General features: G+C 40.6%; 35 protein-coding genes across 77 annotated transcripts in view; 21 read left to right on the forward strand and 14 right to left on the reverse strand.

The window, feature by feature from the left end:
- Positions 1-1261: 1261 nt before the first annotated feature.
- Positions 1262-22631, forward strand: LOC101477639 (transcriptional regulator ATRX). 3 transcript variants are annotated; one of them, XM_004573320.3, is made up of 35 exons: positions 1262-1453; positions 2705-2808; positions 2897-2931; positions 3539-3567; positions 3699-3823; positions 4150-4266; positions 4673-4782; positions 6514-6581; positions 6683-8445; positions 9660-9720; positions 13598-13752; positions 13955-14131; positions 14203-14308; positions 14539-14629; positions 14788-14973; positions 15123-15267; positions 15481-15590; positions 16421-16564; positions 16675-16852; positions 16950-17087; positions 18198-18373; positions 18455-18572; positions 18665-18795; positions 18866-18930; positions 19340-19440; positions 19525-19684; positions 19761-19852; positions 19954-20059; positions 20151-20328; positions 20642-20833; positions 20949-21092; positions 21178-21249; positions 21332-21427; positions 21910-22038; positions 22125-22631. In XM_004573320.3, the coding sequence occupies exons 1-35, from the start codon at positions 1434-1436 to the stop codon at positions 22206-22208; spliced, it is 5706 nt and encodes a 1901-aa protein (XP_004573377.3). In that variant the 5' UTR covers positions 1262-1433; the 3' UTR covers positions 22209-22631. The 3 variants fall into 3 exon arrangements, with proteins under 3 accessions (XP_004573377.3, XP_004573379.3, XP_004573378.3); XM_004573322.3 differs by having other exon boundaries at positions 19528-19684; XM_004573321.3 differs by having other exon boundaries at positions 18869-18930.
- Positions 22632-23468: 837 nt separating this feature from the next.
- Positions 23469-29346, reverse strand: ccdc61 (coiled-coil domain containing 61). 2 transcript variants are annotated; one of them, XM_012925337.4, is made up of 13 exons: positions 29085-29346; positions 27607-27764; positions 27438-27520; positions 26727-26887; positions 26490-26642; positions 26191-26398; positions 26001-26101; positions 25670-25890; positions 25492-25570; positions 25220-25417; positions 25087-25120; positions 24806-24872; positions 23469-24706 (listed from the first exon to the last, which is right to left on the reverse strand). In XM_012925337.4, the coding sequence occupies exons 2-13, from the start codon at positions 27752-27754 to the stop codon at positions 24612-24614; spliced, it is 1548 nt and encodes a 515-aa protein (XP_012780791.2). In that variant the 5' UTR covers positions 27755-27764; positions 29085-29346; the 3' UTR covers positions 23469-24611. The 2 variants fall into 2 exon arrangements, with proteins under 2 accessions (XP_012780791.2, XP_004573380.2); XM_004573323.5 differs by having other exon boundaries at positions 26019-26101; positions 29085-29345.
- A 4739-nt stretch (positions 29347-34085) lies between these two features.
- On the forward strand, positions 34086-35743 carry kcnk12l (potassium channel, subfamily K, member 12 like). Its single transcript, XM_076888794.1, has 2 exons — positions 34086-34431; positions 34537-35743. Exons 1-2 carry the CDS (start codon positions 34134-34136, stop codon positions 35535-35537), a joined length of 1299 nt encoding a protein of 432 aa, XP_076744909.1. The 5' UTR covers positions 34086-34133; the 3' UTR covers positions 35538-35743.
- A 672-nt stretch (positions 35744-36415) lies between these two features.
- ppm1nb (protein phosphatase, Mg2+/Mn2+ dependent, 1Nb (putative)) lies at positions 36416-42340 on the reverse strand. 2 transcript variants are annotated; one of them, XM_004573327.3, is made up of 6 exons: positions 41554-42340; positions 40796-41367; positions 39220-39337; positions 38642-38756; positions 38481-38544; positions 36416-37513 (listed from the first exon to the last, which is right to left on the reverse strand). In XM_004573327.3, exons 1-6 carry the CDS (start codon positions 41957-41959, stop codon positions 37496-37498), a joined length of 1293 nt encoding a protein of 430 aa, XP_004573384.2. In that variant the 5' UTR covers positions 41960-42340; the 3' UTR covers positions 36416-37495. The 2 variants fall into 2 exon arrangements, with proteins under 2 accessions (XP_004573384.2, XP_004573383.2); XM_004573326.3 differs by having other exon boundaries at positions 36416-38544.
- A 1945-nt stretch (positions 42341-44285) lies between these two features.
- Positions 44286-52513, forward strand: rtn2b (reticulon 2b). The gene is made up of 7 exons (XM_004573328.4): positions 44286-44475; positions 48417-48624; positions 48737-48875; positions 49218-49287; positions 49960-50006; positions 50177-50235; positions 50359-52513. Exons 1-7 carry the CDS (start codon positions 44463-44465, stop codon positions 50459-50461), a joined length of 639 nt encoding a protein of 212 aa, XP_004573385.1. The 5' UTR covers positions 44286-44462; the 3' UTR covers positions 50462-52513.
- On the reverse strand, positions 52514-80503 carry nectin3b (nectin cell adhesion molecule 3b). Of its 2 annotated transcripts, XM_004573330.3 has the most exons (8): positions 80277-80501; positions 73619-73966; positions 72530-72829; positions 71394-71511; positions 70966-71117; positions 60028-60172; positions 55934-56036; positions 52514-55617 (listed from the first exon to the last, which is right to left on the reverse strand). In XM_004573330.3, the coding sequence occupies exons 1-8, from the start codon at positions 80353-80355 to the stop codon at positions 55453-55455; spliced, it is 1410 nt and encodes a 469-aa protein (XP_004573387.1). In that variant the 5' UTR covers positions 80356-80501; the 3' UTR covers positions 52514-55452. The 2 variants fall into 2 exon arrangements, with proteins under 2 accessions (XP_004573387.1, XP_004573386.2); XM_004573329.3 differs by lacking the exons at positions 52514-55617; positions 55934-56036; positions 60028-60172 and adding an exon at positions 64583-68682 and having other exon boundaries at positions 80277-80503.
- Positions 80504-85767: 5264 nt separating this feature from the next.
- Positions 85768-86697, reverse strand: LOC143420716 (odorant receptor 131-2-like). Its single transcript, XM_076888825.1, has one exon. The coding sequence runs from the start codon at positions 86695-86697 to the stop codon at positions 85768-85770; it is 930 nt and encodes a 309-aa protein (XP_076744940.1).
- A 3195-nt stretch (positions 86698-89892) lies between these two features.
- On the reverse strand, positions 89893-94442 carry ppme1 (protein phosphatase methylesterase 1). Its single transcript, XM_076889044.1, has 14 exons — positions 94151-94442; positions 93561-93656; positions 93266-93356; positions 93047-93104; positions 92882-92933; positions 92404-92558; positions 91753-91843; positions 91451-91516; positions 91231-91357; positions 91005-91134; positions 90850-90894; positions 90701-90765; positions 90496-90563; positions 89893-90247 (listed from the first exon to the last, which is right to left on the reverse strand). The coding sequence occupies exons 1-14, from the start codon at positions 94234-94236 to the stop codon at positions 90244-90246; spliced, it is 1134 nt and encodes a 377-aa protein (XP_076745159.1). The 5' UTR covers positions 94237-94442; the 3' UTR covers positions 89893-90243.
- Positions 94443-99415: 4973 nt separating this feature from the next.
- On the forward strand, positions 99416-102058 carry LOC101480868 (dicarboxylate carrier UCP2). Of its 2 annotated transcripts, none has more exons than XM_076889045.1 (8): positions 99416-99591; positions 99753-99884; positions 100079-100264; positions 100351-100558; positions 100636-100833; positions 100920-101021; positions 101114-101294; positions 101389-102058. In XM_076889045.1, exons 3-8 carry the CDS (start codon positions 100139-100141, stop codon positions 101501-101503), a joined length of 930 nt encoding a protein of 309 aa, XP_076745160.1. In that variant the 5' UTR covers positions 99416-99591; positions 99753-99884; positions 100079-100138; the 3' UTR covers positions 101504-102058. The 2 variants fall into 2 exon arrangements, with proteins under 2 accessions (XP_076745160.1, XP_004573392.2); XM_004573335.5 differs by having other exon boundaries at positions 100126-100264.
- A 1813-nt stretch (positions 102059-103871) lies between these two features.
- LOC101481819 (dicarboxylate carrier UCP2) lies at positions 103872-106199 on the forward strand. 2 transcript variants are annotated; one of them, XM_004573338.2, is made up of 8 exons: positions 103872-103966; positions 104111-104261; positions 104636-104834; positions 104910-105126; positions 105221-105418; positions 105503-105604; positions 105684-105864; positions 105956-106199. In XM_004573338.2, the coding sequence occupies exons 3-8, from the start codon at positions 104709-104711 to the stop codon at positions 106068-106070; spliced, it is 939 nt and encodes a 312-aa protein (XP_004573395.1). In that variant the 5' UTR covers positions 103872-103966; positions 104111-104261; positions 104636-104708; the 3' UTR covers positions 106071-106199. The 2 variants fall into 2 exon arrangements, with proteins under 2 accessions (XP_004573395.1, XP_076745161.1); XM_076889046.1 differs by having other exon boundaries at positions 104636-104822.
- Positions 106197-111090, reverse strand: dnajb13 (DnaJ heat shock protein family (Hsp40) member B13). Its single transcript, XM_004573337.5, has 8 exons — positions 110904-111090; positions 110714-110817; positions 108404-108565; positions 108161-108309; positions 107852-107965; positions 106952-107065; positions 106797-106873; positions 106197-106455 (listed from the first exon to the last, which is right to left on the reverse strand). The coding sequence occupies exons 1-8, from the start codon at positions 110969-110971 to the stop codon at positions 106296-106298; spliced, it is 948 nt and encodes a 315-aa protein (XP_004573394.2). The 5' UTR covers positions 110972-111090; the 3' UTR covers positions 106197-106295.
- An 875-nt stretch (positions 111091-111965) lies between these two features.
- On the reverse strand, positions 111966-121412 carry rab6a (RAB6A, member RAS oncogene family). Of its 3 annotated transcripts, XR_013100527.1 has the most exons (9): positions 121059-121412; positions 118697-118755; positions 118528-118581; positions 117841-117946; positions 117497-117608; positions 117179-117272; positions 115558-115651; positions 114799-114865; positions 113346-113416 (listed from the first exon to the last, which is right to left on the reverse strand). XR_013100527.1 is itself a non-coding variant. In XM_004573340.4 (8 exons), the coding sequence occupies exons 1-8, from the start codon at positions 121126-121128 to the stop codon at positions 113352-113354; spliced, it is 627 nt and encodes a 208-aa protein (XP_004573397.1). In that variant the 5' UTR covers positions 121129-121411; the 3' UTR covers positions 111966-113351. The 3 variants fall into 3 exon arrangements, 2 of the variants coding, with proteins under 2 accessions (XP_004573397.1, XP_004573396.1); XM_004573340.4 differs by lacking the exon at positions 117179-117272 and having other exon boundaries at positions 111966-113416; positions 121059-121411; XM_004573339.4 differs by lacking the exon at positions 115558-115651 and having other exon boundaries at positions 111966-113416; positions 121059-121410.
- A 3143-nt stretch (positions 121413-124555) lies between these two features.
- Positions 124556-142249, forward strand: LOC101482902 (gap junction delta-2 protein-like). Of its 2 annotated transcripts, XM_004573342.2 has the most exons (3): positions 124556-126172; positions 127828-127884; positions 139868-142249. In XM_004573342.2, the coding sequence occupies exons 1-3, from the start codon at positions 126102-126104 to the stop codon at positions 140730-140732; spliced, it is 993 nt and encodes a 330-aa protein (XP_004573399.1). In that variant the 5' UTR covers positions 124556-126101; the 3' UTR covers positions 140733-142249. The 2 variants fall into 2 exon arrangements, with proteins under 2 accessions (XP_004573399.1, XP_004573400.1); XM_004573343.2 differs by lacking the exon at positions 127828-127884 and having other exon boundaries at positions 124559-126172.
- Positions 142250-159863: 17614 nt separating this feature from the next.
- Positions 159864-165050, forward strand: LOC101483357 (transgelin). The gene is made up of 5 exons (XM_004573344.3): positions 159864-160043; positions 163007-163193; positions 163288-163459; positions 163590-163692; positions 163795-165050. The coding sequence occupies exons 2-5, from the start codon at positions 163014-163016 to the stop codon at positions 163943-163945; spliced, it is 606 nt and encodes a 201-aa protein (XP_004573401.1). The 5' UTR covers positions 159864-160043; positions 163007-163013; the 3' UTR covers positions 163946-165050.
- A 7930-nt stretch (positions 165051-172980) lies between these two features.
- pafah1b2 (platelet-activating factor acetylhydrolase 1b, catalytic subunit 2) lies at positions 172981-178784 on the reverse strand. Its single transcript, XM_004573347.6, has 6 exons — positions 178661-178784; positions 178164-178245; positions 176906-176995; positions 176590-176706; positions 176113-176235; positions 172981-175443 (listed from the first exon to the last, which is right to left on the reverse strand). Exons 2-6 carry the CDS (start codon positions 178242-178244, stop codon positions 175165-175167), a joined length of 690 nt encoding a protein of 229 aa, XP_004573404.1. The 5' UTR covers position 178245; positions 178661-178784; the 3' UTR covers positions 172981-175164.
- A 159-nt stretch (positions 178785-178943) lies between these two features.
- Positions 178944-192739, forward strand: mpzl2b (myelin protein zero-like 2b). 3 transcript variants are annotated; one of them, XM_004573346.2, is made up of 5 exons: positions 178944-179079; positions 188568-188737; positions 188935-189148; positions 189776-189938; positions 190916-192739. In XM_004573346.2, the coding sequence occupies exons 1-5, from the start codon at positions 179076-179078 to the stop codon at positions 191052-191054; spliced, it is 690 nt and encodes a 229-aa protein (XP_004573403.1). In that variant the 5' UTR covers positions 178944-179075; the 3' UTR covers positions 191055-192739. The 3 variants fall into 3 exon arrangements, with proteins under 3 accessions (XP_004573403.1, XP_076745163.1, XP_004573402.1); XM_004573345.4 differs by lacking the exon at positions 178944-179079 and adding an exon at positions 184504-184702; XM_076889048.1 differs by lacking the exon at positions 178944-179079 and adding an exon at positions 184498-184702 and having other exon boundaries at positions 189776-191057.
- A 4509-nt stretch (positions 192740-197248) lies between these two features.
- scn4bb (sodium channel, voltage-gated, type IV, beta b) lies at positions 197249-216471 on the forward strand. Of its 2 annotated transcripts, XR_191827.5 has the most exons (7): positions 197249-197533; positions 197776-198030; positions 206207-206370; positions 206473-206692; positions 210978-211107; positions 211265-216146; positions 216280-216471. XR_191827.5 is itself a non-coding variant. In XM_004573348.5 (6 exons), the coding sequence occupies exons 2-6, from the start codon at positions 197946-197948 to the stop codon at positions 211359-211361; spliced, it is 696 nt and encodes a 231-aa protein (XP_004573405.1). In that variant the 5' UTR covers positions 197249-197533; positions 197776-197945; the 3' UTR covers positions 211362-216471. The 2 variants fall into 2 exon arrangements, 1 of the variants encoding a protein (XP_004573405.1); XM_004573348.5 differs by having other exon boundaries at positions 211265-216471.
- A 2883-nt stretch (positions 216472-219354) lies between these two features.
- On the forward strand, positions 219355-273488 carry LOC101484774 (cell adhesion molecule DSCAML1). 3 transcript variants are annotated; one of them, XM_004573349.5, is made up of 33 exons: positions 219447-219686; positions 230460-230780; positions 233160-233306; positions 249640-249786; positions 249861-250139; positions 251185-251460; positions 251633-251929; positions 252450-252722; positions 253590-253874; positions 253991-254110; positions 254211-254387; positions 254960-255159; positions 255385-255481; positions 255641-255769; positions 255864-256031; positions 256142-256212; positions 256510-256750; positions 257692-257877; positions 258851-259006; positions 260584-260723; positions 262868-263021; positions 263576-263693; positions 263825-263988; positions 264082-264180; positions 264417-264605; positions 264800-265087; positions 265202-265357; positions 265445-265475; positions 265597-265715; positions 265820-265972; positions 266186-266386; positions 266472-266783; positions 270416-273488. In XM_004573349.5, the coding sequence occupies exons 1-33, from the start codon at positions 219464-219466 to the stop codon at positions 270847-270849; spliced, it is 6351 nt and encodes a 2116-aa protein (XP_004573406.2). In that variant the 5' UTR covers positions 219447-219463; the 3' UTR covers positions 270850-273488. The 3 variants fall into 3 exon arrangements, with proteins under 3 accessions (XP_076745164.1, XP_004573406.2, XP_004573407.2); XM_004573350.5 differs by having other exon boundaries at positions 219448-219686; positions 257692-257838; XM_076889049.1 differs by lacking the exons at positions 253590-253874; positions 253991-254110; positions 254211-254387; ... (20 more) ...; positions 266472-266783; positions 270416-273488 and having other exon boundaries at positions 219355-219686; positions 251633-251922; positions 252450-252646.
- A 2184-nt stretch (positions 273489-275672) lies between these two features.
- On the reverse strand, positions 275673-285975 carry arhgap35b (Rho GTPase activating protein 35b). The gene is made up of 7 exons (XM_004573351.5): positions 285626-285975; positions 279987-283894; positions 279686-279827; positions 279210-279287; positions 278920-279051; positions 278602-278707; positions 275673-278469 (listed from the first exon to the last, which is right to left on the reverse strand). The coding sequence occupies exons 2-7, from the start codon at positions 283698-283700 to the stop codon at positions 278058-278060; spliced, it is 4584 nt and encodes a 1527-aa protein (XP_004573408.1). The 5' UTR covers positions 283701-283894; positions 285626-285975; the 3' UTR covers positions 275673-278057.
- A 237-nt stretch (positions 285976-286212) lies between these two features.
- LOC101468785 (unconventional myosin-Ic) lies at positions 286213-305235 on the forward strand. Of its 2 annotated transcripts, XM_012925345.4 has the most exons (34): positions 286213-286351; positions 289795-289983; positions 293534-293942; positions 296456-296614; positions 296708-296823; positions 297497-297695; positions 297881-297961; positions 298088-298267; positions 298349-298447; positions 298645-298752; positions 298849-298920; positions 299005-299124; positions 299238-299320; positions 299465-299570; positions 299663-299743; positions 299831-299922; positions 300005-300099; positions 300224-300270; positions 300412-300492; positions 300606-300711; positions 301273-301390; positions 301466-301579; positions 301701-301777; positions 302014-302082; positions 302381-302465; positions 302563-302722; positions 302836-302919; positions 303066-303159; positions 303255-303310; positions 303396-303531; positions 304367-304437; positions 304519-304616; positions 304690-304789; positions 304902-305235. In XM_012925345.4, the coding sequence occupies exons 3-34, from the start codon at positions 293925-293927 to the stop codon at positions 304926-304928; spliced, it is 3132 nt and encodes a 1043-aa protein (XP_012780799.1). In that variant the 5' UTR covers positions 286213-286351; positions 289795-289983; positions 293534-293924; the 3' UTR covers positions 304929-305235. The 2 variants fall into 2 exon arrangements, with proteins under 2 accessions (XP_012780799.1, XP_012780800.1); XM_012925346.5 differs by lacking the exons at positions 286213-286351; positions 289795-289983; positions 293534-293942 and adding an exon at positions 295585-295729.
- A 118-nt stretch (positions 305236-305353) lies between these two features.
- On the reverse strand, positions 305354-306813 carry LOC111501606 (uncharacterized). Its single transcript, XM_076889050.1, has 4 exons — positions 306604-306813; positions 306403-306504; positions 305921-306112; positions 305354-305807 (listed from the first exon to the last, which is right to left on the reverse strand). Exons 1-4 carry the CDS (start codon positions 306769-306771, stop codon positions 305616-305618), a joined length of 654 nt encoding a protein of 217 aa, XP_076745165.1. The 5' UTR covers positions 306772-306813; the 3' UTR covers positions 305354-305615.
- Positions 306814-316960: 10147 nt separating this feature from the next.
- On the forward strand, positions 316961-318629 carry epd (ependymin). Its single transcript, XM_004573352.2, has 6 exons — positions 316961-317125; positions 317305-317336; positions 317463-317600; positions 317688-317874; positions 317979-318060; positions 318172-318629. The coding sequence occupies exons 1-6, from the start codon at positions 317050-317052 to the stop codon at positions 318296-318298; spliced, it is 642 nt and encodes a 213-aa protein (XP_004573409.1). The 5' UTR covers positions 316961-317049; the 3' UTR covers positions 318299-318629.
- An 894-nt stretch (positions 318630-319523) lies between these two features.
- stag2a (STAG2 cohesin complex component a) lies at positions 319524-346953 on the forward strand. Its single transcript, XM_004573353.6, has 34 exons — positions 319524-319757; positions 323190-323302; positions 323474-323552; positions 324725-324883; positions 326433-326529; positions 326614-326690; positions 326818-327022; positions 327130-327281; positions 328520-328593; positions 328892-329015; positions 330428-330526; positions 330673-330752; positions 331034-331141; positions 331634-331742; positions 332000-332117; positions 332298-332401; positions 332501-332593; positions 332684-332773; positions 332864-333067; positions 333171-333241; positions 333398-333485; positions 334932-335012; positions 335356-335448; positions 335577-335748; positions 335838-335977; positions 336062-336163; positions 336558-336706; positions 336789-336917; positions 337008-337216; positions 340075-340315; positions 340438-340548; positions 340653-340779; positions 341128-341205; positions 344613-346953. The coding sequence occupies exons 2-34, from the start codon at positions 323259-323261 to the stop codon at positions 344634-344636; spliced, it is 3831 nt and encodes a 1276-aa protein (XP_004573410.1). The 5' UTR covers positions 319524-319757; positions 323190-323258; the 3' UTR covers positions 344637-346953.
- Positions 346954-347282: 329 nt separating this feature from the next.
- thoc2 (THO complex 2) lies at positions 347283-370829 on the forward strand. 3 transcript variants are annotated; one of them, XM_004573354.4, is made up of 39 exons: positions 347283-347438; positions 349928-349983; positions 350497-350588; positions 351005-351056; positions 351176-351246; positions 351399-351520; positions 351615-351748; positions 352379-352539; positions 352699-352791; positions 352971-353126; positions 354627-354799; positions 355004-355199; positions 355307-355345; positions 355476-355606; positions 357375-357476; positions 358150-358234; positions 358792-358885; positions 359009-359089; positions 359188-359284; positions 359613-359730; positions 359837-360016; positions 360157-360321; positions 360635-360910; positions 361110-361251; positions 361544-361701; positions 362100-362228; positions 362320-362451; positions 362568-362752; positions 363345-363520; positions 363721-363823; positions 364005-364390; positions 364692-364750; positions 366279-366314; positions 368275-368400; positions 368539-368605; positions 368716-368861; positions 368960-369036; positions 369721-369767; positions 369859-370829. In XM_004573354.4, exons 1-38 carry the CDS (start codon positions 347374-347376, stop codon positions 369746-369748), a joined length of 4689 nt encoding a protein of 1562 aa, XP_004573411.1. In that variant the 5' UTR covers positions 347283-347373; the 3' UTR covers positions 369749-369767; positions 369859-370829. The 3 variants fall into 3 exon arrangements, 1 of the variants encoding a protein (XP_004573411.1); XR_191828.5 differs by lacking the exons at positions 368275-368400; positions 368539-368605; positions 368716-368861; ... (1 more) ...; positions 369721-369767; positions 369859-370829 and having other exon boundaries at positions 364692-365792; XR_191829.6 differs by lacking the exons at positions 366279-366314; positions 368275-368400; positions 368539-368605; ... (2 more) ...; positions 369721-369767; positions 369859-370829 and adding an exon at positions 366109-366245 and having other exon boundaries at positions 364692-365792.
- A 1101-nt stretch (positions 370830-371930) lies between these two features.
- On the reverse strand, positions 371931-454920 carry LOC101486592 (glutamate receptor 3). 10 transcript variants are annotated; one of them, XM_076889053.1, is made up of 18 exons: positions 454800-454917; positions 454568-454685; positions 453938-454096; positions 437629-437868; positions 412721-412908; positions 401979-402032; positions 401522-401683; positions 401073-401240; positions 400067-400171; positions 399495-399521; positions 397765-397872; positions 395691-395897; positions 392684-393057; positions 390928-391126; positions 382929-383176; positions 382082-382196; positions 375449-375697; positions 371931-373430 (listed from the first exon to the last, which is right to left on the reverse strand). In XM_076889053.1, exons 2-17 carry the CDS (start codon positions 454653-454655, stop codon positions 375452-375454), a joined length of 2688 nt encoding a protein of 895 aa, XP_076745168.1. In that variant the 5' UTR covers positions 454656-454685; positions 454800-454917; the 3' UTR covers positions 371931-373430; positions 375449-375451. The 10 variants fall into 10 exon arrangements, 9 of the variants coding, with proteins under 9 accessions (XP_076745168.1, XP_004573412.1, XP_076745167.1 ...); XM_004573355.4 differs by lacking the exon at positions 382082-382196 and adding an exon at positions 376798-376912 and having other exon boundaries at positions 454568-454919; XM_076889052.1 differs by having other exon boundaries at positions 454568-454918.
- Positions 454921-469777: 14857 nt separating this feature from the next.
- Positions 469778-477206, reverse strand: cchcr1 (coiled-coil alpha-helical rod protein 1). Of its 2 annotated transcripts, none has more exons than XM_076889059.1 (19): positions 476908-477206; positions 476352-476661; positions 476101-476268; positions 475837-475954; positions 475422-475616; positions 475052-475215; positions 474825-474939; positions 474538-474648; positions 473248-473391; positions 473037-473147; positions 472653-472759; positions 472430-472542; positions 472195-472267; positions 471509-471627; positions 471214-471402; positions 470816-470917; positions 470506-470651; positions 470284-470431; positions 469778-470188 (listed from the first exon to the last, which is right to left on the reverse strand). In XM_076889059.1, the coding sequence occupies exons 1-19, from the start codon at positions 476975-476977 to the stop codon at positions 470058-470060; spliced, it is 2634 nt and encodes an 877-aa protein (XP_076745174.1). In that variant the 5' UTR covers positions 476978-477206; the 3' UTR covers positions 469778-470057. The 2 variants fall into 2 exon arrangements, with proteins under 2 accessions (XP_076745174.1, XP_024659711.2); XM_024803943.2 differs by having other exon boundaries at positions 476352-476640; positions 476908-477203.
- A 3212-nt stretch (positions 477207-480418) lies between these two features.
- On the forward strand, positions 480419-495813 carry nlgn3b (neuroligin 3b). 2 transcript variants are annotated; one of them, XM_004573359.5, is made up of 7 exons: positions 480419-480770; positions 484025-484695; positions 486300-486347; positions 487168-487317; positions 488178-488363; positions 490381-491170; positions 494355-495813. In XM_004573359.5, exons 2-7 carry the CDS (start codon positions 484215-484217, stop codon positions 495151-495153), a joined length of 2454 nt encoding a protein of 817 aa, XP_004573416.1. In that variant the 5' UTR covers positions 480419-480770; positions 484025-484214; the 3' UTR covers positions 495154-495813. The 2 variants fall into 2 exon arrangements, with proteins under 2 accessions (XP_004573416.1, XP_004573417.1); XM_004573360.5 differs by lacking the exon at positions 486300-486347 and having other exon boundaries at positions 480420-480770.
- A 6747-nt stretch (positions 495814-502560) lies between these two features.
- plp1b (proteolipid protein 1b) lies at positions 502561-507982 on the forward strand. Of its 2 annotated transcripts, none has more exons than XM_004573365.6 (7): positions 502561-502685; positions 504626-504812; positions 504920-505076; positions 505330-505507; positions 505778-505851; positions 506050-506115; positions 507147-507982. In XM_004573365.6, exons 1-7 carry the CDS (start codon positions 502682-502684, stop codon positions 507216-507218), a joined length of 738 nt encoding a protein of 245 aa, XP_004573422.1. In that variant the 5' UTR covers positions 502561-502681; the 3' UTR covers positions 507219-507982. The 2 variants fall into 2 exon arrangements, with proteins under 2 accessions (XP_004573422.1, XP_004573421.1); XM_004573364.4 differs by lacking the exon at positions 502561-502685 and adding an exon at positions 504024-504228.
- A 14-nt stretch (positions 507983-507996) lies between these two features.
- On the reverse strand, positions 507997-518769 carry si:dkey-125i10.3 (uncharacterized). 2 transcript variants are annotated; one of them, XM_012925351.4, is made up of 10 exons: positions 518723-518769; positions 518139-518176; positions 517945-518056; positions 517748-517822; positions 510265-510324; positions 510038-510118; positions 509084-509917; positions 508910-508972; positions 508446-508548; positions 507997-508342 (listed from the first exon to the last, which is right to left on the reverse strand). In XM_012925351.4, exons 2-10 carry the CDS (start codon positions 518146-518148, stop codon positions 508238-508240), a joined length of 1443 nt encoding a protein of 480 aa, XP_012780805.3. In that variant the 5' UTR covers positions 518149-518176; positions 518723-518769; the 3' UTR covers positions 507997-508237. The 2 variants fall into 2 exon arrangements, with proteins under 2 accessions (XP_012780805.3, XP_076745175.1); XM_076889060.1 differs by lacking the exon at positions 518723-518769 and having other exon boundaries at positions 518139-518264.
- On the forward strand, positions 512215-515742 carry si:rp71-1d10.8 (uncharacterized). Of its 2 annotated transcripts, none has more exons than XM_004573361.6 (2): positions 512215-512467; positions 513138-515742. In XM_004573361.6, exon 2 carries the CDS (start codon positions 513146-513148, stop codon positions 514442-514444), a length of 1299 nt encoding a protein of 432 aa, XP_004573418.1. In that variant the 5' UTR covers positions 512215-512467; positions 513138-513145; the 3' UTR covers positions 514445-515742. The 2 variants fall into 2 exon arrangements, with proteins under 2 accessions (XP_004573418.1, XP_004573419.1); XM_004573362.5 differs by having other exon boundaries at positions 512215-512369.
- A 4332-nt stretch (positions 518770-523101) lies between the features above and the next one.
- cwc15 (CWC15 spliceosome associated protein) lies at positions 523102-525326 on the forward strand. Its single transcript, XM_004573366.2, has 7 exons — positions 523102-523178; positions 523854-523995; positions 524190-524302; positions 524424-524524; positions 524619-524729; positions 524842-524969; positions 525074-525326. Exons 2-7 carry the CDS (start codon positions 523865-523867, stop codon positions 525201-525203), a joined length of 714 nt encoding a protein of 237 aa, XP_004573423.1. The 5' UTR covers positions 523102-523178; positions 523854-523864; the 3' UTR covers positions 525204-525326.
- A 1347-nt stretch (positions 525327-526673) lies between these two features.
- Positions 526674-536266, forward strand: mtmr2 (myotubularin related protein 2). 2 transcript variants are annotated; one of them, XM_023155320.2, is made up of 16 exons: positions 526674-526989; positions 528598-528700; positions 528799-528822; positions 528925-528991; positions 529076-529170; positions 529243-529344; positions 529706-529810; positions 530599-530682; positions 530768-530917; positions 531014-531202; positions 532050-532235; positions 532325-532531; positions 532612-532704; positions 532806-532919; positions 533093-533269; positions 534343-536266. In XM_023155320.2, exons 1-16 carry the CDS (start codon positions 526910-526912, stop codon positions 534505-534507), a joined length of 1941 nt encoding a protein of 646 aa, XP_023011088.1. In that variant the 5' UTR covers positions 526674-526909; the 3' UTR covers positions 534508-536266. The 2 variants fall into 2 exon arrangements, with proteins under 2 accessions (XP_023011088.1, XP_004573425.1); XM_004573368.4 differs by having other exon boundaries at positions 528928-528991.
- Positions 536267-538233: 1967 nt separating this feature from the next.
- fam76b (family with sequence similarity 76 member B) lies at positions 538234-543217 on the forward strand. 2 transcript variants are annotated; one of them, XM_023155323.3, is made up of 10 exons: positions 538234-538769; positions 540142-540206; positions 540315-540369; positions 540491-540646; positions 540725-540909; positions 541025-541075; positions 541156-541233; positions 541339-541471; positions 541556-541657; positions 542041-543217. In XM_023155323.3, exons 1-10 carry the CDS (start codon positions 538683-538685, stop codon positions 542128-542130), a joined length of 1002 nt encoding a protein of 333 aa, XP_023011091.1. In that variant the 5' UTR covers positions 538234-538682; the 3' UTR covers positions 542131-543217. The 2 variants fall into 2 exon arrangements, with proteins under 2 accessions (XP_023011091.1, XP_004573426.1); XM_004573369.3 differs by having other exon boundaries at positions 538236-538769; positions 541336-541471.
- Positions 543218-544346: 1129 nt separating this feature from the next.
- taf1 (TAF1 RNA polymerase II, TATA box binding protein (TBP)-associated factor) lies at positions 544347-559562 on the forward strand. 7 transcript variants are annotated; one of them, XM_004573371.3, is made up of 41 exons: positions 544347-544658; positions 545023-545137; positions 545275-545398; positions 545469-545585; positions 546506-546625; positions 546800-547044; positions 547142-547357; positions 547457-547699; positions 547780-548020; positions 548197-548304; positions 548385-548552; positions 548660-548787; positions 549006-549113; positions 549197-549370; positions 549476-549649; positions 549801-549905; positions 550005-550205; positions 550290-550431; positions 550637-550767; positions 550845-550925; positions 551010-551159; positions 551248-551367; positions 551533-551708; positions 551800-552029; positions 552124-552331; positions 552773-552944; positions 553119-553330; positions 553429-553537; positions 554689-554787; positions 554883-555060; positions 555162-555229; positions 555345-555467; positions 555563-555655; positions 555756-555840; positions 555931-555998; positions 556745-556861; positions 557127-557234; positions 557592-557687; positions 557785-558013; positions 558126-558297; positions 558533-559562. In XM_004573371.3, exons 2-41 carry the CDS (start codon positions 545024-545026, stop codon positions 558750-558752), a joined length of 5973 nt encoding a protein of 1990 aa, XP_004573428.2. In that variant the 5' UTR covers positions 544347-544658; position 545023; the 3' UTR covers positions 558753-559562. The 7 variants fall into 7 exon arrangements, with proteins under 7 accessions (XP_004573428.2, XP_004573430.2, XP_004573431.2 ...); XM_004573373.3 differs by having other exon boundaries at positions 552773-552938; XM_004573374.3 differs by having other exon boundaries at positions 551800-552023.
- LOC101466976 (SLAIN motif-containing protein-like) overlaps positions 559447-565274 on the reverse strand; it is a 7942-nt gene continuing 2114 nt past the window's right edge. The window contains exons 1-7 of one of the 3 annotated variants that reach the window (XM_076889063.1): positions 563779-564798; positions 563387-563523; positions 563166-563285; positions 561975-562064; positions 561646-561888; positions 561112-561243; positions 559447-560988 (exon numbers count right to left, since the gene is read on the reverse strand). In XM_076889063.1, coding sequence (XP_076745178.1) covers positions 560720-560988; positions 561112-561243; positions 561646-561888; positions 561975-562064; positions 563166-563285; positions 563387-563523; positions 563779-564173 — 1386 coding nt within the window. In that variant the 5' untranslated portion in view covers positions 564174-564798 and the 3' untranslated portion in view covers positions 559447-560719. Of the gene's footprint in view, positions 560989-561111; positions 561247-561645; positions 561889-561974; positions 562065-563165; positions 563286-563386; positions 563524-563778; positions 564799-565274 lie in introns of those variants that run through there. The other 2 variants (XM_076889061.1, XM_004573376.4) reach the window with 2 other exon arrangements.

The raw sequence follows: 565274 nt of genomic DNA on the forward strand, positions 1-565274 counted from the left end.
TTCCCCTTGGACCTAGGGGTAAACCTTATTTCTCTTTTCTGAATTGAGGATCAGAAGTTAGAGATCTCATTCTCTTCCTGCATAGATTACAAGGGATAACCTTCAAAAAACCCTGTTCTGATGGTCTTTAAACCAAAACCTTTATTGATAAATGCTGAGGTATCAAAACTCATCATTTGGAGGTTGTCAAATGTAATCTTTAAGATAACAGTGAAAACAGATTTAACAATGGCTGATTTTTTTCAGAAAAATAACAAGTAATATGAAATTTAAATATCTTCCACGCTTTATTTTACCTATTGTCTTCAGGTGGAAGGGAATGATGTGAGTGGATCAGAAGCAGATGTGATCTGTAACTTGAAAAGTATGTGGGACAGACAGTGTTATAAAATGGGACTGTGTGGGCACTAGGCATTTTACTGGTATTTTACAGACTACATAGACTACTCAGAATACTAACAGGGAAGATAACATGTAATTTATGTGTTAAATAACAAGAAAGATCTGTTGTTGAAGCAAACAAGTACATAAAAACCAGAAGGTTCACACAAAGTTTACAGCTCTGGAATCCCATCATGTTTTTTAAAAGACATTTACAGCTGCGTTAAAAATATAAGGCATGCTTTCAGCAACTTTCAGCAAAGTCATAAATTAAGTTACTCCTTTCATAAAGTTTGGAGTACAGAAAAATGACCTTCAGGGTTAGTGCTGTTGTTGTCCCTTAAAACATATTATCATATATATGATCTGGCTTTGATGTCTATTACAGAGTTGTCCAACAAATGACTAACAGAAATTGCGGGAACTATTGAACTATTTTCAGGAAAGTAAAATTAAAACATACAATTGTTCTAACTTAAAGCTAAAATACATTCTTTGGCATTTTTGTGTGTGTGTGTGTGTGTGTGTGGCTGTCTGTCTGTCAGCCACAGACAGACAGATAGACAGACAGACTACTCCCTATGGGAAGATTTAATAACTTTTTGTTAGAAAACTGAAAAACATGAGCTGGAGAGTAATTTAAAAATGGCTGAAAATGAGCATTACTCACTCAAATTCACCTAAATCCTTCCATCCATTCATCCATTTTCTTACGCTCATCCAATTCAGGTTCTCTGAGGTGGTTTTGGAGGGAAGGGGGGCTGGAACCTGATCCCAAAGGGAGAAGCCATGCAATACAACCGTGGAAAACAACACAACTGAGCATGCACACGCCATGGCAGCAGATGGCGATAATGAGCGACAGCTCACTCGTACGCATTAAAAAAGAGGGGAAAAAAAAGAGGCGAAATAGATCCATTGACGGGCGGTTCAGTTGTTATCAATAACGGATGTGTGGGATGTGATGTGGATCATAGATTAAGCGCCACATTATTTTGTGCTATGAAAGTGTAAAAACTTGAACGACTTCGGTTGTTCAGCTGCTTCGCAACATGTCTGCAGTGACGCTGAGGTAAAACCGGCGGTTTACAGTGCGCTTGTTTAGCGTTGCTAGCAAATATAACGGCAAGCTAGCTTAGCCACTTGCTAACAGAGTTAGCTAACTGTTATTTAAACCAGAATGACCGCATAGGTAATAATACTCGGGCCAGTTCAAGTTTAGTTTAGTAGTAACATAATAGTAATGGAGGTAGGACAGCACATTAGGCTATATAAATCGAAAAACGTGGCTTTTCGTAAACAGTTCTAGAAGCCTTTTCTTAGCTAACTTTGGAGGAGCTGAACGTAGCATACATAAGCTGGCTCATAATTTGAACTCAAAGGAGTGCAGTGATTTATAGTACACTCCCGGGAGCAGAATCTGATCTCTTTGTGGTTGCTTAAAAGTCTGTCCAATCCAAACAAGCCGTGCTGACCACTTGTAAATAAGGGGGCATCAGAAAGTAGTCTTCATACCATGTTAACCTAGTTAGCTCTACTTGTAGATTTGAGGTTGGGCCTTTGTCTCATGTGAGAGGTATTTACATCGATCAGGAAAGTGAGTTATTTCTAATTCTAATGTTGATCAGGTGAGTGTAAACTTTTTAGCTGGTATAAACGAACAAGTTTTGGACAAAACATAGGTTATGATTATCTAAAACGGAAGTAAGTACCTCTATATAGTTTAGCCAGATTTGTGGGGATAATACGAAATGCAGTTTTTAAATGATTTCAGTTATTAAGCGAACAAAGCTACCTGGTCCCGTGTAGAAAAAGTTGTTACAAAGCCACTTCTAATGTTTTGCGACATCCTCCAGTGAATGCTTCAAGAAGACCAAAATGAAGGTTTTGGAGTGGCCTAGTTCATTTGATTGAGACAGGCATCACCATAAACCAGTCATTCATGCTCAAAAAACCGCCAATGTCACGGAATTAAAGCAACTCTGCAAGGAAACCTGAGCCAAATTTCCTCCAAAGCGATGTGGAAAACTATTTACCAGTTATCACAAATGCTTTATTTCAGTTCTTGATGCCAACAGTGGCAAAAGCAGTTACTAGGTTTAAAGGGCAGTTTTTTTTTTCATGTAGGTCAAAGTAGGTTCGGATAGCTTTTTTCCCCTCAATAAATGAAATAATCATTTAAATAACTACATTTAGTATTTACTCTGGTTATCTTTGTCTGAGCTAAGAAAGCAGACAAATACTTTTCCACAGCACTGTATAATCCGAATTGTTTTGTTTAATCAAATAAACACTGCCCTGCTTTTTTTCCTCTCCTGTCCAGCAACTCTACCAGCAAGCTAAATGTATTGGTCAACAAACTTCATGAATACTTGGCTAATTCCACTGAGGACAGCAGTGGCACAGCAAAAGTTGAGGATGCTGATGGTACATCTTTTAATCACTCTAACCATGACTAATGGAAACACGTTTACATGCATTACCAATTTATTTTTTACTGATCTTTTGTTCACAGGTTTGACAAACAGGTGCTGTTCTACTTTGACAGAGGTAAGTGAACATGCATAATAAACACATGTCAGTGTAGTATGTGTGTTTGTAGTGTTTCGTCATGTTGCGTAACACTGATGGCACTAATGGTGCCATTAACGGTTTTATCTGGATTTAGTAAAAACAACAGCCCTTCTCCAAAATGTATTAACACAGACTCGATCTACAACCTAATCTAGAGAGACAAATAACAAATATTTGTCAAGTGGATAACTAATGCGTATAAAATGTCAAGTAGATTAAATTCTGTTCTTGTACACCTCACACACATTGTCTGTATCAAAGAATCATAGAGCCGGTTCATCCACTTACATGTTTTTGTTGCTGTTTTATTAGGAATAGCGATAGTCTTAACAATTTGTGTCACAATTTCTCTCAAAAACTCAGTTATTTTTGTCATCTGAGCAGTAGTCTAACTGTATGGAGGTTGGAGGTATCTGTAAAACATATTTGCTCAGTATTATGAAAATTATGTCATGTCCTTATGCTCTATTCAAATGACTCACAGACTCAGAAAAATGTTTTAATGCATTTCCCTTTGGGATACTTTTCAACACAAAGCCATGATGACCATCAGCCTAAATAAACAAACCGTCTCGTTTTGCAGGCTGGTGCTGATGGCAAGTACTCGAGGCGGTGAGTTTATTGTGTGTTTAAAAGTATTTCAACCACAAAATTTGTGGTGTGCATCATCTCCTTTTTTGCTGTCCATGTAGGTTTTTAAACTTTGTTAAATATAGCTCATTTCTCTTTAACTGATGTTACAGAAAACCCTCAGTTGTCATGAAGCACTCTGGATTGGATGAATCCGGGGACTCAAATGCAAGTGAGGACTTGGTTCTTGGACCAGTTAATGCAAATGGTCACCTTGATATCACTAGATTGCCTAAAGGTAGGTTGTAAGGTTGTTGACTGCCCACACACTGCTACTTTGACACTAAACATAATTATTTATACACCATCATAACATTTTCCTAGAAAGTGGGCTAGTGTTTCATTCAGAGTATATCGTTGATAGACTTCACGTTTATATCTGCATGTTGTTGTTGTTGTTTTTGTTTTTTTTTACTTTATGATGAAGTTAACAAAATTAAGTCATTGTAAATGTGCTGGAGTGCCTATAGGGTATGCAGGATCTTCAAGTCTGTAACTGGCTTTGGCTTTCTAATTTCATATTTAATAATGATGGAACTGTATGATTACTTTTTGTTTGCACAGGCACTGTGCTGGTCAGGCCTGAAGCAGTCGACAATGGCAGAGATGATTTCAGGGGCCCGGAGTTTCGCAGCCGGAAATCAAGCGTAATGCGGAAAGAGTTTTCAAGAAGACGTGGAGGTCAGTTACTACTCCTATGAAATTGCTCACTAGCTAATGCTCAGGCAGGAATTTTAGTATAAAGAATCAAATCTGCAACACATCAAAAAGAGAATGTTTATTCTATTAGTTCTATTAATGGTTTAGGCACAAATGCTCAAGTATTTAAAGTAATATGAAAAAAATATCACTTCACTTAGTATCTAAATAGTCATTATTTTGGAAGAGAGCCTTCTGACAATCCACTTTGGAGATTGCAGTGCCTCACTTTTAATCTCCACTGCCTGAGTCCGGTAAGGGATCTCGCTCTTTTAGATTTTACCAGGAAAATGTACTGGGTGTACGTAAAGATGCAACAAGAGAAGCTGTCCTGCAACCCATTCTTTATAACCATGTAATTGCTAATAATGGAGCTTTTGTTTCCCAGGAGTTGAACACATTGGAATTGTGAGTTGCACTGCGTGTGGCCGACAAGTTAACCACTTCCGGAGGGATTCCTTGTATCGCCACCCAGTTCTGAAAGTCCTTATATGCAAGGTGAGTCTGCTTATTGATATACTAGAATTTTTTATTTCACCCACTTTTTGAACGTTATCAGAACAATATAGTCAGTAAGTCCAAAGCACAGAAAAGAATACATAACTTTGTGCTGTTAAATACTACATTTATATTCTTTGGGTTTTTTGATTGTTAATCATGAACATCATCAGGCATATCAGGTAGGGCTGCTCAATTAATCGAATTTTAATCACGATTACGATCTGGGCTTTCAACGATCATTAAAAATGACTGAGCCGATTATTAGCCCCTCCCTCGTGCTTTACTCTCGCGCTGCTCCGTGTGGTAAATCAAGCGCACCGCTCTGCATTTCGAACACGTGTCACAACAATTAAGAGGACCCGAGGGAAGCTCGGAAAGCTAAGCAGAAGTTATTTGGAGAGGAGAGTGACTGCTGTTGGTTGAAAAGAGGTAAAAAAAAAACTTCAGTGGTGTGGAAACATTATGGGTTCGCGGAGTCAGACGTGGATCAAGTAGACATAGTGTGTAAACTTTGCTACGGTGTAGTAGCTGCACCACAGAGCAACACTGCAAAGTTCACTAAACATAGATGTTTACATTTTTCATTTATTTCTTATATTGCAAACATTTGCACTGTTACCAGTATTTGCACACTATTTTATATTACTTTTTAAAAGTCATTATTCAATACATTGTTATTGTTAACCCTTTAAAGCCGGTCAGAGCAGCACGCTCCGTTTTGTGTAACTATTTTTAAATCCCTGTAGAACCTTGTAGGCCTTAAAAGCCTATACTGGTGTTTTTATAAGTCATGTTTGACTTTTCTGAATAGTTTCTGGGATGCTTAGAACTCAAATTGCACTGCTAGAACTAGTTTATTTTGATGCACATGCTGTTTTCTTTGCAAATTTGCATCATAGGATTGTTTTTTTGTTTTTCCTGCAGTATATAAAAATTGCTGTATCTCCAAAATAAAACTATGAAGACACTCAAAATAAATTTCCTGTTGTTGTAAACTATTTTTTGCAACTTTTTTGTATTTAAAGTTTTGAGAGATAAACCTCTTAAATTTCTCCAAGTAGAAATATATGTAAAAAAAACAAAAACGATTTTCAATTTTTTTGTAGTTTATTGCACTTTTTTGCAATTAATGTAGTTACTATGGACTTAATACATACATATTATTAAAATATGGGCTATAACAGTTGTATTGATGTATAGCAACTTGAAATGCTCCCACAAATGGCACTACAACATGCAAAAAAAATAATATAAGCTCTGGCGGACTTGGTTCTATGGTAGGTCTTAAAGGGTTAAATAAATATTGTCAAATAATCGTGATCTCAATTTCAGTGAAAATAATGGTGATTATCATTTTTGCCATAATCGAGCAGCCCTAATATCAGGTGTTTTTAATTCTTTTAAACCTCGGTCCTTATTTGTGGTGCGGCTCATAATTTGTCTTGGTGATGTGTGTTTATTCTGTTGGCCTTGTGTGGGTGGCTTCTTGTCATGAATACCAGTAAAACAAAAATAAAACTACTGTCATGCACAATATTGAGCCAGACTGATTTGTCAGCACTGGGTTTGATGCCTGATTGAAAACAATAGCAAAACTGAAAAAAGATGCATTAAAAAAACCTGACCTCAAGTATATTGATATCATCAACAGAATTATATTTTTCACCTTGTTAGTGTTTATAATACATTGCTCAGAGCTGTTTCTAATTAAATGTTTTGTTTTGACAGTCTTGCTACAACTATTACTCAAGTGATGACATCAGCAAGGATTGTGACGGGATGGATGAGCAGTGCAGGCACGATTTAGTAGCATTCAGTCATTTAACTGAAATATTAACATTTCCATTAACTCACTTTTGTCAGCCACATTTATCATCTCTCTTTTCCCCTCGTGCAGGTGGTGTGCTGAAGGAGGCAACTTGATCTGCTGCGATTTCTGTAGCAATGCTTTCTGTAAGAAGTGCATTTTAAGAAATTTGGGAAGGAAGGAACTGTCGGGCATCTTGGAGAGCAAATGGTACTGCTATGTGTGTAGCCCAGAACCTCTTTTTGACCTGGTCATGGCTTGTGACAGTGTCCTTGAGAACATGGAACGTTTGTGGCAACAGCAGCGCAAGAGGAATCGAGTCGATCCGGGGAAATCTGAGATTTTCAACATTTTACCACACTCACCTCAAAACATTTCTCTGGATAAATGGGATCACACTGGTATGGATGGAAATGTGATGTTCAACTACAGCATGCTGCAGGTTTCCAAGGACATTACCAAAAAGGCCAAACATTTAGTGGACTCAACAAATACCTTAAACCAAACTTTTGTCAATTTCATTCATAGTGTGACACAAAACAAACCAACACCTGGTGTTCGCACTAGGTACCTGAAGTCATTTTTGGAAGTAGTTAAAGGCTTGAGAAAATCCCTAGCAGGACTGGAGGATAGCCTTAAGGAAGAATTCAGTGATTTGGATGTATCGAGCAATTGGGAAAAACTGCTTAGTGACCACTTTGATGGACTTGTAACAGAAGCAGAAATGGAGATAGACATACCTGATGACAGGTGCTTGAGTGACTTGCAGAAATTGGCAGCTGAACATTTAGAAGATAACGACTCTGACTCCAAGGGCTTTGCAGATGGGAGTCTACAAGACTGTCCGGGCAAGGAGATGGTTTCAGGTTCACATAAAGCCAGACAGAGAGCACAAAAGATTGGCCTGAAATCTACTGAAAGCGGCGTTGACATGACTAAAAAACTAGTAGTACAACTTACACCTGTAGCTATGGAGCAGGAGCCGTCATCTGCGCCCCCCAAAACCGAGGAGGGAAAGAAAGATAAGAAGTCAAAGGAAAAACATGTATCAGAAGATGAAGAAACAAGTGGTAGCAAGATGAGCAATGACAACTCCAGTGCATCTCTGTATCTAGAAGAAGAACAGGGCAATAGACGTTCTCCTCGGGTGAAGACAACCCCTTTGCGCCGACCAAGTGATGTGAAAACCAAAACATCTCTCTCAGTAGGAGACAGTGACAGCGACTCTGACACTGAAGAGGCCCCCAACACGGTGCCTGCTAAAACAACTGAAGAGCAGAGTCTGAGCAGGACAAGAGACGACTCTGATTCAGATGAAGTCCCTGCTGCTCTGCTTGAGCGAGCAGCGATGACACAAAGTTCTGATGAACCCCAGAGTGATGAAGATGGTGGTAAAGCGTCGCCAAATAAAGTGGCGAAAAAATGTCTCTTCTGGCTTAATAAGAACACTCCAATCTCACCAGAGAATATTAGGCGGAAACGCAAGATACTGGATCGCACCCCTGAGGCCGACTCAACTAACAGAAGAGTCAAAGCTCGCGGTGAAAGTGGGACGGACTCCTCTAGCGACGAGCAAGACTCGCAAAAGAAAATAAAACACTTAAATACGCTGAGGTCAATAGGGAAGCCTCATCTTGTCAAGAGAGGAGAGGAGGGTGTGGCTAGAAAGCGGAGTAGGATACAAGGTGAGGACGCTAAGACTAAATCTCGTCAGGAAGCAATGGATTCATCGACCTCATCAAGTGAAGAAGAACATGACGATGACTCTGGGAGCGATGGAAGTGATCAGAAGATGAAGCCAATCACAGAAGATGTGGCCTTATTAGGAGCAGCTGCATTCCACCAATCGTCAGGTGAGTTTTACAGGTGTCTAGATCCATTGTGCAAAAGTCTTGAGCCACCCCTTAATTCTTCATATTTTACTTCCAACAAGTAAGACTGCAATAATTCTTCAGGCTTATTGAAGGTCATTGGCTGCCTTTGCACTTTTTCATTTTTAGCCCAGTCCTTGTACCTGACCAGAGCTACTTACCACTGATCTATGAATCATTTAAGCTTAAAAAAGTCAACTAACCAGTCACATAACAGAGAACTTAGCAAAGAACCAATTTTAAATTGTATCTTTAGGCACTTTGTTAGTAGCAGCTTGTTCCCATTTCTTTTGCACAAAAAATGCCAAAGTTAACACAGTTTGGCAGGCATAAAATAGTATTTTCGCACCAACAAAGTGATGCCCAAAGAGCTATTGAGCAAAAACAATGTATCTCAACATGGCATCCAGCATGTCAGTAGAAAATTTGAGGAAACAGGGCAAGTGTAAGAACAGAACAAGAAGTGGCAGGCCTAAAATAAACTATCTACAGCAGATGAACAGTATCTGGGTCAAGAGATTAGGAAGCATGAAAAAAAATCTAGTAAAGACCTGAAAAAGCACCAGTGACTGTCAAGAAGGAAGGGAAACTTTGAGAAATGGCCCTTTTTAAAAACATGGTGGAAGCTCTTAATGGTGTGAAACTGCATTTTAGACAGTGGTGCTGCCAATGCAATAAAAGCATATCTGGATAGAAAAACACACAGTGGAACACTGTCAGTCATTGATTGGCCGCCCCAGAGAGAGGATTTCAAAATTGTTGAAGCAGTGTGAGATTATATTGATAGAGAAAAGAACAAAAGGCAGCCAACATCCAAAGATTTGTTTGAATGTCCTTTAAGAAGCCTGCACAACTACTGAAGATGGTGTTGAAGAATAAAAGTGGTCATTTGTTTTGCTTTTATATTGTGTCACCATGTATGTTTACATGTTTCAGTAAATTGTTTAACCTATTTTCCATTTTCATAGCAAAATATAAAGAAATAAGTGATGGCTCAAGAAGTTTTAACAGAACTTTGTGTCATTAGTGGTTCGTCATGAATCATGAAGTAAGAACTGTGACAAAAATAAATATGAATATTTTCTTTCAATGTCCACACAATCCAGCATTCACTTTTTCTGGCAATATATATGTTTTCAAAACGTAGCAGCTTAATTTCATTTTAAAATTCATGTTTCTGATGTTTGTTCTTATAGGAGATGAGGAGCAGTCTGGGCCCTCATGGGCAGCAGAAGATGACGATGATCCAGAAAATAGGTACGGTTCAAAAAGCCCGGATGTAGAGTTTGTAAAGCAAGTTAGGTGTAGAAGAAAAGCTGCAACTTCAAATCCTGACGTCTGCGCAAAGTCTAGCAACACCCATGTCATTAGGACTCAGTTACAGCCAATTCAAACACGACCCAAACGTAGCTGCAGTAGGGCCCCAGCGATCAAATACACATTCTAGAGATAAAATCGTGACGTGGTTTTTGTTATTGATAAGCAACGTAATCTGCTCGTCTTTGTTTTATTTTTTACATTTAGAAATACAAGAACATTTTAGTATTATTTCTTATATCATACCTGCGTATTCTCCCTGGGACACTTGGCTGATGTTAAGAGACCCACTTGAATGAAGGAGGTCAAAGTATACATTTGAACAGTGAAGCTTGTTTTGGCGTACAGCTTAACCTGAGCACCACGAGTACAGGTGTGGTTTCATTGTGAGTATAAAAGTGAGCTTCGATGTACTGTTCATTCTGTGTTTTTACAAACTACACAAAAACAACATGGAGTGGCACTGTTGACTGAAGTAAATGGAGTGTTGTTATTTTCCAGGTGAAGGATAAAGTTTGAAACCTGCCAGCAACATTATCTGCACATATTATGACTTTAAAAACAATATAATTTAATCAAAACCTTTTTCTGTTTTATATTACAAATGGGGAGCGATGCTTACAGAGTTGCAAAACATGTTTAAAAATTTTATGCTTCACCTTTTTTTTTTTTTTTTTTTTGAATACCTGCTCCTAGCTTTAATGGTCACAGTTGTGGTGTGAGCATTCAATTGTGGGCTAGATGGTAAAAAGATTGGTTTTTGAATAAACTGATCTGAGACAATGTACCTGGCTCTGTACATGTGTTTAGATTCAATTTATTCAGCTTTTGAATAATTTTAGGCCCAAAAGTTTGATGCGTGCAGTCCCTTTTTGTAATTTTTCTACAGCACAGGACCCGAACGTCACACACAAATGGGTTTTTATTTGACACCACAGAGTTGTTGCATTATAAAAGTGTTTACTTTATTGCTGCACTTTGAAAGAAGTGCCAAAGTGTAATTACCTTTATGGTATTGTGAGTGTCTGTAAGTCTCACGATTTGTTACATGGCTCCTCTCACAGTCCAACAAACAAAAAATGCAAACTTTTGTTAGTTTAGCAGCTCTCAAAACAGTTCTCAAAGTCTCCCACAGCCCTCACCTCAAAACAGTATCATGAGCTGAGGATACGCACCCAGCCTTCCAAACCAGCTATTGGGTTTTATGCAAGTTGTGGTAAGTTAACCACCAGCTGCAGTAGAAGTAATGTGCTTTTTTTTCATTAACATGTTTGATAGTTAAGTGTTTGTTTGATGCACCTTCAAGGCTCTGGTGTTTACACTCGGCCATCACGATGTATAATCTAGTACAATCTAATTTGATAAAATACCTCTGTAATCTGGTATGTAGTCAGCCTTCTTTGAAAGTTAGGAGACTCCCAACAATTGTCTTTGAGCAAGTTTTTACTTCATCTCTGGAAACAAGTTGAAATCCTGCTGCACCGCTGACACCCACAGTCACAGCTAATGCACTTTGGAGCAGGCTTTGTGTCAGCCTGACACTCACTTGCTTTCCTGTGTGCTCATTCCAATGACTTAAGTCAAAGCGTGTCGACATGCAGGTATTACTTGCTTCAGTTTGTCAGGAGTCTCAAATAAAAGCTAGAAATCCAGTCAGTTCACTTGAGCTCTGAAAACTATTACATATTGGTAGGGAGTAGAAGCTGAGTTCGAAGAAGTTGAATACTTTGAGTATTACTTTTGTTTTCTGACTGAGATTATCTTACGTCTCACACTCATTTTCCACCTCTTTACCTCTGTTAATATCTTTCTGTCGAGCTTTCTGATACCAACCCTTTCCAATGGAAGTGAGTGAAATTTGATTACTGCTCTTGGAGGCTAAGCCCAGAGTAATAGCACAGCATTTGTGCAATACCATTGAAGTAGCTAAGATTTACCGTAAAGTGCAATCAGAGATGAATCCTAATCTCCTTTTTTCCCCTCTAATTTAACACCTCGCATCTAAATTTCTTCATTTGGCCTACTCTTCTCCCAAATGATGTACGTGCTATGCAGTGTTCTTTAGAAACACCTATGCTTTTTCTAGTGTTTTGGCCCACTTTCTATACACAGACTATACATTACTGCTGACCATTAAACGTAATGACTGAAACTTGCAGCCGGTTAAATCCTGCTTAACAGGAGACCCAGCTTGTGCTTTTACTCACGTAAAGCAGATGAAAACATTTATTTCAGAACAGTGATTATAATTGTGATCATTTCTACCTTATCTGAAATGAGAGTGGGCTGTGAAACAGTTGTTAGAGTGCAAAAAACAAGCAACCAAGTTTACACTATGTCTTTATTGATGTGACTTGTTTGTTTTCTCATGTTTTTTTCAGGGCGGATTTTCTGACAGCACAGCAGTGAATGCAGTGCTGTTAGGCGACAGTCACTTAAATCTGGGATATTGTAGCCTCCTATCAACATGAATAGCATCACATGACGTCTGTGTGTAGTTGTAGTGCAACTTTATCATGGGGAAAATGGTCAGCAGAAATGTAAAGTTTACATTGTTTGTAGTTACTGGGCTAAAACGTAGCATGTGGCTGTGTTCATTTTCATTTCAGTGTCTTTGCGCTTTCTGCTGCGTCTTTCTTCTAACTTGAAACATATCAAATGAGATTCAAGACTCTCATCTGTTCCTGCTGCTGTCGTCTAACATTTCTGTACTGTGTGTACTTTAACAATAAGTTCTCACCGGACGTTGGATTTGGTATCAGTGAAAGTGGTGCTTATCTGATGTCCACTGACCTGGATTATAGCCTACTTGAAAACAGGGTCAACCCTGTGGGAGAAATGGCTGAAGTAGGATGCAGTAGACAAACCCGAGCCAGATACGACTCATGCAGTGTTGGGTCCACGTAAATGGAGTTTAAAGGGGTTATTTATTGTATATATTCTTCAAAACACCACATGGTATTAAAACAATGAACTTTTTACATGTTTTTTTTTTTTTACGTGAATTTTACTGCAGTTTGAATATACTTCAGCCATTTTTGAAATGTGATACCCCCTGGGGTAGGGAAAAAAAAGTTAATGTTTCATTCTAAGTAAATCTTTATGTACAGTAATTTTCTGTTTTTGTGTCCCACGTGTAATTTGTCCCCCTTTTCAAGAAAATTGGGAGAATCATGATTATATTGCCTTTTGGTCGCCTCGAAAGATTGTAGATCTTCAAATCAGAGCTGTCACAGTTTAAAGGATGAGCGGAATACATGAACATAATGTCATTTTTGCAAACATATGTCTGTCAGACTCGAGCAAGAAAAAAAAAAAAGAGGGAAAAAGAAAGAAAAGTGTTACTCGCGATTTCCCAAGGGCGAACAAACTATTGAGAGTTTGAGACTATTGTTTTTGTGTGTGAAGAATCCTTGTTTGTCGTAATAAATTCTTACTCTTAAAAATGCCTCTGTCTCGTTTTTCTTTTGCTTTCTATACTAATGTTTTGAATATGTCTTTCAGTGTTGTGGCAGTTCTTTTTAATTGGTCTGTGAAGCAACTACAAGAGCTTCAAACTGGGCTCATCACTTAAAGACATAATGCGGATCCACTAGAAGCGACTCACCATATATAGCTGATTTCTTTTTAATGCCACCAGCTTTTGGAATATTGGCAGCTGAGCACTTAAATGATCATTTCTGTGTAATATAGCCCAAATATTACCATATTTTGTTGTAATGTGTAACAATAAGTGTAAAAATATCCAGCTGAAGACAATGAAACTGATCATGAAATGAACTTCAGGTGCCTTTTCCTTCTCTTCTACTTTTGAAAGAATCGCTAAGAAATTGCTATTGGCCCAAATTAAATCCAACTACTCCTCGGGTGATGATATCTCTTCAGATGAAGAAACACAGGAGGATGAATCTGATTCACTGAGTGACAAGGAGATCAAACGAGGCAATGATGGTAGTGGAACAGATGAAGATGGTAAGTTTTTTTCTTGGTATTACAAGTTTTAATCTTGTGCATTTCCTTATGAATAGATTTTCCAGATTTTATTTAACCAGTATCTCAGTTATGAGATTAATACAAAATTGCGAAGCTATCCCAGTGGCAGAGGGCTGTTATATCACTTGGGGTGGTTAAAGAGCATAAATAATAATAATGATAGAATATGTCTCTGATACAGGGGAAGACTTTACCGAAGATTCATCTGACTACTACTCTGATGGGCCCATCTCCAGGCACCACCTCCTCCGTCACAAACTTATCTTAGATGAGGGAACATCAAGTAACAAGGATGCACCAAAGAGCAAAGATGGAAAACGGGAGCGCAAAAGAGGAGCCAGGAAAGAAAATCAGAGCTGTAAGAATAACTTAGACAGTGATCAGATGGAACAGGAGATGAGTATCTCGTCTAACTTGTTTTCTGTGAAGCCGACAGTGAAAGTGAGGCCGACAGCGATGAGCTGGATGAAGATGCTGGGATGAGTGAGGAGCTGAGCGAGTCGGGTGACGAGGCTGGTGAAGACAAGCTCAAAAAGTATGTTTATTTCAACTTCCACTGATAAGAATCAGCGTTCAATTCAGTTAAATTTATACCGTGCCAATGCACAAATTGTAAAGACCTGAAAATAATATAAAGAAGAACGCAAAGGTTAGATTTGAGCAAGCAGCTTAGTAGTTTTAGATTTACTGGATAACCTGATCGGCACAATTTCTTTTTTTTTTCCTTCTTTTTTTGAAAACATACTTTCTTATTTTTAACTCCAGAGCAAACACAAAGGTGAATGATGAGCTTCATGGTTACGAAAAGAAAACGCAAGTGGCTTACATTTTGTTGTCAGACTCCAGCAGTGAAAAGGTATCGAATTATCCTCTTTTATCTCTTTATGAATTTATGTGTTATTCTTCTTATCTCGGCCTGTTTATGTGTGATACCATAAACCTTGTCCAAAAAACAACAACAGACAACTCTCGTGCCTGATTGACATACTGACTGTTGGATTGTTCTCTGGACAGACCGATCAAGAAGATGCACTTGAGGAGGCCCGCGAAAATAAAGTCACCCCGAAAGGACGCAAAAGGATTCGCAGAATAATTGAAGATGAAAACCTTCGTGCTGAGACTCAGGAAGCCCTGAGAGAGGAGGAGGAGAGATGCAAACGTTTGGCAAATAGGGAACAACAGATGGAAGACAGGAGAGAGGTACTGCGCTAAACTTCACCATAGCAATAGAAATCAGTGTTTAGAGCAGGAAATGCTGATAAGATGCCTTGTACCTGTAGATCAAGGACACCGAGCACAGCACATGCAACGCAGTGAAACTTTTTAGGACATATTTGTTTGTGTTGCAGATCATTGTCATAGAGGATGAGCTGTCTCAAGTGGCGTGTCCCGTCACAACCAAGCTGATCCTAGATCAGGATGAGGAGACCAAGAAGCCTCTCGTTCAGGTGCACAGGAACCTGGTCACAATATTGAAGCCTCACCAGGTGGACGGTTAGTTTCTGTCTTTTGTGTTTTGCTTTGCAATCATGTTGATGCTTAGGGCAGTTAGATTAATTATACATTTTTAATTTTGTGTTCATTAAGACTTTGTGTTTGAAATCCACGTCTCTCCTAAAACTTGTCTAATATGAGCTAATTGTATTTAGCTTGTTAAAATGTATTTAAAAACACCCCAAAAACCTAATCACAATGTCATTCCCCAAGGCGTCCAGTTTATTTGGGATAGTTGTTGTGAGTCTGTGAAGAAGGCCAACTCCTCTCCTGGATCAGGCTGTGTACTGGCACACTGCATGGGCCTCGGAAAGACTCTGCAGGTAAAGACACACACATGTCCACCCTTGATATGCTAGTTGCACAGAATCACAAATCGCACTCCCTGAACCAAAGATTATTTTCTGTCTGTGCTTTCATTTTTGATACAGCCCGGTCTTTTCAGAAAGTTGTGATACTGTGTGAAACGTCAGGAAAAGTAGATTGCATTTTTATTTATGTATTTGAACATTTATTTAGGTTCATTTACTGAACATATCAAATGCTGAAATTGAGTATTTGTTTTATTGAAAATATAAAAATATCTGCTCATTTTATGCCTTGAGACAGTGAGATGTTTTTCTTTTCTTTTAGCAAATTGCTGTTTCCTATTTTTCTGAGCAGTTCTGTTGGGTCAATGGGTGACAGGCCTGGACTGTTTCGGGCTAGTTTAGCAGCCTGACTCTTTTTTGCTTTCAGTCATGATCTTGTAATAGATGTAGAATGTGGTTTGATGTCATCTTACTGAAATAAGTAAGAACTTCCCTGAAAAAGATTTCAAGTGGATGCCAGTAAATGTTGCTCTAAAACCTGTCTGTCTTGTTCAGCATTATGGTGACTTATGCATTCTATGTTCACTTTTACACCCCTATAGCATCACGAATGCTGACTTATGAATTGTGTACTGTTGACACACTGTGGGCTTTATGGTCCCTCTCTTCTTTAGCCTAGTGAATGCAGAGTCGTTGATTTCGGAAAACAGAAATGAAAGATGTGATCAGTCATACTACAGGGAAGTTTTTCACTTAATCTCAGTCTGTTTTAAATGAACTTGTCCATTAGAAGGGGACAGCACTTCTGGATGTGTCATATTCATAGTTGTCTCATTTGACAGGTGGTGACGTTCCTCCACACAGTGTTGCTGTCCACAGAACTGAAATTTAGAACTGCTTTGGTTGTGTGTCCGCTTAATACCATCCTCAACTGGGTCAGTGAGTTCAGGAAATGGCAAAACAACATGGGGGAAGATAAAGTCAAGGTAACCAAAGAAATTTAAAAGTGTTAAAATTATATATATATAAAAAAACAAGGCCAGAAATCTTTGGTTTGCCTCATATGGTGTCAGCAACATGTCCTTATTGGTCACAGGTGATAGAACTGGCTACAATGAAGCATAACTTGGGTCGACTCAGAGCTCTGCAGAGGTGGCAGAGAGACGGAGGTGTGATGATAATGGGGTATGACATGTACCGCATCCTGTCATTAGACTGTAAAATCAACAACGACGAGTGGAAGGAGGAGTTTTATCGCACACTTGTGGATCCAGGTCCAGTGACTTTGTTATGGCATGCTACTATTAAAAGACTTTCTATTTTAGGTGTCGTGCCTTTGCTCATGGAATCTGATGTTGTTTTTCCTTTCAGGTCCCGACTTTGTGGTTTGTGACGAGGGGCACATCCTGCGTAATGATGGCTCTAATATCTCCAAAGCTATGAATGCCATCAAAACTCAAAGAAGAGTGGTGCTGACTGGCACGCCACTGCAGAACAACCTCGTTGAGTGTAAGTCTGCAGCACTAGGTCATCATAACTGTGGCCATGAAGTCCTAAAGTGATTACAGAGAAACATGGGGATTATAATTAGTTTAAATAAGTGCATGATGGTGGAGTTACTCTCTCAAGTGTCCCCATTTAAACAGGATTTGCAGTAATTGTAGTCATCAAATTTTGTTTCCTTTATTTGTGTTCAGAAGCCAGTTGTGTAGTTTGGTTTCGATGCTTTTAACCTTTTTTTCTGACCAGGATACAAAGCTAGTTTGAGAGCTCTTAATTTGCTATGCTGCAAAGTGTCTGTTTGCTCTTCCACAGCCACTTCTTTCATTATGCAGCAGGTGTGACCTACTGCTAACATCCCTGAATGCTGTGGTTTGTTTGATTTATTTTGTTGCTCAGTACTATATCACACCTTTGAAATTCTGGTTGTAGTTCTGTTCGCTTCAGAACATCGACAACAGACATGAGAACATCCAGAATTTCCTGCCTTTGTAGATCTGTCTGGTGATGCCAAGCTACTGATTTTCTGCTTTGACTTATTTTATTTGTTTCATTTCGTTATGTGGATTCAAGTCAAAGTATAACATAGTGTTGGCACTACAAAAGTTCAGATCAGGCTTGATTTTTCCCTCTTTTTTTCTGACCAATCAGGCCACTACATTTGGCAAAAAGTGTACTTGCTCAAAAACGTACCACGGTACTGAATATATTGGCATGATTTCTGAAATGATTTCTCTGCCTCCTCAAATGACCACTCCGCCAACATCCTGAAAGCGGTCGTCATACCAAACCATGAAATTCTCCCTGCTACTGCCTCCTCTTGAATACTGAACACACCCAGAATCTCTGTTTCTTCCTTTTCGTGTTTAGAAACATCAGGATCAGCTCATCATCGCTTGATGCTGACTCCTTTTTTCCATAGTGTGTTTTTAAGGACAAATCTTCTGCAAAATTGGGACACTTTTAGTGTTTATTTACGTTACGTGACAAATTTGCATCCAAAAAAACTCTGAATTTTGATTTGTTTTTCACAATGTGCTCAGTTTTTAAAGGCTTTTAGCCTAATCTATTAGTTGTTTTGTTTAGAAATCTTATTGCGAATACATATTTTGTTCCCAGACCACTGCATGGTCAATTTCATCAAGAAGAACCTTCTGGGCTCACTGGGCGAATTCAGGAACCGCTTCATCAACCCCATAGAGAACGGCCAGTGTGCTGACTCCACCCCGAAAGATGTCCGAATCATGAAGAAGCGAGCACATGTACTGCATTCAGTGCTAGGCGGATGCATACAGGTAAAAATAATAGAACATCTGAATGCTCTCTTCATTGCATTTATATTCCAGCTCACAATACTGTGTTTGTCTTTTCCTTAGAGAAGAGATTACTCGGAGCTTCGACAGTTTCTGCCTCCGAAGTATGAGTACGTGCTGGCAGTGAGGGTTTCCCCACTTCAGTATAATCTATACCGATACTACCTTGACCATTTCACAGGTGCGGATCTGTATTGTGCCCTAAAATAAACCTAAAATAGATGTCTTTTTTTTTTACTTGAAGAGTTTATAGATGGTTGTGCTTTTTCCCAGGTGTAAGCTCCTTACATAACAGCAAAAAGATGAGGCCTGGAGCAAACCTGTTCAAGGACTTTCAGGTCCTTGGCCGAATTTGGACTCATCCATGGTGCCTTCAGCTCAGCTACCTGAGCAAATTAAAAAAGGTAGAAGGATCTCCGTAACTGCATGTTGATTACTCATTAGTCTGAAATAACATGTTTTTCTTTTGCAAAGAAGAGTAAAGGTAAAGCAGCAGATCTGCCCAAGGATGCAGAGACCCCTATGACTGAGGCTGAGAGGTAAGACCTCTTCATTTGTTATTCATTAAAGCCTAAAGCACCCCTAAAACAATTCTGGTGGGTTATGGGAATACTAAAGACCTTTCCTTTAAGATGTATTCTCAAGCAGTGGTGGAACAAATACAGATTGTAGACCAACTGGCTATCCAAGGAAACATGATGCATAAATCTAGATTGAAAAATGGATGTTGTGTAGACAGGAAGTGTATAAACTCTGGAAGTGTCACTAATAAATGTGATTGTGGAGTTTGTATAGAATATTTGTATACGCCATATAGATTTTGGTAGTCAAAGTACCCTAAGGCAATGTTTATGCAAAGTTTCATCAAGGTTAGTCCACTCGTCCAGGAAGAGATGTGGAGCATGCATACATATGCTACAATGGTTATGTTTATTTCTTCATTTTTAGCTGGTGTGAAGGAATGAAAGAGAACGAAGGACAAGAAGGGAATAACACTCACAACAGCACACCAATTATTGATGATGTCAAAGTTGTCTGTGCAGTGGAAGGTATAAAAGCTCCACATGCCACTAATACTCCAACAAATATAGCTTGTGAAATGTGCTACAGTTTTTCCCATTTTATGTCTTTAGCAGTAGAGAACGCACCCATCAGCTTGAAGCCTCCGAGTCCCGATGAGCGCTGGTACAAGGATCTTCTCTCTGAAAGAGATGCCAAAATCCTGGAGCACTCAGGGAAGATGGTGCTCTTGTTTGAGATCCTGAGAATGGCTGAAGAACTGGAGGATAAAGTGTATGTTTGTTTTCTGATATGAAGCAGATTTAAACAAGTGATCTGCCAGCGTCTAATGTCATAAATGCGTTTGTAGGATTGTGTTCAGTCAGTCACTGATCTCATTACACCTGATTGAGGATTTTCTTGCGGATTCTCACCGTGCCAGAGACCCATCAGCATTCAAAGGTAGTATTCTATTAATGGGAGAGGAAAATAATGAGTTAAGAGGAAATGCCTGTTTATATTTTTATGCTTTTTTTTCCTCCTTGTGTTTAAATTTTTTACAGCGGGCAGCTGGGTTAAAAATGTTGATTATTACCGCTTCGATGGTTCCACCAGTGCCACACTGAGGAAGAAGTGGGCAGATGAGTTTAACAATCCTGTAAATGTCCGGTAAAGAATGTCTCTCTCTGTCACATCTTTTATATGAACTACACTGATATAACAGAAGGTTCGGATTGAATTTGAATAATCTTTATTCTAGCGGCCGATTGTTCCTCATCTCAACAAAAGCTGGCTCACTTGGCATCAACCTGGTGGCTGCTAACAGGGTGATCATCTTTGATGCCTCATGGAATCCCTCATATGACATCCAGAGCATTTACAGAGTGTACCGCTTTGGTCAGCTGAAACAAGTGTTTGTGTACCGCTTCTTGGCCCAGGTAAGCTTGCTTTTTTATTTAGAAAATTGAGCTCCACAAAGTCTTGACCTTAAGTCAGTTGTGGCCTCTCTAGTAGTTTAGAAGAAACGGCACTGTTTAAAAGTCATATGTGCTTCTTTTCTACTGTGCCACTGTTGTATGTTCTGCACATGTTACATCAACAGATGAAATGTTTAAGATTGGTCACTAAATAGTCCTTTTCAAATTAAAACAACATCAGACGTAAACTGAAAAGCGATGCAAAAATTTATATGGACTAATTCTTGCAGCTGCAACTCTTTTATTTAGTTATTGTGATTGTTGTCATCTTCAGGGCACCATGGAGGAGAAAATCTACGATCGGCAGGTAACCAAGCAGTCGCTGTCCTTCCGAGTAGTAGATCAGCAGCAGATTGAGAGACACTTCACCTTTCATGAGCTGACTGAACTTTACACATTCGAGCCAGACCTGCTCAACGATCCAAACTCTAAGAAAAGCAAAAGACCGGCTTCTGTGTTGCCAATGGTAACGACAGTCTTAATTTTCAGTCTCAATCTTACAGTCTTAATCTTAGTCAAACACCACGCAGGTGTTTGACTAAGATTTTGCAGCACTAGATAACTTCTTGTATGTTTCTCAGGATACGGTTCTGGCACAGCTGTTAGAAGACTGCAAAGACCACATAGTGACTTACCATGAGCACGAATCCCTGCTGGACCATAAACAAGACGAGGAGCTCAGTGAGGCAGAACGGAAAGCTGCTTGGGATGAGTATGAAGCTGAGGTACAGGACTGCTCACTGCAAAGCACTGATTATCCCCACCTTTTACATCATATGCATATGAGTAAAACTGTCTGTCTTTACTCAGTCACACCCAGCCAGTGTTCCAGAGACCTCTCACCAAGATGATTTGGATTTAAAAACCAATGAGCAGCTATTGGTATAAATATGTCATTTTATCGCCTCACTGTTTAGTAACATTTGTGTTTTATATTATATATTAAGTAAAAATGTCTCTACAGGAACTGCTTAACAAAAGCAGAACAACTGTTTCAGTGACCTTCACGGCACTGCAGAAAATGAGGATTCACACTGTTGAGGAATACATGTTTCTAATGGTGAGTGACCCTCATATCCTGTGGCGATGGGCATTTTTTTTAAGGAAAATAAAGTTCTTTAAATGTTGATTTATGTTAGTTTTAAAAAGTATTTAATTCACTTTAAAATTGAAACATATTTTGCAAAATCTTTTGCATAGCTGTACTTGTAAAAAAATTCATTCAGTGCCATGCTGGGCCTTTTATGAATGTCGGTCAGTTTTTGGCACTGTTTTGTGTCATTAATGTCAGTAAACACTTCTTTGTCCTCCAGCTCCACAGTGTTTCTGATGGTGGATTGTGTTCTCTGGTCAATAATTTTATCTTGGCTGTTCATACTCTGTGGCTTTGAGTCACTGAATAAATAGGATTTGCATTAACAAGATCAGCTAATCCTGGATCAACTTAAAACCAGCGTTTTCACAAGGCAGTGGCAGATAACAAAATTCAGACGACTCACAATGCAAACTTATGTAAGTTGAGTTCAAAATATTCTGTTACAGCGGCAGCAGTACGCCCAGTTGCCTGAGGCCGAGGTAAAGAGCAAAGCTGAGGTCTGGAGACAATACGATCTGAAGAAGCAGGAACATTTATATGGTTTTTATCGAGACGCTCTTGGACAGCAACAAACAGTAAGTAATTTGTAGACCTGTGAGTGCACCTGTGTGTACGTACTATTGTACTAATATACATTTTTTTCTATCATTCCCCTTCTTAGCTCACATTCAGAATACAAAGCATACTGAACAGTCGAAGAAATGATGCGACTCAGATGACTGTGAAGCAGCCTGGACAGACTTGAGCAAGAAAATTATCTTTGTAGGAGGAGAAAGTTGTAATTTTTGTTTTATTACTTATTTCCTCCAGAAGATTGAATGTTTTACAAGAGTAGTTTGCACTGAGCTTCCAAAGTTGTTTAAACGTAAACAACAGGCCAGCGGTGTCACTTTGGTTTAGCACTTTTTCAGCCTTTTCACAGGAAACATTATCATGTTTGTAGTTGTAGTTGTTCAGTTGCTTGGCTGTTTCGCTGCTACCAAAAGCTAACTGGTGAATGTGCCTTAATCCTTGACCTGTTGATTAACTCTTAATATTTTTCTATATTAAATTAAAGTCATATAGTAGACACTTACTTTTTTCATGCTTTAAAGTGCACCTTTTATATTTTCCTTATCTCCTGTCACATGTTGATGGTATTGATCATTAAATATGACTTTTCAAATAACGAGGTCAGTGTTTGTACATCTAATCCAGGCTTCAGGCTACTTTGAATGTTTTGTGTCAAGAGGATTTTTTCCCCAACTATTTAATATGTATGACATAAGTGTTCCTATTAGGGTCAAACATACAAATCTTCTGTTTACAATGTAAGCTGAAAAAGAGCTAAAGGGTTTGTTTCAAAAGATGAATGTAAAATGATGGAACCAAGGCCCAGTATTGAACTTTGAATCATATAAAGCTGTACCAGATGGCTATGTTTTTGATCCCACAAGGGAAATTGTTCTAGATTTGTTGACAGTAGTAGATAGTCCATAGTCTAGTGGTTATACATTTGGCTAACAAGTGAAAGATCCCCTGTTCAGTCCCAGGAGACACAAATCCCTTTGGTGTTGTGTCAGGGCGTCCCATGTTTAAAAAAAAAAAAAATCTGCCAAATCAAACAGACAGAAGAAGCTACTTGTATGGCACATAAAGGTTTGACCTGCCATAAAAAACAAAACAAATATATGGCTTACACTAATCTTTTTTTAATCTGTGTCTGCATTCTTGTGTAAAAAAGGTGACGCTTGCAACACATTGTGGATGTGAGTGAGTGCCAAATTTCTGCATGGCATAAACCAACATAAGGTGTTCATGTTTCCCCTCCTGAGTATCCTGCTAGGCACACGGCAGCTGTTCAGACACTGTCCGGTTTGCCTGAGAAGAGGACTTGTTAATTAGTGAAAGCAGACCAGCTGCAGTGCTGGAAGATCTTCAAGGTACCCCTCAAGCTTCTTGTCAGCGAACACTAATCCAAAGCAGTATGTATAAAACTATAAAAAGACTCCTTACACACAGCATATCTTTCTTATAAATTATATTTTAGGTGGTATAAAAACAATGGATAAAGTTCTAGTAACAGTCTGCAGACAACAGTTTCAGAAAATATTTGGCACTTTCTTATGAAAAATGTGCCAAGTTTTTACACACGTTACATGCACCATCAGCATAGTCTATTAAAACATTGTTTTTATGGTAAATATTGTTCCCTTATAGAGATGTCTAACAAGTTTGGAATCAGTTTGTGATACCATCAAAATAATGCTGAATTTAAAGGGCAGAAAAGGCTGTATTGTATTGCACTGTGTGGAACAATTAGACTGTATAGTGGTAACAAAATACTTGAGATGCACTGATAATCCTTACTTCAAAGTGGGAAGACAAGGTAAAATAATAATAATAATAATAATAATTAAAAAAAAAAAAAAAAAAAAAAAAGTGGAAAACTGACCACCATGTATCACTTATGTCATCCACTGATTCAGAGCACAGGAGCTGTAAGGCATCCCAGCAAGCACTGGGTGGTAGAAACAACAGCCCATTACATGTTTAAATGTGTGGATGTACTATAACATTTTGGTATACTCATACTCATGGACATTTCTGTAATGTATCAAAAGATGTATGGATCACTTTTTTAACACCAACTCATTAACGGAGAAATCGTAAAAAAATGTTCTGCATTTTAAACTGATGATGAAAGCAAGGATCAGACATGGATGTTGGCGTGCTGATAGATAGATAAATGATCTACCTGCAAACCCAGTGACGAAATGCCTTTCTGCATCATGGACTGAATATAAAAGGACTCAACTCTGCCCACACTATTAAACAAGCCTTTGAAAGATCAACATTTACCAGGCAATGCCAAATTTTACACACATGTATCAGTTTGTTTGGGCTTAAAAAAGGGGGGGAAAAGCTGGCAACACACAGACAGTCATATTTTAAGTTAATTTATAAAAACATAAGAAATTAGTCCACAAAAAGGTAGTCCAATGACCTTCATATTGATGGCTGTAGTTTCCAGAAGTCTGAGCTTCCAGAGGGAGTTTTAGTCTCTGATGTTAGTGCATACTCTGCTAAACCCGAAGCTCGGGTCCAAATCAGGATTTCTTCCTCAGTTTTATGCAGATGATGAAATCAGACAATCCTGTGCAGCAGGTCAATGTCCTGTATCCAAGTCTCTCATGTACTCCTGCAGTGCCTGCAGCCTTGCATCAATCTCTGATAGCTCTGTACCTGTATCTACAGAGCTTTCTGGGGTTTGGGACAACAAATGACAAATTAGACTTTAAAAAACCAAAAATGCATGTAAACTGATGGGGACAAAAAAAAAAAGTTACAAGTACAAGTTACCTTTGTCTTTGACTCTGAGTGTTGGTGTGCTGCATAATGGCTTCCTGGACAGAAGGCCTCCCCTGGACTAGAGACAGATAAATTGCACTGTAAATGTTAAGGCCTGTAATATTCTGTACTTAGTGGCTACAAAACCATTAAAAACTATAACTCTCAGTGATTTAATTCCACTAACATCTACTACCTACACTGCTTTCATACCCAAAAAAGGCTGGTATCAGCCCTTTTCAAATACATACAGGAGAGGACAACAAATAAATAACAGGAAAGTCATTACTCACCACATTGGGTCCATTGTAAGTCTGTTTTCTTCCTCTGAAAACATGAAAGAAAAAAAACAAAAAAACAACCCAGACATTAAAATAGCCAGCTACACCCACAGGGCCTTCACAAATCCATCCAAAGTACTATCACCTGTACAGAGTTTTGGTCATTTCATCCATGTCCACTAACGAGCTTTCAGAGGAGTTCCTGCTCCCTCGCCGCTCCATAGATAAACTCCTGCCTCTGCTGCCTGACCGGGTCAGCTGAGGATAGGCTTCTCTGGAACGTGAACGGCCTCTCTCGGGGAGCACGGGTGATGCCAGCATGTCCCTTCGCACCTTCCTTTGTCTGACACAGAAAAACATGCTTGAGCAGCTACTACACGGAGTACTGGCGTATACTCACAAAGTGAGGAAACCAACTTTTTGATTTCTGCCTCCTTCTGTCTGCGCTGCCTGTCCTGGATATATGCTGTTGGATCAAAGCGTGGAACCCGTGACCCTGCAAAAACAGAAGTGCTTATCAAGTACAAATCTTTATCAGTGCGATTAATTACTGAGAATTCATTCACAGAAACAACATCAGGAGCAGAGGTAGTACCTGTGGGGGAAGGTGATGGCCTGGGTATGTGAGCACGCGGTCCCGAGGAGTCTGCACGTCTTCCTCTTTCTACCAACCTCTGTCCTCTATCCTCTGTACGTTCTCTAGATCCCGAGCGAGCCCTGATTGTCCCGTACCCAGACCTTCTCTCCCGAGAAAGTGAGCGATAAATTTCTCCATCTACCCGTGAGCTGATACGACCCGACACAGGAGTCACTCTGCTGCATACACAAGAAAAACAGCACGAGTGTTCAGTGGGTGACTGATTTGGGTTTTGAAATTTTAAGCGTGTAAGCGAATGTATGAAAGAGAGAAAGTAAAGATATAGTACACGCTTAGATTGTCTAACCCTCTCCGTAGTAACGCCAGTTCATTGGTGAGACTCTTGACACGAACACGGAGAGCACACTCTGATGCTCTCAGCTCCTCTAACTGGAATGGAAAAAGGAAAAAGTTAAAACCTACTGATTTATTTTAAAAAGGGGGCGTTACACAGGTTAAAAAAAACAAAGAAGCATCACCTGCTCCACTAGCAGTCGCTGCTCCTGACATCTCTTGCTCATCGAGCGCTGACTTTTGGCCCTTTCCTTGACAAGTTGCTCCTCCAGCGTCCTCACCACATCTCTCATTCTCCAGTCCTCTCGTCCAGATGTGGGATCATTTCCACTCAACTGCAGTCGCTCCAGAACCTTCGCCATGCTCTCCTTTTCCTCTTTAACCAGAGCCAGCCTTGAAAACAGCAGGAGACATTTAAAAAAAGAGAAGAAGAAAACTTCCAGCATCTGCTAATATTGGTAACACTGGTAGAGATTAAACCTACTCTGCTCGTAGCCGCTGTATTTCTAGATCTGCAGATTTGTTAACTCCGTGAGAGGTGAGAGCACTGAGCTCAGCCCTGAGCGCTCTGATTTCCTTCTGCAGGACAGCTGGGTCAGGCTTTCCCACATAGGGCAGAGGTAGAGGGTAGTGAATTCTACACATGGACAGAAAATCAGAACATCAGCACAGCTTCTACTACAGACGCAGAGGGCATAAAGCAGCAAAGCTGTGAGCAAACCTGTCAAACTCCACTGTGTATATGAGAATGAGATATCTTTTGGCGGTGAGAGCAGATGGCTGCTGATGGCTGCGAGGACGACTGACCACCCCTGCTTTTCTGTTTCGCAGTAGCTCCAGGTCAGCATAGGTCAGGAGGTCAAGCGTAACAGAGTCACTCGTCTGCAAAGAAGCATCTCTTTCAACAATCAGAATAATAAAACATGCCATTATCACCTTAGGGAACAGTCTTATGATCGTAGGCTCCTGATTTTATATTTACCCCCCCAATTTACAGCAATTTAATGGCAAAAAAATATCAGCCATCTCTTCTAATGATCATGGATCTAATTTTCTAATAATGCATCTTCAGATATATCAGAAAGCATGTTTTTCTGTCTTGCTTTAACATTTACAGTGTGCGTGTATACCTTGCTTTCATGACAATTTAGTTGCAGCAGACTTAAAAATGTGCCAAAAATTCAGTTTGTCTCTCCTAATTTCCTCCAGGCTCCTTCTTTTCCCCCCTGCTACTACACGTTAATTAAAAGGAAAAAGGGAGTAGGACATCCTGGGATAACTGGGCATTTTTCGCTTAAGTGGAGACAATGAACACAACCGAGTCTCTTCTTCGGCTCACACAGCCTCAGGGAAATCTGTCTCCTTATATTCATCTATTAACTGTGTTTACATTCGTTCTGCCTCTAATCCCCCCCCCCCCACACACACACACCTTTCTCACTGCAGATTCCAGCATGCTACAGAAAATAGGAAACTGCTTGAAGTTTCCAGTTTTGCGAGTGAGGTCTTCAATATCTAAATAAATGAAAAAGCAGTTAAAGTTAAACAGCATGAATGACTGGCTATAGTGATATGTAAACTGAGATGTATACGCCACTTACATGCTGGATCAAACTCCCCCGTCCACTGATCCGCTGTCATTGAATCAGAAATTTCGACAATGAGCAAACCCTTGTCCACCTCCATCTTCACGGAAAACTCCACCCCCCGAAATACAATATCCTCCATCAGCTCAGAGCCTCCCTCCATTGCTCTGGCTCTAAATCGGAGAAACAAATTATTCCAATCGATTAGAAGCAACTGAATCAACCAACTCCTTTCCTGTTAAAACAGAGACAGATGTATGCGTACATCTGACACCTGAGCCAAAATATAAAGCATAATCGTAATCTGAGCTGACCCACGCTTCTTCACACACAGCAGAGCCTTTAAGATCATGTTGAGCGACTGATAAATCTCAACACTGTATTGTTCGAAGGATAACAGGGAAAATCTGCAAGGAGACATGCATACTCAACAATAAAATGGGAATTAAATGATGTGTTGTGAAAAATATATTGTATCATTCCATGTATCTCACAAAAATATCCCAACATTTTGGGAATGTTTGCAATTCTCGGTCTTATTACAGTGACATTAAGATTTTTTTCAGCATCACAGCCAGAATCAGAATTTTTATTGTCATTAAACAAAAAATAAAAAAGGTACGCAGTCCCATTCAGTAGAAAGTGAGCAATATATCTAATTAAATAGTTTTCATATGTACAAAGACTAATAACACAATTTCGAATAAATAAAACAATATAAATATATTAGTGTGTATAAAAACATGTGTGCTTGTAGCATTATTGATTGCACAGGGTTGATATTTTTACAGGTTAGTGAAACAAGGCATACCCTCCTTAAGAACCTAATTTTAAAAGCATAAAATATTATTCACAACATATGCATTTCTTATCTTCAAATAGATATCTTCAATAACCATTTCTCTCTCTTGTTTTTTCTGCTCCTCTCGCACAGCCTGTTATTACACAAGTAAGCCGCAAGGGGCGGCAGCGGACATAGTTCATTTTAAAAGGTGTCAACATTGTTACAGTAAAAGTTCTGATTGATGGCTTCAGTCAAACAGCATGGGACTTGAGGGATTTGACGATGATCTTAAGCCACTGTTTAATAAAGTACGTCATTAACTGCGTCTCTTTTGTGGCGTTAAAACGCTGAAAGATTTCGCGCTCGACTTCACTTTCTCCGGTACTGCTAATAAGATATGTGCAACATTTTATCACATCGCATGGGGAAAAAAGATTTAGTTCGAGTGAAACAACGTTAAATTTAAGCACGGTTTCGTTGGAAGAGATAATTGCATTGTTCTAAACTACGGTGCAACATTTCCTCCGACTTCTCCGTCAGCTAGCGAGAGTTACATCTTTGGTCAACTGACCAGCGCTAGCTAGGGTTATCTAGCACGGACACTATGGTTAGTTAACACAAGTATTATTTTAGTGGATTCACAGAGCGCTAACTCTGTACATCAACCACACAGCGTTATTAGATGTGCAATCAAACAAATGAACGTTACCTCTGCGTGCAGTGATGCTCTTTAGGGTGGTAAGCTGTCAAAACATTGCTACCTTTAGTAAAAACATGGTGGTGACCTATCTAATTGAAGTGACTATAACTGCTAGTCGACTAAATGACCGTCACCCCAAGCCCCAAACTGTTCATAAGCCGCAGGGCACCGTGGAGACCGGAGCGGTTCAACAACCGGGAACCGTTAAATTCTTCTTCTTTATCTCTCTCTGCCTCTGCCGCTGCCGCCTCTTCCTCTGTCTCGATTAGATGAAGGCTCGATGCCTCGCAGGCGTGTGGGCGCCCTCCACAGGTACCGATTAGACATTGCTCTTACAACCACACGAAATGGAATACGGTGAATGTTCACGGTGCACGAAAATGTCAGATAGGCTAATCAAGTAACGATGCAGCAGTGTAACGGCGACAATGTAACAGTAATAATAACGAGTAATGATAATATTAGCTTTATTAAAATTTGCTAAAAGCATCCAATACAATATAAAGTAATGTGAAAAAATATGAGCCCTCATTTCTTCATATTTTGCTGGAAAATGGGAAATAGGTGCAACAAGATTCCCACAATGTTTCAGTAATTCTGAGGTTTGGTCTCTGGGGAGGCCAATCCATGACTGATACTGCATTGCGTGTTGTGTGCATTGTGTGTTTTTCTATCCAGGTATGCTTTTGCTGGATTGTTAGCATGTTTGGGATCATTGTCATGCTGAAAAAACAAGCAAAAAACTGTTTCTTGTCTACATTATGATAATATAATTCTATAATATATTGTATTAGAATGATGTAGTATTATTATTAGTATAATAGTAAAATCACTTATTAGTAGAATAAAATTAATGTTTTACTGAAAAGTTTTAGTTCTTGTGTGACATGTTTCTCTTATCTAGATAAGTAATTCCAAACAGTGCTGCTAGACTATATTTATATTGTGCAATGATCAGACAGTACCAAGGATCTCCTCGTGTTTCTGAAGCTGCTACCAGTTTTTTTTTTTTAAATTAATACATCATTTTGTCACCTCAGTGTTTCAAGAAAGGAAAACAACCGTGTTGACATTGTCTCAAGTGTGTGTTTACTTTCCACTGGTTGGTTAAGTGGTTAATATTAGTTGTCAGAAACAAGTGCCTCCCCCTAAACGTTTGGACAACCTGACCTCTGCTTGCCTTCACTCAATCTGGGTGAGGAACTGTTACCATGGAGACAGTGTTCACCCATAAGTTGAGTGATTGAGTCTGAAGTGTGAGGTGCCCGCTGTCTGTCTGAAAGGACATAAAACACACACACTGGGATCAGCGCAGTGTGGCGTGGATTGTATGCGTACTAAAGGATGGCTGAAGATGTTTAGTCCTTCCAAGAAGAACTAAACTCAGAGAACTTTTGGGAACTTGTTATGACTTAGATGAAACATCAGCAAGTGGTCAGGCAGAATGAGTTTACATGAATGGAAATTTAAAGTAGTATAAACACTATGCTACACTAAATAAGTCACTACTGTTTGCTGCACATACCATATTTTGTTAATAGTTTGATGATGGCCTCAGCTTCATAATGGCATGCAGTGTAAATCCAGCATTACACATTATCCCCACCTGCACTGCAGAGCCAAACACAAATGCAGTTTTCTCCAGCCTCAGCCAGAGATGTCTGACATTTCTGTCTTGAGCTGACCTGCTCACTATTTCAGGAAAGACATGCCTCTACCAATTACAAGCTAAAAATATGGACATCCCCTCTGGGTTGATCAGTTTAAAAGTGACATTGTATCACTAAAATGGTACAAAGTATATGAAAAGTGGATATATTCTTTCTGCTTTGATATTGTCATTATTAATAGTTGATAATGAGCATTTACAAAGATTCAGAAACATCAGTTGTAACATTATAATAGCCACTAATATAATGTTTTATACATCAGTTATTAACTGTTTGTTAAATTTTCAAAATATTTATCCCATTAATTTAATTTAATTGTTTATTTGGTAATGATGGTGTGACAGATTGGTGACCTGTCCAGAGTGTATCCTGCCTCTCGTACAGTGACAGCTGGGTTAGGTTTCAGCACCCATGTGACCTTGAACTGGAGAAGCAGAAGCAAATAGATGGATGGTAATAATGGTTAATATGAAGCATTAATGGAATGAATAATGCTTCATATTAACCATTATAGCTTATCTCATACTGATATCAGCAATTTAAGGTTTTGACAAATTCACACTAAGCCCTTAGTGACATTATGTGCGACTGTTTCATTAACTCCGGATAACAGATTAAGATTGACAGTTATGGTCAGTACAGAGAAGGATGGCCCTTAAGATCCAGCAAGATAGCTTTAGCTGCATTTTTTGCACTTTTTTTTAAAAGTTCAATATTTTTATTGACATTTATTTATTTTGATTGGCTACATGCTGGAAAATGTTCCCACTGTACTACTGACTTGGTTGTGTGTAAACCTGTAAAGTAAATCTGGATGGTGTGCCAGTGCCAGCCAAACTTGCGCATTACATTACTGTAACATTAAATCCTGCTGGCAGTTGGACGTCTTTGATTCCTCTCCTAGACTCCTCCCCTGGCATCTTAGTCCCTCCCATTAGTGGTAAGAGTGGAGGAGGAGAGGTAGTGCCTTTACGTTTCAAGTGGGTGGGGGGTCAGCTTCACTCTGCTGAGGTAGCGACATGAAGAGAGAGGAGTCAACACAACAAGCAGTTAGAAAGATGAGACATCCTCAGTTTGATGTGTGTGTCACGATCGCGTCATGAATTTAACCAGCTGCATTTTCAGATCTGATTTATGAGGTACAACAGTGTTAGACTTAAAAAAAAAAAAGAATTATTATTATTATTAACCTTTATTTAACCAGGAAAAGTCCCATTGAGATTAAAAACCTCTTTTTCAAGGGAGTCCTGGCCAAGAGGCGACAACATGTTAAAATTACAAAGTTACATACATATTATAAGTAACAGTTACATTAATTAGTCATAATCACAACAAGAGTAAAACACACACAGACAGTGAAGGTCAGAATGTTTGATCACATAATAAATCATCTAAAATACCCGAATGAATGTGTGCATACAAAAGACTAGCTGATTGAAGACCCCATCTGCCCTCCACAGTTTGTAAATTTCAGCTGTATACAGTGTTCCTTCTATATGTTTCAGGTAAAAATACTAATGCAAAAGATACATCTGTGCATCCTCAATGATAGCCTCTCTAGCAGGCCTGCTGTCCCGATGGACAGAGACCAGAGGAGGTTTATTATAGTTTAGGAATTGGAAATCTACTTCAACAAGGTTTACTGAAATACATTCATGGGCCCAAGGCAGGAGGAGAGAGGACAGAGACAAGAAAAGCCAAGAGAGAACACAGTCAACCTTACCCCAGCTGAAAATCACTGTGTTAGCAGGGTCACTGTTTCTGTAGATGATTATTTGTTGCATTGTTGTCAGCACTATGTTTCGTTTTTCACTTCTATCTTTTTAAAGCTAAGCAAGTAGTTAGTATTTTATGCACTTTTAAGTATTTCACATCAATAAAAAATGATCAAGTTTCCACAAATGTGATCTTTTACGTCTTGTTTGCTTGTGAAAGCTGATTGCCTTAAATCTTGCTTTTTATCGTTTGAAACACCAGCATCAAGAGAAATTGTTGGTTTGCTGCTTTGCTGCTTTGCTGCTTTTCTGCGTGACAAGGCAGATGGACTGTCTGTTTTCCACACCTGCCTGCTGCTGACATTCAGCCATTAGTCGGCAGGCGCGGGGAACCCCATGCCCTTACCTGCAGCACCAGACAAGATTAAAGGAACGAACAGACAGAGGAACCGATAGCCATGCTCAACAAATCCTCCCACACAGTCTGCAGCGATAACAAAAAAGCACTCTAAGTGGGTGTGGAAATGGCACCTGAGCACTGGCAACAAGAAAGCAGGGGAAACTAAAATTTGCCCACTTTGATTAATTCAGCAGAATTTGCAAGCTTCTAATCCTGTTAATACAATGTTTTTTTTAACCTCTTAAGCCCCAACGCCCCCTGATGCAGGGGCAAAAGGCTGGAGATCAGTTAGGCTTGGGGCTTAAGAGGTTAATGTTAGTTTTACTTTATCAGAAGAAATTCTTGTCCCATGCTTTGATGAAAGGAAATGACCACACGATCAGTTATTTGACGCAAACGTGAGGTTTTTTTTAAATGTTAAACTGGTGTTTGATGACAGAAAAGAAAAAAAAAGCACTTTTACAAATGAAGAGTTGACTGCACCAATCAGGGTGTGCTCGGAGGAGGAGGCGGTGAGAAGAGGGATGATGATGTGAGTGTTTGACAGATGAAACATCAGATAGTGTCTCTGTACACACACACACACACACACACGCACACACACACACACACACGCACACGCACACGCACACACACACACACACACACACACACACACAGATACAAAATCAAGAGGCTTCCTTTGGCTGGTCATTGTTCAGAACATCCATGGAATGAGCACACGCAGATCTGCAGCGCTTAAGTGAACGGTGCTGCCAGCGAGACCAGGTACTGTGGTTTTTATTTACTTTAAACATTCAGTATTTTATGTTATGTGGATTATAAGACATAAACTGCTACTTACAAGAAGTGTTTTCTGACAATTTGTCATGTTAAAGGAACCTATTAAACTTAAGATTTTGCAACTGCATCTGACTAATCTGCATCTGCATTGTTATTTTTTTGCTCATTTTATTACAGATATTTCGTCTGATGTGAAATTTTTTCAACAAAACGATCAACCTGTCCTCAAAAACTTCTTCAGAAAGCTTGCCTGTGAGATGTTAGAGCAAAATGTATGCATGCGTGTTTAAACCAGAAGTTTCATTCTGCTAGTGCATGTATATTTGTGCCTGTTGATGCATGTAACACGCACGGTGAGTCTGTGACTTGGCAGCGCCGGCAGAGGCGGTGCATGTTGTATCAGTGGTGTCTCTGTGCCGCCGCTGCTGCTGCTGTGCTCATGGCTAAGAGGAGGGCTGCAGGTAGCTGCTGCTGCTGCCCCAGAGCGCCCATGAAAGAGGACAATGCTCGTTTTTGCCTGCTGGCCGGACTCATCCTGCTCTACTTATTGTGCGGAGCTGCCATCTTCTCAGCCTTGGAACACCCATTTGAGCTCCGCGCACGCCTCCTGTGGAAACAGCAGCTGGACAACTTCACCAGGAGATACAGGGTCAACCTGGGCGCCCTGCACACTCTGCTGAGGCAGTATGAGGAGGCAAACGGAGCTGGCATCAGGGTGGACGCATTAAGGCCACGCTGGGACTTTTCTGGAGCTTTCTACTTTGTGGGCACAGTGGTCTCCACTATTGGTAAGTCTCCACTTAACTTTTTTTCCAGATTTTTCTTCAGTTTTGGAATGTTGCTCACGGCTGTGATCATTTATTTAACCTTGTATTTTGTGTTTTCTCTCTAAGGTTTTGGCATGACCACACCAGCAACCATAGCAGGAAAAATATTCCTAATCTTCTATGGTCTCATTGGCTGTGCTGCCACTATCCTCTTTTTTAACCTCTTCCTGGAGAGGATCATCACCATGTTAGCTTACATCATGCGCTGGTGTCATGAGCGTCGGCTGAGGTGTGCTGGAGTTGGGGTGGTGTCGAGCAGGGAGGAGTCATCTGGTGAAGAGGACAGTCTGGAAGGATGGAAGCCATCCGTCTATTACGTGATGCTGATCTTAGGGATAGCATCTGTTGTGATTGCTTGCAGTGCCTCCACTCTGTACAGCTCCATGGAGAACTGGAGCTACGTGGACTCTCTGTACTTTTGCTTCGTGGCCTTCAGCACCATTGGCTTCGGGGACCTGGTGAGCAGCCAGAGGCAGCAGTACGAATCTCAGGAGGCCTACCGGTTTGGAAACTGCCTTTTCATCTTAATGGGGGTTTGTTGCATCTACTCACTTTTCAACGTCATTTCTATCGTCATCAAGCAGACTCTCAACTGGATCCTGGGAAAGCTGGTCTGCTCAGGGAAGCATCAGCTCTGTTCCTGCTCCACCCCTGGCTGCTGGTGGCTCTGCTGCCCCTGTCTCCACAACAAAAATCACAAACAGAGGCGTCAACTGCGTCAACTGGCACACTTTAGGCCAAAACGCATCAAACGCAACGCCGTGCAGCCCATCTCATCCCACCACCGCTACACAGACGGCTCGGTTGAGACTGTGTGCGACAGCGAGACGGATGCGGGCGCGTTGGCTGAAGTACAAGTGGGGCGTCGTTTGTCAGGGGAGATGATCTCAGTGAATGAGTTCATGGTGTCCAACAAGGTGTCTCTGGCACTGCTGCAGAAACAGCTGAGTGAAACAGCTCACCAGGGCCCGCGGCAGAGCTACAGCCATCAGAATGGTTTCTCTGGTGGTGTGGGAGCACTGGGGATTATGAATAATCGCTTACAGGAAACCAGTGTGGATAGATAGCATCATAACAACACCTCAATTGTTCTTTGGGTTCTCTATATTTAAGCCTTACATTTCCTTAGGATTGTTTTTTTATTATGAGTAATTTGTTCTGTATTAAAAAATATCCAAGAATAGAATATTCTGAAAAGCAGACTGTAGACAGCAAATAATTGTTCATACGCTGTTTGGTGAGGTGAAAGAGGAAGTTAAAGGACAAATATGTGTTAAAGACTTCAGCATCATTTGAAGAGGGGTTTGATGTCCTGAAGTGACTGACTCACAGAAACGCAATCAGATGAGAGAAGCTTTGAAGGAGCACTTAAAGAGGACTGCTGATTTAAGGACACTGCACATGTCCCCCTCCCTGAGCTCCTCAGAAGACAACGTTGTACATAAGGTGGTTAGTGAACGTAGAAACCAAAATATCTCCTCTTAGATAACTAGCTGCATATATAAAACAGTTCAAATATGATTTGTATTTAAACAGAGCTTCTCAAACAAACTGCAGGAGCTCAGAAGCACCAAGAAAGACATTTTTCAATTGGACGTCATTGAAATTCAGAGTAATCATGAAAGAGATCCAGGGTTTTCAATTGAGATCTAATGAAACATGACTCTTAGAGGACGTCCTTATGTCAACGAGGGCTTTGCAGATAGTCACAGGATCACGTCAGCAGAGCAGAGAGAAAGATTTAGGTAACTAGATGAAATCCTTTACTATGCAACAAAAGCCGTTTGTAATTCATTCATTTATAAGGAGGGTTTTTGTGAGTAGATGATGAGTGTGAGGTTAAAAACTTCCATAGAAATCATAATCACCCATTTTCGGCAGTCGCCGCTCATACTTTGTCTTCACTGTGTTCAAAATGAATTATTTAAGAAACGAGCACAGCAAGTCATCAGACAAATATTCTTTATTTAGATTTAAAACAATAGTGACACTTAATGTAATTTCCTTAATGTAACACAGAAAATGACTCGCTGACGTAATGTTACAATGCAGTAAGCAGTAAAATAACTCATCCAGAAACTGACCCGCTCTGGTGCTGTTTGTTTTGTCAGCTGTAAAAAAGGGGAATAAGGCATCAGTTCATGGAGAAAATCCCATTTCATGTAAACTTTACCTTTGAATGTGTTTAGAAATAATATATGTTTAGAAAGAATTGCAAATTGTGTAAATGCTGAACGCATTCATGTAAATTTAGACAGTAATCACAGCGGGATGCATTTTAGGGGGGAGACTTTTAGTTCCATTTGTAAGGTATTTCAAATTTGACATATTTTGTTCTTGTTTTTGAAAATGTAAAACACTTTGTCAAAAACGTTTTTAGATCCCGTGACATGAATTGTGAGTAGTCAGATATCTAATGAGTTTATTTGCCTTTCACTCACAGCAACGAGGGAAAAAGATTGTGCGCATCCCCACGAGCTGTCTCATGAACTACTAGCATTTCCTGTCACAACAAATGGACACATGTTAGCTGCATGCTAGGTTTTATTTAATGGTGACAATGTTTCCTGAAGAGGAAAGGTAAACCTGTTCATTCTTTAATACGCACACACACATGCACACACACATATGTACAGTCTTAAATCATAATTTTCAAAATGCAACCCTGCATGTACTAATCTTTCTTATTTTATCCAATGAAAACGAACTACGCCACAGTTGGTTGTTATTCAGTTCAATTTGTCATCTGCACTTTCTGTTTATTGAGGTTGAGGTTTGGTTGCTGGGTCAGTGTCTCTGAGTCATTTTTACAAAATATCTTTCTTGTATAAATATAAAGTATCAGGCTTTACTAGATCTGTTTTTGCATTTTTTTTGTCATGACAAGATGGTGCTGCTAACAAACACCATTGTCTTGTTGTGAAACTGCACACATGAAAAAAAAAAACAGGTTTAATATTCACATTTATTACAGTCCCTTTCCTTTGAGGAACTTTGGAGACAAAATCTAAATCCCTTGGCCTTCTCAAGAGCCTCCCAGACCCTGAACAGACAGACAGATAAAGTAACAAAGAGTGAGCTCACTGTGTAATAACAATGTCTTTTTACTTGTATTGTTAGGTCCATTAGTTGTTTTTTTGCCTTTCTACATCATGACAGTGGATATTTACATCAACCAATCAAGATATAATTACAGTGCAGCCTTTCAGCTTTAATTCAAGGGGTTTATCAAAAAAGTTTGCATTGACTGTGCAGACATGGTTTTACCATAAATGTGCATATGAGGATTGTTTTTATGACTCAGGTAAAAATCCTTTGCTTGGTTGTAGACAGAGAGGCCCCTGACACCAATAAATGCTCTTTCCTCCCTTGAGATGCTCTTCCAAACCTTTACTGCAGTTGCCTTCACTTGCAGCTTGACTGTGGGTCTTTCTGCCATCACTATTGTCTTCAGTCACTTTAGTAAAAGCATGCTCTGTCCCAGTGAGATCAGTTGACTGAATTGGCCATTGAAAAATATTCCTTTTCTGTGCTTTAGGAAACTCTTGGGTTGCCTTTGCACAATGCTTTAGGTCCTTATCTTTTTGCACTGTGAAGTGCTGCCTGATCAGATTTGCAGCATTTGGCTGAACCTGAGCTGAGAGTACAGCTTTGTACTCTCACAGTTCATCCCGCTGCTTCTATCAGCAGTCACATCATCAATAAACACTAATAACCCAGTTCCACTGGCAGCCTTACAGGCCCATGCCATAACACATTTCTTTTTTTTACAGAACCGTGTTTTTTGGGCAAAGTCTAATCCTGCATTCTTGTTTTTGACTGTAACCAGTGGTTTGCACATTATTGTAAATCCTGTTGTAAAGCCTCTTTAATTAAAGCTGAAGAAACATTACAATCATATCTCTACTGTTTGATTTAAAATCCACTGCGTTGGTGCAGAGAGGAAAAACTATCAAAAAAAAAGTCTCATTGTCCAAAAACGTATGGACCTAATTGTAACTGTCACTCACATTTGGTATCATGGGCTTGTGCGCATCACATTGTTGATAGTAAGCAGAGATAATGCAGTTCCTCCTGTAACACACAGAAGTAACACAATGTAATCACTATTGCATCCAGCAGAACGTGGTTTACATGCACAAATGCACATAGATGCTCATTTGTGTCTTACTTGCTCTGTATGCCTCCACCTGGTGGTAATCCAGGGATGACAGTGGATGCAAGAACTGTGAGGACGGACAGCAGCTCAGGCTCTTCCCCTCTGACACACAGCTCATCATAAATCTCTGATTAAAAAGAAAGATGCATTTTTAGAGAGTTTCTTTCTAATATACACTGGACACTTTAGATTTAGGCAAAAGTCTGTAAAGAGCAGAGTTTTTAGGACTATTTTCAGCTGTGGATCAATACACATCAGGATTTCTAATGAGTATTTACCACACTAGGGTAAATGTGGGACTTACTCAGAATAAATGATAGTGCCCGTGTTCACAAGTAAATAGGTTCATGGCAAGAATCACAGATTTGGTGTTTTGCTTTTGTTTTTTACCCAAGACACGTGATGTCAGAAATCATTTAAATAATTATCTTGGAAAAACAACATTGATTAACAAATCGTTCAAACTTTTTTTTTTGCAAACCATTGAAACACCAAAGAGAATTGAAACATTACACCATGGCAAAAACAGACTCCAGGTTGCTAATATGAAGGTTGTCACTGTCCTTTGCAAAGCATCTTTACCCACACACCTGCCACCTTGGACTCTAGCAGGTCCTCCAGCTCAGCCTCCTGGTGTAATGCCTCTGTTGACAGCTGGGGGGCTCCAGGGAAGCACAGCAAGATGATGCTGATGTTGTCCAAGCTGCCCTGTGGAACAAAACGGCATCAGCAGAGGTGAGTAATGATGGCTGACCTTACAAATGTCAACTCACGAAACATCCCACTTGAGCAGTTTTACAAATAGATCTTTCTTTTTTTTTTTTCACATCAGCGTTTGCACTCCAATGTCACACAGACTCAGGGGAGCTGCAAAATGGAAATGGAGTGCGGAAGAAGGCATGACATTTTGAGGTCATTGTGCACATCCAAGCTGAAGCACTGTTACATAAGCGTGATATGAGGACCCAACAGAGTGCACATGTGGCTCAAGTTTATCTTAATGTGTTTCTGTGCTTGTAATCTGCCAAGTAATTTTAATCCAATATCTACTTTCTTTCGTTACATTCCTGTAACATTCTGTAAAATCTCTGAGCGAGAGTGTCGGTAATTAGGCCTCATGGGAACCCTGAATAATGCGATGTAACCTGTTCCGACACCCCTGCAGTCTATTTTAAGGCTGTCTGATAGTCTGTTGTACCATGAACAGCAGCGGCAGTCTCAGTGAGACTAAACCAAAGCTTAAGCTGAGGTCAGTCTTGCTTTTTAAATTTTTAACTTTTGCCATTTCAGCCAAAGATCCTGTTCATTTTAAATTGTAGGCTGTAAATGGATTGATACGTATGGCAGAACTTGCTGAAAAGGATCAGGAAAAGCCACATTTAACCACACAGGACTGGCATGACATTTTAAACTAAGAAGAAAACAAGACATTTAACAAAAGGCGCACGTCTTGTATGTGCCTCTGCTCGGGCCTCAGTTGTCATCTCACTCTGCAGCTCCCCTCAGCTCCATGAGAAAGTGACCCTGAGAGCTTACATTAGCACACTCTAAGAAGAACATTACTTATCTATGGATTTAAAAAAAAACTTTTATATTCTAAGCTTCCATATATGGATGTGTTTATTGACTTTGGAGCACCTTTCACAAATATGCTGCATGTGCTATAGAATTAGTGAGGAAGTTCACTTAGTCTGCTTCTGTTTTATCTCGTGTTTTTTCCTAAAACTCAGTGGGTTCTCAGGACCAACATGGGCCAAACTTTAATGGTGACTTCGTGCTTATTTTTGATTTAAAACAGTTTTACCTCAAGATAAGTTTTTAGTTGCAGAGATGAACATTTATGTAGTAGGAAAATATTTCCACGTGTGACTCTGCACCCTTTACAACCTCAGAACTTTTAAAGGGTTATCTTTAAAAGAGGAAGCAGAGCCCATTACCTTATATCAAAATGAATATCCAGTCCATTATGTCTTTGTTTAAAAACACAGTCAGTCTTGTAGTAGATTACTTTACTTGATTAGAAGCCATAAAATTCAAAGCTGATTAAAAATTATGTAACTCAGCTTGAAACTGAAATTGTGTTTTTAATCAGTTGAAAGGATTTGTTATTCAGACTACTGAACAGCAACACAAGTGCATGCAGTAAGTATGTGTAACAGTGCTGACCTTATAGAGGCAGAGGTCAATGACCTGAGTGCAGACGTCCCTCAGGTCGGTGCAGACACGCAGCCGGTTGTGGATGAAGGCGCACAGCTCCTCGTTGCTGATGGTGTCCCACACGCCATCACAGGCGAGCACCAGGAATTCATCTGCCGGCGAGCGCTCCACCACACACACTTCTGGCTCAGGTGAAACCATCTGCTGGCTCGGGGTCCGGTTCTCTGCCCCCTTGTAGCCGAAGTCTCCCAGAGCGCGTGACACTGCCAAGGAGCCGTTGATCCGTTGGAGGGACACGGAGCCACCCGCGCTCTCAATACGTTCTTTCTCCAGAGGGCTGTAAGGTTTGTGGTCCTCAGTGGAGAAGCAGACCTGCCCAGACCGGCACAGCATGGCCCTTGAGTCACCGCAGTTGGCAAAGTAGATGTAATATGGCGAAATGAGAGTGGCCACCACAGTGGTGCCACCCCTCTCCCAGCCCTCTCGACGGGCCACAGAGTGCAGGTGCTTGTCTGTCTGGAGGAAGCCCTCTTCGATGGCCCCTTTCACTTTTGGCGGGTCATCTTCTGGTCCTATTCCATCTGTGAGCACAAACAGTATTTTCTGAACCCAGCAGCTATAGCAGTCATCATATTGATGACTAATAACAAAGGAAAATCACCAGCCTGTTTAAAATTCTGAATATCTCATAAAATAATATCCTTATAAGATAACACCCACACACACACCCACACACACTGTCAGGTGTCACTGAACAGATCTCTCACCCGTAGCCAGGATGTGACCCAGAAGGTGTTGGGAGCAGTACTGAGCCACCGTGCTGCCTGCATGGCCATCGAACACTGCAAAGAAGCTCCAGTCAGCTAGCTCTCCACCCAGCTGTGGCACACAGTTGTGGAAGTCCTCCATGTTGGCCCTCCAGCCCTGCATACTTCCTAGGGCATAGGTGAGGCCCCAGCGGGCGCAGCCCTCCTCTGTGAGCTTGTCCAGGACTGGCCGGTCTAGGTAGGGGCTGGGGATGACCTCCTCCTTCTCCCCCTCCCCTTGCTGCTCTCCTTCTGCTGTTCCTCCACGGCCCCCTTTGAAGAAAGAGCTGACCCTCTTTTCTGTTTCTTTCACCAGCTGGCGCACAAACGCAGGCATCTCTACACTGCCCTTCCTGGCTGTCCTCATGGCTTTTATGCACAGGTGTTGTGAAGGGAATCTTGTCTTGTCCCTGCCCCGGTGTTGCTGGCCGGGATGGAGGGCTGAGCTATAGGCCTGATGTGGGGCCTGTGCAGTGTCTGCGTAGCCCTGCTGCTCCAGGGCTCAGAGCATGGCTGCCTGAGCTGATGGATGTTGTGTGTGCTGGCTGCTTACCCCCCTCTTGCTGCTCATCTCTTTCTTCTCCTCTCCCTCTCTGGAGACCTCACTGATCAGCGCTTTCACCTCCGATCATCCTTCCGCTCCTGCTTGTTTGGCCTCTTCTCTGTGCTGCTGAGATTTCACCTTCTCCCTCGCTTTTTCATAGCTCTTCCCTCTTTCACCAGCTTCTCCCTTGCCTTGTTATTTTCCCTGCCCGTGCTGTGATTGGCTGGCTATTTGTGCGCACCAATCATTGCCTGGCTTGCTTTGCCACTGTCATGTTTGCGCTCACTCTCACTCACCATCCTCCTGTCTGCAGCTCTCTGCCCCTCCCACATCTTTCCTAATCTCAACCTTTGATCGGTCGGGATTATAGGCTTGTGGATTACAGTACTGTTGGACACGCAGCACAAAGTGTGAGATGGTTTGAAGAAGACACACAGAGGTTGGAGGTTGATCCTGTTAAACTGATCGTACATTGTCCTTATCTTTTTGTTTATTAAACACAATAATAGTACATACACTTCAAACCACAGGTGTTTTTTCCTGAAATCAAAGCTGTGTTCATTCTTTAGGCGGGAGATAGACTGTATTTTTTTGCAATATCTGCTCAGTAATGAAATGTTTATTTTATTACTTATTTTTTCTGATGTTATTTAGAAACTGAAACTGTTTAAACTTTTAAAATTCCTGCGTTTTATAATCACAGAGGCAGAAATATGCGTGTCTTCGCCATTTAAACTGCAATTTTTATTTTCATGATTAATCACCATAACAGGACTTACAGCTGTTTTTGTTTGGCCCCGTTCCCCAAACAACAGCTTACATCTGTGCAGTGAACATCAGTGACATCACCACTGTGTAATTCTCCACATTACTCTGACTTGGGTACAGATATTAGTAAAGCTGCAATCAGACAAGAAGGGAGGATTTTTTTTTAACACCTAATAAGTCATGATGGTGTAAAAACCACTTGTCAAAGTGATACACGCCATAAAAATAAACATCTTAGTTTGTTTTGTCACCACCTGCCAAGAGGAGGCAGAATAGATGTGTTAGATGTTCCTCGGCTTGATCAACAGTTTTTATCTCTCCATCCTTTTTTTCACGCTAATGTCAGATTTTCACTGCAGAGATCTCGTTTTCATGAACAACATTGCCATTGTGCTTGCACTCATAGGGGATCGTCGGATCATTAGGGTTTTCGCTTTGATGCTGTTGGGTCTTTACTTTACAGTATAAAGCACCTTGAGGTGACTGCTGTTGTGGTTTGGAGTTATATTATATAAATAAATCTGAATTGAATGTATGATCAGTGTAGAATCACCAGTTAATCTAACATACATGCCCTTATTCTGCTTACATGGCTCTCTAGAGTAACTGTCGAGAGCCATACAAGCACAGGAAGAACATCCTAATGCAACTCAGAAGGGTCCAGCAAGAATCCTTTTGATATGAAGCCACAGTGCTAGGATAGGACACGTCAGTATAGCCCTCTACAACCATAAATGTAGAAGAGCATACAAAAAAAAGTACATACTTTTATTTTCATATGTGTATTAGACACTATTAATTAGCAATATATCAGTTGTTGAATAACAGTTATATAACACCCTTAATTCGTACTAAATACCGTACAGCAAACACATCATGGCTTTTTAAAATACAAATGTTAGTACAGCTCCCTTTTATAGTATACATCTGAGCCTGTGCTTTTCTAACATGGATTTCCTCTTTTATAAGGTTGTTCTTATGTTATCTTTAGAGCTTTAAAGGTGTGAGTGAAAGTGTTAAATATACAGATGGCGAGGCGAGTTTGGCTCCGTGTTTTGGTCTGACACACAGAAGGTGTCATGAGGGATATTTGTGCAGAGTGAATAATAAATCTATAGAGAAACTCATCTTTCTTGCTTATCTGTAAAACGTGGCAAGTGACTGCAGTGACTGTATGTATTCAGCTTGATGTCAGTGCTGTAGCACGCAGCTTTTGGCATTAGCTTCCTGCTAACATTAGTTGTTTTCTTATCAGTTTGGATTGATGATCATTTTACGTTAAAAAAAACTGTCATGGTCTGTCGTGCATGGAAAGGCCTCTGTGTGCAAATCAGCCACCAACTGGTTGAGGAAGCATTAGCCTCTACAAGCTGTGGGGCATGTACATGCTCAAGTCTCAAGTTCCCAATTTGAGTGTGTGTGAATCCAATACAGGATAAAATTAGGCCAGCCGGGCCTTATATTGCTGACGGAGCTGGGGTGGCCAAAAAAAGCCTGGAGTGCAAGCCAACGGTGGAAGCACAAGAAAGAGAGGAGAGCAAGCAGGACCGCCGCTGAAATGGCCACCAAACGTAAGGAAATCAATATTGACAGCTTTAAGTAAAGTGAAGGAGAGCAGACGGGGTCAGAGTGCAGCTGTCAGGTGGAGAAGAAGGGAATTTATTTACTTTCCCTCTGCTGTGCAGGTGTGAATGCAGGCAGGATGGCAAGTTAAACACTGAATCCAGTGTGTCTTTCATTTGGTCGACAGATGGGCTGAATGGGATTGAGCTAAATGAGAGCCCACTGCTGACTGAATGTAGTTTGTTTTATTTGTAAAGGCTTAAATTGTTATAGGAGATAAGAAATGCTGTCTTGTCAGGGCTGTTTTACTTCTGATAACACATAACTCCAGTTATTCGGATAAGAATGAGAGGGCGTACTTGTGCCCAGCTCTGAAGTGACTTCACTGGTGTGACAGCATTAATGTTTCTGTTTTTATAAATGAATAAGAATACATCTACTTTTATAATTCTCAGGAAACCCAACTATGAAAACCAGCAATACTCTGCTGCTTTTAAATAATGTTTTAATCATAAAATGATCTTAAATTTGTGCTGCAGTTAGGATGCTCGTGTAATGTTGGTGGGTAAGGATCTAGTGTCTAATCTAAGGATTTATGATTTACTTTCAGACATGTACAGATCCCATTAAAAACAGCATTCATTCAGAAAGATTTTCTCCTTTAATAAAGGAGCATGGCATGGCATGAAACGAGGTGAGGGTGTCCTTCATTTTCTGTAAAATTGTTTTGTCATTTGTCTTCGTTACCCTTTTCTCTTTCTTATCCACACTTTAAATAACAATGTGTCCATTTTTCAAACACCCGCTGGCTGTGGTCGTTGTGGTAGAGAGAATTTTAGATGACTTTTATGAGACCATGTGAAAAAGTCTCAGTCTCTATTTATGGCTCAAAACAGTTCAAATATCCACAGTGGGACTTATCAGAGAGAAAAGGGAGAATATGATACAGCAACTCATAGCATCTGTTTAACTTTAGTTTAAAACATTCACTGTACTAGCAAAAGTAGCACATGGCATCTTTTGTATACCTCATATGTTTTCAAAACCGAATGAATTAATTTTTATTTACACGGCACCAAATCACAACAACAGCCTCAGGGCGCTTTATATTGTAAGGTAACCCTAATGTAACCCTGCAGTAATACCAAGAAAACAGGGAAAACCCCAACAATCATATAGCCCCGGTGAGCAAGCGCTTTGACAACAGTGGGAAGCAAAAAACTCCCTTTTAACAAGAAGAAACCTCCAGCAGAACCAGGCTCAGGGAGGGGCAGCGATCTGCTGCGACTGGAGGAAGACAGGACAAAACACATGCTGTGGAAGAGAGCCAGAGATTAACAATAAGTAATGATTAAATGCAGAGAGATGTATAAACAAAAAGAGAGTAAGAATTGTGATTGAAGGAGAAATACTCAATGCATCATGGGAATCCGCCAGCAGACTACACCTACTGCAGCATAACTACGGGAGGATTCAGGTTCACCTGATCCAGCACTGACTATGTGCTTTAGCAAAAAGGAAAGTTTTAAGCCCAATCTTAAAAGTGGAGATGGCGTCTGTCTCTCCGTCTACTTCTAAATACTGTAGGAACCACAAGTAAGCACACAGTCTGAGAGCTAATGGGGTGATACGGCCTGATTATTCAAGATCTTGTATTTCATTTTTATTTCATTTCAATTTTATTTATATAGGGCCAAATCGCAACAACAGTCGCCTCAAGGCGCTTTATATTGTACAGTAGATCATACAATAATAGATACAGAGAGAAACCCAACAATCATATGACCCCCTATGAGCAAGCACTTTGGCGACAGTGGGAAGGAAAAACTCCCTTTTAACAGGAAGAAACCTCTGGCAGAACCAGGCTCAGGGAGGGGCGGCCATCTGCTGCGACCGGTTGGGGTGAGAGAAGGAAGACAGGATAAAAGACATGCTGTGGAAGAGAGACAGAGGTTAACAACAGATATGATTCAATGCAGAGAGGTCTATTAACACATAGTGAGTGAGAAAGGTGACTGGAAAGGAAAAACTCAATGCATCATGGGAATCCCCCGGCAGCCTACGTCTATTGCAGCATAACTAAGGGAGGATCCAGGGTCACCTGGTCCAGCCTTAACTATATGCTTTAGCAAAAAGGAAAGTTTTAAGCCTAATCTTGAAAATAGAGATAGTGTCTGTCTCCCGAATCCAAACTGGAAGCTGGTTCCACAGAAGAGGGGCCTGAAAACTGAAGGCTCTCCCTCCCATTCTACTTTTAAATACTCTAGGAACAACAAGTAGGCCTGCAGTGTGAGAGCGAAGTGCTCTAATAGGGTGATATGGTACTACAAGGTCCTTAAGATAAGATGGGGCCTGATTATTTAAGACCTTGTATGTGAGGAGCAGGATTTTGAATTCAATTCTGGATTTAACAGGAAGCCAATGAAGGGAAGCCAAAACAGGAGAAATCTGCTCTCTCTTTCTAGTCCCTGTCAGGACTCTTGCTGCAGCATTTTGGATTAGCTGAAGGCTTTTCAGTGAGTTTTTTGGACATCCTGATAATAATGAATTACAGTAGTCCAGCCTGGAAGTAATAAATGCATGAACTAGTTTTTCAGCATCACTCGGACATGTGTTGGTCAAAAATGACTCCAAGGTTCCTCACAGCGTTACTGGAGGCCAAGGTAATGCCATCCAGAGTAAGAATCTGGTTAGATACCATATGTATAAGATTTTCTGGGCCGAGTACAATAACCTCAGTTTTATCTGAATTAAGAAGCAGAAAGTTAGCTGCCATCCAGGTCTTTATGTCTTTAAGACATTCCTGCAGTTTAAGTAATTGGTGTGTGTTATCTGGCTTCATGGACAGATAGAGCTGGGTGTCATCTGCATAGCAGTGAAAATGTATGCTATGTCTTCTAATGATGCTGCCTAGGGGAAGCATGTATAATGTAAACAGAATTGGTCCTAGCACTGAACCCAGTGGAACTCCATAATTGACCTTAGTGTGTGAAGAGGACTCTCCACTTACATGCACAAATTGGAGTCTAATAGATATATATGATACAAACAACTGCAGTGCAGTACCTGTAATACCTACAGCATGTTCTAATCGCTCTAATAGGATATTATGGTTGACAGTATCGAATGCTGCACTAAGGTCTAGCAGGACAAGCACAGAGATGAGTCCACTGTCAGAGGCCATAAGAAGATCATTTGTAACCTTCACTAAAGCTGTTTCTGTGCTGTGATGAGCTCTGAAACCTGACTGACATTCTTCAAATAATGTTAATGTTAATGTTAAAGGAATGGTTAGCTTAACAGTGCTCTGACTTTTTGTCAGTCAGGCTACACTAATGAAGAGAAACCTAGGGCTGTTCTTACGTTCTTCAATCAGTGATGAACAGTAAGGTTTTCTAGCTTTACGAAGGGCTTTTTTTTTTCTTTTTTTTTTTACAAAGCAGCAGTATTTCTCCAGACTAAATGACAATCTTCTAAATTACTGAGATCCTATTTACTCTCCAGCTTTGGAGTTATCTGCTTTAAGGTGCATATTTGATTTGAGAGTTATAGTAGGAGGTCTTTTTCAGAGGAGCTACAATATCCAGAGTCCTACACAGTGAAGAAGTAAAATTATCAACAACATAACTGACCTCTGTGGGATTAAAATAAGTAGAGATAGATAAGTTCTTTTCCTGGGTTTTCAGTACTTTCCTCATTTTGAACTACTTACTGCCTCGTTGCTAGTTTTATCTCCACTCCAGTTTTATCGACTTCTCTACACCCTTCTGTCATGTTACCACTCTTGGTAACCCTGCTTCACAGTCAGGTCATGAAGTATAAGAAACATTAGCCTGTATCTAATTTAAGCTTAACAACTTCCCATTTCAGTTGCATATTCACTCAGATATACCGCGCTCTCTGTGCATCACTCATTTAAGATGATGTCTTGTGCTTAATTGCTTTGCAGTTGTGGATCTGGTGTACTGGCGCCACATGTGGAGGACTGGTGTGGTGTTTACAGGGCTGGTAATCGGTCTGGCCAGCTTGTTCCAGCTTAGTGCCGTGACTGTGGTCTCCAACGTCTTTCTGGGTGTCATGTGCATCACCTTCCCCCTCCGTTTTTATTATAAGCTCCTGGAGCTCCTGCGCTGGAACCCCGGGGTTCACCCCTTTCAGTGAGTCCATCAGTGTTCACACACAGGTTTTTCTTTTCCAGCTAAATATGCTGCTCCTCTGCTTTCTGGAAGCATGTTGAACTTTCTCACAAATGTGTTATCCTGTGCTTAGGTCATGTCTGGATTACGACAGCTCTCTGACAAATAAGGAGACGGTGATGCTGGTGGAGGAGACGGTGCTGCTGATCGCATTTGCTGTCACAGAAATCAAACGGCTCATTTTCATTGAAAACATATTTGACTCTATTAAGGTATGAGTGTGATGGTAAAGCAATAGTATAGATGTCACAAAGCCAAGATTAAAAGACTTTTTGACTTTGGTGCCACCTGGTGGCAGCTACACACCACACACGCTCGTGTGGGGCTCTGAGCAGCTGTACTGTTTTAATCCAGGCTATATTGCTTAAAAGCAGCTAAAAATTAAACAGAGCCACCATGCAGTGTTCATTTTCTCATGGGATCAAGACTACATTCAGCAGCTTTAAATCTCAGCGAGACATTTATTAAAGCAGCATCATTCACAAATCAAATTACAGTTAATAAACTAAACTATTAAACTGTTCAGTAATCTTTTTCTGTGCTCTTTCTCTCAGTTTGTTGTGCTTCTGTATCTGCTGACCTATGTTGGCATCCAAACTAATGGACTGACCCTGGTAATAAGTGGTAAGTTGCACCCGCTGTATACTTATGCTTTGTGCTAACACACGTATCTAATTTCCTCCATGTCTCTTTCCTCCACCTACATATATTAAGCTCCCAGCACCTTCAAATGTATCTTCCTCTTTGTAAGACTCATGAGTGATCTATCATCTCAGTAGTTAAAGTGTGACTGGGTTTAGGCAGAAAAAAGCACTTTGCACATGACGGTTAAGATTTAAGGAATAACTTTTACTGCAAACCTCAAGTTCCTTTTGAAGTCATGCCTCCATCAGTCGCCTCAGATGACTGGTTTGCACCAATTATTTAAGTAGGAGAATGTTTTCATTAGAACCAATTAGATTATTTTTGTGCAATGCTAAAGTGACATAAAGCCCAGGAGGTAGAGTGGGTCATCTACTGATTGGAAGGTTGGTAGATTGATCCTTGGCTCCTCAACACTGCATATTAAAGCATGCTTGAGCATGATACTGAGCCCTGAGCTGCCTCTGATGCATCTACTGAAGTGTGTGTGTGTGAATGTTAGACAAAGCTCTCAAAAACAAAGATTGAAAGTGGAGCCTAAATGTGTGTGTGAATGGATGAATGTGGCTGGTAGTAGAAAGTGTTTAGAGTGCTCAGCTAGAGTGCTCTAAAAGTAGCAGTCCAGTCATTTACATGAATAATTTGTCTGTCCAGCTGTGATCGCTGTTTTCTCCCTTCCTTTGCTGTACAAAAAGCAGCAGGTGAGTTTATTTTATGTTAAAAAAAATTTCAATGAAAATGATTCAGCAAAGTTGATTAATAGTTAAAACCAAACAAAACAGAAACATATCTTAGTAAAAATCGCATGTAATTCTACGTAAGATGCAGAAATTGCTGGTTTGCACTGACCTTTGTGATATTTTGGTGACAGGTGCGGATAAGAAGGATTGCTAGAGCCGTCAGAGCTTTTCTAAAGAGAGTCAAAAGCCTGTAAGTGAGCTACCCATTTATGTGATATTGTTTTCTGTTCTTGGTCATGTCATGCTAGCAAAATTGTGGCTTTTTCTTCGGTGCTGGTATTTTCTTCATTGTGATGCCCCCGTTTTGTTGTAGGTTCTCCAGTGTGTACGATTCGGTGAGGCCCCCTCCAGCCCCTGCACCAAAACCTGCAATTTCAGCTGTGAATGTGCCCAAACAGAAAGCCAAGTCAAAGTAACTGTGTTGGTCACGTATTGAAAACACCCAGCATTTGGGATTTGGGGAAAGACTGGAAGGGCACATCCTCTGGGGGGCGGCTGGAGGGGCTGCTCGTTTCCACTTCTCCACCATGATGTTTGTTTATGGGAGCAAGATATAATTGATCCTGACAGCTTAAACAAAGCTGCCATTCACTGAAGGAGGGAGAGGATGAGGAGGTGTATGAGGAGGGGAATTTTAGTTACTGTGATGCTCTCTGTGGGCAGCGTCTAATAGAACCAGTTCACACAGTCATACTCTTCGAGTGGGCTATGGATGGCACAGAACATCACAGCTTTTTTTTTTCTTTAATAACAAGTGTATTTTTACATAACTAGTCCGCTGTGTTCCTGTCAAACTGTGGAAGTATTTATAATGAAGCTCTGCAGCATTATTGCTGCCTTTATTATGAAGCATCATTCATTGTTAGCTTCATAGAATAAAAAGACATGAACATCGCCTGCTATTAATCAGCATTAATAGTGCTGCACTTGCTAAGTCGAGGAAAAAGCTTGGTAAGCAGCCAGCCCCACAACCTTTAAAAGACTTACATGAGAAATAATGAGAGTGTTCTCCTTTAATCTTAGTGCTAATCACTTTTAATTAGAAACAAACAGTGACCTCATATTTGTGGGGAAAGCAGTTTGCTAATAAAAAAAGTACAACTCTTAACAAGTGGGAGGAATATTGACTCTTGTAGTAAATGCAGTTCATTTTGATTGATCAAAACACAAAAAGGCACTTTCTAGATAACATCTTAGACTGTATACAAAAGATAGACATAGCAACCATGAAATCACCCAATGTTTTTAAAAAAAAATTGCCATGTTTTTTTAAACCACACGACATGAGTGTGGGACGGTTTTCGTTGTGTAACTGGGTGACACCACACTCTCCCTGGCTAATGACTTGTCAATCAAATGGTAAAGCATTCCTTGCTTTATTGTCCTTCTGTCCTTCTGTGATTCGCTGTGCATATAAATATGAGTACAGCGCTGTGTAGAGTAATTTAGTATTATGGCTGTATTCACTAATCTTCCATTGTTTTGAGTTACGACTTGCTAAGCCATCACTAACTAGCTAATCAATTATCACATGTCCATAACTGCAGGAACCAGATGCTTAAACTGCTTTCAGGGAACATTTGAGGAAGCCATTAAATCAGTTATAGTCAAATTTGGTGCAGTTTCAGGAATTTCATGGAATTATCAGCACTGATGGCAAAATAGTGGACTTTAATTTCATTCTTTCCCCCCAAAATAATGAATATATCCCCACAGCATTACAGTTTGTGAAGTATAAAACATGCTTTTTACACTTTTACCACTTATCTAGAAGTAGTTGCTACCACATGCTGTAAACATAGAAATTAGGTGACTTTGTACAAACATGAGCACAGAAAACAACATGACATGTGGGCGAATGGGAAAGAAGAGTTTGGGTGAACTCTTTCGTTATTGTAGCAACCAGCTGCCAAGCCTGAGCCAGTAGTCAGCAGTGTCGTTTAAGCCTCTAACGCTCCGTGTTTTAGACCATAAAAAAGAAGCTGCTGCTCATACTAATGTGTCTTAATGAGCGTGTAAAACTCATGTTGGATAGTTATGCTTTTATTTACCAACAATATTCTGTCGATTTATTTTCAAAAGTCTTATTTTTAGAAAGAGTATTTTTTCTAATCTTCAACCATATTTACCCACCTCTGCAGTATACAGAGAACAGTAAAACGTGGATATTCTAAACAAAAACTGTTGATTGCATAAATGATGCATTAGTGCAATATCAGAATTAGTGTAGTATCAGTGGTACTGCGCACTTTGCGTGTGAAATTAGCAGACTTTTTTCTCTTAGTCACTGTAATAACAATCATCAGTATAAACACATGGTCTTAAATAACAGCTGCCTAAAGTCAGGCATCATCTGCTAGCCCATGTTTTAGGTCTACTCTGTATTTGTAATGGATTTTTTTTTTATTGTGATGTTCTATTGTAATTTTGCTCCCAAATAAAATCTTGTTTACTACAAATAAAGACGAGTTTCCTCTGTGCCTTCACAAACAGTACCATGCAAAACTCTTGAGCTCAACCCCTCGTTTATTTGTTTAAGTACGTATACATGAAAATACAGTATATAAGGCAAAAACAGTTTGTACAATTCCATTGAACGTGAAAGTCAATATTTGGTAAAACCAACTTTATTCAGTATCGATCAGTCCAAGAGACCTGTTGCAGCTGATTTTTAGTCCATATGTCAGCATTTTCTCCTTGTTTCCCTTCCTTAAGAATGGCTTTTTGACAGCCTCCCCCCACACCCCACCCCACTGAGACCATTTCTGATGAGACTTCAGTGAACAGCAGATGGATCAGCTGAAGCAGAGAAAAACTTCTGAAATCAGATCCATTGTTAAATATCACTTTTAAATGAAAAGAAAGTCTGGCTCCTAGGAAGCAAAACATAAAGAAAGGAGGGGTGACTCTTCACTTTTGCACAGTAGTGTTTAATTAATCAATTTTCCTCCACTGCCTAAGCTAACTTCTTTCATAGTGTATATTTCAGCTGGTGTTATAAAGAATGTAACAACACTCAGTGAGACATGACGGCGGGAGCAATCACAGCACCAGGACTCTGATAGAGAAACATCTAAATGGAATTAATGCATCATTTATTCCATCGCTTGTAGTTTTGTGCTGTGAAAACGACGTCTGTGCCAAAGGGTTAGCAGTTTTCCACTGTGTAAACAGGCTCGACGGTAAGACTGCAGCCACCCAAGTTTTAATTCTCTCTGACAAGGAGCAGCCAAGGGTCGCATTATGTATTCAGTGATGCACACGCTCTATCAGGGGTTGCGCTGACCCATTTGTCCACTAGGTGTTACCCTAGGAAAGTCTTCGCAGGAGCCCGTAACACGAGGACTGATCTAAACAAATCACTGATTTCTTTCAAACATCTCCACCCTCACTGTGGTGTCATTACAACGTGAGCTCTGGCTTTCCACAGCACAAACACCACATCACTGACTCACGGTAATAATAAGAGCTTTTCTCTTTGATGTGGGCGTCACAGTAATTGCAATGTGACTGTGACCTTGAGATGATTTTTATTTCCCTTAAAAAAATAAATAAAACCAAACTCTTTTCGTCACTACAAACTCTTTTTCAAATCTTCAAGGACTTCTTCTCTTGTTTCCCCGTGTCGTGACTCAGAGCTTCCATCTCTCAGAGTGTTTACTTTAAAAAGGTCACTGAACACCCTCATCTGGAGCGTTCTGTCTTCACACAGCAATTCAGTAGACTCTTTCTTCTATTCCTATAGCTTTTCAAGTGGTTTTGATATGTTTCCAACTGAGAACACACTTGGCAACAATATGCACTTTTAATACATACGCCAGTCAAAAAAATAGCTCAAAACCATCTAGTCACAGTGGAGGAATGTGAGCACTACAGCATACACGTATCAGCAGGGAATCCCCTCCCCCCTGCCAAATGTTATAATGGCACTTTAAAAATATTCTTTCTCTGGCTCCTCACAATAATAATCAGACACTGTATATCCTACAGGATTATGAACTATGTAATCTATTTTAGTTTAACAAAAACAATGCAAGCATCTTTCTTCAGTGCACATGAAACCAAAAAACAGTAATCTGTACTGTTGCATATCGTCGTTTCCCTGATTTGTGGTAGGTTAAGTCTCCACAGGATTACAAATCTACATGTTTTGTTCCTAAAAAAAGAACAGCATCATAACATTACAACCGCACATCACAGGGCTGCGATAGAAGTACTTTAATCCCTTTATGTCTGTGTTGCCAGCTAGAATATTTAGTCTCACTGGACCTCACAGTTTGGTCTGGTGATGTGACTGAGAATATGGATTTATGCTCTCCAACAAAGAAAAAAAAGAAAACTTTATTTTTGCAGGCTAACTCTGACATTAATCTAGTCTCTAACCACTTTTACTCATGTATTGGCATATAAACTGATGCAGTTAGTTCTTCTAAAGCACTTCGGTACCCTAAGTAATACACACTGAGAACTTATAACAAAAGGTAATTAAATGAATAGTTGGACCTTTTGTGAAATGCCCTTTTCCCCCTAGTATCTCTAATTTTGTGCTAAGCTAAGCTAACAGATTGCTGGCTATAGCTACATATTTACTGTATAGACAAGAGTGTGTCACCATAGACTGTATATGAAAGATGGATGTAGCTTTTGCGTTGGAGGAGTGTCTTTAGGAGTGCCTTATTTTTGTTTCTAAGAAAAATGAGAGCCACATATGAGGATATTCCTTTAAAATTTCGATCGAACAGTAGCAGTATAATGTCCTCGTAAGTGGATATCAGGCCCTTGTAGAGCAAAATGTAGTATTTTGGTCTAAATAACCCAAAATGTGATGTCCACATATGTGGACGCCAGGGTTAAAAATGCTTTTTAACAGCCAGCAAGAAAGCCTGTGATTTCAAAAGAAATCCGGTTTCATAAAAGTCTATGGGAAAGCAGCTGCTGAGCCCTCAGTGAACACTTATCTGATGAGTTTTTAGGCTCTACTTTTCAATCTATGATGATACTAAATAACGTTGTTTGTGTAAATTTTAGTCCCCATTTGTATGAAAAATAAACGCTTTAATGTGAGCCTACTTTGTGACTGACAGGTTTCTACTGTATGAGCTTGCAGTGTCCCTCAGCTTTATATTCAGATCTGCCTGCAACTGTGAGATTTGGTTTAAAGGAGCTAACATGACAATGTCCACCTTCTTTGTACAGTCTACGGGTGACAGCCAGCGTACAGCAGAAAGGATTTATGTTTTAAGGAGAAAAAAAAAGCCTGCATATAGAGAGACACTTTCCTCATACACTACCAACCGCTTCCTTCTGTGGACTGATGGCTCTGTGAATCAGGTGAAGCCTATAAGCTCGCTGCTGCTCAGGCAGAGTGACTGCCGGGTGATTGGTGGACTGCGATTGGAACTGTTCCTCACACGTAGTGTTCACGGTGGTTGATGTACACCTGGTCTGTCCCACTCTGATGACACACCCACTCCAGACGGGAGCGCTGATGGGTGGGGCTTTGGGCTCCCCGCCTTGCTGTGGGTGGGTGCTGCCTCTCCGTGACCGCGTGCCTGTGCTCTGCCCTGCGAGTCTGTATATTAAAAGCAAAAAAACCCAAATCATCACCTAAATCATCTTCTATCATCGTCACCCTTTAGGCCTCTATAATGTGTGAGACTCCAAAAAAGGACAGGGAAATAAAAAATCTAACTCTCCAACATATTAAATTAATAAAGCCAAAGAGCCTCCTGCTTAATATAAACAGATTATGACATGAGTTAGCTCGTTGTTACTGCTGCTTGTTGTGACTCAGTGCGCTTCATTCAGTGTTAATAATTGTGGTGTAGAGCTGTCATGATTCACATACGTGACTTTCAGCTGGTTGTAAAAAGAAAGTGGGGTTTTACCTGACACAGCCAGGCCACTTGTGATGCGTGGACTCCCAGAGGAACAGCCGGTGCTCTCTCAGAGTAGGGAGGAGGCGGCTTGTGTGTCGGAGGAAGGTCAATCCTTCAGAGGAAGAAAAAGGGGAAGAAGAAATGTCAATGGAGACAAATTTCAGAGTGGAAAAACACTGTACTCGCAAAGAAACAGAATAAAACGATCAGCGATAGATAAAATCGGTACAAAATCAATTTACTGGATCAAATTTGAAGGGCAGCCACTATAACGAGTTCCTTCTGAGGCATATTGATGTTGTTTATGGTATCCTGCGATAAACTTTGAGATGGATTCACAACAGAAGAGGCAGCAAAATCAACTTGATGTGCAGAGCTTTAAAGATGTGAGAATTTTTTTAGGCGGAGACGATGAAAAACAGACGCTCTGTGGAAAACATCGGAGCCTACAGAGGCCCTGAGGTGCAAAACACAACAACACAAAGGCATAAGATTTCAGAAAACATGGCAGAAAACAACAACAACAACAAAAACAAACAAACAAAAATCACAAAATGATGATGCACTTTTTCGCCTTTTGCTGTGGTTGTGTTTGTCTTGTGTGTTTCGTCAAATAGTTTTTATTATTTGCACCTGAGGGCCACCGTACAGATACTGCATGTCTGAAACTTGATGAAATTTTGCCTCTCTTTTTATTTTTAAATGCATCTTGCAAGTCCTGCAGTTTAATAGTCCTAGACAGGGTATTCCTCGAAGCCCTGGAATCCATTATTACAGATGATTAAATGAAGATGGCTCAGTGTACATGACAGCAGGTGTATGAAAGTGACGGACTTCCACGCGGACGAGTAAATTAGAACATTTTCTGACAGCTGTTCCTCTAAACCCCTGCAAGACGCTGAAGTCAGACTCGCTCCCTCGCTGGCTGAAATCCCCCTGCCTGCTAAACTGAAGCCTAAGAACAAACCTCAGCCATTCACAACACAGCGTCATGACAGGCATCGATTTTCTAACACTGTGTGTCACTTAATGCCGAGTCTCTCTTTCATATTTGGGATTCGAAGTGACCGATTACAGTCAGAGCTTCTCATTGACCCGCCGTCTTACTCTCACGTCTGCGTGTGATGAAGGAGGTGATGAAGCCTCCTCCTCCCCCTACCCACGCCTTGTTCCACTGGGACTTCCAGCCACGGTCACACTTAAGATGCTAAGTTTGTCGTGGCATTGACCAGCCTGACACACGGGCTACATACATTGAACCTGCACCCAGAGGCTGATGGGTTGTTCGTTATTCAAGCCGCACCTTTGAGGCGCAGTTGGGAGCATGTACACTAGATTTCTTCTGACGACGCAGTCGCTGAAATTAGGATGTAAATGTTTACATGGGAGAATAAAATTGGATTGAGGGAACAAATGACTGAGTGTTCTTATTTAGGACGATGACAGAACACATACTTGTGTCCTGGTAATTAAGATAAGATAAGATAAAACTTCATTAATCCCTCGGGTGGGTTCCTCTGGGAAATTCGGTTTCCAAAAGCACAGCACCGACAGAAGTTACAGAACGTGAGCAGAATATTATATATATACACATCTATAAATACAGAGACATATATAAATAAAATATACGAAAGGGATAAATAGAATAAATAGGAATAAGAATACAAGGGAATTGCACATTTCAAGTATTGAAGTCTATTGCACCGTTGACTATTAATAAAAAGTATTGCACAGTGAGGTGAAGAGGCACTACAGCTTAGTTGTTCCCCCCTCCTTTGTCCTCCTGTTTCCCCTCCCTCTCCCCTCCAGAGAGGCGTTAAACAGTCTGATGGCGTGTGGGACAAAGGAGGTTTTTAAGTCTGTTGGTTCTTGTCTTTGGGAGAAGCAACCTGTCACTGAACAGACTCCTCTGGTTGTTTATGGCCGTGTGCAGAGGATGCCCAGCATTGTCCATAATGTCCAGCAGTTTTTTTAGTGTCCTTTTCTCTACCACTGTCACCAGAGTGTCCAGCTTCATGCCGACCACAGAGCTAGCTTTCCTGATCAGTTTTTCCAGCCTGGATGAGTCCTTCTTTGCTGTGCTGCTCCCCCAGCACACCACAGCATAGAAAAGTACTCCCGCAACCACCGACTGGTAAAACATCCTCAGGAGCTTCCTGCAGATGTTAAAAGACCTCAGTCTCCTGAGGAAGTACAGTCGGCTTTGGGCTTTTTTATACAGGTGCTCTGTGTTGCATGACCAGTCCAGTTTGTTGTCCACCCACAGCCCGAGGTACTTGTTGACCACCTCCACCTCCTCCCCCTCTATCTGAACCGGCAGTGGACCTTCTCTGGACCTCCCGAAGTCCACAACCAGTTCCTTAGTCTTTGAGGTGTTGAGTTGCAGGTGGTTTGTGTGACTCCATGTGACGAAGTTCCTCACCAGACTTCTGTACTCCTCTTCCTGATCATCCCAGATACACCCCATGATGGCCGTGTCATCTGCAAACTTCTGAATATGGCATAATTCAGAGTTGTAGCAGAAGTCAGAGGTGTACAGGGTGAAGAGAAGAGGGGACAGCACAGTTCCCTGTGGTGCTCCTGTGCTGCTGACCACAGTGTCAAACGTGATGTCCTTCAGCCTGACGTACTGTGGTCTGTCAGTGAGGTAGTCAGAGATTCAAGCGACCAGGCAGGGGTCCACCTCCATCCTGTTCAGTTTTTCATGGAGCATACAGAGCCGGATGGTATTAAAGGCACTGGAAAAGTCAAGAAACAGGATCCTGACCGTGCCTTTTCCCTTGTCCAGGTGTGAGTGGGCTCTATGTAGGAGGTACAGGATGGCATCCTCCACTCCGACATCCGCCTTGTATGTGAACTGTAGTGGGTCCTGGGATGTTGTACCTGTGGTCGGAGGAGGTTGAGGAAGAGCCGCTCTAGAGTCTTCATAAGATGTGACGTCAGTGCCACCGGTCGGAAGTCATTCAGCTCATTGGGCCGGTTCCTTTTGGGGCCCGGGTCGATGCAGGATGTCTTCCATAGGACGGGCACTCTCCCCAGTCACAGACTGAGATTGAAGACTTGTTATAGCGGCTCTCCAAGTTCAGCAGCACACGCCTTTAGCATCCTCGGACACACCTTGTCTGGGCCTGCTGCCTTCCTGGGGCGAAGCTTCCTCAGTTGCCTCCTGACCTGATCCACTGTGACACTGGGAGATGATTGGAAGGAGGGGGGAGGATGTCCTGCTGTTGAGAGAGGGGTTGGAGAAGGGGGGTGTCATAGTGTCAGGAGGGGGGGGGGGGGGGGGGGAGCGGAGGTAGGAGAGTGGGGGGTTGTGGGCTGGTCAAACCTGTTGAATTACTGCCACTTTTTCCATGTGTCACTGACATATTTGCAGTGGCTATAAAACCACTAGTATTAAAGAGACTGCAGGACTGCGTTTAGCCCTTATAGCTGCCTAACTTGAGAAATACTTGGAGTGGAGTGTTCATGCTGAATCATACACTAACAGGGATGGATGAGAGGATCAGCCTGCATGCAACCTTGCAGATATGCTCCACAGGTACACGACAATGTTTCTTATATAAGGGGTATTAGGCTTGTGAGCACTGCTGGACACATTAAACATACCTTTTGAGATGCTACATGAACTTCAAAGTCAAAAATAGTGTTAATCAAAACCTCCCAGGCTTCATCTCTGTCTGCAAAAAACATGTATAAGATGCTGCTCAGATCTGTTTTCTTAGAGTATAAAAAACAAAGAAGGCACACACACAAAGATTTTAATGTTGGTCATGGGACTCTGGCAGAGGGTGACCCAGCTCCTCCTGTAAATAATTTAACCTCAGAGTTATTCTTCTTTGCTCTAACATTAACATGAGTGCTGGTGCACTGTACAAAATAGGACAAGGGCTTGCTGCCAAGACAGCAATTATCCGCCACCCCTCAACCTTGTCCCGCAGACTCCCTGCTCCAGGGCGCGCACCGCTGCAGCATTCTCCACAGCAGGAAGGAGCTACTCCCTGAACCCACCGGTGGGCTCCCATCACCTCACACTGTATCATGCAATTAATTAACCAGCTGAGCATGTTCTGCATGCGACATGAGTAATTCGGTCCACTTACACTTTGTCTGTGAAGGCCGGTGGTTGGGCTTTGCGAGCGGTGTGGATCACAATGATGAAGACCACGATGAGGAAGAGAGCGAGGACTGCGCCCATCACAGCTCCTGCCACGGTGATGGAGTTTGACCTCTCTGCTTGAGACTGGTCTGAGACAGAGAGGACAGAGAACAGTCCAGGATACCACCAACAACACAACGATGACAGACCACTAACATCCTGGCAGTGAATGAATCAAAGTGTACACACAGTCAGGCGTCGATTCAAAGATTCTCATTCATAGTCCCAATTTACAACATTTAACCCATAAAGACAATTAGAGTAGAGCAACAGCAGTTTAGACCTAGAGGTAAGGAGAGTAAACTAAGTTGTTCCAGTTTATTTTACTTATCTTATGGAGATAATATTCTGCCCACATTAAAGATCTGACTATAATTAGAAGCACTACTTCTCTACAGTATGAGAGTCCAAACTGCTGCTGTCACTTTGGTTGGTGCTACATTGGGTCAGCCAGAGGACTGCTCAGCTGTGGTTGGTTGTCACATGCATCAACTCAATTATCAAACAGTTGTAGAAAAAGAAAAAGAGTCAGGAGAAAAATGTCACTGCTCAAAAAGGAAATCAAAACAAAACAAAACCCCTCCGACCTACACTTTGCAGGTCGGCACCCCTTTTTGTTTGTTTTTACTTCACTATATTTGATTGAGCTCTAAGTCACGCGCATGCAAAATGTTTGGAGAAGCCTACCTGATTAGCCTTTATTTAGCCACCCAGCAAATTCTTGTTTAAAACACTACCAGCCATCTCAACAGTTGTGAAGGTTGAAGTTGTCTTTGAAGTAAAGACTGAAATAACAACTTTTGATGCTTTCTGCCTTTTAAATATGGCTGTTTGCTGTTTGTCATTTCAGTAATTCAGATATGTTAGGTTTGGGCTGTTGGTGACAACTTACTCTGAAATCTGAGTCGGAAAGTTGAAATTTTGTGATTCCCAACTCTGCCTTGCAAATTTGTATTCATTATATGCTTATTTCTTTATTTATTCACTTCCAAACTGAAACAAGCATCCTTGAATTTTTAACATGGGTACCACTGTCATTTCTACATGCTGAATATTAAGCTAGTAGGCTAGTATGGGAACAGTTAAGCCCACCATAATGCATTATTGCACTTCTTACAACTTGTCTTGTTAAACAAATAAATTTCATAAATCTGTGACACACTCCTTTACTACTTTTAGATTTGCACACAATAACAAGCTCCCCAAAACTGAGCTTTTTATTGAGCCATTGCACAAACCACAGCTGTGCAATGATCTGATTTTACTTTGTAAAATCAAGTTAAAACTGAGGGTTTTAACCCTTTATTGTTCAGTCCAGACTGAAGTATGCTAAAGGACTACTTGGAGAAAGATTATGCATACTGGAAGCATGATCTTTGGTCAGTTGAAACATGAATAGAGCCCTTTGGCCACAGAGATAAGAGGAGGAGAAGGGTACAACTCAAAGATCGCCGTTCCCACAGTTAAACACGGTGGTGGGAGTATTACACTGTGGGGGACATGTCAGTGCGCCAGGAATTGGGAATCTCATCAAGGTGGAAAGATTTTGGAAAGATGTGGAAAGATTAAATAAACATGGATGTGTGACAATTTCAAAATAAAACCTCAAGCAGTCAGCAGCAAAACTGGATCTGGCTAATTAGTTTGTCTTCTAACACAGTGGCCTAAAACATGTCACTCCTGGTGAAGAACTACCTCCAGAGGACCAAAATAAATGGTACTGATTGGCCTGCACAAAGCCCTGACTTAAATTGAAAATCTGTGGGGTGAACTGAAAACCAAGGTCCATGCCGTTAGACAATCAAATCTGGAGGAGGTTGAGAGATTCACCAAAGAAGAATGGGGTGGGAATGCTCAGGACCCATGCGTGTTAGTGGCATGTTGGAATTAGGTGTTTAGCAACACTTGGGAAATACTTTTTAGTTTAGTTTTCATAGGGAAACTAATAATGGTTTTCTCATCTGTATATTTCCCAGCAGCTACAAAGACAGTTTCTCTTTTCAAAAGAAAAAAGAAAATAACAAACACTACTGGCCATGAAAAAAAAGTGCTGATACTTTGCTCCCAGTAGCCTTTTACTGTGTCCGAGTCTGTACTGGACAGCCCTGTATTATTGGTATTCATGAAAGGGCTTTTGCAATTTAACTGAGGTATAAAAATGCCATTTAAAAACTCTGTTACTCACTAAAAATTCACTGTCAGGGTTAAAACACTGAATCCATCCGTTGCTTTACCTCAGTCTTGTGTGTGTGTAACAGTATTATCAAAGTGTTGAATTAGCTTTGTTAGAACATATGCTCCATGCTGTCCACAGAGGGGATTAAGGATTAATCGTGATTAGGATGCATTAAACTCGCAAAACAGCAAGCTTTGGCAAATCAGCAGTAATGTATAAAACCAAATGTAGGACACTAAAGGAACTGAAGGACAAAAGGTGACAGAGGAGGCATAAGCATAATGGTCAATTCCCCTTGATTTAGCTCTTGAGAGGGGAAGAAAAAAAAAAATCAATGTGCTGAGATGAGAAATCTAAATAACAGTTCAATTATGATGCATATTGAACAAGCTGGGATTTCTGAGCTCACCCCCGAAAGTCACTTCTTCCGCCTCCTCCATTCCTGCCGTCCTCTAACGGTTAATAACCATTCGATTACCTTTGATGGCTGCTGAACTATGTCAAGAGCCTCTTGAGTTGATCAAAACGCCTTTAAAAATGTAGTTCATCAAGCCGGCTGCTTTAATGCCTTGTGACAGACATTTTCAGGGGACCTGCACAGGGTGGCTGCTTTAAAGCCACAACGCATGGAGCAGCTGTAGGAGTTCATTAACGGAGGTAGTGTTTCGTGCATGCTTCTAGCTAAGAAATATCGAGACAAATTGTACTCAGAAACAATCCTGCATGTTCCGCCCTGACATTTTCTCCTCATTGTTTTAAATACCATGTATTCTGGGGAGGGGTGGTGGGCCTCGGATTACTGGTGTTAGTGGTGGATCAACTGCCCCACACTGGGATCTGGCTTTTTACCGTCCCTTCTCGAGTCTCTCCCGCTTCAGCACTTCATCACACAAACAATGCTGCTGTGAATCCAGCAGAAGCACATGCTGATCAGTGAGGTCAGTTTCAGACGGACCCTTTCTGGCCAAAACAGAAGTAAGACAGAGCGAGTTGGCCAAACACCGCCCCCCTTCCCACCGATACTTAAGGCTCAGGGGTCACACTATTGCCTAGACAACAGACCCCCCTGGGAAGCAGATGCTGGTGTAATAACGATGGGGGGGGGGGAGGTTAGAGCAGCATTTCAATATTTTGAGTTTTTGTGATAGTTACAATGTGATGCCACCTCTGCTGGGGAGTTAATATCAAAGTCTCTCCCCTCACTCACAGTTGTCAGAGCTGCATCCCTCTGCGCTGCCTGAGACGTTCGCTCACTCCTTTGTGTCTTGTGAAAAGTATCCTTGGAAACTGTTGTGTCGCAGGCAGCGAATCCGCTGATCTTCTGCACGAGTGTCTCAAACAAATTCAAGCATTGGGGGGTGACATCATTACTGCCACCGAGCTGCTTCCCCATGCGTTTTCACACTGCCCTGTTTCAAGGTCAGGATGAGAAACTGCTGTGACCATGATAAGATCTGTAAGAGACAAGACAGGTCAGCTGATGAAGACTTTTATGGCAAGTACGTCTTGAGGACCTAGAGTGCCAGCGCAACACTGAGTCACACTTGTATATGTCCTTATAAGCCAGAAGAGCTCTGTGTAGTGCTGCAGGGAGTAATGGGCCATTTTCAGTCTGTCTGCACGAGCTGTCACAACAGCACAGCCCAGCTCTGAGCTCCACGCAGGCCCCTACTTTGTGTGGCCAGGTAGAGCTCGTAGGACGACAGCCTCCATCAGCAGCTCCAGATGAGCTTGTTGCCATGGGGACAGTCAACGGGCTGGAGAGCAGGGACTTTGGGCCAGTCAGAAACACTCAGCGTTTAATTTTACCAGCTGGTAGACAGTGGGAGAAAGACATGGGGGTGGGAAGGTGGTGGATTTACAAAGGAGAGGTGCTGCAGGGGAGCGCAGGGCCTTTCTGTCCTGAAACAAAGCAAACTAGGACTATTAATGAGGGAACCTCGAGCACATGAGGTGCTGGGTCTCCCCCGACCACAGGAATACCACTGGAGATCAACTGATCAGTATTTAACCAGATGGCAAACGTAATAGGGTAACATCCGAAAGAAATCTTTGTTATTAAAGTGTAATGAGGATCAGTTGAAGTGAAGGAGGGGAAGGAAAAAAAAAAAAAAAAAAAAGGGAATTACATCATTTGTGGTGTCCCACATATGCATACTGGATTTGAGGTGTGTGTGTGTGTAGGGGGGGGGGAGGTTATGCAGCATTACGCGTTACGGCGCTAGAGATGATGTCATTTATAGATGAACAAAGAGGCTGAGACTGAGCAGTCTGAGTAATAGGAAGCTCAAAAACCTCCAGAGAATAAAAGAAAGAAAAAGAATTCACAGGTGCTAAGGTGCTTTATTGAACTAAAGTATCTCAAAGAGATTGACAAAATAATGTTTGACTGCTTTTGATGACATAAATATTTTCCCTCGTTCAAGAAATGTACATTTTCTGTATATACAAAAAACAACCCACAAAAAAAAGAAAACCCCCCTGAAAAACCAAACCAAACAACATGACTGCAAGGTGCTTTTCATTGACAATTTGAGACTGAAGGTAATTATACATTTCTCTGAATAAAAACAAAACAAAACAAAAAAAAAACCAGTGGCTATACAGAAACCAAAACCCCTGACAGAACAGTACAGAGGATGCAAGTCATTTTACATCCAGATGTATTCAAGCTTTGTTTTTTTTTTGTTTCTTAATGCCTTTAGGTTCGGAAACATACTGCGTTTCACTGCCACAAAAGGGCAGAAAGAGTGAATTTGGCACTACGAATTCCTCCTAAAATACAGAATGCAATGAAAATCAAAACCCAGAGGTGACACATCAGGTCATTACATACGCAGGTAAACGATAAACACATTTCTGCTAGATATCTAAGGCACTAGGTGTGTATTTCTCAACAGAAAGTGAAGGGCATTTCTCAAGGTAAGGATATTGATGACTGATCTCTATACAAAATGTCACAGTAAAACTGTACTTCATTAATCCAAGTGCAGGGCTTCAAACTGACGAGCCAAGCAAAAAAAGTCTATCGATCAGAGGAATTTCCGTTTTAGTGCATAGGAGCAAACACAACAAGGGTTTAGGCTACCGTGCTTCCTGTTAGTTTCTGCATTTATGTGAAAGTGACCAGAAGGGCAGACTGAATAGGTGTCAGCAGCGGACCAATACATGTAATTATTCAGTCAAAATGAGGCTACAGGGCTAACAAATGACCAACTGTACATTTCCGTGACACCTCCATTAAAGAGTCATCCAATTTACAAAGACTCACATTCTCAATTACAACCTAGCTGTGCAGACCCCCCCCCCTATAAATGCTTTTTCATTTCAACTACTTTCTACCAAGGAAATTAGTGCAAATTAAAACCTTTCGCGAAAAGAAAACATGCTCAGTTTTCAGAAGTGTGAACATGATTCAGGAAGTCATAGAAATGTGCACCTTCAGTCTATAAATTATTTCTACTGTACAGCATTCAAAAACAACATGAAACACAGTCAGGGGCCAGAGTCTCAGACTGATAGTTACAGTGGCGCATTATCAAATCTCATGACGACAACTGCAGCCGATCCACTGCACAAAATTCACACCCTGACAGAATTTGTGAAGGTTCATTATAACCTAACTAGCTTCGATTTTGACAACTGTTACTCTAATGTTAAAGCATCTTCCTCCCCCCCCCCCTATTTCGGGCTACAAAACCCCCGTTTACAACAGTGATGCATTAGTCATTTAAGTAAGCTAATTATCAGTTGTTATCTAGTCGGTAATACGAATGTGAGACACTGTCATCGTCATATATATACACAAGTTAAACAAAGATTTGGCATCTGGCAGAAAATACTGTATAAGTAACCATACTACTAAAGTTGGCAAGTATTCACATCTAGTGTATATGAAAGAAAAGTCAGATCTCTTCCATGCAGTCTGGTGAACATGTGCCAAAATACTCTAATTTTTACGTTTCTACAAAAACCTAAGTTTACCTTTAAATCCATTATAGCTTTGTTTGATTCCTGAACTACTGGGGCTGCAGAGCCCAATGACACTAACACGTACAATGCTTTCTCCGCAGTTTAATCACAGTTCTTGGTATGGCATGTGATTTTTGAGAGTCCTGATTGGCAATAAAAGGTGACTGGTTCTAAATGAATAAAACATGTTTTTGGGGAAAAGAAAAATCATAGGGTGTGTCATTATCATTTAATAGCTACTCAAAGGATAACTGTGTTAAAGATTTAATGATGATGGCAACAAAATATTGTCTCCAACTCCTGTGCTGTGGAGTTTAGTCAAAAGTGCTGATAATCACAGGTGAAAGTGACAACACAGCCATTACAAAAACTACATAACACTTTTAAAAAAAAAAAATTTTTTGAGTACCAAATGTTTAAATCGTAAATGAAATGGTGAATATCTGAGCATGCGGCCGCACACTCCAAACAATACATGTCACAGATCTGTGACACAGTCATGTCTTGTTTCTATAGATTACTCACAGTAGACAAACAGTCCAACGTGGTTGAGTGTGGTAGTGTGTACTGGCTGCATGGTTTCTCTGTGCTACAAAATACTAAGAGGCCAGCTTACGGTGGCTCCCATACAGTAGCCTCTTTAAACAATGCCCCTGCTGATGGCGCTCTTGAAATTCCAAGAGTCCTGGTTTAGTGCCAGGCTTAAACTTCTCAAAGAGATCCATTATCATCCGATAGACAACATGATAATGTGGTTAACTAAAGGGAATGTTTAACCTGAAACTCTTCCCAAAAACCAGCAGCTTACATAAGTTCTAATAAAAATGATAAACTAGAGAAATATTTTTCCAGGCTTCAAGGCTTGACCGATATGACAAACCCAGTGTGCTGGCACAGCAGACTGTGCCCCATTCATGTAGCCCTCCTGCCTGCTCTCTCATCACTGGGATAAAAGACGAGCTGAGGACAAGCAGGAGAAACGCTCACAAGGTTTACACAAAATGTGCCAAAACCTTACTGGTCAACTCCTCAAGCTCAGTTCTTCCATTGCGATTTACCTAAGATTTTAGTACAAAACAAAAAAGGTCTGATGACTCAGCAATCCATTACAAAATCCTGCAAAAACAGCAGTTCAATAAATCTTATGACCAAGAGTGTGTTTAGGTAATTAGTCAAAATGGAATTCAGATTTCTCAGGAAGACAAATCCTGTTTTAAATAAACTGATGTACGGCGGCTCAGCTGTGTCTTACTGAAGAAAAATGACCATCTGAATTTTATGGATTTACCTGCAATAACTACATGACATCATCTAATTGCACTAAGAGGCCAGAGTTCATTTAAACAAATGAGTACAAGCAACATGAACACAAAAGGCAGAGTTTGTGAAAAAAAACTCTTCTCTCAGACAATCGTGCGTGATCTTAAAGCCACCGGGGCTTCTGCTCAGTAACACATTAGTTATACTCAATCAGCTGTAGCAGTCCATGTTGTAAGGCTGAGACAACACATACATCGGCTCTTTTGTTAGTCCGCACACGCACCGTCCACAGGCTGCCCACACTCAAAACAGAAATGTATACATTACATCTCAAGTGTCATCCAGGACGCTTGAAAAGAAAAAAAAAAAAAAACAAACAAACAAAAAAAACATGTTAACTACAAAACACACAGAGATGCTGTGTGTGCATACAGAAGAAAATAATGTGTTTTCCCCTAATTTGATAAACAAAACTTTCCAACTCATGTTGCATTTTTTCGTTCCTGCAGAACTAGGTACCTTGTCAAACATACCACTCCCTGCGTGAAATGACTGAGCCATCTTTATGAGATACATAATCACCGTCGGGCCCGCTATCGTAGCAGTCGTCTGACATGTAGGGGGAGCCGTTTCCCTGTAGTTTGGGTGAATGAGGGTATCTGACACATCTGGCCTGCTGTGGACTAGAATACTGTGTGTGTTCATGATGGTGATTCTGTTGATGACTGTGGCGCCTGCTCTCCCTCATTGCCCTAGTGTACCCATTAACAGGATACTCTTCTCCGTTATAGTCACTATGGTGGCGGCGGTCCCGCTCCTGCTTCAGCTGGCGGTCGCCCCACTCCTCTCGATCATGGTCCCGATGCTGAGATCTGCTGCCAGCTTTGGTAGGATGGAGTTCGTGCTGAGTGGGAGCTTTCTGGAGATCATTTGGGCCCAGGTACTGCTTGGTGTAGTAGTTCCCATGAAAGGTCTGCTGCTTCCGTAGGTAACACACACCAACCAGAGACAGCAGCAGCAAGAGGAATAAGGCCCCTCCCACGGCCCCACCCACTATGGAACCAAGATTACTTTCGGGAAGGGCTTCAAGTGTGGGGGAGCTCAGAAGGACGTGGCCCTTATCATCCACAAAAGTGGAGGAGAAGCCAGTTAGGACAGGAGTGGTAATGGTGGAAGGCATGGTGGGAGGATCTAATGGAAGGAAGGAGGGTGAGGGGGGGATAAAGAGTGAAAGACAGAAGCAGAATGTCAATGCCAACTACATTTTGCTAAGAAGGAAGAGGTTGACTAAAACATCTAAAACTATAGCAGAATCAGGTTTGCATATTCCCACTGTTACAGATTAGTAAGTAAATATAAAATTGTATCACAGAGAACAATGGCCTCACCTATTAGATGATGGATTAATGAGAAAAGTTGGATCTAAAAACCTGTCCTAATCACTATATCCTCACTATGTGTATTGTTAAGCATACTCTGATTTTCAGTAATGTCTTTTCAGATGCTCTTAACAATAAAAGCATACTCTCTGCCAACATGGACAGCCGACTACTCATTCTTACTATGCTTATTTGAAAAATGAGTGCATTGTAGAGTAAATTCTGCATGATTGAGTTTGCTTTGTTTCTTTGACCGCAGAAAAACAGGAATGCACACAGATGTCCAGCAATGTCACCACCACACTGCACTGTGTTTCTATGTGGTGTAGTATGCTGTGCTTACATACACCATTCCACTTGAAATGGAGTTTATTGGGATTGAGTTTAATGTACCTAAGAGTTAGTTTGTATGTACCCAAAAATCATAGCACTAGATCTCTGTAAAGTTCAACGAGACACCACAACATAACAGCTATTCTCTTGTGATCAAAAAAGGAAAAAAGCAGGTGACAGCGATAGCAGACCTGACATGGCTCAAACTGTTACTTAAAATCTTTAAGTTAATGTGCATTCTTTTACTTTGGGCAAATCAGGCCATGCCATGTGTTCAACACTTTGTTTTTCATAGGCTACAACTTTGGGTATTTTTGCTAAATTAAAAAACCCATTGAAAACACTTTTATGGATTTATCTCTATCATAAATCAAAGTCTTTAGAAACTGTCTAAAAGGATCAGGTCATGTTTTCAGCTACTTCTGTATTAATTTAAACTAAAAAATAAAATAAAATATGACAACAGGCTTTGTCCCTGTTGTCCCCTCAATCAATTTGTAACTTCAAAGTATTTGCACATGCTGATGGCAGCTCAGCACATTTTCTACATGCAGAGAGAAACAAGTGACTTGACTACATGATAAGAAACACCAAACAGTACCAGTGATGTCCTTAAAATTCTGCAGTCTGTAGGGGTTATCAATGGTATAAGCAGATTATTTTGGGTACATGTTTTAAATGATCAAGAACATACATTTAAGACCCCACTTTTCAAGTATAAACTTTCACTATTCCACGAATAGAACACCAACCTTAAAATGTAATGGATTAGTGGTTTTTATCCACAAACAGACAAGCCAAAGGCTATAATTATAAGAAGCTAGAGTAATGGAAAAAATCTGAGTCTAAAAGCTTTAATGGTGCTGCAAAATTGCTCTGCCACTTTAACCCTGGTGCCAGGCCAGATGTGAGGCAAAGATTCACATCTGAAAGAGCAAACACATGAACCCGGAGGTCTGTGGTCTCCAAGTATGTGAAATGTACAACTCCATGAAGAGTGAACTGATGAGTACACCCACAACACGACACACACACACACGCACGCATGCACAATGGAGGGTACACCAACATGCATAAGCTTGTGAACACCCGTACAGGTCTCTCAAAGGAAAATGAAATATGAATGATAAATAATAAATAGGAGTTGAAAAGAACTAGTTAATGTTTTATGAATCTGGGACATCATCTCACAGTGAGGCTGCAGGCTTTTGCCTCTCACTGCATGACACATGCAGGAATAAAAGAAACACAGAAAGGAGGCGAGAGAGTGATGAAAAAGGAAATCACATCATAATCAGAACTTCATTCAGAAAGAGAGCTTCCACTGGCAAGACAGATTTTGTGAAACCAAAGGAACATGCTCATCATTCACAACAGAGAGACACGACGCACTCAGATGCCAAGCCAGCAGGACAGAGCAGAGGCAGCGCACTGTGGTCTGAAGAGGCCAAAATTATTTGCAGCTGTTTGGCCCAGGAACTCTCTTTTGAACATCTGGAGGCGTAATGTTAATCAAGCCTAATAAGCATGCAATTAAGACCAAATGTATTAATATCAGTATGAACACAGTGTACCATGGGTGATTACTTGATAAACTGTCAGTATGTACAGAACGAGCGAGAGTGATAGTGTCACATTTCAGTTTGAAGGACAACGACACAGGCACCGATACCCTCTATGACGTGCAAACATGCACAATGCTTCCTAAGGGAAGAGAAGGCACTAGGAGTCAGCTTTGTTCCGGTGTGTATACTCTGCTCACCTTGTATGAGAATACGCACATCCCGACTGCGGAGGTTGATGTCATTGGCAACCTCACACCTGTAAACGCCAGAGTCATTCCGCTGGAGGGGACGCAGGAAAAGCAAAGTGCTGTTTATCATTTCCACCCCTTCAGGCATCTCTCTGTCCAACCTGTGACACACAAGAGACAGAAACCTTAAGACACGCAGAGGGACACACAATTGATTGGGACATTTCATGAGGAAAGCATAATAAATTATCATTTGAAAATTATTTCAAGGATGTGAAAACCTTCATTTTACTGTTTATTTTATATCAAATGTAAAGCTCTCTTACTAAAATATCAGAGTATAATACAACCTAGCTCGATCAGCAATTGGCCCGCTGGGTCAATTTCAATCCCAGACAAACCGTAAACGTTACACACAGACATACGGATACTCATACCTGATCCATCTGAAGTGATGAGCTGGCGGGTTAGCGTTGGCTTTGCACGTCATTTGAACATTTTCCCGGCCTACGTACCAGTCTCCATCATACCCAACGACGGAGATATCAGGAGCAACTGAAGAGAGAGAAAAGCAATTATGTGACATGACCACAAAATGGCCAGACACAGTAAATGGCCTTAGAGAACAGTGCTCCAAGTACAACCATTTTCCTGGTTTGTCTGAAGCATTATAGAGAGTCTGAGGTCAGTAATGGGCTAAAGACATAAGCTTGCAAATATGCACTAAGATGCTAGATAATCTATAAACATAATCTGCAGAGAGAAGCAAACATTCATGAGTGCTTGTATATTGCAACGTTTTTCACAATCCTAAAAGAACCATCAACACTACACAACTGCAACCATGAAACAGTGTCCCCCCCATTTTTATCGGTTTACCGTTTTCATTTGCACATTCATTATGAAAATAATGTAACTGAAATATTGTGTTGACATTGCACAAATATATTCATTAAGGTGCTCACAAGGTTTCTGAGAAGTCATCTGCACCACCCTGGCTCTTCTGCTGGTATGCATTTGTTTCACACAAATATACTATTACAAAGTAAAAGATTTTGTTACATGCAAAAATTGTTGCCACATTTTTTCCACTGTTGCATTCAGTGAATGAGCAGAAAATCCTTTATAGTTACCATATGTCACAAAGCAGTAAATCAGAGCAAAGAAAAAAAAAGTATCTGTCAAACAAAGACTTTGGAGGTGGTCACTTTACTCTTTTCCTAAGTTGGTAGCACATGTTACGTAGCGAAATAGCTGTACTACGCTGAGTACATTTACTGTGGCATCTATGGGATTTGACTGGAAGAGAACACTTTCTAGACAACGAATATTAAAACATAATCAGCTTTTTGGAGTTTGTGTTTGTTTGTTTTTTAAATTTAGTGAAGCTGTGACACCACAAGTGCAATGGGTAACTGGTTTAATGATTATCGCAATCTTACAGCACAAAATCTTCTCTTACTAACTTACTAACTCTGGCAGGAACAGAATTATTAAACACATTCTTCACATATTTATTATTCTTTCAGTTTTTAATTTGTTAGCCCACACCAATCACTCACAAGGCACTTACACTGCACATTGAGCTGGTAGGGGATCCTGAAGTCATTCTGCAGAGCTGGGTGGCGGACCACGCAAGTGAGTGTGTTGCCCTGAACATGACGTGTAGGCTGCCAGATGTAACGCACTTGTGTGTTGGTAGTACCATTGGGTTCATCAAATAGCTGCACCTCTGACTGGCCAAAAAGGTTGGACTCCCAGGACACTTCAGCAGGTGGTCTGGCTCGCTCAGCGATGCAAGTAGCGACCACAGTTTCATTGCCACCATCAATCAGTGCAGTTGAACCAGCAGACACGTAAACCTTCGGCTCCACTGTTATTAACAAGAGTGAAAACAGAATCAACAGAGACAACAGTAAAGACTTTGAGGTTGCTTTACTGAGTTTCAAATGTTTACAGTACACTGATATTTTTCCTGCTTAATTAATTGCATTTTATTCCTTTTTGTCCAAGTTAATGTTAGCAGCTAGACCTGTGATCTGTTCTGTGAAAACAAAGAACACTCTAGGCATTGAGAACGCAGAGTAACTAATTAAATGACTCTCAAAAGACCGCAATTCTGCAATGTGTGATATATTGGAGGACGATCTATGATGATCCTGTGGATTTCTGTTTTACGTTTGTTGGCTTCTATTCACTTCACTATAATAATGGCAACAGCAAACATACATAAAGTACTATTCTGTTAAATAATATCACAAGACATGACAATTTGTTTTATAAATGCAACACAAAACTAGAAACACAAGATTTAACCTGCACATAAAAGCTTTCTATGCAAGCATCAGGAGTAGATGCTGACTAAATTCGTTTTTTCTGTCTTTTTCTGGACCTTTTCAGTGTATTCAATGCATGATTGCACATTTTGTAGAGTACAGCGTTTGTTCACGCACGAGGGAGGACACATTACCTACATTGAACATTTGAACACAAAAGAGCATAAATATTAAAGATCAAAAAACAAACTTTCCTCCCAAAAAGATTTGGACAGAAACATAAAAACTGAATAATTGATCTAATTATTTTATCTCTACCAAAAACCGCCTAAAGGAAAGCCAGTGTTTTCTCAAGAAAAGTATATCAAATGAAGACACACACTTACCAAGTACACTGACTGTGGTGGATGCTTGAGTATTTCCCAGAGGAAATGTGGCTACCTTACAGGTATAGATCCCGACATCAGCAAAGCCCACGTTTTCCAGTACGATGGTGGCATCATGGGAGGAGGGTGAGCGGAAATACAAACGATGGATGAATTCTGGAGGGATGGAGGTGCCAAACTCCGGGTTGTACACAGCCACTGTGACAGAGCCTGAAGGCAGACGGCGCTCCCAGGAACTCTGAGTAAGAGTAAGGTTTGTGCCAACCTCCACCCTGCATTCTAATGTCACATTCTTCCCCAGCACGGCACTCACTCTTTTAGGCACCACCACCTGGCTGCACCACACACCTGCCAAAGAGACACACAAAATAACACTGATATACAAATCACCTTGTTAATTTGTAAACAAGGGTTTAAGGACACCTGCTGAAGTGTCCTGGGAGTCCAACCTTTTTGGCCAGTCAGAGGTGCAGCTATTTGATGAACCCAATGGTACTAGCTATTAATAACTATTTTTGTGTTGTTTTTGAATTCTTAACTGGCGAAACTTCAAGCAACTAAAGACGGAAAAACAAATGAGTACAGAATCCAGAGCCATTGTGCTCAAACTATGTGGGAATTCAAAAATACTATCATACCTCCATTGAGAAGAGGGTATTTCTGGTGTTACTTCTGGCTTTACTAGTTAAAAAAAAAATCAATTTAATATCTATACAGAACTATCTGACATCTGTGGGTATCAGACTAGAATCCAAACTTGATCCTACCACAGCAGACACTCGGATCTTCAACAAATAATACAGTTTACTGTGTGATTCAGTGTTCCCATTGATGAGTTTGTTTTGTCTCTACAGTGTTCCTCCTCCTGACCTGAATTCAGGACTTCAAAGCAGGCTGCCTGTATGCGTTTTGTCCAAATATAACTAACCCATGCACTCTGTCACCTGCGCTTGTCAGAAATGTGGCATGTCTTGAAAGCAGGAGCTCAGTGTTGTGGAAGGTCAAAGAAATATGAAGACAACAGACTGCGACCGGGCAGGGAGAGAAGGAGGAAATGGAAAGGAAAAAAAAAAAGGAAACGGTGAAGGGAAGAGATATGCTAACATGATGACATCATCGATGAGAGAAGAGAAAGCTGAGCGTGAGGAAAAGCAAGAGAGAAGTCATATAAAACACAGGGGAAGGAAATGCACCATCAGGATTCCTGTACAAAAAAGAGGAATTACTGGTTTAAAAATAAAAAATAAATAAACACAACACTGCAGGACTGCCAATGCCTTCAACTACGCTAATTGCAACAAGCTGCCAGCAGGAAGACATCATCATAAATCAAAACCTGCTGCGCTGCTTGGCAACAGACTTCAAATATTCTATTGTTGTTTTGCCAAAAAATAGCTCCGTCTCTGACCAATCTCCCTCAAAAAGGCCATGTCCGCAAATACTGGCACAGCCCAAGGAATTTTTCCTACCCCTACAATATGAGAAGCAAATATCTGTTTTCTAATGTTACCGTCACTGGAGCCCTTTGAGTTGTGTAACAACACTGTACTTATTTATCAGTTTTTCTAGTTTTCACTAAAATTTAAGATTCATTTAATTACAAGTTAATCATTAGGACTTCCAGATGACAGACGACTCTTGTAATCAAAGTTAAGTTGCTTATAATGTGACTTTGTCATTATGACATAGAATAATCTACCTTACAAACTGCAGTATAGATTGTTGTGCCCTTAGCGTTTCTTTGTTTGCACTTTTGGCTGAAAACATAGATATGTAGCTATATTCGAGAAACAGGATGACATGTAAAGTAGGGGAACTGACAGGCAATTTAAGAACTTTAATATGCTATGAACACTTTAAACTAGGAAGTGTGTCATCAATGAGTTTCGCTTTGGAAACAAAATGGAAAATGAATTTGCTTACACTTTTCCTTGTCATCAGAAATATCCTGATATAATTTAGGGCCTATGTCACTGACCCTCGGTTGCAATCAGGTCCACGTGTTGGTTCTTCAGGCGCTAAAATAATGGGTTCTGAAACCTTCTGGCGAGCACTGCTCTGTAGCAACATTTGTGTAACGGCTCGTTTGTCTCCCTGTGTTTATTTCCCTCAAAGTCCAAAATTTTCCAAACAGCGCTCCTTCTGTTTTATTTATCAATCAAAACCATTTGGAGAGACTCTGTTTGCCATCTGTTTAACATACTGCTAGTTGACTGGAGAGAATGGAACAAGTCACTTGAAAAGAATCGCACCAAGAGTCAGTGAGAGGGCAGCATGGTGTGTGTGTGTGTCTGTGTATGTAATAGACCAAGAAAACCTGCTGGAACTGGTGCATCAATACTCAGGATAAATATAATGGAAAAATACTGGTGACTGCCAGCGCTACCCCTCAGTCTCCTATGTTATCAGTCTCAAAGTCCTACGTTTTTCTCAAGTTATCACATCCACAAGATTTCACTGAGATTTAAAATTGTCCAAGATCTTTAATAGATGCACTTACTGTATCAATTTGAAAATCCTACATGACTTTGTTCTTGAGTTAATGTATTCACAAGAATTTCAGAAATCTTGACCGTTAACCTTGAGATCGATGTCACTGAGGTTTAAACTCATCTGAGATTTTTATTAGAAAGACCTATGGCATCAATTTGAAAATTCTACGTCGCCACGTTCGAGTTATTGCATTCACAAACTTGGGTGACGACAATACCCCATCAGCCTTTTATGGCTGACGGATACAAAATGACATTATCTCATCGAAGCTCAAACATTTGTGAATTATTTATCTACTCGTATTAAGAAACTAACAACATTTTCATATTGCTTTCAAATATTACTATGATTTAATCATTACCATTAAGCTCATTACATGGAGGTTTGCTGCCATCTGAAGCCAGTTTTCTGTCAAACAATGCTACACTACTCTGGAGAGAGTAAAATGATTTATTAAAAGCGTGACTGTAAGCTATGTCTATTCCTTTCTACAAGCATACTGAGCTTATTCACAAATGGAAGGCACCACATGTTTATGCAAATAAGAAAAAATTACAAATACAAGATGGATAAGGATGACTGCAAACCAACCATCAGCAGTCGAGCTACTCTAAAACAGGCGTATGCCCTATTTCGCCTAACACACAGTTAACAACTTCCTCAAGGGAGGAAAAGCTGTTCAGAACATAAAAGAATACCCCACAGCAAATGTTTGCTATTCGTTCAGATGCTCAAATTAATTAGAAAGTTCCCCCAAACAGAGCATCTTCGAAACAAGGGAAAGCCATTTAATTTGACACGAGATGCATGTCACCACAACAAGGTTTAGAAATAAATATCAATATTGATTAATACATTGTGTGAAATGCCAGACTGTAACTACAGTACAGCACACTGTAAACAAACCTTTTCCTGGAGTTAAAAGAAAGCTCGTTGTACAAGCTTTTGAATGATTTGACTAAATTACATGAGTGAAGGCATAGTGAAGGAAGAAAGCAGCACTTTTCCTGCACTGAATGTGTAATGGAGAGGTATAGCGACTGCATTAAATTTTTTATTCGTGACATGACGACAACCTTACATAAGCGTGCCCTCGTTTTCTCCAACTCGGAGTAAAAAAAGAAAAAAAAAGTGAAGAGAAAGTCTATCAAATCTTATGTGAAGTCTATCTTCACATAATAGCGATTCCTTCCCTCTCCTTTTGATGCTCTCAGACAGCCAAAAGAAAGTGTTTTTTTTTGATCTTGCAATCCTTAAATCCTCAGAAAGAGCAGAATCTTCAGACACTTTCAGTTTGCTTTGCAAATTCAACACAGTCTCTCATTGACACAGAGCAGAAAACAGATTATAGATATCCTGGCATCAAGGACACACTGCTCCCGTGGGACATTCTGCTACTCATTCTCACTTTATTGGGCATTACATGTGTGGCAGCAATATCTTGGTACAGGACACCATGTCTTGTTAAAAGTGGAAATCACAATATAATAGGTGATGGTTATAGAACTGAAGATGGAAATCCAGTTTTGTAGAGAGGGACATGAGTGCATTAAACACCTGTTTAATAAGCTGATCTTAACCCATAGTCACATCAACTTCTTACTTCAAATGACTCCGTCTTAAAATGGCTGTCCATCAGTGGTGAATCAGCAGGAGCTATTCAAGTTCAACACTGAGCTAATCTTTGTGTGCATGTTGCAGCGTTTTTCTTTTAACTCCAGGAGAACGTTTGGAGAATGTCTTGTAAAGTTACATTTTTATGTTGCCTGTACAAATCCAACACCACAATTGAAAATAAAACAATGAATGAATATTGAATGTTTCATATTAAACTGAAACCTTGAATATTAAACTTGAAAATGCTGCCATAAACACCATATTCAAACACATACACATAATAATGGCAGTTGCCTAATAATTATGAGAAGCACTTTGCTCACCCTAAAAAAAATAAATAAAAGATAAATAAACAAAGCACAGATAAACCTATTGTGTGTGCCATTTGAAGTCAAAATTTCTGAATTTCCAGTTAGAATTTTATTTTTGATATACATTTTTTGTGCTTTGAGCCTTTATTGTGATAGGCCAGTGAAGAGAAGGCAGGAAAGAAACACCCAGCAGAAGATGGGCAGTACATAATCTCAAGGTTGACTTTGAACCCGGGTTTCTGCATTTGCCTTATGGCATCAACCCACTGGGTATGGCTAGTGATGCATGAATGGCTCTATGTTGCCGTTTTCCCTTGCTTTTTACTACAGGAACATGTTCAACTCTGGAGTGGTGTCACTCCCATCTCTGATATCCAAGTCAAATGGGACACATCATTAGTCATGGTGAAAACTGTGCAGAGCATTGCTGCAACTGATGGCTACAGCCGCAGTTCCCACACAATAAAAGTAACTGTTTCAGAATCACAACATGTTGATGACAGCACATTGTTACAAGTTTAAAATGTATGTGACCACTCTGTGATATGCCCACATGCCTCTCTCTGAGGTGCTAAGCTAAGTTTGAGGCCTCCTGTTTGTTCTGGAAGCTTTGCAGAATAGTTGGCATGATGATTTTGGCTGTTGAACCCGATTATCTGAAGCTCAAGCACAAATTATCTTGATTGTGGGGTCCTACCTCGGAATGTGCCTTCAGAGGTGTGACTAGCCCACAGTAAAGGCAAAGTCTGTTTTACTGAAATCAGTATATGCCCAATCCATATTCCAGTCACAAAAACATTATTTTTCTACAAAACTACAAGAGAAAGCCTGATTTCCATACATGACTCTTGGTGTATTTTTTCAAACACATAGCACCAGACCTGTTGCTGAACTTGTACTTAACACTTCTGCTCCACATGTTGTTATGACATCTATGATAGGTCTGGTTACTTTTTATTTTTATTCATCATATTTTATGTTTATTTCCCTTTAAGGCCTAAACATTATTAGCCATAAATGTATATGCATCTATTTTGCATTCAACAAAGACAAGGTCAACCTTCTCATTGAAATGTACCGCAGTCTTAGAGTGAGTCAGTAAACTCATGTCAGGTCTTTAGAGAGTTATGGAGCTTCACTGTGTTTTGGTGTAGTGTAGGAGACCAGAGCTTTCTTTGGTCTGCTTGCAAAACTACAAGAGAGTCCCTCTGCTATCAAAACAGGGATATGGTGCTGGTGTGTCCACACAGGTAGCCTACAGTGGCATGTGTACCTGCTTTTTTGTTCCCCCCTCTAAGCAGTGTATAGATCTACTTTGTTGATGCGTTTAGTCAGTCTCATGGCCCTTTAGATATGGAAAGATTGCTGAGTGAAGTAAAGTGCTTGCTCTGATTCACTCTAGCTCGGGATACCTGGCTGCAGCTCATCATTATTCTTGGGCATGACAAAGATTTAATTATAGATGTTCAACTGGGAAAAAAAAAGTATATTTTGTTCAGATAGTTTTAGCATCATTCTTGATTAAAGCAGTTTAGAGGCAGGGTTAGAGCTACACTGTCATATTCGTGCTTTTGAGTCAACACTTAGCACAAAGTTGGCGTGCTTCAGGGTGGAGTCAGGAAACTCCCCACTCCCTGATTAAACCATAATGAGCTCAGGCTCCTCTGCAGGCACATGGTGGCTGACCCTCATCCCGACCTGATGATGAGGGGGGCGGGGGGAGTGCTGCGCTAGCATTGTCCTCTCTGGTGACACGACTTGAAGTTCCTCAACATTTCTGCACGAGCAGCTGGCGTGACATACTTCACTGCATCATGTTACTTTAACAGAAACTGTTTCGGGAGCTAATATGGCTGCCACTGAGTCTGCAGTGACCTAAGTGTAGGCTGTGTAGCGGACGGTATATCTGACTGACTATCACCGCTCGCGCTCCTCGGCGGTTTCTCCGGACTGTTTCTATGGCAGCCCGGGTTCGCACCAGCATCCGCTGTGGTGGCGCTGGCTAGCTACTACTCCCGAGGCGTCGGAGTGAACTTGTAACCAAGTTTGGGGCTTTAAATGCCACCGGCTAAACTTGCTAGACTTGCGGCTTCAAATAAGCACGCGGCGGCAGCTAGTTTTGCCGACTGAAATTTATCCGTGATGCGCGAGACACTCACGCAGGCTCCTCACAAAACTTCTCTGTAACGTTGGTAGGACCCCCCAAAAATCACCACACACACAAAATCAGCACTCACCTGTAATACTGAACAAAAGGAGGAATAATGCAACCTTCCTCTGCTGTCTGAAGTAACTCCTTTGAGAAGACGGTAACATTTTCAAAAGCCGTGGAGCCTTCTACCACAGGACCAAAGCGTAGGATGCATGCCAATCTAACAGTATGTGCGGAACAGTGGAACCTCCTCAGCAACAACTCCGAACTGCATGCGGACTGTACCATCTATGATCGTGGAGCGGGGAGACTGGGGGCTCACCTGACAATTGATGTAAATGGTAATTTGTCGAGGTTCGACAGCAACCTCCCCCTAAAGGAATACTCCATTAGTATACACATTACGTCATCTCTGTTGATAACCCGACATATTATATTGATTCATCAAATCACTTCCCCCCCTTATGTGTCTTCTCACAGAATAAATAAATAAATAAATAAATCCACATCCTTTACGGCTGCCAAAAATATGAATTCGGTCTACTTTCTTTGTTTCTCAATAGGCACCAGGATTTACAATTAAATGATATCATATTTTAGTTAAAAAATAAATTGGTGGAAGGCTTGGCCTTTTAGTAATTAAACTTATTTTACATGCAACGTCTTCTACTCTAATTCTTTAACATCGAAATGTAGAAAAAGCATTTTTTATTTGACATATGTGGTCTAACCATTGACTCCAGACATTCACCACCATTTTGAATTTGAGCAACACATTCAACCAATCCTATCAAAATTGGATTACATTTCATACCATTCAACCCTTTAAAAATTCTTATTAGTATTATTTGATATGATTGACAATACTTTCACAAGGCAGCTTCCTCCTCCCATCTGTTTTTTCTCTGAAAAAATTCGGTTGAAAATGTGATTAAAACATCATAATTCATGTATTAGACCTCCCCCTAAATATATTTGTCGTAATAATGATGATGGAGTACTTTTTAAAAAGGGCATCATATCACAGTGCTGACATCCTGTTCATCAGGGAGTTCACAAAATGTCAGACAAATATGTGGAAACTTAAATCTCAGCATAGGATTGGAAATCAGCATTCATGGAGTTCAGACTGGCATGGTGAATATACACCTCTGATTTACAAACTGTTACTGGCTCCTTTAAACATATGTAACTCCTCCCAGGTCAAATCATATGATAAAAACATGCCAGACATACAATTCACTGTAATGCTGTTTCACTGTGTTTGGAAGTGTAGAGAGACATTAAAATATTTTAGAAAACAGTAGGTGATGTGAGAAGAGTATTTCAGATCCAGCTAATTTGTTTTTACTTGGTTTGTTTCCAAAAGGAAATAATCATAATAGAAATGAACAAAAACAAATCATTGTCAGTTTACTGAGTGCTAAAAAGATAAGAGCTTTGCTTTGTTAGAACCAAAACAACAGAATAAAATTAACCAAACAAAAATATTTAAAAAGGTTTGGGAACATTCTCGACTTTGTAAATAACTTGGACTTTATCTCAACCATGCAGTATTTGAACCGGTGTTCTTTTTTTTTTCCATGTTTTATTTTTCCATGTTTTATTTTAGAGGAGTTTGCTTTTTCATGTCTGTCATTGCTTGTGCTTACAGTCAATTTAGAATCACCAGTTAACCTAACCCCATGCATGTCTTTGAACTGTGGGAGGAACCCTGAGTGCTCAGAGAGAACCCACAGATGCACAGGGGAAACACACGAACTCCTTAGAGAAAGGTCCCAGGCTGAATTTGACCTTCTTGTGGTGCTAACCGCTGCACTAGCATGCTGCCCAGCTTTTTTTTGTTGTTGTTGTTGTTAAAGAAAATTAAAGATATTATCCAAAAAACATCAACCCCGATAACTCTGAGCAGTCCTCTGTTTTCCTTTTGAACTGTTATGTAAAAGGTGCTGGTGGCAAAGGCATTCATGCTTGTAATTCACTGGTTATTGGGCGGCACAGGTGTAATTAATAGCATTAATAATGCCCCAGTTACATTTAGCGTGGGTTTTCCATGGCACATTGCATGAGCAAGTCATTATGGCCCTTCTGGGACACTTACATCTAACTGAATCATTGATAATGTTATTACTTCCACCTCTATTTTTTCTGCAATGACAAATCAAAAGGTCTGCAGTAAAAACAAAGGTCAAGGCTGTTTAACCTGCTCGTGGCCCCCACGTAAAGAAATGAAATTCATGAAACTGGCATGATTTGGCATGCCACCGGGCAATGTATCTGTGGCGTTCAGGAGTTTGTAGTGAAGCCCTTCCAAATCTGCCTTACTATCACTGCATTGCTAAAATGAAAGAAACAACTCATCTCCCAATGCGTGTTCTGTTTTTATCAGCAGATGAGAAGAAGATGGCTATTAAGCACTTGTTAACATTTTCTCTTCCCAAGGCTATCCCTGGGTGTGTCACTTCCATGATTCTGTGGCTCAGGGTGCTCCTCATGGTTCAGTCAGTCAACAAGTTAATCTTTGAAGAGTTAATGTGGGTGGGAATTGTGGGGGCAGCACCCCCACCCCTTCTTGCTGACAGAAAGCTAACCAGGTCAGTGCTTTAATTCGAGTCACAGGGGATACAATTACTCCCCCACCATGACATTCATCTGCAGCTCTATAGTGCGAACGGCTGCGCACGTCCGTGTGCACGCGAGCATTATAGCACGTCTCTTTGGCTCTCTACTGAAGTGAGTAAAAATGCATTGAATATTCCCATTGTTTCTAAATTCATTCAGAAAATATTGCCTTGAGTGCAGTGCATCAACTTGAAAGCTATATGTTGTCATGTGTTCTGAGAAACTGAGATGAGGGAGAGTGAAGAGTGTGCTAAAAGACTCTGTAATTCGATTTTGACTCTTCTTCTATAGCATCACTTGTACATTAGAAAGTCCCCCCTGACTTTTCCACAACCCTTCACAAGAAGCGGTAAACCTTTCCATCCATTATAATATTCGACAATGGTATACCTTTTTTATTTTTCTTTGTAAATTATATGCTCTGTGTGTTTCATTCATTTCATTTTCTTTCATCAGCGGTTTATTAAGACAACTGAATTTCCATTTTATCCTAATTGCTTACAAATGCTTCTACAATTTGTCAAATCAGGATACACAAATAAATATGTGGCAAGCACAGGGATTTAGGAGAAGGAATTCCGCTTTGCACTGTAATATGCAAACAAAAAATCAGTCCCCCATATGTGTGAGCAACAGCAAAGCAATGGTTTTTCTCCCACGTCTTATCTTTAATTAACAAACACAAAGATAAGCTTTCTGTCTGTCTGTGCCATCTCTTCTTTATCTTTAGCTCTCCTCTGGATGCGCTTCCTGTGAACAGCAGAAAGGGAGATCCATAACTTGTATCATCAAAAGTAATATTGGAACTCCAAAGAAAGCTGCCATTAATAATAAAAATAAAAAAGCCCACAGAATCCACTTTCTTGGGTTAGCCTGTGAATGGTTTCATGCTCATGATAAGAACCTTTCCCTCCCGCTCTCTCTCTAAACTGAAGCCGCTCTCTGTCACCAGGTACTTTCTCGCTCTGGAATGTTTTTCAGCCGTTCAAGTGCTCTTTCATGAAGGCCAGAGAGGTATTGAGAGGGCTTCAAGTTTGCAGCGGAGTAAAGATCGGTTAAATTAGTCCACCTCCTGCTCAGATGCTTCTTTTATTCTGTGGGTCAGTACTTACCTCCCTGTTTACCCACATAAATTGTTCCCTCTCCCTGCGCTCTGTCTAAGCTCTTTCTCCTACACAAGTGTCTGTGTGCATTGTGAGAAAGAGGGAAAAGGAATTTTATCAGTCAGATCAGATATTCTAAATGCCGTACTGATGGAATAAGTTAGACTAAATCATAGAAGAGTTCATGATCCGGCTGCTTACATACCACACAGACTGAAATGAAAGGGCTGCAGCTGGAGCCACAGCTTCTGCAACCACTTACAAAGCAAAGGTGACATCTGCTGGCTAAAACAATGAACTTTTTACATGCAGATTTAGACTTACTTTTACTGCAGTTTTTTCTATTGTAGATTTAATGAAATTGAACCTGATCATCATGAAATATGTTACAGATAATTATATTATTAAATAGTTACTTTATAGTGACTCTATAATGTTTTATTCAAGGTTAAATAACATGCGTTTCATCTTTCCGGTTTAACTAACACACCCCCAGCAAAAGGTAAAGACTTGATAAAAAAGCCACTAACAATTGTAGACTTGAAATATTATTATTATCATCTTTAAATCTTAAAATCAGTTTGTCTGTTTGTGTGAAAAAAAATCAAAAGGCAGAGAGATCTATTATGAGGTTACATCATTTAAAAAAAAAAAAATCAAATTGAAAAAAAAGTCTATGTATCTCTTTTAGTATTTAATATTTTCTTATATAAGTAAAGCGATTCCACAGACAAACACTTTCCTTCTTTTTACACCAGCAGTTATTCTTGCCCGACCTTGAATGCAAAGTATTTCCACAAAGGATAAGATGACGTACGCAGATGAGTTTGAAATGCTTTTGTTTTTCATAATTAAGGGAAAGAAAGACTTGAATAAAAGTATGAACATCTCTTTTTCTTTTTTAAAAAAAAATGACAAATGGATGGTCTGATGTTTGTTTTTCCCTTTATGACACATGTTAATGCATAATCACACATGAGCAACACAGTCAAAAAGTAAATGATATTATTATTTCTTGTATAGATTTTATATTTCATGACATGTAATATAGAGATAGTTAATTGCACTGTTTGAATCAACATGTTTGTACCATAACTTTGCTTTAGTTTTACTCACCCCCAACCCATAAGTATAAATTAACTTACAAATAAGTCTCTTTTTTTGCACATTTGTCATTATTACTATTAAATAATAAAAGTCATCCCTAAAATTGATAATCAAATTACCTGATAAGCAACATATAACGATAAAAAAGAGACTGAAAGGCTGCTGCACTTCATGTCTTTGAAATGACTAAGCAAAGCCGACCCTGCAGAACTTTAATAGTGCAATAAAAAGAACTGATCTTAGAAAGGATATGAGTACAGATATGTCCTCAAATTCTGTTATGGATAAATACTCAAAACTAAGTGGCACTTCAAATGTGCATAAAAATATTCAGTATCTCCAATTCTGTAACATAAATACGCAAAAATAACTCTCACTGGATAACATTTCTAAAACCTTGTGATTCTTGTGAAATCAGCCACATTTAGAGTGTGTCCATGCAGCAACTACACCAGAATCAGATGTAATTTTAACATATTTTTTTGTTCTTTATTATAACAGGAGATTAGACAATAAAGCTAGTAGAAGACAGATATTGTAATGAATAAATACAATCTACCCTGCAGAGCTTAAGTTCATATACAAGGATAAATATTCAAAACTATGTTGAACTTTCAATATCTGTAATTCTGTAACATAAACAAAAAAAACCATCTTTGTCTCTGGCTAGATCAAATTTTTATAAAAACATATCATAGGCTGTAACCCCTAAACCACACAGTTAGAACACAGTTAGCGCTGAAATCAGGACAAAGGTGATGGTTTAACACTGGCTCTAAAGCCAAATGTAAAATAGTATTTGAAGACACGGCAGAGAGTTTGATCTCTGAGGCCGTATATGAGTGGGCTCAAGCACTTTGGGAAAATGATGAGACCCACAAAGAGGACGTACTGAGCATGAATAGCCATATCAGGAGGCACTTTCAACATCATGCTGGGGTTTATCATATTGAACAGGGTGGAGGTGAGATACAGCCACAGCTGAAGCAGATGTAGCAGCACTGTCTTGGGTGCCTTATTGGTATGACGCCCTCTAGATGAGGCTGACTTCACAGTGATCATGATTGCAGTGTATGTATAGATAATAATCATACTCACAAACACAAAATAGAGAATGGTGAAGGCCATGTTTAAAGTCACATAAACTTCTAGGCGAAAAACACTGTTTCTGATGCAGAACGACTGCATAGGGAAGATCGTCTTCTCCATCCTGACAAACAGGAAAAGTTGTATGAATGAGTCTAAGGACGCCACTATCCACATAACGGCAATGGCTTTACCCGTCGACCTCGGCGTGGCAAAGCTGGGGTGCCTCAGCGGAAAACAAACTGCAACATATCTCTCCAAAGACATCACGGCAAGGTTGAGAGGAGACATTTTAACAGTGACGGCCGCAAGCAGTGAGACAAAAACACAAACATAGTTGATCATTCTGACCATCATCACGGCAAAGATGTAAAGCAGCATAGTCAGCAGCAGCTGCACAGAGTCACACATGAGCAAATGACCAAACAGGATGTACCGGGAGGACTCTAGTAACAGAGGCTTCTTCAACAGGGCAAACATCATGATGGCATTTACATACAGGAAGAAGAAACACGGCAACATAGACAGCGCAGCTTTGACTGAAGTCTGAAACGGCAACGACTGGAACTCGGCCGTTGTGGCATTCATGACTGCAGTTTCGCACCGTGTCTGCAAAGGCATGAAAAACACAAACACGGACTGATTTTTAATATTATAAACAATTCCGAAAAGTGTAGATTGTGCAAGATGATTCTGTCAAATATCACAAAAAAAAAAAAACAGCATCAAAGTGAGAATTATGTGCCAAACGTAGATGGATAATATGAAGTTATATGCTTTGTAGACATATTACTTACATGTCACCTGTATGGTTTGACTTCATTTGGCAAACACGTTTCGGTGAACAAATGTGAGGAAAGAAGAGCAGCCTGTCATGTCCTTTTTATAGGTGAGCCATGTCCTGACATCACCATCTGTATCAGCGTCACAACCACTCAATACTCTGCATTAGCTGTGGAGTGAAAGTTTGGCCAAGTTGTCTAACTGATGTTATCTTTCCATCTACTTTTTACTCCACTTACCATTAAAGGATATCACACAGTTTGTTCTACATTCTGTGACCTTCACTTGTTTTGTATATATTTCTCCTGTTTTGTTATTTATTCCTGCTGTCTTACCATTTACATGTTATTCATGCACAGTTGGTGTGGAACACCCATAATTTTATTGTACATGTACAATGACAATAAAGGGCTCTTCTCTTCTCGTGACATTTTCCTGTTTAGGGAACTGTGCAGGAATTAGATATCCATTTTAACATATTTTGTTTTCTTGAAATTTTATAATTATCATTCAAAAAGAGCATGGGAGAAGACATGCAGCAAATTACCTGGGGTGATTATACCCAGACCTCTGTTGTTGCGCTACAGCACACAAGCTGCCTGCTCAACCCAGTGAGCTGCACCAACACTCCAGAAGCAGATATTCTTTTAATAGGCAGTTTAATGTGAGTCATTAAAGAGATCAGTGATGCTGTTTGAGTTTGATCTGTGAATAGTTGATGACACAAATAAGCCTGAAAAGGGAATCACATGACAAACATATATTTAATATGCCGTTTGTGGCAGCAGATATGAATTTTAAAAACATTTCTTTTTTCTTTTGGGTCTAACGCTGCTGGAGGCTTGTTGTTTTTAGTTCTTTTTGCTGACAGCACTAATATCACCTTACTCTTGTTTTTCATAATAAGATGATTCACCTAGACGATAATAAAACCCAACTGGATCTTTTCAGTCAGATTGTAAGAGAAAACAGTAACTCCGGGCATTTCTTCATGGATCCTTGATTAATGTACATTATGCTTTCAAAACCAACAGAGAACAGAAGTGCAGTGTGACACAGATTGTAATTTTCTTTTCTTCTTTTCTAAAACAAAGCAAATAAAAAATGAAACATAATTTGCTGCGCCCATAAACTTTGCCCCAAGCAGCCATTATTTCAGTCAAATGAGTCACCAGAGAAGCTAAGGCAAAGAACAAACAAACAAACAAAAAAAAACTACAGTTTTCTTATTTATTTTTGTGGCCCAGTCCCACTGATACCTGCTCTATTTTGTGCAGAGGAAAACTGTCTTGAAAGCTGGGCCTTAGGTACAGCTCCAGAGGACAATGTTATATCATGAGTGCCCATTACATTAAATCTAGTGAGCTTGCTGGGCTCAGTTCTGCACTGTTTGTTGAAGGCAAGCAATATGAAGGCATTTCAGATTTGTTTATAGCAGGGATCCTAAAGATTTGATCACGCAGTGCCAATTCAGTGAGCTAATGTATTATTTATTTGCTATTATTTGTAATGTCTGTTCAAAGGAGTCGTCAATTACGCCTTACGTATGTAGAATTGAACTCAAAGTAGAAATGTCATTACACTACATAGTGACCTTTTTTTTACTCACATCAGGTCTGTTTTATCCTCTGAGGATCATGAATTGTGTCATATTGCGAGATTAGGTATTAAACACCCTGGCCCATCAATACATTGGACAGATATTCACTATAAGGTAATATCATGTAATATAGTGGAGTTTTATTGATAGAAGGGACCAATTTGTTGACCCCGTTTTAGTATTTCAGCACCACTGCATCATGGACAGCTCCTGCATTTTCATGAGGCTGGAGTTGTGTAACTAACGCTGACAGCGAAGTTGTTTTTTGCTGTATTTTTTTCTTCTTTTCTAAAAAAATAAATAAATCAATCAATAATAAAAAAAACAAAAACATAATTTGCCGGGCCCATAAACTTTGCCCCTGTTGGGAGCGGTGCACGTCAGCTCTGTTTACAGACTCGGATCACAAAATAATCTCAGAGGCTTCAGCTCTTTGGAGGACAGTCATTATGGCTCATTAATAATTCAGGTGTTTATACTGCACATCTCTGCAACATATTTCTCACTCTGATAATTCACTGTGGGACAATTAAAAACCTTTTGTTATTCCACGGAGTGTATGAAGGACATGAGGAAAAAGATGTCACCTTTTTCATAAAGTTTAGAAATTGCAGCCAACCTTGGATTTCTAATCTGCAGAATCTCAGACTTGTTTGCATATCTGTGATGATTTTGTAAAAGAAATGTTTAATACAATTTCATACTGCCACTGATCCGGCTAATTACATACATGAGCTACACATGCTTCACAAAAAATAATGATGGGAATGAATGCCATGGTAATATCATGAATGATTGTACAGCATAAATCTCGTATCCACACTGGCTCAAATGTGCACATTTTCTCTGCTAATATTTGGTTGAACCCCTGTTGGCTAGTTGGACCTCAACTACATGCTTTTGGTAGCCATCAACAAACTTCTGGCGTAATTCTGGCTGAATATTTTTACCACTCTTTTTGACAGAAATCATGTAAATTTTTGGGTTTCTTGGCACAGACCAACTTTTAAATGCAGTGGACATATTTTCAGTAGTGTCGAGGATACTCACTGTTAGCGTGCTTTATACATTCCAAAACCGATTTTAACATCATTTTCCTGCTGGAACACCCAACTGTGTCCAAGATTCAATAATCTAGGTGTTGTAAACAATGTGTTGAAACATTGCTGGACAAGAGCTGAATGTGCCATTCAGGCTTTTACAAACTGGGGCACCTGGTCAACTTAATTCACCTACTGGATAAAAAAGAAAAAAAAAGGGACTAACAACCAGAACTCACTCAGAACAGCAGAACGTTCTAGTAGTTATTCTAGTGCGAACAGCATAGAAACGATAGAAAACTAGAATTAAGTACAACATGCATATTAACACGCACATATTAAAAGACTGGGTGACACTACTGGCTGTATCCATCTTTAATCACTGTTTAAATTCAAACATTAAACACACATTAATAATGATGCAATCACTCAAAATAAAACAGGAGAACATTACAAATCAGAAATTTAAAAAAAATATATAAACAAAAAGGAAACATACAAGCAAATCTGATGATTTAAAATAAAAATAAGGCAAAGCAGAAAGGCAAAAATATCAACATGACAAAAGCATAATAATAATAATAATAATAATAATAATAATAATAATAATAATAATAGCAGCTATATTTTCCTTAATTGGACAATGATGTTGATAAATCTTGAGACACTTCTTCTACGGCTGCTGGCTATATGTAGACGCAAAACTGGAAATTAGCTGCAGAAAAAGATAAGAAAAATGGAATCAAGTAAGATTAGGTGAATTCTTCATGTGTCTCTACCATTACCATTTATTCCAGCCTCCCTGACAGGAACAAGCAAGGATAAATTCCTTATCAACCAATTTAAAAATCTAGATTTTTATTGTTAAAGCAGAACTGAAACGATTATCATATTATTCTACATATATTTAATGCATCTCTTGGAAATTTAACAACCTCATTCCTTAGTAGTGAGCTCACTTACCACAGGTATCCCTCCTTAAACTCAGTGAATTTGTGCCGAACCATAAATGTTGCTAGTGCATCTGCTACCTAGCAACAGATGTCAGAGGAGCAAGTTAAAACATTGAAAACAGACATAACAACACGCAGCACGCATACATAAATATATAACGTTATGGGCCTCTGACATGAGTACAGTGCCAGTAAATTCGGGTAAGAACGCTCACTTTCTCAGGTGCATCCTCGTGAACAGCGTGACCGCACTGAGGGAGGACCTGCATCTGAAACTTTCCTGCAAACAAATAATATTTTTTTAAATGCGTTTATTCTTACAGAAAATTGCAAAAAAAAGGGAGAAACAATCTGTGCACTTTACCCTGCATCTGTCCAATGGTAAGATCTTTGTCAAGCCTGTCTATTCCTGTACAACGAGATAAGTCAGGCGTGAAACTGTGCAGTCAGTGTGTGTGTCCTATTTAAACTACTAGATATTTGAGAAAAAAAAAAAAAAAAAAAAAGAATAAATCAAACCTGCGAGAAGGAGCAGTTTTGGCACAGGGGTGGTGAGAAAGAGGGCAGACAGACCCTTGAACCAACCCTCCCAATATTTTTCTGTCTTGGAAAGCTCTACTCTCCAGGTGAAGATGCTCTCCTTTTTCGTCTGTGTGAAAGAATTCAAATACTCTTTTATAGCTTTCAATCTCTTTCCAAAACACTTACAGATGACAAGAGAAAACTAAGAAGCAAGAGACCAAACCTCCTGGTCATCCTCCTTTGCTCTTTTCTTGCTGGATTCTTCTTCTGCTTCCTCATCTTCCTCTTCTTCTATAATACCTTCACCAATGCTATTAGACACCCCTGAACTGCTGCTGGATTCCTCACATCTGTAAAAGTCACAAGAGAGGAAATTGAAATGGTCAGTTAAAGCCACAAACCCACACGGAAAAAACTGCAGAGAAGAGAGAGCCCAGACACACTTTTTCACTTGGCCTCCCATGGACACCCGGGCTGACTCGATGTTTCGGATCTGGCCGCTCTTCACACTGAAAGGAAAAAGGTGAAGAACACCTTTAGGCACTTGTATACAACAATTAAGAATTGAAGCTCTTCAAGGTAAGGAACTGCAACGAACAAATAAATAAATAAAGAAGTTATTTCAGTGTGCTTTGGACAAATAACACTTGGCACAATTTGCAAACTAAAAGACAGAATATATATGTATGATGTAATCTAATCAAACAAAAAGATGCAGCAGTGTGGCTCACTGTTTAACATTTACCTCCACTCAATCGCATTTTCCAGAGATCTAAATGTTTTTGGCCGACTTCTGAGGAAATTCTGCATACTGTTCAAAGCATCCATTGCTGTCCCTGAGTGTTAACACAAACAAAATTATTTAACAAACCCACAATTAGTGCTTATGGCATTTATTAACAATATTCAGCATAATAACTTACATTTTACATCATTAAAAAAAACTAAACAACTAACAAAAAAAAAAAAGAAGAAAGAAATGGCAAATGCTTTCATAAAAATCAATGAGAGCATCCTGTACTGGAAAAGACCCAATCATGTGATCTGCTCATGTTGTTGCATAGACTCGTGCACACAGTTAAGTGTTTAAGTATACTCATTGTTTTTCTTTGTTCCCAGTATTGAGAACATTGATTAGCATAATATTTGTTCAAGTGCTCTTAGTAGAACAAGCCAGTCACTGATCAAATTTGGACTGTTAATGAAGTTGTACTGACATGTGACTTTGCCCATTCAGAATAGAAGAACAACTTGTGGATCATTTAAGCCATTTTCAGTCTCCTCAGTAAGGGCCTCAAAGTAACTGCCCAAATAAGTGACCTGAGGCGTTACCAAAGCAACTCGCAGGATTTGTCTTTAACGACTTTGGAAATATGCACTTATCTGTGGAGCTTACCCTCTACGACGTCAATGACGCACAGACCAAGCAGGGATGGTATATGATTGGCAGTGGCAGTGTGAACTGCAATGGCCCCTCCCATGCTGTGTCCAATAAGCATGATTGGAGGTGGGTTGTCTCCATAAAGTGCCTCCACCACTTTGCCAATATCCCTTTGGGGAAGAAAAAAAAAAAAAGAAGCAAGAATATAACCTGTCAGCCTGTTTTTCAGTTATGATTGAAACTCTAATCAGGAAGCTTGTAACTACTTTTTACATTTTACACCGCAATCAATAATCCAAATGTGAGCCACAGGAAGTCACCACACTCTTCCCACTTTTAATGAGCGGTGAAATCAAAACTTTCTTAATTAAACTCATGCCTGCTGGATCATCACCACCTTCTGTGGCGTCCCATATGTTCCTGTGATGTAAACCCAAGAAGCAGATGTTTAAAAACCATTCCCACAAAAAACTGTGTTCTCTTAAAGACTTACTTCGCCATCGTATCTGCAGAGAGATCTTCAGGATTTTTCACTTTAGTGTCACCTGCAGGTGATGACAGAGATTTAACTCATTTGATCCATGTACGCTGAGGCAAAGAATGCCATAATCCTCTAACCACGTGCAAAAATAAAAACTTGCTGTGTCCTGCAACCTACCATGAGCTCGGAGGTCCATAGCTACCACCCTGCAATTAATCCTGCTGTATATGATGGCCTGCAAGAACATAGATAAAAATCATTTCAATTAAATAGATCACAGACGATATGTTGACATTAAAAAAAAAAGCTTTATAAATATTCTGCCCAACATTGCTGTTAACTTTAATGTAGACTGCTAACAGATCATAAAGGGTCTGTAATAGTTATGAAGCTCACAGTGAACACCGCCCAGGATAGTGCAGAATGGCCTCCTCCGTGAAGCAGGAGCAGCACAGGACCATGGGAGCCACTGCAGTAAATTCTGAAAATGTTCACAGTGGTCAAAGAAATACTAATTGAAAGAATAATGAAGTAAGCAGATGCTCGTCCAACAATAATGCACATTAATCTTCTGCATATACTCTAGTCATATAGCACAATGATATCAGGAGTTAAATCTGAAGACTTGGACCCAAAGTGTGTGTCATTCATGCTCAATTTCCTCTTACAAACTGGAACAGCAGTCAAGGATATATCTTTGCCGTTTTCATTTTCCACCACTATGTCTTCCATGGTTTCAAAATACTGACTCCAGGGCAGAGGAGAGAAATCTCTCTTACGCCCAGGTCTGTAAATAAAAAGAGCAAAAGTAAATAAGTAACCGAATCCATGTATGATGTGACTCAACACTGCAACAGGACTGTTAAACTTTGTAGAAGCAATTGAAAGACAAAAAACCCTCCAGACTAAAAATAACTCTCCCCTTCTTTTCACATCATCAAACATTGCAATAATAACAAAATAGAAAAATAAACAAAAAGACAAAAAAAAATAATAAAAAACAAAACAGAATTTTCAGACTGAAAGGATATCCTTTTAAATTTTAAATGCTAACACGCAAAAGCGCCAGGCTAAATCAATCAGTGGTGTATAACACTGATTATCTAAACTCTGGTAGCAGATGCAGCTAACCTAGCCGGGCTAAAGCAATCAGTTACGCAGTGCAATTCAGTGAGTCTAAATATACGATTACACTCCCTGGCTTTGGGAATAAAAAAAACACAACCGGCGTGATAGTGCACACAACTAAACAAATAAATGCTAAGATCCTAGCTAACTCACCCCATTTTCATTTTGGAGCCAGACTGAAAACCACCTGCCATGGGAGGTCTGGAGGCTAACAGGTTCAAATGCAACTGTTTCTCCATGTTGTCAAAAGTGAGGCCGGTCTTTGTCAGGAACTCTTTGATGTGACCTTCTCTCGCTTTCGCAGCATATGATTTTCTTCGACACCTACACCGATGTTAGCCAGACATTGGTTAAACTGCGTTTGCCTGGCAAGCTAACGGCTAGCGTTCTTCTTCTTCGGCAGCTGAAATGACGGTCTCTTTTTCTCAGATGATTGACGCAGATTATTTCACAGCATCGTCGCCATCTACTGGCTACAAATTCAACTGCAATTCAAAAGCGGCTTACACTTCATAGCTCTCAGCAGTTCGGAGTACCGTGAATGAAAGTCAGACTCTTTACACTAAAAACTGAGACTGATTATTATGAATATCAAGTGTAAACCGAGTAACGTATAGTAGCGTGATAGCTAGCGCTGTCAGTTTAAAGCAAAAAAGGAGGTGGGTTTAAGTCCATCTGCCCCCTTTGCAGACTGCATTACCTGGCCTCAACGTACCGCGGCCTCAACTTAAAGATACGCATGTTTGAGAAACAAGTGATTTTTAACTAGCTGTAGGTTTGAGTTGTTGTCTGCCCTGGGACGGACTTGTGCGGGTTGTATCTTCCTCTCTTGCCCTGTGACAGCGCGAAAAGCCTTAATCCCCCCGTTGTGATCCCTAACTGGATAAATGGATGAAAACGGAGTAATGGGCAAAAAAATGTAGATATTTTTATTCCACCCATATTTTTGGTCAGCTAAATTCAGGTAATCCTATTTATTTATTTATTTTATAATACTAAAGCTGTTTTTCATTAACAATGGGATTATGTTAACAGAACTTAAACATGCTGTTTTATATTATCCTAACTTAATATTCTTACCCTATTTATATGTGATTTTAAATAATAAATAAACAGTGTAGAACTGTTATTTCACTTTAGTTACTTAGTGAGCAGTAATGTAAAGGAGTAATGTAATTAGCTGCCTTCTCAAATTCAACGACACAGTTACAGCTGCTGATTCTCTAACTGGATTGTTACAAATAACATTGACTTGCATTAAACTTTTGTTGCAAGCAGCGATTCACTCTTAATAAACATCGCTGGGCCTGTATTGTTACATTAAGCAGAGGTTAACTTTAGTCATCAAGCCCAGCAACCCACTGCATCTGTGGTGTCACAGACATAGCATCAAATCTTTTCACAGCTTTGCTATAGTAACATTAAAGGAAAATGAACTGTAAACATGAATGAACCAACAGCTATAAGTATGGTATACATGATCCTCTATTCTTTCTTCCAAGAACCAAACTTTCAGCGTGTTCTGAAAGCACAACTTTGTATACAGCTCTGCATTTAAAAGCAGCACTTGAAAAACTCTGCTGTGTCACAGTCTGCTGCTTTACGTAGGTCGAATGTTCAGGTCAATTCAGTTTTATCTATATAGCGCTAAATCGCAACAACAGTTGCCTCAAGGCGCTTGTTGTGATCTGGACCCAAATGCAGATGCGTGAAGGCAGAGTAAATTCAACAAAAAGCGAGAATTCAGAAAAAAACAAAAACAACAACACTCCTATATTTATATATATGTGTGTGTGTGTTTTAGGTCAGTCGTGTATATATATCTATATATCTATATATCTATCTATATATATCTATCTATATATATATATATCTATCTATCTATATATATATATATATATATATATATATATATATATATATATATATAGATATATAGATATATAGATATATATATTTTAGCTTACTATATAATTCCTGAACACAGACTGGAAACAGTGCCCATCCAAGAATGTGACCCACTATGTCCACACATATAAAGTGCAAAAGTAAACACACACATTCCAATAACAAAAACTGTTAAGAGGAAATTTAAGTTGTTAAAGTGTGAAACCTTCCAGACGCTGAAGTCAAGCGACATAGTGAGAGACACCAGAGAGAAAGAATCGCAGTTATGTAAAATGAACATGTTATGACAGCCAGTTCTCCACAGTTGTAGACGAGAGGACGGGAACAGGTGCTGGTGAGCAAACATAAGAGTCACGTGTAATTTTAGGAGGACTCAGCTGATTATCATCCTAATCAGTCAGCACTGACGCACATTTGAAGTAGGGCAAAGGTCTAAACACTGAGGAGTATCTGCATAAAGAGCCTTTCCAGTAGATATCTTTTAAATACTAAGTTGAATTTGTGATATTGTTAAAAAAAAAAAGCTCTCTGGAATACAATATTAGGCAATTTTCCAGACTATTCAAGCATTTTTCATCATGTACTTTACATGAACTCTTCCTTCCGTATCTTCTCAACAGTGCTTATATTACATTATAATCCCTGTGTTTGCTTTCTAACCCATCAACTCCTTAACAACATGTGTGATCTGATCTTTGCTCACTGATCGAACCTAGTATTAGAAAATATCATCTAGCCAGTGAGAGCCAGAATAAGCACTAAGTTTTAAGAAAAATGCAAGCCAAAGCAAAATCCGAACAGTCTGCAAACCCCTGAGTCATCTCTGCTATGCGGGGCCTTTTGCTGTCTTAGTGGAATATCTGTTTTGTGTACGGTGAAAAACTGTAAGTCAGCATAAATGATAAAAGCTGTTGATGAAGTTGGAAAAACATTATAAACTTGAGGTAACTACAGATATTAAAAATAAGCAGTTTTAGTGTCCCTTTATTCTTTTCCTATTTAATTATCCAGTGAAGCAGAACCAGGACAATCCAAGTCTGAGTTGATTTTGTGAATGAAGCAAAGATGCTGAGCCATAAACCTGTGCCCTACTAACCTTTAAGTGATGACCTTATTTATAGAGTACTGATTTAAAGTTCACAGTATTCATAGCACAGGGGTGATCAGGTCTGGGGGCTCAGTGTCTTTTTAAGGGGAGGTCACTGCAGACTGGTTGAAGCCAGCCCACTGACTTGTTTACTGGCCCGAGCGTGTGCTTAAATGTTTCTCACAGAGTGTTCCCAGGAAACTGTTTTTAGAGAGCAGGTGGTGAAACCACCTCCACCATCTCCTTAACCTTTTCATGGAATACAGTATAAATGGATTATTACCTCTCAAATGTCCTGTAATGTCGTTTGACATCACAGGACCCAGTCTGAATATGTTTGCTAAACGTAAATATGTTCTCACTTTACTAATCTCCTACGAATGCCTTGTTTAATATAGAACCTTTATAGCTGTAAATATGAGGAGTGGAAAATATGCAGGTGTATGGCTTTACTTTGACCCTGTTTACCAAAACTGCTTCAGAGTTTCTGAGTAAGTCGTCACACTGAAGATGAATTATGACACTGTTTTATGTGTACAGGGTAATATTGCTATAAAGCAGCAGTTTATGGGAAAGAAAGATGTTTACAATAATGTGCAAAAGTCTTGAGCTATGGAAATATAGTGTATAAATATAAGAAATACAAGGCAAAGACTGAATTTATACAATTCTAATAAGGTTGAAAGTCAATATCTGGTATGACTACTTTTATTTTTCAACACAGCCGGGCTTTTCTGCATTTATAATTTCAGCAATTTTGATAGGATTTCCAACACCACTGCCTGAAATGAAGCCCCAAACCATGAAAGAGCATCCACCGAGTTTTACAAGTGGCTGTAGATACTCACTGTTGTACGTCCTTCTTGATCTCCTCCCTACACATACTGACAATGATGTGAACCAAACAATTCCAAATTCAGATTCAGATTTTCAGTCCAGTTCTTGTGTAATTTGGATTACCTCAGCCTACCTGTTTTCCTTCCTTGAGAATGATTTCTTGTCAGCCATCCTCCCACTGAGACCATTTCTGATGAGGTTTTAGTGAAGAACAGGTGGATGATGAAGGGTCAAGTCCCCTGTTTTTTCATTTTAAAAAAAATCATACAGTTCTTTTCTGGTTTCTGTATTTAAGGACAACCTTCACACCGTGGGACAAGTTATTATTTTTTTTAAAACACAGTTTTCTGTCTGTCAAACTGTGTTATCTTTGGCATATTTTGTGGATTCAACAAAATAAATGAGAAGAAATTTTTTTGTGACAGGCTTAGCAAAGATCCTAATGATGCAATTCAAAACTGGCTCTTGGCTAAGTTGTCTTAGGTGTTAATTGCTTTAGCTGGGTGTGTTTTCTAATTCATTAACAGGTCAGTGTTAAGTGGCTTAACAAATAAAAAACATTCTTCTAAAAATGGTTAAAAGACTTGAATGAATATAAGCAAAAAAAGCAGCCTGGAGAACTATGGCTCAGTAGCACCAGGTCTTATCTTAAAGAGTTATCTTATCTTATCTGGCTCCTTGGAAGCAAAATATAAAGAAACGAGGGAGGTTCAAGACTTTTGCACAGTACTAGTATGGTTACAAAATTTAGTAGTGTTGTCTTGGGAACAGAACAACTTCCTGACACATGTTGCAGCAGGTGAATCCTTTGATATTTGGAATATGAGGCTGTGCTTTCTGACTTGATTAAAACTTGGCGACCTGTGACCCAGAATGCAATGGAAACTCATATGTAAGGAGGCATGCACTCACAGAGAGCCAACACCCACCTACAAAGAGTGCACCTCCTCCCCCTGACACTTTCCATTTGGCAGCTGCTCCTCTTGTTGGAAGCAGCTTGTGTCCCTGTTACAAATCAACCCAAATGATTGCATTCAGATTCTCTCTGCACCCAACCACACTGACCCATGGTATGAATTGGCTTGCTGGGATGGAGAGGTGGGGGATTCCTAAAGCTTCTAAACTTCTAGAGCTAATTCTGTTCCCTGGGCACAAACAGTAAGAAATAATGCGGTGGAAATATTACCCAGCCAGACAAAAATCCCAGGCAAACATCTCATGAATCCAGACAAGCCTTCCAGTCTGATTGGCTGCATGTAACCAACCAATAGAAAAATACCCTGTGATGTCAGCAGAGTAATGTGAGCTGGTATCTGGGGAAGAAAAGCTGAAATTTCACACAAATATCAAACTCTGGATTCCAAACCTGAAACAATGTTTTTAAAAAAATCCATGAAACTTTCAGCAGTAACTTCTTTACTGTGTAAACGGACTCCAGATAGACCTGAATGTTTACGTGTACTCAGAGATTTCATGCCAGGCTGCCATGATGACGGCATCAGGAAGAGATCAACAAGAGCTCAGATATCTGGCTCAGGCTCACAGACTGATAAACATGATATTCTCATGACAGGTGTACAACGTGTTTGGCTACAGCGCATGTAGTTACGTGGAAAAGCTTCCTATAAATTTGGGGAGGCTTCTTCCATACTGGAACAGTAGGCACACAGGAGACGAGAAAACGTATAGGATTAACTATCAAAGAGGACTGTATACATTTTTCCTGTTAATTGGATTATAATTTACTTGGAAAACTATTAAGGTAAAAAAACAAACAACAACCTTGCATATCAACATAGCTGTGATTTTTATTGGCAGTTAATTGAAAATATCAGTTATATTTGCTTCAAGCTGTGGGTCGCTTTCAGCTAAAACTGAGTGAATGATGATTTGCTGAGTTGTGCTATATGGTTGTTTTTGCAGCAAGTGGTGGTATGCTCACTGGCTCATTTCGAGGAGAGTTTATGGTCCGAGGCATTTCCACAACAGAAGCACCTCGAAAGACTAGCTTGTTTCTTGAGAAAACCTGAAACTTGTCATAATCCTTACTCACAGGTTTGTATGACTTTCAGCATGAACAGCATGAAAATATTTCCAGCACATCCAGCGCACTAAATACACCCAGGTTTGTCACAGTTAGTCATTTTAAACAGATCGAACAAAAGTCGTGTAATATAAGAAAATATCAGCAGTTATGCATGTAGTCTATTTTTACTTTACACGCTTATATCCCATATTTGGTTGTCCAGGCAGGTCTTTGGATCGTAAGAGCATATCTTTCCATTCATGTCCTCAGCTGAGGCGCAGCAATGGTTGGCATGAAACCCAAAGATGTGATGCCCTCTGCGGCAGTTAAGTTCTTCGGAGCAGGCACGGCAGCCTGCATTGCCGACCTTGTCACCTTTCCACTGGATACCGCCAAAGTCAGACTGCAGGTTAGACAAACAGTGTTAACCCGATGCCTTTAACCTTATGATAGATGTCATATTAAATCCTCTTTTATTTGCATCATGTCGTGCAGCTTCAGGGAGAGTCTCAGATAGCCGAAGGAGTTGGTGCACTGAAGTATCGGGGCGTGTTTGGCACCATCACCACCATGGTGCGCACAGAGGGGGCCAGGAGTCTGTACAATGGACTGGTGGCAGGCCTGCAGAGACAGATGAGCTTCGCTTCTGTCCGTATCGGCCTTTACGACTCCATGAAGCAATTCTACACCCGAGGCACCGAGAGTGAGTATCAGTGAGCGAGCAACAAGTCTGCTTCTATTGCACTGTTTCTTCGTGACCAACATACGTATGGCACACAGGTGCAGGGATTGTTACTCGGCTCATGGCGGGCTGCACCACCGGGGCAATGGCTGTGGCTTTTGCACAGCCAACAGATGTGGTAAAGGTGCGTTTTCAAGCCCAGGTCCGACTGGCTGACGGCGAGAGGAGATACAACGGCACAATAGATGCCTACAAGACGATTGCCCGAGATGAGGGTGTACGTGGCCTGTGGAGAGGTACCTGCTTTACATTCAAGTCATTCATCTTTATATGAAAATGCCCTCGGCTGTTCTGACAGTTACGATCCTCTTTTGTGTTCCAGGATGCATGCCAAACATCACTCGTAACGCCATCGTAAACTGCGCAGAGCTGGTGACCTACGACATGATCAAAGAACTCATCCTGAAGTACAACCTAATGACAGGTGAGGCCATGAATGAAAGATACAGACAAACATCCCTCAAACGTCTGTCTAATTAACGTGAAAGTTGTGACTAAACTTCTGTCCTCCCACAGACAACCTGCCGTGCCACTTCACGGCCGCCTTCAGCGCAGGCTTCTGCACCACAGTTGTGGCTTCTCCTGTGGATGTAGTTAAAACACGTTTCATGAACTCAGGACACGGCCAGTACAGCAGCGCTCTCAACTGTGCCTTCACAATGCTAAGAAACGAAGGATCCACGGCTTTCTATAAAGGGTAAACACACTCTAACATGACCACGAGGCAAGCAGAGATGCTACAAAAGTCCTTTTGAATAATTCTTCACTTGTCTTTTTTTCCTCTTCTTTAGGTTCATGCCTTCTTTCCTGCGACTCGGCTCCTGGAACATTGTGATGTTTGTCACCTATGAGCAAATTAAAAAAGGCATGAGCAGGACACAGCAGTACTGGGAGTCTCCGTTCTGACCGCAACTAGTCAGACTTGTTTTTTTCAACTCAGGACCGCAAAACACAACAGCCTAACGCACACCACAGTGCAGGGGTGACTACTGACGACTCTTGGTTGGAGACCTGAAAATACAGGAGCATGAAAACACAAGAGTTGACATTAGAAAGAGTTTGAGCAGGAAGACTTCAGGGGCATTGTTGCAATATTTAAAATAATTTAAAGGGTAGACCTTACAGAGGCTTCACGCATTTTAATGGTCAGAAATTCCATTACAAGAAGCTCCTTCTGGTGTAAACTTCTATGTTTAAATGAAATAATCATGTGAATAATGTTAGGCTGTAAAGTTAGTTTTTACTTTCTTTAGGCTTTCCATGAAAGCAGAAGACAGTTTATGTCCAACATTACATACCTTAAAATGACCACAATATGTCTTTCTGGATTGTTTACACTGTTTACCTTTTGTAGTTGTAGTTTAATGTATTTGCCACTAGATGTGAAAAGTATGTATGATTTGTTGCTGGTCGATGAGTCATGTGTATTTTGTGAAATAAAGTACTTTAATTAGTGAAAAATTGTAATTTCGCCCATCCTTTTGTATGCTATTGAATGCCAGTGTTGCTTTGTAACTTTATTCTGAATGTCACTTCACATCCCGACTCCCACTCCTAACCTGTTAGATATACAACACTCCTCACAGGGAGAAATTGGGAATGCGGATTTCCTAAAATCTTCTGGAAAAGCCTCAGAATTTTAGGTAAGCAAATGCTGCTGATCTCTTAAAAATATACCTCCTTTTTTAAAATCGAGCATTTATTAGTGCTTCCACTTAATAATAATACTCCTGAAATGTGCCTCCGGAGTTCAGCCACATTTACAGAGATGTACCTACACATGGTAATACGGACCATATGCATGTCTTCTTCATCAGTATCATGTTGGCCTTCTGCTTCTGTTACGTCCCAGAGTTCATATGTTACTATATAATTCTTTTCACTCATGGATTTTTTTGCATGTATGTATTTCTGATGGGTTGCTTATTTGTTTAACATGGAAGTGACCTTGTTTCTTAATATATTTCTATGCCTGTGAGGCCCTTTGAACATGATATGTGCTACTGGGCGATACAAATAAAAATGAATTGTTACAACAAACAAATCATGAAACAGGCTGTCATAAAACACCTCCCAGCATTTCTTTTGGCACAGAACCACCAGTTTAAACCTAAAATATGTTTTTTTTTTCATTTATGAATTACATTTCCAACTCCATAATTCTTAGAGTGCTGTATAGGTCTCTGAAAAAGATCTTACCAGGTACGATATCTGTGCAGTTTCTTTGCACAGGCCATCACTCTGAAGAACACTTGGATCACTGACATATTATCTCACACATAGTACAGATATGGGGGTATGGATAAGTTACTATATAATTGATGGACAACTGGTTGATGTATAAAATATATATACTGGGAATTGACAGTATAAATATACTGTTTATATAGTAACCAGTTATCCATCACCTCTTTTTTCCATAATTTGTCCCAGGATAATCATCAGGAAAAATAAACTGCACTTATTATTGAGATCATCTAAGCCAACAATAGCACAAATGAGCATTTAAACCTTTTAGGATAAATGTGAAAAAAAAAATCACTTCACATTTTATATTTTTATGACAGTTCATGATGAATCTCTGTGATCCAAACACCTGGTTCAGCTGCTGCAGTCCCATAACTGGGTCAGTCAGATATGGAAAGATAGCGCCACCATACCACTACATATGGAGGACAACATGCACCCATGCACTGACTCATAACATTTGCCAACATGGCACTAAAAATACAACGCTGCACTTTTTTGGAGTCCCCTACAGTGGCATAGCTGGATTGCAGTTCTGCCATTTAAACAAACAATACTGTATGACGACTAACTGCGTGTTTCAACCTTCCAGCTCACTACTAAATGCAGGAACAACAAGTTACGAAACACGTTTTAATGAAAAGCTGCAGTGAGACAATTATCGGTTTGAACATATGGCTACAATTTGGGGTGCAGTGTACATGCGCGCGGCTTCTTGTACTTTCATCATGACTCAGCATTTACTTTACAAGTCTTTGCTGCACAGACCACCTAAAGAAATTACTGGCTTGATTAAAATATAAGATAAAACATTGATTTTATGGAATAAGATTTAATTAATGTTTGTGCATTAATGTGGGTTTGGGGACATGATACATTTGATTGTGGAGTCAAGAAGACAAAAGGAAGGCGTGCTCTAAACTACACACATTCCCACACGTGACAAATGCAGGTTTACAGTCGGCCCACATATTTGGGGTGGGACCCCACCATGTAACACATGCCATGCTATGATGTAACAGCATCATGGGCAGTATTTAAAGAGGCCGACCTCTTCCCCGCTCCTGCATCTGTTCCACTTATTGTCTGAGATTCGACGAGAGGTTTGGTTATTGTCCCTTGGTAAGGCTTTTCAACTCTACAAATCATATCACAATACAGGCAAATTTTACCTTTTTACTTTTACTGTTTACTTTCCTGTTAATATTATTAATTAATAAAGCTTTGTTGGATTGCTATGTTGATTTTAAAATGACTCTTATGCAGGATTTGGAGTATGATTATACGCCTCATTGCTGTTAAAAAATCTATGGAAAAACAAGAAAAGTTGTTCATAGCTGGGACAAAGTTCAGCCAGAGGGACGCCTTTAGAGAATCCTGATCTCTAAAATATCTGTCCCAAACTGCTCCTATAAAGGTAAGACTTAATGACTTAAAATTTGATTTCATTAAAATTGCATTGCTTCTTTTTTAAACCCATGCAAGTACACAGAACATAATGAACAGCAGTCTCATTAAAGCCTGTACTTGGGGTGGGGGGAGGGTGGGGGGGGGTGCTGCTTTTGCTGAATAGAGGTGTTAAATGAGCTTATGGCACACACCAGCTGGAGGCATTACTAGCATAGTGAGTAAAAGAAGCCAGGATCAAGCGTGTAAAGCAGATCCATAAAATAAGCAACACTTGTCTTCCTGATGGGATGTAACTCTCATGTGTCAAATTTACAGATGCAGTTTTAAATAAAAAACATTTGTCTCTGAATGCAGTGTGTTTGTGAAATTTGTTTCTGTCAGATTTTGCAGGAACATCTTGTCGTGTTCACGTTCACAAATACAACGCTTGTGTTTTTGAAAAACACTGTGGAAAATGGTTGGATTCAGGCCTGCAGATGTGCCACCTTCGGCAGCTGTAAAGTTTGTGGGAGCAGGAACTGCAGCCTGCATCGCTGACCTGCTCACCTTTCCCTTAGACACAGCCAAAGTGCGACTGCAGGTATTAAAGTATTCTTGTGTAACAAACACAAAGCCAATTCTTGTAACCTTAGTAGCCTGAACTTTCATTGCACAGATCCAAGGAGAGACCAGAGGCTCTGCTGCTACAGGGAGCGGCTCTACGGTGAAGTATCGAGGGGTGTTCGGCACCATCGCCACCATGGTGCGTACTGAGGGTCCTCTGAGTCTTTACAGTGGGCTGGTGGCAGGACTCCAGAGGCAGATGAGCTTTGCGTCTGTCCGAATTGGTCTCTACGACTCTGTTAAACAGTTCTACACTAAAGGCTCTGACCGTGAGCATCTGTGATTGGATTCTGACAGTTGTTTATTTGGTTGAGGGGAAATTTTGACCAGTCTCAACTGACATCTCTCTCTTCCCTGGTTTAGATGTGGGCATTGGGAGTCGGCTGCTGGCTGGATCTACCACAGGTGCCTTGGCGGTTGCCATTGCTCAGCCCACAGACGTGGTGAAAGTTCGCTTCCAGGCACAGGCCAGATGTCTTGGCCGTGCCAGGCGCTACTGTAGCACAGTGGATGCTTACAAGACAATTGCCAAGGAGGAAGGCATTTGTGGTCTGTGGAAAGGTAGCTCAAGCTTCCAAAATGCGTGTTTTTAAAAGGCTGCTGCTTCATTTCTTATGATGCATCTTTGTTTTCGATGTCACACAGGCACAGCTCCAAACATTGCACGTAACGCTATTGTTAACTGCACAGAACTGGTGACCTATGACTTCATCAAGGATATGCTCCTTAGGTCCACGCAGCTGACAGGTAAAACACAGTGGCTTCACAGCAACATCACGCATGTGTATGATATAGCACTCAGCCCTGGGTTCTGTGCACTCCACAGATAATCTGCCCTGCCATTTTGCATCAGCCTTTGGTGCGGGGTTGTGCACAACAGTGATCGCCTCCCCTGTTGATGTGGTCAAGACAAGATACATGAACTCTGCTCTTGGCCAGTACAGCAGCGTTCTCAACTGTGCTGCTGCCATGATGACCAATGAAGGCCCGCGTGCTTTTTACAAAGGGTAACCCAGTGATTCCACATTCATTTGACAACTCTTAATGTGAATGAAATGAAACCAAAAATGTTTTTGCCTCCATTTCCATTTTCTTAAGGTTTATCCCGTCTTTCTTACGCCTGGGGTCCTGGAACGTGGTCATGTTTGTGACGTACGAGCAGCTGAAACGAGCAATGATGGCAGCGAATCACAGCTGCAAAGCTTATCTGTAATCTCTACTGTCTCTCGATGGGCTCGTGTTCGACCACACTCACATTGTCTTTCATTTTTGTTATCTTCCAGCGTGTTTACAGAAATATTCTGACAGAGTGCAAAGTGCAAATAAAAACAGAAAGACACGATTTGCAAATGTATCAGTATTGCTCTCTCCTGACAGACATGTAGCCACATGAACAGTCCAATCAATCATTCTGATTACACATGTATTTGGAATGTGATTAATCTTTAAAAGACAGAGCTTGCTTGATCAGATACTTCCTCTCAGTAGAAAGCGTCTCGGGGAACTTAAGGTCAAAAGTAATTATGAGGTTTCCTCTCTGGGAAGGATTCTTGGACAGCGGCATTCCTTCTCCGGACAAGACTTTTTGGTATCTAGGGCTGATATGACATGACAAACAAATCAGAGAGCGGAAACTTAATGCAGTAATGCACAAAATAAAAACACAATAATCATTAAGTGTTATAGCAGATGGTTATGCTGGACATTTCTTCCTGTTATAAGGGAGTTTTTCATTCCCACTGTCGCCAAGTATTTGCTCATAGGTGATCATATAATTGTTGGAGTTTTCTCTGCTTTTTTTCTTTTGGGGGGGGGGTTGTATTTCCTTACAATACGAAGCACTTTGACGCGACTGTTTTTGCACTCTGGCACTACATAAATGTAAAAACAACCAGACTGGGAAAAACTGTTTTTCAAGACAGTGACTGAAAGCACTTACTGGACAATGTCATTGATAAGAACAGAGAGCAGCCTGCCATCTAGTGTCTGCACGTCCACAGAGAAGCCAGTTAAAGCCTGCGAACAAGGGAATCAGCTTACAGCTTCAAAGAAACCTTTTTGCATGGCCAATAATCAATCCATGACATGACTCACCATCTCCAGAGTAATCTTTGCTTTGTAGATGAGGTCATTGTTATGTCTCACAAACAGAGGATGAGTCTTCTGTCGCACAATAAACACAATATCTGCGGGAATGCTGTTTGGTCCCTGAAGGTAAAACAGCAAAACAAAATAAAAAGATTACCATGCAGCAGTCTTTACAGACAGTTCTTTATACATTCCCTCCCTGGGTAAAGGAAAGAATATACACAAACAAGGCAGTGGTACAGTCAGTACACATCATCATAATAAAAAAACAGAGTAATAAGAAGAATAGCTTTGAGCGCATAATTTCTTTTGGCTAAAATTGCCCAGAGTACAATAAGCAAAATGCCTTTTGCTTATTGTAATTGGGTGTTAAAACCGAACATGCTTACTTTTGGTAGTAAGCGTGTTCCATTTCAGTGCACCTATAAAAGATCTGCAGGAACAACGTACTTGTGTGCAGTCTATGCAAAGTGCCAATTTTAGGAGAACCTTCACAAGTAGTTAGTCATCAGTTATACTTGCAATAGCAGAAAAAGGAGTACAATAAATTATAATTTGTTAAAAATTCCCCTCTCCTTTGTCGCATTCAGCCTTTTTAATGCTTACCTCTACTATCTTTTCACTAATTGCTGCACTGCAGTAATGTATATACCACAATAACAATGGCAACCTGCTAAATTTCCCTTTAAAGCTAACTGCACACTGAAGCCTAGGATTGATTACAGCAAAAAATACATTTCTGGGTTATAGCAGCCATATAGCTCGGAAATGGCATCGGAGCCACGAACCCAACTCAGGCTGTAGGAAATATTTATGTATAAAAGGATAAAAATAATACACTATACCAACTCATGAGCTCACTTTCAAACCCCCCATTTTAAAATGATGTGTAGGCTGGTTAATTACCTGATCTCCCTCTTTGGGGAAAGTAATTCTTGTGCCTTCGTTCCATCCAGGCTTGACATCTATACTCAGAATCTTGTCTTTGATACTGGATGTGCATCCATCGTCATTCATGACCTGTAAAATAAATAAAGCATCGCACAATATATGAGGCAAAATCAGTGCTGTAGTATGTCTTTGTGATGGCGTTTTTTATTTTATTTTTTAATGCTGTTGTTTAGTTAGCTCTAAACCCCATGAGGAGCTTGCAGTCTTATAGATGAGTGAATCCAACAAAAGCCACGGGAGGGAGAAAATATAAACATGTCTTACTCTGCGAGATATCTTGATCTTTTTTGTGCATCCATGGAAGAGATCGTCCAGGCACAAATGAAGGTCTCTCTCTATTGGGGAATCTTGCGTTTTCGCCACTTGTGGCTGCAGGCCACCGAACTGAAGCGGCACATCATTTGTGTAGAAGTCTAGTAAAAAAAAAGAAAAAAAAGAAGGGGGATTAAAGGATTAAAATCGAAAACGCACATTCACTGTCGGGCTTTGATTATGTTTTTTTCTCACCTGCAAATGGGTTGTCACCCCCAAAAAACTGTTTGAATGTCTGGTCAGGATTCCCATGGTAGACGTATTTTGATGACCAAGTTCCATTGCTGGCAAACTCAAGTGGAATACCACCTCTCAGGCCCTCCTCTCCAAACTTGTCGTAAGTTGCCTTTTTTTGAGCTTTCACACAGAAAATTGGCTTTGATTCACACACATATGGTACATTCTGCATACAATAAATACAGCCTTTCCTCAGACCAAAATACACTTCACTGTATATAAGCCTGTATTACTATTTTAATATTAAAGCTATTTAAAAAAAGCTTTCTATTTCTGATCCTTATAACAGTTTCCTGCTAAATGTTTTTTTTAAACAAAAAGCTTTAAATACAAATCTGCAGTTATTTCCACTTCTCCTTTTACAAAAATGTTAGTATTGCTTATAATATAACCAATTTTAAACTGAGTTGTAGCTGTGCGTTCATCTATTGCATTGTTTGAAACCGTGAGTGGGAGGGTAGATACAATACATTACGATACTTTGCGTGGTGATATTGTATCGATAGAGAGTCACCAAATATCAATATTTTATAAAGAAATACAAATACTCAGGGAGTACTATGAACAGTAGGACTCATCTTATATTGAGATGATTTTATGTATCTCATTGTCTTTTATCCTGTCTTCCTTCTCTCACCCCAACTGGTCGCAGCAGATGGCCCCGCCCCTCCCTGAGCCTGGTTCTGCCGGAGGTTTCTTCCTTTTAAAAGGGAGTTTTTCCTTCCCACTGTCGCCAAAATGCTTGCTCATAGGGGGTCATGTTATTGTTGGGTTTTTCTCTGTATGTATTATTGTAGGTCTACCTTACAATATAAAGCGCCTTGAGGCGACTGTTGTTGTGATTTGGCCCTGTATAAATTCAATTGAATTGAATTGAATGTAAAATCAGCTCCACTGACAAACCACCCAGGACTGGACACACTTAGCTTGACAAAGTTACATGCTAATTAAGAGCGAGCTTATGGCTCATAAGTAAAAACAGGACAGCAACCTCCTTGCAGCTACAAAATATTTTTTTAAGAATCAGTGACTGCCTGCTCATAGAATTGAATTTTTTCACATTCTGCAACTGACGAAACAGTTGCCCAGAACGTGAGGGTCTCGAACACAAATGGTCAATTTTGATTGGATGGCAGTTGCAGAGGTCACCTGAGAGGAGGCAACTTTTCAGCAAACAATCTCAGTCTGACTTAGACTGACTGCAATCACTCTCTGAGAGAATGTCAAATAACTGACTCAACCGGCTCCCAGGTGGCTATATTCTGGTTTTATTTACATAGAACAGGAAGGTTGCTGGTTGCAACCGAATGCAAAATCACTTATCGCGGGAATGTTGTACACCTTCCTTTGATAATTCAATTGATTTGTGCTGCTTAAAGAAAGAATAATAATAGATCATCACAGTATATCAGTTAAACTTCAGAGATATCAGTCTGTTCAGTTGGGAAACATGAACCCGTCTGAATCCGTTTCGCTTACTTTGGTTCAAATGAAAGTAACGCTGGAGAGGCATCAACGAGACAACCCCACCCAAAAACCTGACTGTTTTTGCTGTTTGTCAGTGAGACATACATGCAGCCCATGCAGGTTGCACAGGTAGTCGAGCTCAGTTCTCTTCACACAGGAGAGACACACACAAGCAGTGAGGACATGTGACACACATGAAAGGGTCTTGAGACACTGGTGAATGTTAGGCTGTCTGCCTGATCCTTCCGCATGACAGATTTGGAGGGTTCCACAGACCTCCACGTGCTGTTAGGTAGGTGATAAAAGAGTTTGCCAAGAAACAGACACATCTGTTGCCTTCTTGAGGTAATTTTCGAGAGCACTGGAAATGTTCCTCCTGTCCCTTTTTATACAAAGGAACAGACATGGGTACTGATGCTGTGGTGATGCCCCTAACTGCCCAGCTCTTAGCAGCTCCACACTCTTGACACTGCTGACAGATACACCTTCTTACATCGGCTCTTCCTGATTTGCAGTCCTGGAGCAGCTGTGCACTGACTATCTTTGCAACGTGAATAGGCTGCAGGTACCATGTCATTCCACCAGAATTGAAAAGTAAAGTCACAAAAAGCAAAGCTAGAATGAACTGAATCACGAGGGATAAGGAACGACCACTTTCATTTGCACCAAAGCAGCTGAAATGGATTCAGTACGATTAACTGACTTTTCCTTAGACTGTGATCATCGAGTGTCCCCTTATTGTTTTTATCCGTGCGGTTTCCAAAATAAAACACACTTCAGTCTCGATATTCTTCCACTTACGGTCGCTTAAAACATCATAGGCTTCACCCAACTGGGTAAATTTCTGGGAGCTTCCAGGCTCTCTGTTTCTTTTCGGATGAAACTTCAGTGCAAGGCGTCGATATCTAAGAAAGAGAAAGAAATAACTGAGGAATAACAGAACAAGCCTCATTATTAAGCATGTGAGTTTCATATGTATTAAATGACTTACGCCTTTTTGATGTCTGCATCTGTTGCGTTTCTATTTATTTCCAAAGTCTCGTAGTAATCATTACTCATTGTGAAACTAAGTATTTAAAACCACATTTAAACATCAAAGAAATATCCAGCTAAAACACAGAGTGCGGGTGCGTGAATTGGTTTCCACGGAAACGGCTGCTGGGAGACTCTCGCGAGAATTGCAAACACTCGCGGACATTAATTTAAAATAAACTATTGAATGAAAGAACAAGAAACAGACTGCAGTCCAGAGAAGACTGCTCGTCTTCAAATAAATAAGAAGAAATTTAGAAGTAATAAACGTTGACGGGAGTTGCTACTTCGCAGTGAAGTAATTATTACTGACCTCTTTCGAAAGCTTTTATAGTGTGTCATTATTTAATGTCTCCGCGTAGTAGTTATTGTCTACTTTGTAATATAGCCTAGAATCATATGCAGATGACCACGATATTAATGAATAGCTGTGCAACAATCTGATAATCACTCAATGCTAGATCCCAACTAGGTCAGGTAGATAGGGTCACTTGACATTTTGCATAGCGGATTGCTGGCATGTGTATACTCATTGTTTGTTAAATAAAGTTTAAAAAAAAAAGAAAAAAAAGATTGCTGGCATGTCTCGTGTTTGGGGGCCACCACTGCATTATTTCTTCTGTGGACTTACAGAACAAACAGTAGGTAATGAGTCAGGCCAGTTACTGTAGCTTCAGCATACCGTGATCTTGTCTATTTGTAAATTTTTGAAGCACCTTGGTTATTTTGTACCTCGACAGTCATTTTGAGATTTTATGTAAATTAACTGTAATATTATTGGACATCAAACCTGTATGTATAAAATCAAAAAGTTAAATGTGATTTGAACACTGAATGTCTCTGACTATAATCACTTTTTCAGTACACAGCTAAACATCTACATTTCTGTAACTTTCATTATCTTGTAGTAATTGCTGCCAGAAATTATACAGAAACAGATCCAACATCTCAGCACTTAAAAAATAAAAATATTGAACTGATTTATCCAAAACACATGTCAGAAACACAGATCAATACCAGCAGCGTTGACAAGTTTACTTTTATTCTTTCATTTGAATCCATTCCAGAAACGTTAAGGACTACAACGCTATACAAACTGAACTCTCGCCTGTAGTTTTACACAAAAATTGCACAATATTTTCAGTATGATCAAAGTGCCACTTCGAGGCAGCACGTGAAACAGCAGTTGCTCGCTGCTGAGTGTCAAAGGTGGTCCAGTTTGGATGCATATTTTATTAGCGACTCATACCCAAAGTGAAGATATTAACAGCCATACAAAAGAAACAGGAATCTGAGAGAAATAAATATTACAAGTCATTGTGGATTAAATACATATGTAGAATCATCACTAACAAGAAATCAATGCCAAAAAATAAAAACAAGGAAGTGTTGATAAAACGGCATACCAAACCTAATTAGATAAATCCAAAGCCAAGGAAGCCCTCTACAATTCAACTCCAAAAGGCATATATCTCCACATCTAATGTCTATTGTCGGATTTATGAGAAAATCTACAAACACTATCTAAGAAAGTTTTAGTCTATGTCAGCTAGTCTTTAGGGAAAAAAATCTATCCAAATAAAAAGTAATAGAAAATGGAAGCCAAGGTAAAAATAATCCATCTCAATAGACGTGTGGGCAGAGGAGGAAGGACGGTAATGTGTTTGATGCAGTCATGTTATGCATTTGTGCTGGTTTCCATGGTGTGTAGGTGTGAGACTGCGTGACTGTGCAGGTCGTGTTGGGAGAACTGTAACCCAAGTTTAAAATAAGCTCCTAGCTCACACTTCATGGGTGTGTAGCACACATGTCTACACCCAGCACTCCAAATAATGATTTACTTTGAAGCAATCCTACAACCTTTTCCTCATTTTATCCCAAAATGTTAAAAACAAAATAGTTTGAAGAAAACACCTAAATTAACTTCGGCCAATCAAATACAAAAGCGCTTATTGTGTTAACTGAAAAATGCACACAACACATTCACATTGTGCTTATTAAGCTTAAAGCAATATTTACTTATTTTTTCTTTTTTTAAGGATTCTCACTCTTAGACAAATACATTGATTTGATGACTTTGACACACATCGTCTTTCAGTTTGGTTCAAAATCATCTTTGCCCACAAACTATTCTCATCTTTCTTGTACTACCATCTCTGCTGAAATGACAGAAGGCTTAGTTCAAGCATAAATATGCAATGTTTCAATATGTTTCAATGCATGTGTGTTACAGTGCAAATATTCAATTTAAGTACAACTGAAGTGACTTTCAGAGCAGCCCGATGGGCTACCAGACTTCCATGATGGCGAGGATAACGGATGTAGTGTTCTCTTTCAGGCTGGGGGACAGTGGAGGGTGTAGTGAAGGATATGGGCGCAGAAAAACTGAATGTATTAGATAGAAACATTAGCAGGAACAGCCTCCTTCACTGGTAGGTTGCTCTGGTGGTTTCTCCAGCTTAATGTCAATCACTGAAAGGTTTAGGAGTTAAGAAACAACATTGAAAAGGAACTCTGAAATGCATTGGCATTGATTAAACAAATAAATAAATTAATAGCTCTAGATTTCTGCTCAAGGAAAGACAGTCACACTTTTTTGGCACAATGGTCCAAAATGTCCCATTGGTGTTCAATTAGCCTGAGATGACCGTGATTGTAAATGCCAGAACGTTTTACATTATTTTCATGATCATTAAAGTAGTCAGTGACCACATGTGCTGTACAGGTAGAGGCCATTTTCACACTACAGCAGTGGTATTGCCCAATTCACATGTATTGGTTTATGACACATTCACAATAAATTACAAAGGGACTCTCCTATAATGGAGCACTTGTTGATGGTGGGAAGGAAGAAATAGCTTAACAGAAAGAGATCTCTGGCAAAACCAGGCACCAAAAGGGTTGAGGTTTTTAAGTTTTAAAATAAAGTTCTTAGTTTCAAAAATGAACTTGTTAATTTTTAAAGACCCTCCCCCAACTAAATATTTTTCTATTTGCTGAGTCATTAAGCAAGACAATTTAAAACTAATACTGTTAACATATACTGCATTCTCTCTCTGCATGAGACAGAATGCAAAGCTGGTCTTCCACCAGAAAAGCTTCTAGTTGTTGGGCTGCTGGGGAGTTAAGAGTGCTATCCACCCACTGTACTGTGTATATGGCGTGCCAAAGTTGGAAAGTCTTTCAGCTCTACATGAACTTCTGTGGGTGTTAGCTGAAGTTTTTACCTTTTAATGGCAGGAATAAATTATCATCGTTCAGATATTTTACAAGATCAGATGCTTCAACTCAATGTGACGACTCATACTGGTCTCCATTTAACTGAGGTCAGTATTTCACCACTTATTGCTAGACAGAATATTAAAGTAATCTTAAATATTCTTATGGACACATGATGGCTTATGCTATAGTTACATGGCAAACTTATCAAAGCTGAAGTCAGTAAAAATCATAACAACATCTTTATAACTCAGTCTGAGTTCAGACTTAGGCACGTTTCTAGGAGCATGACTGACTAATGTGAATTCACTGTCTGCTCTGATCTGTATCAGGACAAACTTCAAAACCTTTCAAGTCTGTTTCATACCCTCCAAAAATAGACCATCAGTGCAGAGTGTCTTTGATATTATACTCATTAAAACAGGCATCCAGCTGAATCTCAATAGGTGTCCTCACTGGTAAAACAAATCTAGAACGACATGTGGGTTAAGCAACAATAGTGAGATGTCACAATTCTGCACTTGATTCTCCCTGTGGCCGTGCTTATCCATATGACAGACATAAGAGGGCAAAGAGACCTCTGACTCTGCTCTGTCATGTCAGATGCAGACACTGACATGTACACAAAAGGATACTGTCCTCTCTACTCTTGTCCTGTGTGGTGTCCATGCCAGGGAGGGCAGCTGCCACACGACGGAAAAGCTAGAGGGAAAGAGAACCACATGTATTCTTTCAGACAAGGAATATAGCGAGGGCATGATAAAAAATACAAAATGAAATTGGCACAGCATGTTGTGTATAATCCTAATATTAACTGATCAAGCATAAGGTCCACTTGAAACTCACACAGAGAAAGACACCCAAGAGAGATTTATCAAATTTGATCTCAGTTTAGCAGCTTGTGTCTCTGACACTGTAAACCAATTTCTGTGCTGCATCGGTGATTTGAAAAGAGGATGGAGCTGAGCTTTAGTGACATCTTCCATTGACAAAGCTTGGAGGATTTTAAGCGATGAATGGATCCATTCATAAAATTCAAGAGAAATGTATGATGATGCTCAGCATCCCCTGCCCCCACCAAAGAGCGTCATGGAAGCAGACTTATGACATGCAGAGTTCACAGCAGCAGTAACACTATTGCTGTGGTGATCAGTGCTGTGCAGGTTGTTGATTTGCAAACTCTGGTCCCCATCTCTAAGACTTTGTGATAAAAGGTTGGCCAATACAAATCATTACAGGGGGGAGAGAGCTTGAAAAACAACCAGTTCTCTTCACTAGTGACCAGTGGAAACTGATGTTTAAAGCACACCTTTTGCACACATGCGTGTGAAATAGAAGCCAATCAGAAGAGAGGACTATGAGAACACATACACATGTAGGTGCACACGCTCTACCTGTTTGACATTGTAGCCTGTCTTTGCACTTGTTTCAATAAACAGAACATTCATCTCTTTCGCTCTCTGTTCTCCCTCCTCTGTGGTTATCTGTCTGTGATGAGCCACCGCGAACAACACACAAACACCCACCAGGACACGCACATACCCCCACAAACATCAACACAGAGACAGGGGAAAAGAAACACAGACACTGTGATTATGTTGAAGAGCATTAACAAGCCGTGCCCTTCCTGCTGCGGCTGCCACCACTGCCCAGCACCAAAGGTTTCCCAGTAAACTTCCTGGAAAAACAGGAAGAGAAGTGAAACTTCCAACATCTCAACCATAAATGTTATATTTTCTGTGTTTGACTGAAAAAAAACAGGGTTTTGGAGATCCAAGGCATTGCTAGGCCAAGACGAGTAAAAAGTTTGTAAATAAGCTTTTAGAGGAGCTTGCAGGTAACAGGGAAAAGCCATACACGAGACTGACACCCACACACTCTCATCACCTTTAGCAAGAAAGTGATGAATACTTGTTTTATTTAAAGAAATACGCACAAACAAGAGCAATTTAGACTAAGAAGCCCTTTTCAGACATGCACTCAATTCTGTTAATTAGATGGCATCTAAACGCAGAGGTTACAAACGCACATCACTTCTCCACCTTTGAGTTGCTCAGCTCACTAAAAGACATGATTGTTGTGGATAATCCCCTAAACTATAATAATGTGAGGGGAGGAAAAAATAAAGTTTTGGCATGAGACATCAGCTTTCAGCTTTTGTCCATGGTCTCACTGCCAGAAATACTGCAGAAGCCACAAAGCCACTCCTTTGATACATATGTTAAACAGGCTTTTTTATTCCACACGGGACAAAGTCCAGCATCTACACTGGTCCATAAAAATCACAACCTACAGTGTAGATTTAGTGGTTCACTTAGTGGTCACTTATAAGCTTGGGGCAACCGTGGCTCAGGGGGTTGGGAAGCTAATCTGTAACCAGACGGTCGCCTGTTCGACCCCCTGCTCTCTGTCCTGGTCGTTGCGTCCTTGGGCAAGGCACTTTACCCTACCGCCTACTGGTGTTGGCCAGAGGGGGCGATGGCACGACATGGCAGCCTCACTTCTGTCAGTCTGCCCCAGGACAGCTGTGGCTACAACTGTAGCTTGCCTCCACCAGTGTGTGAATGTGAGAGTGAATGAATAGTGTGCCTAGAAAAAGCGCTATATAAATGCAATCCATTATAATTATTATAAAATTGACCTAAGTGTTTATGGTTGCAATTGCATATATACAGAATGTGGCGTAATAACCCCCCAGAATAATTTGGGACACTATATCCTACTTACTATAGTGTGAAATTTGGCGCATAGCACACAATAAAATCATGATTACTGTAGCTTGTTCTGTCAGAGTGGGGATGTTTGAAAGAAGCGTTGATGAGTATTAATGTAAAAGAAAAGCTCCATGTCCAAATACCAGATCAAAAATTTTATGCAATCCATGTCTGAAAAGGGGCAACTTCAGGAACCTAGCCTGACTTTTATTTTCAGTGGGAGACCTTTGGAGGTGAAACCCAGGAGGCAGCATCTACAGCAGGGCGTCAGAGCACGGCTCACACACACACACACTCTTACCTGCTTTACGTTGTAGCCCGCTTTCGCACTAGTCTCAATAAACATTACATTTAGTTCTTTGGCTTTCCGCTCACCCTCTTCAATAGATACTTGCCTGTGGTAGATAAAACGGTTAAAAGACTCACAGCAAGAGACAATACAAATTCAAAAAAAGGCTTAAAAACAAACAAAAAAAACCCCAAAACAGGACACTTTCAGGTATAATGCATGAAAGAAAAAAAATCAGTGAGGCCACCAGTAACAATCAATAACTTCACTTCTATGCTCTTCATGGAGTGCCTACTTTAACAAAGGCAGAAGGAGGGAAACACAGATTACCTTTTATCTGCAAGGTCTGTCTTGTTTCCCACCAACATAATGATGACGTCACTCCCTCTTTCTGTTCTCACGTCATCAATCCATTTTGTGGTTTGCTGGAAAGAGTTGACATCTGGAAGACAGATGGAGATAAAAGGCCTCAGGTGAGAAAACACAGTGGTTAGTGACAGCAAGGCAATAAGCAAAGAGAGTTACAAGCTGAAAAATGTGCAACTTTTTTTTTTAAATTAAAAAGAAAAATATGCTTCGGTCATACTAGTGTATTTAAATGGAATCAATGCATTCCTCAGCATCAACGATGTGAATAACCTAGGGCACTCCCAGTGGACAGGTGAGCCACATACTTGTAATGTCGTAAACTACGACTGCAGCTGCAGAGTCTCTGATGTAACTTGGGATGAGGCTACGAAATCGCTCTTGCCCCGCTGTGTCCCACAGCTGCAACCTAATCTGTGGGGCAGGAAGGGAACGGGGATGGAAAAAAAAAAAAAAAAAAAACAAAACAAGAAAAAAAAAAAAAAAAAAGAACAAGATGAAAATGAAACAAGAAAAACAAATAGACAAATGGGGTAAGTTTATGGGACAAAAAAAATTAATAAAAGGAAATAAAGTTGGACTAATGGGAAAAGATAAAAAGAGAGAAAGGTGAGCACGTAGTTCATGCAGGCAGTGACTAAGCACCAGAGAGAGCTAGCTTCCTGGGCCTTTGGGAGGGAAGAAAGAAGTAATCACCCTTCACTTGTCATCAGCCCTCCTCACTGGATCAAGTAAGGTGTTTAATTTCAAAACGGTGATGAGAAAGTAGATGAAAGGGTAGGAAGGAGAGGAAGAAAACTCGTGTTGAGGGAGGTATGAACAGAGAAAAGAAGGATTGTCCAGGGGGATACAACACTCCTGATCACAGTAGCAACGTACAAATGCTGTCTCTGTGTGTGTTAGAAAGAGCATAATTCAGTGGCTAAAGAAAAGCAACTGGACAAGAAGAAGAAGAACAAAAACGGAGGTACTGGTTGTGCCAAAAATAAACTTACTGTTCTGTCTTCAAGATACATAGTTTTCGACAGGAAATCAATTCCTATTGTGGCCTGAAAAAAAAAAAGAATCAACCAAATATTCACAGTCATTTCCAATGAGTATTGCTGTTGATATTAGGCATCATCAATGATTATTAAAGTTAAAAGTGGAGGTGTTAAGTCTCACTTGGTAGGTGTTGTCGAAGCTGTCGTACATGAACCTGGTGATCAATGAAGTCTTTCCCACTGCACAAACACAAACAAGAAACTCTTAAAGAGTGCAATGACCACATGATCACTTTGATTTTGGAGAAGAATTAGGTACACCTTTTCCCCCGGAAAAAAGAACTGCATTTATAACTGAATCTATTCTACATTTTCCCCCAATTAGAACAAAATTTAAAAACTGAAAATGCTTTTTACACTTTCTGAGCACCCAAAGTCTTCAAACAGATTATTTTATCTGAACAACTGTCTAAAACCTAAACACATCTAATTTACAATAACATAAAGCTAGCCAGCCGCTTTTAACTGGTTCACTAATAATTTCAGCTGTAATCAAAATAATTATTTCGGGGCTAAATAAAAGCTACGCAGATCTCTGAAAGCTTGCAGAAATGAAATGTGTTTAAAGTTATTCAACCCAAAGCAGCTGCTGTGGCCCTTTTCCACAGATGATGACCACTAATAACAGAGTAAACCAAGCAGCTTCATGTCACACAACTCCCACTGCCCTCTTGTCCACTAAGCGTGTAGTGCACAGCTGTTCAAAGTAATTCAGGAGTCAGAGGGTTGAGCAAGGCACAGAGAGAAAAAGGGCTGTAAGCAAAGTTTGCCATTTATGTCTGAACTCCCCCCACCCGTGTATCCAGGGTGCTGATTTGATCCACAATGGAGGGTTTGTGTCCATATGTAATATAAAACTCTGTAATGTTGTTTAACACACAAAACTACGCTTTACAAACTTTGCAGCTGTAAAATGCTTCAATTTTTTTCTAATCTCATAGAAAAACCATTTATGAACACCTTTAACACATCAGGGACAGTCACACAGTAGCTCTGAGTACTCGCACAGTGCTGCCAGTTCTCAGACTGTTTTTGCTGAGCTCGAGTTACATTATCAGTTACAATGTCCATCAAGGGATGGTGACAGGGCTACAGACAACACTGCTGTTTACAAGGCTTAAAGGAGCCACAGCTTATCACACACTGTCCGATAAACGCAGTGTGTCTGTCCCATCTTGGTGGGACTTACAGGTCATATTACAGCAAAAACATTTATTACAGTTTTGTCAATAATGTCATCAAGTTTTGGCTTCCTTAATTCTTTCCTAGTTTCATTTATTACAGCAGCTTCTGAACTCACATCTTTTCCAAAGAGATCTGTATTATTTTATATGCAGTCTATGGCACAGTGCGACTGAAAGACAAGTTTTATATTTTGGGAAAAAGGTGTGCAGGGCCTCTTTCTACATTTGCATTTTTTAATGTTCTTGGGTATTTTTTATAATAAATATTTGTCCAATGTAATGGTTCTGACATTTCTTGTAAGTAATTTCGTCAGTTTAGATGTTTATTATGCATTTAGCTTCCTTTTTTTATGAGTGATTGGGTTTGCTATTCTTCTCACATCACAGCAGGAGAAGCCATGACTTCTTTGTTTCTTTCTTGCTGGAAAAGAATGAATAAATAGTGCAAAATCTCATCTTGACAATATCCCCTTTTTTGTCTTCCCTATTGTCCTTTGGTGGCTATCTGAGTTCACGTTTGATCCAAGTTTCTCTTTACCGAGAATTCCAACTTCATACTGTTTTAATAAAGCAACATGAAACAGCTAGTTCAAATATGTTGCAAGTAGATTCCAAAGAAAGAGACAACGCTGGACCAATAACCCAAATTCTACTTTAAACCCTAAAATCTGTGGACACCGCGGACGACACAACGAACAGCCACACAGCTTTACCTAAGACATGAAAAACAGCCAACACGAACCCTCTGTGTGGACACTGAAGGAGTGTAAATTAGTAGGGAGATCGCAGGAATGTTGCATGGCAAGATCGGCCAATTTGGAAGTTGCTCCAGGGTCGAAATTATGAATTTATGATCACTCTAGTATTATGAACATCTTCTAAACACAGCAGGGTATGCCTGAAGTTCACCTATCCTTCAATAACGAAGAGATACCAAAAATAATGCTGGTGCTTCATAATTTAACATCCTGTTAAATGACACTTGGTAATTTCCGATGCCTCCGTTAATGATGTGTTATCACAGCCCGTCACACAACTGAAGTAAGAGTCCATTTTTACAGACATGATTCATTTTGAAGGAAATGAATCACCTTTTTAGTCGGGCCAAGGCGAAGAAACTGTTCGTAACAAGTTACTGTGTCGTAATATCATCACTGCCAAGTGTTAACGATACGTGGCTAACGTTAGCTAGCTGGTTGACGTTAATCACCCACCAAACTCTGGTGTTAGCTAAATGTCCAACAGAGCAAAAATGTAAATCCTACATCCCACAACACTGAAAATTACCAACAGACTTACCGCTCTGTTCACCAAGAAAGACCAGTTTAAATTTTCTTAAAGGGTTTCCGAAGTCTCCGGCCGAAGACATGACTGAATCAAACCTTGACGTTACTTTTCGGGAGCTTCCTAGCTAGTTAGCTAATGCTAACTAACCAGTTGTTGTCAGTTATCAAATATCCAGAGGCAGCGAAAATGAACAGCCCTACTCGTGGCTGACTTGAGCAAATTTTGTGCTCAAAGCGTATTCCTTCAAAGTCCAAGTCAATATTAAGCACCTCACTAACTACTGCGGCCAAGTTAGCGTTACTCTTCTACTCTGTCAATTACACCCAACCCAACGAGCCACCTTCTTCAGAGACAACTTTATGGATAGATGTGTCTTCTTGGCATGTTCATGTGCTGCCCTCTGCTGGTGGAGAAAAAAAAACCCCACAATGAAAAACCAGACTGCTCCTTTGGCAGAGCAACGCACTAACACATTTGATTCAGTAGATTTTATTTTTATTTTATTTCACAAAGTTGGAAGCATTATGAGAGGAAAAAAACTACCGTGCTAAGGACAGAGAAGAACAGAAGGAAAAGGCACGGTGTGTTTTTTAAAGCCCACTAGAGGGGGCACTTTCATCACAGGTAAGATTTCACTACTAAGCAACTTTAATGGGAATCCCAGTAATGTTTAAAGAATTAGACGGTGACTTTTACCGATGGTTAAATTAAATGGAAAGATTTTTTTAACATCCATCCATCCATTCATTCGCTTATCCTGTTCAGGGTTGCGGGGGTGGGAGGTGGGAGTGGGGGCTATCCCAGCTGTCTCAGGGCAAGAGGCCGGGTACACCCTGGACAGGTCGCCAGTCTGTCGCAACCTATCCCCACTAACTGCATGTCTTTGAACTGTGGGAGGGGTCGCACTCATGATGAAATCCCTCAGAAGCAGAAGATTAAGAAAGAAAACAGGCACTAATACATGAATATTTCTATTAAAAACAGTCCCCAGTAGTGAGTAAAATTTATTTCTTTGTTACTCAGAGTTTTTAGGTAAACTTTATTTCATTTTTTTCCCAATGTAGAATAAACGTTGTTTAAAGAAACGGTGTAACACTCCTATATAGCATTCGACAGTGTTAATCAGTCCTGTTGGTGCTGAAAGAATAGCATTCTTTTTGTTCAGCCTATTTTTAAACCTCACTGCAATGTGCACATGTTCAGCCTTATATTCGCTCTATTAATGCCAGGTTTTGCTGGCAACCATGTAGCATCAAGCCAACTGGCATTATGAGTCCTTGTGAAGGAAATTAAATCACAGTTGAGGGTAGCAGTTTGTAGCTGTGAAAGTGGATGTCTGACTTGTTAGTTCTATTATGTCAGACACTTTTTAAAAATTGGTATCAGGCTGTGATGTTTACAGGACCCTGTGTAGCTTTTATTGGATTAATCATGACCTTCAGCTCATCAGACAGCTGCTGTCCTGAAGGATGAAGCCCAGAGGCAACATACAAGGTGGTTTACTTACTCCACCCAAGGACAGAAAAGATAAGATAAGATAAGATAAGATAAGACTTTATTGATCCCACGGCAGGGAAATTTGTGCGTTACCTCAGCTCAGGCACAGATAGCAGAAGAAAAATCAAAAAATCAAAATAAAATACAAACAAATACAAAATAAGTAAAATAATACACTATACACAACGGTAGCATACACAGCATGTGATTATGGATAGAGGGGTGTATGAATGACTGCCTGTCTACCTGTTTAATTCTGTTAGTGTTTTAATAAATTCTATAAATGATCCACTCTCACATACAGCATGTATGAACAGTACACCTCTGCTTTTTTACCTGCAGTCATTTAAATACCAAATCAAGATACTTATAATCTCCCACTGACTGATAACCACTTTTGGTCTCAATATTTTGTCATTCCAGCATCCTTGTTGTTAGGGTAATTTAATTCTTACATAATTCCTATTAAAGATACATGTGCTGTGTAAGGGCATGTATTATTTGTGTGGACATATCCATCCTGATGAGATCAAAGATGAGCTCAAACAGAAAATAAATTAAAATGTCAGAACCCTACAGATGCAAGTGTTTTCTTCAACTATTAATTAACCAGAGGAAACTGACTTCACCCTACTGTTCACTAGCCTGGATTACATTTACATTTTAGAGGTTTTAAGTATAAAAGGCAATGCATTATTAGTGTATGGGTACAGTATGTGAGTTCATGCCTGCTTGAGCCAGCTGTTCTAAGTCACTGAAGAGAAGACACACCTGCGCCCCGCTCTCATTCATGTGCCATGCAGCTCTGAAGTCTCTTTGCAGAGCAGCTGACGGGCTGATGCCAGCCCTTCAGCTGCTCTGGTTGCGACCCACGCCTCATTAAACTTGAGCCATCAACTTGAGCCGGCCCCTCCCTCTTTTCTCTCCCCTTAACAGCACTCCTACGCCACATGTCCTTGGTCAGGGAAAGACCCCAAATCTCCCGCCCCTCCCACTGAAGATGCTGAATTAACAAATTCTCCATTGCTCCCGGTCTCCCTCACTCAGTCATTCTCCGTCTCTCACGCATAAGCATACAGAGGGATGCAGCACGTGTGTTTCCACGCGCACAGCAAGACGGATTGCGCTGTAGACCTCTGTAGAGGTTGTGCATTTTGAATGTGCTCACGTCACTGCCTTTTGCTCATTTTTGAAAGATCCATCAGCACCCTGAATTTGAGGAGGTGCTATCAAATTTCCCCCGAAGCTCCTAAAAGTCACCCACCTTATTCTGCAAGAAATGAGCTGTCAGCTTGAAAAGCGTGTAATCCAAAATCAAAGGAGCATGACTAAAAGGAAGCATGGTGCAAAAGAATCGAAGCTGTCACCTCAAGCCATGACTTCATCCTGGTGCGCTGGTCTCATGTCAGGCCACCGCATCATTTACTTCTGTAAAACTCGACTCAGTCTTCTAGATGGGAAAACCTTGCTATGACTCCCATCTTGGGGAAAAAAAGTCTTTATTTTTTTCTTCTTTTTTCTTCTCTTGTTCAGATAAAGAGAGTGTATAGGGGATGTTTGTGCATTAGTGTATGAATCTGACTGTATCCATGTGCGTAATGGATGGAGACCATCAAATTCCCACACCACCTTGATCTAATGTCAATGTCACACCAAAGTACAACACTGTGCTCATCTCTCCCGTGAGGGAGACTGAACACAAGGGCTCTAATGGAGGAGAGACTGATGAGGAACAGAGAGAAGATGAAAAGGGGAAATCGGAAAAAAGGGGTATGAAGGTTAGGCCAGGGTAAAATAGGTGTGTTGTATTCCCCAATACAGTAAGATAGAGAAAGGGAGGGGATACGTGGGGGATGGGGTGGAGCAGAGCTACAATTCTCCTGTAATCCTCCTCCTGGAATCATGAGGTTAGATGATGGGGGGGGGGGGGGGGGGGTGTACCAGGAAGAGAGCATGAGAGCATTTGAAGTGAAGGGAAACACACTGGAACAAAGGACTGCAATGAACACAGGGCAGGAGGCACAGTTAGATCACAACTCCGTCTTTTCTGTGCAACATCAGGCAGGAACAGGCACAGCAGTACAGTGGGAGGCATTCTTGCAAGCATAACCGAAGCAGAGATCAGAGTAGCAATCCAAGCACATTTACAAGAGGAGGCAGAGAAGGAGGGAGGGCGAGAAGGAGGGATGAGAGAGAGCAGATCTATGAAAGGAGGAGGAGGGGTGTTGCATGCTCACACAGTGTGACAGAGATAGAGCGATGAACGAGGCTAAGACACACAGAGAGAGAGAGGGAGAGAGGGGAGAGCACAGAGCAGAGATGGGGACCGAACGCTGAGACAGAGGTAGTTGGAAGGACTCAGATCTGCAGAACAAACGTGAGGAAAAGGAGGAAGAGAGTGAAGGTGAAGGAGAGCAGGAGGGAGAGAGGCGGGAGGGAGGGGGGTGCAAGATGATGGAGCCCAGAAATAGGTTTCTCAGGACAGCTTTTCATCCCTGCAAAACATGACTCTTGGTGTTGGACTGTGCTGAATTTAGCCAGGGGGACAACACAGGACAACACAGGACAGCAGGTCTGCAGCACATTGACTGGGTTCAGCCTCACTGGATGCAGCAAAGCAGCTGATTTATTACTGAGGGGATGGGTGGCAGCGTGTTTGAGCGTGTGTCTTGGAGTGCACGTGTGTGTGCATGTGTGTGTATGCAGGTTTTTATGGGTCCTTGTAGCACTCAGAGCTGTGGGAGCGACCATTCCTCCAGTCATGAAATGACATTCAGCAGGCAGGAGCTTTGTGTGCTGGCGTGGATCTGCAGTCCTCAGTAGGAAGTGCGAGAGTGGGGATTCAAAGCTGTCATCAAGTGCAAGTGTGCGTGTGTGTTTACAGTGCCATTTGCTGAGGTGAGCCGAGGAGGATCAGCTATATGTGTTGTGTGTGTGTGTTTAGGTTGGAGTAGCAAGGGTGCAGCAAAGGCAAAGCTTCTACACAATGCAAGGACGATTGCAGGGGAGCACCGATGGCAGTGAGTGCAGCTAAAGTACAAGGAGTGCCTTGGGGGTAAGGTGGAGGATAAAGGCAGGGACAGAAGAAGGAGAGGGGAAGGAGAACAGAGGCAAGTGGAAAACAGAGGGTGATCATGGCTGTCATTCAGTGAGCTATAGCATATGCTGTAGCGCAGAGCGGAGTGGTGCGGCAGGGGGAGGACAAGCATCACTGCACAGGGGAGGGGGAGAAACTACGGGAGAGAGAAGGTGGGGGGAGTGGTGTGTGTGTGGTGGGGAGGCGATCAGCTCAGCACCTCTTCAGCACCTGGAAGAGGAGCAGAGCAGGACAGGCCCAGCAGAAGACATTCATTCATTCACGTGCACAGAGATGAACTGATAAGCGGCTAGGTCAACGTGTAGAGGTCAAAGGGAGCTGAGGTGTGACGGGAGTGGGTGGGTGGTTTGACTGTACTCTCTGCTGGTCCTGAGAGCAAGGCGAAGGAGTTCCCTGGAGGAAAGGGGGGTCAGGTCCCCAAGCCCTGTTTCTTCTGACCGTTCTGCCCCCTCTTCATCGCCATGGGAGAGTGGACGATTTTGGAGAGGCTGCTGGAGGCGGCTGTCCAGCAGCACTCTACTATGATCGGAAGGTAAGACATGGATTTAAGTGGGAAGGTGGTGTTTTCTGGTTTTGTGTCCGCGGTTTTATGTCAACTGATGAGCTGGGATTTTTTTCTTTCTTTCTTTTTTTTTTGCACATTACATGCTGTTTTGTATGGATCTGTGGATGGCATCTGTACAGAGACTACCCTTCTCAAGGCTTGTCCCAGTGCTCTCCTCTGTTCCACTATCCCTCACAGTCCTCCCTGCCTTCCCCGTCCTTTCTTCCTCCCTGCTCTCCTCACTCTTATCCTCCACACCCACTATTAGTTAAGGCATAACCTAATTGCACATAGTCAGCAGCAGGCATTACGGTTAAATCAGAGAGGTTCCTATGTTTTTACTAGCTAATAGCCAAGCTATTGATAGACTATGCTTGATGCTGCTGGCCACAGACCAATATGACAGAAGGAGGAGAGGGGACTAGGAGTGAGAGGAGGGGAGAGCAGAGGTGTGGAAGATGAAAGGATGGTGAGCAAGCAGGTGTGGAGGAAGAATCATGGGGGGAGTTAATGACTCTGAACTCTGAGTGATTTTATTTCCTAAAAAAAACAAAAAAGTTAATCCAATTAGTTTTGACCAGCAGACATTGTTATACTTTGCGTGAGAGTGTTTCGTGGCGGAGAGTTGAACAGACGAGCTTTTAGTTTGATTAGCAGTGGAGACATGCCACGGAGACTTGCTGTAAAATTGGTGTGAAATACGTGCCCCACATGCGTGCCCCACATCATCTCTGTGTGATTAATTGATTGCAAAAGTGGAATTTTCCACCCAGTGAACACAATCCAAATGTCCCACTTGGATGCTCATTTGGCAAAGTGAAGAGTCAACATGCTTCAGCCTGTGAAATCTGGATGTATATGTCGGCCATTTAAAAACTGCTTTGCTTTGGTAAAAACAAAAAGTAACAGTGAAGACTGTGATCGCCCTGCTGTGTTCATTAACTCAAACTCAACAAGGACATGGCCTAAACGTCTTTTTGCTTCAGTGGTCTTTTGTGTGAGTGTGTGTGTTTCTTGCCCCGTGTAAGTTAAAGGACTGCAAAATGGCTCATGTGTTCATTGTCTGTGAATAAGCCAACATCCTCCAGTGGCACTGGAACTGCGTCAAAGTAACAGAGATGATGTGAGCTACACATTTATACCAAAATTTCAGCTGATCGGCAATTTGAAGCTAAGACAGAGATCCTCCTTCCAACCAAATAATTTCAGTCAACTAATTTCTATATTTTAAAAGTGCATTAACCAACGAATTCATCTGGTCCAGTCCTCATATGGAACAATAACCTGGACGCTGACTTGATTTAAAGATGCATTAAGCAATCTCACAGTCTTGTGAGTCCCTCCCATTGATGGCTTGGGAGTACTGTTGTAGCACTGAGAATCAATATCCCACTTGGAAGCCCTACACAGCTTTCAGCTAGTTGTTTTGGTTTCTTTAAGTGGAAAAACCAAAACAATGCTGGTTCGAATGAATGTGGGCAGTCGCTCCCGGTACCGAAGCTAACTGTCCTGTGTAAAAAAACGCAGAAGAAACTGCTAAGCAAAGTTGGAGATTTAGCAAATGAAAAAAAACAAAACAATTATGAGTTGGAAGAGCAAACAAGGGCTAAAACGCCAGTGAATATTGGAATTACATTCAACAGGTGGCCAGATAAAGGAGACCGAAGGGATGTCCGTGTTGCTCTGTTTCTGCTGGATATGTGAGTAGGCAACTGTTTGCTAACATGTTAGCCATAACACCTTGATAAGCTAGATGCTAACTGTTGTGAACTTGTTTTGGAGTCTTTCCGCCCCCTAGTGGTCAAAAATTACTTAATGCAGCTTTAAAATAACAGTTCTGGAAGCTGAATCAGTAAAATCCTGTGAGCACAGGGTACAAAGAACGCTGAAAATTAATCTCTGGATGATTCACGCCACCTACAGATTTTCAGAGGCACAGAAGCAACTCTCAATTTGTCTGCTACCTCTTTCAGAAGTCATAAAGACTATTCTCATGATGCACTTGGTTTTTTCTTATATGCATAGTTTGAGCTATTTGTTGATCATGCACTTCACTGGCTGAACACTAATAAAGGGTATCCTGAATACCAAAGATGTGTTTAGTAAATCGAGTGGTACAGTTTAGAACAGGGCACTTTTTTGTGTGAGATGTGATAGCGTTTACTATATTTATTTTCTATTATGTGTCAAACTGTCCAAAGACACGTGACATTGGATAGTTAAATGATAGTAAAAAAAAAGCGCATCTCCATCATATAGTAGTATGAAATCCACAGTGAAATGCTTTGTAAATGATCCCCGTGTGTTTGGCTTTCCTCAGAGTGTTTGTCCTACAAGGCTCTTTAGTTGACCCTAGAGCATTAGCTGTAACATTATCTGCTTCCCAGTGGCGGGGTTTCCTCCATTTTTCTTCCATCTGCTATGTAAGCCAAGAAACCTTTGTTTTTGAGTCTCTCTGTACATTATTTGTTAGCATTTTTTGTTTTAGGCCCCCGAACAGCTTCTTATTTTCTCTACGCCGCTTTCGATTTTGTCCCTTTAGTTAGCATGTGTGCAGGATATCTGAAGATGTACAGGAAAACTCACAAGTACCTTGGACAGAGAGGCCGTGGACTAGCTTGTAGCAAGTTATTTTTAAGTGGTGATATTGCTTTTCAACTATAGAAAGGAAAAGAAAACATTAGACATTCCTAGGTTATCTCAGCAGTAAGACAAAAAACAACAACAACAAAAAATGCCTTGACTCCTAAACCTAAGCATGTGTCTGCATGGTCAGGAAATCAGTGACACATAATAATTAAAAGACAGGAATCATGTTTCTGGATGTACCAGCAAGTTGGAGAATTGTTCACCACTGGCACAGTTTTGTGCTGTCAAGGTGCCTCCTAGATTGTTAACGCCAAACCCCACACTAAATTATGTGTGGAGTCAAAATTGTTGCACTGACCTCTATGGGTTGAAAGGTTCAAGTCTGTTGCACCACTGACCACAGCCAACAACCATTGTTGGCTGTGGTCCATTGCACTCGTGAACACAACCGTGATGTAGTGTTGCACTGTTGTGCGTCGTGAAGTCCTGCACTTCACAGGGTGTGGCATGCAGCGACTGGTAGATGGCATCACAAGTAGGATGTTCAGCCTGTGTGTCGTTACTTTGACAACGTTTGCATGTGTTCGCTTGCAGTTTTAATGGATGCGGTTCCAAAGCACAGAACAGTGACGTTTCGACATAAAAGGTCTCCCCTGCATCCAAACTTTGGAACATGGTTGCATGTCAGTCATCTTTTTTTGAGTGCCGACACGAGGATGCAAATCCACTGTGAGACACCGACAGCATTTTCAGATGTTTAGACTGTCTTTTTGAGCTACAATTAAGCTGTTTCTTAATTGTAGGTTTAAGCTAACCTATGCCCTGGCATAGGATAGATAATTAGCTCAGGATTACAGAAGAGTGTTTGAAATAGAAACGGACCAACTACACTGTGGCATAGGTTAGCTTAATTATGGTCTTTGATCGAGACAGACAAATTGAGAGTTGCTTCTGTGCCTCTGACTAACCACAGGTGCCTTGCGTATTATGACTCATTCAGTTATTAATGTTGTGTATTGTGAAATCTTCATAAGCTTGACTTCTAACTGCACAATGTACAATGTGTGCATGGATAACCGATGACTGTACTCATGATAACATGGAAATGAAAATCATTGTCAAGGCTGCAGTAATCCACCTCTATCCCAAACCAGTTTTACAGTTATGATAACCCTGAAATCTTTTGCATTAGATAGTATAGTCAGTCTGAGTCTGTTAATTGTAACAAATTAATGACATTTCTGATAAGAATGGAGGTCAGCACACAGACCTGTATATCTATTTTCTGTACCTAATAAAGATTTAACAAAATCTGCACTGAATACGTGATGTTTGTTAGCACTATCCTCTCCAACTTAAACATTCAGGCTCCAAAATTAGGAAAACGAAATTGTTATTTTATTCTTATGCCAATGGCACAGCTCTACTTGTGTACATTTGTGTAAAACATGACACTAGCAGCCTTGATAATGTTTGTGGTTGTTTTCTATGCATATTAACTGACTTCTGGTTACAATTAAAACAATAATTTCATTTTTTGTACATCTACAGCCTTCACAATAAAAATTTTACAGCAGTAATTTACTTTTTGTTTTGTCCTATTCGTAATTCTTGCTGATATACAATCTCATACAAATTAAGTATTTAAGTGGGTGCGATAGACAAATAAATTACATGTCCATATAATACTGCAAACTGAATGTGGAGGCCATGCATCTAACACCTAGGCTCGTCATTTTTCCCAGTCCTTAATCTGTATACAAAAATCACATCATTACAATATATTTTAAAGCACACAACTACAGGCAATAAACTGTTTAATATTTACATACAGTAATACAGTTTGTGTGTGTGTGTGTATGTGTGTGTTTCACATGTGGTGCTCAAACCATTTGCAGATCGCAGGTGTGAATGTTTGTGATGTCTACCGTGACAAAAATGCGTCCGACCGTGTGAAGATCAAGCCTTTGGGTGCGAGATATATAACTTGCCTCTCCTTGACTGCATTGCTGTAGTGAGGTCAGCGCAAAAGATGAGCTGGAAAAAAAAGAGGCAGAGATAATGGAGCACTAGAGTGATCTGAGGAAGATAAAATAATAAAGGTAACCGGATGGATAGAGAGGAGATGATGGGCGCTGTAGAGGCAGAACAAAAAAGCTGCAACGGATGGATGAGGGTGGGGGTGAGACAGAGGGAGGAAGAAAAGTTTTCCCTCTGCAGAGGTTTATCGCTCGGAATCTGTGTCAGAGATCCTTCAACTGAAGTTGCTGGCTGACCCGGCACACAATGTTGACAGCAGTGTTCATGAAGCAGCTCTTTTAAATGTTCAGGTTGATTCTGAGATAAAGTAAATGCAAATGTCACTGTCTATGCTGTTAAAGCCACAAAAGTACATTTCCATAGATTACATTCTGTAAACTGCATTTCAATCAGATTAAGAATTAGTTTACAAAGTGCTGTTTGCTGTTATTCATTTATGCACTTTTAGATTTCTGCATCTATTTACCCTTTATTTGTTTTTTATTCTGTGATGAAGCTCTAAATGATCCATTATTCATCATCTATCACTCCCCACTTAAGCAGTATAAACCATAAAATCTTAATAAATGCTTCGTGCCTCTTGTTGCACGTTGCAACTGATGTCAAGTCATTCATTAAAAATGTATGCAGAGTTGACCAGCCTTTTAATGCAACAAAGTGGTGTATGAAATACACCTTGTTGCTCTGCAGTGCTGTTTATATGGCTGGAAGAACCTGCACTTAGACAGGCAGCCCGGAATGGTTTGACGTGACCGAACATATCTGGGTTCTTGTTTGTTGGCTTTAAAAGCAAGATGCACTCTTTGCCCCGAAGTTGTTCACTCCTGCAGTTTTCATGGTCATGTTCTTTTCCTAAATGGGTCAGGATATCCACAAGAAGGCGGTACCCTACTTTGAGAAGGGCACCCTAGTTCTCCCAAAATAATCAGAGATGCAGGAATGCTCTGCGTGAATTGAGGACATCATCCCTTCTGACAGAATATACTTCATGTATCATTGATAACCATCTTCCTGGATAAGATTTATTCCACCCGAGAAGGTTTTGTTGCAAAGCAAAACAACGGCGTCCATATTGCAGCATTAGAAAGGATTAGTAATCCATCATCGTTCGCCAAGGAGCAGGACTGTCGTTCAAATTAAAGCATTTTCCTGCACATCTATAGTTGTCATTAGTTTATTTGTGCAGCAGTCCCTGATGTTGAATGAAATTGATTGCACGGTTTGCCACTAGCGCTGAGCTCAGCTTTCACTCAGCGCGGGCTATTATTCATTTCAGCAACACATCAGCGGTGTGTGTAAGAGTTTTATCGGGCATGTAATGTTTCCCCTATGCATAGCCTAAATGTATATTTAATGACTTCCCACATGTAGTGATATTTTCTGATTCGATTCAGACAGGTTTTGTTAAACTTTTATGAATTGTGAGCCTGTTATTAAACACCCAAACTCCCTTAAAGAAAGCATTTTGAAGATGTTGTTTTTTAAGGTAAAAATGTAGTCCAGGAAAAATGTGCACCAGAGACCGAAGTAATGACTAATGTAAATGCTTATTTCTTTTTCTTTAACATAAACAAGGGCTGGTTTAAAAGATGTGAAGTGAGGCATGCATGTATGTGGGCTGCACTGAGATTTTTAAACTATTTGCAGTGTTCTAATTATTCATTGCTTAAAATAAAGACAAACTTTAACTTCCTCTTGGGTAAATCCTGGTGGCAAAGATGTCTAACTAGAAATGTTTGACACCGACAACCTAACAAATCTATGATACTATGATACAATATGTAAAGCTCCAATCTAAAATAAAAAGAATAAATCAGTAAAAAGTAATAAGCAGCCTATTCTACAGGTGGACAGATCAATCCCAATATCGATATTATCTATGCCAACCCTGGTATTGGTATTAGATCTATGCTAGCATGATAGGATCAATGCCTTATTTCTATCCTAAGTTCAGTAGCCCATTGAATTGTGTTATCTATTGTATTCACAGCCTATGGCACGTTTAAACAACAGAAGGTGAAAAGCTGAAAGGCGCGTTTCGTTGTGTTAACTAATTATTGTGGAAATTAAAATTCACAGTTAATTAGTAGTCATTAAAATGTGTTCAGCATTTGTCAAAATGATGATGATTCAACTCATAAATCACGACACCACTGCTCTCCCCTCCATATGCTGTCTTTATAGGTTCAAAGTATCGGTATCAGTATTGGTATCAGCAGTATCAGTCCTGTATTGATCTGGCATCAGCTCGATACCAAAGTTTGCAGTATCATACACCACTAGCCTAATCACAAACTTAGCCATCAGCTAGTGAAGGTTTAAAATATGGACAGAGTTAGGACGTGGGCATGGCTGAGTGGGAGAGACATGAAATAAGCGTTCACCTTGCACAGGTGGACGGTGCTATCATGTTATATTGTTGGAAGTCAATTTACAGGAGCCAACCACATTACTAGAGTCTGACTGTCTTTAATGGCACATTGCAGGTTTAGGAAAGAAAACACGCAGTTTGAGGGTCATTAATAACAAATACATTTCCCTCAGTTGAAATAAGAAATTAATACACACATTAGAAGGAAGTTAGGGACATTCATTAATGTGCAGATTGAATCATATTTTACTGTGATACATAATGACAGTACTTACAATAGTAAGCCACTTGATTTGGAAAGTAACCATCATGTTAGTGTGCTCTAACTTTCAGAAAGGACAACTGATTAGAATTTAAATAATCTGCCAGAAAAGCCACGAGGCAGGAAGCTGTTTCACACCCCAACATATGCAAACACAAATATTATAGACAGGTTATTGTATGCAACTCTAAGCCAATGTTTAAATGAACAAAAGCTCGCACGTTGTGATGAACAAAGCATCTGAATTCACAAAGTGTTTATATGGTCTTTCAGTAACTTCTAGTAATTAGCTTGTGATTAGAAGCTTTTACAGCTGTAAACTCCCACTAATATAGATCTGTGTTTGCTGGTTTTATAACTAGCAAGTTATATATCATAAGTGCTTTTCCAACCTTTTTCCATGAGGCTAAAACTCCATTAATACTTTTTACAGAGAAACTTGCTACATACAATTTTACTAAAAGCCTTACAATTAAATCTTTGCAACCCAACACACAATTTAACCAGCGCTGACAAGTAGCAAAGGTTCTGTTTACTGACCTTATGTAGAGGCTACATTTTAGCAGCGGAGATATTTTTATAAAAAAATAACCATTCCAGACATTTACTAAGATTTTATGTGTTTTTTGCAATTAAACAGTCAGATGAAAAGCCCCTACATAAAAATTAAGGTTAAATATGCTACTTTAGGAAAACTTGTGAGTGCTGTTTGAAATATTAGGGACAAAAACTTCTAACAATTTGTTACTTTTCAGCACCAGATTTTTATGCTTAAGAAGATATCCTCTGAAGACAAACATACAGTGCAACCACATGAGGCAGCTGATTTTTGTCTGCTGCAAGACTTAAAGGTTCTGGCACTAAAACATATTAGAGAGACAGAGCAGAGCTGATGCATTCTGGGAACTGTCAAAATTAAAAAGGGGTCTTATGCAACGTCCTGAACAAATACCATTTAAAGTATGAGTCCAATTTCCCAGTCTTGCTATTTTGGGTAGGTCTGAAAAGGTCAGGCTCGGTGACGCGGTGATGTTTCCTGTTTTTATCAAGGATAGCTTTGGCTACTTGTTATCTAGTTTGGGAGAAACTTGTGTGAAACTTCAGAGCTGCGTAAACTTAGCTGCGCTAACCTGTAATCATCTCTTTTCTCGTCAATATCAAGCATTTCATTAATAAATATATAAAAAAATATCTCCTATAACTCCTTCATCCTCAGTAACCAGACTTCCATTACAGTGATGCTGAGTCATTTGCCCTGTCAGTCGCCCTTGTGTATTTATTTACCAAAAATGTCAATATTTTTCAATTCAATATCCATTTAATTCAATTTTATTTATACATCACCAAATAAAAACATTAAAATCGCCTCAAGGGGCTTTATATTGTAAGGTAGACCCTACAATAATACATAAAGAGTAAAAACAATCATATGACCCCCTATGAGCAAGCACTTTGGCGGCAGTGGGAAGGAAAAACTCCCTTTTAACAGGAAGAAACCTCCAGCAGAACCAGGCTCAGGGAGGGGCGGCCATCTGTACAAAAATGTATTACAGGAATAAAATGGGAGACCTGATGTGTGTAAAATCCCATCATTACGCCAAATACTGTACTGTAGGCCAAGATGTCATATAAATGGAATCTTCTGAAATTGTATATTGATGTGATCAGCAAAACGTGCTGGTTCGGGATACACAAAGAAATGCTGATGCCATTTATTTGGTTTTCAAGTTATTTTAGATAGAAACACTTATGCATAATGTTTGCCTTGCTAGCTTGAGTCGAGATGAAAGAGTAATTTTAGATGACATAAAGACAAACGGGATAGAGGAAAGCTGCATCTGGCGTGCTCTGCATTATCATCGCGCATGGTTAGGCCAAGCGATGAGTTAACAGAAACGTTGTGTGTAGGAATTTCTTCCCCCAGCTTTCTTTGAGTGGCGTGAAGTAGTTTGGCATAAAATAAAAATACTCATCATAAACCGTTCTAAGGCATCTTTCTCAAGTGCAGCTGTAATGGTTTTGCTGTGAAGATTGAGATCTCGCTGTTGTCTGTTAGCTGAGGTATAATTGGCACAGATACCTGTAGAGTGTCCCCCAATTAACTTTCCCGTTTCCTCCGTTATTCCTGCAAAACAGCTGGAGGCCATTTCCCTCCGAGATGTTGAATGAGCAAGTGATATAATTACATTTCTGCCCATGTTGACTCTGAGTCGTGGCACAGTGGAAACTAGCAGGATGAAAAAGCTGTTGTGGTTTGAGTCTGACGTCGCTAAACTCGGGCAGATTTTTTAAAACCGTTTCTGTTTCACACTCTAAGTAACATATTTCAAGACAGCAGGGGTAAGAGAACCACCGCAGCTCAAGTTTAGCTTAAATTACCGTATTCGTCACGCTGACTCGTAGTTGCACTTCAGGCATTCGTGCACATCTGCCGGATATGTGGGCAAGACCTTAAACTATTAAAACACTTTAAGAGAGGAGCAGTGATGAGAGGCGGGTGGATAGAAATGTCTGCACTCTGATAATTAAGCTGTCTAATTTCAAGGCCCGGTAAGGTCTTTATTCATTATGTGCTGCCATCAGCAATCATTGGAGCTTATTATTGAGAGCGTATGGGTGGCAGGAATATTTTTATCCAGGTTTCTTCACAGCTAACTGCACTTATCCAGCGCTTCAGAGGCCAGTCTGTGCACCTTCATATATTAACAGTTACTTTCTTATATTCACAATCTATGTATGAAAGCAAGTGTAGGTTTTCTGGTGCATTTGTGCTTGTGGGCCTCTGTTCTCCCTGGAGGCTGGCGACAGCAGCTGCTGCATGAATGAACGTGTGTGTGTGTGTGTGTGTGTTAAAGCCTCTGGGAAAGACAGAGCTTGCATGTCCAGCCGACACACCAGCTGATGAGCAGCTAACATTACACTGCACACACAATCTTACAGGTCAATCAGCTGCCTGAGGATCACTTTGAAGGTTAACGCAACAAAATACCACCTCATTATCTTTACTTCCTCCTATTTCTGTCCCTCTAGACATAAACGTTAACATGCCCATGAGCTGCTGTTTGTCTCTGCGCTTTATGAAAATGTCAGCTGTCAGTGATGAAGCCCAAGAAAGCAGATATTAAAAAAGAAGATCCAGACGTGAACACGATCCACAGACGCAGAAGGATTGACTTCTAAATCTTATCAAATCTCCTGGACAGTGGTAGGGATTTAGAAGGTCTCTAAAAATGTAATGATTAGTCTTAGCTTTAACCGGGTCCTCCGGGAAGCAGGATGCTAAATTAGGTGACAAGTGGGGACTGATGTGGGAGACAATTTAGCAGCCATTTAAGAAACTTTTGGTGACAGGAACCATGCTGTGATATGTCGTAATGCCTGAATCTTTTTCATGCCCACTTATATGAATCAACTCTTCAAGTATTTTAATATTCTGCCCCATGGGTTTGAGACACTAAAACTTCTGACATCTTTTTCATTATTCATGATTGTTATTGAATATTCTGCAGGTTCAGGCCTTCGTGCTGTCTCAATCTTCTCCTAGTTACCGTATTGGCTAGTTATGCTGCAGGACTTAAAGCACTGATGTTTGCAGACAACGTTCGGGCGCTGCTTTCTGCTAATGCAGCAATCTGCCCCATGCTGATTATTCCGTTATCCAGCAGTAGAGCAAACACATAAACCACCACACACAAACAAACACACACAGCACTCAATACAGGGAACACCTTGGGATTTTTTTTTTAATGACAAAAAAAGCAGAAGCAATGACTGGATTTTTAAATGACTGCAATGCTGCGCTACTTTAAAATTGAACAAACTCTGAGGAGGACAAGAAAACTGCAACCACAAAGTCCTTATCCCTCTATATTTATGTAAAAAAAAAAAAGCCCAGTTTTTCGTTTAGATGGTGGTGACTACAGACAAATACATACTGACCTATGTCGATGTAATGAAAGACTGGTATAGAGCACTATTTAAAATTTTTGTCAACAGATTTGGATTTGGTCCATCACTAAAAAAGCTGTCACAATGATGAACACATGACAGCATAGTGGAAAGTTTGTCGAGATGAACTGATATTACATGTTGCAGTACATCTATGTGGATGCACTCATCGGAAATCACGATGCATGACATTTTAAGAAGAAGAAAAAGCTTCAATCCTCTTACCTTCAGTCTGAGGACAGTCTGAACTAAGAATATTTCAGTTCAACATTAAAAAACATGTCGCCCATGAGTCTGTGGCATTACACACAGATGTTTACAGCAGGAAGATTCAGTGGCATTAAGTTGTAATTATGACATAGTAATTATCACTGGGCAGAGAAGCAGCCAATGTCTTTTATTACCTTGATTAGAAAATCAAGGTGGAGTGCAGAAAAGCTGCTCTTGAGCCTCTTGCATGGTTTTAAATCAACATCCAGCACTGCAGATTCTCACACTGACACTGACCTAGAGTTAGTCATATATCCTCTATCTTTTAAACAAATATTTGCATACAGACGAGCTGTGTCGACCACAGATCTTCGTCCCTGTGAGCAGAATGCGTCAAATCTTCCTGTGGTGCAGAGAACCATCAATATCATTCATTCAGCCATATCGACTGCTGTCGAACCACTAGTGAGCCCGTACACATCAGGCTAACCGCAAAGGAGCAGATGTTGACAGATGTCTTAATGTGAATGACACACAGGACCAGATTTGAACTTCTGAAAGTCCAAAGATGCGGGGGAGCTTTATTCTGCTGGATTTTTAACCATGATGGAAGTCAGTGTAGCGTGCACGCTGGCAGCTGCTCTGAGCACAGGCGACTGTGAGTCTTTGCCATTTTGCACAAGTCATACACATGGCTGACTCTTCCTCTTTGTGTCTGTGTCCTCGTGCCTGTCTTCTTCGCACAAAAAAACACACACAGGCATGCATTCGCAGGTGGAGCAGCGATAGTCCTGCAGCAAGGCACTGCTCTATTTTAAGTCTGTTTCATGCTAACGCATGTTCCCCTGGTGTACCTCTTACCTTCACCCGTCTTTCCCTTGGCTTCAGCAAATTGCCTCCTCTTTCACATCATTCAAACAAATGTATTTTTTTTTGACTTGTCGGATATTTCTAACAACTGTAGGCTATTTTCCCCCCCATACTGGGTGTCTATACAGCCATCCTCTGCAGGTTGCTGTGGTTACTGGTCACTGAAGGTCGGTAGGCATTTTGAGCCCTCATTAAAAGATAAATTATGGAGTCTCATTTTATAGCAAACAAGTTAGGATGCACGTGCATATTTAAAATACAACAAAATCCCATTACTTTGGCTATTGTCCTACGTAGCTGCCTTTCACTTCAGGGCCAGCTCCCATCTATCTCTATCCCTTTACTTCCCGTCTGTGGCCCCCTCTTGTGCTTGGATACAAGAGTGTGCTAAGCAACTGGCTCTTCCACACAGGGAGCATTCACATCCACGGCTGTGGCATAAATACCAGGGAACTCAATGATGTGCAGGCTTTCCTCGCTCATTAGAAAGAGCTGACACTGCAGCCCTAAAGCCAGAGTCCTCCTCCGCAGTGCCCATACTGGATCGACACCATGAAAATAACAGAACAGCTGTACTGCTCTCTAGATCCACCGGTCCCTGGACACAGCTTTCTATAACTGCAGCAAAGCACTAATGATGCTCAATGGGAAGTCCATGCAGTTTTTAGCAAATGCCACCTCCTCGGGAGAGCAGCTCCCTATAGTTGAGGCAACTCGTTCTTTTCTATGTGAGCTCTTTAAATAGCTACACATCTTAAAAGCTTTGCAACTGTGACGGTTGTTGCCCCTTAATACGGTGCATGCTTCTTTCCTCACTTGGGAGTCAACAATGAAACAGAAGGAGGTTATTTATACAGCAATATACTATTCAGTTGCTTTGCAACAGAGATATTTTGGTATGTTCGATAAAAGCTAATTAACACTAGGGGAAATATGCTAACATGCGAGACTGATTCTTAAATCAGTGGGTGTCTATTATAGCTGTTGCCATTCAGTTCCATTTCAGTCCAGCTGTGAAAATGAGTGTGAAATCATCTTTATCTTATGATTAGTGACCTGAGGTGCGCATGCTATCTAGAGCACAGCTCCATCATCCCAGGGTATTGTTTATCACGGCAGCTGCTTACAAGCACACAAATACGCGTGCACACGCACACACATGCAAAGTGAATGTAGTGTCACTGTCCCTTTAATTTTCAGAAACGTATATTCAAAAAAAATCAAAACCACTATTGTCGACAGCACCTATTCACCATTAACTTTATACCGACTCACTCGTACGGTCATGCCCACATATAATGTTCCTTTGTGGATTTGCTCCTCATTAACTGATGCTGTCTTTCTCCTGTTTCACCACCTTCCCTTCCTGCCCTCTCTCCTTCTGTCTCTGCAGGATCCTGCTGACAGTGGTGGTGATTTTCCGTATCTTAATAGTTGGCATAGTGGGGGAGAAGGTGTATGAGGACGAGCAAATCATGTTCATTTGTAACACCATGCAGCCCGGCTGCAACCAGGCTTGTTATGACAAGGCATTCCCGATCTCGCACATCCGCTACTGGGTTTTTCAGATAATCCTGGTGTGCACGCCAAGCCTGTGCTTCATCACCTATTCTGTCCATCAGTCAGCCAAAGCACGTGATCGAAGCTACTCTCTGCTGCATCCTTACATGGATCACCATGGTCATGGCCACCATGGTCGCCACCATGACCACCACTCTCGTAAGCTCCATGCCCGAAACATCAACGGCATCCTGGTGCACCCCGACAGTAGTAAGGAGGATCATGACTGCTTGGAGGTCAAGGAGATCCCTAACGGACCCCGGGGACTCCCTCCAACTCACAAGAGCTCTAAAGTGCGACGGCAAGAAGGCATCTCCCGTTTCTACGTCATCCAGGTTGTGTTCCGCAATGCGCTCGAGATCGGCTTCTTGGCGGGCCAGTATTTCCTGTACGGCTTCAACGTGCCGGGGATGTTTGAGTGCGATCGCTACCCATGCGTGAAGGAGGTGGAGTGTTACGTGTCCCGTCCCACAGAAAAGACTGTGTTTTTGGTCTTTATGTTTGCAGTTAGTGGCATATGTGTGCTACTTAACCTGGCAGAGCTCAACCACCTTGGCTGGAGGAAGATAAAAACGGCCATCAGAGGGGTGCAGGCCCGGAGAAAGTCCATCTGTGAAGTGCGCAAGAAGGATGTTTCACACATGTCCCAAGCCCCAAACCTGGGCAGGACCCAGTCTAGTGAGTCAGCCTACGTCTGACAGAGGCTTCTCTGCCTGGGGGCTCAAAGACCTTTTAAATATTGGAGAAGAGCTTTTCCCTGGCCGCAGACCACCCATCAGTAGGCACAAAACTGACAACTGCATTATTATTCAGGGGCACAGATGGACTCTGTGTAGTGACGATGAACCATTACTTCACCAAGTAGAGTTTTTGACACTTTGAAACTAAAAAGGTAACTGTGTTGCTGTAACATTGAGAGCTCTGCTCTGCCTAGGTGACACTAGGTGCCTTCACAGAACCCAACTGACAAAACTGAGCAATTACAAATAATATTAATAGACTGTAGGTTTAAAGGTTGTGTGAGGTTGAATTATCTGAAGTTCTTCATTATTTGCCTTTGCTGTAGCTTAGAAATCCTCTCATTTTCCAATTATGTGTGCATATGCAAGAGCTTAAGCGCGTGCATGCATACGCATGTGTGTGGGGAAAAAAAGCCAATCTCTGACTCAAGTCAGGATAATTGAATGCTAAACTAATCTGAGCTACTGAGAGAAAAATAATGTCCACACTGTTAAGACCACACAGTGGACAAACAAGCACCTTTTGAACAACACAAAATGATCAGCACTAAAATGTTTAGTAAACTGGAACACATCATTTATTGTATCAGACTCTTTTCCTAAAATTTCTCACAAATCTCCATATTCTTCACCGCATTAGGTGCCAAACAGACTGCAGACTCACATCACCTGAGAGCTTCTGCTCAAAATAGGACACAGGGTGCACTGAAGATGAGGTAGATTACTTTCCAACACTGTGTCAATGCACCACAATGCTCCCAGTGCCTGCAAGGCACTGTTTACGTTCACACACAAAAAAGAAAAAAAAAATCAAGTAAAGTGTGCCAGTGTTTGCACTTTGGCTTGTAAAATGTTATTGCTGTTGAAAGCTTATGAATGGAATTAAACACTTTAAACAGGAAAAGTATTGTAGTCACAAATATTTTAACATGTAACCTCAAGCTTTTTTTCACAAGCTGATTTGGTGCCATATTTCAAAGTTACTGTACATAGATGAAATGTTATAATTACACTTAGTGTTTTCACTATGCGGTAGAGATAGGCTGTACTTGGGTGGGGGAATAGGGGCTTGGTTGGTTATGAAAATTAATCATAGATTGCCAGCTTTAATGAGATGTATTAATAATGTGCTCTTTGTAATGCCTTTACCCTCTGATGGAGACTGTATGTTCCAAGAAGTGACTTCCCTCTATGGACTCTGAAAAAGGCATGTAACTGAAGCATTATTAGAATGGATAGATTATGAGATGTAACTTTAAAAAAGAGACTGTTTAATTTATTTGCATCCTGCTCCTGTGAAATGTAATACTCAGCATGCATGAAGATGAAAACTATAAAGAGATATGAGCATAGAATCTCGTTATGGGAATAATGAAAGCAAATACCTGAAAGGCGCCACAACTGCAGCAATAACAATAATAATGATAATATATAGTATGTGACAAAAAATATGTGAATAAATCATTATGCAGTGATTTTGGCTGTGCTTTGTTTAACAAAGATGTGATAATTACTATGCACTGTTGCCTTTCTACTTACGTTGTGTGGTGTTAGCTGATAACAGTCATGCAGGTACACCATGCAAAAAGGAATTTCACTGGAACACTACATCAGCATATGTTTATTGCTATTACTACTGCTAATGCGGTGCAGTGTAGGTTCAAGCGTAAAGAATGGTGAGTTTCAAAAGTCTTCATTTAAAATACATGGACGAAAGTAGGGGGCCGGTGTTCTGACAAAACACCCTACCTATCAAGTTGTCCTAGATGTTGTTACTGCGCATGCGCACAACTCAAAACGCCCATGTTTTTGGTGTTAATAGTACACACCTATTATTTGATCCTACCCGGATCTTGTGCGTGTGAAAAATGGTTAGTATTATATGTTTTACTTCTTTATTACAGTTGATACTTGTTTTCTGTAAGCTGTTGTCAATTTGTTAACTTTTCAAGCTAAGTTGCGTTTTGTTTTGTTTTTTTCAAAAATACTGCAATTTGGAGTCTCAATTGAAGTCATATTTCAAGTCTTGATTTATTACTTCTAAGTTTCTGTAAACTGGCATACAGCGTAAACCTTGTCAATTAATTTTAGTCCTCCTGCAGTTGGTCGACACCACGCTCCGCTGTTAGCACGTTTTGATAAGTGTGATTTGGCTATCAGAAAGTCATACCTATAGATATGTACGATGGAGGCATAAACCACCTAAGGTAGTATATTCTAATGAGGTAACACGCATTGATAGACATGACTATAAAGTTACGCTACGGTAGGATGTTTTGACAAAGTAGGATGTTTTGTCAGAACACCGGCTACACGTTACACCTACAGGAGCTGCTCGGTCATGGAAACCAGTGCCACGAAGCTCCCGGTGCACAATTTTTGTGCTTACGTTAATGCCACAGGAGGTTTCTCTGCAGTTACTGAGTCAGCAGAGCATTGGCGACTTTTATGGACTATACACTTCAGCAGTCTCCGACCCCAAACTATATGTTGTCTCCCACTTTTTGGGTAAGTTACTATGGTTACTATACACTTTGCAATAATACCACTTACAGCTTATCATGAAATATCCAGAAGGGTTTAAATTTGATTTCTTGTGACTAAATGTTTAAACATCACCTTTCTTGCTAGCTGTTGTCATAAATGCTAGTTAGTTAAATGTGTTATTCCTATTTTATAAATGTTCAGCGACATTTAGAATGTGATTTGACTAATGAAAATGTAATTAGGGGTTTTATATGAGGATTTTCTGTCTTTTAGACTAGTTGACTAGTCCATTTCTTTTTTCTGTTTAAATAAGTAGAAAATCAACCGCCAGAAACATTGCCAGTATCATTGGTGGCATCCTATTACAGTATTACAAGTTCTTCAGAATGACCCAAGTGTTGTAACTGCACGGCTTGGTGCTTGATTTTTATACACCCATAGCAAGGGACTGAAAACACCAGAATTTAAAGGTTAGGAGGTGTGGGCCTATACTTCTGTCCATAAAGTGTACTGTAAGTGAAACTAAACAAAAACTGCATTAGCAGTGTAGTTAAAGCAAAACAGAAACTTACATGCGTGTAGAATAAGTAGCTGTCTGTGGTGGTTGAAGCTGACTTTCCAGAGGGAGCTGCTTCTATATTCATTGCTGTTCCTGCTGCTGGCTGGATGTCTGAAATAAAAATCTTAAATAACATAATATGACTTGTTGTGCTACCAAATGTCTAAAACATAAAGCTATTATTATTTGTTATGTATTTGAAATTAGATAAAAACGCAAAACTAAAACCCTATTTAAATATCTTTTATCAAATACATTGTAAGAAGCTGCCAAAAAATAATCTTGTTAGCATCAATTCCTGTGATACAGCCTTCAGACTTCCTTTAAAAGTAAACCCGCCTTTACTTTTAAACATATATATATATCATTAGCATTATTTATATGTTGAAACCACAGATATGAAAAGATTTTATTGACATATAGCCCTGTAACCTCGTAATGAGGCTACATCTGCTAGCATAATCAGCGTTACACTGACGCTAACATTAGCATGACTGTCACAGCAGCTGCACATTTAGCAACTTCTTTATCAATAGTTCAACTAAACTTCCACACATAAAATTACCCAAAATAGTGGTTCGCTACAAAAAGACAGAGATCATAGGATATTGTGTCAATAATAAGTTACTACTAATAAAGTAAAGGTTTAGAAGAACTAATTTGGTAAGCTAGTAAGTTCCATTTCTAGCTGCACACATGACATTGCGATACAACATTAAATGTTCTGTAGCTTCATGCTGTGTGGATTACATAGGTGCTGTAAATCCATCATGTTGTGCTTTCAGCTGCATAGACTCAAAACCTGCTTTAACATTCATTATTCAGCACGGAGAAATGATACATGTTTGAGAGATACATCAGTGCACTCTCTGGGTTTCTGTTGATAAATAATACATATTTAATCTGTTCACTTGCACAATATAAGACTCCCGAGTGAAGCAAATTTACCACATTACAAAGTGAGAACTTCCCATTGTGGTTTTTCTCTTTTACTCTCACTGATTTCACATTTTGATGCTAAAAAAATATCATTTTAAGATTTTTCTCATAGTCCTGCTTTTGTGTGCTAGGATTGTTGTGAGTCATCAATAAGGTACTAAATAGGATGTGATAATTTCAATAATGACCATGGTTACTGAGGGAGAGAAAAGAGAGGTGGTGGTGCTGGGAAGGAGGGGGGAAGTAAACCTTTTAGTGTTATTAAAGCTTAAGCAGTGCAGACGGCATGTGGCTACATCCTGGGAAATACCACAAGAGAGTCAAGGGGGAAGGAGAGGAGTGGTAATAAAGCTGATTGTCTGATAGGATGTAAAGTAATGAAACTTGGTGGTTATTCATTCACTTAAAGGTCAAAGTGTGTCTTTATTGACATGTGGATAGCTGTGATTGACTCTCCGTTGTGACCAATATACCTCTGCATCAACAAGCACCCAACATTCACAGGCACACGCATATGCACAGACCATAATAAATATCTAAACAAAGGCCTTGCTGAGGATGTAACCAGACTGGTTGCTGTGGTGACATGAGGGCAGTAACGATGTTAAACACCACAGAGACTGCAGCAGTGAAGGGCAGAAACAGCACTGCACCGCATCTCCTGCAGTCGCCACACAGTAGCACGTCAATACTTAAGACTCATGATGAAAAGTTAGAAACACATTGCGCTGTGTTTCATTCTGCAGCATTGCAGCAGCAGCACACAAGCATAAGATAAATAACAGGTCAGGCACCTGAGCTATTTCTAATTAAAGTGATATGTAAAGAACTTAAACTTACCATGTGAACCTCTAAGAATCTGTGTTTAATTTATGATACTATCTACTTAATAGAAGCTAAGAATATTACAATATTTTGTATTTCATGTTCTCTTAATACTGCTGTAAAATAAAGCTGTCTCAATGCCCACATACTGTACCAGCACATTTATACTATAGCACTGCAGTCCATTTAGTAGAGCACAGCCACATACACTCAAGGAGTTCACCAACTGTCTTCCGTGAATTAAAGCATGAATTAACAGCACTGGTTGCACTTTAAGTTAACTTAGAAAGTTATTTCATATTTAGTTTATAATTAACTGTTAACAAAACAATGAACTGAGAATTACTAATTTGATTGATCATTTGTTTATAAACTACTGAATATTATAAATGCACATATTCCTTAAATAAAAAACTCATTATAAAATGTAAATACAATGAAATACTGTACAGTGCATTTGCACTTGGATGAAGGTGAAATTGCTAATATTGTAACCAGTGTATAAATACACATGAGTAGTGGCAACGGCATCAAAACAAGGCAGAATCTGAAGAAAATTAACACTCAGTCAGACAATATACAACAATATGGCCCAGACAACAAATCCATAAAATTACAACATGAAAATCCACAGTACCAAAAATCCTCAACAACTTAAAAATATAAAAACATACAGCATTAAAGATAACAAATGTGAGTGAATATTCACCCACTGTTTACTTTTGTGTGGACTAGCTGTTTGATTATGTTTAATTTAGGTGAAATTACAGCATTAACAGTGCACCTTAAAAGCACTGACGCTTAAAGCCGTCTGGTCTGTAAAAATAGGAAGCGGAGGGAGGGACGGGGGAGGCGTCTTTATAAGAAGCATCGATACGTAACGAGCCGGGAGTGAAATTTGTCTTGTTACTGCTGTTCTGATGTGTCATCACGCTGATGCCACAGGACACCTTGTGAGAAGCTCAGATGCCAGCAGCAATGTCATAACACAGTGTGAAAAATAATACGAGAGCCAATTAGAGTGTAATTATTGTTGTTTCTTATCAGCTGGGACAAATAAAATATTAAAATATAATAACCAGTTCAATTAAACTCTATAAGGAAATTAGTTTTTAATACACAGGCTAAAAACAGAGTAACAATGGTTAAACCTTAACAATCTTTAGTAAACATTGTTAATGTATCTCCTATCAGATGTTTCTTATTCGAGTCACCACAGCAGCTCATTTGCTTCCATATATATATATGTATATATATATATATATATATATATATGTTTTTAATATATTCACTGTCCATTCTCTGACCATGTACAACTATTCAACTGTGCCTCTTTAACTTCCAACTTTCCAATTTAAATCACAATTTATTAAAGTTTAATTAGCTGAAGCTGAAGCTTACACACTGACTTTATTAAACCTATCCTACTGACAGTAACTTATTTTTCTTAGCTTAAGTTAAATAAACAAAACAACCCCCAACAGGGTGTACCCCGCCTCTCACCCTATGTAGCTGGAATAGCCTCCATCCCCCCTGGATAAGGAAAAGCAGAAGAGAATGGATGAATAGATGGAAAACATCAGTAGAACATAATAAATATTAATACAGTTGAATGAAAAATGAACAAACCAACACTGCCTGGCAATAAAAAAATAAAATTGAGTGCGACCAGTTTGCGGCGGTGATCGAGGTGCATTCCACACGTTAACACACTTTTCAGCATCTTCACCCTGATCCACTGGGAGAAGCTGAGCTCCTTGACTTCAGTCACTCACTCTGCAGACTGCTGCCCTGCAGTATTATGACTCAGATGATGTATTTCTTATGCTTTCTAGACACGCCACCACTCATCAGTTTCACTTGTACTCATATCTGTTTCGGATTAGGCTAGCTTTTTGTGTTGTCCAGCTTGAAAGTGAGGTGTTCGTCGCATATACTTCATCATTCTTTTGATTATCAGTATAATGGTTACATTAGACCTCTCGGCACATGGCTTTTTAGTGGCTACACGAGGCACCATCTGTGTCACTTCTTTATTTGTCTTTGTTTATTTCAGCAAAACCAGATCTGACTTATGTGGGTATCTTACCTCCTCTTGGCTGTAGATTTTACTGTAAGCACATCATCAGATTATTGCTGTGCTTTTGTGACCACACAGATCTCTGTGTGAGTCTCTCAGTGCGACCCCTGGAGAATCCAATCAAGTGTAGCAATGTTTCTGGTCATGTCAGCCTTTAATTGACCTTACCACCACTGTAAATGGATATATATTCAGAAAATAGACGTATTTTTTCCTCCTCTGTGCAATCATACCAATCCTTTCACAGAAATCCATCAGCGTCTTCCCATCAAATGCCCTTCTGCTCTGTGACCCACTCTCCACAGCTGATCCGCTGTTATAGTGGTGATAAGGCAGCAGTAAGATGGGAAATCATTTCATTATGCCTCTCCTGTGTTCCTTTGATATTTCCCTCACTGCCCACTCACTAATTCATAAAGATGAAATTAGAGTTGGCTTATTCTTCTCTGGAGCCTGTTCCTTGTCTAGTCTCCTGTCTTGGATCATCAATTTGTGTCAGTCTCTATTCTGCTCTCTGCAAGTGACTCGGTCGCCTTTTGAGATATCCCTGCTTGGCACAGTGTCTCTCCTCATCCTCTCTCTCTGTCTCCATCTGGTCCATCTCCACCTGACTCATTCTTATTTTTTCCCCCCCCCCCCCCCCCCCCACATCTTTATTCTGACCTCAGCTTTATCTTTGCCCTTCTCTGTCTTTACTCCTGAAAACCTGCTCTGGCTGTTTCACCTGGAGCTCACAGAGAATCCATATTAATTGTGTGGATGCCTTAATAGGCATCCACACTATTGAGATCCTGTTTCTCTTTCTTCTTTATTATTATTCCGGGTGTTTCCGTACACTTTTTGCCGTGGATCTACTTCCACAATTTTTGTGCTATTTTCACCATTCAAACTCTAAACTGTTCTGCTCTTTCTGCTAATGCCGGCTATGACTTTTGGTGTTTATTACTATTATACTTTTTAAAATAATTACACTTTTTTCCTTTAATTTGTCCCATTGAAATGAATGGGAAACTTCCACAATTCTGCTAAAACTTTCTTGTCTTTGAAACTTAACTACTGCCTCATACTTTCACCTAGAAACTTCATTCAAACTTTAAAATGTTCTCAAATGATTTGGCTATTCCTGTATGATTCAGCTTTTTCAGATCTTCTACCGTTTTAATCTTATCCCTCTTTGAGTTTTCAGTTGCAAAATTGTGATTTTTCAGAAAATACATGCGTTGCTATGGTTGCTATGCAATTAACTCAGAGGGGACAGTGAAACTGTTTGAATTTTCTCTTCATGTCCAAACAACTTCTTGCTACTCGCTCAATTTCCACTCAAGACCCACAAATTATACACCAAAACGTAGGTATTTTTGCTGGCTTTCAGAAAATGTCACTATCATTGTTGTGGGACTCATAGATATTTTGCAAATCTCCTCAGAGTAACACAAAGTCAGAAAACTCTCCATATAAACTCAATGGAGAGTTTGTTCAAAATCACCGCTGGATTTCTCTAATGAGAGGCATTTTCAAATTGTCATATCTCCTTAACGAAGCGAAGTTAAGACATGAGGCTTGTCCCCGTATATGTTCAGACACTCCTGACGCTCACAATTCAAGAATTTCTTTCTCACCTATTACCGTTCTGAAATGAGTTGGACTTGTTTGAGGGTAGGAAATTTGTCCCTCGCTCAGATTTCATCAGATTTCAATCTCTGGAAATGAACCACTTTTTTCTCTCGTCATATCTTTTTGATGGATTTCCACAGAGCCCTGAAAATTTCCATGACTGTTCACCAAAGCCTGCTGTTTCTTACGGTGAAAGAATGATTTTGATGCTCCATATAGATTTAGAGTTACCAAAGGTTGTTTGAGCGCAAGTCAAGGCAGTTTTTGCTTCGCCTCTACTCAGTTACAGTGTATTACAAGTCATATATCTTTAAGAATTTATGTTTTATCTCTGAATTATGAAGACCTGAAGATTCCCCCATCTCTTCTGAATAAAACGATGCCTGAATGACCGTTCTAGCCTCTACGGTTAGGAAATTATGGCCATTTGTTCGAGGGGAATCCTGAATGTCAGAAATACACTGAAGAAAACTCACACCTCTCTCTGTGTCTGTGTGTGTAAGGGCTGACTACAGCAGGTGCAGCTAATTTAACTGACCTACATATACCAAGCCCAGACTCTCCACAGCTCCTGTTCCCTTTACTGTCTGTGTATGTGTGTCTGTGTATCAATATTTCTCCTATGTTTAGGTATTACTCCTCAATCATAGTATTTCTGCTAAAGCAAAGTACTTCTACTACATCTAAGTACTTTTGCCAAATCATAGTATTTCTGCTAAATCATAGTATTTCTGCCAATTCATAGTATTTTTGCAAAATCATGGTATTTGTGCAAAATCATGGTTTTGGGGCCAAATATTTCTGTTATTTTATAATATATGTGCTGAATATATTATATGTGCCAAATCATAGTATTTATCCCAAATTATAGTATTTATGCCAAATTACAGTATTTCTGCTAAAACGCAGAAATAGTACCTTTTAGCAGGAATTTCTACCAAAAGATAGTACTTCTGCTAAATCAGAGTATTTCTGCTAAACCAGAGTATTCCTGCCAAATCATAGTATTTGTACTGAAACATGGTACTTCTGCCCAATCATAGTATTTATACCCAATCATAGTATTTCTGCTAAATCATAGCATTTGTGCCAAATCATGGTATTTGTGCAAAAACATAGTATGTCTGCAAAACCATAGTATATCTCTTATGTTATAGTATTACTACTAAGGCATAGTATTTCTGCCAAATCATAGTATGTGTGCCAAATCGCAGTATTTATACCAAATCACAGTATTTGTGGTAAAACATAGTATTTCTGCCATATTGTGGTATTTGTGCAAGAACATTGAACTGTTATGTTATAGTATTACTACTAAGTCATAGTATTTCTGCATTGTTATAGTATTTGTACTAAAACGTAGTATCTCTGCCAAGTCATAGAATTACTGCAATTTCATAGTTTTTTTTAGGAAATCTGTTATGTTATAGTATTACTACTAAGTCATAGTATTTCTGCCAAATCACAGTATTTGTGCCAAAGCATCGTATTTGTATGGAGTCATAGTATTTCTTCTAAATCATAGTATTTCAATCAAATCTCAGTAGTTGTTGTTAAAACGCAGTATTATTGCCAAATCATAGTATTTGTACCCAATCATAGTATTTCTGCTAAATCATAGCATTTGTGCCAAATCATGGTATTTGTGCAAAATCATAGTATGTCTGCAAAACCATAGTATATCTTTTATGTCATAGTATTACTACTAAGGCATAGTATTTCTGCCAAATCATAGTATTTGTACTAAATCATAGTACTTGTGCCAAATCATAGTATTTGTTGCACATCATAGTATTAGAACCAAAACATAGTATTTGTCCCAAAGTATCGTATTTGTATGGAGTAATAGTATTTCTTCTAAATCATAGTATTTCAATTAAATCTCAGTAATTGTGTTAAAATGCAGTATTATTGCCAAATCATAGTATTTGTACCCAATCATAGTATTTTTGCCAAATCGTGGTATTTGTGCCCAAATAATAATTCTGTTATGTTATAGTATTACTACTAAGTTGTAGCATATCTGTTATGTTATAGTGTATCTGCGGAATATAGTATGTGTGCCAAATCATAGTATTTACACCAAATCACAGTATTTTTGCTAAAACATAGTATTTCTGCCATATTGTGGTATTTGTGCAAGAACATTGAACTGTTATGTTATAGTATTACTACTAAGTCATAGTATTTCTGCGTTGTTATAGTATTTGTGCTAAAACGTAGTATCTCTGCCAAGTCATAGAATTAATGCAATTTCATAGTTTTTTTTAGGAAATCTGTTATGTTATAGTATTACTACTAAGTCATAGTATTTCTGCCAAATCATAGTATTTGTACTAAATCATAGTACTTGTGCCAAATCATAGTATTTGTTGCACATCATAGTATTGGAACCAAAACATAGTATTTGTCCCAAAGTATCGTATTTGTATGGAGTAATAGTATTTCTTCTAAATCATAGTATTTCAATTAAATCTCAGTAGTTGTGTTAAAATGCAGTATTATTGCCAAATCATAGTATTTGTACCCAATCATAGTATTTTTGCCAAATCGTGGTATTTGTGCCCAAATAATAATTTTGTTATGTTATAGTATTACTACTAAGTTGTAGAATATCTGTTATGTTATAGTGTATCTGCGGAATATAGTATGTGTGCCAAATCATAGTATTTATACCAAATCACAGTATTTGTGCTAAAACATAGTATTTCTGCCATATTGTGGTATTTGTGCAAGAACATTGAACTGTTATGTTATAGTATTACTACTAAGTCATAGTATTTCTGCATTGTTATAGTATTTGTGCTAAAACGTAGTATCTCTGCCAAGTCATAGAATTACTGCAATTTAATAGTTTTTTTTAGGAAATCTGTTATGTTATAGTATTACTACTCAGTCATAGTATTTCTGCCAAATCATAGTATTTGTGTGAATTTGTATACTGTAATATCACTGTATTATGTAGTGGCTAAGTAGGGGCTGTTTACTAAGTGCATCAGTGTAAATAGGTCATCTCTTGTGTTGGAGTGCCCTCTTGTGGCGCCTTTTGGGTAGTGCCTTAGTAAACGGGAACCCTGTAAAAAGTGGCATCAGACTGATTTGTAGTGGAGGAATTTGTTACCAGTTTTCTTAATCTTTAATCTGTATGCATGTTGTAATGCATACTCTGTTCTTAATCATAGAAACCACACCATATCACCTCTCCACATCTTCCTACTGTATGCCATACCTCCCTGTACCATCCATCTGACCGCAATAAACTCCACCTCGTGGTAATCTAATCCCTGGATGTCAGCCTCTCCTTCTGACCGAGGATAGTTATAGTATTTGAGCCAAATCATAGTATTTGTGCTAAAACATAGTATTTCTTCCAAATCATAGTATTTGTGCCAAAGTATAGTATTTCTTCCAAATCATAGTATAACTGCACAATAAAGGTTCTTGAGCCACATCAGTGTTTGTGCCAAATCTTAGTATTTCTTCTAAATCCTAGTAATTCTGCTCAATGATAGAATTTCTGCTATGCTTTAGTACTTTTTTCCTAGATTGTAGTACTTCTGCTAAGTCAAAGTATTTTATGTAAATCATAGTATTTCTACCAAGTCCCAATGTTTCTGCTAAATCATAAATAATGTTTTAGTACAAATTGTATGATTTGGTGGAACTTTCTGTGTTCCAGCACAAATGCTATGATTTGGCAGGAAAAAAATATTATTTAGCATAAATACTAAGTTTTAGCAGAAATGCTATGTTTAAACTTTAAAAAATTCTGCTATTTCTGCTGATGTGTGTTATGACTTTTGACCATTGAAATGAATGGAACACATTATCAATGTGGTCACTGATTTTGCATGATGGGCTGAGCTGTGTTTTACCTCAGTGAGATAAGCATCCGTTCTCAGACTGGGAGGCCTGGGTTCAAATCCAGCTTATGGCAACATTTCTTTCACTTAACAGTTAAACTTTTTTTAAACTCTTTTCAACACAAATTTCATTTTTTTCACCCCTTTTCAGCAAAATTTTCAGTTTTTTTAACCCCTTTTCAGCACAAATCCAAACTTTTTCAGCTCTTTTTCAGCAAAAACCTCTTTTCAGCAGAATTCTGCTCAGTCACCTCTTTTCAGCAGAAATTCTGCTGATTGAACTCTTTTCAGCAGAATTTTCACCCCCTTTTTTTTGCCCAAATTCTGCTAGCACAATTGTCAATCTCTCCACCTTTTCTTTGTGAAAAAGTGTTTGGCTCAGTGAGCTAAATAGCTGCCCTTTGACCAGGAGGGCCAGGTTCAAATCCTGCTCAGGGCATCTTTTTTTTTTTTTTTTTTTTTTTGTTTCAACTTTTTCAGCTTTTTTCAGCAGATATCTTCAGCCGTTAAGGCATCCACACTGCATTTTCGCAGGAAATGCAAATTTTTCTAGTTCCATTTGCTTTCACTCCATGTTCCTTTTCCTGTTTGTTTATATCTGTCAAAGTAGCTGAGCTTCAAATCCAGTCCGTGCCCATCATCTCCCCTCTCCTAAACCGTCTTAGACTCTGTCTTCTTCCCTGTTCTTTAGCCAGAAAGGATTTTCTGATCCCATTTTAGAAAGACTGCTGACAAAAACTGGGAACAGTTTGCTGTTTTTCTTTTCTGCTTTTAAGTCATATGTCACTGCCCAATATATATATATATATATATATATATATATATATATATATATATACTGTCTGACTAATATATTTAAAGCTGCAAAGGTTTTCATTTTCAGCCTTCTCAGCCTTCAGTCACCACTGTTCTGATATCTTAGTGGATTAACTCATCTTTGAGAAAGACAGATTTGGGGTACGTCTCAAAAGTACCCTCAATAACACAACTCTTGCAATCTGCTGAAACTCTGCAGCTTTTCTGGTAATTTTGATAAGTGGAAGCATTTTTTTCCCTTTTACACAGACCATGCTGTGTTCATGACAAGGGAGAGTTGTGCTTTCTTCATTTTCCAGATTTATGCTTTGATGGCCTCTTTAGGGTGTTGTAAAAAGGAAATAAAGCCTGAATACTGCGATAATATTTAAGATCTGCAATTAAGATCTGGCTGTCTCAGCTTTTTCTCTATATATATATTCACTCAGCACCATGTTATGTTTAGTTGGCTTTGTCCTGGTTATTTTAGGGTTCGCCTGCACAACCCCACTCACACCTAACATTTGATCACCCATCCAGCTGCTACACACTAAACTGTTTTTTTCTTTATTTGCTGAATAAAATGGTACATTTTTGATCAGTCTGTGTCTCTCCCATTATTTGTTATGGCTGTTGAGTCCGACCATGACGAATGTTGCATGAAGAATGTTTCATGTGCAGACACACATGCAGTACATCTGTTCCCCACAAATGTGCAAAGATGCCATTTGTCATTGAATCTTTCACTGGGACCCAAATTAGCCACTGTAGCAATAAATTCAGGAAACATGGACAGCACGGGTGTTATGTGTTCTCCTTTTGGCAACACTGGCCTGGTGCCTACAAAAAATGATACATTTTATTTGTAGTTAACATGAATTGCGGCTATTCATCTGCCATTTGATGCCACTCTTATTTTGCTGATCATGCATGGCTTTAAGATTGGCTTCAAGCAACCCGCAGCAGAAACCTGGAAATATAAATTTAGTGAGAAAATGCTTTTAGCTAGTTAAAGTTTAATAGTTATTGAAATTATGCCAGGCAATATGATAGGCAATCCCAGTGTGATCACATTATCAGTATGGCATTCTTTCTCACGTGGTCCTTTCTCATGAGAGGTTAGAGATTTTTTCAATACAAAAGATTAAGGATCCTAAAACACGACACAGTGTCAGACAGGTAGAGCAAAACAGAACAAAGGACACTCTTTAATCTGGCACAGTAATAGTTAAACAATTTCAAAAGCATATATTTCAAAGACTGAGATGTCATAAGAAACAAATGCAAGAAACGAAAGCAGAAAACTGTCAAAAACCAAAGGGGCTAAAGACAAGAATCAGACTGACATGAAACAAATGCATAACAAACTAATTAACTGATTAAAAGAATATTAACCAGGGCATGTAAAACAATCATAACATTGTAACAAATAGAGGCAGGAAATAAAAAGCAAAAGATTCACAAGGAAAGTAATCTGAGTTTAACTGAGACGTGAGAAGCACACAAAGACAAACAGATGGCATGAAGGACCCACAGGAGACACAGGGGCAAGTTAACCACTAAGAACCACGACAAGTCGACACGACACTATCATCTTTTGTTCTTGAAATGCATAAACAATACATATTTACCACATACTAAATTAATAAAACTTTGCTAGTACTTTGTTGGATCCCGTTCATTCTTGCCTCTTTTAGATGCCTTTGTTCTTTGTGGAATAGATTTCACAAATTTAACAAGGTGCTGGCAAAATTTCTCAGATTTTGATTCGTATTGACATGATAGTATTGCAACACTGCCACCAGCAGCCTGGACAGGAGGAATTCATGCTTTCATGTTGTTTACATCAAATTGTGACCCTACCCTCTGAATGTCAGAGCAGAAATCATGGCTCATAAGCCCATGCAACGTTTTTCAGTCTTTTGTTGTCAAATTTTGGTGAGTTCGTGCAAATTTTAGCCTCAATTTCCTGTTCTTAGTTCTTGGCCTTCTGTTTCTACAATCACAGTGTTCTGCATTCAGAGACTCTCTTCTGCAAAACTTTGTTCTAACAAGGCCTTATTTGACTCACTGTTGCCTTCATATCAACTTAAAGCAGCCTGGCTTTTCTCCTCTGACCTCTGACGTTAACAAGGCATTTTTTCTCAGAGAACTGCTGCTCGCTAGATATTTTCTTATTTTGGACTAATCTGGCATAAACAACATGCCACCTTCAAAGTCACTTAAATCACCTCTGATGCTCAGCTTGAACATCAGCAAGTCGTCTCTATGCCCACAAGCTGCCATGTGACTGGCTGATTAGATAGTTGAGCAGATAATTCAACTGCTCAACTGCTAATGAGCAGTCGAATTAATAAAAAGACCAGTGAGTGTAGAGCTGCTGATGTCGTTGTTCTTGGAGATTTTTTTGTTGTTTGATTTTTTGCATACTGTGTGTGCATGTGTGATGACATGATTTAGAAGTGCACAGCCAAAAATGAACATGCTGCTTCATGATGTCAGCTGCAACTGCCAAACAGGATAAGTGTACATCACAAAGACATTGTCCTCACACACAGGGTGGCTCACGATTGGCTCACAATTTCAAACATCCCCCACCTGTGCACCTCTGTCCCCTGGGTCAATAAGCAGAGGTCAATTATATCTGACATCATTTTGCAATCAACCAGCAGAATGCAATTGGAATCCAATTCTGTGTAACAAAGCTGCAAATTTTCCCCCTGCATGTGCATCTGTGCATCAAAATCTGATGTGAAATGTAACAGAGCAATTACAGCCGGGACTGACTAACACGCACCATCTCCATCTTGACCACGTCTATTGCAGGGCAGACCTTCATTTTCTGCACAACTGCTTCCTGCCTCATAGCATTATTACAGGGACGATGTGGAGAACAGGAGATTTATATGGACATTTAGGGGTCGCAGTTTAGAGCAGAGTGTCAGCAGACTAAATGTTATGTTTAATGTTTTAGATCATACAACGCCCCCAAGAGGACTGTAGTGCATACTACAGCTGCAGTTTAAATCTCTTAACTGTTAGCAAGTAGTAAAGCCAGTGCTTCTCTGTACAATAGAGTTGTCACTGTACATCTTATCTGTGAAATGACAAATTTCTTTCCTTTTTTTGGGGGGGGGGGGTAAACTTTGGGTAAACTCACTGATAGAATTTAAATAGACTGCATGCTTCCTGTTGTGTACTTTACCCTCGAAGGTCAGGCACTGAAACCACCTGTGGTCTGAACATGTAGATTTCTTTATTAGTCCACAGATATCAACATCATGACACCTCCTGCAGTGCAAACCTGCTGCTGCTGATGTGTGGTTATATGGGCGTAAAGAGAGTATCACTTCATGTTGAAGGGTTTTTTCAGTTTATTAATATAACATTGCACAAAGAAAACTTCAGATGGTGTGAAAGGTCCTTTTCTTATCGATTATCTTGATGGAGGCTTTTCCATTCTCTGCCCTTCAACATTAACACAGCATAACAAATTGTGCATGAATTAAAAAAGAGATGAGACAATCATAATTTCCCTTTCCCTTTCAACCCAGTAAGTAGTTCACCTGATCAACAACATCTGAGGCTCTGCAGTACACAGCCATGTTAGCATTCAATCTCAAGCTGGCATTCAGCCACAAGAGCCATTATAGAAATATGCAAACAAAGTGAAGGTCCAGTACAATGAGTGCAGCTAATACATTACCAAAGGTTGAAAATAAAAGCATTACATCCGTGGACTGCTTCCAAATATTAAATTCCATTTCGCTTTTCATCTCTACCGCACAAAACACTGGCTTCAAAACACAGCAAGAGATAAGACCCTGATTTTATAGATGCACTCTATTTATTCAGTCATTATTTTTAAATAAACAAAGAAAGAATAAAAAAAGAGGCTATGCAAACCACACAGTAGTGCTCACAATGGTGAAAGTAGGCATTTTAGTTTAGCAGATTATTTTGAATTTTGCACGTCAGCACTAAGTGTGGCTGAGTATGATAGGAATGCTGCGGGAAACAAAAGCTTAAAGATGTGATCTGCTCGATGAAAGGTTATTACAATATATCTTGAAGGGGGTCATAATTGTGCAAAGTAACCAATTTCAGGACAATCCACCCAACGATTTTTTATATATTTAAGTGTGCACGAACCAACCAACAAACCTGGCTTGTTAGAACTTGCAGCTGTACCTACTTTTCTGACCAAGGACAGCCAGGTGTACCTATAAAGAGTGTTATAGCACTCTAAAGTTCATCAGTCTAAAATAGGTCTGCATTTAAATAATTCATCTCCTGGCATTAGGTTTATGGTCTCCATCTGTTTCTTTTCCTTTGCTTGATTTTACAAACCCTGATGACCTCACGGGTATTTCTCCATGGGTCAGCTCTTTTTCAATTAGCAGCTTAGCATCTCCCAGCATGATCATTAACACCCAGCGGCATGTCCACCAACCTGAAATAAAACACATTCAAATGTGTTCTCAGCACAAGGTTAAACACGGAGGGCATTTTAGTTCTCATTTGAACATATTTTAACTTGCAATTGCACTTGTTTGCACCCCTGCAGTGGGAGAAGCAGTGAAATGATGTCACCTGATATCTGCCACCCTGAGCCACCAGATGCTGCTGTTGCGCAGGAACAGCCTATAGAGATGTAAAAAACCAAACCAAAGCTCCCACTTCTTATTGAAACAGGATTTTGTAGATGGAAAGTTTAAAATCAAGAAAAGGTCTGTAGATCTGACACTGGGAACCATCAAATTCAAGGCAGGTGATTACATCACAGCTCTCGGCTGAAGGATGAAAAACCAGGGAGGATAAGCCTTTAACCGCTTTGCCGAAAGATGAGAAAGGCTGAGTGTGTTTGGCTTTTGTTCCGAGCTCACCAGCGTGTGGAATTTCTTATGTTTGTGTATATCTGATATTTACAGGTTTGCTGGATAATCTTCCCACGCAGATTTCTGTCATCTGCATGAACATGAACTTTGCTTTGGGTTCATGTAGAAGAGGAAGGGAAGAAAAAAAAACCTCATTTTGTTCTGTTTTCTCGTGTGTGCTACTTGTTTAGTTCAAAGAAAATAACCCAAAGTCAAATAAAAAAAATACATTTATGACGGTGGAAGTACAGCTGACTGCTACTGAAAGTGTGTGCAGATACAGTTTATGTGCAGAAAAGAGGAAACGTTCAACTACAACCAAACCTTTCAAGTTCTATCAGACGTCTGTCTGACACAAACCTTCACTTATATTAAAACTTCCCAGCATTTTTTAACACCTACACTCATGATGAGCGGGTTTAATTGATGACTTCAGACAGTGATAGCTTCAAACAGTCATTTCATGAGAACTCTGCAGGTCCTGACTTGCTTCTATGGACAGTGGCTGACAAGGCTGAGATGCCTCAGAGGGAGTGTCCCCCTCTATAAACTGTGCGTTGTATCTGTTGAAAGTGTGTACAAAGCCAAGAGCAAGTTTCAGCTATAAGAAAAGACACTGTGACTGAAATAAAACCCTGACAGAGAGGAAGGGGGATTTACATTTGACATCTGCTTGCTGTCTCTTTCAGTTTCGGCCTGATTTGAAAGACCACAGTGAGCAGCAGTTTGATTTAAGGCACTAAAAACTCTCGTATGTGCGCTCCCCTGCTCTCTAATTACTGGAACTGCCTTTCCCGTGCTCTGTCAGGCTCCACTCGAGGATTTGATCATCCCTGCCTCCCTTCTGTCCTCCTAATCCCATCTTGTTCTTCAGTGGTAAAGGGTGAAATTCAGAGAATTCTTTTCAGTGACCACACCAAACTCTGAAGTCACATGTCTTGTTTTTCCCTTCCCGCCCGTCTCCTAAATAAGGAATTACAATTTGAGGGGGGAAAAGGAGAAAGAGTGTAGGGGCGGGTCATAAGAGTGAAATAAGAGGACCTGAAAGGCGTAGCTCTCTCTTGCTCCCTCTTTCTACTGAAGTGTAACACTTCAGGGGTGTTTGCTTCGCTTGATCCTGCCACTTCTGTACTGTGCACTCTGCACTGTGTTGTAGAGGAAGAAGAAGAGCAGACACACAGCAGCGCCAGACCAACCCCACCTGCATTCACCAGAAAGCTACTACACAAAGTAAGTAAAGGCTCCTCTTATTTTCCTCTCAGTTTTTTTGCTTTTTTTTATTCTCATCAGCAGACATTTTTCTGCTTCTTTATGGATCTTGTGGCTGATTCTGGTGCAGAAAATATGAAAAATATGATACTGCTTCTCATGCTCTCCACCCTTGCTCTCTGTCTCCTTCCCCCTTGCTTGCGTTTGGTCATACACAGGCCGAGGCAATACACTGAGTTAATATTTAGCCATTCCTATGTGGATTCTGCGTGAGCCTGTGCATTCTTCTGTTATAAAATCCCATTTTGTTTTGTCTGGCTTCTCCTCTGAACACGCACCTCGTGCTCACGGCATGTGAGACCTAACAATTCCAGGAAATGTTAACAGGTTCAGCCTCTGACAAACCTCTCATCGCTACTGCCTAATAGTATATAATTTTCCTCTTCAGGGTATGTTTTGAACACCAGGTTGTTGGTTCAGAAAGTGGCAACTGGCAGCTTGCTGCTGCCACATTTTTTGTTAGATTTATGGGCCTTGATAAAGTTTTATAGTTTGAGAAACTGACGTTAGGTGGTGACTGCTATCTTTTGTCATGAGGTGGAAATACAACAGTGGGGACTGTGCAAGATGAAGGAAGGCAAGAGCATGAAGAAATAATCTCGGTCTGGATCCACCGTGTTCACATAGTAAGGATTTCAACATGAGCTGATGGTGCAATTTTATGAAAGCTGTGCAAGCCTCTTGTAACAGATGTCTGCAAGTTACTAGAATATGATTGTTTAACAGTTTGGAGGGTGGAGTGAGACAAATGACTGATGATGAGTAACTCGGTCACATATGGAGCGACATCTGAGTAACTTAACGGTGTCTTACTCAGATTTCTAACGGTTTCTAGTTTAAACTACACAAAACAGGCATTAAAAAGTCCCACTGTGTCAAACTGAAGCAGAGGATTAATAAAACAATGGTGTACAGTAAGACGTCTGGGAGAATGAAGGCTTCAAATACTAGATTTAGTGGATTCTATGATCATGCAGTTTAAATGATTAATCTGCAGTGTTCTCCTCTCTGATTAGAAAAACACACACACACACACTATAAGACATGCACTAATTAGGTATGATAATGATCAGGAAGTGTTCAGTTATTCATCTTACACAAGTTGTAAGTATGATTTGGTCATTTAGAGGTGTTACGTACAATTTCAGCTGAGTGGCTGTTTAAGCTTCAAATCATTTTGTGGTAGTAGCCCACTGTGGGGTGAGATTGTGAGATGGGAGGGAGTAGATGTGACTTTATGATTACAAGATGTTCCCACTTGACCACTCCCAGTTATGTTTTTAAGTGCACAGCTCTATGTGAGCTTCTAAGTCACGCTTCCATAAACACCTGCGCACACACTTCTAGTTGCAGTTTTACAATTAGGTGGACAATCATCCCTGGAAATGCTGCTGCGAGTTACAGCGACATTGGCCACTCATACATCAGATTTCACGCTCAACATGGGGTTAATCTGAAAGAGCGCCTTCTCTGATTTCGTCATTCCTTGCAAGACATTCAGGTCCTGATGTTTGCAGCTGCTTGATGTAACGGGCATGTCCGGACACCACACAGATGGAAGTCGTCTGATTGAGAAACAGGCTACTTAGGAGTTTGGATGGCTGAGTATTTTCCTCGCTCTTGCCGCTGTTAACAAACAACTTTTGGAATAACTCTGGAGACAGGAAGACACTTATCCTCCGCATGACCACATAACCACTGCAACCTCAGACAATGAACAGAGAACAATGTGTGTGTGTGTCTATAGCAGCTCCAGCGTGGAGCTGTGGACACAATGATAAACTGTCAAACTTTCTACACATATTGCGTAACACTAATCCTCTGTTTGGCTAAAGGTGTGCCTGTATGTCCTGGAGCAACATCTATCTATATAATTCTAAGTGTATATTAAAGTCTGCAGAATTAAAAATAGATCCTCCAATTTTTTACGAGTCAGATGTGATTCTGGATCCTGATATTTGCAGAGCACCTGCTTACCTTAGATGTTAAATGTGCAGATATTATCACAGTAAATTAGCACAGTAAATGGAGAAAAAAGGGGAGAACGAGCTATAATCATCCCCATCTGTTATGTGGATTCGTGGAAAATTCCAAAGTTGTTGTGCCGTTGTGCGACTCGATTTGGATCTGTAAAAGCAAATTGTGTATTGCGATAGTATTTCTTTCTGTTTTTTTCTTACAGACCGTTTCCATAGTGAGCAACACTATGTTGTTATGTTTAGATTCCTGTATATACACAGCTACCTTAGTCAGGAAGGAAATGACAGCTGAATGTGCAAACAGGATGGAGGGAGTAGGGTGGTTTGGCTGAGGCCAACAGGAAGTTCTTTGTGCATTAATATGTCAGATAAACCAACCATAATTACTTTCAGAGTGCAACAAAGTTGGAATTCCTCAAGTCATTAAACACTTTAATTTCCATTGTCAGAAATGTATTTGCTAAATAGCTGCACTGCTGCGGCCTGGATAATGGAAAACTCAGATTATTGTGTGCATTGCATGGTTAGTACCCTGCTCACGCTCCTGTCTTCAGGTTGTCATCGGCTTCTTTTCTAATCCATCTAACCCTGACAGTATGGCAAATATTCTTATTTGTTTCATACATAGTAGAGATTTGAGACAGATGAAGAGCGCACTAACTTCAAATGATAAATGAGCCTCTTGAGGTGTGAAAGTGGCGACCAACAAAAAGATGCTCACTTTTAGAAAGTCTCCTCAATCTAAAAGTTTCAAAGTAACAGCTCCTCATAAATAACAGAACATTCAGTGGAAACACATTCACTGGATTGATTGCATCTGTGGGTGTGAGCGGGGCAGGCATCGGTATGTGAACACTATTAAATCTATCAGATATTAGAATGCTGCCAGGGAGTGGAGTTTGCTGAGCTACCAGCCTATCTAACATTGACTTTCCCTTCCATTAGGATTACAATGGCAAACAGAGGTCCCTCCTATGGTCTGACCCGTGAGGTTCAGAGTAAGATTGATAAGAAATACGATCCAGAACTGGAGGAAAGGCTGGTGGAGTGGATCGTTGCCCAGTGTGGATCTGGAGTCGGTCGGCCCCAGCCCAACAAGACAGGCTTCCAAAACTGGCTCAAGGATGGATGTGTGAGTTCTAGTTTTGCAGAAGTGTAAATGTCCTTATAAAGCATTGTAATTCACTTTATGTGCAGTGTATTGAGAGGACTCCGTGTGTGTCTAGGTGCTGTGTGAGCTCATCAACAGCCTGTATGGCGCCAACAAGCCAATCAAGACCATCAAGAGCTCTGGCATGGCATTCAAGCAGATGGAGCAAATCTCCATGTTCCTCAGAGCAGCTGAAAGTTACGGAGTCACCAAAACTGACATCTTTCAGACTGTAGACCTCTTTGAGGGTAAGATAACCAACCAACCAGAGCTTTTCTTTACTGTAACAATTGAGACTCAAGAGGGAAAATACAGTACAGGTTCTCCTCCTTGTATTTCCGTGGGCTCTGTTGAATTGAGGATGTTGCATGTCTGCAGGCAAAGATCTGGCTGCTGTCCAGAGGACCCTGATGGCTCTGGGAAGTGTGGCTGTCACAAAGGGTGATGGGAATTACAAAGGAGACCCCAGCTGGTTCCATAAGTAAGCTTTTCCTCCTTGTCCTGTAAATATGCTAGCCTCTGAGGAAAGATGAAACGCAAAGGAGGTTTGAGCACTGACTGACGTCTGTTTGTGTGTGTGCAGAAAAGCCCAGGAGAACAGGAGAGATTTCTCGGAGGAACAGCTGAAAGAAGGCCAAAGTGTCATCGGCCTGCAAATGGGCACAAATAAAGGAGCATCTCAAGCTGGCATGACAGGCTACGGACGCCCCAGGCAGATCATCAACAACCCCTGAACCGGAGCAGTTCTTAAACCGCCCTCCTTCTGCCCTCTGGAAGGCCAGTGAGCAAGGAGGAAGAGACTTTGACTCTTACCTTGGATATGAGGAAAAATGTGACCTGACTGTTTTTCAGATTTTAACGGGACCAAAATAGGGACCAACGAGAACAAGTGCACATGTAGATCTTTAACAGTAGAAATCAAACATTTAACAATGTTTCTTTTGTTTGACTCATTGTAAATAATTTTTTTTGTTACAGAATCAAAAACAGTTGCTTTGCATGTTTAAACTCATTACCTTAAAATCATTACTGGAGACCACAATGTTAGACATGTTTGATTTCTTACCTTGCACAGACAGGGAGCTTCAGACCATTTCATTACAACAAAGAAAATCTGCTTGCAGGGACTTGAAACCTGCGTGAGAGAAGAAATCCCCAGAAATCCCCCACTTTCAATGTTCTGTTTGCTTTATTCTTTCCTGTAACATCTGCATTATTGCAGTCAATGCCTCTTCTCAAAACTCTAGCAGCGCGCGCATTCAAGGACACCAAAGATGTAAGACTCTGTCATGAAGTCTTTAATTTAATGATAATGTTCATTATTTAGTGTACACTGTCTTTGTTGACTTTATTCTTTCTGTCCTTCTGATGACATAGCCGTCAATTCATGGACGTCAGGATGTACTTAAATACACCTCCGAGTATTGTTCTGAGTATTTTCCCCACAACAGCTGCAGTAAGACACAGATATTTTATTGTGTCTTACTGCAGCTTTTCTGGGTACTTAGTGTTACAGCTTCACAGATTACAACCTTAAGCAGGTACCAAGTTGCAGCTGATTCAATTTGTACTGGAATGAAGTAAAAACTTAACGAAAGGTAAGACACGTACAGTTTGCTGTGGTTTACAGTAATGTTAGTAGGTTATAACAAACGCATCCAGTAATACAGCCAAGTTTAATTAACTTTAGAAAATAAACTGCCTGGTTTGAAAAAGGTATAAACGACACTTGTGTGTGTTTTTACTGTTCTATTACATAATCTATTGTTAGATGCCGTGAGTCAATCAAAATGTTGGACCGCCTCTTTGAAATAAAGTTTGATTTAACTTTTGAAGAAACCTCTTTTGTAATGAATCTATGGCCTAAGGAAGTGTGTCCTGTTCACACTCAATGATGTCACCGTCGCTATCATGACTCTTGATAACTGGTAGCTGGTAAACTGCAACCTATGTGCCTAGCAACAGATAATAAAAACATCAGTTTCTGCAGGTAGTCAGGGCGACACGTATGTTTGTGTGCCGTAAAGCTGAGCTGTACTTTAAAGAGAGGTCAGCTAAGGCTGCCAAAGGCAAAGGTGAAGAAAATAATGTAAGGGAGTAATAAATAATGTTGGACTTTGCCTACTTTGATGGAATAAGAGAAGCCAGTGAGAGACTATCGTTATCGCTGCCAGGGTTTTGTTTATACTGTGTTCTTGCTTTGGTCCAGCTTAAGCTGTTCAGCATGAAATGACTCAGAAACAGCCAGAGATGGAAAAGAGCAGCAGTAGAGAGAAAACAGTAAAAGAAGATGCTTTGATGAAAAAAGAGGAAAAAGCGCAGCTTTAAAAAATAAAAAATAAATATCCAGATGGAGTCTGGAGATTAAGGTGGCTTGGGTCAGAAGGAGTACAGGTCATGACAGAGGAGGATTTCAGATAGTAGAGAGCATTTCCAAAAAAGGACGAATCATTGCAGGAGGAGGGTTAAAAAGAGACTTCCTTTTCCTCTTCCTTCTTAGCAGGAAACTGCGTAGGTGCTGACACAAAGGGGGTAAATTAGTATAATGTAAATGGAGGTGGAACCAGTGTGGAGCAAAGACAACAACACTGTAGGTTATCCATCAAAGCGCAACATGTATTTGTGTTTTTATAGTGACTTATTTTCACAATAAAAGCATTAGTCTGAGAAAATTGATGACTTTGAAGATAGCAAGCAACTTAATACTACTAATAGAGCCCACTCTGCTGTTGATAAGCTGTGGCCCATTAGCGTCAGCGTGACAGCAGCTGTTATCTCTGCCAAAGCCCAGACTGTTATAAGAGTCAAGATGTGTTTATGATTTCAAAACTAATATTTATTTCAACACTAGCAGACACGCGTGGAGTGTTAGTGCCAAATCAGCACCAATGAACTCTTGAGTCTCACAACATGTATCCAAGTTTATTTGCACATCCACTGATATAACAAGCAAGTTTTTTCTTTTTTGGTCATTGCAACACATGACAGATAATCTACTGTATATTTCTCACTCACTGTGTGTTAATAGACCTCTCCTGTTTTCCTTCTCTCACCCCAACCGGTCGCAGCAGATGGCCCCGCCCCTCCCTGAGCCTGGTTCTGCTGGAGGTTTCTTCCTGTTAAAAGGGCGTTTTTCCTTCCCACTGTCGCCAAAGTGCTTGTTCATAGGGGGTCATGTGATTGTTGGGCTTTTCTCTGTATCTACTGTACAATATAAAGCGCCTTGAGGCAACTTTTGTTGTGATTTTTCATCTCTGCTAAGCTCCTTTATTGACTGAATATCTACACTCCCCGGCATCTTTTCCAGGTACACCTGCTCAGCTGCTCATTTACGTAACTATCTCTCATTAGCCAATCAGATGGAAAAAGTGGAAAAAGTTGCTGGTCTGATGAGTCTTGATTTCTGCTGGGACATTTCAGTGGTAGGGTGAGAACCTTGTTGAATCTGTGCCATGAAGAATTGAGGCAGTTCAGAAGGTAAAAGGGGTTTTCAACACAGTACTGGCAAGGTTTACTTAAAAAAGTGCCATGCACATGTATGGATACACTTTTACTCCTTGCTTTTGCTACCTTATCTTCTCTTTTACATAACTAATGATTAGTTAGTGATTTATTTTTCCAACTGTTTTAGAAAGTTGTGGTAAACACGGTGCCTTGAGGTTTCACAAATTTAAACTGTGTGAATAACGTGTGCAGAAGCTCTGTGGTGGTGGGACCAGAACAAGTTATTTAAACTGGGTGTAACTTGATTTGTGTAACTAAACCCAAAACAGGAAAAACACACTTTCCCTTTTTTTTATGCATAACGATCCCTGAGTGAGGAGCATCACTCCACAACAGTGGCGCTAAATACAGTGGTTGAACTGTTTTACTTCCAGGGAGGTGCTTGTGTAACTATTTACATAGATTTAAATAGCAGTTTGAGGCAAAACATTGTTCCTGACCCGCAGTGCTGAAAGGCAGCTGAAATTAGTGAACCTGAAAAACCCATCTGTTACATTTGAATTATCCCACAAACAAACAAAAACACACGTCACTCAGCTCTTCCTCTTTTTTTTCTCATAGTCACAGTCTTTTTTCTTTTTTTTTCTTCAGATAATTTGAAAGAGAGTAGTGGTGCGCAGCGTTTTTTGATAGAAGGCCTTTCATTCCCATCAAGGTTTTGATGAAAGTGTGACTGGGCTCACCGCAGTGGAAGGTACTTTGCTGCCATGGAGGGGCATAACAGGGCGGATTATGATCGCCTTGAGATTAGAGAAGCTACTTTTTTTGAGCCAGTTTGAATATTTGGACCAGCTGGGAAAATGTGACAGGGGAAGCTGATGTAACACCTCCTTCCCCTTATTCAGCCACTGCAGTGCTGCTGGATAAGACACATAAGGGTTGGGAGTAAAGCCCCCCTCGCTCCAGTGGCTGCAGGAAAGGGCTGATTCCATTACGCCAAAAGGTCATTTGGGAACCACTTAACTATGCAAGTTCCAGCATTTATTTATTCAGCGGTGTCTCAAGAAGAAGGTTACAACATTGCATACAGATATCATGACACAATGAGTAACTTCTGTTTAATTTCTATAAGGACCTAAACATGCAAGCAAGAACCAGTCAGACCGAAAGTCATCTGGCCCAAACCTGAAGATCCATGTAACTCAAACGGCCTTTCAGTCTGATTATCAGGCTAGAACTAATGCTACTGTTAGTAAAGTTAGTTAGGCGGGACACTGATTGACGCAGTGGAAAAGTTTTTGCACACCATTTCAGAGCCCTGGCTTCAGTCCATGACAGTAGGACTTCTGGCTTGTTTAAAGTGAACAGTGAGAAGCCAGTGAGGGATTGCATGCTTTTTGCAGGACTAGTGACTACTACTGGCTGCTCTGTGTGCTCGGTTTCACAGAGTCCTCTTCACAAACACCAACAAAAACTGCTATGGCCTCCTTCAAGAAAGTTCAAGAAAGTAGTTTGTCTGTTTCTTAGCTGTGTTGTATGTATTTGAATGAGAATTGATCCTGCAGGTTTTAGATATCACCCTGGTTCAACACACCTGAATCAAATGATTAGTTCATTACCAGGACTCTGGACATGTTGAGGAGGTTATTTAGCCATTTAAACAGCTGTGTTGGATCAAGGACACATCTAAAACCTGCAGGACACTGGCCCTTGAGGCCTGGAGTTCCCCCTCCTCTGGGATACATAGTGTGAATGGGCCAAACCTGGAAATCTGACATCATGTTTTTAAAATACAAAACAAAAAATGGGCGACACTGCCCTGATGTTCTCATAGAAACATCATAAACACAACTTACTCTTCTGGGTCAAAGGAATGAATTCATGCAGGGACATTTTAAGTCTCACTGTTAGGTTCTCTGTTGGTTAATGAAGTATTGAAACCAAACACATAACTACTACATACATAACTAATTGACAGAATGTCCAACTTCCCCCTTCATAAAGTTCTTTTTCTTTTGTCCGAAAAGGAAATAAAACCAAAGGTAAACAAAGTGATTTTATTAATTTCAAAAATGTCTATTCATATTGTAATTATATCCTATCATGAATTATTTTATTTGCAGCAGTCATGTGGCGAACCTCTGATAGCTGCAGTATGCTAACTTCCCCAGTTTCCACACAATCCCTTTGATTTAAGGTGTTTCCATCGCCATCACAAATGAACTCCATTTATTTTTAAGCTCTTCAATCTAATCTAACAATGAAAATGAGAACTATAATCTGATAACCTAACTATCTGTACAACTATACAGTTTAATTCTAGCACACTGGATACACATATAAACTTTTTTTTAAGTTCCAAACTTCCACAAACCAAAACGTTGACAGCTGATTTATATGTTTACCCATGACTGGATCAGTTGTGTTATGATAGGCATTGTTTGTAGATATGTAATTTCATTCAGGGGAAAGTTTGAATTCAATTTATTTTTATTTTGACAATAATAATGGCTTTTGCAATAGATGTCATGCCATAAATGAGAGGGGATAAAATTTTAATGCGCTTTGTGGGCGAGTTTGATTTGTACACAATGTCAGGAAGGGACGTGAGAGGTTACGAGTGACGCCTTCTTTTCAAAAGTCACAGTGCTGGAGCATAAATCTCATCAAAAACGGAGAACAAGCAAGAGCTGTGTGAAAAAATAGAAGAGACGCACATTTTAGAGACAAGCGCAGGTTTAGAAACATTAACTTAGAACACACTATAGGTAGAGAGACTAGCTTTCAATATATATAATAACATATTTATCTATATCTATAATGTATATATTTTTATACATTAGGTGAAATCAAAAATATTGATATGCTTCTTGCACTCTGTGTGGCTTTGTGAGGTCATTAAATGACAACACAAAAGGCTGCAGATAAAGAATGATCGCCTTAGGTGAAAGGCCTTTCCAGACCAAAGACCTGCTGAATTCATTTTAGGATCCAGACAGTAAAGGAGAGGTGCATTGTAAAAAATAAGTGAATATAGGAGGATTATTCAATAACCTGGTCAAATAGCAGAAAGGCCCTTTGGAAGGCTCAGTGTGAGTGAAAAAACTTTTTTTATGTATCTCCAGAGGAAATTTATGAGAAATATGGTGAGTATTTATTACACCGTGAGCATTTCACAGAGCAAGGTTAGCATTTATTTTGTTGCATTGACTCTTTATATCCACATACAACTACAACTGTGGTTTTCCAAATGCAGAAAGGCAAAATAACAGTGGGGACTCAGCTGGAGACTGCAATTTTAGATTATAAATGAATGGTTAAGGATAAGATGTCACATCACTTATAAAATTAGCTTCCCTGGAAATACAAGTAAACGAGTCATTGGCATGAATATAGCATCAGAAACCACAGAGGAAGGTGCTGTGGTATCGCTGCATGTGGTGTTTGCTCTTCATGTGGTGGCACTGAATGAATTTGGGTCAGATGTTGTGTAACATAAATTAGGAGGCAGGTGTTTTCCCCTGTTGGTGGTTTGAGGCAGAGGGCTGAGAGCTGAAAGGTTAGTCCGCAGTTCAAATCCCTTTGAGAGGAAAACATAGCTGTGAGGGGAGAAGGGGACGAGCTGAAAGCTCATTGATTGATTGATTCTTACTTAACCTGCCAAAACTCACTGTGTACTTCATCGCCTAATCAACATCAGTGTTTTACCTGACTTTGTTTCTACGAAGGTGTGCTCTTGCTGGAGAGGTATGCAGGCCTAATTGAATCGCGCGCACACACACACACACACACACACACACACACACAGGTCTCCTGGTAATAACAAATCAGACCTTCCGATGTAAATAGTTGCTCTGTAGCTAAAGCAACCACAAACAATTTATTACAGGGACTTTTTTGAGTTGTTTGAATTTCTGCTTTTATCATAACAGCTTCTGTATTTCATTTCCTCTGAAACGACATAATCTGATTGTGACATGTGACAGGATGATCTTAACCTTTTACTTCACAAAGGTCTCAGAACAACAACAACAACATATGAGACCCATCATACACTAAATGCAAGTCACATTGTATGATGAAAGAACCAGAACCCCATGAGTGAAATATGACCAATTCAGACTGGAAATAGAGCAACTTTTTTTTAACCTCTTAGGACCTGGCGTCCACGTATGTGGACATCACATTTTGGCTTGTCTAGACCAAAATAATACATTTTGCTCTACAAAGGCCTGATATCCAGATACGAGGACGTTATACTGCCACTTTTCTATCAAAATGTAAAATAAATGTCCTTATATGTGGATCTCATTTCTCTCTGAAACAAAAATCAGGTTAAAAAAAAAATCAGGAAATTCTTTGTTTTTACATTCATCAGGTCCCAACGTCCCAAATATCAAAGATAAATTAAAAATTCATGCCATGGAAGAGTTCAGCTCTCAGGAGGTTAAAGGAATGAACAAATTCCTGTTTCACAACAACTTCGTGGGGATTTTTTTTAAGTTGCAGGGTGGGAATCATAAAAAAAAATACAACTGCAAAACTTTTTAAATTATTGCATTTTGTGTGTGTGTGTTTCAATAAATGGAGTCACAGGCATATCCGTGTAGCACAAGTGATTTCCTGAGCTAGGCGACAGTGCCCCCTGCTGGGTTATAGAGTCACTGCAGCTGAAAATAATGAGTCAGGCTGCTGTAAGTTGAATAAATATGATTTATGTGGGGAAAACACAAATCTAGGCTGCAATTTTTGGCTTCTGCTGTAAACATTTGGGAACAACTTTCATGATAAATGAGCCTCTGTGGCTGTTTGTGTGAGCTGTTTATTGTCTGAGGGAGATGATCTATTGGTTTGATAGCCAGCAGCGTGTTTCATCTGCTGCACCAATCATTCCACCTGGCAAAACATTACAAACCTTTAAAACACAGGGTCATAGATAAGATGAAATCTGGGGCAGAGGTGAGCAGAGCAGGAACCGCACAAAGGACCAGGAGCAGATTACATCAGGGTGTTTCCTCTGATGCCTGCTGGGATTACAAAGTTCACGTTCAAACAGTGTGTTGACAGAAGGAAAATTGCAATATTTATCCTGGGTCTACATGGCTGGCTTTTACAGTTCCAAAAACATTAAAGGGATATTTAGACTAAGCGGTCTGTAGACAGGGTGTACATGTGTTTATTTTCATTTTTCACTGATCCACACAATTAAAAAAACTATAACAAAACCTGTCAACAGGAAGACCTCGTGCCTCTGACAGAAAGAAACAACTTTATTTGTACTTTTCAAAACAGAGAGTTACAAAATGCTTCACAATTTGAATAAAAGCCACACATTCAAGATAAACATCCACATTCCACCAGACAGACACATTATCAACTTTACGATCAGACATTCAATCCAACATACACAGAAATAGCGACACAATGGCCCAAAATAAAGGGGAAAAGATTAAGGAAAGGCTAAGCAATAAAATCAGAGCTGGGGAAAGCTAGGAGACCCTGGTTAGAGGATGGGAGAGGCCGGCGTTGTGCCAAAAACTGATCGTCTGCCAAAAAGTGATTCCCGGCATTTGCCAGAAAATTACTGCAGGAATTGAAACTGTTATAAAGGACTTGTTGGCCTGTAATCTGTCATCTCTCATATCGCTCATGAATAACATGAAGTCATTTTGAGCCAGAAAAAACATTCACAAGGTAAAAGCTGTTGTTGGCAAAGTGACTTTCATATATTCTTTATTTATTTATTGGGATATAAGGTCTCAGTGACATTAAAAATGTGTTTTTCAAGAGAGATCAGCCCGAGAGGGCAGCAAAAATTGTGACAAATATAACTTCCAAGAAGGTCCCAGAAGCTCTGTCCATGTACAGCGTTTTATGTTAACATAAAACTGGAAGCCAGTGAACGGATGCAGGAACAGCTGTGACTATGGGCATGTGAAAAGTGAGTTACAATAATCAAGGCGGGAGAAAAATGTAACGTGCGCGCAGTCACAGTTGAGCAGTGCACCTAATCTGTTTAATGAGTCCACACTGCAACCAAGTGCTGTTGAAGTGTTACATTAGGGGGATAAACTTAGTGAAAGCAAACTAATTAAGCATTGAGAAACTCTATGGAGCCAAGGAATAAGCAGTGAGCCTTATTAGTGTCTTTCTCAATTTGGTACTCTGATTAAATGGCTCCCTTTGTTGCCGTGTAACACTTACACACAGCACTGAAAAATACAAAAGCGGATCCAGCACCTCAAATTCAGGTTTCCTCCTCTTATTTTACAAAATAAATCATTATTTGCTGATGTCAAAGACAAAAAAACAAAACACGATTAGGTCCTTGTTTTCATTATTTTATTATTTATTGGAATGCTTTACCTCAATAACATAACAATAAGCCAGAACAGTGCAAATACTGTGTCACAGCAAACACAGAGTCCAGCTTACAAACGTCATTCTTCCCCAACATTGTCATTTCATGACACTCACACAATCCGGTACCGGACACGCTGTACACACCCGCCCTCATGAACGCTTAAGGCACGCACACGTACACCATTTATATTCAACACGTCACACAAATGTGCAGAGCTTAAGACAGCAGTAACATTTGACATCTCGATGCTCGACAGCAGACTCTGTCGCAAACAGTGTAGAACAGGCGGCTGCAGCAAGCTCACAGACAAAAGGTTTTCTTTACATGGCCTGTGATGCTTTATAGTAGTTAGCATGATTATAGTACGTTCAGCTTAACCATGTGGCTAGACTCCCCCCACTTCAATAACTACACCATGTACGTCAGGATGGCGGGGTCGGGCGAGGTTCAACCACAAACACGACGGGCCACAAGTAAAGAGGCAAGAAGTGAGGAGGAGAGATTACTGTACATCTAGGTGTTAAGCAGGGAGAGGGAGAGAGAGCTGGTCTGAGAATGAACATTTGGATAATGCAGTATGTAGCACATCAATCAGCCTAACTCAGGAATTATTCATGATCAGAAATACTTTAAAAAGAAAAAAAAAAGAAAAAAGAAAAGCAGGACAGCCACTGATTTTCTCCAATCTTCTTACTTTGCTTTATAAGACAAACAAAATCAAGCATACTGTTGCAAAAAAGCAGCACATTTTATGCATATAACCTATTTTAAAAACATTCAAATAATCTAATTAATGACGCTATTCCACAATGTAAACACTACTGCTAGCTCGGACAGAAGCTTCGTACTTTAGCAGAGAGGCTGGAGGTATTTTGGAAGACCTAAAGATTACCAGAGAAGTGGATTGAGCAGCATAAATCTCACTAATAAATATGCAGCAATGTGTGACATTCACTGACTGAGTAATATAACACAGAAGCCTTTTTACATTTAAGCTGAGGCTCAGTTTCAAACAAGCATGAAGCGAACAGCAAGATGTGGCTCGAACTGAACATTTGCGCAACACAGGAACCAGAATAATTTTAATCTGCGCGCGCGCGTGTGTGTGTGTGTGTGTGTAGCAGTGAATTATGCAGTGATACATTTCATAGTGATTAACAGTTTCAAACAATAGTTACACATCAAGTTCAAAAGTGAACATTAAATAAACTAAGTGCTCTCGCTTCGCAGAGCAGTTGTTTACGTACACAAAGACATAATTAGTGAACTGAAAAAACTATTAGAGTGATTTAATATGCTCTATGCATTGCAGTGTTACACATTAAGCAAAATAGAGTTAGTTCTTTTAGATACTGCTCACTGGTAAACAGCGTGCATCTCAGCGCTATCTTCTCTGCAGCAGTTGCTTTTCATCTCGTGGACTGTTGAGGGGTAACTTGATTGATTCTTTATGATTTTTGGGAGATTGAATGACACTGAAGAGATTTAAGTGTAGCAGAAATATCTCTTTATTCTTAAAACTGACTAATGAAAGTTTATTTGTACCTTCAAAGGAAGGATTTGGACCCCCTCTGTGTTGGAAACCACTGCTCTTTGGTGTACTGGCCACACTCATAACATTGTCCAGTGTTGACTAAGGTTCTGCCATCTAAGCGCACAATGAGCAGGGACATGTGTTTGACAGAGATACTTGGCAAGGAATTGTTTTATGGATATTAAAACATGAAGAAATAAATTAGATGGTGCTTTGTGTTCCTGCAGTACAGGTGAGGGACAAAACACTCGTTTTATCCACGTGCCGAGATTAATTTGTGTGCACGTGCCACTGCAGTCCCTCGTGATCTCATTAAATCTAGTCTAAAATTAAGAGTTGCACGAACTTGGTGAATCCGTTTCACATTACTACTGCAATCACAGTGTCTACGTCGGTAATGAGGTCTCTCTCCCGCGTCGCCGCCTCTCCCACACCCAACCCTCTGTTCAAGAATGTGATCCCACACCCCACGTGGGCCCACTCACATCAGGTTTCTTCATCCCCCTGAGCGTGAGCCCTTCCTCCTTCAGGTACCAGGGGCATGTCTCAGCCACTGCAGCAGCAGGAGATGAGACATGCCTCTGGAGAAGTGTGCTTCGTGGCCGTAGCCCTCAAACCAGCGATGCTCGTCTCTCCTCTGGCGTCTCCTCAAGAATCTGCAGCAGCAGGTCACTGAGGGGCTTGGCCACAGAGTCGTAACCTGCTGAAGTAAGGTGAAGGAAGTCAAACATGTCCTGAGTGCTGATGGTTCCATCGGAGTGGACGAACTCCCTGCTCACATCCAAGAGCTGAGCCTGGCTCAGCCGTGGCAGCCAGGAGCGCAGGTGAGCGTTAACAGCAGCGTTCTTCTCCCTGAGTGGGTTGGGCCGTTCCCCTCGAGGCAACAAACCCTGAGGACCACAGAAACAGAGCTGACTTATTTACTGAAATTATTATATTAAAGGAGACATATTGTGCTAATTTCAAGTGCCATATTTTTATTCTTGGACTCTACTAGACAAGCTCTGAATGATTCACTGTTCAAAACACTCCTTAGGCACCTCTGAAGAAGCTGTTTTAGCTTCCTCCACTCTTTTTAAGCCAAATATCTCCTGATGGATGCCTCTGAAACAAGATTTGAATAGCAGATGGTAGGAGTTCTGTGCTCAGCCAGAGTTATAACCATGATCCTACTGACTATACCGATCCAACATGAGAAAAAACTGAGCTCTGAGCTCACAGTGATGACTTGTACATAAGTAAAAGACGTGTACTTTATTAGCTACACATGTTCAACCAATCTGTATGCAGACGAGTTTCTAATAACTAATATCAAACTGTGTGCCCACAATTAAAGCAAACTAACTTTCCTCTGTCTGTTGGTTATATTGTGGCATCAACTCCTCAGTCATGTTATTTAAGGCACCTGAAATTGTATTCAAGTTGTGTGCATATCACCACGTTAAAGAGCCTTTATGTTAATGCTCAGGAACAAATGTCAATATAATTGAAAGTTCTAGCTCAAAATATGAGTTTAAGACAAACAAGCAAGACAAGATGCAACATATGACTAAACTTACCAGGACAACTATCTTTGCCTTGGGGAGGCGAGTAGTGAGCAGTTCTGCAATGGCAAGAATTCCTCCTGCAACCTGCTCTGCTGTGTGCTCATAATTGTTGGTTCCTACCCACAACACCACCACCTGGACAAGAGGACAGACAATTTATTCACTTCCGCTAAACACGTCCAACCCTGCAGAATTTATATCAAAGCGAATGACATAACATATGAGATACAACACAATTAAGCGACATTTTGGGGTTTTTTTAGAGCAATTAAGCCAAATGGATGAATATCAAGTTTAACAAAGAAGTTAAAGAGCATTGACTTCTGCCGAGGTCAATGCTGAAACTTGCACTTATGAAGAAAGAGCTCAAGATCTACATGAAAGTCACAAAACTCGGAGGTCAGAGTGTGTGAAATGTGAAACTGTGGACATCAGTGTGGACGCATTATACTGTCCTCATCTGCCTTTCTGTTAGCGGGCTCGTCTCACCTTGGGGCGAATGTTCTCCAGCTCTCCATTCTGCAGCCTCCACAGTACGTTACAGGTGGTGTCCCCTCCAATGCCAAAGTTGAGCGCGTGAAGAGGGGAGAACAACTCCCTCCACACCTTTGGACAGAAAACCATGAATATGCATTTGAGTCAGGTCGATTATGATAACTAGTGCGTCATCAAGAAAAATCAACAGTGAGCAAAGATAAACGTATGGCTTTTATTTGCTGTCTTTATTGTGCAATTCAAAACACATGAATCACATCCAGATGTGTCCTGTTTAATTTAAAAATGTTTTCTAAGACTTTACTCTGACCTCATACTGATGCATTAGTTGTACCATGGAATCCCCCACAAAGAGCACGTCTGGCTCAGCATCCTTGCACTCCTGTACAAACCTTGAATGCTGTAAAAACCCAAGAGAGCTGGTGATATAGTGCATGACAGACCCGACAAATACAAGAACATCTTTAATTTATTAAAAATAAACCCCTCTCTGCTTGATTCTGAGAACTTGCCCCCTGATGTAAAACTCTGCGTTTTGACTCTCTAAATCTGAGCGGTATGATGACAGTCGTGAGCCATCAGAGTCAGATAAAAAACCTCAAGCTTGTTATAGGCGAGATGCGTCTGGTGCCCTATCTGACAGAGAGCTCCGAGTAAAACAGACTGTCTCAATGACTGCCCTATTAGCTTTGGGAGGATTAACTTTGTGCAGACTTTCTAGAAAGATCCACTAAACAAGCCAAACAAAGTGATGCACTGGAACAAACAAAGTCTTCTTAGTGACTAAAAAATTTTGAGCACATGGTTGATATTTATTTAGTGGCCTTTTCTTTGAGTCAGATCATGAGCTTATAACTACTATAATAAATGTTATCAACATTGTCATCCATTCTTATTCAGACACTAATATTATTAAGAAGATCAAAACATCAACTGACAATGGCTACATTTCACTGTGTGTTATCCTTGTATAACTATGCATGTGACAAATAAAGAACCTTGAACAACACAACTGGCTTCACGGGATTGCAGCACAGTCATAAACATCTGTGTTTAAGAATTAGAAATAAAAACATAATCTCAGACTAAGGTCACCAAATCGAAGCGATGTCTTATAGTGGCGCATCGATTAACATGAGAAATGTATATTATACTAAGCTTTAGTTTAATTTGCAAGAGTTCTCAGCAATAAAAGTCTCACATCGTAAGCGCTCCAAGCGTCACACAGAAACTCCTGATGGGGACAGCGTGCAAAATTTAGAAGACTCCTACTTATCAAAGCCACACATAGGTGCAGATCCAAAGTGCCATCCCATCTGAGCTGAATTATACAACTGGTTTTATTTATTTATTTATTTACTTTATTTATTTAAACACTGACTTAATACTAACAATTACCATGGAAACACATAAGGGAACTATCTTTGATAAATAATGCACATCATTCAGACCGCCTTCATACATCAGAAGGATATGAGGTATTAATGATAATACAGAGTAAATGTTTACAACACTCTAACAATAGAGATTCCCTAATTTCCTTCGGGATTAATAAAGTATTCTGATACCTGTGACAGCCACCGTCCATCTCCTTGAACATCTTCTACTGGCTGAGGGACTGCTGCTGGGTTCACGTCATCCCCACTCATCCTGAAAGAAATCCTAGCGCTTATTTACACATGCAATAAACATGGTGCGACCTACAGGAGGGGGAAGGACGTCATGCTGATGCCGGGCACAGAGGAAAGCATCTGCACCACCTAGCAGAGAGCAGCGGGGTGATGCAGCGGCTTAGCGTTTCGGGAGCAGACAGACTGGCCTAATGCGGATTGCAGGCCACTCTCGCTCTCAGTGCGGGTGTTTAGAGATCACAGAGCAGATCGCATTAACTCCGCTAGGCTACTGTTTATCAGACGTTAGCTTGTTAGCTGCTTGCTAATGACTGGAGACTGTTGTGGCTGCATCTCTGATACACGTCTGTCGTGCTCGTCGTTAATTTAAAAAATAAACAAATAAAAATATTTTTAAAAAATTAAATTACTTATTTATTTACAAGACAAACTACCTGGCAGGGTGTCACTTGTCGGCTCTCCTGGGTGACCCTTAACTTTTTATTCCCCGGCCTCGCTGCACCGCTGTCAGGGAGTCGACGCGTATGATGCTCGCTAGCAAGTGTTAGCAGCCTCGAGCTAGATGAGACAACAAAAGGTGTGTCAGAGGGAAAGCACAGAGATCGTTCCAGTGGCAAGAGTGCCCGCTCGACACCACCAGCCGAAACACCGATGGAAGGAAGAGTGGATTCTTCCGAGTTCAAAGTCTTATCAGTGCTATCGTGCACCTGACCTAAACCCGGGCACAGCTACCTTCTGTAAGCTGCGGAGGTCGCTGACACCAAAACACAGCACCGAGGGGAGGTTTTTCCTCAGGAGAAACCGCAGGGCAAAAACACACCACCGCAACAGCTGATCCCGCGAGGAATCATGGGTAGGTGGTCGCGTGTTTGAACAACTTCGCATTTTTCTGACAATGAAATTATATCAAATTTTTTGATGATGATAGTTAGTGTAAGACCAGACATGAAGACATGCTCCTATGTCTGAGTATGTCGTGCAGTTTAGTTTTCGGAGTGCGACGGTGATCTCTCGTTGATGCCAGCCCGGCGTCAGCTGACCGCATTGCATCACGGTCGTTAGAGCAAATGCTGCATTCTAGTACTGTGGAAAACACAGGAAATAAAACATTCCTGCTCTCTGGCCGTAGGTCTACATTTGGCGGAAATATGCTTTACATCAGTAATGTCAAACCACCACTAGCCCACCAGTGGCCACCACCACATACACCCCGCTTTGATCTTAAGTGGAACAAACAGTGAAATCCCCCCTTTCTGTCAGAGTAAGTAACTTTACCAACACTCTGAGTACCTAAAGTATCTTAATATATCAAAAAGAAGTGCAATTTCAATAGTATGTTGCAGTTTTTCTAGATGATAGAGAAATCCTTCTGTAGTAAATAAACAAACAAACAAAAAACCCCAGAAATTTCTATATTAGCTAATGAAAAAACAAGAACTATAATAAAAAACAGTTAATCTTTATCTACCTTTCACATTTTCCAGAAAAACAAAAGGAAGAATAAAAAAAAAAAGACAAGATTAAGACTGTGCAAAAGAGAATTCTACCACAAATGAGTAGGGGAGACCGGGGATAGTTGCAACATGGGTCAGTTGTAACACTTTCAATTTCTCCAATCAGGGCTAAGTTTCAAATGATGTGACTCATCCTGTGCATGCCCAACTCAGTTCTGCTATCACATGTGGAAAATCAGCACATTTTGTCAAACACAGACAATTTAACGCGAAAAAAAGTAATTTGTATGCCAAAAAGTACGTTTTTCCCATTTATTTCAACTTCTAATAGCATTATCTGCTTTGCAGCGAAACTCATCAAACTTAAATTATATTATTTGTATGTCTATGGGGATATATTCTGTGTAGGTCTTTAGTGCTAATGTTTTAGCCGTTGGCTGTAATGTTAGCTAGTTCATGGCTATAGGAGTCTGGGTCAGTTGTAACAGCAACAGTCTGGGTCAGTTGTAACAATAACGCAGATGTTAAAACTTACCACACTATTACTTTAACTTATATTAAACAAGTTGGGGCAACGACATCAGCAGAGAGAGGTTCACTGGTCGCATTTGTATATGCGGTTAATGCCATTGGCAACACAATTCCTCCACTGTTTGTGTTCCCACACATACATTATGCAGACCTCTGTGTCAGAGATGGACCAGTAGGAAGTACTGGTAGTGGAAATGGGTGCAAGAAACAGATTTCCTCATCTTTCTGAAGCACTTTGAAAACCACACCAAGGTAAGCCATGATAAAAAGTAATGGAATTGCGATGCTGGTGAACAACTACATTTTTTCAGCTTCATTGTTATGTTCAAAATTGGTGCAAGAGTTGTAGGTTATAATGCCCACTGAGCCAATGAGGCCAAACTCTAGGAAGACCAACCAAAATTAATGAAATATTCAGTTGCAGAAAATTCCATAATTTGTCTTTTTTGGGGGGTTGGAATATGTTCAAAAGCTAGATTTCGGCATTCTGTCACACACACACAGAGCTACATAAATGGCTCTAAGTGCATTCATGTGTTGAATAAACAAAGATTACATGTTAATGTTTTGTTAGTACCCTTATTTCATTGTGTTACATTTCACCCCAGGATATGTTACAACTAACCCAGACTATGGGGTTAATTGTAACATTTCACTCTTTGTGTTTGAGACCATACCATGCAATGGGTAATTGTGCTGCAGAGAAAATAGCTGCACTATTTAATAGCAGAGACATGTAAATACTTTGCATTACATTTTGAATCCACTACCTTAACAGAGCTCCAATTTACAGACAGAAATGTCAAAAATGTTACAACTATCCCCGGTCTCCCCTACAAAACATTTTAATAAATGTCATTAATGAATCTAAGAAACAGCTGCAAGAAGGTTTGATACAGAAATATCTCTGTAATCCTATGTTCTGACAGGTGTGTTCACCTGTCACTAAAAAGGAGAGCTGTACAGTTGTTTAGGAGTGATTTCCTGAAGTGTTCAGCGAGGCTGAATGAGTCTGAGGAAGAATGGGCTCTGCAGTCTCTTTAGTGTGTGGCTAATGGAGCGGGAGCAATGGCTGTGAATGATGATCAGTTTGTTCAGTGACTTCCTGTCCCTCACTGACTCCAACACTTCCAGTTTCCGACTAAACAAACTGAGCCTCAGCCATTGTTAATGCAGATTTTCTTTTTTTCAGTGTAAGCATTCTTCATGACTCTTGAAGAACCTGTGGCTTTTTCAGTAACAGAAATCAGCTTTATAATAGCCTTTCTTTGTTCCTGGGAAACTTCGAGGTTGCTTTTGTTTGGCTCACTTTTACATTTTACAAACTGGCAGATAAGACATGCTAAAAAAATATCCTGGGACATTTATTTAAACACAAATTGTCTTTACTTTGATTTCACATATGGCATGATTCACCATCACTAAAACCTCTTTAAATTCTTTTAGTTCTTCCTTTATTTTCTCCTGTTTGTATTATGTTTCTATAATGCCTTTTCCCTCTTAATCCTTACATTGCCCAGCCAAGTCCCCAGTGGTGTTTGTTAACCAACTGAAACAGTCCACCGCTTTTCTGCGTGTGTAGACGTGCCCTGAAAGCTCAATGAAAGGTTTGAAAGAAGTGTCGCTACTCTTAGGGAAAAATAACTCATACCAAAATGAACCACCAGATGGAGCCCCTACACATCTCTGCTTAAGTTTTCAGTAGATCAAACCAAGCCACCCATACCAGCTAAAATACCCCGCACAGTACAACTGAGCCATACCAGATCTCCAGGATTCATGTTTTCCATTTCATTTATCACTCATATTGTCAGATGCTATTTTTTTATACAATACGTTTACCTCCTAAAACATACCTGGAAGACCTCTGAAAGTAAATAAACCATTATGAATTTCCCTCAATGTCAGAACTTTTAAATTTATTGTTTTGTCATTTTTTAAATCGAGAATAACTAAACATCAATTAAACTCAAATTAACAGTGCCTATCATCGGATTAGCTTTGTAAGTATTTGTTTGTTTGTGAAGACAAATCCTGAAGGATATCAAATTTATCAGTAAATAGATAAAGCCTCAAAATGAGATTTTTACAAACACTGGCATCCTCTTTATAGATTTACTGGTATCCCAGACCACAATTTGTAAAGCTATAGTGAATATCTTACTTAGATTTGGTGTGTAGACCACAGGTCCACTACGGAGGAAGACAGACTCAGTTGTAATGACATTAGTTGCCTGGTCAGACCTAATTGGAGAGCTTCTGATTCTGCTGTACATTGTATTAAATTATAAAGGTATATACTCATCTAAGCCTGCATCAGCATAACTACATTTTTAAGACAAGCGTATGACATAGACTGTATGTAAAAGCTGGATGTAGCTACTGTTTATGTTGTCTAGAGAAGTTGGGAAAGTATGATGATAGCCTGTGTAATATAATATCTCTCAGTATTCATTTTGACAGCAAATCTTGGTATTATGGTGTAAAAATGTAAATGTGTCTATCTAACCATAATTGCACAGAGAGGTAACTTCTGATTGCACCACTTCCAAACTTGTAACCATTTTCTTTGGATTTCAGTTAGTTCAGATTGGACCCTGCCTCTTGTCCTATAATAGCTGGGATATTGTAGGACAAGAGCCCCTCCACGCAAAGTGCTGTAATGCTGGTAACTCTTCCTTTGCAACTCTGGGTGCTCGGATTAATTTTCAGATAGTTTTTGACTGACTGGAGGAAGCAGTTTGCCTTCAGGGCGTTTTTTGTTGTCTTATTTACTGTTTTCTATAGCGAGTTGGTAAGTTTTAGGTGTCTGACGCATTTAGCTGTGTAAATAACTGAATGTGCTCTTTGGCTACGTTCACACTGTAGGTGTTAATGCTCAATTCCGATTTTTTGATCAAATCCGATTTTTGTGTCTGCTTGTTCACACTACAAATAAAATGCGACAGCAAACGCTCTCTAGTGTGAACGCTCAAAGCGGCCCGCATGCGCAAAAGAAGACGTCACACACAACGCGCTCTGTACACCCAGAGCAAACCATATTGTTTGACTGATGGGCCTTAATATAAAGACTTCGGACTTTAGAATTAAACTAATCAGATTATACAGTACATAAAATATACGTGAAAGTAAAATGTTCACGTTTCCCCAACGTTGTCTTCCCAACAGTTTCACTAACATCTACACTTATTGGCCAGGAAGCGTTCGCGATGTCTTCTCCAGAACTGATAATTGGCGTCTGTCTTGTGTCAGTGACGTAAAAGACGGATTTAATGCGACATGACCGTTCAAACAGCAGTCGCTTTCTAAAACATCGGATATGTATCGGAATCAGTACCACATACGAAAGGCTACGTTCACACTGCAGGTCTTAATGCTCAATTCCGATTTTTTGATCAAATCCGATTTTTTTGTCTGCTCGTTCACACTACAAATAAAATGCGACAGCAAACGCTCTCTAGTGTGAACGCTCAAAGCGGCCCGCATGCGCAAAAGATGTCACACACAACGCGCTCTGTTTAGACCCAGAGCAACAGTATTGTTTGACTGATGGCCCTTAATATAAAGACTTCGGTCTTCACGTTTCCCAATTTTTGCTTTAAGTTATTTTGTTATTTACATAATAATGTAAATAACCTAATAATGATCCTTATTGCCGTTTAAGAGAGGAGCGGTGCTTCAAAGGATAGCTGTAGATTTCTGTCAGAATCTGCAGATTATGCAGTACAAATAAAATCTTTACGTTGTCTTCCCAACAGTTTCACTGACATCTACACTGGATGGCCAGGAAGCGTTCGCGATGTCTTCTCGGGCGCTTCTCTGGCGCTGATAATTGGCTTCAGTCTTGTGTCGGTGACGTAAAAGGCGGATTTAATGCGACTTGACCGTTCAAACAGCAGTCGCTTTCTAAAACATCGGATATGTATCGGATTCAGTACCACATACGAAAGTGACCCAGATCGGATTTGAAAATATCGGATTTGCGCCGTTCACACTGTCATAGCATGATCGGATATGGGTCGCATAGGGTCCAAAAAATCGGATTTGATGCGCTTTCGCCTGCAGTGTGAACGTAGCCAAAGTGACCCAGATCGGATTTGAAAATATCGATTTTGTGCCGTTCACACTGTCATACCATGATCGGATATGGGTCGCATAGGGTCCAAAAAATCGGATTTGATGCGCTTTCGCCTGCAGTGTGAACGTAGCCTTAGAAAGTAGGAGTAAGAAGAAGGTAGGGTTGAAATGTGTCACGTTTCGACTCAGCGGTTGTGAGATTACATGGGCATGTGTTATGCAATAGGCAAAACTCCGCCTACAGGTGCACTGAGGTTTTCACTGTCCAAAAAGACGGCTTTGTCCTTTTGGCAGCGATAGTCGCGATCCGGACTCTAATAAACTTTCATGAAGGGATTTATACAGAAGAATTAATCAGGCGGAGTATGTATCGGATATTACCTCTGCTCCTCCTGGGAGGATTCTTCCTGACAGGTGAGTTTTAGGAACTTCCGGGAGGTACATCGCATTATTAACGTGTTTCACAAACATGGCAACCGTGTTTAATAAAACGAAACACAAACGAAACATCAAGTTCGGAATCTTATTTGGTCTCTGAGCTGTAAAGCCCGTGTTATTCTTTGGGCGTTCACGGTGTAGTACAGAGTATAAAGTACACTTACGTGTACTGCGACCAGTTTCTGCTAGTATGCCGTAGCAGGCGTTGATAAGACCGTGTTTGGATTTGAAGCCATGGATTATTTCTTTGTATTAGATCATACTTTTAACTGACAATCACTTTATTAGGTACACATGTTCAGCAGCTTGCTAACGCAAATATCTTGTCAATCACATGGCAGCAGATCAAAGCAATTAAGCAAGGTGACCTGCCGAAGTTCAAACTAAAAAACGGGAAGGAAGGGGATCCAAGTAACCGTGAAAGTGGCATTTTTGAAATACTTAGACCAGACAGGCTGGTCGGAGTATCTCAGAAACTGCAATGGTCTGAAAAAGAAAGCACATCCAGTATCCGTCAGAGGAGAATAATGGGCCACTACCTTGAGTTTATATGAAGGCAACAGTAACTTAAAATAACCACTTGTTACAACCAAGCTGTGCAGAAGAGCATCTGAATGCACAACACATCAAACCTCAAAGCAGGTGGGCAGCAGCAGCAGAATGCACACTGTGTGACACTCCTGTCAGCCAAGATCAGTAAACTGAGGCTACAAGTTGCACAGACTCACAAAAATGGCATAACAAATTACAGAAGTGGAAAAAGATTGTCTGGTATGATGAGCCTGGATTTCTTCTGTGACCATTCAGATGGTATCCGACGTAAACAACATGAAAGCATGGATCTGTTCTGCAGTGATTCAGCCTTGTGGTGGTTTAATGGTGTGAGGGAAAGAATTTCTTTGCGCACTTTGGGCCCCTTAGTACTAACGGAGCGTCGTTTAAACACCACAGTATTGTTGTTGACCATGTTCATCCCTTTATATGACCGCATCACTCATCTCATGATGGCTGCTTCTTAAACTGATCTCAAACTGTTTTCCTGAAAATAACAATTCACTAGCTAGGACCACATCCTCACTTTAGGTTTCACAGCATTTCTAGTAGATAATGACAGATGGCTTGAGCATAAATTGAGGCTGTGGTTTGGGGAAAGCCTGAGAGTTGACTGGCAGCAGCTCTCAGGCCAGGCAAATCCCCATGTACCAATGAGAAGTGAATGAATTGAAAAAGGAAGGAAGGGAGGGACGGTGGGGCACGAAAATGAACAGCTTGTAGTGCCAGGAGGGTCGAACTACAATGAGTTCACTGTACCTAATAGTCTCCACAGTCACTAAATCTGAATCCATCTTTGGGATGTGCTGGAAGAGGAGATCATCACGCATATGCAGCTGACAAATCTGCTGCAACTGTGCAATGCTGTCGTGTCAGTATGGACCAAAATCACTGAGAAATGCTTCCAGCTCCTTGTAGAATCTATGCCACAAAGAATAAACACAGCTGTGAAGGCAAAAAGGGGTCCAGCAAGGAACACCTTAGTATTAGTAAGCTGTACCTAATGAAGTGCCCAGTGACTATATATGCCACACATACCGTTACTATCCACAATTCATGCCTTAATCCATGCAAGTAATTTCATTAATATTTATTTTTTTAATATCCACTTTTTTGTGGATATTAAAAAAAAATCAACATGCCATACATGCAATGTGTCGGTTTGACTGTAGACATTTGAGAATTTAAAGGCTTCAGCAACAGCTGTAATGTTTACAATCAAAAGCCAAACACTGTGAAAAAGCTTCTTGTATAAGAACAGCTTATATATAAAAGAGGAAGTCAGAGCCCCAACTTTCTATATAAAATGACATAATATATTTAAAAAATAAATATGTATGCATAGCTGCAGCTGTCTGCAATACAACTTTATGCAAAAAACTATAAAAACGACTTTTAATTTATTTTGGAAGAAGTTCGAACATATACATTCACATTAAGTACAGCATGTTTGTGCTGCTCATGATGGATCCCAAACCTTTATTTTTCCTTTATTGTGGCTTCCTTTTCTTTCACTGTGTTTCTCTGCATGTTGTCTTGAGGTGTCTTCTGACTGTTTTTAAGAATGCCAGTCACTCATCTTCCTTTTTGCATGTCATTCTGAGCAACTGACGCCAAAATCCACTTGAACCAGCTGCTATTTGCAGCTTAACTTGTGTGTTGTTTTCGAATGTAAATCTAAGCCATATGCAACATGGATTTTGCATTCTTCTTTAACTAACATGTGATACGTGAGCTGGACAGCATTTGGTCATACAAAGTCATTTCTATATCTGATATCTGAGCAGGAATCTATTCAACATTTTAGGAAACATCTTTAATTAACAAAAAATCCATGTTTGCAGTGTGATTCTTACTTCTAAACAGGAAACTTGCACATAACCTCTGACTGCAGGGTTGTTTGATGTGTGATCACAGTACTTTTGGTTTTTTCCAATTAGTTTTCATTTTGTTTAGTTTTGACTTTTTTCTCTTTAAGTCATCTTAGTTTCAGTTAGTTGCGCAGAGTGAAGTTAGTTCTCCAAGTTTACAAAATAGTTTCAGTTGTAGTTTTTTCCCCCCCAAAAGTTAAATTTGATTTTAGTGAATTAAATATTTTTTCACTTCTGGTTTAAGTTTTCAGTTTAGCTGTAACTAACAATATTAACCTTGGTCTGTAAACACAGCAGATACATTGACGGGGTGTTCCCACACTCTCGGCCATGGAGGAGATAATTGAGAGGAGAACTGAAACTGGCCTTGTTTGTTTGACCATGGCTCAGGGGGTTGAGAAGCGTATCTGTAACCGGAAGGTTGCCAGTTCGATCCCCGGGCTCTCTGTCCTGGTCGTTGTGTCCTTGGGCAAGACACTTTACCCTACCGCCTACTGGTGTTGGCCAGAGGGGCCGATGGAGCGATATGGCAGCCTCGCTTCTGTCAGTCTGCCCCAGGGCAGCTGTGGCTACAACTGTAGCTTGCCTCCACCAGTGTGTGAATGCGAGAGTGAATGAATAGTGGCATTGTAAAGCGCTTTGGGTGCCTTGAAAAGCGCTATATAAATCCAATCTATTATTATTATTATTTGAAGAGTATCAGCTGTGTGCTCCCACAGAGCCTTGGAAAGCGTTGATAAGTTTATCAGTAATTCAGATTTAAAGGCAAGTTTATTTGTATAGCACAAAAAATAGTTATTTCTAAAAACGTAACTACTCTTCTTTTATTAAGGTTAATGTGGTTTCTTAACTTTTATTCTTCTGTCTGTGTTGAGCTGCTTCCTTATTTACCAGGGATCTGTTAACCATTATACTAAAGAGCTTCACATCCCATTAATTTAGCATGGAAAGAAATCCTGTGTCTTACTGGTGCTGGAAGTCTCTGAAACTGCCATCTTTCATCTGCAACATATCACTAAAATTTGAAACATCCTAATCTGTTTATTGCTTCCAGGCTGGACTATTGTAATTCATTATCATCAGATTGTTCTAAAAGTTCCCTAAAAGGGCTCCAATTAGCAGATCTTGAGGTAGATTAACACTAACCTCATAGTAGGTGTGCAAGTACAGATGTTGTTAAATTACAATTTGCTGTGTTCGTTGTTGTACTGGCAGACATGTAAAACCACAGTCAGGCTGTGGAATAGATTGTCATGTCGTTGCCATAAGAAAGTAACAAACTCACATTTTATATTGAAAGGCAGTAAAGTTCTGAGGCACATGACATGGTGTGTCAAGGACATTACTGTGTTTAATGAAATGGGCAGTTTGAACTAACTTCAATCTTGATTGTTCTCGTTTGGTCGTGTTTATTTCAGGTGTGCGGCATGTTACTGGGATAGAAATTAGAACGGAGAAGGAAATGGAAGCAGTCAACGGGACGGATGTGAAACTAAGCTGCACCTTCAGTAGTACTCATCCAGTGACTCCAGGTTCTGTCACAGTATCCTGGTACTTCCAACCCCTGAATTCAAAACCCGGCGAGTCTGTGAGTATAAAATAGATTTTTTTTAAATGTAATAAAATTCAGTCCATAAGACTTTCAAATAATACCTAATTTCTTCCTCTCAATTTCAGTCTTGTATTAGCTTCTAGTTTTATATGTTTAAAGTTTCCAGTGTGTGTTAATATTTTCTATTTCTGCACTTCCTTTTTTTTTGTCTTTTTCTGTAATGTATGTGGCAGCTGTTTTACTACGAGAATGAAACGCCTCACCCTCCATCGTCTCCGCAGTTCAAAGGGCATGTAGTGTGGTCGGGAGATATCATGAGAAAAGATGCTTCCATCACTCTCCAGGACGTGAATCCAACTTTTAATGGCACCTACAGCTGCCAAGTGAGAAACCCTCCAGACTTTCAAGGCAATATTGGAGAGATCAACCTCAGAGTGATCAACAAAGGTTAGACTATTGGACCTCAATATCAAAAATGACACCTCGTGGATTGAATGATATGATTCATGATTTGGTTTGCTACACAGTTTGTTATCTGCTAAACAATCTGCTAAACTGCTAAAAACAAATAAAGGAAGACTTTGAAAACATCAGCTCACAATGATCAAAAAAGATCATGCTCAATATCTTCTCTGATCTGGACTGGATGATGTGCTAGGAGCGAAAAGATGCCACATTGTTTGAGGGAAATTAAAATGATTAATCCACAGAGGGCTGAATTCAAAGACAGAGAAAAATACAGCAGGCTGGACTATTTAGCCAAAATTTCATTGCAGTAACTTCAAATGATGGTCAGTAGTTTGTAAGGCACCAGAGACATTTGTATGTGTATGTATTAGAATAAGTCTTTTAAAGACTGATGCGTTGCATATATGACGACTCTGTTACTTTTGAGATGAAAAGTTTGACTCATTCATCGCATCGTTATCAGAAGCAGTACAGTGAGGGAAAAGAGACATTTAAAAAAAATAGAGAACGTTTTAGTATGTGTCATATGATTGAATGAAGCAGGACAGTGTGATTAACCACTGGGTCGCTCATTCATCTTTACTTTGTCTTCTTTCTTGCTCCTAGTGTCCCTCTCTGAGATAGGTTTCCTGGCGATCATAGTTGGAGGTGCTTGTGGTGTAATCCTGCTCATTCTCACTATCATTATGGCAGTGAAGTTCTACAAGAAAAAGCGAAGGGAAGATGACTTTGAGCTGCACGAGCACGATTTCAAAGACCCAACTGTGTGGTGAGGGCCAGAGAACTCTGTCTTTTGGGACTGGTGTGGACTCTGGTTGGCTGTTGGGTTGATTTTCCTGGAGGAGATGACTAATAAGGATAAGGGCATCTTCGTCTATGTTTTTTCCTCTATTGTGAATGTCTTGAATATTAATGTATTTTTTTTTTATTCAGTTATTTCAGTATTAGAGCTCAAACACCCTTTCCAGTCTGTACACTTTTGTATGTGTGTATATACTATTGAGACTTTTCTACAAAGTTGGTCCTGATTGTGACTACTGAATACTTTGTAACAGAATTTTTTAAATGTAGGTTATGGATTATAATCATGGTTGGTTTTTATAATGGTGGTTATTAATACTTGTTCACAGCAGCAGTTCTAACTGAATGAGTGAGGCTGTTTTTCTGTATAATCTTTAGCATTTTACCATTTAGTTAGCATCTTTCAATCACAGGTTATTTTATTGTAAATTTTATAGATGTCAATTTTAACTAGAGCACCTTTTTGAGGTAATTGTACGTGGTCTTCAACATAAAGAAAAGCTGATACTGCTGCGGTGAACTGAGTTAAATGCGCTCTGCTGCCTTCTACTAATGGGTTACATTACAGCTTTGGCAGGTGAAAGCTGTCTGGGCAAAATCTTCTGCTTTCTCGGTGAGCAGCAGCTGCAAGAACAACTGTTGCTTCACAGCACTTGTCATTTTATAAATCCAAGATCCAGGGAACAGTGAATGGGTTTTAGTGCAGAAGTCTTGAACTGTCGAAGGTAAGAATCAGTTCATTGATTTTCTGGGCTCTGGGCTGGGTTGGTTTCAAGTCGAGGAGTCTGGGTGTCTCCTTCTCTATATATAATATTTTTTTTTTGCTGAGGTAAACCAGTGTTGTTTTGTATATTTGCTTCCCTTTTGATTGAAGCCAGTATCCCACAAATAGTCCTTCTCATTGCATCTGTGTTTGTGTGTGACTGTTTGGTGGGGGTGCTTCAGCAAACCCGAGGAGGCAGAGCATCTGACAGCCTTGCAGAAGAAAAAAGAGGTCAGTTCAGACGATGAAGAGTCTGAGCCCAGCAGTGGAGATGATGATGATGATGATGATGACGATGACGACGATGACGATGATGATTAGATAGATGTATTTTTCTTGAATTCAATTTGTTCATTCACACAAATTTATTGGGCTGATCATGTGGATGTGATGCATTCAGAAAGTTTTGCGACCGCCCATGAAAAGCAAAAACCTCTGATTGAAATCTAATTTTTCCCTGTAAAGAAACTCTCCCCGTGCACCTCTGGAACACTTCCACCATAGAGGCTACTTTTAGATATTAACCTTATATTAAAATGTGAGTAAAAAGAGAAAAGCAGTGACTTGCAAATAAGTTAAAACTTTTATTTATTTGGAAAAAAAATCCCAAAGAAAAAATGTTGACATATTACAATGTTTTTGTTTTGTTTTAAAATTTTATGTCAGCAGCATGTTTCATAAAATTCTGGATTTATTTCACAGTTTTTCTTAATTTCATCATGTTTTTTTAAGGAAGACTTGTTGACAGTATAGAAATGGATGTAGCTTCTGTGACACTGCTCCCTGGTCTCTGAAGTCTTTGAAGTTTTGAAGCTTTCAGATGACGTTGCCATCTTGGTTTTAAAAAACTGATATGATGAGGCTGATATGAAACCAGATCCTTAGATGATGTAATGCTGGTTTGTTTTAAGACTCTTTCATACAGCTTCTTCTTCTTTCTTTCTTTTTTTCTTGCCTCAAAGCTACTTCCATTTTTTTTATACTGTCTATGGATAAACTGAGCTTCTCTTGGATTCTCTTCTGAGACTTCTAGTTTGCTGCTCTCCAGTTTAAGATGAGCATATACAATAAAATATCTGTCAACATTTTATATCTCTTCTTAGTACTTTTTCAGTTAAATATCAGGTTATTACTGCATTCTGCTTTATTGACATTTTACTTGCTGCTTTATTGACATTTTACTTGCTGCTATAGTGTAGTTGACAGGATTAAAATATATTTGGCTGAACACACATGTTATCTTTGCAAAGCTACCTTTTTTTTCTTCCTTGCCAAAAAGCTTGCATTTGCAGACAGCAAATCTCGACCAATGACATTTCAGCTGAGAAAATCAAGTGTGTTAAGCTCCTAGCATTAAACAGAAGTCATGTGCAGGTTACAACGGTTGGCTAAGCTCACTCCTTTTTAACTATTACAAATTATTTCCACTTCCCAATGTGACGCACCAACCAAAGCTGACTGATTCCAGCTTTTTCTGCACAAATAAAGAACTTACACGACTATTTCAGTACTCCACATACATACTCCAGTATATAGGCACCGATGTCTGAAATGTGTTGAGTTGTCATTTCATTTTTTAATAACTGGGACAAATAAATGCCAGACTTGTTCACTGTACTGTTTATGATTGCTATGTTGCTTTGTTGTTGTGTAATCTCATTGGGGATTTCTACTCAAAAACTGGACATGTATTGCCCTTCTGGGGTGTCCATGAATGTTTACTGTTAAATAATTGAACTGTAGATGTGTAAAGCGTAGGCCCTAGTAAGATGTTTCATTGCTAACACTACCCTGTTGCCAGTGTAGATAGTGCTTATCTGTGCTGCTGCCACAAAAATGTGTCTCTTTCTTTCTTTCTAAAAGTTCACCAACAGGTTTATGAGCAATGACTACTGTTTACTTCACGGACAACTAGCAAGTTTGTGTTCTGCTTTTTGTATAAAAAGTGAAAAATAAAAATTTCTGTTCAGTGACTTTGGGATAAAGTTTTTTGTTTTAATCATAAAGGCTTGTGAATTCTTTTTGAATAGAAGTGATCAGGGTGTGTACAGAGAGGCTCGATATTAACAGCTCAGTAGCATGGAAGAGAATGCAACATACCAACTGTCAGCCACTCCTCGGTGTGTGTGACAGTGAGTTATTGTAAGTCACTCTGCCCTAAAACAGTTGATTGCAGCTTACAGTTTGTGCTGGAAAGTCACTTTGATGTTTTCTGTGTCTTCAAATAATTTGAAACACTCTCACTGGGACAGTTATTGAAAGGATATTGGTGACTTTACTTTGACACTGCTCACAAAGAGCATAAATTCACAAAAACATCAAACAGATGTGGAACACATCACTGGTAACTTGAATGCTCATTTTTTGTATTCCTGAAATTGAATTACATTGTTACCTGTTATGTTCATATCTGTCCTAAGATAAATCTAACTCAAGCTGCTGGAACAATATTAGTTACTAAGGCGGGGTGGAAAGACTGGGACGTGCAGGAACCTGCCTGGAATTGTCCAAGCTTGTCAAAAACCCCATCTGTCGCCCTACTGATTCATTTTTTCATTTTATATTGTGCGGTGTATTTGTTATCATTGAAAACAACTCGCTGAACCACTTTACTTTATTCCTTTTCATTAGATCAGTGTAAGTGTACCATATTTAACAATCACAGAACCACATAAACGTGCTGTGCTTTTTTTTTTTTTTTTTGCTGTGAGAGATTAACTTACCTCTCATTAAAAGAAATAATGTTTTGGAGTGATATGACAGTTTAGTGGCTAGGTTGGGTATCAAACAGGTGCAAATGTTTTGAAGTCTCTGGTTGGATTCTCAGCTGGATAAATAGTTCCCATCTTTTCCCACTGCCGATGTCAGATAAAGTCATTGTGGCCAAACATGTCGACTCTGGTCTTGTTTGTTCAAAGGACTTTGTTCAGATGCAACTTTGTAAACCTAATCTGAGCTGCCATGTTCTCTGCAGAGAGAAGAGGCTTTCTCCTTGGAAGCTCTCCAAACACGCCAGACATATTCAGACTATTTCTAACTGTGCTGTCATGAACTGTAGCTTTTCACATGCTAACTGAGACCTTTTCACTGCTGTTTTTTGTACACATCATTCTAACCTTTCTCTTTGCACATAAATATATCTGTGAAATGCACTTTATGAAATAATCTTCCTTTTTTTATATAACTGTACTTACAGCTGTCAGAAGTATATGTACACTCATCATGGGCATGAATATCATAGTAATTTAGGACTTTTAACGATTTCTTTGTTCATTTTCCAGGATGGAATGATTACACAGTAAACATTTTAATTAATGTAAAAAAACAAGAAGGTGCCCAAGTTTGGCATGTTTTATGAAAGTGAAGTGAAGGTGAGACTGTACCAGTTGTCAAGCATGGCAGTGGTATAACCATGCTCTGAGGCTGTTTTTCTTTAAGTGGTACAGATACATTACATGTGATTGGGGGCGACCGTGGTTGGGAAGCTCATCTTGTAACCGGAAGGTTGCCGGTTCGATCCTCTCTCCAGCTCTGTCTGTCCTGGTCATTGTGTCCTTGGGCAAGATACTTCACCCTACCGCCTACTGGTGTTGGCCAGAGGGGCTGATGGCGCGATATGGCAGCCTGCAGGGCAGCTGTGGCTACAACTGTAGCTGCCTCCACCAGTGTGTGAATGTGAGAGTGAATGAATGGTGGAATTGTAAAGTGCTTTGAGTGTCTAGAAAAGCGCTATATAAATGCAATCCATTATTACATTACACAAAGTGGGGTAAGAAGGAGAAGGAATACTTCCAAATTCTTTAGCTTCACCTCAAATCAACAGCTAGACAGTTGGAGCGTGAACACGGCGGCATACATTACATCAAAACTGGTTTTGGAATGGATAAAGCACACTAACATTAAGCTGCTAGAATGGTTTTCCCAAAGCCTCAACCCTGTTGAAGATTTTACAAACTACACTTGAAAATCAGGTCAGTTCAAGAAAACCAACCAATTTAAACAATCTCTACTAATTCTTAAGAGAGGAGTGGTCAAGTATACAAGTAGATTTATGCCAGAAGCTTGTTGACGACTACCAAAAGCATGTGGTTGCAACTAGCTAAGGTAATTTTACCAAATATTAGTGGGGATGTTTGTATATATTTTGGCCTGTGTGCATACTTTTGACCCTGTGTAGATTAGAGAAACTCCAAAATCCTTTCAATCTTGTGCCTCAATTCTTAGTTTTTCAAACTTTTTCAGGCTGTATGCTGTAGAATTATTCCACCCTGTAAAAAGTTCAAAGAAATCATTTAAACACCAACATTAACATCGCAGTCATGCAGCAACACAGGAACCACCAAGGTTCAAGCCTGCAACATTATGGAAACTGCTGAAACACCAGCGTCACTGTCCACAGTGAAGCAAATGTCACGTAGCCTCGGACTGAGAGTTTATCAAACAAGAAAGACACGAGAACTACGAAGTGTATGCAAACTTCTGACCAGAGCTGTAGTAAGGCTAACACGAAAGGATTTTTACTTGTACTGAAGTATTTTTACAGATTCACGTGTTTTGCTGCAGTAAATCCAGATACCAAGATTTTCTTTTAAAAGTCTGAGGTAAACTTGAAAACATCTGCAAGTCATAATGCATTATGTGAGGGACATGTCTACCAGTAAATACAATATAATTATGTTTTGTACTGGCTGTAAATTGACGTGCTCTCTGTGTAGTTACAGTCATCCTGCACAGGTCTGCAGTAGCTCTCTTGTCTTCCTGCAGCACGATGCTGTTGTTTTTTTCCCTTATTGCAGTTCTGGAAGAGTTCCCGCTGCTGCTGCATTGATACTCCAGTGGAGGGGCCTGCAGAGGAGAGCAGTGAGCCTGCAGCCTGCCCACGTTATCTCCCACCCATGAAACGTCTCCACTCTACCTGCTGTGACCTTGCACCAAACCTTACCTACCTGTACGGGTTTAATAATGGAGGCGTGAATAATCCACATCAGTAATCCCTGTTAGTGTATATTTGAAATCCTATGATTATCATATTCATAACGTACGTGGGATTACGCCATTCAGCCTCATGCTGTTTAAACAAGCACAAAGAAATAACTTTGCTCACTCAACTTCTTATGAATAATACTTTAGCTTACATACCAACATGCATGCAACGCCAAGCCCACTGATTGTATCATATACTATAGAAATAACAGTAATAACATAATATTTCTATTGCTGACTATCTGAAGTTTTGCACAACTAACACAAAACATTAATGTATTTTAAAGAGTGTATGAACTTATAAATTAAGAAACAGAAAAGGTGCAGTTCGTTATTCCCCCCAAATAACACCTTTCTCAATAATCACAGCATCAACTTGCAAATACGAAAACACAGTTATTAGCATGTAAGGCAAATACTTGCAGTTAAAGCCCTTGGAATCGCAAATCTCTCCATTTCTTTTTCTTGTAAACGGAAAAACAAAATTTAAAAAAGTACTATCAGCAGCGGAAAACAAGCATGCATGGATGTGAGCAGATGTGAGTTGTCCCTGTGTCCTCTATTTGTCCAGCTGTACCTCGACTCAGGTGACAAGCTCTGTCACATGGCCTCTGCTGCATCCTCGTTAAAACTCACAAATCTCTCTCTTTCTTCTTTTTTTGTATTTGAAAAACCTTTTGTGACCATAGAGGCACCTAACAGATGGAGTCTGACAGGCAAATAAATAAATAAACCAATCAAATCTGTAAGTTAAGTGCTAAGCATTTTCTGCTGCGGTGAATAGTGCTGACACAAGGCATTGCTGAGCTGTTGTTGACTGATGGTCTGTACATTTATGGCAAAGAAGCTGTCGTGCTTTAAAAAAAATGACTGTACACACTCGTGTATCATAATGGACTTACAGCAGAGTTTTAGCAGATTAAAGAACAATATAACAATACACAAGATAGTGTGACTTTGTATGCACTAAATAGGGCATACTGCACATAAAATATGCTAATTCATAGCTCTGAATGGTAATGCGATGCAAGAAATCTTCACCTTACAAGACAAAACGACAGAAGAAACAAAATAAGAGTAGGGGGCAGCTTTTAATGATTACAATTAAAAGAAAAAGACATTTTAAAACAAGTCTGTGCAAACAAGAAGCTACTTTACTGCTTTCCTCACCCATTGTAAATCTCTCACGTTGCAAAATATGGTTTTGCCCAGGAAAGAACGATGAAAGAAGTATTTATGATAGGAGCTTTTAAATGTGTGTCTTACAGGAGACCTGGGGGATCTGTGGTTACGTACCCAGCCTCCACGTCACCCTGCACTGCAGAACTTTTCTCTGAGCTTCATAAACACTGTCAAAAGTGCCTGGGTGTGTACACCAATGGGGGGGTGAATGAGACAAGGAGTTGTCTGGGGCATTGGAGGGGGGGGGGGGTGCAGAGGTGAGGTAAGAGAGAGGTGGCATACAGCCAACTGAGAGGACAGAGAAAAGTTGGGAGTTAGCCGGAGAGAAGAACAGGGAGATTTATCTTCACTGAGGCTGTGCTGAGGAGGGATAAGAGCCCCGGCGTTTTCCCTGGATGTCTGTCTCTCGGTACCTCTATTTTTTTGCTTACATCCCCCCTCTCTTATTTAATTGTCGCTCTTCTTGGCTGGCACTGCAATGTGGCTGTCTCTGCAGTGAAAGTGCTGCCTGGCAGATTCTCCTTGAGTGAACCCTGGTTGCGCAGTGAGTGCTGCTCTGCCTCCGTCCTGTCCACACTGACTCAGCTGTGCATGCAGTTGGTCAGCCTCTGAGTGAGCACCAGCTGCAGGAGCAGGTAGGCAGTAGCAAAGTTAAACTGTGCTTATCATCAAGTCATGTTTCTTTTCACTCAGCATCCTTTATTTTTATTTTATTTTATTTTTTTAAAAAGGTTATTGTATGTGTAGGAGACTTGCATTTTCTGTGCACTAATATAACTTTTTACTGTACTGCTTGTGTATTCATCGCGACAGATTTTAGTTAATTAACCTTTTTCCTTCCTTCTCCTCACTCTCCTCCTCCTCTGCCCACCGACAGTCCCTTCTAAAGGAGTGCTACCCTGAAACAGCTGCAGGTGCAACACTTGGAGTACACGCATCCACAGAGCAGCTTCCTGATTTTTCCAGTGGACAGAGAGTATTCTCCTAGCTTTCGGGGCCAGTGTTGGATACTGCAGCATCATTTGTTTTGGAGCAGCTCTAGCAGCCATGAAGGTCCGGTGGATTGGGGTTGAACCCGTGAGGCTGGGCCCTCCACACACAACCTGTGGCCTGGTCTTCTCTTTGCTGCTTGGTAATGTCTGTCTTTCTTTTTATGTCGTATTATGTGTGCAGTGTTAGAAAGCTTCATCTTTTCCTCACATCAGTATTTATTCATGTGTTTAGGTAGAATAATGATGCTTTGGTATTTCTAGGTCTTATACTGACCTTCATCTCTGACCTATGCAGAGCACAACAATTTGTGTAAGAAATAAGAAACACTATGATTATTTTTGTTTGGGTTGTCCTTGGTTTTTTTTTTTTTTTTTTTTTTTTTTTTTTTGCATGATGTTGCATTTTACATATTGCTCTGAGCCAGATGGAGTAGAAGTAGGACAGTAGGTGGAAGTCTTGTAAACTAACTGGTTTTGTTAAATTCATATGAGTCGTAAAGTTTTGATGGCTTTTACAAGTAAGCACAAAGTAACAGTACAAGCCTGAGATTATTTATAACCAACAGATAGGTAATAATGTGGCTTGACACTTCAAATAATCATTCAGAGCTAATACTTGATGCTGATACTTGTGCTTTGAAATACCCACATCCTTTTTAGAGTCATAACTTAATTTCTATTCATGCCTCTCTTGGGGCATCAGTGCACCAAACACACATTAAACATTTAAAGCTCCCTTGTTTAAAACATCTTGTGTAGGAGATGTAGGCTGTAAGGTTCCCTTATTGTCCCAGTCCATTTCAAGTCCTGTAAGGTGCATACAAATGAATCTATTGCAATAAATATCCTGTGTTCCCCACTTTTAATACCAAATTCTTTTCTTTGCATTGTGTTACATTCACACACAGGAACAGATGAGTAACTGTCACTGTCTGGCCAGATTTTTCATAAACAGATCAGCGATTTTTCACAGGTGTTCTTTTTCTTTTTCTTTTTTACAATGTAAAAGAAACTTTCAAGAAACACGTGCGGAAACTGCACAGTAGGCCAAATCTGCAAATGCAGGTGGCCAGCAGCGAGAAAGATGCTACAGCGGTTAAACCATAGCTCAGGACAGTGATTATATTACAGGAGTACAGAATGATATTTGCCTTATGTAATGCATTTATTGTATGATGCACTGTAAGGTGCTTTACAGGATATGGCTAACAGCCTGAACAGAGAGAATAACAGTTTTATAGCCACATGTAGGATAAAGAGAGGCAGGTACTATGGAAAATAGATTTTATTTTATTTCTGAGTTATTATTACTATCTGAATTATGACTTAGACAAATCATCTTATGTCTTAAGCATTATGGCATTGATGGGCTTGATTTTTAGACAGTGTTTAGTCAGAAGATTTAAAAGGTAGATGTAATTTTCATGGACGGTATGTGTCTTTATTTTACCTTCAAATAATGATCTGTTCTTGTCCCCACATAGCCCTCACAGTAGTTGGTGGTTTTTTGCATACATCGATTAATAAAAAAAGAAGAAGAAAATGTTGACATATGTGGGTTAGAAACTGGAACACCAGTGTGCTACTTTTATCTGAAACACCAAGACTCACGAAACAAGTTTTAATGAACAGTACAGAAGTTGGATTTAGAAGAGAGCAGTAAATACCAAAAGGTTTTCATTGTGTTAGGGATAAAACAGAAATAAGATGGGGGTTTTTTAATTTCCTGATCTTGTGTGAGCAGCTTCAGTATCTACACTGATAGCAACAGTGTCCTTGTACTGGAAAATGTGTTAGTTAAGGACACACAGAGGGGCTAAAAGAATGAAAATAAAATCAAACAAATACTGTGAAAAAACTAGTGATAAAAGAATAAAATAAAACATGCATGCATGAGACTGCAGAGTGATTGTGCTGCTCTCTCATTACTCCTTTTCTGGGCTCACTGGACTGCATAGGAGCAGTTGAGGAAAAGATTAGAAGGTGTGATTTCTTTTTTTGTCAGGGCAAGAGTGAGCTGAGAGTGAATCGATAGCATGCACACTTACAGTGCCCCTCCCCCGTCTTTCGCTTTGTCAGTTTGTGTTTCCTGTTCCTGCAAATGGTGCTTGTGAGATGTTGACCTTGAGCATGTTATGCACAAAGTGTCCACAAACCACAGGGCAGAATCACAGGAATGTTACAACGAGTGTAGGACATGTTACTACTCTCATGCAACTACTGATCATATAATAGGTCTGTGTTAGTGTTTCTCTGCATTAAATCTCCAACCTGCAAAACACACTGTCAGCATGTACTTTACCTCACATCCTTCACAGGAAGCACTAAGCAAAAGGCACATTAGTGGTGTAGGCCAGAGAGAGAGAGGAGAGCTTCTGTCTGTCCTCGACCTGCTGAAATTATATACTGTAGCCATCTGCTGTCTGTGACCTTCACACAAAAGCAAGTGCTAAGTTCGAATGTCTTACAGTTGTGGTCTGAAGTTTACATGCACTCATCACGGGCATGAACGTTAAGGTAATTTGAGGACTTTTATGATTTCTTCAAACTGTTTGTCTGTACATCTGTAATGACTTACAAAAAACAGGGATTGGGTGTTTTCTCCAAGTCACACTGGACCAGAAATATACATTTACTCACATAAAACATTCAGTAAATGGGGTTGAAAGTTCTACACTGTTTTGGTTTTTGGTTTTTTTGACAAAGCAAAGGCTTATTAACTACTCATGGTCATGACTGACTGCAACTGGAACATTGGAAGTCCAAGGTGAAGATCTCAGGAGAATTGTAGATTTACACAAGTTGGGAAGGTCTCTTGTAGTTTTTTCAGATGTGTCACCACTTCGCTGAGGTCTGTTAGAAGTCCCAAACTGGCACCCTCAGATAAGAGGCAATTGGTTAAGAGGTCCAGGAACCACAGGGGCTCAAGCCTGCCATGAATGGAAAACTACTGGAACTCCAGCATCACTTTCCACAGTGAAGTGGGATTCCCATCATCTACTAAGCGGGCATCGACCAAGGAAGTAGATCGTGTGCCAAAATCAACACTTTAAAGCTCAGCTGAAATTTACAGCAGCCCACCCCTGTTTTAAGGTCATTATAGATGTGCGCTGTCATTTCACTCTGATAAAAGAACAGTTCAAAGAAACTGTTAAAGGCCCCAAATACCAGATCATGCATGTCCATGATGAGTGCATGTTAACTTTTGACTACAACTGTATACCTGATATGAAAAATATATATCAGGTATACATAAATTGAACATAAATAGATAAAAAAATAATTGAATTGAAATATGTAAAGTATAATTACAGCACACTCTGATGCTGATGGATGCTGATGGTCCTTGGTGTGCAGTTACGGTTTTCACAGCAAAGTCACAGCAAGGACATTATGGTGTTCTCTTACCAAGGGTTTGAATTGTTTAATGCTATTAATAGAAATAATATCTGTGGTTTTAAATATATTTTCATAAAAGAAAAACTTAAGTGGTTGATAGGATAAATAATTTGTGATCCATGCCCATTACACGCAGTGCTAGTAAGCAGTGACTGTGTACAGGGAGTGCAGAATTATTAGGCAAATGAGTATTTTGTCCACATCATCCTCTTCATGCATGTTGTCTTACTCCAAGCTGTATAGGCTCGAAAGCCTACTACCAATTAAGCATATTAGGTGATGTGCATCTCTGTAATGAGAAGGGGTGTGGTCTAATGACATCAACACCCTATATCAGGTGTGCATAATTATTAGGCAACGTCCTTTCCTTTGGCAAAATGGGTCAAAAGAAGGACTTGACAGGCTCGGAAAAGTCAAAAATAGTGAGATATCTTGCAGAGGGATGCAGCAGTCTCAAAATTGCAAAGCTTCTGAAGCGTGATCATCGAGCAATCAAGCGTTTCATTCAAAGTAGTCAACAGGGTCGCAAGAAGCGTGTGGAAAAACCAAGGTGCAAAATAACTGCCCATGAACTGAGAAAAGTCAAGCGTGCAGGTGCCAAGATGCCACTTGCCACCAGTTTGGCCATATTTCAGAGCTGCAACATCACTGGAGTGCCCAAAAGCACAAGGTGTGCAATACTCAGAGACATGGCCAAGGTAAGAAAGGCTGAAAGACGACCACCACTGAACAAGACACACAAGCTGAAATGTCAAGACTGGGCCAAGAAATATCTCAAGACTGGTTTTTCTAAGGTTTTATGGACTGATGAAATGAGAGTGAGTCTTGATGGGCCAGATGGATGGGCCCGTGGCTGGATTGGTAAAGGGCAGATAGCTCCAGTCCGACTCAGACGCCAGCAAGGTGGAGGTGGAGTACTGGTTTGGGCTGGTATCATCAAAGATGAGCTTGTGGGGCCTTTTCGGGTTGAGGATGGAGTCAAGCTCAACTCCCAGTCCTACTGCCAGTTTCTGGAAGACACCTTCTTCAAGCAGTGGTACAGGAAGAAGTCTGCATCCTTCAAGAAAAACATGATTTCCATGCAGGACAATGCTCCATCACACGCGTCCAAGTACTCCACAGCGTGGCTGGCAAGAAAGGGTATAAAAGAAGAAAAACTAATGACATGGCCACCTTGTTCACCTGATCTGGACCCCATTGAGAACCTGTGGTCCATCATCAAATGTGAGATTTACAAGGAGGGAAAACAGTACACCTCTCTGAACAGTGTCTGGGAGGCTGTGGTTGCTGCTGCACGCAATGTTGATGGTGAACAGATCAAAACACTGACAGAATCCATGGATGGCAGGCTTTTGAGTGTCCTTGCAAAGAAAGGTGGCTATATTGGTCGCTGATTTGTTTTTGTTTTGTTTTTGAATGTCAGAAATGTATATTTGTGAATGTGGAGATGTTATATTGGTTTCACTGGTAAAAATAAATAATTGAAATGGGTATATATTTGTTTTTTGTTAAGTTGCCTAATAATTATGCACAGTAATAGTCACCTGCACACACAGATATCCCCCTAAAATAGCTAAAACTAAAAACAAACTAAAAACTACTTCCAAAAACATTCAGCTTTGATATTAATGAGTTTTTTGGGTTCATTGAGAACATGGTTGTTGTTCAATAATAACATTATTCCTCAAAAATACAACTTGCCTAATAATTCTGCACTCCCTGTATATCTACTTAAAAATGGTACAAAATAATCTAAAAGGTGACTTTTCATTGTTAATCGTGCATCTCTTTTTACTGTACAAAAAAGTACAGAGCACAACATGTATTCTCCTGCCCATGAACATAAAAAGTTGAAGGTTTTCAAATCAGTTTTAGCATGATACTGAGGAAAATGTATCTGTGTTACTGACATTATAATAACGTTGACAACTAAGATAAGAAATGTAAATGATGGGCTGACATTGTGGGAAATATCCTTTATTCACTTCCTTGTCTAAGTGCTACACTTCTGATGAATATGAACTAAAATCCAACCATCAGTAATTCTTATTGCTGATGAATTTTTATATTACGCAAAATCAAACAAAATCTCGTCTTTTTCTTGACTTAAAAGCAGCGATGAACTAAAATCTCTACAGGAATTCACTGTTCCCAGGTCAAAAACACCCCAGCATGTAGCGTCTATCTTATTTATTTACATATGTTTTTCCCCAAATTAAACAAATAAGATGCTATGAGTCAGTGGAGGTTATCAAATCTATTTTACATTACTGTGCAAAAGACTTGAACCACATCCTTCTTCTCATTTCTTTATATTTTGCAAGCAAAATTGGTGCAGTGTTTTTATCGAAAAGTGTAAACATAATGGAAATACAGTATATAGGCCAAAAACAGAGATTGTATGATACTCATGAGCTCGAAAGTCAATATTTGGTATGACCACCTTTATTCTTCAGCACAGCCTGACTTCTCATCAGCCGCTTTCTTCTCATTTCTTTAAGTCTTCCTCGGGAATAATTCTCCAGACTTCTTGAAGGACATTCAAACCTCTTCTTTGGATGTTTATGCCTTTTGTTCTGTTCTCTGTCAAGATGAGCCCACCCTGCTTCAGTAATGTTGAGGTGCAGTTCATGATTTATATTGTTAAGCTGCATGTTTTTCTATTTATGTGTGCTTTTACTGCATCGGCAGTGTGTTTGGGATAATTGTTATTATTTCAGATGGTACTGCATGAATCAAAGTCAGACAGTGCTTTTCAGTTTCGATAAGATCACCAACACCGCTGGCTAAAATGAAATCCCAAACCATCACAGAGTCTCCCAGCCAGGGGGTGCAGATGGCATATTCTCACTGTACCTCCATCCTGACAACCTCCATACATATTAACAATGATTTGATCCAAGAATTTTGATTCCTCGCTCTATATGACTTGTTTATTTTCAGTCCTGTTCTTGTGTAATTTGCCATAGCTCAGCCTTATATCCCTGTTTCCCATTAAGGATGGCTTCACAGCTCCAACACCATTGTGAAGTTTGCTGACGACACAGTGGTGTTGGGCGCCATCTCCAACAACGAAAGTCTGTATTTCAGGTGTTAGCATAAGCACATAATAATCTTTCATTGCAGGTGCAACTGTAATCATGTTATACACATATTGCATAATTAAAGGGTTGAAGCTCGGTCAAGTTAATTAATGGTTTGAAGCTACGGGCAGCGCGATATCTGGCCAATCAATGGAGCAAAGTTCAGCTATTGAAAGGTTGCCTACATGTTTACAGTATAATTTACTACATATTGCCTGCGTGCATTCAGCAGCCTGCTGCACTGGAGTTTGCCTGGTAACAGATGACGTAGAGGGGGGTCATGTACTGAGGTTAACAACACAGACACATAGTCTGTCTGGGTAAACTGATTGCAAATGTTGTGTAAGTCTAGAAAAGTGTAATAACAGGATGCATCTGGGAGGCGGTGGAGGAACTGAGAAAGGAACTGTTCTGTTTTAGTGACGCGAGTTACTGGTCATCATAAGTATAAATATTACACCCACCTATTGTCAGGCGGGAGATGGAGCCTGATATTTTGCAGAGTCCATCTTCACCACATATATGTGTTTTAATAAAATCATTTGTGTTGACCCACTATGGACTTTCAGTCATATGTCTCTTCCTCAAAAATTCGAACCACGACACGGCCTACATGGCTGAAGTGAAGAATCTGGCATCATGGTGCCAGGACAACCATCTCCAGCTGAACGTTGGCAAGACCAAGGAGCTGGTGGTGGACTTCAGAAGGGGTCAACACAGAGACTACAAGCCCATTATCATCAATGGAGCTCCCGTGGAGAGTGTACAGTCCTTCAAGTATCTCTGTGTCCACATCTCCTCAGACATGACATGGTCTGCCCACATTCAGGTCCAGACCAAAAAGGCTAGGCAGCACCTGTACCACTTACGACAACTGAGGAAGTTCAGGGTCTCTCCAAAGATCCTCAGGGTTTTCTATACAGGCACTGTGGAGAGCATCCTCACACAGAACATCACATCCTGGTTTGGGAACAGCTGTGTTAAGGACCAAAAAGCTCTTCAGAGAGTGATCCATATGGCAGAACGCTGCTGCAAGGACACTGAAGATACTGAAGGGCCCGTCCCATCATTATTTACGGGTTGTACGGAAGCCCCAAACGCAATTTCATTGTTCTCTGACAATGACAATAAATACTTAAATGAAATGAAATGAAATCATGGCAACAAACTGGTCCAACTTCTGTCCGGTAGAAGGTTCCGCATCATCCGGGCAAGGACAGAGAGACTCAAGAGGAGCTTCTATCCCCAAGCCATTTATAGATTCAACTAATCAAATTATTTTTTATTCTCAGCTGTGTGTAACAATGTGCCTAAAAATACAATTTAAAATTGGTTCTTTTCTAAGTTTTCTGCCATGAATGGACACAACAATTGTTCATCCTTTTAGTTAGATACATATTTTATGCTTGAATAATTCAGAGGTCAGTGACAAAAACCATTCCTATGAAAATGGTTAGGTACAAGGACTGCACTAAAATTGAATAAAAAAGCAACCAAAGAAAACCTTTGACCTTCAGAAAGCCTGGAGAAATATTGCTCAAGAGCATTTAAAAAATGACAAATAAAACAGACAACTTGAAACAAATATAAAGAAAGAGCTGTTTAAATGCTTTTTCCCGGCCTTGGTATCAACTAGTTGGTAGGTGTAGTTGTATATTTAACAAACAGATATGAAATTACTGCCGGTCTTCTAATCTAACTCTCAGCAAGAAAGCAAATAACCAAGACAAAAAAAAATTATTACACCAGCATACAGACCTCACACTATGGTACTGCACTGTAAGACTGGTGTATGTCCTATCTTCATGTTTTTTGCCATTCCTCTGCTTTTCAGGTGCGTGGTCTGCTCAGGCCCTTGAGATGTCTGTCGGGAAAATTCCCTTCCTTCAGGCAGTGAATGGGAGCACAGTTACTTTGCCGTGCACCTATGCCAGCTGTATTGGCATTGAAAATCTCTACTTCAACTGGCAATTCAATGACAACGGCACTATGCAAAAGGTAAAAACCTTCCACGTGATTCAAAGATTTCTGTTTGTTTTTTTCTAACTTGTGCAGTCGGCAGCAGTTTTGAGATGACTGATATCTTGCTGATCCCATCAGGTCTGTGAGTCAGTGATACCTTCAGAGGGGGTGGTGCCAGATGTGACTATATTCCGGGAGCGTGTGGAGTTTGTGGGGAAAAACCATCATAATAACGTCTCCATCTTGTTGTTGAACATCACCTTTGAGGATGGGGGACAGTACACGTGTTTTGGACGCAATCCCAAAGAGCACCACAAGAACCATAGTGCCATCTTCAACCTCATAGTGGTTGACGAGTGTGAGTGGTCATGGTCTATGACATATGCCACAGTGTCATCTAATTTATTTTTCTTTCATTACAAAGTTAAATATATCCTGTTAGATTTTAAGGACATCATTGTTAAACTGTAAACCAGCTTTTTTCTGCCCCATTGAACTAGTCATTTGAATGTTCATGTTTTCACACTGATATACACCAATCAGTGCATAACACCATAGACCACTGACAAGTGAAGTGAACAACACTGATCTCTGATATGGCCACCGACCTAAGCACTGTTGCCGACCATGTGCTCCCTTTGATGGAAGCGGTAATCCCTGTGGACTCTTTCAGTAGGATATTGCGTTGCAAAACAAAAAAAAAAGGTTCAGGAGAGGTTTGAGGAGCAGAGCAATGAATTTGAGGTGTTGACTTGACCTCAAATTCCCCTGATCTAAGTCCAGTTGAGCATGTGCTGGACAAACAAGTCAGATAATCAGATGCCCTGGAGCCCGGGGGAGGGTGCCCGAGGGCAAGCGTCTGGTGGCCGGGCCTTAGTCCATGGGGCCTGGCCGGGCACAGCCCAAAAAGGGGACATGGGCCCATCCTCCCGCAGGCCCACCACCTGCAGGAGGCGCCATAGGGGTCGGGTGCATTGTGTGCCGGGCGGCGGCCAGGAGCGGAGGCCCTGGCGGACTGATCCCCGGCGGGTATTCTAATATCCCCTCAGCTAGCTGCCGGTACGTTGGGGTTTTTCCCGGTGGATGAGAGGGTTTGTTCTCTGCGCCTTAGGGTCGGGGAACGGGTCCTGACTGTCATCTGCGCTTATGCGCCAAGTGGCAGTTCAGAGTACCCAGCATTCTTAGAGTCCCTGGGTGGGGTGCTGGAGGGTGCTCCACCTGGAGACTCTGTTGTCCTGCTGGGAGACTTCAATGCTCACGTGGGTAATAACAGTGAGACCTGGAGGGGCGTGATTGGGAGGAACGGCCTCCCTGATCTGAATCCGAGCGGTGTTTTGTTATTTGACTTCTGTGCAAATCACAGTTTGGCCGTAACGAACACCTTGTTCGAACATAAGAATGTCCATAAGTGCACGTGGCAGCAGGACGCTCTAGGCTGCAGGTCAATGATCGATTTTGTAATCGTATCACCAGACCTGCAACCATATGTTCTGGACACTCGAGTAAAGAGAGGGACTGAGCTGTCAACTTATGGTGGTGGTGAGTTGGATCAGGTGGCGGGGGAGGACGCTGGATAGACCCGGTGCACCTAAACGTGTAGTGAGGGTGTGCTGGGAACATCTAGCAGAGGCCCCAGTCCGCGAGATCTTCAAAGCACACCTCCGGCAGAGCTTCAACAGCATTCTGAGGAACACGAACCAAATGGTGGACACCAGAGGTGAAGGGAGCCACCAGGCTGAAGAAGGAGTCCTATCGGGCTTGGTTAGCCTGTGGGACTCCAGAGGCAGCCGACAGGTACCGACAGGCGGCTCGGGCAGTGGCTGAAGCAAAAACTCGGGTGTGGGAGGAGTTCAGAGAGGCCATGGAAAAAGACTTTCGGACTGCCTCGAAGAGATTCCGTCAGGCGTCTCAGGAGGGGAAAGCGGTGCTCTACCTGCACTGTGTATAGTGCTGGCGGAGCGCTGCTGACTTCGACTGAGAAACTTGTCAGGCGGTGGAAGGAATACTTCGAGGACCTCCTTAATCCCACTGACACGTCTTCCGAGGAGGAAGCAGAGTCTGGGGATGAGGAGAATGACCCGCCAATTTCCGGAGGCGAGGTCACTGAGGCAGTTAAACAACTCCTTGGTGGCAGAGCCCCTGGTGTTGATGAGGTCCACCCCAAGTTCCTGAAGGCTCTGGACGTTGTAGGGCTGTCCTGGTTGACACGCTTCTACAATGTTGCATGGAGATCAGGGGCAGTACCCCTGGACTGGCAGACCGGGGTGGTGGTCCCCATCTTTAAGAAGGGGGACCGGAGGGTCTGTTCCAATTACTGGGGGATCACACTCCTCAGCCTCCCTGGGAAAGTCTATGCCAGGGTGCTGGAAAGGAGAGTTCGTCCGCTAGTCGAACCTCAGATACAGGAGGAACAATGCGGTTTTCATCCTGGTCGCGGAACACTGGACCAGCTCTTTATCCTCTCAAGGATACTTGAGGGTGCATGGGAGTTTGCCCAACCAGTCTACATGTGTTTTGTGGACTTGGGGAAGGCATTCAACCGTGTCCCTCAGAGTGTCCTGTGGGAGGTGCTGCGGGAGTATGGGGTGTCTGGCCCATTGCTACGGGCCATTCAATCCCTATACAACCGTTGCAAGAGCTTGGTTCGCATTGCCGGCAATAAGTTGGACTCGTTCCCGGTGGGTGATGGGCTCCGCCAGGGCTGCCCTTTGTCACAGATTCTGTTCATAATGTTTATGGACACGATTTCTAGGTGCAGCCAAGTGGCGGAGGGCTTTCACTTCGGTGGCCTCAGAATCTCATCTCGGCTTTTCGCGGATGATATGTTTCTGTTGGCTTCATCGGGTGAAGGCCTCCAGCTCCCACTGGAACGGTTCACAGGCGAGTGTGAAGCAGCGGAAATGAGGATCAGCACCTCCAAATCTGAGGCCATGGTTCTCAGCCGGAAAAGGGTGGAGTGCCCACTCCGGGTCGGGGATGAGTTCCTGCCCCAAGTGGAGGAGTTCAAGTATCTCGAGGTCTTGTTCGCAAGTGATGGGAGAAGGGAGCAACTCAGTGATGGGAGAAGGGTAGTGACCGAAAGCATGAGATCGCGGATACAAGCGGCGGAAATGAGCTTCCTCCGAAGGGTGGCTGGCCTCTCCCTTAGAGATAGGGTGAGAAGTTCAGCCATCCGGGAGGGGCTCAGAGTAGAGCCGCTGCTCCTCCACATCGAAAGGAGCCAGCTGAGGTGGTTCGGGCATCTGACAAGAATGCCTCCTGGGCGCCTCCTGGGTGAGGTGTTCCAGGCATGTCCCACCGGGAGGAGGCCCCGGGGCAGACCCAGGACACGCTGGAGAGATTATATCTCTCGGCTGGCCTGGGAACGCCTTGGCATTCCCCCGGATAAGCTGGAAGAGATGGCTGGGGAGAGGGAGGTCTGGGCTTCTCTGCTTAGGCTGCTGCCCCCGCGACCCGGCCCCGGATAAAGCGGATGAAGACAGATGGATGGATGGAATAACTTTATTTATAAAGCGCTTTCAAACAAAGTGCTGTGCAGCTATTTGACTGTACTATAGTCAAATAGCTACAGTACATGGTAACTCTATTGGAGCCCATGCCTCAAGGGGTCAGTACTGTTTTGGCAGCAAAAGGCAAATGACACCATGTTAGGCAGATAATGGTAAAGTTATGGTTGATTGGTGTATAAGGCAGTCACAGAAAGGGTGGTCTTCCAGATGCTCAACTGGACTGGTAAAAATAAGAGAGAACATGCATGTGTCGAAGGCAAAATTACAGAGCTCCGCAAGAGACATAGGAGAAAATGGGACATGGGAGCTGAAGTTTTGCGAGATCTCGCAAATGTTTTGGCCGCATTCTTTGGAGGCCACCAGCTTCAAGCCGACCGGGAGGTCAAGGCACGATGTGCCGGGAGTGCGGTGTTCTCCCCGGCTGTAGTGGGCCTCATCCTCCTGCTAGCTTCGAGATGGTGGGTAACAGACGTCTCTGAAAACGTTGGAGCACTTTTGCAAATATGTGATGTCATGATAAACTGAGCAGATATTAGACATTTACACAGCTACATTCACGCCTCAAAATATCTTAAAAGTTTATTTTGTGTTCCACAAAGAGTAAAATTAAAACTAAACTTGTTGGAAACGAATTGGCTGGGCCGCGCCATGAATTCTGGGATAGGTTGGGTTACGAAGGATACACTGACTCGGCCTTCAAATGCAACCTGCGAAGTATGCAATCTATTTTGCGAGATCCCGCAAAAGTTTTGCTACATCCCAAGTTAGTTTTGCGAGATCTCGCAAAAGTTCATCTTAATTTTTTTTTCTCCCATGTCCCTTGCGGGGCTCCGTACAAAATAAATCAGGTCGCACATAAATGAAAAACATATATTTGTGCAGTTAAGAAAAAGAAATCTGGTGACATTTCATATATTTTTTATATATATTTAAAATATTTTTAAATGTATGTAATTTCATATTTACATTTCACAGCTTTTTTGTTATTCTAAGACTGATAAATGTAGAAGGAGCAACGGTCACAAGATCAGCTAAAACAGGAGGTTACCCTGAGACAGACAATGCCTGAACAACATGTCATCATGTTTAGCTACCTTCATCAGTTTTTACCTGGTCATTTGTTAATGCCTGCAGTGAGGGAGGTGGACAACACGCTGACCATCATCATAGCTTCGGCTGTGGGTGGGGCAATTGCACTGCTGATGGGCTTCATGCTGCTCAAGAACTTCACTCTCTTTGTTCTCACCAAGCTTGAGGAGAAGAAGTAAGTTTTCTTATAAGCAATGATCTTTCACTAGATTACACAGTTGGTGCTTGGCATCAAGTTAGATCAGCCAGTATATGTACATGCTGAGGATTTTCAGCTTTGAACTGTTGTGTGTCTACAGCTTTAACACTGTCTCTTTTACCTCCAACTGCAGTAAGGAGTGCCTTGTAACTTCATCAGGGATTGACAACACAGAAAATGGCCTCTCAGGATCCAAAGCAGATTCAAAACCAACACCAAAAAAGAAATGAGACAGTGCATGTAAAAACAAGTGTATATAAATATGACAGTGCTCATATTTATATACCTTCTCTGGATATTTGTATATGCTCATGTGTTTGCGCACATGCAAATTCATTATGTTCAAGTTAAAAGCTTAACTCTGGTTGTGGCCTTCAGAGAGGGAAATTATATCAAATGTGTAAAGAGAAGTAACTGTCCAGATGATGTACAACAATATTATTTAAAATGTGCACATCATTTTTGCATAACTGCATAATTTACATAAACAGTAGCAGATTAGAAATTAGATGAAACTTTATTAATCCCTCGGGTGGGTTCCTCCGGGAAATTCAGTTTCCAGTCGCACAGCACCGACAGAAGTTGCATGTTACAGAGTTGGAATACCAAATAAAGGGGTAACAACTAACACTTGACTTATTTAGGATATCCAGACAGTAACTGAGCCTGGTGAAATGTAACAAACAGGTAATATATTGAGGCTTGGTGGAACACGTCAGAAATCTCAAATGATCATTATCCCCATGTTGTCTTTCTGGGTGGGTCAATTAAGACGTCACTGCTCCAGCAACAGCAGTGAAGGTTTGAGCTTAAATGGACTCAACAACACAATACAACATGAAGAAAGAAGATACTTTACAAAAGACTATGTATTTCAGGAACTTGAAATTAGTTTAAGTGATTAATTTCCTATTATTTTACGGGCCCTGTAAAACAAGACGTTTGAGTAACTTCTTAAATGAATATTTGGGAATTCAATTCACAACTACAGTCTTAATCTGATACATTGTTACCAACCTGTGAAAAAATAGTAATATATCTGTCGGCATAATTTGTTGTTGTTTTGTGTTTATACTTTCACCATTACATATTATTTTATATACACAATTGATACCAAATTTAAATTTTGCTTTGTGTTATACGGCTATGTGAAAAAGAAAATACGCCCTCTTTCAGTTCTATGATTGTACATCAGGACATAACAACAACAACAACAATAATAATAGTAACAAATGTACTTAGTGTGTACACTAAGTACAAGATTCATTAGCTTGTACAATCATATTTAACAGCAATAAATTGAAGAGGTCAGTGTCTCTCATGTTGTTTTTAGAGGAATTCTTTAGTCCACTGAGATGTGCAGGCATTCAGGCACTGTATGTCTGCACACCTCTACACTCCTAAGTACTACCTCAGCATTTTTGTTTCTTTTTCAGCCATTCTGTACATTGCATTACCCAATTTAGACCACAGCTTTAGCTGTCAGACAAATGGCTTCACATTTAACATCAAACTGACTCTAGAATATTTTTGTAATAAGAGGAGTTTGTGGTTAACTCCGTAACTGTGAGGTATCCAGGTCCTGTGGCTGAAATCAGCCAAATCACCACACCGCTACCACCACGTTTTACAGTTGGTGTGAGGTGTTTTTTGCTGATGTGCTGTGTTTGTGTGGTATTGTGCATTATAGCCAAATGTCTCCACTTTGGCCTTGTTTGTCCAGAGGACATTGATCCAGAACTTCAGTGGTTTCTCAGATGCTATGTTATTTTTAGAGAGAAGGGACTGACATGTTGAGCCTTTTTTAAATTGTCGTGTCATTAACTTTAACATTCACATGCTAACTGAGACTGTGGAGCCAAAGATATAGCTCTTAAATTTTTTTCAGTTTCTCTGTACACTGCATGGTCTGACCTTGGGGTGAATTTTCTGGGATGTCCACCCCTGGAAAGACTGGCAACTGTCCTGAATTGTTTCCACATGAGAATGAGCTTACTCACAGGAAAGTTCAAATTGTTTGGAAATTATCTTATGGCCCTTCCCAGCTTGATGGCCAGCAACAGTTGTTTCTCTAAGATCATTACTAATGTATTTCTTCTTTGGGGTTTTTGGGTTAACAAACACCTGAATGCTCCTAACTGCAATATTAATTCCTAAAGATCTACTTATTTTTTTTCATCACCTGAATTTACGTAATAAAATTCCTGTTAAGAACCAGATGGTTTGTTAACATGTCGTGTCATGGAAAACCTTAGAACTGAAAGAGGGTGTACTTTCTTTTTTCGCATGACTGTACGTACTGTTGGCAAGTGCTTCTTGAAAGGATACTACTAGGTTCCTCTCTATAATATTTTAAGACTTACCTTATCATGTAAAGGCCCCTGAGATACCTGGAGCTCTCTTAATAAAACAAAAATGAACTAAACTGAATAAAGGGAAAGCAACTGCAGGCTCTTATTTAACCACTCAGAAAAAACCTTCAGTATATTGTTTTATCAAGAAAAATGAAAAAACAATTGATGTGCACATTTTATGACATCGTAAAATGAGGATGTAATGTAATGTACACAAGCAATACTGTGTGGGTCCATTGCTGAAGCGATTATTAACTGCTACCACAACCAGAGTTGGAAAAAAAAATATGTGACTGTTTTTCATCTGAAGTCAAAGAAACTTTCTTTGTTTAGGTGCTTGAAACAGGGAAAAAATGCAATATAATACAACTGGTCTGAACCATCCTTTAACTAACACCAAATTCACTTACAACAGTAAATATATCTGTATAACCTTTTACACAACATTCAGATTGTCTGGTTTATTCAAACAACTAACACAGAGACTGTATCGACAGAATGCGGCAGGATTCAGCCCAGTTCTTCATCCTCTTTGCTTGATATAAAACACAGGTGCCTGTTAGTGCTTCTATGCTTGTCTGTCACTTAGGACGGCTACATGTTGTAAAGCAGTTTTTAAAAAATCAAAAACAAAAAGTAACACAACAAGCTTCTTAAAATAAAGGATAGACAATCCCCTGAAACATCCTCCCCCTCCTAGAAAAATGAATGACCCCCAAATGCTGCTTTTAAGACAAATAATCAATGCATTTAAGCATGTGCAATATGGGCAAAGCCTTTAAAAGATGTTCCTTTGGAAATACATGTTCTGCTATACCAACACCGGTAGCATCAGCTCTGAGTTAGCTGTAAATCCCATTTTGTACCACGCTAACTTCATTGTGCTAACAGTGTCTGAGGTTAAGCACTACATATTCCCTCTGCTTAGTATGCGCCTGTTGAAATGGCTTTTCTAAGCACTGACAAACAATCATTTAGTTAGCGGTTTACTCTTTGCAATAAATAATTCTTACCCAGCGCACTGCTGAGAGAAAAACTGACTGGGTATCCATGCACGTGCACTCAGTAAACCACCCATAATAATGTGGGAATATAATTGGTTGGTCTGGATTTCGCAGGTTGAGTAGAGGGGCTGTATGGCAGGGATAATCTGTTCAAGCAGGAATAAATGATGCTCACTGACTGTGCCAGACAGGTAAAGGGTGACCAGATCCCAACAAACTAAATGTGGGACAAGCTCAGTGTATGTGTGGCACAAAGTGTGACATGTTAGCAATGCTGGGAGGCATTCAAATATTTAAATCCAACTTTCCAACTCTCTTGCTCAGTAAATGCAAGAAAAATAAAAGGAAGCTGAAGTTTGGGGCTAAAAATGCTATGCAGTACTATTTAAAGTGGGACATCTGTTCACCTGAGACAGGGATGAACCAGGAGAAGAATTAATCAGCACCAGACCCAATGAAATAGTCATATAATATTTCCGGGGAGTGGCATGTATGTGTGTCTGCCATCACCGTGGCGCTCCACATTTATAGGTAATCTTAGAGTAATCTATTCTCAATCCTAAATAACGTGACGGTTTGAAGGCTTTCTGAAACTCACCCTTATGTTAATAATTATGTGCCTCTGGTCTTTTAACAAAGGCTCAAAGCAATATAGCTATTACAATGCTATTCTAAAGATATAGATGTATGTTTCTGTGTATGTATTATCCATATGAGTGTTGGTTTTCCATTGTTCAGCTAAGTTAACCAAACAGATGGTTAAAGGCTGTTGTTGAACACTGATGATGATGGTTTTTTGATTGCAATTGATGGTAACAGATGAGTGTTACAGAAAAAAATATGCTTATTTGCTTGTCCTCCTGTGAGTAAAATGATAAAATTGGTATCACTCTTTCACAAAGCTACTACCACCAAGTCAGTTAGCTGAACTTACCTGGCTTTTTCCAAATGTGACAGCACCTCAAAAGGTTTATCAATTCTGATGAACACATGTGAGTGTTTGTATCAAAGCACTCATCTAACTCTCAGCAAGAGAACAAGCAAACTGATTTCTCATTCTCAAAACCTTTGAAAAACATATTGCAAGTAAGCAAAGCGCTGGAAATATTATGGGCAATATTCATTTGATGTTCCAACTATGGTAACTATGTTTTGATTGCAAGAGTAAATCCACCTTAGAGTCAGATCTTAACTCCTAGGCTGTTGTTGTGACTTTGGAAACACGAAGGCAAAGTTGTGCAAGATCGTAAGTTAAAAAATATTTAATCGCAATAAATATATTTAATTGTAAAGGGTGGATTTTCTCTGAGTGTAAAAGATCCACTTCTGTCAGGTGTTGTTGGTTTTAAGGTTGTTGTTTTTTTCTTTTTCTTTTGTTTTATTATTGTGTCAATGAATTCATTAACTGAGGAAAATAAGCTTTAAGTGGATGTGCCCAAACAAGCTTTGGGTGAATGTAAGATGACAAGCGACTCTATGCAAATCACAACAGAACTGAATGTGAATTTGTTGTACTGTACCTTGACTTAACTGTGACAGCTCTGTATGCAATACAATAGCAGGGGATGTCGTGGATCAGGGAGTTTTAATGATGGCCCTCATATGAATAAGAAGCTGAAAGCTATACAATCCAATGGCACACGTTGTTGCTCTACATGTAAGTCGTATTAGACTTAGAGCTTATTTTGAGAGAAGTGCATGTTATGTTATATGGCAAAAGCCCAAAGAGTACACTTTAATGTAATGCATCTTTTTTAAAATTGCGTTTTTCTATTTCTTTTCCTTATAAGGATGTAGGGTGAATGGGGAACATCCAAAGGGGAGCACGGAGCTGACTGGAGCCCCTGTACTCGATCGGACCTCAGAAAACCTCAGAAAGTCATACTCAACCGCTGCTCTCAGTAGAAAAATACAGCTGTGATACTCTTGCTCGCCCTCAAATGATGTCCCCATTTCAACCTCTAATTCATGCATACCAACTCTTGATCTCTTTACTATAGAAAAATAAAGTTTTGGATATAAATCTGTCTCGTGCTGTTGGAAGTGATGCATCACTAAAGTAGATCTTTGACCTCACTGCCTCCTATTGGGCAGAGGGAAGAAGAACAATGAAAACTCACCATTTCTTACCCTAAAAAAAAAAATCAAAGATTTGAAGATGCAGCAGTGGCGTATAAACACATGAACAGGGATGTGGATAAGAAATTCTCAGTGCATTGTGGGAAGTCCACCAACAGCCCAAACCTTTAGCAGCATAACTGAGGGATGGTCCAGGATCATCTGATGAAGTAGTAACTATACATTTCATCAAAGAGGACAGCTTTAAACCTAATCTTAAAAGCAGGGCGAGTCTGCCTGTTTCACAGGAGGGCTCTGCCTCTCATTCTACTATTAGAAACTCTAGGAACCACAGGTAAGCCAGCAGCCTGTGACCAAAGTGCTCCACTGGGATAATATGACAGCAAAAGACATGATTGGGCCTGATTATTTAAGACTTAGACGGATTTTAAATTCAGTTCTGGATTTAACAGAGAGCCAATGAAGAGAAGCCAAAATGGGAGAAATATGCTCCCATTTTCTAGTACCTGTCAGTACTCTCAATGCAGTGATCTGGATCAAGTGAAGGTTTATCAGGGGTCTTTTAGAAAAACCAAGGTAAAGCTATTCAGAGTAAGCATTTAGTTAAACACCGTGTTTCTGACATTTAAAGTGCCACCTATAATAACTTTAATAAGTGGAAGCAACAATATGTTTATATCCTTAAATTATCTTTTAATTTCTGCTTTAAGGGAACCTTTTTACATTCTGTGATTTTGATAGCTTTCTGGTCACAAAATGAGCTCATAGCCTGTGGAACACCATTAAATCTACATAATGGTTGCATAAAACTGGATTAAGTTTTAAAAATTGTATCACATTGAATTATGGGAAGTGTAGTATCTGGAGGTTTGTGGTTTAAAGGGTACAAACATTTTTTTAATTTTCTCTCCAGACATTTTAAAGTTAAAAGTCAGATGGCAGAAATTTTAAATAATAAGATGAACATACATGACCTGATCCCTCAGAGCACTCAGGCTTCAGATGGTTCTATTTTTTGGTAACAGCAGAATAACATTTTAATAGCTTTGTTGTATTCTCTGTATTCTATATTACTAATCCACACCTATTTATTGTGCACAACTATAGTGGTTTTTAAATCAAACGATCAGTGGTTTTGCCAAAACAATATGTACTGATTGTTTAGGAATAACAGCCATCCCTATACACACAGTTTGTACAAAGTCTCCTGCTTTCAGAGGCTCAAAAGTAACTTAGCTTACTTAGTAAGTTAGCTGAGGCTTGGTCCTTCTGTCAAATTATATAATTAAAAGTATGAACTTGATTCCAAGGAACTTTTAATACCAGATCCAAAGATGTGCATATGTAAGTGAAGGAGGCCGAGAAGTTGCCAAAATAGTAAATCACTGTGAGGAGATTTGCTCAAATGAGCCGTTTACATGTCTGATGTTAGTTCCACCAGCAGATGTCAGTAGTGACCTGCATGTGGAATTAAATGTTCAAACCTCGGGTCAGATCAGAGCACAGCAGCCTCTGCAGACTCAGGGAGGGGTGGAGAGGATACCGGCTGACAGACTTCTCTCCAAGTTAAAACAGGTTCGACATAGACTGTTTTAATGACCCCTTTAGTGTCAAACACGCATAGATGCACTTGTGCCACTTCTATCATAGGCTGTTTCCTGTTTTGGATGCTACTGCAACTTTTTTGAATGTGGAAACTGTTATTAACATTTAGGAGATGATTTATTATTATTATTATTATTATTATTATTATTATTATTATTATTATTATTATTATTACATAAAAACAATATTTGGTCGGGTAGTTTCATTACAAGCACTTTTAATCAACTGTTTGCCGCAACAACAAAAGAGCAATAAAAAAACCTCTTAATTCCAAAGACCTCCAAGTTGTAACTCGAAATTAAAGTATCGTCATATCACATCATCTGATTCACTTCATAGTGAAGGGCAAGTCTTAATGTTTACCTTAAAAACCCAGAATCAAAAACGAAAAAAAACCTTGATAATAGATTTTTATTATTATTATTATTATTTTGTAATATGCAAAGTAAATTTGTCACTCAGTCACATTTTACACCGAATTTTGCTGAATTCGATTAATTTTCTATTGGGTTTTTTCATAAGTGTAGATCGTCGGTCTTTCTGTTGGCTTCTTGAATGCACACTGATGTGTAGCTCCAAGCAGAGGATCACTTTTCAGATTCACCGCCAGAATCCACAGTGACTTTAAATATTCCATGAACTGGGAGTGTCCTGCAACTTGCCTCTCTCCATTCATTTCTGTGAACAGTGGAACTTCACATCGCGACACGGAGCGGAGCGAAAGGGGCGAAGCAGCGATGTAGGAACTTAATCACAATCCGTGAGGGCTTCGCTCAAACCTTTTATCCTTCGTTTCATTTACCTGCGGCGCAGTCTAAAGTGTCATGCCCCACACCTTGCTACTACCTCCTCCTTTCTTTCAGTCTGCAGTGCATTTCTGTGCGCAAATGTCTACGCATATGCACGGCTCTGAAAGACAAAGAAAAAGAAATCAGTTGTGGCTTACTGACATCTGCAGCGTCTCGGCCCTGTGATTAAAGCCTAAACTGAAAGGAAAGCATAGTGATAGATTTCTACTCTCTAGGCGGCTTTTGTAGCTCCACATTGCGCAAAGAAAAGGCGATCACCAGGGGCGCACAGGTGGGTGCGCTCTCCAAAGGTGCCAACAGATCTGTGTGCGCAGCTCCACCGCTCAAACAGTGTGACAATTTGGACACAACTGGTCCATAAAACACACTGTTCGCCTAAAACTAACCATCGGCTTAGCTGCAATCCATCGTTCCGCTGTGTTTGATCAGTATAGGGAGGATGGATTTGTATGCACTGTAGTCTTGGGAGGAGAGGAGGGACATGGGCGGGGCTGAGGCGCCTCTCGTTTCCCCTCCATGCTTAGCGGGGCAGCAGGGCTGGAGAGACCTCCGGGGAGCACAGTCGCCAGTCCAGCACGGAGACCCGCCTGGCCAAAAAAACGCGCCTCACACTTGCCAGGATTGCCAAATATTCCTGAAATATATACCTGCTATTTATGGCATGTGGCTTGTAACTTTACTCCTGCTGTACTCTCTCCAAGAAGGTAAGAGAAAAAAAAGAAATGCTTGGGATATTTCACACCATTCATACTGAATGCTGGAGTTCTTCCTTCTTTCTATTTATATTTTTAAGTTGGATGAAATGTACTGAAGAGGATTACGATGCATGTGATGGTTTGGATGATTTGTGGCTTTTGCTTTTTGGTGCATCATCGAGTATTTTGTAATGAGTAATTTGTTGAAAAAACAAAAGATCATTTAAATAAAAAAAAAATGCATAAAGCCTCCGCGTTGAGTAAGTAGAAAATGTGTGAAAGTAAAGGTGTGAAGTGCTTTTTTTTCACCTGGATGTGTAGTGGTTTTATGCAGCGGACCCTGATCTCGCAGATGGTGCTGATAGCACGGATTGTTTTCGCATTACCAACTCCAGTTATGAATATGTAAAATGGCTGAATAGGGAGAATGAGGTGCAAATATAGAGGGAGGGTTGAGACAGAAATGAAAACATGGAGCGGCCTGCAATTACATAAATTGATTGGCAATTTTCGAACACATTCCCCTCAAAATGTTGCCCTCTTGTAAAGTTTTTTTTTTTTTTTGAAAGGGGTTGGATGCGCGTGATTTTTGAAATCTTGACGCTTTCATTGTGTAGCATTTGCTAATTGCAGCTGTTTTGATGGGCTGTATTTGACTGCGGGCGCTCGCTTCCACAGAGATGCTCTCTCTTTTTTTTCTTTTTTTTTTCAGGACGAGATTTTAAAGGGTATTAATTGATTTTCCTGTGTGATGACAAATTGTTCCCATTTTAAAATGGATGACAAATAAAAGGCCCATACTCCTAGAATGGCCTTATTAGTTTAATAGGTCTCCACCCACATAAAGGCCATAATTAAGTGTATTCAGATTATGTTCCCCCTTATTTAATTTATTTGGTCCTTTTGAAAATTCCCCCTTTTTAATTCTGTCTGAAAATGTAAAAAGAAAAAAAAAACCGGAGTTGCATTTGTTTAAATAGATTCTGGGTTTTTTTCCTTTCTTCTTCAGTATATGCAGCAAATCCCTGACCCTATTGCAAAGTTGATCTTCTGCTATTGCAGTGCATTATAATAATCCCGAACAAATCTGAGTCCAAAATACCAAAATTCAACACCATCTCTAGATGAGAGCATTTTATAGGCCTTTGTGTAGCCTATCTATTTAGAGACTTGTTTAAACATTGTTTTTCCTTATTAGCAGTGGCCCTGAGAAGCTGTAAATTTATTTAGCAGAAAGTCCGGGATACGGTGGATTGACAGGAAGAAGGAATATGGCCGTTCTCGGTGCAAACGATCTCAAGTAGGCCATTAGGTCCATTTGCCATTTTTAAGTTGTGATATTTTCTTTCTATTTTTTTTAAATTAACTAATTAATTTATTGAGGGTTTTTTTAGTTATCCAATAATATGACTTAGCTATATGCGCTACATGATTTTTATTCAGATTTAATTTTGATTATTCATACAAATAAATTATTCAGTTTGAAAGCTGTCACTTCATTGCCTCGCTGGCTTCTGTGGAATCGTATTAATATATGCGCAAATTTATTTCACCAAATGAGAAACTCCAGGGGCGTGGGTGCAGATTATAGACTTGCCCGGTCATGTTCCTCGCTAATAGCGCACCTGGACCCCGCGGTAGTGTTCGCGCGTGTGCCAGCGCGTGCGCCCCGGGTTCTTGTTTGTGTGTTTGTGTTGGCGGGCGCGTGGAGGAGGGCAAGTGACTGGGACGTCCCTCTTGGTTTGGTTGTTAGCTTGTGTTTTGAATTTTCCTGAAACTCGAAGTTATTTTACTTATTTGTTTTAAATATAAGGTTCTTTACGACACAATTTATACACGAATAATGTTTTTAAAGGGTACTAAATCATGTCGGAGGGTTTAGGAGACAAGCAGGACGTAGGGTAAGTAATAAATGTTCAAAGAAAAGCACATACATACATTACAATTAGCATTATTTGCAATTAAACGAGGATTTATTTATAGCGCTAACTGGTGGTTTTAAAGTGAAATTAGGTATTTTCATTTTGCTGCTAATGAATTATAGCCACAGACCGTATTCAGTGTAACTGTGGATTAATTAGCAGGTTATAAAATCAAGTTTCATGTGTAAGGCCTGCTGTAGGCCTGTTTTGAATTTTAATCTGAAATCTAATTAATTAAAATGGCAAATTTTATGTATAGCATGTGAATGATATATCCCAAATTTTAATTGGAGGTGTGTAAAGCGCTAAGGTGAACCTGCTCCCTGCGCTCTCCGTTGCTCATCCCCCTTGCCAATAGAAATGTGAAAAAAATCCCCCCTTTTCCCTTCCCAGCCCAATTCCCTGTGCTTCTTTGCAGGGCTACACAATTAAAGCTGCAATCTGAGCTTTATGCACCACTCAATGACAGAGATGTGTGGTCCACAGGGGTGCCAATCATCACTCAGGAAGGACCCAGGCCTCCATTTTATTTGCCCTTTTTTAACCAGATCAAGCCTGGCATCATTTAATTTCACATTTAAGAATGTAAAATTAAAACTTAAAGAGGTTAAAGGAAAAGTGAAGAGCTTTCCGAGTGACTTTGCCCTTTTGAACAGTAAAAATACCCAAATTCTGACTTATTTATTTCAAACTGAAATGTTTCACAGCTGAAATATGAATATAGACATTTCTAGGAAAAATATATTTAAAAAAATGAAAATACAAGAGTTTAATGATAACTGATCAGACTTTATTTAGCAACACAAAGCCCACGTATCATTGACGATTTAACAAAGAAAACATTTCTGCAGAAATTCGTTGCCAAATGGTGGGGAAACTGCTGGTGTTCGGCAGCAAAAAAAAAGGGGGTTATTGCACTTCCCAGCTCACCAATAGGACGTCACAGCTCTGTCACTGTCATCCTGCTCTCCCATTCGCCCTGAAATCTATTATACATGCAAATGAGTTTATAAATAAGAAGTCATCAATGAAAACAAGAGAAAAAGGGTGCAAACAAATATCAATTACAGTAAGAAATTTGTTTATTTTTTAATTTTTTTGTTTCCAACAAGAACTCTGTGTAACAGCACCAAACACAGTGCCAAACAGATCCAGACCTCCTCCAAATTTTATTGGATGCCGGCGCTGCACATTTTTAGAAGGAGGGAGTGTTCAGCAAATCTCAAATCTCTGAAGCAAGTAGTTGTTTTTGTTGGATCTCCCTCTCTCTACCTCCATCTCTCTCACTCTCTCTCTCTCTCCGTCTCTCCCTCCCTCAATCGCTTCCTCTCGCAGTAACTCCCCTCCCTCTCTTCTCCCTCATCACTAGGCAGAATTAAAGGTTGGGGGAGGGGCAGTTTATGCAGACTGTGCTGGGACTTGTGATCCACAGATTTGATATTCACATTAAGAGAGAAACTGGCTGCTTTGATGTGAGGGGGAGCAGGTCCCAGGGGACTGCTGAAGTAGCACACTTTTTTTTTACTGACACAGCACACTCGGGGGTGGTTGGTGGTGGGGGTGGGTGCAGTGGGGAGCATATTGTTGGGGACAGGGTGTACAGAAAGACAGTGGGTGGGGAACAGCGATACCCCTTCGTTGATTAGATGTAACCTCAACAACCCCCCCCCCCCCCTCCACACACACACACACGCACACTTCTCCACCCACCAGCCACCTACTTATGCCAGACCCTTGAGAATTATCCTTAAGCTTACACCTATCTTTATCCCCCCCCCCCCATATCTCACCAATATTCAATTCACACCTCTTGTGCCAGTGTGTCTTCTTCTAGTGCATCCTGTGCCGCTTTGTTTCCACACACATTTGCACTCCCTTTGCCCCCTTATCAAAAGACAACTCACAACTTTCTGTCGCAAAAACAGGATGAGTGATGGAGAGGTGGCAGGCAAGGAGTGTAGTCGGTGTAGTAGCCACAGTCTGCTTGGAAGTGAACCTGTTTCCAAAATAGCAAGAACTGGAGGAGAGGACGGGAGAAGGGTTTTGACATATGCCATGGCAAATGTAAATCCTGCTTTTGACCTTTACTGCACGTGCCATACCAGTTAATGAAAGATGAAAATGCTGTGAAAATTATTGTAGCACTGGGGAAGGAATGGGAAGATGGAAATGGGTGAAAAAAGAGGGAGAGGAAGAGAAGCAACCTGTGGATGTAATATGTTGATGGTTGGTTGCAGGCACATCTGAATGGGACTTTAAGAGTTTCTTTTCCTCCTTCATTACAATATAGTTATGAACGTCAGGTGTGTGTGTGTGTGTGTGCTTGTGTGTGCATGCACTCCTGTGCATACTCCCATCCCGTCCTGGAGAGGCGTAGATCAGCTGCATTATGCATGATGAAACCTTGCATAGGTTATGACTTCTGCCTCCTCGACATACATATTCATGCGTGACTCTCTGGCAGGATGTATAAAATAGTGGCTGTGACTCTGACAGCCTAAGCTTTAGCTCCAGCGGTGCCTTCGGTCCTCCAACACCTTCCAGTGAGGGCTGCTTTGCTCTCTGGTGCTGTGTCTGAACGAGCTTGATGAAGCCTCCTGGGTGCAGTTGAACTACAGCAGCAACAACACTGAAACCCCACAGCTTTGGTCAATACTGCTATTAGGGTAATGTCTGTAGACATATTGCTAGACTTAAATTCTTATTATGGTTGGAAATCACAACTCATGATTTCATGATACAGCGCCCACAATAACAATGATATCACGATACAGTGATTTTGCAGAAAAATGGCTCCTAAAAAAGGCAAAAATCAGTTGCAAAGAAACAAATGTGACAAAGGGCAGGTCTAACTGTGAAGAAGAAACTCCTACTACAGATAATCCTCCATCCTGAAACACAGTATGACCAAGATTTACAATTTTATTATTTTCTTTTCAATATGATCACCGATGCCCATAAAGTCAGCGGGAAAGTGTTTACCGAGGTCAGAGCAAAGCAGATTTAGAAACTAAATATCATGAGAAATAAACAAAAGTTTTCTCCTGCATTTGTGCTGAATTTTAAGTTTATAACTCAACTTTTTGGGGGAGGGGATAAAAATAGGGGTGGGATGGCAATTTGGCAAACAGTTTCGCAGTTTGTGTGTCATGCTTGAGAACATGTTCTGACATGCCCCGTAGGAAGAAGATGTTTGGTGTTTGGGGGTTTATTTGGGCAAATAAACATTTGAAACCCTCACATTGGACCCTCAGAAAATATGCTTTTTTCTTTAATGGCACTTGGTGGAACTCTATATGAATATGTGATCAAATGAGGTTTTATTCAACTACCCTGTTTTTTTTTTTTTTTTTTGTCCTCTAATTTGGAGTAAGCACAATAGGCATTTAGAGGTGGGAATCACCAGACACCCCATGATGTGATATTATCTAAATACGATACTCAAAATGTGACATTAATGGGATTTTTAACATTTTGTGATATGATGAGTATTGCAATAGCATATATTGAGATTTTTAAAAATATTTTTCAGCTCCAAATTATGTTCTCAAAGTTAAACTTTGTCAATATCCAATTTACAATCAAAACTGCTCCCAACAAACACCGATGTTTACATCAGCACTGTAACTTGCACTATTTTATCAACCGATTCACACTACAACCTGGGTTTGCCTCTTATCTGTATTTAATTTTATTTAATTTTAATTACTGTACAGTAGAGCAGGGCGATGTGACCAAAAATATTTATCATGATATACATTTGAAAATTTGCGATAATGATATAACTGACGATATAATTGACACTAGACAAAATACTTTACAACTCCACAACTTTATTAGTGCAAAAAAAACCAACATCAATGTATTTTCACTTAAACAAGCAGCTGTTTTTTTTTAATCTGCATTAAAGTTATATAAAAATTAACAGTGCAAATGCAAATCCTTGCTGACAGTTTAACCAAAAGGCATTTCCAGTGGAAATTGGCCGACATATCCTCAGCATAACCATGTATAATATCCACAAAACTTAAGAAGAGGTTATACACACACAACACGGTAATATTATGTTGAAGCACAGTACGTATCACTCCGCGAGGCGCCTGCCTACGATAGCCGTAATGCTCCGACACTCCATCAAGCGCTGCGGCTTCGTAGCTTAGCAAAGTCGTACTAAAACATTTGACAGATTTTCGAGCGCCGTGTACATAAAATCGTTTCGAGGTCAGTAAACACAACCAGAATTCATACATAAGGCACACGGGATTATGAGGGGCACTGTTGATTTTCAGAAAAATCAAAGGATTGATTTTAAGTGTGCCGTATTTTCCAAACAACACGGTAATAACGACGGCCCGCTAGCATGCGCTACCAAAAATAGTGCTTTGTTGTGTATCTGACGGACGAAAGCCAAACCAGTTCCACACCACTGAAGTTGCAGCATTTTTACAAACCAATTCTGGTTCATCAGTTTCATTCAACAATCCGCTTTCGTCCTTCTCATTCTCCGTCACCGCCATGCTTTTTCCGCCATGTGCGTATGAAAACAAAGGCACTGCGCATGCACGTTTTACGCATATTCTATCGCGATATTTCATTTTCTTATCGTTGCCCAACATTGTACCGTTATTACCGTGAAAGGTATGATATGGCCCAGCCCTACTGTACAGTACTCTGTTTTTGGTAACTATTGACTTGATGTAAGTTTGTAAAAAATAGTATGTTTTCCTTTCTGTCCTGTTTGTTTGTATATGTGTTTTTCTTGCTGCTGTTACAACCAAATTTCCCCTTGTGGGACAATTAAAGGATTATTCTATTCTATTCTATTCTATTCTAATATCCGTTTCAAGCTATGGGTGATGTAAGTTGTGTCACTTCCGTTATTCATTATTGATTGATTGATTGATTGATTGATTGATTGATTAATGAACTTTAGTATAAATGTTGCAGTAAGACTGAGTCTGATATCAGTCTGTGATTGATTGTCAAGTTGACAATCATATTCAATCTATTTCTGATAATATAGCAATTAACTGATGGATCGTCAAAAAATCACATATCTGTTGCTGTCTACGAAGACAGAAATTGATATTTAAATGTTACAACTGTTTTTTTATGAATATAACCAGAGACTGATACCAAGTCAGCTTGCCAGACCAAGACAAGCTCTGGGCAATCACTTAGTCGCCACAACTTAATTCTGGCATTTACACTGTAGATGTAAGGAGGTTGCTGTCCTGTCCTGTTTTTACTTGTCTGACTGAGCCGTTATGCTCCAGTGTTGGATAGTATTTTCATTTGTTTAAAAAAATATCAACATTTGTTGTCCCTGTATTAACATAATATCACCACACACAATATTAACACTATATAATTAGTTTGCACTGCACCAGTTTCAGTTAAGTTTGTCTTTATGAACATGTTGAATAGTTTAGTGTGGACTGTCTGCATTTGGCCAAGGTTAGTCTTCATCTTCTGCATCATAGCATTTGTCACCTGGGGATAACCATTACAAGCTATGCATAAACGCATGTGTTTACAGTGTTGTTGGCATTTTGATGCTTGCTACACAAGCCTTGTACACGGGCACAGGTCATAAGTAACATTTCATCTGTCAGTTTTAAATTGAGTGGAAACTCTGCCAGTCTGGCACAAACCAGTGCCAGTTCAGCTTTGGAGTGCACCTGGTGGAGAGGGATGATAATGCTGTCCCTCACACACTTAACAAAATAGCAGTTTCTGGTATGTCAGTGAGTAAAACATGTTTTTTTAACCGAGCTGTAATGTGTGGCTGTGCTTAGTTTGGAATCTTTTCCATTTAAACATATTTGCTCACTTCAGCAGCTGTTCATATTTGGAAAAGTGTGACAGACTATGGGATTTGGTTGTTTGCAGTTTCTAAATTTAGATTGTTCAGTGGGTCATTGTTGTTAGGGTAGACTGTTGCATTGTTTTTTGTTTTTTTTTAATATTCAGTCACAGCTTTCAAGTGCCAGCACCACCATGGCAACCCGCTTCCTCCACCCCCCAGTGTGACTGAGCACTGAGAGCTACTTTGGGATGTGTATGTGAATGTATTTATGTGTCTGCATGTCTGTTTATGTCAGCTGAGTGCACGTGCAGTTTGCCTGGCTTTGACCAGCTCGGGAGTGGAAGTACTCTGATCCCCTCGTATTCCACTTCCTGCTCCATCAGTCCCAGTGCTCCCAAGCCCCGCCTGGTGCCAACGCCCCCAGGCCATATAATCTACTGTATGAGAGGTTCTCCTGATGCCCAGCCCCCCAAGCTCAGGGTGACCCCCTCACTCTAGTACTTTAGTACTGTCCCCCCATTGGGAGATTATAGATATTGCAATCTTTAATATGGGCTTTATGCTCAGGGGCCATTACCAGTAATCTGCAGAGGGGAGGGAGTCTGACCTGGTTTTTGCAGCCCACCACTGGACTGCCAGACACATTTTCATATACCATCTGTAACATGCTGCCCAGATTTATCAATCCCTACATCAGGGACAGTGGCACTTCTTTAAAAGGAAGCTGGAATTATTGACTAACCCCACTAAATGGATAAGATAGCTGCATTATTCTTCGATCTGGTACATTGAGCTTAGTCCTACCATGATGATACTGTTGATGGTGTTGATTTTTTCTGCCAGACTTCACTTGTTAATGTTTGACCGTAAACATCACCCATAGCTTGAAGCCACCCTTCACTGACTACATGCCCAAAATCTCGAAAGGTTGGATGTTCCCAACTAAAGAAATGCATTGTATGATCACATGCAGATTTTTTCCACTCAAGATTTAATGTGATAAGTTTATATCATGTCTTTGATAATAAGATAAGTTTGATAAGTTGAAAATCACTGCAACAATATGAAAAAACTTAGAACCACTCTGGGTTTTATTAGGCTTATATGACGGTTGCATTATTATTATTATTAAAAAATGATGTCACAGTAAGACTTCTATTTAGTTGATACAAAACAATTACCATTATAATTAGATCATTAACGATGGCAAATAATGAAATATTTTGTGTATTAAAACATCTGAAGATTGTTGGCTGTGATCATTGTTGTTTGTTATAATCTTCCTATAAACTTTTATACAGTAAAGTGCATCTGATGTCAAAAACACACTCAGGTGATCAAGATTATAGTGTCGTTTTGTGTCGTTTTCCGGTTCTTAAAGCTGAAACAATGAGATGGCTAATGAACAGCCTAATAGGATGAACATTTTTTGTGATTAATCCAGCAAAAATTACAAAAAAAGGCAAAAATTCGGTTAAAAAAACCAACAAAAAAAAAAACCAAACAAGCAAAAATGTCAAATATTCCCTCACCGACACCTCTAAGTATTTAATACCTGCCTTTCTTTTCATGGGTTTTGAGGACTGTTAAAAAAATGCGATTTGAAAGTTTTTTCCCATTGTAAGATCTTGTTGACCAAAGTGATCAATAAAATAGTGACAAAAGTAAATGAAATAACTTAGTTGAAAGTCCTGTGCTTATATCACCAGATATGAGGTTTACTGTTATAGCTCTGATTTTGTTTTATTTATTCACATCAGAAATTTTGTGCTAAATTACGTTAAAAAAAAAAGATATTTTCCAATCCATTTGGGCTCCAAGACGCTCAGCAGTTGTGTTTTTTTCCCCAAGCCAATTTTCTCGAAAGGCTTTGCAGATTGTCATCAGATCTGTTATGTAACTGCATCAGAAAACATTTTGGGCCTATTGATATGCAATGAATGAGTGCATTAGATATATGGAGGAGATTAAATTAGGAATAAATATGAAAGAAAAAAAGAGAAACCCATAAAAGTCAGTGATCTCACCTAAATAAATACATACATACATTTATTTGAATCAGTGAATGTGATTATAACAATGAGAAAGTTATTCATTTTGATCAGTTTTACTGATTAAATTCAGTCTTTAAAAGCAGTATTAGATATCAGGGCTATTCAGAGGAACATCTGTAGGATCTATTTGAAACTGAGTGCTAAGTTTAACCTGTTTTGATCGAAATTCTTGATACTTTAGTATCGTTTAGCACCTTTGGTGATGTTTTAAAGACTTCCTGTTCTGAGTATAGCTGTACAAGGGTGACCATTTGGTGGACAGTTTGTATTAGATGACATAATTTAGAATTAACATCCACATCTGTGCGGTGTCTCCCTTCCATTTTTTCTTCTAATCTTTCCTATACTGACCTCAAATTTGAGACGGGCCTGCCTCATTCCTTTTTTTCACTGTCCTCTCAGTGCTGGAGGTGTATGTGTTTAATCTGAGTGCCAATGAATACCATTCCTGTTTGTGTGTGTGTGTGTGTGTGTGTGTGTGTGTGTGTGTGTGTGTTAAATATGTAAGGAGATTAAATAGACTTAAATCTCTGCGTCTGGCATAGAAATTCCAATCACATAACCTATCTACATGCTCCCTTCCTCTCTCCCTCTCTTTCTCTTGCTTTCTGTTTGTCTTTATGTGTTTGTACATGAACTGTATGGAGGTAACAGGCTCCTCCTCTCCCACCCCCAGATCCACCTAAACCATCACAGACTTTGGCCCAAATCCCTTGCTTTCTGCATCATGTGACTGATGTTTGCAGCTGGACATTTGACACACATTTGTTATGATTATTTTGCCACAGATTTGAAGGACATTCCCTGTCTGTCCAACATTTTCACTTTACTGTGGTGCTTAATGCTTTAAATCAGTGTTGCTGAAATCTGATAAGTTTATTTTGACACTATTGTGTGTTTTCAGCATGTGTACAGCGTGTAACAGGTGTTTGTTATTGACTCTTTACTTCCATCTCTGCCTGTTAAGTGATGATGTGTTGTATGTTTGCCCCTGCAGTACACAGTGAGGATGTGGGCTCTACCAGGCTGTACTTTGTGAATGCCTCCCTGCAGAGGGTAACCTACTCAAGCTCGGTGGGGGTGTCCCTGCCCTGTCCAGCAGGGGGCACCCCCAGTGCCATACTGCGCTGGTACCTGGCCACCGGCGACGACATCTACGACGTGCCCCACATCCGGCATGTGCACGCCAATGGCACGCTGCAACTGTACCCCTTTTCGCCCTCTGCCTACAACAGCTACATCCACGACAATGACTACTTCTGCACCGCGGAAAACCAGGCCGGCAAGATCCGCAGCCCCAACATTCGCATCAAAGCCGGTGAGTTGAATGGACAGCCAGGAAGGGAATAAACTCTAGGGTAAAGAAAAGTGGGGTTATGGAGCGGAAGGTCAAAGCGAGATACAGCAAGAAGAGACTGTTGCTGAAGCATAAACTAGAGCAGATGTGATTGGCAGTTGCAAAAAGCCCAACCCACACACAGAATCACCTGCCCTAAAATAGCCTGTCTCGACCTGAACACAGATTGACCTAGAACACAGTCTACAGAGAGAACATCTGCATCACGTACTACATCAGGCCTTGGCCTTTGCTCACACCTATTTGACTGAGCTGCTGATGAACCACTGCACTTTACACCAACATAACCCCTTCATCTATGGCCTGGCACCATCTGGTAGAAAGAAATTCAAAACACAACCCTTACAGTACTTAGAGTGAAGTAGCAGCTCTACTGTGAGATATAACCACATCCGGTAAGGAGGAAAACTGTGACAAAAGGCTATATGAGTTAACCGGCTCATCCTCGTTGGCAGTCCTTCCATTTATCAAAGGTCAGCACAACAGAAGAGGAGCTTGACAGCCACTTGAATTTTTCTTAAACAAGTACCTTTAAATGCTTTGCAGGGTGTGAAAAGCAATTCACTGCATAAAAAATAAATGTGTGTACTTAAGTGTAGAGTACTAAACTTTAGGTTTATGCACTAAGTTTTATGCTCTGTTGTGTATTGTTGTGGGTTTCACTTATAGTAAAGGATACACACATAGTATACACCACTAGACTCTCTACAGTCTATTTTTGTGAATTTTGACCGGAAGCTGCCTCTGTTGCCATCATATTCCCATTTCTGTCCTCCTTCTCCTCCCTGCTCCCTCGTTCTTCAAACTGTCCTCTTGTGCCAGACTAAATTTAGCCACAGCACACTTCTTTAATTATCTCTCATTAACAAACCTAATTGGTGCTTTCCATTGATTAGCGCATGTGAGGCTTTAATAGGCGAGACCTCATCTAAAGTAAAATAGTACATCAGGGGTTTTGGGAAGCTCCAGCTCTACAACGAGAAGAGAAACACGTAGAGGAAAATTACCCGGTAAACAGATACGTCAACATCAGCAGATACATACACTTACACTACATCTATCGCCCTGCCCTCCCCCTTTCCCATCATTCATTCAGGCCAGTGAGTCCCTCCCCCTTCCCGCCTGCCATCAACATCTGTTTTCATATTCTGCCTCCCAACACCGACCTAAACTAATACTCATATTCATTCTAATACTAATACTAGTGCCAAGTTGAGGATTTGAGCCAGGACCCTGAGCTGTATGCCAGCCGCTTGCTGCCTTCATTCCCACATGACCCAAAAGCCAGGCCTCAGGAGCCGAGGGATTAGCATGAACCAAACATCCTGCAGCCAACGGCTTCAGTCAAGCCTTGGTGCACAGGTTATACAGTCAGACAGGATGTGGGTGTTTTGTTTGGGATTTTATGGCCACAGTTTTGTGCTTGCACTGCCACTGAGCAGCTATTGACAGGAGTCAAATTGAATTCAGTGCTACTGCCTCGTGGCTTACAGCAAAGTGTAAAGAAATTCACAACAGAAGGGTTTCATTATACTGTTTCAAAAGAACTCAACAGAACGGGTTTATTTAATTTATTTATTTAAAGAAGATGTAAATTTTGGCAAGTGTTTTCTTCTTGCGGCAGGAATGTATGCATGCTGTCATCATGTCTGTTACCAGGAAAGGGATTCCGAACCAGTTTCTTAGCAACCTTCAGATACGTGCTAGCTTTCATGTGATTTCGCTAATGAGCTCCTGCTCATTCAACAGAGTGTAAAATATTGCATGAACCTGAATAAACCAAAGCACCATTAACCCTTCAGTGCAGCTCAGTCTGTTGTATACTTGGGAAGTTCTGAGCAAAAACATCAGTGTTTTATTATGATGTCATCCCCGAGCTAGAAAATGATTTCCATGATTATCCTGCCTAATGGTGGCTTGTGCCATTTGTGCCAAAAGCAGAGGCAGGATTAGAAGAGTTCAAACAATAGACAGGAGTAGTTCAGTAATTTCCAGTGAATACATGCGGAGTGCTGTGGTAATTGATGAAAGGGCGTTTTGCTCTGGAGTGTTAATGTGTTGTTTTTGATGATGTAAACACGGAGCTGATTGTTGTTTTTGCCTTGGCAAGAGGGGTAATAGGACCATGTTGATGGTGCTCACACTCTCTCAACGCATCTTCTAAATGGAACACTTCTGGGATATTTTATGTAGATAATCATCATCTTTCAAATTCATCTCTTTTAATGTTCATAAAAAAATAGGGAAGTCTTTATTCCTTGGTAGAAAACCCCATTTAAAAGATTGAATCCTTTCTACATGCAGTGTGTTGTATGTAATATTGTGTTTGTGTTTGTGTAGTTTTCAGGGAGCCCTACACCGTGCGGGTGGCGGACCAACGCTCAATGCGGGGCAACGTAGCTGTGTTCAAGTGCCTCATCCCCGCTGCTGTGCAGGAGTACGTCAGTGTTGTATCCTGGGAGAGAGACACTGTTTCCATTGTCCCAGGTAGGACATTAAGTGAGTGAATTTGGAGCGAGATGGTGAAGGCACATTGATTGTTGACTGTTGGATTCAGGGTTGTCTTTATGTGTGTGTGTGTGTCTTTATGTCTGTGTCTCTGTTTGTGTGTGAGAGCGGTTGATGTGCCACTGTGCTCTGTGTTTGACCGAATTCTTAACTCGTGTCTTCTGTCTGTTCACTGTTCTGGATCACTGATCCGGTCCTCCTCCTCCTCCTTCTCCTTCCTTCCTGAACATATCTCCACCCTCACCCTCTTTCGTCTGCCACCTTCTTTCTTTGGACAGTTCCATCTTTCCAACTCTGCTAGCCCTGCTTTCCACATCACATTTAATTATCTCAAGCTAATGTCAACTAGTGCCTTTAATTGTGTTTGACACCAAAGAAAATGAAAGACAGACATCTCTTTCCACGTTCCACACTTTCTCCTCATCAGATCTATTTTGGTCCACTCCCTGCTTGTCTTGCCACTATGTCCTTGAAGAACAGGGCCACAATTAGAGATACAGGATGTCAATAGGACTGTGCCCCTGCATTCATCTTCATTAACCTCATTAGTGTATGTGAGCGTGTGTGTGTGTGCGAGAAAAGATAAATGTTGAGATCTGTCTTTATGTGTTTTTCCAGCTTTTTTTGTAGGTACATTTTTCTCATGATTTTGTTTGAGATGTGGGCCTAATTATTTTCTGCATGTAAAACCCCTTGCAATAACAATAAAGGGCAGAGGGAGGAGAGATGGAAAAGAAGAGCAAACCAAAGGAAGAGTAGCAAGGAGGGTAGTAGGGCAAGAACGGCCTCAGGTCCTGGCAGATGGCGTTTTATATTATATGTATGCAAAGCACACAGACTCTGTGTCACACATGTACATGCACCAAGGTTGCAGTAATTTGTCATTTTCAGACATTTCAGGGTACAGTATTTTTTTATAATACTGAAGCATTTTTGTGTATTTAGAGTTATTTTTTTGTCCTCAGTTACCAATGTGACTGCTTTAATGGGCCACATTTTTCAGGGCTGTGACCAAATCACCCACTTTTTGTATTTCTTGCCATACTTTTATTTTGGCATTCACTATTAACACTTAAAGTGTGTAGGGAAAAATACTTTACTGCTTTTTACTTAGCTAAATTCATGAAAATTCTCATGAATGCTCATATTATACACATATCAGCCAGCCAGACATAAATGTTCTACTCGTATGCTTTCATATTTGTGCTCTCTTTCCCTTTCCTCAGTTCGGCTCTTAAGATTATGAGTTGTTGACGTCACGCTTGGTTTACATGTGACTTCTGATGATTCCTGAACATAAATATAGTAGATCTGCTTTGGGTATGCCAGCCCTCTGTGTCTATATTTGTGATTTCTATGTATGGGGTGTTTCTGTACTGTCATGAGGCTCCAGTGTGTAATTAGGGGTATATAGGTCAGTTGATGAGCAGTGAGTGTGAGGATCAGATGCTGAACATGATGAGCTGCTCACTGAACTCAGCATTCGTTTCACTACAACAGCAGCACACACAAACAGGGCAAACACTGGCAGCGTGGTTGCATTCAACCTTGACCCTCCAATCAGCAAAGTGACCTCGTCATCCTCACAGCCAATCAACATAGTCTGCACAACAGCTCATAATCTGAATATTGTTATTGCACTCTCACATGGGTGCACAATATGCAAACATACTCATGGACACATACAGTAAATGTCCATATACAGCTGATACATGTGGTTATATAAACAGTCCAGTGTATTCATACTGATCTCCTACTCCTCACTAGATCATTTCAAACACTACAGAGTGATGCTTTTTCCCTGATTGGCCAGCAAAGGACTGTCTGGATACATCTAATGAAGATGTGAAAGTTAAAATAGATTTTATGATGGAAAGCTCCCGATGTGCACGTGAGTAGGTGACTACCTGTCACAGCAGGAGATGATGGTGAAATTTGAGGAAATAAAGCCACTGTGCAAAGACACACATAGTCAGACTCATTCATTGCACCATTTTCCTTTTCTGCTTGTTACAATTTAGGGTAATGAGAAGCAGGGGACAGATAAAAATCCTGTAGGTTTTGCCACTTAACACAATAATACGACTGTCAACAAATAATATTCAAACATTTGATTAGTACTAATCTTTATTCTGATCAGACCCACTTAAATGTATCTCTGAGAGCAAATACTCTGTTATCTGTTACTGATGAGAGAGGCCATTGTCTGATGGAAATGGTCTGCAAGCACCAAGTCAAAGCATTCAATCATTCAGTCCTATGTATTGTCATCTGGTGGGCTTTGGCTAACTGTCACAAAAGAAAATGAAAAACTTTTGCTTTTTCTTATTTTCAGAAATGCATTTCAGCTGATAGCTCAGTGCATATTTATGACTTTATCTTTTTTAAATGTAAATTGAGGTATTTTAGGCGTAGTGATTCACTGATGTTCCCCACCTTCGAAGCAACATTTGTGGCACCACCGAACCATCAATGAATCTGATCACAGTTCCTTCCTGTACCTCCTCCTCGTCATTTGTCCCTATCTCAAAACAAAAGCACAGTATGAGTACATACATGAATAGACAGGCCTGTTTTCTTTACATTAGTGGATCAGACAACACAAACTGAACCAAGTCATAGACGAATCTGACTGATAGCATGTTTTGGTTTTTTTATATATATGGCAACAGTGTTGCTGTGATGTGCAAATCTGATATCATGACAGCCCTACATTGAATTAAAAAAGAGTTTAAGTAGTTTATCTGCACTTCATATCTGTGCTTTTGCACGGAGGCATTGCTATGTGTAGACTCTGATCAGTAGCACAGTCACATATTGGTGTGAAGGTTGAGTTGATGACATAACACAACGCAGCCATGCCCTTTGAACCACAACAGGTTCTATTTTGTCAAACACACGTTTCCCTTCTGGAGCATTTTGTGTGTGTGTGTGTGTGTGTGTGATTATATGTGTGCATGATTATGTATGTGTGTGTGTGTGTGTGTTTGTCCCCTTGCCTGTCCCACTTTCCCATCCAGCCAGGACAGGGGGGGTGGTTAAGAGGGGAGGGGTGCAGGCAGACTGACCTATTTCCCTCTCGCTTCCCCGTCCCGTACTATCCTTGTAGTTAAGCTTTGTGTGCGTGCGTGTCTGTGTGTGTGCCCACGCGTGTTTGTGACCCTCGTGAGACAATTGAGGTCTGCTAATCTGAGTAGTGATCTGAAGGAGGCGAGCTGGAGCAGAGACAGAGAGATGGAGGGTTTGTGGACGGGAATAAAGACAACAGTGGGACACAGAGAGGGTTCAGCTTGCCGATCGAGGCCGTCGGTCTAATCAGCAGAAAGCTAATGAGTGGGTCCGATGAATAGAGACTGGACCAGCAGATGGCTGTAGCCACATGGTGGTCCACAGAAGATGCCCAACCATGCCCCATCTAATCCACCTGCTACACTGTTTGGTCTTGTTTATGTATTTGCACAGTAATTTGATAAACATTTCCTTAAAACCTCAGGCTGAAAAGCACAAAATAGAATTACAGTGTATATATAAGATTAGAAAACCAGATTAATAAACTCCTGTCCTACACAGAGCAATATTTTCTGCTCTCATTCAGTCACACTCCAAACTCTCATCTTGTTCTACCCCCTCTCATATTTTAACAAAATAGCCGCAGTATATCATAAGTCAGGCACATTTTGTACTGTAACCTGTCATAACCTGTCAGTGTGATCAGTATCAGGCGCTAATGTAAAATTGGATTCTAACAGGAGTCACCAGGTGGCGAGGTCACTTACAGGCTACATTACAAATCAATCTTTGGCCCCCTCGGGTGCTGGACACCAGGAGGTTACATAGACTCAATAGTACACAGCTACACACACACACACACACACATATACAGCTACGCAAACAGCTAAAACATTGCAGCTGAATTGACTGGTTTGTAGGTGATTCAAATACACATGGGAGTCTGATGATGCTGACAAGCACACTACAGTCCACTTTGTCAATTAATATGCAGATTATTTATAAAACAGATCAATTAATTGTATTTTTTCTCTGAAATATGCTTGTTATAATTTCTGTAGGACAAAAGGAAAAATAAAAAACTAAGTATACAAAACGGTGAAAAAAAATAAAATAAACACACACATAGGGAGTACCATTATATAACAATACTGTTGTATGTGTATAGATGGTTATACAGTTTTCCCTCTGTGTAATTAGAAAGTTAGTGTCATAAGGCTTCACACAGGTGCAGGAGAGAGGTGACAAAGGCAGAGGGACGTCATGGAGAGCAGCAGTGTGTTAGGACACCATGTCTGTAAATCTGTGCTTGTGTACTCAGAGCAGGAATACATTAATGGATACACTTGTCTGGGACACGGCAGACGCTTGTAAACACACTTTGACACACACACACTTGCTTCTAGTAAGTACAACTGAACAAGCCTCTCTGCACACACAGACACACGCGCCCTTCAAAAGTAACACAATAAAGCCATTTTCAGATTTTGCATGTACCAGCCTGAATATGGCGTACTCATTAAACATTAACTTGGGATACATTAAGGCTGTGGTTTGCGCTGCTTTGTGACTTCTCGCCTGTTGTTGTGCTCGGGCCGTCTGAGTACATCAGGACGTTGTGTGATAGAGGAGGATGGGGAATACGTGGCATCCCCGGGGCTCTTGGAACATAACCCCCACAAACCCTTGGGTGTCACATCATCCCTCTCTCACCTCTCCCTCATCTACCCCTGCCCCTGTCCCATGTGGTACACAGCAGGCAATAGGGAAGGGTTAATGGGGGTCTAAATCATGCAGATGAAGCCTCCACCATGAGCATACACCTGCAAACGTGTGGCAGTATGACCAAAACTCAGCAATGAGGTCCTGGAAAAACTGTCTTCCCGAGACATAACAATCAACATGACAGGGTTGAAATGTATGTCTTTTCACTTGTTTGTGGTTTGTTCACCTCTGTCAGTTGGTCTTTCACTTTCTGTAGATATTTTTGCCCCTCTCATATTTGCCCCAGTGTGCTGAGAGCGACTGAGAGCCGGACAGGAACAGATGGGTTGCTGGCAGCCATCTTTTACTCAGTTAGGTTGAGCAGACACGTGGGTGGGTGTGTTAATTAGCACAAACCAGTGAATGTGTATGTGTGTGTGTGTGCGTGAGTGTGAGCGCGTGCTGCAAGGGGCACAATAGACATAATTATCTCTGCTTGAGAAGCCCATTTGGGAGGGGATGGGGGGGGGGGGGGGGGGGGGGTTGGAGGGATGGCATGGAGAGGCGGAGTTCAACAATGGCCCAACCACAGGCTTTGTGTGTACAGAGCAGAGGGCTGACAAGTGTCGGCTGTTATTGAGTATTTACACACTATTACACTCGCCTGCTCACGTGCACTTAACGCAGAAATGCACACACTCTGACGCTTCGGCCCTCGCTCTCGTTTGCTTTTTCGCCTCCTTGTCTCCATCAAAAACACACAGGCTCACACACAGCTATAGACACACACATGCAGCATGTTTATGTTTACAGTGCATCAGTGTATCAGTGTCACTCAGAGTAAGAGGGAATGATAGGAAAGCCCCTGCGAGCACATCAGTCTGACAGAAACCTGGCCACTATGTAACCCTTCAAGCCAGGCTGTGAGAGTATAGAAACTGAGGGAGAGAGGAAGCGAGAGTTTAGGAAGTTTCTTCTTCATTGACAAATTACCAAGATTATTTTGCTCCTTTGGCTTTCTTTTTTTTTTGTGATGAAAATAAATTTTTTGTGAAAAGTCACATAGAGCAAACCAAGAAAATGAAACAACGCCAACCAGGCCAAATCTTACTGTTTTGAACTTTTCAACAAGTGTGACTTCTTTTAAAATGCAGAAATCAGCTTTTAACTTACATTGTAATTGAATTATGGAGACATATCGGTCAAATGTAGTTGATATAGTGGGAGAATCAAAATACCAAAATTGTAAACTTTTAATTTTCAGTAAATATAAATGGATGCGCAGTAGCAAATAATGGCATCTAAACAGAATCTTAGTAGCTTAGTTACTAAAGTTGTCGCATTATAACTGAAGACAAAAAGCTAATATGAGAAGGAAAGCAGATCAATAAAAGTAGTTTATCTTCATTGATTTCAGGTCATATCCACAATCCTGAGCAATCATTCCAATCAGTCAGTATTATTATCGTTGCATTATTATTGACACTTTTTGTGATATCAAGGCAAAGAACGGGTCCCCAGTGGCGTTGTAAGAGATAGCTGTTAATCTGCATTTCCGTCCACATCCACAGTCATTAAGGAAAGTGAAAGCAGGAAGGCTTGTGTCAAGGCTTAGAGTAAAAGAGTTGCAGGGTTTATGTGGCATGGATTGGGTTAAGAAATAGGATTGGAAGCAAAGAGGTTTTACCCCTTTTTTCCTACTTCCTTCCACGCTTTTGTTTAGGCAGGCGAAAGCAGGATTAGAGCGAGGAGATTACAGCAGGATCTACTAAGAAATCGTATTTAAGGAAATGCTTATTTTCACAACCACTCACAGCAGAGACTAGAAGTTTCGTGTCCCTTTCTTTCTTCATTTCTGTGTTGCTTTCATTATTAAAGGCAGTGATTTGTTCTCTAATCCTGGCTTTCTACAACGCAAAAACTTATAGCTTTACAGTGTTGCCCCACTGTTTTCTCCTGAAATGTTATCATATTTGATGTGTGGGATTGTAGTAAAAATATATGTTTACATACGCTCAAAATTCTGGTATCAATTTTCTACTTTTGTGAGTCTCTCTGTGTGAGTGAGAGGTTCTTTTCCTCATGTTTCTGTGAATGTGGTTTATCATTCACAGTCTCATGAGGAGGCATGATGAGGGACTGGATGGGATCCCCGGTGGTCATCAAAGTGCCATGTTCCTACATGACCTCTCAATCAGACCTATTGATCCGCTTCACTATTAGCTATCCAAACACGCACAAAGGCCAGATCAACATCACAGACCCCGACTGATTATAGCGTGGGTCATAGTGAAAAGCTCCTCTGAGGTCTTTATGTGACAGAAACGCCTGTCTGAGGAAGAGGTGGCTTGTTGCTTATAGATTAGTATGCACATAGGAAATGTTCAATAATTCATTATTTTTGCAGTAGGTGAGTGGTTTGATCACTATAAAGTGAAACTCTGTTAAGACATCAGTCAATAACTGAGCATATACATACTATGGGGAAGAAACAAATAGCAGCCCTCATTTTCCAGAGCATTGTGTTGGTAAAAGGCTTGGTATCCAGCAAAAAGTGACAATGAGATGCAATGTTTTATGCTGCAGGGGAAATTCATACATTGAATACACACACACACACACACACACACACACACATATATATATATATATATATATATATATATATATATATATATAGAGAGAGAGAGAGAGAGAGAGAGAGAGAGAGAGAGAGACAGAGAGAGACAGAGACAGAGAGAGAGAGAGATATGCATCTATCTTATCTATCTATCTATATAGTGCAGTATGCACTTATGAATTTAGGAGGTATGTCGCAAGAAGAGGAAGACAAGTGGTGTAAAACAAAGAACAAGAAGCATAATCAGGTTTATGAGTCCAAGTAGGTGATTTAGTGCCTGTGTCTGCATCTGGATCCAGGAAATTTTGAGAAAATTCCTTATTATTTCTATATATAGCATCACAGCGTTGTCCAGATCTGTATATCTTTCTGGATGCACGGACTAATCCATGCACGGTGTGGGGGGAGAAATTTCATATCTTCACACCTTGGCAGATATATGCAGTAACAGGCTGTTCTAGCTATTTTGAGCTAATTTGAAATGCTAACTATGAAGACTGACAGCAGAAGAGTGAGTGTACTTCTATTGTGTGTACACATTTGTCTTGTGTAGCGTTACTGTGAAGCTGGACTCTGTCATAGGGTTACAAATTCAGACTGACAGCCTTTGGACTCTTGAGCATTCAATGCAGACTCAAGGAGAAAGTGCATCATAGAATTCACATTCAGCATTTGCTCGTGCTGTAATGTAACTGTAGCTATACTGTACGCTAGACATTTTCTTTTCGGTTCAGTTTCACCTACAGATAATTTTTACATATTACAGTCACAAAGAAGGTCACAAAGAAGGTTGCTTACACTGTTTCAGAACTAAACTTTAAAAACTGAATCTTTTATGCTGACAGAATAACCAAGTCAGTGGTTCTTTAATCTGTGACTTCCACCTCTCAGATGGTGATCTCCATTCTTTAATTGCAGTAACGATGATGAAACTCAGGATATTTGATACTTTGGTTATATCAGTCATGCCCCCCCCCCACCTCCTTTCTCTCTCCCTCTCTCTCCCTCATACTGGGCAGTGACACTCCTCTGCCACCAGCACTCTAATAGGGAGGGACCAGGCAGCTCACTCAGTGCTGCTAATGCAGCTCACTGCCCCAGGCCATGGGGCTAAGCTGGAGTACACTACATCTCATCTCATCTCTCTCTCTGTCTCACACACACATATGATGGCAGACACACACCATAAATCCAACATTGTCTCTTATCTGCAACTAAATGAAAACAAGGTGGAGGAGTGGAAAGCTTTTCATTGCCGGATGTTTACTTTTATACTGAGGTGCATTTTTTGAAGACCAAAGTTACTTCAGTGTTTAAGCTTTAGTGCACAGAAAATTAGCTGTTCAATAGGAATTAATGGGACATCCAGTAAAGAGAAGGTGTTTGGACAATAGTGGCACGTGTCTCTACGATGCCATGCATTGGGATACATGTGTGTGTGTGTGTGTGTGTGTGTGTGTGGTTTCTGTCTCCCGGGACTCTCATTATCACTGCTGTCCCAGATGTCACCAAGCACATGAAACACACGTCATGAATAATGGAGTCCTATTTCTACATCTCTCCCCATTTCTCTCCTATCCGCCCACTCTCTTTCCCCTGCATCCCTCGTTTCCTCTGATGCTTCCACTGATGCTTAATTTTCTCTATCTGAGATGGTCCATTTAGCTTTACGCTGCATTGTCGCCCTGTCTGGTTAGGGACGGCTTTATGGGGGGTAACATGGCACCTCTGCAGCGTTCTGTCGAGGTATATCTATGCAAACAATGTCTTTTGCATACAATTGGTTTCATGTCTGTCCCCGACGGTCCATTCAGTCTCTCGATACCCCCCCACAAACCCACACACACACACACACTTCATCCCCTCCCCCAGTGTTTACTGTTTAAAGTCACACAGGGCAAATTGGGACAGAGCAGTCAGTGGAGCAGAAGAGACGTGGTCCCATCATGGTGGAAAACTGGACTCTGCTTTCTTTTCTACCTCATCCCTCTGTTTCCCTGCCTCTTCTTAGCCTCCATGTTTGCCTCTTCCTCACTTCTGTCCCCCCAACTTTATGTCATTCGTTACCCTCACGGTGAGTTGGTGTACAACATCACGCAGCGGCAAGGGGCAGGGCAGGGAAAACATGATTGAAAGATGAGGTAAGCAGTCACAATTGGTTAGGAAAGAGGAGAGCAGTTAGGATTAGACAGTGAAGCGTGGCTTTTTAATGAAAACATGACAGAACCGCGGCTCCCTCAATGCCCTGCAATCTCGACTCCTTTCCAGAAAATGAGCGAGTGACAAAGAAGCGAGTGAGAGAGAAAGAGAGAATCGAATGCTGACACACAGATATTGTTCATGTGGCTTTAGTCCTATCTCGCACATTGACTCATGCTCTGTGTGTTGTTAACAAAGTCTCTCGCATTAAGGAGATGCAGTGGCTCCAGTCGCACAATTCGTTTTTACACCTCAGTTGTGCCAATAAAACCTGCTTTGAATATGAATTAAAAGGAGTTAAGAGGGTGCCATTCATAGATGTTAAGTAAGTGTGCAGCAGAATAAAAGCCAGGACAGTGTATATATTTAAATGGTTGACACCTGCTTCTACTTGGGCTTTTAATGTACACAGCATAGAAAAGGGAGAGAACAGAGGGAGGGTTGAGAGGGCTCCCGCTTTGAATACAGATGTAACACCCCCTTTTTTGCATAAAGGAGTGGAGAATACAGACATGGGCTGTTATCTCCTTCTTACTTTACCCAGCATCATGCCCTTTACTTCTACCCTTTTTCTTATCCTCTCTTTCTCGTTATTAAAATCAAGTCAATGACTCATCGATGGCCCTCTTCCACTTTAAAGCATTCCTCTAGTGCAAAACTGGTTTACTGCCATTCACAGGATCCACTGTGCTAATTTTAACACGTAGTTTATTATTTTTTGTGCCAGCAGGCTAATAGTTTTTGTCCTATTTTAAGCCCGGTAGGTGTTTCTTTGTGTGTGCACGTGCCACACACACACAAATCCAGGCCTCGTGTGCCTGGATTTGTGAGCACCAAGCATATTCCAGCACTGCAGAGAATATCTCCGGAATATGTTGTGCTTTTTTTTTTTCTTTTGTCTTCTTTCTGTGACAGTCACAAGTCTTTGATCTGCTCCTCCTCCCCTCCTCCGTCTTCTCACCTTCTTTCAAAATCTTCTCTGCAACTTGCCGTTAAGAGCACAGGTATAATGCAGAAATACAGAATGCAGTTTTTCTAAAGTGAGACTCAGAATGCTGTTTTTTTAGCAGCTCAAAATCATTTTGGTGTTTAACCTCCTAAAACCCAAACTCTTCCATGGCATGCATTTTTAAATTCTCTTTGATATTTGGGCATATTAGGACCTGATGAATGTAAAAACAAGGAATCACCAGATTGTTCTTTTTTTTTTTTTTACCTGATTTTTGTTTCTAAGAAAAATGAGAGCCACATATGAGGATATTCGTTTTAAATTTCGGTAAAAGAGAGCCAGTACAATGTCCTTGTAAGTGGATATCAGGCCCTTGTAGAGCAAAATTTAGTATTTTGGTCTAGACAACCCAAAATGTGATGCCCACATATGTGGGCGCCCGGTCCTAGGAGGTTAAAGGATATAAAATCAATTTCAATTAGAAAAGACTAATAAAGCTTTGACACTCAGGTGCAGATGCATTTTTGTGGGTCTGGAGCTCAAACCCTTCTGTTACCATCTCCAATCAAAATGTCATCAAGGTTAATTTCTTTCCACTGTAATTAAATACTTTGAAAGTATTGTGAAGAATTATGTTTTAACTGTAAAAGATACACTGCAAAATGTGGCATACTGTACTATACATATACTTAATAGATACTGACAGGAATATTAACTAGCAGTAAACTGTTATTTTACAATGTCCCTACTGTATTCTACACTAACAATTTCTTACATTGACATATAACTGCATGTCCTCAACCCTGTGCCTCCTGAGACCCCACGTTTTCATATGGGGACATTTTACATTCTGGGTTTTCTGTACTTTACACTTTATTCTGCTCAATAGTGCAGATGCAATCTTTAACAAAGTGTTAAAAATGGCATCTGTATCGTTTATGCTACAAAATAAACCCACTGTCAGGTTTATTATTTATAGTTTTATATATTCTAATTATTTTTAAAGTCAGATTAGTTTCAGGTAGCATCCAGATTGGATTTACTAGGTTTTTTCAGTTGAGCTTTAATTCACTATTCAAAAAATAACTTTGATTGATGATGATTCTTTTTTATTTCTTTATTTTTTTATGTATTTTTACATCTTAGGTTTACTCACTTTTTTGAGATGTAAAAGTACCAGAGCTCAAGTCTCAGGTGTAGTTTTTGTCCTTATTTATTTAATCAATCCCCCGACTTCCTGATATTCTTTCGGAATAACAAACTGTCAACACTTTGTGGTCAATTATTAAATTATTAAAATGTTTAATAGTTTAATGCTTGTGATTTTAAAAAGTATTGTACAGTATTTAAAAAAAATTATACATTCAGTCACAAATTTTCCTGCATTTTTACAACAGTTTGTTACAATGAATCAATTTACATTAAAAGCCTCAGGTAGATATTAAACATCAGTGTTGTGACACGTGAAATGTGCAGAGAAACGACAGTCCCAATTTTGTTTGAAAGCCTCTGTGTAGAGAGAGGCACTGTAATGTTGTGATTGTTTGAAGGAATCTAAAACCTTTGACCTTCTCCGTGTGCTACCTTACACTCGTCATAATGCGCAGTAACCTTCATTTAACTGGGAAAGCCCTTAGAAACAAGCATCTACTGCCTTTGACCATCAGCAGGGTCGAGTAAGATGAAGAATCCAGGGGTCAGATTGTAGTGATCCACCAGGAGGAAAACAGGAATCAGAGTTCGATAGCTCATTAGCCTTTTCCAAACTCATTAGATATGGGGTCCATACTGGAAGTCCCATGGGAGCAAAGGTGTTTTACTCAGACCTGTCAGTGTTTTGTTTTGTTTTTTGTCTTCTTGTCATGTACACTGGAAAATCTGAGCAGGTTAGTATCATAAGAAAATTCTTGCTTAGGTGCCTTTAATATAGGATATTGTGGAAATTTGCACCTCTAAACATGTAGGTCGGATTCCCTGTTGGGAATAGTGCTGAATAAACTGTTCATGAATGAAGTTCCAAATATTTTATTAGTTAGTTAAAGGAGGTGACAAATTGTTAGTTATTTTCATGATTTTGAGGTGCAGAACTGGATTAAATGATTTCTGAAACCAGCAAACCTCCAACTGAGGCTTAGGAAATCGGGAAGCTATAACGCGGTGCATTGTGTTGTATGTTTTTGTAAAGTATTTGTGATTGGATACAAAGCTACTTGCATGTGAAAAGCTATATTTAGCCACTTCAAACTGATCCTACTTTTCTTTATTGATTTAAGCGACTTCAACAGCCAGTTTGCCGTTGCGATTTTTGCATTCACACAACACCTAGGGTATCAACATTTGGTCCTTGATGATTGTAAACACGCTGTGCTTTAATAATTGCTGAAAGTACACCAAAATCGTAACAGGATGCCAGTGAGAAGACCCTAGCAACAGGGAGAGGATGAAGAAAGCGTGAGAGTGGGAGGGAGGGGGAAAGATGCAGAACATCAATAAATAATGGCCCCACTGAGGAGGTGGAAATATGGGCCTCGTTATCTTTGCGCCGACGCCTTCATTTGCATGTGAGAAAATGAGGCTGCTACTAACTCGCACACATGGTGCGCACACATACACACTGCTGGACTCGCATGAGCTACAGTATACATCCTATTTATAGACTATTTCTTGCTTTTATTTTTTCCTATTCTCTCACACATTTACACTTCTATTAATTCCCCTTTCCTTCCTTCTCTTTGGAATTTGTCAGAGCAGCAGCTCTGGTCTGTGTGACTGTGAGGCTGCCGGCATTTTGTTGGTTTAAAAAATAAAGTGAAAGCACACCTTTATCACAGGCTTGGTAGGAACTTTAACTTTACTAATGCCCTGTTTAACATTGCAGAGCATACAGCTGGAGTATACACCGCTACAGAGTAGTTGCCTGGTGAAACACCATTAAGTGATTGGGTAAAGCAGGTGGCTTTTGCAGTGCCTTGCTCATGAGTAACTGGGCTCTCTTATAGACTTAGAATAGCAGACTTAACCTTAGTTTATCTCTATGTGCCAACAATTACATAAAAAAAAAGGGGAAAAAGAGCAAATCCAATTTAGTTATTTTAAAAATTTCATCAAAACTAAAAAATGTACACTCCTGGTTAAACCGTTAAATTATCCACACTATATACAGTTTTTTTTCTGTCAGAAATAAAAATCCCTTTCCCGTACATGTAGCTGCAGAAGGAGATAAAAATAGTTCCCCTCTGGACCTCATCTGCATCTGGGCATCACCCTGTTTTTGCCTGTGAATGCATCTCATTGAGAGTGACCAAACTCATACAGGATCTAACAATGTCACAATCCTCTAGGCCATGCAGCTTCTTTCAAAGCGCTTCTTCTCGGGTGAAAGGACTCTTTAAACAATCATTTATACATGATACAAAATTATTTAACCTTTTAAATGGTTCTTTCAGAGCATTTCTGAGGATCTGTAAGTGCCTCGCTCTGTTTCTTTTTTTTTAATTTTACAGCCGTTTTGGTTAGATGTTAAACAGGCTGGTATTTATATATTGCTTTTTTTTTTTTTTTGTTGATCAGTGTTTTAAAATCTAATGCTAAGGTAATAAAACATTTCAAAATGCAAATCTTAAGCTGTGTAAGTGCTGGGTTATCCCTGGATTATGCTTCAGCAGGAAATCTACACAGTAACTTACAACAAAACCAGAAGCTCCTACAAAACGCTATGCTGCAACCTTTCACATAACCTGAGATGCACTTCCAGAGAAATGTAAATACACGTTGGTTCGACGCAGCCCGAAAAGGCTTGAATGGCCTTTGAATGGCAAGGGTTAGAAAGGGGTTTGTGGTGATGTCGGAGGTTAGGACGTAGATTTCACAGAGAAGTCTAAATCAGACTTTAGAATCTTTTTTTTTGCGGTTTATCTCAAGAGTTAACAGTTTTCCAACTTAAGTTTTATCTGCTGCACTTGTGTTTTTGCATCTTTCTTCCAAATTAAGTACATACATACATGTGCATGGCTCTGACTTCCTTTATGCTTAGTATACATGGACGAGTTGAAACTAAAGACAAAATATAGCTTTGAGTCTGACAAATCCAATCCATCATCTTCAAGCTCTGTAAGGGTCTGTGTAACATGAAGGAGGCACAACGGAAAAAAAAACCTGCAACAGAAACTACTGTACTGTTTTTATATTCAGAATGCCTGTACAGTATGCATGCATTTCTGCGTATTCTCCTGAAGCAGAGTGTGTGTGTGTGTGTGTGTGTGTGTGTGTGTGTGTGTGTGTGTGTGTGTGTGTGTGTGTGTGTGTGTGTGAGCGAGAGAGAGAAAGATGTACAGTTCTGTTTCTCATTGTCTAGTCAAGTCAGCATGAATAAAAGCTGAGGGAGCACAGTGATTTCGGATTTAGTAATTAATATTTTACTCTGTCTGCCACTCTGCTTAGAAACTCAGAGCAACAAAAAAAAAAGAAAACAGCGAGAAAGCGAGAGAGCAAGAGGAAAAGGGTGAGACTGATGATGGTTCACACAAAGACATGAAGTGAGTCAACCAACGATAGACTGATTCTATGAACAAACCACTCAGTTGTGATGGCTGGATAGTGAGAGGACTAATGTGATGTGTATTGTGTAATAAGTGTTGTTTAAGAGGCTGCAGATGGGATGAATTCAGTTCACTGCTGCAGACAGGGACAGAAAGAATGGCTTTGACAGATCCTGCTGACTCTCTCTCTCTCTGTTTCTCTCTCCCTGCCTATGTCAGAGTGTTGTGACAGGCTAGTCGTCGGTGTTGTGGGAGTAGCAGTCTTAAAGTGCTCATTATCCTGTAAGGCTTCATTCTAAGGGGGCAAACAAAGGCTGCTGTGAAATTGCAGCCTGTGCCTCCTCCCGGGTCATACAGTATATTCGATGCAAACACATTCACAGTGCATAACTGCTACCTTCCGTATACCTGCTCAACCCTCTGAAAGACCCTGATAAACACAGACTCTGTAGTTTAAATATTGATGCTGGTGAATGTGAAAGCAGCCAGTCCAGTTGTTGCCCCGTGGTTGGATGCTAAAAGGCACAATTGATAATTAATGCTTACAAACCTAAAGAAATCTTATTGTAATGACTGTCACACTTAAGGTAAACTATGAGATTATTTGTGCTGTGAGGACATAGTACAGCTTCGTTAATGTGAGGTTTGTGGACTTTATCAGGAAATGTAAGATAGCTTACCTTTATGCAAAGAAACAATGTTCTGTATAAATTACGCAAGAATATCTTGGTAAAGGGAGTCATTGCAAACTGATGTCTGCCTTCACTATACACAGCTTGAAGACTTTGTAATGCTGACATAACTGTTCTTTGAGTAGCATAAAACAAATGCTAAGAAAGAGAAGACACAGAGGCACATTTGATCTTTGGCCTTCCTGTTTTCTTATCATGCATAAAAGGAAGAACACTTAACGAGTTTTGTGATGGTAGTTAGTGTGATGTGCAAGAGTTATAAGCTGTGTGTGGAGGGAGACAGTAAATCTGTCTCTCCTCTGTCTGTGGGTGGTGTAAGTGACCGCTGGGTGTCCTCCAGGTCTTGAAAGAGTGCCAGGCTTTGGGAAGCAGCATTATTAGGCAGGTAGTGCCAACTGTTCAGGCAGCTGTTTGTTCTAAGAACAATATGGTTTTGCAGTATGCACTATGTATTTGAACGAGAGTGATCATCACGAAAGTGTGGGAACAGGAGGGAGTGAAAAGTTTTTTACACACAAGGTCTTCGGAGTGATGTTTTGCCTGTTGTCACTTCTCCTTTAAGAAGATTAATGTTGATCTTTTGTTAATGTGTCTTCCTCAGGTAACAGGTTCTCGCTGACCTCCTTTGGGGCTCTTTACATCTCCGATGTTCAAAAAGAGGATGCTCTCTCTACATACCGGTGCATCACCAAGCATAAATACAGTGGCGAGACACGGCAAAGCAATGGAGCCAGGCTCTCTGTAATGGGTGAGTAACTGGTGTGTGAACTTACCTTTTTCTCTTTGTCTTGACAAAAATGTAACACCATGTCTGCATTCCAGACCCCAACGAGTCTGCACCCACCATCCTGGACAGTTTCCAAGCAGGGGAGGTCTACGCAGGCCATAGTATTGAGCTCCCCTGCATAGCGGGAGGATACCCAAGCCCTACTGTGCGCTGGCTGAAAGATGGTCGCCCACTACCCTCAGATGCCCGCTGGACGCGGCGATTGACAGGGCTGACCATCAGTGACCTGAGGCAAGAAGACAGCGGCAGCTATGCATGCGAGGTCACCAACAGTTTTGGCTCAAAGGAGGTGTCTGGACAGCTTCACGTGATAGGTGTGTGAGGCTCATTACACACAGATACGCACACACGCTCACACACATTTGCAAAATATCTGGCAGACTGGCTCGTTGTCTTGTCAGTGAATCAGCCTTGCAGACAGACATAGTTGTAAGCACCTTTAAGTGTTTGGTTTGGGGCGCACATGTAAGTCCAAGCTAAAGTGTGTCTGTTACAAACATATGTGTGAGCTGTAGGATGTCCCATCATATCAGACCTCAAAAGGAAAGACAGGGCGGTAATTCGCTCAGGCTGATTCCATATCACAGCTGCCAACACCATTTACCATCAGAAAAGAAGAAGAGTGAGGAAGACAGAGATAAAGACAAGGGGTCATGCGGGGGGCGGTCGGACACCCAGACAGTGCTGGAATGACATTATCTACAATGTAATAACGAGATAATAAGAAAGGCTGAGCTAAAGTGTGTAAAGTATACAAAGAAACAAAGGGAGTGAGGCGAGATAGAGCGAGAGAATAGAGAGGCGGTAGGCTTTGCCAGTGGGCACATCATGGCAGCACAGTCTGTGACTCTGACAGGGTGAGTAGGGGGGGTTGGGAGGCACAGTGATGCCCCCCAGCATACACCACCAGCTGCCTTATTGCTCACTGACATTTGCGTGCACACACACACACATACACACATGTAGACACGCGTTCTTGCTGACACACAGACACACTCACACACACAAGTGGACAGAGATGTGAAGCGATATCTCCAGCTGCTTTTTTAATGAGTGCGTCCAACTGATTGAGTCACCACTGCTGATTGTACTCGCTCTCTTTCTCCCCATCTCTGTGAATGAAAACGCCTACTGTAAGCACCATGTGTCATGTTTTGAATCCAGTTTAATGATTTTAGAGTGATGCAGGAAAGGCAAAAGACACAAAAAACACCTTTTGGAATAAGATAACATAATTAGTAAATAAAAAGGTAAGTTAGCAGGCTACAAATCACATTGATGCCTTTTGATTATTATAGCAGATATACTATTAAAGTGATCCACATTTTTGTTTTATGAACTCCTGTGGTCTTCTCTCAGATCCACTACGAGTGACCTTGTCCCCTAAGAATCTGAAAACGGGCATCAGCAGCACACTGTTCTTCACCTGCACTGTGGAAGGCTCTCCAGAATACACCATCACCTGGTACAGGAACACAGAGCCAATTGTCCCAGACGAGCACATCTCCATCCAAGGACAACACAATGACACCCTGCAGATCACTGCAGCACAGAAGCTTCACTCTGGGGCCTACCAGTGCTTTGCTTCCCGAAAGGGCCACACTGCTCAGGACTTCTCTATTATTCTGCTAGAGGGTACGTGGACAGTGACTTAAATAAGTGCAGGTATTAGGCGCCATAGTCTTTGTGTTCAAAGTTAATATGTTTGCTGTGGGCTTTGCAACTTCTCAAGTATTCTGCTTTTCTGTCAGAACTTCTCACTTTCTATTTATGTCCTTCTGTTTCCTCTCTCCCCCTGTCCTCTCAGATGGTACTCCTCGTATTGTGTCTTCCTTCAGCGAGCGGGTGGTAAACCCCGGCGAGCCTTTCTCCCTTATGTGTGCGGCCAAAGGAGCCCCACCCCCTTCTATCACGTGGACACTGGACGATGAACCTGTGATTAGAGATTCAACCTACAAGACCAGCCAGTACACCCTGTCGGATGGCCTGACTGTATCGCACGTCAACGTCAGCAGTCCACTTATTCCAGACGGAGGAGTGTATCGTTGCGTCGCACGCAACTCGGCCGGTAGCGCCGAGTACCAAGCGCGCATAAACGTAAGAGGTGCCTGTCTGCTTTTCAATATAAATGCACTCTACACCTGAATCTATACAAACATACAGGACCTAGTGAGAGGCATTGCACACATCTATCTATCTATCTATCTATCTATCTATCTATCTATCTATCTATCTATCTATCTATCTATCTATCTATCTATCTATCTATCTATCTATCTATCTATCTATCTATCTATCTATCTATCTATCTATCTATCTATCTATCTATCTATCTATCTATCTATCTATACACACAATACACTGAGTGAATATGTGATTAGGCTAAAATCAACAAATATCCTCTATCAGATTTTAGTAAAGGGGGCACAACTAACCTCCCTTTCCACCTGTCAACTGGCCCCAATCACTCTATCCCTCAACCTTTATCTCTTCCCTTCCTGTCTCCGTGGCTGCCCTCTATATTCTGCCATGACCTCCCTCACCTCATCTCCCCCTTTCTCCAACCTCTGTGTTTCTCTCTGTCTCCTCCCTCCATCCCCTCCCTCTCTTCCCCGTGTCTCCAGGTCCACCTCGAATTAGACCCATGCGAGACATCACCGCAGTGGCGGGCAGAAATACCTATATAACGTGTCGTGTGATTGGGTACCCGTATTACTCCATTAAGTGGCTGAAGGACGGCATGCAGCTGCCTGATAATCATCGTCAAGTGGTGTTTGAGAACGGCACACTGAGGCTCACAGACGTGCAGAAGGGCGCAGACGAGGGGACCTACTTGTGTAGCGTTTTGATCCAGCCCCAGGTGTCAATCAACCAGACTGTCCACGTCACTGTCAAAGGTAAAGCTGAAGAGGAGTACGGATGCACTGGGCAGTGTTTTTGGTAAATTTATACCTATTTTATGAACCCAATTTATAGAATTAGGCTGCAGTAGAGATAAAGTGACACATCAGTTGACAGGGAGATATTGCATCTTCACGCTTTTCCCAAATCTATTTCAACTAGAGGTAATGCTCCATGCATACCCAAAATTCAAATTCACTTAAAACAGTAGTGAAAAAAAATCTTAAGAAATCAATCACCAATACTAATACTACTTTGGTTTTCAAACTGCTTCCTTTAGCTTAAAAAAAGATGGGGAAAAAAGCGATGCAAGTAAAATTTCTTGATGAAGAGCAGCTAGTCACTGCTACTTGGGGGACACCAGTGTACAAAGCTGTCAAGTGCAACTTTAGTAATGCTGTTGAATGCAGATGAATGGTGTTTTGGGGGTAGATTTATGTTTGTCGTGCGTATTTCATTTAGTCTGTGAGCGGGATAACGATGGCAGTAAGCAGGGCAGCTGCAGAGGTGTTTGAGGGTGTGTACATGTGCCTGTGTGTGAGTGTGTCTCTGATTTAATTAGATGAATAATAATGAAGCCTAGATTAAATCCCCCAGATGTCTCAGCTGTAGTACCCCCACCTCAACCTCCATTACCATGGCAACAGAATGACTTCCCCCTGCCAATTGGACTGTAACCAGAGCAGCTATTATGGGCTGCAGGAGATGTGGGGTGGTGGGGGGGTGCTGAAGAGGGGCCCACTGGCCAATGACCTTCTCCCTCTCTCTCTCAGACTCTTAGCATTGCTCCAGATGGCCACATTGCCGCTCTTCAACATCTATCACTGCCTTTATTCCACTGATTTCCTTTCTCTCTCCTCTAGTGCCACCGCTCATCCAGCCCTTCGATATCCCCTCTACCTCAGTGGGGAAGCTCATGTACATCGCCTGTGTGGTGTCATCTGGGGACATGCCCATACGCATCACCTGGCACAAAGACGGCCAGCTCATCGTGCCAGGCTCTGCCTCTGGTGTTGCAATAGAGACCAAAGAGTTCATGAGCTCCCTGCAAATTTCCAATGTGACACTGAAGCACAATGGAAACTACACCTGCATCGCCAGCAATGCTGCTGCAACTGTCAGCTGGGAAAGACAGTTGATTGTTACTGGTGAGGGGTGACGTGTAATGTGTAAAGTAACCGTAGAACTGTTTTGTGATCACTTACTTTTTGTAACTTCTACCAAGTTTTTCCATTTATATAAAATCAGGATTTCTGTTTCTCAGTGCCGCCGCGTTTTGTGGTGCAGCCCAACAATCAAGACTGTATCTATGGAAAAGCTGGAGTACTTAACTGCTCCGTGGAAGGTTACCCCCCTCCAAAAGTCATGTGGAAACATGCCAAAGGTAAAATCTGCACATTATCCTCATGGCATTGCAGTAAAAGCTACACACGAACAAGAAAAAGTATCAGGCTTCCATACATGCTTTGTGTTGTGTCCTGCAGGCGTAGGAAACCCTCAGCAGTACCATCCTGTCCCACTAACTGGCCGTATCCAGATCATGTCAAACGGTTCTCTGCTGATCCGACATGTTCTTGAAGACGACCGGGGGTACTACCTCTGTCAGGCCTCCAACGGAGTGGGCTCAGACATCAGTAAAAGCATGATCCTTACTGTCAAGAGTAAGTGTCAATCCTCTGCTTTTTGGCATGAACCCACTTCTTTTCAAACCCACATCTCCTGGATTGCGCTGAGATAAGTCTCAGCTTTTTGGACAGGGATCAGCTCTTCTAAGATGCACTTTTGCCCCAGGCTAGTGCGGCCTGTGCTTAACATAGCCTAACTTAGTCTGTGTCCTGCACATCCTTCACTGGGGGTGCCTTTCCTATTGACTGATGTTCTCTGGCTGTCAGCCTGTGCGCTACAGAATGTTTGGTGGGGAAAAGGGTTGATGAATTAGTGATGAAAGCAAAACCACAGGAACCTCTTCAATCAATAATCTACGTCTAAGTAACAGAGGAGGAAGAGAAGCGAAAGTAGAGACCGAAAATAATAAAAAGAGGGAGGAGGTGGTGTTAGAGGCCAGTGGGGCTTGAAGCATGAAATGAAAATGGGGAATAAAATGGAAAAAAAGAGATGTCTATACATGTGTAATATATCCTTGCTCAGTTTCCAATACTACACGCCCGTTTTCCCTCATGTCATTATTCCATACAAAACGATTCATCATGCTGACACTTGTCTATTTGCTCAGTCCCTGCCATGATCACCAGCCACCCAAACACTACCATGGCAAGGAAGGGCCAGATCAAGGAGCTGAACTGCACAGCACGGGGCGAGCAGCCCATTATTATCCGCTGGGAGAGAGGGGACACAGTCATTGACGCAGAGAGAAATCCCCGTTACTCCATCAGCATCAACAAAAAGGGGGATGAAGTCATCTCTACCCTAAAGGTCAGATAATATATACTTATACTCTTCAGGCCTTTAGTGTAGCTTAATGCCATTACACCGAACTATGCTAAAAAAAAAAAATCTACTTCTACTATAGGCTATTGCAGGGTTTAATAAGCTTTAAAAAAAAGTCCTATTAAAGGAAGTTATTATGGGAATATTTTTAGGATATTATATTCCTAAATTTCACACGTCATCTTTCCCTGCTTGTGCTGATGCTCGCAGCTTAACCCAGCCGAGCGAGGAGATTCTGTCTTCTTCTCCTGCCATGCCATCAACTCCTATGGAGAGGGCAGAGGGCTCATCCAACTCACTGTACAAGGTATTTCTACAAACAACTGCAAATCCCTCTTCTTTTATTTAAATAAAGAATTAAGGGGAAAAAAAGTATGTAAACAACCTAATGAGGAAAGGTTATTTAACGAGATACTGATGGTGGTAAAAACAAAGGAAAATTCTTTTTTTTTCCACCCTCACGCAGAGCCACCCGATCCTCCCGAGCTCGAAGTACGGGAGGTGAAGGACAGAAGCATGAACTTGCGCTGGATCCAAAGGTTTGATGGCAACAGCATCATCACCAGCTATGACATTGAGTACAAAAACAAGTCAGGTGGGTTATTAAAAACAACAAGCCTAATCCCTAATGTAAAAGTTATTTCAATAATTAAAAACTGAAAAAATAAACCTCTGCTCATATTCAACAGACACATGGGATCACATGTACACAACCAGGAACATCTCACCCACCAACAATCAGGCCAACATTGTAGAGCTGCACCCGGCATGCGTTTATAGTATCCGCATGTACTCCTACAACAAGATTGGCCGCAGTCTTCCCAGCAAAGAGCTCACAATCAGTACCGAAGAAGCACGTAAGTGATTGTTTTTCTCTAAATATCACGTTTTTTTGCCTATCTAGTATTTGTTTTTGCTGTCTCTGTATGGAGTAGAGCCATCACTATCTGATATCTTCCATCAACAGCACCTGACGGGCCTCCGATGGATGTAATCCTGCAACCGATGACATCTCAGAGCATACGAGTCACATGGAGGGTAAAATCACTGTTGCTTACGACTTCATTTAAGTATTAAGCCTAGTATAAGTGGAAATAACTAGAAAGCAAACAATGATGGGATATAAAGATATGCTCCATGATTTAAAACAACAAGGTTTCAGTGATGTCACAAACAAATCCAAAATGTTAAGAGACACCTGTGAAATTGTTGGTTACAGAAATGCAAAAATTAACTAACTAAAATTTAGAATTTATCTCGTTTAATTTCTTTTTTTTTTTTTTACATATTGCTGTCAAATTTCATAGTAAAACTTTTTTTCTCCAAAACTTTCAGGCTCCAAAAAAGGAGCTGCAAAACGGCGTGATCCGCGGCTACCAGATTGGATACAGAGAGAACGGTCCAGGTAGCAATGGCCAGTATAGTATTGTGGAGATGAAAGCTACGGGGGACAGTGAAGTGTACACCTTAGACAACCTAAAGAAGTTTGCCCAGTATGGGGTGGTGGTCCAAGCCTTCAACAGAGCTGGGACTGGCCCATCCAGTACTGAGATCAATGCTACCACTCTGGAAGATGGTAAGTGGACAGCAAGATGAAGAAAACGAGGAGAAGACTGTGAGATACAATTTAGGAGAGTATGGAAGGAAAAGAGGAGGGACTGTAAGAAAAAAATTTAAACATCCAAAAGGAACACATGAAAATAATAGTCAAATGCAATAACAGGATGAAACACTCATGAATGAACATAACATGCATGTAGAAATGCATGCTCAAACAAAATGTTAGAAATAAATTTGCAGCACATCCCCCATTATTCTTTCCACTTTAATTAGCACCTTCATTAGGCTGGTAGAGAGCGAGAGAGGAACAAGGAACCCCATTACTCTTTAAATGTCTGCCCACTCTACCTCCCTTTTCCCTGGTCTGCCTTCTTTATCTTCCCTTTCTTCCCATGGGTTCCCTTGTCATCCTCCTCACTGGTCCTCTGTCTATTATCCGTGTTTTTATTTCTTATACTTTTTTGGACCCTTCCTGTCTGAGAGGAGAGTAATGACGGGCACTTGGATGATGAAAATTGGCCACGCAGGTAGTCAGAAGCTGCCTCTATACCTTCAATTAGCTTAAACAAGAACATTGTCTTCCTTTAGATTGTATCCTCCACATTTCAGCTCACACCCTGCTCATCTGCATTTTGACCCCTTTGGTGTAGCTCTTTTACTATTCATGTTGCTCTCTCAGTGCTCTTCCTCCTCTCCATCAACCCCCCTCCACTTCTACTCTCCTCTCTAAAAGCTAGGAATGAACAAGGAGCTATTCAGGACTAATTTGAGCTTGTTTGACTGATTTATTTCAGCGGAGATTTCCTGTGGTTTGTGACATTGAGTTATTATTACTTATCAGTGCTTCGGCTGCCATGCTACGTCGGACCAGATTTCAGTAGAAGCCATTAAAACACTAAGAGTACTCAAATATAGTTTAACAGTGCAGCACTAACACTCACTCTCTATGTTCCCCAGTGCCCAGCGAGCCTCCGCAGAATGTGAGAGCAATCTCTGTGACATCAGATGAGGCAGTGATCACATGGGCAGAGCCTCCACGGCTGACGCTGCACGGTGTGCTGAAAGGCTACCGGGTTGTGTTTTGGTCCCTCTTCCCTGACGGAGGTGGGTGCTGTGGGGGCCAGGCCCAGTGGCCAATGCAGAGTAATTATCACCTATCTCATTCTAAGATTCACCAACCTGTCCTCCCACTCACCTACCTTTCTGTCAGTGCTGTGAGTCAGAATGTTTTAATGTGTATCCACACCTTTCTCATAAAGCACTTCCTGGTCCTGTGTGTTTTTGAATTTGTCTGTTTGTCAAATAGATGTCCAAGATGGAGATATGGCTCAACTTTAGCTTAAGGGCTAGCCTTTGATTTGACAGAAGTGACCACATTTAGATGAGAGGGTGATGCACCCATCCATAGACAGCGGGGGTGCATCACACAGGCACAAATACCTATTTACTACATACAAATAAAACTCTTGGAAAACTAACAGTTAGTTGCACAGCGTGCTATATTATTTGCCAGATAACTGCTCCAGAAGCACCAACACCCCAGACACGATCAACATCATGCACCTAATAATACAAAGCATAAGTCCTAATCACATTTAATTGACTGAGTTATATAAAAAAGATGCCTCTGTAGAGTTCTTATGACTTGCTACAACATCATTTTTATGTAGCATATTGCAAACATGTTTTTTTTTTTCAGCTCTTAAGTTAGTCATTTTAATTTGAAAGTCGCCTTAAGGTATTTGAGTTTTTGGCACTTCTGCACTTATTTTATTTTTCACCCCCAAAGATTTCTGTTAAGTCTGTCATAGTTTCTTAGATTTTTAATAAAACTTGTGATCAGAAAGTCACACAGTATAGCAATGAGTGTCTGTGTGTTGTAGGTCCAATATCTGTGCAACTCTGTTTCCTAAAAAAATATTTACTCCTCCTTTAGACACAATTTTGAAATAGGAAGGTAATTATATTCATGAAAAAAAAAGTAATGGCCACGTATTACATTACCAAATAAATGCAACTGCAAATAAATATATTTTTTAGGAAACAGAGTTGATGTGTGTTGTTACTCCTATCATCACCTACAGCTTCTAAAAAGAGTTTTTCTCCTCTCCCTCAGAATGGGGAGAGATGCAAAACATCACCACCACACGTGAACAGGTGGAACTGCGAGGGCTCGAGAAGTTCACTAACTACAGTGTTCAGGTGCTGGCCTACACACAAGCTGGCGATGGGGTCCGCAGCAATGTCCTCTATATCCAAACCCGAGAGGATCGTGAGTATACAATTCATTTGTTTTTTACATGAAGAAAAGTGTGCAATGTAAGGAGATGGGAAATGGGATAGAGGTAGATTTTAAAAAAGGGAGCTGGTTGTATCTCAAACCCATAACAAAAGCTCATAACAAGCTATGCTGGGAATCTCCATTAGCTGTGCTAATGAGAATTAAGAGGCTTTGAGTCCACAGCTCAGGGCTAAGGGAGGTGTTTCGGGAGGAGGAGGGAGAAGTGATGTCTTAGAGCATATAGCATCCAGGAGTCAGCCATCGGCCTGGGCCTGCATCCTTACCACCAGCCCTCTTGCCATAGGCATAGGGATTAACTCCTTTTGGATTAGAGAGAATTAATTTTGTGCTTACACCATTGGAGGCAGGATTACAGCCAGATCCATGTCTCTTTATAAAGGAGGAGGAGGGGCCTGGGGGGCTGAAGATGGAAAGATACAATGGCGATTGCACAGCCCGTTCTTGGCTGACAAAAAATAATGAGTGAAAAAATTATAAGAGAAACACCACAGCTGAGGTGTTTGTTTATTTGTGTCTAGACTGCTGTCCTCTTCTGATTGACTCAGTGTTCCATCGTGTATTTTTATAAATGAGACTGTTCACTTAGTAGTGTTCTCTTCCTCATCATCACTTGGGTTGTGCTAGTTCTGCAGCAGACTGTCTTGGCAGACTGTCTGTCTGTGTATCTGTCTGTCTGGAGTCCTGGGCAGATTTCGGGCACCAGATGGGACCTGACTGTCCCATCTCCTACTGGTGCTTTGACATGGGGGTCCAGTTATGATAATGATAGCCTCCTGTGCGCCTCCCTGCTGCCATTGTTACATGATCCCTGTCACTTTTTTTGTCCCTGCTTACTTCGTTTAAAACTTGCATCTCTGCTTTCTGAGTTTTTGTTGTTTTCTTGCCCACTCATGTCCTCTGTAGGGGAAAGAGATCTGAGGGTAGAGAGCATCAGGGGGCCTCACAAAGAAAACAAGAGGAATGGGGGATGGATTTAGAGGGCTGGGTCTTACACTGTGGTAGCCTCCTTCTGTAGAGGCCAGATGAGGCCCACTGTCAGGCACAAGTTATATTTATGGTTTGGTTTGAATAGGGTTGATAGTGTGGACCCAGTACTGTAAGACCAATGAAACAAAAGCATTATTGTTCACCTTTCACAGTATCCAGTGTCCTGATGTGTTTTTGTAAAGTGTGCATGTTTTTTAAGCCCCTTTTGTGCCATTATCTCGTAATCAGAGTATTAAACAGTGTCCAGTGCCAAGCTGAAGTGGCTAGCAGAGGATCAGACACTAATGTCTAATCTGTTTGAGAGTTTTGAGAATGCTGGGTGTCACAGAGTCAGAACTGCTGACCAGTGTCTGAATGAACATATGTCACAGCCATCCCCTCAAAAGGATGTTTTTCAAAGTCCTTCCAGAGCAGCTTAGTATAGGCTAAGACTTCCAATCCGCAAAAAAAAGCCTGTTCACTTTAATAGCTATCCAACACCCAGCATGTGCCTGCACAAACACAAACACACACACATATGGATGCCCGCCATGCTGATGTTGCTATGTCTTTTCTCCTAGTTCCTGGTCCACCGGCTGGCATCAAGGCAGTTCCCTCCTCCTCAACTAGTGTGGTTGTGTCCTGGTTGCCTCCTCTCAAACCAAATGGCATTATCCGCAAGTACACCATCTACTGCTCCAGTCCCGGATCTGGACAGCCAGTAAGTGCCTCCTCTGTGGGTGTGATTCATATAGGGCCAATTTATCTCTGAGGTCCGTGTAAACCAAGTAACTTATTAAATTACCAATGGAAATAATTCATTTGTAAGCGCTGTTATTAAATGAACCTGTATGCATGCATTTGTGTGTGTGTGTGTGTGTGTGTGTGTGTGTGTGTGTGTGTGTTGCGCATGTCTCTCTTTCACTGTGTTTGCACCATCGCTTTATTTCTTGCCCTCCCAGATGAACAGATGAGGTTGTCTTGGCAACGTGATGAGACGTAGATATGCAAATGAGCCAGAGAACAAGCTCACACATGCACACTGCCGCATCAGAAGCACACACTCACAGAGACATCACATTTCGACATTTTCTATTTATACACATACGTGCAAGCATTTCAATTGTGGTTAGATCATGTGCATACAAACACCAGCACACGGTGAAGTCTGATATCAGGCTAGAATCTCACTTTCTTATTATTCACAAATACTCCTCCCTCTCTGTGCATGAGTGCCATGTAAATGAGCACAGGCAGGGAGGAGAGAGGGAAGGAGGGAGGGGGGTGGAAAGAAGGTTGAGAGAGAAAAAGAAGCACACCATTAGAGGTAGGGAAAGACCGAGGGGAAATGAGAGAAAAAGAGAGGGATGAGGGAAGAGGGAGAGACAGGCAGGGTGGAATGGAGGAGAGAGGAGGGTATCAGTCACATCGAGATGAGAGTGCTTTTGTCCGTCTTTTCATTATCTCCCTGTATCACTCCCTGGATCACCACAACACCGCCACGATGCTGAAGGAATGTTCGAACCCCCTGCACACAAACACACACACACTTATGCACATCCTCCCCTCCCTGTGTCCCTCCATCCAGTCCTCTTCACTGAGCTAGACAGAGAGGGAAAGAAAAAGCAAATGGTGAAAGAACACAGAGATGAACAGATTAAAGAGAGAGAACAGCGGATCATCTTAAGAGACAACAGTCTTTTTGTGCATTGCCATGTATGTGTTTGTGTGGATGCAGGTGAGTGTGTGTTCATTCTCAAAGGTTTGCTTGGAGGAAAAATACATCCAAGCAAACCTTAAATCCAGTGTTGAGTACAGCATTATAAGTAGCTGTAGGTCATTTGCATCAAATTTATTTTGAGTAGTGGGACAAATAGACAGCTCCGCACAAAGGTTTACATTTTCTGTTTTGCCTTTCTTGTGTTGACCTAAAACCTGTGTTCAATTCTGAGCAATCATACTGCTCGCTGTGCATATTTTCTATAGTTTTTGTTTAAAAAAAGACATGGTTTTATGGGTTTTGCCTGAACAAAAAAAAACAAAAAACAGAGAGAGAGAGAATACCACATACCACATCTGTTTCTCCTTTACAACCAAAACACTCTGCAAAAAGCTTTAACTCCCTCAAAACATTCAAATGATGTCAAGTTGTATACAGCATAAGATCTACGTTGTTCAGACAATAAATTCACAAGTTGATCTGGGTGGAAATGGAATCCATAAGGAGGTCAGCCATAGCTGAGAAAACCCGGCAAAAATAATGCACAGTATCATCCTTAAATTTTGGGAAAGACAAATAAAGAAAGAGTCAAAAATGCAAGTTGCTGTCAGTGTATCAGAGACAAAACATCTCAGTGGACTCTATGTTTGTGCTTTGGATTTAAGTGATTCGAGAAACAATATATGTATCATTTCTGCCTTTTATCACGAGGCAAACACTGCCAGTGAGGCTAATAAGTTAAAATTTTAAACAAACAGATGACATTGACAGATGTATTTGGCTTTCCCTTTATTTCTCCAAAAAGTATGCTTTTTTGTTGTTTCAAGATACCGACAGTGTTCAAGGAAAATTGCACACCTCCTTTTTCACTGAGCGCATTTTGATGTGTCACAATAGGAAAAGGACAGATGTAAAAAAAAACTGTTTAATCTGTCAACTGCAGGAGCATTAGTTTCAGTTTCCTGGTGTCACGTATGTTATGCTGAAACTTAAACAGAATAGAGCCTAAATTAATGTTATGTTCATCTTAATTTCCTTTGTAGCTTTATAAAATGTAGCACTTTAATCAAGTCCACAAGCTGCCACCACTCCTGTTATATTACTGTTTTATTTGCTAACATGACATTGCGTGCCCTCTGTCCCAGGCTCCCAGTGAGTATGAGGCCAACCCAGAGATGCTCTTCTACCGTATCACGCACCTTACCCGCGGTAAACAATACCTCATCTGGGCTGCAGCTGTGACAACTGCTGGAAGAGGCAACATTAGCGCAAAGGTCACTGTGGAGCCTGCTGGGAAAGGTGGGTCCTCCAGGCATGCCAGTTGTAGAGAAGAAGGGTAAAGGGATTTGTGCAAAGGTTATCAGGGAGAGCGCGGTAAACATGGCTATGAACTGGCAGCATGATCTCCTTTACACAGATCACTTTCATCAGTCTCCCTCCCTCTCGCTCTGTGTACAATCTCTGCTATTGATTGACAGCCGTGGTATTGATTGAGCAGCGGCTGTGTTGCAAGAAACGTTGTTGTTAATTATGTGGTGATGAACAGGGCCTATCCAGTAAAATGACCCTTGGGGAGAGAGATAGCAGGCAAAATCAATAGAAGGGAGGATTTATGGAGAAATGATAGACTCGAGACTAAGAGTTTTGACAGGGGGCTACATTAAAACACTATGGTACAGCTTTTTAATCCCCCAGGAAAAACGATTCAGGCCCACTTAATCATCCAAAAGCAGACACAGAAAGACAAGTTGAAGTATGAATAGAGTCATTTTGGTGTAATGCTTACTATTTGAGTTTAACATCATGTGCTAAAGATGCATGTTGAGTTTTACTGGTTGCATCTTTGTGTGCAGTCCCAGCTAAAATCCTGTCCTTTGGGGGCACTGTGACCACTCCCTGGATGAAGGAAGTACGTCTGCCCTGCAGCTCAGTGGGAGAGCCTACTCCCACAATTAAATGGACCAAAGACAGGTCAGAGCGGTCACTGTATACCCTTAGATATCAGAGATATCATGCACACATGCTGATGCTATTTCTTGTGAGGAAAATTGATTTTTTTAAAACTGCTCTTAATCCTGAATAACCTGTCTGCTCTTTATCAGTGAGGACTCTGCCATTCCTGTGACAGCTGACAGCCAACGGCAGATCTTATCCAATGGTACACTGGTGCTACGCTTAGTCAAAGCAGAGGATTCTGGGTACTACACCTGTACGGCCACTAATACCCTAGGCTTTGACACCATCATAGTAAACCTTGTGGTACAAGGTAAGAAGAAACAGAAAATTTATAAACTTATTTGAGTGAAACAGACACTTCTGTCCTGGTGCTAAGTTAATGTCTGTGTGTGTGTACATCCAGTTCCTCCTGACCAGCCTCGTCTGACTGTCTCCACTACTTCCACCTCCTCCATCACCCTGGCTTGGATTCCTGGGGATAATGGAGGAAGCTCCATCAGGGGTATTTAAATATTGTTGACCTGTTTTTTAAGGGTGCTTCACACTTTTGATGTCATATGTACTTATCCAGTTGTGCAACAAGCTTATGTTTCTAGGTAAAAGGAAGTCAAACCGCAGCTGGCTGTAGCTAATTGTAGCTGATTGTTGCCCCCTGGTGTCCAACAGATGGAGCTGCAGCAAGGATACACCACCATTAGTAGCTGTGTTTGACATAAATGTGTACTGGTGTGCCTGCAGGATTTGTGCTGCAGTATTCTGTGGACAACACAGAGGAATGGAGAGATGTGTTCATCAGCTCCAGCGAGCGTTCCTTCAGGTTGGACAATCTCCGCTGTGGAACTTGGTACAAGGTCAAGTTGGCTGCCAAGAACAGTGTGGGCTCAGGACGTATCAGTGAGATCATTGAGGCAAAGACGCATGGAAGAGGTGAGGGGTCTAGAGAAAAGTGTTGAAGCTGGAATTAAGTCGAAATAAATCTTCTCTTTCTTTACTGTCTGTTCTTGTAGCAGCAGTTACAACTTTCTTCTCAAACATGAAGCCATCAATGCATCACAGATAAATACATCTTAAATTGCTAATTTATGATTATCTTTCTAACCTAGTGTCTTTTCCTTTTCCAGAACCGGTGTTCAACAAGGACCAGCCACTGCTAACGCACATCAACTCCACTCATGCAGGCCTCAACCTTCAGGGTTGGACCAGCGGGGGCTGCCCTATCACTGACCTGATGCTGGACTTTAGGCCCAAAGGTACTTGGGCCTGGCAGAGCCTCAAGGCCAATTCCACAAATCAGCTTTTCCTCAGTGAGCTGCGAGAGGCCACCTGGTACGAGCTCAAAATGAAGGCCTGCAACAGTGCTGGGTGTGGCAACCAGACCTCCCAGTTTGCCACAACTGACTACGATGGGAGTAAGTCTTTCCTAGTTTTTTAGGTCTTGGTGTATCTTTTTCCTCTCATTCATGTTTCTGTTACTGACTCTTGTAAATTTTATCAAATTTTTCTTCTCCTTCTACTCTCATTAGGTACAATCCCTCCCATTAAATCAGCTCGTGGAGAGGGGGACGATGTGAAGAAACTGTTCTCTATCGGCTCTCCTGTCATTCTGGTTACCCTTGGCGTTGCTTTGCTCTTCATTATACGAAAGAAACGCAAGGAGAAGAGGCTCAAACGACTTAGAGGTGGGAAGTAAACTATTTAATATACTAACACAAGTGACAAGCTGAAAAAATATGTCTTAATTATATAATTATACCGTCTTCTCGCAGATGCTAAGAGCCTTGCAGAGATGCTTATCAGGTAAGAGACAGCTTTATTTGTTATGTGTACTGTATAGAATAGCTGTATTTTGCATAAATAAATCACTTACAAGCAATTTCAGGCTTAATATATATGTTTTTGTTTTTTTGTCTCTGTGTAGCAAGAATAATCGAAGCATAGACACTCCAGTGAAGGGTCCTCCTCAAGGACCAAGGCTCCATATTGACATCCCACGTGTCCAGCTCCTCATTGAAGACAAGGAAGGCATCAAACAGATAGGCATGTGACCACACATTGACAGCAACACAGCTGCCATTCATAGAGGGGTTTTTAGAAGCCTCTAAAAGATCTTAGTAACTCGTTTATTTCCTTGCTTGCAACAGGAGAGGACAAGGCAGCAGTGCCGGTGACAGACACAGAGTTCAGCCAGTCAGTGAATCCACAGAACTTCTGTACAGGCGTTTCTCTGCATCACCAAGCCCTTATCCAGAATTCAGGCCCTTTGATTGACATGTCAGACATTCGGCCTGGCACAAGTGAGTTTATTTTAGGTTCATATTTGTTCTGCTTGTCACAGCTTTCAGTGAAATAGTTTGAGGCTTTAAATATGAGCAACAGATTTGATCTTTTATTGAAGTACATCTCCAATACATTTGAGAAAATATAGACTTATTGACAGCTAATACATGGATACCAAGCATCTTTGATCCTTAGATGTTCTCTGATCCCTGTGACCTCTCTCTTCTCAGACCCAGTGTCACGAAAGAGCATAAAATCAGCCCACAGCTCTAGAAACAGATACTCCAGCCAGTGGACGCTTAGCCGCCCAAGTCAAAGTCAGTCAACAGCCTCTGCACGAACTCTGACGTCTGACTGGCGGACGATGGGCTCTCATGGCATCACAGCCACCGAGAGTGACAGCTACAGTGCCAGCCTCTCACAGGACACAGGTGGGTTAAAATTAAGAAAACTTACTCTCTTGTAACTGAGTAGCTAAGTAAATGGTTCAAAAAAACTACACTTCTTTTCTTTCAGATAAGGGAAGGAACAGCATGGTGTCCACAGAGAGCGCGTCCTCCACCTACGAGGAGCTGGCTAGGGCGTATGAGCACGCCAAGCTGGAGGAGCATCTACAACACGCCAAGTTTACAATCACAGAATGTTTTATCTCTGATAGCTCGTCTGATCAAATGACGACAGGTACCAATGACCCAGCAGACAGCATGACCTCCCTCAGTACACCCTCTGAACCAGGCATCTGCCGCTTCACTGCCTCACCACCCAAACCGCAGGACTACGACCGCGGTAAAAATGTGGCTGTGCCCATTCCCCACCGTGCTAACAAAAGTAAGTATCAGAGCTGAGACCCATGTGGGGACGCTGTTCTTTTGATTTGTTGTTTGTACTTGTTTTACATCCAGTGCACATGTAGAATTACACATAATTACAGTTAGGACACCCATATGTATGTATTGCATGCCCACAATTAAAGACACACAAGGATGAGAGTAACAAAAAGCCACTGGTTGCTAAAACAACAACTAGATTTTTGTCCCAAGCCATTTTGAAATCTACTTCCACATCAGTTCCTCATTTTCATACTATACAGTGGCTTGCAAAAATATTCGGCCCCCTTGATCTTTTCCACATTTTGTCACATTACAGCCACAAGCATGAATCAATTTTATTGGAATTTCACGTGAAAGATCAATACAAAGTGGTGTACACGTGAGAAGTGGAACAAAAATCATACATGATTCCAAACATTTTTTACAAATAAATAACTGAAAAGTGGGGTGTGTGTAATTTTTCAGCCCCCTGAGTCAATACTTTGTAGAACCACCTTTTGCTGCAATTCCAGCTGCCAGTCTTTTAGGTTATGTCTCTACCAGCTTTGCACATCTAGAGACTGAAATTCTTGCCCATTCTTCTTTGCAAAACAGCTCCAGCTCAGTCAGATTAGATGGACAGCGTTTGTGAACAGCAGTTTTCAGATCTTGCCACAGATTCTCGATTGGATTTAGATCTGGACTTTGACTGGGCCAGTCTAACACATGGATATGTTTTGTGTTAAACTATTCCATTGTTGCCCTGGCTTTATGTTTAGGGTTGTTGTCCTGCTGGAAGGTGAACCTCCGCCCCAGTCTCACGTCTTTTGCAGACTCCAAGAGGTTTTCTTCCAAGATTGCCCTGTATTTGGCTCCATCCATCTTCCCATCAACTCTGACCAGCTTCCCTGTCCCTGCTGAAGAGAAGCACCCCCAGAGCATGATGCTGCCACCACCATACTTGACAGTGGGGATGGTGTGTTCAGAGTGATGTGCAGTGTTAGTTTTCTGCCACACATAACATTTTGCATTTTGGCCAAAAAGTTCCATTTTGGTCTCATCTGACCAGAGCACCTTCTTCCACATGTTTGCTGTGTCCCCCACATGGCTTGTGGCAAACTGCAAACGGGACTTCTTCTGGTTTTCTGTTAACAATGGCTTTCTTCTTGCCACTCTTCCATAAAGGCCAACTCTGTGCAGTGCACGACTAATAGTTGTCCTGTGGACAGATTCCCCCACCTGAGCTGTAGATCTCTGCAGCTCATCCAGAGTCACCATGGGCCTCTTGGCTGCATTTCTGATCAGCGCTCTCCTTGTTCGGCCTGTGAGTTTAGGTGGACGGCCTTGTCTTGGTAGGTTTACAGTTGTGCCATACTCCTTCCATTTCTGAATGATCGCTTGAACAGTGCTCTGTGGGATGTTCAAGGCTTGGGAAATCTTTTTGTAGCCTAAGCCTGCTTTAAATTTCTCAATAACTTTCTCCCTGACCTGTTTGGGGTGTTCTTTGGACTTCATGGTGTTGTTGCTCCCAATATTCTCTTAGACAACCTCTGAGGCCGTCACAGAGCAGCTGTATTTGTACTAGAGATGGACCGATCCGATATTACGTATCAGTATCGGTCCGATACTGACGTTAATTACTGGATCGGATATCGGAGGGAAATAAAAAATGTAATCCGATCCATTAAATATCAGAAAAGAACCTCACAAAACTTGCTACATGGCCTAACTCGGCTCATAACCTTAGCACGTTGCAGCAGTATGTGTCACGTGATAGAGCGGCTGTGTGTATTTGTAGCCTTGTTAGCAATCCCGCATTTCATCTCCGAGGAAGTGATCCCAGAGAGAAGTAAAGCAAGTGTGTAAGTTCATCTCTGAATGTTTGTAAAGCATTCCCGCGTTAAGCTTAACAACTGATATATGGAGCCACTGCCTCTTCTCTCTCTCTCCCTCTCCTGCTGCTACTTCAGTCGTGAAACTGATCAATGATCAGCTGATCGGCTTTTCTGTTGCGAGTCCGTCTCTCTTCTTTGTTTTTGGCCCACTTCATGCCAGAAAGAGGAAACCAGCGGCTGAACAACAGCAGCACGTTTAAGCTTGATAAGCTGTTGTTAGAATTTATTTAACATTACTTTCTACACCAGGATCTTTTTCTACGTAGCTGACGGCTGGTAACTGTGCAGGGGCGGGTCTAGCAAAGTTTAGCCAGGGGGGCCGATAGGGCATTAACAGGGAAAAGGGGGCACAAAGACATACTTTTCTTTCTTATTCTCATTTAATATGTCTAGCTTTTAATAAATAATTATCTGAATCTTACACCCAAAGTTTTAATCTGATGTAAAATGTATAGAAGTCCATTACTGTATATAGTAACTGTTAAGTCTAATATACCCTAGTAAGCTATACTACTTTTTCCTTTGGGAAGGGATGATCTGTGCAGTCTGCAGTTCTGTTGAAGAAAGATGTTGAATCTATTTAATTATTCTTCAAAATTAATTGATTTCTGTACATTTTTTTCACACTGCATCAAATTAAAGTTGATTACGTCGATTAAGCATCATGAGGTGGAGGGTGGTTCCCTATTTTTTGTTTGGTTTTTTTTGCTGGGAGTTTTAGAGCCCTATTGGTTAGGTTGCTTACTCTTTAAAATACCAGAATAGGGAGGCTGGTGCAGGTTTAAGTTTATTAGATTGATCAGTTTTGCTGAACTATGAAATATTTTGGGTGCAGTGTATTTTTTGCATACAGGTATAACAGAATAGCTTTAGTGTTTTGTTTTGTTTTTTAACTTGAGTATGAACTTATACAAAAAGCAGCAAGATATTAAAAAATACGTTTTATTGATTAAAAACACACTATATCGGATTCATATCGGTATCGACAGATATCCAAATTTATGATATCGGTATCGAACATAAAAAAGTGGTATCGTGCCATCTCTAATTTGTACTGACATTAGATTACACACAGGTGCACTGTATTCAGTCATTAGCACTCATCAGGCAATGTCTATGGGCAACTGACTGCACTCAGACCAAAGGGTGCTGAATAATTACGCACACCCCACTTTGCAGTTATTTATTTGTAAAAAATGTTTGGAATCATGTATGATTTTCATTCCACTTCTCACGTGTGCACCACTTTGTATTGGTCTTTCACATGGAGTTCCAATAAAATTGATTCATGTTTGTGGCTGTAATGTGACAAAATGTGGAAAGTTGTGGGGGCCAAATACTTTTGCAAGCCACTGTATCTGACTTTCATATCACTGATGCCTGCTCTGTTCTGTACTTTTGCCATTTGCCTTTCATTAGACACAATGAAGGGCAAAGAGGTGTGATCAGGTCAGAATATTCAGATTGGAAATATTGTAATGGGAATAAAAGGTCTCTGTGTAAAGTTGGCATTTGTATAAACAAAGAAAGGTTTTTATTACACAATGAAGATAAATGTGCAAGCCAATGAATTATTGCTACTCTGGATGATTCAAGGATGAATCAAAAAATATTTAATAGCACTAATAATTGCATGCACGTAACAGACTTGTGATACACAAGCAAAATATCCAACTTGTGTCCGTTATAGGAAGTGGTTATTACTCATATGAATGAATTGTATGGTTTTGTCCTGACTCTTCTGTGGCTTTTTTAGGTGAATTCTGTAACCTACCCCTTTACATGAAGACAGACCCATTTTTCCGCAAGCAAGGGGAGCTGCATGACCCATGCCCAGCAGTGCCGCCGCGAGAAGCGTCGATCCGCAGCTTGACGCAGCGGGCGTATCACACCCAGGGCCGTCACAAGACTCTAGACCCTGCGAAGCAGCAGGCCCAGACACTGGGCCACTCTGGGCTGGGCAGCTTGGGTGCGAGCTCTGGCACTGCCACCTTGCCTCAAAGGACTCTCACCATGCCCAGCTCCAATAATGCAGCAACAGCTTCCACTTCCAGCACGAGCAGCAACCCCACCAACAGTAACAAGGTGGGGGGCTCCAGAGACTCGCTCCTAGAGAGCAGCTCCTCTGCACTGGGGAGGTTGCAGAAACAGAGTGTGGGGGCCTACTCCAAGTCATACACGCTGGTGTAGTCCATTCTTCTGCACAGACTGCTGTCCCACTCCTCAGCCAGCCCCACTCTGGCGCTCTGCGATCTGGGTCTGAATGGGCATGCAACCATTTTTTCTTCAAACCCAATTAATGGTGAACTGCCCAGCATCCTGTCTGATTTACCTTGGGAAAGATGTTCTCCCAGACAGAGACCCAGCTAACCCTACTTTTCATGTTCATGTGGGACTCTTATAAAAGAACTACTAACTCCAACTAACAGTTCCAGCCGGCTGGTGCTCAGCTCCACTCAGCTCCCGCAGGAGCTGCACAGCGAAAAACCAGGAAGCGATTCTGTGGTCATTTTGAAATACTGACTGTAACCGAGGAGCTAAAACCTCTGTGTTTATGAATATGAAGACTACCATAGCCAGTATGAAGCTGTGTGGCCATCCTGTCTCATACACACACACACACACACACACACACACACACACACACACACACACACTGTCCTCCATAGTTTGAGTATTATTGTCAATTTGCAAGCCTTCCGATTAAGTTCCCTCTTCTTACTGTATCTTTCACCCTCTTTGTGTCTCTTAAAGCCCCATAATGCTATTGGCAGATTCTATAATGTTGATTCCCAAAAGTAATGATTCAGGTTCCCTTCCAAGAAGATTTTAGTCACATTAGCATCCTCCACACATCACTCTGCAGCTGAACATTGTCTAACTTAAACAAATCATGACAACCCAAATGAACCAGCTATAATTTCTCACATTACAAATACAGAATATTTGGTATTATAAAGAATTTACATATATATTTCTATGTAGGTATATTATTGACATTTAAGTGAAATTATGACAAAGTATAAATTTTACATACTACAATAGTGTAGTATTATATACAGCAATTTAATGTTAATGTCAAATTTTAAGAACGAGACAATCGCTCAATCATGAAATTTTAAAAAGAGGAATTAAAAAAAATGAAGGTTCGACTAAAGAGAGAAAATGTTTAGTATATATACAGGATGTTTTGTATGTTACTGTATGTAGGGTGACTAGAAGAAGGGTGTTTTGCTTACGTTTGGACAGAGAGGGATGCTTTCCTATCCGCACGGTGTCATGGGAGAAGTGAGACAGTGCAGCAGAACACGACATCCTTGGATCGCAATGCCTCCTTGGTTGTTTGGTGAAAACAATCATGACACAAGGCCTTCCAGGATTTCTGTAATAATATAAGTCTACCCATGAGGATATAGGCTCCTTGACTTTTTATTAAGCGTGTCAGTAGCCTGAGTGGCTGGTAAATACAATAACATTCAGAAACCAAATCAGTGTCTCAGAGGATCCCCGAGTAAGTTTTATGCTGGGAGAAGGTTTGCTGCAAAGTGGTCACAGACTTTTAGTTATTATAGAGTATTAAGGCTTCTATTTGTGGCACGGGCGGCAGAGATTGACAGTCACGGATAGAGCATCCTGCCAACTTCTCCGTCAGCCGTGCCACACAGCTAGGCTTTGCTCTTCGTAGATTAAAAAGACAGCTAGCTGAAGGAGTCCCAGTCATGATGTGAATGAAGTAAGATAATTTAATGTCGAGAGATGTTATATGTCAGGGAGTTCAGTTTTGAAAATTATATGATCGATATCATTGTTGTTGTCCAGTTTTAAGTACTGTAAACGCCACACTTTCTTCATCTCGATGCCCCTCCATTTTTTTGCGCTAACGTGCATTCACACAAGAAAATAATGGATCGATTGTTTTAAGCATTTACAAAGCAGCGGTTTTGTGGTTTTATATTTATTCATCCATTTGCTTTGTTTGCTTGTTTGTTTGTTTAGGGGGAGGGGAATCTGTTCTTCAGTTGATTTTCACGTTTTGATTTTCCGTTCAACTTGTTTGGTCTAAATTTTTTGGTACCAGAGGCCAAACGGTACAAAGCTATGTGGCCTGTGGCTAAAACTAGTTCAGCCAAGTGAAAATCAGGGACTCATAGCTCTTTTGGTCACACAAACTACTGTTGTATTGTGTATATACTGGACAGGAGTCTGTCTGTAAACCTGAATCGTTCAGGCTCCTGTCATTTAAACCCCATTCAGATAAATTTAAGTAAAAAAAAATTCAACACCCTATTCATACAAGATCCATCATCTCTACCTTTGTCAGTGTTGTTTATAGATTAAGTCTTGTACATATACACAGTTTTGTATGAAGAGCTATTTTTTCGTCAGAATAAATCAGGGGACACATCAGGGTTGAATGCCCCAGTTTCAAAATTGAAATAGTATTAAGAAAAAAGTATTTTACTTCTGAAATGGGCAAAAAAACAACAACATTTTTTCTTTCCCTTTACGTTTTTTGATACTAATTTGTTGAATTTTTATTCTTTTTTTAAAGTCTTTTGATGTTGTCATTTGTCCTTTTTCCTTTTTTTTAATTAGCATTATTTTATATTTTGTTCATCCTCAAATTAAGTCATTGCATGCTTGCTAAAAGGGAAAAATTGAAGGGAAAAAGTGTATGAAAATCCAAACTTAAAAAAAAAATGTTGAGGGTATCCCAAACATTTGTTTGAGTTGCTTGTTACAGCAATTGCTTGTGTTCAAAGGTACATTTTCTATGAAAAGAAAGCAAAAACTAAAAAGATCATTTAACACCTTGTGCAATAAAGCTATCTTTCATATGTCACGGCTTCTGTCATTATCTAGAGGTCTGTTTGTATGTCTTGTGAAAATGTCTGGACCTACACACGCATGGAGTTTACAGCCAAACCAGTGTTCATGAACATATATATATATATATATATAAATATATACATATAGTAAATGAGCTGCCACGTGAATGAAAAAGTCTTGAAAAGTTACATAATTGTGGTAATCCGTGGCAGACTGACATCATACAACATTTTAAGAGGCTACGTTTGATGGTTGACCTTCTGTTTTGTCATATGTATGCTGTTATTATGGTGGATGCTCTCTAAAGGTCATCTTCCATGGATTTCCATAAGCCAAAAACTCTTGGAAATCAAAAAAATGTTTGAAAGATTCTCTACAAGACAGATTTTTCTACACTTGGCTCCTTATGATGCCTAATATCCTCGATAAGGTCATCATAGGTACACAGTTGTGGCGCTAAGCACAAGAGCCCATCCTGATCAAACCCTTCTTAGACAGCTGGCCTAAAAGAGGGGAAAGGGGCTAACACAGATTTAGGCAGACAATGAACTGAGGGAATGGACCTAGACTCAGAATATGACAAACAAGGATTATTTTGAACTGTGCAAAGCCTCTCTAGTGAAGTCCATGAACAGAAATAAGTAGATGTTTTATGCTTTCATATTGTTTACACTAAACTCTGACCCTACCAAATGCTGCAGTAGAAATCAAGACCTATCAAACCAGACAACGTTTTACATTGTCCAGTTTTCAGCCCGTGCAAACTGAAGCCTCCATTTCCTGTTCTTAGACAGAGGTGGCACCTGTGCGGCCTTCTGCTGCCGTAGCACATCTGCTTAAAGCTTTGATGTGTTGTGTGTTCAGAGATGCTCTTCTGCATAACGTGGTTGCAAAGAGTTACTGTTGCCTTCCTGTCAGCTCAAAGCAGGCTATTCTCCTCTGATCTCTGTTATCAGACCATTCTCTGTAAACTACAGATCCCCATTCTGATGTTCATTCTGAATTTCAGCAGGCCTTTCTTTATGCATTTATATATATGCTCAAATCCATCAAGAATCCATTCTCAATCATGTGATTGGCTGATTAGATATATGCGCTAATGACCATCTGCTTGTATTTCCATTGGATCTGCATACTGGAAAGAGAAAGACTGAAAAAGAATTGACTTGTCCAAAATACTGAACTCTACACCTTCTTTCAGCTCAGGATTCCTTAGTTTTATTTGAATAGTGGAGCCATGATAGGTAATAATATTATTATGACATCATGTGGTTTATTTTCTGACACTTCAAGAAGTTCTTAAGCCACAGAAGTGATCGTGTTTTCACAAGCCCACCGTAATAAGTAAATCCAATAGAAATGTACAGCAGTACATAAGGACAGACACACAGAGACACACGCTTGTAAAGATTCGCCAGAAAACTGTACAATATGGACGAGATGTAATGAAACACCCACCCAGTGTCAGATCTACGGCCACAAGAGGGCGACATAACGCTATAATGTTTGACCCTTCCCCACAGAGGTTAACAGATACTGTGACGACAGTACTCGCCCAAAAGCGTGCAGTCACTCATGACGGATACACTGTGAATAATTGATGCTTTTCAGAGTCACAAGCACCATGTGTGCTTCACTAATAGCTCCTACTACTACTGTAAAGGTATTTCTGCATGCATGCTGTGGAGAATAACCTTATCATGATGATGATGATTAAAAGTTTCATACAACACAATCTTCAATCATTGTCCTTGGCAATATGTGCCAGCAGCCATGTAGACTATTCATGCGTTGCTGTGCTTGTTTATTAAGCTGTCAATCAAGAAAATAGTAGTAATAGAAAAAGCACACTTATTTACTCCACAGCTAAAAAAGTGGAAAATAACAGCCTTATATGTTGTCGGGTGGGAGCACAGTGCAGAATGGCTTTTCAAAAACTGTCATTAGCCCTCCGCTCCATTTTCCCACAACAGTGACTTTTTTTAACTTACAAAATGGGATGATTGATATTTTTTAATTCCTTGGTCTCTACTGTTGTGACAACCTTCATCTGGCTGCTATTGTGTGGCTTCGCAAAGTATAATCAAAAGAATGCGCTTTTTTACCAGCGGAGCTCCAATCTCATTTCAAACCTGAACGGAGAAAAGGATCAATGGGAGACAGAGGCAGCAGCGAAAACTGGGGACAATTTTACAAGATTTAATTTATTAACTATTATACAGTTCACATAAGGCCTTCATCTTCAAACACTATTCTCAGTCAGACAAATTCCATGGTTTGATTCTGGTGCACAGTACATCAACTTTCACGTTGCAGCTATTTTCACTTCAGTATTGGTTTTCTTCTAATTTCACGTTTTAAAACAGGGAGGGAGGCTTTCGTCCTTCTCCCCTGGTGTGTGCGCATGTGTGTGTATGTGTGTTTTGTTTTTTTTTAAATCATGCACTAAACTCAGGTGGCCTCGAACCATTCACAAAATTGTAAAAATGGACTTTCAATCATTGAAATACACACTAGAAATGTTTTCTACCATTGACTAAAAGGTGGTGTCCCCCTCCCCTCCCCCCCCAAACATACAAATAAACAACCATCATAGAGTAGTACGCACTCACTTTTTTTTTGCCTCAGCAGGATCTGCCGAGGATGGGCATCGAGAGCGATGCCGTAACATTTATATACTCCAGGGAATCGTGTTGTCTGGTCGGTTCTGCGCCAGGTTCAGCTGCAAGCACTGCACGGTTTGAGGAAAGCCCTCATTTTATACTCCTGACGAACAGGTAAAATGACTGACTTCCAACAGCATCATGATCCCAAAAAGTACCAGTAATTGTTGATCCTAAATATTCATACAGTTGATCCCACTATTCTGTGGTCATAGCAACCGAGAACTACAGCAGAGCCGCAGTCCTCTGGTCCACATCTTCCACCTTCATTGAAAGAGACAGTGCTTCCTCTCATGGACTTAACCGTTATTAAAGTTGTTAGGCCTTCATTATCAGTGCTGCTTGTTTTCAGCGAAAATGAAGGACGATATTGCAGCACAAAACTAATCAACTAGAGCAAGTAAACTGCCACGGGTGCTTCCTGAACGTCTCGATCCGCAGGTACTTCACTTCCACTGGTCATTGTGTTTCAATAGCAGGACTAGCAGTGACAGTGCGTTGAGAATACTAAACCTTCAGAGTTAATAGTACACGGATACAAAGCGCTCGGTTTGATAAACAGCCACAGCAACACGTCCGGAAACCTATCATGTTTCAAGTGTTTGGTTTACGTGGACAACAGATGCTAGCGTAAAATTTGCATGTATGGCGTTGCTGGGTTACACATTCAAAATGGCAAAAGTTTTCTCCTTCACTTGACCGACGGCAGGCAAAGCCTTCACTGATATTCCAACGGCCTAATCGAACTAAGCATCCCTATATACGCCCACTCTGATCGACCAACAGCTAGAAAAGAGGACAAACAAAACGAGTTTTTCACATGGCTGGATGAATGAGGAACACGAGCGGATTTGGATTTCCCACCGACCTAAAATGGGAAACCCCCACCCACCCACACCGGATCCACTTTTTTTCCTTTTCTTTTTTTTTTTTTTTTTTTTACAAAAAGGATCTTGTTTCACAAGCCTGTACTGATGCCACACTTGACCACTACACAAACAAACATGAACAATGAATCCGTGTGGCATTTCTTCATATTTAAACACTACACTATTAAAAAAAAAAAAAAAAAAAAAAAAGTGCTTCAGATAAGTTTGTGGATACAAAAAACACGTCTGATGTAAACAAAGTTTGATCTGCCAGAGCTCTGTCGTGGCAATGGGTATGGCTGTTTGAGCTGTGAAATTAAAATCACGTAAGAAAAAAAACTATGTCAAAAAAAAGAAAAACCCCTTTTGAGGAGAAAAAACCCAACAGTGATCATTAAAGTGCATCCCTGGATGTGTTACTCCCAACCGTTCCCTTCCCTCCCATCCCCATGCTGACCCCTCAAGTAGAGCCGATGACAGAAACCCAAAAGGCAGACACAGAGGAAACTCTGCTATATGGAGCAAACTGCTGCCCAAAGGACCTACAGAGGACCAGACTATAAATCCAGTGGCAGTACTTTCAAGAGAAAAAGAAACTAAAAACAGTTTTTACACATACTAAAAACACGGTGGCCCCAAGTCTTTCTCTTCCAGCTTGGCATAGAGGTCTCTATTTCTTTGTATTATGGGATGAGTGGTGGCTCGCTGTGACCGTGACCTCTGCCCTCCACTTCTCTGACCCGACATCCACTCATCCAGGAGATCAGAGGGCGGAAGGAGCTTCACTGGTAATGGTAGCCTCCGCTCCAACGCACACAAGCATAAACATAATTGGCAGGTTGGGGAAGTTTCTCAGACACTTTCCATCTCCAGTTCTCATAACCTGGGTTGTCCATCATGATCAAAAATGAAATGTGCATGTGCACATTTTTTTCTTTTACTTCTTTTTGTTTTTTACTCTTTTTTTTTTTTTCTTTTAGTGTGTGTTGGTGATAAGGTCCAGCATCATCATGGGCACACATGGTTTCATTGTCTCTCACAGTGTCTCCTGTTCAGCGGGGGAATGGTGGGCGTGGGGGTGCTGGTGGAGGGGAGGGAGCAGAGACTGCAGGGGAGACTGGGGGGTAGTGGGTGGGGACTGCTGCAAGGGGCTGAAGTGAGGGGTGGTGTGAGGTGGAGAGGAGCGGTAACAAGAGTAGGCAGAGCTCCCGCCGAGGGTGGTGGTGGGCGAGGCAGGGAGGCCCCCCAGGCCGGTGGGGGAGTCGAGGAAGGGCTGGTTGTAGAAGAAGAATGCACACTGGTGGATGAAGGTCTCAATGATTGTCTGGTAGGTGCGCGTGGCAGTCAGAGCATCCATGGTGGAGAAGTCTGGCCTCATGAGGGTGGGCCAGAAACAGATGGACAAGTTCTCACTGGTCATCAAGTTCACCCTGTTCAGCTGGCTCACCCTGAGAAAACACAGAAAGGTACACTGACTGATTCCTTCTCATATAGCGGAGGAGGGGTAAAAAACAAGCAAACAAAAAAAAAAATAGATGACAACGCATGAAAGTGATTTAAACCGTAAACAGGGGACTTACTTGTGTAAGTGGTTCGTTACATATTTGAAGACATCATAATTCTCCTTGGGGAACCTCCTCAGGACATCCTTCATGGTATACAGCCTCTGTTCTCTATCACTGATTTCTGCACAAACAGGATGTTTTTTTAAAGACTTCATCACACACAGTGATTTAAAGCTGAAACGTCTCTCTACGCCGTCAGAAAAATGTTTGTCAAGACTAAAACACCTAAAATGGAGCAGCTCTGCCAAAACCTTCCCACCCCTGTTCCTTTCTAAAGAAATAATCTTTTTATGTTCTAGTAAAGACTCTCCCAGCCCAGCAGTGTTTGCTTACTGAAAGCATCCAGTAGGTCCACCTGCAGAGCACAAGGCACCAGGGGCTCAGGCAGTTCAGAGAAGAAGCTTTTGAGGCCTCCAGCCACAGTGTTTATGGAGAAGTCTTTCTCCACTAGGTCTAATCCGTGGTCTGCACAGGGAGAATGACAGTTAACACCCGTCAGTCGTAGCATTCATCGGGAATGAGCAATGAGTTCTGTGTCACTTTCTTCCAGTAACCCTGCTCATGTTTTGATTAGGCAGTCACATAATTACAGCTGGTTCAAACAAGTACGATGAGCAACTCACCCTGCTCAAACTGCCTCTGCATGCTCTCCATCTCCGACTTGTTGCCGCTTACGCGGTACAAACCCTCCGTATTCAGGCCTGAAGGAGAACGAGCGAAGCAGAGAAAAGGGGAAAGACGTGGATGGGTGTCACAGTGGGAAACAAGCAAAGCACAAACACTTCATCAGCCCCTTTGCAAACAGACGAGGCAACACAGACGCCGAAGATTAAACAGATGCTGAAGATTAAACGCACCCTACTATTAATTTCACATTGCATTATGGTCATGAGCAGGTGCATGGGTTTAGGAACTCTGCAGGAATGTGAAGATGATTAATCACTAAAATAAATTCCATAAAAGACCTTTACCAAAAGTACAAATTAAAAACCTGATAAGTGATGAGTGCAGTGAGAATTTCTCTGAATGAAACTTTAAACACAATTAAAGGAACAGCACGAAATAAGCTGTTAATTAACGAGGAAAAAAAGGCACTTACCTGTTGTCTCAATGAAGCGGACACACTTTTCAATGAAGAGAGGGATCGGTCTGTCTGGGGATACCACATTCACCAGGGGGACCCCGAAGTAGTTGCTCTCCAAGGGCTTGGGAATAGCTGGACGGGGCTTTGGTCTAGTTTTCTGCAGGAAAAAAGGCAAAGAACGAAACTCTTAGTATCTCAAAGCAATAATTACGCTGACACCAAGGTGCACTCCATGGCTTCTAACAAAATGTCCAGTCATTACACTAATTTGAAAGCTATGCAACATGACAAATGGCTTTTCTCAATAATAACACACCTTGGCTGTCCGCCGCAGGCTCTTCAGAATGTTCCTCTTCTTTGGGTCTTCGCTCTCCTCATTCACTAGACTTTCACCTTTAAGGGTCCCAAAGTCATCTTCTTTGGACTTTGGAAGAGCTCCCATCTCGTCATCACTGCCTATGAAGCTCGTGCGAAAGCTACTGAACTTGCCCAGCCGCTTAGAGCGGTCACGGTAAAGACGAGGCTTCACGCCAATTGCAGAGAACTTCCTCCTTCGTTCCAGAGAGCTGCTGTCCGCTTCGCTGTCTGAGCCGTTTCCATTGGAGTGCATCCTGTTTGAGTTGCGGATGGTGATGATTTTTCCTTGTGTGCTGTCATGTGGTACCGAGTAGATGATCTCTTCGTTGCTCGGGCGGGGTTTTGAAACGGCGTCAATGGGTTCGGCGTAGTCTGAGGGATCGTATCCCATGTCGCCGCCAGGAACCCAGGTGACAGCAGAGGGTAAGGACCGCCGATGACCCAGCGTGTCGATATATGGGTTACGGCTCATTTTCCGGAAATCGAAAGTGACGCCTGGTTTCACTCTCACTTGGGGGGGTACTTTGTTGTTCAGTTTGTTCTCAAAGTCCCTGATATCAGATATGACAGAGATGTCACTGGAATCTAAGTCGGGCATGTTGAAACCGCTACTGTGAGATGTGAGCGTGCCATCATAGTACGGTGGCGACGGCTCTACGTCGTCCTCGGAATCCAGGAACATAGTGACAGGACTAGGAGAGCTGCAGCGCGGGGAGTAGACATTTTCATTGGTACACGCTTCAGCGACATTATCGTACATGTGCGTGGCCTCCACGATGTTGCGCTTCTCTACTACCTCCATCAGAAACGGATGAAACATTTCTATCCTGTGGAGGCCCCCCACCACCCCTCCAGACCCACAAACCACGCTGTTGAAGCGACCCTCAATCTCATGGGCTAGTTCCTCCCCCTGGATCAGCTGTTCACAGGCATAATCGCTGTCAGTGAGCTCTGCCTGGCTATCTCCGACTGCCAACAGCTGAATAGGGATGATGTCCTGCACCTCGCACAAGAATGCACAAAGGGTCTCCAGGGAGGCCTTTCGGGAGACCGAGTAGACTGCAATGTAGCCGTGCACTAACCTGCTCTTCCTCAAAGTGAAGGAGGCGTGGTATGAAAGCAGAGAGAGCTCTATAGCCAGCTTATGTCCACCAACTGTCTGCTCCAGCAACACGGAGGTGCCGCTATTAGACATGGGCCTGCAGTGCTGATGCATTAAGAAAGGCGACAGGAGCTGCTCGGTGTCGTAGGGGTCTCCACACATTAAGCACATGACAATGCGAAGGTCTGCCTCTGGGACTGGCTGAGAGTCTCGGAGACCTGGAGGCTCAGGGAGGAGAGGTGGGGAGCTGCTACTAAAAGATGTGCTCCTCCTGATATCCAGAAGGCCCCTCAGCACCTGGTTTATTTGGGTCTCACTTATGTTATGGCCGTAGCCCACACCGGGGGAGGCGGGGTCTAAAAAGCTACACTGCAATCTCCTTGCAAACTGCTGCCCCTGTGTTATCAAGTTTAAGGCAGTGTCACCACCTATATCAACGTATGATCCTACACCTCGTTTAGTGACTAAAAGCAGTGAAGTCGGCAGCTGTGCTAGCTGGCTATCTCTTCGGCCCAGAGTTGACTCCCTAAGTCGCTCGAGGCTTTCCACCACATAAGAAAGTGATTCTTTTGAATTATACAAACACAAACACCCATGAGGAGTGAAAGTGGGGGTGTAGAAAGAATTTACCGGAAGACGTACATTTCCGTCAATAGGTCGCAGCGTCAGTTCGTACATCTTCCCGTCTAACACATACCAGTCATCGTTTGTGCAGAGAGCTCTAATCTCATTGGCAAATTCTCTGGCTAGTCCATCCTTCCCAAGTATAACGAGGTTTATTCTGTCAGCCTTGGTGTCCCCAAAATGAGCTTTCACGTCAAAAAAGGGGTAATGGGAGGGGAAACGTGATGCTAACAGCTGCTCAATCTTAGAGTCTACGCAGTGTGGACTGCTAGGGCAGGTCTCCTTGGTGGGATGATAGACGAAGTGGATATGTTTTAATACCAAAGCATCTCTTTCAGCAGGAAGCTTCTGTAGTGCCTTGAACCTCTGCTCCTCCCCAAGAACCTCTTGGATTGCCCCCATCTTCTCCTTGCTGGGTTTAGCATCCACTTCAAGCTCATAAAAAAGCTCAGAGTATTCCAGCAGAAGCTCCTGGAAGTCTTCTTTAGCACGGTCAATGATCTCCTTCTGGTGCCGATTATAGAGATCCAGGTATTCTGGCTCCTCAAGCCACTGGTAGAACTCTTCATTCATGATGAAGCTCCGGGCCTCCTCCCAAGGTTTACCAGGTGTTACGAAGGGGGAGGAAGCCAGTCTCTGCTTAAACTCCTGCCTCATCTCCGCCCGTTTGCACTCATTGCGCAGATGCTCCAGGTGGGCATTAAAAATTTCTTCTGCTTCAGCAGTCTCCAACAGGTCAGAAGGGATTCGCTCATCTTCCATGTTGTCGATGTGAGACGTATCCTCCCATGGCGAGTCCTCCAGAACAACAAACCAGTGGGTGAAGTGTTGCTTGGACTCAAGGACTTTCTGTACCCCAGACCAGCTCAACTGATCAATCTCATCCAGGTCAGGCACTAAAGAGCTAAGTGCTAAAGGAAGAGTGCTTACGTATATTTTCCGACGCCTCTCAATATGTTCCTGCTTCAGACGGTAGACATGCTGCTGAAAAAGTTTCTTGCATTTAGCCGTTCCCTCCAAGAAGACATATTCTTTGTACTCTGGGGAGTTGTTCATGCGTCGACTGGTGTTTAGCCAGGTTTCATTATGATTCTTTACTATACGGTTGATTAGCCATTCATAGCGATCCTTAGCAGAAGCTATCTGCTGACTCTGGAGTTTTAGGGCCTCAAAGTATGGGATGATCTTAGGCTTGCCCCTGCTCTTGTCGATAAGCTGAACCAAAGTGAGAAAGGCGAGGTCCACATTTATGTTTGAGCGTGCCGATGTCTCAACTACCGGTAGACTCTTTTTTGTGATAGCAAAGGTATGTGCATCTTTAATGTAGCGCTCTACTCCTTCGTCGCATTTGGTGAGGACCAGCACAATGGGCTTCTTAGTCTTGCTCAGCTGACCATACAGGTTTGAGACAAATTTCAGCTGGTCGTCAAAGTTTCGATTCATGCCACGGCTTACATCGACACAAAGGAGGAAGCCATCGACCTGCAGCTTACCCTCTGGCATTTGCTTTTGCTCAAAGTCTTGCTCCAGACCTAGCTGATCCGTACAGAAGTACATGAGCTTCTCTGCTGAGGCCAGCTTGGTTGCTGCTGCCCGTTTGATATAGGGCTGCATAGCAGTGCTACGGTGTGGCTGAAACGTCTGGTCATCAATGAATTCGGTCTGCTCCACAACATGCATCCTGCACTCGGGCCCCTCCTCGAGAACCCGTGACACCTCCCCCCAAAATAGGAAGTGATCATTATTGACCACTCGACCCCCAAAGTCGCTGGTGCTCAACACGGACGTGTGATCCAAGTAGAAGTCATCAGCGCTAGGACGCACAAACCTATTACACAAGCAGGACTTGCCAACCCCACATTGTCCCTTCTCTTTCTCTGTTCCGGACAAACCCACCACAATGAGGTTGTAAATGGGCGACCGCGCATCTTGCTTTTTGGCCATCATAGCCTGCTGACACTCATCCTGCCTTAAACAGGCACTGTATGAAGGAGTTCACTTGAATGTTTGTCCATAAAGTTGCTGATCTACAAAGGAGATCAGATTTCTCTTTCGTCTGCTGGGGCTTAAATTATAATAAGACAGCGCCGCAGTGATATGAGCAGACGGTTCTTTCATTCACTCGTTGCATGAATCAGATCCTGTCAAAAGAAACAGAGAACAAAAAAAATGAAATCAGACAAAATAAGCAATCAACCAAAAACTCATTTTGAAATAAAGGGGGGAAACAAAACAGTATGAAAGAGAATGATTGGGCAAATGTCAGGCCCTTCTTCCCCTTAAGCAGCTATAATAATAAAAGTAAATAGCATTATGCTACTTTAAGATGTAAAAATGTACTTGTTAGTTTGAATGAGGCATTTTTTACTTTTATCCTTCTTAACAACAGATGCTATCTATAATAATAATGGAGGCACATATTAATCCATTTTGTGCTTATTCCCTTTGTTTGACAAAGACTGATGAATCCTCTCAATGGTAAATGCCACAAAGAACCCATAACACCAACCAATACTGGTTCTCATTATTTTTAATTGATTTCAAGTTGCCCGACATCACTGCATTAATATTATATGCACACTGGCATACATCCTGCCACCAGCAAAGCGTAATGAAAACAGACATATAATAACAGGAATACCAGCAATGTGGTCTCCTTGCAGGGGGCCAAACACAATCTCAAATAAGGAAGAAGGCTCATTTTTGCACATTCAATTAATGAACTGAATAAAATGGGCAAGTACACTTGACTGCGCTTCATCTAAATTTTTGAATAATCTTTTATCTGATCGACAAATTTATTTAATCGACTCATTTCAACACCGGCTGTACTGATCGCCAGAATTCCTTAAAAACATCTACAGAGGATCAAAAGATGACATTAATCCCTGGAGAAACATGTTGGGAGTGGTACCTTTCCCCCCCTTTTTGTTAAAATGACGACCTCAGCTGATCAGTGAGTGGGGTGACAAGCATTAAAATGACTATGGTGAAAGCGCCTCAGTCAACACTCTTCAGCCTAAGGGAAACAGCAGCTATCTTTAAAAGCATCTTCCCTGACCAAAAAAATGAATGAAGAGCTTATTAAACAGCCTTAGTCACACTTACCATCATTGCCAAAGGGCTACGGACTTGCTCACACCTTTAAGACACTTAATGTTACTGCCAATTTTATGGCACTGACTAATGCTTCCATTATTATTATTATTATTATAGCACTGATGCAATTCTGCTACAATAGTCGGCACATAATGTGATCTAAAAAAAATTTAAAATAAACCATATGCAGAGGTTAATTAATGTGTAATAAGATTTCCTGAGTGAAAAAAATCCTGCATTTAAAAATACAAAACAAAAAAAGCATGAGTCATGAAGAAATATTTAACCTCCCATATGACCATGACTTCATGGTGGGGTCGGAAGCAAACATGGGCAGTCCAAACAGCTCAGCTGAGCAAGGCCTGATATCCAAATGAGCAGACAAGTTCTTTTCAAATCAAGAAAAAAAACCAACCAGCATGCCTTTACCAAAACGCCATCAGCAAAACAGCACACCAAAGTGCCCTTTTAATCAATTCCCTTCACACAACCTACTTTTTTTAAAGCTAAGATTGTGTAACCTTATATGTTCTGCAAAAGGATTAACAGTTAACACGGGCTTGAGGGTGCACAGAGAGGGGTGACCACGCCAGGCCTGCTGTCTACATAATGAAATGGCAGCGCCGGAGAGCCGGGATAGCCTTACCTCCTGCACACCGACAGACAGACAACCTTTCACGGGAATGTATTTACCCAGCTGTCTTGGGGTGTAGCACTCGACAGCTTCGCTAGGAAATAGCCACTAAAGCAGAGCGAGCACGTAGAATACATACCATTGCATTTCTCCCCCTTTCTCCTCTTGCATCTGTCAGGCCAGCTCTTGCCGCAGCCCTCGCCGCCGCCTGATGTGCATAAGCAGCCGCAGAGAATGCACTGTGGGTCGGAACTATTCGCACATGAAACCAATACCTCTACAATTTGTGCGATGTGCTCATCTGAATACAATATCCTTCACCCATGTCTGGATTTCTCCTGTTTTGTTTTTTTCCTTGCACTAATGTTTTAACTGAAATCAAACACGGGAAAGGCAAGAAATAAATATCCCGAACAATAGAACAATCCGATTTCTGTTCCCGCAACGCTTTCTTCACCAGTGCGAGATTGAGACGCGTGTTTAAAAAAAGGAAAAAAAAATCTACTCAGTCGTCTTCTCCTCCCGGTTCACCACGTTGCTTTTTCAATAATTATTCTGTCCATTGTTGTGCCCACATAACGCTGGGCCGGTCGCGCACACGAGACAACGGTGAGTTTGATGCAATCGCCGGTGCTGTTTCGCTTAAGAAATGCCTTCTGCTGCAACACAAACTGCTCATGTCCCGATCAATTTAGGAGCAGATTGCGCGTGTGAAAGTGGTATTTCTGTCAGCTTTCCGTAATGGCGGCCCTCCTCCTCCCCGGACCTAGTTCTCCTCTTCTTTTCTTTGGGAAAACGGAGCTGTGGAGACAGAGGGAGCGGAGAGAGGGATTCTCCCAGTGGCGCCCTCACACAACTGCAGCAGGTCAGCGCTCTCACTGTTGCTAGCTCGCCACACTATGCGGAGAGGTCGTTACTGAGAAGTAATCGATTTCTCCACGTTCAGTCCGAGTATTTCGACAACACCCGCCTTACAGCAGCTCTTTAAAGTAAACTGTTAACTAGTACACTGCATAAAGAGGGCGTCTGCATCCTCTCTGTGAACTTTATGTGTGTAAAAGTGATTTAATATCAGGATAAAGGTTTGTAATTAGCATACAGCAATGCTACATAAAGTTGTTGTTGGCTAGCATGCAGATTGACAGTCTGCTTTTTTAGTAAGGATAAACCACTCTTAAGTGAAAAGTTTGAACTATATAGACCAAAAAGTAAATTACTTATGGTTAGTTTTCAAAACATATATATTTTGTATGAGTTTAGATGTCAAAGTAAAGCAAAGTTGCTGGAAAAACTAACATTTACAGTTGTTTATCTTTATACCCATTTCAAAATGCACCCGTTTTAACTTTAAATGTTTTACTTTTAGCTTAACTTTTATATCTTATGTTTTTGTTGGTGTTTTGCTGTTGTTGGTGTTATGGACAAGCTTTAAGAAGTTAGGCTAGGCATTAAACAAACATTGCATATGGTGGCAAAAAAGTAAAACTAAAAGCTACAGAACCAACTGAGTTGATTGTCTATACTCACAAAACTAATTGAAATAAAATATAGAGGAAATGCCTTTAGTTTGAGTTTCTTTCAGTGTGTTTATGCTTGTTTGTTTTTTACTTTCCCCTTAATCTTTATAATGTGGCATTGTGTTTATATTGCAATATCTATTCTGACCTTAAAACTTTCCCCTGAAAAATTAATACCCACATTATAATAATATTGCAACTTAAGCTGTCAGTGAAATGAATTATACTCAGAACAAAAATGAATATTATTGAAAAATAAAAGCTGAACTGAAACTAGCAAACACACTGGAAACTAACCAAAAGTAAGCAGAACTGAAAGTAAAAATTCTAAATAAAATCACAATCAAACCAGTGAAAAAATATAAAACAGTAATAAAACCAATGTGCGCTGACTGTCACAGTAGCTGTGGAAAGGAACATAACTTAGTACATTTACTCAAGTGCTTCATTAAAGTGCAGGTTTAATGTACTGTGTATTTTCTCTTCCAGTTCTACTTTTTTTGCATGCATTTGTTTGTTATATTCCATACAATTTATCTGCAACATAATAAGTCAGCTTTAAAATAAATGGAATTGTATACATCTAATGACACAGCAGTATACGAGTGATTAAAGTCTTCCACAGCTGCAATTATCCAATAAAATAATGGCCTAATTGTAATTCTGAGAAGTCCCAGTCTCTACATAATAAGGACATTTTATTTAGGTAGCTTATTTTGAATGTACAACTTGTGTACTCTTAAGTCGCTTAAACGGGGTGTAAATTTAACTTGAGTAAAGGCTCATAAAAGTTTTTCTTTTTTGCAGAGCATTTACCCAGCACAAGATTATGTTTAATTCATGTGCAGTTGTACTTTACATGTAATAAATCTATAATAGGATGCAGGGCACGAGCCTGAAAATTGTGTCCAGTGTTTTATACATCATTTTCTACACTTTTATTATTTTATTTAACTGTCTGATTCCCAGTGGCTCACCCCAGCCTTGCTCTTCTCCCACCACTGCCACCGCCATGCCATCCCAGTAATCCAGGACACCGCTTTCCTGCTCCGCTTGCCCATATCTGACACTGACAGTCAGACTTCTGTCAGAATCTGTGTGTTAACCCACACTACAGGTCCAAATTTTGGCCACACCATCTCATTTAATGGTTTTTCTTTCTTTTTATGACTGTTTACATTGTAGATTCTCACTCAAGGCATAAAAACTATGAAAACACTTATGGAAATATGTGGCAAACAAAAAAGTGTGAAATAACTCAAAACATGTTTTATGTTATAGATTCTTTAAAATAGCCACCCTTTGCTTTGATTTTACTGCTTTGCACACTCTTGGCATTCTCTCGATAAGCTTCAGGTAGACGGGTAGTCGGTCTTGAAGGAGTTCCCAGAGATGCTGAGCACTTGTTGGCCGTTTTGCTGTCACTGTGCGGTCCATCTCATCCCAAACCATCTCGATTGGGTTTAGGTCGGGTGACTGTGGAAGCTAGGAGTTGGCTACTGGAACTCTGTGTGGCATTTATGTGGGCTCTAAACTGAGGTGCTGGTGACTTGCAATATGTGAGGCTGGTGACTCGGATGAATTTATCCTCAACAGCAGAGGTGACTCTTGATCTTCCTTTTCTGGGACGGCCCTCATTTGAGCCAGTTTCGTCGTAGCGCTTGATGGTTTATGCGACTGCACTTAGGGACACATTCAAAGTTTTTCAGACTGACTGACCTTTAGTTCTTAATGATGAAGTAATGATGGACTGTCGCTTCTCTTTACTTAGCTGGTTGGTTCTTGGCATAATATGAATTCTAACAGTTGTCAAATAGGGCTGACAGCTGTGTACCAACCTGACGTCTGCACAACACAACTGATGGTCCCAACTCCATTAAGAAGGCAAGAAATTCCACAAATGAACCCTGACAAGGCGCACCTGTGAAGTGAAAACCGTTTTAGGTGACTACATCGTGAAGCTTATTGAGAGAAGGCCGAGGGTTTGCAGTGCTGTCGACAAAGCAAAGAGTGGCTACTTTGAGGAATTTAAAATATAAGACACATTTAGAGTTATTTATCATTTTGTCTTTGCTACATGATTCCATATATCTTGCTTCATATATTTGATGTCTTCAGTATGTGTCTAAAAAGTAGAAAGTAGTAAAATTAAAGAAAAACCATTAAATTGGTGTCTCCAAACGTTTGACCTTCCAGATCAAGTCTCTTCAGTGGTGGAGCTGTTTTGCCCTTCCAACTCACAGGCCTGCTTAATGCAGCCTCCTCCCTCAGGCTGCCCTAGCTCTTTACCAGGCTCCTGGAATTTTTTAATTGTTTGAAATAAGATGCGATACTTAATTTTTTATTTTTTATTTTTTGCAATGAACACTGTTCATTGCAAACACCCCCAGAAAACTTACTAAGTAAACAGGGACAAAGTACGATCTGGCATTACTGAGTCATTGAGTTTCCCAAAAGTGCACCACATAAAATTCATTTAAATTGTGACATAGTAAAGGAAACTCATACAGGAAGCCATAAGCTGGTCTGTTTTCTACAGTAAAAGTACAATACAAGTCTTCCACCTTTGACAGAGGCTGACTTCAGTCATCTGCGTCATATCTCATTACTTTTAGCAGACAATTAACTTTAACATTACTGCCTCCTAGTGGATTTAGAGTCTGTAAATGGCCTGACATTTTCTATTTCCTTTGCAGAGAAGTCTTCTTTTGGTCACAGATTTTAGCCTTTAAAAAAAATTCAGCCTTGTAGTCTAGAGTGCCTGTGCTTTTCTGTAATTCTATCTGTTTAGACTGTGCAGGTCTGGACTGGAGTGCATTCAGTCCCCGCTGCTGTAGAAAATCAAGCCAGCCTTGATGTAGTCTGCAAGCATCGCCTGGAGCTGCACAAGTAACCGAGGCTGTGGCTATGACCTGACTTCTTCTGGAGTTCAGCCTGATAGAAAATGTTTATGTTCTATTTGATTAAAAACTTAGACCAGGTAAGCATATAGTTCTTTATTTATGTTTATGCTACATTACAGGCATTTATGTGCAATATATTTATATGTCTCTGTGTGTGTTTCTGTGATCTATTAGATGTTTGCTTGTACTGCACTTTAGTACGCTTCTGTGAATGTTTTTGTGCTCAACAGAGCTGGAAGAAACATGGAGCTAGATCTTAAATGCCAGTAGACTTCAGGGAAAGTCCTGGAATCGTATTTTTATGTTCCCAGAAAACGAAACATTAGGTTTCACTTTCTGGGAACCAAATTTAATGGTAATCCATCCCTTTAAAATAATAGCAGAGGAGCCTGTTCACTGTAATTGATATTACAACCACTAGGCAGAGCCCTAAGCCTTCCTTTAATTTAGGGCATCAAATAAGGCTTAACATATTAAGACACTCATGCTTGTTATGGTGAAATGATCACGCAGGGCGAGCTACAAATACTGAAATTCATCCTCGTGTTGCCTTTTCTTCTTATTAAAAGTGAAAAAACCTAAGATTGAAGGAAATAGATTACTACACCCAGTACTACATGTTCATTCTGGATTGTTGTAAGTTATTCCACAGCTTGTTTCTTCTGTTGGGTTTAGTTTTACACCTTGGTCAATTTATAAAGCGGTCTTTGTCGTGTAACAGAGATCTGGGGGATGAGAGGCAGCGGAGGTGAGCGTGAGGTGAAAGGGACAGCAGATGGGTGCTGATGGAGCTCAGTGCAGATGGACAATAGGGTTCCCCACGGAGGAATAATAAACAGCTGGGTTAGCCAGGCGAGGTAACCCAAACGATATTAGAATGTCCTTCGTGGTTTTAGTTAAATTTATAATATTCATGCATAGTGTGTGTGCAACAGAGGGGAAGAGAGAAACACCGCTTTTCCCTCCATAGCAAATAAAACACCATTCCTCTATGATTTATTGTTCTACTGAATCAGAAAACCCGAGCGACTTAAATACAAAATGAGAAAAAAACATTATTAAATCTTCGTCTCCACAGCTGACAGGCAGCTTGTGACAAGAAGGCTGGGATCTCTGGATTTCTTCCATAATGTGTCAGATGTTCAGAATTACTTTTTGAGTTTATAATGTGATTATCTGAAATTGAACTCAGGCAGAGGGTTGTTACCTGAAAGGGAAACAGCTGGAAATGGCAGAGATGTGCTTCACTTGACTTGCTTTTGAGATGCTAAAAGAATATTTTTACAGCGTTTTAGCACCGAGTTTGACAGAAGTGGGGCATCTGAGGTGAAGCGTTGAGGGGTGTGTTTGTAAGAGGAACTTAGTTTGAGTCAATCAGCTCAGTCTTGTCAACATATTTTAGTTAAGGTAAGGATTAGAGCCCAGGTCATCAATACACATTACTTAACCTTTATTTTAAGGCGCTAATATACAGTTATAGAAGATGTAATGAATAATTAGAAAAATATTTATCACATTACAGTCAAACACAAAGCCCGCTAATAAAGGAAGATCCTGAACATCAGGAAACAGGAAGGAAATCTCTCTTACAGGAACTGCTAAACAAAGATAGGAACAATGATTGAAAAACAACTCAGCTGGAAAATAGCATATCTTAGGAGGTGGGAATGGACTCTGCCATGAAACTGCAATTTCTTCATCACTGACTTTAGTATATGTGCGAGTTTCCTGGGCGTGAGCCTGACAGTGTTACGTATACTGTCTGTGGAGCAGAAAAATGCAGATGATGTTGAGAAAGTGCGTTCATGTTTTACATATGCATGTCATTGCACATTCAGTATCTTGGATATTTGCTGCCAGCAGTCAGCCTGGTGCATATTATGTCTCAGATGCCTGTATAGTAAGAACGCTTTAAATGGACTTTTCTGTAAGCTTAAATACTGCAAATGGAATTAAGTTTTTACCACAGAGGTATTTGGAGAAAAAAAATGATCATATAAGAGGAAGTATCATTTACAAGCCACCAAACTATAAAGAATATTTCCACATTGTTTGACTTCAAAAGGAGAATATGCTGTGGTTTTTATGACCCAACTTAATGATCAATTATCAGCTCATTGTACACACTTCCTTTTATTTTTGTGCTTCATATAAAGCTGACCTGCAGTGAATAGAGCTACACAATTGGAGGGGGTACGGTGAGAGAACCGAGTAAACAAAGGACATGTTGTGCATAAATCTGTGTACTCATGTAAGAAGTATTTCCTGTATACTTTAGGAGGCAGCACGAGAAATACTCACACCAGCTGACATACAGTGATCAGCCATAATGTTAAAACCACTCATAAGTGAAGTGGATAAATGTATCTTCTTGTTACAATTCAGTGTTCTGCTGGGAATCATGTGGCCCTGGCATCCATGTGGATGATGCTTTAAGATGAACCAGCCATTTAAATAGAGCATGCACACCTCTCCATTGACAATAGCACTCCTCAGTGGTAGAAGCTTACCCCAGCAGGACAATGCATCACACCACAAATAGTCCTTAAGAACAGATCACAGACTCCACAGCATTCATCCAACCTCCAGACTCTCCACATCCTAATCCAGCTCATCTGTGGGATGAGCTGAACAAGCCCACACCACAGAGGCCGCACCTCACAACACACAGGACACAAAGAATCCCACCAACTCCCAGAATCAAAAACCACAGCACATGCTAGGCTGAGGTTTGATATCAACATCCTTAAGCGTCAAAGCTGTTCTGATAGCGTAAGGGAGACCTCTGCATTATGAAGTGAGGCTGACTGGTTTAAAATTGGTGTATTTGTGTTTATTGCTTATACAAAACTGTTTATCTCTTTTTAAGCACTATTGAGAGTAAGAAGGGAAAAAAATGTAAAAGGTTTTCCCATCTGGGCAGCATTATTCAGATTCCTCTCTGTTGGATATTTGATGCTGGCATGTGAAAGTGGGTGTGGCATGGAAACAGCCTGAGCTACAGTGAAGTGAGAGGAAAGATGAGGAGTGGGGAACCAGAGGAGGGTGCTGTTCTGTTAGAAAGGTGATGTGGCCTTGAAAGCACACACACATAAAAAAAATGCCTTGAATAGGAGGGAGGATAATAAGAGAGGAATCTGATAATTCATGCGCACGGCTCATACGTTAAGTCAGTGTTAAGTTAAAAATGTGTTGCGTTGTGGTTGTTGCCAGGAAAAGGAAACAGATGGGGAATGTAACACTTCATATTAATATATCTGCGGAGTAATATTTCTATGATGGTGTAAGTTATTTCGTCAGCAGTGGATGACAGCCACTAGGAGACAGGCAGTCTTGCTGGTGAAACACTTCCATAATTCACATCCCATGTGAATCTGCCTCGGCTTGTGGGAGAAAAGGGAGGGAGCAAACTAACAGGGAGGGAAGGAAAGAATGTCCTAAGGGCCAATCATGTGATTTCTGGTTTTTTTTTCTTTTTTTAATAGCTGCACAGTGATTACATGCTTTTAGTCTGGGGCTCTTAGCAAGTTTTTCCAAACCCTCTCCACTCTCTGTTTTCTCTGGCCCTCTTTTTTGTCTCATTATCCAACAGCATACTTTCCCTCGACTTTTTTTTTTTTCTTTCAGAGTGACGTGTGAGTGTAGTTCCTGCCCTTGTTTCATGCAGAATAGTTCAGAAGGAAGGACAGGGAATCACGGAGAGGCGGTGATTTACTTTGACCTGTCATGGACAAGATGAATTGAAGGTGCAAACAAGAGGAGCCGCTTGAGTTTTGGCCTAAGTGTGTGTGCACCGGGGAGTCAAGCAAGGAAGCGCAAAGACGTGACGGAAGAGACGCCAAGGCAGAGAGAAACAGAGAAAGTGACCGAAGGGTAAGACGTAAAGTTGCCTAATTGTGTTGCCCATGGGCAGAGGTGGATGAGAAGCTGCGTTTAAGAAGTCTGTGAGACAGGAGGAGGAGCACCAGCCTGAGGGGGAACCACCAGTTCAACCTTCTTCCAGCAACAACAGGACAGGATGAGGTACCAAGCCAGGGTAAGGTCCATGATGCTCGTTGTTTTATTTTCCTTTTTATTGCGGCCCACCTACTCGCGATTTGTGGTTACTTGTGGCTATGTTTAAGCATTTTCTGTACTGATACAATAAAGTCGATATCCGATCAACCTATTCCCTCTTTCTGCCATGGAGACACCAGAGGGGGAAAAGCAAAACAGAACAATGAGTCACTTGGAATTTTTTTCCTGTGTATGAGTCAGTGTATATTTGGGGTTTTGTGTAAGCCTTAACTCAAGCAGTCCGGATAAAAGAAAAAAAAAAACATAAACACTATTTTTCCATTATATCCCTGCTGGCACAACTTTGGTCAGGAGCCCACCATGGTACCACTGCTGCTTATCCCTGGGACAGAGTGGTGGGGCATGCCTTATAAGGAAGACAATCCGAAATGAAGTTGGCCCTGCAGAGCTTAGTCATGAGGCCTAGGGCCAAGTCCTGCTGTTAACTTTCTTACTGCAGCTGCAGCTGCACCCACAAACCTGCAGATTTCACAGAAGTTCCCTGATACTCAGAGTCAAATCCTACATTAAGCTCTCATGCACCATCAGCTAGATCACACTCAAGGTGCTGTAAAAAGGAGGCCTCAGGTCAGTTCACAGAAAACAAAGCTACAGGGATTACACTTGATTCTGGTTAAATCTCCATCCCAGAGCTATAGCCCTTAACGTAACTGAACCACATATTACCTCCAACACGAGTGGTAGCAATCTTTCTGATTTTGGTATCAAAGAAGAGTACTGAATGAGGCCTCTGATCAATAAAGTTGACAAAAATCTTGTAATGAAAGAAAGCAAAAACACATAACTTGAAAAAGATCCTTACAAATTCAAGCTGGACACTGTGCAGGTACTCTGAGCACAGCAGCTACTCCACAGCACAGAAACTCTTAAGGTATGAGGGCTAAGGAAGCTGAAATGAAAGCTTTAGGCAAAGCAAGTCCTTTAAAGCCCAGAGCTTCAACTGTGGCCCAGTCATCTACAGCGAGAGAACACACTGAGATGAACTCTTGAGTTTCACAATAATGTGGCAGACCCCGTGACACTGTACAGAATGTGATGAGTTGCAACCTCATACACTGACTGTAACCTAACAAGTGTTATCCAGGCACTTTTCATTACAGCTGTTGCAGAACATTTGAAAACTGAAAACCTGCTACATCATTGCACCCCCTTTGTTAAAAGTACTGCAAGGATAAGTTTTTGTCTGCACTGCTCATTGCTTGTCTTTATATGAGTAGAATGAGTAGAATGTCAAATTGCATCAAAATCACTGAAAGCATGCCCTAAATCTGACCCTGAAATTCTTGAGACATATCCTTTTGGAAAATCTGACTTTGAACAGTAATTGCTTTTTGTAGGAAGCCCACCTGCAAGTGGGAAAACAATAATACGAGGTGAAGCAGAGAGGAGGGGCTGCAGTGGAAGTGTGCAGTGACTTCTTTGCGTTCACTTCTTGGCTGTCGTCCACTGTTGTCCTCTTGTTTTTTTAAGGATATTCCTGCATGAAGTGGTCAGAGATAATGACCTTTTAGCAGCGTTGGCCGGCCAAATGAGACCCTCGAGAGGCTGTTGCGTTCAAGAAAAACAAACGTCCTGTGGAAGTCTAACCCCTTTGTTCCACTTACTGCTTGTATTTTATGAATGTGAAAGAGTAGGGCTTGTTTCTTAAATGAGCCTTTGATACCGAACATAGAGCACCTTTTGTCTGGCTGTGGTATATTGTGCATTTAATATACGCTCAAGTGTTTTTCTGGATATTTCTCATCAGTAAGTAATGACTGCTGACATTTCTTTTATCTCTTTGCATGATGCTGCATGTTGTTGTGTGTATGTTATATCTGACTTCAGGGCATATCTAAGAATTTCTCTAGTAATTCGTTTCTGTCTCCACTACGATGTTTATCTTCACAGTGGGGTTGACATGTACACACATTTTTCTAGTTAAACCCCATCTGGTGATATAAAACTTTGTGTACTGTGTACACACATGATAATACACTGTCTCTGTCGAAAAATAGAGGAGTCTATCCTGTCTGTTTATCATTAGGATTCCTTAAATTACTTCTTTGTTTAATCTTGGCATGCTTGGTGGAACTGTTCTTCTTTGTGCACTTGCAGGACTTGTTTCCACAGCCAAGAAGCACTCTGTAAACTTTAGAGAGCGCCGCTTGGGGGATTTAGGCCTGATTCATTTGCCCTGGCATTTTGAAAGTGTTTTGAAATAAATATCGTGCCATCAAAATCATGTGGTAATTATTGTTTTCTTGTGCGCTGCGTATTAACCTGTTTACTGCTGGGTGAAGCTGGAAATATGAATTGTCCTTTTGTGCCCCCTGCTTGTCAGCAGCATGTAATTGCTTATGTTAGATATTTATAAGAAAGATTAAAAACCTGTCTTCGATTGCCATTTAAGGCAGGAAGTGACTCAAGAATGAAGAGAAATTCACATTCCATGTACGTTTGTAACGATTCTTTTTCTCCTTTTCTGTGTAGGAGGTGGACATTGAGGGAAGAGTGCGTCTGGTCATGGAGGGTGCGCTGACTGCCCGGGACAGGGTTGGGGTGCAGGACTTTGTCTTGCTGGAAAACTACAACAGCGAGGCAGCCTTCATAGAAAATCTGCGGCGGCGCTTCAGAGAAAACCTCATTTATGTAATCATTTTTCTTCCTATTTTCTAAAACATTTCCCGTGATGTGATAAGCCATAACTTGAACGTGGTGTCTACTCCCTGTGTTTGATGTCAGACGTATATCGGCTCAGTGTTGGTGTCGATGAACCCGTACAAAGAGCTAGAGATTTACTCCAAGCAGCAGATGGATCGTTACAGAGGGGTCAGCTTCTACGAAATATCGCCTCACATGTGAGTCACTTCAGGCTCCTCAGGCGTTTTTTTATTAATGGTTCAGTTTGATAAACACCAAACAAAAACTAAATGTTGCTTCAGTTTTTGCCTTTTGTCTGACTACAGCTCAAAAAACCCTAAATATTCAGTCAGGATGAGAAGAAAGAAAATCACATGAGCAGATAATTATGAACTAAATCTGATATTTTTTAAATATTATATATTATTTATAAAGTGATTATAAAATTAATCATGTGGAGCTACTCGCTGTGCCAACCATTTGTGAATAACAGAGTAGCTGAAAGTGGCTTTATGTAAAGTTGGCTGATCTGAGCTTGCTTTTTGCACATATCCGTAAATCTCATCTTGCTATTTAAATTATTTTAGCTCCCTACAGCTGCAGCAACCCTTACAAGCTGCTTGGAAACCCACCCTAGCTACTTATAATCATAGTAGTAATCTTACTGCTCTCCCTACCTTAAGCTTTCCACATATGCACACATATGGTCAGGGAGGTCCCATAACAGATCCCTACTACCAAATACAAATTACTGCAGATGGAACAACAACCTCTCTGTATTTGCTTTGGGTTTTCTGGATCTACGCTGATTTTTGTGTGACTTTATTCCACTGCTGTGTTTTACCTGCATGTTGATCTGTAGCTGAACCTGCATTTTTGTTTTTTCCTCAGCTATGCCTTGTCAGACAACACTTACCGGGCCATGCGGACCGAGAGAAAAGACCAGTGTATACTCATATCAGGCGAAAGTGGAGCAGGTAAAACAGAGGCCTCCAAGAAGATCCTCCTCTACTACGCTGTCACCTGCCCCACTAATGATCATATGGCAGCACTTGGTGACCGCCTGCTACAGTCAAACCCTGTCCTGGAGGTATTTAAAAATTAGGCTTTTCAAGCTGATTAGCCTGTATTTGCAGTGCATGATATTATCTGACTTATCTGTTATTTTTATATGGGATTTTTGTGGGATTTTATGTTGCATTCTTTCTTTTAATTTCACTTCCTCTCTCTAATTTCCTGTGTTTTTTTTGTTTTTGTTTTTGTTTTTTTACAAAGGCATTTGGCAATGCAAAAACACTAAGGAATGACAACTCCAGCCGCTTTGGGAAATACATGGATGTTCAGTTTGACTTTAGGGTAAACGCTAAAACTGATATATTGGATAACATCATATCAGTCATCATAGCATCGAAAAGCAACAACTCTAGAAGAAAACTTTAATAGTTGCTCTCAGCTCTCATCTTTTTGTGTAACCTCTTCAAGGGGGCACCGGTGGGTGGTCACATCTTAAACTACCTGCTGGAGAAATCTCGTGTAGTACATCAGAACCACGGCGAGAGAAACTTCCACATCTTCTATCAGCTTCTGGATGGAGGAGAAGATGACCAACTCAACACACTGAACCTGGAAAGAAACCCCCAGAACTACCGCTATCTGGTTAAGGTGTGTGTCGCGCAGTTTCAAGAATTACAAATTGTCTGCGCCATTAGTTTTAGCATCGTTTTAAATTGTTTCTTTTTTCAGGGCAACTGTCCCAGAGTCAGCTCCATAAGTGACAAGAATAATTGGAAGGTTGTGATGAAGGCCCTTCCTGTCATTGGCTTCACAGAAGAAGAAGTGCAGGTCAGTAACAGTCAGAGTTTTACCATGTTAAAATCATTTTATATCATTGCAACACTGGAATCCTTAATGAGCTCTTTTCTGACAGTTTTGGTATAAATAATGCTATTCTGAACACTACATCATCATCGACGCATTTGAAAAGCAAATTGTTCATCTGTGAGGTTGTTGCCAGCTGTTCTTTCTGTCTCCCGCGTCAGAAATTGCTGAATATCATCGCCAGTGTTCTCCATCTGGGAAACACGCAGTTTGGGGAAGGGGAGGAAGGTGAAACCTATATCACCACTGAGATTTCTAATCTTGCAAGGGTCAGTACAATCCCACTAGTATTGACAGATGTTTAAATATGCTTAGAAATCTTACAAAACAGCCTGACTGAGAGCAGATGTGTTGTTGTTCTCCAGCTGCTGGGTGTCGATGGCTCAGCCCTTAGGGAGGCACTCACTCACAAGAAACTCACAGCCAAGGGAGAGGAGGTCATCATCTTTTCATCATCACTCCTCAGGTTTTCAGTTGTTCGATGCACATGTTTTTACTGGGCTGTTTTTATGTTTATGCAGATGATCACCCCGCTAAATTTTGAGCAAGCGGAGGCTGCCCGTGACGCCTTAGCCAAGGCTGTGTATGGCCGGACCTTCACGTGGCTGGTGGAGAAGATCAACCAGTCGCTGGCTCTTAAGGTGCAGCACTCATAACAACTTAAAGATAACAAGAGAAATTCCTCCATCTTATTGTGAGGCCGTTGTTGTCTTCTATCTCTGTCTGAATGATGTGCACTGTATATGCTGTGCAGGATGAAATCTACCACAGCAGCAAAGGTTCCTCAGTTATAGGGCTTCTAGACATCTATGGCTTTGAGGTCTTGCAGCACAACAGGTATGGATTATATTCTTTTCCTCTTCACCGTCATCTGCTTCTTAGCGCAGTTCGTCAACCGGTTTCGCTGTCAAAAGTAGCCTTCAGTGTCCCTGCAATGTGTGGTAGTTTTGTTCTGTTTTAAAAGAAGTTTCCCGCCTGCAGTTTTGAGCAGTTCTGCATCAACTACTGCAATGAGAAGCTCCAGCAGCTGTTTATAGAGCTGACCCTCAGATCTGAGCAGGAAGAATATGAGACGGAAGGAATTGCAGTGAGTACAGCTGCTAATTGCGTAGTCAGTGTGAAACAACTATTGATATCAAATTTCGATGCTAAAACTACATTCTTTCCTTTCACATGCAGTGGGAAACTGTGCAATACTTTGACAACAAGATCATTTGTGACCTGATAGAAGAGAAGCACAAAGGCATCATCTCCATTCTGGTGCGTAAAACAGCGTTGAGTTTGTATCTTTGATTATTTATTTCTCTTTCCCTTTTTGAGAAATTAAATAGCGTGAATAACTTACAGGACGAGGAGTGCCTAAGGCCCGGAGAAACTTGTGATGTCTCCTTTTTAGAGAAATTGGAGGACACAGTGGGCGGCCATCCCCATTTTGTCACGTAAGCATCATCTTATATCAAAGACTTGTACTTGTACTGTACAATATATGTGAGTAAATCTATATGTGTGTGTTTATTTCAGGCACAAGTTGGCAAATGGAAAGACTCGCAGGGTGATGAGCAGGGAGGAGTTCAGACTGCTGCATTATGCCGGAGAGGTCAACTACAATGTCAATGGTAAACTGTTAAGGCTGGATCAATAGCGTATTCATACTTACATTTCCTGTTATGAGACAACACATAGAGAGGATGATTCACAAGCAGCTTATTCCTCAATCACCGTGTTTTTGCTTCCATTCAGGTTTCCTCGACAAGAACAATGACTTGCTGAACAGGAACCTGAAAGAGGTGAGGATAGTGAAAAGGGACAAGGTAGAGCCTCACCGCAACCTTTGAAAACCACTCTGTCTCCTGCCATTGCTTGAGTGAAGAGGAAGAGGGGGGACATCTAATGTTGACTTGTGGTTTTGTGGTTTGGTCTCTGTTCAGGTCATGTGCCAGTCAGACAACCAGATCCTAAGTCACTGCTTCCGCAGAGAGGAAGTCATAGACCAGAAACGCCCAGAGATGGTAACAAATCAGTCACACTCTCTATGTTGATCATTTGTAGGCATGATTTAAAAAAACAGAAAATACACTCTGAGAATTTCACATCATTTAATTTTCTTTTGTTGATCATTTAGGCTGCCACTCAGTTCAAAAACAGCCTGATGAAACTTACAGAAATCCTCAGGTCTAAAGAGCCATCCTACGTGCGCTGTATCAAACCAAATGACGCCAAGCAGCCAGGTACATGTTTCACATCCTGTCATATTAATTGGGATATATAAGCGTTTTTATTTGGGAGGGTCCGGGTCTCAAATAAAGGCTTTATTAGAAGATCCTAAATACAGATCAAGAAAAACAATGTAAAGGTTACCCGTCTAATACTGGCTGCTGTGTTCTCAGTTTTGTCACACGGCAGTGAACTAGAAATGATGTTTAGTTGGTGATTCATAAACTAATTATGTTTGACCTAATTCTTTTCTTACGTTTCCCGTTCTCAATCAAAACCTCTCAGAAAAGGAAATACCTTCTTAAACACTCTAATAGTAAAGGTGGAAGATGTGTTTTGTTTGATTCAACAACAAACTAGCATGTGATTACAGAAGGTTATAAGTTAATCTAACAAAAGGAATTTTGATTTAGTCGCAACTTTTTTAATAAAAATGTCCTTTTTATTTCAAATAAATAAAACCCCCAGCTTCTTAATGTATGTAATGAAGCTTATCCTGCTGTGTGGATTGCGTTTCATATCATTGGCCAGAAATATTTCTTTGTTACTAATAAATACGGTTTCTGTCCCTGCAGGAAGGTTTGATGAAGTTCTGGTTCGACATCAGGTGAAGTACCTGGGCCTGATGGAAAACCTGAGGGTCAGGAGAGCTGGCTTTGCATATCGTCGGCGCTTTGAAGCCTTCCTGCAGCGGTAGTTCACAGTTGCAGTGGCTGTTTACTTTATGTTCATTCTTCTTTTATTGTAACCGTTCATAAATGCTCTTAGGTATAAGCCCCTGTGTCCTGAGACGTGGCCCAACTGGCATGGCAGACTCGCAGATGGAGTTTTGACACTGGTTAAGCACCTGGGATACAAAGATGAAGAGTACAAACTGGGGAGGTAACTTGTTTAATGTTGTATGCAAGGCATTTAATCACACTTCATTGCAATAAGTGTCCATTGAAAGGCACACTGATTTTGTGTTGATCACAATTTTTTTTTTTTTGGCTGCTTTCTGCAGATCAAAAATCTTCATCCGTTTTCCAAAAACTCTTTTCAATACTGAAGATGCTCTAGAAGCGAAAAAGCCAGAGATAGGTAAGCAGCAATAGCAAGGATTATCAAACTGAGGGCGTCACAACTGAAATAAAATATAAGGTAGTGATGCAAATATTCATGAAACACACTTCTAATGAGTTTAGAGTGTCAAAGATGTGAAGCTTCAGCTTTTTGGGAGGTTTTAGTGAAACAGCTCCTGACTTTAATCATCAAAATGAACACATTTTAAACACAATCATAAGGTACGCAGTAAAACTATATTCCTCATGTTTCAGCACTGACCCTGCAGACATCATGGAGAGGCTACAGAGAGAGGGCCAAGTACCAACGCATCAGACGTGCAGGTCAGACCACCTCCAGCTGTTGGCGCTCTCATACTTTGCCACCTTTCTCCTTAAAGAATAGCCCCTAAAATGAGAATATACAAGTGTTTAATGTGTTTGTATAGTATTGTTACATTGGCCCTACCTGCTTGGTACAAATGCATAAATCTGCAATACAGCTTTGTTTCATTTCCCCAGCATTCCTTTGTGGGTCTAAACTGACTTTATATGTCTGCTGCACTAACGTTGGGGTGTTCTCTTTGGCTGAGTATAAGAGCTGTCTTGGTGTTTATACGTGCATGTGTGTATATATATATAGTGATAGTGATCCAGTCGGGGTGGCGAGGGATGAAAGCACGCAGGAGAGCTAAAAGGCGTCGCCAGGCTGCTGACTTAATTCGCAGGTGCTTGAATGAAACTTTTTTTTGGCGTCTAGTTTTTGGTGCTGTGTTTTGCAAAATATAATAATTTCCATCATGATTTTTGCATTTTTTTTCCCAGGTTCATTAAAGGCTTCATCTACCGTCATGGGGAATACGGTCCTGAGAATGACTATTTCCTGGATCACGTTCGTTACTCTTTCTTGAAAAATCTACGCAAAAACCTGCCCAAGAGTGTTTTGGACAAATCCTGGCCGACACCTCCTCCGTCTCTCGATGAGGTGCAAAAACCCCACATTCAAATTGAGTCCCCCCGCTGTCTAAGATCATTGCACACAGATAATATGATATTTGAATAGATAGTCTGCATTGTTAATTCTTTGGTCTCCTACAGGCATCGGAGCACCTGCAGAGGCTGCACATGCGGAACATGGTCACAAAGTATTGCTGGAGAGTCCAGCCCGAATGGAAGAAGCAGGTACACTGATAACAGAAGATGGTCTACCTGTTATCTTGTTGTTGTATTTTCCTGCAAGATGGTCAGATTGCAGCTGACTGGCTTTCATTTAGTTGTTTTGTTTTAATCTTTATTTAAATCTCACTTGATTTTTGTTTGTCCTCTAGATGATGCAGAAGGTTGTAGCCAGTGAGATCTTCAAGGATCAGAAAGACAGCTACCCTCAGAGTGTTGGAAAGCTGTTTTTGGACTCCAGGCTTGGTACACGTTTATGTATTCATTGTCTTTGCACTTGTTATCCACCACCCACTGGCAAGCATAAAAAATTCACAGAGCATTTCTACTGCTTTATACAGAACGTGAGCAAATCAGTCTCAAAGTCGTCCAGACTCTGGGCAATGACAAAGTGCAGGTAGGGTTTGTTTTTTTTTTTGTTTAAAGCCTGATGGCGATAATAAATGCTGCTATGGAGTAATGCGTCTCCTTGTCCTTTTCAGTACGGTGTTTCAGTCATAAAGTATGACAAAAGGGGTTTCAAGCCGCGCCCTCGCCAGCTGCTCCTCACTAACACCTTTGCTGTGTTGGTGGACAAGACCAAAATCAAGCAGAGGATCGACTACACAGCTCTGAGAGGTGAAAACCAGCCTTGAGAAGGGGACAGTTTTACAAATGTAGTATATTGAGATAGTTATTGAGATAATGTTCTTGAATTCATCACTTGTAAATGCATATTTTTTGTAAGGGAGGAATCTTTACAGTTTTAAATCCTGCTTCTTCTGTTTTTTTAAACGTCCATCTGCGGTCACAAAATCTAAACGGCTTTTTCTGGAAACTTCAGCTCAGTCTCTAGAGACTCTCAAGCAGAAGTTTCCATATCTGGATGATAAAGTGGACTGTGAACTTATCAGCTACTGCTAGCAAACTATATAGGTTCAAGTTCACGCACGTATTCTAATTAGTGCTGTAAAACAATGTAATAAAAACCATCACAAATTCGTGGATGGGCTTTACATGGGAAGTCGTTATGAGTCAGATAATTCTCTGCAGACTTGAATCAACAGAGGGGATGTCTAGCAGGCAGCTGTTGACTACAGCAGCTGCCTCTGCAGGAACACTCGTTACTCATAACGGTCACAGACTTAACTCCGCTGTGCATATGAATCAGCTAAGAATGATTTGCCCCATACAGTTGTTATCATAGGGGAAAACTATCCACAGAGATCAAAACTGTTTTGCACCAGACTGTAAAAGATGTTGTAAAGTTGGGGACTTTTAAGATCGGAGTCTACGGGGAATAACTTGCTTTTGGAGTTAGCCTCAAGTTGCTATTAAAGGTTTCTGGCACTTTTGCAATGGCTTCGTGTTACAGTTCAGGAGGTCACCACAACACTGCTAGGTATTCCATTATGCACATTGTGACTGTTCAGTGTGCGTTTAGTGATTTGTTTTGTGTTTTTTCTTGAAACAGATATCGCTTTGAGCTCTCTCAGTGATGGGATGTGTGTTCTTCACATCACAAGGGAGGACAATAAACAGAAGGTACAGTAGGACACAACAGTCATGCCTGTGTGGAATAAAGCAACCATGCAGCCACTCTAAAGCCCGCTGTCTCTCCCACAGGGGGATCTGCTGCTGCACTGCAGCCACTCGATCGAGCTGGTAACAAAATTAGCCATGATGGCCAACAAGACCAGCAACGTCAACATCAACCCGGGCAGGTAAGATTCAGACTGACTGCTTCTGTGTGGTGGTCACCATCAGTCCATCTTATCATCTGTTCTTGGCACGCAGCATCCAGTTTACTGTGGCCCGAGGCAAGGAAGGAATAATTGATTTTGTGAGGGGCGCAGAGCTGAAAGTGACCAAAGGCAGACGAGGACATTTGCTAGTGGTGAGTCAGCGGCTGCTCTGATATCATGTGGGGAGCCTGCAGACAGGGAGGGGTGTTTTGATACCAAAAACATTTGATAGCTGACTGTGTTCGATCTGATTTCACTCTTCAGACTGCCCCTCAGATCAACGCCACATGAAGACACAGAAAACCAGCTAACTGATCAGTTTGCAGCTTACAGGAGAAAACCACAGAATACAAAACATGCCCGACAGAGTGCTTATTGATTCATATTCTGTACATCTTCATTATAACAAGATTATCTTCAGTGTTGCATTAACTATTGATAACCAAAGATGAAAATTAAGACATGAAGTAGTCGCCATTTCAAATGCTGTAACTCTTTATTGAAAAAAATACAAAATATTTATCAAATATAAAATGTCTTCTGTAAAACACTGTATTACATATTGCAAGAGAATTAAAATAAACCACTTTGAAATAAATAGCATTGTAATAAATATTTCAATAAATAGCAAAATATCTTTGGAAAGTCCACTAGATCGAGGGCGTGGGTGGAAAAACAGGATGTTGGGAAGCGTTCTCGCCGTTCTGAAAGCTCATGTCTAACTTACAGTCAGAGGTGAGACAGAAACTCTGGGAAATACCCAAGAAAGCCCTTAAAATGAGAAGGAATAAAAAGCAGACTCGCAATAATCAGAGCCCCTCGCGAAATGTTAATAAAAACACTTGAATGAAAACTATCACAATCTTTCCAGTTTGATCAAAGTGCTGAGAGTCAGTTCAACTATTTCTTCCTTTTTTCTCTTTGACTTTGTGCGCATGTGTGTGTGTGTGTGTGTGTTGTCTTTTTTTCAGTTTTGAGTCATGACTGTATTTTCGTAGCCAGTAAAAGAAAGTCTCTTGCCAGCTTGGTGAGGTAAAGGTCCAGATCCCTCAGGATGATGTAACCTTCCACTCGGCTGTCCCATACTGTCCTGGACCTGCTTGCTGGGTTCAGGCGTGTTTGTGCCAAAGCAGCTGCTGGCCTTTTCCAAGAGCTTCTCAAAGAGCTCATCTAGGGGAGAAAGCAAAACAAATCTTATATCAGACCATTTTTGATGTCACTTCCTCCACAGGGAAGGGGGATGATGAAATGTGGGTGGATTTCAGTAAAAAGACTGTTGATACCTGAGTGCTAACTTGGCTAATCAGGTCCCGCAAGTCCAGCTGAATGTGTCTGATGTTCTGAGTTAGAGTTGTCCGAGCATCCTGCACCATCTTCTGATCTTTCTCCTCGTTCTCCAGCTGTATTCTCTTCCACTCCAGCATATTCCAGTAGGTTTTCATGTCCCAGAAAGCGGCATGCAGTCGTTCCCACTCCTGAACGCACAAGTGACAAGCACATGATTACATAATGAAGCGTTGCACAACCCCATCTGTGCTTGAAGTTTCAAAAAGGGGAATTCCATGCAAATTTTTACAAGCATTTTTATTCTGTAAAAGCAAACCTTCTGACAGAGTCATCAGGTTTCTTTCTTTTTTTTTGTTTGTTTTTTTGTTCTCCTCATAATGGAAAAGGTCAAAACAAGAAATTCTCAGAATAACACCAAAAGTTAATCAGAGAATGATTTTCTATGAAAGTGTTTTGAAACACAGAGGGACTTACTAACCGTCAGATTAATCCACCGATAGAATTCTGTGGAAAGTGAGGGCAGATCCTTCAAGTGTCGGCTTCTGTCCTCAAACTGCCCGTTTCCCAGCTGCTGCTCCTTCTATAAATATTACACAAAACAATAACTTATAAGTTTAAGCTGAGAAAAAAAAAAACAACTAGTGTCAGACCATGGAGTAGAACTAAATTTAGTACTTACATATTTCCCTAGCAGCTGTTGCACACGAGTTCGAGTGGACCTTGTGTGCTTGAAGCAATTAAGATACAGGGAATTAGTCTGAGCAACTGGTAATGAGGCGGATTGCTCCATGCAGTCCAGTATACAAAAGAGGAGGAAGAGGGCTTTCCAAACAGCCATCTGAAACATCGGAGACAAGACCAGAGTTATAGGTTAGAAATCATCTGCGACCACGTGCGCCTTCATGGGATAAACTAATGAACGAACAGTTTGTGCAGCTGCTTAAACTCCCAACGATTAAGTAAAATAAGCTGACTTGAACTTCCTGTAAAATTGCTATGTATAGAAAGTAACACTTCTGAAGAAAATGAATATGGCAGATGGGAAATTTAACAACATTTCTCTAAGAAATTCCACGCCTCATCTGTCATCCCCTGCCACATGACATCCATATGCTTTCTTTCTTAAATTCCAATAAATGGTTAAACTGTGAAAAGGAAGCTCTTTTTTTCTATGTCCTCTTCTTTTTCAGCCTTGCACCTAAAAGTGTCTGTGCAAAGACCTGAAGTCAAATCTCTTGAGTACAGATAAAACTGACTTCAGCAGGTGGTTGCCACTGCAGGAATCATGTAATTAGAAGCGTTGTATGTCTTGTCCCTTTCAGGTTTCCTGACTCAGTTGTAATTAATCAGCAGAAAAAAGAAACAAAAATCTTCCTTTTTTAAAAAAAAGTTTCTTCTTTTTGTTGTTACATATGCTCTCGATGCAAAACAGTCTTCATGCTGAGTCAGTCAATCACTTATTAACTGGAAGGATAACAGTTCCCTGATCTCCCAGTTCAATGTACATTAAGACAGCACAGTCATTAAGCAAACATAAACACACTGTATATATATATACATACATACACACATATACACACACACACACACACACACACACACATACACATATATATATATGTGTATGTGTGTGTGTGTGTGTGTGTGTGTGTGTGTGTGTGTGTGTGTGTATGTATGTATATATATATACACAGACACACACACACATATCAATATCTATATATATACATATATAGATATTGATATTGATATCTATCAGAAAAACACAAACACCCTCAGACTCTTGTAAACTAGTGTAACATGGGCTTACCTCGGAGGAGTAGTGAGTAGTGGTGTAGTGCCACTCGCAGCAAGATAATTTCATGCTTTACTGGCACTCACAAACACTATATATTCTCATGTTCTTGCTTTCGGTTTCACACGGTGTCTGGACTTTTTTGTTTTTTTTTTCCTCTCTCTGCCGTCTCGCTCTCTCTCTCACTAAGCATCTTGTGGTGACTGTATGATTCAGAAAAAGTCATTCACTGTGAAACTAAAATAGGACTGCCGTCTTTATTTTTTGCTATCCCCCCCCCCCCCCCCCCCCCCACACACACACACTTGTAATCATCATGCTTGTAAACTGCTTTTCTTTTGTGTCTTTCTATTTCTATACTCTATACTCACAAATCTGTCCATTTTTAGGTCATTTAAACATGGACGAATTGATAAGACAGAAAAGAAAAGGAAGCATGAGAATAAGCATCTACTTTTAAAAAAATCATCTGTTTGAGCTGTAACTGCCACTCTGGCAAGTTGACCGCAATGCTCAGTGTTTAGTTTACACAATAAATAAAAACATAACTTTCTTAATTCCTGAAATGTCCAGTAATTTACTGGGGAAAGGTGGAAAAACACTTCATCAACATCAAACACTTTTTGACTGTGCATCTTTAGGGAATATTTCAGTCTCATGATGTGGACAAGTTACAACAAGCAGTTTCACTGAATGTCAGGGAAACAAGATGGAAAAAAAGACCAATTTTAAAAAAAACACCCATGATGTCATCAATTGCATCACTTGAAAGCTATACACAGATTATAATTAAAGACTTCTGGATCTTTTTTTCGTTTTACATATATATAACGAAAAAAAGATCCAGAATTCTTTAATAGTAATATATATGTATTTATATATATCTTTGAATGATGTTATCCTAAATCCTTTTGAGTCCTTCTTCTTGTATCCTCCTTAAAGGTACCTGTTTTGATATCAGCATTCCCTTATAAGAATAAAAAAAAAACACAGTTTAAATAAATAAAATTAAATAATTAGGAATTCATGATATTTTACTGAAATTTGTGCTGCCTGGTTTGAGGTATTTTGCAGCTTTCAGGTAGGTTCAGGTCTCTTCAAGTAAAAATCAAAATCATTCAAGTTCTATTCCAGAAAATTGCTTAACTGTAAAGGGGTTGATAATGATTTTGAGGTAAATTCCCAACCAGACATGAATTCAGTGCCTTCAGTACTGGAAGTCACCTGAGATTAAAAGAAAAGAAAGCCGGAGCAGTAATCTGTTATCATGTTGAAATTTGATCCGTCGTTATTGGACCAAATATAGTTTTGCACGGTACGATGCCATGGAAAGTGCATCTGATTGTTTTTTGTTTGTGTTTTTTAGTGCGGAAAATACATGCCTGCTGAATTTTTACATTTGACGCAACTTAAATCAATTTCTGACTGTTTGGTACAAATCACAGCATTTTTTAAAATCACAGATTTAAATAATTCTCACATGATTATTATTTTGGTTTATTTTTGTGCAGAATTCATTGACTATATAAAAACATGTTCCTAGAGTCATTTCACAGTAACCCAGTGTGCCAGTTGAAACTGTGTAAGACAAACTTCAACAGGTAATGCTACATGAGACCCATCACAATATATTTAGTTCATGTGTAAATAATGTTCTACATAAATATTACATTTAGTTTTTTAATATTAGATTTTAATGAGTTAGCTTAGACCTGTTTTTCATTTGTCTTGCTGCCTAATTTCCTAACTTCAGCCAGTAAATTTCAGTACAGAAGCAAGTTTTATCTTGTGACAGAGCAATGTGTCTTCTCTAACAGTTTACCTTTGCTTTTGTGTTGTTTTACTCTGTGTAAAATTGATCTTTCAGACAGTGGAGGAAACTCAAATGGGCAGCTTTACTAACAACCAAGCTTAAGCTAAATAAAATGCATTTTCAGAACAACTCTGAAGAGGAACATAAAGATATTCTGTAAGATCTTAAATTAGGTTTGGGTATTCACACAGTGTTTTTTAGACAAATTTCCAGAGTCGGTATGTTTTTGTGAAATTTCTGATATGCATTTGGTTTCAAACTATGAAAAATTCTTATCCCTAGAAATTTTATTGACAGGAGGTTTCACCCTACCTCTTTGTTGTGTGACAGTTTCACTTTGGCATTTAAGTTATGGTTTCAGTGAATTCGCTTGTTGAAGCCACAGGTTGTTTTTATCTAGACAGTCATAATAATTCTGTTTTTGGTCTGTGCTTTTTTACTAGCTGCTGGTTATTAATCTGTTATTAACTTGCTGTAACCAAATGTGACTGGCTTTCTCCTGTGCGGCCTTTTTAGACTCCACTGATGACGCTTCTAGCACAAGTACAGGACTGTGTTTCTCACCTGTCTGACAGAGTTCATAGAAACAACTGGGACACTTTGTTGGCAGAAAGAAGAACAAGAGCCAGCTGCACACTTTGTAGTCTTGAAAACAACACGTTTCTGACCTGACTTTTACAGCGATACAGCAGAAACACCCCAGGATTTCTATTTAGCTTGGATTACTTGTATATAACAAAAACGGGGTACGAATGTTTTCGTGGGGTCAGGTTAATTCACTTCTAACGCTCCAGCCTTTCATGCACCTTCATGGTGGGGATTTTGAAATTTGTACTTTGTACTGTGAAATTATGCATTTATACTTGGCTGGTTTTCTTTTTCTGCATCTACTGTTGTTGTTTTTTATAAAGCAAAGATTACAATAAATCAAATTACACATTATGTTTTTTCACTGAGTCTTGTTAAACATACAGTATAAAGATTTAAAATGTTGGATACTTAGGATTCTTTTAATTTGGAAATGCTAGAGAGACGTCAGGTTATCCTACATTTATTTAAAGTATCTGCTGTTACATAAAAACATTTCACACAGTCAGACTGGATATGCTAAACGTCTATATCAGTGTTGGTTTGTTTAACTCCAGAACAATCTCTAAAGTTTCTTTGAACTGCGCAAACAAATGAGGGCTAGGTAAAACTATTTAACTCTTCACATAGTTATTCTGATTCTGGTTTACAGTTTTTCACTTGTCATTTCGAACTAGGGTACTACTTCCTTGCCCTTAATCTCGGAATTCAGGTGTTTTCAGTCGTATTGCCATGGGTATAAGATGAAGCATTAAGCCATGCAGTCTGCCTTCACAAACATTTGTGAAAGAATAAGTCTTTCTAAAGAATTCACAGAATTTCAGTGTGATACTGTAACAGGATGCCGCTGTTGCAACAAGTCATGTTGTGAAATTTCTTCCCTCAGACATATCCCATGATGTAAGCAGTAAGTGGTAATATTGTGAAGCTGAACTACAGGAACTCAGGCACATAGCAGACCACATAAAGTTAGAGTCACATATAACGAGAGAGGAGTCGCCAAGTGCAAGGCGCGTAGTACAAAAGTCACCAACATTGTGCTAAATGAATAAAAATAAATGAGTTTCAAACCTCATCTGCTATTAACATCAGCACAGTAACTGTGCACTGGGAGCTTCAAGGCCATGGAAACCCTTCCTTCTGTGTGACAACTGGGTGGCTCGGTGCTTTTGCCCATGCAGTTTAAGTTGTAAAAACATTAATATTATAACTTTTTATAAGCATTATTTAATTATATAATTCTTTTAAAATCACACAAAGTACTTCATTAGCTTAACATGATAGCATTTTGCAAAGGCTGATAGTTCAGTCAGTGCAGAGACATTGATCTATGAGCTCTGTTTTTAGTTTCTGTAAGTACTCCCTCCAAAGCACATCGGACAAGCTGAAGGCTTTTCAGAATTTTATTAAATCAAAGTAATAATAAAGAAGTATGGTAACAGTGTGCACTGGAAGTAACAAATTTGTGGATTTTTTTTTTCAATATCACCAAACGTGGTAACTTAATTTGTATCCGAATTTAGATGCAGGAAATTAAAGGGGTTTCAGGTCCATTTGTCTTTTAGACACTCTAACTGAGCATAAATGGGTTTCATCCATGTTGCAATGGAAATGTACTTTCAATATTTCCTTTGAGCCTCTAAATGATGGAGAGTATCAACCCAATGCTGTAACCCTGGCCTTTTTATATCAATTGATGTCTTCAAGGTAAGTTAGTGTTAAGGGTTGATGATAGATTTCGGCCTTTTTGCAATATCCTCCTGAGAACCGTGGAAAAAACTGCACCTTTTTGTGATTTCCTTCCTCTCTGGAGCTAATCAAACACACGAGAAATCAATGGAAAGCCCAGGATGTCCTCTATTTCGTACATCAAGACTTAGTAAGGTACCTCAAATGAGTCAAACGATATAGATCAAAAACAAATGTCCATTATAGAAGACATAGGAAATAAGGCTGGTTCTCAGGAGAATATAATGTCACTGTGGTGGAGCGTGGACTGCGGTGCCGTGCGCACGCACGTGCATGGCATCCGCAATCATGCCCACTGTGTTAAAACACGGGGAATAAGGGTTGGGGAAGATGTGTGGAATGTGGTGTGATGGCTCTCAGTAACAACCTCTGGACCCACCGTGTCTCAATCACACCACAGTCACTACATAAAGAGACTATTGAAAATTCATAGGGACATGTACACTGCAAGCTTATAAAACCTACAAGACAATAAAGTGGTCTGATTTTGATGCCGGTCATAAAAATCTTACTTCTCTATGAAAAAGAAAATGCTGAGCTCTTTGTGAACTGTCATGTGGTCAGTGGGGAGGGAAGGGGTGAAGTCGGAAAAGGGCTTCCCTCATTTTCATTACCTGTTTTCGCTTATTTTCTTGAAACAGTAATGTTAAATCCCCCACGTTTTGTACAATTTACTCTCAGCTTATTTGTGTTTCATGCAATTGTGGTTTTGAGCATCCTTTTAGTTTTGCTATGAATTTCTTCCAGTTTTTCAACTTTTTCTATAAACAGCAAACCCAGATTTCGGCTTATTGTAAACACATACAGTCACGAGAAAAAGAAGTCTGTCACAGGACTCTGTTTTGTGAAAACTAAGCACATGAACATGAAGTTTGCAGGCATTTCTTCAGTGCACAGCTATGTTAAGGTCCCACGGCAGCATTTCAATCTGCTTGAGGTCTGGACTTTGACTGGACCACTGCTACACCTAAATTCTTTTCTTCTTCGGTCATTTTGTTATAAATTTGCTAGTGTGCTTGGGTTCACAGCCTCAAGTTTGACTCTAGAATACTCAGAGGAGTCCTGTAACTGCAAAACAAGCCCAAATCATCACCCCTCAACCACCGTGCTTGACAGTTGCTGCAAGTTCTTTCCACTGGTGCGCTTTGTATTATGGTCAGACATCTGCACATCTGCACCAAGGGACATTGTTCCTCAACTCCTGTGGTTTGTTCAGCCTTTTTCTAATTGTACTGCCATGAACGTTAATATTTAACATTCTAACTGAGGCCTGTAGAGGTGTAGCTCTTGGGTTTTTTGCAGTTTCACCGAGCATTCTGTGGCTTGGGGTGAATTTGGTAGGATGTCCACGCCTGGGATTGTGGCATTGAATGCTCCAACTTCTGCTTTTGCACAGGCACTCACGCTTGCTTGTTTAGATTTAAGACATGCTTGTAATTCAGTAACTGGATAAACTTGCTCCATCTGCTTATCAACAGAAATGTGTGTGTAATATGTTGAAAAAGCAGGTGTATAATGCAAAGTATTAACACCAGAGCGAGGATTTGGTGTAGAGGGTTGATTTAAAATAAATATGGATCTGACTAAAGAAGAAGAAAACAAAACTAAGAACTTTCAATTTGAAAATGTTGTTTGTGTGTGTTTGTTTGTTTGTTTGTGGGTGTGTGTGTCTGAGAGATTGAGAGAGCGAAAGAGAATGGTGCACTGACAGCAAATAATCCACTTGTTTACCATCGGAGTACATGCCTGTATCAATCACTGAAAAATATTTTTACTTAAACATAAAAATGGAAACTTTCAGATCTGCATCACACAAAAAAGACATTGTCAATCATATATATTTCACTTCTGTAATATTCTGAATATTTATAACTGAGCCATTTGTATATATTAAAGCTATTTCTTATATATTGTAAACTTTGTAATATATTGTGTTATTTAATGTATTTCAGTCTATTGCTGTTATTGTCTTAGAGCCACTGTAACCACATAGTTTCCTTTGTGATTAATAAAGTATTCTGATTATGATTATTTTATATTTACTATTTTTAAACACATGTCTTGATCAGTAGAGTCATTTCATGATATCATTTCCCGGCTATTTTAAATTCAGCTTCTATTATTACACATCTGTGAACTATTTCCAAATTACAGTGTCATAAAAACATGATTCGTTTAGCCGTGTGGGTATAATTAAGACTTTCTTTGGAAGACCAGTAAAATATAGTCAGGTGTTTATCTGTCTGCAGAGAACTCTAATATATTTTAGTTTTTCTCTGCTGCAGTAAGTGACATAATATTTTGTATTATTAATTTTTTGTTGTTGTTGTTGTTGTTGTTGCTCAGTTTTGCTTTAAGGAGTTCTTGGACCTTGTTGAGATTGTATGTGTTTGTTTTCCAGCCTTCGGGTCTTATTTTGCCCAAGTGCGATCTAGCAGGACAAGATGGGATTCATTCTGGCTTCAGTGTCTCCTGATGATTGTCTGCAGAAAGAGGAAACTTCTGCAGACAAGGTCAGGACAGCCTTAAACACTAAGAGCTAAACTGCAAGACAAAAAGTGCCCAGTTTGTGAGGCAGGTCATTAATAAGCTTACTTCCTCTATGAAAAAGAAAGTGCTGAGCCTGTCATGAACTGTGAACAGAAGGGGAAGCAGTGCATTGAGAAAAGGGCTTCCCTCATTTTCCATTAACCCCCCCCCCCCCCCCCCCCGCTATAGTTCCTTCAAACAGTGATGTTAAATTTCCCATGTGATTCCCGCAGTTTACTCTCAATCTATTTTAAGTCTGAGTTGAACCTAGTTGTTTGTAATGTTTGTGGTATAAAGCATCCTTTTAGTTTTGTTATTCATTTCCTTTCTATTTTGAAAGAGAAACAGCAAACTGCTTAGCTGAAATCCAGATATGTAGTTTATCGTAAATCAGTCTTCTGAGACAAGTAGGTGTTTTCATAAATTATATTTGAAATGGAATTTGAAAGTAACAGTAATAAAAAAATAATGAAGGAAGGAAAAATGAAATGCACAGAATACACATTTATTGCCAGTGTTCTGGTTTTTTAGTTCTTACCAAAAGTCGAGTCAGTTGAAAATATAAAAACTACATTCAATGATTTCTTTTCACGCAAAACTGAAATGAGAGTAGAAGAGAATTCATTCATCTGGGTTCATATTAAAAAGAAATCTGAAAATCTCAATGCAAATAAAATGAGCTGAAAATCATATAAACAAACATTACGGAGCTTTTAGTGATTACTTGTTAAAAGTAATCACCAAACATACCACTACATCATAAATACTTCAATGCAAGTATGCCAGTATTTTATATGCACTGATTCATATTTTCAAAAGCCTGTTATTGATGCATGTTTCTCACCTGTTTGACAGAGTGCACACGATGTTAGCATGAAAACACACATACACACACAATTTTGATGGCAAGTAGAACAACAGACAGCTGCACACACTGAAACTGTGAAAACAACACGTTTCTGCCCTGACTTTTGCAGTTGATCCAGTATACACACCCCAGGATTTCTATTTAGCTTGGATCACTTGTATAAAGATAAGGGTAAGAGTGTTTTTTTGGTGGTGGTGGTGTGTGTGTGTGTGTGTGTGGGGGGGGGGGGGGGGGGGGGGGTCAGTCATCACAGTCACACATTTAGTACTTTTTTGTAAAATTGTACATACACCAGGCTGCTTTTTTCCCTCCTTTGTCTGTGTCTCATGTGGAAGTTCAAAGGTTACCATGACTCAAATCTAAAAAAACATGATCTTTTTATTCATTACTGGTCGTACAGAAGCAAGGCCTCATCAGTTGTCCTTTCTCCATGAACGCCATGACTTCAAGTTAAAGAAGCAGGAGTCCTTGTCCCTACAGTCAAATATGGCAGATGAGTGCTTTGACATCAAAAATATTTAAATATCAATTAAAATGCAGCACAGTGCTTAGCACTGTTGCCTCACAGCAGGAAGGTCCTGAGTTCCTTTCCATCGGGGTCTTTCTGTGTGGAGTTTGCATGTTCTCCCCGTGTTTGCGTGGGTTCTCTCCAGGTACTCCGGCTTTCTCCCACAGTCCAAAGACATGCAGTTAGTGGGGATAGGTTAACTGGTAATCCTAAATTTCCCATAGGTGTGAATGTGAGTGCAAATGGTTGTATGTCTCTGTGACAGACTAACAACCTGCCTCTCACCCTAAAACATCTGTCATCTCCAATGACCCTGGAAAGGATAAGTGGAAGAGAATGCACAGATGCAATAATTTACATGTAGCTGTCAAACATATGATGAACATGACATAACAACACAAACTGTAAAATAAATACTATGATGTGGTTTGATGCTTTGTAGCGGATAAATGCAAAAAAGGAACGTGAAACCAGTTCCAAAAAGGACACAGGCCATATATATAAACAGAAAATGCCATTTTACTGGATATAATCTACTGATAAGTTTGATTTCTTAGCCACCTCCAGCTGTCTTTTTACTTCCTTGGCTTGCCAGCCATAAGAGAGAGGATGTGCGCTTAAAGGATTCTAACATTGTCTTAAATGTTAGTCAGCTTTCATTAAGGAATAGAGATTCCCTGGTTCAGTTTCAGTTCCTAACAGACATTGGATGTATAACTAACACATTTCACTTCCAACCCCTCCGTCAATTCACACACAGTCTTAGGCCTACAACCTACAGTCCTACATTCCTCTTTACCACAACATCACTGTAAACAGGGAGCTGTTATGATACTTAGCATAAAGTCATTTTTCATCTATACTTAACTCTGTTTCCCTGACACAGCCTTGATAATCCCCCGTGCATGATTGGTCTTACCCTTTATTTACACATGACACTCTGAAAGGTGCTTTTGAAAGTAGGGGGCCAGCCAGAGACACATTGCATGAAAACATCACAGGACAGCTGCACAATCAAAAACGAAAAGTAAAACTCTTCCACTGGGTGCTGACCAGCAGGGACAAGAACTAATGTATTTGGACAGCTTGAAGTCAGAAGTCCAGGGGGTTATGACCCCGGGTCCTTTTTACGTCAGACTTTTTGTCTCGTGCCAGTTACCAGCCCTATAAAAGCAGCTGTTTGGTTGACCAAGAGCTAGATGTGCTTCTGGTTGGGGTTTTTGGTTGCTGTTGCCATCTCGAACATTAATTTGTGATTCCCTCCAGACCAGAAAAATGTATGCAGCTCTTACGCTATTCTTCTTCATGTGCTTGACCGCCAGCACCCATGCAGATCACCATCAGCCTTGTCGTAAGAGTTTGCAGTTTTACCCTATCCATAAAAATTGAAATTATTTTTCAGGCATCTTTTAGGATTGCTGCATTTTTTTTAGTTACAACACACAAACTCCAGTCTATGTATTGGATCAAATTATATTTAATGTTTGTTAGTATATGAAAGGTCTTAACTATCATACTTTTATCTTTCAGATGCACCCAATATGACAGGATTCATGTCTGTGGTAAGTTTTTAAAAATATATATTATTATTATTTGTCATTCAGATCAACTCCTGATCCTTGCATTACATTTTAAACTCTTTAATTCTCCCTTGTTGTGTCTCGCCGTATGCTTTCGAATGAAACTAGATGTCAATGAAAGGTGAAATGAAAGCATATGGTGCATTCACCTATGATTCAATGGGCAAGAAGCTACGGTTCAGATCAAACGAGAGCAGCGCCACAAACGCTTCACATAGTATGGATCTGCTGATGTTTTTCGAAGAGGTAACTGCTTTAAATCTGTAACGCCGACAAGTAAATACATGACTTGAAGTTGTTTAGCAACTTAACATGCAAGTCTGTCTCTGGCAGGGGACATTCTACGAGATTGAAAGCAAAAACCAGAGCTGTGTGAAAAAAACGCTGCACTGCAGCATGCACCCTCTGGATATTCCCGATGATGCCACGTTTTCCACTAAAGAACACTCTGGGAGTGCAGCCATCGAAGGGGAGGGATTACAGCTAGACGTATGGACAGGATCGATGCCCGACAAGAAAGGTAGGGGGTGACGCGCTATAAACAGAGGAGAGAATTCGAGGGACGCTCCTGTATAACTGTGGTGATATTCACTGTATTTGAATGTTTTCTGTTCTCGTTTTCAGGCCACTATTCCATGTCTGTAACCAAGGGATGTTTGCCTGTGTTCACTTTCTACTTCACTGAGTCCACATCATTCCTTTTCAGGTAAGCTGTGTTGATTTTTTTCAGCTCTTTTTAACATCTGAGCAATATACTACAGGGATGCAAACAACATACAGTGAATGCCCATAAAGTATCTCTGTCACTTTCTTACAGGACCATGGAGATTGAAAACGAGATCAAGGACCCCGATCTCCTTGTGGTGCCTTCCTTTTGTATGGGACAGCCTGTGGAGGACACACCTGAAGGGACAGTAAATGGTTTCCTCAATGAGTTTGTGTAGATGAAGCCTCACCTGCAGAAAATTAAGCCCCTTATGCAAGCATGGCCTGCCAGAACTATAGACTTTTCTCTCCTTTTATGTGAGTTTTTCTTGTGACACTGCACTGCATCACATCTGTTTCCATCACACCCTCAGCACCCGTGGGAAGATATGGCTTTGAACGCGTCATACTGTAAGCATACATGTTGATGTAAAGGGAGAAGAGGTGAAATGGATTTTAGAATTAGTTACAATTACTAACAGTTGGTGGCTTACCAAGTCGGCCTGCTTACAAAAACCTGTAAGATATGATTAATGGAACAATAAAATGTCAAAGCTGTCAAAAATCTCATGTTTTTTCTTGTTGGTCTGAGTTTGTACAAATTTTGCCCTGGAGCAAAAAAACAAAAACCATGTGTCTAAAACAAATGACACCTTTTTAAATATATTAAAATATATTAAATAATATAGGAGATCTCATAGTAAAGACACTGCCAACATTGAGTGAACAATTTAAGAATTGAATGACTACAACAGCAATAATCATTGTTAATCAATAGCCTATATAATTTAATGGGTACCAGTGTGATTAGTGAAAAAACAAACAACACAAAAAACATAATTCTATTAATATGTGTATTGTGGCCCCAAATGAACTCTTTTGATTGTGTTACTGAGGTAAACTGATTAATCATTCTTTGTGTAGTAAGAAAGCAGAAAATTCCCCTAAAGGTACAAAGTAGAAACATATTATTACTTTGTATGTTAGCATAATAAAATAAGCTTAAATGTACAACATTGTACACATCTATTGACTTACTTACTTAGCCTACTTGGATTTTCATTCAGTAGGCCACTAATCTATTTTCTGATAGCTCATTCCGAAAAACTTCAGCAGTGCAGGGAGTGGAAGAAATAGGGCAGCTTTTACCAGCTAAATCCAAACTTTGCCCTTTTACTGATTCCAGTTCAGTCTTAAAGTTCTTACTTGATCAAAGAGCTGAGAGCATTTATCCCAACAACACTGTGCCCGTTAGGATTTGATTAACTATCAATAGTCAATGACCCCTGCCTCATTGGGAAGTTAGACAGCATGCGAGGTACTGTCCTACCTAATGGACAATCTCCGTGACTCAATCGGCGATCACATGAGAGCGGTCCATATGGACCTGCCGCTACGAGGAACCAGGATATGGACCTGCCGCTACGATAGCCCTGACAGGATATGGTCCCTCGTAGCGGCAGTACACAGTGTCGCCGACAGGTGGTGTGTGTGCTGCATGCATAACAACGACAATACACACTGTACCTTGCTATATTAGCCACCAAGAAGCTTCTTAACGTTAGCCAACAAATAAAACTACAATTGTTAAAATTTGGAAAATGACAGCCAGTGCAGGGAACTGACGAAAGCATTCTCTATGAACAGTCCGTACCGCGTGGATTATTTGATTTCAGTCCGTCTTTGAATTAAAACGAGGTAAGTAAAATGGCGGATAGCTAACGTTAACATCAAGGGAGTTTGCCATTGAAGCCGCTTTTCTGGGTTAGCTGTCAAGACACTTGTTAGTGTCACCAATAGTCATACCTATAGAAATACTAGTTCATCAGAATGTGCTATAGTCAAGATAGTTACCAACTGCAGCCTCTGTGTGTTTCCAGTTTGTGTTATATGTGCTAGTGGTCCAGTTAGCCAGCTACAGCTAACGGTAATACTAGCTAAGCTAGTTTCTTATGGTGTATCAAAACACTGGCGCGAAGTGTAATCGCAGTTGTGGGAGCCCGGTATTAATTAATTAGAGCGTTGATGTCTGTGGCCAAGATCACATTATCAATAGATTTAGCTCACATTAGCCTGAGAACTGCTTGGCCGTCGTAAAAACGACGGCACGTCAGGAGGAGATGAGAGCCGATAGCAGACTCAGCCTCCCAAACATCTGTGGTTGTTTGTATTTCGGAAGTATACAACTGCGCGTGTCACAACTGCGGTATGATTAAATTGTTTCAAATTACGAGTAACGATGCAGTTTACCGACACGGTGGACAGTAATACAAGCGAAAGACAATTGTGCTCATCAGTAGCTAACGTTTTATTGAGACACTGAAATCCGTACAGTATGCATATCCATTTATGGCGTTCAGAGCCTAGGGACAAGCCCCTAGTCTGCTCAGGAAAAGCCGTGTCATGTTTACTGGGATTTCCACTTACAGTATGTTCTATTGTATAAGAGCGGTCCGCAGTTTCCCCTTTTCTCTGAAAGTATCTGCTGTAAACGTAAAGTTACGCAGAAAGTTGTGAAACAGTCGCGATCACATGCATTTTTTCTTTTTTCTTAAAAAAACGTTCATTAAGTAACACATTCCTAAGTATCTGTTTTAAAGTGTTAGAGCTGGGAGACAAAATCACTTATTTTCAGCTCCGAATAACAGCTGTGTTGGAGATACAAGTGTAGTTTGCAAGTTGTAAAGTGGAGAGTGAAAGTGAGTCTGGGGAAAACACACCCCTTAAGCTTGGAAAGCTTTTTTTTGAGAATGGCCACTAACAAGATGTATTACTTAACTTTGCCAGTGTATTATCTTCAGTTAATTAATTAATGTGATATACATGTTTTTATGCCCCCCCCCCCCCCTTTTTTTTTTTAAGAAGATGGTTTGAAGAGGCCTAAGAGGCTTCTTTGTATTACTTTTTTGCTCAATTATCCAAGGAGAGGTCACAAGTCATGACATCTTAGAATCTGGACCCAGCAAATTTGGAGCATTTTGAACCAGTAGTGCAGTCAAACAAGCATTTCCTCTTGCATTTCTCAGTCTATAAGCCTGTTGTAGAGCACTTAAAAACACAGATGTCATTAAAAATAGTTCCATGTGTCCCAGTAAACTGCAACAGTGCGACACAGTCAGTGTGCGCACTACTGGGGTCTCAGTCATCTGAAATATTTTCTTAGCAGCTACCATGCAGCAACCAGAATCCAGCCCCTAGTTGTCAAAAAGATTAATCTGCAATTTCATGTATTACTTAATAGTTTGCTGTAGTACTGTCAAGTGATCCACAACAAATAGACTTTTTTTGCTAAGCCTAACAGCCCTTGATAGTGGTAATAAACATGGCAAGTGCAGAGGTTTGGTATTGCTGATGTGCTTATGTGGAGCCTGGATGGGTGGATTTCTTATTTTGATGTCAATGTGTAATTTTTATCTTGCTGCTTCAGCTGGATAAATCACATTAATTGGTCTTACAACTGGCATCAAAACATATTATTGTTGTCTAAATGTCAATGGACTAATTAGCTAGATAGATCTAGCTGACTCGCGAACGAACATGGTGCATCCCAGGTTGAGATAAGTGGCTCTGTTACACGCTCTCTGCTTTCCCCATTGCATAGCTAACATTATTACTATGTCTGTCAGCAGGTTTGGCTCACATTTTAACATACTGTAGCCGCGTTCCATTGCCGATATCTTGTGTTTGCGTTTACAACCTGCATACCATGCATTAACACGCATTTATGCAGATAAGTTATCTGGATACAGATAATCAGATTTAAATAGGTTATTAAAGCTTTGTGTGCCCTGACAGTGACACAACCACGCTCTCGTCATGCCCTTCAATATTAGTTTCGACAAAAAGTGTGAATCAGTTGGTACTACTATGATTACAATGATTAATCTTACCACGAAATGTGGGAAGAGTTTCATCTCAGCCACAACTATGTGCAGTATGACTAAACTAATAGCAAACAAAATGTACTTTTCATGAGCACGTTAAAAAATAACTGTAGGCTAGAAGGAATTGTGTGTTGAAGACTTCTTTGACTTTGGGCTCACATGAAATGGTTAAGAAGACTATTAGTATGACCCATATATGAGCAATGTAAATGGAGTTCATTAAGTCCAATCAAGGTGTATTTATCAAACAACATTTGTAAGGATAAAATTTTGAGGGTTTAAAATAACAACTATTTTTTTTTTGCTTTTGTTTATTAAGTTTACCAATTACAATAAAGGTTAGAATAATGTTGAATTCTTCATAATAATTTTCTAACAGATAAATATTGGCCACAGGGATATGTGAATGTTGTCTTATTTGTTGATAGGATGTAAGTTGAAAAGTCACATATTTTGGTGAATCCTTGACGGAACTGCACAGTAACAGTAAAACCTCAAAACACAGAGGAGGGAACATCATGGTTTGTGGCTGGTTTTCTACTTTAGACCAGTGATAATGAAATCGAATCAAGAACTTCTCTTGAATGCTTGGCAAGTTGTTCACGACCTTAAATCATTATAAAAATGGTTATACATTTTTTGTCTTGGCCAAAGTCTTACTCTTACCCAGTTAAGATGATGCATGAGTGAAAAAGGTCCCGGTCCTGTAAAGCAGCAGTCCCCAACCCCCGTGTTTGGTACCGGGCCTCGAGAGTTGAAAATTTGTGTGAAAATTATTTTTTTTGGGTACTGGTTTTATTTTGTTGTATTTATCCAGGACACCTTAAAGGCCGGTCCGTGAAAATATTGTCGGGCATAAAGCAGTCCGTGGCGCAAAAAAGGTCGGGGACCGCTGCTGTAAAGTATCTCTGAAACATTGCTGAAGTCTCTAAACCAGAAACATCTGATGGAGTTTATAGCTGATAAAGGCAGTTCTACAGGTCACTCAAATCAGTGCTTGTTTTGTGAATGGCTATACAGAGTTAAATAACAACATGTAAAGTCCAACTGTAACTTAGAAAAAACATTTATAAGTAATCTATGCAGAAGGAAATCCCGGCCTTTTCAAAGGATTTATTAACATTTTCTTGAAACAGCAGGGGTTTACATAAGATTATTTTGACTGTCCGGGTTTTTTTTTTTTTGCTTCATTCATTTCATTTTTTAATAATTATGTTCTTTTTCTTATTCATGTGCTATTATAAAGGTATATCCTTGCTCAGCACCCAGAGCAGTAAGAGCACCTACTCCAGCAGATCCAGAAAATGTTAAAGAAATGATAGCAGCGCAGGACTTGCACACTGAGTTTCAGTTTCCTCAGTAAGTAGAACAACATGGAAGTGTTACTGTAAGGTTTTTATGTCCTTCAATGTTTATTTTGTATGTATGCACTGATGATATTTGAGATCGTTTTTGCTATGCTTGTGTTACTTTTTGCAGTTGTATTAAATACTAATAATAATTACTAATAAATCCATGTGTTATGCACAGAGAGGCAGAATCTCAGTTGTCTTCAGATACTGACCTTGAGGATCCCGATGGCAAAAATGCGAAGACAGGAAAGGGCGTGGTATGTTTTCCTGACTTTCTTATCTTGGGCACTGTGCTGAGAAGCACTTTTAACATTGTCTGTTATCTGGCTTCACTTACTCCGACATCAGCGATCAGGCAAAGCAGTCACGTGAAAGTGGTTAGAAATTTAAAAGTGTTAGTCAACCCAGGGTTATAATCAGTCTATCTAAGAGCACCTCCACATGAATGGGATGACTGTAGCGCATGAACGATCACAGATATTGAGAAGTCTGCTGACAACAGAGCGGCTGCTGTTAGAAAGGAAAATAAAACTATAATAACAGGAAACTGTTAAGTGGTTACACACCTAATACAGACTTAAAGTAACACAGTTATTGCGCAGAAACGTGTTGTGTGAGTGCATGTGAGAGGAAAAGTGCTGTAAGGCTGGAAAATACCTACAGTATAAATAAAGTTTAGCCAATTTGAAGCAAGAAAGGGAAAATTGGCAAAAATGCAGACTGTGTAAGTAAACAGTTAGTCAGACAGATTATAGCCATTGTTGTTATTATTATTAATGTTTTGATAATGATAATGCAAATAATAAATTTTTATTTAATTTGATTAAATTTGTAGTTGTTTTATTTTTGCAATTACATAACAATTATATTATAATTGTAATTTTATTGTATAATATTAACTACTAATTGTAATTAGTAATAAATAAACTATCTAATTAAGTTATAAGGTTTTTTTTTTGGGGGTTTTTTTCAGATAATTGATTGGTTATTGGATTGTGATTTTGTACCTGTTGATTTCTCATTTCAAACACCATTAGTTACTATGTACTCCAGTAGGAAGTGAACCACCTTCTTAAAAGCCAGAGTGAAACCTGGAAAAGCCCAAATCCTGCCTTGTAGTACAGGCCTCGGTTTATGTGCAGTCATGGTCACACGCAGGCTTGCAGTATGTCCAGCATACACTGAGTAGAAATCAGTAAAACATCCTCACTGGTTTCCCGCTATCACAATGCTAATACATAGTCAAAAAAGTTTATATCATGCAGCAGCTACGTTTGATAAGAAAATAAGTCTGTTTCATCTCTGCATCAAATGTCTGTAATGTGATTTAGTTCCGTTTTTCTAATGCACAGTAACCAGATAAGCTATTGAGTATAGAGGCACACTGATGCAGTGTATGATAACAGAAGAACATCTTTCTCCTCATTAGGCAGCCAAGAAAGGGAAGAAGGCGCTTGGAGACAAGGCCAAAGGTGGTGGAGCTGGGAGGGTCACTGGTCCCGGCTGGGTGAATGGCCACCATCAGGAGAATGGAATGGAGAACATGACCTTGTTTGAGGTGGTTAAAATGGGGAAGAGCGCCACACAGGTGGGTGCACGGATTCTAATTTTCAATCAGTAACAATATGTAGCCTGGTTTAGTGTCTGTGGTTCTCATTTTTTGAATACTTAATCCATAAAGCTTGATTTATATTACTGTATTAAACCTTTGCTATAGCTGCTGTATTTCTGAGGGTGGGCATTTCAAGCTTACAACACACTCTATGCAGTGAACTTCATTTCTGTTTATTTTTTAAAGGAGTGCCACACAAGACTTATTGACAGCTTTTTTTTTCTTTACATCTGACCTGATTTCCTTGAACCTTATGCATTGCGGTTAGAAGCAGGTTCTGTTTCTGTTTTTGTTCAGTAGTGGCTGCTAAAAAAACTAGGTGTATTACTGCTGCCTCCTGGTGGTAATACTGGACAAACAGGTTTTTTTTTGTTTTTTTTTTTAAATTAAAAGATAACCTAATGACTACTCGAATAGTCAAAAATATTACCCACGCCTGTTGTGCATCGATACATTAACTACACATGGCAGCAACTCAATTCACCGAAAGGCAGCATATTGATTAGCACAAAGATAATACCATTAAACAAAATGTAATAGACTGTAGCTTGATGTTAATGCAATAGCTAGTATTCTTTCAACATAGACATTAGCGTAGCTCTGATAATCTGTTTTATCATCATCATCATGTATTTATTTATATAGCACTTTAAAAACACACCTGGTAGACCAAAGTGCTGTACAATACTAATATGCACATAGTAATAAAAGCAGACATAGCAATAAAGTTAAAAAACAATAAAAAAATAAATAAAATAAAATAAAATAAAATATGGCTCAGTCATTTCAGGACTCTGCTCTGCGTTTTACTAAACGTAACAGTTGTTCAAAATGTAATAGGCCCAAGTCAAACATGATCAGCTCAGTTTCACTCGTAAAGTCAGACCGATGCAGGCTCCTCAGCGTACAAGTGCAAACGGCAATGACAGCCACCATGGCATAAGCTCCTCTTAGTTATGGCTGGATCAGGTGACCCTGAATTCTCCCTTAGTTACTTTGCGTCTAAGCTGCTAGGGGCTTCCCATGATGCAGTATTAAGTGTTTCTTCTTTACTCCCCCTCCCCTTTTTTTTTCCACACTTCCTGTGTGGTTATATACCCACCCTCCCCCCTTAACCATTAGTTATTCATCTTTGGCCATGTTCAACAGTGTGTCTTTGTCCTGTCCCCTCACCCCCGACCTTCCACTTGAGGTTTCTTTCTGTTAATAGGGAGTTTTTCCTTCCCACTGTCACCACATGTTTGCTCATATGGGGTCTTTTGATTGTTGGGGTTTTCTCTGTATTAACATATGTTGTTTTTTTTTTACTTTACAATATAAACCGCCTTGACGTGCTTGTGGTGATTTGACATTATATAAATAAAACTGAATTGAATTGCGGGGATTCAGCACAACTATAAATCAAGCTTAATGGATTAAGAGGAGTCAACAAAGCATGCTCTCTAAGGAATGTTTTCAAAGTTATATTTTAGTTAGAAGTGTAAATAATTATGTGATAATTTTGTGAGTGTGCTTCCCTTTCCAGTCTGTGGTTGATGACTGGATTGAGGCATACAAACATGACAGGGACACCACTCTTTTGGACTTAATCAACTTCTTCATTCAGTGCTCTGGCTGTAAAGGTAGTTTTCCTACTTGTATTGTCTAAATGTGCAGCATGTTGGGTGCCTGAAAGCCCATTCACACGCTCAATTTTGCTGTATTAGGTGCTGTGAGTGGAGAGATGTTCAGACATATGCAGAACTCGGAAATCATCCGGAAAATGACAGAGGAGTTTGATGAGGTGATGTAGGCTGTGTTTCAATACAACGTATTTTAAAGAACCACACCAGCATGGGAGATGTTTTTAATCTGGCCTGAAACAAATGTAATACTTGGGACCCCAATCTGATTATCTCTGTGCTGTACAGGACAGCGGCGACTATCCATTAACCCTCTCAGGACCACAGTGGAAGAAATTCAGGATAAACTTCTGCGACTTCATTGCGGTTCTGGTGCGACAGTGTCAGTACAGCATCATTTATGACGAGTATATGATGGACACAATCATCTCGCTACTCACCGGCCTGTCTGACTCACAGGTCAGGGCCTTTAGACACACAAGCACACTAGCAGGTCAGTTTTATTGTGGATTTTGTCTCCATCCTGCACGCCCATGCTGCTGTTATCTGACAGCAGTTGTTCCTACACGTATGTGTTTTAAACATTGTTGTCTCTGCCAGCCATGAAGTTGATGACAGCCTTGGTGAACGTGGCTCTGAACCTAAGCATCAATATGGACAACACACAGAGACAGTATGAGGCAGAAAGGAACAAGGTCATTGCTAAGAGGGCCAATGATAGGTTGGAGCTACTGTTACAGAAGCGCAAAGAGGTAAGAAGAAAGATAAGTTGTCAAGCATTCAACCCAGCGTTGATGTTGGAGTGTAATACAGCAACACGTCAGTGGGTGTGAGCGTTGTTTAACTCTGTCATTTAAATTTTTCACTCTATATATAAATTGACTGGGGGGGGGGGGGCATGCTGCTGATTGTATTTGCCCCTTCACGTGCAGGTATGCCATACAGGTGTAGCCTTTTCTGCCTTTGTGTCTCTGGAGAATAGACTCAGTCACTACTGATTTATTTAAAGCCCCATCCCTAACCAGCTATAACCTAAAATTATGACTTTGTTTACCATTCCGTGGCCTTGTAATTCACTCTGTTTATTTTAGCTCATTATTTTATTGATATTTTTAGCGCAGCCACAGAAACGTACTTCTCTCTTTCCAACAGCTGCTTCAGGGTCTTAATGCAGGCAGACTAACATTGCCTCTTGAAGGCCGAATCCCTGTGACTGCCGCTTTCCCTTCAATGCATGTCGTATTAGTCATGGTTAATTTAGAAAGACATCATGTTCAATCACGGTTTCCTTTTCTCTCACAGTTTGTCAGTGCTGTAATGACACGTCATTGGCCACTGGATTAAAACAGTGTGTTTTTTCACCAACACTTTTCGTTGCCTCTCCGCATCAGTTCAGATGACATCTGGAAATTCTACAGTTAGAAAAAGTTGGGGACTTTTTAGACTTGTGATTGCATGGGCTGTTATTAAATTCAGAGGAGGGTGGCTGCGCTTAATGGCAACTTACAAAGTGTCAGTTATGACGTTATATGAATCTGACGACACGTCTCCTGGTGAATCGTTTAAAATGAGTGATTTTTACCATTACACATTTTATGATTAGTTACAAAAGACTGTTGAATCTCACTTTGAGATCTTGTGAATGTCTTACAGAAGCGGTATGAAAGATTTAGTGTAAAACTGAACTATTACTGCATAAGGCCACTGATCCAAATCTGAAATGATAAGACTGTATCATTTCAGATGATAAGACAATAAGCACATTGAACAGGACTGGTTCTTTTTATTTTGAGTTCATTCTACATAAACTGTCCTTTCTAGTTCACAAAATGCATATAAATCCAGTATTTCTGGTTTACCTTTAACAATGGTAACAAATAGTGGATGAAATCTGTAAAAAATCCAAGCATAGAACAATACCAACCGTGATCTTGGACTTTCAGGGAGTTTTTGTTCAATTAATTTCAAAAACCTTCTGTTTATCTTTTAGCTTCAAGAAAATCAAGATGAAATTGAAAACATGATGAATGCAATCTTCAAGGGAGTGTTTGTTCACAGATATCGGTAAGTAAATCCTTAAGCGATAAGGAATTCCCCCAGATTATTATGGTAAATGGCAACCAGACTGTGTGCTGAATGTAAGATTTCATCACGGGCTTCTTATCACTTTTGAGTTTGTACAACAAGAAGCAGACAGAACAGAGTTCATTTAGAGTGTTTTGGCACCCTCTAGTGCAAAATCAATGTTAATACAAGCATGAGTTCATTATTCACAATGAACCTTCTTCAGTGCTGTTTACAGCTGCCAGGTCTGTTAAAGGCCCGTTTACTAAATTTAGTGAATTCTCTTTGTTTTTGCCAGCGATGCCATTGCTGAAATCAGAGCCATTTGTATTGAGGAAATAGGAGTGTGGATGAAGCTGTACAGTGACGCCTTCCTTAATGACAGCTACCTAAAGTATGTTGGCTGGACAATGCATGACAAGGTGAGTTTATGGAAAAAACTTGTGTTATGGAAGAAGATATTAAAGCCCACATCTTAAATCTTAGATTTCTGAGAGTCAGCGTATGTAGTAGTACCAGAGGTGACACAGTCAGTATAATTGAGATAAGCATCAATATAATTAATAACAACTTTTTAAAAAATGTACTCGGCAAGTAGGTTATTCCAGCCTATGTATGAAACTGGCTTCAAACCATATTATTCTCCCTGCTCCTTCTCATGAGAATTTGATGAACTCAGAATCTTCTTTTTCTAGTTTAGGAATATTAGTACCAGCTTATCGTCACTTCATGTCAACAGTCAGTTTTTTGAGGACCACTTTTCTGAAAAAACGCAACGCATTCGTTCTGTACATAGGTTACCTGTCATGTTTGTACACAACACGTTCAGTTTGTAGCACCCTCTATCCAGAAAATCTCCCATTTGTTAAAGCCTATTACCGTAATTCCCGGACTATAGAGCACACCTGATTAAAAGCCACATGCTCTAATTTTAGAAAGAAAATCAATTATGTGCTTGTACAGGCTGCACCGGATTTTAAGCCGTATGCGTTTTACTTGTAATATGAGATATTTACACAGAAATATTACACGTGACGATTTTTAACGTTTAATTTAATCCGTAAGATAACATAAACAAACAACATTACAACGTCTCTTAACAACTGGTAAAAATATATACCGTATATATACTACTTATCAGTTTTATTGGTCTGCTGTTACCAGGCAAAATGTTTTTGGCCGCATGAAAAAAAAAATGCATTAGCCGCATGTCAGTATAAGCCGCAGTGTTCACAGTGTGGGGAAAAAGATGCGGCTTATGATCCGAAAACTACGGTAGTTAAAATTTGAAGTCCAGAGCTCCTGCTACCATTTTCTTTCAGCTAGAGGGCTTTTATTCCAAACACCTCCAATCACTAGACTTATCCAGAGTTTAGATGGGTGCTCCAGTCTTGAGCTTATGCCTTCACTTGGCTCACATTGAAAGCAGGTGGATATTTTATGAGGTGTACTTGCTTTTCTTGTTCAGCCACTTGTGCTGGGTGAGAAAGATGCCTGGTACAGACTTCCTGTTTGGTGGAAATCGTCTGCCTGTGAGAATCCTATTTGATGCTGAAAGACACCCTCATGTCTTGCTGCTATGTCCCATGTTTGTTTTATTATTGCTGGTCCTCACGCATTTTTATTACCTCTACATAGACTTTTCATGTAACTGCATTTCAAAATGTTTGGATTGCAAACAGCTGTCTAAGAGAAATGAATCTAAAACCTGCTTATAACTTCACTTAACTTGCCTCTAGGGGTGCATTATAAGCAATTTTAACTGGAATAGTGGCAGAGTAACACAGGCATTCAGATTTCACGAGTATTTAATGCATTTCTGCTACGACTGCAGCAAGGTGAAGTGCGTCTGAAGTGCCTGACTGCCCTGCAAGGCCTGTTCTACAACAGAGAACTCAGCACTCGGCTGGAACTCTTCACAAGCCGCTTCAAGGTAAGTAAGCATTACTAGAAATGTAGATGCCTCTTGGATATCATTGCATAGATGTAAATGTTTGATAAAGATAAAATAGTACCATTTGGCCATCATCATACCCGCAACTAATATTATGGAGATCTGACATTTTCTCTCACTGACAGGATCGCATTGTTTCTATGACTCTGGATAAGGAGTATGATGTTGCAGTGCAAGCTATTAAACTTCTGACACTTGTCCTACAGTGAGTAATCTCGCCTCCTCAAATTTCCATTTAATTTTGTGCCACAGCATGTGATTATTAGGACATGTTTTAATTCAACACGACAGCAGATGTCAACATTTTCTTCAGACAAGCGTGTTATTTTTCTTAGTGTGCATTTATGTTTTCTTCCTAATTCTGAAAGCTATTGTGATTAAAATTTTTACAAATCATGTAAATAACAATGATAATTCTCAGTGTTTGTTTTTCTTAATCAAAAATCCAATAATCACAAAGAGTTATTTTTGCTTTTCATGTAACAGGAGTAGTGATGAGGTTCTGACAGCAGAGGACTGTGAGAGTGTTTATCATCTGGTTTACTCTGCACATCGACCCATCGCCATCGCAGCGGGGGAGTTCCTGTTCAAAAAGTATGTGTTTTTCTGCAGATTTGAAAGAGATGTAATTGAATCACCAGCTTGAATGAATGTTATCTATTCAAAATATTTTAGTGCCAGTAATAAAACTGACGGAAACATTCCAGGGATTGGCTTATTGTGTAAACAGGCTCTTTGATTCAGCCTGAGTCTGGTTGGCACTGCATAGCGAGCAACATTCATGGGAAGCACACTAAGCTCCAAGAAAGGAGGGAGAGGAGGAAGGGCTTAAAGGAATATTCCACCCTGCTCTCGGCTCGGAAGGTGGCTCTGAATTTTTTTTTGCTGGCTCCTTGTTATTACAAAAGCAAAATAATGCTTGCGTGAAGGCCAGCTTAAGTGTAAACTCAATTAGATTCCATAAAGGAGACACAGGAAATATGCATGAGATATTTGTCCCACCTCCTTTCCTAAAGAGGCTGAAAACGTTCATTTAGCCTGTTTTTCATACGTGTATTAAACTGCTTTTTCTTTGGTTGATTGAAGGTTGTTTAGCCATCGAGGTCCTGAGGAGGAGGGATTACCCAGGAGGGGCAGGCAGAGCCTCAACGGCAGCCTGATCAAGACTACTGTGTTCTTCTTCTTGGAGAGTGAGGTGACCAGGCTTTTATGTCAGCCCTGTGCCCCTGCTTTGCAGAAATGGCAGTTTCAACTGAAACGTGTCAATCATTAATTATTCTTAAGATTGGATTAAATAATTAAATACGAATCAGAACTGTGCATACATCTATTGCAAGGCACTGGAGATTTCTGTTTTTTGGCTCAAAGAGAATAAAAAAATAACAGAAATGTATTATCTGTGTTTAAATAGATTATTTCATTTCATTACAATTCACATTCCATTTTTTACAGCTCCATGAACATGGGGCCTACTTAGTGGATAGCCTGTGGGAGTGTGCGTCAGAGCTGCTAAAGGACTGGGAGACTATGATCAGCTTGTTGCTGGATGAGCCAATGCCAGGAGAGGAAGGTAAGGAAGCGCTGTCTCAGAACGAGGTTTTTAGTGAGGAAAATGAATCTTTTTGCCACTCTATTACTTATTTGTTGTACTTTTACTCTAATTTGTGCTTCTCTTAGAAGGCAAGTCTTTTCATTAGATACTTGGTAACATTCTTTATGGGGTTTTTTTGGGTTTTTTTTTTTTTTTTAGCTCTAAACGATCGTCAGGAGACAGCCCTGGTTGAAATCATGCTCTGTGCCATTCGGCAGGCTTGCGAATGTCATCCTCCTGTAGGCAGAGGCACGGGGAAGAGGGTGAGTGTCAAGCCGTCATGCTTGAGATAGAAAGGATTAACTTAGCTCCTTGAATGATTTCGTGTTGACTGTGCTGTCGGGGTTTTGTGCATGGAAAAGGTCCTGACTGCAAAAGAAAAGAAAACACAGCTGGATGATCGGACACGAGTCACAGAGATGTTTGCAGTTGCTTTGCCTCTGTTATTGGCAAAGGTGAGTGATTCAGAGTTCTCAGAGTTCATTATTTCATCAGGTTCAATATTCATGAAATAAGCCTGACTGCGTTCCCTTTTGTTTTTGTAGTACTGCGTTGATATTGATAAGGTGACCAATTTGCTACAGATACCAAAGTTCTTTGATCTTGACATCTACACAACTGGGCGTTTAGAAAAGGTTTGCGAGTTGTTTGTTTTAAAGCTTGTTTTACAGCTGAAGTGCATTGTATGTGCTGCTGGTGAAACAATGTTATGTTCTTTCAATTAGCATTTAGACGCACTGTTGCGACAAATCTGGGAAGTTGTGGATAAGCACACAGACACTGAGGTCCTGGAGGCCTGCTCTACCACCTACCACTATCTCTGCAACGAGGAGTTCACCATCTTCAACCGTGTGGACATCGCCCGCTCCCAGCTTCTTGACGAGCTTGTAGACAAGTTTAATAGACTCCTGGAGGACTTCCTGCAAGAGGTAGGTGCTGTAAGGCGTTTATCTGTGTGGATTATTTTAAAGGATGCTCGCAGGAGTAGAGGCAAATATCTGAGATTTCAGCATATGATCTCTTGTTTGTCAGGGTGAAGAACCTGATGAGGATGATGCTTACCAGGTTCTATCCACACTTAAGAAGATCACCACTTTCCACAAGTAAAAGCAGTTCATGGAAACTGTTTCAGTTTTTGATTTGAACACATTACTTGTTAAAAATCTTACGTTTCTGTTTTCTCATATTGGGTTAAGATGTCAGTGACAGCATGCATGCATATTAAATGTTATAGATTTAATGTACATTTCTGCTTTCAGTGCACACGACCTCACTAAGTGGGATCTCTTCACCAGCAACTACAGGCTACTCAACACAGGTCTACAGAATGGCGATATGCCTGAACAGGTATTACAGTGTCATCCCCAAAATCCTACAAATGGAGTTAATCAGGGTGTTTACATTCCCATATGTTACTTGAGTTACAGGTGATGTGAGGGATAATTTGGAAAGAATCATTGATCATATATACTCACCAGCCACTTTGTTAAATATATCTTGCTAGTACCCAGTTGGACCCCTTTTGTGCTTTCAATTTGTGTCATAGATTGAACAAACATACCTCGGAGATTTTGGTCAATATTGCCATGATAGCATCACAGAGATGCTGCACATCTATGATGTGGCTCTCCCCTCCTACCACATTCCAAAGTTGCTCTGTTGGTTTCAGATATGGTGACTGGAGGTCATTTGAGTACAGTGAACTCATTGTCATGTTCAAGAACCCAGTTTGAGGTGGTTTGAGATTTGTGATGTGGTGCTTCAACATGTCATCAGAAGATTGTACACTGTGGTCATCAAGGGATGGACATAGGGTGCAACAATGCTCATGCAGGCTTTAGTGTTTAAATTATGCTCAGTTAATAATAAGGGTCCCAAACTGTGCCCAGAAAGTGTCCCCCACACTTTTATATCACTGCCACCATTATGAACAGTTGATACAAGGCAGAATGGATCCATGATTGCATTTTGTTGACATCAAATTCTGACCCTACCTTCCCAGTGATGTAGCAGAATCGGACAGCCAGCATTTTTCCACTCTTCTATTGTCTAGTCTTGGTCAGCCTCTGTGAACCGTAGCCCCAATTTCCTGCTTGCAACTTAAAGGGGTGTTGTGGTCTTCTGCTTGCTGTAGTCCATCTACTTCAAGGCTCGATATGTGGTTGAGTTACTGTTGCTTTCTTCTTTCGGCTCCAAACACTCTGGCCATCCTGACCTGGCATCAACAAAGCATTTTGTTGCCCAGAGAACTGCTGTTCAGTGGACATTTACTCTCTCTTTCAAACAATTTTCTATAAACCCAGAGTCTGAGTCTAGCACTAATGACCGTGCCACATTCAAAGTCACTTAAATTGCCTCTGTTCCTCATTCTTATGCTCCTTTTGAACTTCACCTGGTTGTCATGACCATGTCTACATGCCAAAATATAACGAGTTGATGCTATGTGACTGGCTGATTAGATATTTGTATTAAGGAGCAGTCGAACAAGTGTACCTAACAAAGTGGTGAATGCGTGACAGAAAATAAAAACAGAAAAAATAGATGATTATATGAATAATTCTTTTGTGTATTTAAAAAGAAATAGCAAGCACAAATGAACCTTGACATGTCTTAATAATTACTGAACATCGAACTCTTTTAAAATTTAGAGTCAAGCTTTCAAAATAAAGTTACGATTAACCAAGTTAGTACAGTTCAAGTAAACTAGAATTACCCTCTGAGTGACCTGTTAAGTTCATGTTAAAATACTGAATGTGCAGTTTATCTATTCTGCTTGATTTTTGTTCCTCTCAGATTGTGGTTCATGCAATGCAGTGCACACATTACATCATCCTGTGGCATCTAGCGAAGGTTTCAGATGGCACTTCAGTAAAGGTACTGTTCACATTTTGGGGATATTTGGCAAAATACATGTAATAACATTTCTGTGCCTACATTTCCCAAATAAATATGATTGGCAGTGTATCACAGTTTGAAAGTATCCTTCCGCCTGTGTCACAGTAAATTCTCTCTGTAGTTACATTTGGACACCATGTATATGCAGATCTAAAGTAGGAGTTACATGTTTTTACTTTGTTTTGCTTACAACACTTCCCAGTCTGATTGCAGTTTTCTGTCAAGCTTTATAAATAGAGTTATACATTTCTTAATGCCTGGGTAATACAGGTACAATGTTACTTTGAAAGGGTTTTACTAACTGAACCTTTACTCCTCTCAGGGTGACATGGTGACCTTGAGAAAGCAAATGCGAGCTTTCTGTTTAATGTGTCAGCGCTACATAAACACCATCAACAACGCAGTCAAAGAGCAGGTGAGGATTTTGATGAGTCAGATAATTTTTATTTATTTATTTTTATTTCCTTTTTCGTTTTTTCAGCGCAACTGAAAATTTCTGTGGTCAGCATTTCCATATATGCTCAAGTGTTGTGTTTATTCCAGGCCTTCACTATACTGTGTGATCTGCTACTGATCTTCAGTCACCAAATTATGTCTTCAGGCCGGGAACAGTTGGAGTCTCTGGTCTATTCGCCAGACTCTTCTTTGCAGGCAGAGCTGCTCAACTTCATCCTGGATCATGTTTTCATTGATCAGGATGATGACAACAGCACAGGTCAGAAAACACTACCCTGTTTTATATGAACCTACCACACTCTGTTTAAAGAAGGAACATGACTTTTTATAAATTTTTCATTTTTTTAGATGGACAACAAGATGATGAAGCCAGTAAAATTGAAGCTCTACATAAGAGGAGAAACCTTCTTGCTGCCTATTGCAAATTAATCATTTACAATGTTGTGGAAATAAACACCGGAGCAGATATATTTAAACAGTACATGAGGGTAGGTCTAAATCCTGTAGAGATCATAACGAAATCATCCAGCCCTGTTGTTTTAGTTAACAGTATTTCTCCTGTTTCTCCTCAGTATTACAACGATTATGGAGATATTATCAAGGAAACAATGAGTAAGACGAGACAAATCGACAAAATCCAGTGTGCAAAGACGCTCATATTGAGCCTGCAAAAGGTATGACATGTGAAACAGATGGATGGTCACTAATGTGTAAAACATACTTGTTGCTGATATTATGATGAGACCAGGTTTGCCGCTGTTCAGGAGACACAGATGAATTGTCTTAACACATAGATAAGGAAGCGCCTTTTGTCTCTGTACTGTCAGTAAGCAGCCAGGCTGTCCTTGAGATCCAGCATCATCATCACTTAGATCATCATACTGCTGGAAGCCCGATAAAGTCTTTTCGGGCCTCCTCAAATAGCGATACCTCACCAAATAGAAGAGATAAAAGAGTCAGTCCCAAAATCCTTTATTTGCATTTTAGTCTGGAAAAAATCTTCTCAGGGTCTTCAGAGGCTTTTAATTACTAAAATCAGACAAACAGTATTTGAAACCTCTTTTGCAGTTGTTCAATGACATGTTGTCTGAACTCGGCTTCAATTTCGACCGCTCATCATCAGCCTTCTGCGGCATAAAAGAGCTCGCCCGACGCTTCTCATTGACGTTTGGTTTGGATCAGCTGAAGACCAGAGAGGCTATTGCCATGTTACATAAGTAAGTCATTTCCCTAACCCAAACATCATTTGCTCTAATGAACAGGAACTTTCATATGTCATGTCTTGTTTGTTTATTTTAGAGACGGGATTGAGTTTGCCTTTAAAGAGCCAAGTCCCCAAGGAGAAGGAAGTCCACCGCTTAATTTAGCATTTTTGGATATCCTGAGTGAGTTCTCTAGCAAACTAATTCGACAGGACAAGAGGACAGTGTAAGTTTGCGGCACGATGAGTAATGTGAGCATGAAAATGATGAGAACCTCTAAAAAGACTAATGTTTACTGTCATTTCGCTTTTTGCAGTCACATGTACTTGGAGCGATTCATGACATTTCAGATGGCCCTGCAGAGAGAAGACTGCTGGCTGCCTCTCATCTCATACAGAAATTCTCTGCAGGCTGGAGCAGATGACGACACTATGTCTGTAATTAGTGGGATCAGCAGTCGAGGCTCCACTGTCAGGAGTAAGAAATCCAAGCCAGCCACTGCCAGCAAAAGAAAATTGCCTGAAGGTGAGCATTGCTGGTGTACTTTGGTGGACCATTTATTTTATCTACCACAGCAACCGATCTGCAGCATCAGGGGTCGGCAACCTTTCTGATTATGAGTGCCATCTAAAATTTCCTCAGAAGTCAATGTACCATATGACTGCATTAGCAATAAATTTAATAATGCTCTATAGTAACAGTTACACACTATATAGAACCACTTTATAGAATTATATTTGTTCGCAGATGTTGGCAGCTATCAGCGAATAGTCATCAGCTATTTTGAAACAAAAAAGACACTTTTTATCCATAACAGCAAATGAAGTGCACAACAGAAAATGCAAATGCTATTTATGGTTTCCTCACAACAATGATAAGAAAAATAAACTGGGTCAGTATGGTATGTTTGTTAATACAGAGATACACATGTTAATCTGATCTCTGGTCTCCCACTCAGAGACACAGGTCTCCGAGTGTCCAGCATTCAGACGGCTACCTGAGGACACGCTTCATGTGAGAGAAAATCTGCTATTTGTACAGCCAAATACTGTCAGTAAGGCCTCTGCAATGTTCTGAAGACAGTTAAACTTGTCAGGTAGTGATGTCCAGCAGGTGAAAATGCAAACTCCATTAACGCGCACAGCTATGGATACCAGCTGCGTTCGTAGTTCTGCAAACTTTGACCCCACAGAGTCGAGGTTTTCAGTTCAATCAGCTGCATTTCGATGTTGCATTAACTGGCATTAACTCAGCCAGTTAATCTGAGACAAATCCAGCTGCTCATTAAAGCTTTCTGGTTTGATCAGAAAAGAAAACATTGGTCCATACACCTGAAAGTCCCGAAAATACATTGTGAATTCTGTCTCAGTCTTCGGATGTATACAAGCATTTCCGTGGTGCTGATGCTGCGCTGAGCGGAGAGCTCCTGAGGTATTTGAAGTGTTGGAATGTGAAAATTTCAACATCGCTTGACAAAACTGCCAGCTAGCAACGTCCCTCTCACCAGTAGGCTAAGTAATTTTTAGCCAATTACAAGTTGAATCTGGTACTTGGGGTTGTTAGCTAAGATACTGTCATTAAGAAGCGGCACAACTAACGTTGCACAACCTTCTCAAATTAATTCACTGCATGTCGTGCCCAGGGCTGGACTGGGACAAAAAAATCGGCCCAGGCATTTTGAGTAGAGACCGGCCCACCAGGTATTATAGGAAAAGCCATAAAAACTTTGAATGAAAACAGACGCTGTTGTGACAGTGATGTACAGTCTTATTGGTATATGTATGATTTCTATACATTTTACATCAGATAAAAACTTTGATTGTAGGATTCAGATAATTATTTATTAAAAGCTAGACATTTTAAATGAGAATAAGAAGGTATTTCTTTGTGTCCCCCTTTCCCTGTTAATGCCCTACCTGGCCCCGCTGGCAAAACTTTGCTAGACCCGCCCCTGCACAGTTACCAGCTGTCAGCTATGTAAAAAAAAAAAAAAAAGGATCCTGGTGTTATTTGTCTCTCAGAAACAGTTCATAACTTCCCTTCAACTCATTCATGTCACCTAAAAGGTAAACCTGTTTCTCCATCACCTGTTCAGCTCTGATGATTCAGTAAGGACATCTCCTGGTTTCATCTTCATGTTTCCCTCTCACCACATATCCAAACCGACATCCTGACCAGCAGGTTTACAGCTGTGGCTCCAGCAAACATCAGCTGATACTAGAAATTAATAATAAATAAAATCTAACAACAGCTGATCAAGCTTAAACGTGCTGCTGTTGTTTGGCGCAACATCCACTGGTTTCCTGTTTCTGGCGCAAAGTGGGCGATAAACAAACAAGAGAGAAAAGCCGATCAGCTGATCATTGATCAGTTTCATGATTGAAGTAGCAACAGGAGAGGGAGGGGGAGAGGATGAGAAGAAGAGGCAGCTGTGCAGCGCAAACACAGAATAATGAGGTTACTAACCTTATGAATAAAATAAAGTTCACTATTAGTACCATCAAAGCACCCACCCAGCTGTATAGAAACTCCGTCATGCTAGCTAGAACGCAGTACGAGTTATTGTAACTGACTGTAAAAAGTCAGCACAACGAAAATAAACTCCACCTAAACTTGGTTTATATCTGACCCAGATAGACTGCAGGTCATAACTTCTTACCTGAAGTTCAGTTCACCTGACACTCGGACCGGCGGCCGCCTTGGGTCTCTCCTCCTCCTGCCTCCCCTTTCCCTCATCCACCTGCTGGCCTCTGTGGAAGCTCCGCCATAGCCACCACCAAACAACTGAGTTATTTTTACACATCGGCCAGCATCTGGCCAATTCACCACCTTTCATTGTTTATACTGTTACAAAAAAATAAATAAAATCATCGGCCCATAAAAACCAGAAATCACCATGGGCCCACTGGACAAATGCCCGGTATGCCCAATGGCCAGTCCAGCTATGGTTGTGCCATCAGTTTACCCTGGCACGCGTGCCCAGGATTGCCGACCCCTGATCTACATCAAAACAGCTGCTGGTTAGTAGAGTTGTATTTAAGGTGACAACATTTTCTTTGTATTCCATGACTGTCACAGCAGTTTGTTTGCTGTATTTCTTAAAGTCTGCCTGAGATTGAAATAAGGTCTTTCTGTGAGCGAATACGCCGTCATGAATTTGAATACGGTGCAGTATTCACCTTCAAACGTCACACATAAACATAAAAATGCATCTCTCTCTTAGGCACATGTATTTCTCCTAGGATCCTCTTGCAAAATGTTTCATGTTAATTCTCATCACAGCCTGCCACTTTAATAATAAATCAAACAGCTCACTCATTGTTATGGTCACTGCGTGTGTTCAGTAAAATTCAAGGAGTGTAACAAATGATTTTCTCTGGCAGAAGAGAACAGCAGTAGCAGCAGCGATGCGGTTTGGATGAACCGTGAGCAGAATGTGCAAACGCCAGTGATGATGCATTCACCCCATCTAACTTCCACTGTACTGAGGGATCCAAAGAAAATGAGGCCAGAGGATAGCTTCACAGCCACGTTCACCATGCCAGCAGAGCAGCATCCCCATCAACCTGTGCCTCCTCAGCAGCAGCAGCCACACCCTCAACACCAGACTACCATTGATTACAAGTAAAAAATATGTGTATTACATTATTGCATACATGTCTGCAGAGGTCTTAGTTGCAGTACAGTATGTAAAGCCACTTTTTTAAAACTGTGGGAATTATGAAGTAATGAACCCTGTTCCACAGTACCCAGGTTACTTGGATGCTGACACAAAGGCAACAAGCTGAAGCCCGTCAGCAGCAAGAGCGGGTTAGCATGCACTACGCCAAGATGAGGAACCACATGCAGCAAGCAATGTAAGAAGTTCAGCACTTAACTGTTTTTGGCCGAACTTTGAGCCAATAAAGAGTCTGACAAAAAGCATTTTTCTGACGTGTTATTTTTTTGTTATGCGTCACAGTCGTCGAGGCTCTGGGCTCATGGAGGATGATGAGGAGCCAATAGTGGAGGATGTGATGATGTCATCTGAAGACCGCTTGGAAGATATCAATGAGGGCATGGATTTTGACACAATGGACATCGATTTGGTAATTAAAAAAACTAACAAACAATAGTCTACATTTGTCTAGATGCATGTTTAATAATTCCAGTAAGGAAATCCTAGGAAGTTGATTCTGCTGATTTGGACGTGGCATTTTCAGCGGGAGATGAGTAATGAAACGTTTCTCCCACTGAAAATGTAGCATCCAGATGAACTGAACCAAATTAGAGATAATCTGAATCCTGCATTTCTAGCAGAGTAAGCTGGTCATGCCAGTCCTTCCAATAAATAAATAATAAAAGCAAATGTTGATGTTAAAATTAATAATTTTTTTGACTGTATATATTTTTTTCATCTTGTGGAGTATTCTTCTAACTGAGTTGTTATCTTTCAGCCGGCATCAAAGAATCGCAGAGAAAGAACCGAACTGAAGCCAGATTACTTTGATCCATCTTCCATCATGGATGATTCGGTAGGAGTATTCCACTTCTTATAATAACTGATTGATTGATTGATCATACTTTATTCATCCCGAGGGAAATGGGTTAAGGCTGCCAGCCGTGCCAGCGCCGTCTTACCCTTCCGACCATACGTACATTACACAAACATCACATGGGGAAGACAGGTCAGAGAGGTATAACATGGAAAAAGCACAACATGAGGAAAGATGAGGAGAAAAAAATAACTCCCCCCAGACTGAGCTCCAACAGGGAGATCAGTTTGAGAACAGAAAAAAAAACACCTCTGCACATAGCACATGAAAAAACTCTTAATACACCAAAGAAACACATGACAAGCAACAGGGATGGGTAAAAGGTGAGAGACAGCCAGTGTAGACAGTGCATCCGGGCCAGCAGCATAAGCGCTGGTCTCCTTGATCCACCGTCAGCATCGGAGGGGAATAAGCGTAGAAGACGTTTGGAGGGGGAGTGGGGATGAGTGTACATCTGCCTGTGTATATATGTCTGTGTGCATGTGTGTGTATGTGTCCAGAGTTCAGCTGAGACAGTGTCCTTCGCCCTGCCAGGCTAAGTAAACAGTCTTCCAGCCAACCCAGGTGGCCTTGCATAGAATGGGAAGAACAGTCTAAACACAGTCCGTATCAAGGTGTTGTTGTTCCGCTCCAGCCTTGAGACCGCAGCTGGCGCCGAAGGGGTATCCGCATGAAGTCAGAGGTGTGGACTCGAGTCACATGACTTGGACTCGAGTCAGACTCGAGTCATTAATTTTATGACTTTAGACTTGACTTGAAAAAATGTTCTAAGACTTGTGACTTGACTTGGACTTTTACACCAATGACTTGGGACTTGAATTGGACTTGAACCGGTTTACTTGAAAAGACTTGATATTTTACCCCAAATATAAAATTTAACATGCATATTATATAGAGATTGAAAATGTGACGTCATTCACGGGTAGAACCGCAAAGGATTCTGGGAACTCGTGGCAAGCGGTACTAGCGCACGCAGGCTTTCAATTAAAATCAGTTATACAGCGATAAAAAGAAACGCAAAAATGTCAAGAAGCCGTTGTATTATTAACTGCAATAGCCGGTCGCATGACAGCCACGGGAAGCCGACGGGTAAAGAGATCGGTTGTTATCGGATTACGTCGTTGAAGAGAAATTGTTCGAGCCATGTTTCCGAAGTAACAAAGACGCGACGGATGGCCTGGATTGCAGCCATTCAAAGATCAAATATAACGTCCCAGAACACTCCAGCTCACAGGTTAGTCTGCTCCAAGCATTTACACGAAGGTCAGTGTTTTTTAGTAGTTAATACGTCATTTTCATAACATAATTAGTGATATAGGTTACAAGCAAGTCTGGCGCTGAACAGAAATTGTCGCGCTATGCTCCTTTGTTTATTGTGCATAAATAGTGAATTGTCCTGACACAATATTGCGTTTCGCTTCTGTTATTATGGTACATTGACAAAAACACATACTTTTATTCACAGGATAAAACAGGTTTTTTGTATCACTAATTGCCCAGTATGATTACAGCATACAGTGTTATTGTCACTGCTACATTTCTGTGATGGGTACCAGAAATTATTTCCACTACTAATTAATTACCGTTGAGCTCAAAGGTCCTATTAATAAACGGTTAACGAATGTGTATTTATGACGACAATTTGTGAGACTGGTAAACTTATGATACGTACGATGGTCTTTCGTTCTACACGGTGCATTTCAAGGTCCTGTACCCATCCGTCGGTAAACTGTACCTGGGCTTGTTGCAGTGACCTGAAGTTACTAAACTTCATGAGTGTATGCACTCACTCCAAGAACCGTATGCTTATAAATATGCATATAAATATGCTACAATGAGATAGCTGACTTCATCTAACTAGCAAATGTTGTCCAGGCTACGTTGGTGATACAGTTTTTTTTAATGTGTGTGATATTTTTGTCATGCGATTTTAAAGCTGGTCCTACAACCGCATCCAAGAATAACATGCAGCTTATCTCAGAACTGTCGGTGAAAATTATTCTTGGAGCTAGGTTTAATTGAGCTGCATTTTAAAGAGGTGCAATTTCACAATTTGTGTATATTTTCTAAGTTCACTATTTTGTCATGTGTTGAGAAAAACACAGATTTTAAAATTACATGGTCTAATATTTACATTTAGCATAACTGCAACATTAGTTTTTCGTTGTTTTTTTTTAAAGACTCGAAAGGACTTGAAATTCAAAATTTCAGACTTGTGACTTGACTCGGACTTTTACACCAGTGACTTGAGACTCGACTCTGACTTGCCTGACATTACTTGAGACTTGACTTGAGACTTGAGGATAAAGACTTGAGACTTACTTGAGACTTGCAAAACAATGACTTGGTCCCACCTCTGCATGAAGTGATGGTGGTTTTTACTTTAGTGCGAACAACTCATATGAATTTCAAAGCTGTTCTAACAGTCCGACACTGGTTTCTCAATCTCCCGTTGGAGAGTCGTGAGCTTCTCCATGATGTTATTAAACTTGCGCTCCGTGATGTTGTCATTCTTGTGCTCAAAGAGCCGATTCTGAGAACTCATGAACGCAGTGCGCTTCTCCAAGATGTGATCCAATTTGCGCTCAGAGGTGTTGTTCCGAGCGAGCCCCTCCAAGATGTAATCCAGTCTTATTCTGAGTATTCACGGCAGCCGTAAGCCTCTCCAAGATCTTATCCGTGCTGCACTCAATGAGCCCATTTTGAGAAACTCACGCCTCGTCCCATCATTTCAATCCCAGCGGGCAGCCTTGTGGGGGTTTGAACAGCCAGTTCCACTTTGTTAATTCTTCGATAAGCCAGGGCCAAGCCAGCTCCGATCAGCAAGAAACCTGTTATCACGGTTCCGAATAGGTAGATATCTTCAGCACTCAGGCTCACCCGAGCCCAGACTTCTCGTTGAGAAAAAGGGTGTCAATTGTATTCAGGGACCAGTTGATCAAATCAAATCCATAATTCCTCTTTTAGGTTTTAGAGAACAGACTGTGAGAGAGTGTTCCAGGGAAAAGTAATACAAAAAACACGAGACTAGACAAGGACACAAGAGGCTAAGCAGGGAAGCTAAGGGGGAGGAGGAGGAGAGGAGAAAAGTGCGACCGCCTTCGTCAAGAGCAAGAGAGCAAAAAAACCCCAAAAAAAACCTGTTTGAGTGAATGGCCAAGTAAGCATGATAGATCAACGTACAGTTCACGCATGCCTAGCCTTATTTGGTAGAAGTCCATTTTCTTGTTATTTATGACAGTTTGATTAAAGAACCCCAAAGGAGGAACAACTTTAGGTGTAAAAACAACCACATATTTCTCATCTGTTCATACTGTACACTCGATATCTGTTTGTTTTTATTTGGTTTTGAATTTCTAACACTGCTTTTTTTCTTTCGCCTTTAGGTTCTCAATGTTTCAATGTTTTAATATGAAAAGGACAGCATGTCATCGAACTCCTGGGACGGTGAAATGACTCTTTATAAATGAGAGTGGACTGGACTAGTAGGCTTGTGAGACACCAATGTTTGCCTCTTTAACACTTTGTTAAAACTTAGAAGGAGTGCTTGAGCTTGGATTTGAATTTTATTCTGCTATTTTCACACACCGGATTTTGGTCACACTGCGGCAGAGATGTTTCGGTTTTTGTTCAGTCGCCCTAAAAAAACTTGATGCCAGCTATCACTTGGCTACACTTGTTATAATGTGTGAAGCGGTACAGGTACGGATATTGTGTAGCAGTTTGCATGGTGATGGGACAATAACAGGTCAAAATTCAAGTGAATGATGTATACCTTTAAACTCTTTAAGTAGACGAAAAATGTCTGTAAATACATAGCGGCCAATATACAGGGAGGGTGAACACAATTTCATGAACACCAGAAAATATAATAGGCTTGCAGAATAACACTACTGTTTTGATGCTTGTAGTGTTCAGTTATTGTTGAACACTATAATAACCCTGCACTTGGTCACAGAGGTGGTAATTGTGCTGGATGGTCATTTTTAAGCTTTACATCGAGAAACTATCTTAGGTTTAAACGAACCCCCTCTCTGATGCAATCCGGACATACGCTGAACATATAATGTTTCATAATGGCAGCAGTTATTAAATGGCTACTGCGTTATATTGGAAGGGTGTCAGTGGTATTGTTGTTCACCTTCTGAACTTTTAAACTGTAGATTCTGGCATGGCATGTAGCCATATATCAAAACATGTACACAGTAAGTATAATGTGAACTGGCGTGTCATACTGTTTAAAGGCCTTGCCACAAGTTATATATATACAGCATTCTCAGATTTCTTTGTGATGGTATTTTTTAGAGACATGTGTTCTGCTTTTATACCTTCTAGATAACTTTGATTTATAGATATTTTGTAATGACAATCAAATGTAAATTAATGGTTTCTATTAATCATGTTATTTCACATAGAGATTGAAATGATCCTTTTTAAAGGAAATGATTATGTTACTATAGATGTGGCCAGCTGTATTTTCTTTTCGTCTCTCTGTAGCGAACGGGTACAAACGTACCTCATTGCTCAGATGTAGTAATTTGACAAATTGAGGCTGCATCTAAAATTATTTTTTAATGTTGGAAGAAATCACAATGTTGTAAAACTTTGACTCAACCTCAAATATGTAATCTCTCCTATATATTAACTATTTTTTTCCACTGTATAGTATCTAGTAATATCTAATATTAGAGACATGCCATGATTGCAATCTTTAAAAGAAAGGATTTTTAAAATGGTTGAGAACGATGTGTGTTTGTTTGGTTTTGTTTTGTTTTTTGTATTTGCAGGTGTTCAGAAATAGTTTTTCAAACTGCCAGTTTGGTTGGTTTGCGACTGCTGCGTATTTAAGAGTTATAGAAATATTCTAAATTACAAAGCTTCTAAATTCTTTAGCCAACAATCATAGTATCAGAATTGTATATTATACAGTTACAAATGTGTAATATATTGTGAATCGGTGCTCATTTTATATTTACTGTTTCTTTTTGTGTGAAATTTTGGGGAATTGTCAAAGGAAAAGAATGTAAGTCTTTGACATTAATCTACTAATTTGTAAGTGCACACACAGTGCATTGTTTTTTTTTTCTTTGTTTTACCGTGGATTGTTCCGGTATTTCTTCTGTGTATTGGCCTGGCTGGCAGAATCAGACTTTATGAAAGAAGGTGTAATCATATTGTAGCTGAAAATGAACCTTATTTCCTCAGTGTCACTATAATCTGGAGAATCAAATCATCAGGTCTTAACCCTCCTGTTATGTTGACCCAGAACAGAAGAGATGTCATCTGCATCACTACAGAAAACCAGAAAATCAAAATTATACAAGAAAATTGTAAAATAATCAATGCCAGTGTTTCTGACACTTTTTGGATGAGTACACATGCCCTGGGTCAAATTGACCCAGGAACATAATTGGTGTTCCTGGAAACCAACATAACAAGAGGGTTAAACATTACCACATACATAATAACTTTTCATGTTAGGCAAATGAGAAAAACACATCTTAGACTTGTCTGTAAATTTACATGACTCATGTCATTTTGGAGCTTTTCTGTTTTGCATCAAACTGCTGAAAATGTGCAAACATCTGTACGTTTATACATATTTAAATATTTGCGTATATTAAATTTGTGTTTATATTCTATTTACAAAGTGCCCATTGCATCCTTTACGGTTTGTATTTATGTATGGAGATGTAACATGAACAGAATAAACCCTCTACAACTGTGTGACGACTTAATAACACAGCAATAAATATGATTTGATATGGTATTAGAACACCTGTACTGTAACTATAACTGGCTTTTACTGATGAAACATGAGTGCACCGGAGGATTATGGAAATCGCAGCTGTCCTGCAATTTGTTGTTTAGGTAGTTCTTAGAGAAAATGTTACTGGTAGATTTAAATTGGGTTGTTCAAGTGTCACGGGATTTTATTTAACTAAACAAGTTAAATAGTACAACGTGGAGAATCAAACTTATTCCAAGACTACACGACCATCACCACCACTCCGTGCGAAAACCTCGGACGCACAGCTGTCGATGTCCCACAATGCACCAGTGATCTAGCAGCGGCGGCTAACCACCACATTTGACCCTGTGTGTGCCATGATGATAAACTAGACATCCGGGCTGTGTGCATGGAAGATGGCGACACTTACCCTTCCTAGTGAATGGATCAAAAACTGGGAAAAAACAGGAAAACATGAGTTGTGAGTGCATCTGAATTTCAAGGCAGTGTTGAATTTTGCATCTTTTTACCCGTTGTTTACGAATAAAAACTATCGAGAATGACGTAGCTAGCATTCAAATATAAGGCCGGTCTTTAGGTGTGTTAGCTTGAGCCAAGCAGCTAAAATTTAAAGTGGCTTACAAGTGTCACTTACTTAAAAAAAAAAAATACATGTAATTTAGTTCCTGAGTACTGAATACAGTTAATTTGTTAGACTTGTGAAAAGAAGACGTCAATGGCTTTGAACGTCACCGTGGAAGCTAATGCTGTCTGCTAGCAGTAAGGCTAGCTTTACGCTCCCATTTGATTCGCCGTCAATGTGTAAACACTATGGCTGTTAACGCTAAGCGAGCTAGCATACACTTCTGTTGCTTCGATATCGCACTATCTAGTAAAGTGGAATAAATGTACTTCCAAAGTTCAAGGAATTAGCAGTTATCAACTTCGAGCAGACAACCGAGTATTAGCTGGCGAGAAAACCCCTTGGGCAGCCTGTTATAAACCTTAACACTAAATAATCGTGTGGAGGGAAAACAACGGACATTGACAAAACGCTTTAGCAGATTAGCCGTAACGTTAGCTACAGTAATTGTTTTGTTGAATTCCTTTTCGTATGCTTTAATGTTTAGTTGGGTAAGCCTGGAAGAATAAAGATGACGCTTTTTGATTCAGTTTAACAAAACGTATCATTTGACGATATATATTTTAGGAGATGAATATTTTAATCATAATGTTAACCTAGCTACAGCTAACGTCATACTTTTCTTAGCTGGCGTTAATTTCACCTAGATATTGGTGTAGGATAGTCGCTGTAAGGTTTGCATAGAGACTGTGGACATAGCCAAGGTTATTCATCGATGCACATCTGTGCGCTTGGTACTGTATAAAGACATCTCGATTATCAGAGTAAACTTTATCACTAACATTACATGTTAAACTTAATAATTTAAGCAGTACTGTAAAAGCCTCTCCCAACACCTTGATGTACGGCGACTGTTATCTTAAAATTAGTTTCTTCAGAACAAAAAATACAAGAAAAACGTTGCGTGAATAATAATTTCACGCATTAATGTTGAGTACTGCCATCGCCTGTGAGCTGAGACACAATAGGCTCATCCACAGTACTAGCTACGATTATGTGCTGTAGGCCTTGCATATTTAAGAAAGGCCTGCAGTGGGATGCACCAACTCAAACTCTCGTTCCACTATCTTGTGTCAATAACTGATAGTACTTTAACTGGAAATTGTGCCAAACAGTTGCAACTACGGGGTAACTATTAAAGTATTTCCATCAAGGCAAATTACCCGTTATAGCAAAGCTGAGTACATTGCAGTGAAAGTGTGATTTGGCAGCACAGTGAGATGCCATCCTCTGTAATGACAGGCAGCAAATGAAAATGTGGTTTTCATGTTGATAAGTATCACATTGTTATTACGTAACCAATATTTTTAAGCCATATAATTCATTGATATAAAACATTGTGGACATCTGGATCTACTTTTTTTTAAAAAAAATATTATTTAGTTATGCCAGGTGAGTTGCAATTAACCAGTCCCAGAGACCAGGGTTTAGCTTAAAGTGGTGAAAATGTTGTGTCAGCCTCATTATACAAATAGCAGCTTTGCACATTTGACCTTACAGGCTCTGGCAATCCAAGGTGTCCGTTTGCTGTAACTCTGACTTTTTGTAGCATTTGCATTTCTTGTTCACAGTGTGTTTAGCACCTGACAAGCTGTTATCACTAACAGTTAAGCTGATGGACTGTGCTGCGTTTCTTACAGAGGAAAGGAGCTAGTGTGCTCCAGTGTGTGTAATTGTACCTTTTAATAAATGGGATGTGCCTGGCAGAACGTGCTCTATTAGTCTGCCTTTGTCATCACTACTTCTGATATTTTAAGACCAGTCAAGCTGTCAACTGGGTGAACCGTTAAGTCTTTCAATCCACCAGCTAAGTTATCACAGTCAATTTAAGAGGGAGAAACATGGCACTCAGTAAATACTAACTATAAATCTGTGCGAGCGTTTGGCAACAGAGAAGGTAAGGGTTGTCCCGCCCAAAGATTCAGTCAGTAATCAATCCAGCAAACATAAGAGCCAGTGCTATTGTTATATACAAACACAGCAGTTTCAGCATAAATACTCGTGTAGTGACAATGTAGGTAATATAATATTTCTTGAGCTACTACATTGATAATTAGGATAAACCTAAAGCTTTTTGTGGTGTAATGTTAAGACTGGATTAAGGTGTAAATAAAGGTGTAGTGTTATGTGGTTTAGAAATATAACTTGGAGGAAGTGAACGGGATATTACAAGAATAATGTTATGTAGAAATTGTTGGCACTGAACAAACGGATTTAAATAAGTTTTCATGCATCCTGGTTCGTTCATTGAGCTTTATAAGGGTTTTCATCATCATGTTTATGTATCCTAGTTTAATCTAAAAAAGAATTCTCTCATTACTTCATAGTGTACAACTCTGCAAAGACCTTACAGAGAAAGCAGATCATGGAAGTGAAATTAAAGGTGAGTTGAGTGTGACCCTCGTTCCTTTAATACTCTTCTTGTATGCATCTGTCACTGTATTTTAGCTTGCTCCTCATGTACACACGTCCACCTTGGGAATTCTCATAGTTTCCAAAATGAATGCAAAAGGTTTAAAATTATTTAAATTTAAATAATAAGTAGATTTAAAAAAAATTAAATCAATGAAACACGGTACTATCCACGTGTAACAATGGCTGGAAGGTAGAAGGGAACTAAGCAGCCCATGTGGAGATTTCTGTTTGGTGTGTGTGCTGACACGTGTCACAAAATTTCAGATAACACTGTAATCAAGTGATTTTATGTCCAAAAGGACAAATTTTACTATCACGTTGTGACAGTAAAGGAAATACTTTCCTTGTTTATTCAACTGCATTGAATCACTTACACTAATCTTTGATGTTTTAGTTTATGTTATGAATTATTTCTCAGTTACTTTTTTTATTTTAGTATTACGTAAAACTTGGCTTGTGCTTTTATCTGTTACCCCTACAGACATACAGACTGCCTTATATGAGCTCTGCTGGCAAGTTGTACAGGGGAACCTCAAGTTGGATCTTGTCACCAGCGTCCTTGGGGACATGATGGTACATGTGTTTTTAGCTTGTTGTTTTTACCTCAAGGTTGTTGTTGTTGGGCTTTTTTTTGTTTTGTTTGTTTTTCTTTTTTTTGGGGGGGGGGGGGGGGGGGGGGTTCTTATTACCACCTCATGGTTTAACATTATTAGCCCAATAGCAATACATCTCAAATTTTGTTTTTATGTATAAAGTTCTGTATGTCAGGTGTATAAACACTATCGTTTTATTTTGGCACATAATGTGTTCAGTATTTCTGTGTAATTATACGTCTGTTTAAAGATATGATGGTAAATTACAGATACTAAAGAAACAAAATCTACCCACTCACAGGAGTTGTGTTGTTAGAGCTTCTTTGTACCTCGTAACAATAGATTTTGCCAAGCCTTAAACATTTTTACTTATCTTTTGTTTTGGTTTGTTTTCAGGAACTCCGAGAAGACATGCCATCAGTTTTAGCAGATGTGTTCAGTATACTAGGTAACTTTTCTGGTTTTGAGTTTGTTTATTTGTTTGATTGTTTGTTTTAGTACTATGACGACATTATCTGATTTGATATGTTTTTATTGTTTGTTTTTAATGTTTGTTTACTTTCACAGATTTAGAGACTAGTGCACTGGAAGAAAAAAACAAACGTGACCATTACACACAGCTGGTCGGCGCATGTTTGGTAAGTATTACTTTCTTATCAGCTGATAGAACAAATTGTATGCCACTTTCTATTTAAATTTATAGAGGCCTTACTGACTGTCGTGTCTCTAATAGCGTACGAAAATGAACTAATTACTTGCCTCTTTTTTAAAAATTTGTTTCCCCCCCCAGTTTTGTGTCCCTGAAGCCATTCTGAAAGAGAGGCTGGATCCAGAAACTCTCGAGTCCCTTGGACTTATAAAACAAGCCCATCAGTTCAATCAGAAAATTGTTAAAATCAAGACTAAACTATTGTAAGTATAGAAATGTGATAAAGATGTAGGCATAGATAAGGTGCTTCATAAGTCCTTTCAAGATTTGTGTAACATTTCTTTTTTTTCTTTTCAGTTACAAACAGCAAAAGTTTAACCTGCTAAGAGAGGAGAACGAGGGCTACGCCAAACTAATCACTGAGCTAGGCCAAGACCTGTCGGGGAATATTACCAGCCATATTGTTCTGGAGAGCATCAAATCCCTCATAGGTAACAAACTGCTTTTTCATTGTCACTGCTTCACACATGGTGCTTCTGTTATCGTTTACACACTTCTTAAGGGTGTTTTTATCTCTCTCTCTGTCACTGATAGCCATGGCTGGAGAGATTATGTTTTCCTGTTGTCTAATAGGATTAAATGATAAAGTAATTACATTTTAAATCCAAATGATCTAAGGTCTGCTTCACTGTAAAATGCTTTGAAAAATCACACTTTCTTGCCATTATTCAGTGTCGTGGCTCTTTTTTTTTCAGCATCAGTTTTGTTAACCAGACTTTATAAACTCAGTACTTTTTATTAATGTTCTTCAGTGTCTCTACCACATATTATGCATCAGGATAGTGATGATTTTAAATTGAATGTGTGGTTACTTTAGTGTATGATAAATTAACAATATTGGATTTCATCAGTCTGAGATCAAAGGAATAGTATTACAAGGCAGTTCAGATACAGAGGGGTGACCTAAAAATAAAAACCTGTATCCTTGTCCCCTACCGCAAGGAGGTCCGGTGGCTCTCCTGTTCTGTGTTAACCTTGCATTATAGCAGCAGAATTTGTGGACTAGCCGTTTTAAGTTCTCCTTTTTGGCTGCTTAGTTTTCCTGATTATTTTGCCTGCAGGATGTTTCAACCTAGACCCCAACCGAGTATTGGACATAATTCTGGAGGTGTATGAGAGTCGATCTGACCAAGATGAGTTCTTCCTGTCCCTCATCAAGTCTTACATGTGTGAGCCTCTCACCCTTTGCCACATCCTGGGCTTTAAGTTCAAATTCTACCAGGTAAGAACATCATAAAAATAAAAGAAGCCAGACTGTGTCTAGCAGTATAGTAAATGACCTCAAAGTTATTACCTGTGTTTTAAAATGTCTCCTATAATTGTAATCTCTGAATCATATTTATCACTTCTGTTTTCTTTGTTGATTTATGTTCTTTTTCAGGAGCCCAATGAGGAAACCCCAAAGTCACTTTACCATATTGCTGCTGCTCTCCTTCACTATAACCTGATAGAGCTGGAAGATCTTTACGTACATGTAAGGAAGAGACCTGCAAATCCAGCTAATTACTACATTAGTTATAACATCAACTAAATCTAGGCTTATGGATCATATATGCCTAAATTTACTGTTAGTTCAGATATGTTAATTGTGACTCTTGTGGACAAAGCATCGCCTCTAGACTGAATTTTTGTTTTGTTTTCGTGCTTTCCCAGCTTATGCCACTAGATGCCGCCATCATAGAGGAGCACAAACGAGACATCTCAGAGGCAAAGCAGATAGCTCGCAAGCTGGTCATGGTTGTGTTGCCCTCTGAGAAAAGTGAGGACAAAGAAAAGGACAAAGAGAAGGAAGAGGAGAAAAATGACAAGGTGATGAAGGTATTTTTTTCTTATTACGGTTGCATGCAGGTCTGTTCAGGATGGATGGAAGTGATGCAATACAAAAAGGAACTGTAGCAGAACTGTCTACTTGGAGCAGAATTACTGTAGTTGTGTATTTTACTTGGTTTTACTTCATTTACTTTCCAGAGTGAGTTTTGAGATTTTAGTTTAGTTTTTTTTATTGTTTAAACTGTTCCTTTTTAAGTTTGGTTTTTATTATTTTGAGTGTTTTTGTTATTATGATGCAGACAGTGTCTTACAGAACACTGAAGTTCAGAACATTGCAAAAATGTTTTTATTTTAGTAGTTCTTAAAGTTCACATTATTATTATTTTAGTTTTAAGTTGAGTTGTTCTTTTTTTCAGTTAAAGCGTTTTATCATACTCAGTTTTAAGCTTCGTTGTAGTTCACTGGATTGAAATAGAGTAACTTTGCTAAGAGAATAACATAAAAAATCTAATTTTATTGTATAAATTGCTTTTTTTAATCATTAAAGGGTTCCTTAGTAGAAAAAAATTTGGAACTTTACTGTACTAACAAGGTTTGATAGCTATGGATAAAATAAAAGAGATGTCAAAATATCAGTTTCCAAACGAATGTTCTTATTTTTTGATTTCTAAAATATAAAATTCTGACTTTCTCCAAACAAAAGCATTGATTCAGTGTGTGACGGTAGGGCTGCTCAATTAATCGAATTTTAATCTCGATTACGATCTGGGCTTTCAACAATCATTAAAAATGACTGAGCCGATTATTAGCCCCTCCCTCGTGCTTTACTCTCACGCTGCTCTGTGTGGCAAATCGAGCGCACCTCTCTGCATTTTGAACACGTGTCACAACAATTAAGAGGACCCGAGGGAAGCTCGGAAAGCTAAGCAGAAGTTATTTGGAGAGGAGAGTGACTGCTGTTGGTTGAAAAGAGAGGTTAAAAAATACTTCAGTGGTGTGGAAACATTATGGGTTCGCGGAGTCGTAGACATAGTGTGTAAACTTTGCTACAGTGTCGTAGCTGCACCACAGAGCAACACTGCAAAGTTCACTTAACATAGATGTTTACATTTTTCATTTATTTTTTATATTGCAAACATTTGCACTGTTATCAGTATTTGCACACTATTTTATATTATTTTTTGACAATCTTTAAAGTCATTATTCAATACATTGTTATTGTTAAATAAATATCGTCAAATAATCAAGATCTCAATTTCAGTGAAAATAATCGTGATTATCATTTTTGCCATAATCGAGCAGCCCTATGTGACGGTGTAGGCTAGAGAACAATTGATGCCAGCAAATAAAGAGGCAAGAAGTATGGTGTGCAACTGAAGGCACTAACATCTTAGTGCAGCCTCTTTGTCAGTTTGTTTTGTGACAGCAGCTGTGCTTAGTTCTTGCGTCTGCTTTAATTACGTTAGTGAATGTTACTGGACGTTGGCATATTTAACAATAGACAGACACTTAGTTGCTCTTATTTTTTTGTGCTTACAGCCACCTGATAACCAGAAGCTTGGTCTGTTGGAAGCGCTGCTCAGGATCGGAGACTGGCACCATGCCCAGAGTATTATGGACCAGATGCCTTCCTTCTATGCCACTTCTCACAAGGCCATCGCACTGGCACTCTGCCAGCTTGTGCACCTGACTGTGGAGCCTCTTTACAGAAGGTGCTGATTTCATGTTTCATTTACTGCACACCATGTGTAGTCAGAGCCAAAAGAATGCACAAGTACATCTTATTTTACAGCTGGTTTGAATTTTTCTCAGTTTTATGTGTACAAGCCCACTAGGACATGGGACATGGAGAACTGATTTGGGAAAAAATATGAAATTAAACACAAACTTTGATATGCTCCTCTGTATTTTTTTAGGGCTGGTGTTCCTAAAGGGGCAAGAGGATGTGTAATGCACCCACTAAGGAGCAAGCGGGCCCCTCAGCCTGCAGAGAGCTTTGAGGACCTAAGGAAGGACACATTCAGCATGCTCTGCTACCTGGGCCCTCACCTCTCCCATGACCCTATCCTCTTTGCCAAGATTGTGCGTCTTGGCAAGGCATTCATGAAAGAGGTACACCACAAACCACCCTCTATTTGTTTTCCACATCTGCAATGCAGCCTTCATCTAATTGTGACTGCTATTCTGTGTTTTTCTTGTTTTGTTTTGTTTTGTCTCAGTACCAAAGTGATAACAGACCTGAGGTGAAAGACAAAATGGTGAGCATAAAGTCACATGGTTGTTACTTATAGAAACACTGATTTATTTATTTATCTATATTTAATGGGTTAATTTTTAGTTTATGTAACTTTGAGAAGCTTATTCATGTTAATGGTATCTTCATTGTAGGACACACTGTTGAGCTGTTTCCTGAGTATTGCAGACCAGGTGCTACTCCCGTCACTCTCTCTGATGGAGTGCAATGCTTGCATGTCTGAGGAGCTGTGGGGTCTCTTCAAACTCTTTCCCTACCAGCATAGGTAAGGACACGCACAGACTCACACTCATTTGCTGCACCATAGTATCACTCACCGCATGTGGTGCTGTGTAATTGTTGGTTCGTAAACCCTCAGGCGTCGCTCAAGGATGGTGTATACCAGCTGCCAAAGAACAACTACCACACACAGTCACACTCAGTTCTTAAAACAATGCTTGGTTATGCAAAGTGAGATCCGTGGCTCTATGTGCAATATACTTTTCTATTCCTCTAAGCAGTGCAAGAATTTTATTTTTAGAGCCTTTGATGGGACATTTTCACACAGCGCTGATAGGCACTGATGCTCCATATTCCCAGAGGATTTGTTTTACTTCTGGTTGTACATGTCACTTTGTCAGATGATAATACAAACTTGTAGATTACGTATGATAGTTGCACTTTGAAATACAGGGAAAGTTTCTGCATACTGATCTGTCTTGACAATGTCAAAAGAAATTATTTCCTGTATACTACAAATGGGCAGGTACTGTAGCTCATTTGCCAGTGGGGTTGTCATAGTACTAATGTGCAGATGCATTTAAAACATTTTTTGTTAGTGTTATTATTTCAAAAATGACACGGTTAATTATTGGTTTAATTTTGTGAAGCATGTGATACAAATTAGACATTCACGTTGCTGTCTTGACAAGAGCAAATAAGATGCATAAGAAAATTCCTAAACTGCTTTGAACTGCAAGTTTAATGAACTTAACTCCCTTGAAAGCGTGGTCTGAGTTAGGGCTGGGCCATATCATACCTTTAACGGTAATACCGATATAATGTTGGGCAACGATAAGAAAATATTGCGATAGAATATGGGTAAAACGTGCATGCGCAGTGCCTTTGTTTTCATACGCACATGGTGGAAAAAGCATGGCGGCGACGCAGAATGAGAAGGGCGAAAGCGGATTATTGAATGAAATGGATGAACCTGAATTGATTTGTAAAAATGCTGCAGCTTCAGTGGTGTGGAACTGGTTTGGCTTTCGTCCGTCAGATACACAACAAAGCACTATTTTTGGTAGCGCATGCTAGCGGGCCGTCGTTATTACCGTGTTGTTTGGAAAATACGGCACACTTAAAATCAATCCTTTGATTTTTCTGAAAATCGACAGTGCCCCTTATAATCCCGTGTGCCTTATGTATGAATTCTGGTTGTGTTTACTGACCTCGAAACGATTTTATGTACACGGCGCTCGAAAATCTGTCAAATGTTTTAGTACGACCTTGCTAAGCTACGAAGCCGCAGCGCTTGATGGATTGTCGGAGCATTACGGCTATCGTAGGCAGGCGCCTCGCGGAGTGATACATACTGTGCTTCAACATAATATTACTGTATTATGTGTGTATAACCTCTTTTGTGGATATTATACATGGTTATGCTGAGGATATGTCAGCCAATTTCCACTGGAAATGCCTTTTGGTTAAACTGTCAGCAAGGAATTTGCATTCGCACTGTTAATTTTTATATAACTTTAATGCAGATAAAAAAAACAGCTGCTTGTTTCAGTGAAAATACATTGATGGGTTTTTTGCACTAATAAAGTTGTGGAGTTGTAAAGTATTTTGTCTAGTGTCAATTATATCGTCAGTTATATCGTTATCGCAGATTTTCAAATGTATATTGTGATAAATATTTTTGGTCATATCGCCCTGCTCTAGTCTGAGTTCTTATAGATGTGAAATTGTAGATTCTTAATATGTCATACACTGCCATTCTTACAGGTGTTTTTAAGTTTTTACCTTTGCTTTCTCATTATGTGTTCTCTAAGGTATCGGTTATATGGGCAATGGAAGAATGAGACATATTCCAGCCATCCATTATTGGTTAAAGTCAAAGCTCAGACCGTGGATAGGGCCAAATACATCATGAAGTAAGTAAAATGTTTTTCTGTGCCTTTGGATCATCTTTTCAACATCTAATATTGTTGAATCTTCAAGTGTTGATCAATCTTTTGTCTGAAATCTGTCAATTTCATATTACCTTTCAATGATGTGTGGTACATTACTAAACTCAGGAACAAATTTTGGATAATAGTTGAATATTAATCACTGTTATCGTTGCATGACACTAAACGAGCAGGAGCAAATGAAAGTTTACTGTGTGTGTGTGTGTGTGTGTGTGTGTGTGTGTGTGTGTGTGTGTGTGTGTGTGTGTAAAAAAATGTTGTTATTATTAGTAGTAATAGTATTATTATTCAAGTTGGACATTTAATAGAAATATGCAGAGATTTGTTTGGTTTTTAGTTAACCACTTCAAGTGAAGCTTTGTTTTAAGCACAGTTAAACATGAGGATGTTGTAGCAAAAGGGGGACTTACTTTTGATGCTGGGCAAGTAATTATCCTAACACTGTCCTGCTACTGGGGAAAAAAATAGTAACAGTTCTCTTATTTTAAGATGACAACCGTAAGAACATTTTCCAACTGCTTTGAAACTTATAGAAGTGACAGTTTTTGCTCACAGTGCTCTTTGTGTCATCTTGTGTTATTAAGTCTTTTCTCTCCCCTGTCCTCCCTTTCTTTTCCTTTTTTGCTCCACTCTTCAGGCGGTTGACCAAAGAGAACGTGAAACAATCTGGAAGGCAGATTGGAAAACTGAGCCATAGTAATCCCACCATCCTCTTTGATTATGTAAGTCCCTTTTATTGCAATTATTTTATTTTACTGTGTGTGTCCACAAACTACAAAGAGCAACCAATCCTGCATTTTTATGGCCGTAAAGAAATACTTCTCTAGACATGTGGCACCTTTTTTTTTTCTTTTCTATTCCATACAGTTGCCAGTAAGATTTCTCTCTGTGTCCTACAGCAGGCTTGGTTTCCGATTACATGGTTTCGAGGAATTGCTCATGTCTAGCGTCCTGCTTGCAAATTCTACATCCATTAATCAAATTTATAGTCACTTGGCAAAAACTAAATGGCAGGAAATGTTTGCATGGAAAAAAGCAAAATGTTTTGAATGAAATTTGTTCATACACATCAGTAGGACATTTTGTTCTGCATCTGGGAGACTGATTTTAACAAATCAGTGCACCTCACAATATAAGACTGCTCAAATGAGCATCTCATCTGTTTCAGTGTGTTCAGACACAGTTTTTTTTTTTTTTTAATATATGTGACAAATGCTATAAGGTGTGGTGTAATGTGTAATGTCATTTTTCATCCTCCTCCTTCGTTGTTTTATGGCAGATCCTGTCTCAGATACAATGGTACGACAACCTCATCAGCCCCGTGGTCGACTCCCTGAAATACCTCACATCCCTCAACTACGATGTCTTGGCCTGTATCCTACACTTTTTTTTTCTCTTTTTTTTGTCCTTTTTTCAGTTTGTTAACAAGTGTGTGTGCGTTTCTGAGTTGTGAGGGAGTTGTCCGTCTGTGTTGTTCCTTTTAACTCTGTCTTCAGATTGCATAATTGAGGCTCTGGCCAATCCTGAGAAGGAAAAGATGAAGCACGATGACACTACCATCTCCTCGTGGCTTCAGAGTGAGTGGCTTCACGGTTTCATTTGCATGAAAAAGAAAAGAAATTGTTTGATATTTTAATGAATATCTAACAAACACCTGTTCTTCTGATACGCCAAGGCCTGGCAAGTCTGTGTGGAGCTGTGTTCAGAAAGTACCCGATTGAGCTGGCTGGCCTCCTTCAATATGTCACCAATCAACTAAAAGCAGGGAAAAGGTGAGTGGATACAAACTGTTTAGCAGAGACGGCATAGAATTACTAACTTGCGAGTCCAAGGACCATTGGATTTTTTTTCTTTCATATTACTTTGCCTGATAAAATATTTTTTAATAATCATTTCAAATAATAAAAGATACATACTTGCTGTACAACTTGTAATATCACTACCGAGAAATCAGAAAAGATTTAATTAATCCCACTTTTAAAAATATCATAAAATGTCTTTAAGGAGATGAGCATGTGGTTGTTTTTGGCGGTCATTGTCTACTTTGCTTTATATGTTTCTTATTTAAACATATGAGGAACTTCACTCTTTTTACTGCAGTTTTGACCTGTTGATCTTGAAAGAAGTGGTGCAGAAAATGGCTGGCATTGAGATCACCGATGAGATGACCTCGGAACAGTTAGAAGCCATGACGGGAGGCGAGCAACTCAAAGCCGAGGTATGAGACTAATGCAGTCTCGTTAGAAAGAGCTGTAAGATTTCTTGAGCCCGTTGTTTTAATCTCAGCGCAGGTGCACGGATCATGAGTCTGATTCTCTTTGCAGGGTGGATACTTCGGCCAGATCAGAAACACTAAAAAGTCGTCTCAGCGTCTGAAGGAGGTGCTTCTGGATCACGAACTAGCACTACCGCTGTGTTTACTCATGGCCCAGCAACGAAACGGCGTGGTTTTCTTGGAGGGTGGAGAGAAACATCTTAAACTTGTTGGACATCTGTATGACCAGGTACTCACCCTCTCACAGTAAAATTAAACAGTTGACTGACCTTGCATTTGACAACTAAATTGAAACACATCTAACAACAAAAACTTAAGAGACTATGTTTCATTTGTTCCTATATATAATTAATAATTTATTTCCTGCAGTGTCATGACACACTAGTGCAGTTTGGTGGTTTTCTGGCCTCCAACCTCAGCACGGAGGACTACATCAAGCGGGTTCCCTCTATTGACATCCTTTGTAACCAGTTCCACACTCCACATGACGCTGCATTCTTCTTGTCTAGGCCAATGTATGCCCATCAGATACTGGTGAGTAGATCACTCTAATTTTTTTCAACATACTGCCTTTGAATTGTCTCAGTCCTTATGGACTTGATTTCCCTCATTGAAACAAAGATTTCAAAAAGTGGGTTTGAAAACTGACTGAACTCGAGTCTTATGAATAAAATGGAAATATTTTAAAAAGTAACTTTGTTGTTTAAGTTTGAAGTTTTAAGACTTTATGGTATATCTGTCTCTTCACAAGTTTAGTTTAGTTTTTTGCTTGAATTGCTTAAAATGGATATTGTTTATTAACTTGAAAAAATTCAGGGTCCTTTAACTTCATGCTCTCTTCATGCAGTCTAAGTATGATGAGTTGAAGAAGGCAGAAAAAGGTAATCGGCAGCAGCAGAAGGTGCACAAGTATGTGGCGGCCTGCGAACAGGTGATGACACCGGTGCATGAAGCTGTGGTATCGCTCCATCCAGCCAGGGTCTGGGATGATCTCCGCCCTCAGTTCTACGCCACCTTCTGGTCCCTCACCATGTACGACTTGGCCGTGCCACATGCTGCCTACGAGCGTGAGGTCAATAAGCTCAAGGCGCAGATCAAGCAAATTGAGGAGAACCCTGAGATAGTGAGTAGCTTTTTGAGAGTTGTTGCTGGACAGCAGATTGCAGATTTATTACAGAAATGATGTTTTTGATTTTAATCAGTGTAATTTCTAAAGTCTAAGGACTAAGATAATATCTGTGTGAAGTACTTGTAAAATGATTGTGATCAGTAATTGGGTGTATTTATTTAACTGTTTTTTGTTTGATTTATTTCCAATGTAGCCCTTGAATAAGAAAAAGAAGGAGAAGGAACGCTGCACTGCACTGCAGGAAAAACTACAGGAGGAGGAGAAGAAGCAGCTGGAGCATGTCCAAAGAGTTCTACACCGCCTCAAACTGGAGAAAGACAACTGGTTATTGGCCAGTAAGTGATTTAATGTTTGGTGGTATTGATGTATCTTAGTCAGCTCGTGCACAGTCTTTCTAAATAAGAAAAGAAAGTAGTGCATCAATTTTCTTTTGACCCAAAGAGAAAGCTATAAATATAAATTCTGCTGCATTATTTACAAGCATTTCTCACTAAGCAAACATCCAGCAGCTGCATGGCTGTCAGTTAATGTAATAATGGGGAATAAAGCTGATGTAATGGGATCATTCATGAGAGAAGATATAATGTCCATTGTTTTTCCAACACAAATCTAAATGCTTACTGACAGAATCCACAAAAAATGAGACCATAACAAAGTTCCTGCAGCTCTGCCTGTTCCCTCGCTGCATCTTCTCATCCATCGACGCGGTGTACTGTGCCCGATTCGTTGAGCTTGTCCATCAGCAGAAGACTCCCAACTTCTGCACCCTACTGTGCTACGACCGGGTAAGAGGTTGCGCATGACAACAATATTTAACCTCCACTTTTAGAGCTTCTTAAAGCCAAAGTGCTTTAGAAAGAAAAATAATAAATATTCATAATGTGATTAATAAACTAGGCTCTAATTCATCCCGCTCTGCAGAAGAGAAGGAGTAAAAATAATCCATTAAAATAAAAAGTCTTTATCATTGAGTGGTTCTTCAACCATTCAAGTGAATCATGTTAGGTTGAAGTGATATACTAAGAAGGTTCAGCTGAATGATGATTAGCATAAAAGCTTGAACACTTACCATAATTTGTGTGGGCACTGCCCCTTATTTTCCAATAATATACATGCACATTATAATGTATAGATCATGCTGCCTCAGTCGTTAAGTAAAATCTGTCCACTGTTCCCTTGGCAGGTGTTCTCTGCTATCATTTATACTGTGGCCAGTTGTACGGAGAATGAGTCTCACCGCTATGGACGCTTCCTCTGCTGCATGTTGGAGACGGTGACCCGCTGGCACAGCGACCGTGCCATCTATGAGAAGGTGTCCATGTCTACATGTTCTGTGTACCTGGAAAAATTTCTGCTGCGTGTTGAGCTGGATGTGAATCTTTCTTGTTTTTGTGCGGTCGTAGGAGTGTGCCAATTATCCCGGCTTCCTCACCATCTTCAGAGCCACAGGCTTTGATGGAGGAAACAAAGCAGATCAGCTAGATTATGAAAACTTCCGCCATGTGGTTCATAAATGGCATTACATGCTGACTAAAGTGAGTTGTCTGTTCACCATTACTCTTCTATTATATTCAGTCCAAATGATTTTAAGCATTGCTCTTAATGGTGTGTGTTTAACCATGATCTCACCCTTTCTTTCTCCCCCAACCAGGCATCCGTTCACTGCTTGGAAACAGGAGATTACACCCACATCAGGAACATTTTAATAGTACTTACCAAGATCCTGCCCTGCTACCCGAAGGTCCTGAACCTGGGCCAAGCACTAGAGTGCCGTGTCCACAAGATCTGCCTTGAAGAGAAGGATAAGCGACCAGACCTCTATGCCTTAGCAATGGGGTAACATTGTGTGCTGATCAGCTCTATGTGGAGCTTATAGTTAACATCTATCGTGTGAAGTGGGGTTATGAACTCTTATCAGACATGTAGGAGTGGAAGCTTGTATCTGTAGCTGAGATGATTATGTTAAAATATGGGTTGGTGCACTTGATTTTTAGCCCTAGAGTGGAGATAGTTGTTAAGTGTTGATAATTGAGCCTTTTAATAGGTGGTAAGGTGACTTTTAATTGGAAGAACCTAATGCCACTGACCCATTAAAGCTACAAAGCAAGTCCATTGTTTTAAGTATGCAGACAGGACAGAACCTGGATTTCTATAAACATTTGAGTAAAAATCCTATATGCAGTGAATGTTGTTCCGTGAACGTTTTCACTGTGTATAGGAAAGAATTGTGTTTGGTATTGGATATTGATCAGCACATACGTGTGTGTGTGTGTGTGTGCGCGCAATCTATGATTAGACATATACAATGGGGCTTATTTTACCTGATATTTACCCCTTTCTAAAAGTTTAATTCTTGCACTGCGTGACACTGAGAAGTTCTTTTAGAAGTTTTGTCTCTGCTGTTGCAAACCCTTTATGCGTCTTACAGTTATTCAGGTCGCTTGAAAAGCCAGAAGGTGCACATGGTCCCTGAGAATGAGTTTCATCACAAAGAGCAGCCAGCACGCAGCGCCACACCTGCCAGTCAACAGAACGGCCCCGGCAGCACAGGCAAGCCTGCCACTAACACAAGCAAGACCGAGGAGGGGACTTCAGAGGATGGTGGTGAGTGAAGGATTTTAAAGTGTGACACCTACCACCTTTCTCTCTAATCTGACAAACACTAAATTCTTTGTTGTGTATGTCTATATTACTATTTTCCCACAATGATGCAGCATAAACACTCAGTGCTTCAGTTCCAATATGAAAGCCTGTAATTTTAATAAACCCTGTCCGACTATTTATTTATTTATTTTTTTGGGCAGATCGGGCCAAGGATAAATCTCAGGGGACCACAAAGCCAGTGAACAAAGCCAACAGTGCAGCAGCCAAAGTGACCACCAGCAATGGCAACGGTGCTCTCAACAGGTAGGAGAATAAAACAAAGCTTTAAAAAATCCACCAGTTTCATCGGCTGCTGAAAGTGTGTGCAGTTTGTTTTGTGATACAGCAATGTATAAATAAAATATAATTGAGTGTTGGATTCAGAAGATTTCTCTGTGAAGCATTTTCAATGAAATGGTTTTGAAAAGGAAAAATGTCTCCGCAGCACCAAAGCCGTTAAAGAACGGGACGACAAAGAGAAGAGTGGGAAGGAGAAAAAAGAGAAAAAAGAAAAGACACCCGGCAGCACACCAGAGGCAAAGGCGGAGAACCGTCGGGAAAAGCAGAGAGATGAGAGGGCAGGGAAAGAGGAGCGGGTGGTGCGAGAGGGTAAGGAGAAGACCCCGAAGGCAGACAGGGAGAAAGTGAAGCCAGAGGAGAAGAGTGGAAAAGACGACAAGGTCAAAGCCGGGAACGGGGAGCCCATGGAACCGTCCAGGGAGCGTGATGCTGTCAAGGAGGCCAAGAGCAAGGAGAAAGGAGACAGGAGTGCTGTGGCCGGGTCCCTCAAGTCACCAGGTCCCAGATCTGAGTCGGCTGAATCTGAGAGGGGTAAGAAGCCGTTCCAGTGGTGTTAGACTGCTCATGAAAGTGTGCCGTAACATTTTGACTTCTCTGTCAGGCCTCTTACGAGGTCCGTACACTTCATCTCATTTATTCTTCTACTTCTGCGACAGTTTGTCCACTTGGATGCTGACATGCTTTACATTTGTAAATCACATGAATTCACTTAAGTAAAATTAAATATTTAGATTCAGCATTTTCTTACCTTTTGTAGCATGTTTGTAAGACATTAAATGGATGGCACTAATGCACAAATTAACACCAGTGTCGCTCGGCTTGTCTCTCACAGATCACAAAAGACGAAAGCTCGACAGTCACGCTTCCCCGTCCCACTCCTCGTCTGTTAAGGTTAGTATGGCTTGAGGAAGGCTGTGCCAGTTTCTTCTCTATCTGCCGGAGCGTTCCCTGCCGTTGCACATTCCAGCAGCCCAGAAGATCAACAAAGGAGAATTGTCGCACACGGAAATCCCAACCATAGCCATGGGAGTTGGAAAGCATTCCATGGACATACGCATGATATTTTGCAGAATTGGGAGAGATCTCCTCAAGGACTTAGCCAAGAAAATATTGTGTATATTGAGTATTTTCATATTGAAATATTTACCTATTTTCATATTAATGAAAGCAATCAGTGTGCCTTGGGAAGAAAGAAATTTTTTAAGCATTTCTATATTCCATGTGGAGTTTTTTGGGTTTTTTTTGTTTTTGAGAATAATACTCACCTGAAGAAAAAAAAAAAGGCTTGCCAAATAAAGAGCGCGCCATAGGCAATTTTTTCCCCCCCATACCCGGAGCAGTGTTTTACTACTTGAAATGATGCCCAAGAGTTTTTCCCCCCTCCTTTTTTCTGAGCTGTGAAGAGTTCCTGTTTTTTGTGATGTGAAATATTTCGCTAACCCCGCAACGTCCCCCGGATGCAGCACAAAGATGGATGGTGTCCAGCATCTTCCCTGCTGTAGGAGTGCCTCTGCTGCAGCTGAGTCCCTCTTCCATCTCCGCTTGTTGAAACGTCCTTCACGGAGTCTGCACGTCACGAGATGCAAGTCCAGTCAGTCCTGCCGAGTCCCCTCTCCCCCCCTTCAGTGCTATCCCTACGACTTACCAGCCAATGGGATCTTCAGTTGTACTACCTCCTGGCAAGCAATGAGTCGAAAACCAGAGCCACCAGCATCTGAGATCAACGGAGAATGTGAATGTTGCAGTTTTCAATCTACCAAAAATACAGAAGAAAATAAGCCCACCCCTGCAAAGAGAGAGGCAGTGAGGGAGAGAGTGGGCGAAGCCTGAATCGTCTGGAGCGTTGCCCAAACCACTGGAAGCTTGTGATAGGTCTTTAATTTACCCTTCCACCAGAGAAATAGGCTCCATGTGTCTTTTCCATTCCTGAACTGTAAGTGACAGCAACAGTTACCTATGTAGGGATGCAATCAAGCACATAAGAAATTGAGTGATTTGTCTTATATATTTATATACAAACACACGCGCACACACACACACGCGCACACACACGCGCACACATACATTACTTTCAGCACTTGCACTTTAGATGTATTGAAAACCAGCTGTGGTGTAGGACTTCTATTTTAGGTCAGACATGTCTGTAGTATTAAGACTAGCAGTTATTTCATATATGCTCAGGGTTTTTCTATTTTAAATATTGCAATTCCAGATGATGACTTCTCCTCTATGTTATAACCTTGTCAAAGCCTTAGTCCTTGAAGGTCAGAGGTCAAGGGAGAAGTGTGCTGTTGGTCCGGCCAGCCCCAACTCCCCACCTCCCCAACCCCTTTTTCCAACTCTCTGCTGCTGTCTGACAACCTCCTCCCAATCCCCCACCCCCTCCCAGCTCATCTGTCATCTCCATTCATCCCTACAGGACAATAGCATCGAACCCAAGGAGTCCACATCCAAGGTTTGAATTAACTCTTCTATTCCTAGCTTTTTGTTCACAAGTCAAAAACGTCTTCAGCTTTTCACATGAAAAAGTGTTTGATATCATGTGATTCGGTCTTTTGTTCTCACACTTTAAAAAATAAAATAAAAATAGTCGCTCGTGTGAACTGCCAAAGCTGTAATGTGCAGTTTCATGTAGAAAATGTTTTCCTGCTAAACTACACCTGCCACTTGGAAGAAGTGTGCATGTAGCTTACACTAGACTGCATCAGCTAAAGACTGCATTTAGGTGAATTAGACATGACTTGTATTCATTTTCATGATTTTTAGCAGCAACTTTAAGGTATTTTTTTTTTTTAAAAGATGGTTCTAGTCAATTGCTAGAATCATTAGCTTCATTGCCTAAATAATAAGTAAAGTCATTGCAGACCTTAAAAAAACAAAAAACATGAAAAAGCCATAAATACCAAACCGTAATGCTGCTATGTTCAGGTTTTGTTGAAGTATCTTCACCTTGTTCACCTCTTTTTATGTCAGCAAGGGCAAATTAAATACCAGACAATAACATGAAGTCCCAGCTGGCTGTGTCCTTAAAAATTTATAACTAATATATGTAGCATTACACAGTACACTTTTATAATGAAAACCATCAGTTACTGAGTACTATGTGCTGTTATAGGGCCATATTTCTTGTTGGACAGCAATATTTTATCAAGACAAAGTAGATATAAACTCAAGTGTCCCTTCATTTCCAGCTGATTGTAACAGGTTTATATTTTTAATCATAAATATAAAGAATCTGTGAATCTTAAAACTTAATCAACGCAGATTGTTTTATTAATTAATAGTTATTCATTATAATGGGTTCAGGATAACATTTTTTCCTACTCTGCCTCTGAGCCAGTAGATTAGACTAACCTCCAACTTCAAATGAAGGTAATTTCATTACTTTGATAGCCTAATGTATTATAACTAATTTATTAGGGGATTTCTGTTTCATATTATAAATCTATATTAGTGGAAAAATGATAACTGAACTAAATGTAGTGGGATATGCTCTGCCCTGTAGGCTCACCCCAGCATGCTCCAGGCATCACTGCTAGAAAGGCACTGCAGCTACCTTTGGGTTCTTCATATTTAAATTATTCAAACATTTTTATGAAGGACTTTTATTGACATGTTAATGAGAAAAAACTACTTAATAGTGATGGTACATTTCAGCCAGTTTGCTTCACAAGTTAATCCACCAGTGGAAACCTGGTCAGCTGCTAGCCAATCAACTTGCCTCATCCACGTCATTGTTGGCCGCAGGCCACCAGTGATGCCTATATTATGTTTATAATGTCAGCCTTTGACTTAAGACTATAAGATGTGTTCGCATGCCTATGTATCTAGATTCATAAGCCCTTTATCAACATTTGTGCTGTAACTCCTGTATTGAAAGACGGTGTAAAACTTTTCAAACTGCTCTGAAAAGTATATTTCATAGCTCTCACTGAAAGCGAATCCCTTGCATGTTGTGTCAAACATACCTTTCGGGTTATGTAATAGAACTATCAGACTGAGTGTCAGTCATACTGCAACAAACAAATCACAAACTAACTTGACTTTAAATGAGTTGACAGATGGTTTTTCTCCTTTGGACTCTTTCGTTGTTGTTCTCATAATGACAAACAACTCCACCTTAGTCTAAATGCAGATCTCAGCCCACTCTGAGCCACTGTGAACTCTTTGTTGAACAGTTAGTAGTCACGTGTCACATGACTGAATACCAGTCAGTATTTGGAAGTATGTCATCAATGTAGAGTGATTAGGAAAAGTACAATAGTAAATACTTTTCTACTTGTTTTACCACCATTGTTGGCATATTCCCCCCCTGCAGTGCTGTATTATGTTTAAAGTTATACTAACACTTAACATAAAGGCACTGCTGTCTGTTTGAGTTGTTTTGTTCTATTCATATGTAATTGTTCTTCCAGCACCACATGAACTTCAATTCAGTTGCCCGGTCCAAGAGCAGAGAGAGGGAGATGGAGAAGAAAGACTCAGAGAACACACAAGGCCGATCCAAAGAGAAGAAAGAAGAGCGGAAAGAGCGAAAGAGAGTCAGTGTCTAACCGCCTCATCAACTATGTGAAATGGATTTTTTTCAGATTTAGTTTTCATATTAGAGGGAGAGGCAGTAGCAACAAGGACATAGTTGAAATATTAGTTATTATTAAATCATGTCATTTGTCTATCAGGACCACACTGTCAACGACCGTGAGACGAGCCAAGAAGCCAAACGCAGAAAGGATGAGAATGGGACCAGTAAGCGTTTGTTTTTTGTCTTTATTTTATTTTTTAAATCTGAAGGAGCTCTCAGCCAAACAAGGACAACATAAAATAAAAATTAATATAAGCCAACATTTTGTTCTTAGATGCCTCCAAAAACAGCAAGAGCACAAGTCCTTCCTGTGACTCCCCGCTGTCGGCCGAGAAAGAGAAGAGCAAAAGATCCAAATCATCCAGTAAAGAGAAGGCCGACTCTGTGAAACCCGAGCGGACGTCCTCTGGCGGCAAGAAGGTCAGACTCAGTCGCTGTCGCGCACTCTCCTGAGCCGTCGACTAAAGGACTTTATTGTCATTATGTACTTTTTTTTTCTGTTTCTTTTTGTGCTGCAGGAGTCCAGACATGACAAAGAGAAGTCTGAAAAGAAAGAGAAGAGGGACAGCAGTGGAGGAAAGGAAGAGAAAAAGCAATATCCTTAAATATAAAGCGACATTTCAGTGTGAAGGTGATTTTAATGAACTCTTCGTAAATTGCTGTCTTTATTTCAGACTGTAAATCCCGACCAGTGTAGATGGAGTTAACTGATTTAGCCAAATACAGTTTTTATCAAGTTAAGTAGCGTTTCAAAGATACTTATAGCTGTTCGCGGCACTGAATTTGTTTTCTATTATGGGATAATTACATTCATTTTAGTATATTATGTGTCCGTACAAACACTCAGATCCAATAAGGATTGCAGCAGATGCCACATTTACGCTTACAACCAAGCCCCGCTGGCTTGTTTTTAACTGGCGCTCTTAACCTCTGCATTGAACTGTTTGATTCATCTTATTTGAACATTTAGTGGTCGGCTTATTTCCCCTCTGGCCCAGTGCGCCAGTCTAAACTGATCATGTGACTTCAACTTCATATTTCTAGATGGACATTTCAAAGAGCCAGTGTGCCAGTCCCTTTGCTTATACACCTCATATCAGGCAGGCTTACACACACTTGCAGTTAGTTGTGGGTTTCTTTTGTCGGTGTATTATTTAGAGGACTTTCTCAGCACTGCCACGCACTCATTTAACAACCTTTAAAGACTTTTCTCGTCACTACATTTTTATGAGCAGCTGTTTCATCTTTGAGCATTTCACCGTTTCCTTAACAGTCGTACTCATAAATCCTCTGACAAGCACAGATAATGTGCACTAATTAGTGAAGGTAAGACACATACAGTTTCTTTGTAAGTGGCTTTAACCGTTGCTCCGTGTCTCATGGTTTGTTCTCTTCCTCTTCGATCCACGTGCTGCAGCGGAACTGGAGAAGCTGTGCTTTTATCTGCGAGACATCTGCAACTCCATCTGTTGTGAACCCATATTCTTCTTCTTTTTTTTTTTTTGGCCTGATTGGCTTTTTTAGTTTTTTTTCGTTTTGTAAAAATTCCACCTCAAGTCTTGTTAGTTCTACTCATCTAAACTTAAAGATCACCTCATTATTTTTCCATTTCAAACAACGGTAAACCAGCGGAAACTTTTTTTTTTCTTGGTGAATTTGTATCCGTTTTTTGTTTTGTTGTTTGTTTTTTGTTTATTATTATTATTATTATTATTTGATATGGGCGCAACATGCTGCCGTAATCACAGTGTTATTATCCTAATTAGAAATGTGGTTACTGTATGAAATGATCTCTTGGTTGCATCTGGTCATAGATTCAATAATCTTATGCTTGAAAATGTCTACTTTTTTGTACAGTGTCGGGCTTTTGCTTTTTGCTTGTTTTATTGGAGTTAACATGCTTTCCATGCTCACTTACCTCATATCCTTTTGAGATACGTAGATACTTTTATTTATTTATCTCCACCTTTTAACCCGAGTAAGACGGTAGATGTGAGTAAAATGATACAAAGAACCAGTTTGTATATTGTGTACAATAATAAAGAGGGTAACATGAAATTCACATCATGTTATTTCTGTACTTCTTGTTTTTTTTTTTAATGTCCCATACAGCTCTTTTGTGTTTTTGGTTTTTTTCCCCCCTCGTGTTAAACAGGTTTTTACATAATTTATAAAAATGTCAGTTTGACGTTGATTCAAATGTAGAATTGTAAAGGAAAAAAATCACACACACAAAATCTGATACTCTGTACTCCAAATACGGCTGTTTCAAAATGACTTTTGGAGATTTTATCTGCTGTACTCAATGAGTGTAAGCTTTTTCTCTTTTTTTTTCTTTTTCTTTTTTTTAAACAACAACAAAAACAATAAATAATAGTTTTCCTAGTGTGTCAGTTTGATATTGTGTCTATCTTCCCTTCTTTTCTTTGCCATGAATGTAAGGACATGCATAAGGAGGATTATCTGCAGGCCAGTCACTCAGCTGGGTTGGGGTTGGGGGGGGGATAAAACAAACATCTTAATTTACAGTATTATACTTTAAAATAGTCAAGTGTATAAAGAATTGACTTTAGATTTTAATTTTTTAAGCTACTTCACACTGACCTATTGATCATTTAAGCATAAAAAGGTACAATTCAAGGGATGAACCAGTGATATGTCTACATTAACAGACAGCTTAGCAAAGCTAAGCTTTTAAATAGTATCTTTAGGCACACCATCCATCTGTTGCATTTCTTTTAGTCCATCCATGAACACAATTTGGAAGACAAAATAATTATTTGCACCAACAATGTGATTCTCAAAGAGCTTTTAGCCAGCTGGACAAGTGAAGGATCTCTGAATCAAAACATATCTGCAGATGAACAATATCTGAAAGTCATGACCTAAAGAAGTAGGAATTTGTTTTTGTTTTTTTAAAGCCTCAAAAATGTTCTTAATGGAAGAGTGGCTGTCAGGAGGCCATTCTTACAGAAGGAAAACAGAACAATCTGAGGTAATAACAAAAGAACTGGACTGAAATATCAGTGGCAACAGATCTGATGGAGTGACGAATTACTTTTGTATTGTCTTGACAGTATACAGTGCCTAAATAAAGTTGTATTGAATGCTTCAAATTCTGAATATATACAGAAGAGGTCAGGAGAAACGTGCAACAGTGACTACAGCCATTTGTAACACGTGGCGGAAGCTTTGATGTGGTTTATGCTGCATTTTAGTCAGTGGTGTTGAGGATCTTGTCAAAAATGATGCAATACCATCTGGAAAGTGCAGAAGAGAATTGGGGCAACTGGGGGGAAAAAACTGAAAAAAGACATGCCCAATTTTGTCTTTTAGCAGTGGCCGTAACCCTATTCCACAGTATTGACACATATATGTGTGCATGTTTCAATAAACTGCTGCACCTACTTGCCATTTTCCAACACTAAAACAAATAAGCTTTTTTTTTTGTAGTGTAATCTGAAGGATTCAAAAGATAAAAGTCACACGTAAATATAAACCTGCTTTTATTAAGGAAATGTAATAAAATCCTTTGTACATGACCCCTCCACAGAGGTTCACTGTGTCCATACATGCAACTCTCATGGTTGAGGTACTGTTACAAATGAACTGGAAAAACTAAACCAAATCAGATGTCATTAACAGACACTAACTAAACCAGGGTCAATTTCGATCTGCAGTTTGTTTAAAACTATTACCAAATTCACATGCACTTTTTTCTGGGGAATAAAAGGATGAGAAAGTCTGATATACTAAACAAATGTAGGCATACATTGTTTGTAGCGGTTGTAGGTTCTTTTCCCCCCCACTATTCAGTATATAAAAATGTCACTTATACAAACAGACAAATGTTTCATTCGTTGCTCTTCCCTCAATGTACAGTTTCACCCCTCTGCATAATGCATAGACACAGAAAGCTTTTCACGACCAAAGAAGCTATGGTGTGTTATCATTTACCAACAAAAAAGAGATGTTGAGAATCACAGCTGCAGATACTGCGCTTACATGAGAACAGCTTCTAAAGTGTGTACAAAGTGTAAACCATAAGCTCAGTTGAACCATTTGAATGTTCGGTTTACATAAAAAGGGGTCACCTTCCTAGCCTCTAAAGTATTTATGAATCTTTTGATTTCAACAATATGGCATTAAGTGATCAAACACGGGCCTCATTTCAATAAAAGAATCGTTTCTTTTCAAAGAGTGGCAGCTGAAAGAAATGCACAAAGTCGATTCAAAACAAGCATCTAAAACAGATTCAGTCGTATGTGACGTCCAGCTGGCTTTGAAAATGACACCACCTAAGCTGTTTAAGATGACCACTAATTTCACATTATTGATATTTTCCGAGTAAAAACCTGGATTCACTATTGTCAGTTAAATTGATCTTAACCCTAGTGTTCGATGCTTGTCCTAGATATTCTGATACACTGAAAAAAAGCCTTATAGTAAAACAAGAAAATGACTTTACTTCACTAAATATAACATTTATCCAACTTAAGAGTTCACCACAAAAATATGTCTGTAAAGGATTCAAATGACTAAATAAGTAATCCAGGATTTTGATTTCAAATCATGGCTTTTTTTCTCTTTCTTCTTCTTCTTTAAAATAGAAAACAACTGAAATTACAACAGTTTGTTTGTCATTTGAAACAATGTTTTGCCCTACTTCCACAGATTTTTTTATTTATTTATTTTTTTTTTTCAAGTGAATTCAATTTTTAAATTGCATTGCCATGATGCAGAAATGCTCCATAAGGCACTACGAGAGGCAAATCCCATGTTTCCAGAAGCAAAAGTCCTGTTGCAACATTGCCCTCTGTTAGTGTGATGGGTTCATAACCCAAAATGAGCACTTGTTGACTTGTAGGCTTGTGTCCAAGTTGGTGACAAAGAAGGCCGTTGCCTCCAGGACGCCAACCACGGAGTGTCGGGGTCACACAGAGTGGCAGTTTCCATCCAGGATCACCGGCGGGAATCGAAACAATTCACCTGTGTGAAGCCAGAAGATGTGCAAAAGAGAGTCAAATGAAAAACTGCCGTGTGTGGGTATTTCATTTCAGCTTATTTGATTCAAAAGCCAAGATTCCCCTGCTGCTTCACAAAAGTGAGTTAACTACAGAAAATTATTACTTCAGGCTCATCAGATCTGAGGGCATCAAACCAGCTGCAGTAGGTTAGGTAAACTTGATAAAATGTTCAATTTACTTTAGATACTAAGCTTGGTAATCAACAATCAGCTACAGATTAGAGTCAAGCAGAGTGAAATATTATAAAAAGAAAGCTGAGACTGAATTGAATGTGTGTTAAAGACAGACTGTATATAAAGGAGGGATGCAGCTAATGTGACATCAGCAGTGTTGGGATGTTTCTTAAAAAGCTGCTGAATTACTCATTACTCGTTACTTTTCTTAAAAGTAATGCAGTATGTTACCTAAGTACCACCTTGAAAGTAATTCATTACACTACCCGTTACATGTAAAATGACCTGAATCTTACTTTCAAAATTACCACTTAACAATATAAACCTACACTGCCACACCAACACAAATCTCTACTCCTATGAAGACACACATACATACATACATCCATGTCCTTCTGCTTATCAAAGGCCGGGTCACGGGTGCAGCAGCCTAAGCAGAGAAGCCCAGACCTCCGTCTCCCCAGCCACCTCCTCCAGCTTGTCCAGGGGAACACCAAGGCGTTCCCAGGCCAGCCGAGAGATATAATCTCTCCAGCGTGGGTCTGCCCCAGTGCCTCCTCCCGGTGGTACATGCCCGCAACACCTTACCCAGGAGGCGCTCAGGAAGCATCCTTATCAGATGCCTGAACCACCTCAACTGGCTCCTTTCGATGTGGAGGAGGGGAGTACTCTGAGCCCCTCCCGGATGGCTGAACTTCTCACCCTATCTCTAAGGGAGAGGCCAGCCACCCTTCGGAAGAAGCTCATTTCTGCCACTTTTAGTCGGCACCCACAGCTCGTGACCATAGGTGAGGATGGGGACATAGATCGACCGGTACATTGAAAGCTTCCCTGTTACACTCAGCACAACTTCACTACAATGGACCGGTACAGCGTCCACATCACTGCAGCCGCTGCACCAATCCATCTGTCGATCTACCGTTCCCTTCTCCCGTCACTCGTGAACAAGACCCCGAGATACTTAAACTCCTCCACTTGGGGCAGGAGCTCATCCCTGACTTGGAGTGGGCACTCCGTCCTTTTTTGGACCGAGGACCATGGCCTCAGATTTGGAGGTGCTGTTTTTCATTCCCACTGCTTCAAACTCGGCTGCGAACCGTTCCAGTCCGAGCTGGAAGACATTACCCGACGAAGCCAACAGAACCACATCATCCACAAAAAGCAGAGATGAGATTCTGAGACCAACCAAGTGAAAGCTTTCCACCACTTGGCTACGCCGAGAAATTCTGTCCATAAAAACTACGAACAGAATTGGTGACAAAGGGCAGCCCTGGCGGAGCCCAAACAACGACACGCATACGATTTTATTTTATTTTTTACAAGCCGACAACACAAAACGAATATGAAAACCAGCCCAAAAAGACACATTGTTTCCACTGTAGAAACAAACAGTAGGTAGAAACGGCCGTTACAAGCCTGACTGCTCATCACTGCTGCACCTGCTGAAGTTCAGGCTCTGGCTGCTGAGTGGGGTTAACATGTACTCAGCTTTAATATCACTGACAGACGAAACTGAGGAACACGGCAGACTCACACACTCCATTTTGACTTTGCTTTGCAGGAGCATTCACCCCCTGCTGGCCACTAATGTAAGTTTAGGAAGATTCACTTTTCAGACTTGGAAGCGTCCATCTTTTATATACAGTCTATGGTTCAAAAGGTTTCCAACTTCTCTTTTTTCAAACAAAAAAAAACCTCGAAGCAAGTTTAAAAGTTGAGAATCATCTGAAGACAAAACTTTAACATTTCACTTATATGTGACTTCAGTACATTTCTAAACAGGTTACGGTCACAGTAAAAGACATACCCTTTAGATTTTCACACTCTCTGTCCCATAGACGTTGTAGCCTTCACGGTACGTGGCAAAATTCTGGGTGTTTGCAGGAGGGGCCGGCTTAAAGTTTTGGGCATTCTTTGCCAGCTTCAGTCTTTTGGTTTCTTGCCGTGACTTATAGCAGAACTCTATCAAAGCCACGGTCATAGCCAGGCCAAGCCCTCCGACTAGAATATAGAAGACTCCTGCCACGTTGCTCAGGCTTAGTGCACTTGTCTTGTCCTGGGGAAGGTAAAGACCTCCGTTAAGACTTCTTTTAACTGGCACTTTGAGGCTGACCTCATACACACTAACATAAAAACCTACACTATATTTACACCCTGCTGCGCTATGACTACACAGAAACTGTGAGGAGGCTGCTAAATCTGTCTACAAATCCCTCTGAGGTATGGCTACCTAAAAATGAGAAAAGTTGGAGCAACTCAAATCTGTCTAGGTTCTAGTCTCAAGTTATTTGTGCTCTAAGTGGCTGTGAAGGTGAATGTAGAGAGACTTGCTATCTTTTGCCTGTTTTATGGTCTCTTTACGAGGCCACGTCTAGCGGAAGGCGGTCGTGGTCGTACAGGTCTACAATCCTCAGATCACTATCATAGCTGTTAAACTTAGCCTCAAAAACACTGCATATGTAACAATCAAGGTGGCAAGCTGTAAAGGTGAATTGAACCATTTTGCTGCTATTAAAAAAAGCCTAATATTGAAATTCATTTGTATGTGAGTTTTAACATATATTGTATAGTTCTAAAAAAAAAAAAAAAAAGGTAAATTCTGCTTTTTTGTTGACCTAAAAAGTACTTCTAGGATATAAATCTCTTAATTTTAATTAATTTTTAACAAAAGGTTCCTTACTCTGACACTCCATCTTTGAGACATGACTATTAAATACCATTTGACCACTTTAGAGCTCAGATGGTATTTAAAGGTCAGTTTGGACTTTGTCAGAATAAGGATGCCTTTGGGAAATCCAGAGAAACTATTTCACATACCAATGAATAAGATCAGCAATAAACTACAAGTCTGGGTGAAAAACAGCAGTATAATGGTTTCAATTCAAAACTTTATGGTATGAATAAAAAAAAAACGTGTGTGTTCTCATGCAAAAAAAATTTAATTTATTTTAAAAATTGAGAATTGTCTACAAACAAAGAAGTTAATGTAATGAGCCGTGTTCAAAGTGTAGGTGTGTGTTGCACTGCGGTATGTGTAGGGCAAACCTAGTTTTGAATGTTTTCCATGTGTTGTTGTGTGCTTTCGATGTTTGCGTATGAACATTTAGATCAAAATGCATTTTAGCAATCAGTGTAAAAAGACCTGCAGCGACTGACCTTACTTCCAGAGTCCTTGGTTCCACATTCACCCTTATCGTACCACCATTTGTTTTTCAGCTTGTCTAAGATGCCTTGTTCACTGAGTTTCAATACTGCAAGGTTTACAGGAGTTCTTCACGTGGGAAATAACATAAATAACATTGTATTATGTTATTTTATGTTATTCAACTTTTTTAAAAACTACTTTATACTGTACAAAGCGATAGAGTAGGGTCCTGGCCAACATATCACAGATAGCAAGCAACACTGCAGTATATAGATAAAAATATGACTTTCATGATCCATGGCTAACCTAGCATGCCAGACCCCACCTATATCGCTTTGAGTAATCGGCACACACTGATCACAAGAAGAAGAAAAAAAAGATTTAAACTTGCAGAATAAAGCAGCTGCTGCATAGCTTTCAGGGAATGAAAGAAAACAGAGGCAGTAATTGCTGAGGGCACATTATTATCTTTTTGTTGTTGTTGTTGCTATGGGCAGCCTTTTTGAAGTTCAGCAAGGTGGATCTAACAGGAACCCTTTCCTGACTAACAGCAGTCCAATTCTATAAACAGCTATTAGGAGGCTAATGTCTCACAAAATCACCCCTTTTAACTCAGAGTGACCAATCACATGAGAGGAAATTATAGAGGGATCATGAAACGATCTTGATTTATTTGTTTACTTTGAGACTCGCTGACTCCAAAGGTCAGAGTCGTGATTTGCAGGGATTTTTTGTGGAAGACATTATGCTGCATTTCCTCGACTGCTAGATTTCCAGGCTTGTTTCCTTTCAGAAAATAAAGATCAGTGTATGCAATCCATCATCATCATCCAATATATTGCTCTCACCACTGTATGTGTGCGTGTGTGTTTTCCCCCTTGTCAAATACGCCTTGTGTTTTGCAATAATACATAAAAAATAAATGAATATTAAAAGAACAAAAGGGCAGGGGGCAAGGGATCTGTAGTCCTGATCTCCAAGAAGAGCACTTTGAAGGGCAAAGTTGAGACTAGTTTGTTTGAGCGTTGAACACTACAGAGACAAACAGCAGACGCTAGACGCATGATTATAAATGCAATAGAGTCAGAGCCAATTTAACGTCGGCAGTTAGGCAGAGTTTAATATTTTCCTCTGAAGCAGAATCATCAGGAATCATCCTACACATTTATATTTATAATTGTATTATCTAGAAGAAGCTTTACAGACACTATGAGGATGAACAACAAACCAAAGAAATCAACTTAAGAGCAGGCACAACTGCTACCAACTTAAATGATTTTCATAATAACTGTTTAAGGGCACCTCATTCTGCACAATACAAACACACTTTTTATGAAGCAACATCTAGTGGTTTGTATGTTGATTTTCTGGCTGTATTTATTCTCCACTTTGGTGCACTAAGAGAGGCCACAGCAGAGGTTACAGTGGTAAATGTAATTAGCATAAACCGGCGAGCTGGTTAGGATAATGACTGGTTGTTATTGGCTAACATCTACCCTGCCTCGTGGCATTCTGGGTAGAATGATCTACTCCACTGAGCTGCTTAAAAAAAATCTGTTTGTTATAAATTATGAACATGATTTTTCATCCAGTAGGGGGAAAACTTCACAAGGTGGACTGCAACAGCCTGCTGGTCATCACATAAAGAGGTTCAAGCTCACCACCAGGTGGTGACCATGTGCTTTTAAACAACAGCCACTGCCCAGACTCACAGTTTAGAAATGCAAATGTATTTTCTGAATCTTTCCTATATGAATAAACCTAAACACAAAACGGATGCATCCATATCCAGCCTCTGCACAGAAGCACATTATTGAAGCAGCTGGAGGCACAGGCTTTTTTGGGCTATTTTATTGTGCTTGGGTTTGTAAATAGTTTGCCCCAGAGACACACAGTTGGCTGCATTGTGGTGTGTACTGCTAAATAACTCAACCTGTCATTTACTGTCAGAGAGACAAACACTGGGAGCTGTCCCAAACCTCTGAAGTAATAGCATTTCACGGCTCGCTCCACTGAGAGCGAACCCTAAACAGTTAAAAAGGGTGATCTATCAAACTGATTCACATTAAAGCAAACAGAGATCCAAATGGTCCAAATTAAACCGAAAGCCAAAAATACATCGCTGCCAGCAGTACTCACTGGGTTTAGTAATATGCTATAAAGGAAAATATAAGCAGCACTGCAGAATTAGGTACTTATATTTTAAACAGATATTATTTTTATATTAATTTTTTTATACAAACATTTATATTGTCAACAGTTTCACTAATTCAATTGAATGGTGACACATTTTATACACTATGTCACAAATGTGTTTCAGCAGATTTCCGATCATTATGTTTACAGACCAGCTTCCTGTTATGGGAGCCTGCAGAAAGTGAGGATCGAAGGACACACTGATATCTGCTTGAAGCTATTAGAACTGTGCATTATATACCATTTCACCACTTTCTGCCAGTTATCTCCCTTATTTGTATTTATAATTCTTAATACAAAAGATTGTGCAGCCCACCTACATACTTGACAGCTTTCAACTCTCTGATTTGCTTAAATGTTAAAAAATGCGACAGTACTGTTACATGTCTTAATCGTTCAACAGCTGGCATGCTATAAATACTCAAAAATGTTATTTTAACGTGAAAAAAACAAAAACCCAATATGGTTCATTGTTATAGTCCACAGATGCCTGTTTTTATCTCACTTTTGATTGCCTAATTATTTAAAAGGGAAATTAATGATGCATCCGCTGTCAATTAGATTTCATTGAAATCTGTGATTATTAGGCATAATTTCCTCCAGGAATCTTAACAAATGTATGTGTAAACAGCCTAAATCTGTCTGCAGAGCCACATGTGAAATCTGTAGCTGACTTATGAAATAGGATTTTCATTGCATCAGTCCTTAAAAGAAGTATAAGCCCAACCCCCGTGACAAAGTGCGGGACTGAAAAAGAATATAACGAACACCTGTACAGGCTGTTGCAATGGAATACAACATCTTACATTTGTGAAGCTAAATAATTAATCTCCAGCGTCAGTGTGCCTCCATCAAAGAGGTGTGGGTTCACCCCTTTTGCTTATGCTTGGTTCTGTGCTAAGACATGTGAAATTTAAAATTTCACAAGTTTTAGTGCTTTGTAGGATTTGATACAAATTTGCACAGGTGATTCTTTTACTGTGTGATTTAAGTGACCTCACAACTTTACCTTTCACACTCTCTGCAGGACAGGAATACAGAAAAGAGGGGAAAACATTCAAGACAGCAAAGAAGAACATAAAAAACTCATGCAAAATCACTCAATACCAAAATAACCCACAGGAACAAATATAAAAGGTTTAAATTAGTTCAGCTTCACTGAATAAATTTAGAATATCTCAGAGTAGAAAAACATGAAAACATTTTAAAATATATGTGATATGTAGTCTATACATATACATGTATGTGCTGAATTTCATTTGAGGACTCCCAGTGATAACAGCAGTGGTCTTCACATACAATATATCTCCATATTATTGCTGAATTGCCAACACTGGTGTTTCTGAAAGTGAAACAAGGACAAAGAAATGTGGCAGTCCGGAGTGATACTGTTGCACTGATCAGCTGCTCTCTTTCTAACCGGACATAAAGGGACAGAGGACAGTTGCCAGTGAGAGGAGACGGTTTCTTTGCGTTACCCCCTCTGGCAGTATCCATATCCTGCTCACTCAGGAATGGGACGACCAGAGTCAGTAACAGGAAAGTTCGTCCTGTCTCTTCTCTCTTAATATGTCAAGTGTACTGTGGTCATGATGCAAGCTGAAGAGCAGAGGCAGAGATGGATCCAGAGTCTAGATCCTGGTGTCTAAAACAAAAGATCAGGGGCCTCATTTATGTTAAGTTTGTACAACTGATTTGATTAAGGGGGGGGGAATATATATATATATATGTCATCAGTGTCAATATTTGAAAAACACTGATGTGCAAAGAAAGGTTGCAGCTCCTCTGCAAAGTTTGAAGTGATGTAAGTTAGTATGCGCGTGCACACAGTATGAAAAAGCAAGACATGCTTTACAGTAATAATTAGCTAATGTCCTCTATTATCATTTAATTTCTCTTTTTTGTTTTAACTTAACAGAGAAAGTGAGACTACATAACCTTTCAAAGACAGTGTAATGAGCTTTGAATTACATCTAGTGTGAGTTTTATCATGTGACCGATAAACAAGAAAAGGATACATCATTGGCGTAACTTTGTGCTGAATATTGGGGGGTCGAAGATCTCGGTCGCAATAAATAAATAAATCTGGGTAAATTCCCAGATGATAAAACATGCAACAATTTTCCTGGTAATACCTGAAATGAGTAAAGAAAATCAACAGTCTATTTATGCAAGATAATTCAAGATAATTCATAATTTTATTGGGGGAGTTGTATTGAAATTACGCCCCTGTGATAAGTCCAGCATGTCATTGTCCTGTATGTGAGTAACTCTTATGGTTATAATAATGGGCTAATAAGGAAACGTTGCATAGTCTCACTTTCAGGACTGAAAGCATCTTCACAAAATTCAGTTACACTTTTTAGCTATTACAAAACAGTAACTTGGTGAGAAGATGTAAGCACAAATCAAATCCTCTTGCACAAATGGAGCCCCTGGTCATATCTTACACTCTACCGTTGAAGGGTTTGCCAGGTCAGGATGGCCAGGGAAAGTTCTTTGACTGGCCTTTGATCAAGACCAAGCAAAGGTTTCTGTCAGTCTTACTCTGGATTTCAGTGAGAGGATGTCGGACAAAAAAAAAAAAGTTTGGATCATTAGTCGCCACTCTGTCATTAGAATTCTCACGTTTGCCTGCAATGCTTAGTCCCCTCAAGACAACGCTGTTTCCTGTGTCTGCCCTAGCGGTTCAAGCAGCAGATTGGAGAGTGCACGTACATTTTATTCACTCTTTCTAGCGTTAGTTTTAAAGAACATTCATGTTGGTCTGTAGATATAAAAAACAGAAGAAAAATTAAAGTTTCCATCTTTCATAACCACAGACCAAAAACTACTCTGTCACGAGCACAGCTTTACCCACTGCCTTTCCTACCTCCTGCGTCACATACCTCTGGTTTAGCTCACATTTTTTTTCCTCCTCCATTAGCCAAGCAAAGGGTTCCCAGTTGATCACTGTTGCATAATAAATAATAGTAAAGCCACAGGTAATGACGAGTAACTTCTAAACACGTGATTGGCCCCAAATGCTACACTCCGTGACGACAGCCTTGCCGATTACTCTGTTCTAGGATACCCGACTTTGGTGACATTGAGGCTGACCTTAGAGTCACCTCCCCCGCTGCCGCACTCTCCCTTGTCGTACCACCATTTGTTTTTCAATTTGTCCAAGAGGCCTTGCTCATTCAGTTTTAACACTGCCAGGTTAACAGCATTTCTTGAAACGATAAAACATAACTTGTAAGAAAATGAACAGGTCCGTGAGAAATCTAATATAGAATATTAGTAAGAAATAGTGATAAATATCAATGGTTCATAGGGGAGCACGGGAGGGACAAATTGGTAAAGAATTTCACTGGTGTGGAAGGGTAAGAAGCATTTTTACAGCAAAGAAAACGTTAAATATTAGAGAGGTGGCATGGAGGGTTACATTTGTAACTGAAGTGTGCGGGATGGGGACATTCTGTCATTGATCATTTAGAAACAAGAACATCTAGCATGCAGCTTAACATTCATCACAACTGACAGACCAGCATTGTAACTAGCAAATTAATTCAAGAAATATTTTTAAAAGGAAAAGAAAGGGGAAAAAGAGAGGAGGGGGGGGGCACCACAGAAAGGAGAAGAAAGGAAAGCTGAGAAGGAGAAGAGACAACACAAACGAGAGGATGGAGGGAAAGTGGCACGTGCGTACGTCGATGTGACTAATATACTGATAACCTGAAGAAACAGGAGAAAACAACAGACACAAACCAGATATGTGGGACAGGAAATCAAAAATGGCTCAATGTGTGTGATTCAATTCAGATAACTCATAACATGTTTCACTCGGAGATGCACTTGGGGAAAAAAACAAAGGGCTTAAGAAGAAGAGGATGAGAAAAGGAAACATCAGGGTAGGTGGAATACTATAACAACATGGAGGATATTGTTATAATATCCCACCCACCTTAATGCAGAGCCTTTTGGTGTGGCCACACCGTAGCCCTTAGAGTCGAGGTTGCCGCCCACTTTCATGGTGTCGCATGGCTTCCGCTGCTCTATGTACTCATTCATAGTGGATTCGAGAAGAAAGGCAAACTTGCCCTTCGACTTTCGTACCCGGGAAACCCCGTCTGGTGTTGTCTTGGCAAACACTGAGGGTTCGGCAGATTTCATGTACGACCACATTTTCTCATAAACTGCTATTTTGGAGCGCTGCATTCAGGGGAACAGAGAGAGAAGAGAGAGAGACAGTTAAGGTCAAGGTGCACAGTAACAACCATGAAAACAATCGCATGAAGCTGCTGGGAGTCCGAGTTACATGATAATATTGATACAGGTCTGGACTTTAAGTGTGGAGCCGGAGCCGCAAGGATGTTATCGGGATTTGTGCAAAATAACCGAGGTGTGGCAAGAGGCTGAAACTTCTGTTTCCCACACGTTTCTCATACTTTATTAGAACTCTGTCATCCAACTATAAAAAACAGCCAAGATATCAAAAACATTATATTGTCAACGTTTTCCCCCTCAGACACCTATTAGAGTTATTAGCTGCTGTATTTAGGGGGGGAAGACTCAAAAATGTAACGCTTTATTCTGGTCCGAGCTGCTAAATGAACAATTAGTGCCACCAAATATACTCTCAAGGCACCTCTGATGGTCTCTAATTAACAGGTTACACCTCAGTTTTCAATATGTACTCATGACAAGACTGGCAACAGTCACAAAGTGGCTGAGGGAAAGTTACAAGTAGTGAGTACGTGCAAGAGATTGACAGGTAAAATTGAATTGATTAAAACTAAACTCCCCCCATCCAAACAAAAAAAATAAAAAAACACTGGAATGAAGAAACGAGCCATTTCAGCCAAAGGACAGCAGCATGTGGATGTGTGTGTGCAAACACTAAAGACGGTTGATGCCAGGAGTTGCGGCCAGTTTTCAAAGGCTGGAGGGGTCCAGGTGAGCTGTGTTAGCTGACGACCCTCCTATGCCGGCCAACTGCCCTCTAATATAGGCTAGGACCGCCTCCAAGACAGCGGGAGGGAAGTCACGCTCACACAGCTCCCTGCTCCAGCTCTATATTTAGTGCACAGACATGAGTAGTATCAATATTTTCATCTAACGCTCAGCAAGAAAGTAAGTGTATTTTCCAAAACTCCTAACTAGCTCGGCTCTGAATCGCAGGGAAGATAGCTGCTGCAGGTGTTTCGAGCTGTTACCACACCTGCTGTGACCTCACAGATCTCATCGCGTACTGAGCGCTGCACTAACAGACATGTGCTGCTTGTAATTCAGAGTGGATTTACCCTTTAAGTGCAAACGGTGCTGCAGAGGTAGTGGGCTCCTTGCCAGCAGCCTGAAGTCTGACAACCTGGCAGCTCAGCAGAAGTAACATGCAGCACATGTTTGGTATCAGTATCGATAAGCAGGAGTGACCTCCGCCACAGTTTATGTTCCTGCCAGCAGGTCACAGCTCATCACAGTCGCCGCCATCACGGTTGAGATTTTATTCAAATCAATCTGTTTGTACATCGATGCATGGATTGAATTTGCCGGTACTGTGCATATGTAGCTGTTTAGGTCATGAGCTACTGCATCAAGCAGCAGCTAAAAATATACTGAAAACTTAAGAACAGAGAGTTATTTTGCATGTTCACCTGTAAAACAGCCAATCTTTATTCCCTTTGGCTTACAACACTATATTATTTATTTATTTATTACTTTATTATTTATGGAATATTATTGTTATATATATGTTAATAGCACGGTGTGTGTCATATAATAGCTGCAAAGATAAAAGGTTAGAAAATGATGCATTAAAAAAAATCCACACAAGCTGCTTTTTATGTACCGTTTTTGAATTTTAGTGTGTGGAGTTTGCATGTGTGGATTCTCTCCAGATACTCCGGCTTCCTCCCACAGTTCAAAGACATGCAGTCAGTGGAGTTAGGGTAACTGTTGATAGTTAATGTCCCATAGGTGTGAATGTGAGTCTGAATTATTGTGTTATTGTTCAGAGGGTACCTCGCCTCCCACCCTATAGAAGCTGTGATGAGGCTCCACACACTCCACAAACTTAGTTGCAAACACTATGTATGCATGCAACACATTGTGCATGTGTTTTGATTTTGGAGCCTGCTTTACGTTGATGTGTTTAAGGTCAAGAAGGAACTGCATCAGTCCACCTGCACTTAAAAGAAGCTACAGAAGCTACAAAAATCTTTTTGAACTCCTTTTAAATCTCTAAAATGACTGGTTGAGTCAGGCGTCTGCACAGCTCCCCCCCCTTTTTATTTATTTTTAAATACCTGAAAAATCAGCAGGTTGTCTTTTTTGTTGTTTTGGCTTTAGTGTTCAGTATGGATCAGTATGCATCCACACCAATTGTACCGCAAACACAGAAATAACACGAGTTGTGACTCACCAGGAAAACAAAAAAAGGGAAAAAAACCTTTCTAGTACTTCTTCTTCACATGCTGTGCATGGGTGATCTGAAATACACTCTTCTTTGACAGTGTCAAGAACTCCTTTTGTAATGGCATCTTCTTTAACTTATTTGACCCGCTAACTTCAAGTCTGACGGCTTCACCTCTGTGGCCCAGTCAGCTGCCATCTGGAGCAGCTACAGACATGCACAGCACGGCCCTACTCTGACACTCAGTACGCTGCTAAAAATGGCCAGCGAGAGGCTGATCGCTGGGCACCAGGGAGTAGGAGTACACAGCTGTCTACAATAGAGAGGAGAGGGGAAAAAAACGAGGCTACATTAAACTGGGCTAATGCGACCTGCACTTGGCTGTGAGAGATGAATCTCAGAGGGAACTTTGGCTTGAACTCATATTTATTAACAGCGTCTGTGCGACCGGTTTGTTCCAGATTGTATGTTCAGTAGTCATGTGAGTCAGTCTTCCATTATTTCTATTAGGTGAGAGTAAATGAAAACATCAGAGTGAACTGACAAACTGTGTCAGCTCGGCAACGTGTACGGCAACATAAATAATTCACCAGATATGTAATGGATTGTGGGCTCGGGCTAGTAAGTGAATCATTCTTGACATATGCACGATTTCAGTTCAGTGGAGTGTTCATGTAAACACTGTTAGCATGACAATAATAGCTGATGACAGGTCTGACCATAGTGAGCAAACTGCAATTCTTCTCTGGGTTGCATGTAAATGTATGCTTGTCAGAAGTAGGCCGGTCATCTGTGCGGAAATCTGTGAAACTCCTCACGCTGTCAAACTGATATAAGCGCTGCGAAATCTTCTCACCACGGTGGCTTAACTGAGACAAATTATTCTCAATTAATTACTGGTGTAACCACAACATCGAGAATATGACAAGCTGGTCACGTCCTCCGGCCAGTGAGAAATTTGGGTTTACTGCCCGTCATCCATTCTGAAAATGAAGTAGTCCTTCTTCCAGCAACCAGTTTGTCTTTCAGCAGCTGACAGAGCTAAGAGTGACTCATGGCCCTGAGCGTGTCTGACACGCTGCTGGCATCTCAAAACGAAGACAACGGGCCAAAGCAAAGCATGTGCACTCTTTTTGGTGTTTTTATATAGTGGCGTTCAATATTTAGTTACATGCATGGTTAAGGATATAATTACAACTCATTTACTGTATGTTCATGATCAGTGGAAATAAATTAAGAAAGCAACCAAACAGAAGCATGGCTCATTTAGCACAAAGCTGTTATTAAAATGATCTTTAATATTGCTTCGCTCATGCGCTCGTTCCCCACTCTAACATCTGATCACTGTACACAACACAGTGAAATGCAACAAGCTAAATTTAGTTGGTTCAGTTCACCATACTCTGTAAACTGTTGCACACTAGAGAGTGAAGCTCAGGACAGATTATGTGCAAAAATTAATCAAAAAATATCCCAATACCTATAATATATAGCAGATTTTAATAATTTCTGTAAAGAGGTGAAGCTAACAGTGGTTTCTCAAATCTGGCCACCTGAGCCTTGTGCCAAGAGTCAATCCTCTTAAACCTCTACGTTAAAATTTCAGAACTTCACAACAATAATAAACATATTTACACCTCGTATATAGAGTGGCTTTGATCTCTCGCTATATAGCCAGCAGCTGTACAGGGAGGTAATACTTCTTATGGTTTAACTTGTTAAATTGAGAGATCATTTTGCAACTGAATGGGGTCAAGTTGGCGATTACATGAAATCTGCTTTTGGTAATATGGTGATTAATTGTGACAAATCTGCAATAATTGCAACTCTGTTGCTGTCTGCATAGAAAGAAATTCCCATTAAGTACTTCCATTCAGAGTCGAGCCAAAAATTTATAGATTTGAAACTGAAATTCATAAATTTCTCCACAAATGGTGATGTAGTGAAAAATGGCATGGCAGCTACTTTCTACTTTCTAATTTTATTTATATAGCGTCAAATCACAACAACAGTCGCTTCAAGGCGCTGTTTATTGTAAGGTAGACCCTACGATAATACATACAGAGAAAAAAACCCAACAATCATATGAGCCCCTATGAGCAAGCACTTTGGCGACAGTGGGAAGGAAAAACTCCCTTTTAACAGGAAGAAACCTCTGGCAACAATACTTTTATAAAGGATTATAACTAGAATGCAACCACTGAATTGCAAAGAGATGCACTAATCAGCACAGGATGACTGATTGCAGCATGTTAGCAATCTATCCACCTTTGTAGATTAGACAACTATTTGTAAACATTCGCCAATCTGTCTCAGAGAGACTGACTGATTGGAGACAGGTTGTGTCCCACAGACAGTTCAGTACCTTGTTAAACAAGCTTGCTATAATCAGCATAAAAAAACAACACTATCATTCAATTATGGTCTCTTTTGTGAACAGTTGTTCACAAACCAGTCTGTGACATTACATATGGTTTTAATACTTTAATGAACTTTAACGATACTAGTAAAATTTTTTAGGTTTGGAGAGAACCAAGCTGTACAGTAGCTGTCTATTCATACTAAGCTAGCTTCCTAATTAGTCCACAAGTAGCAAATAGGTGTAGTTCCAAAAATGTCTCCAAAAATGTTTTTACTTATCTTTTTAAATATTATACATATTTATACAACTCCATATACAATGGAAGGTTTAAATGGCAGAATGGCAGAAAGAAAGACACAAAATAGATATGAGAAATTTGCATCTATTCTAAATAAAACTACCTCTGCAATGCTTTAAAAAGCTGAGGGGCTTGACAAAAAACCTTTCTGAGGACCAGAACAAATAATTAAAGCGTATGTTTAATTATTAGCATACTGGTTATCATCATATATTATGAGCCCTAGGAGCATGTATTATCTGTATTAAGTGATACATCCTCTTTGATGATCAGGCTGAAATGCATTGATAGCTTCTATTAATCATTAGTGTCTAATCTCCAGATTTCAAAAACCTTTCATCAGAAACGCTCCTCTGCGTTGGCATTTCCAGTTTGTATGCAGAAAGAGCCCATATTTTTCACTCAAGACAAAGTCACTACATGTCTGTCAATTATCTCCTCAGGAGCACCTTTGATAAATCACATCCTGTCTAATACATCACAGATTAGAGCATCTACAGAGAGGAACTGCTGCTTATGGTGCTGCCTTCAATGCAATGACTCACCAGGAAGCCACTAAAATATTCAATTTAATATCTATTTGTAAAAAATGTCTCATTCAACAGATGTGAATGAGATATTTTTTTTAAGGCTGCTAGATGTGTCAGTCATCTGTAATATACTGCAGAATGATAAGCAAATAAGGCAAATAGACAACGGCTTCTGTTTTCCAGCCATCTATTTACTTCCGCTTATCCAAGTCAGGGTTGTGGAGGCGCTGGAGCCTATCCCAGCTGTCACAGGGCAAGAGGCGTGTCACAAGTGTATCACAGAGCTAACACACTCTCATCCAAATTAGAATCCCCAGCTGACCTAACATGCATGTCTTTGTACTGGAGGAGGAAGCTTGAAATGCGACACTGAAAGACTCCAATCGGCTGGTGGAACTGAACTGAGCGCAGATATGGATAATAGGAACAACTTAAAACTGGCAAACTCAACTCCACCACACTTCTGTCTGTCTATAGCTATAACAACAGCCTTGTACAAGCGGAGTTTGGATATAAGCCAGTAAAATGAAACTGAATTTCTGACAGATAAGTGACTTGCTGTTTTGTTTTGCATTTTTATCGAAAACCAAATCCTTCTAAATTTCCCAAACAGACGAGTCGAGACTTTATCATTTCCCAGTCGGCCTCAACTTTTTGGGACGAAGATTTCCTTTGCACCATGACACTTTTCTAAACAGGCCCATTTTTCATACTTTCATTTACTGCAGGAGACATCAAGTTACAGACCTCCTTGGCACCGATCATACTGACTGCTCCATTTCTGTGCTTTCAGACCTCGGGTCAGTTTTGCACAGCAGATCGAGCTATTCTGCTTGAACACCTTTGTAAACCTCTTGGGTCAGATATTACACTTGGTTAGATCCCTGCAAAACCCTTCCCTCACTGGAGTTAAACACGATAAACAAAAGCAATGCTCTTTCATCCCGAAGTTAAAATATAATCAGAATCTTTTCTTCTTTTGTCTGCGATTGTTTTCTGCATGCATGCTTTAATTTGATTATGCTTGGACTGACTCTGTCCTAACAAGAAAGCCCTCCAGCCAGCAGCAAATAACCCAACCCGACACAGAGAAACATGCTGTATTTATGCTGTCTGTAAATCTCAGAAGAGATTGTAGGATGTGGTTTCATAACTGTGAAATGATGCCGTCTGAAGCATCCCGATCACTCTCGAGTCCAAAGGGAGAGCTGGGTTTGTATATACCGAAATGTCTCAGACTCACTCCAAGCAATCACACCAAGAGAACGACTGGGACTAAAAATAGACACAGCTCAGAGCTGGACATCGGATGTGAATGACATTTCCATTTCCAAGGAATAGAGCGTCTATTGTGAGATTGCAGTTTTGTGACAGAGGCCAGCAAATTGGAATTATAATGACATTTTCTAGTTTCTCTTTAAAGTTTTTCCAAAGTTTCAAAGACAGACAAAAACGTGTTCGATACTCAGACTGAACAATCACTTCATTTAACTACATCCTCCTGAGGACATCTAAGATCTGGCAGCGATTAAGAAGCTAAGACAGAGCTACATCTACACAATCAGATACATCAGTTTCAAAATGATAATAGCATTAATTAACATGCAGGCTTTTAAATTACCTTACCTGCTTTTCTAAACGATAAACACTAACCAGTTGCCTGATCTGTTTCTTTTTATAAGGCGTTTATTTTTGTACTTCTTCTTTTTGCTTCTGAAGCACTTTTGAGTAAATTAGCGAAGACACAGTGAGGCTAATCAAAGTCTGATTAATGGCACTGCAGATGGCCGCACGAGGAAGCATTACTGTCCCAGTTTCATAGCTGAATTATTCCTTTTGCCAAAAAGCTGGGAAAAATTATTTTGATAACCAAAGTTAATTTTGTGGACAAAATGGATTTGTGAACAGGCTGATAACAGGCGCTGCCTCTGAAGCCTAATGCCATCATTTATTTCAGTGGCAGTCACAAGCGGACTGGTGCTCCTCTCTGAAAGAAATATGAGCTCAGCATAGTTATTCATTTCAGGGCAGCACTTTTAAATCGATAAACAAAAGAAACGCATGCAACTGTCGCACAGCTGTTTGTGTTTTTACTAATGTTTAATTTCTTTTAGGTTTAATAATGAATTCATTAGATGTAGTTATACAGTTGGTCTGGTTTCAGTAGTTTGAAAGTGCTGCATCAAGAAAAAGTAGTTTAAGGTTTTTTTTTTAGTAATGAGTCTTTGGATTTATTTATTTATTTACCTGGCAGGTAATGGTTCAAAACACACAGCACAGCTATAGAGGCTTATTCACCTAAAAAGAGGTCAGTTTATACAGTGCAGCAGCAGGATAGCGACAGGCATTTGAGACACTCACCCTAAAGAACTCCTTAGTGGAGCCGGAGTCTAAAGTCCCATAGGCGATCTCTGTCTGCTTGGCCAGATCCTCGGCACTCTCAATGGGAGAAACCATCCTCTCCACGGTGAGGAAGGCAGCCAGGTTGGCCGTGTAGGAAGAGATTATGATGAGGGTGAAAAACCACCACACTCCTCCCACGATACGGCCGGACAGAGACCTAAGAGGAGTAAAAAAAGGAAAAGGAAAAAAAGAGCAGAGGTAGAGACAGGAAATCAGCATGCTCACATCAACACTTTGGGGAGGAAGGAACCTCGCAGTTCAACCCCGGGTACGTAATTTCAAATTTGACTATTCTCTCTGGTCCTCTGCTTTAACGATCACACACATACTGACTCGGCTGCTCTCAGATGAACTCTCATTCCTCTGTTTAAATGAGGACGCACTTCAATCGCAGTGAATCCCTGCATTGCAGATGCGCTGCTCTGGATTTCTCTTAATTTATTGTTTTCTTAGTTCGTTTTTATATTTTTGTTCTTGTGTATTCACGGTCACTTCACCAGACCTACAGTGTGTTTCAGAGATGCTGTGTGAGGACTCTACCAGTGTTATCTGAAAATTGCTCATAAATGGAGTTAATCCTGAAAAGAAAATCACAGTAAGATCAATTTCCATAAGAGATTAGTTGGTTAAAATGTGGTTGAACCAGATTTAAAGCTTTAGCCACAAAAATGCCCTAGAGGCAACAGAAGGTGTGATTAAGGATTGGAAATCAGAGAATACATTTCCTCTTGTTAGAGTAGCCTGGGAACTGCTGGTCTGTGTCGGAGCTATAAGGAATAATTTAGCAAAAATTACAGCATCAGCAGTTTTAATTCAAAAACTGCATGTACTTTGAAGCCAACATAAAATCCCTCATTTGCTGCTTAATTGATTTTTTTTTCCCAGTGAGGTGTTAGAGACTGAGAAATCTGCAAATTCCAGGTTTTCAGGAGTGGTGCCTTCTCTGCTTTTTTCTTTAAACATAACATTAAAAAACTCAGAGTTAAAAGTCCAATAAAATAAAAACAAGAACATATTTGACATATCACCCGTTTAATTATTCCATGAAACGTTGGGAAAATCTGTGAGAACCTTTGGTCAAATTAGTTTGCTTTAGCTCTTCAACCAGCTTCTCTACAATCTTCCAAAGTCAAATAAGAGGAAGTGTCAGAACAAGAATCCTTGAAGAAGTCAGAGATGCCAGAACAGTGATGAGTAAACGGATGGATGGATGAGTGAATGAGTAGAGGGTATGACTGGATGGCCATTGTGTTGGAAAAATATATAGTTATGGAACTGATATCATTTCCACACAATATACCCTATATGCACCAAGTTGATGACCGTAAAATGGGACATGCAGCAAAAACACGGTAGCCCTCCAAGAGTCAAGAGGAAATCAAGTCCCTACTTTAAATGAAATGTAATGACCCCTGTGCATTTTACAGCCCTCAGCATGGTGGATATAAGTTATTTTGTGGATGCAAAGCATTGCTGCCAGCATGCAGCTTCAAAACACAAAGATGACGAGTTGATGATGGTTTCTTGCTCATATAGAAATGGGAGGAAAGTGCAGTGAAGTGGAGCACGAGGTTAGGTGGACAGCCCTAATAGTGAAGCTCAAAATAACCTATATGCACCAATGCATGATGGGAACGCATGTATGGGACTATAAAATGCAACGAGAGATGACAAGGACATCGGAGATGTGGTGGAGTGAACACAACAAACCAACCTTGGTGAGATATCGCATCCTTGCTGCATGAAGGCACCCAGGGAGAACCACAGGCTATTAAAAATCCCAAAGTCGTTTGGAGGGTCAGGGGGGCTCTGAGGGTCTTTGGCCTCATCGTTTTCGTCCAGATGCCACTCATAAGGGCTGAAACGGCTCACCAGGAAGAGCACCACACTCACACCGATATAAGCAAAAACTATACACATCCAAATCTCATAGGCCAGTGGATCCAAGAAGGAGAACACCCCAGGCTTGGACTTCTGGGGCTTCTTAATCATAATGGAGATGCCCAAGCTCATGAAGGGTTTAGAGAAGTCTATCACTTCTTCTCGAACCAACGTTATAGTTAGTGGTGCCACAGCTATGTCAGCTCTCTGTGAAAATGGAAGGAGGCACAGAGGGATTTAGTCTAACAGAAAAGAAATAATAACCAAACAAAGCGTTAAATTCTGTAAAAGAGTAAATATTGATAAACCTCAAACCAACTCAAACTCCCAGCACATTCACAGAGTAAACAGAATGAACATTGTGAAATGGCACAGCTTAGTATATACTGAATAGCAGACCTGTGATAAAGCCCTTCAGAGGGGATCTGCTATTTAAAAATGAGTCACTCAGCATTTGTTAATGTCTTTGTCTCGATCCAAATCTCCTCCATGAATCAAGCGGAGGGTTGGAAGACAGAGGTGGATGAGCTTATGTAAGCAGTTCATGAAATGTGAATCAGCCTGTTAAATTCACCTCCAACAGATCCTCTGCTTTGCCTTTCAGGCTCATCAGTTAGTATGAGAAACAAATGCTGACAAATGTCTGCAGTGACTGGAACAGAATAGACTACTGCTTCAATATTGCTTTTCTGGTCTTACTGACCGCGCTGTGTAACGTAATCCACATTAAAGAAAACTGAACACAAAGGATTCATGTCGCTGATAAATTCAGGAGGGGTCTTAGGCAAAAGCAGCTGCCTATTGTTCATTGTGAATTTACGTCCCAGCAGTTAATTGGCAGCAATATAAAATTAGTGTTGATGCACAAATTTAGATGAGGCCTTGTCACGGCTCGTTCAATTAAAATAGATGGCAATCTCTGTCGGTCCAGCTATTAATACTGCTGTAGACATAACGGCAGAAACTACAGGTGTCAGATTGTGAATCAGGCACCGAATCACCGTCTGCATGCATATCTTTTTACATTTGCAGTCAACCGTGTGAGATGTTTTAGCATCGTTCGTTCAGCAGCTGAGGCCTCATAAAAGATGCAAATTGTCTTGTTCAAGCCAGTTCGGCTGTGAGTGATCCACGAGACACATGACAAACTCAGTTGAGTGGATTCTACAGGAGAAGGAGGGATTTCTAAAACTGAGTCACTCTCCAGATAAATATGTTTATTTTTCTTTGTTTTAAATTTATTCTTATGTACCGTATTTTCCACACTATAAGGCGCACTTAAAATCTTTTAATTTTCTCAAAAATCAACAGTGCCCCTTATAATCCAGTGCGACTTATGTATGAATTCTGGTTGTGATTACTGACCTCGAATTGATTTTATGCGGTTCATTGCGCACAAAAATCTGTCATAAATATGTTAGTACGACTTCGGTAAGCTACGACGCTGCACCACTTGATGGATTGTCGGAGCATTACGGCTACCGTAGTCAGAAGCCTCACCTCGCGGAGTAATCTGGGTCCAAAACTCAGTTCACTTCAGGTCCTAAAGTCAAACGAACACTGCGGCATCATTGAGAGTTAAAAACTGTCTAAATTCTTTCATCTTTAATAAAATGATCAGCGTTACTGCTTTACCAGGTGTAACAATTAAGTTTAACATCCAGGCATCCATGAAAACATTAAATTTAACAGAATTACAAGTTAGCATGAAGTTAGCTCGCTAGTTTCCACCTAAACATGATATAGCATGTTCTGACTGAGAGAGTTCTGAAAGAATTAAAACGTACAGCTCTGCTTTCACTTCCAACATAAATGAAGACAGAAAACTAAACAGTAGTGACTTTTGTAGGGTTACTGAAGTTGGGCCAGCTGGTATATAATGATGTGCTACGTCAGTGGTCCCCAACCTTTTTTGCGCCACGGACCGGTTTATGCCCGACAATATTTTCATGGAATGGCCTTTAAGGTGTCGCAGATAAATACAACAAAATAAAACTAGTACCGGTACCGAAAAAAAGAAAATTTATTCATAACACACGTGAAAAGACCCAGGAAAACCGAGTAAACGATAAAAACAATTACAAAATAACGCTGAAAACCGATAAAAACCCTGAAAACTATACATTTCACACCTGAGCCTCAACTCTTGCGGCCCGGTACCAAACGACTCACGGACCGGTACCGGTCCGAGGCCCAGGGGTTGGGGACCGCTGTGCTACGTGATTGCTAGCGATATAGCTGTTAGCATAGCATAAACACAGTAAAGCTGGAGGATGAACGCTAACTTTTTTCCACTTGATAAAAGTCACATGAGGGTTCCCGATGGTTAGGGACAAATGCAATCGCATGGCAGGATGCTGTAAACGGACCAAACTTCAGTCAGGAGAACAACTGAGAAAATCCATCCACAATATGAGGTTAGTCATTAATATACTGCAACAACATGGGAATAGAGCAGCTGCGAGAGAATTAAACATAATGAATCAATGGTACGGAAGTGGAGGAAGCAAGAAGAATGAGTTGACTAAAGTTTGACTTATCTGTTTTGTTTCGCTTAATGCGCCTTATAATCCGGTGCTCCTTATGTATGAAAACAGACCTGTTCATCGACAGTGCGCCTTATAATCCGAAAAATACGGAAGTGTAAAACTGTTTTCTATGACATATGACTGAAGCTTTAAGGGATTAATTGGCTATAGACAAACTTACTTTGGTCAAGAAAAAACTTGGTTAATCTGATAAAACTGGATGTTTTACTATGTGCTTTGTGTGACGAGCTGAGTCACAAACAATGACAAAAGACGGACAGTTTACAGAAACACAGGCAGGCTGACACTTACCCCATAGACTAGTTCACCCACCATCCCGTTCCACGTCTTGGTCTCTGGATCTCTGGCTCCATACTTCCCGTCGGGCACTATTGACAGCTTATACTTTATCCCCACATGTTTTGCAATTTCAGAAGCTAAATCGACACAGTAGCCTTCATATCTGTCATTCCCCTCCATCTGCATATAGTTTTTCTTGTACATCACATATGGAGCTTCCTGTTAATTAGACATAATTTTGAGTTCATGGTAAAGCAAGATCACATCCACAGTGACCAAACCATATGGGTCACATGAGGCCTTTATTGGTACTGCTGCATGCACACGTGCAGGGCACCAACAGATGAGGGGAACATATGAATAAAGACAAACACAGGTTAAACACATGTACGGGCACGTAAGTGGAGGACTGAAGGGGTGGGGTGGGTGGCAGGGGGGACTAGGCCGACTGCACCGACGGGAGAAGCAAAGCATCTATAACTGAGTGCAAAGTGCAAAGCAGGATGTCGGGCCTCCCTCATGCTAACCTGATCCAGAAAAATCTAAATCTGCAGAAATGGGCAATAGGTGGGGGGTTGCGTGTGCTTTGCATCAGCGAAGGCACAGGGGGCAGGACGAGCTGAATGGAGCACTTTTCCAGTTCATAAAGTAAACGTCAGTGGCAGCAGAGAGATTAAAGACATCAAACACATGGAGATTACCTCATTTTATCGAACAACTTTTTAAAAAAAAAAAGGTCTGAATCACACCACAAAAGTAGTTTAAAGCTGGTTCAAATTGCTTTTTTTATTTGTTCCGTTACGACAATAAAATAATCTGCTCATCGCCTCGATTATGCTAATATGCTTTGCCTCTGTGCCTTGATTGTTGTATCATTCCTCCAATATGTAACATCCAAAACATGTTTGCCATTAAAGATGAACCAGTGTCACCTTGGGGGGGATATTAAGCAAAGCTGTACTTACTTTGTCGTATGGCATGCACATGTTTTCAGAGGTTATTCAGCTTAATAGAACAGAATAAATGCAATTTCTTCACGGGAGACTGTTGGCTTTTGCTGATGTTCTTGGAGCATTCAACAGCATGGCTCCTGTTGAACTTTAGACTTCCACATCCCTTTCGCTCCGCAGTCTTCGGTGTTATGGTGAGACAAAAAATGAAAGAACTGCACCCCAACAAAGCGAGGTAGTCCTTTCATTAAACGTTTTCTTTAATGTCATGGGAAGTAATAAAAACATGAAGTTAATGAGATGACTGCGATGCCTCTAAAAACAATAATTGGTTTCTGTTCAAATCAAAATCATGTCTGGCAGAGAGAAAAAATAATGCAATGGCACTACGCTTCTTCATTTCTTCCCTCGCTCTAAACAACACTTTACTTCCAGTCTAGGTAAGATGAGTATGAGTTTCCAGACACTGAAATGGGAATGCGTGACTATTTCATTCTGAATTTGCCTAAGATGCAACCATAATAGGCAAAGTCAGAAAGACAGAGAGGCCATGGTTTTAAATGTAAGATAAGGCGCACCTTATCTTACATTTAAAAATGGCTGATGATCACTAAACTGCAGCTACTGCCTGCAACTGATCTAACTGACCTCACCCCTGCTTACTCCTGGAGCGCTCTCATCCTCATTCAAATTTTTTAACTAAGTAAATTTTAGACAAGGGATAAACAGCCAAAGGTTGCAGCCATTGGCTGTTTACATCCTCCTTGTATGCAGATCATTTCATGTCTCTGGTCCAGCGTCACTGACAATTTACTTAATGAGAGGGAAACATTTTTACTTACGTATGCACTGAATGAGAACACGATGTGTATAGTTATCATTACCAAAGCCGTTATTGTGATGTCACTACTACAACAGCCCACTGTAATATAAAAAAACCAAAATGCTTTGGCACCCACACGGATACAGTTGAAACACTCTGTGTGAATCGACTGTTTCAACATGTAGTGAGTGGATGGAAAGCAACTGAAAATAAAATAATTCTACCCTCCCAGGACAGATTGCAACAAAGGACACCTTGACCTTGAGTGGCAGAAATCTTAAGGTGAAACATTTAAAACCACTTGAGTGTGTACCATAATAGTAGTGACCACAATTGTTCGGTTTTCCACAGAAGAGGACTCGTTGGTGACCTGCTGATCCATTATATATACAAATTTTTCGTACTCATTCCAGTAGCCGATCTGAAAACAACACAGAGGTCCGCAGTTATTTACGAGAAGCAGAAAGACATTTTCACAGTAGACCCTCCGAGTTCACGTGAGCTGGTCAGCTCTATCTGTACGGCTGGAGACGGTGTCGGTTGCTCCTGATATATGATTTAATAAAAAGCTCATAGTGGTTCTCCTCACTTCACCTGGGCTACACTTCAGCAGAGTAGGAGTAATCTATTCCTGGCTCAGCAAATGTTCTCTTATATAACAAGAAAGCAGCACCCATAGAGCACTGGAGGACTGATAAAATTAATACCAGCAAGAAAAACCTAATAATCTAAAAATGCCTTATCTAGCCAATGCAGTCGATTTTTTTTCTCTTTCTATTAATACTACATAAAAGACACACATTATGATCTAACACAAACAAAGCCTGGCTTGTTGCTGCTCAACCTGAGATGATTCCAGTAGCTGTATTATGTTTATTTCTGCTAGACTCTGATTTATTCAGCCAATAAGAACTCTCCCATTTCTGGAAGCTATAATGCGCAGTACTCACTCTCTTGTCACTGTAGATTGTCTCACACTGTGATTGGATGGGGGGGTCTGTGATGTATGTTGTCTTGTGAACTGAGCTGTGTGGACATTATGGGGCCACTCCTTTTCGGTGCCAGCTTTGTGGGGGTTTCAGTGTCACAGAGCTACCACAGCTCTTACGGGTGTCACGTGTAAGGGTGTGTGTGTGTTCAGACATTATTGTTTTTGGTTCAGTAGTGTATTACTTACTAATGTGGAGTTGTATCACAGTGTAACGAAATTGTTACGATTCAGAAAGGTAGTCAGAAATCAAAAAAATCTTGGCGTTAATAGTAAAAAAAAAAAAAAAAAAACGCGTAAAACACAATCTTTTCACCTTCAGGCTCAGGGTAGATGTGTGGGCGTGATTTACTCCAGTGCCTGTACCTTACAAACTAATGGGGACATAGACAGTGTCCTGCCAGAAGTAGAGAAGAACAGGTCCCAATCTTTTAGCATCTAAACTAACAAACATTGACAAGCGCTACAGCTGACAACTTAACTAGCTAACTGGCTTTTCCAAGTGAGTGCACTCCCTCACAGCAGTTCCTTTAGCAAGCCAAAGGCCAAGGCACAAGAGAAGACATGTGTCCATGCATGTAGGGTAAATGGACACGTTGTAGCTAAATGCTAATGTGTGCTGCAGCTCTTACCTCTTAGCTGTTTCTGTCCATGTCAAAAACTTTGGATCTTCTTCCTTATGCACAATTTTTTGTTTCAAAACAGTACAAAGTACAAATCTTTTTACACTGAGCCTGTAGGTGTTATGCTACTAATGTGTATTTCACTGTCATAGTTCTAATCACATACAAGTAAATGTTGCTGCTTAACCCACTAACATCATGTTAGCGGTTTCCTGTAAAAACACTCCATATGACTTATTTGAAAGGGTGGTGTGGTGGTTAGCGTTTTAGCAATTAGCAATCTGTGTGGAGTTTGCATGTTTTCCCTGTGTCTGCACTGGTTCTGTCCAGGTACTCTGGCTCCCTCCCACAGTCCAAAGACATCCGTGGGGTTGATTGGTGACTCTAAATTAATTGTAGGTGTGAATGTGAGCATGAATGCTTGTCTCTCACCCTAGGACAGCAGGGACCGGCTCCAGCCTGAATTGGATAACCAGAAGTAAATCGATGGATAGATGATTATTTGAGAGAATTTCTTAAATTAAAATAACAAGACCTGAACACTAGTTTAAAAACTTGCATTTAAATATCCATGAATATATGTCTAAACAGTATGTTTGTGAGTATACTCAATTATTATTAAATTCTCTGTAAGTGTGAGGTGATCACAATTATTCATCCATTCTCCAAAACTTCAAGCTTCCATCTGCATGGCTTGGCTGCTTCTTGGTGGATATATTCCAGATCAAACTCTCAGAGGGAGCGGGAGCTTACATGATTTGAGTTGGATCAGAAAGCCCGGGCTACTGGCAGCTTCTGTCCAAATCAGTATCAGCCCTAACTTATGTAGTGCCAATATGCCCAGAGAAGAAAATCCCTCAAAAAAGGTATGCTTCAAATTTACTTATGCTTGTGTAGTTGTATGCAAAGCACATAGCATGGGTCTGTATCATAAACTCAACCTGCAAAAAGTATTTAATTATAAATTTTTAAATTATGACATCCAAACCTTAGTGCCCACTTACCTTCCTGGGGCCGCTTGGTTTCATCTCGTACACGTCGATTGTGTAATTAGATCGTCGACCAAATGTGTCAAACTGGATGTTTCCTGTCATACCTTGTACTTGGACCTGCCAGGCACCAAGAAAAGCATCATACCACCTGTTCCTAACATACAGCATGTATAAACCACATGGTAACGTGTGTCATACGGCTGTGATATAAGGCTCTGCTTCACCTTTTGGTCTCATTTTTAATCAGTTAAATCACTTTAAATAAGGATCCAGTCTATTTAGGTCAGACTAACTTGGAGCACCAGAAGCAGGTTTCTTATAATTGTTTGCTCACGTTGCAGTATGTAAGGAATGGGTGTATTCACAGAATAACATGGTTCTATTAAATATAGTGTAAAAGGCAAAAATCTTTAGCCAGCCCTCATTTCTTGGGTATTTTATCTTTTTTTTAAACCAACCTGAAACTTGACGTATGTTGTCATGGTGTGCAGTGTGTACTTAAACAAATTTGAGAAAAGTGGAGGCGAAAAGAACAAGTGGCAGACATCTATGGCTCATTAACTAAATCTAAAAAATCATATTCTAAGACATAAGCAAAAAAGATGTAACATAAGACCTGTGTGTTCATCTACTGTTCACTAAAAGCCTCAGTGGAAAGCTTGTTAGAACTGTATAAACTTATACAAAATATAAATAAATGAGGGGTGGCTCAATACATTTTCACAGTTCTATAATATTTTAATGGCTAAGTGCTGCAGCATTTGTTTATTAAATTGTGAAAAAAAATTATAATGTATTTCTAGCAAGTAATGGCATAAAAAACTATATTTGTAGCCTGTAGTTTATAGAGGCAAAACATTTAGGGATCTTTCACAGAAAAAGAAAACATGGGAGGAAAAAAAATACCTAAAGAATAAAAACTTTGGAAACATTACTAAGTAGAAAGTGAGAATAAGCAAACATATAACTATAAAGTAAATAAAATAAGCAGTGAGACAGTGCAGGCTCTCAGTCCTACCATTTTGAGGGCTCTCTCTATGTCGATGCCTTGGCTCCAGGGCACTGCAGGGTTGGCGAGGCAGTCGCCCGCACTCCCCCTACGTGACACGTCCACTCGTTGCCGCCGAAGATACCGGAAGGCCTCCGCGATCACGAGGATGGCATCGTGGGTGAGTGCTGATGTGTACTGAGTCAAAGGTCAGAAGAAATCCCAATGATGCACCAGTGACATCACACAGACCCAACATAACACTGAGCTGCCGTCAGAGCAAGGTTACCACAGAGCGCTGCTCGTGTAAAACAAGCGAGACGAACTGAACTGAATCCCTGAAATGATTCGCACTGACATATTTTCTCTGATTGAAACCAAGTTACTACCCTGAAACTCAGAAGATGAATAGCGACGGCAGCCTTTGAAGATGTTAAATAAAAATGCAACTGCGGCATCGGCAGCTTCGCCTCACTGACCTTCAGCGGAGTGTTTTTGGCTTCTGGGAATTCTCTTTCATCCAGGCGCTCCCAGCGCTGGAGGAACTGCTGGACGATGGGGCTGTCTGGGCTGATGATCTGGAAGCCTGTGATGTTGGCTCCACCAGAAAAGACCCTGTCCAGACTCATGTTGGAAAAACCCTGAGAGCAAAGAGCACAACTTGGTGGTAGTGGAGAAAAGGATCATTAGGAGAACAGGGAAAAAAAGATGAGAGATTTAAATCTGCTTTAGCTTATCCACGCTGAGTAACTTCATCGATTTAATTGCACCATTCAGTTTTAAGTCTAACACAACTATATATTGAGAGAACCAAGTTTGACTGTGCTCCTGAGATGTATCCACTGAGAACATTGCACTTCTTTGCACAACGTTGCATCACACACAAGCACTTCTGCTACGAGTTGTGTTGTGCTGTTTCAAGTTGCGAGCTCTCACCAGGTTGGCGAGGATATAGTGGTATCCTCTGCTGTTTTTTCCCGAGGTCACCACCTACAAATTTGCAGAAGAAGACACGGAGTGAGTCAGATTCCCTTCCAACAACACTGAGAACATTAAGAAACACGAAGACTCAGATATGACAAAGACCTCCAATTGCAGAGGAGCTGACAGAAAGAGAAAGAGAGAAGAAAGTGACATTCGGGAGTGCAAGAGGGAGCATGCGAGCGCGTACATTTGTGTGCGTTTGCATGAAACGCACACATAGTGGGGAGAAACTGTGATGACAGCACTTGTTCCTTTCCATTAACTTCAACATGTAAAATAAGGTCAAGGCTTCGGCAAACCTCCGTCTCTCTTTTCTTGCAGCTGCCTCTGCTCTGCAGTCTGCCGCTTCCTGCTCCGCCTGTCTCAGTTGTGCACTAGACTTAATTAAACCCAAAATGTTGTACAGCACCTGTCGGAGCCAGCCGACACAGAGAGAGCTGCATCCGCCGATCTCTTTAAACTTCTTCGCAGGCTCAATCTCGCTCCCTCTCGCAGGCGCTCACTCCCTCCATATATTCTGATTCGCCATCGAGTGTGAGGCTTCAAAAAGATACTGCGGGGGTGGAGAGTTGCTTTTTTTCCCTGTCTTTTCACTTTCTACACTCCTCCACAGTTTCGATAAGTATACTCAGCCACTGAAATCATCTAAATGTTAAATGTCCAGAGTGATAGTGATATCACACTGAAGAGATTTCACAAAGGACTCGGATAAAGATGAGGAATATTACAACTTCACCGAAAAAAGGAGAGCATCTCATTGGTGGATTTCTACTCATAGTACTACTCATAGACAAATTATGTAGCGTTTTACTCAGAGGCTCCTATTTTGTTTGTTTTTTTATTTTTTTATCTTTATTTAACCAAAAGTGAGATTCTTTTGAAAGCAACAGGACTAGGACTAGATAGCATTATTAAGCATGCTTTTATTTTATGGCAGGGAACACCAAAACTCCCAGAGAGAAGCAGCACAAGTATGGACCACATAGCTGTGTTTTCATCAACACCTGTGTACTATAAAAACCTGTTTAATGTCTCATAATATTCCCCATGATGCTGCAAGACTGGCCCTAAAACAAGCTTATGGCATTTCAACATTAAATCAAAATTTTGTTTTCCAGAAAAGCAAAACAATTTCAACTCCTGATCCAGTTCCCTCAAAAGGAAAAACATTCCTTGAAGCTTTGCAGCTCGCTGTCTTTCAAATGGTCTTGAATAGCTTTTCATTTCCCCGCACGTGAGAGAGAGCCAGAGTGACCCGAGTGTGGCGAGCACTTAATGAAGCTGCAGCGCCTGGAGTGACTGGCTACGACTCTCGTTTGTCACACACAAGGCAGGCGGCGCAGGACCTCACACTTCTGTGCAAGCTTTTAGTCTGGACAGCGGGCCAAAACGGCGAGAAACAGATGCGTTTAGAAATGTACCTGGCTTAGTGTGAACATGGCTGTGCCCAAAGCACTGCATAGCTGCTAGAACAGAATCAGGTGTAAACGTTCACTGCTTACTGCAGCGCGGCGTGTAGGCAATAACTGGAGGTGTGAATGATATACTGAATTCAAAGCACTCTGAAGTCGGTTCATAGTGCATGCTTCATACTGTACTAAGTAGCACCTTCACTGCTGACTGCTACAGTCTTTTACAGCCATGATTCAAATATTAAGGCTGTGTTGGAAAGCAAATGCTTTTTTTATATGTTGCATCGTAGTTAATAAAAGCTTTTTTTGATATACTTTCATGCACATTTGGTTTATAGATTCATCACCTAGCTTTCATACCTGATGAAGTTTTGATTTGCAAGAGGAGAAAAAGAAAATGTGTTTACCACCTGCCTCAGCAGTCATTGCTGTAGGATGGCAGCGAACCAAGGGAAGGACAGCTATACTAAAGTTCTGACTGAACAGTTTCTGAAAACAGAGTGACTCTAGAAGATAACTCAAATATTATGGTTCATGATCAGAGTGATTATGCCCTTTACTATTATTACTCTTTGATGTAGTTGCATTAATATTCATTATAGAAATTATCATGAGGACAAACATAACAATTCTCTGCAGGTTTTTACATGTGCTGTCAAGCCCTCCAATATAGTTTACAAGGATATTTTCATTACTGTCTATTTTCATTTTCATGTATCATGCGCACTACAGACGTTCTTGTAATTTGATTCGATTTGCCACGGGATCTGCTCCCCCCTCTGTCGGCAGAGATGTTCTGGAAAAGAAAAGGAAAGAAAGAAAGGGGAAAAAAGCAGCTGGGCATAACAAATAATTTTAGGATCACGATGCTCCAGTTTCACGATCCCCTGGGATAATCGCTTTTTGTGTATATGTGAAACCACCGGGAGCCTGGATGAGGTCAGGCACTACCATCGCTGAGAACAGCAACACTTTTAGTGTCACAGGACTTATACTTTCCTCTGTGTCACAATTCATTTCTTACACAACAGCCTCCTCAAACAGCAAAGGGAAAATAAGACCTGAAGCCTAAAAGCAAGAAGAAAACCTGCAGCACTGATTGTTCTGACTGTCTTCTGAATTTTTAATGCTCTTTGAATGGGAAGGACAGTCTATGTGTCATGCCCTCCCAACTGTTTTCTACAGTAAATGTTCCTGTCTGGGAGAGAACAGCCTCGTGCATCTGCCACGATGCTATCCATGAAAGCTGATTCATAATATATCAGATTAATTTTGCAAATGGGAAACCCGTGCGCACAAAATATGTCATGTTCTGACTGTGGAAACAAAAACTGCCACTTATATGTTGTTAACATAAAGGCGCTGGTGTGGCAAGGAAATGTTTTTAAGAGTGGGTCCCCATTTACTTGGACAAGTGAGCAAAATAAGACGATACAGAGGGTCTGAAAAGTGACGCCAATGCTACAGAGCTGCTTTTGCAGTTACTAAGAAGTTCAGTTGTACACAAATGGGAAAAAAATGCCCTCCAGGACCCTTAATCCATGACCTCAGTAACACTTACTTAGAGAGTTTATGGACTCAATCACTACTTCAGATCTTAATAAATACAATATGTATTACATAAAATAAACTTAATTCTGGTTTTTATACCAGCGCTGGTATTGGTATTGTTACACAGGTACATTTACACTCCAGCTCTCCAAAAACCCAGCTGATGATGATTCATCTCATAAGTCATGGCACACTTCTCTGTGCTATATAAGCTGCCTTCATAGGTTAAAAGCATCAGCATCGTTTTTGGTATCTGCAGCACTGCCCTTGTTTTTACTTAGTAACGTATTGTCAAAATTTGCAGTATTGCACAGCACTACTGGCTGCTGACGGTAGATTCAGATCTATCAGACAGATGGAAGACAGAATTATATTGAACTACTAGTTAACTGGCATCAATTTTGTAAGGCTCTTCTTTAAGTTGAGCTCTCATTCCACAACTGATGTCCAATCTTAGCAGTTAGACGCTGGCATATCAGCAGGATATCTCTAAGTGCAAATATGAACCGATTTTTAAAGTGCGTTGTTAAAAATAAAACACAATGCATCATCTTCCAACCCACGCCGGTGCATTACAATCAAATGAATCATAGCAAACAGACAGATAAACTCAGCACGCAGTCTCATGTTGCATCCACACATTAGTATTCACCTCCTGGTTGAGGGTATAATCAGAAATGTGGGTTCGTCTCACTGCACTGTGGAGGAGACAAACTGTGACTCCAGAATACAGATAGAGACTGAGTGGTTGTTTCAGGTCTCAATTATATTTGTTTGTCTGCCCTCAGGGCTCCTCGGGTTCGCATGTGTGGATGAGCAGGTCTGTGCTTTGCTTTCTGCGGCTTGCCTGAGCTGGGCCGAGCTGCAGGGCCATCAGCCTAAAAATTCCTTGGAGAATTCCCTTTAATTAAGCAGGCTGGAGCCATCCAGTCCTGCACTGAGCTGGATGACTGCCCAACAGCCTTCAAGCCTCTTTTCCCACTGATGGAGACTTCTTCTTCTTTTTTTTTTTACAGTGATTTGTCATCTACCTTCTTCAGAACCACAAGTTCTGTCCTCTTACACTAGACGACTAATTACTGCTATGCTACTCAAAAGAGGGCAAAATGTGAGGAGGGATTTAACTGTCACAGAAGCGTGCATGGACTTACCTGTTTACAGTCTGTTTAAGCTGCTGATTCTTTCATTTGTAGTAGCCAACAGCTACACATTTCTAAACTTCACACAGCCGTCTTATTGAGTGCCAGTTTGAACAAAACAAAAGATGTCTATGAAGTTCTAATGCTCTCACTATCCTCTCTGCAGCTGAGCACCTGCCAACTCTACCATTTCCATGTGTCTGATGTTGTTTTTCGTTTGCTTAGCTTTTAACTTACACTTCTCTGGGGTCTCTTTTTGGAGGCACGGGCTACAAAGAGGCCTTCTACAAAAACTTGCTCTGTTACACTCTCTGTTTTCCTTTTTCAGAAGCCATGTTTCCTTTTTGCAGTCAAACTTTGGAAAAAGAAAATGAAGGCACAGATAGCTCGCTTGTTGTGGTTATTTGAAGGGCATTACAGTTCAAGTTGGGACATCACACACTTTTCATGCCGCTCTTTCATATTTGTATTTGTCGCTCAAGTTGAAGGTTCATAAAGTAGACCTCAATGATAAAGTAAGAAAGGCCAGTAAAAGAAAGAGGAGAAAGGATAATACACTAAAGGTGCTTTGTCCTTGTGTGTAATATAGACACACACACACACACACACACACACACACACACACACACACACACACACACACACACACACACACACACACACACACCTATGTCTTAGCTTGTCTCTGTGTTAGACAAGCTCTCCTGTAATGTCTTTAAATAGCTCGTCTTTGGATTTTGGCTACATTTTGTTCTCTTCTCTGTTTAGATGACCTCACTCTGCTTCAATAATGTTAAAGTCCAGGATCTCCATTGTGTGTTTTCTATCCAGGTATGCTTTCACTGCGCAGACAGTGTGTTTATGATCACTGTCATTCTGAAAAATCAAGCTGTTGCCAAGATGTCCAACCCCACTGGCTGAAATGAGCCTGCACTGTGTATCACAAATGGTTGCAGATACTCACTGTTGTACCTCTCTTCCGACCTCCTGAGGACTAACTGACAACAATCTGAACCAGAAATATAGAACTTCATCTCTCCATCAGACCTGTTGCTTCTGATTTTAAGTTCTTGTGTAATTTGGCACAACTCGGCTTTTCTCCTTGTTTCCCTTCCTTGAAAGCCTGTCTTCCACTGAGACCATTTCTGCAGAGGCTTTTGTGAAAAGTAGATCGATCAACTGAAAGCCCAGATGCATCTCTGACTTTTTTTTCCTGTTTCTCAAGGACATGACTTTTAGATACTGTAGATAAGCCTGCCACTTATCCATTTTCCTCACTGCATATCATTCTGAAAGATGTTTTTCGTTTTGGGAATTGCCTCTCTGATGCAGAAATGCAATTTTATGTCTGTTAGACTGTTTTATCTTTGGCTCTTTTGCAGTGTCACCTAAAGAAACAGGGACAAATTATATGTTTTTGCAACAGGCTGTTAGTTACAAAGTGCCTAAAGAAACTACAATTTAAAATGGGTTCTTTGGTGTCTGCTATCTGTAGACACAACACCAGTTCATCCCTTGAATTAGGTGCTATTTATACTTGAATGAATTCAGCGGTCAGTGGTAAGGGACAAAGAAAATCCTCTGAAAGTGGTCATGTACAAGACTGGACTGAAAATGGCTAAAAAAAGCAGCCAATACCCAAAGAAAAACTTTTCAAGATCTTCAGCAAGCCTGGAGAACTATTTCTTAAGAGCACTTTAAAAAAATTATAAGAAAGTCTGGCTCCTTGTAAACAAAATATAGAGAAGCAATGTTTGGTTTGAGACTTTTGCACAGCCCTATTTATATACATATAGATATAAAAAGATATAAAATCTCTGAGACAAGCTGTCTTACCAAGCACTGATGCACAGGCTGTGAGCCGCAACCAGCAACCTGCTGACTGTTGCCTCACACTTACAGACTGAGTGGGGGACGAGTGTTTGCTGTTTCTCGGTTGGGATGTCAGGAACTCGTGTCTGCTGCATCAGCGTTTTCTGTCAAATAACTTTTAAATACTTATTGGCGCAGGACAGCTTTCTTTTAAATTTCAGTGTATTTTTGTCAGCGACTGAAATACAATTTATTATATTCCTAAAACTGCTCTTTATGTTTTGTATTTCAGTTGCCATATTTTCAGGTTTATTTCTTTTTATTTCTTGTGCTTGCATTTTTATCCCGACTGTGTATTTTACTGTGTATAATATTAGTTTGTTGTAATGCACTGTAATTATTTCCTGAGTTAGCATAGCCCGAGGTCATCTTATCACTCTTAAAGCTGCTTTTTATTATAAATCCAATAACAGCAGTCTAGACATTTTGCCATAATGTTCCCTCCATATGTGTCTCGCTCACTTTTCACAGACTCCTTTAAATTAAACATACGCATTGTACGTTCATTGTAAATAATAGTGCACTGACTGTATCTCACAATCAGGCAATCTGTGCATCTTTTCAGTGTCTTTACCTTCCAATTAAAAAGGGCTTTGAGGCAACTGCTGTTGTTTTTTGGTGCTATAGAATTGAATTGAACTGAACTGAGTCTTTAAAGGATAAAGCAGACATACAAAACACATTTCCTATATCTGAAGTATTAGTAAAACCAGTGCTTTGCAGTACTTTCATTTCTTCGTTCTTACGGGTGTACTTGCTAACCATCCTGGCATAATACTGCTCCCAACTGACTCCACAGCCTGGCCAAAATCAGCACTGGTTGACTTGAAAATATTCCCTCTAATTACATTTTTTCCCCCCAAGAACCTTGTATTCAAAAGTGTGTGGAGCGTGGAAGTGTGGAAAGAGGCCCCCTGTGATCAAGGTGTGGTAAAATTGTCCTACCATTAGGTTATAGATACACCTACAGTTACATTTTTAGAGATGTACAGGGGCCCTCACATATACTAATGTGCCACAAACAGGACTTTAATATCACCAACCATTCCCATTTTATTACGGTGTATCCATATAAATGGTCCACCCTGTACATTGTTTGACATAGGCTTGTCAGTATCAGTCACACTGTTATGATTTTTGCCTATGCTATCTGACATGTCCTGCCCCACCATTAGCTGGTCAGGATTTTAGCTATAAATATCAATACCTTTAACAGCAATTCCCAACAAAGCAACAGCCAAAACTGCAATTTCCCTGATTATATAATAATGACCCTATATATAGCATAATCTCATTTAACCTCCTAGGACCTGGCGCCCACATATGTGGACATCACATTTTGGGATGTCTAGACCAAAATAATACATTTTGCTCTACAAGGGCCTGATATCCAGTTACAAGGACATTATATTGATACTGTTCTATGGAAATTTAAAACAAATGTCCTCCTATGTGGATCTCATTTCTCTCAGAAACAAAAATTCAGGTAAAAAAAACACAAAAAAAACGTGCCCAAATATCAAAGAGAAATTAAAAATGCATGCCATTGAAGAGTTCAGGTCTTAGGAAGTTAAATAAAGCATGCTTCATTCTCCTACTCACAGGGTGTGGAATTCCAGTGCACCTCTGGGTGTTCAGCACTTCTCCCATTTCCCTCCACAGCACCAGACAGGGAGAGTCACACTACATGGCTCAATTCCCACAAGCTCTCTGCCTTTCCAGTCTTTTTATCTCTCCCTCTGACTCTTCCTCTGTCTGTCAGCTGTGCAGGAGGCATCACCAGGCTGGAGGTGATGGGTCCTCTCTTAGAGCGATAACAAATCCACTGTGCTTCTATTATTGATGAGAAGCCTTAGAGGTGTTTATCGCTCCGTCTTTACTTTACTGAAGAGATGAGCAAACTGATACTTTTACAGGTGGTGAGAGAGCCAGCAGAAGACCAAAACTCCCACAGCACATTTATCAACAAATAAAGCCTAGAAGAACTGAAACTGCCTCCTTGACTACAGCATCTACCGAACAGCAGATGTTTGCAAATAAAATGTATTAATGATGAGTTTTATAATATCCTGACAGAAGGCATCAAAAGATTTGAATCATAATTCTTCTGATTACTGCCTCGCAGATTAAAAACTAAATCATGTCCACAACGATTGTTTCCTGATGCATGAGTGATCGCAGTTGTGTTTGCTCACTCCTGCCTTTGTGAAAGATCTTCCCTCAGGCTAGGAGGGTAGGCTATTTATAGTAGGCTCATTGTTGTTGCTGTTATGGGACAGTGTGTCCTACTTACACTGGGAGCTGATATTACATTAAAGCAAGTGTTGATGTCACAGCTCGTATAAGGAATCATTCTCAAGAGACACGGGCCTGCCTTGCCACTCTTATGCATCTGGAGAGATACGTGTCTGACAGATGCTGCCGACAAGGCAACGATTCACATTAAGCCACCGCAGAAGAGAGGTTATGATTGGATCGGTCAGATCTGACACAGAGTGACCACCTTTGTATGACTGGATACGTTGAATCTAATACGGAAGCAATTTGAGAACACTTGAAGAAACCCTGGATCTAAATTTGAAGGGCAGGGAAAAGCAAACTTCTCTTGATTAATGAAAATGTTCAGCACTGTCACTAAAAATAATCCCCCGCATCAGAGGAAATGAAGACAGATCTGCAGTGAAGGTCAGAGTAAAACTCATAAGGCCTGCAATAATGAGGATCATTATGTAGAGGGCAGAAGCCTTTATACACAAATATCTCAGCGAAGAACAGAAGGCTAAGATGTGCCCAGGATTAATGGTTTAAATGCACACAGCACGCACGCACACGCAGACTACACTTGTGGGCTTAATGTCTTTTGTAACTCTGCTGTGCAGCTGTGTGCAGCGTCTGGAAAAAAACAAAACAACTTTCTGCTGTCAAATTGGTCACTGTTAATCCTTGTGTCTAAAACAGCAGCGTTTGCCAGTAAACACAAAAACGAGCCATGTGACGGTTCAAAAACAGGCTCACATGATCAGATTCTTACATTTAGTAAGAATTTAAGTTTAGACAATCAAAACTACTTGATGACTGCATGATTAGCAAAAAAATCTGCTTCATGGTCAAAGAAACTGTATGCAGGTAAATGATGGGACATGAACACATGTGCTCTGTATGCCTGAATCTTTCCAAGCCTGTTTTCCTGCAGTGAACAGCTCCGTCTGGAGTGAGGAGCCCGTTTGAGTACGGTGGAAATTATCTGCATTTACACCACACAAGGCAGGATGCATCCATTTTTCCAATACATTTACATTTTTCCAATCTTCTGTTTTCCAAATCCATTTTCATCTGGTAAATCAACAGTTTCTGAAAGCCTGTTTTGTCCCAATAATCAAGCCGCATTCAGAGTCTCTTTAAACCACCTTTCTTCACCATTCCAATGCCAGGTTTGAACTACAACGGATCATCTTAAACATGTTTACATGCCTAAATAAGTTACTGCCATATGATTGGCTGATTCTCTCCCAGCTATCATAGGGCGAGAGGTAGGATGTACCCTGGAAGGTCGCCAGTTTGTCGCAGGGCTAACACAGAGGGACAGGCAGTTTTGTTTATATAACTCCAAATTACAACAGCAGTCACCTCAAAGCACTTCATAGTGTAAAGTAAAGACACTACAATAATACAGCGAAAACCCAACAACGAGACAACTCGCTATGACCAAGCACTTGGTGAGGAAAGAAAATCTTCAAAACAATAGTGCAAATTAATGCCAAACACTACTGTAGCTACATCTTCCTTTTGAATACAGTCTATGGGGAAAACTCATCTAATTTTGGCACACCTCATAAACAGACTACAGTGTCTCACTTGAAAGGAAAAAGCTTTAAAAGTAATAAGTGTGCAGTGCAGTTGACAGCTACTCAGTGTTAGCATTACCTTCAGTCTGAGCCTGTGGAGATAACATCAGCAATACTCTACTATTTAGCTTCACGTACCTCAAGAAGGCGTACGCTTAAAAAATCATTTGCAAAATCTAATGTACTCACATGTGCACCAAACTAATCCCCCAAATGAACACTAATGATCTTCTGAGTAGATAGGAAAATTCTCAGTTAACACTCATTTAATACGTTTCTGACAATGAAATATTCTCTATGGTGCAGTCAGAGAGAGCAGCACACATTAGCAAACACTGAACCTGAATCAAGATTCGTGTGGGAAAACTGTAGCCGATGATCACCTAGGAAACAAGGATGAGAGAACTGTTTAATTCCTCCACGTGAATTAAGCCCAAGTGACCTCAAACAACGTGCATACACACACACGTGCGTGCACAGACACACACACAAAACAACAAATAACAAGCCTTAATTTAATGTACCGCCTTGCCTGTTTTAAAATCAGTTCTAAATGAGAGTGTCAAGATCTGAGGCAATCTTCACACGTGCCAAGTGTTTAGGGTAATAATGAAAAAGGAATGAAAAGTGGGGAATGGACCAAGCTAGGAGAAATGGCGTATTTTACTGGCAGTGTAGCATGAAGTGGCGCTTGCAGCAAAAAGTGGGAAATAGCATGTTTCCTCTTTTAGAAACAATGGAACAAGCCGAATCATGAGGCTGGGGGAAGAGTATATTTCTGAGGCAATCTTAGATTTACTTCCTGATATTCGAGGAAAAGAGATTTGTTTATTTTTTTTAAGCAAGGCTGAATTAGCACTTTGCAAACTGAATACCTGCTCCAGTATCAAGTTGATCCTGTCCACCTCACAGTCGATGAGGAAGCGTTTCTCCTGCCGGCGGTCCATCTCCTCGATGATGCGCCTGTACTCTGTGGGGTCCACAATGTTCCCCACCGAGCGAGCTGTCACCTGCCAGTTATTGGCTACAGCAGACTCCATGATGGCTTGGAGGATTGCAAACCCTGGGGGAACAGAGGGGAGAGAGCTCCATCACACAACTGTCTTTTTGGATTTCAGAGCACACAAGAAGGAAAACGTGCTCAGAATCCCAAACTCCCTGTGCGCTGAAAAAAACAAAAACAAGGATATTGTGGCTTCCAGCAATGGTTTGTAACCATTTATTGTCATACAGAATGTAAACTATTAATTGATAATGCATTGTCAACATGTTTAAACAGTACCAATCATCTTGTAGGCACCGCTTGCAGGGAGGAAAATAAACGTGAGAGAAAATAGCGTGAAGTAAGTAAACAAAGAGGCGCGCTTCAGAGTAAAAACTGAGCTGTACTGGGGCGGCAGTCAAACAGTCTCCTGATACTGAAATATGAACAGCTGCTCGAGTGGATGGCTAGAAGAAGATCTAGGGGAGAGGGGGGGGGGGGGGGGGGGGGGGGTTGTTTGATTTGCCTTTTTTTTACCAGTCTAAATTCTGACAAACACTCAACACATTTCGCGTAAAGGTAGTAAGAAAAGCTAAAATTTGAGCCGAAATTAGAGATGCTTGGGAGCTCTTTCTTTACACTGCATATGAATTAAACAGACATGCTCCTGTAATTAGGCCTTTCCGGAACGTGCAGGTACAAGATTAATGAGTCTCTTCAGAATTAATATCAGGAACGGCTGCCAAATGTTTAAAAGGATCGTAAAAGAAATATTTGACAGACAAAGCAGATTCAAGAGGCTCCACAAAGAATCCCCACAACCGATTAGCTTAAAGCTGCAGCTCTTATAACAAAGATAGATGCATTATAGAGCATAATTAACCATTAACTGGGAAATGACTGAGCTGTCCCACGCTGCCTTAGCAGTTTGTCATGGGAGGTCATCATTGCTATCTCTTCCCTGGTAGACTGAGGAGTTTAAAGTTGCAGAAAGGACAAACGATATGGAAGAGAAATGTCTGTGTTTCTGCGTATTATAATTCACCCATGAAAGTTGCAATGCAACAGTTTTATATTTTATATTTCTTTAAAAAAAAATCAGGGGTCGCAACAATAAGATATGAAACATGTACCTTAGCAGATGCAGTGAAATAGACTTCCCAAAGGATCCAGAAAGCACAATTGGCAGAGCTTACTGCACCCCGGGATGAATCAGTAGCTGAGGTACATGAAAGAAAGACGCTGAGCTAAGAGTAAGTTGGCTGAGCGGTGACACATTAAAAGCATAGACTGTATATAAAAGAAAGCCACATTGTTATAATGGTGTGTGGTGGTTTACTAAGGAGATTAAGGACTGGTGGTCAGCAGTCATGACAGGGTGCAAAGGGAGTTTCTAAATCAGCTGAAAAAAACATCAGTGAGTGAGTGACATGGAAATAGAGCATACAGCTGTGTGTTAGCTCCAGAAACACCATGTTTTAGCCAGTTTTTGTGAGTAGAGGGTACAAATCTTAAACCTGAAACACTGTAGTGAAACAGTACACCTTGTTTATAAGATCCCTACTACTAAGCTATGGTGTGGTATTAGTAAATCTGGATTAATAATTGAGGAGATTGAAAGAAAGTATAGGTAATACAAGCTTATTTTGGTTACAGTGGTGCAAGATCTTTTTAAACAGGCTTGTTTGGATGATTGAGGCGAGGTTAAATAAAGTGAGTCATTGCTGCATGCTGCCTTTTTGAACGGATCAATTTGTTGCCAAGCAATCTGAGAGCCCATCAACACATTTGCAGGACGGTTGCAGCAGCTGATTTTTCAGAGCTTCCAGTGCAGCCGAGTCCAGGCCAAAACTTCCTGTTTCATCTGCCATTCATCAGTCACTGTTTACAAAATACAGATACATATTTAAACGAGAAGCACTCCAACAGCGCAAACCTCCGCCAGGGCAGCTCACTCTTTGGGCAGTATTTACTTTTAAGATAATACTACTGGATCTATTCATTTTGTTTTTCTATGTTCTTTTAAGTGTATTTAAAATCTACTCAATCTATTGACCTTAAAAGAAAGATCAGAGGACAAATTTTAAATAATATTTTAAATCTTTATAGCGATATGCTGACATGTTTTTTTTTGTCAATTTTTGACCATTAAAGTTGATCTTGAAGACCTTATGGGCGAATGTAAGCATATTTTAGCTGTTAACGTCACCCGTGATCTACACTCTAATAATATAATTATTCAAAAATGATCAGGTGATGGTTTTAAAACTGCATTTCCACAAATAATGCCCCTGTTTTGCTCTTCACATGAGCTGTTTCCCCGCATGTAACCTAAGCCTGCTCAAGCATGACTTGTCAACACATGAACTCCAAACGCAAACCAGGAAGCTTCCTGTAACAAAATCTTGGCCCTTGCCTACACACTAGCTATCCAGTGACGGTTCATCTCTGTAACAGCAGAACACAAACTGGCTTTGTTTAGATATTTATATAATTCAAAGTTGAAATATTCTTTCTAAATCACTCAAGAATCTCACTCAGTATATTTAAAATATTTTATACATCTTTTGCTGTAGGTAGGAAGACAGGTGACCTTTGAAAAGCCCAAGCTGAAAGATTATGAATAAAGTAAAGATTTGCATCTCTTCATTCTTTAAAGAACAGTACACAGGACACGTCAAAAATGCATTATGGCAGAAGCTTATTACATACTGTACTGAGTCACAACTAATGGGCAGGGAAAAAAGTGCTGTTTAAGTCAGAGCAGGAACACTTCAGCTGACTGGACTAAATGCATCACATGCTGTTGCCCTTTTCTTTCACAGAAGGGATGAAACTGTTGATTCTAGGAAATGATAGATATTATTACGGGTGCTGAATAAGCTGGTGTGAAATGTGTTTATGTAAATACAAGTGAGTTTCACAGCTTCTCTGCAGGAAGCAGGAATTACAAAAGCTAAATGAAAACTGGTTTTACTCTGTATCCACATCAAGGGACACGCAGCCTAAAAACCACAGTGCATTCAACATCAGGGATACTCGAACTGTTATATCACCTGTGTGCGTGTTTAAACATGTCAGCGCTCTTTAACACTTTAGGTAATTTGTGGTTGGGCTACATGTTCATTTGTAGAGCTACAGGGATCGTAAGATAGTTTACCATGGAGGTTCTTTGAATATTAAACATGGACTTTTAATATTAAAGATTCTTGAATAATTCACTTGTTTTTGCCATTACACCTGAATTTTTAAAGCCAGCACCATGGAGAAATATCATTTGCTTGAAGCTACTTAAATTTGACCTTCACAGCCCAGAAAGATGAATGTGTGACGTTGGTACTAGAAGTCTGTTTTCACATTTATTGTTTATCCAGTGAAGCAAAGTTTCTCAGTCCACCCCCTAATCTGAGTTTAAAAGATTAAGATGCAAATATGACTCTTTAAAGTCAAACTATAGTTTCCAAATTAGTCTGTGAGGTGATTATGATCCAAGAAGAAGAAAAAACGTTTTTCTGCACACTGCAATCTCAACAGGATGTCTCTTTGAAAACTGCAAAAACTCCAGATGCAGACAAATCCCAGCTACTCTATGCAGACACTGTAGGGGTTGGTAAAAACTTGTTTTCTTGTACAGCAGCTCAAATTAACAAATGACAGGGAGTCCCACCATAGTTCTTCTTTTCAGGAGTAACAGCTGAGCCGTTCTCACTGCCAAAATGCTTTTGAGTTTCACTGAAATGTACAAGCTTTTCAAATACCTTCCTCTTTGATAATGATGACCTTTTTTCATGATTTCAAATATACAGTATATTATGTTTCCACAGCTGAAGAAATATACCAGTGTATTGTTTTTTAAGCACTAAAAGGCATCAAAGTTAGTTTACTTAGCATCTGAGACAATAGGCAATATTCTGGGGCTTACTGTGGAACCAGATGCGTGCTGGTCACTGTTTATGATGACAGTGATGTTCTCCATGTGGGCCGTTTGTCAATCAGAACTGCTCAAACACAACATGTCAGTAGTAAGGAGACCACGAGTGGCAATCATTTGCATTTGCATATAGATTTTATATTTCCATGCAGCGATCTGTCTTTTTTTTTTTTTTTTTTTTTTTTTTTTGCCTGTCCCGTTTGGCTCTTTTGCCATCAGAATTGTTGTCTAAAGGCAAAGAAAGATGCCCAACGGATTTACTTTACCAAATTGACCATCCCAGCCTTGCCGTAATGGTCCATTTGATTCACCTTTCATTGTTTATTTTATTTTCACTTGCTGAATACGGGACAGACTTGACTGGGGGAAAGAAGGGGAGAAAGAAAGAGGGAAAGAGAAACAGCTGAGAAGAGGGACGGGGGAGAAGGGCAAAAAACAAAAACCAACAGAATGAGCAGAAAAAAAAAAAGAAATAAAAAATCCATATATCGATCACCTGGATCACCTGCTGAGAAAGAAAAAAGAAAACAAGCAGAAGAGAACAAGAGTAATAGAATAAACAGCATCACAATGATATATGGGAATATGACAGTAAATACTAAATATTAAACATTATTGTGCAGCACATAAGATCAACAGAACACAGTGTGCTTTGAGGTAGGAGCCAAAAAGGGTGTAGTTTGTGGGTGTGATCACCCATGTGTACACCTGTGAGCATGGATGCGCTTGTTTTTTTTAAAAAAGGTTCCTTCATGTAATGATCTGCTAGAGGGTGTGGGGGGGCCACAGCCCCGTCCTCCAGGGCATGAAGCAGGTATGGAGGAGATCAAAACTCCAGACATCCAGAGGCCCCCAGAACACAAGAGACCAAGGAAGACCAACAGAGGGGCAGCCGCGCCACTGTCCCAGAAAGAGCTGAGGAGAGTCCCAGATGAGGGCTCACCCAGCAGCCGCGGAGCAGAAGCCAGGGGGAGTTGCAGTGACGCGCCCGTGAGCTCCGCCGGCAGCCAGCCGCGCCTGAGTGACCGAGCCCCAGGCCGAGAGGCCGGGGGCACCCCACCTCCGAAGTGGCCCGAGCGAGCCCCAGGCTCCAGGCCCCGATGAGCGGCCGCCAAGGAGTGAGCCGGTGTGTACCCGGACGCCCACCCCCGGACACAAAGAACCACCAACGCACCGATGTCTGAGGGAGTCCGCCACTGGCAGGGGAAGTGGTGGTAGGGGGAGATAGGCCTCCAAACCTTGGAGGGCCTGAGATGTCCCCAGAGAGGTGGCGCCTGACACCCAACCTGACATATAGACACAGAAATACAGGCACACACATATACAAACATCCATTCCCACCCTCATGCTCTCATATGCACTTAACCACACTCAACCAACGTGGAGACAGACATAAAGAGACGCTGTACACACGATCACACTCCCCAAGCGTACTCTACAAACCGGGTCTAGGTACCCTTGCCCCTGGAGGGGGGAACTGCACCCAGACCCAGGTGGTGTTACCCTTTTCCCTACGGTGGGGGGAGGCAGACCGCCCCGACTCTGCAGCAGCAGGAAGGCCCCACACCCCAGACCGCAGTCGGACGGCCAACTCCTCCTCCTAGCCCCCCCGCTCCAGCAGGTCGCAGAGAATGGGGGTGAGAGAAGACTCCAAACCTCCCTCCACCCGCTCATTGTAGTGTTGATGCATGTGCGTTCTAAGGTGCAATTAAAACCCAGGAGGGCATGGAGCTACCTGCCAGAGAGCAGCAGGTAAGCGCATGGTCCCTCCTGCTGGCCCTCAATGTCTACGTGTATTTAAAATTGAGAGGTGGGCAACGATGCCAGGGGTGGGGTGTACACCCTGATGGTACTTTGGACTCCGTGTATCGTGCCCACCCCCAAGATCCTATATGTATATGTAATGAGAGTGTGAGTAATGTGAATGTCTAAGTTGTGGGATAAAATTGAGGCAGAGGCAGCCAGAAGGCGACAGAGGGGGGGGGGGGGGGGGTAGCCTCCTCTGCACCCTGGTGACATACCCCCACTCCAAGGTCCTGCATGTGTGGGTGGTTGTGGTGGAGCGGGAAGAGGGAGGCAGCTGGAGATGGGGAGGGAAGGAAGGGAGGGGCAAGTGACCCTTCCCTGGGGCCAGCTCCCCTGCTGACCCCAGTAGGCACCCCCATACTCCGCGACCCGCCAGGGAAAGGGGGCCCAGGCCCATCCAGACCGGGGCCCAGCGCAGCAGCGCCTCCCGGCCCCACAGAGCCCGGGACAGTCCACCCAACCCCACCACAGAGAAAACTGCACCCACCCCACCATCCACTCATCTTCCAGACTACATAAGACAATAAACACCCAGGCTGAGATCTTCCTCCACCTCTCCTGTATCTCCCCCTCCTGCAGAGGGAGCTCCTGAAGAGAGGAAAGCTCCTGCAAGATGTGACAATCTCCCCCACCAGTTGAAGAGCCCCCCAGGTGGCTCGATGCACCGGCGGCACCCCGCTCCAGGGCTGGGCCCCCATGCACCCACCCGCCCACAACCCCGGCAACACACCAACCAGGACCCAAGCCCCCGAGGCCCGGTCCGGGTCCCAGCCCAGAGACGGAGCGCCCCCAGAACCTCACGCCCATCCCGGACCCACCCAGGGGCAGCCAGGCTACCAGGTCAGTAACCCACGTCAGCACAGACCCTCCCCTAGCCCCGCTGCACGCAGCCGCGAGGAAACAGTCACCTGAGAGCCAACAGAGCCCCTAACCGGACATGACCGCTACCCCGGGTTGAGCCCCCCAGGGAAGATGCCTCCGGGGAACCCCCCGACGCCCTAAGCCTGTCCCTACCCCCACACCAATCACAACAGTGAAGGCGGGACCAGACTATGACCCCCCACCCCCACTAGGTGATGGAGCTGATCAAAGGAGCCCAGAGCAATTGATCTGATGTGGTGGCAGAGGCTGTATCATGACTAATGTAATCTAATAGATAATTTCTATATTGGTTAGAATTAAGATTATTTTTATTTTTCCAGTTCATGAGGACTGTTTTCTTGGCTATGCATAGGGCAGTGAAAACCATATGGGCGATATTCTTTTCTGAAGTGACATTATCTAAGCTGCCCAACAAACACACCAAGGGGGAAGTTGGAATGTTACATTTCAGACACTTCGATAAGTCTTCACATATCTCGCGCCAAAACTTCTGAACTGGTGGACAGAACCAAAGAGCGTGGATATAATTGTCCGGTGAATTGGTTTGGCAGTGTGAGCAGTTGTTGGTAGACGTAAAGCCCATCTTGAACATCCGATGACCTGTATAGTGCACTCTATGTAGTATTTTGTATTGAATTAATTGAAGACTGGGATTTCTAATTAGATTAAAGGTTTTTAAGCAAATCTGAGACCAGAAGTTTAGGTCTAAGTTAACTGATAAATCCGCTTCCCATTTTGCAATAGGAAGTGATATTGATTCATCTGTTTTAGAAAGCATTCTGTATATTTTGGATAGTAATTTGGGGGTTTTAAGAGTAAGAAATTGAACCACACTTGGTGGTGTTTGTAGTTCAACTTGACCCGGTTTAAATTTCTTTTTTACTATGGATTTAATTTGTTGATATTCTAAAAATCTTTTCTTGTTGATCCCATATTGTGTAACTAGTCCGTCAAATGAAATAAATTCTGTTCCTTCTAGTATATGTTCTAAATATTTGATTCCTTTACCACTCCAATCTGAAAAGTTTATCATATTATTGTTTTGTAATATGTCAGGGTTGTTCCAGATAGGTGTACGTTTGCATGGGATTAATGAAGACGCCGTCAATTTTAGAAACTCCCACCATGCTGTCAGAGAAGAGCTGATGTTGATGCTTTTAAAGCATTCATGTCGTTGGATGTTTGAGCTGATAAATGGTAGGTCTGAGATCTCTAGATTATTGCAAAGTGCTTGTTCTACATCTAGCCAAGGTTCATCTAAGAGGGTGTGTTTTAGCCATCCTGAGATAAACCGAAGCCTGTTGGCTAAGAAGTAGTGCTGAAAGTTAGGCAGTTCTAGTCCTCCTTTATCCTTGGTCTTTTGTAGTGTTTTTAAGCTTATACGTGGGGGTTTATTTTTCCAAAGGAATTTGGACATACATGAATCTAGAGAGCTGAACCAATCTTACATAAAAGATTGGTCCAATGCAGCGATCTGTCTACAGAGATTCATGCCTGTGTACAAAGTACAAAGGAAATGTGAGCGATGAACGAAGAGTAACTGTAAATAATAATGCAGCAATTAACATGCCATTAAATCTCCAAACTCATAAACGTACAAGAATATTTTCTTACTAAAGAGAGGTAGAGAGGTTTCAAAAGGTTTGTAAAGTGGAGAATTGAATTTTTGGGTCCACTAACACCATTTATAGATTTATCTTTAGCAAATAATCCAGAATACAGATTTGACACCGCCTTTCTAAGGCAGCACTCACTTGTAATGTATAATTTAATCAGAAGTATTGTTGCTTGCATTTCCAACAACAATAACTAGTGGTCCTTATCTGGATCTACCACAGGTTCTTCAGCTTTCTGTTGGGAACATGTAAACTCATGTTCCCAACAGGCCTCCGAAATATTCAGAGCACAGCGACTGGGCTGACACGTTCGCCCTCGCCCTCCCTTCCCCTGCTGGTGACCTTCACAGTGAAGTGCACAGCAGACAGCACTCAGATCAGGTATGGCCTTTAAAGACAAGTGGCTCTCGCTGGGTGCCATCACGTTAGCCACTCTGGCTTCTAAAGAGGCCACCGCGACGTGTGCTCACATGTCTGACGCCGGGCGAGGTTAAGGAATTCGAAAGAGGCATCGTGTCTCGATGCATTGTAAAGACTCTGATGACTGATAAGAGACTGCTGAGCTGACCTCAGTCTGAGCCCAACACTGCTACTGCCTTTATCTGGATTTTTTTTTTTTATCAGCTCACATATATATCAAAACTAAAATCTAGCACATTATATCACCGCTGGCAGAAGGGAAATGAAAAGGCAGAAGCTGAGTGTCAGCTCTCCTCCCACAGCACTGAACGCCATAAGCTGGGATATGCATGACATTTTGAAACGTGTTAGTAGCTGCTCAAGAAAAAGGATTTGGGGGGATTTACAAACGATTCCCTTGAGAGTTTCATTTTCTCACACTAAAACTAAGCTGGATAGTTGGGGTTTAAACATTTTATGAGCTGCTTGATGTTTAAGCTATTGAGTATACTTAACAATTAAAGATATGTATAAATAAAGAGGAAGTCCCGAACCGAAGGAATTCAATGATGTGACATTCGGTGCACTCTAGCTTTAAAAACCACAGTGCAAAAAGGAAATCTGAGCAACAAAGGACACCTAAGTCTCTTGGTGAGTATTAACACTGGTGTGATTTATCAGGCGGCGCACAAATGACAGAGTTTTGGTTGACTTTGTAAACAGATGGTACATTTTAAAACAGTCAGCAGGAAGGACGACCATCAAGGGCATTTTACAGAGTCAATTATTCAGCCCTGACCTGAAGAATAATACATATTCAACATCGGGAGCATACTGCCACAGGCCTATTTATAGAGCAAAAAAAATCCTTCTTCCACAAAAACACCAAAACAGCCTTAGTTAGTTAAATATCTCTCCTGCGGCCCCATTGGTGTTATCCTGCTAGAAGCAGCCATCAGAAGATGAGTGCACCGTGGTCATAAAAGAAAGGACATGGTCTCAGGGAGGCTGTGGTGATTAAATGATGCTCTATGCTCTATGCCAAAAAACCACAGATACAAGGCAGGATGGAGCCTATCTTCCATGTTGTTTAGACTGAATTCTGACCCGACCATCTCAATGTTGCAGAAGATATAGAGACACAGAAAAAACGACAATGTTTTTCCAATTTTCTATGTCTGAACTATACCATTAGCTTTATCTTTTTAACTGAGAGGAGTGGCACTTGGTGGTGTGGTCCTCAGCTCCTATAGCCCATCTGCGTCAAGGTTCAATGTGGTGCATTCAGAGATGCTCAGTGGATATTTTCCCTTTTTCAGACAATAGAGATGGTTGTGTGGGAGAATCCCTGTAGATCAGCAGTTTCAGAAATACTAAATCATGCAGTGTTTAAAGACCCTTAAATCACCTTGCTCAGTCTGAATTTTAGCAGGCTGTCTTTACCGTGCATACATGGATAAATGCCCTGAGTTATCAGGTTGATGTAAACAAGACTCCAAAAAATGCAATTAGACAATCACTGTGATTATTGTTAGTGTCATTCTTTTGTACAATCATTGCCAATTAATGTTACTTTAAACTCACATGGGTTACTAGTAGGAAGCCCACAGAGAATTATTGCACAGCTTTGTGTAGTAGCTAGCACTTAGCTGTTTAAGAGGATAAACCTTTCATCAGCTCCCAGCTGAAATCAGCTTTAACAGACGTCAGACGACAAAGGTTCTCCTGAAGAGATGATGCGAGCCCGACCTGCTACATGTTGACATTAGTACCAGTTTATAAACAGCACGTAACTTAGGCAGAGCAGCAAAACAATGATCCAATAACATGAAAGGTGAGCTGTCGATGTGCAAAGCAGCGCCGCTATATGCTGTCAGGCCACCATGCCATGAGTACAGTACGGATATTTATGCTCAAGTCTACAAACACAAAAAATTTAGACATTTCACTTTGAGGTTTGTTGACAAATGTAGTGAAAGAAATGCTTGAAGGTGAGGGGAGCTGTTTAAGCAGGCAGCACAAAGTAAAGTTGGCCTGTATGTGAGTTAAACCTGAATATATGAGCTTAATAGCAAACACAGCACCATCGGGATGTAGCCCTGAAAAAAACAAAGCAGGATAGTCAAGTACAATCACTGGTTCACTTTAAATCTCTCTGTAGTTAAGAGAAGTATTTTTCTAGATTAGGACATTTACCAAATATGTTACTTCCTCTGTGAGACACAGCCGCTAAAACGAGCCTGACTGAGGCTCTGCTGACACCTGGCCATGTATTCTTCTTGTCTGTCTCGGGCAGCGGCTCATATGATGGCTGAGCGTGGTGTGCAGTCTCAACTGTGACTCAGTCGTCCCTCCCCCTCCCCGAGGAAGGTGACCTCTTTAAAATTCTCTTGCAGTCATCTGAACCGCGCCGTTGTCACGGGAGGCCCAAAGCTGAGCGCGACACCGAGGGGGAACTCAGACAAAGCCACTGAACCCACTTCTGAGAAATCTCTAAAAATCTCAAAGCTTATATGTGGCTCTACAAAGAAGACTGCTTTCAGTGGGCAGTGCTCACAGAGCCAGTGAAATAAAAAGGATTAAAGCTGCCAAATGACAGTAAAAGGACACTTTTGAGCACAATTAGCCTAACAACGCCTACTCCAACTGCAGTCCAACATAGATAACAGCTCCCTCTTCCAAATTAGCTGAACTGCAAAGAGCCCTGCACCCCCACACCGCCCACTCCTGCCAAATCCCTGATCAGACCTAATCAAACAGATTATTTCTTATCTAATGACAGCTGCAAAGTTGCTAACAGAACGTCGAGCATTTCTCCTGTTTGCTTTCATCTTTTATGTAAGTTGAATTCACACGTCATTGAATAATTCACAAATTTTTGTTGCGCTTGAAGATGATTCAGGTTCTAAAGCACTAAAAATGTAATATAAAAGACAGCCGGAGTGAGAAAACTAACACAAACACAAAGTGCAGATATTTAAACCACACACAAAGAAATGGATGGCCCATTAGCGAGAGCTGCACTAACAGCCTTGTCTTTTTCTCTCTTAGGCAAAATAAAAATGGCGTTTTCTCTTGGGCAAACATGGAAACGCACATCACATCAATCTCTTTCATAATGCAAAAAGACTACTGTTGTAATGGCCTTGCGTTATCCTGAAAGCAAGTGTCCCTGAAATAGACGAAAGGCATTTGAGCGACACAGAGACAAGAATCGAGGAATAAGCAGAGCAGCTGCCTGATAAAGCAGAGGGGCTCTCTATTAGTCACCTGGTTTCTTATTTGTCCGTGTAAGGTGGTAAGGTTAGAGCAGATTACATATGACAAATTGGATGTGACAGAAAAAGATGGGAGGAAGCTCCAAATTCGATGAAGTCAAAAGCGTTCGGTGCATCTGACAGCATTTCTGACAGCGCTTGTCCCTCTGACACGGGAGAAACACAAAGGCTTTGCTGACTCCTCTGTTCCTTCTCTCACAGCTCCATACACTTTTATTTCTTTCCCACTCATTTGAAGACGAGGCTATTCCTTCATCTGTGAGCAGCTGAGATAACAATGTTGAATTGCGGAGGGAAGAAAAATCTGTATTTTTGCCCAAATATGCTTCTGAGCTGCTCACCCTGTTTCCTCCCTGAGCCGGCAGGAGTGAACAGACAACGAAAGCAGGATAAGTGGAATCACACCTGGTCTTTAAGGTACTGATTTCTCTCTGATTCAAGAGGCAGAGAAGTAGAAGTAAGCACTGATTATGTATTGCCATCAGTAACAGATATGATAAATATGACTGATCGAGCTTCAGGTTGCATACTAACAAAATTTCAAGGGTTTATAAAACAAACGTGTGAGAGCAGTGTTAGCAAAGGCAGTTTTGTTACATGTATGGTGTTTGTTTGTTTGTGCTAGACTTTTATTTCCTGACAAATTTCACTGTTGTTCACAGCACCCTGTTATGCAAGTGCACACTGTGACATCACAAAGCAGTAGACCGCTGTTAGAAGCATGTTCATCACGGGTTACTGAACCCCAACCTTATCTATTTGTGTTATTACCCCTCAAAAAAACAGTCTTTGTCACAACAAAATGCGCAACCCTGTGACAAAATAACAGTACAAACACAATGTTTGAGTTTTGGGGGGAATATCCCACAGCTAATTAGGTTAAGCGGCAACAAATTAGTAACATGACTGGATACTAGTCAGTCATATTATGAGATTTCATAATATGATAATATCATTACAACATTCAGAGAACTCCAAGAAACATCTATATGGTTGGGGCAAAGTCAGAAAACACTGTACTGAATGTCACAATTCTGTAGTGGAAGTCATTATTTAGCTTCAGAAACTCAAGTCAGCATCAACAAAAGCAAGTTAGAACTCATAAACAAGCGTAAACAGCATCTAGAAACATCGGCGCCTTCTCTGGGTGCTCACCTAAGATCGATGGGAACATGGTCCTGTGATCTGTTGTGAAATGAACATAACAAAACACGTTTATAAGGTGGTACAGGTCCATAAATGGTACAAACAGGCCATTTTAGGCCTTTCAACGGTGGTAGCTAAGAAAAACGATGACATCATAAATCTGATGTAGGTATTAGATAGGTAAGAACCTTCAGGGGCATATGATACTTTATGTATTATAAGATTTCCCACATACTATATACAACAAATAGAGCCGTTATTAATTCATGTTTTTCTTAATATAACGAGAACATCTGCTGAAAAATCGAGTTTATTTGTCCGGCTTGTGTAAAGGCATCTGTAGACAGCTGATATTCTAATTTGCTCGCATGTTTATTGCTGAAACAGTATGAAATATAAAGAGATGGACAACAGAAGAATGGATGAAGCTAACATGACACAGTACAACTTTTATTACAGAGGGGATGAGGAGCTGTCCAAGGTCTTGCGTCAGCAGGACCTTGGACAGCTCCTGCATTAACATCACAAAGTACAGAACTCTTTCTTCTTACACTAGAAAATTCACTGCTTTCACTACCTGCAAGTACCTGAAATATATATCTATGGATGTAAAACTAAAACCCTTTCCTAACGTCTCTTACAAGTATCCATCCTTGCCACTTTAGCAGTTTGTAGCCGCTAGACTGATACAGTCACGGGCGGCTTTGTCAACACATCCTGGCAGACGTGGCAGAGTGGTTTGTCAGTGATGCTCACAGAGAGTGATTTGTAATGAGCAGTGCAACTCCATTTTTCGAGCAAGGAACAAAGATTTAAAGTGACGCAACGGCTTCTAGTTACGTAATGACTTTCTCAGGGTTACTGTAGCTACAGTAGTTAGCTACAGTCTGAGTACTGCAAGTCTGTCAGGCTGTCTGTTCAAAAGCGATCTCTTTATATTTGAAAGCAACAATGTCCACTGCATAACGCAGCGTCTAAAACCCCAAACTCACCTGTGGTGAGAAATGAAAACAACACATTTATACATTTTCCTCCTAAACAGGCGAACTCCCCAAAATGTTTAATACACCGAATTAATAATTCACGTACTTCAGTTTTTGTGGGTATAAAAGAGTCGACGCTGCAGTACTGAGCAGAAAGTCTGCAGCTTACATTTCCATCGGTGTTGTTTTCAAGCTGCGCTGCCTCTGCATGCGTGGATGTGCAAGGATCAATTGGTGCCATTTTGGGCGTCTGGCAGAGCGGATTGAGTGCTTGAAAACAGAGGAGGTTCGGTTCAGGCAGAAACACTCAGACACAGCCAACGCCTCAGCTGTGTCTTCCCAGTGAATGCACAACGCCCTTTGAGGTTTTCACCAATGAGGTCACCGCCAAGTACACACACACATACATGCACCACGCATGTAGCATCCAAACTGCCTTTCCAGATAAATACCAGCCTTAGCTGTAAATCTAAAGGAAATTGAGTCCACGCAATCTAAAGCTTTTTCGACACTCACTCTGCAAAGCCACATTTATGAGCAAGCTGCAAAAGAAAAGGAAAAAAGCGCTGTTCAAGTTTAAACAATCCGTTATATTAATGTTATAAATTGCTATTATGATTTCAGAGATCCTATCTGACAGAGGAGATTCTTACAGTGTTAGCCTTTTTTTATCTGCATGTCTTTGTTTTTCAGCGCCCTCTAAAACAAACAGCCTCACAGAAGAGCACGATATTCTGCCACACGTGTGCCTCACTTTCACATTCACTACGAGGCCTAATAGAGTCCTTGAACGGGGGAGGAAAGAAGCTCTCTTGAAGTAGAAAAGCTTGACTGATGAATCTCTGCTTCAGTCCCAATATTATTGTCTGGCAGCAAAACAGTGGTTACTCACAGATGCGGGAGGGGGGTCTACACCTATTGATATGTGTCCATCTCAAAGTGAAGCTGCAGTAAGGTGTTCACAGAGTGGAACAGCTGCGTGGCGCCGTCCTCTCCCGCTCTCCCATTCTTTGTTAATGAGCCTGTGTGCCGGGCTGCTGAGTGAAGCTCTTTAGCAGTGCGCAATTAATCAGATGTTTCCTTGCAGAGAAGAAACCAAGCAGACATTCAGCAGCAGGGCAGTGTGATTACACATCGAAGGCAAATTGTCCCCGCCATCTACATTTGTCACAGCGGCAGGAGGAGAGAGCCGCGGTTAATGTTGTTAGATGCTACTTCTTCATTTTGATGGCCGCATAAGGAAATTAAGATCCAGTTTGCATTATGTAGAGTTCATGAATCAAGAGAATGATAGTCAACAATGAGCATTAGATTGCACAGTCAGATCTCATACAGGTACCTTTACTGAAGCACTGTACTTAATTACAGTTCTGAGGTACCTTATTTGGTTACATCTGTTTCAGGATCAGTGATTCCAAAACAATATCACAGGCTGCGGAATACATAAAAATGGAAATACAGTAGATCAGCTACACCCTGTATCTAACTGAAATGGATTAGGTGCCTTCGCGGATGTGCAATTTATCCATTCCATGTGCACTAATGCACCCCTTTACCGTCACAGAGCCTGGCTTTGTCATGGTTCGTTGTGTGGCAGGCAGGAGAAGGACCCAAGATGCAGACTCACAGACACGGGGATAAACTTAAAGAACACAGCTTTAATGCTGGCACGGTAGAATACAGGACATACAGAACTAACTGGGAAAAGTAAACTAACACTCGCAGGAAGACACAGGAAGATCCACACAACATGAGGGAGAACGCGACGCCGAACAGGGGAAGACGCAGACAGAAATACACAGAGGGTTAACGAGGAAAGTGGGAACACACGGGGAACACAGGTGACACAGATAACCATAACGAGACAGGGCGGGGTGAACTGAACATGACATGTAGAGGTTCAGACAGGAGGAGAGAGAGAGCACGGGGAAAACACAGACATAACGGGCTGGGGAAACATGAAACAAAACATAAGGAGAGACGAGGGCTCACAGATACACAGAGGGGCACACAGGGGGTAGAAGCCATGAAGGGAAAACACTTAGGGAACAACACAACAGGGCAACTCAGAAGACATGGTCTAAATAAGGAACGAAATACGAGAATACAAAGAACTGAGAATACTGGGCCCACATGGCCCAGGACCATGACACCACCCCCCCCTAAAGGGCTGGCTCCCGACAGCCCAAACCCGAGAAACAAAAACAAAAACAGAAAACAACCCACCCAGGGCGGGAGGCGGGGGACCAGGATGGAGGGACCAGAACGGGAAACAAAATAAACAACAGAAAACACGGGAGCACACGACCATAGTCAAAATAAAGTCCAGGGGGCCGACCCAGAGCCCACAGGAACAAGAGTTCACGGGTCACACGGTCGGGGGGCCGACCAGGCGGGTGGCACAGGTGGCAGAGCTGGTCCGGAGGCCGGCCGCGCGGAAGGCAGCGGCGGCGGCGAAGGAGACGACGGAGCAGTTCAGGGGGCCGGCCGCGCGGAAGGCAGCGGCGGCGGCGAAGGAGACGACGGAGCAGTTCAGGGGGCCGGCCGCGCGGAAGGCAGCGGCGGCTCTCCAGTGTCAGGCGTGCTGGCCATGGCCCGGTGGGCACAGGACCAGACAAAGCACAGGCCGAAGGCTCGGAGGCTGCTGCAGCTGACGAAGGCTCGGAGGCTGCTGCAGCTGACGAAGGCTCGGAGGCTGCTGCAGCTGACGAAGGCTCGGAGGCTGCTGCAGCTGACGAAGGCTCGGAGGCTGCTGCAGCTGACGAAGGCTCGGAGGCTGCTGCAGCTGACGAAGGCTCGGAGGCTGCTGCAGCTGGCGAAGGCTCTGAGGCTGCTGCAGCTGGCGAAGGCTCTGAGGCTGCTGCAGCTGGCGAAGGCTCTGAGGCTGCTGCAGCTGGCGAAGGCTCTGAGGCTGCTGCAGCTGGCGAAGGCTCTGAGGCTGGACCAGGCGAAGGCTCTGAGGCTGGACCAGGCGAAGGCTCTGAGGCGGCTGCAGCTGACGAAGGCTCTGAGGCGGCTGCAGCTGACGAAGGCTCTGAGGCTGCTGCAGCTGGCGAAGGCTCTGAGGCTGCTGCAGCTGACGAAGGCTCTGAGGCTGGACCAGGCGAAGGCTCTGAGGCTGGACCAGGCGAAGGCTCTGAGGCTGGACCAGGCGAAGGCTCTGAGGCTGGACCAGGCGAAGGCTCTGAGGCTGGACCAGGCGAAGGCTCTGAGGCGGCTGCAGCTGGCGAAGGCTCTGAGGCTGGACCAGGCGAAGGCTCTGAGGCGGCTGCAGCTGACGAAGGCTCTGAGGCTGGACCAGGCGAAGGCTCTGAGGCGGCTGCAGCTGACGAAGGCTCTGAGGCGGCTGCAGCTGACGAAGGCTCTGAGGCGGCTGCAGCTGACGAAGGCTCTGAGGCTGCAGCTGACGAAGCACAGGCTGGACCAGGCGTAGCAGAAGGTGGCTGGATGGGCTCCTCGGGCCCTCCAGCTGACGTGACATGAGGCTGGTGCGGTTCTCCCGAACCCCCAGCTGGCGAGGAAGGTTGCTGAACGGGCCCCTCGGACCCTCCAGCGGAGACAGGAGGCTGAACGGGCCCCTCGGACCCTCCAGCTGACGTGGCATGAGGCTGGTGCGGTTCTCCCGAACCCCCAGCTGACGAGGAAGGTTGCTGGACGGGCCCCTCGGACCCTCCAGCGGAGACAGGAGGCTGAACGGGCCCCTCGGACCCTCCAGCGGAGACAGGAGGCTGAACGGGCCCCTCGGACCCTCCAGCTGACGAGGTAGATGGCGGCGTGGGAGCCGCAGAGTCCTGGATGAGCTCATCCGAGCTCCCAGCAGGAGCTGATGCAGGGCCAGAGAGATTTGAGACCCCTGGCTGGATGTTAAGCTGACCAGCGGACCGTACTGCTACTGGGGCCTGCGCTACAGGCGGCACTGGAGCTACTGGGGCCTGCGCTACAGGCGGCACTGGAGCTACTGGGGCCTGCGCTACAGGCGGCACTGGAGCTACTGGGGCCTGCGCTACAGGCGGCACTGGAGCTACTGGGGCCTGCGCTACAGGCGGCACTGGAGCTACTGGGGCCTGCGCTACAGGCGGCACTGGAGCTACTGGGGCCTGCGCTACAGGCGGCACTGGAGCTACTGGGGCCTGCGCTACAGGCGGCACTGGAGCTACTGGAGACTGAACTGGGGGTGACACTGGGGCTACTGGAGACTGAACTGGGGGTGACACTGGAGACCCAGGTGACACTGGTGTACTGGGGTGAAGGCAGCGAGGATGCAGTCTCTCTCTTAAGGGAGGATCGAATGATTTAGCGATAAATCTTGACGGGAAAAGATGCCGATGCTGAGAATACCAGGCAGCGGGGGCTTCCAGGAGGGTAGCTGACTGAACTGAGGGTGGCTGCGGGGTAGCTGACTGAACTGAGGGTGGCTGCGAGGGAGCTGACTGAACTGAGGGTGGCTGCGAGGGAGCTGACTGAACTGAGGGTGGCTGCGAGGGAGCTGACTGAACTGACCTGGGAGGAGAAACAGCAGGAAAAGGAGCAGGCTCAGAAAAAACTGTCCGAGAAATGGCAGGCTCAGGGTCGACAAAAATAGCTCTATCAAAGATGAACCCGCCGTCCACTTCATGTTTTGTAGTCTTAGCCTTGTCCGGTTTATGGCGGCGGGCGCGCCGCCTCCTTCGAGCAGAGGAAGCTGGCGCGATGGGCGCTGATGGCGCCAACACAGAGGGTGACGTAGTGGTGAGTTCCCCGTCGTCCGCCCCCATCCTTGCCAGAAATGAGGCAGGCGAAAAATAGCCTAAGCGGATCGGAGACGGCGAGCGGCTGGTAGGCTGTGCAGCAGGTGAGAGGTCCTCCTCCGGGATGAGCCAGGGTTTCCGCCGGAGCTCGTCCTCCCGATAAGCCCGTAACACCTGCTGCCGCTCTTCCTCGCCAAAGTCTATGGCTTCCGTTGTCTCCGTGCGCCACGCCGTGCGGCCAGACCGCGGTGAAGACGCGGAAGCCGGCGGGGTGCGGGCGGAAGGTGTGTCTGTGGCGAGCCTCACCGTTCCAACTCTGACCGCTACTGGCTCATGAGACAGCGGGGAAACGGCGCAACGGCACGGCTCTGGTGAAGGTGCACGCCCACCGGGCCGCTGCTCCTGCGGACGGAGTTGGAGGGCGGAGACGAGAAAGTCGCTGACGAGGGGGTGCAGCGTCTCCCATAACCAGGGGAACACAGATACGCACACCCCTACTTGGCGGGCGAACTCCTCTCGTTCCTCCTCACTGGAACAGTGCAGCCACTTGTCGCAGAGAGACTCCACTGTCCGGACGATCCCCCTCCTCTGTGTCGCTGGGTCCGACATGTTCGCGTCGTCCTGCAGGTCCGCGGAGGGGTTGTGAACTGCTGGGTCCATGTTGTGGTCGCGTTCTTCTGTCATGGTTCGTTGTGTGGCAGGCAGGAGAAGGACCCAAGATGCAGACTCACAGACACGGGGATAAACTTAAAGAACACAGCTTTAATGCTGGCACGGTAGAATACAGGACATACAGAACTAACTGGGAAAAGTAAACTAACACTCGCAGGAAGACACAGGAAGATCCACACAACATGAGGGAGAACGCGACGCCGAACAGGGGAAGACGCAGACAGAAATACACAGAGGGTTAACGAGGAAAGTGGGAACACACGGGGAACACAGGTGACACAGATAACCATAACGAGACAGGGCGGGGTGAACTGAACATGACATGTAGAGGTTCAGACAGGAGGAGAGAGAGAGCACGGGGAAAACACAGACATAACGGGCTGGGGAAACATGAAACAAAACATAAGGAGAGACGAGGGCTCACAGATACACAGAGGGGCACACAGGGGGTAGAAGCCATGAAGGGAAAACACTTAGGGAACAACACAACAGGGCAACTCAGAAGACATGGTCTAAATAAGGAACGAAATACGAGAATACAAAGAACTGAGAATACTGGGCCCACATGGCCCAGGACCATGACAGGCTTTAGGACTGGCACTAATAGCTGGACAGTGTGATTTCTCTATTACCTCGTGTGCTCATGAGTTCCAAAAAGAATTTCAAATTTTGGTTGGTCAAAAAAAAAGTTTTCTACTTTGCTTCGGTCGATTTTAAATGACCTCAGGCCCAGAGAGAGTGGAAGCCTTTCTAATTGTTGCTTATGGATTTTTGTTTTTCCAATGAGAAGAAGACTCTTCCATTTTTCGATGCAGTGAAGAACTGTGTTTACCGATTCTTGAAAGTGATTTTCAGTACAGTCACCAATACAGAGTCTGTTTTTAATGCAGGCTTTCCTAATTTCTGGCCTTCTCCCTTGCATATAAAGAGTCTCTGAATAATTTAATGGCTTTGCGTATCCTATTTTTATACATTGTGCAGTCGGATATAAAGTAAAGTTATTTTTAAGTTATTAAACTATTTATCAGTGCAGCCTTTTACAGATTGAGAACCCATCGCCATCTTTATTTCTGAAAGCCTTTCTGTGATGCATTATGGCCTTTGGATATGTTTTTATGTATTTGTATTGTTTATGTGGTTTTTAAATATTTTTTATATCTTATATTTAACAATCAAAGTTGAACTGTATCTCTGCTGACATTATCTAATGTCTTCTTAGAGCTAAACAGTTGGGACCATTACAAAAACTGCTGCTTAAGGCATTTAGACAGCAAAACAAAGATTCCTCTGACTTAAAATCAGCTATTAGAAACACATTTTATAGCTGATATTTTCATAGTAATAAATTTTTGGCTCATCAGCACATTATACAAATTTTGTAAAGTGTAATAACTTTGACAAACACCACCCAGCAACTCTTTTTAACTGGCATGAACGACATATTGCGCTTTATGATGAATATGCAATTTATTGTAAATAAGCCAAACATGAGAAAACCTGGTGAGGAGCTTCTCTCTGCGCCCAGTTGGTAACATCCAGATGTTCATCAGTTCAAAAGGTCTTTGCTTGCCAGCAGCCATTAGTCTATTTAATGAGGACAATTCAGAGCCAGTACATCCAGGATAAATAGGTGATGCTGCACTGTAGCAAATAAACTTGTACGTAATGACTCGTGTGCATAAAAGTGTGTAGTCTGTTTTCCGCTTTGTTGTGCTCCTCCTGGTGCTGCGAGGCTTGCTGCACTTCTCCTTTTGTATCAGTTCAGTTTATGAAGAAATCACTTCATCGAAGGAGACGTGGGTTGCATGAAACAGTAAGAGATGCCAGTAAAAAAAATAAATAAATAAAGAGAGACTCCACTCGTGGTTTAGACTTATTGTGCATATGTCAGTTAAACTAGTTTAGATCAGCACAGCACTGCTGTCACAGGAAGGCATCTCCAACATGAAAGTGAAGCCGAACCTATTTGATATTAATAGCTTTCAAAATTTGAAATTTTAATATATTATGAATGGCTATGAATTTTTATTTTCTGTTACATTTAAAATCCCATCATACAGATATAGCTTTGATGAGTAGTTATGCCCTCGGGCTGCAATGATTTAAAAAAAAACCCAGCAAATCTACTTTTAACAAATGTATGCTCTTTTTGCATTCGATAATCAAGTTGATCAAGAAAGACTAGTTTTGGTATGAAATGCTTAAATTATTATTAAATCTATTAGCTCAATCAAAATGACTTTTTTTGGGGGGGGGGGTAAAAACTCACTTAACTCACCAACAAAGTAAGCATTAGAAGATTAGAAGGAAAAGCTGTAGCAATGGCTAACAACTGCACACTACATATGAAGTCCCAATCCTGACTGCAGGCAAAAGGTGTCTTCATGACTAGAGGCTTGGTCCCATTACTAATCTGAGATTATGCGACCAGGATGGAGGTCAGTTGTTGAAGTATTTTTGCATAGTAGACACACAAAAATAGTACTCATGTCAATTTGTGTTCGAAATAGAGAAAATTTACTGACTAAGAACCAAAAGCAGCACCACCTTGGGTCTGCAGCCAGTTTCACAATAAGTTTTTTTCTTTTAATATAATTGCTACTGATAAATGTTTGTGCATTCTTATTTTAGCCTGTTCAAAGTTGTCCCAACAGGAAACTGGTCATGCAGACGTGAAGAGTGACTCAATTCTCGGCAGGTGAGAAAACCTTGAATTTTCTCTGCACAGCTCATCATTTGAACAATAGCATCAAGCTAAAAATAGCTACAGTTTCCTTGCTAGCACAGAGGCTGCACTGATGGTGTCGAAGCTTTATCAATCTGACATGAAGTTTAATAAAAAAAAAAACTTTAGCAACCAAACTATAAGCATAATTCACCAAACATAGAAGAACTCATTATAATAGTACACAAGCAGTTTATGGAGACAGGACTGAACATTACAGTTAGCAGGGTTGTCCTCCAAAGGTCTCCAAAGTTAGCCTAGCCGAGTGGATGAGGTACCCCGTGTTGAGCTAAGTTGGTAATAAAAAAAGTTTCTTTCTGTTTTTTTTAAATTAAAAATTACACAAAAAGAGACAGCAAAGACTGTATGACCAAATTAACAAAGGAACACAACAAAATCTAAAATTCGGTCACGTGTATAGAATATAAGTCTAATAATTTTACCCCAAATACACTTCTTTTCAAAAAAATAGCTGGCTTTTTTATTATGAAATGTTTAAACAGTCAGACAAGTATACACAGGGCAGGGCTACACCATTCATTAATATTATTAATATTCACTTACCATAGACAGGAGCAACAATTTTGAGAGGCTAATAGAACATCCCAGCACTGTTTTAATGGCTCCAATTTGTAAGTTGACTTGAGGCTGTTAAGGTGTGCCCCATATAAATCCTGCCAGTTCAAGGACTTTACCCTAGGGTCTGCTACTAGTTTTATCCAAGCCACTCTACAACCACTGCAACAGTCATGAAAAAGTTTCACAAGGACATAAAATTCTATGTGTGCAAGATATGCTTGATCTGTTTTAAGGTGAAACCTACTAACTTCATATACATCATGTTGCTATATTATTTCTGCATGTGGGTCCAGAAGCATAAATGTAATTAATTTGAGGCTGGTGAGTACTACAGTCGCTTTTTAAAGAACCAAAAAGGCAGAAAAACATGATCTCTTAGAAAACAAATAGTTGCCAACATACATCCAACTGTCTTACATTTGTCCATACAACTCTTATATTCACCGTTATTTATGGTGGTTGTCCAATAAGTACAAAAATTCCAGGTGGGGAGAAACTGTGTGAAAAAATGTCTTGTATTTCTTCATAATTATGCTTAAAGTGATTAAATAAAGTGCTTGATCTGAGCTGTGGGGAAAATCTAATTTAAAAGACATTCCCCATTTATAGCTGCCCCTAAGATGCCTTTGCTTTTGCTCTAATAAAAGGCTGTGTCTTGTTAACAGACATAACATATATCACTGTAAAATGCCTCTGCAGCATATTACTGTCATATTGCCCCACAAACCATCCAAAGCTATTCACACAAGCATCTCTTGAGTGCCCCCTGCCAATCCCTCTTAGGGCCCTAAATAGAGGCCCTCTTTTTATAATGAAGATTAAAGTGACATTTGGATGAGTGGTGGCTATATTGCTCCACAGCCTTGATGGGAAGAGCAGGATGGGACCTCGAGCCAAAATAGGATGGCTAACTAGTCTCTCAACAAACACAAGCTGTGCAGCTTGTGAAAATCCATCCTAAACTGTAGTGTTTACACTGTGTGGTGCTGTGGAAATGAGCAAAGTATTACAGATGGTGGCCCATCAGCCTCAGCACAGCAGGTGAAAGAGGCCAACAAAGTCAAGCGGAGCTCTAAAGGCCAAATTGGGATACAGTTCTGAGAAGGTTGATTTTGCCATGGAGAGGTTACAAACTCATTAATCACTTTTTTCTCATCCACAATCGTCGCAGAAGCTGATGATTGGACAACCATCAGCTTCTGCGATCAGATTCATCACCGAGCGGTGGATCAGACACCTGAGCTGGAAATATATAAACGTGAGGCAGGGGGAAGCGAAAAAGGAGTGCACTCCTGTCCTAGAAATTCTCTGTGTCAGTTTAAAAATACTTGGATGCACAGCTCTTGAACAGTTTGGCACATTTAAGAGCAGGCACTGAAGCCGGAAAACGGCATCTCCTGCATCTTCTAATTTATTTGCAACGGACGATTTGAAAATACGTTTGACTTGACACTGTGCTCTGTAGCTTTACTGTGACAGCAAGTCTGCGATCAGTTTATGGTCCAGTTTGTACAGACAGATTGTGACTGCATGCTACCTCTCGGGGGACCCAAGTCTGCAAATAGTTGGCCCACATGAGGGGAGCGAGAGGGCATAAAACACATGCAGAAGTTGGAGGGTGTTGTGCTCCGTCTTTAAATAATCCAATTAGAGCTAAATGATAATCAGCGAGTGCCTAGGATTAGAGACTCGGGCGGCTGCAGTCATAGTACTGCAGCAGAATCAGCAGCACCTGTGAATGACTCATTTCTCGGAAGCAAGAAACTATTGAGCGCCTCTGTGAGCAGGATTCAGCCGCACACTGAAGCAATTTGAGATCATTACTGACAAAGATTAAAATGTATCAAACCACTTAGAATGAGGATTGGGGATAAGGGATTTACATATTAAAGACAAATCTTATAGCCTGTATAATAACGTGTTTGCCTGAGCAGGGATGGCGACAACTTAATCCACTTTCTCCTGCAGTGAGACGTTCTACTCCTACACGTTGCTGAAGCTTGTGGCATTTGCAAAGGTGTACACAAGCATGCTTTCCCGACCATAACCGCTCTCACCTCTGTCAGTGTCGTAAAGGTAGACGAACTTCTCCCACTTGTAATGGTCCAGCAGGCTGAGAACAGCTCCTCGCAAACTGGGCCTCATCTGGATGACAAACTGCACGTCGGCGTCGATGGGAAAGCTGGGAGTAATGAAGGAGGTGTGCAGTGCCCCGCAGAAGGAGGTCAGCGTGTTCATGGACTTCCTGTCGTAGAAGCCGAAGATGGCGTAAACTCCTCGGGAGAACTGGGAGCAGACTAGTGCAAAGGACAAAGAACAGGTTCAGGTCATGGACTCAAACAAAGATTTATGCCAAGTTCCTCCTAATTTCAGAAGAGATGTCAATAATCGCTGTGACATACTGAAAGTTAAAGCTGCTGAGTCCCTGTGCAGAAATAAAAAAAAAAATTCAATGTAAGGTTGAGATGAGAGGGAATTCTTTATGCTGTTAATCTTGCAAGTGAAGCAGCGGCTATCTGAATAAATGGGCCTCACGCGGGATGCCTGCTCCCTATGGCAATGCTCTGCTGCCTGGTGCCCTTCACTTATCCTTGCTGTAAATGCAACTGCTTGGGTAATCAACTAGAAATAATGGGGAAGTCAGTGCACTGGCCACAGCTCTTAATGGACAAATATCCTGACACATGAGCATCCAAATGTTCGAGCGCTGGGCTGTGCTGCCGCTGTATAAAAGATTTACAACAAGGCCTATCTGTTGCCATCTGTGGGCCTATGGAAATGAGCCGCGGCCACAAACACTAAACACACTTACAAGGTGTTAAGTATTTCATTTTATTTGTGTATAATAAACTGGTTCAGTGCCACCAAGGAGGATTAAATCAGAGGCATGACAGCCATCCTAATATTAGTAATGACTGAAGGAAATGTTGGTCAGTGCAGCAGACCTGCTCTGATATTTCTGACCCTCTGCTCCGCACAGGTCACAACGCTGCTCAGTGAAGCCGCACAGAAACACTAATAAGTATTAAATGAGGCTAGAAATGTTTGGATTTTAGCATTACAGTTACAGAATAGAGTATTATCAATAAAGTGTAAATTTCTCTTATTTCATTTTGAGTTTCTGTACAAAATGAAGGAACAAAGAGGTTATTCTTTAAATAGAAAATCAAGTCACATACATATTGTTCAGTAATTTGCATCAAAAACAAGACATCTAAAGGAAACCGACTGTGCATATTTCCCTGTCAACCCCTGCATTCAGCCTCTGTCTGTCTCTTTAAGGCCTCCCTCCCAGTGAGCACCCTATCTGTTCTTACTGGGCAGCTTGCTCTGCCCCACAGCAGACTTCCACTAGTCAGATTTCACTGTCAAATGCTTAAATACACATGCATATCTTGAGGTCCAGCTCCCATCTAAAATATGCCTGTGGACAAGGCCAACAACCATATATAGCAACAACCTCTGCAACAGAGGTCACGTAAGATGGTTATACGTGGGCACACACAATCTGATTGGTTTAGATGAGGAAGTGTTTAGTGCATGTTTTCAACCAACAAGAAGCATTTGATTTATTGATAGAAACTTTGATTACTTTGATTACACACATGCACGGCACAGGCTCAAGAAATCATAACAAAATATAAATAATAGCAAATCTCATTAGCAAATTGTATAAATAAAAAATAATTTGTGCTTCTTCTGAAATTAAGCATAATTTATTGCAAAGAAACAGCTGGTGGCCTATTCCACTCGTCAGGATTCAGGATGCACATTGCATTAATTCATGCATTAAATCATCGTGACTCACGAATCACTGATGGAAAACGGGCGTTTTTATCCTTCAGTAGTGTTTTACTCATGAGAAAGTCCTGTTTACGTTGTCGGGCACACGAGAATGCGCATGCATGACCTTAGACTGTATGCTCTGCTTAATGCACCAAGAAATGCAGCACATGCAGAAGCAAATATAAATGCATATAAAGTCAAAAGCTTCATAAAACAATTTTACACGTGTACTTTTCTACCATTGTTACTTTTATGTGTGAGTGGATTTTGAGGGAATGTTGAAAAACTACATATAGTCTAAACTAGGAGTTAAAGTCTAGAAATGATTGGTCAAATTAAAAAAAGAGTTTTTAAGTTTTAAGTTTTTATGATTGCAGTCAGAGTAAAATAATTTCACAGATCTGCGATTTCATGTGTTATTTGCTGGATGTTTTCACCATTTGCTTCTGTTCGTTTGACTTTTCCATTAAGACAGCCATTCCGTCACCCACACATAGTTGATGATTCGGTTCAGTCATCTCTCCCTCTCTCATTTTATCATCAGATCAGCCTGTGTGCGTCTTGGATGGCCACAGTGCACCTGTTATATAATCAAGGGGCTGCTGCACTCAAACATTTAAGCAAAAAAAAGCCAGAAAAAATGTCAGAAAAGATCGATTCCTTTTAAAATCAGCATGCTTCACCTCAAATTACAGATTCACAGCAACATCCAGCTCGTGTTATTCATGCAAAATAGCACACTGCCATAAATAAACACCCCTCAGCTCATTGAAAATCATCCGATCCTATTGGCAAAATGACTGCATTATCTTTTGATTGTCAAGGTTAAACGGACAGTCTGTTCTCCCAAAGGACTAATGAAATCATATATTTGGGGTCATGAAGCTGTAAACACCAGCCAACTACAGTAAATTCCCCTGATCACGGTCAGAAATGAAGTTACGCATCATTGACTTTATTACAGTGGTGAAGTGAAGCTATTTTACTGCTCTGTGCGTTTCTGTTCAGAATACTAACACAGGCCTTCCATCCATGATTAATATCCAGCTGGAGAAATTCAGCTCTCTTCACCCTTTGTCGACTCTCATCTTATTCATCACCTAACAAACACCCACATCTGTCTCTCACTGCTGCCTCTCTCTCTTTTACCCCTCACCCTCTAATTCTCTTCACCTTTTCAAGCTTAAGAGGTACACACAGCAGCTCCAGAAACACCAACACCGTCACATGTCTTCTCTTTTTCTTTTTTTTTAGTCTGAGTCCATCATCAAAATTGCTGTTGGTGGGATGAACCTGTATGTGCACAGCAGATCTGAGCCTTTAAACTGGATTCTTATAGCTCTATCTCAGAATGGAAATAGAGGTGAGCTGCTGTCCTCGCCTGAGAAGCGAACAGCAGACGCATTAAGGAAATTGAACTTTATGCGCATAACACAGTAAGAATGAAGAAATAAACAGTGGATAACTCGTGCTGCGATGAGGAGTTGAGCTTCACTGTTCAGAGCTGTGAGGTTTGAGAGGATTGGGTGCTGCATGTGAACAAAGTCAGGACAACAGTTTTATTTTTTGTGACAATATTAAATAACCTCTTAATGTGTTTACTTCTGCCTGGCAGGAAGTTATTTTTCCACTGCCAAAGAGCTGCGTCTGCAAGAGCAGAGGAAAGCAGGAGGGCTTCAGATTGTTTTACACAGGGACGTGAGGGAAGTCACATTGGTTTATGCCACATGGGGATACCTGTTCTGCGCTGACACAGGGTCACATGTTCACTAAATGAAGAAGCCAGTGAACAAAATACAACATGCAGCTGTGCCAGCTTGTAAAGGACAGGGTCAAAGAGAAACTAGAAACACTGAACATATTCACCAACTCAGGTGGTGTAACAGGAAATGCCAGAAGATCATCAAGGGCTTGAAACCATGAACATCATTACTTTGAGAGCTGGATTGAAAATCACACCAAAAGTCAAAGTAAAAAAAAAAATCACAGGCTGACCTCTGAGTCTGTGTGCGTTCCAGATAACATCTGGGCACACGCCTGATGAGACAGTTGATGGTGTCTTAGGGGATCCCTTCTCAAATTTGGATTATGAGTTGAGTTCGCTTCTGGGCAGCGTATGGTGCTATTTGTCAGTGTCTTTTATACTGATACATAACATTACAGAGGATCTCAATTGGATTCTGTTCTAAGGAACATTACAGACAGTCAATGATCTTCATTGTTCAAGAGCTGTCTACACACTGTTCACATGAAGCCGGAAATTGTCCTCCATCAGGAGCAACCCAGAGTCCACTGCACCAGCATAAGGTCTGACAAACGGTCGGAGGATTTCATCACAGTATCTAACAGCAGTTAGGATATTTTCGACTAGCACTTGGAGGTCTGAGTGTGCCCAAAGACCACCACCCAACCAGTCATGTTGGATAATGTTGAGGGCAGCATGACGTTCACCACAGCATCTCCAGACCCTCTGAACCTCCTACATGTTAGAAAAGTAGAAATCTTCACCTATAAAGAAAATGAGGTGCCAGTGGTGTTCCTGCCAGTTCTTGTGTTCTCAGAAAAAATGCCAGATGAGCTGCGAGCAAAGTTCCCACTAAAGGATGTCTGGCTTTCTAGGGAAATCTAATCAAAATATGGACATCAGTAGCCAACTGGAGGTAATGCTGTAGTGCTCTGCCAGTGATCCTCCTGTTTTCCCTGGGACAAGGAAACAGATACCCGTCATGTTGCCGGGTTGATGCCCTTCCAGTTCTGTTCATGCAATGCCCCATCTTCTGGTATGTTCTTTGTGTTTTTGAGACTGCGCTGAGAGATGCAGCAGATCTTTCTGTAACAGAGGTTTGGATGTGCATTTCTGGAGGAGTTGGACAACCTGTGTAATCTGAATCGACTGCAGGTACCCTCTTATAGGACACTGAAAAAAAGCAAAACTGGAAAAATCACTCAGGCAAGTTAAGGGGAGTGCAGTGGTTTGTGACCACCTCCTACTAAACCATTCCCTTCTGCGGGGAGGTTCTCTTGTTGTTCCCTCTCCAGTGCACTTGTTGTCACTTTCATTTGCACCAAAGCGGGTAAAATGGACCCACAAGGGTTTATGTTTCCTAACTGGATAGATTGATATCCCTGAAGTTTAACAAGCTTGGTTTTATATTGTGAGTGTTCCCTTTGTTTTGTTAGCAGTATGCATCAGTGAATGCATTGTTTCCTAATGGAAACAAGCTGGACGCTAAGCTGAAGAGTAAATAGCTAGCATGTCTTTCTGTTATTCTAGGTAATGTGCATCCTGGCAGCATCTGTGGATGTTTTAGCTGGACAGGACGCAAACAGATTTATCTTGAATATTTATATCTGATGACGTATATGATGCAAAACTACCGGTAAAAGCCGTTAATGTGGTCATAAAGTGGTTTAAGCCCACTATGCATGCACTTATCAGTAGAGGCTGAAGAGGTAGAATCACTATCTATACAGAGTAATTATAATATTCTGTAGATGCTTTATTTCAGTATGCTTGTATCTGAGCTGCGAGTTGAAAACATTCATCAACAGTATTTTTTTGCAGCACATGATGTCAAAAATCCTATAATTACAACAACCGTGTGAAATGCAGTCTATATTTTTTTTCCCAATTAATACCCCAGTCTAACATGTCTAACAATTCATGTGCTGTTGTGCACAGGCTCAAAAAAAGAACTCTATTTTTAGACGCTTCAACGGCAAGATGTGAAAAGTCTGCAATTCAGTTTTCCTCAGTACTAGTGGAAGGAATAAAGCAGCCTAGGTTTGGAAGCATAAGTGGAAGCATGTCAAATAAAAGGCCAAGTCTGACAACAGATGTTTAAGGTCATAAGGCACAAATGCTACAAGAAACTGGAAGTCCTTTATAGAACAGTAAGCACGTACTGCATAACCACAGCTGTCTGCTTTTAAAGCACAAAATAGGAATGTTTGATTAGATTTGTGGCGCTATCCTTTATAAAGCCATTATGGTTATTTGACCTTTCAGGATGCTGCAAATCAAAAGATTTTGTTTTCTTTTTTTATTTGGACAGCTTGATCCTTCAAGCATTTTTGAGCAAGTTAGAGCATGTAGGTTATAGTGAAGGGCACAGCAGAAAGCCCAATCCTGCAATCCAGTTTTGACTTTTATGTATGAAAATGAAAGGCGAGGGTTGCAGACAGACTTGCAGTTACACTTTTAGGATCGCATTTCCACCTGAATAACAGCAGGTTTGTGTCAGAACACTTTTCTGTCAACACAGTAGGGCAGCAAAATTAAAGAGAATTTCTATTAATGACAATTCAGTATAATTGTGTCTAAGCCTATGATGTCTTTCTGAAAGTTAGTCACCCGGCACTTTGATCCTGTAGCTCACAGATGGTCATGAAAAACATTTATAGTTATAGTCAGACTGTCCTATTGGCTTTGCTTGTCCTCTGGCTTTTCCTCTAAGCAGGAAAAGGAGAGGTGACTGCATTTCACAAACTGTCATGGCTCACTCAACATCTCACTACAACTGAGACTTATCGCTTATTATTTAATTTCACTGTGTTTTCTCCTTTGTGTCTATAAAAGATATGATGAACATAAGTACAGAAAAAATGCATTAAGTAAAGAATATATTCACAAATCAAATGGAAAATTAAAGAAGATAAACAAGCAAAGAAATAAATGAAGAATGAAATGGAAAGTAAATAAATAGAAGGAACTAAAAAAATAAAGTAGCAAATCAAACTTCATGACTTCATTATTAAAGCCGATAATGGCATCTTCAATTTCATGGAGTTATTTATTGTATCAAAAATAAATAATCTATAATGATTAATTTGCTACAAACTACCTCATCTCATGATGAAACTAAGTTATCACTTGATCACTAAGTTTCATCACCATTGGTCATTATTAATTTCCCCAACATCTTATGGTCAAATATCTATTGGCGACAGTTATACTTTAGCTCACTGCTAATTAGCAAATGTTACAATTTAAAAAATGAAAAGATAAGGCCTTGGGCACACAGGCCATGCTCCAGATATCTCGGACGTCAGAGTGACATCACTCTCGAGTTGAGTGTGTTTCAGTAATAAAGTCAGATAAGCAAGGAAAAACACGATGTTTTGCTTCTTAGCGAGTTTGAGCCATTCATGCATCACTAGCGAAACATTAAATACTTGTTTTTTTGTGGTTAAAAACACCGCTGCAGCATGTCCATGGACAGAGCCTGTCAGTGCTGTGTGAATGGCTTATTTAACAAGTCTAAAATACACAACAGTTACAGTATAGATCAAAAGTTTTAAAGATTCACTGTCGTCATCTTGGATTGTTAACCCAGGGTTTGCACGGTAGACACCAACTTGTGTACAAATACTTCCCATTCACACGCCGAGCTGCGGTGAAACTGCAACACAAACTGAGCCTGAGACACAAAATGGAAACAGTGAGCATTCACCTTTAAACTAAATCAGCACCTTGTACTATTGCAAGCGACAGCGTCCCCATTTTTAGGCTGCATTGCACTTTTCACAGTTGCGCTACCATTTGGCGAGTAGTTTGCAAATGTTTGCAGACAGGTCCAGGTCTTTGATATCTTCGATGCTGTGGACCCAGTAGAGGTGGTGAGTGACAGGAGAATAGTGGCTAAGCTGTCATCCCTGTTGGACAATATCTCCCACCTCATGCAGGAGACTCTGACAGCACTGAGCAGCTCCTTCAGTGGCTGCGGCACCCACGATGTGGGACGGAGAGATTCCGCAGGTCTTTCCTTCCTACTGCAGTCAGACTCCACAACAAAGACTTCGTAGCTGACCAAACACACACATCCGCACATGTGCAATAACACTAAGTGTAATTTAGTATTTTATTCTATTGTATATAGTATGTTATTCTTTTTTATCTTATCCTATTCCATTGTTTTCTTAATTTTTGCTCCTGTAACTTTGCACTGTCCACTTTCTGCTGTGACACAACAAATTTCCCACGTGTGGGACTAATAAAGGTTTATCTTTACCTCTTATCTATGCAAACTACTGGTATATGTCGTTGTTATCAATTTTAGCTTAACAGCTGCCAGCAACCACTCTCTAGCTGTCTGACGAATAGTGGTTGCCAGGGGTCACTGACTGATCTGTAGGCCTCTGCGATTGGGGCTTTAGCAGTCGATTTCACAGCAGCTGCCAAAAACCTAAAGCAAGCGCTCACTGGTTACTAGATGATCACTGAATGTGGAAAACATTTCACCTACTCCATTTCCACATTGTCACTGTGGGTATGTAGCATGCTGGTGTTAGCGTTTAGCTCAACGGTCTCACAAGGCCATTAGCATGTCAGTTATTAGCAGCAATTTATGCTCTCCACGCGCTTAAAAACAACTTTTTTGCAGTAAGTGTATTAAAAAATAATTCAAACATTGTGCTTGTTATATTTTCTAATAACAACTCTCTTTGCAGGATCTAATCTGCACTCTTACTGTTTAAACTGTGTAGACCTGCTAGTTTACTTTGACCTAAAAAAACCCCAAACATCATTGTAAATGTTTGATAATGAAGAAAGTCGGGCTGAATTCACAGCGTGCACATTTTAAATGATTCCCATGTTATGACATTTAAGCTTATCATATTTTTATCCACATTACAGTCTGCATTGTTGCACAATTTGTCTCAGCTGACCAACCACAGAGAAAGCACAGGGCATGATAGAGACTGAAGGCTGAGTAGGTGTTTCTCCTCCGGCAGTGTTGTTGAATGTTGGCTGGAATTCCCTCTTTTCTACAGATTACAGCTTTATAAAGGCACACATTTTCTTCCAGCGGGTTAGCCCCCTGCAGGTATTCATTATACACAAAGAGCCAGGCAACACTCGTTGGATTAGCTCTAATCTGAGAAATAAAACTGGAGATTGCCCACATGCTAAACCATGACAGAAAGAAATTTGCAGCAGCAATAAACACACACGGATTGTGGCTACTGGAGTATTATGTGAACATACTTGAATGTATTTCACCTCCACATCCTTTGCAAATGCTGCAAAAACACCAAAGACCATAGTTATAATAGACAGAGTAATGCAATATACTCAGTTTTAAAAAAGTAGAGTGAAGAAGTTATAAATGCACAATTTACAAGCTCTAACTAATGTATTGTGAAATATCAGGTGAAAAATGTTTCACAATAGAAAGCACTGAGAATAGGCTCATCTATCAAATATAAATAGAAAACAAATTCTTTCTTGTTTAAAAAACACAGAAACACTGGAGAAAAGATATGATTTTTTTCCCCTCTTTACCTTCAAGACTGAACGCTCATACAACTAAACAAATTCATGAAAGCAGCTTCTCTAAATTATTCACTGCCCCGCTGGCATCTTTGGTTTTCTTGTGCATTATTCTGTGACGCGCACAGCTTGTTGTCCTTGAATAATTTCAGGTAACATTTAACGAATAACGGCAGAGATTTCAGAGGTAGCCATGCTGAAGGACGTTGTGTAAGGCTGCAACAAACTGCTGCAGCGTCACTGTAGCTTGTCAGTAGTGATCACCGTCGCTGTGTTACAGCGCTGACATGTAAGCACATTCTGATGCACAGGATGAAAGACTAACTGCACATCTCCAGTGGCTTGCCCCCAGAGCTATCCGGCACTGTTCTGCCATTTCGCAGCATTATGACCGGCCACGGTCGACTGACTAAGTTTGAGCAAAACAACAAATAAGATTATTTCTTACGATCATGCCGAGCTCATTCGGCTGAATACTTATTGCTCTTTTCAAATGATTGGCAGGTATGCATTCAGTCTACTGATATTTAAATGCCTCTATTGTAGTTATTTAGCATTAGCACTCCCTCGTTCAATAGAAACCTAATGCATTTGTGCTGCATGATGGACCATGACTCATGTCTTGCCCCACAGCAAAGGACCCTGAAAGCTCTTATTAAACTAAGATTTAAACTATTCATGTGAGTGAAAGTGCTTAGAAAACCATATTGTATGCACCTGAAATGCCTCTTTAGTTAGATAAAATCTTCCTAAAGACATTATAAATGGCATGAAAATGCCATGACAAATCTGACGATGAGTACTTGTCAACTTGGCACAGGTCATCCAAACTGACAGGACTCTGGCTGCAGTAGCAGTAACTCAGATATTTTTATCAGTGCATCGTGATAAAAGGACATGCTTTTGGCTAAGTGTCTCTTTTTTGTTCAAGGGCTCCCAAACCGAGAGATTCCATTTAAAGCTTTCAGACACAAACATCTGACTGGCCAAATATGTAAGCAAATGTGGTGAGTGTGTTTTTCATGGTGAAGTTTTAATAATTGAATTCAGAATTTCACAATGAAGCTTTGAAGCCAAGAGTGGAATGCTTTGTCCTCAGAGGATCAGTGACCTCACTGCTATATTTAAAAAAAAACAAAAACAACCTGTTTCTATAAACATTAATTATATCTATGCAGAGTATGGCTTAACATAGTAACTATCATGAAGCACGCTCACCCTCGGGCCAAATGATTTGACAACCCTGTCTCTGATGCTCGTGCATCATCCATGACTTGTCTGTTTAAATGAGTTCTCAGAGTTATGATGAAGATTGTTTTGTATTGCTTGCTCACATTGCAGCACGTTTGTTTTGCTATAGTAACTTAAAAAAAGAAAAGAAAAGATTTGTGCCAAATGTTTAAAACATATAATGCTCTGATAACTTCAGCTACACAAAGATTGGAAGCGGGGGGGGCACAGCTAGCTGTGCTCGGTTTAGCACGGGTATGCTGCTCAATAATTAATTAATCAAATATGGCATCAGATCAGACAAGCTGAAGAGTCAGGCTCATTCCCCTTCATATGATGTATTACCACACTGCATGCTGCACTGCCCTGCACACCCAGTGCAGGGCGATTTGGGTGCTTCCATCTGCCCACAATTGTTCCACGTCTGCAAGCTGCTTTGCAACCCACCTCCACCCCAGCTCCTCCATTTCTGTTTTCTCTGACTTACTAAATCTCATAGCTGTCGTCACCAATGCCTGCCCAGTTCCAGTATAAATAACTGTGTTTAGAAATATCAATCTTCTTTTGCCTATAGTGATCCAAACTGAAATATGTTTTCATTTGTAGCCTTGCAGCTCCATGGACATAACAAATCTACAGAAAGTTTCCATGTCTAGCCAAGAAAAAAAAAACACATAATGTGTTGTTTTTACTTTTTTTAATGAATTAATAAAGCAAGATATATATACAATGTTCGTGCTAAGCTCAAGCTCAAAGCTTTACTCTACAAACATGAAAATAGTACTGATCTTTTCATCAAACTTTAAACTTCAGGAAAGAAGTCAAACAAGCATAGATCCCACATCTGTGAATTATCCCTTGTATTGCAGAGCTCCTACTATTATAAACATTCAGAACACATACCCAACTTAGAACAAGGTGACTTTCACACCAGGTGATCCTTTCTATTCGAAATAAACACTAGAAGTTGTGTGCTGTTGTTCCTCCCCTGCTCTCCCTCCTCATCCTGTATAAGAAAATACAAGGTCTCTACAGGTACAGATGAAGCCAATTTAATACATTTTACTATGTTTTAAATAACAGCTTTTAATGTCGCGAAACGTTCCAAGTAAACACTTGGATATAAATTTCAAATGAACTGCACTATATAGTAAATGGGAATTTAAGGTGGACTGATTCTTTTCTACACACTTTATACAACATCCCTCATTCACCCAAGCACTTTTTATATGCTTAAGTGCATTCTATCTAACTTTCACACTCCAACGGATGCATTGGAGAGCAACTTGGGGCTAGTATCTTCCCATATGGAAAAGAAATAGTAAAAACTTATATGATTTACACATGAAAGTGGCCACTTTCTCATTACTTTCATATATTGTTTTAGTAAGTATCCAAAACATACAAGTTTCATTATATAATTTTTCAAGGGATCTTATATCTGTTTTCACTCTTGTATGCTTTTCATACAAGTTTCAAACAAGACAGATACAAACTTTATAATATTTATTATTTGCCTGAGGATACTTGGCATGCAGACTGGAGTAGCCATGGATTAAACCACCAGTCTTCTGATTAGTAGATGGCCTGCTCTACCTCCTGAGCTACTGACGCCCACTACAGTATCATCTGAATATGTTTATCTTACCAAACCGCATGTAGCCATTAAGTACTTTCACAGGTACAAAAACAGCCTGATGGAGCTCAAACTCTAAAGATGTTTTTGAGTAAAGAGAAAGAACAATATAAATATTTTCCTCCCAGTTACATAGACTAATAAAACTATGCCAAATGCCCATGTCCAGTCTCACTGTGATCTCCTCTTTCTCTTATTTTTCCCCTTACCACTGACCAGTCACAGCCCTTCCCTAAGCCTGGTTCTGCTGAGGTTTGTTTCCTGTTAGAGGGAGTCCTTCTTTCCTGCTGTCACTAAGTGCTTGCTCACAGGCTATCGTTGGATTACTATATAAAGCAGTGACTTGTGATTTGGTGTCATGTAAATAAGGAATCAAAATCAGCTTTATTGTCAAAGTATTTGAACACACACTGGCCTGGCTGTTTCTTTGCTATCAGTGAACAAAGTAGACAGCAGACCAAACTGACAACATGTGCAGCACATTTATAGTGCGAGAGTGCAGAGTGTGTTGGAACAAGTAGTGGAATAAATAAGGGATGGATTACTAGTTACTATAAAACAATATATAAAAGCTGAATTCAATTAAACTAAAACAGTCATTACTATAAATGAATAAGGTTTGCTGTGATTTGACGTTCTCTTCCTGGTATAGCCTTCTAAATTGGAAAGTAGATCAAAGTCTGACTTGTTTCAAAAATAGATCCTGCCTTAACAATCAAGTTAGAGTGCATAATCTACATAAGTAGACAGGGTAAAAAATAGCAACATTGGTGCTTGAAATGTTATTTAAAAACATTTTAAAATCAAACATGTTAACTAAAAAGAAACAAGTGAACATTTTAAGGCATTTTATGAATAAACATGCACTTGAGACATTGAAACAATACTAATGGTATTTCCCTACATGATTAATGTGGCTAAAAGAATTCTAATTCTCAGTCCTAATCAGTTTTATTTGTATGGTGTCGCATTACAACAGCAGTCGCCTCAAGGCAGTTTCTATTGTAAGGTAATGACCCTACAATAATACTGAGAAAGCCCCAACAATCAGATGACACCCCGTGAGCAAGCACTTGGCCACAGTAGGAAGGAAAAACATCTAAGACACAATTCAAGATAACAATATTATCACGACATCTGTATGAAATTTGAAAAGAAATGATTATAATGTCATTACTCACATTTAGCAAATTAATTCGATTTAACATGTCAATGAGAAATGAGAGCAATTACAGAGACATATACAATCTTATGTGTGCATTATTAACCCAACATCAATATTTAGCTCTTTAAATATCACGCTTATTGTTAATACCAGTTTACAAAAGTAAAATATCCCAATTTGGATTTGGTGAGTCAAAGTATTCACTGCAGCATCAACAATGCAGAAGAAAAAGAAGAGCAGGAGGAGGAGGAGATCTGGCTGCATGAACTGGTCTGTGGCGCATTAGTGGAACTGTACATTGCCTACACACTGAAGTGCTCTTACATTAGCCTCTGTCTGAGCAGCATCACACTGGTTGAGTCATAGCAGAGGAAGGATAACTAGCCACAATAAACACTCCTAATAAGAAATACAGTGAAATATTGACAGCTTAATCAAAGTTTTTTTTAACAATGCAGTCTTAAAAATGTATGCTGTTGGTGCAGAAGCACAAAATGCGCTTTTTACGGATCACTCAGAAATGTCTCTTCATTCACACGCATTTAACACTCGTGTTAATTACTGCGAGTTAGGGAAAGGCTAAACACTTCAATTGATTAAACGTTAAATAAATGCTTGCCTGTCACCACATGCAGAAAGTATAATCCCCACACTCATTTAGCTTAACTCTCCTCTTATTACCCAGCCAAGCTATCAGGTCTGTCTCCACTGTCTGTTATCCCTGCCCTGACCTCAGTCTTAATGGATATAACCTTCCCATTTCTGCATTTATGCACACAATCAGTCCTGGCCTGCGGCAAGGTGTCACATCAATACATCCTGCAGCTTCACTCCAGCCACAAATTGGGTGAGATAATAAACACAACAGCACAGTGAGGTTCTCTTTGTTGGAATCAATTCAGTCAAGTTGCAATAGCTGGAAACTGTTTGCTGCAATCGATCATTGGATGTTTACAAGTTTTGTTGTTTGTTAACTTTCATATCTGCAATGTAAGCAGCAAATGTGCGATTCGGGACAGTTGGAAAATCAGTCATATATTAGCGAGGAGGGTAAAAACAAGGAAAAAGAGCGCTTGGTGAGAATTGATTTTTCCATACTGGATAGCAAACAGGCACACACACTATTGCTGGACTACGGATTTCCACCTATTGATCCACACTGCCAATAACAGAGACATTTGCCATTAGGAATTTGCGATGGTTGTTACAGACTGACCTAGATGGAGGTCTCTAGTGTTGTCCTGCTTTTTTTTAACCACTCAGAATCAAAGCAAACACAACAAGTGATGAAAGCAAAAAGTAATTGCTCTGTTCCTTTTTATCTTTCAATTGTTTTATTTAAAGAGGGAACTATGTAGACGGTCTCAAGGATCACAAGAAATGAGCAGATTTAAAATCTCAGTCATATCAGCACTTGCTAATATTATCAAAATTGACAAGGCTTTCTGTAGGAAAGCACAGCTATGACTAATGTGTAATTCTTGCCAAAATAGAAATGTGTCAAATCATAATCATCACATTCATTTGCTACATCGACACCTGCCAGGCAAGCGGGGCATTATGCAATCCAGACTACTATAATAAGAATTGTGTAGTTTGGTGCATTTTCAAGCAAATTCCTTAGTCACAAACTGGCCTGGCTGGTCTGCATAATGAGCTGCTAACTGGTCTTTTTTCAACAAGAGAGTACTGAGCTAAGCTTGCATCAGCTTATCTGGCTGAAATTAATCCTCCTGATTATCAGCTTTCTTCTTCTTCTTATCCTTTAAGAAAAGCCTTAAGCTTCTTTCAAAAACAATGGGTTCAGATTTAGTCAAAGTCAGTTGCGGCTGTGGACAAACTCTTTGCAGTTTGTGCTTTAGCCCTGATCCGGACAAGCCGAGGGTGTAATATTCATCTCTTCCTCCACAGCGACTGCTGAAGTGCCCTTGAGCTGAGCACTGACCCCACAGCTGCTTCAGTGTAATTGCTCAGCAGTTGACAGTGCAAGGTTGTAGTCAAACCGGGCAGTGTCAAGGTGTGAGCGTGTGAATGTGTGTAAACCTGCATCCGCCTGCAGCTTCTCCTCAAGGCTGCTCCAATCTGGTCGTCGGTGAGAGCTGCTAACGCTCACCACCAACCACATGACCTCAACAGCATTTAATATGATTGAGAGCCTGGGACGTAGTTGTGTTCGTGCCCTTTCTTTTTCTTTTCTTTTTTTAAGCTCTACTCTCACTTTATTAGGTTCCTCAGACATCTCTAAGGCAGCTGACAGAGTTTGGAGAGCTGCAGCTGATCCTCAACCGTGATGTGTGAAGCAAAGTTGGTGAGACAAAAGATAACAAATTAATTCTCCAGACAGAACTCGGTGCCCTACATGGCAGTTGAGGGACTGGTAGACCAAATATGAGACATTCTTACACTTTGCAGCTTACTATTGAGTGCATCATGTTTGCAGAGATGACTACATGGATTAGCAAATGTTATAGCTGATACTGTGGGCTATTTAGAGAAGATAGAATAGTCTGCAGCACTATAAAGCTAGTACACACTAATGTGATATTTAAAGCCGCTATAAAAGGACAAGTGACATTCAAACTCCCCTGAACATTAATGGGGTGGGATGGGTGAGTTTGCAAAGGGGTATACCTGCACATGGATAAACAGAGAATGTGTCAACATTGTTAAACTCCTGTAAAGTGATGTCTCCTTATTCACCTTTGTAAATACATCTCATCTTTTTTGTGTTTTCAATTCTATTTGTCTGATTCCACAACTTTTTGTTTTACAGTCACAACATTTTAATTTTCATCCTATACTCCAACAAACACGGTGGCAGTGTTTTTTTGGGGGGGGGTTTCCTGTGCACTTTTGAGCACATTCATCCAAGTTCTGCTCATCAGCTTCTCTGGAATGACTAAATTAAAAAAAATCCGTTTGGCTAATTACGGGCCATCAAGCTCCATAATCCAGCTGGTGAATTTTGGATGCTATGACTGAGGAGTTTGAGTATTAAGCCAGACATTTGGCAGGTGTCTGTGTTTATTCATACGCCATTTCCAGCTCATAAACATCTGTGTCCTTTTTTTGGAATGGCCTATCAACGAGACTATTAGAGCAAAAATGATTTGATGTACTCCGCATGTGTTTGACTGTTTGCGTGTTTTGGTTTTTTTAGCCTTGAACTTGCAGCACTTTTTATTCCAACCTGAGAAAAAAAATAGTACTAAAACAGGAATGTTTCTTATTGTTCTTGTGCAGAGAAAGGCAGTGGTACAGTGCAGAACTACTCACAGGCATGTGTGACGGAGAAACTGTTGGAGGACTCCAGGTTGTCAACATTGTAATTGAGGTGGAAGGGTTTCTCTGTCACATTCTGGTTGGTGTTATACAGCTGGACAGCAAACCTGAAGGCGCTGTGTTCCTGCACTGTGGAGCGCATGAACAGTCCGCCTACGGGAAACAAAATGTCACATAAGACAGCGCTTTAATTAGTCCATCCCCAGCATGCATAACCCTGCGTTTGCTCTATCTCGAATCCCACTAAAAAGGACGGCAGGCTGACTGCGTGATCGCATTATATCAGAGGCTCGTACGTAAGTTAATTTCAATGGAAGAAAAAAAAAAACAAGAAAAAAATGTGTAATACATTGTCACACTAAATAATGCGCCATAATTCTCATTTTGACAAAATTATATAAATTCATTTTTTTAACAAACCGCCCACAAAGACGCGCAAAATCCCAGTTTGGGTTGGTAAGAAGTGAAGTTGGCAACGAATTAAGCAAAAAACAAACAAACAACAACAACAAAAATAAAACCTCAAGCAGTGACTAATTGAGACTTAAAGAGTGGTGTCCTATTTTAGACTGTGGTAAATGTTTTTAAAATGAATATGTAGTCAGTGCATCCCATTGAACTTACCGATGTTGATTTGGTTTGGAAAGCCTGCCAGCGAGTGCCCCAAAGAATTGAGTAAAAAAAGGACTGCCGCTATTGTGCGATGCCACATTTTCTCCGAAAACTGGAATCAGCTCCTGGTCTGTGTGTGACAGAGAGAAAGAAACAGGGAGAACCATGTACACGGGCTTGTTCGCAAAGAAATCCACAAGATGCGGCAGGTCTCTCTCTCTTTCTCTCTCACTCTCTCACTCACTGTGTGCACCCACGTTGAATTTGTGCCAGCGCAACTGCAGCGCCAGCCCTCTGCTGCTGCTGCTGCTGCTGCTGGAAATCTAAAGCCAGTGTTTTATCTCAAAGATGGAGGTGGTGGTGGTGGAGGAGAGAGAGGGGGGGGGGGGGGGGGGGGGGGGGGGGGGGAAGAGAGAAAGCGGATCTACGGGTCCCTACTGTGGATAAAGACCACTGAAATGGGCCAGGGAGAGTGAAAGAGGGGAGGGAAAGACAGATGGGGAGGGAGGGGAGCCGGGGTGTCGGGGGGTTGGGGTGGGGGGGTAGACGTTTATCAAACTTGGTCTGACGTTGAATTATAATAAGAGCGGCCTCCCGTCTTCCTCCGCGCGTCACTGCAGAGTTGGTGTGTGAGGCGGTGCAGTGTCTACTGGCTTTGGTGTGTGTGTGCGTGTGTGTAGGTGTGCACACACTGACATGCGGTCTGTATGGATCACCAGTATATTGCTGACTTGTGCATGTGTGCATGTGCTGTGTGTGTCTGCATACAGGCCATGTATAAGCACGCTATCTATCCATCTATGGTATCCCTTCCTATTGTGTTCACATGTGTGGGAGTATGCATGCAGCATTAGTCCAGCACAATAGCAGCATAATCCGAGGCTGTCCCCTGCAGGTGTTTGAGAGCAGGAACAGTAACTGTGGGCACTAATGCTCTGATTTATCACTGTTTAATCACCGGCTGCCAAGGTACCTAACTAATGCTATATATTAGAACCCTAATTGACTTACTTGTGTTAGTGATTTGGATTCCCACTCATTTTTTTCTGCGAAAGTGAACAGCTGATGCAAAGGGGAACAAGGCAGAAGCAACAGCATCATTTGTGGGAGGTGATTGAAATTAGGGTCACTTAAGATAAAATCTAAATGAAAAAGGCAGTGACAGAAGCATAAAGTAGCTCATATTTTCTCCCCTCCAAAATCATCTGTGTGTCTAATCCATCACCGACACACAGGAATAGGTCCTACTAGCATCAGCATATTTACATTTTGCAATTGAGTGCACGTTACTGAGATATGCAACAAGGCCATCTCTTCTGGTGAAATGTCTGTGCTCCATGTTTAATGTTCATTATTAAGCATTCAGGCAGCCCGTCTTACGCTGGTCAGTTCGAAGAAAGTATACTGCACTAGCTAGGAGGACTCTGACTCACACAACACAAAATATGATAAGATGCTGCAGCTTTAACTATTATACTATATTTATTTTATCTAATTCACACCAGTTTTGTCTTTTAAAACTGCCTGTATCTCAGACAGACAGTAGGGGGGAGGGAAAAGAAAGCATCAGTTTAGACAGATCTTTGAGTTTTGAGCCCCAGTATGTTGGTTCAACATGGTCCATCCAATTACTTCACCATCCGCCTCGGCATAAGCCATGACAGAAATGGGAATTATTGACAATGGAGAACAGTATCACGGCACCAGCGGGGGAAACCTGCAGCCATAGCCGGGTTATCACTGCCCTTAAAACTTAATGATGTCAACAAACCCACTGCTAATTTCAAACATGCTCCAGTAATGAAGACAGAGTTCTCCTAAAGCAGTTGTGCTTGCTTCGGAGTTAACTCTGCTAACGCAATGTTACTTCTTTTTGTTGTTTTACTGTTTCTCATTTAGAACATCACAGCTCCGTTCACAACCATCTAAATCAGTGTTTGCAGCATTTATGGTTTTACCAAATATTAAAAACACACAGTAAACAACTAAATAGCTGCCTTTTACAGATTTCTTTCATTTGTTTTATATTACAATGCTGTGCTGTGTAATTTCTTTCTGCCCTGCACACTACAGCACCCAGCATGGATGTGATTTTAATCTATTGGAATAGTTATTGAACTCTTCTGCCTGAACTTCACTCCATTTAATCATTTATCTATTTAAAGACATTAAAGTTAAATGGCTTAGGATTAGCTGAGCAGCAGAATGTGTTCTATGTGTGTACATACTGTGTGTGTATGTGTGCACCAAGGCTGGAGAAAGCATTAAAGCTCCCTAGTTAGACTGCTGCACAACCAGCACTGCAAAAAAACAGAAAGAAAAAAGCAACAGTGTCTGTGCTTATTGATCTGGATGTGATTTAATGCTTGGCATACAACTACGATCTTTAACAGGATGCAGCGAGAACAACTGCACTATAATTAAGTTCAGTTTCACAAACAGATATACTGTCAGTATAGCGTGACCTTTTTTTTCAGATACGCGCCAGTGTTAGTTTGTCATTTGCAGAAATGCATTCACTGCCACTTGAAAAATTATGCAATTAGTTTCAGTCCACTTAAGCATGAACTCAGATTGAGTGAAATTCTTGCAAAACACGTACCCGTCCAAAGTGTTGGTCTATCACCAGCTGATGGGCACAAAGGGCAGCTTGTTGTGCAAATCTTAATTCTTCATGCTGTTGAATGAACGGGGTAAGGGATCCTGCAGAGATTACTGGTGTGCTGGGTTCGGTGCCCTCGTCAGGGATGTTAATGATTTATTAATATTTTCTTGAGCCCTCCCCTCAGCTCTTTACAGAAAACACGGCACACTAAAGTAAAGCATGACAAGATAATAAAGAAGCATTAAATTGGTTCCATTTAAACCTCAGTGACTTAATGGGATTTCTAAAATGAGCCGATATATGCACTCTAATAAAAATCTGACAGAGACAGAACGCTGTTTCCATTTCATGTATTAAAAAGGTGCTAATGTGAGTCACTATACGAGGTATCTTTCTGATGTGACTACCGACTAAACCACAAACAGTAGCTGTTGCAGCAGAAAGTGCTTGAGACTCTCAAACAAGGTCTAACACGTGCACATTTCTCTGCAGGAATAAGCAGCCATGTGAAGTTCCCCTCCTCTCCATGTTAGTCAATGATGATGTTATATATAGGTCAGCTTGCAAGGGCGCCCTTCAAGAAGCTTGATGCTCTTTATTATGACTCAGCTATTCCGTTTGCTCCCATCAAACGTCATCAATGGTCCGCTCTATTCCTCTGTTAACTGGCTATCATCACACACGAATTGCAATATTTATTGAGTCCTGCTCGCCTCATTTTGATGAAAGTTCCCAAAACAAATGTGTCTGTTCACTGATCATTTGAGCTGGTGGAGGAATTCAAGAGATTTATTGTGGACATTAATATGACCTGTGCTGTTACATACCCATATGCCATTTGTGTGTTAGTAAGTAGTGGGTGTGCTGTTGTTCTTTTGACTTTTAATGTTTCTTTTTTTAGCTCTCATACCATTTTCTCCAGAGGTTTTGCCTTTTGCCCATGCTGTCATAAATAAGAATATGTTTTTAAAGCCTTTCCTGGTTAAGTAAAGAGAGAAACTTAACTGCAGTACAAGCGTCACATAAAAACAAAACCAAAAACCATTTACAATAAAGAAGATGCTTTCAGTTTATTCCTATCTGGCTTTTAGTGAGCTAGTTTGAAGGTACAACTCATGTCTGCAGTCCATACAGCTGTATACTGATTCTCCGGCTTTACAGAGGATTACAGTTCCTCCCCCATTTCCCCGGGACTTCCCCGGCAAACGTCTGACAGCATTTCAATAAGGGTAAGTATTTAGGTGAGGTTTCTGGCCATCACTACACTGCATCTTCAGTACACCTTGGGCATGTTTCCCCTCTTTCCACCGGAGCAAATGAGCTCCGCTCAGGAAGCACGCCGCTTGCTGTCTGATGCACAACCTCTTCAGCAATATTCAATTGAGTGTAAATGTCAGCAACCCTTTTCCAGAACTTCCCACTGAGTTTACGTAAAACTGACATTTATGAAGCGTCGACCATATGGTGGATGAAATTAATAGCACAGTGTTTTTATCTGACATTACTTTCAAAGTCTAACAAGGACGTTATGATAAAACTTGAATCTCTGCTAGTTAGTTTAATTCAAATCAATTCAAGTTTATTTATATAGCGTCAAATCACAAAAACAGCCACCTTGAAAACAGCCACCTTGCTTTATAATGTCAAGTAAAGACCCTACAATAACACAGAGAAAGCCCCAAACATGCAGATGGCCCTCTATGAGCAAGCACTTGGTGACAGTAGGAAAGAAAAACTCCCTTTTAACAGGAAACAACCTCCAGCAGAACCAGGCTCAGGGAGCCGTCTGCTGTGACCACTTGGGGTTGATGGGAGGAAGATGGGACAAAAGGTACACTGTGAAAGAGAGCCAGACTGACTCAGAGTTTCAGGAAATGCAGACATCAGAGCTGTTTTAGTCACTGCATGTTTGTTGTGAAACAGACTAAAATACTCAGAAAATCGCACCACACATATCACAGAACGCCGCCTTTTGACCCTTGTCAATACCAATCTATTAGTTTCAGGACTTAACCTTGTTTTATATATAGCAGTTGTGAGTTATAACCCACAGAATTATGCACACAAGTTGTTAGCCTGAGGGAGTGAAGTGGCCTAAATACGGGCATATCCAGTGTTATAAGTAGCACTGTTAACAGAGAGCACAAAGCCACAATTGGACACATCAGACAAGCACATTCATGAAGTCATCAAACGGGTCAGTTACTGAGTCATTATTTCAACTTCAGTCTGAGTAACTGTCAAAAGGATCCAGAGATATACTGAAAAATGTACCTCTCACTCACTTTTGCTTTTTAAAGTCTGTTTATTATAATGGACATAATTTATAAAGCATTTATTACATATAGAGCCAAGTTTTCTCCTCACTCGTTTTGTTTAATGGTTTCAAGAATCGAAAACTTCACTTGATTATAGTGACAGTCTCTGGTTTAGCATCATTACTCAGAGTTGAAACCTGTGAAATTGGATGTGAAACTTTGCAGCCACGTGCACGACTGCATGTCACGTTTAAGATGACATTAGAGGAAACGCCTGCTGGGAGGAATACGCGGCAGCAGAAGCACTTTGATATATACACGACCTCATTTTCCTTGCAGATAACATAGATGAGGGCTGGCACTGGATAATTAAAAAGGAGAACTCCAGATGTAAACAGCATCTTAAGAATCAAACGGCTCGCTGTGCATCTACTGCTATCATTTATCCTTGGTCAAGGATCAAGAGGAAGCAGTTTCCATGTAATGGCGTGTCGCTCTCCTGGTTGATTAGAAGTGAGTATTTAGCCAGGATCACAGTGTAGATAAAGAGAAAAACCAGGAGGAATATAGTGAATATTTTAACTTACATTAATAATACAGGCAACAAAATTAAAACCCTGACCACAATGGAGAATCCCTGCTGAGCACAGTGGCTTCCAAGGGAGTTTCATGTGTAACTAAACAATAAAAGTAATACCTCTGAAATTCCTGATATGAAATGATGATATTGTACTTGTGCATTATGGCACCCAAGGTCAGGACTGCAATAAGTTGTCTGAAAGCTCCCAAGAAAGTAAGGAGATAAAAAGGGATTGCTCAGTGCTGTAAAACTCACAATAAAGCCTTTCATGTTTCCTTTCCATAGCATTTCCTGTAAAATGCTGGGATTTATGGCTTGACTTAGATTTTCAGTAAATGCTCTGAGCCTCCCAAAACGGCACACCTTATTATACTGTCTGTCATGTTACCGCTATACGAGTGAACATTAGATCTTTGCTGTTCTAATATATATATATATATAACACTAAGGTTTATCTCTTAGCCTAAAATTAACTGCATTTATGAGCAGAAGCTCATATGAGCTATGAATTAGTGTGCCAGTTATTTGTTTTTCTCTCCAGGACCTCAAACCACAATTCTACTTATAATAGCACTCAGTTTAATCCAAAAGGATCACAAGTAGGGTGGCATAAGCAAAGACTGACAATATCATCTATAACCTCTTTTTCTTTAAGGCTGATTTCACATTTGTCCCAAGTTTTGATTTGAAAAACTTTGTTAGGCTACAACATAATTTCAATCAGAATAAAGCAATTTCACTTACATCACTGGTTGTTCATGCACTACATCTTTAAAAGTTACCTGAAGCTGTGCCTAAACAAAGAAAAGGAGTTTACAGCTACTGGAACAGCTTTGTGAAGTTTTACAAAGGCAGGGTAGCGCTTTAGGCTACATGCTAACACACGGCTAGCACAGAAGACAAAGTATAAGTGAGGGTAAAGAGAATGTAAGTAAGCAAAATTTACTTATATAATACCTTTCTACATAAGAATCAGTAACTGCTTCACAATAGTCTTCAACAAATAAAAAAAATATAACTCACAATATATTAAATCACAACAAAGACAACACTAGTTAAAAGCTAGCCTATACAAACAAGTCTCAACATCAAATGCGCAGTCTCCTTAAGTTTTTATTCTCAAGGAGGAACCATCAGCAGGTTTTGATCTCGTTTAAGACCTCAATGACCTGCACGTTATAAGCAGGCATTTGACCATGCAGAAAAAACCTTTTGAGCTATTTTGTAAGACAAAAGTAAGTACTGTATTCTACTGTAATCTATCCAGTATAGGGCTTTGGAGTTGACGTCACGCCGCAATGCATTGTGGGAGCGCAGCTCCATTTTCGGGGTCTACGAATCAAACAAACGACGACGACAAGAAACATGCTTAAAAGCAGCTCAAAAGAAAACGGACGGTATAGAGACCGATTGCGTCCAGAGGCGAAGCAGCGGTACTTGAAAAAAAATAGAGTGCATCGCAAATCTGGACCCATTTGAAATACGGCAGTGGAGTAAAGACCCAGACGACTTACCGCCACTGTCCTACCCCGATATCTTCACGTATCTTGTTTGTGGAGTAAGCGCTTACACAGCGAACCAGTTTCGTAATTACAAGTCACTGGAGGCGCACATCCAATTTACAAATGGCTGGGTGCAAGATTTGGCTATTTTCAAGCCGCCAAACTCTGAGTACGTCGTCAAAGTAAGTCAGCTGGAGTGCACCGAGTGAAATAGCCATTTTCCACCCCCCACCATAATTAATGTTACACATTTATCATTTAACTGCTAAAATATCGTTATCATATTATATGCCCATAATTGTAAAGTACATGCAAGTTAACACATTGATAATCGGGTAAATTATTAACGCCAATTTGTGTCCTTCCTGTCTCATTTCATTTATTGTCTTTACATCAACCAATCAAGTCACTCCATTCTATGTTTGATCGCAAATTCTATAACTTCCGAGACCACCAACGATGATATTATTCAGCTACAGTGGGGCAAAAAAGTATTTAGTCAGCCACCGATTGTGCAAGTTCCCCCACTTAAAATGATGACAGAGGTCAGTAATTTGCACCAGAGGTACACTTCAACTGTGAGAGACAGAATGTGAAAAAAAAATCCATGAATTCACATGGTAGGATTTGTAAAGAATTTATTCGTAAATCAGGGTGGAAAATAAGTATTTGGTCACCTCAAACATGGAAAATCTCTGGCTCTCACAGACCTGTAACGTCTTCTGTAAGAAGCTTTTCTGTCCCCCACTCGTTACCTGTATGAATGGCGCCTGTTTGAACTCATCATCTGTATAAAAGACACCTGTCCACAGCCTCAAACAGTCAGACTCCAAACTCCGCCATGGCCAAGACCAAAGTGCTTTTGAAGGACACCAGGAAAAGTATTGTAGACGTGCACCAGACTGGGAAGAGTGAATCTACAATAGACAAGCAGCTTGGTGTGAAAAAATCAACTGTGGGAGCAATCATCAGAAAATGGAAGACATACAAGACCACTGATAATCTCCCACGATCTGGGGCTCCACGCAAGATCTCATCCCGTGGGGTCAAAATGATCATGAGAACGGTGAGCAAAGATCCCAGAACCACACAGGGGGACCTGGTGAATGACCTGCAGAGAGCTGGGACCAAAGTAACAAAGGTCACCATCAGTAACACACTACAACGGCAGGGAATCAAATCCCGCAGTGCCAGACGTGTTCCGCTGCTGAAGCCAGTGCATGTCCAGGCCCGTCTGAAGTTTGCCAGAGAGCACATGGATGATACAGCAGAGGATTGGGAGAATGTCATGTGGTCAGATGAAACCAAAGTAGAATTTTTCGGTATAAACTCAACTCGTCGTGTTTGGAGGAAGAAGAATACTGAGTTGCATCCCAAGAACACCATACCTACTGTGAAGCATGGGGGTGGAAACATCATGCTATGGGGCTGTTTTTCTGCCAGGGGGACAGGACGACTGATCCGTGTTAAGGACAGAATGAATGGGGCCATGTATCGTGAGATTTTGAGCCAAAACCTCCTTCCATCAGTGAGAACTTTGAAGATGAAACGAGGCTGGGTCTTCCAACATGACAATGATCCAAAACACACCGCCCGGGCAACAAAGGAGTGGCTCCGTAAGAAGCATTTGAAAGTCCTGGAGTGGCCTAGCCAGTCTCCAGACCTCAACCCCATAGAAAATCTGTGGCGGGAGTTGAAAGTCCGTGTTGCTCGGCGACAGCCCCAAAACATCACTGCTCTCGAGAAGATCTGCATGGAGGAATGGGCCAAAATACCAGCTACTGTGTGTGCAAACCTGGTAAAGACCTATAGTAAACGTTTGACCTCTGTTATTGCCAACAAAGGTTATCTTACAAAGTATTGAGTTGTATTTTTGTTATTGACCAAATACTTATTTTCCACCCTGATTTACGAATAAATTCTTTACAAATCCTACCATGTGGATTCATGGATTTTTTTTTCACATTCTGTCTCTCACAGTTGAAGTGTACCTCTGGTGCAAATTACTGACCTCTGTCATCATTTTAGGTGGTGGAACTTGCACAATCGGTGGCTGACTAAATACTTTTTTGCCCCACTGTATAAAGTGTGATGTGAACATATTTAGAACTTACCGGAATGAAAATGTCTTGAGCACACCAACTGATATCTGGAGACGTAACAGAACTTGATATCAGCTCGTCTCACGGCTGCTATCCAGGCTAGACGCCTTTGTTTGGTAATATCCGATACATGAGCTCCTTCATGTTGCTTCCAGGTTGGGAAAGCATAAAAAGACAATCGAGCGTGATGTCCACGCTCCAAAGCCAGTTGAGAAAGTGGTGGGGCAACAAACAGAAGGACACACCTCATGGATTCACTGGTTATGGATTGATCTGAGCCCACGTAAAAACTTCTGGACACAAAATTTTTGTATTGTCATCAATTACTTATTCCACCACCATCCTTTTAATCCTGCAGCAAACAGCTGAATTAGTGAATGAAACACATTTTGGCCCTATCCTTAAAAGTATTCACACATCATCCATAAAATACTAAATGCTGCACACACAGTGTTAATCACAGTGTTTATGGACCTAATGAAGAAACTAAAGTGCATATATGCCACCTGGCAAATTTACTGCACAGATAATTACAGAATGTGAGCACTTCTGCTCAGTCATATAGTGCTAAGGTAAATCAAGCAAATGATGCATATATAAGTAGCACAAGCATTTAACCCACATGGATTTAACTTGGCTGCAGTGTTCAATTTCAAATCCTGAAACTGTATAAAAATATAAACCGTCAAGAAGATTTATATTAATCATACATTTTCTTGGAGACAGTGTCAGGAGGTTTAAACACTACAAATCCAATATATGCCAAAGTAAGGAGACATTGCTGGGAGCCTAGTTGCAGAATTTCAATCAAACTGAAGATGACTTAAGGATGACTGCGTCATGCAAGCATAAAGTGCATCATAACAATTCTAACAGGATGTGACAAAGGCATAAGCAGGAATGAGAAACTCTTTACATAAAGACCTGATGTGACTTTGCCTGAAAAAAAAAAACAGGACAATTTAAGAGGTATAGCGGATGACACAGAATAGTCAGGAGCACCACATGGATACATTTGCTACAGTCTCAATTCATGGTGTTAGAAATTTGTAAATCAAAATTGAGCATGACTCAGTAATTTTGTATACATTTTCAATAAAATTGCTAATGTAAATTATTCATTTTAGCAAATGACTCATTCTGTGTGCTGAGGGATCTATTTGAGCCAGTTTAAGTTTTGGCTGCAAAGACCTGCAGTGCTGGAATGTCATGTGCAATATTGTAACGATGAAGAGGGACGCTGTGGATTCACTCCAGCCCTCTGTCAGGTGCAGATGTTCAGTGTTGGACATGCTCTTCCATTCAAATGTTGTAACTAGGGCAACAAGTAATTTATCTATTGCTCTATTTTTACTAGTCTTTTTCAATTCTTTCAATAAAATGCCAGAAAACTGGCCTTTAGAAAAAAAAAAAAGGCAATCTTTTATCATCAGAACACTTTGGTGTCTGTCAGCTTATTGATTCATTTGTTCCAAACTGACACAGCAATCAGTGTAACACATGTTTGCACAGGTTAGGCCTAAAACTAAAAAATTATAGTTACTTTACTCCTGGCGCCTGTCATACCATAAAATGCGTAAGTTCTCTTTAACCAGGATCACTGTAAAAATACAACAGCTGCCAAGATTTGACTGCAAACTTGCAAGCAATATAGGATGTTTGGAAAGACATGATCTCAAAATGACGCCTCTCAGGTTAGTTTGAGTTTATATTCCACCTTATATACCCTCATCCTTTTTTTTTTCTTCTTATCAGCTCAAGCATTTGCATATTTGTTGAGAGACAGGACGCCCACAGCAACGTTTTTATGCAGAGGAATGAATCACAGTGCTCTGCAATCATGAGACACATTTCTTAAAGTCCAGAACTTAAAGCAATTTCTTGTTTGCAGATGGTGGAATTGCTTCAGTGTTTCTTTTTGTCTCGACATAATGACAAATTATAATAATATGGACCCAAAAAGGAGTGCATTTCACTAGTCCGTTTGTCCATTGCTTTACAGAGTACGTTATTAAACTGCCACATGGCTGTTATCTCGGACAAAGTGCCGCTGGAAGAAAAAAACCACCAACTGAATCAAAATATGGAACAGATTGCTCACAAATGAAGGAACGGATGAAATAAAAGTCTTAAAATCTGGTAATTAGGAGGCCTTATTTGAACAACATGCTGGTAACCAGAGGGAGTTAAGGTGCAGCCGCACAGATGAATATTAATGGAAATTTGATTAAACATTCCCACATCTTTAACTGAATACCCCACAGGCAAAGCGCTTACAGAACAAAACAAATTAGCTTGGCAATTTTAATTATCGATGTTCTGTTTTCTCACACATCCCTTGTCTCATTTATTTATTTATTTTTTTGCTATTGAGATCCCAACAACAGCTGTTCTGATGTAGTTAATGTTTTAAAGGAGATCGCTAACATTTGACTTTCTGCCCTTTGGCTGTCTTTTCTACTGATGTTCTATATAGTTTATATCATTTCTAATGCTGCGGAATGAACATTAGTACGCACACGCACACACACGTGAACATTTGACCAGTTAAGTGAAACATTAAATTAGAAATCTCAGAAAAGAAAATGTGAATATGTGTGGAAAGTGCTGCTGCTTCTCTGCTGCTTATGTAAGTCCTGCCAGTGGACGCTGTTCGCAGACTAAACTGATTCAATCTTTTTCAACAGAGAGCCATTCTTTGTATTTTTATCATTGTGAAGTGTTGGCAGTAACCACTACTTTCAAAGAAACGGGGGAAAGTGATGGATTTTGAAATGCATTTTAGAAACACATTAAGGGCTTTTTTCTGTGAATACGATAAGCATATCTAAGGCTAAAATCAAAGGGCGAAACAAGAGGCAGCTGTTGTTAAGTCGGGGAGATGTTACGATAATGATGACTGATGAACTGGGGACAAACTAGCTCCACAAGTAAAAGAAGAGCTTCTGTTTAAACTGAGGGATTAAGCCTTTCTTCAGTTTCTCTTCAAGTGGATCTATGATCTTTCAAAGCAGCCATTATTTCTAGAGTTTTGACTCGGCTCAGTTGATATCTTTTTTTATTTATCAGGCCCGGGATGATCTTTGGGAGCATGTAGATGTTACTCCTGACATATACTTATTTAATAGCTTAGTTTGCACTCAGAGTGAAGTGCTACGACACACCTTTCAAATGGTTTTAAAGGAAAACAGGCACAGGCTGAGAGCACTTTGTTAATCACTTAATAATAACAAAAGTTGAAAAGTGTCCCTTTTATTTGTTCACTTCATTCCTGCATTGAGTAAACAGCTTTGCTGCCTCACCGTGTGTACCGTATTACACTGATCACTCCAAAGGGGAACTGCAATTACAGCTCCAAACAAGGTGACTGATTGGCACAGGTGGTGACTTATGCACGGATGATGCCGTGTTTACGATTTGTTTCAAAAAGCAACTACAGGGGGGAAAAAAGTGCGGCTTCAAGTAGTTTTTAAATTTGATCTGAAACGATAAGAGATCACAGATTACTCAGCTGCAGAGCTGAAAATAAAGTCTGACAAGCTAATAATGATTGAATAATGTGTCATTATTTTGCAGAGCTTTTCTGCTCAGACTTGTATGAAATGGTTAATGCTCTCAGTCAGAACCCCCACTGCACGAATATTCTCACTATATCATAGATTTTAGTCTCAGAGGTCTGTAGCTCAGCCTACAGCAAAATTATGCTGATGCAAAAAAAATAACAACATTCTGCTTCATTTAAATCACTGCAGGAAAGTGACATAAAGTGATGTAGTAATGACAAAATTGAAGAGTTCGGTCCACAGCAACCCCCACCGAACAGTGCCCCACATTGCCTGCATCACTGCTCCTCCATGTCTGCGGTTCTAACTTGCAGCCTGGCCTTCCGCAGCAGTGCACAACCATCAGCCAGGCTCATGGAGCATGCAGTTCTGGTGGGCGACACCCCTGACTTACTAAATCACGTCAGCCTCAGACACTGCTTCCAGTTTGCTCCGCTCTCTGGCCTGCAAGAACCTTTCAAAGATCAGGCAAGCAGATTAACCAGGGCCTCGTGTCAGGCATGCTTGTTTGTCACCTTTTAATGCAAACTGTTTTCTTCACTAGAGGAATAAAGACGTGAATATTTTTGTAGTTTCTAATGCTTTAAAGGTATTAAACAAGAAATGCTGGTATAGTCTGAATAGTATATTTAAGGAAGTGCTACAATGTCCTTGAGAGAATATGCTGTGGAAAAAAGTTTTGTGGGTTATTCCAGTCACTGGCTGTAGCAAACTTGAATGAGGACTGTCCCCGAGAGGACTCCACTTTGGGGACACTTCACAAATTGTAATAGGCTTTGCAACTGCAGGTTTTCACAACATTTAAGACATGCAAAGTTTAGCTATGGTTAGCTGAAAGAAAACCTGAATAGCTGACAGCAACAGAGTAAGGCAATGAGCTGCACACAGTGCCCTATATTTGTGCCCTAAATATCAACAGCAGTAGGACTTCAGCATGTTGTTCTGACCCTACATGTGCAAACATCGGCATCTTTTCCCAGTCCCAAGGTAGCCCTCACTTTCTTTGCGTTATGTTATAAATATTTAATACAGTGCTTAGTAATAATACAGGCCATAAATCATTTATTGATAAGAAAACATTACCATTCCAGTGAAAACGCAAAACTGTACAAGCAATGGAAACAACACTCCACTTGAGAAAAACAGCTAGTGGACTGAGCCTTGACGCAGACTCTTAATGACAGGCAGGGCCAATGACAGCAGATGCTCTGATTTGACACAGTGCACTCTGACAGCACAGTATCAGCCTCAGAAGCAAATGCAGGATTTCTCATACACAAGCACACAGCAACACTTTCCAGTATCAGTGAAGCTGATTTTAGGAAAGAAAAAAAAACTGTTTTCATGTCAGTTGATATTTCTGCAAACATGAAAAGTCTTTGTTTATGCTTCTTGTTAAATTATTGTTATTATTCAATTTATTTCATTTATTGTTTGTATTCCAGTGCTTTCCTAATTTATTAGCCACCCACTGTGTTGTTTAGTTGCCCCCCTGTCTATAATTACATATTCAGCCAGGCTGCTAATAGTAAAATAATTCTTTTCCAGGCTTAAGGGAAAAAGCAACAATATTGCAATATTTATTCTAAATGTTTTAACCCAGATCCTTTATGTTGTTTGAAATCTTTTGAGAAACAACATTAAATTATTCTGGATATATTTCTTATCATAGTGAAATTAAATTTGTTTTAAGCTTAACCCCAAACAGCATATGTGCTGCTCTCATCTTTGACAACATCGCCCTCTTCTGGTGTTGTAGTGGACATGAGTTAAGCGTTAGAACTTACACCTGTGTTTAACATGGTTTAGAATTATTAGTATTGCCCTGATAGTGGGATGTCACTGCTCCTGATATGAAGTGATATGAGCTAAAGTATGCATCGCAATCATAACTTATGACCAAGATTAAATGTATCCACTAATACTGATTCTAAACTGTAATGTTATGGTTTCTTCGTGGGTTATTTATTACATTAAAGACTTTTGTATCAAAGGCTTAAAATAAAAGAATTTAAATGTTCTCACGTCTTATATATTGCTTTATGAGCCCTCGATATAAATGCAAGACTCAACTTCAAATCATCCACTATTAAGTTTCTTAAAATTTTAAGTTTGACGCATGCATCCTCTGCTTGCCATGATGAATCACCTCTCCAGGAACGTACGTCTTCAATGATCTTGGAAAATAGAGTAGAAAAGCCAAGACATTATTAGTATTTTCACTCTCCCTCAGTTTTCCATGAGGTATTTTTACCTAGAGGCTTGAAACTTTGTATTGCTACAAAATTGATTAGCACTCGTGACAACATGACAAATAGCACAATTATCTGGCTCATCATGATGTTTATCATCATCAGTCCTATGACTGAGAGCCATTTTAAAATTGACCTCTATAAAGGAGCTTCGAATTGAAAATATTGACTTTTTGTAATGTGAAAATCTTATAGATCTTTCCAGTTATCCATATCAGAAAAAATATGGCTGATGCACCAATTATATAAACAGCTGCTTTATAAACTTAAGCTTCACGGCTGACTCAAAAAGGCTTGGAAACTCGTGTCAAAATGTCTCCATGTATATCTAATTTTACTTGAAAAATCAAACACCACAGATTTCACTTAAAAATATATTTTATTATCTTACTGCAAAGACAAGAAATTTAGATTATTCAGAAAATGGACCATTGTCACAGAATCCTCGAAGAATTACACAACCTTAAATTTATATTACTCTACATGTAACACACAGTATCTGTTTAGTTCAAATGTGACATGTCTGATTTTAAGTGGTTTGGCTCAAACAAATGATTTCCAGGAGCTGTATGTTATCAACACTGCCAACAGTTAGAATTTAAAGGTGGGTTTACTGGCTGCAGTGACACATCTTCAGGTATCAGCTGTGCAGACTGCCGGTGGATGGTTCCACAATGTCACTCTGTCCTTCCTCCTCCGCAGAGTCCTCAGAGCTGTTTACCACTGCAGCACTGAGAGTATGGAGCTCCTCCAAAACACACAGAAGTGTCTCTGACAGGATGCAGACAGGTCATTGGTCAGCTCTGTCACATCTGTGTAAATGCTGGGACTTCAAAAAAAACATGCAAAACTAAGACATTTCTTACCATCTGCAGGTAGTTGGACTTGTGTGCCTACAGAACAGCTCCATTCTGAAGCGTTTTGTCGAGGTTTCCATTGAGCAGCAGAGTTTTGCCGAGCCATCGCCTGAGCTCTCTGGTGCTCCTTCATCAGCCCTCTATCAGCAACTGTGACCTGGAACAAATGCAGGTCGAATGACACAGAAGCAAAAATCTCCACGACTGTGTTTTGCTATAATAAAATCTTACCAAGTGTTGGTTTTTGTCCCTCACTGTCTCCTTCAGTTGTTTGTGCTGGACTTTCCTCCTTGTGTTTTCACTCTCCGGATTTCGGCTTTGCTTCATCTCTTCCAGTTTCTTTGCTGCCTCTCTCTCAAACTCACGCAAAGTCATAACTGCAACAGACGATACAGACGCCTCAAAAGCCACAGGGATATGCTGCTATATACTGTGTAAACAATTCCAATCATATTAGAGCAAAGTCTGCATTAAGGATATGACTTCATTGCCATATGTAAACCTGCAGTGTACTGAGGCAGCATACAGTTAATCTTACTACCTGCTTTGGTGTGCTCTTTCCTGACTGTGCTGACTTGAGCCTCCATTTCTCTCAGCTTCTCAGAACACCGCTCCTCAATCTCAGACACTCTTTCCTGCAGGGCTGAAGCAGGGTAGGGGAAACAAATGCACCACTCCTCAGTACTGTGTTTGACATACAGAGAGTGTCTGAGTTCAATACTTCTATCTGACTCCAGGGATGCATTAGGTTTCAGTGTATATGTTTGCACATTTTTATAGTCTACATAAAAGTCTAAAACACAGTGTTGTGTGCGTGGTCAGTCTGTAACGTTATTGTTTTTGGTTAACCGCTCTCACAGCATTGTTAGCTTTTAGGCACAGAGAACAGCTGCTTTCAGCTGAAGGGCCTTCTGAAAGGTGCACAGCGAGCGGCCTCACCCTGCTCACTCTGCTCTTGCTGGCTGAGCAGCTCACAGCGGACTCTCTCCAGGGTGACCTTAGTGTCCTCCAGCTGGGCCTGGATCTGCTGCAGGTTCTGCTCAGCCTCCTCTCTACCAGCTACAGCCTGCTCGAGCTCCACCCAGCTCTGCTCCAGCTCCTGCTGCTGTAGCCTAACTTTACTCTCATCTGCAGAGGGTATAAAGTGCACGGAGACACATGCATTACAGAAATGTGGATATGTACCAGACAAACAGACGATATAATGGGTGTTGTGATCCATATGGGGTCTCACATTGCTCTTTCAGATCAGCGAGAGCGTTCTCGATAAGCTCTGGGGTTCTTTTGAGCTCTCGAGTGAGTCCGTCTCTCTCTTCGCACACCAAACTGTGCTCTATCTGGAGGTTTCTGATGCTGCAGGGCAACAAAGATAAAATGGTACAGCAAACAGACAAGCAGAAGTAGAGAAGGCTCTGCATGATGCATAACAAAGTAAGCTAAACAGCCTGAAAGTTACTTTTTGCATGAATTATAATCATCTTGTATAGATACACTGACAGCATAAGACAGCAACACCTGCTATTCACAACACTTATTTCAACCACATTAGCGACACCTGTTATATATGTCCCATCAAATCAGTATGCAGTATGCCACTCTATACCAGCATAAAAATCTAACCTCAGAACCCTCCACGTACTTATTTTCTTTTCTTGATCCTTCATTCATCTCACTACATATGAGGCTTGAAAGCAGCAACTATTTCTACTAATGCAAGAACATCCTGACATATTAGAACATGAGCTTTTTGTGAGAAAGCCAAAAGAGCAAGTGAGTGGAAGAACAAGATGCTTATAAAGGCTCTTGGCCTAAAATGTATGTCTATGATCCAGAAAGAACGTGAAAGAGATGAAATAGAGGTGAAAGAGAGAATCACCCACATTGAAAAAAAAAAAAAAAAAAAAAAAAAAAAAACTGTACCTTTCAGCATCCTTATCTGGCTGTTTACAGGCCTGTTCAACTTTCTGCAGGGCTGCCTTCCTCATGACCAAAGCTGCAAAAACAAAACCCGATATAAATTCTTTATGTTCTTCTAGCTATGCTATTAACCCATCAGCATGCATATATATATATATATATATATATATATATATATATATATATATATATATATATATATATATATATATATATATATATAGACACACACACGTACCTTGGACTGTCTCCACTCGTCTTTTAGCAAAAGTCAGTCTCTGGGTAAAAGTGTTGAGCCTTGCTTTAGCTGCCTCCACTTCTGCCACCTTGCTTTCCAGCGCCTCACAGAATCTGTAAGGCACAGCCAATATATGTCTGTCTTGAATTCTATTTCTACTTTTCTAATACGTCTCCTTATCTTTCCTTATCCTCTGAAATTCAGTTTTGCTATTTTTTTTTACCTTTGCACTGCCTCTGTCAAGGTTTTAAGTTCAGCCTCTGCTTTCTGGCTCTGTAACTTCAACTGAACATTTTCCTTGTGAACACTGGCCAAATCCTGTTTCAGTGCCTGGAAAGAAAAACATTCCCACATATAACTGAGCATCTTTCACAGATCTGTTTTACTGTTTTTAATGCGGTGCTTAGTTTTTAAGATTGTCTTTCCCCAGGTGCTGTCCTTTAAACCTCAATGGCTCTGGGAACCAAAGTTTTGGTGCAGTCAGCATCATCTGCTGTGGTAAAAAATGTACGAGCATTTATCACTTTCCTAGGCAGACCGAAGTTTATTACGCATCATCAAAATTTCAGACAGCCATGTAAATCACATCAGTTGCCCTGGTACTAACATCCTTTTCCACCCTCTCGAGGTCCAGCTCAGCGATCCTGTCATGTAGGCTGTGTTGGAGCACGCTAGCTCTGTGCTGCTCCTGCTGCAGCTGCTGCTCTGCAAATCTGACCTAAAACACACATCATTGCAGTCCCACATTGAACACAGTTTTAAATACGCTGGAATTACCTGTACTGTGTGATATAGCAAAATAATAGCCGTTTTCATACTTTTGAAATCAGTTTTTCCTTTTCTCCTCTTATCTCGATGTCCTTTGAGCGAAGCTGGACGCACAACTTGAACACTTTCTCTCTCCACAGCTGAAGCACTTGAAGGCCTTCGGATCCTTTCTCCACAAGTGGATCCATTGATGTCTGTGGAAACACACACACACATATATGGGAAACACAAATACACACATACACTTCAGTGCACGCACCACATGAGCATGCATAATTGTTTTCAAATTAGCCTTGATGTTTTCTAAAGCACTACATCTTGAAATGAGGAGTTTTCTTCTCTCTTTCCCACAATGTAGTACTGCACAAAGGATCTGGGTACTAAAGGTAAACTGACAATGCTTATCAATGGACAATATAGCAGGTTTTAAAATCTGAGCCCAATGAAAAAAATAATAATTTGCATCCAAAACAGCACCAATTTTCTAAATGCATTTGTGTACTGAAGACCTTCTGTTGCTCACATCTCTTCATATAATGCCAGACTGACTCAGTGATGTTGAGAAATGGCTCCGTAAAGGCCATACCATACCATCTCTTTTAGGAGTTTGTTCCAATCATGATATAAGACTCTGACTGCATGTTTGAAGCTGCTATCACATGCAACAAGGTAAATAATCTGGGACTGACCAAACGCCTCCCAGATGATATTCCATGACACGTAAGAATCTCAACATCTAAAATAGGCTAAACCTTTCCAAAGTACTGTGTGATAACGGAGCATCACAGAGGATGTAGCCTCCAACAACAAACTAAGCGGTTTACTGTAATTACCTATCTCTACCAACTGTTATCATATTTCAGTCTCCTGCAGCGCTACTCAGTGTACGCATATGTGAAGTGAGCACCCAACTGAGTTAACTTAAGACGGATACAGAAGTGTAGTTCTCTGTAATTTTACACTTTTATTTCTTTCAATTTAAACCCAAAGAGTTGTGCTGACAGATTTCTTTAATCTACTACAGCAGCATTTCTTTATCATGTACAAAAATAGCCCTTTCTTCTCATTAAGATATCTCAGATATTACATGTGTAGTTAAACGTATATACACAGAAAGAAAGGTGTGTTTCACTAGTCCGGCTTATTCAATGTGGTCTGTGATGTACATTCAGTTTGACATTTCTTACCTTACGTGGTCCGCAAACATCCTTAGAGACAACACAAAATCATAGGTATCTGCTGGTTTCACATTAGACTGCTGCTGATCACCAGATGTCTTAAACACAGTTTTGTATCATGTTTTGCTATGTAAATTTAGAAAGTCAAGAAAACCCACTCACCTTTTTCACCATTTTCTCTTCTTGGAGGACGAGTATCTCATTCACAGAGTTAAGCCTGACTGTCAAAAGCTCTGCAGTTGTCTGAAGAGCTGCTTTCTCTTTGTTCAGCCTCTGCAAAATGGACAAGATTAAATTACACACAATTAGCATTAATTATATAATTTGTACATTAACTCATTCATATTTTACTGTTCTTCCTTTACTCTAGTGAAAAGAACATTTGAAAGTCCCATGCATTTACTTTGCAGTATGCTCATTACAATCAATACTGTATATATTGCCTCTACCTCAACAGCTTCATTTAATCGTTCCCTCTCTCCTTTCTCTGGTGCAAGCTGGCCGATGTAATTTCTGAGGCTTTGCAATGTAGCAGACTGTGTCTCAAAAGCTTGTCCCATTTGGCTGAAAAATAAACAACAACATGCCCCTCACCACACACACACACACACAAAACAGTGACTACAGAGTGCTTTAAATGCTTTAGTTCTGTTCCGTTTTAGATTGAATGAAGCACCTTAAATGTTCTTTTAGTCCATTTCTCTCAGTAGATACTTCCATCAGAGTGCTCTTTAGCTGCAGCAGTTCTGAGGTCATTGACTGAAGTCGGTCCTGTAGTTCAACATTTGTTTTTTGTGCTGCACCCAACTCTGCATAATGGGATGCATTCAACTGTTGCAGCTGAAAATAAGGGAAGTTTATGACACAGACAAATAGTGACATAATGACTTATTCATCTTCAAATACACATTCTCACATTACTTGCAAAGTCAGAGTGAAGGCAGTGCTCAGAGTTCTGCTCAGAGATACTTAGTTGTTGTTGGATTAAGGCCCTTAATCCTAAATGAGGTCACCAAAGTACAATGTTTATGATCATTTAAACACACCTCCACCTCCTTGTTCTTCCGAAATTCCTCTAGTTGCTCTAATAGTCTGAGAGTCTGTTGTTTGGCTTCCTCTACAGCCTGCAACCTGCCCATTTCAACCTTCAAAGCAAGCTCCCGGGATTCCTCTTTGCTCCTTTCAGCATCTCTCCTCAGCCTTGTAATTTCCTCCTCCGACTCTGCTTTCAGTCTTTCAAGCTGTGAGAAAAAAACAGACATATTGCAAACAGAAAAAGCAGACTTTATTAACCTTATTATTGTGAAATGTGACTAAAATGTTTTATTGGGATCACAAAACTGTACAAAAACAAATTTAACTGCAAACTGCCAAAATAAGTTACAAAATGCCAGTAACTCTCAGGTGATGTATGTCTACAAGAGTGTCGAAATGAAATGTTTTGTCAGTAAACATCATTACCTGTGAGCTTATTTTTTCCTTCTGTGCGCTGCAGAGACTGAGCTCCTCTCTGATTTGGCTGAGTTCAGACTTAGCCTTGGATAGATCCGTATGTATTGCTTCCATCTCATGGCTGTGTCTGTTGTGCAAAGGTTATTCCAAGTTAAGCTTGTTCAAAACCGTTATTTGCTGACCTCCATAATGTCAGGTTACGTACTAAATGTGTGGGGAAAAAATACATAATATCACTCAGATGTCACATAATGACACAAGCACATCTCTTACCTGCTAAGGGTGTTGTCTTTGTCTCTGACCTCTTCCCTGCATCTTTCTGCAATCTCCTTTAGTGCCTCCACCTGCCCCTTTAACCTCTCTGCTTCAGCCTTGTGCTTTTCTGCCTCCAGTCGCCACTCTGATTCCCATCGAGACAAATTACCTCCTCTGTCTTTTGATCTGCATAAAAGGAAAGAGACCACATTAATATGTCCATATTGCCACCCAAGTGACAGACCATATAAAACATGTAGTGGATATACCTGGCTCTACAATCTGAACGATAATCAGGGGTCCTTATGCTGTCTCCTTGTAGCATCAAGATCCTCTGATTTTCCTTCCTCAGCTCCAAGATTTCCTGTTGGGCCTGATTGATGGCAAGCCATGGATTGGCAGGACTTGGCTCCCCTGATGATGGTGCTGATATCATGCCTTGGTTTATCCAGGAGATGGGTGGCTGTGTCGCCGGGATTTGAACACATCTGTTTGCTCCAGCAGAATGGGCACTTGATGCAAAATGCGATGGGGGTATGAGGTCCTCCGGAGTCTCCCCTTCATAAAATAAAACAGTGTCTATGTGCCTGCATGCATTAGCTACTCTAATCCAATATAAGGTTCCCCATGTTCCCAAACAAGCATATTGTTACGCTAAGCTCAGTAAAGATAAACATGACAGCTTCCTAATCGTGAAGTATAAAATCACTTTTACTAGTTAAACATGAGTTCATGTAAGCGCCAAGTGGGCTACACTGTAAGCTAACATTTGCTAATTAACAGTTTATTTAGCTCAACAGTAACAAGAATTTAGGTGCAACTTACTCGGAAGTACTGGTGAGGTGAAGTCAGTCGGCACTATCAGCCTCTCCTTCCCTAAAGTTTGTCTCTCCATGTTAAATAACTATTGCCATTACACAGGAAGGAAACAGTACACGGCTGCCGTGGTGCGTTTAGCGTTTGTTCTCCCGCGAGTCACGTCATTCTTCACCGTTGCCTTAGTTACGGGTACAACAGCAACATTCAGAGCTCTCGATTTGGGCAATTTCTGGTCGTGTCAGTCGTTATTTTCGGTTCAAATAACCCACATTTTAAGGTTTCTATGGTACATGTATATACGTATATGAAATCCAACAAATTTAATAGTTCATTTAGGCATAACTGTTACATATTGAAACGGCGCAGTGCATCATGGGAAATTGGAAGGAGCGTAAAAAATATAATTGGGTTCTCATTTCCCTCATTGTAATCTTGCAGGAGTTCTTTTTTTCACGTAAACTGCCTTTAAATATTCCCTAAATCGTAACCCTGCATTGCCGCCTATTTGTATGCGTTTCAGTGCAGTGTTTGCAGCGTCGACTGGAAGAGCTCTCCTGATAGACTAAATTCAGGGCGTAATCCTTAAACGATAGCACCATCTGTGGGTGGAGCACAGAAGGTATACTGTGATGGGTAGCATATGTTGAGAAGAGGGGGCACTGAGGACTAAATTAACTGTCCTTCTGGGCAAATTTAAATTCGAAAATATTTTATTTAGATGAAAACATTGAGCAACAGACACTAGTTAGAAAAACTATGAAAACAATATGATATATGAGCTTTCCTGTCCCTTTGTGCAGAAACCACAAGTTTCGACAATAAGAAACACACATTATCATATTTATTATAGGAGAAATATTTATAAGTTAAATAAATCATTAGTCTGTCATTCCATTCTTTTGGAGGTGGTTACGTGAGCCATTTATATTCAGGCATTATCTAGATGTAAAGGGATACCATTTAGATAATTAGTGGTAAAGGGTCTCATGTAAATGCACTTAATGAGGTGATAACCTAAAATTACAACATTCCTTCTTTGCCTGGGACTCCCTCACCTCAAGAACACCCAGGGGTGTCTGACAGCCACATCATTTCTGCATAATACAGCCGGCCTTGCAGAAAAGGGCACTCTGAGCAGGCTCATAAGTGCAGGTTTGAATAGCAATTGGTGATAATTTGGTTACGTAACAGAATGTTGGGGGGTTGAGGGGCGTCTATAAATATTTTACCCACAACTGTAAAATCATTAGTATCCTTATATAATTCCAATTACCAAATTTCGGTAGATTACTCATGTGTTACTTTCCTCCAGTGATGCACATTTTGTGCACACAACATTTGTGATTTAAATCCACAAACTGTGCACATGTGACCACCTTCAGATAAAATCCTGTCTAACATTGGCTATCTAACAGTCATGATAACAAGCATATTTCACGTATCCCGTTGTATTATTTTCCCCAGATGTCTGCAGCAAACATTTGTGTTTGCTGTTACCTACAGTATATCCTGTTTTCTGTTGCTGCTATGACCCACTTTCCCCCTGGGGTTCATTAAAGTTTTATATCATCTATTTATGGCATTTTTGAGCAACACAGAGACCTTTTAGGTTGATTCATTTCCATAAATGATCACAAATAAATGCAAGATGATATGGTACGCCGCCGAGAAAATGTCAGTAGAACATGATAGCGTTCATCTTGCATAAAATCTTTAATGTGGTGAAAGGGCGGATTGGGGAGTACAGTGGGAGTGATGTGCATTGTTTGGACATGCTGATATTGTATCTTCTTACCACAAGGCGGGCACTGCAGCATAGGTCCTGAGGAACATCGCAGAGGGGAAGATGGATTGAGAAGGGCAAAGGGAATCAAAAAAGAAAGACAATACTCACCTTTATCAAAAAGCAAAAGGGAGAAAGAGAATTAGTATGTAAGCTTTGTTTCTACAATCAAGATGAGCATTGACCACCTGCAGAGCATTAATTCTTTTTGAATTCAGTTTGTTTTTATTGTATCACGGTGTCACATGAGTCCCATACTCCTCTAACTGGTCTATAATTTTCCCAGTATTTTAGATTTTAAACTAAACCCAAATTTTGGGTTAAAATGCTCAGATCTCCATTTGTGAAAAACTGGTTCCTCATTAGTCAGTGCATCTCATACTTTTCCCCTCCCAGGTGGATGTGTCTGTCTGCTTCAGTGACAGTGACCTGTTTTTGTTACCACAAGGGCATTGCCAGCTGTGTACATACAGATACTGTCAGGTCAGCATTTCTCTGCCTTTTCTGAAAGCAACTTAAGCAGGATCATTCCTAACCCATCTGGCAGCCTTACAAATCTTACGCAGGAGCTCACAGGTGAGTGTGTGACCCAGACCTGGTACCACAGGGTCAGGCAATACTGATTAAAAGGAAGATGTGGGTCTATCAGGCCAGCTGTAGGATTAAGACTTCAGGCTAGAGAGGACCTGGTAGATTTATTTCTGGCTTTTTTTGACTGAGTTAGGCATATAACGCTAAAATTGAATAAATGGCGACTGTTAGATTTGCAATGTTTTTGTCCTTTGATAACCAATAGTATTCTGTTCATGTGGTCAGATGCGTTTGAAACTCATTGTAATAAACAGGGATTGTTCCCTGCATGGGAACCAACATATATGCAAAATATTTTCATTTCTGTAAAAAGCTTTCATTTGTAACCCAGCTTGAAGCACACTACACTGGGCAGCATCTCTCTCCAAGAAGTCTAGAAATGATCCCTCAGCTGTGCATCATAGCTGTGACCACTGGGCATTATTAAAAAAAAAAAAAAGGATATGTGGGGGAATATGTCTGCCCTGTCAGCAACTGCCCAGACTTTGTCTCATAACTCATCTGTATCGTTGGGACAGATTCTAGTGTGGTTGGATGTTCATATTTTTAGATTTAGTTTAACCACTGAATGCAACAAAAGCATAAGCCCAATTCCCCACATACAGGTGCTTAAACAGAAAGTCAGCAAGCTAGAGAAAAACAAAAAACAATTACTGGAATGATCTGTTTTTTGGGGAAGATATATTTTCCCCCTTACCTGTCATAGACTGGTTTCCTAGCACCTGTGGTCATTTTGGCTCACAGCATTTAACTAGTTTTTGTTTGTTTGTTTGTTTGTTTGTTTGTTTGTTTGTTTGTTTTTTTGTTTTTTGCATCTTCAGTCTGATTGTTTGTGTAGTGTAGATCTAGTACGAATAAGATTTTTTAATGACTCTACTGGGTGATCAGGTCTAACATGTGCTGCAAAGCATGGGATAACACTGGAGGGTGGTTTGCAACATTTTCTATTTTGCCGTTGTTGTCACAATTTGCTAAAAAGGCTTTTGCCAATGCAAATGTGTCTGTGGTCTCTCTCTCTCTCTCTCTCTGTCCGTGCAGGCCTGCTCACTTTACTTTTTGATGTGGTCAGTCGTAGATGGGTTTTACCTCTACACGAAATGTGTGCGCCCATGAGTGCAGTCCGAGGTTAAGGTGCTTAGTTAATGGTTTCTAAATTGGGATTCAGTCGGGTTTTTTGGATGGTGAATTTAATGCACCGGCGTATCCCGGTGGTTGCCTAGTAACGCGCTAGCAGTGGGCGCCGTAGAGAGATCTCTATGGTGGGCGCTCCATTAAAACCGTTGGCGCTCCTGACCTTGGCGTCGTGAATGCGCAAAGCACACAGACTGTGCGAAGCAGGAGATAAGAGTGAAGATCTGCGCGTTTGATACCGAAACCGGAGAAATATTCCACTCACACTCACACACACGCACGAAACATATTGTTTTATGTAACTGACGGGCATAGTATGGAGGAAATCTTGAGATGGAGCGCGTCTTAGCTTGTGAATAAGCAGGTGAGTTAACCTAATGATTCTGATCTTTTTAATTCCTTTTTTCTTCTCTCCATGAGACGAATCTTTGTTCAGATTGATCACTGACATCTGGGTTGACTGTGTTCTTTAAAGCGATTGCTTTGCGATTTACCACAGTGGCTCTTTTCTGTGCTCGGTGTTTTATTTTCCCCATTTTATCCAATATTACACCGTCCTAGACCTAGATTAAACAAGCTTCCCAGTCACAACGTGAGGCGCGCGCACACACACAAACACACACACACACACACACACACACACACACACTACAGCAGTTTGTCGATGCTATGTGGGCTGTGGCTTGGTTTTCTCTGGTCTGCATCCTTGCATTAATTTATAAAGCGGTGATCATTATGTTTGAGTGCTACCTACACCTTCCGCGGAGGATATTTTTTCACCCCTACACCAATCCCTGCTCCTCTTTATTGCCTTGCAAAATTAGGGGGATTTGGGAAATCCACTAAAACGGGTTTGATCCACACCAGTCGAATTACAAGGGCATTGGGAGCTCGGTAGCCCACTGTTGTCTGACACAGGCTCCTTCTCCAATCTTTTCATGTCAGGGGGGGCCCCGGGCTACCAGGATCCAGTCGATAAGATGTTGTTGAGATTTTTTTTATTAGTGGTGAATTGGAGTTGATTTGTGTGCCTGTCAATGATGTAGGTGTAGAGATAGTAATGGTGGGAGTGAAACATGATTACAGCAATCATTCTAATAGGTTTGTAACTAGGATCAAGTCAGTCAAATGGGAATTGAAGTATTTTGGCCTCAGGGACGCTAGGTATTCACTTAAACCACCGATGTGGCGCAGCCACATGTGTGTGTGCATAGTGCAAACAAGCCTGTTAGAGTAAAACATTATGGTTGTAAAACAGTTTCTTTTTTAAAAATATAACTTAGTTACTGGGTTCTGGGCATGTTGCCAGTCTAAATTGCTAAATAACTTGCGGTGTATCATACTTGACTGAGTGATAGCTCAATTTTATTACATGGCCCATTTGGTGTAAGCTATAAAGCTTTTATCCACATCTGTCCCATCGCACACCAGAAGAAGTTGGGAAAGCAGTATGCAGGCGCTTTGACTGTCTGCAGTGACGTCAGTGAAACAAAATAAGTATTTTATATGAGGTACAGCCCCAAAAGAAACCACCTCAGCTTTGCTCCGACACTTAAATTAGGACTCTGATTGAATGTCAGATGGAGAAAAACGTACCGATGGGTTGAAAGCAACACTGCAAATGTGTGATGAGGAAGGTAATGCCTCTCATTTTAAGTCCACATATTATCTCCTCGATCTCCAGCATTGCCTTTTTTTTGCTGCTTCTTAAACCAGAGACAACTAACCAAGTCTGACTAGTGATTCCCTCTGTACAGCATGTTACCGCTAATTTCATAATGGATAATGATTTCACAGCAGGTTTTGTGAAGAGAGAGAAGGCTTTTTCACCTCTAAATGGATCCAAATGATTTATTATCTGTGTCACTTTCAAACCAGGAGATGTGCCCTGATATACAGAAGAGAAAAAAAAAAGAAAAAAAATCTGCTTCTTTATCTTTCCCATTTAAATGTCGTGGGAGCTGTACATCATTGTCGTATAAAAGATAGGGGATAGAACAAGTCTTGTCCTTTTTGGCTTTTGGTGGAACATTCATAACTGTTAATTAATACAGACAAAGCTGGCCCCAGGCACAGATCTACAATATTTCTCAAATGAACCTCGGTGCTAGTGTGAGAATAAAAATGTATCTGAATTGTCTCATTGCCTGGAAATGGGAATAATGTAATGATGTTCATATTGGTTGATGCACAGCACCTGCAAAAGAAAAGGACGAGCTGCCTCTGTTTGTGTCCCTGCCAGTGTAAACAAAATGTTGCAGAGAACAAGGAAAACCGGTGCGCCACAGCTATGGTTAATTAGTGTTTATAATAGCGGGAAGAAACTGCTCCCTTTCTTATTAGTTAGGTTCATCGGGTTAAAAATGGAGCTGTTTAGCAGCAGGCTTTGACAAACCTCAGTGAAGTGCTTATCAATAATCTAAATAGGTTAACAAGCTTGCTTTTGCTTTGCCTATTGACATGCCAGTGTGAACCTGATGTTAAGCACATCACACCTACTGCTGTCCTAGACCATAAGGACTAAGATGGGATGAATTTTGTATTAGAGCATTGTTAATTGGATGAGAAACTATGCATTTTATTCTCTATAGGTCTCCATGGGGTAAGGTTACACTTTATTTTACCACTGTGCACACATGTGGTTGGGGTGGCTGTATGTGACGCTTACACACCAGTAACTACTTATTATTAGGTACCTGGTGATTGCATTTGCAGTGAGGTACGAGATAGACTAATATGTGTTAATATGTGTTCAGTGACTTGAAGGACTAACAGGTCAAAAATCAAGGAATTCATTTTGCAGCTTCCATTGTTTTGTGCTTTGCAGTTATGCAGTTCTTCTAGGAAATGAAAACTGTAGTGGTTAAAAACTAGAAAAGGCAGTAAAAATCCAAAAGCTAAAATAAATCATCCTGCCTTGAACTCTCCATTCACTGACTTACCATTTATGACACCTGAAAGTAGTGGAAGCAAAAAGTGCAGAGCAGTTACAGACATAAAGGCTTTTCGAAATACTCCACCCTGTGGAGAGGTTTGGGTCCCATCAGGCATGTTTGTTCTGCGAATGTTCATCACTTCCATTATGTATCATGTCAACAGCTGACAGTACTGCTTAGATGCACTGAAAGACTTAAAAAAGAAAAGAAAAGAAAAAGACTGCACTTATGATTTGGGGTTTTTGAAATAAATTAAACACTGAAACATTCCAGTCGAGTCATATTTATTCTCCGCGAGCGCGCCGTTTTTTAATCTTGCTTTGGTACTTATCAAAGATTTGTCTCTTCTGCTCTGTGTTGCTTTTACATAAGAAATTGAGTTCTTAACACCTTTTAGCTCGAGATGGTTTCGCAGCGTCACTCCAACATCACAGCAGATGGGTTTTTCAGATTTTCCCTATCGCCTCCTCCACTGATACACAAAGATCAGTATTCAGTGATTTGTGCATGAGCAAGCATAAAAAGGTTATTATCAAGCCAGTGTGTGCGTTTAGCGCTAAACTGGAGGAAGGTAATGCTTTTATTAAAAATATCATTTATGTGGATATTTTTTGTTTTTTTCACTCTTTTCACACATTTTCATGTTTTTCTGGTCTAATTTGTCAAATCCTCTCGTTTTCAGATCTGTGTTCCCTGCCATGAAAGCTGGAAGTGGGGGCGCTCGATACCTGGTTGAGGTGTATTCGGATTTTATAACTGTCAGATCTAAAGGCGCAGTGAGTGATGTCTGGTTGACAGGGTCAGTGCAGAAGGACTGAATAGACACTAAAGTGTGCATTTGTGTTGTGCAAGGGCACCATCTTGCCCAGACCATGTGGCTGGCTACATTTAGAGACCATCTGTTGCCTGCACACCTGCTACATCGGCAAGGGACTGTAACCATCACCCATTGTGCTCTTCTTTGGTGGATATTATGTTCCTGCTGGTCACTGACCAGGGCAACGAGCCAGAAATTTTACCCAACTGTGACCACCCAGTATGGGAAACTGCGCGGCCTCAGGGTTCCTGTGCCCAGTGAGGTCCTCAGGCCAGTAGATCAGTATCTCGGGGTCCCCTATGCTGCCCCACCTCTGGGCGAGAAGCGTTTCATGCCCCCTGATCAGCCCTCCTCCTGGTCAGGTATCAAGAACGCTACCCACTTCATGCCCGTCTGCCCTCAGAACATCCACAACACTGTGCCAGAGATTATGATGCCAATATGGTTCACCTATAACCTGGACACAGTGGCCACATACATTCAGGATCAGAGCGAGGACTGCCTGTATCTAAACATCTACGCTCCAACAGACGATGGTGAGTTGGTGTGGTAAAAAGGACAGCGATGGCGTTCCACGTCCATTGATCACTGTTTATCGTGGCCCTGATGTTGTGCTGTGATCATCATAAAGCATGCGTGTAACCAATATCCATGCCACTGCTGCTAGCAAGGGCTGATTTACTGCCCAGTGCAATGTCATCATTGTCCGACATGTTGCTGTCACATTAGGGGTAATGATTTGGTAGGCAACTAAAGAGTTTTCCCTGATGCCACTTAATTGATCCTCTGCATACCTAAACATAGACAGACTGAGGCATGTGCATGTTCTCCCAGCAACAGATATCGAGTGAAGTACTTCAGAGCCAAGGTGTTGTTCAAGCACTGGTCCCCCCTTTAACTAAATGAGATTTTTGGTATTTTTTAAAATAACAAGCCTACAGCACCAGTGGAAATTACAGCAGTGCTAGTAAAAGTAAAAGTGCTAGCTTTCCATGTTTTCTAAAACTTCTTTAAAATTACCGAATCACTGCTTTGCTCCGACAGCATGTCTGCTGGGGGCTAATTAGTGAGGTACAGGAGTCAACCGTCTATCGCATGCTGAATCCCCTCCTATTCTTCTAACTAATAGAAGTGTGAAATGAACCAGCGAGGAAACATTTTGAGTGAATCTGCAAATTAGCAGCACAGTGTAACACCACGGTAATGCTGCGTGTTCCCTAAATCAAATGTTGACAAACAGAGGTCTTTAATTCAGGTTACTTCAATTAGGTTTTGGTTTCTTACAGTTACAGCTTCCCTCCAGAGTATTTGACATAAGGGGGGGGGGGGGGGGGGGGGGGGCTGAAAGTTTAGCCGTGTTCAACTTGTAAGATGCCACGCTTTGACTGGCTTTTCTCTGGTAGCATAGCAACAACAGATAAACAGCCTCCTTGAGAGGTAGCAGTCCAAAATGGTGCAGCCCCACAGCCCCTCGAATGAGTTCCTCCAACAGGCCTACTCATCTGGCCACAAACAGGTTAAATAACACATTATTTCAGAGAAACATTGCCCTTTTCTTCTATACATTTTTCTCTCTTCAGACTTGTTCATTGTTTATTTAAAAGGCACCTGGGGCATGCTCTGACTTTATTACCTGTTTCACTGATGTGAAACCCCTTTTTCACTTACCTCCAGTGGTCTATCTCGTCCTGTCACATTACACAGGCTGTTTCTGAATATTGCACTATTCACAGTTTTATCACTATTCACCAAAACACTATATACCTTATATTCCACTCCCTTTGCAAAGAATCAACGTGACACTTTGTCTAAATATAGAGAGAAGGATGAACCAAGATACGTGCATCCTTCGCTGTCACAGTTACTGAAGTGTTCAAAGGCAACAGCATGTGTATGTGCATGTGTGCGTACTTACAAAAGATTTAACGGGTAATACCAATTTGTTAAAACCTGAATTATAAACAGTAATCATTTTGTGTCATAATGTTAGCGTCTTAACACTAACCTTATACCTAACTTCATCTACCTTTTTTGTACCGAGGAAAGTCTGGACCGACAGTATATTATTTAAGAGGCACAGTCAACCATGCTATTTTGAATTCTGTACTTCTTTTTTTTTTTTTTCTTATGTGAATCCCAGGGAGCCAACACAAGAAAAAAGGGGCGGCTGAGATACATATATCTGAAGGTATTTTTAAGAGCTCAAAGTCTTGATGCATGGATTCTTTTAGTTTCATGAAGATCTTACACTCCTTTGTTTTGACTTTCCTAAAGAACTGCGGGGGTTTCTTTTTATTTGAAGAGGAATAAGAAAAATGTTATCCGGTTTATGATTACATAAGTTTCCTGTTAGTGCATCTCGGTCTTGTACTGAACACAGTTGCAATCCTTTCAGTAAGTGCTATATCTCTATTTTCATGCACATTGATCCAGAGATTGCATTATTACTTATCTGTCTTATAGTCCTTTGTAAAGACAGTCATTCGTCAATATAATAAATTGGCCCCAAAACATGAAATATAGATTTTCTGTTCATAGCGAAAACAGAGGACTGTTTCCTTCTTAGCTCATACTAATAAATAGAAAGAGCTCAGAGTAGTGTGACACCTTCCACTTCATATCTATAAAGTTAGGTCTAAACATAGACAGTCTCAAATTTGTGGGTTTTTAATATTGCTTACACATGCATGTTATACATAATGCTTGCTCCGGCACCTCACATGCACTATAGAAACTGTGGTTAATTATTTATTATTCATACACACGTGTCAGAGCATATTTGCCATTTGTCATTACAGCTTCCACACGACAGGCCTCCCACCCTAGCTTGCTTCTGAGCACATTTTCTAAGCAGTCTTTTCCCATACCTCATACTGAAGTGGTTGGGCCATAAAGTTTTAGTAACAGTTCTCCTTTAAGTCTACATTTCACTGCTGTTCCACCCCCACCTCTGCAGGTGTTTGCCTAGCATCTGTGTGTGTGTGTGTGTGTGTGCGTCGATGTTGCAGATATAAGGGACTCCGAAGCACGGCCCGTGATGGTCTACATCCATGGAGGCTCCTACATGGAGGGCACCGGCAACATGATGGACGGCAGCGTTTTGGCCAGTTATGGAAATGTTGTCGTCGTCACGCTCAACTACAGAATCGGAATACTAGGTGCGGTACATTTTAATGGCATTTCAAACAACACATTTAGTCCTGCTTGAACTTGGGAGAATAAACTGTCACCGCTGTCATTAGCGTCAACTGTGCTGCTGTCATTACCGTATAAAATGTAGTACAGACATGAGAGAAAACTATAGTGGAAAGCTGTACAAGGAAATATAGCTTCCTGAGATCTGGGTAGCATAGTGTAGCTTGGTCTGCATACAAATGTTGTCTTCAGAGGAAAAGCTATGCAAACACTTATCATGCCATGTCCTTGTTTCACACAATCTGTTTTATACCCACTCTGAAAACACAATTTATCTTCTTTTAGATGGATTTATCTAATCTGTACAAGATTATCAGCCTTTCTTCGAAGTAAAACAATTTAAATGCACCATTCGCAGGCACTTACAAGGTCGAGAGCCCCCCCACACCCTCCACCCTGTGTTTAACATTCAAAACAGTAAGGTGTTTGGATGAGACTTGACAAGCGAATCAGTAACAAGAGCAAGTGTAAGAGCAACGGTGACCTCGCTGTAGTTTAATGACATTTTTTTCTGGAAATAAAAGGTTTATTTACATTACATTAAACGTTATGAAGTCACTCTTATGAGGAGAGCATTGAAATTTCACGAGCAGCGGAGCCTGGATCGCTTGGTAAGGGGCGCTGCTGCTTGGAAGACTATTACAAGGAGTCGGCTAAGGTAGTGGAACGCTGTGGGAGAGAGCAAAGGCATATTTACACCTGAGGGGGAATGGTGTCAGTTCATTCAGACTCCCCGCTGGGCTACAGCTTTAGATCAAAGCTGTGACATATTTGGTCGAGCTCTTCTTCATCACTGGCTCTGTTGTCTCTCTGTATACACCAGGCTTCCTCAGTACCGGTGACCAGGCAGCAAAAGGAAACTACGGACTCCTGGACCAGATTCAAGCCCTACGCTGGATAAGTAAAAATATCGGGTACTTTGGAGGAGACCCCAGTCGCATCACGGTTTTTGGATCTGGAATTGGTGCTTCCTGCGTCAGTTTGCTGACTCTATCCCACCACTCAGAGGGTAGGAATCTGCAATCACTGTTTTTGAAGTTGTCTCTCACTTTGATGTGGTGTTAATCCCTGCTGTTTGGGCTATAACTAATGCAAAAATTCAGCACCAGGCGGGGGGCAGTTTTAGAGTTTTGTTCTCCAAATGAAGCTCCAAATGCTCTGGCAGGGAGATGAAGTGTTATGATATGGGAGTAGGGTAAAGGGGGTATTCGTTAAGTAAGTGATTGCTTTTGTTCCCCTCTACTCAATCTAATCAGGCTAAAAGCTCTGCCTCTTAAAACGTGAAGCTCTTAAAGAAGCCTACTGGCATTATAAAGTTTTCAGCATGTCTTCGAGTTCACCTGTGACCATCAGTTTTTACCATTCCAACTCATTTATATTTCAGTCTCTCGGCGTGATGTTTGTTTACCCTTGTGTGCCTACCTGCAGCGTCCGAAAATGATTTAAAAATACCAACGATGTTGTGTGTTTGTCGTCCGTCATTGCAAAACCTTGAGCGAAGACATTGTTTACCAAAGACAAGGTTGGCATGAGAATGAAGCAGTCCGAATTCTTAAGATATTCTCATTAAAAACTGATAAACCCCTCCTCCACGGCTCTGGCTCTCTCTCTGGCTCTCTCTCTCTCTCTCTCTCACTCACACACTCACTCACACACACACACACACACACACACACACACACACACACACACACACACACAACTGCTGCATTAGTGTTGTAATTGAAAATATACTTTAAACCAAATAATTTCATATATTTTGAACAGTGTAAGACACTTTGATTTTAATTGAGCTTTACAGCTTTACATTTCCATTTTTACACTCGGTAAAAAGAAAACTAGGTAACAATAAAACATGCTGTTTGATTTACAGTCATCCAAAGCTCCTTGCAAGAATCAAAGATGTGTATTTCAATATGGGTGGCCTGCTGGGAGTTGAACATCTTATCTTTGCTGTATTATTGCCCTGGTTCTCCCATTGATGCTGGCCAAAATCACGAGAAGGACAGAAATTGTGTGTTTTCATCTATGCGAGGACAGGGAGACTGCGGGAGCCGTCCTTTGTGAGGTTTGTATTGAATGTCCTAGCTTGGCTGCAGCAAATGCACAAAGACCTCCGGCTGTCTTTGAAGTAGACTAGCTAGCTGCTGCCCTAAAAAATTGAAATAAATGACAGCAAAGGAAGGAGAAAGTGACACTGCCCCTGCACTGCTTTTCCAGCGAACGCTCTTCCTTAACCCCAGCAGAGTATTTCTGAGTTGATACATATCACTTGTCATTTTTAGGTGCTAGAAACAAAATCCCTAGAGACAGAGGTGACGCACTGCATATAAACAATTCAACAGAGCAGCGTGTTTACTGTATCAACACTGAAGGATCAGGGTAACTGCATATTCAGCTCTCTGCACACACACCCCTGCACCACAGAGTTGGCACCAGCAAGCTACGTGTATGCTAAGCAGCTTGTTAGCAGGACGCCAATAACGTTGCTGCAATTACAGTAGCTCTGTGCATGACCAGTGTAAGGAAAACTGGAACCTCCTCACTGAAAATTGAGCCGAGTTGAAATTGGTTTGATGTGCATTCCCTGTCATCTGCATATAGAGAAGACGCCACATGAGACAAATTAGAAATCAGCCGAGAAAAGAATGGATTTTCTTTTTGGCGTTTTTCATATTCTCAGAAGAAGAAGCAACATTCCTCTTTACTAATTTATTTCTTCTACCCGCTGCTTTACTTAGCGGCGTCTCATCTGCTCAACTCGCCAGCCTTATCATTCTTTGTATTTCTAATCTTCCTGATTAATAATCAAAGTACGTCACATGTGGCCTTGTTTCATCTTGTTGCCACAAGAAGCAACGGGCAGCCAGCCTCAGATTTAGTTATGAATACCAATTAATGCAACGTGAATCATGTATTTGCTCCTGGCAGTCAGGAATGCTGTTAATAAATATGATTTTGCTGGTTAACCTATGTTCTCTGTGCCTTTGTCCTGTGTGTTTTTGTTCTGAATTTTGTCTCCCAAGGTCTGTTCCACAGAGCCATCATCCAGAGTGGTTCAGCGCTGTCCAGCTGGGCTGTCAACTACCAGCCAGTCAAGTACACTCGCATGCTTGCTGAGAGGGTTGGCTGCAATGTGTTGGACACAGTAGACATGGTGTCCTGCCTGCAGAAGAAAAGTGCTAAAGAGCTGGTTGAGCAAGACATCCAGGCTGCCCGTTACCGCGTGGCTTTTGGCCCTGTCATCGATGGTGATGTCATCCCAGATGACCCAGAGATCCTGATGGAGCAGGGCGAGTTCCTTAACTATGATATAATGCTGGGTGTTAATCAGGGAGAGGGCCTGCGCTTTGTGGAGAATGTGATGGACCTGGAAGACGGTGTGTCTGGCAGCGACTTTGACTTTGCTGTGTCCGACTTTGTGGACAGTTTGTATGGCTACCCAGAAGGGAAGGACACACTGAGGGAGACAATCAAATTCATGTACACAGACTGGGCTGACAAGGACAACCCAGAGACTAGGAGGAAGACCCTGGTGGCCCTCTTCACTGACCACCAGTGGGTGGAGCCCTCGGTGGTAACGGCTGACCTACACGCCCGCTACGGCTCGCCCACCTACTTCTACGCCTTCTACCACCACTGCCAGAGCCTTATGAAGCCAGTGTGGTCAGACTCAGCGCATGGAGATGAGGTGCCTTATGTATTTGGCATCCCCATGGTGGGCCCAACTGATCTGTTCCCCTGTAATTTCTCCAGGAACGATATCATGCTCAGCGCTGTGGTTATGACTTATTGGACCAACTTTGCGAAAAGTGGGTGAGTAACAGTGGATTCAGCAAAAAGTAAAGTAATAAGAATGTGACTCATTTACACATTCGTTGAAATGCATTAAATTGCCATTCATTCTAATTTCATATTCCTGTCTTGGCTTAGAAATGATTGTGAAATAACATAACTGTCCCTAAATTGTGCCTTAGTTTTTATTGCTTTGCATCAATTCCTGACATTAAAAAGATTTTAATTTAGACAACTTATTGTGCAATAGGTCTCCTTACCTTTGCTGCAACTGGTTTGACCTCATTAAAAATGTTTTAAAAACAGTTTAACTCTGCACCCATACGTGTGAACTTAATTGCTTCCCTGCATACATAATGCCAGATCCTAATAAAAATCAGACATCAGTCCAGCACAGTCATATCAGCTGACAAAACTGAGTGTATCTATTTAGTCTCTTTTTTAAACAGTCAAAGTCTTGTTTAGCTATCTCTAAAACCTGGTGTAATGCACATAACACAGTTTCATCACTTTGGGCAGCTGTCCGAAAGGTAAGGGCTAATAAAATTTACAGCTTCATTCGCATAAATGTTTAAAGCAGTTCATTGGTGTTTAACAAAAAGGTTACACTGAAGAGAAAGTTTGAAGACACAGTTTAGATGTGCTCTATAAATTTAAGGCCAGCTTTAGTGAGTTGTGTTTTTTGATAGGAGTGACTCACTTTGTCACTACGGAAATACGTCGACTTGTATTACAGATAAATGCTGGTAATAAATAAGTGTTTAGAGACGAACTCTTATTTTTCACTCAGGATCTGTCTTTCCTTCTGGCAGATTAGCTTTTTTTTAAATCGATTTTACAAGGAGGCAAAAAAAATGCAGCCGATTCATCTATATATCTGTCTTCAATTTTCAGCGATTGTGAGTTTATTTTGCCCAAAACAAGCAAAGATCAAATTGCACTAACTGAAAGGCTTCCAGTAGGATGTGGAGTTGGAGTGGAGCTCTGCACCTTTTTTTCTGACAGCTTTGTTTTACAATTCATCATACCAAGGCAAAGATTTACTAAGTGTGTTTGAAGATAAAAGACATCTAAGTGAGTTGTGGTGGAGGGCTCCCCTGCTGCATGCCAGAGTCTTCCTTCATTTTGAATGCACAACTGCAATGAATCTTTGTGGGTGATGGCCCTAGTGGTTGGCAGATATGCAGCACTGATCACTATAGGCTGCTGTTTCAGTGTGTGGGGGATGAGGGGATGCTGAGCTCTTGAGGAGAGTTTGTGATATTACATTGTGTTGACCTGTTGTTTTGCTTATATATTGATAAGGTTTCTCTCCTCTTTCTGTATTGCATTTCATTGGAAAAGCTATCTTTCCTTGTATATTTGGAAGGGCAAAATTTATGGACTTGACTTGTGGGCCTGAGCAATGAGGTTAATGTCATTTTCACCAGAGGGGGCAGTTTTACCAGACTTTTTTTAAGTACAAGAAAAGAGGTTTTGTTAAAAAAAAAAAAAAATCTTGTAAAAGCACCAAGAGTACCAATTCAACTTCTTTAATCAAGTAAAAGTGAAAAAGTACATGCTGTGAAATGTACCAAACGAACTGAATCTCATGTTATATTAATTGCATCATAAAATAATATTAATACATAGGAATAGAAAGTCCATTTCAACTTAAATTGTAATTCTGATGATTGCACTCGGCTTGAATTCCTGTTATGCAGAACAGAAGCAGAGGACAAACAAAGGGAATAAATAAAACCAGCTCTGTTTGCATTTGCCTTCAACTGCAGACTTTGCCTCAACGGCTAAACAGGAAAATGTGTATAGTCAGTGAGATTTAGCATGTGTGTGAACCCTAAGCTTGTGGTGGTGCGGTGGGGAAAGAATCACTTAGAACTAAGATAGAATAATTTCTGTTGTGAGCTCCATTTTTTTGTATACAGGCTTTGATCAGCTGACCTGTGTAGCTGCTCTGAATTCAACAAGATATAAGCAGATGCTTTTGCATAAACTGATTTCCAAAGCCTAGACAGTATAAAGCTAAGGTAGGATTCATTGAGTGAATCTAAACAGCACGATCACCCTCAATCTACTGATGTAATCTTACATTGACCATGAACACCACAGCCGCTCATGCACCAGTCCAACAAAGTACAACATTATAAACTTCACTACACTACTGCAAACCTGCATGCCCTTCACAAAATTGCAACCTTTTATGTAACCTTTTAATAGCGAAATGTTAGTATAAAAGAAATTTGAATGTTACGTATAAGCATCAATTTCAAATCTTAACGAACAGACCTTACCCTTAAAAATAATCAATAATAACCCTAAAAAATAAACCTGTTCTTTTTCTTACATCTTTCTCCATTTCTAAGTGAAGTTATCTCACTTTCTTTGCTCTCTCTGAGGAACAAAAACAACAACTATACTTTTAGCTAGTAGATGTGTGGCAAACTGCACAGAAACACTTTGTTTGCTGACATTTGTTGAACTCTTAGAAATATTGAATTTAAAATCACCTGCTAGTTAAAAAAAACATTTCTTCCTTTATGTTCACTTCTTTTCTGTAGCTCTAGCAGTCACAACTTATAAACACCTTCACTAAAAACATCATTCCAGGTCATTTAGTCCAATTAAACCCCTGAATACAGCGCTAAATGAGGCCTAAATTTGTATTTAAAAAAAAAAAAAAACTTTAATCTCTTTGTGTATGGTTAGCGCCGGTGATTGACACACCGGTAGGGTTGTCTTTTATGTTTTTTGTTCCCTCCATTTAGATTCAGCCTGATGTTTGAAGGTGCTCAGGGACAGCATATAATAACTCCCCTCAAATGGCTAAAGTAAAAGTTTAAGTAATGAGCCTGTTTAAAAATGTAAGGAGCAGAAAGGAGAGTTGTTTGTGATAAAGATAGGGAGTAAAAGTAAAAAGATGCCAAAAAAATACCTAAGTAGAAATTCCTGCAAATTCTTCTTAAGTTTAAGAATAGTAACTGTAACAACCAAATACTTTGCACTTCCCTCCTGTTATTAAAACAGTAGTGATGTAGATATTTTCAATAGTGATGCCCATTGATGTAAGGGCAAATATAAGCCAAATCACATATTTAAAAAATCTCATGTTCATTGAATTAGGATTGAAGAGGATTGTGCTAAAAGTTAATATATATTGAAATTAATTTCCCTCCAAGGCTAAAATTTACCTATGATGTCTTCATAGGGATCCTAACAAGCCAGTGCCACAGGACACCAAGTTCATCCACACCAAGGCCAACCGCTTTGAGGAGGTAGCCTGGTCCAAGTATGACCCCTACGACCAGCTGTACTTGCACATTGGCCTGAAGCCTCGTATCCGTGACCATTACCGTGCAACCAAAGTAGCCTTCTGGAAACACCTGGTGCCCCATCTCTACAACCTCCATGACATGTTCCATTACTCCTCCACCACCACCAAGGTCACACCACTGGATCCCACCCAGTCCAATGGCAAGAGGTCTGGGGGTACTGGACGCCCGCCTTTATCCACTGCCCACAGTAGCGGAGAAGGAGGGAGAGAGATGGGTCCTCTGATCATGCCAAACCCGAGAGATTACTCCACAGAGCTCAGTGTCACTATTGCTGTCGGGGCGTCACTGCTGTTCCTCAACGTTCTGGCCTTTGCTGCTCTGTACTACCGCAAGGACAAGCGCAGCCGCCAGGACACTTCACAGCAGCCCAGTCCGCAGCGCGAAAGCAAAGGCAATAATGCAAGCCACACCACAACAGTAGACGAGACCTTGTCATCCCAGCAAAGGAACCAGTGCGAGGCCCTTCACAATCCTCTCCACGTCTCGCCCAGTTTGGACTATACGCTCAGTCAGCGCCGCTCCCCTGACGACATCCCTCTGATGACCCCCAACAACATCACCATGATCCCCAACTCCCTAATGGGCCTTTCCAACATGAGTCCATACAGCACCTTTCCCGCTGGCTACAGCTCTGCAGGCCTGCCCAGCACCCACTCTACCACAAGGGTATAACCTGGCAGCCAGAAAGAGATGAGAAATGTGACATAGATGAAAAATGGAAATGTAAAGCTGTATTTAGGATGTGTAGGTAAAATAGGATTTAATATGTATGTTCTGTCTTTTTCCAAAGGTGTACAACCGCGAACATCCTGCCTTTGCTTTCTCATAATAGGAAGTCTAACTGCAGAGTCATTTTATAATAATCATTTTCAAAGGCAGTCGAAAAGAAAAAGTGCATTTCATTTTCCACTTTGGCTTTTTTGGAACTTTACCTAGCAAGAACTTAGTATAATGTTTGTACAGTTGGATTTGTATGGGAAGTTTTTCTTACTCTGTGATATCTATTTTGATCTCGTGGAACAAAGTGACATTACAACTCATGGTGGACAGAGATGAGATCTGGGAGAAGCATAAAAGCAGTATTATTATTACTATTATCAAGCTATTTTATACATATTTCTCATGGTACATTGCTTATTATGAAAATGTATTTTTACTGTAATTACTTTAAATGCCTTGTACAGCACATCGCTTACATGAGGAATTACTGTGGAGTCATGCCAACAATGGATTGAAGTTTTACTGGTCACATGTGTTAAAACTGTCCAATTTACCCAAAATATTTCTATCTGGTAGTGCAAATTATAGCACTGTGTGTGTGTGTGGGGGGGGGGGGGGGGGGGGGGGGCTTGGTTTGTGAGAGTGTGGTGCGAGTGTGTGGCTGACAGCTGCAGTACAAAAATGTAAATTAGGCACTGGTTGAAATTAACCATTGGGTTTTGCATATGTAGTATTGTGTAATTTATTGTAGTCTATTTGAGTAACCTTGCTATGTTATTGTTTTATGTGCTTTTCAATTTTTGCTTAGTACATCGTAGCAATAGATCTTCTGCTTCACTATAAAGAGAAAATTGCTTAAGATGTGTTTTTCCTACTCTAACCAAACTCATGGTTCTTTTGGCTTGGCTTGTTTGTCCAGAATAAACTTAGACCAACATTTTATTTGTCGTTTGTTTATGAAAAGCCTACTGTAAGGTCTTCAGAGAGATGACTGTAATTACATTGTAACTGTATGTATACCAATTCAGTTATTCACATTTAAAAAGCAGTTTTATGAAACTTGCAGAATATTGCTCCCTCTCCAAGTGGTTTGGACCCCTTGTCAAGCTAAACCCAGGGGTCTTTCTGTACTGAATGGACACGATGGACCTCAAGCTTTGCGATTTGAGTTCTTTGAACCTATAAAATTGTTTACTGGTAATCTAAATGAGATGGCTATTAAAAGATTTTTGGAACTAAAGATGAGTCTTGTCCGAATCTGGGATTTGAACACAATTTATAGGGAAAAAGCAGGTATAATGACAACTTATAAATCGTATATGTCAAGAAAGGTAGTCCTAAGCTGTATAATATCTAGGTCATGATTAGCCTTAGAGATGCAGTTACAGGGGAACTGTGCTGCATTTACACTGTTACACTGTTCCTGGAGTGTTTTTTAAAACCTTGGTAAGCCGCTAAAAAAAATTCATGTAAGATATTTGAAAATCTGGGGATAAAGAAGTGAGATCAACAGACCTCTGTAACTGGCTTCTCTTCTTTGCTTGAGGCTAGCAGCTGGATGCTGCATCAGCTGACACTATTTCAGCACACCTAACTCTCCAGCTGAAGTGTTTTCTGATGAGTTGCAAAAAAGATGTCTCCAGTTCAGTTATAATTTGGATTTTAAAGTCCAGTATTGTTAAATAGTTTGAATGTGAGGCTGAATAAGTGGAATCTCGATTATTTCCAGTGAAGTAATTTAAAAGATGTGAGGTTAATTTAGGTTTAGATAAGGCTTGGGGTTAAAATTAGACTATCTATGTTGATTTGTTCTCTCTAAAGCATTACTAGGTCAGTAACTTATATATGCTATGTTGGTTATCTTTTCCGAGTGTAATAGATAATATAATGGGTTGGCCTAGCGTCTGGGTCTGAAAAGTGAAACCACCACAGATATCCCTTAAAACTACAATCTTTCTAATAACCAGTGGGGCCAATACTTGTGTCTGTGAAAACACTTCCAGCCCTATAGAGGTCTATGAGAAAACAGCCTTTAGCTTTGACATATGTAATAACTCCTACTGAGTTTTTGGGTTCACTCACTTGTTTTGACTCTAATTGAATAAAACATTATTTCCATTTTGCTCCGTTTTGCATTCCAAGTGTCTGTTCAATTTAATTCAGTGTTATTTATATAGCGCCAAATCACAAAAACTGTTGTCTCAATGTGCTTTATATTGTAAAGGTGCTACAATACTAAAGAGAAAATCACAAAAATCAGACAATCCAATTATGAGCAAACACTTAGTGTTGGTGGGAAGGAAAAACTCCCTCTCAACAGGAAGAAATCTCTGGCAGATCCAGCCTCAGGGAGGGGCAGCCATCTGCTGTGAACGGTTGGGGGTGTGAGGCGACAGGACAAGAGAAACACTGTGGAAAAGAGCCACACATTAATGACTAATTAAAGGAGAAAGGAGAGATTCTTAGAAAGAAGAGATCCTCGGAAAGAAAAATCTCTCCATACACCACAGTGGAGACACAAACCATGCCATGGTGTCTAAGTCCATCTATGTCCAATCTATGAATCAGAATCAGATTGCCTTTTATTGTCATTGCAATATCTAATACAAGAAATTAAGGTGATAGATAGATATTTCTGCCAACAAAGACATTCACACAAAAAAACAGTTTTTACACAGTGAACCAAACCCTTTCAGGAGAAGACAATAGATATTTATGAATATGAATGAGTCCAATTGCCTCACAATAATAATGTTTAATTTAGAACAATGTTTACACATAGAGAAAAACTCATGTTGGACATGTAGGGTCTAAGCAGGTCAAACAGCAAGTGACCTGGTGGAAGGTTTCTTTAGTGATCCTGAAGGCTCTTGAGAGGTATCTCTCTCTTGCAGTCTCTTCCATAGAGGGGATACAGCCAGTGATCTTTTGTACTTTCTTTGGATAGCCTTTTTAATGTCCTGCACTGCGGGAGGCCTGGTGAGATTGTTGGAAATAAAGGTCCCAAAAAATTTAAAAACATGGACCCTCTCAATAGAGTCTCCACTGATGACCGAGCGAGCCTCTGCTCTTCGTGATGTCTATGATTTATTTTGTTTTCTTTTGCAAGATTGTTTGCTGAACACCACATGACCAGTTGATGGACCTCAGCCCTGTAGAGAGAGTCATCTGCCGCTCATATGAGTCCCACTAGTGTGGTGACATTAGCAAATTTAATAATGGTTTTAATGGGATGGACTGAGGTGCAGTGTTTGGTAGGAGAGGAAAGACTAAACTCAGCCAGCTTCTTGATCAGGCTCTATGGCGTGATGCTGTTAATGTTGAGTTATAGTCAACATAGAGCATCCTCACATGTTTTGATTCATTTGATGATTCAAGGTGGAGTGGAGAGCTGTCGCAATGGCATCCTCTGTGGATTTGTTCACTTTGTAAGCATAGTGATGTGGGTCAAGAGTCAGTGGAAGACAGCCTTTGATGTGATTTGATACCAGCCCTTCAAAGCACTTCAGGATTGTAGATGTTAGGGCAACAGGTCTCCCTGTAGTCAGTGAGGGAGTCAGAAGCTTTCCTTGAGTCTGGATTGATGACAGATGACTTCAAGCAAGGTGGGATAATGATTTGTGCAAGGGTTAAAGATGTAGTGGTGAAAAATGCTGAGGTCTGGACTGGGACACGCCTTGAGCACTTTGTTGGGTACCTTGTCTGAGCTAGAAGCTTTTCTCAGCCTTCCTTGGGTTTACCAATCTAAACATGAGGTTCACATCACACTCCTGTACAGTGGTAGTAGGTGTAGATGGAGGGCCCAAACTGGGTCTTTTAACCTCAAAGCCAGCAAAGCAGCTTACCTCCTCTACCAGGGAAGTGTTCATGTTGTTGAGTTTGAGATTGCTGTCCTTGTGATTAGTGATGTGTGTCCTGCCAAGCCTGCCTGAGTTTATTGTCAGTAAAGTGGACCTCAATTTTCCTCTTACAGTCCTGTTTGGCCTGATTGATGCCACTTTTCAATCTTGTCTTCGAACGGACATGAGGGCTAGATCATTCAGTCCTCAAGGGAAACTGGACTTCCTTAGTTATCCAGGGTTTCTTGTCAGAAAAAACGCTGATGTGCTTAATAACACAGGTGGAGATGCAGCACAGTTTGTGTATATTTGAAAAATTTCCCATTTAGTGTGTGCAAAGCAGTCCTGTAGCTCAGTGATAGAGCCCTCTGGGGAGGTTTTGATGATCATTATGTGTGGCTTTGTTTTTTCCTGAGGGCTGCGTGCTAGGGGAAGGAGTAATCAAAGATGGTCTGACAGACCCAACTGTGGAAGGGTCACAGTGCTGTATGCATCCCTGATGTTTGAATACACCCATGTGGCTTTGTGTATAGATCCGCCTGGCAGCCCTGCTTCTGCCTTCCTCTCTTTATGGCACCTTCATTGCTTGGCAGACCCCAAAACAACCTATGGTGAGCCTGGAGGTCTTGTTATGTCCACTGGGATGTTGTGAACTCACCAGAGGTCCAACATGATAGCCACAGGACACTGTTTATAAACTCCTGACATCTATATAAGAGCATATCTTTACAGAGCATGAACAGCAATGCCAGAAATAACACAAAAGACACCACACTAGAGAGCCAAGAGCTATTGCACTAATACACAGAAGTTATCTTGAGTGTAACACATTGTGCACTGTATAAATGATCAGATCTACATCCATCATTTATATACAGATTATGATTGTATCTAGCGTTCGCTATCAAACACTATGGCAATGCAGCCAGTAGTCATCAGACACTGACTGATGAATTGGCACTTTTGTCCAGCATGTGGAGCGTTGAGAATACTAAAATTATCCAGATCTCATCTTTTCATCTTCTTTGCTTGGTACACACCTTTAGAAAAACCACCAACACATTCCTTACAGTCGTCATGTTTAATTAGGTGTTCCTGCTACTGCTGCTGTTTTAGGCTTCATCTTTTAATCATGTTAAAACACACTGGCTGGTTTCATATCCCAAATACCCAGCTGAAAGAGTCTGAGATCACTAAAGATAATCAAACAAACATGGAGGGAAGCTTAGTCCATCCTTACTTCAGCATCTGGGAAAATAAATAATTTAACCCTCGCCACAGGAGGCCTTTGGCACTGAAGTCACTCCCGACTGAGCCTGACTTGTTTTTCTCCTCCAAGTGCTTGTTTGTTTGTTTGAGAGCTGTTTGTTTGGTTTTTTCATAAGATAACACGACACACATTATGACAACGGTGATAAGAGATTATGTAAATACTTTTACAGGGCACTTCTCCACTCCCTCTATATAAACATGCATATTACCATGTTCAGTGTGTAAATACTGGCAAGTGTATCTATCCTAGGCAGTCAGTTATAAAAGTGTCATATCAATTACACTGTCTCATAGGCCTACATTGCATTATTTTAACATACCCTGCAGAGTAGGACCAATAATAATATAGCTACAATTTCCTATGTGATTATGCAAAATAGCCTTTATAACATTTGCACGTTAGCTGAACGCTTGGGCAGTAATATGTTTGCTTAAAATATCAGTTCATGCATTAACCAGAGGCTGTTACGCAGACTTATTAACTGCTACCGAATAATTTATCATATGATCTATGGTAACATCACCGGCCACCATCTGCATCAGCTTTGTGGAATGCAGTTTATTAATAAAGTCTCTTTTCATGCCACCCAAGACAGCAAGCGTCTAAATCCAGTCCCCCTACCTAATCCCCGTCCTTTGATTGTCAACATTAAGCAAAGCTGACAGCCATTGTACACACTCATATGCAGTACAGAGGTTAATTAATGCTTCTTGTCTGTCTCTCTTTCACATTCTCTCATATGTCTTCTTAGAGACTTCAAAGGCGTCACTTCCCTGCACTTTAAGTGTATCAGAGCCAGTGTCATGAATCCTTTCTAAACAAATCACTTGATCTGTAATTGCTTTGAGAAAGGTTGCAGAATGGAAAGTTAAACCAAACAATTTCAGCATCCAGAAGCCGATTATATTTGAAGGAACTGTCTGAGGAGGAGTGATTTTTTTATTTATTTTTTGGGTCGGGAACACAGCAGTCCCTCCAGCTTTTTACAGGATCCGGTGAGTTGGTAAAAATTGCACTGCATCTCTAGCAGTCCCAATAACTAATACAACTAGATAACTGTATAGGCAGCACGGTGGCATGGTGGTTAGCACTGTTGCTTCACAGCAAGAAGGTCCTGAGTTCAATTCTACCATCAGCAGGGTCTTTCTGTGTGAGGTTTGCGTGGGTTCTCCCCGGGTACTCCGGCTTCCTCCCACAGTCCAAAGACATGTACTTTGTGGGGATAGGTTAATTGGAAAATCTGAATTGCCCATAGGTGTGAATGTGAGTGCGAATGGTTGTCTGTCCCTGTGTGTTACCCTGCGACAGACTGGCGACCTGTCCAGGGTGTACCCCGCCTCTCGCCCTGTGACAGCTGGGATAGGCTCCAGCACCCCCTAGATAAGCAGAAGCGAATGGATGGATAGATAACTGTATAATAATATAAAGTGCTGTTTCTCCAAAATAATTAAAGCATTCCCTTTTTAATTCCTGGTAATTAAATGTGATATAATAGTGTGATCATTTGTGTCTTTTGATGATGATATTTGATTACGTCTACTTGTGCACTGTGTGCTTTAAATGGCAAATGAAAGGAGGGTGAGGATTTTCACTCTCTCGTAAAAAAAAAAAAAAGCATGGTGTTTTCTCCTGCTGCACACTGGCGCCTTTGTAGTGAACCCAGCTTTGACATCAACTGGGTCAAACATGAGGGAGGGAGGGAAGGAGGACAGCAGCTGGACCCAACCATCAATGTCACCCTTGTTACTCAACTTCGTCAATGTCAGTCACTGAGGTTTAGATTTATTTTCCTCTTCTGTCTGTGCGTGCTTCTTATCTTTAAGTGTTCTGCACAAATGGACTTATAAGCCACGAGACCTGTTACCTGTGGTGCTGATGTCTGACATGGGGTGTGTGCAATAAACAGATGACTTATCAAAAGCGTGTGTAAAGAGATAAAAACATGTAGAAAAAAAAATGTAGATCGCAGAATAGCTGAGTTGTTATTTTACTGAATGCTTAAAAGTGTAAAGTGTGCATGTAAAAGCTGGCATGTTTATTAAATTACCCACATATGTTATGATAGAATCAGGGAAAGAAAAGAAATGAAAATGCTGTAAAAGGAAGAAGATACCAAGATGAAAGTTCGTGTTAGAATATTTGGCCCACTCTCTGTTCCCCGTGGCTCCTTAAATAATGACTGGCAGCTGAAATGGGTCTTTGTGACTTTAAGATGTGACTCGGGGAGATGTGGTCTATCTATTGTTGATGAGACAAAAGCGCGAGTTAGATTCATATAGGGGTGGCGGCGAATAACTTCTCATATCCTCATATCACAGTCACAAAGCCACCCAGCAAAACTTCAATAACCTGACACTTCTTTCCGGACATGGGTGAGTGCACAGAATTTCTAATGGTTCTTATCATTTGTTATTGATGGGATTTATAAAAAAAAAATTTTTAAAAAGTCTATTTCAATAACCAGTACTAATGTTACCTTTGATGTCCTTTGATATCAAGTCTGAGCGAAGAATTGCTGCAAATTAATCCTCTGTTTTAATTCATCAAAAGCATTTCTAGACCCATTTTTTGATTTACCACTAATTCCCTTTTTGCCCCTTGATTCTAACACATGATGCAGGTTAACATATGATGGTGATTTCAAAAGACCAAAAAGAAAAACACGTGCACGCTGCCAGGATTATTTACCTTCTTGTCACCTGCTCTAATCTCTTTCAGCAGTAAACTAGAGTGGAATCAGAGTGGCATGACAGAGCTGGGCAGCAACTCTCATCATGCCAAAGCCATGCCAGGTCACTCATGTGAAAGAGGTCAAATACTCCCACATGTGTCACGGGCATATTTTGTCACACTTCCAAGAGAATTGTGGACGCAAACAACTTCTGCTAAACGTGTTCTCACTTGCAAATAGCCTCTGAGTGAAATTCTGCATGTTTGTTTGGGGTTTTTTTGAAGCAGCTTTGGAGATTTCAGTAATTACCTGACATCTGCTGCAAATGCACTGATGCACTTTGCACTGAAATTCAAACTGAGGCTTTTGTGGCGTTTATTATTCTATCAATACAACTACTGCTGCAGCCGGGCACAGATTAAGCGTGGGCGTCCGTAGGCGCTATCATTTTTGGGACTAACAGTCTTCCTGCTGTTACTATTTATATTTTAGTAACAGTTTGTTTAACTCACAGTTTCGCTTCCTTCCAACTAAAAACCAAAAGATCTTGCAAAAGATGAATGCAGAAATAGACATGTTTGGGGATGTTTGGGCCTAACTAATTTTGAGTTGGGCTTGCTATTGTTGTTGTAGTGAAGATATTCAAATTGCCCCTCTCCTTCATAATGCTTCCACCCACTCTTTAAACACTTGAACCCGGCCCCCACCGACATTGACACTCGGTGCCATGGTACCAGTCTCAGCCAGCTGTGGAGGGAGGAGGCCCTGAGTAGTGACATTGGCAGTGGTGGAGAGACGGTCCCGGTGACCCCTCCGCCATTACGTTATATGTGTGTATTGTGGCACCATGGTCTTTGTTTGACATCACTGGCCTTTGTTCCTTCCCAATCATGGCAGATACAATGGATATTGTATCTGCTGCCACAAAGAGATGCTCTTTCTTTGGGCCCCCTGAAGCCAGCGTTTCACCACCATCCCTCAATCGCCTGGTGACGCCTGTGACCACTGGACAAAGAGGGCTGGACCAGATTTAGTAAGAGCAGAGCTGTGAGGTGTTGGCACAAGCATTTGAGCTTTCACATACTGGATGAAGTCAGCGCTGAGAGGCTTATTTTACAGTAGCAATACCTTGTAGAGAGCTCTGTACAACACTTGTTGGCACTGGAACCTTTCTTATAGCGGAGTACAGCATCAGAAGCAGCAAATGTTTCCGGTCAGGCAGCCTTGGCTTTGCAAAGCCTTAGGTGCTTTCCTCTATCCCATTTCTGGCAATGCATTTATTAACACTTTGGATGTTTGCTACCTGCTTCAACAGCTCAGCTTGCTCTGGAAGAAGTGCGTGAGATTGCTATAAAGTCCGTGTTGGCTGCTTTTGTTTGGACGCTTTATTGGGAGACGCTGCTTGAACTCTTGTTTGTCACTGCTGTCTAATTTATCTTCTTTTTTTTTCTTGGTCTTTTTCTTTTGCTTTCTTGCCTGTTGTTGGGGTTTTGGTGTATGCTCATGGATTTTCAGACAAAGGGAGGCCTTTTTCATAGCTCCCCCACTGGGTGAAAGAGTCCCCCACTGTGGCATAGATGTGCTGTGTGGTTATATGTGCGGTGTGTGCCGCCTGTGTGCTGATATATTATGCCCCCTCAGGTTGCTATGATTGCTGTATCCGGTGCATTGGGGCAGTGCCCTACCCATCCCTGGTGGCCACCTTGCTGTGCTATGCTGGCATGGCATTATTTTGTGGCTGCGGGCACGAAGCGCTGACCCAAACCGAAGTCCTCGTTGAGACTTACTTTGCCCGCAACATTCAGGACTATGTGGTCATGGCCTCTTTGTGAGTGATTTTTCAATAACTTCTATCAGTTGTGGCTTCTTTTTTCTAAGTCTCTGGCATTGCTTTGTTTTAACTAATTGACTGACTTCTCTCTGTGACTGTTCCAGTATCAAATACTTCCAGTACGTGATCTATGGTCTGGCTTCATTTTTCTTCCTCTATGGTATCCTGCTACTGGCTGAGGGCTTCTACACAACAAGTGCTGTCAAACAGACCTTCGGCGAATTCAGGAGTACCCAGTGCGGCCGCTGCCTCAGCCTGACGGTGAGCACATGGGTGGAGGAGGAGGGAGCGAGGAAATGAAGAGGGAGGGGAAATGTGAGGTGTCAACATTGTTGAGATGCTGAATTCTGGCTTGTTTTGAGTCTAATAAATATGCTCTTTGTTTCTGCAATTTCCACATGAATTATGGTTCATTACAGATTTAATGACACCACATTTATCACGCGGAAAGTATCTATTAGCATCTGTGTTGCGATTCTGTGACCTTGTGTGCTGCACTTTTTTGCTACAACAGTTCATCATAGTGACGTACATCTTGGCCTTCATCTGGCTGGCGGTGTTTGCCTTCAGTGCTATCCCAGTCTTCTTCTTGTTCAATATGGAGCAGACCTGCCACACCGTCAACATCCTGTCTGAATCAACCCCCAGCATTAATCAGCATGGCTGGATCTGCATGGACGCCAGGCAGTATGGTGCGTTGCTCGTGTAACTACTGACCACATGGTCCCCCTGATGGGAATGTTAATGCGCCCTTGAAAGCAATTAATCACCGTGTAGTGGCTGCTAGACTGATGGCTATATTAGTCAGGAAATAATGAAGAGAACTACACCTTTATGGTCATTTCTTCACTATAGTTTCCCCGACATGCTTCAGGCAAGCCAGAGCATACACGGATCATCAAATCTCATCATAATTCAGCCATAGTATGAGGTTTCTCACTTATGTTATGTCTCCATTTAAGGTCTGCTTCCTTGGAATGCAATGCCAGGCAAGTCTTGTGGGACAACCTTAGCAGCAATCTGCAAAACTAGTGAAGTGAGTAGAGTCTTTATACAGTTCGATATAGCATTTTGGCATCATCACATTAAAATCACTGATCAAAATCGACATAAAATCTGTTTTGAATTATTAGCAGGATAACGTGCATATGAGAGAGCTCACAGTAACACACACGAGTTTGATTAAACACCCTGCATGTGTTTCAAGCTAACCTTTTTTTATTATGTCTTCCAGTTCTATGTCACATATGACTTGTACATAGCTGCATTTGCCGGTGCTGGGATCACTCTGTTAGCACTGGTGAGCTATTTTTGCATTATTTCTAGGACATTTAAGCTAACTCTATTTAAACAGCTGAATCAAATTTAAATTTTGAAATGAAACCACTCTGCGGTGTTGGTGTTTTTCCTACGTCATCATAATAGTGCTTGTCAAGGATTAATATTGCCAGTGACCAACAATATTTTCTGAGAGTTCAGTTAGCACAGGTCAAGAAGTTAGCTATTGCTTTAAAAACTATCATTACCAAACCAATGCAAGTAACCTAAATCTGGCTGGCAGCAAGCCTATCTTGATAATATATATATTTTATTGCATTCATTAATAAAGAAAACCCTTGAAATGCTTACCATTTATTCCGCAAGAGGGTCATATTTGAACACGGGCATCTTTTTATTGTTTCCCCCCCTAAATTGCAATGCTGTGACATCACAACAGCATGATTGGCCAGTTTTAGTGTTCATCCTGGACATACATTAATATGATATATATGTTTTATCGTATTATCTACATTTATCATATTACATAATGTTATGATGAAGCAGGAAAAACACCATCACTGGTACATCCGATAAACGTTTTTTCTCAATCTAGGCACTTGAAAATGAGTTTCCAGAAACAGAGCTGCTTTTACTGTTTAAAGTATCATTTTGAATGGTGTTGTGAGTGGAACCGCTTCTGATTAACACTGTACACAGCAAAGTATGTGAATTATTTGGAGGAACGGCGACACATTGTCAATGTCAGTTTTCAATGCTATGATCTTCACGCAAAAAAATTCCAGTCACCTTGTTTGTATTGAGCAGAAATAAATGAATTTTCAACGTGTGGATTTCTCTAAACCAAAACTCTGTTCGTGACTACACACAGTCAGAGATGACTATTAAAGTTTGCTTTCTATCTTGGATGATTAAAGCATTATACTGATCACTTCTCCTCTTGGAGACAAATGAATATTCATTGTCTGCTTGCAAAAAAAATGCTTACAGTACTCGTTTATGTGTAGAAGCTGATTATTTTTTTCATTTCATTAATTCTTCCACTCACTCTAGTTCCTGTATCTGGTTGCCACCACCTACAACTACGCAGTTCTGCGGTTCCTGGGCAGAAAAGGCATTCGCTAAGTGCAGCGCCTCAGTTTTCTCTGTTAACCCCATTGTCCGACTATGAGATGGACAGTCAGCCTACATTCATCCTCTGGGAAACGGCAACCTCCAAACCTGGATTGCCTGCTATTCTTTAAACCTTTCCAATAACAGAAATAGTTTCTCATCACTATTATGTATGAACAACAGACAGAGAGATGAAGATAATTTACCTCCAGCAATGAGCTCTGGCCTGTGCATCAGATCCTCCTTTCAAGATGATTCTCTTAGCTTTGTTGTTCATTTTCCCATTGCTGGTTGTATCTCTCACTTTATCCTTTGTGTGAGGCTTTGTTGGTGCTCATTGTGATTTATGATGTTTCATGAATAATTAAGAGCAATGACAGCTTGCCTCGCAAGTCATAACTGCATGCACAGTATTCAGTGGTTACTGACACCCAAATTGGCTCTCAGTATGATTTTGTGGCTTCTCTATTATCAGCCTTCAAAACTGCATGAACTAAAACGAGTGAGGCTGAACGAACCAAATTTTCCCGTTGAGCTTTCACTTACAATAAACATGCTTTTTAGTCATACTTATACAGTCTCTTTTTTTTCTCTTTCGTTTAAATGCTACCATGGTAGGTGGGATAAAAAGGTGTTCAGCCCAATATAAGCTGTTTTAGGTTGCAGAGGGGTTGATGCTTCAGTAACTTGTCTCCAGGTGTTTAGCGTGTAGCCCTGCTACTTAGACTTGTGTGTGCTTATTTGAAATTAAGGCTCATTAAAACATTTAAATCTGATGCGTGGAATTTTATTCTAGCCATATACAGTTGCATTGCTGGTATTTATTTATTTTTTTTGCTGTATTTTTAATTTATCCTTTTCATTGCAGAATCATTAATCATAACAATATATTGCCCTTTTACTGGATACAGTTGTGACAGAAAAAGAAAGAAAGAAGAAGTCGATAGGGAAGTTATGGGAAATAATGGACAGCACATTCATCAAGGTATGCTTGGACTATTTTCTGGAAACATATTTGTCCCAGATAGGCATCATTTCTTAACCGCTTTTGAAAAACACACTCCACACTGGATCACTTGGTCCTTCAAAAACATGGGGGTCAGCATATCTCCAAGGGCCCTAGCACAAACCCCGCACTGCAAAAGCATACTCAGTGTTAATTTCATGTACGAGAGATAGTGAAAGGATATCATAAAAGCACAGATATACAGCATTTTTACAAAAGAAAACACAACAAACCTTTAAACAGTCTGGGTGGCAGTTTATCGAGGGCTCACTGAACATGATCTTGACATTTCCATTAATGATTTGGTTGCAGAAGTAACAAGGAGATTTGCCATGACTGAAGCAGGTGGTTAAAAAACAAAGCAAAGGTTATGAACCTTATTCATTTTTACACTTATGTACACTAAAAAAAAACCATTCTTGGCTCTCATAAACACAAAGCAATAATTTTGACTAAATGTAACTGAAATATATGAAATCAAAAGTGAATTTATTCAAATACTTCATCAATTAAGGAAGATATGCTGAATGTATAACAATCATGACCAGAGTCCATTAAATTACCGTTTTACATTTAATGTATGTAACTAAACCACTTGGAAAATTTACATGTAATCAAATTACTTAATGTCAACATTTTAGGGATAGATATTTTTTGAGTGTTGTATAACTATGTACAGTAAGAGTGAGAAACTTACATGGGCTTATTCAGAGTTTTTGTTGAGTTTACGTCCTCTGCAGGCTTTTGAGACACATCAGAACTACAAAAACAGTCACAAACAATGAGGATGATTTTAGTGCTCAAATAAAAATATGCGAACAACACTGAATACTCTACTGTTCCTTTATTTTTTTTAAATAAAAACACTCACATATGGCTATCATCACACTTTTGGTTTGGTTTGAAGTCCTCAGAGTGGGGTTGTCTTGGATCTTCCACAGGTTTAGGAACAGCTTCAGCCTTGGCCGTCTCCACATCTGAAGCATCAGTCAGTCTAATAGCTGCGTGCTCTGTGTTATCCAAAACACCTTCTGCATCTGAAGCAGCTACTTGGTCAAGGGCATCTTCAATGTTCAACTCTTTGTCACAGTCTGCTGCTGTCTTAGGTGTTGGATCAAAACTTTGTTCAACAACAGTGCCTTCATCTTCGCGCTCAACCGCCTCTTCAGTTCCGCTTTTAAAAACCGGCTCAGAGGGTGGTGCACACTCGACTTTAAACTCCACACCCTTGGCAGTGTCAGCATCGGATTGACTAGATGGTGCAGGCAGAGTGTCGGTGACTGATATGGTGCTGTGTTGTAGAGCAGTTTCTTCTTCTGGTGTTGCATCACTTACAGCGGGTGTTTCCACACCGCCTTGGAGAGAAGCTTCTTTTCCCGATGTTGCCAAAGCAGGTGGTCCATACATGTTTACTCCTGCGTGCTCTAAATTAGTTGTATTCGGCGGTTCTGTTTTGATTACAGATTCTCCAGAGACTCCAGCGGTGCTTTTACTCTCACTACTCTCTCTCACTGTGCCTTCCGCAGCAGAGATTTCTGCAGGGGGATTTTTCACATCAGCATCTGCGGAGGCCTTATCCTCATTGTGACAGGTGTCAGCTGGTGCATCAGCATGTTGTTCCGTGTTTTCTGCAGTTGCTTCAGTAAATGTCTTTTCTGGCTGTGCATTAATATTTTGAATAGGTGCTTTTGTGGGGGGTTGAGGCCTGTAAAAGAGAGTGTTACTTCTTCCCCACTTTGCAACAAAAAATTTGATTTGTAAGCAAAATAACAAACACTCAGCATCTTTGAATTTAACACTTCCAGTTATAGTCTCGTATACTAACTCTATCTTCACTGTTGAGCCTTCAGGCCGAGTGTCTTTCGGAGCTGAAATATTTTCAGCACTTGCCTGATTAGCTGAATTCCTAAAACAGACAAATAAAGCACTGAGTATTTGGTTTAAATGTTCAGATTTAACTGAGATTAAGCTTGAAATATGCAGATTTGCAGAGAAGCAGTAAATATTTGCTCAGGTTTTGCACAGTTTAATTTACATTCAGCACCAACATACCCTTCAGATGAAATGACCTCTGCCTTTTGAAGAGGAGAACTTGGTGGAGGATCTATTGCTCTACAAGGTACGAATAAGAAGAGAAAAGAGAAAGCCTTATATTTTCTTAATTGCTTCTTCAGAACCAATAAGAGATTTCATCACCTTCTAACTATGTTGGCTCAGAAATAAAGTCTAAGCCAAATGCTCCACATTAGAGTAGTGACTGATGTCTCTAGTGAGCAATAATATAAATGTACATCATTAGCTATCATATATAGTGCTTGCTTAATGAATACAGCGTCAGCAGTATTCTGGGAGTTTCAGAATCTCTTATATAAACAACGTTCATCCATAACTTACATTAAAAAAAATTTGTATGAAGAGTGCAACCTGCATTGAAGGATGAGCATTCTGAGCATGTGAAGTCAGTGATTGATGAAACAAAGCTAACAAATAAGGCCTTAAATGTCAACACAATGTTTATTAATGGTGTAAATATCACCAGACACGTTGCAGTGAAGTGGTGGCTGAGGCTGGTAATAAATGAGAGACACACAAACTAAAATCTAACTTTTCCCGCAGGAGCAAAGCCTCTTGATACAGAAGAATATGCTGTATACACAACAAACTGTGAGGTAATGGTCCCTTTGCAGCTTAACAAGTGACAGCAAAACATGTGGTGTTTGTCATTCATGAGTGTGTGAACTGAACTATTAATTCAGAAGGTTTATGACTTGTGTCAATTGCGGTCATCTAAAACAGCGAGTATACACACATTTGTCTATCTTTTTAGTGCATTTCTATTATTTCTGTTAAAAAAAAATCTGACTTGATAGAAAATGTTTATGGACTTTGAACCATCAGACCCAGGGAACAGATGTGTAAAAGGCCGAAAGGTACAGCAGATGGCTAAGACATCAGCACAACTTTTAATTTTGGAACATCCAAATAAGGACAACATAACAGTGTTTGCTGGGTTAGTGTTGGTAAGAACACTTTGGGGAAGCTAAGCTTCATGAGGCCTCTTCATAGCGGTGTCTCTGGTTTTACTCCAAATAAGGAGAACATAACAGTGTTTGCTGGGATAATCTGGGAAAGAAAAACAGACAGACAGACAGACAGACAGACAGACAGACAGACAGACAGACAGACAGACAGACAGACAGACAGATAGATAGATAGATAGATAGATAGATAGATAGATAGATAGATAGATAGATAGATAGATAGATAGATAGATAGATAGATAGATAGATAGATAGATAGATAGATAGATAGATAGATAGATAGATAGATAGATAGATAGATAGATAGATAGATAGATAGATAGATAGATACGTGAATAAATTCTAATATATTCATAAAAGAACACCAAATCATCAAGACATCAACAGTGGTGGTGGTGTGATAAATTAATGGAACAATGATGTAAGCATTATGCTTTATGTAGCAGCACAAATATAAGGTTTTAAAGTGGCCTAGACAAAGTGGGACTTACATCCAATTGAGATATTTTGGCATGTTCTCTATTAGACTGTTCAGCCCTTCAGTGTGGCTAAATTAAAAGAACTGCAGTATCACAAACGCTTCAGTTCCTGCTGCCAGGGGTGGCACAACGAGAGGGCAATTACTTTTCACATAAGACCAGGTAGTGTTGGACATTTTTTCCCCCTTAATAGAGGAAAGGATCATTTAAAAACTGTTTTTGTATTTACTCAGGTTATCCTTGTCTAATATTAAAATTTGTTTGTTGTTCTGAAACATGTAAGTGTGACAAATATGTACAAAAAATAAAATAAATAAATCAAGAAGGGAGAAAAATATTTTTTTTCACAACAATGCTGCCTAGCTGATTATCATTACAAGGGCACTGTAGTGCAATTTATTGATTTGGTCAGTGGTCAGTGTCTCCATAGGCTTGGGCTCTTATTTTCTTGATACCTCTATTTTGAAAGCGTCGTGGAAATACTTCCGGTCTTGTTCCGCTTTTCCCCGGCTTCGTAAAGTAGTAGCATATTGCTAAGCGGAAAAGTTAACAGCGATAGTCAAATGTAGCAGCATTATTTTAATTCTCTGTAACTAGCAGACATATCAGTGGCCACTGTGGAATCAACACTACCCAGGTGGGCTGTTTTCAAGTGTAGTATCGTCTCAAAATAGCACCACAGTCCTTACGTCTGCTGTTTTACATCAAAAATAATACCAGCACGGTCCGAGACGAGTAAGTCGCTTCGTATTTTACGACTTTTACTTTTAATAAAAAAACATAATAGTAGTTAATAGAAAATTCATGTGGCCTGCTGTATCATTTTTAGAGCTAAATGAGGTGCCTCCAAAAATGTTACTTCCCGATGCTTTCCACCAGGTTTTGAAAGAAACTTGACATAAGCCTATCAGGTTACTTAACACTGATACAGTGTTTTTCAAAACAAAATATAGCATAAATATTATTTTAGGCCCGGTTAAAAAAATAAAATCTTAAATGGCATTCTGTTCCTTGTTATTTCAATACATTAGTGCAGGCTCTAAACATCGCTTTGGGCCCCTTTTAAGCAAAAAAACAACAAAAATAGCAAGATCTTTTATTCTTATTGAAGTGAGCTTAGAGATCTAAAAATGCATTACCTGTTTAATAAAGTCAGCTTTATAGGTGACTAACAAACTCGAGCCTTTTATATCTGGTTGTCATGAGCGCTGAAGGACTGCAATAAACTCCAACTACACAAAGTACAAAGCAATTATTTCTGGTAAAGTAAAAATGTGTTTAATTAGTAAGCTTATACCAATGTCAATGTGATTTGTGATTCTTTTTGGTGCTTAGCCAGGCCACTTTGTGGCTGTCGGATTTTTACTTGTATGGTTCATCTCAGTATTTTCTTGTGTTGCCTTAGGGGGAAAAATGCCATCGAGAAATCACCTTGATAAAATCGGGAGGAAGAAAAAGAAGAGGTGGACAGAGGACGCCATGGAGCGTGCACTGATAGAGGTCAAGTCAGGCAGGTGCACAGTGAGACAAGCCGCCAAGGAGTTTGGAGTCCCTAAATCTTCACTGGGGGACAGAGTCAGTGGACGGGTGACCCCTGGGAGCCGTAGTGGCCCGGCTCAGCTTATAACATCTGCTGATGAGGAGTTGTTGGTCGAGTTCTCCTTATACATGTCCAGGCATGGATTCCCACTTACAAAGCAGCAGCTGGTGTCCTTCGCATCGTCAATTTATAAGCGGCAACACCGGAGGGTGGCATTTTCCAAACTGGGCCAGACATGGTGGCTCAATTTTAGAAAGAGACAAGAGAAAAACATCACTATTCAGCCAGCAGACAATGTTGTCCGTGGGAGGACTGTGTCAGTGAGAAAGGAAGCAGTAGATCAGTTTTTTCACCTCCTGAGGACTGTTGTAGATGCTCATGAGCTCATAGACAAGCCTCACCAAATTTTCAACTGCAATGACACAGACTTTCAGCTGAGTAGGAAGAGGGTGACTCTCCCCAAATCTGTCGGTCTAGGCTACAAGCCAGCGCCAGGCTCCAGGGACCATGTCTCCGTCTTGGCTTGCTTTAATGCGGTTGGAGAGGACATCCCCCCATTTATAATCTACTCAAAGGCCTATCCAGGGGGAGTATGCTACAAGACACAAGGACCACCGAATGCCCTATACGGGTGGTCAGACTCGGGATGTATCAATTCAGACCTCTTTAAGAAATGGTTCCTCAAACATTTTCTCGTGCACGCACCAAAGGAGCGTCCACTGCTGCTGATTTTCGATGGCCACAAGTCACCCGTGAACCTGGAGGTGGTGGAAACAGCTCGTAAGGAGGATGTCATTCTTCTGTGCCTCCCACCTCATTGCTCCCACATCCTCCAGCCACTCAATGACGGTCTCTTTGTGGTCCTCAAGCAGCACTTTGCTTCATTCCTAGGCGACGGCTACACTACTGACACCCACTTTGCAGTTAGCAAAAAGGAGTTCTCAGGGGTTTTCAAAGGAACATATCAGGTAGCAAAGGAGGAGGAAGGTGTGAGAATTGTGAAGGAAGGCTTTAGGAAATCTGGGATCTACCCACTGAACCCCTTCACCATCTGTGACAGACACATGATATCAGCCCACCACCCTGGCCAGATAGCTGCACCCTCCTTGTCAACACCAGTGCCGGGAGTGCACACTGTAGGAGACCTCACAGATGCTGGGCCGTCTTCCTAATTCATCGCTATAAAAATGAAAGTGTGATTGACTGCATAATTGAGCAAAGCAGAAATGAACACAGGCTCGTTCTGTCTTTCAAAATACTGAATTAATTACAGTCCTGTTTTTTAATATAGTGAACCACCTCCTGCTGCCTCCCTGCAGAGAGCCCTGTTTGAGGAAGGCTTGCATTGTTATTAATTACTACTCAACAATGAGCTCAGTTTTAGTTATCTGGTAATAATGTTTGAATGATGCACAACTGTGGTTTTCAATGGGTTGGGAGTCCCAAGGTGAACATGATTTTCAAAAGGATATTAAAAGAAAAATAGAGGAAATATTTCTGCTTAACAAAAATCTGTAATTTCTCTTCATAAATGCTTCCATCTTCTTGTGAATTATTGGATGGCAAGCCATTTAAATTAAGTGACCCATAAAAGAAAAACACTTGCAAAGCACTCACAAGTTGCTTCAGCCTAGGGGATTGTGAGCAAAAGGACATTTGTAGATATTCAGTGCCATCTTTTTTTGGTATTGCTGGCCAGTCAGGTAGCGAAGCTAACCATCATTGGTAAGGGGCATGATTTCAGTTTAGTGGTCTCTGACAGCAAGTGAGGGAGGGGAGGCTGTGAGGTGTGAGTTGCCCGAGCAGTTCTGCACAGATATAACACCGGTGCTTCACTCTGTCATTTGTTTTATGTATCTAAGTAATGTGACAAATTCACTCGATTATCTCAAACACACTGGAACGGATAAAAGAATGGATTTAAAGCTTGGGCACATTTTCATATGTTATCTGTTGTAGACGTCTGATAACTACACTTTATGCTGTGCAAGATGTCTCTGAAGCACAATCAAGCCTCTTAACTACCAGACTGATTTTGAGTGGAAGTTGGAACCATTTATTGAAGGATGTGTCATCAACAGATGATGCAGCTGTAGAATATGATACACCTACTGCTGTTGTCATGGTTTTCTTTGGAGGTCAAAGAAAATATGTCCATTTTTGGTTCCAACGGTTGTTGTCTTTTTTTCCCTAAATAGTTTAAAATTGTACATGTGATTCTGTTGTTCCTTTACTTACATCTACTGGCCTCTTTGTTAGGTACGCCTGTTTAGCTTCTCATTAATGCATATATCAAGTCAGCCAATCACATGGCAGCACTGTGCTATCATGTTAATGTAGATCATAATCTCAGGAAGGTTTCCAGCATGTTGTTGAATCTATGGTATGAATAATTAAGACAGTTCTGGAGGAAAAGGGGTCCAACCCAGTACAAGCAAGGTGTACATAATAAAGTGGCCTGTGAACATAAGTATCCTGAATAATTGTGAACACAGAAACTGATATAAAAGTAAACCCAAGACCTTTTTAAATAATTTGCTTCTTTCTGTTCACCTGGAAGAATGAACCCTACGTGATCTCAGGGGGAAAAGTCAGACATCTAGAATAAAGATATTTTTAAATGTGTTTGAAGCAAAAATTTGTCCATAACCTTAATAATTTACAAAATTTTGCTGTAGCCATAGTTGAGTGTGTGTGTGTGTGTGTCTGTGTTATGTACATGTTCAGGCTGAGTGATGTAATGTCAGTGCAATTGATACATTTGCCGACAATAGTCAGGCAGCTAAGGCTGACGTATCCTTTATTTAGTAGAAATATTGTGCAACCAAGCAGAAGAACATCTTTCTGTTCTATTACCTGTATAAAATAACTCTGTATATGACTATAATTATTGGATGCCTATATCAAAATCATAATTTTAATGCACAGGGGTATTAATATTAACATTAACCTTTTTTTTTAACAAAGCTGGAAAAACATTTGTCACATACCATATAATTAACAATCTCATATGTTAAGTTGTTCCCTAGAAAGCTTTTGCTACAGTATTCAAGGAAAAAATACGCATGTGTCCTACAGGGAAGCACCCCAGTAAGATTAACGTTTGATCAACCAGCTTAAGTGTAGGTCACACTGCAGTGTACTTTAGAGTTTTATGGATGCGGTACAGATGCCCAGGGCTAAGTTAATGTTTTTGTACTGTATGTTAATATCACAGATGGTGATTTGTGCCTGAAGCCTGGAATATTTTTAGTTATGATTCAATGACACAGCACAGTCGAAGGACAATTTGAGTTTAACTTGCAGAACTGCCACCACACTGTGTGGTGCCATACACATGGGTCTAATATTTAAGTTTTACATTATTTTTCTTTTAAAAAAAATAGATTTACAGTCATGGTAAAAATTTATGGCCTCTGTCAGTTCTGAGGTTTACATATGAGGGCATATTGAAAGTAAATCATGCTCTTAAAGTTTCTGAAATACAACCTCAGACGAACAACAATGCGTGACGTATTACACGGTTTAAAAAAAAACAAACTAAGCCAAAATGCAGAAGGAGTGTGTGAAAAGAACAACCAGTGACTGAGTAGCTGGTAGAACCACCTTTAGCAACAATAACTTGAATAGCTTCCTGTATGACTTTATCAATCTGCCACATCATTGCGGAGGAATTTTGGTCCACTTTTCTTTAACTTGTTGCCTTTTTTCTTTTTCAGCCATTCTGTTATAGAGTTGCTGATGTGATTGGATTCATTGTCCCGTTGAAAGAACCAGTTTTGGACAAGCTGTAGCTGTCAGACAGATGCCCTCACATTTGACTCTAGAATACTTTGGTATACAGAGGAGTTCATCATGGTCAAGTTAGTGATATCAAGGTGCCCACTTCATGTGGCTGCAAAACCAGCCCAAATCATCACCCGTCCACCAACATGCCTAAGAGTTGCTATAAAATGTTTGTGCATTTTTTTTGTTGTTGTTTGTTTGTTTGTTTTGGGGGGTGTTTTACCAAACATGAAACTACACACTATGGTCAGACATCTCCACTTCTGTTGTTCAGTCTTTTCCTGGTTGCACTGTCACAAATTTTAACATTTTGCATGCTAACTGAGGCCTATAGACTCTGATTTGATTTCTCTAAGCACCTTAGGGCGAATTTGGTGATAAGGCTGTACTTAGTTCTTCACACACTACTTCTGCATTTTTGCTTTGTTGTTGTCTTTAAAAAAAAAACCATATTGTAATATGTGAAGTTTTAAAGTTCATCTGAAGTTATATTTACCAAGCCATGGTAAGGACTAGACTATTATTTTTCATATGTGCGGATGCTTGAAAGCTTAGAAATGAAAGTTGTTGTTTTTTTTGTTTGTTTGTTTTACCATTTCTGTGTATTTGTCAGTTAAATCCGGTGTGCCTGAGCAACGTTTACATTCAAAAGTGTTTTTTCTTTTTTAAAATAATTTTGCAGCACTCACTCAAATCTCCTGGCTGCCAACCGGACTTGTGAACTCCTAGCTGGAATAGGTTTAGTTTCCACATCTGTGTTCGTTCTGCAACACAGAAGAGGTTGCTGTGACACTGAGACAGGACAGCTTCAATTATCCCTTTCAATTAAAAAAAACAAAATTTTAAAACTCAATTTTTGAAGTTGCATCTCAATCACTGTGAGTACCCCGCTGTGTCTTGTTCTTTCTTGGCATCATTTGATCTTTGGATCCAGCTGCCGTCCTTTTTTAATGTAGACCGCACCCTGATGTTTTGAAGCACCTGGCTTCTGTTAATATCTACAACACACACACACTTTTATCAGTACTGCATACCAAGAAATAGTTTTTTCTTCCATGTTTAATCTTATCAAATACTCACCTTTTGACATGCTGCTGATGTTTTCTCAGATGTTCAACCTGAGGAAATATTTGATGATAAACTTTCTGTACGTTTTATCTGTCATACTCTACACTCATTCCCAACTCACCCCCTTTCGCAACCTGTAAAGCTGTATTCCTATACACAAAAAACTCATCCACCATGATAAAGTGATATTGAAGCATTTACGCTTTGTTATTAACACATGTGGACAGTTATTATTATCTGAATAAAACCATTTGAGCATACCAGAAGACATTCCACAATAAAACTTGTGCAAAAATCGAATCTGCTTGTAAACACTATTAACAAATGTATCTCGTGCTCTCCCCAGTCTCTCTGCATCTTGTCATATTGCGCATCTGTTCTGTATTCTCTTCAAGCGCCTGTTAACATTTTGACCTGTGCTTAGTGCTTTAATCTCTTGTGATGAATCTTTCTGGAGATGTGCCAGCCCCAATTAAGCAGGTCAAATTCATTATTCATAGAAAAGGAAAGCAATTCAGATTTGGTAATGAGGCCTTCCTCACACAGGCCACGAACAGGGGTGTGAAGTCCATTTTTGTGCCGTATTGTGTTCTCACCTGTTTGTGTCAGAGCAGATCAGTGCCGGTCCTCCTCCGGGTCTCTGTGACACGCAAATAAGATGGCAGAAATACCTCCACCAGAGCCCCCACCCCCTGCAGTTTCAGATCCCGCCCCCCTCCCCTGTTAGTTTTGAAGTGCCGCACCTGGATGATGCTACACAGGCTCATTGAGCAAGCGGATAGGCTGGGTGATAAGAGGGGCAGCACTGTTTTGTGGTTTCGATTTTTCTGAGTGTGAGAGGTCACATTCCAGAGATGTTTTCTAGTGAGATTTTCAGTCTTTGCTAAGAAGCAAATTAAAAATAGGCTTTTATAACCTGCCTGACAGCTTAAAGGTATTTAAATGAACCCTGCAGGTTAGTACTTGATGCTGTTTTCTTTCCTACTAATGGCTATAGCAGGGGATTAAACTGAACTCAATTCTGCTCAATATTAATGTAATCTCTTTATACACTTATTGGTGAGACCCTCCACAACAGTCCCAGTTTCTCATGTGGTCCCATGGGAAAATTAATTGCCCATCACTGAACAATAGCCTTTGAAAAAAAGTAGACAACTGAAAACCTGCATATCATTAACCACAAAAGTTTTTTTTTTCAAATATAAAAAGCTTGTAGTATTGTTTCACCCACAACAAAGACTTTCTTTCACAAGCATACTGTTCCAGTTGGTAGGCTTCTAGGAATCAAGCGGGACCAGATCTCAGAGTTGTTAGAATTTAATCTACTGTCTCATCAGACCTTTTTAATAATATTTACATTGAAAATCCTTAAACCGAAATGCCCATTCTCTCCAGTGAAAATAAAAGGGCACAGAGAAAAGCTTAACCTCATTATTTGATGTTTACTTTACATTTTAATAAACTGAAATATTCACATTTTGGTCTGTGGGTGTACAGGGGACTCTGTGTGCAAAAGAAATTAATGCGGTTTTTAGTTCTTGTTATGACTGGCTCATAGGGTAAACAGCAGGTTGGTGGTTGAATTGCTGGCTGTTCCAGTTTGCATGCCGAAAGCATCCTTGGGCAAGATACTGAACCCTGAGTTATTTCCAATGTGTTCATTGGAGTGTGAGTGTTAGACAGGAAGTACTTTATGTGTGAATAAACATATTGTATAAAGTCCTTTGAGTGCTCAGGTAGAGCAGAAGCCAGTATATAAGAACTGGTCCATTTACTTTTCAGGTTTTTAAACGTAAGAGTATTCGCTTTCTTTCACTGAGGCTAACTCAAAACCTGTAGAGATGCCATGAAAATGTTTAACTTTTTTTTGTAACTGTGTCATTCTTTTTTACTTTTCCAGTTTCCTTACTTCAGTTTGTAAAGTTTCACAATAGGGATGGATGTGTGTGTGTGGGTGCACAAGTATAAGTATATATATCTGTAAATTTGTATATCTTTTGACGTGTTACTCACGTTATAAAAGCAAATACATGTAACAAATTGTAAGGAAGAATTTATGATGGGTAGTGCATGGACAGGAAGAAAAAGTGTTGACTATTAGTTACTAAATTGTGGAAAGGTGGTGGGATTAAATAAGCTTATGCTTTTTCCTACTCCTTTTTGAACATGTAAGTTATTTATAATTATTATTGTTTTGTTTTCCTTTAGTTTTGATTTGCTTGTTTGTCTATTTAAACATGTTCAAAATAAAGATACAATAAAATTACAAATAAAAGTATTGCTGCTTAGACAGAAAATATTTGAACGTTAAGTGGAATCCAGTAGAACCACTTGTTTTCCTGGTTCTCTCACAGAACAGTATCAAGATAAAAGAGAAACCATCGAAGTGGTGAATGATGTGTACAATTAGTAATGAAGGAGTGTACATTTTTTTGTGTCATGAAAATGCATGTCACACACATAAAGGGGCCAACGTTAAAACTGTGTGTCTTTTTCAACATAAGTAAGGTGTATTACTACTAATAATAAGAATAGCAGTAGCAATTTTGGTGAGTGTAGCAACACTACTCCAAAACTACTGAATGTACTGTGTTAGAGTTGTTTGTGATACCATTACAGGGAGGCTGTGCTTTGAATGCACTTTCTACGCATCTGTTTGAGCTCTGCACTTAACAGCATCCTCCCTTAACTCCTTCACTGTAGTGATGGGATTTCTGGCTCTTTTTAGAGAACCGGCTCTTTTGGTTCGGCTCACTAAAAAGAGACGGCTCTTTCGGCTCCGAACCGGCTCTTCAGGTTGTTTTGTTGCTTTAATTAATTTATTATTAACAATAATATAAAATTATGCACAAAAGGAATTACTAATGTAAAAAAAAGTCGTTTTATTTATATATGTTTATATATAAATATATACAGTGGACCCTAGAGGCAAAGCATGTACAAACTCCAAAACACATTTCTAGCGTTAACTGAACTTCAAAACAGAGCTACCTAGATCACTTAAATTACACAATTGAAAGCATATGTGTATTGTTTGTGTATTTATACACAAGCACTCATATATATTCAAATACTTTAAAAAAAAAAGTTCATTTACCTGTTACTACCACACACCAAATCCGGTTGTTGGTACTTGCTGGCTTGTGTAGCCTCTAGGTAACAAAAGCTCAACACTGGGCCTGGCATCCTGGAGCACTTCTGTTGTGTTTTTACATGTTTTGGAGTTTTTACGTGTTTTGGAGTTTGTATGCGCTTTATCTCTAGGGGCCACCATAAATATACTTTTATTTATTCACTCCACATAAAATCTAATAAATAAATCATATAATTCAAAAACCAACTAGTCACAGTTCAACTTTTAACTATTTAAATTTTCAGCTTTTTCCTTTTAACCCTTTAAAGCCGATCAGAGCAGCACGCTCCGTTTTGCGTAACTATTTTTAAATCCCTGTAGAACCGGAACTGCGTAAGCTAGCGCAATAATTTTTTTTTTGCATATGAAACCGGAGGAGTTGTACTTACATCTTATGCCATCAGCTTGTCCTAGGTCATGGTTTCCTTCCACTTATAGCTTTGCAAATATTGCATAAAAAGTGCTTGCAGGAACAAAAACATAATATTCCAGAAACACACTTTGCCGATCCGATCAGCTATTCGTAACACTTCCCACATTGAAACAGACGTCAGCGGAACAATCACATGTCCTCCATTACCTGCCCGAAACCGGGAGTGACGTCATTTTCGCGGAAAATGTAGTTTTTTACTTGTAGGCCTTAAAAGCCTATACTGGTGTTTTTATAAGTCATGTTTGACTTTATGCTTTTCTGAATAGTTGCTGGGATGCTTAGAACACTGCTTAAAATAGTTTATTTTGATGCACATGCTGTTTTCTTTGCAAATTTGCATCATAGGATTGTTTTTCGTTTTTCCTGCAGTATATAAAAATTGGTGTATCTCAAAAATAAAACTATGAAGACACTCAAAATTTCCTGTTGTTGTAAACTATTTTTTGCAACTTTTTTGTATTTAAAGTTTTGAAAGATAAACCTCTTAAATTTCTCCAAGTAGAAATATATGTAAAAAAAAAAAAAACGATTTTCAATTTTTTTGTAGTTTATTGCACTTTTTTGCAATTTATGTAGTTACTATGGACTTAATGCATACATATTATTAAAATATGGGCTATAACAGTTGTGTTGATGTATAGCAACTTGAAATGCTCCCAAAAATGGCACTACAGCATGTAAAAATATAAAGTAAGCTCTGGCGGCCTTGGTTCTATGGTAGGTCTTAAAGGGTTAAACAAATTTAAAATGAAACAACACAAAACGCTGAAAACCACAACACAATTAAATATAAATTAAAATATGAAAACAAAAAGAAGATGTATATTCTCTGTCATATGAGCCTGCATAAATAAACTTTCTGAATCCTTTATCATCTGCAACTGAAAATAGTTGTGGATGATTACTATACCTTTCTAATGTGATGTTGTTGTCCCTGGCTCTCTTTCTCTCCCTCCTGCTCTGTTCCTGTGCTACTGAGAGTGTAACTACTGCTCCTCCCCCCTCTGCCCAGCGCAAGGCACAAGGCTCGAGTGTGGAGTGAAGCCGAAAAAAGGGTGAGAGAGAGGGTGAGAGAAGGAAAGAAAAAACCCCGCGGCTCGCGTCGTTCACGTCAAAGACCCGGCTCATTAAGAGCCATTTCGTTTGCAACTGACACATCACTACTTCACTGTAACACAATGCACTATAGAAGACAGGTCACTCCTCCGCTGATGCCCCTGTAGTCAGTTTAGTCTATCAGTCTTTTGGAAGTGAAATAAAAAATAATAAAGTGAAAGCAAAATAAAAATTGGAGAGGCTGTAGCATATTTGTTAAGTTATATGCGTACACCCTAGTCGTGTCAACGCTGTGTTGAGATGTAAGAAGTTTAAAATGTCTCATATTTCGCACGCTATTTTCTCTGAGTGTTCCTGAACACATCTTTTTTCCCCGGAAGTGACGTTGATTGTTGTATCAGCGTTCCTTTCGTCGTGTGGTAGCGGCTTTGTAAGTGTTGTTGCTTTAAACCTAATTTTTAAATACTGCTTAATGGATTTTTTTATTTCCTTTATTTTTGGCTGTAATATCACTTCTCTGAAACATTATCCGTGTTACTGAAGGCTCGAATTACTGTCGTTTTCAACCTCATCGGCTTTTATAGGAAGCAGCGTTTTAGCTTTAGCAGCTAGCAGGCTAATTTGTTCTTTTCATTTACTTGCCTGTTGGCAGCTGATACTTATCCTACAAAGAAGTGTTTAAAATGCCACAGTCGCAGTTTAATAAGAGAATTGTTAATTATAGGTTTAATTGATTGACCTGGAGTTTTAGCATGTGAGCAAATGATATTTGTTAGGAAGATTACGTAACTTGTAATCTAAATGCCTCTCAAATGTTATTTACGTTGCAAACATGGAAACACATGCAAACTATAAGCGGTTTGATCACCACTGAGGTTTAATGAATGGATGGTTGATATTTGGGAAAGGGTACTGTTGTACCAGCTTGTCTAAAAACCAAAAAGATGAGCCTTCTGACTTTCTATAAAACACATAAGTGGAGTAAACGCCTGTTGTGTTGTAGGGAACTGCAATTTGATAATGGACACCGTGACTTTTTTGCTTTTACTGCTTGCAGCTTTTCCATCTGTTTGATAGTTTTAATGTCCCCTGTGTCTAATTGCAGAGCCATCAAAGATGACTACAGCTGCAAGACCAACATTTGAGCCGGCAAGAGGAGGGAGGGGTAAAGGAGAAGGTGATTTGAGTGCTCTCTCCAAGCAGTACTCCAGTCGAGATCTTCCAGGTCACACAAAGATCAAGTACAGGTCAGATGATCAAATGTGAATGGAGTTTTATCATTACCTGATCTGATGGCTGGTTTGCTAGAGGGAAAGATGCTTTCGGATCAGTTCCTACTGCATCATCTGTCTGCTCACTGTGAGAGTGGTGAAAGTGTTCCAGAAAGCATTCTGGATGAACATTAGAGTTTATTGATCTGCAAATGTTCTCCCTTCTGCAGGCAGCCTACCCAGGATGCCCCCGAGGAGGTCCGTGCCCGTGACTTTCGCAGAGAGCTGGAGGAGAGGGAGCGTGTAGCAGTACGTGAAAAGACCAGAGAGAGGGGACCAAGAGGTTGGTCTTTCTGCAGAAATTAGACTTCCTGTAGAAATTAGACTTCCTGTTAATGTAAAATATATTTTAGATTATATTTATTTTCTCACATATAGCATTATGTTGGTCTTATTTTTTCCAGAGCACACCACATCATCATCATCTTCTTCATCATCTTCAAAGAGGCCAAGACTGGATCAGATTCCAGCTGCTAACCTTGATGCTGATGATCCTCTCACTGATGTGAGTGTCTGCAATGCAAGACATTTTGGGCATTTAACTTGAGTGGTGATTAGTACTGATTAATCTCCCTTAATAATTATTTTTATTTTATTAGGATGATGAGGACGAGGACTCTGATGAAGATAGTGATGATGATGACACTGCAGCTCTTTTGGCTGAATTGGAGAAGATTAAAAAAGAGCGTGCTGAAGAGCAAGAACGCAAAGTAACTTTGTTTTAGGCTGTTCTGTTTGCACTAACTGTAATAAGATGCTACATTTGAACATAAGAAATGTTACTTCTTTATATTCAGTAAAATATTATTTTTTCCATCTTAGGAACGAGAGCAAAAGGCAGAGGAGGAGAGAATTCGAATGGAAAATATCTTGAGCGGCAATCCACTGATTAATTTGGCTGGACAGCAGCAACAGAACCAGAACCAGAATTCATTCAGAGTCAAGAGAAGGTATGTCTCACTTATACACACAGTAAAAACACAGGATGAGGTTTGTATTTGGGGAAAAGGCCTCTTAAATCTAATCTTGATTTCATTTCTTAATATTATTCAAGGTGGGATGATGACGTAGTGTTCAAGAATTGTGCCAAAGGAGTGGACGAAGCACGGAAGGAGAAACGCTTTGTGAATGACACACTGCGCTCTGAATTTCACAAGAAATTTATGGAGAAATATGTAAAGTAGAGGACTTCCTCTGTGTCATTTGTATTGTTTTTGTTTTTATTATCAAATGTGTTTGGTCTCCTTCCTCTACCCTCTGTTGCGGAGGGTACATGGTTTTTCAAATAAACTCTGTATAGAACTTGATTAATACTTGTACAGTCATCCATCTATCCATGCTATTAACCACGTATCCATCTGTACAGTCATGCTGTATATAAATGTGTCAACGTGACATCCTTTGAGTGAAATTTGTCAAAAGTTAAGTGCAGTTTTAAAATGTGACCAGACATTTATTTTCTTTGGGGGTTTTTTTTTTCAGCTGGCAGAGATTATATAAACTAGCATCTCCACAAATGCACAGTTAGATTAGGATCCAGTCAGACCATCACAAGGAAATATCTTCCTTCTGTTTAGCCGCTCCACGCACACAAACATTTCATTCAAAACAGTGTAGAGATCTGCAGTCAAGCCTTTATTTCTTTATGCAGCCATGTGTCATTGACTTTTTCCCTGCTTATCTTATTCAAGGGCACAGGGGCGCTGGAGCCTGATTTAGACTTCTGTGGGAAATCGTAACGTAACCGGAAAGCCTTCTTAACCCTACACCGCAACCTGACCTGCACCTCTCAAGAAATATAGCTACATCTCAGGTCGATGCAGACTGCAACAACTGAATGACATGGAAGGTTACAGTGTAGAGTTAAGACGGGTTTCGGTTGCAGTAGAAGGTACAACTTGGATTTCCTGCAGAAGTCTAAATCAGGCACATCCCAAAGGCACAATACACCCTGTCAGTCTGTCACATTTCTTGTGGAATTCTTTTTTTCAATAAAGTGTCTTCATATTAAACTGCTTTATGAACCCTTAAAAATAAACAGACTGAAAAATCAAAAGCACATCAGTCACCAGGATACTGTTATCCTATACACACAAAACTTTCCAGTAAAATAAAGGTGCAAGTTTTATGTTAATCTTATCCAAACTACATGTTCCACTTCATCAAGATTAGAATATTCCCAGTTTATTACTCATTTAATGAATTGTCTGTAATTATGCAGAATTGTTGAACAATTTGAGCACATTTAATTTTGGTGTATTTCCATGCAGATACAGCTTCTCCCTTCTTATTAAACCTAGCTGCATACAGTAGACTTCTTGTCTAAAATCCATTTTGCATTTGAAATTATCAGCTTCATCTCATTCAATAGAAAGTAGCAGTAAAGTCAAACAAAAGTGACTATTTCTATTGTTCTTGCATTAAGTCTTTCATAGACACGAATGTAAACACGATTTAAGTTACTGTCAGTACTAAAGTTAATTTTACTGCACTTTAGCCATTTCATTATTCCAGCATTCATTATTATGGACCCAAGGCAGTGACATTACCCACGTGGACGTTGGGTGGATAATTAGACAATGTGTACGTCTTCATTAAAAATAAGCATTATCCTGTCATCCACTTTCTACTGCGTAGCCAGAGGTTTGGCACGAGAGAAACGCGTTGCACGCGATCAGTTGTAGTTCCACAGAGAGACAGCAGAGGGCGCGCCCTCCAACGATCCTGCCTGTGACGGGGATTGGGAGGCTTCTGGGAAAAGATGGCAGCTTCCTTTTGTTTGTGGGGATTTGCTTCACTCGGAGGAGGGATTTAAAAGCGTTCAGTGGCTCTTTAGCGGTAAAGTCTTGACTCGCAATACCGGTTATCCAAACACTTGAAGAAGGAGAACATGGAGAAGAGCGGGAGTGTCGACAGCTTGGGCTCGAAGCGCTCCTCTTCCCGACAGCCGAGTGTAGATTCATTGTCCAGGTAGCTAAACTCACCGCCAGACACCGCCTTTTAAGCTAACCAAAAGTTTTGACACTATCGGCATGGGTTAGTTATTAAGGCTTTATAGCTAAAGTTAAGCGTGTCTAACTTCAGTACACTTCTTGTAAGCTTTTCCGCTGTGACTAATGTTATCCACCAGTGACGGTGTCCTACGAGCGCTACGAGACCAACGCAGCTTAAACTGTAAATTAGGACAACGCAGTTTTATCGATCCGCTCCAGTAATCACTCAGGCTGTGATGTGATAGAAATGTCAAACGGAAGCTAACAGAGCCTCGATGTAGTAGAGTGTTTGCCCAAACAGTGTCAAACTTATTTCAGTCCATGGACAACATAGAGCCCAGTTTGCGCTCGTGTGGGCCAGACAAGTTAAAAACACTTTCTCAAATCATGAAATATTTTTAGAACATTTTCTTCACAGCCACGTCTGATTTGCCTCAAAATGTTGTGGTTTGCACATATCTAATAATTGCTGTAGCGTTTTAGTTTCGTATATCAGATATTTTTGAAGATGGATTAGAAAAGAAGTTCCGTCGACATAAATAAAAGCCTGAAGTTTTCACTGGCTCCTTTTGCCATAAAATTGAATCGGGATCTGCAATTAAAAAAAAACAAATCAAAACACAAAAAATCCCTCTCAATATGGGTTAATTAAAATACAGTAAATAAAAATCTCATTACAAAAACAACTAGTTTCACTTTCTTTTGCGATATAGTTGTATTTTATAGTACTGCAAAATAAAACATGTAGAATAGCTTTTTGACATAAACTTCTTAGTTGAAAAATGAAAATGCAAATCTCATTCAGCTTTCATGTTGGATTGAGCAAACATGACACGCTCCATCACAAAAACACCATTAGATGGTCTAATACAGATCAAAATTTCCAGATGATATTCTAATTATAACGGAGAACATAATTTAGTTTAGTCAAGTATATGTATATTTTTCATTTCTGACAATTACTTTATAGGCATGCATATAAAGTAGGAGTCTGATAATTCAGGTTAAGTTTAAGATATGCTCAGAGGTACTTAAAAATGCAGCTGTTCCAAGGTAATATTTTTTGCGCATACAAATGAATATAGAAAAACTATTAAGAGAAATGAGAAAGGGATTAGTAGCTCATTCCATGTGAGTAGTATTGCAAGGTCAGGTACGTGTGCACATGGTGAAATCAGTAGTCCGACACAAGACACTAACCCCTCGCCCTGATGTCACCGGGTGATGAGCATGCTGCCGGAATTGTAATCTGTTTTAAAATCTTACATTTTTGCATTTTAGTGTTCGTATCCTGTATAATTTTAAACTTAACCTCAGTTATACGACTCCTTGAGGGCATTGTGCATGCCCAGATCCATCAGAGGGGATCTGGAAAATGAAAAATATACATTTAACAAATTTTTGTCTCAGTCTGAGAAAAAAAAAGGGCCAATCTCAACAGATGTCTCTGTTTTTTTAAGTCATTGAGTCTTCTGTCATTACATATACGAATACGTATAGATATGTAAAAAAAAAACTCCCCCCAAAAAAGAAAAGACTGCACCTAATAAATGGTTCTCACTTGTGTGATGTCACTTTCCACCAGCACTTCCACCTCTCGCTCTGACCGCTCTGCCCAGGCCAAACCACCATCTGCTATGTCCTCGGATTCTGTGTCCACCTCTGCAGAGTTTTCCCCAGAGCTCAGGGTTAGTGACCTGCATATGCTTCACCGCTATTATTTTTCTATTAAAACATTTTTTTTTAATTTAAAAACTGAAGCGTGGCTCTCCTCTTCTTTTTGCAGGTCAAGCCCAAAATATCTGCCAAGGTAGATGATTTTACACATTTAATTTTACCCATCCTATCCTATATGTTTGAGTAACATTTCCAGTCAAGAGACCACTCAGAACTAAAGATGATATGTTTCCAGCAGGCCATCAGAGATTCAGACAAAGAAGAACTGCAGTTGCTTCCAAATGAAACCGTGCAAGACATGGGTAGGTTTCCTTTCATCTGCAATCACAGCCCATCAAAACAGCAAAAATGCATCATCACCTTTATCCTCTTATTTTTATTCATAGCCCAAGATGTCACCTACTTCTGTCCCTTCACTGGAGCACTGAGGGGAACTGTGACTGTCACCAACTACAGGCTATTCTTTAAATCTATGGACAGGGTATGTTATTGATTATTTTTAATTTGTATTTTGAAGATTTATGTTTTTTGTTAATGTCTGGCTGATTTCCAGGACTCAACATTTATGTTGGACTTGCCACTTGGGGTGGTGAGTCGCGTGGAAAGGATTGGAAACGCTTCGAGTCGCGATGTGTCCTATGGGCTGGTGTGCAAAGTGAGTAAGCTTGTGAAAGTTGTAAAGAATTACTGCTTTCATTCATTTCATTTCATTTATTTGTTCATTTTCAGGCACAACAAATACCTATATTGAACATAAAATGCACAAAACAAAAAACAGAATCGCTAAGTTGCAAAATAGCCAAGTAGTTTACAGTTATTCAACTGAGAAGCAGAGACAGAGCTGGGCTATCTCTGTCTCTGCCAGAGATAGCCCATTAAGAAATAGTGAAGTTTTACAAAGGTCTACTTCTACGTTACCTTTCTTGGTAATAACGCTTGGCTGTGATGAAATGATACTTGCATACAGCTGCTAGCCCTTGAGTTTTTCCATGATTTGTTGCTCTGCATTTATACAGGATGTTCGTAATCTACGATTTGCACACAAACAGATGGAGGACACCCTCAGGAAGTCCATTTTTGAAGTGCTGATGAAATTCGCTTTTCCTGTTTCCAATGGGCTGGTAAGTACTGCCCAGCAATGCTGTTGCTGACTTTATAGTCCTGCACATACAGTACTGGGAAACACATATTCGTAGTCCTCTGAAAACTAAGTTCAATTTTAATTCAGTTAGATTTATATAGAACCAAATCACAGCAACAGTTGCCTCGTGGCACTTTGTATTATAAGGTAAAGACCCTCCAATAATACAGGCAAAACTCCAAAAATCAGACGACCCCTTATGAGCAAGCACTTTGGCAACATTTGGAAGGAAAAACTCCCATTTAACAGGAAGGAAGCTCCAGCAGAACCAGGCTCAGGGAGGGGCGGCCATCACTCGTGACCAGTTAGGGGTTAGGGGAGGAAGACAGGACAAAGACACGCTGTGGAGGAGAGCCAGAGAACTAAAGTATTTTAGAGTCAAATGTGAAGCCATCTGTTCAACAGTTAAAGCTTGGCCCTAATTGGGTCATTTAATAAGATAATGATCCCAAGCACAGTTTCAAATGTAAAACATAATGGCCAGTCCAGACCTCAAACCATTTGAAATGCTGTGCCTAAACAAATACCTGCAAACCTCAATGACCTCAAGCAACGTGTTCAAGAGTGGGCTAAAATTCCTCCACCATCATAACGTCATACAGAAAATGATTACTTCAAATTGTTGCTCTTAAAGATGGTTACATAAGATACTGAATTGTGGAGTGTACTTAGTTTTTCACAGGTCTAACTTTCACAGGTCTTTTACAAAGTGCACAAACTGTTTTTCGTGTACAACCAACTGAAAAATGTCTCCCCCACTCTCCACAGCAAATCTTTGCCTTTGAATATGGGCAGGTGTTTCCTGAAAATGGATGGAAGGTGTATGATGCTCTCTCAGAGTATAAAAGACAGGTACTTAAGTTATGCAGAATGCTTTGTTAAATGTTAAAGTGCACTCATAAAACCGGTTACTTATGTCTTTTCTTTTTTTGTCAAGGGTATACCCAATGAAAGCTGGAGGATAACTAAAGTAAACGATCACTATGAGCTGTGCGACACGTACCCATCAACACTGGCAGTGCCTGTTAACATACCAGACGAGGAGCTGAAAAGAGTCGCTGCCTTCCGAGCAAAGGGAAGGATACCGGTGAGCAACCGTATTTTTCAGCGGTACTATAATTGTCTGTGTGTGCCCGGCTTGCAGGACAGTCTGTGCTGATATTCTGCTACACATTATTTAAAGGTGTTGTCATGGATCCATCCAGAGAGCCAGGCAACAGTGACACGCTGCAGTCAGCCGATGGTTGGGGTGAACGGGAAGCGCAGCAAAGAGGATGAGAAATACCTGCAGGCGATCATGGATGCTAATGCTCAGTCACATAAACTCTTCATTTTTGATGCCAGACCCAGCGTCAACGCTGCTGCCAACAAGGTCCATTTTCTAAATTATATTTATTTAATGGGACCCACTTTACATTGTGTTACAGTGATTGATACATATGTTAAACATGGCCAAAGCTTCAAATAATAACAATGACAATAATAGTAATCCCAGTGAGCCAAAAGGTCAGGCTTCAGACTTTTCTCAATGGTCCATTTCAGACAGTCTTTTTCTACTCGTGGTTGTTCATGATGTCAAAGAGAGTAGCTATCCTTAACGGTGATCGTGTGTGCATTATTGGAAGGGGAAAGAGAGCTGAAACAAAGTTTGATTCAAGGCTTGTTTCAAAGCGTGGATGAAAGATCTCCCAATAGATTCTAAAAATAAACACGAAAGTCCAAAATGAAGAGGCTCGTATGGAGCCGTAGCCAGATTTAGATTCTTATCTTTTATTATTTGCTGTGCATCATCAAGCACAGTTTTGAGTTTTTAGCTGGTACAGTGTATTAGCTATGCGTTGTCTTTGCAGATTAAAGTAAATAAAGCATGCAATCAGTACTATATTTGAGCAGTAAGGTAAAATCTGAGCTCTTTAGCTAGAAGATCACTAGTTTCTATTGTGTCGTGCCTACAGTGGTGTAGTGGTTAACGCATTCACTTGGCAAGCAAAAAGGTCCCTGGTTTGTTTCCAGCTAGAGACACAAATCCCCTTTAGGACCACGTCAGGAAAGGCATCCGGCATTAAAAACTCTACCTGCTGTGGTGACCTTGCTGCTTAATGTAGCTTCTACTACTACTGATTCAGGACTGTCTCGTTGGCAATAATTTAACTGGATCTGTTTTTCTGTTCTGTGCCCCGTGGATCTTAGTAACCACTGCATCCTCTACTTTCCCACAGATGAAAGGGGGTGGATATGAAAGCGAGGATGCCTATCAAAACGCTGAGCTGGTTTTCTTGGATATTCACAATATCCACGTGATGAGGGAGTCGCTCCGCAAGCTGAAGGAAGTTGTCTACCCCAATATCGAGGACTCCCACTGGCTCTCCAATCTGGAGTCCACTCATTGGCTTGAGCACATCAAGGTGAGCATAGTGACCCATCGGTTGGGAAAGGACATTGTAAAAATATTGCAGTGATAATGGTTTGTGTGTTTCTGGTCCTGTGTTTGTAGCTGATCCTGGCTGGAGCGCTGAGGATCGCAGACAAAGTGGAGTCAGGGAAAACGTCGGTTGTGGTGCACTGCAGCGACGGCTGGGACCGCACGGCTCAGCTCACCTCCTTGTCTATGCTCATGTTGGATGGTTACTACCGCACCATTCGCGGCTTTGAAGTGCTGCTTGAGAAAGAGTGGCTGAGCTTTGGTCATCGCTTCCAACTGGTAAACAGATTATTTTTCCACTTCGGTCCAGCTGGAAGTCTAGTTTCATCACTGATTCCTTATGCTCCTGTTTCTGGCAGCGCATTGGTCACGGAGATAAGAACCACACGGATGCAGATCGCTCACCTGTTTTCATTCAGTTTATTGATTGTGTCTGGCAGTTAACTCGTCAGGTAAGTGACACATATTGAGTTAAGGTTCTGAAATGTTTAGGAAAAGGTTCTTTCAAGGATTGCAATCAAGCTGTTTTTTGTTTTGTTTTTTTAAATTCAAGTTTCCTGCCGCCTTTGAGTTTAATGATTACTTCCTGGTGACCATCCTGGATCACCTGTACAGCTGCCTTTTTGGGACATTCTTGTGCAACAGTGAACAGCAGAGGTTAAAAGAAGTAAGCTCATTTGGTTTCTCGGTATTTTATGATTTTTTTTCCCCCCTCTCATTATCGTTTTACTTGGGATAATACAGCTTAATAACTAGCATAATACGAATCAGAGATGGCACAAGAATGAATTAGTTTTTCACTTGTATGGTTTGTGTAATCACATTCCTTTTTTGTTACAGGAGATTCCCAAGAGGACAGTCTCATTGTGGTCATATATTAACAGCCAGCTGGAGGACTTCACCAATCCTTTGTATGTGAACTACTCTAACCATGTACTGTTCCCAGCAGTCAGCTTACGCCACCTGGAGCTTTGGGTTGGCTACTACATTCGCTGGAACCCACGCATGAGACCTCAGGTACGTCAGGAAGACTTGCTGTTGTTTGGACTTCACTTGTGTGATGATCGCTGCCCTATACTCACAGTACATTCCCCTACTTGCCAACTGGGAACACCTGGGCGCTATCCAGACTATGAAGGTGTGGCTGCCACTCCATTCTGCTTCTCATTCACCTACCTACTGGCCACCACGCATCACCTTAGTTTCTCTTCAGTGTCATTATGTTGTTTTTGTACTGACAGCACCAAACATACCTTCAGATTCATCTCCACCCTACATGAGTGATCTTAGTGATTTTGACAGCTCATTAGTTTTGCATTACAGTTATACAAGTCTGCACAAAGGCCGTTTGATACCCACCATTGCAGTGGCTCACAAATGGCACTGAGGCTAAAGTTGATGTCACATCCACTGACGCTGGCCATTTCTGCCAGTTGTGCACCTCTCAGTTTCTATAATGTGGTGTGTTGTGCTGTTTTACTGACACATCACTACTGAAGCTCAGATTCACAGAGGGGGATGTTACAGCAGTTTGAAAAGATAAGACTCTGGGAAACTTTGACTTCTCTAATATCAGCGTTTATGTGGCAGTATTGTCTGAGTGGTGACACCTGCTGTTCAGGAGAATACTGCAGAAGCTACCTGCACTGTAACGGCGAGCATAAATGGATGTGACTGTGTGATGTTCTTAACATTGTTGCACAAAGCACCCAGTGCAGTGTGTTCACACTTCGTCATCGGCTTATGAACCAGTTTTTGACAAACTAGGGACTCGTCCAGGATCTGAAGGTGGGATGTCTTCCGTAACTGAAAAAACTTTGCCATCTGGGAGGAAACTAAGGTGATGTGTGGCATGGTAGCAGGCAGGTAGATGGGCAAGAAAAAGAAAGAATGAAGTACCAGCTACAGCTTTATCGTGAGGAAATTCACAGTCTAGGTCTAGGTAATCCCAGATGAAGAGTCCCTGCCCTGTCCACCTGGAACTGGGAACGCATGCAGAGAAAAAGTTGAGAGAATAGGGCAGAGGTTGGCACTCGTGCACTTAATTTTACTCAATTAACTTTCTTTTTTTTCTCCCTCCCTTTTACCAGGAACCAATTCATCAGCGCTACAAGGAGCTATTAGCAAAGCGCGCCGAGCTGCAGAAAAGGGTAGACGAATTACAGCGAGAGGTGGCCAATCGCTCAGCTTCCTCCGCCTCTGAGCGGCCAGGCTCGCCCACACGCTCCATCACTCCAGTGCAGACCTTTGTTTGACGCTACTCAACCCTCGGTTGACGGTCACAGAAGCTGAACCGCACTTGTGAGAAGGTGTCATACAGCAGTAATAAGCCGCTTTGATACACTACCACCAAAAGTCAGAATAAGTAGTATTTGTTACTGTATTTGCATCTCTCACAGGTCATGTAGAGCCTGCTTGCAACAGAAGTGTCTGTCTCAGACCACCTGCCTACAGCCATATGTATTCCTCCTCTGAGGTTGAGAGGATACGTACCCAGAATAGCAAGGACTGTTTAGCATATCGACCTACCTACAATCAGTGTTTTGTTTTAAGTACACTAAATGTTTATGCCTTATATACTTTATAGGAACACTTGCCTCATTTCTTGCTATTGATTTGAAAGCACTATAACTGAAGGAACCGTGAGGCTATGCAGTGCTGCAGAAGTGATTTTTAGCACAAGGAAACACGGACTAAAACAAATTGTTGAGTTGATAAATATTAAAATGAAATGTAGCTTAAGGGCTGTGATGTTAGCTTCTTCTGATATTAAAAAAAAAAGTAGTTATAAAGTGCATTAAAAAGCAGTTAGGGTTAGCTTTACAAATCTTTTTAGATTGTTGAGACCAAACGTTTTTTTGTCATGCGTGACATTTCTCTCACCAAGTGGTTTATCTTTTGTAAGTTTCCTTTTTCCAACTATTTAACATTATTTATTATCTTTCGTTCCAGATGTGTATTTATAACTCGCAGACACCTTCTGTCTTGTGTCGTGAATTGATTAGCTGCGTCCCCATGCAATATTAATAAGCTGCAAAGATTATGCAATAGCTCATTTGTCCCAGGAGTCCTATGGGAACAATTCTCGCAGAGGCTTTTTAAAGCTATTATCAGCCAATCTTTTTGGCAGAAGAATGTGTAACTACACAAATAATGGGCTTTTTATGTCGTTTTGCAAATTTGAATAAGTACCCGTGCCTTGTCCTGAATGACTGGGAAAATGACAAAAGAACAATGTGATGGTTTCAGCCTGTAGCCTTTTTGCTGCGTATTCAAATAATTGCAATAAAGCTGCAACTCAAGGATTCAGTATGGTTTGTCACATTAGCATGTTGCTAACAACAGCAGCATCCTCCAGTCAATTTCTTGGGTTTTGTGGTTTCGTGTTTCAGATATTAGCCAACTCTAATAACACTAGCCCTATTTCTGATCTTTCCATAAAAATAGGACAAAGAGTGCCTTTTACTGTAAATTAAGAAGGATAAAAGTCTGGAATTTACAGTGTGACTGTGGGGTAACCTAATACCAAATTACAATCTGAAAACATTCATTTATTCTCTGTTTTATCTTTATATAGTAGCGTTAAGACATCCGTCACCCAGTAATAGATTCTTCATGTGACTTTTACATTGAATTCATGCAGCTATATTTGTATGTAAATCATGTCTGCCACTGATCTTGATCGTTGCAATCCTTTTAAAATGCACAGCTGTCTAAGTGACACCATTCAATGTGGTTGCAAAGAGGCTGCAGTCCTGTATGCACTTCATTAGATCAACACTTGAATTTGGAAATTGATATACTGCAGGCATCAGGAACATCCAACTGTACTCTTAACTGCCAATGTGTTAAAAAGTTTAATAAAAGTGCTGATGCTGTGTAGTCAACTTTTGGCCTTTTTTGGGTTTTTAAAAAAAAAAAAGGCATTGTGCATATGTATGCATGTGTATACTATACAAGAAGCTTGTAGCTTGAGGCTTGTAATTAATTACAATACAAACAGCTATTTGTGAACCAGAAGTCTCCTAATTTTGTTTGCATTGAACAATTTCATCAAGAAAGACTACAACTGAAGGTATTTCCTCTATCTCAATTTATGTATTTTTTTACTTATTGGTTAGCTATTCCAGTACACAATATCAAGAACCTCACTTCACTCATAGAAGACCTTGCAAATGTAAGACAATCGGAGCACTCGTGGAGCGACACTTTTTTAAAACTGAGAATTTGCAGGTATAAAATTCATAGGGATGGTTTCGCGTGTAGTACTCAACTGTTACACGGGTGAGTCCATAGTGTTGTGGTTTACATGTTTAACAAGCAAAAGATTCCTGGTTCATATTTGGGAGAAGACACAAGTCCCATTATGGTTGCAACAGGTGGATCAAACCAGTAAAGACCATGGTGTATAAACTTTACACTTTCTATACAAAAATGACAAATCATGAACGTCTTTATATACAATCTGTTGGGTTTTATTTGTTTTTGTTTGTTTGTTTGTTTGTTTGTTTGTTTGTTTTGGGGGGGGTTAATCAACTTGTTATGTTGACTAAGCACTGTAACATTTTGAACATACAGAAGGTAAAAGTCAGTACCCACAACACTGATTTTGCTAACTGCACAGTGGGTAATTAAATTTATGAGAGGAAAAAACATGGAAGAGATAAACTAACAAAACAGTAATAAGAAATAAATAAACAATGAAATGGGACCACAGTTCTGGCATATTTGTGTTTTTTCAGTTGTTTACTTAGGATATAGAGTTTAAGATTAGCGTTTTAAAATTGGTTTTGTTTTGGTTTGTGACTGAATCACATCCAGTGACTGGAAAGGATCCGTTTGGCAACAGCTTAATTTCTCAACGTGACAATGATCCCAAATACACTGCCAATGCAGTAAAAGCATAGCTGAAAAGAATAATATGTAATGAAACCCTATCAGTCAAGCTTGCTACTGGATATACTGTATTTCCATTTATGTTTGCAAACAGGAATGGTTTTATAAGTGGAGGGCATTGACTTTTTTTTCACTAGCTTTATATTTTGCAACTCTTCCAGCATGGACGTTATGAATGTTATGCTGCCTGTAATATCAATTAGTATGACCAGTTTGGTGGTGGATTAGTGATGGTCTTGTGAGGATAATTCATGAAAAGATACACAGGCCTCTGCAGGCTAGGCAACAGCATCCTGACTACCATTAGGTACCAGGATGCAGGTTCAGGCCGTACACTGCTGCAGTGGGTCCTCAGTTCTTATTGGTGCACAACAATGCCCAGCCTCAATGTGGCAAAAGTATGCAGGCAGTTCCTGGAGAATGACAGAATAAATATGATTGACTGGTCCTCATGCTCACCTGACCTAAATTCAGTCCACATCTAATCCAATCCACACAAATCAAACAGCACACTTCTGGGATTTTAAGTTTTAGTCCATCAGACTACTGACAGTGTGAGGTGCAAACTGACAGCAGTTTGCACCTCACACTGTCTAGGAGCTCAGTGATGCCCTGATCCAGATCTGTGAGGAGATCCCCCAAGACCCTATCCATTGTCTCATTAGCGGCATGCCCCGATGTTGTCGGGCATGATTGCAACCTTTTTTGGGGCCATACAAACTACTGAGTTTCAGTAGTTCAACTTGCATATATACAAAAAACCTGAAATAGTTATTTTAAACAGAATAGAGACATCTGTCTGGGATAGAAAGACTGGAAAACGGTTTAGAAGTACAGGTATCAGATACTGTTTAGGTTCCTGATAGCTAAACATACACAGTGGCTATTGGATCGAATAAGATAACATTATTATTGAATCACTCTTTGAAAAATACCATTCTTTGTTTAAAAATTATATTTCCATTGCACTCCGGGTGTAGCGTGTGAGAAGACGAAAACGTGTTAACTGAATCCTGGCACGTGATTGGCTCTGCAGATTTCAAACTTAAATCCCGCGTGCGGCTGTTGTGTCGCGATAGGTTTCCTTTCTTCTTCGGGAGCCGTCGGCCGCTTCCGGTTACATGACGACGACGGCGTTTATACAAAAAGAGAGAAGGAAAACACAAGGAAAAACACCTTTCTTGGCGAGAACAGCGGAAACTTAATACAAATCGCCAGATTGCTGTTAATGGATTGCTTATGTGTCAGCATAACTAACGACTGCTGACAAGTTAGCTTGGCTGGAAAACGTATGAGCAGTGCAAGATCGCAGATATTTGGAGTTTATTGTTCTTCGCCTGCTTCCTCCAGCTAGGCTATTTCTGTGTTGCTGTACGCTACATAGCCAAGCTAGCTAACGCTGGATGCCAACACGGTGTGTGCTCCTGGTTGTCAGTTAGCGAGCGGTTAGAAAGGAAAGGAAACCGCGCTGTTAATCGCTTTACCGCTGGACTCCGCTATCCGCTTCTAGCTCGTTGGCTTTAGTTGGGCGAGAATGGCAACTACGGCATTGTACGCCTGTACGAAGTGTAACCAGCGGTACCCCTTCGAGGAGCTGTCGCAGGGCCAACAGCTGTGCAAGGTTTGGGAGTGTATGTGTGAGTGAGAGAGAGAGAGAGAGAGAGAGTCTGCTTGCAAACAAGAATAATCAAACAATCACGACACGAAAGAGTGAAGGAGTGTGCGGGTGTTTTTTGTTTGTTGTTTGTTTTTTTTTTTGTTTTTTTGCCGCCGGGGTGTCACGGTGCTACAACAAGTAGCAGGTTAGACAGGCTCACATTATGTAACAAGTTGGAAGGCAACCGTATTAACGTAACCATGTTTAGATCACTTCTGTACATCGTGCTCTTTATTTAAAGCGCAACAACACAACCATACCACATGTTTACCTGTTGAATATTTGTTCCCGGTAAATAAAATAAAAAATGTAGATTACATGTTTGGTAGTCTTTCTCGTTTGTAGCTGAGGAGCAGAGTTCGTTTATTGGCAAAGGAAAAAATATTTAAATGGAGAAAACCTTGAAGCAAACCTGGCTGATTTTTTCTTTAGATGTTTTCTTCCATAGGCCATGGCTTTTCTTTGCATTAGTGCCGTGCGATACCAACCAAATATAGAGCCAGCATGGCCGATACCAGTACCGTTACTTTTAACCTGCAAAGGTAGCTTATGTAGGAGAGAGCAGTGTGTCGTGATTTATGAGATGAGTAGTCTTCACTTGGCTAATTCTGAACAAATTTTAAGGAACACTAAATCACCGTTTTTACTGTTCACAATAATTAGTTAACACAATAAAACATAACTTTCAGCTGTTCATGGATTTTGAAACTTGGTCTTTTGTAGAGCTGGGATATAAATGTGCCTGTCTGTAAAGCACTTTGGGTCAACTTCTATAGCACATTTAAACAACATGATATGAGTAACATAGATATGACAGTCAACACAAAAAGGCTCAGACATTTTTCACTGTGCATGTTTGAGGTATATTTTTTCCATTTCCAAAAAATAATGTATTTAGCACAATTCAGAAGACTACATACTGAACTTAAAGGAACACTTATATCAATCTCATACCAATACCGGCTTTGGTGTCAATACAGTCACTGTTCATATCGATCTCCAAACCTCTACTAGATTAACTGATACATTCAAGATTATTTTTAATTAATCTTTTTAAGACCTAGACATTGTCACAAAAAGTCTGTTAAACCATGATTGTTCTGTTAATAATGCCTTTGTTTCCCTCAATGGGAAACCCTACTGTGACATTATGCTGGGCTTGTATAGAGAAAATTTACATTGGTGTTTTCACAGATGTTGTAGCCAGCGCACAATACGCACCACCTGCAATGCAGTTTCCACTGTAATAGACCGCAGTAGTGCTGTTTGTTTGTCACCATTCACCAGCAGACAGTCGTGTGCCACAAAATGATATTTCTTTGTTTTTGTACTGCAGGAGTGTCGCATCGCTCACCCAATAGTGAAGTGCACATACTGCAGATCTGAGTTTCAGCAGGAAAGGTGAGATGTTTCACCTCCCAGTGATGTTTGTTCAGCTTTCATTCACGCCAACTCAATGAATTTCGTTGAAGCTTGTTTTGGCTTGAAACCGGTCTTTATTCTTTGCAGTAAAACAAATACAATCTGCAAGAAATGTGCCCAGAACGTCAAACAGTTTGGAACGGTGAGTAGCAAATTTCTCCTGGTTTTTTGTAATACTAGCTGTATTTGCTAGGTCCTGCTTCACTTTTTGCATTTTCTTTTTTATTATTATTTATTTATTTTTCGTTTGTTTGTCTTTGCAGCCCAAACCTTGCCAGTACTGTAACATTATTGCAGCTTTTATCGGGACAAAGTGCCAGCGTTGTACTAACTCAGAGAAGAAATATGGACCTCCACAGACCTGCGAACAATGCAAACAGCAATGCGCCTTTGACCGTAAGGAAGAGGGGAGGAGAAAGGTAAGAGTCTGAATTGCTTGCAGTCTACTGTACAGTTTAGTAGCAAGTTTTATGAGCTAATATCACCTCCTGTTTCAGGTGGATGGAAAACTTCTGTGCTGGCTCTGTACGCTTTCCTACCGCCGTGTCCTGCAGAAGACTAAGGAGCAGAGGAAGGGCTTTGGTTCCTCCAACTCTTCATCCCTGAATGAGAAAGACCACCACTCCAGATCGCACCATCATCATCACCATCACCAACACAGACACAGCAGTTCTCACCACAAGTATGTCATCTGTTGTATCGCCTCTTTCCTCGCATGTTTTGTCCCCAGGCTGCTCAGTCAGCCCTTCAAGTTTAAAAAACACATAAATGTTTTATGTGTCTGTCATATGCTGCAGGCTGAGTGGGAGCCTGAGTCCTGAACAGGAGCAGGGACTGTGGAAGCAGAGGTAAAGCTGCCTTCTTATTTAAGGCTCTTATTGAGTTTTTATTCCCAGAGTGAACACTTCCTTTTTCATCTGCTCTGCAGCCATAAATCGTCTTCAATCCAAAAGGAGACTCCAAAGAAGAAACCAAAACTGGAGATGAAGCCATCCAACGGGGACAGGTACGACAGATGTAGCACATTATGTGCTATATTATGGTTACATATGTTTTCCTTTATGCCGTTCCCATTGTTGGCTTCATGCTCATTTCCTTCTCCCTCCAGTAGTTCCATTACCCAGTCTATGGATTCAGGGGGAACGGACAACTTCATTCTCATCAGCCAGCTGAAGGAGGAAGTGATGTCACTGAAGAGACTTCTGCAGCAGAGGGATCAGACCATCCTTGAGAAGGACCGAAAGGTAGGTTAATCTGCCTCAGCTGACCTCTGCTTTTGCTTTGCTTTGTTTGAGGGGTTGATTTCTAATGACCAAATTCTCTCGTAGCTCACAGAGCTCAAAGCAGACTTTCAGTACCAGGAGTCAAATATGAGAGTGAAGATGAATCAAATGGAGAAATCACACAAAGAAGCTATGGAGCAACAGCAGGTAGGAATACATGTGTGACACTGAGGGTTTCAGATTCTTACTCCTCATTAGTATTAGTCTTCACCTGTGTCAGTTTTAATTGCCCAGCTGTTTCCAGTAGGTGTGGTAATGTAGCCATTTGATACACCAGAGAAACAATTCATGGGAATTATGTTCTGCAATGATGTAAAGGTTATAATGGATTAGTATTATGATAATAAAGGGATGGTTCACTGTGTCAGCTGATCCATTTCCGTCATCATCATCAAACGTGTCGGTCTTAAATTGTCTTTATAGTTATTTTCTAAGTGTAACAGTGTAAAAGTGTGCATGTTACTAATTGGATTTTTTTTTTAACCCTATATGCCAACATTTATAACTCATTATGTATTTTGTTTCCACAGGCTAAGAACAGGGAGTTGATGAAGCAAGTGGCTGCGCTCTCCAAGGGAAAAAAGTTTGACCGGACAGGAAGTTCACTATTGTTACCCTAACAATAGGCCGGCCAGGGTGACAACACAGAGCGGCTTCATTTTTTGTAACACTGTGAAAGTCTCTCTCCTGTGTTTCCTCATTGCCATCGACATCAACTACTTCTAAATTGGTAAAAAGCCAGAGACCATGTTGTACATGGAAGTGAAATGTTAAATCAAAGAATCCTTCTTTCTCTAATTAAATAAATCAATGTATTTTAGATATTTTCTGGCGGCTTTTCCACTGGATCATAGGATATGACTTTGGATGTGGTGGAGGATGGAGTCCTTTTTTTTTTTTTCTTTCTTTTTTTTTTTAATCCAACACTGCCGGGCCAAAACAAAAACCATGGTGTGCATACAGTATGTGGAGAACGTTGTCAATGCAGCCACTTAATGTTTATGGATGTCATGCATTTTATTTATTCAACTGTATTTCTTAGCTTTTTTTTTGTATTTCCTCACAACATACTAAGAGAATATCCCACATTTTGGGGTTTTCTTCAATAGTAATTAGTTATATTTTTGTAAATGGACACGATTGTGGAAGACAGATGCTCCTTAACGGAGACCATGTGCAACTTTACAATGTATGCAAACGTGGGAAAGGCGACCACTGAGCTGCTGCTCGACAGTAGAGAAATCTCTCGGTTAACGGTTCATAAACATAAAACCAACCAATGAGCACTCAGAAAGGCCGTCTCTTGGCTGCCCAGTTACTCACTGTGTGACAGCTGTAGTGCTTTGCTGTTTCTCTTTAGTGGAACGATTGTAATACTGCATGATTTTACTGCCAGATACCGGGTGGCTTTGTGGTCAGACTTTTTCTTCCCCTGCCCCTCTTTTAATTAGTTTTTTAAGAGTCACTTGTAAATGTATCACCGGGGTCAGCCAATGTATTTAAACTATTGCTTGTATCTGTTTTAGTGAGTACAGTATGTGTATGGTAAGGCCAGTTGAAATTAACATGTCTGTAGAAGATGCTTTTTAAACAAACACACCTATCACCCTACATTACTGGGCTGGTTTCATACTGTGGTGTCCAGGATCACTTTTGTACTTTTCCAAACCAAGTGTTTTAAAACTATTAAAACTGGCTAAACTGTTACGGTGTTCTCTTTGAATTTTTATTTTACTTATTACTCAGCGGGCCTCTATTATTAATGCATAGTAGTTTACCTTTATGAACATGTGGAAAAGAGGGAGAGTGAATATACTGGGTAAAGGATACTGAATTTAGACCTGATGGTAAGGGATAGGGTGAGATGGAGGCAGATGGAACAGCTGAAAGAAGAATGCTTGAGTCCATTGAGTGAGGAATGACATCTGTGTCAAAACAAAAATATGTACGGATTGTAATGTTTTTAGTAGCTTCCAGATGTGATTATGCACTCCCTGTCACCACCAGCAGGTAACTTTTTACCAATGGGCTGGGTTTGATTAGTGTTGTTGTTTTTGCTTTTCATATTTCTTTTTTCTTTTCTTTTAATGCATCACAACATCACCCAGAGGTATCACTGGGTATTAAATTAAAGTACAGACTGACACTGGTTCAACTTTGGTTGACAATTCCGCAAAATAATTCATAGTTTTGACGTAAAGTCATTGCAACTGTTCGCATTCTGTTGATAGATTCTTCTTATTTTAAACCGGAATTGACTGTACCTGAAAAGAGGTAGTATCAAATACTTGACATCTGATATAGAGAACAAATAAATAATATCTGGTGCACACAAGTTCTAATTTTTAGAACAATAAAAAGTGAAAACCGTAAGACCAGTAAGTTTTGAATTCCTCTTGAAAGATTTTCAGTAAACACTGATTCCCCAACAGCTTTAGGGACGCCATGTCACAGAAAGTATTTTAAGATGTGTGTACTGTAAGGGCATATAATTAAAGTTATTTGCGATAAATTTAGCAAATTTTGAGTTAATGTAGGAGTGATGGTTGCATTTGGCTAGTTGATTAAAATGGGCTACAACACAAAACCATAAAACTGTAGTGAATAGAGTATGAAGTATAGTCGAGACTGATTCGTTTTATTTTTATGGAATGAGTACGGGCAAAAATTCAATATCATTAAATTTATTGTAACTTAATACTCAAGCGCAAAGAAAATGACAGACGTTTGCGAATTACTAGTGAAAAATAGTGTACCTTTTGTAGCGAACTCCACTAATTCCTAGGTTTTAGGGAGTACCTGAATGCGTCACATTTATTCATCCGGGTCACTGGGACTTTCCGCAGTTTGGCTAGTTCAGTCTGCAGATCGCTGCAGTGCTTTACAGTAATGCAAATAAAAACAACCCTTACCCGAATATGTATATACTGCGTTTAATGAGTTAAAGTGTTTATTGTTTGACTTCGTAAAGTTAGTCTAGGGCCAGGGTAAAATATGTTTAAGTGTACGGATTTTAGTCACCGTATTACAAGTTGTTTTGTCTAGCTAATATGAGCTAACTTACTTAGCCTCATCTATTAGCATTCAGAAGATAAATCGAGCTGGCTAAATCAAAAGCGTACAAAATCTAAAAAGAACTCAACGAAAGGTAAGTGGCAGTTGACTGGAGTTTTATTTTATTCACGTTTTACAGTCATAAGTTCAGGCTAGCTAACTAATATTTAGGTTAACTTTGTTTTGATTGTAGCGCAGCTAACCTAAAGTTAACAGGGTTCAGGTCACAGCTCATTTCTCATTTGTTTTAAAAATAAATGACAAAAAAACAGATTGAATGATGTTACTCTCTAATCTTGCGATTTTTTTTGCTACTAATAAGCAATAGTAGGGACACTGAAATAAATATAGTACGTCTTGGCAGTAAAATGCAAAGAATTACGGAAATCAGTTTATGAAGACCGAGGAAATTAAATTAGGAGGTCCAAATGCTTAAACTCTAAATGTTGTCCTTGTAGGATGTCGGACTCGGACAGTGACGATGATCAGGATCGCCCTTTTTCTATAACTGGCTTCCTTTTTGGAAACATCAACGAAGATGGCCAGCTAGAAGATGACAGTGTTTTGGATAACGTAGGTGTTTGTGATACGTTTGTCTGCAGAAACATTTAGTAGCACGTTTAAGCTGGCAAACTTAAATTTTCTTCAACAGCTGTCTGCTTTTACTGTTCATTGAAATGTTTTGTTTCTGTCTTATTTCCTTATATCAGGAGTCCAAAAAGCATCTAGCTGGTTTGGGTACTCTGGGTCTGGGCTCACTTATTACAGAGATCACTGCCAATGAGGATGATGATAAGGAAGAAAACAGAGACCCTACCAGCGTGGATGCGGAAGGTGAGGTCACATATATGAAGCAAATTAGGAGCAGTATTGTGCAAAGTTTAAAATAATTGACCTTCTCCAGGTTGGGTGAAGAGCACTGAGGATGCAGTTGATTATTCTGACATCAGTGAAGTTGCTGAGGATGAGACAAAGAAGTACCGTCAGGCCATGGGGTCTCTGCAGCCCAGCAGGAAAACAGGTGATCAGCAATGTTACAGCTCTTACAATGCTTAACTGTGGAGACAATGAGGCTGGTATTGTTTGTACTTTGTCAGTAGATGATCAGTTAAAACAAATCTTTTGAACATTTTATGTCAGTTGAGGAGTTTATGACATTTTAACATCCTTAAGGTGGATGCAGTCTTTGAAAAAACAATCCGGATATTAGATTTTTCTAACACTTACACAGGTAAAGGTTTGTTAATTAAGTTTGTAATTAAGTACGCCTCATGTTTCAGTGGCTTGTGGAATCACCTTTAGCAGCAGCAACTTGAGATAATAATCTTCTGTATGACTTTCAGTGTCTCACATCATTGTTGAGGAATTTTGGTTTAGTCTTCGTCAGCACGTTCCTTCAGTTCATTTAGGTTTGCAGACATGCTCCAGAATTTCAATTAGATTTAGGTCTGGACTTCGCAACACCCTGATTCTTTTCTTTTGCAACAGTTCTGTTTTAGATTTGCTGCTGTTGTTAGGATCATTGTCCTGTTGCATGAGCCATTATTGGGCCAGCCTTTATCTGTCACACAGATGGCCTCACATTTGACTTTGGAATATTTTGCTGTACCGAGGAGATCACGGTTGACTTAATGACTGCAAGATGAGGTGTTTGTGCTAATATGTTTTGTTTGGTTTTGCCAAACATGGAACTGTGCATTATGGCCAAATATCTCCACATTTGTGTTGCACGGTCTGACCTTGGGGTGAGTTTTCTGGGACATCCCCTCCTGGGTAGATTATGGCATTGTGTTAACACACAACTGAAGTCATCAGCCAGTTACCCTTTTAATTCCTATGGAAACAGTAAGGATGTACTTAGTTTTTCACATGGCTGCATAGTCCTGTGTTTTTCCTCATGACTATGTTAATAAAAAATATTTTCAAACTCTTTATTCCTAGACGATGAGGATGACTATGATGCTGATTGTGAGGATATTGACTCTAAGCTCATGCCCCCTCCACCACCACCAACTCTTCCTACATCTAAGAAAGAGGAACCCTCCACTCAGAGCACAAATGGCAAGTACATAGTTGCTTGTGATTACTTCGTAAAAGTTTAATTGGGTTTGGATTAGTCTTTCTCGCAGAATGTATTATATTAAATTGCAATACATGTTTATTTTGATCAAATAATTTTCATCACAAACTTTGATGACCTCTACTGCTCAATTGATTTATTACTGTCACCTGCAGCAGTTGGGGAAGATGGGGATGGCATCATCCTGCCTTCCATCATCGCACCATCCTCTACAGCAGATAAGATTGACTTCAGCAGCTCCTCAGACTCTGAGTCAGAAACCGACCGTCCTTGTCAGGGTTCAGGGGCCGGTGGTTCTGCGGACATTCTCACACTCCCTCTGGCTGGCATCATGCAGAAAGATGCTGCCAAAGCGTTGCCAGGTGTCACAGAGCTCTTCCCAGAGTTTAGGCCTGGAAAGGTACAGCATCTTTATTTACACATACTTAAGGTTCATTTTTATCAACATTTTAAATTGAAGGAGATTATTAAATCCATTTCCTTGAATGTGCTGGCAGGTGCTCCGGTTCTTGCGCCTGTTTGGCCCTGGAAAGAATGTGTCATCGGTTTGGAGGAGCGCCCGCAGGAAAAAGAAGCGAAAACATAGAGACCATCAGCCTGGGACACCTCCTCCAGAAGGAGAACCATCAGAACAAAGCCAGGAGAAGAAATCTGGATGGGTTTATGAGTACGCTCTTCCTCCTCCTCCAGAGCAGTGCCTTTCTGATGATGAGGTAAGTCTTTGCTGCATGCTTGAGTAATATCAGCTCTTAGCAGTTTTTTCTCAGTATATCAGGTTAATCAGCACTTTACATTCATTCTGCTTTGTCCAGATAACCATGATGGCTCCAGTAGAATCAAAGTTTTCACAAACATCTGGTGATGGGGACAAGGAGACAGAGTCTCGGCCTAAAGTAGCAGAATGGCGATATGGTCCAGCCCAGCTCTGGTACGACATGCTAGGGGTCTCTGAGGATGGAAGCAATTTTAACTATGGGTTCAAGCTTAAGGAAATGCAATCCAGTGAGCCTCAGAAGCAGGATACGCCTAATGAAATTACAGAGACTTCTCAAGAGGTATGCAGATACAGACATCTCTAGCAAAAGGAGGTAAATGATACTGATCATCCTGCTAAAGTTGTGAAATATATCCATAGGTCCAGATGCAGGAGGACAATGACATTGTCGATGGTAATGATGATGATGATGAAGATAAAGACAGAAAAGCTTTGGAAAATGAACTCTTCCTCATGGTGACTCAGCTGCAATGGGAGGATGATATAATTTGGAACGGGGAGGATGTGAAACACAAGGGTACCAAGACTCAGCGAGCCAGTCTTGCAGGATGGCTACCCTCTAGCATGACCCGTAATGCCAATGCTTACAACGCACAGCAGGGTAAGATAGCTGGAAAAATTCAGAAGTAAATCTTTGTGGGTCTTTTTTTTAATGCTAGCAGAATACAGTACTGTGGTGTGCTATTGTTGTACGAACATTGATAATTGATGGTGGAGGAGTCTGGTGTAATATTGAGTGTGTTTAAAAAAAGCTCTAATATCTGTTTAATTTTAAAGGTCTGACAAGAAGTAATTCTCAACTGGTCCCACCTACACCTCCACCCATGCCCAAAGCTGCTTCGATTTCTGGTTCGAAGCGGGACAAAAACAGCCACGATAATCAAGGTCAGTTTACGCTTTTGGTCACATTTCAGTCCTTCCTGTTTCAAGATAATTTCTCACTGTTTGTTTTTGACCCATTACAGCCTCCCAGGACGAAGACTGTCTTTGGTTCTCCATTTTTCCTATTGATAATGAAGAGCTGGTATACGGACGCTGGGAAGACAACATTATCTGGGATGACCAGGAGATGGATCACATGCTTGACCCACCTGTTCTTACACTGGATCCCAATGATGAGAATATAATTCTAGGTATAGTCAAAAATCTTTATCTGCCACTTCTTCTGTTATGTTTTCACGTGTTTTAGGCTTTTTTTTTTTATTTTATTAAATCTGTGTTATGCTGCTCTCACTTGAAGAAATTCCTGATGAAAAGGAGGAGACTACCTCCCACTCGCCATCAAAAGAGAATAAGAAGGAAACTGCAATCAAGAAGAGCCGCATCCTGCTGGGGAAAACGGGCGTGATAAAAGATGAGCCACAGCAGGTATGGGAAAGGCAATCTTGATAATTTGGTGCTGATTTGTACCGGAGATGTGGTTTGTTTGAAGAAAAAGGTGAAAATATCTAAGAGGGAATAAAAAGGGCTACATAAAAAAAGCACGACTGTAAAACGGAAATGCTCAGGAACATTTTTACACTTAAAAAATTGGAATTATAGAATAGCAGCACTTTGAGTGCTATGTATGCTTTCTCTCAACACAGAACATGTCCCAACCTGAGGTCAAAGACCCCTGGAATCTGTCCAATGATGAGTTCTATTACCCCAAACAGCAAGGCCTGAGGGGAACCTTTGGTGGCAACATCATTCAGGTAAATGGTAGTTTATAACAGTGAATATAAAGCTTAAAACAAATTGTGTTGTGTAATATGAAAACTTTTTGTCTTGTTGACAGCACTCCATCCCAGCCCTGGAGCTGCGGCAGCCCTTCTTTCCCACTCACATGGGACCCATGAAGCTTCGCCAGTTCCATCGTCCAACTCTGAAGAAGTACTCATTTGGAGCTGTGGCTCAGCCGGGTCCACACCCTGCTCAGCCTCTGCTCAAACACATAAAGAAGAAGGCCAAGGTATGTCCTCAAGCACTATTACACTGTGAGTGTAGAGATAAATATGTAGTGTTTAAATGTTGTCATTTTAGTGTTGATGTGTACTGAATATATAATCTTTTATAGATGCGAGAACAAGAGCGGCAGGCAGCAGGAGGTGGAGACATGTTCTTCATGCGGACCCCGCAGGACTTGACAGGCAAAGACGGAGATCTGATTCTGGCTGAATACAGCGAAGAATACGCCCCTCTCATCATGCAAGTTGGCATGGCAACCAAAATCAAGAACTACTACAAAAGAGTGAGCTTGACATTGGATTTGTATTGTACTAACTTTGCACTTATGTTCTGCTCTGCTGAGAAAAGTGATTTTTAAAACATGATGAAATTCACCAGATCATCAAATTGTTATTTCTCACTCAATATTATGATGCTGTTACTGTGCTTTTCAGAAACCTGGAAAAGATCCTGGAGCACCCGATTGTAAATATGGAGAGACTGTGTACTGTCACACATCCCCTTTCCTGGGTTCTCTGCATCCCGGACAACTTCTTCAGGTCAGCACCGTATCAGCGAAATAACCAGATCTGTGCATATATATAAAATCTCTGTTCTGTGATCATGGCAAACTGTATGATGGTGTGCCTTTTCCTCAGGCTTTCGAGAACAACCTCTTCCGTGCTCCAATCTACCTTCACAAGATGCCCGAGACTGATTTCTTGGTTATACGAACACGACACGGCTACTACATTAGAGAGATTGTGGACATTTTTGTAGTTGGTCAGGAGTGCCCATTGTTTGAAGTTCCAGGGCCGAACTCCAAACGAGCCAATACTCACATCAGAGACTTCCTTCAGGTATTTTTATTTATATATTTCTTTTTTATTTAGAGCTCGGCTGTTGTCTGCACATAGCTGACCTATCACTTCTGTGTTCTGCAGGTGTTCATTTATCGCTTGTTCTGGAAGAGTAAGGACCGGCCGCGGAGAATCCGCATGGAGGATATAAAAAAAGCTTTCCCCTCACACTCAGAAAGCAGCATCAGGAAGCGACTTAAACTGTGTGCTGACTTCAAACGCACAGGTAGACTTCACACGTTTGACTGTGTCGATTGTTTAGTGATGATCATCATGGATTAGACTAACTTGTGTTGAGTCGGGGAAATATTTGGGGCATAAAAAGATTCTGTGCACTTTGAAGTTGCATGGGGTCAGCAGTGCGCGTGTGTGTATGTGCGCCTTGAAATGACAGAGTGATGAAATGATTTGTGTGCTTGTCCTCATGGCAGGAATGGACTCAAACTGGTGGGTGCTGAAGCCTGATTTCAGACTGCCAACAGAAGAAGAGATCAGGGCCATGGTTTCTCCGGAGCAGTGTTGCGCTTATTACAGCATGCTGGTAGCAGAGCAAAGGCTGAAGGTAACAGCTATTACCTACATGTATCTTCATTTGTATTTATTTAGTGTCTGTTTCATCAAGTTTTTTCACCCCTTAAGGATGCCGGATATGGTGAGAAATCCTTCTTTGCTCCAGAGGAAGAGAATGAAGAGGACTTTCAAATGAAGATTGATGATGAGGTATCAACTGAAACTCTTCCTCACAATAAAGTTAACTAATACAGACTTGAGATGACTCCATGCTGACTCTGTGTCACCCTGCAGGTGCGGACAGCTCCTTGGAACACAACCAGAGCCTTCATTTCTGCCATGAAGGGAAAGTGCCTGTTAGAGGTTACAGGTGTGGCTGATCCTACAGGGTGTGGAGAAGGTTTCTCCTATGTGAAAGTGCCCAACAAGCCCACTCAACAGAAGGTCTGAGTGTCTGAAGTCAAATTCTGCCGCCTCAGCGTTACTTATATGACATGTAATGCTGACAAGTTTGTTTCTGGTGATTTTGCAGGATGACAAAGAGCCACAACCAGTGAAGAAGACAGTCACAGGGACAGATGCTGATCTGAGGAGGCTCTCACTGAAGAATGCCAAGCAGCTGCTGCGCAAGTTTGGTGTGCCAGAGGAGGAGGTGAGACCAGGGTGATGTTCAAGCACTTTAAAGAGATGCGAGACATTGTCAACCTTTTTCCTGATTAGGTTTGATCTGAACAACCAATAGAAACACAGAAAAGGCTTTAGTTTTAAGATTATTTTTAAAGGTTCTAAAGTGATCCTGTTTTTGTCTGTGTGTCAGATCAAGAAACTGTCACGTTGGGAAGTTATTGACGTGGTCAGGACCATGTCCACAGAGCAGGCACGCTCAGGCGAGGGACCCATGAGTAAGTTTGCCAGAGGGTCTCGTTTTTCTGTTGCTGAACACCAGGAGCGTTACAAGGAAGAGTGCCAAAGGATCTTTGACTTGCAGAACAAGTGAGTTTCCAGTACAGCATTATGAGTGTTTTATTCAGGATCCTGCCTCTGCACACTTTAACTTCTGTATCTTATTGCACCCCCACCTCAGAGTGTTGGAGTCTACAGAGGTGCTCTCAACAGACACAGACAGCAGTTCAGCAGAGGATAGTGACTTTGAGGAGATGGGTAAGAACATTGAGAACATGCTGCAGAACAAGAAGACCAGCACCCAACTTTCCCGTGAGAGGGAAGAGCAGGAGAGGAAGGAGCTGCAGAGGATGCTGATGGGTGAAGAGAGCGATCGTGACAAGGGGCGCAAAGAGCGGCGCAAAGGTATATGTAAGTGTCCTTTTGTGATATTAAACACAGTCTTAATGTTAAGGACAAAAAATTGAGTATATAACTGTGAACTTTACTTCTCTTCACTCTATAGCCAGTTCCTTGTCCACCAGCTCCCACAAAGATGATGACACATCCTCCGTCACCAGCCTGAACTCCTCGGCCACGGGACGCCGACTCAAGATCTATCGCACCTTCAGAGATGAAGACGGCAAAGAGTATGTGCGCTGTGAAACTGTGCGTAAAGCTGCAGTCATCGACGCCTACACCAGGATCAGAACCACCAAGGATGATGAATTCATGTGAGTGTGACTGTAATTAAAGTCAGTTTAATTAAAAAATAATTATTTGGTTCTTGGAGGTATCCCATCGGACTGGTTCTGTATTTATTGGTGCTATTATGTAACAGTTAAAATAAAGTAATTTTGACCCAGCAAAGTCTATGTTTATAGAGCTGTGGTTAACGCACAGAAACCAGTGATACCAGTGAGTATGACTCACAACTTTTTCGCGACTTTGTTTAAAATTCAAATTAGTTTTAATATTTTTGATACATCTGTTAAATATGCAGAAACCTTTTCTTGTTGGTGTTGTATGGTGTAACCAGAGGATTAATCTAATTCATGGGTATGGATTAAATTACTAAGAAGGAAAAAAAATGGACTGTCACTTAACTCAGACCTCTTTTTGTAAACCTGTGAATGTTAAAGGTCCTCGTTTTTCTTCTTTAAATCTTTTTGCAGACGAAAGTTTGCCCTCTTTGATGAGCAGCACAGAGAAGAGATGCGGAAGGAGCGCCGGCGTATTCAGGAGCAGCTGAGGAGGCTGAAGAGAAACCAGGAGAAGGATAAGATCAAGGGGCCTCCAGAGAAGAAGACCAAGAAGGTCAAAGAGAGACCAGACCTCAAGGTAAAAGTAAGCTTGCCGATTCAGTACTATATGCCTTTCTTTCACTTTTTCCTCACAAGCTTCATGGTAATGCACAAAATTCAAAACCTACAGCCAGTTTTCCTTGAACAGTTCTTCTACTTATAATATAGCCCTGCTAGATTATCCTCGTGTTCCTTAATGTTTTCCTCTTTTCCCTAGCTAAAGTGCGGTGCATGTGGCGCCATTGGACACATGAGAACAAACAAGTTCTGCCCACTTTACTATCAAACCAATGCCCCACCCTCCAACCCAGTCGCCATGACAGAGGAGCAGGAGGAGGAGCTGGAAAAGACAGTCATCCACAATGACAATGAGGAACTGATTAAGGTGGAGGGCACCAAGATTGTGCTGGGCAAACAGCTCATTGAAAGGTATAAAAAATTAGATTTAAATTTCCCATGTTTTGCAAACTATGTTTTACTCATTTGCTACATTTACAATAAATGGATCTGTGTCTAATTTGCTACAGTGCTGATGAGGTGCGCAGAAAGTCTTTGGTGCTCAAGTTCCCCAAACAACAGCTACCAGCAAAGAAGAAGAGACGTGTAGGCAGTGCAGTCCATTGTGACTATCTCAATGTAAGCATCCTTATACAGATTGTTGCCATACAACATTATGATGATGATGATGATAAAAACTTTACAAATAAAGGTCTTATATATTTATTCCTACATTACACACATCCATAAACACGTTATATGTGAACACAAGCCCAAAATAACGTATGAAAGACTAGGGAGAAGCTAACCTATAGATCTGAGTTTTCAGCTACCACTAATTAGCTGACCCGAAAGGCTTACAGCAGCGTGCCCTGCAAACTCATTCTTTTCTATGTTTTGTGCCACTCAATTAAAATTTTGTGCGCCAATTGGGGAGCATAGAAAGTCAAGCAGGGTGCACCGGCCAGAGCAACAGAAATTTGGGTCATTTGCTTGACCTAGCGGTTAACACAGTGTATGCCACCTGTGTGCATGCTATTTCCTGTGTGAAAGGGTCTTGGGGAAATGCTGTTGTAAAGTTTAGGAGCTACAGGTTGAAAAGAGTGGTTTCCACTGGATTTAAAATAAGAGTGTGGAACACTTGAACAGATGATCAGAGAGACTGGCTGCTGTTACAAGGACTCAGCAGGCCTTCTTTGTAGGACAGGGGTGTCAAACATAAGGCTCGGGGCCAGAATTAGCCCGCCAAAGACTTCAATCTGGCCAACTGGACGACGCTGGTAAATGTGAAGGATGCATAGATTTTGAGCTTTTATCTATTATTTAATAAGTTTTAGAGCCTCTCTTTTGATAAAGAAGCCCCCTCAATTCCCATTCATACTAGAGCAAAGTAATAGATAAACAATTAAATGACAGAACATTCCTGTTTTTTCACCATCTGCTATATAATTTATTAATTATATTTTATTTTTTTTACAGTGGGTTCACAGAAAAGCAATACATTATCTTTGAATTAACAAAGTCTTTTTATTTTATAATTACAGGACAGTCTGGGTAATGAACTACAAAAACCTTTCTGTAATATTACACATTTATAGTGTGTAAAATTTCCCTGGTCCAGCCCACTTAAGATCAAAGTAGTCTGTATTGGCCAACAATGTAAAATGAGTTTGACATCACTGTTTAAGGGCGTTATAAGTGAATACAATTGTAAAATGATCTGAATTTCACTGGATTGAAGGTGAGGGTCACTTTAATAGATGATTTAAGTCTTCTTTTCCTTTTTTCAGAAACCACACAAGGCCATCCACCGCAGGCGCACAGACCCCATGGTGACCTTGTCCTCTGTGCTAGAAAGCATCATCAATGACATGCGGGATCACCCCAATGTAAGAGGCGTCTACAACACGTTCACTTTACCTTAAAATTCTGTTCTTTGTTCCTATCCAGCTTCACCTTTATTACATCTACCTCTTCATTGTAGACATACCCGTTCCACACGCCAGTCAATGCCAAAGTTGTGAAGGACTACTATAAGATCATCACGCGGCCCATGGACCTGCAGACACTAAGGGAGAATGTGCGCAAGCGGATGTACCCGTCGAGGGAGGAGTTCCGTGAAGCAGTGGAGCTTATTGTCAAAAACAGTGCCACCTACAATGGTAGAGTTACAGGAACACACTTAACAGACTCAGCGTGGTTTCAGTGAGATTTCAAACCTTCATCAGTTCGTTGAGATGGCTTTCTGTTTTTGTCTCACCAGGGGCAAAACATCCAATAACGCAAGTTGCACAGTCCATGCTGGATCTGTGTGATGCTAAACTGAAAGAGGTGAGTGGATGTAAACATCATTGCCATGACCATGATTTGGTCTCTCTCCCCCCCCCCCCCTTTTTTTTTTTTTATTAGTTTCCTCATCAACTGTCAAATCTGTGTGTGTTTGCAGAAGGAGGACAGGCTGGTGAGGCTCGAGAAAGCCATCAACCCTCTGCTAGACGATGATGATCAGGTGGCCTTCTCCTTCATCTTGGACAACATTGTAACCCAGAAAATGATGGTGGTTCCTGATGTAAGTCACCTCCTTCAGTCGGTTTGAGAACAGTGATCAGTATAGAATCGGATAATAATCTAAGGCTCGTTCTTCCACTCTTCCCCTCTTTGTAGTCGTGGCCATTTCACCATCCCGTCAACAAAAAGTTTGTGCCGGATTATTATAAAGTTATTGTGAACCCCATGGATCTGGAGAATATCCGCAAGGTGAGAGGCTAACAGGATGTCAGACTTACCTAGAGTCATTTAATATTGGCAGCAGCATGAAGAAACACCCTGTTTGTGTGTCTGTGTTTAATTTCAACAGAACATCTCCAAACATAAATATCAGAACCGAGAGACATTCCTTTCAGATGTCAGTCTCATCCACACCAACAGCATCAAGTATAATGGTAAATGCTTTTATGGATCATTTTACCTCAGCATTTAATTTCTCTTAAAAGAAGTTTGACTAACTTGACTATCTTGTGTGTCTTTGACAGGTTCAGACAGTCCTTACACCAAGACAGCTCTCGAGATTGTTAATGTGTGCAAGCAGACTTTGGCAGAGGTGTGTAGAGGATTCTTAGGGTGTTTTCACACCTGTAGTTTGTTAATCCTGGAGCTGTTCACACTGAGAAAAATTCAGATGAACTCCAAGCAAAGTAAAATGTGTCACTACAAACCACATGACAATTTTCAGTCTGCTTTATGGCCAAATGTGTCTGGGCTGGGAGCACGTTTATCCAGGTGCTGTGTCATTTCGCAGCTAGTTGCTAGGGCATACAGACTTTCGCACATCTATAGTAGCCCAGAATACAAAGCATACATGGCTACAGGAAGTGGTTTTTAGCTCAACTTTTGCAACGTGCACCTTGTAGTTGGGTCAGATTGAGGTTGCCAAACAAGCTTCTCTGGAGTTCATTTGGAACTCCACACCCGAGTGCAATTACTGTGTTCACATCCGCACAACCAAACTGCACCAAAGTGGAAAACAAACCAGTTTAATTTAAACTAGCTAAACACTGCAGGTGTGAAAACACCCTTACTTTGCCCTTTTGAAGTTAAATAAGGCTGAGTTTGATTGAGCAGTTTCAAAGCAAAGTTAGGAGCAAATCAAAGGCAGTTTGACTCGTAGCTTTAAAAATGTTGCATTGACACAGAGTGGAAATGTGAAACCCGGGTGTGTAAAATCAGACTGTGAAATATTTGGAGTAATTACAGAATTGTGTTGCTTGTAATGTATTTTTAACAGATCTAAACAAGAAGAAAAAAAACAACCGCTTTAGAAATAGTCACCAATTATTGTGTTTGCAGTATGATGAGCACTTGACTCAATTGGAGAAAGACATCTCTACTGCTAAAGAGGCAGCTCTAGATGCAGCAGACCTAGAGAGTCTGGAGCCAATGACGCCTGGGCCATACACACCTCAGGTAAGACAGCATCCAGGGCCTAGTTCCTTTAGGCCAAACCAAGTACTCTAAACTTTTGTGCGTGCAGTAGCTTCCTTGCCACTCCTTGTATTGCTTCTCCTTCACTTGTTCTTTGCACTAACTCTCCTTTCCAGACTTTCACATTTCATTTGTACAATCTAGTTTCTTTACCGTAGTGTCTTCTTTTTCCCAACCTGTTCTTCTCCTTCGTTCCTGCCCTCTTTGCCGTGTCTCTTTGTCCGTGTCTCTGTGCGGTGTTGGCCAGCCTGCTGATTTGTTTGACAGCGGGGCTTCAGGGAGTCTGCCCAGAGAGCCCAGCAGCCTTTTCTCTGAAGGACCTCTAGTGGGTGGTCCAGAGAAGAGAGGGGGGCAGGTATGGAGAGACAGAAATAAGTCTTGCAGCCACATGCCCACCCCTCTTGTATCTATCCTCAAAGCATCCCGCTTCAGTAGGCATTTCTGTTGTACCACCTTCCACACAGGTGACAGTTTTTTTTCACCCTTGATTTGTTACCTGTCTGTGTGGCTGTTTTTACTCAAGTACTGCAGACCTGTCTGATTGATGTCTGATTGAGGCAAAGGGGCAAATTCATACTGCACTTTGACCTGATTCTGCAGACATTGTCCAGAGATCACATGTGAAAATGTCAACAGTAAACACCACAGTAAACAGTGACAGGCCATCTTTTAGACAAGTTTGTTTCCTGACCCTTTTCATTCTACCTCTCAGGGACGGCACAGCAGAAGACCAGGGGAAGAAGAGTCTGATGTGGATATTGAAGGCTTTGATGAGGATGACGATGGCAAACCCAAGACTCCTGCTCCTGTAAGAAATACAGATTTACTGATACTGAGCACATACACACAGATGTAAACTGCCTCCGTTCTTATTTACCTCATGTTTTTGTGACCTGTGTCTGAAGGCAGAGGATGCAGAAGGAGATCAGGAGTACGAGGACGATGACGAGGAGTTGTTGCTACCTCCTCGCAGGCGGGTGCATGACCAGGATGACGAGGAGGAAGAGGAGGAGGAAGAGGAGGGCGACGGAAGATCTAATCGCCCAGCTCAAGCTAGCGTGCTCTATCAGGATCTGCTCATGTCGGACGTAGAGGATGATGCCAGCGAAGAGGAGGGTGACAACCCGTTCTCTTGTAGGTTCACAATTATTCTCCAACGTTCAGAATCTAAATAGCAAAATCTGGTGGACACAGAATGTCTTTTTCTCTTGTAAAATGTCCTGATGAAATGCGTCTCACCCTCCAGCCATACAACTATCGGAGAGCGGCAGTGACTCGGACAGAGAGGTTGATGTGCGACCTGCGCCTCCACGGAGAACTCAGGAGACGGCCCGCATGGGCATGGAGCAGGACGAAAGTATGATGTCATACGAAGGGGATGGGCCTGATGGGCCACACATGGAAGACAGCAATGTCAGGTACAGCAGACCAACTGACCACAGTGAAAACATAAGAATGTAAATGATGGCAGTCTCCTTATCACAAAAGTGCATCTGGAAATGAGGATTTTAATGAGGGAAAAAATGACATTTAAAGCTTAATTTTCATTGTCATGAAGTATTTAAATAGTTTTATCGTATGCATATCTGTACCACTGAATCATTCCATGTCCTGATGTTATTTTAAAATCTCTTTCCTTGGTTTTCATCTCAGCTACGGCAGCTACGAGGAGACGGAGAGTCAGAGTCAGATGCAGCCATCTAGTTTGGGAAATGGAGAAGAATACGGCATCAGCGAGGAGGAGGAAGACGAAGAAGACGAGGCACGGAGGAGAGGCCCAGCTGTGCTCTCTCAGGTCCAGCTCAGCGAAGATGAAGAGAGCGAAGAGTTCAGATCTATTGGGGGCGAGAGCGACATGGACTCTGACAATTAGCTTCTTTCGATTTCTTCTTCTGCTTCTTTTGCTCCAGAATCACGAAAACTGAAACAGTTTTAAAAATGAGGAAATGAGATCTTAGGTAAATATGTGTACAGTGTTATTTTGTAAATGACTGTGTTAAACCAATTGTAGAAAAAAAACTGCACCTTGTAAATTTCAGTTTGTCTTTTTATATATGGTTTCTTTGTTTTATCCCATTTTGCTTCAGTTAAATGTTATGGAAGCTTCTTTCCATCACTCAAAAAATAAACATTTTTTACCACCTGTCAGTCAAAAGTTAGTTACTTTAGAGAGTTGACTTAATCAGAGGTTTGAGTTAATATGCGATAATAATCCATTTTGAGGTCAACCAAAAACTTTGGCCAAGCAAAAAGTGTTTGGGGTTTCTTTCAGTTGGTGGGGAAGAGCTTCCACAATATCCCAAATTCACAATAAAGGAAGAAAAAAATGAAGACACAATTTTCTTTGTTTTTTTCTAATACTAAATAAGCTGTAGCTCCTCTTTCTCAGTTTTGCTTGTTGAATGAACATAATTCCAGTAAGAAGTGATTGAGAGGGATTCAGATCCATGCAGTTCAACTTCCCTTTTGATATGTTAATATTTAACTCGTGTTAATATTTGTCCAATCCACTAGTCATTTATCATCAAACATAAAGTAAAAGCGATGGAAAGTAATCATTGAGGTGGAATATGACAGGACTTTAATGACTGTGGTTACAGTTGGAAAATTGTTGTAGATATTTTGACACACCAACAAAAAACAATTATAAATAAAACAAGCGCAAGCTGATCAAATAATTACACTTCTGTATGCATTTCCTTTTTCTCAACTATGTGGTGTTCTTATAGTGCCTGACGTTTAGTGACACACTGGAGCTGCTGTTAAGTGAATTCACGAACAAGGTCATAAACACAGTGAACAGCAGAGGGTACTCCAGCACACACTGAATGTCAGGTTTCATTATCTCAGCTACTATAACGCACTCATTTATTTACTATTACCATGATAAGCATCTGCACAGTGGCTTTTGTCTCCTATTTTAATTGAAAATGAGACATCATTAATAAAAAGAAAGGTCAATGTAAAGTCCACTGGGCCCGAGCTGACATATAGGAACATAAAATGGAGAAATACACCATCCCCTACAAACTCAAAGATAACTCCATGGCAAGTGCACAAGCTAGTGTTTGGGTAAGGATTCGGGTTACTCTGAAAAATCTAGGAGAAATATGTCAATTGGGTTAAAATAAATCATGCTCAGCGATACAAAAACATTAGCAAACAAAGGTGGCCTCTGAAGTAGTGAAGCTGCACCAACCCACATCTCTGTTTCCTGGAAACGCTTTGTTTGTGATGTCAGATTGTTTAACAACTCCAACTACTACGTAAAGGATACCCGTTTAGTGTTTCGTACTTGACGATGACAGACGGCACACTTCCTGTTGCAACAGCTCTGCAGAGAGCTGCTCATTCAGCTCATCGACCACACTGATGTCTATATTCATACTTGTAATCTATGCATGGTAGTTTGTGTACATGAGCTGTAGCATGCTTGCAAAGCCACTGATAATACAACCTACTGGCTCTACTGTCAGTATTTCTAAGATGTCTCATATGGGTGAATTTATAGGATATCAGTGCTCCTTACTTTTCTACATTCCTGTGACTTTAACACAAAACTTAAAAACCACATGATTTAGAGCACTGTGGTTGTGTCTGCCTGCCATTTACCAAGAATCTCTTACTGAGAAAGATGAACTAGATCTTTGCACATGTAACTGAAAAAGCATATGTTTGCCCGGAGCAGCATACCACAAAGGATTCTAATATAGGCCCAAATTCTTTCACAATCTAAATGTATTCATGAGATTGCAGAGGCTTATCAGCCACAGAAGTAAATAATTACATTGCATCACATAATTATTATTTTATCCCAGGTAAACCCACAGGGTAAATCTTTTATCTCTGAACAGGCAAATTTCTGCCCCAAGCTACAGTGGTTAGCCTCTCAGGTGAGGTAAAAACACGTCTGTGGACAGACAAGCATCCTTTAGCAGACTGAGGAATCCGGCAGGGGCTGAGCGAGTGAGACCTGTTCATCTTCTTCACGGCCGCTGTCCGGACTGATGAGCTTTTCATCGACTGCAACAAGCTGCCAGAGTTCAATGAAGCTGGGGAAAATGATGGCAACCAGCAACTTAAGCCCTCCCCCTTGGCAGATGACAGATCTGGGAAAGAATGAATGAATTAAAAAATAAGAAAATGGCTCACATGTAGTCATTAAGATGCAGAGTTTCATATTTTGCACATATTTTCTGGTTAAGAAATAAAAACAAATAACTGATCTAAACCTGATGGAAGGTAAGCGGTTTGGTCAGCAGGTTGGCAGTCGTCGATGTCTAAACTTCGGCTGTTCCTAACAGCCTGGAGGGAGCGGAGGCTGGTACGCAGGGGCGACCTCGTCCTGCCTGGTGATGCTGCTGCTGCTGCAAAAAACACACTGAGCTCACACCGAGGTAGTATAACCTCTAGCATCTGCTGATGTTTTGGAGCTATTTTACAAAAAAAGTTTCTCAAATGAAATGTGGAAAATGCACGACATGTACCATAAGAGAAAATCAAAAATAGGAGTTCTGCCTTGTGTTTTACTCCTTCTTGTTATGTATTTTATATCTTGTTTGTACCTCACTGTCAACCTATATAAAGCTGTCTGATGAACAGAAAGCTCTCAGCTTCAAAAACTGTTGAGACCATGTCACAAAGAAATAAAAAGAAAGAAGATCCTATCAGTCGTCTACAGTGAGTAAATCTCACTGTAATCCTTTCATAGCACAAGAAAATCAATCACTTACACTGACAGTATAAACATGCCTGACTTTGTGTACCTTGGTTCTGGGCGCGTTTAAGCAGCTTGAATTGGGTGACTTGTTGATGAAGTCTGGATGGTCTGGGACTGTGGCAGCACTCCTTAACTGCTGATATGGAAGAAGTTTCGGATTTATTTCCTGGAGTTGAGTAAGCAGTGTTTTCACCAGTGGTGTTAAACGAGGGTGGAAGCATCAATGGAGCCTCAGGGTTTCTCCTCTGTGAAGCAGTGGAAGGCATCGAGACAAAGTCCTGCCTCAAACCTGAAAAATATGTACATGTTATTGACTCTCAATCAAACCTTTAAGTAGCATGCTATATCACTACAAATATTTTTTTCTATACTCACTGGCTTCCTGCAGTTGAGCCATGATGCGGACATCTTGTAGCCTGTAGCTCTTTGTTACGACATCGAGGGAGATGCTTGGCTCACTGTGACCTGTGATTAATAAATTCATAAATTGAAGACATGCACTTCAGTCTCTCAGAGAAATACCTTTTTTTTTGTTTCTACTTTTCTGTGTGCACAATATCCTCAGGAAATCAGGAAGTGTGGCTGTAATTACTGTACGTCATATATTGCATATACTGCTGAATTTTTGCAGCTTGTCAAATATACCCGAGTCACACTTGAGGAAGTTGTGCCTTGTCTTATCTCAATTATAACAACCACACCCCCAAAAGATACCCAAACAACCAAACTGCGATGAGGAATAGATAGAAAATGACCATAAAGTATTACAGAGCAATATCAAAGCATAGACCCAATATGCAATACAAACAAACCACATGCTGTCTATTTGCTTTATGTCTTTGTGTCTTAATCCTCTGACAGATTTTTAAGCTTCATCATTTTTTTTTCCACCAGCATATTCATCGCTTTAAGTCAGTTAACTCTGAGCTGACATAAACACACATCTGCATGTGAATATCCAGAATCTGCAGCAGGGAAGGGGACAATATTTTGTCAACTGGAAGCTTCCCACTTTCTGTTTGTAGTTCATTCGTAGTCCGAGTGCTACTGACCAATCACAGTTGAGTAGGTAAGGCTACAGGCAAGTCAACAGTCCCCGTGGAGACCAAAAGAGGGATCACATTTCAACAAAATGCAATCTTTTGAACAATCTGCAACTAACTGCACATTTATCATCTGATGACAAGCATTTTGTTTATTAGCTTTATTTAAAAAAAAAAAATCTATCTTCACTGATGACCAGGACAGAAGAAAAAAATCCACAGTTGTCCCAAGAAGGTAAGTCGGCAGACTAGCTGATGGGTTACTAGGTTGTGTTTGTGCTTTTTTGTGCATGACCTGACACTGACACAACACAAGGCTGCACATGAAACAGACAGTTAGTTAACGAACTAAAACAACTGACATAAATTAAAGCTAACTTTATCCAAAGCTTATAAAAAAACTACATCATGTGTAGCTGTGCTGGAGTGTAAAGGTCATCTGTGTGTGTAGAAAAGAATGTAAGATAATGACTCAGGTTTCATGGTTGAAGTTCAGAGTATAACTTTTTAAAAAAGATATTACCTGAACTGTCAGATGTATTTGCTGCTGCACTGGCAGAGGTTTTATTCACAGAGGAGCCCACAGGGACCCTGGCAGCATGATAGGAAACTGCAGGACGTTTGTGGAGCTCACGTCTTGATCCTGACAATACAAAAAGTGAATGCCATTAAAGGAATCCTCTTTTATATCAAGGATATTTGTAAGATAATGAGTGTGTGAGTGAGTCTGTAGCGCTTGCTTGCCTTGATCCAGCATTTTTATCAGTGCACGGCATGCAGCTTCCATCTCAGGGCTGGGATTATCAAGAACATGTCGACACCATTTAAAAGCAGATTCCTTTTTCTCCACAGACGAATGCTTCCTTGGAGACTCGTATAGCCTGTGAGGAATAAGACGTTACGACTATGTAAAGAAGAGATCTGTTCAGAAGAGCTTTTAATACTGAAGAGTGCTCAGATTGAACTGTCCTGAGAAGCAGCCACCTCAAAGTCTTTAACGTCTCTTTAGAAGTGCACAAATTCAGGTTCATGTCTCTGTCATAACTCAGACTAGAAACAAGCTAAATAAAATGAAATACTTCTACATCACAAGCTGCACTGTCAGAGAATATCACTGTACATCTGATGGCATTTACCAGCTCTCCTCATCCTGCTCTTCATCCGCTATGTCAAGGATTTCCACCAGGTCCAAAGCAGTCTCTTCTTCCTGCAACTCTTCACTGTCCCAAGAGTGTTTTTCACAGCTATAATTGTGCAACATCCTGCTGGTGGCACAGTAAGGCAAGGGTGGATTGCACCCAGATTTCAAACTGTCCAGTCTTATTCTAGCATCCATAGCAAAAGACCCACTGCTACAGCTTTTCACTCTTGCCGGTTCAATATCGGCCCAGATGTTGCAGTATGCATCTGATTTACCCTGCGGCCACATACAGCTGCTTTTCAAATCACTAAAGAGAAAGTGGTGGTTCACACTTGTAGGTGGTAAATAGTATTGGCTCCAATCGCTCATCGTATGGTCCTGGAGTTCCATTTTCTGTGTGAAATCTTCAAATCTGCGTCTTTGAGCTCTCGTCCACTCTTACTCCTCCTTAATGAGGGTAGCTTCCAAACCGGGCTCTCACAACACCAGGCTAAAGGTTGGTTTAAACACAACTCTTTTTAAAAATTGTTCTACACATACAGCAACTGTAGCTTGACTTTACCTTCTGCTGACCCAGATTTATTGAGTGGAGCTGTTAAGTATAGACACGCAACAGATTGGATGGATTTAGGAAAGCATCACGAGCTTATGTGGATTAGAATCCACGAGTTGGCATTCAGGATCACACCATCAAGACTTACATGTGCGGGCAAAAAGATGCTGCAACTATTTCTGTGATTTCTCAGATGAGCGCAACACTACTTCACAGGAAAGATGTCCTCTCTGTGTGGTCATTACAGCTGTATATACTGTGCTGTTGCTACTGCTGAATGTTTGCAGTTAACAGCTGATCAAATGTACCTGAGGCACGGTAGAGAAAGTTGTGTTGAAAAGGGTGGTCAGATGCTCTCTTTTGTGCAGACAGATTAATAAGAAGGTTTGGGGTTTCCCTTACAACCATGTGAAGATCAATAACTCTCACTTACACTTGTGCATTTTTATGCAGTATGTTTGCAGAAGGCTAAGCCTTTTAGGAACATAAACCAACATCTAACTTTTTTTTTAAAAAGAAGCAATAATGCAAATTTAGTAGCTCCACAACATCTGCCCTATAATAAATTTAACTAATGATCCTAGTATTTAAATAAAAAAAGACAAGAAAACAAAAGAATTATAAACCTGATTAAAGTGGAAAATCATATTGAGTCCATTCCAAATTATCTTTTTAGAGTATCTTCAGTATACAGTCAATCACATACAGAAAGGTTCAAATTCTCTTATCATTGTTCGGTGTGATTAGGTGTGACATAAGTAGGCTATGTGAACAGTACAGGTGGGGCACATAAGCTCGTTTGTTGAGAAATAGTTCCAGCATGTTACGCCCCTGTGATTACAACTTGTTGATTCAACTTTTACAGTTTTACACTCAACTTTGGGGAGCAAGCCAGTAAAGAAGTTTCCTCCTGCCAAACTATGACGTCGCTGATAGCT

This window comes from Maylandia zebra, linkage group LG10 (assembly GCF_041146795.1).
Source record: "Maylandia zebra isolate NMK-2024a linkage group LG10, Mzebra_GT3a, whole genome shotgun sequence".
NCBI classification, from domain to species: Eukaryota; Metazoa; Chordata; class Actinopteri; order Cichliformes; family Cichlidae; genus Maylandia; species Maylandia zebra.

Excerpts from the sequence above, each read along its gene's own strand:
- LOC101477639 (XM_004573320.3), top strand. The coding sequence starts at position 1,434 with ATGTCTGCAGTGACGCTGAG. Across the intron at positions 14,630-14,787 it reads CAGACTCCAGCAGTGAAAAG|ACCGATCAAGAAGATGCACT; the intron begins GTATCGAATTAT and ends TTCTCTGGACAG. Across the intron at positions 16,853-16,949 it reads TCGCACACTTGTGGATCCAG|GTCCCGACTTTGTGGTTTGT; the intron begins GTCCAGTGACTT and ends TTTTCCTTTCAG.
- ccdc61 (XM_012925337.4), bottom strand. The coding sequence starts at position 27,754 with ATGGAGGGAGGCTCTGAGCTGATGGAGGATATTGTATTTCGGGGGGTG. Across the intron at positions 25,891-26,000 it reads GGGTTAGACAATCTAAGCGT|CAGAGTGACTCCTGTGTCGG; the intron begins GTACTATATCTT and ends TTGTGTATGCAG. Across the intron at positions 25,571-25,669 it reads GCCATCACCTTCCCCCACAG|GGTCACGGGTTCCACGCTTT; the intron begins GTACTACCTCTG and ends CTGTTTTTGCAG.
- kcnk12l (XM_076888794.1), top strand. The coding sequence starts at position 34,134 with ATGAAAGAGGACAATGCTCGTTTTTGCCTGCTGGCCGGACTCATCCTG. Across the intron at positions 34,432-34,536 it reads CACAGTGGTCTCCACTATTG|GTTTTGGCATGACCACACCA; the intron begins GTAAGTCTCCAC and ends TTTCTCTCTAAG.
- ppm1nb (XM_004573326.3), bottom strand. The coding sequence starts at position 41,959 with ATGAGGACAGCCAGGAAGGGCAGTGTAGAGATGCCTGCGTTTGTGCGC. Across the intron at positions 41,368-41,553 it reads GGGTCACATCCTGGCTACGG|ATGGAATAGGACCAGAAGAT; the intron begins GTGAGAGATCTG and ends TTGTGCTCACAG. Across the intron at positions 38,757-39,219 it reads GCTAGAGTCCAAGGTGGCAG|AGATTTATGATGAGCTGTGT; the intron begins GTGTGTGGGTAA and ends CTTTTTAATCAG.
- rtn2b (XM_004573328.4), top strand. Across the intron at positions 48,876-49,217 it reads ACATATTTGACTCTATTAAG|TTTGTTGTGCTTCTGTATCT; the intron begins GTATGAGTGTGA and ends TCTTTCTCTCAG. Across the intron at positions 50,236-50,358 it reads CTAAAGAGAGTCAAAAGCCT|GTTCTCCAGTGTGTACGATT; the intron begins GTAAGTGAGCTA and ends GTTTTGTTGTAG.
- nectin3b (XM_004573329.3), bottom strand. The coding sequence starts at position 80,355 with ATGTTACCGTCTTCTCAAAGGAGTTACTTCAGACAGCAGAGGAAGGTT. Across the intron at positions 71,512-72,529 it reads CTACCAGCTCAATGTGCAGT|TTGCTCCTGATATCTCCGTC; the intron begins GTAAGTGCCTTG and ends CTCTCTCTTCAG. Across the intron at positions 68,683-70,965 it reads TGTGCGTATTCTCATACAAG|ATCCTCCCACCATGCCTTCC; the intron begins GTGAGCAGAGTA and ends TCCTTCCATTAG.
- LOC143420716 (XM_076888825.1), bottom strand. The coding sequence starts at position 86,697 with ATGAATGCCACAACGGCCGAGTTCCAGTCGTTGCCGTTTCAGACTTCA.
- ppme1 (XM_076889044.1), bottom strand. The coding sequence starts at position 94,236 with ATGGAGAAACAGTTGCATTTGAACCTGTTAGCCTCCAGACCTCCCATG. Across the intron at positions 92,934-93,046 it reads TATGGACCTCCGAGCTCATG|GTGACACTAAAGTGAAAAAT; the intron begins GTAGGTTGCAGG and ends CATCACCTGCAG. Across the intron at positions 91,844-92,403 it reads CGTCATTGACGTCGTAGAGG|GGACAGCAATGGATGCTTTG; the intron begins GTAAGCTCCACA and ends GTTAACACTCAG.
- LOC101480868 (XM_076889045.1), top strand. The coding sequence starts at position 100,139 with ATGGTTGGCATGAAACCCAAAGATGTGATGCCCTCTGCGGCAGTTAAG. Across the intron at positions 100,559-100,635 it reads CTACACCCGAGGCACCGAGA|GTGCAGGGATTGTTACTCGG; the intron begins GTGAGTATCAGT and ends TATGGCACACAG. Across the intron at positions 101,295-101,388 it reads TCCACGGCTTTCTATAAAGG|GTTCATGCCTTCTTTCCTGC; the intron begins GTAAACACACTC and ends CCTCTTCTTTAG.
- LOC101481819 (XM_004573338.2), top strand. The coding sequence starts at position 104,709 with ATGGTTGGATTCAGGCCTGCAGATGTGCCACCTTCGGCAGCTGTAAAG. Across the intron at positions 105,605-105,683 it reads TAGGTCCACGCAGCTGACAG|ATAATCTGCCCTGCCATTTT; the intron begins GTAAAACACAGT and ends TGCACTCCACAG. Across the intron at positions 105,865-105,955 it reads CCGCGTGCTTTTTACAAAGG|GTTTATCCCGTCTTTCTTAC; the intron begins GTAACCCAGTGA and ends CATTTTCTTAAG.
- dnajb13 (XM_004573337.5), bottom strand. The coding sequence starts at position 110,971 with ATGAGTAATGATTACTACGAGACTTTGGAAATAAATAGAAACGCAACA. Across the intron at positions 108,566-110,713 it reads CTATGATGTTTTAAGCGACC|CTCAAAAAAAGGCAACTTAC; the intron begins GTAAGTGGAAGA and ends TCTGTGTGAAAG. Across the intron at positions 108,310-108,403 it reads GGGTGACAACCCATTTGCAG|ACTTCTACACAAATGATGTG; the intron begins GTGAGAAAAAAA and ends TTTTTTTACTAG.
- rab6a (XM_004573340.4), bottom strand. The coding sequence starts at position 121,128 with ATGTCTTCGGCCGGAGACTTCGGAAACCCTTTAAGAAAATTTAAACTG. Across the intron at positions 117,947-118,527 it reads TGTATCTTGAAGACAGAACA|ATTAGGTTGCAGCTGTGGGA; the intron begins GTAAGTTTATTT and ends CCTGCCCCACAG. Across the intron at positions 113,417-114,798 it reads GGACAAGAGTAGAGAGGACA|TGATTGACATTAAGCTGGAG; the intron begins GTATCCTTTTGT and ends TAAACCTTTCAG.
- LOC101482902 (XM_004573342.2), top strand. The coding sequence starts at position 126,102 with ATGGGAGAGTGGACGATTTTGGAGAGGCTGCTGGAGGCGGCTGTCCAG. Across the intron at positions 126,173-127,827 it reads CACTCTACTATGATCGGAAG|GTGGCCAGATAAAGGAGACC; the intron begins GTAAGACATGGA and ends TACATTCAACAG. Across the intron at positions 127,885-139,867 it reads GCTCTGTTTCTGCTGGATAT|GATCCTGCTGACAGTGGTGG; the intron begins GTGAGTAGGCAA and ends CTGTCTCTGCAG.
- LOC101483357 (XM_004573344.3), top strand. The coding sequence starts at position 163,014 with ATGGCAAACAGAGGTCCCTCCTATGGTCTGACCCGTGAGGTTCAGAGT. Across the intron at positions 163,460-163,589 it reads GACTGTAGACCTCTTTGAGG|GCAAAGATCTGGCTGCTGTC; the intron begins GTAAGATAACCA and ends GCATGTCTGCAG. Across the intron at positions 163,693-163,794 it reads GACCCCAGCTGGTTCCATAA|AAAAGCCCAGGAGAACAGGA; the intron begins GTAAGCTTTTCC and ends GTGTGTGTGCAG.
- pafah1b2 (XM_004573347.6), bottom strand. The coding sequence starts at position 178,244 with ATGAGTGGGGATGACGTGAACCCAGCAGCAGTCCCTCAGCCAGTAGAA. Across the intron at positions 176,707-176,905 it reads AACTAATGCATCAGTATGAG|GTGTGGAGGGAGTTGTTCTC; the intron begins GTCAGAGTAAAG and ends TTCTGTCCAAAG. Across the intron at positions 175,444-176,112 it reads AGGCAAAGATAGTTGTCCTG|GGTTTGTTGCCTCGAGGGGA; the intron begins GTAAGTTTAGTC and ends TGTGGTCCTCAG.
- mpzl2b (XM_004573345.4), top strand. The coding sequence starts at position 184,654 with ATGTATCGGATATTACCTCTGCTCCTCCTGGGAGGATTCTTCCTGACA. Across the intron at positions 188,738-188,934 it reads ATTCAAAACCCGGCGAGTCT|CTGTTTTACTACGAGAATGA; the intron begins GTGAGTATAAAA and ends TGTATGTGGCAG. Across the intron at positions 189,149-189,775 it reads CCTCAGAGTGATCAACAAAG|TGTCCCTCTCTGAGATAGGT; the intron begins GTTAGACTATTG and ends TCTTGCTCCTAG.
- scn4bb (XM_004573348.5), top strand. The coding sequence starts at position 197,946 with ATGAAGGTCCGGTGGATTGGGGTTGAACCCGTGAGGCTGGGCCCTCCA. Across the intron at positions 206,371-206,472 it reads ACAACGGCACTATGCAAAAG|GTCTGTGAGTCAGTGATACC; the intron begins GTAAAAACCTTC and ends TGATCCCATCAG. Across the intron at positions 206,693-210,977 it reads CCTCATAGTGGTTGACGAGT|TGAGGGAGGTGGACAACACG; the intron begins GTGAGTGGTCAT and ends TAATGCCTGCAG.
- LOC101484774 (XM_004573349.5), top strand. The coding sequence starts at position 219,464 with ATGGGCGGGGCTGAGGCGCCTCTCGTTTCCCCTCCATGCTTAGCGGGG. Across the intron at positions 255,160-255,384 it reads AAGTCATCTCTACCCTAAAG|CTTAACCCAGCCGAGCGAGG; the intron begins GTCAGATAATAT and ends TGATGCTCGCAG. Across the intron at positions 265,716-265,819 it reads GGAAGGCATCAAACAGATAG|GAGAGGACAAGGCAGCAGTG; the intron begins GCATGTGACCAC and ends TGCTTGCAACAG.
- arhgap35b (XM_004573351.5), bottom strand. The coding sequence starts at position 283,700 with ATGATGGCCAAAAAGCAAGATGCGCGGTCGCCCATTTACAACCTCATT. Across the intron at positions 279,828-279,986 it reads GCCTGCGGCGGACAGCCAAG|AAAACTAGACCAAAGCCCCG; the intron begins GTGTGTTATTAT and ends TTTTTCCTGCAG. Across the intron at positions 278,470-278,601 it reads GTAACGAACCACTTACACAA|GGTGAGCCAGCTGAACAGGG; the intron begins GTAAGTCCCCTG and ends GTGTTTTCTCAG.
- LOC101468785 (XM_012925345.4), top strand. Across the intron at positions 299,571-299,662 it reads ATGAGACGGAAGGAATTGCA|TGGGAAACTGTGCAATACTT; the intron begins GTGAGTACAGCT and ends TTTCACATGCAG. Across the intron at positions 299,923-300,004 it reads GGCCATCCCCATTTTGTCAC|GCACAAGTTGGCAAATGGAA; the intron begins GTAAGCATCATC and ends TGTTTATTTCAG.
- LOC111501606 (XM_076889050.1), bottom strand. The coding sequence starts at position 306,771 with ATGTTTCAGATGGCTGTTTGGAAAGCCCTCTTCCTCCTCTTTTGTATA. Across the intron at positions 306,113-306,402 it reads ATCGGTGGATTAATCTGACG|GAGTGGGAACGACTGCATGC; the intron begins GTTAGTAAGTCC and ends TTGTGCGTTCAG. Across the intron at positions 305,808-305,920 it reads TTAGCCAAGTTAGCACTCAG|ATGAGCTCTTTGAGAAGCTC; the intron begins GTATCAACAGTC and ends TTTCTCCCCTAG.
- epd (XM_004573352.2), top strand. The coding sequence starts at position 317,050 with ATGTATGCAGCTCTTACGCTATTCTTCTTCATGTGCTTGACCGCCAGC. Across the intron at positions 317,337-317,462 it reads TGACAGGATTCATGTCTGTG|ATGTCAATGAAAGGTGAAAT; the intron begins GTAAGTTTTTAA and ends GAATGAAACTAG. Across the intron at positions 317,875-317,978 it reads ATCGATGCCCGACAAGAAAG|GCCACTATTCCATGTCTGTA; the intron begins GTAGGGGGTGAC and ends TCTCGTTTTCAG.
- stag2a (XM_004573353.6), top strand. The coding sequence starts at position 323,259 with ATGATAGCAGCGCAGGACTTGCACACTGAGTTTCAGTTTCCTCA. Across the intron at positions 326,530-326,613 it reads TCAGTGCTCTGGCTGTAAAG|GTGCTGTGAGTGGAGAGATG; the intron begins GTAGTTTTCCTA and ends TTGCTGTATTAG. Across the intron at positions 340,549-340,652 it reads AACCACATGCAGCAAGCAAT|TCGTCGAGGCTCTGGGCTCA; the intron begins GTAAGAAGTTCA and ends TATGCGTCACAG.
- thoc2 (XM_004573354.4), top strand. The coding sequence starts at position 347,374 with ATGGCGACACTTACCCTTCCTAGTGAATGGATCAAAAACTGGGAAAAA. Across the intron at positions 360,322-360,634 it reads TGTATGCCCATCAGATACTG|TCTAAGTATGATGAGTTGAA; the intron begins GTGAGTAGATCA and ends CTCTTCATGCAG. Across the intron at positions 363,824-364,004 it reads GGCAACGGTGCTCTCAACAG|CACCAAAGCCGTTAAAGAAC; the intron begins GTAGGAGAATAA and ends ATGTCTCCGCAG.
- LOC101486592 (XM_004573355.4), bottom strand. The coding sequence starts at position 454,655 with ATGTGGCATCGCACAATAGCGGCAGTCCTTTTTTTACTCAATTCTTTG. Across the intron at positions 391,127-392,683 it reads GGATGCGATATCTCACCAAG|GTCTCTGTCCGGCCGTATCG; the intron begins GTTGGTTTGTTG and ends TACTCCTCTTAG. Across the intron at positions 375,698-376,797 it reads CCAAGGACTCTGGAAGTAAG|GACAAGACAAGTGCACTAAG; the intron begins GTCAGTCGCTGC and ends TACCTTCCCCAG.
- cchcr1 (XM_076889059.1), bottom strand. The coding sequence starts at position 476,977 with ATGGAGAGACAAACTTTAGGGAAGGAGAGGCTGATAGTGCCGACTGAC. Across the intron at positions 474,940-475,051 it reads GGACTAAAAGAACATTTAAG|CCAAATGGGACAAGCTTTTG; the intron begins GTGCTTCATTCA and ends TTTATTTTTCAG. Across the intron at positions 471,628-472,194 it reads CCAGATAAGGATGCTGAAAG|CATCAGAAACCTCCAGATAG; the intron begins GTACAGTTTTTT and ends GTTGCCCTGCAG.
- nlgn3b (XM_004573359.5), top strand. The coding sequence starts at position 484,215 with ATGTGGCTGGCTACATTTAGAGACCATCTGTTGCCTGCACACCTGCTA. Across the intron at positions 486,348-487,167 it reads TGAGATACATATATCTGAAG|ATATAAGGGACTCCGAAGCA; the intron begins GTATTTTTAAGA and ends TCGATGTTGCAG. Across the intron at positions 487,318-488,177 it reads CTACAGAATCGGAATACTAG|GCTTCCTCAGTACCGGTGAC; the intron begins GTGCGGTACATT and ends TGTATACACCAG.
- plp1b (XM_004573364.4), top strand. The coding sequence starts at position 504,189 with ATGTTTCCGGTCAGGCAGCCTTGGCTTTGCAAAGCCTTAG. Across the intron at positions 504,813-504,919 it reads TATGTGGTCATGGCCTCTTT|TATCAAATACTTCCAGTACG; the intron begins GTGAGTGATTTT and ends TGACTGTTCCAG. Across the intron at positions 506,116-507,146 it reads GGATCACTCTGTTAGCACTG|TTCCTGTATCTGGTTGCCAC; the intron begins GTGAGCTATTTT and ends CACTCACTCTAG.
- si:rp71-1d10.8 (XM_004573361.6), top strand. The coding sequence starts at position 513,146 with ATGCCATCGAGAAATCACCTTGATAAAATCGGGAGGAAGAAAAAGAAG.
- si:dkey-125i10.3 (XM_012925351.4), bottom strand. Across the intron at positions 510,325-517,747 it reads TTGGCAGCCAGGAGATTTGA|AGCAATAGATCCTCCACCAA; the intron begins GTGAGTGCTGCA and ends CGTACCTTGTAG. Across the intron at positions 510,119-510,264 it reads GAGGTCATTTCATCTGAAGG|GAATTCAGCTAATCAGGCAA; the intron begins GTATGTTGGTGC and ends TGTCTGTTTTAG.
- cwc15 (XM_004573366.2), top strand. The coding sequence starts at position 523,865 with ATGACTACAGCTGCAAGACCAACATTTGAGCCGGCAAGAGGAGGGAGG. Across the intron at positions 524,525-524,618 it reads CTGATGATCCTCTCACTGAT|GATGATGAGGACGAGGACTC; the intron begins GTGAGTGTCTGC and ends TTATTTTATTAG. Across the intron at positions 524,970-525,073 it reads TCATTCAGAGTCAAGAGAAG|GTGGGATGATGACGTAGTGT; the intron begins GTATGTCTCACT and ends ATATTATTCAAG.
- mtmr2 (XM_023155320.2), top strand. The coding sequence starts at position 526,910 with ATGGAGAAGAGCGGGAGTGTCGACAGCTTGGGCTCGAAGCGCTCCTCT. Across the intron at positions 530,683-530,767 it reads TCTCAGAGTATAAAAGACAG|GGTATACCCAATGAAAGCTG; the intron begins GTACTTAAGTTA and ends TTTTTTGTCAAG. Across the intron at positions 532,532-532,611 it reads TTGGTCATCGCTTCCAACTG|CGCATTGGTCACGGAGATAA; the intron begins GTAAACAGATTA and ends TGTTTCTGGCAG.
- fam76b (XM_004573369.3), top strand. The coding sequence starts at position 538,683 with ATGGCAACTACGGCATTGTACGCCTGTACGAAGTGTAACCAGCGGTAC. Across the intron at positions 540,370-540,490 it reads ACGTCAAACAGTTTGGAACG|CCCAAACCTTGCCAGTACTG; the intron begins GTGAGTAGCAAA and ends TTGTCTTTGCAG. Across the intron at positions 540,647-540,724 it reads AGGAAGAGGGGAGGAGAAAG|GTGGATGGAAAACTTCTGTG; the intron begins GTAAGAGTCTGA and ends CTCCTGTTTCAG.
- taf1 (XM_004573371.3), top strand. The coding sequence starts at position 545,024 with ATGTCGGACTCGGACAGTGACGATGATCAGGATCGCCCTTTTTCTATA. Across the intron at positions 550,206-550,289 it reads ACATCAGAGACTTCCTTCAG|GTGTTCATTTATCGCTTGTT; the intron begins GTATTTTTATTT and ends TGTGTTCTGCAG. Across the intron at positions 550,926-551,009 it reads AAATGAAGATTGATGATGAG|GTGCGGACAGCTCCTTGGAA; the intron begins GTATCAACTGAA and ends GTCACCCTGCAG.